This window comes from Maniola hyperantus, chromosome 24 (genome assembly GCF_902806685.2).
Source record: "Maniola hyperantus chromosome 24, iAphHyp1.2, whole genome shotgun sequence".
NCBI classification, from domain to species: domain Eukaryota; kingdom Metazoa; phylum Arthropoda; class Insecta; order Lepidoptera; family Nymphalidae; genus Maniola; species Maniola hyperantus.
In genome coordinates, this window is record NC_048559.1 from 8,470,849 (window position 1) to 8,897,937 (window position 427,089).

Sequence of the window (427,089 nt, forward strand, 5' to 3'; positions counted from 1 at the left end):
CACAGCGCGGATCGCAACCTCTTTCCCTTAGGCGACGGCCAATGTCGCGTACGAAACCCGTAGGGTAATTTCGTATTCACCCTACGGGTGATTACGAAATACGGGCCTGCATCAATCATTATTACAATCTCAGTTGTTGTGATTGGCTGAATTTGTGCGATTCTTGGTGCAACAATGCATTGTAGCCAATAGTGAGCGAGCGTCAACCAATCGGAGGTGATTGCGATCGTGACATTGTAGCTGTCATTCTACCGCAATCGTGTAGCCGGTATAAAGGTTATAGATAGGTACATACCTTAGAGGGCATTAGGTACTACATTTTGAGGACTCACAGATCACAGCAAATTAATGTCAACGAAGGTAGGTATAACAATGTAAATATGGTGGAACACGCACCAGCTACAGAGTGGAATGCAGCCAAGACGCAGCTATTTTTGATAACAACGATGGGTTCCCAACGAGTCACACACACCCAATCGTGTCACACGGTGACTCATTGGGATTCCATCGAAAAAAAACCCATCGAGTCACACCCAAGCTACAGTGTGATTCGTTGGGAATTACAATGAATAAAAAAAAGTTGCATCTAGTAACAGTGTGACTCGATGGTGAAAAAACAATGAGTTCGCACTTCCCAACGAGTCACAGTCACAATTGGGTGATGATGATGATAGACAAATTATAAATCAATGAATTCATTAATTCTTTACCTGCTTTCATAAAGAAAAGGGATTGTATGGTATTTCCATACGATACCTTTTCGTATAGGTAGAGTTAGATAAAAATAACAACCGCTTAAAAAGGCTTTATTTACTTACCTTGAGATTTGACGTATGCTGGAATTATTATAATGAATATAATAAAATACGGAGGAGACAAAATTGGCCCGTAGTGGGCCACAGTTAAGGCAAAAGACATGACATGACATGACATGACAAGACTAGGGGCTCAATTTGAATGCCATAAGCCTACTTAGTCGTATTAGTTTACAACTTGCGAAAACCAAACTAAATTTGAATTTCGCGGGCAGACCGTGTCTTTGAGTTTTTTACAAGATGCAGCATTTCAGCTCCCCTCCACTCTGCTGGTATGCGTTGCGCCTTAGATTAACGTTAACGTAAAAACAAACATGCTCTACAGGAGCTAGAACTAATTTATAAACTTTAATTATGTTAAAAGTATTATTGAATGGTTTATTCATTGTATAGAATTTTATTATAAACTTTATTAAAAAAACTTTTTTTTAAAAGCGTAGGATAGATCAAGTTTCTCATCTTGTTCCTAATTAGTTACTTAACAATACATTAACATAGACAGAGAAACCTATAGACCACATGCCTTGCTTGACATGAGGCAGAATAATTTTTTGTAAAATATACGCTAAATGACTCTCAATATCCTCGTATCTCATGAAAGCAATTCTGCCCCCCGATTGTATAAGAAAAACGTATTCATCGTTATCGTAATCGTCAAAAAATTCTGCCCTTTGATTGGTGGATTCGCTGTTTACATTTATTCACAGCCAATCAAAGGGCAGAATTTGTTGACGATTACGATAACGACGAATACGTTTTTCTTACACAATTGGGGGGCTGAATAGGCACCGAATTACCGGTTTTTTTGCGTTACCAAAGAACCGTTATGCTAACGTTAAAAAGTAACGATAAAAACACCGAAACCTGATTACCCAGTGATGTTTTTGTTTTAGTGTGGGTCTGGTAATAAAAGTAAATAAGATAGGTATAGTTGGGCCTTTAAGAACATGCGAACTGTGTCGTAAAATCATAATTTTATCAGACCTCTCGCTCGCACTTGCTGCTCTGGTGCTGTGTGTAACAGTAAAACAGGATTTGTTGATAGTCAACAATAGGTTAAAAAGAGCGAGGGGAAATAATACAGCTACCAACTACCTGCGTCCAAACGGCATCCCTTTATAGATAACGACTTCTGCAGCATTTTCACTACCCTATGATCGTAATGATGTATGACCCAGTTCGCACATTCATAATGGCCCAACTATACTACCTATATTTCTTCATGTTTTTCATGGTGAATTTTTCCAGAAACATTTTTAAATCAGTTCTCTCTTTTATGAACTGCGAATTAACTTTCAAGATTTTTGCTTGTTTTTATTAGTGTTTTTCTGGCATTGTATGTATTTTTCAGGTCTAAAGGTTTCTCTATCTACGACAAATAAGTAACAATATGGCGATACTCCACCCTAGCGTGGATTCGCTGAATATGTGAATAATACAATGTAAATAAATTAATAAATTTATGTGTTCTAAAATAGTTGTGTATTCTTTTATTTACTCACAGTCTCCTATAACAGTCAATTAATGATTATGCAATAGATACAGACAGGTATAAGTAGGTGTATACCAGCGATGTACAATAGTACACAAGGTGCCCACGCACCTGAGCTGCCCTGCACTGCACTCCACCTCGCGGCACAGAGCGTCAAAATATTATTTCTATCATTTTGTATGGCGCGTATCGCACTAGAGCGGCGCTGCATAGCGCTTCACCGCACGTCGCGGCTGGTGAGAATATTGTGAAGCGCAGCGGAGCGACGCGCAGTACAGCGATGCTAGTCAGCTAGTACGACATACCCAGCGGCGCGGCGCGTAGCTTTATTACGCGTAATAGACCTCAAAATAAATAACGTACCTAATTTAAATTTTTGGCACATGGCGTGTTCCTTATGCTATTAGAAGTATATCCTCAAAGTCCCAACCCCTAGGATGTCGCCTTCCCACCTTCCCCTCTTCACTGTCACTCATCTTGCAACGTTGGTGCTCGTACGCGAACGGGTTTAGAAGTTACGCGCAAGGGACGCGAGCTGCCGCTTACTGCAGTTGTAGTGCGATAGGTACTGACGAGTGGCCTGAAGTGACGCACCCTGCAGTGCAGCTCAGGTGCGTTGACACCTTTACTCTTTTATTGAATTTTTTATTTTTTCTGCACAAAAAGTAGCCTATATATCTGTCCCTAGGATGCAAGCTTCTCTGTACCAAATTTCGAAAAATTAGTTGAACAGATGGGCCGTGATAAGCTAGCAGAAGACTATGTCAGCCTAGGCAGCCAATTCGCACTTGGACAGGCAGCGTGGCAAACTATGGTCACTTCTCATTCCGAGAGGAGACCTGTGCTTAGTAGTGTTGTGGTAGTGTAGTGGGCCGGCAATGGTATTGATTGTGAAATCATAGCATAGCATAGCAAATGGAATAAATTAGATTGACTTCGCAATAGATACTTTTGCAATACTTATCTTGAACTGCGAATTTAGTCAATAGTTACGATTTGATCGCATCAAAGTGTCATTATTAGGCGCACTCAGGTTGAACTACAATATAGGTACTTAAACCGCAATTAAATAAATAATAAAAAACCGGCCAAGTGCGAGTCAGACTCGCGCACCGAGAGTTCCGTATTTTTTCGACATTTTGCACGATAAATCAAAAACTCACACACAAAAGGAAAAACGGAACTTTATAGGATCACTTTGTTGTCTGTCTGTCTGTTAAGAAACCTATAGGGTTCTTTCCGTTGACCTAGAATCATGAAATTTGGTAGGTAGGTAGGCACAAGTAAAGGAATAAATGCGAAAACCGTGAATTTGTGGTTACATCGCAAAAAACATTAAAATGTGTTCATGAACAAATAATAATTATAGTAGTACCAGAGATAATATATTAACAAATACAGATTGCTAACGTCATACATTCATTTAAAGCTCACGTAAAACTCCGGTACCTTGTAGTTCAACTTATCTCTGGTAGTACCTACCTATACTAGCTGACCCGGGGAACTTCGTTTCGTTTCTTTAGTTTTTCTAAAATACTTACTTACAATTATTTAAATTTTTCTCTCCGTAAGAACCATCCTCGTACTTCAAGGAATATTATAAAAAAAGAGTTAGCGAAATCGGTTCTGCTGTTCTCGAGATTTGCGATCAGCAACACATTCAGCGATTCATTTTTATATACAGAGATTTTCAACTTTCAAAGTTAGATTGACTGGGCCGACTTTTATGCTATGCAACTGCCTAATCTTGGCGATCGGGGGTGTCCGGCTATTAGGCGTCTATAGGTGGTGGTGTGTAGCACCAGACTACAGTTGCAAGAGGAGTTGGAAGAGGAAGAGGAGGCAAGAGGAGGAGGAGGACAGATGTGGATCTCGCAAACATCTCTCGTCATAATGTGGAAACTGGAATCGATTCGTCTCGCATCGGAGAGGTTTGTTTACAACTGCCGTGATCGCGTCGCGTGCCGACAACCATGCGATGTTAGGGTACTCTCACACTGGTGGAATAATATCTTTAGTACGCGACAGGTCGAGATGGCAATCGCGTCAATCGAGATGGCAAAAAGCGCAGGGACTCCCCGCACATCACCGCGCTATTCCTCACCATCACCAGGCTATTTTGCCATCTCGACCTGTCGCGTACCTACCTACTATTATAGTGTGACAATCTTCATCATGATCAACCCATCACCGGCTCACTACTGAGGACGGTTCTCTCAGAATGAGAAGATAGTCATAGTCTACCACGCTGCTGGCCAAGTGCAGATTGGCAGACTTCACACACCTTTGAGAACATTATGGAGAACTCTCAGGCAGGTTTCCTCACAGGTTTTGTCTCTCTCCGGTCGTTCCTTCATTGCTGAAGATCGTGGTCCTGGCAAACTGCCCTCGAATGGCTTATTGGTTTAAACGCACATAACTTCGAAAAGTTAGAGGTGCTTGCCTGAACCCCGACCTCCCGTAGGAGGCGTACCTACGTCGTAACCACTAGGCTATCACGACTCGCGCGGGTATCAGCTGGTAGGTACCTACCTAATCTAATAAAAAATTACTTTATTTTTAAACAATAAAATTATTATTAAAAAGAATCTAAAACAAAGTGTGCACACACCCTTATTAGCACTATGTCTAATTACATAAACATTCGAAATTTAAATTGTTAAAACTGTACGAGAATTTGTCACGGATAAAGTTTGTTATTCGTTAATTGGTCACAACAACCAATTTCCATTGACATCTAATGTTCTAATATACCAAAGTGCTCAGAGTTCATCTTATAATGGATCCGAGTAAACCATTTCGTTAATTGGTGACAGCAACCATTTTACAATGATCTTTAATGCAGTTTTATATCAAAGTGTTTAGAGTTCTTGTTACATTGGACATGAATAAAACCATAGAGCATCGGTAACTTTTGAATGTTCATTGGAAGTTGTTAATACGTTAACTATGGTCTTTGGTCTCTTTGTTCAGTGTAGACTACACGCGTTGAAGCGTGAACAATAAATAATTGCGTGGATTACGTAGGTAGGTAGACTTCAAAGAAATAGACGACAGACAAAATTCATTTTCCGCACACGCTAAATGATAAAACCACGGAATCCTTACAGATAGAAATAGCTATCCGGCTTATAAGTCCCGCAAATTGCTAATGCACGTGGCCGCCATTTTAGTTACGTCAGCACTAGACTGGAGTTTCGAGCTGATGGCATATTTTTACAGTGCGACAAGGCTACCTTGGCGCGTGGCGAACATCGGAACTAACGTTGCCGTCAAGTGTCCCCTTTGTTCTTGTTTGAATAGGTACCTATTCTAAGCCTTTGTTCTCCAACAGCGCCCCCCAGTCAATGTCATTCAAGTGCCGAGAGAGCCTTGTCGCACTGTACTTAAATATACGTCAGATGACGTCAAAATGACGTCATTTCGATGTTAATGAGACATGGTTCAAGTGCAATAGCAATTTGCGGGACTTATACTATTCGCTGAATTCATAGGGATAGAATTAGGATAGAAGTAGAGTTTACAAGCGTGAGCATGTTGCCGCGCAGATGACTAGTAAAACATCAGTGCGCATTTATTTAGAGCTAGATCATTCCTGCCACTTCGTCGGTCGTCCGCGTGGATTTGAGTTTTTAAAAATCCCGTCGAGAAATTTTAATTTTTCCCCTCCAATTATAATATGGGTATACCTTTAAGTCAAGAGTGAATAGGCATCTTCTACCCAAGCACGCTCCATCTTAGGCTGCATCATCACTTGGTCTGATTGCAGCCAAGCGCTGGTCTATAGTATTTAAAAAAAACATATTAAAGTAAAAAATATACAATTTATATATTTTGAAAAATATTAAGGAAAAAGTAATCTCTCAAAACACACTACATACATTTATTATACTAATTAAACTGCACTAAAATCCCTACAATTAGATATTTTTCTGTGGAGTTGATAGTTTAGGTCATAATTAACGGGGGTGAAGAACCACCCTCTCATTCATTTGTACAAAAAGAAACATGGTGTGTACACAAACATTACAAACGTCTTTAATTACATATTTTATTGTTAATTTAATATCTACCTGCTGTAAAAAGAAACCGCAGAAATAATTAAAACATGAAAGGCGTTCAATACCACAAAAACCGGCCAAGTGCGAGTCAGGCTCGCGCACCGAGGGTTCAACATAACAGTAAATAAAAATCTGTTTTAGAATACACAAGTAAAGCCCTTTCATAATTATGATACCCCGCTTGGTATAGTAATCTTATTTTAAAAGTTGAAAATACTAATTATTTGTTCAAGAACACATTTCAATTTTTTTTCGTGATGTAACCACAAATTCGCGGTTTTCGGATTTTCCCCTTACGTTCCCCTTTCCCCAAATTTCATGATTTTAGGTCAACGGGAAGTACCCTCTAGGTTTCTTGACAGATAGACAGACAGACAACGAAGTGATCCTATAAGGGTTTTTTTGAAATCTTTGTCTGTTTTTACTAAGTTTATTTGAAAAAACCGGCCACGTGCGAGTCAGGCTCGCGCAATGAGGGTTCCGTACTACGGTCCTATTTTTGCGACATTTTGCAGGATAATTGAAAAACTATGATACATAAAACTAAATAAAAATCTGTTTTAGAATGCACAAGTGAAGACCTTTCATATGATACCCCACTTGATATAGTTATCTTACTTAGAAAATTGAAAATACTAATTATTAGTTCATGACCACAATTTAATTTTTTGTGTGTGATGTAACCACAAATTCACGGTTTTCAGATTTTTCCCCAAATGTCAGCTATAAGATCTACCTACCTGCCAAATTTCATGATTCTAGGTCAACGGGAAGTACCCTGTAGGTTTCTTGACAGACCGACAGACAGACAGACAACAAAGTGATCCTATAAGGGTTCCGTTTTTCCTTTTGACGTACGGAACCCTAAAAAGAGCAACAAATTGTACGAAACAAAAATAATTTTATAGCAAACACGTCTCAGCCACAAGCAAAATATTAAAGGCTCTAATTAAAATGGTTTATAGCGAACAGTTGTTGTTGATTTCAAATGTAATATATTCAAAATAATTACAGAGTATCACAAGATGTAATTAAGTTACATTCAAGCATAGAGGTAGGAAGTACTAATACTTAGTACTTATTCAAGTAACATTTTGTTTTTCAACCGTTATCTTTTGTCACTTTTGTTAAGGTGTTGTAAGCTACAATATTCATTTTATCACCATTAAAATAATATCGATTAATTATATTCATTTGATAAATATCGTACAAATAATTCAATAGGCTAGGTTATTAAAATAAACACTTTAAACAGAGGAGGCGTGTATTTGGTCACCTGTTTCACATTAATTAAGTGTTAAACCAAGTTAATTATGATACCTAGTATCTACATTTTTACTTATTTGTTTTTCCCACAACGTATTTCCCGGGGAATTTAGATTATTTATTTAAGCTCATTTAGAGATACCTTCGTACTACCGTTTGGAATTTCTTAAAAGGTGGGGCGGACCTATGTCCAGCTGTAGACGTCTGTGCATGACGTGATTTCTATTCTACTCCGAAGAAAATATAAAAAATAGACTTTATACTTTGACTTTAGATTTTTAACACCAAACCTGTTATCTCCCAAACACCATGATGCAAATAAAGATCCAAACATAAGCTCCTCCCAGTGTTGGGGACAACAAGCAGAGAAACTTTCAGCTTTGATGTAGTCATGTTTTAAAAGCCGCGTGATAGCCTAGTGGTTAAGATGTCCGCCACCTATTGTGGAGGTTGGGGGCTCGATCCCGGACACGCACCTTTTCAGAGTTGTGTGTTTTACGTAATTAAATATCACTTGCTTTAACGTGAAGGAAAACATCGTGAGGAAACTTGCAGACCAGAGAGTTCTACATGATATCACACTAATATCATAAAGGCGAAAGTTTGTGCGTGTGTGTGTGTGTGTGTGTATGTCTGTTACTCCTTCACGCAAAAACTACTGGACAGATTTCGCTGAAATTTGGAATGAAGATAGATTATACCCTAGATTAACACATAGGCTACTTTTTATCCCGAAAAATCAAAGAGTTCCCGCGGGATTTTGAAAATCGTAAATCCACGCGGACGAAGTCGCGGGCATCAGCTAGTGTGATAATAATTCTCAAATGTGTGTGAAGTCAGCCAATCCGCATTGGGTCAACGATGGGTTGATCATGATGTTTTAAATGTAGTCTGAAATGTTGCCAGGTGGTATATCAGGTTGCACGGAATGTTGGCAGCGCACAAAAACAAGATGGCCAACTGCCGGCGACGCGTGCCGCTTAATTAATTATAACGACATTTTAATTATAAATTGCTATGACGGTGCCATTAATGGACATCACTAGACATATTAAATAATTATATAGTTAAGTTTTAATTTATTTATATATTTAATTAGTAATTGAGAAGTTCTTATTTACGGTTCCGTAATAAAACAAGAAACCCTTATAATTTCGTCCAATCCATCTGTCCAGTGTCCTATCTGTCTGTGTAACTAACTGTCTGATGTGGTGAAGGAACAGTCGTGAGGAAACCTGCAGGTCTGCAAGGTCACTCAAGGCAGTGGTCCGACCCCCGCCGCGCGAGTAAACGACTAACTATCGCCGATTTTCTCTCTCAAGAAACGCACAATAAATGTAAGTCTACATTCCGTGTAAACGAAAGAGATACATATATCAAGAGTTGCTCTCTGACACTGCCAGCGACGCGACTCGTTTTACTAGTTTTGTCACTGAACGACGAGCTTTCAAAAATATTCTCGCTCAGCGATATTCGTCCAGCGATGCTCGCTCGCTTGATCATTTCTTTACAGCGCGGCACTGACTGGACTGAGCGACCGCGGGCGAATGGCGCGAGTGATCGCTCGTCAGTCGTCGCACTTGCACACTCGCTTATAGCCCAGCGACAAAACGAACGAAACTACACACTCGTTTCCCGCTGATCGCCAACTCGTTTAAGTTTCTAATTCTACTCGTTTCTCGTTCATCGTCGGCTGCCCAAAGATGAGTAATCCGCCACTTATGGCGACTACATACGGCTTTTCACGGGGTCACAACTGACTGAAAAAATACGGCTGTAGTACGGAACCCTCGGTGCGCGTGTCAAACTCGCACATGGCCGGTTTTTTTCTGTCTTTCTTTCAAATGACGATGACGGATAAAATGCAACATATTGCGGTATTTAATACCGATTTGACATGAAAGCGTTTTCGGGTTTTTTCACACAGCCTCCCTTCCCCGGGGCCGGGGGCTAACAGAGCCTACGCGTAACGAATCAACGAGTGAATTCGGTCGTGATGAATCGCGTCCCTATTATCATGTAGGTAGGTAGGTACACAGCCCACTAAGGTCTAAGGCAGATCACAAACTTGGAAACAAAACATTCAAACGTCAAGGAAAAAACGAGTACCCGAAAAGCATTGTAGCGTTTTTAGGGTTTATGTGTGTGAGATTATTTATTCTACCACTAGCGAGTCAGCCCAGCTTCGCGCGGGTAGCTTCATCATGATCAACCCATCACCGGTTCCCTGCAGAGCACGGGTCTCCTCTCAGAGTGGGAAGGGTTTAGCCATAGTCTACCGCGCTGGCCATGTGCGGATTGGTAGACTTCACACACCTTTGAGAACATTATGGAGAACTCTCAGGCATGCAGGTTTCCTCACGATGTTTTCCTTCACCGTTAAAGCAAGTAATATTTAATAACTTACAACGCACATAACTACGAAAAGTTAGAGGTGCGTGCCCGGGATCGAACCTCCGACCTCCGATTAGAAAGCGGACGTCCTAACCACTAGGCTATCACAGACGGGTAGCTTGTTACAATTTCATTTCACCAGTAGAATGCTACATCATTCCTGATTGACATGGGCTATGTTTTATTTCAAAAAAATTAGAGATCCCTATGGTAATAAGGCTACCCGTGCGATGCTGGAGCGGGTCGCTAGTGTTCCAATGAACGATGATCTAAATTATCTACCTGCGTAAAAGAGGATAGGTTATACGCGTGTGTACGGTGTGTGTACGGGAGCGGTGTGCAAGCTCGACCGTACCAAAGGGAGATCTCCCACCGAGCGGTTGGTTGTGCTCGGTAGCGCCAGCTGGACCGAAGCGACGGTTGTGTCTTGAAACTTCTATATATAGCCCAGATTACAGAAAACTCCGTTAGTGCGAGTACTATCGGCGGTACATTTGTTCGGGACTACGTCATGAAATGTTATCTATTGAACAGCGCCATCTAGTTTCTACTGTGGAAACCGCCACACGTGTAAAAGGGGTAGATAATGCGTTGACGGATGACAGAAGTGAGTGGAAGAAAAATACATGTTGTGCCGACTCCACGTAGCGTGGGATACGGTACGGAAGAAGAAGACCAAAGTTATCTACCTAGGTATCCAAAAAGACGCTTCGTGTGAAGTGCCCTTACACATCAAAAGTATATTTAAATGTCACACAGGATAATATTACCATGACAAAGTAAAGTGCAGCACACCCGGGCGTCACACAATAGTCAACAGCTACCTATCTGCAATACATTGCAACAACAATAAGCTGTAATGAAGAGGTTTTGTCACATTCGGGCGTGTATTAAACCACAATTAAGTTATCAATGGGCGATTATTGGGCGATTAGCGTGGACGGATCGTTGTGAAACTGGCCTTTCGATTCGTACACTCGCCTACATGATTGTTTTTTTTATTGTTTTTTTATATTTTAATGATTTGTTATTGATCAAGTCTTCCTACGTGACTACGTCTCTATTGTTTACGAAGAGTTACATTCTCTTAGATTTACGCTGAGTAGATAGGTGATTCAAAAGTGGAGATTAAACTAATTACTAAATAATACGAATCTCATAGTCTTGTGATTTGATTAGTTTAATCTCCACTTAGCTAGATTTTTGGACGTGTGTTGACGGTTAATTAATACTAGATACAAAAATTCCTATTTAGAAACTAAAATATTGCTGGTAGACAGCTTTGCCTACCTATTTGTGGTAAACTCTCCTGAATTAAAAGCCAGAATAAAAGAGAAACTCAATCAATAATATTGCTTATTTTTGAAACGTTTCAGGGATGCAAACTATATCTCAGTAGTCTGTAGCAAACGTCAAAATCAGTTAAACAAACTTATACGCCGAGAAAAGGTAGCAGACGGACACACTTTGGCATTTACATACCTATAGGTAATACGTTTAGGTACATATAGGTATCGAGTCAATCGCCAATCTGAAACTTTCGAAAGGCCGCGCCCGGCCAGTATCTTAATGCCTATATTCGTGGCTTTTTAGGTCCTTACGACATCCACCTACCTAATCTATATATATAAAAGGAGAAGGTGACTGACTGACTGACTGACTGACTGACTGACTGATCTATCAACGCACAGCTCAAACTACTGGACGGATCGGGCTGAAATTTGGCATGCAGATAGCTATTATGACGTAGGCATCCGCTAAGAAAGGATTTTTGAAAATTCAACTCCTAAGGGGGTGAAATAGGGTTTTGAAATTTTGTAGTCCACGCGGACGAAGTCACGAGCATAAGCTAGTAGGCTAATAAAACCTCCCGCAAATGTAGGTTAGGAGTTTTTTCTAGCACTTTCGAGCTCAATGGTAATGACATCGCAATGAGTTTGTGAAAGGGACCCCGCCCCGAACATCTCTGCAGATTACATATTGCACGTTGTTGCACGCGACAAGCCCAAGTACGGTATTTTCCTATGTCATAAATAAATTATTTTTCATCAACATCATGATCAACCCATCGCCGGCTCACTACAGAGGACGGGTCTCCTCTCAGAGTGAGAAGGGGTTTGGCCACAGTCTACCACGCTGGCCATGTGCGGATTGGTAGACTTCACACACCTTTGAGAACATTATGGAGAACTCTCAGGCATGCAGGTTTCCTCACGATGTTTTCCTTCACTGTTAAAGGAAGTGGTATTTAATTAGGTACTTAAAACGCACATAACTCCGAAAAGTTAGAGGTGCCCGGGATAGGCTAGGACAGCTTTTTTAATTCCTTTCCTTTTTTCAAATTATTTCTCAGTGATTATTAAATAGAGCGTCTTCCAAACTACGTAAAATCCACGCCCTTTGTTAGTTTTATGTGTGATAGCCATTTAAAATCATCGATTACCTAAACTAAAAACCGGCCAAGTGCAAGTCAGGCTCGCGCAACGAGGGTTCCGTAATACAGTCGTATTTTTTCGACATTTTGCACGATAATTCAAAAACTATGATGCATAAAAATAAATAAAAATCTGTTCTAGAATGTACAGGTGAAGACCTTTCATATTATATGATACCCCACTTCATATAGTTATTTTACTTCGAAAATGGAAAATACTAATTATTAGTTTATGACCACAATTTAATTTTTTTTTGTGATGTACCTAACCACAAATTCACGGTTTTCAGATTTTTCCCCGAAGGTCAACGTGAAGTACCCTGTAGGTTTCTTGACAGACCGACAGACAGACAGACAACAAAGTGATTCTATAAGGGTTCCGTTTTTCCTTTTGAGGTAGTCAAAAAAGGAAGTCAAATCGTTGTGACGTCACGTGCCAGTATTTCATAGAAGCTCACATACTAAGCGCGTGTTTTGACGTTTGATAAAAAGATAGATACTGAGGCCCTACCGCGGTTGTTTGACAGCTACAATGTCACGATCGCAATCATCTCTGATTGGTTAATGCTCGCTCACTATTGGCCACAATGCATTGTTGCAACAAGAATCGCACAAATTCAGCCAATCAGAACAATTGAGATTGTAATAATGATTGATGCAGGTTTTAGACAATCGCCCTATATTTGACTAGTTGTCAAATACCGTATTATATTACTACTTACTAGATGATGCCCGCGACTTCGTCTGCGTGGATCTTACAAATCCCGTGGGAACTCCTTAACTGTCCAGGATAAAAGCCTATGTAACTTTCCAAGTCTTTAACTATATCCATGCAAAAAATCACGTCGATCCGTTACTCCGTTGCGACGTGATTGAAGGACAAACCAACAAACAAACACACTTTCGCATTTATAAAATAGGTATAGCACCAGAGGGCGAGGAAGGTCACCCATGCGATGGACCGACCAAATTAAGTCTGCTGTGGGCGGTCCTTTGCACGAGTGTACCAGGCTGTCGGCCAGCAGGGAGAAGTGGCGAATGCTCGTGAGGCATATAACATCTGCCCTCAAAGACGTTGCTTCGTGATGACCACGACCGCTCTGCCAAGAGTGATACGACAAAGAAGAAGAAGAAGAAGAAAATAGGTATATATGGGTACTGATTTGTTGTTATAGTGGCAATAAAAATAGGTACACGTAGGACCGTACACACTAGCGACTTGTCGGTAGTGTGCTATAACGCTAAGCTAACGAGCCATAGCTCGAACAAGTCAAAGGGACCGCTCTATTGTTGCCCCGTCTAGTTTGCCACGTTCCTTGACAAGTATTTAATCTTGTACAGCCTTGTCGTATTACTGGGCTCACCATATTTCCCGCTTTTATAAGAAATGTCCCAATATATATATTTTGACTTTGACTTTGAATTTGACTTTGAATAGAGTTCCGTGTCTCCAGACTTCCAGAGAAGGCCTTACGTAGGACCGTCGCACACTAGTGGTACCGTCGGTACTCGGTAGTGTGCCATAACGCTAAGGGACCGCTCTATTGTTGTCCCGTCTAGTTTGCCACGTCCCTTGATAAGTATTTAATCTTGTACAGCCTTGTCGTATTACTGGGCTCACCATATTTCCCGCTTTTATAAGAAATGTCCTGATATTTTTTGACTTTGACTTTGACTAGAGTTCCGTGTCTCCAGACTTCCAGAGACCGTCGCACACTAGCGTCTATGTGTCTGTAGTGTGCTATAACGCTAAGCTTACGAGCCATAGCTCGAACAAGTCAAAGTCGTATTATTACAAAGGTATATTTTTACTTAAATATAGGTATCTGACGTCATTAATGAGACATGGTTCCAACGCAATAGCAATTTGCGGGACTTATACCTACTTTTTCACCAGTGCAAGTGATTGGAAATTCGGGTGCAAAATGCAAATGATGATGTTCAAATCCGGGACTGTCCTGGGACAGAAAAGGTACCATGGCGACCCTATGTATTAAGACCTTAAGAGGATACGTCGGTGTATCAATTGATTTTTACGAGAAATTAATGAGACAGTGTTCCCCGTGATCTGTATGTAATCGTCTGTTAGATGACAGATCCTATACCAACTTATATTTGCGATTAAATTTTATCAAAATCGACTTTATTTCCTTAGCAATACGGTAGTGAATGGCTGATGCGTATTAATTTGTATAGGGATTAAGTTTGGAGTAAGCTGATAATAGTATTACTGGGTATCTATTTAACATTCAGTTAGGTATGTCAAACAAGATTTTGAGCATCAATGGCTCGAAGGTAAAAAGACGGAAAGAATCATATTACCACACTAGCTCATGCTTGCGACTTCTTCAATTTCAATTTCAATTTCAATTTTCATTTATTGCATTTCCATAAACTACATCATATGAAGTATGTACAAAGTATTATGGATACACAGTTTGGTCCTTAGACCTTAGTTAGGGAGACCGATATTATTATTTATTTTTATGTTCGTCGTTTAGGAAATCATTTACGGCATAGTAGTCCTTTTCTATTAAAAAGTTTTTTAATATTTTGTTGAATTTATTTTCATTGTTTATGTTACGAACTTCCGTCCGTTCCGTTCCGAGTCTTCCGCGTGGACTAAACAAATTTCAAACCCCTAGGTAATTTCACCCCCCTTAGTGGTTGAATTTTCAAAAATCCTTTCTTAGCAGGCCTACGTCATAACTCATAATAGCTATCTGCATGCCAAATTTCAGCCCGATCCGTCCAATAGTTTGAGCTGTGCGTTGATAGATCAGTCAGTCAGTCAGTCAGTCACCTTTTCCTTTTATATACCTACGTACGAGTATTTAGATTACACTCTATGTATGCTCTTAGACTATGCTCTTAGACTATGCTCTTAGACTATGCTCTTAGACTATGCTCTTAAGAGACTTATTTCTGCTCTATGCGTAGCATTTCTGGAGAAGTACAGTACGCGGCAGAAAATAATGTACATGGGCCTTTAGAATGACATTTCGCTTTTGTAGCGCTGTCTCTGTCACTCATACCTATGTGACGTTTTGTCGGTCTCAACGACAGAGAGAAGTTTCTACAAATCCGCTACAAGACCGACAAAACGTCATATAGGTATGAGTGCAACTACCTATACTGTGACCTATACCTACCTAACTCTGCAAAGAGGATGTTTGGTGATGAATAGGATTCAAAGAGATTACCTAAACTCGTAAACTTTACAAGTAAATCTGCGTTCTCTCACATTCATTCAAGATTCAAGTAATAAAGGTTTATGTAGTCCAGGAGTGGTCTGCCAGAAACACTTGCCGTGAATACAACTATGCATGTTAATATCTGCGTGCCAAATAACCCGGTCCATCCAGTAGTTTGAGCTATGCGTTGATAGATCAGTCAGTCAGTCAGTCAGTTAGCTTAATATTTTATATACATATTTAGATAATAGGTACGATTGTACCTTATCACAAAAAGTTTTAAACTTTTGCTTATTGCTGATTCAATAATAATTATTAAAGCTTTTGAAATTCTGCTTTTTAAACAGAAGATTTAAAACAGAAGATAAAACTTCTTATTTGGTACTTGGTAGGTTTGTAATTGTATTTTAGATTAATTGTATTTGTGATTACTATTAGTAATTTTTTTAAAGTTTCTAGCATTATTTTTAACTTAGGTACTCATACTTTCCATTAATTTGATTACAGATATCGTCCGACTTTTTAATAAAACAGATGTCAGGCGGGTCAGCATATTAAATGAAACTGTGAAGATTGTTCTAAATCAAGAATGTGGAACTCAAACTGTAACTTTTCATTTAATTTCATTAGTTTAAGTTTTTCTGAATATTAGGAATATGCAAAAACAACTTAAAAATTCGTACTAGTCCTATCCTTATCGCCATCTTCATCTAATTTTGCAGCACTTGGAAATATCAAGCTCTGGCTCTTCGCCTATAATCCTAGTTCCTTCCCACAGCATAGATTATATTAAGTAAACAAGATTTCACTTCAAAGGTGGGACATAAAGTTCCGATTATGTTATTCCGTTTGAAAGTATCGTTAAAATTGTTCTGCATAATAATATTATGAATATTAGGTACCTACTTATATGCAAAAACAACAGAAAAACTCGTATCAGTCTTACCCTCATCGCCATCTAATTTTGCAGCTGATTCGAATTTTGCTGAAATAAAAAAAATACTTCGAAATACCAAGCTCTGGCTCTTCGCCTACAATCCTAGTTCCTTCCCACAGCATAGATTATATCTAACAAACAAGAGTTCACTTCAAAGGTGGCACATAAAGTTCCGATTATGATATTCCGTTTGAAATTAATTACTTCAGAACTAAACAACACGTCTCGATACGCCTTTGATAAATCACCTCCACGCGTTTATGAGATCCTGGTACAGCGGTTTATGGATTATTATTTAAACAAATAATTTAGTTATTAAAATAACTGCTATTTCCGGCGTTTAATAATAATAATAATGTATTTATATTATATTGTCGTCAGTCTCCACTGTCCAACCAACTCGGCTGGGTGGCGTTCGGGAAGCTTCGAGATGTCTTCTCGTCCAAAATTTCTCAGTGCTTGAAGACCAAGTCACAGTCTATGTTACCCATTGATGAAGGACCCATGCCACCCTGTGATATTACCAGTGATGACCAGTAGCGTGCAGGTCATAGAGGCATAAATGCACTGCTTACCCCAGTTGTAAGCTCAATGCATATTTTTCATTAAGAGCTGCCAGTAAAACAGGTTACTACCTAACTAATGCCTACCCTGGCTTCAAACCCTGTGCACGCCACTGGTGATGACATAATATCCAAGACATGGTCACAAACTATGAGCCTCATAAGAAAGCTCAGAGTCATCCAGCGGGCGATGGAAAGCTATGCTAGGAGTTTCTCTACGTGATCAAATCAGAAATGAGGAGATACATAGAAGAACTATAGTACCCAATTGATATAGCTCAACGGGTTGTGAAGCTGAAGTGGCAATGGGCAGGGCACATAGTTCGAAAAACATATAGACGTTAGGGTAATGGTGAGATTGGGTATAGCACCGGAAAGCGCAGCGATGGAAGACCTGGTCGCGACACGACGTCAAATGAGTTAAACCGCTGAATTCAGGCGGCGCAAGACGGTGGCGTGTGGAAGTCCCCACAAGAGACCTATGTCCAGCAGTGGACGTCTATCGGTTGACGACGACAATATTATTGAGTAAAAGGGTACCAGAAGTGAGTTTAAGGTCAGACGGAAAAGCAAGGCATTATAAGCTATTTTTGGATTGGTTATTTGAATGTCCTCTCTTGTTAAACTTGCGCGCAGACATTGATCACACGCGAGAGGTTTACTCTTCATACTAACCTAACTACAACATTACCCTGATCAGGGCACAAAATTACTATTGCAACCAATCAATTAAAATGGCGACCTAAACGCAAAAACATTTAGTAGTCGAATGAGTCTGCGTCTGAACGCAGACTGGCTTTAAAACCATCAAACACCCGTATTTATAATATAATAATCGACACAAGATATTGACGCAACGGATCACGTGACTTCTGTCAGAGATAATAAAGTATAGTGCGATACTCAACATGAGCTAAAACTGTGTCGCAATGGCAATACGCGAGCGAGTATGAGGGAAAATGGAAAAACTTACCTAATCCAGAAGTTAAAAAGTAAGTAAACATACCTTCGAAGTCGGAAGGCTCAAATTGTAAAATCGAAATATCCAATCAGACGTGTTTGCCCAAAAACTTAGCTCAAGGAATAAAAAGAGGTGAATAAAAACAACGGAACACTCTTTGTCGGCACCTTGGGGTCGTAAAAACCTCCATTAGGTGTCCTATTAGCGCCTATTTTGACATAATTAGGATCAATTCACTGTTGAAACGGACCTTGTACCTATTATAAAATAGTTTATGTATGGCGCAAGCGTAATATTTAAAGCCACTAAAGCCTTGATTGCTTCTATTTTGAGAGATTCAGAGGTTTCAAAGGAAAGAACACGTGAACAAAGTGTCATATTATCTCAAATCAAGAATCAGTGGACAATTTCTTAGTACCATATAAGATAATTTATAAGTTTAGGTTAAAATAAAATTACTTATTAGTCATACATTAGGCTAGATCGTAATATAATTGAGTAGCTTATTGGCACCCAACAATAAGGAAAAAAAGAGGTTTCGAAGAAATATACCATACCTAGCTACCTTCCCAGTTACCACATTCCTCCTTTTTTCGTCGTCTTAAAATTATTTTTAAAAAGATAGGTATAGCTTTGGTCCGCGGCAGGTCAAGATCGCAATCGGGGTATGAGGCCGGGGGACGCCCCACGGTACAGTACGGTTCACGAGATACAGCCCGCTGACAGACAAACAGAAGGACAGACGGACAGCGGAGTCTTAGGCTGAGATCTTATAATGCGCTCTCTGACTTACCTTAGACTTAAAACAAAGTTAAAACGAGACAGAGCTATATCTCTCACATAAATCTATCTCGTTTTAACTCTATCTTAAGTCTGAGCAAAGTCAAAGTGCGCTCTATAGATCTCAGCCTTAGTAATAGAGTCCTGTTGGTAGGTACCCTTTGGGTCAGGAACCCTGTAAAGTGGTATTTCTTGTACGATGCTACGGAACTCTTCTCGTCCTGAACCAACTCGCACTTACCGATTTTTTTGCATACCTTCCTGTTTCTAATCAAATACCACATAAGTGCACAACTTCAACATTTCCTCTTTCCCATACTGTTCGAACTATTCAATTTAAATCTTGATATTCAATTCAAGACGTAGTTTCATTATTTCATTACTATAATAGATAGGTAGAAGCTTTGCTACAATCAAGCAACAACTTAAGAAAATGAATCTGTCAGATCGATTCGCCCTAACCTAACCGAGGCACCGAGGCAAGGCACCAAAAGAATACCTACTATTGCACCATAATTTATAGCGAAGCCAGCGAGCTATATGCTAGGGTTGTCACATCACTAACTACCCATAATATTCTTATCCTAATATAATATTATAAACTAAATGCCCGCGACTTCGTCCGTGTGGATTTAGGTTTGCAAAAATCCTGTGGGAACTCTTCAATTTTCCGGGATACAAAGTAGCCTATGTCCTTCCCCGGGATGCAAGCTATCCCTGTACCAAATTTCGTCAAAATCGGTTGCACGGTTGAGCCGTGAAAAGCTAGCAGACAGATTGACAGACAGACACACTTTCGCATTTATAATATTAGTATGGATTAGTATGGATGTGAAAGTGTGGATGTTTGGATGTTTGTTGCTTAATCACGCAAAAACTACTGGACGGATTTGGCAGAAATTTGGAATGGAGATAGATTATACCCTGGATTAACAAATAGGCTATTTTTATCCCGGAAAATCTAAGAGTTCCCGCGGGATTTTGAAAACCGTAAATCCACGCAGACGAAGTCGCGGGCATCAGCTAGCAGAAGGTATAAATGCGGGCCGGTTTGTTTGTTGGTTTGTCGTTCAATTACGCCGTAACGGAGCAACGGATTAGCGTAATTTTTTGCATGCACTGGGTATAGTTAAAGACCTCGAGGGGGACGTACTTAGGCTAGTACTAGATATTATAAAATTACTAGCTGATGCCTGCGATTTGGTTTGCGTGGATTCAGATTTTTTAAAATCTCGTAGGAACTCTCTGATTTGCCGGGATAAAAAGTAGCCTATGTCGCTCTTCAGGTGCCATGCAAAAAATCAATGAATCAATGCAATGAACCAACGTGATTTTTTGCATGGCTATAGTCAAAGACCAGGAAAGTGACATAGGCTACTTTTTATCCCGGAAAATGAAAGAGTTCCTAAGGGATTTTCAAAAACCTTAATCCACGCGGACGAAGTCGCGGGCATCCGCTAGTATTATGTAAATCATACCGATTTTTCTGAGTGACGCTTTTGATATAGGTAGTTAACTGTTTATTAGTGCGAAATCTATAGATTACTAGCTTATCCTCGCGACTTCGTCCGCGTGGACTACACAAATTTCAAACCCCTATTTCACCCCCTTAGGAGTTGAATTTTCAAAAACCCTTTCTTAGCGGATGCCAACGTCATAATGACTATCTGCATGCCAAATTTCAGCCCGATCCGTCCAGTAGTTTGAGCTGTGCGTTGATAGATCAGTCAGTCAGTCAGTCAGTCAGTCAGGCAGTCAGTCACCTTTTCCTTTTATATATTTAGATTAAAAAACAATACCTATACCTACTATACCTACCTAGTTAATAAGTTTGTAGGTATTTGTCACTATTTCTCAGAGATTTATATTTCCTAGCTATAAACTTTTTAGTTGATTTTTTAACCTGAACCTAACAATACCTGAATCTAATCAACTTTGATCTCCCGACAGCCCTACTGTAAGCTATAATAGCCTCCCAGACACCTTCGTTGGTGCGAGAGGGACGGAGCCATTTACACGAGCGAGAGGCGGGACCAGAAGCGCCGCGCCACGTCAAAATACGTGCCCCATTCGTTTTATTACCATGTTCTGTGCTGCGACACAGGTGAGTATCGATATCGATGAATTATTACACGATCGATAAGTTTATTCGATTTGTTTTTTAGGGTTCCGTAGCTTAAACAAGTAACCCTTACGGAGATTACGCACTGCCCTTCCGTTATCCGAGTTCTATCCGTCATCCGTGAGAATACCAGCGTGAGATTATCTACGACTTAATTATGTCATTCATAAGTAACCATAGAAAACAAAAAAGAACGTATTTTCTCGGACTCGGATCGGATCCGTAACCGCCGTTAGAGTTTCAACATGTCCGTCTGTCCGCTGCTTTAGTTTAGTTACTTACTAGAAACTAGAAAACTGTAATTTGGCATGAGTACAAAAATCTTGAAAAAATTTTTTTAGGGTAAGTCTCCTACACGTAAAGTGGCAGAAAACAATTTTTTGAATAAGGGATCTTTTTATAAAATACTAGATGATGTCCGCGACTTCGTCCGCGTGGATTTAGGTTTTTAAAAATCCTGTGGGAACTCTTTGTTTTTCCGGGATAAAAGTCCTTTCGTGGGATGTAAGCTAACTCTGTACCAAATTTTTTCAAAATCGGTTAAGCTGTTGGACCGTGAAAAACTAGCAGACAGACAGACACACTTTCGCATTTATAATATTAGTATGGTGGATTAAGCCCTAGGGCGTTTGTGCACTCATCCGTGTTCTTCAAACCGTCTTACAAATACGTAGGTACATTCTATTCGTATTTTTCGACGTATCTGTGAAATCACGGATGAGTGCACAAACGCCCTAAAAGAGCTAAATTTTTGTTAGAGTCAAGTGTCCCTTCCCCTCCTGCCAGCTAAATGCTTGTTGCTGGCTTTATTGCTAGCTAAATGATTATTATTTTTGGTTAGGGTAGTAATAAGTTGATACATAATATTAGGTAAGGACACAATTATTACAACGGAGTTAAAGGAAAACTACCACAGCTAGGTATATACAGGATGTAACCAGAACGCTAGAATGCAGAACCTTTAAAATAAGGACTAAGAGCCCTCGCCCACGGCGACTTTTTGTAGCGATACAGTAGCGATGCTGTCGCGCGTCCGCATCGATACAGACGCGAAGCGGTCGCTAGCTGTGTGCCCTCGCCCACGGTCTAGAATAGAATAGAATAGAATAGAATAATGTTTATTCGAGGTATATAGGTGGTACATGGTGTAGGCAATATCGTCCTGTACAGCAGTGCAACACCTCGAACAGGTAGGCCACTCAGCTTGTGTTGAGACGTCGGGCCCCTCAGACACAAACCTCTAGAGCAAATATCTGAGGTACCAGATGCCCCAACGCTGATTTTCAGTGACCGCCTTTTAAATATCTCAGATTATCAGATATCTCAGATATCTCAGATCTCAGGTCTCAGATTCAGTCGCGATGCAAACGCGATATTGTCGCGCTTCTGTGTCGATGCAAACGAGAAAAAATGTTGCACTGATGCTCGGTTCTCTATTCACGCGCCACCCTCCCTCCGTTCTTCCCCCGATGTCATCCGACAAAGTCGCGCGTTTGCATCGATACAGTCGCGATGCAGTAGCACGTTGCAAATGCGACTAACACGCGTTAGTAGTGATGCTGGCGTGCGTTTAGTAAACGCGCGACAGCATCGCTACAAAAAGTCGCCGTGGGCGAGGGCTCTAAAATCGTACTTTTGAAATTTGACGCATAATGTTAAAATGGTGAAGAGGCGTTTTTTACGCATTATAACTACTTAATGCGAGGAAATTCACTGGGCTAATTAGTAATACTAATTATTTATCGACACAATATCGATAGAACGCAACTCTCCCATGGCGCGCAGCACTGGGCGCGGCACCGCGGCAACATCAAAGGAGGCCACCTCTTTGAAGAGGCCGCCGGCGCGCGCCTCCATACGCCGTAAGCGACGAATCCATACGTCATCCTCCTGTCATTATAACGCCTCGCATCGCCCGAGAATGTGGAATTACTTACGACAATGTAAATTGACAAGCCGATTCAACGGCTCTCGTGTCACTTTGGTGGAATCAGCTTACGATTAGTGCAACGAACAAGCTTTTTCTCGTGTGTCTTGTTGGTTCTAACGAAAAGCTTTCCGTTTTTAGGGTTCCGTACCTCAAAAGGAAAAACGGAACCCTTATAGGATCACTTTGTTGTCTGTCTGTCTGTCTGTCAAGAAACCTACAGGGTACTTCCCGTTGATCTAGAATCATGAAATTTGGCAGGTAGGTGGGTCTTATAGCTGGCTTTAGGGGAAATCTGAAAACCGCGGCGCGTGCGCGGACGGACTCCCTTGAAAAAGGACCCCGGATGGGTTCAAAACTAGTCGGGCTAACGTCGACTACACACGTGAGTAAGCCGGGACAGATAGTATTTATAATGGAAATCACTCACGGTAGTTTAAACGCTGAAATCTGAAAACCGTGAATTTAGGGTTAGATCACACAAAAAAAAAATTGTGGTCATGAACTAATAATTAGTATTTTCAATATTCGAAATAAGATAACTACATCAAGTGGGCTATCATATGAAAGGGCTTTACCTGTGCATTCTAAAACAGATTTTTATTTATTTTTATGCATCATAGTTTTTGAATTATCGTGCAAAATGTCGAAAAAATACGACTGTAGTATGGAACCCTCAGTGTGCGAGCCTGACTCGCACTTGGCCGGTTTTTTTTTCTCCTCCGTGATTCCGTTGCTTCCCACCCGTCTTAACCACTAGGCAATCACCGCTGTTTGCTATCATAGCTTTTTCCTGGACTGCAATCTTTCATCCCCCGCAGGAAAGGCAAAGGTCGTAGACCATACAGCCTAGTAAGTCGTAGCTAATTTTTCTTTTGCTGTGTAGGTATTTTATGAAAGGAAAACCTGACTAACTGATCTATCAACGCACACCTCAAACTACTGGACGGATCGAGCTGAAATTTGGCATGCAGATTGCTATTATGACGTAGACATCCGCTAAGAAAGGATTTTTGAAAATTCAATTCCTAAGGGGGTCAAATAGGGGTTAGAAATTCAAGTAGTCCACGCGGAGGAAGTCGCGAAAATATAATGGCGTTTCTTTTAATAAAATAATTTCAAGGAACATAGGTATTAGACCTATTCTTTTTGTGTTCATCTTTTGGCATTCAACGTCTTCTGCTAATTAATGACCTTAATTAATATTTACTAAAAAATGAAAGACGTGCCGCGTTCACTGCAATCTTGCTAATTTTTGTTTGTGTTTGAAGTTCGATGCAGAATGTATAGGCACGTATACCTACGTACCTAAGTACCTACTTTTTTTTTTTTTTAATTCAGATACAAGTTAGCCCTCGCTCGCTCCAGCAATGCACGGGGCTGCAATGGCTTGTATAGTAGGTACGGTATAATAACATTGTAAATTGAAAAATTAAAAAGAGCAACCGCCGAGTTTCTTGCTGGTTCTTCTCGGTAGGAACGGCATTCCGAACCAGTGGTAAATTAAAACTACCTGACTATTCATAAGCACTTTTAAAAAGTTTACATGAATAAAAAAACATTCTATTCTATTCTATTCTATTCTTGACTGCAATCTCACCTGGTAGTAAGTGATGATGCAGTCTAAGATGACAGCGGGCTAACCTGGAAGGGGTATGGCAGTTTTTATCAAACCCATACCCCTTTGGTTTTTACACGGCATCGTACCGGAACGCTAAATCGCTTGGCGGCACGGCTTTGCTTAGGGTGGTAACTAGCCACGGCCGAAGCCTCCCACCAGACCAGACCAGAAATTTAGAAATTATAAAATTCCAAACCCCTGCCAGGAATCGAACCCGGGACCTCCCACTATTAAGACCACAGCGCTCACCACTGCGCCAGGGAGGTCGTCAAAATCGTCGTTACGTAGGTATCCAAATAACAATAGCTGGAGAGTGTAGCCAATTGTGTGAGCACCAAAAGGAAATTACAGGTTGGTGCGGTGAGGCATTGTTGTTTGGATAATTTGGGCAACCCCCTTCGCTTTCGACTGTGAATGCTTTGGTTAATTCCGAGTTTTAATGACTGAGACCTTAGATTCTGTTGTTAGATTAAGGTGATTTCTTGAGGCACCGGTCGATCGACAATAGATATATATACTAACTTGCCCGCCCGTCTTTTTCTGAGAGGAAAGCCATGCTCTATAGTGGGCTGGACGGTGAAGGATTGAGAGTTGACATTTATAACGATGACACTATGGACTAAATTAATAAATTTCTGAGTGATTATACCCAACTAGCTTATGCTCGCGACTTCGTCCGCGTGGACTACACAAATTTCAAACCCCTATTTCACCCCCTTAGGGGTTGAATTATCAAAAATCCTTTCTTAGCGGATGCCTACGTCATAATAGCTATCTGCATGCCAAATTTCAGCCGGATCCGTCCAGTAGTTTGAGCTGTGCGTTAATAGATCAGTCAGTCATTCAGTCAGTCAGTCAGTCAGTCAGTCAGTCAGTCACCTTTTCCTTTTATATATTTATAGAAGACTACAATGAGGAAGTTTCAGGGCAACGTTCGATAAAATTTTCATAGATGGCGCTTAAATACTGACAGCACTAAAAACGAAAAATAAGACCTATATATCTATACAACCTTAAAAGATACATATATGCTGTCGAAGACTTTTTTCTAGAACTTTTTAAGAGAAACAATTTCACCATACATTGTTTTCGTGTAACTTTGACCATTGAAGCAGCGCACGCCTCGGAAACGCTCAAATGAGAGGATTTTTTCCGACCTGATCCACATAATTTCAATTTCCCTAGGGACCTCTAATTTTTTGAGAATAAAACTTACCTATAAACCTTCCTCTTGAATTACTCTATCTATTGGTGAAAACCGCATTAAAATCCGTTGCGTAGTTTAAAAGTTCTACGCGTATGAACATACATACATACAGACAGCGGGAGGCGACTTTATTTTATACTATGTAGAGATAATGATCTATGCTTTAATGTCAATCAATGATGAAGAAGAGATGAAGAGTAACAGTTAGCGTGCACTACAGTTTTCCTAATGTTTCTTCCCCACAAAATCTGTGAACTATAATAGAAGTAATTAATTAATTTTGCATCGGGGATGAAACATAAGGATTGGCTTGATCTTGTGTGCTAGTTGTTAGCACAACATAATGTAATGGGCTGAAGGCACTATTATAAAAGGTATACTAGCTTAAGCTCGCGACTTCATCCGCGTGGACTACAAAAATTTCAGACCCCTATCCACCCCCTTAGGGGTTGAATTTTCAAAAATCTTTTCTTAGCGGATACCTGCGTCATATTAGCTATCTGCATGCCAAATTTCAGCCTGATCCGTCCAGTAGTTTGAGCTGTGCGTTGATAGATCAGTCAGTCAGTCAGACAGACACCTTTCCCTATTATATATTTAGATTCTGTTACATAACATAACATACTGCCTACGTGTAAACTTGTCATCACTTCCTTTCAATGATGCCGACTTGTCTGCTAGATACTTATTATGTAAAATTTAAGCAAGGTCTCATCAAGGTGTGATAGATCGGCTAATAAATAAAAAACTTCATTCAAAAACTTACCAAGGGTGAATCGCACTTGTGCACCGAAGGTTCCGTAACTTGGAAGGATCATCATCTTGGAAGGATAAATTTATAATTTTGCTTTTTAAAATTTATAATTTTAACACTTTTTGTAAGTATGTTTATGTTCGTTTGTACTCGTAGTTTAATTAGTGTTATTGGCTTTACGGCCGTTCTAATTCAATAATAATAATAATAATCATCATCATCATGATCAACCCAGAGCCAGCTCACTACAGTAAATCACGGGTCTCGTCTCGGTATAATAAGGGTTTGGCCATAGTCCACCACGCTGGCCAAGTACGGATTGGCTATATATACTTCACATACCTTCGAGAACATTATGGAGAACTCTCAGGGTTTCCTTACGATGTTTTCCTTCGCCGTTAAAGCAAGTGATAATTAATTTCTCTAAACGCACATAACTCCGAAAATTTAGAGGTGCGTGCATGTTTTGTTGGAGTGCTAACCGCCAGTCGGATTAAAAAAAAAAAAATAACACACATGCATATGTTGTGAATCACCTACTAGGTATTTTTACTAGTTAATTGATATTGATTTCACATTATTATATTGTAAAGCTTGCTTAAATTATTTAGTCTTTTCAAACGTACTGTAATAATTAGGTATTAACTATTTTTTAAGTACCTACCTATGTAATCTGTTAAACAAAATTGTAATCCTATTTGGCCTTATTTTAAGTCTGATATCATGTAAAATTATATTATCTGTAACGCTGTTGGTTACAAATAAATGAAAAAAAAAAATTAAGCCTACTTATTTCCTATTGAGATACGGACTCCTTTTTTTTTTCTTTTTCCGTGGGGAAATCCTCATGGATGCCACCGCACCCGGGGAGGTGCGGAGGTTATGTCGGACTCTTACCGACTAAAACCCCACGATGTTCCACGCATCGCCTGGTGGCTGGGCTACGGGGCCAAACACGTTCGCGCAACCCAGCCAGCGGCGCCTGCTGAGGACCCACCTCAGGGGACCAATGAAGTCCCTACACACCGTCTGAGGCACACCAGGAACACAAAGGTGCGCCTTCCGACTCGAGGACTGGTTTCTTTACGGACGATAGACTAGAGATACGTGAAAGAATTTACTGATTGTGGTCGTAATAAAACACATTAACTCAATTACTATATAAAGTGTATTGGAAAGACTAATAAATTTAACAATGATTTTACTAGATTTCAAACACGTCACCACCGATTAGAAAAAGTCACAGAGTGGGAAAAAAAAAACATTGTCAACAGATTATAAACCTAGGGTTGCATTCCTTTACAACAATACGGACCCCTAAAACAACATTTAAAAACTGTGACGCTGCCTATGCTAATGAACACCTTGAATTGACGTTTGACGAGTCACATAATATAGGATGCCATTAATAGCCGTGACCAAGTTATTGGCCATTAAATTGACACCATGACATTTGGGGGACGATGTCGCTCGCGTCCGTAGGACTTACCACCTTTTCCTCGAACAAGGCCCACCCTACACGTGTCCCCTGGGTGGTGCTAAACGAGCAGACAACGCCGAGCAACAGGCGGCGGTTAACTAACCTGTCCATGGCTACCACAAGCCCTGAGGCACTAAATACCCTCTAAAATTGTGGCAGTAGTACCTTGGGAAAGTGCTGCTGGTGTCTTCCCAACCCCCCCCTTATTATGAAATGTCAAGTAATAGAGAATGCGTTTTGTCATGCGATCCGGCTAACCCCCGGCGCTCTCCGGTACCCGGGCCTGAGAGTGTGAAATCTGCTACCGAAGACACCACTGGAGTGAGTAACCAGGCTCCGGTGCCTGTAAATGTTACTGGAAAAAGACTAGTTCAGCAAGCCTTCCATCCTAGCTTGTTTATATCGAGAACAAGGAGCATGTCTATGAGCAGTCTACCCTGCTCTAGTAGTGAGGAGTCATCTACCAAAGCTCCCCAACAGATCCACTGTACTGATGCAGAACCTCATAAAGATACATCTGCACCGCCTCCTGACTGGCAAAGAGTACCCCTGATTAGAAACCCAAAAAGAAAAAAAATGGAAAGCTCACCCTCGCCAGATAAAATTGAAACAAGCAACAGCTTTAGTGGATTAGTTGTTGATTTATCTGAAGAACAGTCAAATGAACCAAAGACAAAGAAGCCCAGCAAACCACCACCTATTATCCTGTATGGTATTGAAGATCTGAATAAACTAACTCAACTCCTGGAATCAGTTGCAGATAAATCTCAGTTTAATTACAAAGTTATCAACAGAAATCAATTAAAAATTTTGACCCATGATGCTGATACATACAAGATGTTAATATCTGTAATTCGAGAAAATAGTTTGATTGGACACACATTTAATAGGAAAGATAATAGAAATTACAGAATAGTAATAAGAAACTTACACTATACAACCCCTCTTCATGCTATTAAGGAAGCTATTGAGGAAACAGGAAATACAGTGACAGGAGAAATAATAAATGCAAAGTTTGGCCCTGAAAAGAAACCTACCACCACTTTCTTCGCAAATCTTCTACCTGGCCCCAATAATAAGAAAGTTAAAGATTTAAAGGTCATATACCACCAGACAGTAATCATAGAAGATCCAAGGAAACGAAAAACAGTGGTGCAGTGTCAAAGATGCCAACAGTATGGACATACAAAAAACTACTGCATGAAACCCTACCGCTGTGTCAAATGCGCAGGAGCTCACAAAACCTCAACTTGCACAAAGACTGATCGAAATACACCAGCCATGTGTGCTCTATGCCTGGGTCCTCATCCAGCTAACTACAAAGGGTGTGAGGTGTACAAGGAAATCCTCAATAGGAAAACCAAAAAACAATATCCTACACAACAAAGGCAAGACCAAACATACAAAGACAGTAACAATATAAAATCTAATCCAATTAACTTGAATTCTGTCAATAGCAGACCACCACCCAATCGAAACACAAAAGAAAAGAAAACATATGCTGAAGCTACCAACTCAAAGCCACAAGAGTCAGATACACAATCAAATTCATATAAAATATTAGAACACATGTTTATCAAGCAATCTGAAAAAATTGATTTTCTCCTACAACAAATGAGTACTTTACTACAACTCATAACAACGTTAATTTCGAAGACAACAAAATAGGTCTTAAAATAGGTACCTGGAACATAAATGGACTATCTCCTAACAAAGATGAAGTAGAAATACTACTTCATATGCACAAACTTGATATTCTTCTTATATCAGAAACACACTTTGTTAGTAGCAGTCTGATAAAGATAAAAGGATATAATATCTACAACACAAATCATCCAGATGGAACTGCACATGGAGGAACAGCAGTCATCATAAAAACAACAATAGAGCACTACGAACTACCACAATACAGTACTGAAGAAATCCAAGCAACTTCAGTATCTATCTCAGACAGAAATGGCGATTTTAATATCTCAGCTGTTTACTGTCCACCAAAGCATAGAATATCTGAAGAGCAATTTTCAAAGTTCTTTGGTAGCCTTGGAAATCGCTTTGTTGTTGGTGGTGACTGGAATGCCAAGCACCTCCATTGGGGCTCCAGGCTAGTAACCACTCGAGGAAGAGAACTAAAGAAGAGTGTGGATAAAAACGTCCTTATTACTATTGCAACACCAGAACCCACACACTGGCCTACAGACCCAAATAGACTGCCTGATGTTCTAGACTTCTTCATATCTAAGGGACTGTCTCGACTCTTCTTCACAATTAGTTCAACCTTAGATGGTTCCTCTAATCATATCCCAGTGATACTGACCATGAGTGCCCAAGCAATAACCAACATGAAAAGGCTACAACTTTACAACAAAAGAACGGACTGGGAAGCGTTTCGTAGTATAGTTAATGATGAGCTTCAATTAGAAATAGCGCTCAAATCGGAGGAAGACATTGATATTGCTACTACTAAGTTTATGACCACAATTCAGTCAGCTTGTTGGAAGTGTACACCAGAAATCTCCAATTCTTCACCAAGACACAATGCAGTTCCATCGGAAATTAAATTTCAAATCTTGGAAAAAAGAAGACTACGCAGAGTATGGCACAATAGTAGACATCCAGAAGACAAAACAGTACTTAACAAAGCAATTAAGGACCTTAAAGACACCATAGCTAAATCAAAGGATACTTTAACAAAATCATATCTGGAATCGTTGACAGCAACAAGTGCTACTAATTACTCCCTTTATCGTGCTTGCAAAAACCTAAATCAGCCTGCAGACCCTAAGCCACCACTCAGATTGGAGGGCAACATATGGGCTAGAAGTCAGCAACAGAAAGCTGATGCCTTTGGAAACCACCTGGCCCAAATATTCACGCCAAATGAAACTGATCCTGACACTGATGAAACAGAAATAGAAGACGTCCTCGGTCAGCCTTTTCAATTGGATATGCCCATTACGCCAACAAACCCAAGTGAGGTTATCAACATAATAAAACGTATGGATAGCAAGAAAGCGCCTGGCTTTGATCTAATTGATAAAAAAGTCCTATCAGAATTACCCAAAAAAGGTATTGTGTTCCTCACCATTTTGTTTAATGGCATCATTCGTGTTGGCTACTTCCCAGCACTATGGAAGGTCTCACAAATTATAATGATAGCAAAGCCTGGTAAACCTGTCCATGAAGTAACCTCATACAGGCCAATCAGTTTACTACCTGTGACATCAAAAATTTGTGAAAAAGTTGTGTTGCAGAGACTTATGAAGGAACTCTGCTCAAGATGTATCATTCCAGACCATCAATTTGGCTTCCGGCAGCATCATGGAACTGTCGAACAGGTACACAGGGTATGCAGAACAATTAGAGATGCACTTGAACATAAAGAATACTGCTCTTCTGCATTCCTTGACGTGCAGCAAGCATTTGATAAAGTGTGGCATACAGGACTATTGTTCAAAATTAAATCGCTACTACCTCATACATTCTTCGGATTATTGAAATCTTACCTGACTGATAGGATATTTCAAGTCAAGGAAGCCGAATACACCTCTTCGTTTCACCCAATTACAGCTGGTGTGCCACAGGGCTCAGTGCTAGGTCCTGTACTTTACACCATCTATACGAGTGACCTACCTCGAATTGACGATGTTACTGTGGCTACATTCGCAGATGATACCGCTGTACTTGCTCGCAGTGAAAATCCTGACGAAGCTTCGGCTATTCTACAACGTGGTCTAAACGAGATTGACAAATGGCTGTCGAAATGGAGAATAAAAGCTAGCGGTACAAAGTCAGTCCATATAACATTTACTCTTCGTCGAGGAAACTGTCCTCCAGTCTCACTGCGGAACAATCAGCTTCCGCAATGTGACAGTGTTAGATACTTGGGCATGCACCTAGACAGAAGGCTCACCTGGAAAAAACATGTTCAAGCCAAGAGGGATGAGATCTATCACCGATATAGAGGACTGTACTGGATGCTCTCAAGGAACTCCAGGCTTTCCCTAGACAACAAGCTCCTGATATACAAGACAATAATAAAGCCGATATGGTCATACGGCATTGAGCTCTGGGGATCAGCATGTGACTCCAATATTCAAATTGTACAAAGAGCTCAAAATTACATTTTGAAACAACTATCCAACGCGCCATGGTTCCTGCAGATATCGGAACTCCATGAGCACTTAAATATCAACACAGTAAAGGAAGAGATTAGAAGCTATAGTTGCAACTACAAAACAAGACTTACTAACCATCCAAATCGTCTGGCAGTGCAGTTGACAATGCCGCAGGCGATTCGTCGACTAAAGAGAAAGCATATACTGGATAATTAGCTGAGACCCATGGAGTTTTCCCGCTGGGGAAGTTGTCTCCAATCACGCCAACCAGTCCTCCAACCAATCTGCTCATAGTCCATCGACTGATCGCATGATAAGGCACAAAAAAAAAAAAAAAAAAAAAAAAAAAAATTGACACCATCGATTAAGCTTCAGAAAATGCTTAATTTTTATAAAAACTAGCAGATGCCCGCGACTTCGGACGCGTTGATTTAGGTTTTTAAAAATCCCGTAGAAACTGTTTGATTTTCCGGGATAAAAAGTAGCCTATGTCGCTCTCCAGGTTTTAAACTAGGTATACCTATTTTAGCGTTTAAACTACCGTGAGTGATTTCCATTATAAATACTATCTGTCCCGGCTTACTCACGTGCGGCGTGCGCGGACGGACTCCCTTGAAAAAGGACCCCGGATGGGTTCGAAACTAGTCGGGCTAAAGTCGACTACACACGTGAGTAAGCCGGGACCATGCAAAAAATCACGTCGATCCGTTGCTCCGTGATTGAAGGACAAACCAACAAACCAACAAACAAACACACTTTCGTATTTATAATAGGGGTAGTGATAACTCTCAAGGAAAGACTCACTGAGTACCTAAAAGACCCCCACAGACATAATAAATGTGTAAGGTCACAATACTAAGATATTTTATTTAGTTAGGTATTAATTATACATTACTAGTTGATGCCCGCGTCTTCGTCCGCGTGGAATTAGGTTTTTTAAAAATCCCGTGGGACTTCTTTGATTTTCCGGGATAAAAGTAGCCTATTACTCTCCAGGTCTTTATATATATACTTATTACTTACCCATGCAAAAAATCACGTCAGTCAGTTGCACCGTTGTGACGTAATTGGCACAGGCTACTTTTTATCCCGGAAAATCAAAGAGTTCCCACGGGATTTTTAAAACACCTAATTCCACGCGAACGAAGTCGCGAGCATCAGCTAGTAAAATATTATAAAAATACAATAAAAAAAAGATACATCTCTCATCAATCACGGCCAAAAACGTTCGAAGTCTTCGAACCATCTGACTTAGAGCAGGCTAATCATATAATTAAATAAGTTTAACACATAACCGTGCATAATTAGCAACAGAGGCTTCCCGCGTCAACCTTTATCAATGGGAAAAATCGTCTAAGAACCCAATTCTTGACGTACCTACAAAAGTTCTCGACTGGTCAAATTAATCAAATGATACGTTAGGGTTGACGCTTTGTAGACCACACAGTTCACGATGTGTTTTCTACATCTATGATAGGTATAGGTCTTGCATTTCACGAAGGGAAGTAGCTCATGCTTGTGTTTAAATATTAAGGAAATAGGTATTCTTACAGTAGCTTCCCAATATATTTACAATAATATAATTTTTGTACGACAAAACATTCACAGTTACAAAAAAGTCAGTGATCTCCATGATAGGCAAACTAGAAACAAAAATAAGCTAGCTACTCCTGCGCTCCGCCTCTGGAAGGTGGGAAAGTCATTTGTCTGAATGAGTGTAATAATTTATAATTAAATGCCACAAGCAATTTAAGACTTGCCTTTACACAAGTTTAAAAAATGTGTTAAAAGTATGCTCCTAAAAAAAGCATATTATACAGTCGCAGACTATGTAAACGATAAAAAAACGTGGATTTGACTCGCTCCAGCAATGCACGGGGCTGCAATGGCTTGTATAGTACGGTATAATAACATTGTAAATTGAAAAATTAAAAAGAGCAACCGCCGAGTTTCTTGCTGGTTCTGCTTCAGTGGTAAATTAAAACTACCTGACTATTCATAAACACTTGTAAAAAGTTTACATGAATAAAAAACCATTCTATTCTATTCTATTCTATCGGTATAAGTAAGGTAAAGTAAATGTGTGCGTATACGAGCATTTGCTCGCGACTGATTGGTCCGCATGCACGCACACTTCCGCAATATCGATGTATACGACGTAACCACAAGTAAATTTCACACGCCTTCGTGAATTGCAAGAACTGCGCCTATACCTACTCGAGACTCGAACGGCTTTTTCTGTTTAGTTCGCCATTTTGACTCAGGTTGCAATAGCAATTGTGCCCTAATCAAGTTAATATTGCAGTTAGGGTATTATAAAAGGTACTCTCGATAAGCCTATTTGCGTCGTGATTAATATTTAACTGCACTTATGGGATGTTTATATTCTTCTCAGTAGGAACGGCATTCGGAACCAGTGGTAAATTAAACTAGTTGACGATTCAAAAGCACTTGTAAAAGTTAAAAAAAAAAAAAAAAAAAAATCTTTATTTTTTCCTTACAATATTTCTTGTAGAATAGAATAGAAAGTTTTTTTATTCATGTAAACTTTTTAAAAGTGCTTATGAATAGTCAGGTAGTTTTAATTTACCACGGTAGTTTTAATTTATGTAAGGTTGTAAAAGTTTACTTGAATAAAAATATATTCTATTCTATTCTATTTTTCTGAGTGACGCTAATATTAAAGAAGATACAAGATGGCAACCCTAAACGATCCCTAATTATGGCGTATTTCAAAATGTTTTCGGTGGAACGACACAGTTTTGACAGAGGCGCAAAGATAAATGATCGCTAATTGCTCGACCGCGGGCGTGGTGAGTGGTCCCATCTAATGGACTCTGTGATATTGCAACTGCTGGCCCACTGCCGCAGTTGGATAGCTACCCCAGAGTGAACTAGAGTGGGAAAACTTAAAAAAAAAAAAGAATATTAGCCATGTTAAATGACTAATGTTCCCCCCACCTCCTTTTTGGAAGTCGGTTAAAAAGGGGTAATAATGTAAAGAGAATAAAAACAATGTGTTGTTTCAAGACAAGAATTTAATTAAAACCTAATGATAATTAGGCGAACTTAATACTTAATTCTTACAATAATGACCTTATGATTACTTAGATGTAAGGTAATAAGGACGAAAATCTTACTTTTAACATGAAATTTGACACAAAAAGTTAAAATGGCACGTGAGAAGTCATTTTTTACGCATTATATCTAATTATTGACGAAAATGATCATAACTATTGCCTGTTAAATTGAAAGAATCAGATCATTCTGAGGAACAAAGAAATATTTGGTCTAATACTCAAGTACTTAAGTATTCATTAACAAATAATGGAAATACTTTATTCTACCTAATTAAAACGAATCTAATAATTAATCATTGCATGATGACTCCAAACTTCGTTTCGAAGTAGGCACATGATGATGAGTAAGTTAGATCTAGAAGTATTTACTAAAAGATAGTCCAGCTGACGGTTGCCATGACTGACTAGGCATGTATGGCGATATGGATTTGGAGACTCCGGCGTTGAAGTCTAAGGAAGACGTGGGGTCACGGAAGAGATTCATTCTGCCCATTGCTGAGTAGTCTGTCCGCTTCAGGAGGTCAGTGTGAGCCATTCCAAGGGATGCACCTACTTTGTTGCTGAAAGAAAAATAAATCGTACATATCACTATTCACTACCTTTATTATAAAGTAGCTGATGCGTACGTGTTCCGTACCATCGTACAAACAACAAACAAACAAATAACGTGATTTAGTAGGTAGGTACAGTGATTTTTTCGTGAACACATTTTAATTTATTTTTGTGCTATAAGTGTGGTCCAAATTCATGGTTTTCAGATTTTTTCCTTTACTTATGCTGTAAAACCTACCTACCTGCCAAATTTCATTTTTCTAGGTCAGGGGAAAGTACCCTATAGGTAGGTTTTTTTTACAGACGCGACAGACAGGCGTCAAACAACAAAGTGATGCTTTAAGGATTAATTTTTTCCTTTTGAGGTACGGAATCCTAAAAAGGTAGGTATTTACTTGTACATGTAGTCGACGCCACCACCATAGGTGTTGAAGTTGGGGATGACTGGGTTGTTGGGAAAGCTTCTGGTGGCGAAGGCATTGGCGGACAGGTCGTGGTTGTCGTTGTGGAAAAGCTTGGCCGTCCCAGCTGCTGTGAGCTGATCTCCGAAGGATGGGATGTGCTTGCCGGTGAGACTCAGTCCGTGGCCATTTCTGGAAAACGTGATCAAAATCAAATCTTTGAAAAGAGCAACCGCCGAGTTTCGGTTCTTCTCGGTAGGTAAGGCATTTGGATGCAGCTGACGATTCAAAAATACTTGTAAAGTTTAATTGTTTTTTTTAACAAATTGTAGGTAGGTAGGTACATATAATAATCCGGTGTGTGACAACTTCCTAGTCAAATCAGTATCTTTTTATTAAACATCAAAACGCGCTTATTTAGTATGCGAGCTTCTATAAAATACTGACATGTGACGTCACAATGATTTGACGTGCTTTTTAGTTTAATCAATAATTTAAATGGATTTTACGTATTTTTAAGGAAAATATTTGATACCCTGGCGCAGTGGTAAGCACTGCAGCCTTATATTAGTGGGAGGGCCCAAGTTCAATTCCTGGCACGGGTTTGAACTTTTATAATTCCAATATTCTGGTCTCGTCTGATGGGCGGCTTCGGCCGTGGCTAGTTATCATCCTACCGGCAAAGCAGCATGTCGTGCCCAATAAAATGACGTCATAAGTCCAAACATAAATAAATTATTGATTAACTAAAATACTCACACGTTGTCTAAAGCCAAGCCACCAGTAGCAGAACTGTAGCCACCACCATCCTTCAAACCACCAAGACTACCGATACCACTCAGAATATTCTTATCATTGCCAGCCAAAGGCAATTTAGCCATTATATTGGTGGTACCATCAGGGTTTGTATTCACAACACCACGAGCTTGACGACGAACTCTTGTATTATAAACAGGGTAAACAAATTCTTGAGGAGGTTTGAAATAGTGATCTTCAAAATCATCGTTAATTAAATTTTCATGGTCTTCTAAGAAAAACGCTGGTCTTCCATACGGTATGCTCAGGCAACTGACTCCCGCCAAAAATACGACACACAAGGCAATTTTAGCAAACATTTTGCTTTTTTTAATACTTCGTTAGTTCTTTGATTGCTAAGAGCAAGTTGAGAATGATTTCTCAGGCACATCTTCCCTGTTTTATATTAAAACGCACGAGAGCAGAAAATCCCCGGCCCCGAACCAATCTGTTCAAACGTAGATAATACTTAAATATAGATGCGTCAATATTATATTTTAAGTTTTAAATGGTTTCCATTATAAATTTTGAATCGGCTGTCGAATTTATGAATAAGGTCGTAATCATTTTGCTTGATAACAATTACCTATTATTTATTATGTTGCTTGTATTTTTGTTTGCAGTTTCTGTTATTTTATTTTATTGTTATTTTTGCATAAAGTTACCACATCACTGTATTTTTGTCATTTTATTTTTGAAATGTAGATATTTGAATTTTGAATTCTGTATTACTTAACTCGGAGGGAGGCCTTTGCCCAGACGTGGGACAGCACAGGCTGATTTAGATTTAGATTTAGATTACTTAACTACCTTCTATATTGTATATTACTTATCTAGGTGGACGGACATCAGACGAGTCGCAGGGAGCCGCTGGATTCAGGCGGCGCAAGACCATGGCGTTTGCATGTCCCTAAAAGAGACCTATGTCCAGCAGTGGACGTCTATCGGTTGATGATGATGATGATTACTTAACTAAGTAATATATTATTTATACTAGATGATGCCCGCAACTTCGTCCGCGTGGATTTAGGTATTTAAAAATCCCGTGGGAACTCTTTAATTTTCAGGGACCATAAGTAGCCTAGCTGTGTCCTTCCCCGGGATGCAATCTATCTCTGTACCATTTTTCATCAAAATCGGTTAAATGGATGGGCCGTGAAAAGCTAGCAGACAGACAGCCAGGCAGGCAGGCAGACAGATGACACACTATTAAAATGTGGTAATGAACAAATAAATTAGTAGATATTTTCAACTTTCAAAGTAAGATTAATATACCAAGTGGGGTATCATATGAAAGGGCTTTGTACATTCTAAAACAGATTTTTATTTATTTTCATGCATTATATAGTTTTTGATTTACCGTGCAGAATGTCGAAAAAATACGACTGTAGTACGGAATCCTCGGTGCGCGAGCCTGACTCGCACTTGCTCGGTTTTTTTAAAGAGTTAAATAATTATTATTAACTCTGTCTTTTCCAGCAAACTTTATTTCTATTTTACGGGTCCGAAGAATGCCCCGATAATACAACGCTCCTCTGGTTGTTATTATAACATTATTGACCTGTGTGAGGTCAGCATGTAAGGGTTGCCAACTTTAAAAGTAATCAAGGTGGACAACTCTTTTTTTTTAATCTAATTTATTTATAGGGTCACAAAATGAGCATGTCACCCCTGTAAAATACAAACTGCATATATAAAAAATGTCTTATTCTCGACGCCTAAGCCCTCTTTTATATCTTAAGTCCCGCAAATTGCTATTGCGCTGTAACCATATCTAATTAACATCAAAATGACGTCATTTTGACGTCAGCCGAAATAAAATAGAAGAAATTACTCGTACTTATTTCAATTTGAGTATAAGTCCCGCAAATTGCTAATGCGCGTGGCCGCCATTTTAGTGCAGTTTATATTTTTATTTCGGCTGACGTAAAATGACGTCATTTCGATGTTAATGAGACATGGTTCCAGCGCAATAGCAATTTGCGGGACTTAAATTAGTTTGAATAAAACCGACCATTTTTTCATAAACTTAATATGTTACCTACTTTAAAATCTAGATACTAGAGTCAACCCTAACTATTGTTGCAAATTAATACGAGTGATTCCCGCTTATCACAAGCGTACCCGGTACCGGGCTATGATTCAGTTTGTTTATAAATAGATAGGTATATACTACTTATTTATAAATATTGCTTGCGGTTCTGTTATCAGTTAGGTAATCATCATGAATAAAAAAGTTTGAATTAAGTGCTTTTATGTGTAGGTGTGTCAGTGTAGTATAAGTCCCGCAAATTGCTTTTGCGCTGGAACCATGTCTCGTCATTTTGACGTCAGCCGAAATAAAAATATACCATCAGCTCGAAACTTCAGTCCAGTGCTGACGTCACTAAAATGGCGGGCACGGTAATTAGCAACTTGCGGGACATAATATAGTAATTAATAATCACTATTCCAATAAATTAGGTCAATTATTATCAAATACCTAGTTAAAATGTAAAAGTGTATGTTAAAATATAGATACCTAATAACCTTAGTTACTTAAAAATCCCGTGCTGGGGACTGTTTGATTTTCCAGGACCAAAGTAGCCTCAGCCTAATATTTGACAGATGTCAATAATTCAGGATCAAACCGAGAGATTTCTCACTCTAGTTCACTCTGCTTGCTAGGTTTGCATCAATGCATAATCTGGAGGTCGATTTCGTTAAACCTGCATCAATCATTATTACAATCTCAATTGTTGTGATTGGCTGAATTTGTGCTATAAGCATATAAGTAGTAAGTACCTACTTCTTGCAACAAAGCGGATGTTCCGTTGCTCATATTTTTATAGGGCGGTGTCACAGAGATGCTAAAAAATATTAATAATAAAAATATGCATGACGCTTCGTGCTGAATGATTAATTACGGAGTGAATAGTCCGTTTTGGTAGTGAAGGCGTGACGGGAGCACTCGCCGCCGCACCTTGTGTTATTAAATTAAATAAACAATACGCCATTGCAACGCTCTCACGATGATTTCGTGAAACGTTTTAGTACAATGGCTTACCTAATAGGCAAATACCCCAAATACCTAACTACTTAGGTACCTTTCGTCGCGTAGTTAACCATAGACCAAGTGAGTACTGCGATGGACGTCCCCATACATGAATGCGCAAGGAAGGCAGCTATCAGAGACCAACGGAGACGCATCGTTCAGCCATGGTCAGCGCCGTGTTTAACCTATTGGAGGCCCTGGGCACATTACAATAATGGGGCCCCTATGATCTTGACAGAGTAGGTAGGTAGGACTATTTTCAGTATAGACAAAGAAAATAGATAATAGTCCAGCAGCCGCTGAGTGTCGGATATAAGTCAGTCTTGACTAGTTAACAATCTCTATCGTCGTTTGTTCGAGAGGACCTTTTTGACCTTTGATTTTATCGAAATAAATATGTTTTTCGGTAATAAAATATCGGTCAGTCGATTATAGAATGGTGATCTGGCAGGGATTAATGGGCCCCTATCGATCGTGGGCCCTAGTGGCCAGTGGGAAAGAGGGCCCTGCCATGGTTCAGCCACAGCAATGCAGTGACGACCAGTGACGCTCTGTCAAGACATCCTAACTTTAAGGTTAGGAATTTTATACATTTGCTTCATAAAAAGGAGCTTTTAAAAGCCGTTTCTTCAAACAATACCTAAGTAGGTGTAAATTAAAAAATCTTCATATAACTCCCGCAAATTGCTATTGCGCGTGACCGCCATTTTAGGTTGAAGTCAGGCTGAAGTTTCGAGCTGATAATTATATTTTTATTTCAGCTGACGACAAAATGACATAGTTCCAGCGCAATACCAATTTGCGGCACTTATATTAGAAATACTCCTACTAAGATATTAATTTTCGCATTAAGAAAAGCTTATCATTAAAACATCAAAGCAATATCATTTCGCCGATCGTGGGAACGTATTTTTGAGCCATACTGGTACCACTTCATAAAAATTTGAGTCTACTGGAATGAGTCAGCAATCTTTCTATTTGAGATGGGCAGTACCTACCTACTGCTACTTTCACAGTGATTTTTCACAATAATTTCTTTTCTTAACAGTGATTTTTCATGGAAAGTGATTTTCTCAATTTTCGCATTTACTACATACGTTTACAATTTGCTTGCAAGCTTAGTGGTGACGTCGACCTTTCAATCGGGACGTCCTGGGGTTCGATCCCAGTCAGGCACCTTTAACTTTTCGGTGTTATGTGAGTTTTAATTATAATTAAATATCACTTGCTTTAACGGTGAAGGAAAACATCGTGAGGAATCCTGCATGCCCGAGAGTTCCCCATAATGTTCGCAAAGGTGTATGAAATCTGCCAATTCACACTAGGCTTATATAGCGTGGCGGACCAAGGCCTAAACTCTCCTCGTTTTGAGACGAGACTAGTGCTCAGTAGTGGACTGGTGATCGGTTGGTCATGATGAGATGAATTGTATGCTACTTAATTCAACTAGTAATTATGATCAAGATCGATAGCACTAATATTTCACACTATGCTTTTTCACGGAAAGTGAATTTTATAGTACTTACAATCGTTTGCTACATTAATTATTTAACTAGATGTTTATCTCTTTATAACACAGCCTTGCAAATGTTCTCGCTCGCACACTCTTTAGCGTCTTAGCTCGGATCGATGTGTTTAAAAGATACATCGGGGTGCAATGTACAAAGATTTTCAAACTGTATGAGATTTCGTGATTTTTCACAGGCTACTTTAAGTAAGGTAACAAGTGTTACATATTGTGAAAAATCATGTGATTTTTCACATGCTGCTTGTAAAATGGTTCAGCTCTACTCTCTATTAACCCGCCCCCCCAATTTAATAAGATCTTCCCCGCCGGTTTTAGTGCTTAATATCTCAGGTATTGGAGGGGTATTGGTGTCTTATTTCGGAGGTCTTCCTTATTGGACGTCTTTACTTAATGAGTGGTTAGGTTTTCTTCTCTGAGTGAACATGTCATAGATAATTTTATTTAATGGTTGGCAGCACGTAATTATCACATTAGTGTAGGCAACACAGAAAACCTGCCATCTGTCACCCGTGAGTGGAGGTGGGACAGTGGTAGCGGCGTCGGACGGACGCAGCGAGAGAAAAAAAGATGGACGATATAAAAGTAATTAAGCGAGATATAAGTACTAGGTGATTAATTAAGCTAGATATAAACTAAGTGGATGTTACAAGTGTACCTGAATATAAGACTGTGGACATCGGAACTGCGTTTGATTCATATTAGGGTCATCCCAAGACTAATAAACCCGGATTGGAGGTTGTTTATATCAGAAGATTGGATGTGATTCATGCCCAAAAATGCGGGTCTATCCTGGAAGATGTTAAAAGTGCCTGTACAAGACGCATAGCAACATATTTATTAGGTACTTATATCGGAAATTATATGAAGAAACCTACCTGAACGAATAACAAAGTGAATATGAAATATATACAAACTGCAATGGTGCTACACTATTACTTTGGGAGTACTTGAGTAGACCTGTATCGAGTTGGAGGGGTTGTCTCCAACGCAACTACTCAAGAGATTGGTTTGAGGAAAGCACCTTGCACTGTCTGGAACAAGCAGAAGTACGTAGGTCGATGGGTCCAATGCATCCATAGGTTGTATTGAAACGGTGAATCTGTGTACTTACCTTCTTACAGTGGATGTTCATTAAAGCATGGGTGGATATTAAGAGTGCCTAATGTTAGATTACTGCATCAAAATACCTAAGTAGGTATTTGATAAGTTACAATATTACCAATTGATACTTTTAGAACAGAGTAAGTGAAGGCTATAATTATTAATAGTAAGTAGATATCAGCATTATGACTTATTTGAGAGTTCAAAGTAAGGGATTATAGTTTTGTTCTGACCGCTTTAATGGATTATTATGTAGGGACATACCTAGCCCAAGATTTGATCTATGAAGTTATAAGTAGTATTAGTATTAATTTTAAGACTGGATGCAACGCACCGTAGTACTAACACCTTGTATTTTAAAATCGAAATAAGGTAATAAGTGATATGAAATACTTTAAACCAAATAGGCACCTACCTATATTAAAGTAGAATCAAGAAAACAATTAGATTATTATGTAGGTAAGTACTTGATACATGAGCTAGTGTAGAAATATAAAAAATAGAGTTTATTTGCTAGAATGTGGTACAATTTGGTCTTAAATCTGTTTTGATCTAACACATTCAACCAATAACTGAGTGTGCAAATTATTACCTATAGTACATTATCATAGCATAATAAAATGTGAAAATTTAGAATGAATATCTACTTAACTTTATCTATCTAGGAAGTAATGTTAACAATATAATTTTATTCAAGTCTTAATTTAAATCATTCAACAATCATTTTAAAAATAAGAAATATGTACATATGCTTTAGTTAAAAATAGAAATAATAATCTTACAATAACAACGGTCATATCTACATCAATGGGTCAATCAATGGTTTTAGTGCAAAATTTGGGTTATATACAGGGGTCTGATATAATCAAGTAGGTATGTACTTGATACTGGTGTCACTTAAATGAAATATTTCCGAGATTATTCAACTGTTACCATTTTTTTCATGTTTTGACAACTTTTCTGATGATGTCCACGACCCTGTGACCCCGACTTGACGATGAGGTCGACGAATGTGAGATGAACAAGTGGTTTTGGCCTGCATCTGTGGTGGAGAAGTGCACATAACCTTCAAGTTGTGATTGGAAGCAGTCATGTACCTGCATGGATCGGATAAGAACACAGTAACTCTTGGTGTGAGGCCTGTTGTAATGATACAAAAGAAAAAAAAAGCCATCCCGGCCTGCCTCATTATGATGGAGGCTGTAACCTCAAGGTATTGTTATGTAATACAGTAATAAGAAGGTAAGAAACATCTGAATACTACTATGGTTAATTGAGGCAAATCTAGTTTACCTAGTAACTAAAATAAAGTCTTAAAACTTTGAATTGAATAGTCTCAATATGAGTAGTTATTCTTCTTTAATTAAATAATTACATACTTAACTATACACATAGTAATATTTTAGTACAATTTAAGGATAGAATGCCTGAAATATGTGTCAGGTGCATGTGTTTTCATTACCTACCATTTAATGTAAGATTTTTGGATTTGGGTCTATGGTAGGCATGGTATGGTTGTGAGAATGATAGACAGTGATAGGGAGACTAATAGAGTCGATTGCCAGATGCACCCATTGAATACCTATCTACCGACTGAATAGTCTGTATTATGTACTGACAGACATAGATCAACCCGCAGGCCCTGCATAATCAAATATGATTTGAGTTCTCTACTAAGCTACTACTGGACATAAAGAAAAGATTTTGGAAAATTAGACCTGGGGTGGATCAGCTAATAAATAATTAATTGGTCCACTAGATAAAGTAGGTAACATTGAACCTATTTTGAATCTGTAGGTTTACTTATTCGACCAAATTAGAGTTATTAGATTACTTTGAATACCTAGTAAGTATAGGGTATGAAATATCAGGTTTGAATTAATCTAACTATGTACATACCAGAAACAGAAAGACATACAACACTCATGCTCACGAAAGTAGCCATGTGGATGTTGGAATTTTATTTGATTCTTATACCAATAAAATTTATATTAAGTGCTAGTATGAACTTTTGTTCCGTTTGCTCACCCTTGTGGAAATTATAAATTACATTTGCTGCAACCACCATTTAAGAGGGCTCAGGACGGAGCTTTCTTCATACAAACGTAGGAGGGTAATTACGACATTATTTGATATTGTACGCTCAAAACTAAGTATTATATCGATTTATCTCGTCATTATCTAGGTTTATTGATATATGAAACATCGAAAATAATATTGATTTTAAAGTTACGAGTCTCAAGAGATTCATATTTTAACACTAAATTTATGACAACTTTGGGCGTAAATAAGTAAGATTAGGAGTATGAAAATTCTAAAGAAATTTAACATTAGACATAGTTTATTTATTCATTAGTTGAAATAACTTTACTTTGCAAACATAAACTCAGTAGTTCTTTCTCAAAAATACTTTTCCTAAACCTTTGATTTCGGTGAAAATCATCGTGCCTCTCACCTTTCTCATACAATGTCAAGTGAAAAGCAAATAGGTTTGGTCGAGCATCCTGCGTCACCTTAAGGAGAGGTGAGGTTATGAAAGGAAAATGAATTGAATCATTATTATATTAACCTAAAGTGAATTTAACTGATCAGATCAGATGAAAATAAATAAATGGACTTGAATTAAAATATTTATTTATCAGCATAACAGTGGTTCTTTCAAATGTTCTTAGAGTTTTATAATTAAAAAAGGTAAAATTATGTGAGCTATCACATTCATATAAAGTCACTAGTAGCTGACATCCTCTTATACTAATAGATGACATGCATTCGTGATTTTTAGAATTTGGAAAATAAAAATAATAATAAAATAAAAACACGTTTCCACTTCTCATGCTCGTAAGGTTCTATTTTACGCAGGCTATAAGAGGACTAAAGTGCGTTTCATGCTGTTATACACAAGGTATTTAGAGGTAAACAACAGTCTCTCTGAATGACATATGGATGAGAAAGAATTTATGTAATTTCTATGGTGCCAGTGAACTTTTGCACTTGTATTGAGGTTGCGACCTATACCTACCTACAAACTCATTACAGCACCCTCATTTAATCCCTACTCTTTTCGGTCAATCTATAGATATGTACTTATAGTAATATTATATTGTTACATTTCCTCGCAATCGAAGTGAAAATCAGTGTTTATAACTCGGCTCAAGTGGCTTGTTTGGTGCCCTTGTTGTACAATCTGCTTTCATAAATCAAAGCCTTTAGGTACTTACTACCTCGGAAAAACACACACTGAACAACAGGTTAACTACCAAGTACATCATATTTACTGTTGTTATTATTGGATTGGCTTACCAACTTAATAGATGATACTATCTGCTGTAATAATAGAAATTAGAAAGAAATACTAAGTTACGAAGTTCAATTTTTATGTACGAGTAAAGGAAACTTTAAAACATGTGTCTCTAATAACAAAAGAGAGTTACGAAGGTGTTATTAAATGAAGCGGCAATGACTGTGGCAATGTTATGTATAACAGGGTCTGGATTGTTGTATTTCTTTATATAGCCTACTAACACATAATTTTATCATATCGTTGTTTCTCGGGTATAAATAATGCACGAATAATTCGATCTGTGACTTAGGTTTAGATCTGAAATAAGAAATGAAATTGTCAGTATACAGAGAAGTGTAAATCTTAACCTTGCAAGCCCCATCGGATAAATAGTGGAGAAACGGATTCCCTACCTTTACTGCCCAAATTTTGACTAGCTATTTGACTTTGGAAAAAGGAGCTTATGAGATGCATATTTTTACTAAATAAATAAATTATTAATATAATTATTATAAACAAAAGACGGATTTGTCTCTTGTGTGTGCCCTTAAATTATATTAAAATTTCAAACGAGTTGCACAATTATTATCACCTGCAGACATTACACGTAGGGCGATTGTCTAAAACCTGCATCAATCATTATTGGTCTGATTGGCTGAATTTGTGCGATTCTTGTTGCAACAATGCATTGTGGCCAATAGTGAGCGAGCATTAACCAATCAGAGATGATTGCGATCGTGACATTGTAGCTGTCAAACAACCGCGGTAGAGCCCACGGTGAACTAAAGATGTTTACCACTGTAGATACTCCACAAATAGTTGAGAATATCGATTTGAGTGTTGAGTTCAATAGTCTCGATAACTAGTCTTTCAAATCATTAATCAAATTACTGAAAGCCATAAAGCAAATTAAGAAGAAGATTAATCAAATGAGATATTAAGGGAGCAAACACTTAGCGGGTTTGCCATAAACGTTGACACTATAATATTCATTCTATTGACTGTACACAAATAATCGCTTCTGGTGGCTGTCTTGGGGAAGCTAATAAAAAAAAATGGTGTTTAATATTGTTATGATATAAAGTGTCATTGTTATGAATGTGATTATTATTTTTAGACTCTAAACGAACTGACAACCAGTGAATAAGAGAAAAGGATACCGACTTATGTATGGACTTAGTCCTGGTGCGATAAGCGGTGATCCCTGAGAATATTAGAAACGAATACCGACTTATGTATGGACTTACTCCTGGTGCGATAAGCGGTGATTCCTGAGAATATCTGAAAAGAATACCGACTTATGTATGGACTTATTCCTAGTGTGATAAGCGGTGATTCTTGAGAGTATTTTATGATAACCTAACGAGCAAATAAGAGAGAAGAATACCGACTTATGTATGGACTTATTCCTGGTGTGATAAGCGGTGATTCTTGAGAGTATTTTATGATAACCTAACAAGCAAATAAGGGAAACGAATACCGACTTATGTATGGACTTATTCCTGGTGCGATAAGCGGTGATTCCTGAGAATAGTTGAAAAGAATACCGACTTATGTATGGATTTATTCCTGGTGTGATAAGCGGTGATTCTTGAGAGTATTTTATGATAACCTAACGAGCAAATAAGAGAGAAGAATACCGACTTATGTATGCACTTATTCCTGGTGTGATAAGCGGCGATTCTTGAGAGTATTTTATGATAACCTAACAAGCAAATAAGGGAAACGAATACCGACTTATGTATGGACTTATTCCTGGTGCGATAAGCGGTGATTCCTGAGAATAGTTGAAAAGAATACCGACTTATGTATGGATTTATTCCTGGTGTGATAAGCGGTGATTCCTGAGAATATTTTATGATGAACCAAGTGGCAAATGGGAGAAAAGAATACCGACTTATGTATGGACTTATTCCTGGTGTGATAAGCGGTAATTACTGAGAATAGTTTATGTAATATAACTTGTCCCAATTGTGTCAAAGGTTGTCTATTTTATATGTTCCAAATGAGACATATTGTTATTGGAAAATTTAATTCATGTCCCAATTGTGACATACAGCAAGTGGAAATTTTTGATTTTGTAGCAATCGTGCCAAAGGAGGGCAGCATTGACTATAATATAGACCTAAGAATAAGGAATCAAGAATGACAAATGGAAGGTGGCAATACTGACGTAAACAATGGATCGTATTCCGGTGACAAAAGCTGGTCCTAGTAAGAACCAACAAACGAATTGGAAAACGGCTGACGAAGCGTCTGAAAAATGACGAACAATAATAGTCTGGTAAAACCTGATTCGATAATCCCGATGCGAGTGGACGGTGATCTTCAGTATGAACTTCAGCAACTGATCGGGTCGCGATGGTGACAAGAGGGAGTCTAGTTAATTTGATGGAAAACAAGCAGACTAATTCGGGGTCGGCAAGTGGAAAGGGTGTATCCTTTTTATTAATAATAATAGATTTATCTACAGAATAGAGGTACAGAAGTAGATATCATGGTTGGAAATCACTTTACCTGTTCTAGCAGATACTCACTAATGTTCAAGGGTTACTTAAATTCAAATTAAAGTTCTTATAATTGACGTATTCCGTAATGATATATTAATTATGTCTTGCTGAATTCGGTACGTAGTAGCTAGAAGTTGTATAGACCCTTTAAAGTAGATCTAAAATGACATGCTGATTGTAAATGCTAAATATCGGTTCATGTTAATGTACATCTTCGCAGTCACTCATTGTATTACGTTGATGTTTGGTGGAAACAGCACAGTAAAGAGCAAATTCTTAAATACTATTTCAAGTAACATCTATTCCAATAGACTATATAAGCAGTTCGCGCACGAAGGCTTGCTTACTTCACTCGCTAGGTATTAATGTATGGATCGCTGATATGTTATTAAAGCGTATAAGTACACCAATGTATCACGAAATAATTTCCTACATCTTTGTCATTCATTTGTTACACACTGACACGAGACAAGCAACGGTGACCGATGCGGCAATTCACGGCTCAGCATGACGCTGGGTTGGTGCAGCGTTTGGTGCTGTTTGTCCTCAATCACCGTGTTCAAGTTAACCATATTATCATAAGAGGACGAGGGTCTCTGGCATCGTTCGTCCTTACGCGCTCAAGAATGTACAAGAATGGAAGTTTCCAGAAATCAGATTTTATTGTATGTTACATCAATTAAGTCTATAGTGCCATGAAGGACTCGTTGCTTGCGAGACAATAAAATGGGGCAACAAAACGCCGTCTGTTGCGCTCTCTATCGCACTTACGGGGCTTATGGTAGACACAGTTATGCATGCATCTGCCCCTAGTGCAAGGATGATATGGGGCATCACAGGTAACGAGTTTATAATAATACAATAATACCTTGGCTAACATCATTGTGACTTATTTTGTTATATTAATAATAGTATTTGTTGTGCTACAATCGAGATACAGTCAGAGGCAGTCGTCTCAGTTATTTGAAAATATAGGATTACATTTTACACATTGTAGATCTCATAGTGATCTGTACTGTGTGTATCATTATCAATTAGTGGATTCATGTTTCTTTAAATTTCTGGAATAATATGATTATTGGGGTCTCCTTAGAATACATTGTGGTTTGTTTCGATCTTAGTACTTATTAATAATAACAACTACATTTAACCATATTATTTATCTTGACTTCGTAGACATAGGTTCAATATTCAATAACTCAATTTGATAGGTAATTATCTTTTATTGTTATTCAAGTAGAGTACAAAATATGGTCACATAATATCTGTGCCGACATCTCTGCCTTTCTGGTCTGCAAAATTATTTTACAATCATTATTCATATACTTACCGATATTGCTTAGTATAATACTACATAATATATGCAATTAAAGATTGGCATATTGTTTTCTTATTATTTGTTTTACGTTACATACTTATATTGTAATATATATATATATATTTTTTTTTTTTTTTTTTTTTTCAACGGTGTCAATCAGTAGGTACCACTTGAGAATAATTAAATGTCAATTCACGATAGTCAAATTGGTAATGCATGAAACACTACAAAGACATTATAATCAAGGTCAACTCATATCAAATATTCATCAATTGTATGAGAACATTGGATTATAAGATATTCTTTTAATTTATTTTTAAGTTTAAAGAAATTATGAAGTCTACAGAAGTAGTTAGGTTCATTAGTATATTGTAAAACTTTGTGATTAATTTTGTATAAAGTGTTAGTAATGGTCAATGGGATCTAACAACTCTTACCATATCTCTTAAAATGTATATACTAGTGAAAATATTGTAATTTGTGTTGCATTAGAGCATTATGTAGGATTAGAATTCATGTCATTACAGTGGTAAGAAGGAAAGGGCAAACAAACTTACTTTAATTGAAAACTGATAGTGACATTGTTTAAAATCATAGAGTACTTAGCACTCAGAATTCAAGTTGGTGATAATTCACTATCCTTCTTTTCTTTCCTCGTTGTTGTTTTGTTTAAGGTTGATTATATTTTATTCGCTTTAAATGCAAATTACCAAAGATGTTTTATAATTCTCATAATTAGTATTGCCACATTTGCCATGCAAATATTTATTCACGTATTACTAAATACAAATGCAAACTTGAAGAATATGTAGTTCAGAATAATATTTAAAAATAAAATTATTGATTTCACTATAATTTCCTTGTATTAAGTATTAACATAAATTGTGTTGATTTCAATATTTGATTATACTATTGTGAATTGGTTGTATACGTATATCACTAACAATAACTAGATTATACAATTTTCTTAATATCAAGCTTAAATCAGAATGACTTATAGTATTTACTATTTACTTATCTCAGTGTGATTTGTTGTGTATTTATAAGAATTAGACTTAAAGATGTTGATTGCAATGTACATAATGATTATTGATACCAGTATTTTGTAGGTCTCATTGGCACTTGTTTTGTGCACTTGTTAAATCTAACAATGTTAGCTTTGATCTGTTAGAGGAATTATTATACTAATCATATTAATTATAATATAGGACTGTTAAGGTATTCTATGTTGCTCCTATTGAGTTATGGGTATGAGGGCATTACCCTCGGTTGGAAGGCCGAGTGGTCAGATATGAGGACATATCTGGAGCAGGATGGACGACTGTAGGCAACACAGAAAACCTGCCATCTGTCACCCGTGAGTGGAGGTGGGACAGTGGTAGCGGCGTCGGACGGACGCAGCGAGAGAAAAAAAGATGGACGATATAAAAGTAATTAAGCGAGATATAAGTACTAGGTGATTAATTAAGCTAGATATAAACTAAGTGGATGTTACAAGTGTACCTGAATATAAGACTGTGGACATCGGAACTGCGTTTGATTCATATTAGGGTCATCCCAAGACTAATAAACCCGGATTGGAGGTTAAGTTGTTTATATTAGGGATAAAATGCAATTTCATTTCTGTTGAGTTCAGCTGCATTCCAGAAATAGCATTCGACTTTTTTAATGCATTGAGAGGTTGTAGGGTTCCGTTAACTCTGAAGGAAAAAGGGACCCTAATTACTTCGTTTAGGTACTGTCTGTCTGTTAAGAGTCAAGACCCGTCAGGACTCGCGCACCGAGGGTTCCGTATTAGGTACAGTCATACTTTTTTCGACATTTTGCACGATAAATAAAAAACTATTATGCATAAAAATAAATAAAAATCTGTTTTAGAATGTAAAAGTAAAGATCTTTCATATGATACCCCACTTGGAACAGTTACCTATCTAACTTTGAAAATTAAAAATACCTACTATTGTTCATGAACATATTTTGATTTTGATTTTCTGTGATGTACCTAACCACAAATTCACAGTTTTCGGATTTATTCCTTTACTTGTGCTATAAGGCCTAGCTACCTACCAAATTTACTGATTCTAAGTCAACGGGAAGTAGGTAGGTAAGTACCCTATAGGTTTTCTTGACAGACACAACGGACAGACGGACAGACAGACAACAAAGTGATCCTATAAGGGTTCCGTTTTTCCTATTGAGGTACGGAACCCTAAAAATTTAAAAGTGTTAGATATTTCTTGTACGATGCAGGTACGGAACTCTTCGTGTGCGAGTCCAAATCGCACTTGACTGGTTTTTCCAGCTATTTTTATTCGTTAGCAAGTTAGCCCTCGACTGCGATCTCACCTGTGGGATGATTCGCTAACTCAGTGATTATTATGTAAGTACACATTTATTTTTAATGCATTGAAGGTTTTCTAAAAAAAAAATATTTTAATTTCACTCAGTGAAGCAGCTATGAACCAGCCAATGTCAAATGAGTTTGATGGACTCTCATTCTGAACGAGTTAGCGAATCACCTGATTTACCTATTACTCCTACCGGAACACCGGCCTGTCCGCACATGTTTTGTGTGTCTGTGGGTTAACGGTAGGGTTGAAGTCTTAGCGACAAAGTACATACATACATGCAATATCATTCATGCATATATGCATCATTCCACCCTCTTCTTTTTACAACCGCACCGCGCGCCACCGTAAGGAATTTCACCCTCACCACCTGGGTGTCTGGTGCACTTCGACCGTCCGTTGTGTCAGATCCTTCTTTCCACGTAGGTATAACATGCAAACTGTGGAACCAACTCCCATCGGCGGTGTTCCCACTAGATTACAACATGGGGTTATTCAAGGGGCGGACCAACAAATTCCTAAAAGGCCGGCAACGCATCGGGCGGTTCCTCTGGTGCTGAAAATGTTCATGGGTGGCGGTAATCACTTAACATCAGGTGACCCGCCTGCTCGATTGGTCGCTATATCTATTAAAAAAAAGAAATGCCAATACTACCTTCCTACTTAATATATACTTTTAGTTACTTAAGTCAACTTGTAACAACCATTAATCAATAGGAATTAATAATTGAACCTGGGACCTTTCACGTACCTACTTGCATAAGACCACAGCGCTCACCATTTTGCCAGAGAGGTCTTCTTTGGAGGTTTGAATGATAAACATCCTTTTCTGAAATTGGTTAAATTATTTGTGAGTGTGTAGGTATGTGTGTATCTATAGGTATAATATTATGTGTGTGTGTGTATGTGTTTGAGATGCGGCGCTCGTCTGATTTATAAACAATACGTCAATGACGTAAGCTTCTTTAGCGGCGCAGATTTATGGCTAGAGCTGCGCGCGCGCACACAGGTCGTCCTGCCGATATCGATGAAATCTAATTATTCTAATCACAAAACGCACCGAACTGAGAACCTCCTCTTGTTTAAGATACCTGTTTTAACAAGAAGCAATTTAAATATCATTAAAAAAATATGATTATTTTATTTAAATTACAACATTAAAATATGTAGATATACTTAGACAGATTTGTTCGATTACTTTTACTTACCCACTTCACTTTCTCTTGGCCATTCGAAAGTGTGATTACAATTATTATTTGCCACCCGAGCGAAGCCGGGGCGGGTCAGCTAGTTCTACATTTATTATCCGAAAGTGCGAACTAATAAATCGAAAAGTTTTCAGCACCAATCCACTAAACATGACTCAGACGCCATGCTTATTGCCCCACTACAATTCCTCGCGAGCAATAATATAAAACACAAATTCTGCCCGCCCAGCAGTGGCGTGCACAGTGTTTGAAGCCTGGGTAGGCATTAGTTAGGTAGAAACCTGTTTACTGACAGGTCATAATGAAAAATATGCATTGAGCTATTACAACTGGGGTAAGCAGTGCATTTATGCCTCTATGACCTGCACGCCACTGCCGCCCAGCCAGACATTACACCTACCTACCTACCACAACTAATAGGTACTAATGCCAGAACCATACCTGTAACACGTTAAATAATAAGAAACGTTAAAAAATTAGTACGCGACAGGTCGAGATGGCAATCGAGGTACAAAGCGGGGGGATACCCCACACACCCGCACGTCATCCGCGCTATCCGTCACCGAGTTACCACGGGGTGGGGACTGTAATGATAAGTCCAGCTGCTCGATAGTGACTATTTATTTTTATTCTACCTGCATGCACTTTTTATGTACTTAGTAATACGCATACAACATCTTTCCCCTAAAACAAACAAATTAAGAAACAATGGTATAAACTAAATCTAAAATACTAAAAATTAATAGAACTCCGCATATAGGTAATACTTAACTCTAATTAAACATACTTAGACTAAACATTATTTTCTATTAAAAAATGATGCTAGTTGTTTACGAGCCTTACGCGCTGCCGCTCGACCTTGACCTTTATCCGACCCACTAGGCGAGGCACTAGCCGACCGAAGACGAATCTCGTGGTCACTACTTTCACTGGACCCGTCAGTGCCACCGGCATATTCCTCTGCATCCCCGCGCAGGCTGGCACGGTCTGCATCATGGTCACTATCCCCCTTCTCATCGAAAGAAGCAGGAGGTGACTGACTAGCCGTCGGACAAAGTTCCGCCCGAATGAGGTGACGCCGGTTGCGTCTATATTTTCTGCCAGACCCATCGACAACAAAATATGATCGCGGCTGTGGCGTGGCAGCCTGTACCGTCATGCGACGCCGTTCAGTTTTACCATCCGCCATTATTACCTGTTCGCCTGGACTTAATTCCGGTAAATCACGCGCATGTCTGTCGTAATATTGTTTAGCGCGAAGTCGATTACGATTTATGTTGATGAAGTCGGAATCGTTATTCCTGTCCGGTTGCAACTTATCGGTATGAACCGGAAGCGTGGTATTCAATCGTCTGCCCATTAACAACTGAGCCGGTGAACTAACCCCATCACGCGGAGTTGCCCTAAAATTAAGCAGCCCGAGATAAAAATCAGATCCAGTCATTATTGACTTTTTTATAATGTTTTTCACAGTCTGAACCGCCCTTTCACTAAGCCCGTTAGCATGTGCATAATTAGGTGAAGTGGTGGTGTGTTTGAAACACCAATCTAAACTAAACTGTCGAAACTCTTTCGATGAATACGAACTTCCGTTATCCGTTATGAGCTCAGAAACTACGCCATGCCTTGCAAACTGGTCTTTCATGGCTGTGATCACCACCCTCGAACTCGTGTTAGATATAGGACTAACTTCTATGAAGTTAGAAAAATAGTCTACAAGTATTAAGAAATATTTTTTACCAAAAACAAATATGTCCGAACCGACTTTTCTCCATGGCAAATTTGGAACTGTATGCGGAATCATGGACTCCCTAGCCGGCCTCGCGGCGTGCTCGGCGCACGCTATACACTCTCGTACCTTTCGCTCCACGTCGCGCGATATCCCGCTCCAAAACATGACGTCACGCGCGCGCCTTTTACAACGGTCAATGCCTAGGTGGCCTTCGTGTACGCGATCCAGCATTTCGCTCCTCAATTCACGCGGTATAAACACCAAGTTATCCTTAAACAAAACCCCGCCTACATATTCGAATGACGTTCTATAGGACCAATGCGCACGAACCAGACGATCTGCATCAGATCTATAACGCGGCCATCCATGCAATAAGTAATCAATTAAAATTTTGCACTCCGGATCTTTAACCGTCGCTTCCTTAACGCGTCGTAATTTATCGTCACTGTATGGTGCGTTATTTAAAAGAAAACACGCCTGTGCATCGACTTCCGATGAGACTTTATCGTGCATGGGTTCCGCCAGCGCCGCTCGAGATAACGTGTCGGCCAGGTACATGTATTTACCAGGTTTATAAACCACATTGAAGTCATAACACTGAATACGTAACATCATGCGCTGTAATCTCGCCGGAACTCCATCTAAAGACTTTTTAAACAGAGATTCGAGCGGTTTATGATCGGTTTCTATCACAATATCTGACCTTCCGTACACGTACTGATGAAACCTTTCCAAAGCGAATACTATCGCTAGCATTTCTTTTTCGATTTGCGCGTATCTAGTCTGGGTCTCTGTAAGCGTAACCGAAGCGAATTCTACCGGGCGGCCTGCTTGCAGCAGCGCGGCGCCGAGCGCGTGCGCGCTCGCGTCCACCGTCAGCAGCACGGGCTGCGTGCGCGAGTACAGCGCCAGCACCGGCGCGCGGCACAGCGCAGCCTTCAGCGCCGACACCACCTGCTCGTGACTACTGTTCCAACACCACTCTATACCTTTTCGCAATAACCCTCTAAGAGGATTCACCATTTTAGCGTAATCGGGAATGAACTTTGACAAATAATTTGTCATGCCCAGAAATCTCTCTAATGAGGCTCGGTCGTTCGGACTAGGCATGTCACTAATAGCTCGTAGTTTATTAGTATCGATTTGCATACCCCTCTCACTAAACGTATGTCCTAAGTAGGTAACCTGTTGAACACAAAACTCGCATTTGTCGCGATTAAACCTAATACCTACTTCACGCGCCCTATCTAGTAACGATTTCAGTCTGGCATCATGTTCTTCAATAGTACGTCCGTGTACTATAATGTCGTCAACGAACGACTCCACCCCATCTAAGTCCTCAAGAAATTGGCGAATTTTTGCATGAAACACCTCACTGGCACAGCTCACGCCGTACGGCAGCCGCAAAAACTGAAAGCGACCAAACGGAGTGCCGAACGTGCATAGGTCAGCGCTTTGGTCATCGAGTTCGATCATCCAAAACCCCGAGCGCGCGTCTAGTTTACTGAAATACTTGGCGCCGTGCAGCGTGGTGGCTATCTCGGTGAGCGTGGGCAGTGGGTAGTGCGCGCGGCGGATGGCGCGGTTGAGCGGCCGCGGGTCAAGGCACACGCGCACGCTGCCGTCTTTTTTCGCTGGAAGTACAATAGCGTTCACCCAGGGCGTCGGATGTGTCACTTTTCTTATTATGCCCATCTGTTCCATTTTTTCTAGTTCACTTTTTAATTTATCTCTTATACCTATTGGTATTTTACGAACCGGACATACCGACGGGTACGCATCTTTATCTAATACGATTCTATATTTTCCCGGCAATTTACCTACACCTTGAAACAAATCACTATAATAATCTATATTTATTGCAAAAATACGCTTAATAACGCCTATACTCTCACAGGTATCTTTTCCGAGAACACTTTGACAATCATCTCTGGATATAACAAAGCTAATAACATATTTATTCTGTTTATACAACCACAGCATTTCCAGTGAGCCTACGATAGGTAAATAATTTCCACAAAATGATCGAGCCCTTAAATCACATGGTTTCAAATCATTCACCGCGTATCCTAATTTTTTAAAAGTCTTAAGCGATAATACATTCAGATCCGAACCAGAATCTAATTTAAAAATCTCTGACATACCATTTTTACACAGCGTTAATCTTTCAAACCACTTACTGTCTTTATTCCGGATGTCGTTTTGCAGAGTAGACACATACAATAAATCATCATCATATTCCTCATCTAATTCAAACACTTTTCTAGTAGCACTAGTAGCTTTTAACGGACAAGAAATCTTTTTGTGACCCTTCTGGTTGCACAAAAAACACTTTAATCTCGCTGGACACATCTGTGAATTAGCATGGAATTCGCCACACGAACACTTTGTGTTCGACCGAGAATCGAACCGACGACCCGGCGTGTTGCGCGCGAAGCTGTAACCGGCGGGCCGTCCACCCGCGCCCGCGCCGCTGCTGCCTCCAGGCCGCGCCCGTGCGCGCGCACCGAACAATGCATCCACCGAAGTCCCGCTCGCCGCTGAATTAGTTACTTCAATCTGCTTACCTTCTGTAAGCGATATTTCATTAGCGTGACAAATCTTCATGGCTTTTTCCAAGGTTAAGTCATCCGTTCTAAGCAATCTGTCTCGCACTGTGCTGTCAGAAACTCCACAAACGATTCGATCTCTTATCAATCCATCTTCCAAGTGCTCGAACTCACAGTGCTGACTTAATAGACGCAATGCTGTGACGTATGTGTCCACGTTCTCCCCGACTTCTTGATTACGTGTGAAGAATCGAAATCTAGCCATCGTTGTGTTAGGTTTGGTTCCGAAATATTCGTTAAATTTTTTGACGAGAACGTCGATGTCATCTTGACTTTCGTCCTTTAAGAACTTGAAGGTCGAATATATGTCGTAGCCGTCCGGTCCAATAAGATTTATGAGGAGACTCGCCTGTACCTCTTTTGTCTCCTTATGTACTCCCGAAGCCTTCAAAAACACATTAAACTGTTTGTACCATTTACGCCACGCGTCCGCCCGACTGGCCGGGCCACCTTCCAATATCAAATCCGCTGGAGGCCGTGCGTGTTCCATCGTAAATTCACCAAATCCTAGTTGCACACAACTTCTATTTGATATTTAAACCGTTTAATATCAAAACTGTACTTTGAATCACTTTAATTATAATAATTAACTGAGCACCGCTGTCACCATGTAATGATAAGTCCAGCTGCTCGATAGTGACTATTTATTTTTATTCTACCTGCATGCACTTTTTATGTACTTAGTAATACGCATACAACAGGGACGCCCCGCACAGTCCCTGCGATAACCCAGTGCGAGCGAGCGCGGGTGTGCGGGACGTCCCCCGCCTCATACCCCGATTGCCATCTGGAATTGTTGCATACTATACTTACAGTACTCGGCAGAAAATAATGAAGTTGGTAACATCAACCTTTAAAAAGAGGTAGCGGTTTTGTAGTTGTGTCTGTCGTTGTGAGATATGTTGTGGCCGTATGGTAATAATTAAATGCGGCAACGGTGAAAGATGTTTATTGAGAGCCGGCTTATGATCTACTCTCGCTTATGGACTAACAATACTAATAAAGAAATCTTACATACTATTGTTTTAAACTTATTGCTTAACGACCTAACCTACATAATTTTGCATCACCTCTCTTTCAATCCGATGTGCAGGCAACCTACTTCGATATATTGAGGAGTTGCATTTTTATGTTACAGCTAATATGAACATGCTACGTTTAAACTGACAATTCGTACATATTACAACTCCCCTGAAAATGTATGCGGTTACCCCTCCCCTTAAAAGAAAAAAAATGTTAGACGCTACATCGAATCAGAAGAAAAGATGATGACAATCACAAAAATAAAATCTAATGCTAAATAAAATTAAATTATGTAAGGAAACATTTTTTTTTAGTTACTTCCTGTGCTCAAGTGCAATTTATCTTATCTCTTACTTCGTATGGGCATACTTTCAACCTTACTAATAAATATGTAGAAAAATTGTAATCTATTAAGTGCACAGTCAAGGATTTAACTTTTACAAAAGTTTCGAAAAATCTCATCATAATAAAATAATCTCAAAATAGCATCATAGGTATTAGATATGTATAAGCTGAGGTATCGATTTCACAAATCGACTTCAAAAGATTCTTTGACCTATCAAATCGTCGTCATCATAAGTATACAGCTGTCGTATAGCATCGTCGTAAGACGGTAAATATAAGGTTTCTATTCTATAACCCATAATAATACCTATTATTAAGTAAACATCTCAGGTATTCATATTTCCTGGACAGTCAAAATAAATCTCTCCTAGTCTTCATCTTCCTTTCAAGTTACTTCTTCACATAATACAAATAAATAAACAAATCAACAAACGCGGCGCGTACTCTCCTAATAAATATTTAACATAACATGCTTGCAAGCATTTTTCATAAGACTTATAGTCTTCATCAAACTTATTTCTTTCAATAAGTATTTCAATAACATTCAACTTTTCATAAAAATTCTAGGTCTTTCACTAACACCAGCGCGGTAGATAATGATCAAGAGTCTAGACAAATATAGTTGAATGAGGAGGTACTAAATATGCGCAAAATATCGCGTTTAAACAAATAAATAACAATCATCTTCCTACGTCAGTATGTCTCAATCCCAAAATAAATATTGTATATTTTATACCTATGGCACTTCTACAGCCGAAGGGTGATCAAGCCTTTGGTTTGCAGAGTCCTAATTCGTTAAAGCCGGGTATAGTCTTATATCGTCAAAACTAGCATGAAACTAGACGAAAAACGTCTGTAGGGGAAAAATTCTCCTTATTTCATATTCATTTCCTTGTATTTGCAAATTGCATCTCGAGCAAAACCATTGTCTCGTATAACAATACAAAATGTTCGGGTACGCGTGTGTCGTTGACCACGCGATGACACCGTTATAATTCTCTGAATTATTATAGTTCGATTTTAACACCGAATATTTACGAAAGAAGTAAGTATCTACCTACTTATTCATTTATTAATTATTATCTATTATTAGTTTAAACTATCCTACACACTATATAAAATCTTACAAATAAAGCACGAACGGAATTTATTAGTAGATAGTGGAGCAAGTATTATTTATTTAAAAAAAATTACCAATATTCTCCTATCCTATACGTACAAAATTAAATTATCTACCCAAAAAAATAATTACAATACCTACACATTCTACCTATTTGCCCATTACGAGAGATAAATTGCACTTACTTTAACTGTTAGCGACGCATTTTATTAATCAATTTCGTGACCGCCGTGTAGTCGCCGTCGTCATCAGGACTGGTTTTGGTCATCAGGTCCGGAGGTCTGGAGTCGGCGCCTCTTCTTTACTGCATCTTAGTGGGCCGGGAAAACCCTGGACTCCTCGAACTGGGCCGGGAATACCCTGGACACCTCCTAGTTGTGGCCGGGATAACCCTGGACGCACGATGATGCTGGGCCGATCAATGAAGCTTGAGATTGTCTTCTGTTCATAAGCGATTCATTTTTGAACTTATTTCTTGATGTTAGTGTTTTTTGATTTTTAATACAGGACGTGGAATTATTTTCTTCTTTTTGTTCTAATTGAGTCTTGAATCTTGATATTCTTTAGAAATATGTGTAGTCTTCTTCTTGATCGGTGCCCAGCCGGTGCACGCACTTAGATTAGGCATGCACCGACTGGCAAGGGTCGCCATGAGATATGTTGTGGCCGTATGGTAATAATTAAATGCGGCAACGGTGAAAGATGTTTATTGAGAGCCGGCTTATGATCTACTCTCGCTTATGGACTAACAATACTAATAAAGAAATCTTACATACTATTGTTTTAAACTTATTGCTTAACGACCTAACCTACATAATTTTGCATCACCTCTCTTTCAATCCGATGTGCAGGCAACCTACTTCGATATATTGAGGAGTTGCATTTTTATGTTACAGCTAATATGAACATGCTACGTTTAAACTGACAATTCGTACATATTACAGTTGAGACCGACAAAACGTCACATAGGTATGAGTGACAGAGACAGTGCTCTACAAAATCTCTTATCTCTTTCTATAGGTCGATGTACATTATTTTCTGCCGCGTACTGTAGTGGCGTGTTAAAAGTGTGCCCAGAGCTTAAGACGTCTACATCGATAAATTTTATCGACAGCGCAAATCTCAAGCACTAGCACTCCAATCTTGAATTAACCCGTTCCTTCCTTCACTACCACATGCGAGTGGTATCCCGTCCCTCTCTCTCGCGGGAGAGAGCATGTAAGTGTATTAGCTGTGTCACTCGCACATTGGTTAAAGCGTCTACAGACTGCCTACAGTAAGCCAATCGGAAATAAGGAGATCCGTGAAAGGAACAACCGATATAGTTCAACGGAATGCGAAGTTGAAGTGGTGGTGGACGGGCACACAGTTCGAAGCACGAAGATAGTCGTTGGGGTCCCAAGGCGATTGAATGACGACCTTGCACCAGAAGCGCAGAATTGGCAGACTCCCACTACACTCTGATACTACTAGGTACTTACTACTACTTGTATACTGGACGCAGTGGCGGATTTGCCCTAAGGCCCAGTAGGCCCGGGCCTAGGGCGGCTAGCAAAAAAAATTGCGCCTGCTGCGCTCGCGCTCCTATTGGATTGTATTTTACTGACAAATCAAAAGGTAATTTTTTAATCCTCCCCCCCCCCCCCCTCTCCCCCAATCAACTCATGGCTACGACTATGATTAATGGGTGTTGAGAAAGGAGCGGCTGGTACTTACGAAATCCGAGGCCTAGGGCGGTCCAGACTGCAAATCCGCCACTGACTGGACGATATCAAACGAGTCACAGAGAGCTGCTGGATTCAAGCGGCGGAAGACTTGGAGTGTGGAGCTACACGCGCTTTTAAGGAAAAGGGGTTAGTAGTGTTATTGAAAAAGCGGATCAACAAATTCCTGAAAGGCCGGCAACGCATGGGCAGTTCCTCTGGTGTTGCAAATTTTCATGGCTGGTGGTGATTACCACTTATCATCAGGTGACGCACCTGCACGTTTGCTCGCTATTTCCTTTTTTTTAAACCGGCCAAGTGCGAGTCAGGCTCGTGCAACGTGGGTTCCGTCCTACGGTCCTATTTTTTCGACATTTTGCACGATAACTCAAAAACTATGATGCATAAAAATAAATAAAAATCTGTTTTAGAATACACAGGTAAAGCCCTCTCATATGATTTCCCACTTGATATAGTTATCTTACTTTAAAAATTGAAAATACTAATTATTAGTTCTTGACCACAATTTAATTTTTTGTGTGTGATGTAACCACAAATTCACGGTTTTCAGATTTTTCCCCGAATGTCTGCTATAAGACCTACTTACCTGCCGAATTTCATCATTCTAGGACAACGGGAAGTACCCTGTAGGTTTCTTGACAGACCGACAGACAGATAGACAGACAACAAAGTGATTCTAGGGTTTCATTTTTCCTTTTGAGGTACGGAACCCTAAAAAAACCTGGGATGGCATCCGACATGCCTGATGTTCGAGTGACAAGACTCTTTAGTGCCAACCTAAGTTGTAAGTTAGGTGGTGGTGTTTCTATGTTTATTCATAACAGTATTAAATATGACATAACGGAGCAATTAACAGAGAATGGGAATCACTATTTATGGATATATTTAAACAAGTTTGCACTAAATATAGGCGGAGTCTATAAGCCCGGTGAGTCCAACGTTAATAAGTTTTTGGAAATATACTCCACCCAACTGGAAAAACGTAAAAGAACAATAATTGTTTTCGGTGATTTCAACTTGGATCTTTTAAGTACCAACAATAATACTACCAATTATTTGAGAATGATAGAAGAAGCTGGATGTGATATAATAAATAAAATCGACAAAGAATACTGTACACGTGAGACATCTACAACCCAGACTATTCTAGACCACGTATGTACTAACCTAAATAATACTAGATTCACACTCTCTATCATCGAATCATCTTTATCTGACCACAAACAAATCTACATGGAATTATCTGACCACAAGTTGGAACTAGTTACAAGTTGGTATGTGTAAGGAGGCTTAACTCGTGCGGTGTGTCGGCGGCGCCTTTGATGCGAGGCCACGCCCGCGCGCCGCCCGCCCCGCAGTTAACCCGTCACACAATAATGACAATGCTTTAATTACAAGCGGAAACGCACTCGCCGGCAACTCAAGAGTACGAGGGTATTCGGTGGATGTAACGCGGTATGGAAGCTTTCTACTAAATACCTAGTACTCACCTGTACTGTAGGGTAATGGTGACAACTTACAGTCTAGCACGCGGAACGATCTGGGAGTTGTGTCAGACATGGGGACATTAAAAATTACTTCCAATCCAATCCAATCCATCAGCCTGTTTGCGTCCACTGCTGGACGTAGGCCTTTCCAAGAGCACGCCACCAAACACGGTCCTCAGCCTTCCTCATCCACCCGCTCCCCACCTCCTTACCGTAATCGGGAATAGCAGGGCTGCCGGGAACTGGGGGCCTTTGTCTGTTGGCGCTCCTCATTAGAAGTAATGCCCATACTGACCACGCTGGGCAGGCGGGGTGGTCAGCGCAGGGCTGTAGGCCATTTCGCACCAGTGACGCTGCTGCCCGTCTCTGGTCTGTGTTATTTAAAGCCAAGCCATTTGGAATGGTTATCCCGCCATTCTTCGGTCGTCATATCCTCGTTCGCTGATTCGCAGGCGGCAGGGGGCACCGCGTGCAGGTGAGGTTGACATTTGGGGTGTTAAGATGTTAGTGCACCCCCTTACCCCCCAAAAATTACTTAAGTATTATAATTTATAAGCCTACTAGCTTATGCTACACAAATTTCAAACCTCTATTTCACCCCCTTAGAGGATGAATTTTCAAAAATCCTTTCTAAGCGGCGCGCGGCGGCGCTATCTGCATGCCAAATTTCAGCCCAATCCGTCTAGTAGTTTGAGTTGTGGGTTGATAGATCAGTCAGTCAGTCAGTCAGTCACCTTTTCCTTTTATATACTTATTTAGACTAGGTCCTAGGACCTAGATTTCGTTCGTGTGGATTTAGTTTTTATATCCCGTGGGAACTGTTTGATTGGCCGGGATAAAAAGTAGCCTATGTCACTTTACTTATTAACTAATACCACAGAATATGTATATAATAGTACTTATACTAATATCTAGCCATCATTGAACTTAATATAACCTATGCAAAAAATCACGTTGATCCGTTGCTCTGTTGCGACGTGATTGGATGACAAACACACAAACCAGCAAACAAACATACATACTTTTGCATTAATTATAATATAATGTGTAGTGATTTCTATTATTATTAATAGGATGTCTTGGTTGGTAGGTTTTATTTTTAATATATAATATTTTTTTCGCGTTTGCATTAAGTAGATACCTACTATCCCCGAAAAATCCATATCAATCAAGCTAAAAAAAATATTGCAGTCAAGCGAAAACCTATTTAGTTTAAAAAAAAGTAAATAGATAAGCATAATATTAATTTAATTTTAAGAATAAGTAATTATTGAGCACTTTAATTAATGTAAAAACTTGTAAGTAAGTACCTACCTTGACTAAGTACCTATTTTTTAATTTGAATGTTTAAGCTTCTTTCTAAAATCTCATAAACTACAAAGTAACTACCTACCACTGAAGTAATATTTTCCCTAATACCCTCCTTCCTACCTATCCTACGCCTCAAGAAAGCCATACAAAATCTAATTTCCATACAAACTACACCATACAAGCCCTTTTTTTGAAGTTAAGCTCTAGAACTCCGATATAAGACGCACTGTGAACTCACTCTTACGTAATTACTGGCGGCTTCTACAAAGCGACCGCCACGGCGATCGGCGCGTTTGTACTTTAATAAATGAGTCTGTACGAGTATTGGAGAGTTTACCCTATTGTTGTAGCACCAAGGTTTACTTTTGGGTGTTTTTGTGGAGTTTTCTTAACACCTTAGCCGAGTAAAGGGTCATATCGGTTAGGGATTTTGCCACGGATATGTCAAAAAGGTTTTATTAGTTCCTAAATGAGACCGCACGGGGAGTCAGGAATTAGGTCATTCTGGTTTAATGTGTCGGATTTGATTGATTTAAACTGTGTACGAGACAAGTGGGTACTTGAGAATGTAGGTACTTAATTTAAGGAGAGAGAGAAGACGAAGTGAGAACTGTAGCTACCTACAGAGAAAGTAAAGCATCCACAAGCTCTAAGGCTTTACAAACGCTTGGATGCCATTTACCTACCTACACGCTTGCGAAATGTGGTACTACCGAAGAATGCTGCGAATAAGTTGGGTTGGGTGACCCAATTTTTTTTTGGACCCAACTTGGGTCCAAAAATTTTGGGCAAATGCGAATCGGACTCGCACACGAAGGGTTCCGTATAGCTAGGTACCTAACTACCTACCAATTAAGTATAGGTACCTACAAGAAATAATTACCACTTTTTAAATTTTAAGGGCGGCCATTTTGAAACTTTTATTATTTGTTGTTGTATTAAGGTACGTTTCACGAGATACAGCCCACTGGCAGACGGACGGACAGCGGTGTTTTAGTAGGTACCTAATAGGGTCCCATTACTTGTTGGCACCCTTCGGGTACGGAATCCTAGAAAGACACTAAAACGTGTTTAGGAGGTATCATCATCTATGTTCAGAGACTATCCATCCATTGGATTTCTCCTCGGGGCGTGCGGGGTGTCCCCCCGTTTCATACCCCGATTGTCATTTCGGCCTGTCGCGTACTAATACTTACCTCTAACTGCCGTACTCAGAGTCGCTAATCGTTACTTAAGATTGTGTTAAAACGAGACAGATTTATGTGAGAGATATAGCTCTGTCTCGTTTTAACTAAACTTAAGTAACGATTAAGCGACTCTGAGTACGGCCGTAAGTTGTAAGTCGTTAAGTGTGGGAGCGAGAGGCCGCCTCCTGGGTGGCCGGCATTCCGGCACTCATGGTCGGATGTACCTACCTATAGTAATGGCGGCAAACAATGATCTATTGCTTGCGTAATATTGCTAATTCGCCTCTTCACTCTATGCCTCTAGGTAAGTACCTACCCACTCTCTACTCTATCAAAGATAGACGGTAAATGCGATAGTCGTTACCTAAATAATAATTGTTATTGGATTTTGTTTTGTTTCTTATTTGATATAGGTACGGTTATAGATAGGGGCGTTACTAGATTTTATCATATTCTACTTACTTCAAATAGGTAGGTTAGCTATATGTATTAAGTAGGTAGTTCTTTGATCAAAATAGACGAAGAAAGTTTGAACGAGAGTCCCTCATTTTTCAAATTTTTTTTTTTTTGAAATGATCGTGCAAAATGTCAAAAAATACAACTGTAGTACGGAACCTCGTTGCGCGAGCCTGACTCGCACTTGGCCGGTTTTTTTTCATCTTTCCATCATTTTTGTTCAGTTCAAAAATGGCTTTAAAATAAAATAAATAGATACGAACCTACCTAGTACCTAGCTACCTACTAAATATAAGATAATATTCCTACCTAACGTTAGAGTATTTGTCATTTAGTTCACACGTTTCAATACTTCAGTCATTTGTGTAAAACATCTCAATTTTCTGCACTTTTGTCACCAACATGCGCGATCAATCACTCTTCATGACATGGACTGGGTACCTAAAGTACTTACCTATCTATGTGAAAGTAACATGCAAGATGTATCTAACCCTGCAATTTCATCTTCAAATGTTGTTTGAAGTCGGTTTTTTCACACGACTATAGGTACCTACACAAAAGAACCAGTGCAATGGCTTCAGCACACGAGTAGATATCCCTAGTTTCAGCACACGAGTAGATATCCCTAGTTTCAGCACACGAGTAGATATCCCTAGTTTCAGCACACGAGGAGATATCCCTAGTTTCAGCACACGAGTAGATATCCCTAGTTTCAGCACACGAGTAGATATCCCTAGTTTCAGCACACGAGTAGATATCCCTAGTTTCAGCACACGAGTAGATATCCCTAGTTTCAGCACACGAGTAGATATCCCTAGTTTCAGCACACGAGTAGATATCCCTAGTTTCAGCACACGAGTAGATATCCCTAGTTTCAGCACACGAGTAGATATCCCTAGTTTCAGCACACGAGTAGATATCCCTAGTTTCAGCACACGAGTAGGTAGATAGCCCTAGTTTCAGCACACGAGTAGATATCCCTAGTTTCAGCACACGAGTAGATATCCCTAGTTTCAGCACACGAGTGTGGTTTCAGGGTTCATGTACCTAGGTACTTACCTAGTATAGTAGGTCCACGACAGGTTGAGATGCCAATCGGGGTATAAGGCGGGGGGACGTCCCGCACCCCCCCACGTCACCTGCGCTCGCCCGCACCGGGTTTCCCGCACCGCCCTCCCCGATTGCCATTTCAACCTGTCGCGTACTATTAATGAGAGTTTTTTTACTCCACCGTAACTTCTAAATGCCTTAACAGATTTGGATTGTATGTAGGTAGGTATGTATGTACCTATATGGGAAAATCTTTAGATTCCTTGCAGCATCCCGACTCCCGAGTGTCGGGATGATGTAAGGATTCAGCGGAAAGATTTTGCGGGTAATACAAAACCCCATACTTAATCACGCAAACATTTGTGGGACGAAGCTGAAGGGGGGAAGTCAACATCCTAGGTGTAGGGACTTTTGAGGATATGCTTGTAAGGTGTACCTAAGAGCAAGACCATTAGGAACTCATGCTAAAAATCAATACTACATTATTTATTTAGAATAGAATAGAATAGAATAATGTTTATTCGAGGTGTAAGGTGGTACATGGTGTAGGCAATATCGTCCTGTACAGCAGTGCAACACCTCGAACAGGTAGGCCACTCAGCTTGTGTGGAGACGTCCCCTCAGACACAAACCTCTATAGCAAATATCTGAGGTACCAGACGCCCCAACGCTGATTTTCAGTGACCGCCTTTTAAATACTTATTACCTAAACGTCAGTGGCATAGAATATATAAAGTTGGCGAGTCAAGGATAAATAAAATTAAATAAAGTGTTTAAAGTTTTTAAATTTAAAGTGATTTAGGACATAAAAGAAGAAATAAGAAATAATACATTGAAATAGATGTTATAAATTGTAAGAATAGGAAAATTGTACGAAAGTTTTTTTTTGTATAGAATTGGTATAATATTCTACTTAATAAACAAAAAAAAATAGGATAGCTCGCAAGGTGTGGATGAGAAAGTGAAATTTGGTAAGGTAAATAAATTAAATACATTTTGACTATTTCGAGGTTTCATTCTGCTCCTATCGTTTAGGAAACTATAATAAAAAGTTTTTAAAAACAAACATTTCTGTAAATTAAACACCATGCATTTTACATTGTTCAAAGACGATCTCTGAACGCGGGAAAGAGTCGGCCGTGGTCCTGTCCCGCTCTCGGGCGGAGCATCGCACGGCTGGCCCACGAACGTACTTAGACCTCTATGTGAGGTCCCGAAACCAATTTATTAGCGGACCCCACAGACACAAGGCACTTTCGAAACCATTCCGAAATAACCGTACGACTTAATAATATGATGTATGATATAGAGATGTATCGGAATTTATGGTAACGCTGCGAAAATCGTTGTTTTTTAGTTACGCTGCTTAATTGAGTTGTTAATTTTATCATTGGAACGGGTTCGTATTCTTCGAACCCGTAGGTACTTCTACTAAGTACTTACTACTACTACTAGTAGGTACGTACTTACCTAAGTTACACTACTACCAGTGGCGTGCACAGGGTTTGAAGCCAGGGTAGGCATTAGTTAGGTGAGAACCAGTGGCCCTACCGCGGTTGTTTGACAGCTACAATGTCACGATCGCAATCATCTCTGATTGGTTAATGCTCGCTCACTATTGGCTACAATGCATTGTTGCAACAAGATGGCACAAATTCAGCCAATCAGAACAATTGAGATTGTAATTGATTGATGCAGGTTTTAGACAATCGCCCTACTGTTTACTGGCAGGTCATTATGAAAAATATGCATTGAGCTATTATAACTGGGGTAAGCAGTGCATTTATGCCTATATGACCAGCACGCCACTGACTACTACCTAGTACCTATTAGATGGTACCTACTATCTTCTGAAAGTTCTACCTTACTAATACAGTGTGTGACTGTGTCTTTCTTTCTGTCTGCTAATTTTTCACGTTAGGTATATCTGTATTCAGTTTAGCCATTTTTGACGAGGTAGATACCTAGAGAGATCATAGATTCGTACTTAGCTTGCATCCTAGGGAAGGACATAGGCTACTTTTGTCCCGGAAAATAAAAGAGTTAGGTAGAGTAAAAGCTAAATCCAAGTCTCCTGTTATTTACCTATCGCACTGAGCTCCAACGTCGTCCAACAGTTTAACCAATTTTAATTAAATTTGGTACCTACAAAGCTTACATCCCGGGGAAGGATATTTATCCCGGAAAATTAAAGAGTTCCCACGGGATTTATTAAAAACCCACGCGGACGAAGTGGCGGGCATCAACCAGTAAACTATATAAATTATCGAGACATAGGTAGATATAATTATAGGTATCTACCTATCTACTCAGATAATAATATTTTTTTCTTAATAAAATTATTATGAATTGATTAAGTAGGTAGGTACATTTATCTACATACTTATTTTATTTCAGCACGTTTAATTTAGAAAGTTCAAACGATTGTTCCCAGTCAAAGACATTAAAACAAGTATGATTTATTAATCTCCGTGTTCCCAGTGTTACGGAATTTGTAACGTTTATAGGCGTTTATTAAATTCTTTATGGGCATTTCGTGATTTCTAATGTTTGAGAAAGCCGGTGAGACGGTGTCAAAGTGCACGCCTCGTGATTTTGTATAAGTGGTGCTTAGATTTAAGAGAGCTTTTGTTGACTCTAATCTTACCTAGAGCAAATACATTTTAAAGAGCTTCCGAGACGGTCAAGCGACTTGACGTCAAGCACGTAGGTAGCTTTGTTTTGTTTGATGAAGCTGCTAGACGGTTGCATCAATCACCTTGATCAAGCAAACGGAACTTTTCTCATTATCTCCAACACTGTCCAAACGTCGCGTCAAGCAATAATATAAAATCGCATCAATCACTATCAAGCACGTAAATGCTTGGACTCAAGCTGGTATCAAGCAAAAATTGCAAACGGTCAAAATGCTTGGGCTCATGCAAAAACCTACGTGCTTGACGCAAGTAGGTAGGTATCTACTTAAAGTCTGAAACTCTTGTTTTGTGGAAGGAACCGCAACCTCTAGCATAAAAGCATAACAGATTTTTGTGTATAATAATTATTATTATTTTTATTCGACAATTTAGGCAGTTTCGCTGATTGTTTTAAAAATCTTTGAATGTAGTCTCATTACAATGGTGCCATCTTGCGGTCTTAATATAACATCTTAGAATTCCTATTCTTTACTAGATGGCGCTGATGAAAATACTGTATTTAAAATCAGCGGCATAGACAGTTTTATGTTTTTATTAATTTTATTTCTACTATTCGCCAATAGATGTCACTGCAAGTGCAAAGTTATAACATGATTAATCATCAGTCTTTATATATTGCGTACATATAACCACATATAACATGTAACTTATTGCAATTTCTACAGCTACGATTAATTAAATACCTATTGAAAATGTCTAAAAGACTAGTATCCAAGGCTGATAAAGAAATATGTATTGTTTATTTGGATATACTGTCTGTGGCCAGATTAAAACGTCAAAGATTTGTCAAAATAGCAAATGTCATAACAAAAACAAAATCTCCGCGAGGAATCTAAATAGCGATAAAAATAACGATTTGGGAAATATTCCGTAAATCTTCAACATGAACAAGGATATCATTGAAAAACTGATCAAATTGAACAATGAAGCGTGTCCAGAATTCACCTATTCAAATCCTCTGCTAGACAGAAATGTAACTAGAGCGGTTTCCAAAAGTATAGTGAATACTCTGTATAAAAGCGACCAAATTAGCAGAAAACAAAATGTGAGGACACAAATGCTGCAAACTATTCGTAATATCTGCAAATCGGCTCCCGAAGGACATGTAGAAATTGACGAAGACTTGACTGAATTACTGACTTCATTTTACGAGAAACAACTAACAAGATCAACTGTGAGTAATAAAAATATAGAGAAGCAACTCGATGCTTTTATAATTCGAAAATTTAAAGCCATGAATTTGAATACCAGCTTCGAGTCAAATGTTAACCCTGAGGTGCTTCAAGCGATGTTGAATTTGAATGAAAATGTAGTGTTCTCTGAAAACATTTCTAAAGATATAATTCATTGGAATTTTGATGACCAGAAATCCAGAACTGTGCTTCAAAATTTATGGAATGAAGAGGGCCATGAAACATGTTTTTACGATAATGTATCTATTAAAATGAAATCTAAAATTGAAAGTCTATTACTTAATATACTGCTAAAGTTACTTGAAAATGTAACTATTGACCATGAAACTTTGTTTTTCGAGTGTGAGCTAAGATCTTTAGTTAACGCTTGTTCTATTTCAACAGAATGTTTCCAACTTTGCACTAGTTTACTCAATTCTGTGTTTATAAAAACCTGTTTCAATACTTATATAGAAAAGTTTATATTTATGTTTATTCAAAATGTAAAATTAAAAGCTAAAGTTACTATATCTGTCTTATATCCACTTAATCTCAGTAATTTAGTCACTATTTTAGATATAGATTGTAACTTAGATAAATTATCAACTTTGGTAAAAGAAAAATATGTGAAGTTAGCAAAAGAATATTTGAAAAGTTTACATGAAAATTCAGAAAATGACCTAATAATGTTGCTTACACACTTCCCAACATGGTTCAATATATACTTTGATGATTACATTGGGTTTTTTGTTGAATTCATTGCTGCTAAAATGTGGATGTGGATTTATAATAAAGTTGGATGATGCTCTCCTACAACCTACTCAAAGCGAATACCGAAAGAGAACATTATCACTGTTTCAATTACCTAAGTATGTATTGTTCGCGACAGGTAGAGATCGAAATCAGGGTATGAGGCAGGGGGACACTCCACACTGGGTTAGCGTTTAGGCATCCCCACCCGATTGCCATCTTGACTTGTCATGTAACTATACTGATCACACTTAAAGAGCTGGAGTACTTTTTGGCTCTTGCTTCAGTCTGGGACTATACTAGTTCATCATCATGATCAACCCATCACTGGCTCACTACAGAGCATGGGTCTCCGCTCAGAGTGAGAAGGGTTTTGGCCAGTCTAACACGCTGACCATGTGCGGATTGGTAGACTTCACAAACCTTTGGGAACATTATAGAGAACTCTCGGGCATGCAGGTTTCCACACGATGTTTTCCTTCACCGTAAATATGCACATAACTCCGAAAAAGTTAAAGAGGTGCGTGTCCGGGATCGAACCCCCAACCTCTGATTAGAAAATGGATGTCCTAACCACTATGCAGCTTCACTACTACTACTTACTAACTACTAAACTACTACTAGTTACTAAAAGTAAATAAATAAAACATATTTTTATTATTTAGTCTTTATTGACCTCAGATACTTAACTAAAATAAAAAATGTGACAAACAACAAAACTAAACTATCAACATTTTCTCAAAACTTTTCTTACAATAATATAATCTTTCAAAATTTTAACTTCACTAGAATCAGTCTTCAATCTCCTCTAGGGTAAAATCAAATCTTGACATGACTAGACCAAACTTAATCAAGTCTGGTCAATTAGTAATCATGTTAAGACTATTATTAGGTACCTACTTGATGACTTAGTTAAATCTTAATTTACTTAATTACCTTAGTACCTAACTAACTTATTCCCAAAACTTTGGGACTGATCTATCAACACACAGCTCAAACTACTAGACGGATCGGGCTGAAATTTGGCATGCAGATTGCAGATAGGCTATTAAAGGATTTTTGAAAAATTCAACCTCTAAGGGGGTGAAACAGGGATTTGAAATTTGTGCAGTCCACGCGGACGAAGTCGCGGGAATAAGCTAGTCAATAATAAATGTCAAAAACCATAATAACACGCATTAAACAGTGTGAACTGTGATTCAATAGGTGTTTCATGACTTATGAGTATGCCTGTTTCAATGAATGTCATCTAAGCTACGTAGCTGATGATGAGATGATACTCGTCACTATCGTTCAAGTATCGGCCAGGGTTCATCAACAACTGAGCACCTAAGCACATAGTCCTTCTTGGTCCGCTGCACTTTGTGGGCGAACCTTCTATGCTTCGCCATATTATTTTCAAATATATTATATATTGTACTAGCTCATGCCCGCTACTTCGTACGCGTGGATTTAGATTTTTAAAAATCCCGTGGGAACTCTTTGATTTCCCGGGATAAAAGGTAGCCTTTCACTTTCCAGGTCTTTAACTATACCCTTGCAAAAAATCACATTTATCCGTTGCTCTGTTGCGAGTGATTGAAAGACAAACCAATAAATCAACAAACAAACACACTTTCGCATTTATGTATAATAAGGGTAGTGATAAGTATGCTTCTGTTTCAATGAATGCCGTCTAAGCTACGTAGTTGATGATACTCGGCAATATCGTTCAAGTCAAGGCCAGGGCTCATCATCATCTGAGCACATATGGCACTGACTAAGTTATTCTTGGCACGCTGCACTTTGTGGGTGAACCTGGTCATATGCTTCGCTATATTCTCCCAGAAGGGAAATACTTTGTTGCAACAACCACAGTGGTAGAGGCCCGGACGAATCTAGAACAAAAATAACTCATTTCAGCTAGAGATGGACTGTTAACTTTTAGAATTATAGAGACCTAATTCAAAATTTAAGGATTTAGCGTTTGAGTAATAAAATGAATTTGAATGACCATTTCCATCGACTCAAAATAAAATAATTACCCATTGTAGATAGCTACGTAATTTTCAATTCAATTCAATTTTGTTTTATGTCACGCAGCTGCACCAAACGGGTCTTTTAATTTGGATAATTTATAAGTGGCAGGTTTTTTCAGCGGATAACGTATTATCTTATGGGAAATTTTATTATGAGTCGATGGATATGGTCATCCTAAGTCATTATACCGCTCAAACTCGAAATCCTTAAGTTTTGAATTAGGTCTCTACAATTCTAAAGGTGCATTTTCATAGGGAGCATCACAAAGCAAAAATCTCAGTTTAATAATTTTTAATTACTAGTCCCAAGGTGCTAGAATGGCGACCTCGCATCGGAAGGCACAGAATTGTAAGACCCCACTAGGTGGACAGACGACCTCAGATGAGTCGCAGGGAGCTGCTGGATTCAGGCGTAAGACCTTGGCGTGTGGAAGTCCCTACAAGAGACCTATGTCCAGCAGTGGACGTCTATCGGTTGATGATGATGATGACTGTAAAAAGTCACTATGTATTTACAAAAAACTTACTTCTCTAATAAAATCAGTTTCATCGTCCTCTTCAACAAGCAGCACTTTACATTTCAGAAGAACATTGTGATGTTCCTTCTTAAGCATATGTTTCAACACATCTTTGATGTCCATGGTCTTGTTACACCCATAACATTTCCATGTCTGATTCCCATCTTCCATCAATTCGAAACTGAAAAGTTCTATGCAAACCCCATTGCCAAACACCATTACGTCCCTCTCTGAAATAAATAAACAAAATCTAAATAAAATGAAAAGGTGACTGACTGATCTATCAACGCACAGCTCATACTACTGGCCGGATCGGGCTGATATTTGGCATGCAGATAGCTATTATGACGTAGGCATCCGCTAAGAAAGGAATTTTGAAAATTCAACCTCTAAAGGGGTAAAATAGGGGGTTAAAATTCGTGTAGTCCACGCGGACTAAGTCGCGGAGATAAGCTAGCATTCGGAACCCGCGTAGCTTTAGTTTTAAGTTTACGAAATTACTATAAAAAAGAGCACCAACAAATAGTATCTACTTTGAATAAATGATTTGATCGCTATACCCATGCAAAAAATCACGTCGATCCGTTCGTCTGCGTGATTGAAAGACAAACCAATAACCAAACACTTTCGCATATTTTATAATATGGGTATTGATTTTAAATAAATTTCAAAAATTGTGGAACAGGCAGGATATGTATATTTTTTTTAAAATATTTGAATTGAATTGTTTTAATTCAATGGCAACCCGGGATAGGAATTCCTGACGCTTACGTATAAGTCCCCCAAATTGTTATTGCGCTGAAACCATGTCTCATTAACATTGAAATGACGTCATCTTGACGTCATTCAGCCGAAATAAAAATATACCATCAGCTCGAAACTTCAGTTTAGTCCTGACGTCACTAAAATGGCGGCCACCCACATTAGAAATTTGCGGGACTTATACAAGGAGGTCGTCTCCAAATGAAATGGGAGGGCAAGAGAAAACAAAAGGAGCTTACGTACTGTCAATGTTGAACGGGCCGTATGAGATTTTTCGATAAGTTTTGTACAAGACAGGCTTAACTGGCGGTTTCTCGTGTTTCCGCTTTTTAATTAGACCTTTCAACTCCAAATGTCCTGTATGTAAAGAACCTTCTACGTGTTGTTTCATACAATTCATATGTGCAGAGATATAAACATCACAGAGAGAACAAAAACACTTAGTGTCTCCTTCTTTAACATTTATATAATTTGTACTTGCATATTCTGACAGTTCCTGTCTACATTTGTCTTTATCCATTATTATGCATTCTTTGGTCTCCGGATGATATACGCTTGTATGTTTGTCTAACTTTTTGTAAGAAGGTGTTAACGAAGCATCGCATAGTAAACACTGAACTGTTTTTTTCTCTTCATCAATTTTATAATTCTTGCTATAGGATGTAGAAAAGTTTTTAATATATATATTAGCTATATTGTTATTAGGATCGTTTGAATTCTCAGTATCTTTCTTTTCTATAGGGGTTTCAGTTTTAGATGTTTCTCCATGCTCCATGCATTTTTCTCTATGCTTGTCCTCCCAATGAGATGCAAGGTATTTGTTGTCATAAACGTCGAAGCATGTGAAACAACAAAATTTGTCATGTTTCAGCTGGAAAAAGAGATAGCTATTTCAAATCAAATCTTACGCAGTTCTAGACTATTTTTGAAAAAACCTTAAAGAGCTTGTTACTATGAACCAACAATGAAATCATGATACGAGTACAAACCTAACTCCTGCATGCTGATTCACTAACTCAGTGTTCAATGATGAATGATAACCACAGAGCTCATTTGACATTGGTTCATTTTACATTGCTGCTTTACTGAGTGATATTAAAATGATTTTTAGTAAAAAAACCTTCAATGGATTAAAAATAAATGTCAAATGATCATTCATCGTTAAACACTGAGTTGAAGCATGAATAGCATTTTTTGAGAAGGTTTTTGCAATTTGTTTATATTTTTTAACAACCTAAGGATAACTTAAGTACCTAGAATATTAACATTCTCTTTAACCCACCTCTCTGTAACAGTTGCCAGCCTCAAATTTAATACTGCTTTGCTTCAAATTCGACACATGGCTAGCAGATAGTATATGAGCATTAACAATTTTGCTTAATTTATCTATGTTACATAACGAACATTTGTTATCTTTAATACCGTGCCATTGAAGCCTTGTTACAGTTTTATCGTTAACTATAACACTTGTTCCATCTCGTTTCAAAAGAGATGACTTTTTGGAGACTCTTTGAGGTTTAGTTTTCTGGTCTTGATGGTAAGATTCCTTGATATGGCTGGCCACATCTGTTGTAGTTACATTACATACTTCACAATAGTAGTCTTCATTTATCTGAAATATATAAGATTTTTATATAACTTCCAAAAACCTACTCTCTATAAAAGCTTCAGCGAAAGCTCAGCAGTTTCGGACACAGCAGAAAGGAACGGACTGAAATACGAAATGTCGGTGGTTCAATCTTTACACTTAGTTAGAAGGGAGAATATTAGTTCTGATAAACTTGGCTCAAAATATATAAAAAAAAAGCCTACCCATATTGTTTGTTTTTTTTAATATCCTCACATGGAACATCGATCACGGTGCGAGATTTCGTCAAAATCGGTTCTTCTGCCTGATATCTTTAGTAATAGAAAGTTTTTTTTAGCCAAATAAACTTTAATACCTAGGTGCTTTTGAATTGTCGAGTGAATCTACCAGTACTGGTTCTGAACAGACAGACATCGCATTTATAATATTAACATGGACATGGATATGCTTACCTTATAAATAAAATCTTTCTTAAATTTATGAAGGTATTCCTGTAATTTGAGATCGTTTCTGTGTTTCTCCCATCGCATGTGCCTGTCCACATCTGCCTCATCTTCAAACGTTTCCTGGCACAAAACACAGAAGTAATCTATTTCGGCACATATTATAAAATTCTTGTAATATTTATCCATGTTTCCATTAGTTATCTCTGAAAAAATAAACTATACAAATCGCGATTCAACGCAACGGAAAAGAAAAGCATAAAGTTTCAAATAAATACACAGACCACGATGAAAAAGGACAGCGTCAGAATCTCTTGTCTGTGATCAAAATCTTGTTGTTGTCGTTAGTCTATGGTAATCATTATGAAATATGAACCCTATACATTGTCCGATTGATGGCGCTTTCATTTAATTAGAACTCTTTTCGGTCGATCTATACTCGCTCCACACTTTGTTTATACTACACCACATGGAACACTATTCTTTGCCAGAAAAAATAAAATAATATCCAGGTCCCATAGTAAAAAAGATTGCATTATCCAGTAATCACAGACTTTTTAAACAACTAAGTAGTACTTAGAAATTCTTTGCAATTACTTAGGTTTTTACGGGATTTGTTGGTTGGTACTCAGAACATGGCACTTGGCAGCAATGTTGATGATCTAAATTTTTTTCTAGTATGTGGATCCGGTAAGATCCGGATCCACAATTTTCTGTGGTCAAGTTATTGTACGTTTATGTTGGTCTGTTGGATGATTCACCGCAAATCTGTGCTGCAAATAGTGACGTAGTTATATATACTCTTTGTTCTGTGGACTGTTTACTGTTTACTGACTGACATTAAAAAATCGCAAATTGAAAATCGCTTGTGGTGCCATCTAAGCGCGAGCATGGCTAAACAAATAGAGAACAGTTTACAAAAGACGTCAATAGATGGCGGGCACATTGGTGTAATTTTAATGACATTAATAAATTATAACCAAGTTTTCATGTTTTCGTGTGCTGTAGTAAATATTTATATTTCTGTTAAAATTTATCTGACCCTGCTTTAATAACAGGACTCTGTAGTCTGTATTTCCTTTCACCACCTCGATAACTATATTCTAAGGATTGATTTAGTGACTCGATTCATGCCTGAACGATGGACCACGGCTACGGATTCCGGACTTGTTTTTGCTTTGTGAAATGATTTTTCTGTTAATATATTTGTGCAGAAAAATGCCACGGAGATCTCGATGTGTGTCTGGATGGGACTAATTCGGTAAGTATAAAATCAGCTTACTCGTAATCTAACTCAAAATTACTTCAATGAGTCAAACTCTATGCACCATTAAGGCACCATTAGCACATTAGGTATTTTATCATGATACTAGGTATATAGTTCCTGCGATTTCGTCCGCTCGAAAAAACTATTTTAGAAATCCCGTGAGAAGTCCAATTTTCCGGGATAAATGTGGCCTACAAGTTACAACCGTCTGATGCAAGCTATCTCTGTACCAAACAGATGATGACCACCACTTTGTCTACGTGGATTTAGGGTTTTTGGGAATCCCATGGGAACTATTTGAGTTTTCCGTGACAAAAGAAGCCTATGTCCTCCTGGATGCAAGTTATCTCTGTACTAACTTTCATCATAAACGGTTACACAAATTTACTGTAAAAAGCTAGCATACAGACAGGTTGACACACTTTTGCATTTATTATATTGCTATGGATTATTAACTACTAATTCTGTAAATTTTTTGTTTTGTGATTAAGTGTACTTACAACATTTGTTTTGAACTTTATTGACTAAGTTATTTTTATATTATAGGTATCAGCTATCAACTAATTAAGTACAATAAGTAAGTATAGACTAATGCATATTTTATGTTATTACTTTTTCAGATGTTTGCATGGCTTTCCAAAACCTGGCTACTCCTCTCTTTGAAACCATTTAAACAATGAAAAGAGATAGTAGGACAACATTTAGAAAGCAAGACTGATAATGAAATAATATATAGTTACGAATTATCAAATTTGCAATCACCAGTTTGAAGATCGTTGAAATACACCAGTTGTGGTAGTAATATGAAAGTTATGAAAAGTAAATAACCAAAAATTTTGGATTTGAGCGTTACCTATTTCACAATCTCGTGGGTCTTGAATTTGGGTATGTATTTTATGTACCTAGTTACGAATTTATGAAAATAAAATATTTTACAAAACCTTAAAACCTTTTTATTTCTATAGTGTTTTATAATTTAGTATCTTAAAGAGTCAGTCTTGTAATATATATTTTTAAAGATGTTTTAAACAAACGTTAATGGAATTATTGATATTTTTTTTAAACATGTTCAAAAATATAAAATATTCTAGTAAAGTACATTTAAATAGCATTTAAATTTTCGCGCTCTCGCACGCCTAGCGCGCTTTTAGTGCCCTCTAGATGGGAGCACACGCGTAACTTTGAAAAAGAAATCTAGAGTCGCACATCTATCTCTAGTATATAGTAGATAATCTATGACATTCACTGTCTGTGGTCAAAAACAAAATGCTTGTTTTATGTTTTTATTTGTGTTTGTAGATGTATCATAATTACTTAAATTCAATTAATAAAACAGCCGCTAAATGAATAAAAACGTTAATTTTCTGTTTATTAGCATTCAGTAAAGTTTTCGTCTAATACTAGTTGCAAAGTGAAGAATGAGTAAAAGACGCCGTGCTTCCTCGGTGGCGAGCCGAGGAGTTGACTGCGATGACAGTGATGATGGAGTGGAACTGAGCAACCCTGGACCTCCACCATCTCGGAAGAAGAAAAAGCTGGAGCCGGTATTGTAACGATTGTTTTTTACGCACTGTTTTTGTATTACTTACTAAATCCAGAGTTGGAATTGTTTTTACACATAAAAAGCTGCGTTACCGGTTTTATTAACTTATCATAAATTTAAAAAATATAATATGAAATAAAGAATTTTTATCCAGTTTTTGTAGACCTGAAAGATTCAATCGTACAAGGTGTTAGAAAAAGTCCTTAACATGTACAAGTGATGTGTGGAATGTGGATGTACCAAAATATAATGACTAATGAGCCTTGTAGCATGATACTCGTGGTATATAATATGAAGGCTCAAAGAATTTGCATAAAACTTCAATGCAACAAACAGCTGATTGCACAAATGAACTAACTTTTGTCAAATAGCAGAGACTGAAAGAATCTACGTCACTAACTATTTGGTACTTACTACCTACTACATACCTTATTTGTCATGTTATATCCATAGTCCATACTAATATTATAAATGTGAAAGTGTGTCTGTCTGTGTCTGCTAGCTTTTCTGAGCCCAACAGCTTAACAGCTTAATTAATTTAATACTGTAATAAGTGCTTCTATAAACGATGTAAATTATTTATAGAAGCATTATTATGTATTGATAAGTGGATGGAATGACACACTTCATCTAAACCTTCGTGATTTTTTTGCTGTGTCTAGCAGCAGCAGACTTGTTGAACCTTCTCTACCTATATTGATAATTGAAAAAAATACTGATTTTCATGAAATTCGGTACAGAGTTAGCTTACATCCTGGGGAAGGACATAGGCTACTTTTTAGCCCGAAAAATTAAAGAGTTCCCATCTGGATTTTTAAAAAACCTAAATCCACGCGGACAAAGTCGCGGGCGTCATCTAGTGATTTGTAAAACATGCTGTATAGCCTCATCATAAAACATCTACAAAAAAAACATACATTTACAGTATGCGGCAGAAAATATTGTACATCAACCTTTAGAAATAGATAGCGGTTTTGTAGAGCATTGTTGAGACCAACAAATCGTCACATAGGTATGAGTGACAGAGAAAACTCTCTACAAAGCCAAATTCTCTCATTCTAAAGGTTGATGTACAATATTATCTGGTGTGTACTGTATGTAATTTTTTTCTGTTTTAGAGTGAGATATGCCAGCAGCTGTACGACATAATCCGCTCGTACAAGAAGGAGGATGGCACTCTGCTGTGTGACTCCTTCATCAGAGCACCCAAGAGGCGGCAGGAGCCGCAATATTATGAGGTGGTGTCACAGCCTATTGACTTGCTGAGGGTACGTATTCAAATGTTGTTTCTTTTAATGTGAACTAGTTGATATCCCTTTTTCAGGGGAAGGGTGGGGGGAGATGGCAAAGGTGACAGCTGTGATACTAGACAAGCTCAAACTAGATTTATTTACACAAACCTGAAGGAGACACCTGTCAGAGGATGTGTCGGTATAGATCAGTCAGTTAGTCAATCCTTTTATAGTAGTAGTATATGAAAAGTAGCCTATGTCCTTCCCTAGGATATAAGCTAACTCTGTACCAAAAATCATCAAAATCGGTTGAACGGTTGGGCCGTGAAAACAGACAGACAGACGTCTGCTAGCTAGTCTTACTAAACAGACAGACAGACACACTTTCGCATTTATAATATTAGTATGGATTTAGATGTTCCATGTTTTTAAAGTATCAACATGATCCAGACGCTATTTTATTTTGTTTCAGGTGCAACAGAAGCTCAAGACTGATACATATGAGGATATAGAGGAGCTATCGGCAGACATTGACCTGTTAGTGAACAACGCTAAAGCCTTCTACAAACCCGACTCGGAGGAGTACAAGGATGCCGTCCAGCTGTGGAAGCTTTACAACAAGAACAGGCATTTGCTTGAGAGTGGTATGTTAAACTTTATGTAAATGATAAGAAAGCCTGGATTTGACTCGCTCCAGCAATGCACGGGGCTGCAATTGCTTGTACAGTATGGTATAATGATATTGTAAATTGATCTCTTGAAAAGAGCAACCGCCGAGTTTGTTGCTGGTTCTTCTCGGTGGGAACGGCATTCCGAACCAGTGGTAAATTAAACTAGTTGATGATTCAAAAGCACTTGTAAAAGTTTATTTGAATAAAAATCTATTCTATTCTATTCTATTCTATATGCCTACTCAATTTTTGGGGTTCTGTACCCGAAGGGTTGGCACTCTTCTGGATGGTTATTAATGCTACCTCGGACTCTGTCCGTCCGTCCGTCTGACAGTGGGCTGTATAGATGATGTTACACATATTTTTCCTCTGAATGAACTTTGTCCTCTATACGAAACCACCAGTGAAAAAATTATTTTTCATACAAAATTTTACAGGAGAGGTGATCAATGAGTGAGTGAGTGATTGAGTAAATTAGCACAAGCAGCTATATATGTATGAACTAGCTGATGCCCGCGACTTCGTACGCGTGGATTTGGATTTTTAAAAAAACTCTTTGATTTTCTGGGTTTCTGGCATTAATCAGTACCCATATTATAAATGTGAAAGTGTGTTTGTTTGTTGGTTTATTGGTTTGTCCTTCAATCACGTCGCAACAGAGCAACGGATCGACGTGATTTTTTGTATGGGCATAGTTAAAGACATGGAGAGTGATATAGGCTACTTTTTATCCCAGGAAATCAAATAGTTTTTTCCCACAATCAAATAGTTAGCTCCCACGGGATGTTTAATAAATCGAAACAATAAAATAACAGAAACAAAAAAAATTGTTTTTGTAAAGGTGAGGAACAGAAAACTCCAAAGTCATCCCGCAATGGCTCATCGAGCAGAAGATCAGACGTTGCCGAGGACGTCTCCGAGACATCTACTAACAATGAAGAGGACAATATATTTGAGGAGTTGTTCAATGCTGTAAGTTATTCTATACTTTGGGAATTTTAGACAGCATTGATAATTTTATCAGACACTGATTCATCATCATCATCATCATCATCAACCGATAGACATCCACTGCTGGACATAAGTCTCTTGTAGGGACTTCCACACGCCACGGTCTGGCGCCGCCGTCAACCAGCGGCTCCTTGCGACTCATCTGATGTCGTCCGTCCACCTAGTGAGGGTCTTCCAATGCTAGTACGGAACCCTCGTTGCGCGAGCCTGACTCGCACTTGGCCGGTTTTTTAATTTTATTTCTTTTTAGGTAATGTCAGCAAACATCGACGGCCGTCCCCTATACCCGGCCTTTCAATTCCTCCCGTCCAAGCGCCGCTACCCCGAATACTTCAGCGTCATAGACTCGCCCATAGACCTCAAGATCATAGCGCAGAAGATCCAGAGCGGAGACTACACCAACCTGAACGAGCTGGACAAGGACCTGAACAACATGGTGCGCAATGCCTGCCTCTTCAATGAGCCAGGCAGCCAGATATACAAGGATGCTAAGACTTTGAAGAAGGTATTTACTAATATTATAAATTAACTAAAACAACTGAAATATATTCCAGCGAGGCAATTGCAACCACTGGGAAAATGCAACAAATCTAATTATCTTCATAACAAACATAATATGTAAGATTATTAGATTGGTCAGTTTTACCTTCCTTCATCTTTCAATTTGCTTATAATTTTTATGATAGTTTTTTATACCTACACTTCAAGGAAATCAATTTACAGCCATTGCAAATCTTCTTTACTCAAAAATTTAGTTTATGAAATAACACGTAGTCGCAAACAGGCGATATGAACATTGTTTCTGAACATTGCACTGAATTGATTTTTTTTTTTATTTTCAGATAATTCAAGTCCGCAAGCAAGAAATAGAACAACACAATCGCAGCGGGCCGGCAAAGGCCTCAGAACGGATCCGTTCCAAGCGTACTTCCAGGGTCGGCCCCGTCCCGTCCAGCCGAGCTCTAGCCATCATGGACCCACCGGGGTCTGACAATGAGCCTGAAGTCAAGGTGAGATACAAATAAAACAAGAACGGACGGAAGAACAAGAAAAGATTTTTGAAATTTCAACCCCTAAGGGGGATAAAACAGGGGTTTGAAATTTGTGTGGTTCACGCGGACGAAGTCGCGAGCATAAGCTAGTCTATTTATATAAAAGGAAAAGGTGACTGACTGACTGTCAGAGGCTCTGGTGTTTGCCGATGCTTGCGGTATGTTTATTGCCGCAAGCGTCTGGATGGCGGCACCATTAGAATAAGTTTGGTAAAATCGAAAGATACGTATAAACGTATCTTTTCTCTAAAATTAGTCGTTTTTGTAAGATTTTATTTGTGCATCTTCAGCCATGACATCCCTAATAAATTTTCGCGATTAGTACGTTAAAACACCATGTAAAGTGATATAACGCCATCTGTGAGTGATACCGAGAAAGTATCTAAATATATAAGGAAAAGGTGACTGACTGATCTATCAAAACTACTGGACGGATCGGGATGAAATTTGGCATGCGATTGCTATTATGACGGAGATGTCTGCTAAGATTTTTTGAAATTCACTTGCTTTAACGGTGAAGGTAAACATAGTGAGCAAACCTGCATGCCTGAGTTCTTCTGGACAGCGTGGTAGACTATAGCCATAACCCTTCTCACTCTGAGAGGAGACCCATGCTCTGTAGTAAGCCGGCGGTTGACCATGATGATGATGATGAATCATAACTGTATAGTAATTCATCATTCATTCTCTTCAGCAATCTCCAGCAATGTTCATAGCCCGATATTGGTACTGATTCTAAGCACAACCTAATTTTAGAGTATTCGCATCCTCTTCTTACTAATGTAATATGAAAAGGACAGACACAGTTTGACAGTTTTAAATTTAATTTTTAGATGGTAAAACCCGTGATTTTAGCGCACAGTCGCGAGCCTACTGTTTAAATTTGTAGCGTACACTAAAATTTAGAGTCTTTAAATGTAAAGTTAATGTTCTGTCCCTTTTTAGCATTGTTGAAAAGAAAAGGATGCAGATCCTCTAAATTTAGTTTAGAGAAAGACGACGGAATTGGTGCCATTGTGTTCAATTCTTATTTGAATGAAATTTTTGGCAGCACTCTGAGGATAGCGGGGGTGAAAGTGACGACGAAAAAAATGTGAATGAAGATTCCCCGCAGTGGAAACTTCTGGAAGCTGTCAAAAGTCATCCAGGACCCAGCGGTAACTGCTTTTTAAATATTTCATAGCGTCACTCGAGTGCGCTTTGCTCCATACATCTCTATAATATAAAAATGAATCACTAAATGTGTTGATCACCGCAAATCTCGAGAACAGCTGAACCGATTTTGTTAATTCTTTTTTTATAATATTCCTTGAAGTACGAGGATGGTTACGGAGAGAAAAATTTAAAAAATTTGAATCGACTGTTAGGCGGAACGAAGTTCGCCAGGGCAGCTAGTAAGTCATATAAACTATATTTGACGTGCCGCGTCGCGTCGCGCAGGGCAGCGTAAGTGTGTTTGGACCATTATTGATGGTTTTCTCGGTTGAAATGCATGGAAAGCCGTACGTATTAGTTAAGTATTTGTGATCTTTTTGTCTTCATGCTCTGTTTTTTGTTGTGTTTTTTTTTGTTTTGTTTATGTACGTTTGTCTGGTGTTGTTCTGTTTTGTACTGTGCGCTATGGTCCCAAATAAAAGGTTATTTATTTTATTTTTTATTTTATTATACTGCCCTTTTGGTAAACTTTGAACAAAAGCCAATTTATCCTGAAATAAAAAAGTAGGCATTTTAAGTAATTTCTTTCCACCCAGGTGCACCCATGGCCCAACCGTTCTGGAAGCTTCCATCGCGTCGAGAATACCCAGACTACTACAAAGAAATCAAGAACCCGGTATCGCTCAACCAAATCAAGAACAAAATTCGCCGCGGCCTGTACGGAACCATATCCGAAGTGGCCGGCGATATGAACATCATGTTCGAGAACGCCAAGCAGTATAATGTGCCCGCTTCTAAACTATACAAGGACGCTGTCAAGCTGCAAAGGTAATACTACTAAGTACATAGTACATATTACTAGATCTAGTATTCTTTTTTTTTTTTTTTTTTTTTTAATACAATAAAACTTAAAGCTAGCCTTATCTAATTACTATATAAATCATGACCGCGTGTAATGGTGCCAAGAATACTGGCTGCATTTCCGCGCTGGACAGCCAGGCTGATCCGTTGCGCAAAAAATGAGCCAGCCCTTCTGTCACCAGTTGAGGCTATTAATCGCGGTGAAATGTCTCGTAAAAAATTTTTAGCACTAAGACTCCATGGCCCCAGGGTCTCCACGGCAAACGGCACAAAAATGTAACTCTCTATAAGAGAGGCATACTTGCGCCGCTTGCCGTTTTCAGCTGTTTCTGCTGCGGCTCCCGGTCTTGATGCTGTCTTCCTGATATGACACGGGGCCAATGTGTCAACGCAAGTTGCGTCTAGTATTCTAGTAGTATTTCAACATTTTAGGGCTTAAAGAAGTTTTAAGTCTTGCCAATTAATTTTGTCTGTATGAAATTTGCTCGTTGAGCTTGTTCGAATACATGCGTGTTGGTCGTTGTATCTGCCAGACTAAACTGCATACAAAGTCCAATTTCCTCTTGGATATAACTTTTCTAGTGTGATTTAACTCCATACAACGCCATCTAGTTTACTAAAAATTTTTCTATCTTACATAATATATTTATTTAATGTTGAATGTTTTTATTTTTATTTTATTTTATTTACATAATATATTTATTCTACAAATTGGTAACACCAGCAATAGATAATTTATGGATCAGGTTGTCTTTGGACGTAGGCCTTCCTCTAGAATTCCCATTTTTCTTTGTCTAGTGCTAATCTGTGCCATTTTGGTAGGTCATCTTTCCATCTCTTCTGTGGCCGTCCTCTCGTTCTCTTTCCATCTCTGGGGTACCAGAATGGGACTCTTTGGTCCATTTTTCCTTGGGAGATCTAACCACATGACCTTTTTTTTAATTTATTTTAATTGCAGATTAATGCAACAGCGCGTACAGGAGATGCTGGATATCGTGCAGAGCTCCTCGAGCGACGACGAAAGTCTTTCCTCAGTGAAGAACCAGGCCCAGGCCACCACCACCACCACCACCACGCCTCGACCCAGAGGTTAGCAGTTTTATTTTATTGAAATAACATCTTGATGCTACACTATTGTTTAGAAATAACAAGACATAAAAATCACTACCCCTATTATAAATGCGAAAGTGTGTTTGTTTGTTGGTTTGTCCTTCAATCATGTCGCAACGGAGCAATGGATCGACGTGATTTTTTACATGGGTATAGTCAAAGACCAGTAGAGTAACATAGGCTAATTTATATCCCGGAAAATCAAAGAGTTCCCGCAGGATTTTGAAAAACGTAAATCCACGCGGACGAAGTCGCGGGCATCAGCTAGTAAAAATAAAATAAACCCATGTCAGCGTTCCCTGTGCTCTAAAGCCATAAAACAAATTATTTAACCTGCCCAAAAGTAATCCATACTTATTTCCATACTTTTCCAAAGAAGGCCCAAGACACGGGGTCTTGGGCCTTCTTTCCTTTTGTGTGTTGTTGTTTAGCCACTTATTTGGCGTATAAAAAAATACTATCCCGAATAATATTATAAAGGCGAAAATTTGTATGTGTGTGTGTATGTTTGTTACTCCTTCACGCAAAAACTACTGGACGGATTTGGCTGAAATTTGGAATGGAGATACATTATACCCTGGATTAACTACTTTTTATCCCGGAAAATCAAAGAGTTCCCGCGGGATTTTGAAAAACGTAAATCCACGCGGACGAAGTCGCGGGCATCAGAGAGTTGGTGGCGAAATAAAATAATAATATGCATTTCAAACTCGTTTCGTTTCTGTAGCAGACCCATCTAGTGACAGAATATTGAACTGGTTATCGGTTTCATAGTTTTTGTTGTATTCAGAAACGCATGGACAGTTAAACGGCGTTTAACTTTATCGAAATAACAGCTAATGAGAACATAACTGACGAGTTCAGAAACCGGGCATTAATTTAGTACGGATTGATTATACCTCTAGGAATTTATGATTTATGATTTATTTATTAATTTGCTTTCATGGTTACATGAAGCCCCGTTAGGGCATTGCAAAGTTAGGTACATTAACAATACATACATGCTAAATATATAATTATTATACAATTACATGCAAACTACGTGTTACATTATTTTATAATAGATTTTATCATGTAATTATATAGGGCATTCATTTTGAATCGAAATTATTTTTATTTATTGATCGCACTAATTAATTAAGTTTGTTATAATGTCAATTAGTTTCTTCTTTGTTAATAATTTAGTAATATTAAGTAGGTACAAGTATGTTAATATAAAATAGTTTCGATTATCAGTAAGAATGTCATATTAAACTTAAATTAACAGGTTATAGTAAGTACAACATAGTCTGAAGCATGGATTTAGAAGTAATAATTCTTATAACTTACATAAGTATTAGTAGGTATTTAAAAATTCTTTGGTCTAAAGTCTAAACATACAAATAGGAATCAAGTAATATGGAACATATTACTTTTCAAAACTACAATCTGGTTTTTTCTGAAGGTGACACGCGGCGTCAATGTTAAAATACAAACATCCAAGGTATATCATAGGAGCAAACAACATTATCGCGCGGTTTGTATGTTTGTATGAAGCAGTTACAACGGTAATGTTGGCAGGCTCAATATTGGCCAAGTGCGAGTAGGACTCGTGCGCCGAGGGTTCCGTATCTTGGAAAGACCGCCTCAAAAACAAAATAACCTAGAGTGTGGCACTTCTTCATATAATATCTTGTAAGAACATTAGGGAACAGGCATGCAGGTTTCCTCACGAGGTCTTCCATCGCTGTCAAAGTAGGTGATTGCTTAAAACGCACATAACATAAAAGTTAGAGGTGCGTTTTTGGGATCCAACCTCGGATCCCCCCGAATAAGAGGTCAATGTCTTAACCACTATGCTATCACCGCTTCATAATGCATAAAATTACATTGAAATCGGCCCAGTAGGTTAAGGAAAATGGTACTAAAAAGCTCACAAACAAACAAATTTTCATTCCCAGGTCGTCCTCGCATCAATCCAATACCGGTCACAGCACCTACCCCCGCCCCATCACCAGTGGTGCCCAAATCCAACGTTCCCCTGAAGAAGAAGCTGCACTTCATATCTAAACAACTGGTAGAGTTCACCTGCTCCGACGGCAGACAACCCATGTTACTGTTCATGGAGAAACCCAGCAAGAAACTGTACCCGGAGTACTATAACGTGATCGATCGACCGATAGACATGCTGACTATAGAAGCCAATATCAAGGTAAGAAGCTGCACTTCATATCTAAACAACTGGTAGAGTTCACCTGCTCTGATGGCAGACAACCCATGTTACTGTTCATGGAGAAACCCAGCAAGAAACTACCCGGAGTACTATAACGTGATCGATAGACCGATAGACATGCTGACTATAGAAGCCAATATCAAGGTAAGAAGCTCCACTTCATATCAACTGCTCCCGCAGAAAGTGGTCTGTCTGTTAGCATTTCATGGCATTGATATGCGTAATAGTTTTTGATTTATGGTGAAAAATGTCGGAAAAAATACCTGAGTACGGAACCCTTGGTGCGCGAGTTTGACTCGCACTTGGCCAGCTTTTTAATATAAAACTAGCTTATGCTCGCGACTTCGTCCGCGTGGACTATAAAAATTTCAAACCCCTATTTCACCCCCTTAAGGGTTGAATTTTCAAAAATCCTTTCTTAGCGGATGCCTACGTCATAATAGCTATCTGCATGCCAAATTTCAGCCCGATCCGTCCAGTAGTTTGAGCTGTTTGTTGAGAGATCAGTCAGTCAGTCAGTCACCTTTTCCTTTTATATATTTGGATGAAATGGCTTAAAAATTACTTGTTCTGTGTTTGTAGAACGACCGCTACAACTCGATAGAGGAAATGGTAACCGACTTCCGCCTGATGTTCTCCAACTGTCGCCAGTTCAACGAGGAAGGCTCCATGATATACGAGGACGCGAACCTTCTAGAACGAGTCATGAACGAGAAGCTCAAAGAGCTGAACAGCGCTAACTATGAGCGGAAAACTCCACTGAAGACCTTTAAAGCGGCTAAGTCCAAGCAATTGTCGCCCTTTGAACAGAAGTTGAGGACTTTGTATGACGCTATTCGGGATTATAGAGATCCTAAAGGTAAGATTCTCTTGTGCCAACTTTACAGAAATTGTCGCCAATTTTACAGAAAGTGTCGCCAATTTTACAAAAAAAGTGTCTCCAATTTTACAAAAAGTGTCGCCAATTTTACAGAAAGTGTAGCTAATTTTACAAAAAGTGTAGCCAATTTTACAGAAAGTGTTGCCAATTCTACAGAAAGTGTTGCCAATTTTATAGTAAGTGTTGCCAATTTTACAGAAAGTGTCGCCAATTTTACAAAAAAGTGTCTCCAATTTTACAAAAAGTGTCGCCAATTTAATAGTAAGTGTTGCCAATATTACAGAAATTGTCGCCAATTTTACAGAAAGTGTCGCCAATTTTACAAAAAAGTGTCTCCAATTTTACAAAAAGTGTCGCCAATTTTATAGTAAGTGTTGCCAATTTTACAGAAAGTGTCGCCAATTTTACAGAAAGTGTCGCCAATTTTACAGAATGTGTTGGCAATTTTATAGTAAGTGTTGCCAACTTATCAGAAAGTGTAGCCAAGTTATCATGCAGTTTAAGATGGGGTAACGGGTTATATTGAGGTACATATTTTGGTTCGAACCGTCTGGAATGAACGAGAAGCTTAAAGAACTAACTAACTATAAGCGGAAAACTCCATTGAAGAATTTGCAGTTAAAGCGGCTAAGTCCAAGCAATTGTCGCCCTTTGAACAGAAGTTGAGGACTTTCTATGCTATTCGTGATTATAAGAATGGCCAAATAAGAATAGTCTAAAATTGTATGGCTTTTATTTGTTGGCCAACAAAAAATTGCCCAAAACTGTACGACTTATTTGTCAATCAACAAAAAATACCCAAAATTATATGAATTTTGAATGATTTTCTTTCTTTTCCAGTTAACCGCCAACTAGCTCTCATCTTCATGAAGCTACCCAGCAAAAGCGAATACCCAGACTACTACGAGCTCATCAAGAACCCCATAGACATGGAGAAGATCGCCCATAAACTGAAGAACGCCGTGTACACGTCTGTCAACGAATTGGCGTCCGATTTCATACTGATGTTCGACAACGCGTGCAAATACAACGAACCGGACTCGCAAATTTATAAGGACGCCCTGATATTGCAGCGAGTGTGCTTGCAAACTAAACAGCTTTTACGGTAAGCTTTATTGTTGTACTAGCTGATGCCTGCGACTTCGTCCGCGTGGATTTACATTTTTCAAAATCCTGCGGGAACTCTGATTTTCCGGGGTAAAAAGTTGCCTATGTGTTAATCCAGGGTATAATCTATCTCCATTCCAAATTTCATCCCAATCAGTTCAGCCGTTTTTGCGTGATTGAGTAACAAACATCCAAACATCCACACTTTCACAGGATTAGGAAAATATTGTTAGGAGCGCCGTCTTTTATTTGTCACCACTTTGCTCATTGAACTAACAAACTACTTTCAATTTTTGCGTATACTAATACTTGTATAAACGTTGTATAAACTGTAAACAAGTAACTAATTAAAGAGAACAAATATATGAATATAATTCTGCCGTGTTGTCAAGTAAAAGGGTACCAGAAGTGAGTTAAAAGTCAGACAGAAAAGCAGGGCATTTTAAGCTATTTTTGGATTGGTTATTGGAATGTCCTATCTTGTTGAACTTGCGCGCAGACAATGATCACACGCGTAGAGGCTCTACGAGAGGTTTACTCTTTATACTTACCTAACTACAACATTAAACCTGATCAGGCACTGCAATGCTGCACTGCACTTCAAAATACAAAAATTCGGAAAATTTGCTGGATTGATTTTACAGCCACTAAATGTTTTGTCATACCAGTCATCTACCAAAACTTGTTGACTAGAGTTATCATTACGATCACCAACTACATCTACGTGTATGAGTCTCGACAAGGTATCCGGAACTACATTATCACAACCCTTCCTATGTTCAATAACAAAATTATACTGTGATAATCTACAACCCCATCTGGCGAGTCGTCCTGAGGGATTTTCTAAATTTAAGAACCACTTTAGGGATGCATGGTCTGTGATAATTGTAACTGGCTTGGAACCAAAATAAGCCTGAAATTTCTCCACTGCAAAAATCACAGCTAGAGCCTCGCGTTCTGTCGCGCTAAATTTACTAAAATTACTAAAATTACTAAAATTACTATTACAACCAATCAATTAAATGGCGACCTAAACAAAAGCATTTAATAGTCGAATGAGTCTGCGAGCGAGACTGGCTTTAAAACTATCAACCACCCGTCTATACTTTCGACCTCAGAACAAGGACTATTAGAAGTTTCCCTATTGTGACACTTATTGTTAAAGCGAGATAGCATTGAAGCTCTTATTAGAACGTGACAAAATGATTATGTTTTGTCCTTATCACCGTGGCCACTTTTTTTTTTTGCCTTGAGTTTGAGGTTATGTTGACTCAAGTATTGTAAATAAATAATTGATTCGTTTTGTTGTTTTTTGTTTTTTGAAGTTATTGTGCAATTACAATAGCCGAAGCGAACGTAAAATAGAAGAACGTAAATAACATTTCACAAGTAAATACCTCTGCTTGAGCGAGAGGGACTGAGGGGGCCACGCTAGTTGCACATCTGGACATATCTGTGCTTTCGACACAAAATGTTGACGCAACGGATCATGTGACTTCTGTCAGAGATAATCTATATATATAAAAGGAAAAGGTGACTGACTGACTGACTGACTGATCTATCAACGCACAGCTCAAACTACTGGACGGATAGCGCTGGAATTCGGCATGCAGATAGCTATTATGACGTAGGAATCCGCTAAGAAAGGATTTTTCAAAATTCAACCCCTAAAGGGGTAAAATAGGGGTTTGAAATTTGTGTAGTTCAAGCGGACGAAGTCGCGAGCATAAGCTAGTAAATTATAAGTGCGATAACATAAGTATGTTTTGTTTTGTTTGAACAGCGAGGACGACGACGCCGTACCGGACGTGCCGGCCGCCGTACAAGAGTTGCTCCTCAATCTCTTCACCACGGTCTATAACCACCAAGACGAAGAGGGCAGGTACGTTACCACCAGATCTCTGACCAGCGGGGTGATTCGCTAACTCAGTGTTCAACGATAAATGATAGCCACCGAGCTCATTTCACATTTAATTTTAATCCATTGAAGGTTTTTTACGAAAAATCATTTTCATATCACTCAGTGAAGCAGCAATGGAGAACCAAAAAATGTCAAAAGAGCTCAGTGTGAGTTAGAGAATCTTATTTTCTTTTCCCTTAAGGACGCTCTCCAGTATCTTCTGGTCTAACTTATCCAGCCGCCATCCTGCCTGCTGCTACATTCGCAGTTTCCATGCATCTTGGGATCTGTGGAATTTAATGTACCAGTGACCACTAAGTATCCGCTATCCTCTGTGACCTGAACTTGCAAATGTTATGTCTGGCGTGGAATAGGCTAGTTGACCCTTTTTTTAAGTAGGTCTTAAATGGTTAATATTTGTCCTATTAGATCAAAAAAATTAACACTATATTTTTTTGCGCCCTAAAAACCGTAAAACTTTAATTTAAAAATATATTTTTCTTAGACAGGTGAAAACACTGTCGGCCATGTTTGGCCGATAGATTATCTGTGCTCTGACGTCATGCATTTGTAAACAACAGCACAACCTCCCAAAGTTTAATAAACATGACTTCTATACTAGTTTACATGAAAAATATAGTAATTATCGTTATTGTATCATCCGAGAATGTAAAAAAAGTAGATAATTTAAAGTCCTGACAAACTTTTACGGACTTTAAATTTTATATATATGGATACTACGTTAGTCCCCGCGTGACATAGGGATGACATTTCTTTGTTTACATATTTAATGACGTCACATCATGGCTGACAGCGTTTTCTGCGTTTCAAATAAAAATAAAAATTGTATTTTTTTAAATTGGATTTATATATCCATCCTGCGTTTTTAATAATTGTTATTGAAATATTTCGTTGTCTTAAGCAAAATACTATAATAAATAATCATTTATTGGACGAAATTAGATATGAGTCAAGTAGCCTATTCTTTGCGCCTCTTTGGAATGTCGGGGCAACCTCCACGTTCACCGTTACCATATCCGCACTAGCAAGCTTGAGGAGACTTTAAGGCGGCGTCAAAAGTCTGGTCAAGTAAGGCAGAAAATGCTAGAGGTCGCCGTATCATGGAAATCACGGACATAAACTATTAACTTAACTGTAGATCAGTCAGTCAGCTTTTCCTTTATATATTTAGATTGAAATTGGCTTGCTCCAGATGCTACTCGGACAGTATGGCGGAGCTGCCCGAGCACGATGAAGCCACTAACGGGGAGAAGGTCCGAGCCATCTCGCTAGACCTCGTCAAACGCAGGCTGGACAAGGGCCTCTACAAACGACTGGATCACTTCCAGCAGGACATGTTTGCGGTTTTCGAACGGTAAGTAAATTGGCTTGCTCCAGATGCTACTCGGACAGTATGGCGGAGCTGCCCGAGCACGATGAAGCCACTAACGGGGAGAAGGTCCGAGCCATCTCGCTAGACCTCGTCAAACGCAGGCTGGACAAGGGCCTCTACAAACGACTGGATCACTTCCAGCAGGACATGTTTGCGGTTTTCGAACGGTAAGTAAATTGGCTTGCTCCAGATGCTACTCGGACAGTATGGCGGAGCTGCCCGAGCACGATGAAGCCACTAACGGGGAGAAGGTCCGAGCCATCTCGCTAGACCTCGTCAAACGCAGGCTGGACAAGGGCCTCTACAAACGACTGGATCACTTCCAGCAGGACATGTTTGCGGTTTTCGAACGGTAAGTAAATTGGCTTGCTCCAGATGCTACTCGGACAGTATGGCGGAGCTGCCCGAGCACGATGAAGCCACTAACGGGGAGAAGGTCCGAGCCATCTCGCTAGACCTCGTCAAACGCAGGCTGGACAAGGGCCTCTACAAACGACTGGATCACTTCCAGCAGGACATGTTTGCGGTTTTCGAACGGTAAGTAAATTGGCTTGCTCCAGATGCTACTCGGACAGTATGGCGGAGCTGCCCGAGCACGATGAAGCCACTAACGGGGAGAAGGTCCGAGCCATCTCGCTAGACCTCGTCAAACGCAGGCTGGACAAGGGCCTCTACAAACGACTGGATCACTTCCAGCAGGACATGTTTGCGGTTTTCGAACGGTAAGTAAATTGGCTTGCTCCAGATGCTACTCGGACAGTATGGCGGAGCTGCCCGAGCACGATGAAGCCACTAACGGGGAGAAGGTCCGAGCCATCTCGCTAGACCTCGTCAAACGCAGGCTGGACAAGGGCCTCTACAAACGACTGGATCACTTCCAGCAGGACATGTTTGCGGTTTTCGAACGGTAAGTAAATTGGCTTGCTCCAGATGCTACTCGGACAGTATGGCGGAGCTGCCCGAGCACGATGAAGCCACTAACGGGGAGAAGGTCCGAGCCATCTCGCTAGACCTCGTACTAAAGATTGAACCCATTTTTTTTCAGAGCTCGTCGTCTATCCCGCACAGACAGCCAAATCTTCGAAGACTCAGTGGAACTACAATCCTACTTTATAGAACAACGGGACATACTATGTCGCAACACCCTGTCGTCACCCGCCCTCAACTTCACCCGCGATACCATCTCCACCAGCGTGGAACTTGTGAAACAGTGCAAACTGCTGCAGGAGAATGATGAGGAGGAAGAAACCAGGTCTGTGACCCCTCGACCCCCCCCTCACCCACAAAACCCTCCTCTCACCCCCGACCACCCTGACACCCCTCGACTGCCCCTAATCCCCTTCAGAGGAACAGGACATACTATGCCGCAACACCCTGTCTAATCCCCTTTACAGTCCTCTCACTTACCTCCATGACCCCCTTTATCCTACCTAATGATTTTATGTGTAAATAAAATAGAATTGTGCACTAATAACTTTTAATTAATTTAAATAATTATTACAACTTAATAACTTGTATATGCCAACGTAAGCGTCCAGAGATCACACTAGAAAGAAATAGAAGGCATTGAGCCATAGACACGCTATAACAATGAGTACGGGTAACATTAGTAAGAGGCTTCAAATTTTATAATATCTAACACTACCCCTCGACATCTTCTCCCCTTCTCCCAACTAACCCCCCTCTCACCCACATCACTCTACATCCCTCGACTGCCCCTAATCCCCTTAGAGGAACGGGACATACTATGCCGTAACACCCTGTCTAATCCCCTTTACAGTCCTCTCACTTACCTCCATGACCCCCTTTATCCAACCCCTCGACATCTTCTCCCCTTCTCCCACCTAGCCCCACTCTCACCCACAAAACCCTTTAGTCTATAACCTGCGAAAACTGCTTTATTTTTTCGTGTGCTTTGATTTTGATTTTTAACGATACTGTCAGAATTTCTCAAAATCTTTTCTTAGTACGCATCAAGGGTACTCGAGGAATATGTCCTCTTTTCAAATCTCTCTCTCTCTCTCTCCTTCATACATATTATAGATTATAGATAAATAGACTGCTAAATTAAATCTAAATGTTATTTTTAATTATCGTTTCATTAACTGAATTTTACATAAGTAATTTATATATTACTAGCTTATTCTCGCGGCTACGTCCGTGTAGACTACACAAATTTCAAACTCCTATTTTACCCGCTTAGGGGTTGAATTTTCAAAAATCCTTTCTTAGCTGATGTGAATATAACTATCTGCATGCCTTTCAGCCCGATCCATCCAGTACTTTGAGCTGTGCGTTGTTGATAGATCAGTCAGTCAGCTTTTCCTTTATATATACAGGTGTAACCAGAACGCTAGCAAAAACTTAGCGTTATTGTTATATTACCTAAACACAATCCAATACCAATAACCATTTGCCTAATTTTGTAGTTTTAGTGATTTAGTATTTTTCAAACCCGGAATGTATAATGTGCAAAACTCGGGTCAATGCCCCACATACGACGTGGCATTGACTCCGAGTGACCTACTTCCTCTAGCGTCAGTCAGATGTTTTATTTGTAAAATATCGTGAACTTTTACAAACTTATAGGATTTTTTTATACATTTTTTTTGTGTTATCATATCAGTAATCATTAGTACTATCACCTGTCTCCGTTTTTGCTAGCGTTCTGGTTACACCCTGTATATAGAAGATGTTTTGTCATAGATCAAGTACAGAGGAGTCCATGAACTCGAGCGGGGCGCCTCCCCCTACACAGTACTCTAAGGGGGACTTCGTGTACGTGCAGCCAGAGAAGGGCAACAAGGAGCCCTCTATTGTCCAAATTGAACGCGTTTGGACCAACTCCGATAACGTGCCTATGGTCTACTGCAACATTTACTTCAGGTATGTCCAGAAAGTTATGTACATCGACCTTTAGAAGGAAAGCAGTTTTGTAGAGCATTGTCTCTGTCGTTAAGACGGACAACACGTCATATAGGTATATGTCCGCCGAAATGTGTTTTTGAAGGCCGATATAGTAATATTTTAGTTATACCAAACTAGCTGATGCCCGCGACTTCGTCGGCGTGGATTTAGGTTTTAAAATATCCCGCGGGAACTCTGGTTATCCGGGATAAAAAGTAACCTACGTCACTCTCAATGTCTTTAACTATATCCTTGCAATTTTTTTTATCAAAACTCATCGATTGAAGAACAAATGAACAAACCAATAAATAAATACACTATCGCATTTATAATATGGATAGTGAGTTGTTTTAGCAAACACGTGAGGCTACCGTCTCTCGACTTATTGTGGACTAGCGACCCGCCCCGGCTTCGCGCGGGTGCTATGTACATACTAATGTGATGTCAATGTGGTTAATCAGTACCCTTATTATAAATGCGAAAGTGTGTTTGTTTGTTGGTTTGTTGATTTGTCCTTTAATCACGTCGCAACGGTTTAACGGATGATTGATTTTGCATGGGTATAGTCAAAGACCTGGAGAGTGACATAGGCTACTTTTTATCCCGGAAAATCAACGAGCTCCCATGGGATTTTTAAAAACCTAAATCCACGCGAACGAAGTCGTGAACATCAGCTTAGGTATATTCCAAAAGAATAAGACAGCATTTCCAATGAAAAATCTCAGTCGGTTTGATTTCTTTCTACATATTGAACAATCTATATATATAAAATTCAAAGTCCTGACTGACTGACTGACTGACTGACTGACTGACTGACTGACTGACTGACTGACTGACTGACTGACTGACATAGATATCAACGCACAGCCTAAACCGCTGGTCCTAAAGACATGAAATTTGGAGGGTCTATTCTTTGTAAAGAGTAGGTATCCACTAAGAAAGGATTTTTCGAAATTCTACCCCTAAGTGGGTTAAATGGGGGATGGAAGTTTGGATGAAAGTCGGTCATTTTTCAAGTTATTTGCATGAAAATTGGTATTTGGGTTTTCGGTTACAAATAAAGAGATACGTATCTCAGGATTTTTGGAAAATTTGCCCATAAGGGTGGTAAAATAGGGGATGAAAGTTTGTATGTGAAATCAACGCCCAGCCTAAACCGCTGGTCCTAAAGACATCAAATTTGAAAGGTCTATTCTTTGTAAAGAGTAGGTATCCACTAAGAAATGATTTTTTGAAATTCCACCCCTAAGTGGGTTAAATGGGGGATGGAAGTTTGTATGAAAGTTGGTCATTTTTCAAGTTATTTGCATGAAAATTGGTATTTGAGTTTTCGGTTACAAATGAAGAAATATATGTTTCAGGATTTTTGGAAAATTTGCCCATAAGGGTGGTAAAATAGGGGATGAAAGTTTGTATGTGAAATCAACGCACAGCCTAAACCGCTGGTCCTAAAGACATGAAATTTGGAGGGTCTATTCTTTGTAAAGAGTAGGTTTATGATTTATTTATTCATTTGCTTTCATGGTTACATATGAAGCCCCGTTAGGGCATTGCAAAGTTAGGTACATTAACAATACATACATGCTAAATATATAATTATTATACAATAGGCTACTTGACACTTTTTTAAAGTAGGTCTTAAATGGTTAATATTTGTGCTATTATATCAAAAAAATTAACACTATATTTTTTTGCGCCCTAAAAACCGTAAAACTTTCATTTAAAAATATATTTTTCTTAGACAGGTGAAAACACTGTCGGCCATGTTTGGCCAATAGATTATCTGTGCTCTGACGTCATGCATTTGTAAACAACAGCATAACCTCCCAAAGATTAATAAACATGACTTCTATACTAGTGTACATGAAAAATATAGTAATTTTCGTTATTGTATCATCCGAGAATGTAAAAAACGCATCGATAAAGACCACAGGAAAGTTGTGGATTAGAGTGCCCAGTGAAATAAATATACGTAACACGCGAAGACTTGCTTAAAGGGATCCTATATCACTAACGACTGCAATCCAAATTTATTTTTGCAAAGATCACTTTGTTGTAAGTCTTACTTAATAACTTATTCAATTTATAAAGAGAAAACGATATTTTTTTACGTTTACTATGAGTTTTTAGAAATATATAAAAACTAGCTTTAGCTCGTGACTTCGCCCGCGTGGACTTCATAAATTTCAAACCTCCATTTAACCCACTCAGGGGTGGAATTTCAAAAAATCCTTTCCTAGTGGATACCTTCTCTTTACCTACAAAGAACACACCCACCAAATTTCATGTATCTAGGACCAGCTGTTTAGATGTTTAGGCTGTGCGTTGATATATAAGTTAGTCAGGACTCTAAATTTTATATATATGGATACTACGTTAGTCCCCGCGTGACATAGGGATGACATTTCTTTGTTTACATATTAATGACGTCACATCATGGCTGACAGCGTTTTCTGCGTTTCAAATAAAAATAAAAACTGTATTTTTTAAAATTGGATTTATATATCCATCCTGCGTTTTTAATAATTGATATATTGAATAAAAATATTATTGATATATTTCGTTGTCTTAAGCAAAATACTATAATAAATAATGATTTATTGGACGAAATTAGATATGAGTCAAGTAGCCTATTACAAGCAAACTACGTGTTACATTATTTTATAATAGATTTTATCAGGTAATTATATAGGGCATTCATTTTGAATCGAAATTATTTTTATTTATTGATCGCACTAATTAATTAATATTGTTATAATGTCAATTAGTTTCTTCTTTGTTAATAATTTAGTAATATTAGGTAGGTACAAGTATGTTAATATGTATAAAATAGTTTCGATTATCAGTAAGAATGTCATATTAAACTTAAATTAACAGGTTATAGTAAGTACAACATAGTCTGAAGCATGGATTTAGAAGTAATAATTCTTATAACTTACATAAGTATTAGTAGGTATTTAAAAATTCTTTGGTCTAAAGTCTAAACATACAAATAGGATATGCAAATATAGTGTCGGTCGTGCAAATGATGATGATGATGATGATGTTTTAAAATCCGTTGCGTAGTCTAAAAGATCTAAGCGACTTTGTTTTATAATTTATACCATGTACAAATAGTTTCTCGTCATCACTCACAGATGGCGTTATATTACTTTACATGGTGTTTTTGACGTACTATTTACGAACAGATATAAGTAACTGAAGAGCCAGATTCATCATGAGAACGCTAAGATTCGTATTTCATTACGGAAAATTTTTGAAAGAAGATACCGTTTTTTTATGTATCTTTTATTCTTTTTATTGAACTAAGTTTATAATTATATATATAACTAGCTTATGCTCGCGACTTCGTCCGCGTGGACTACACAAATTTCACACCCCTATTTCACCCCCATAGGGGTTGAATTTTCAAAAATCCTTTCATAGCGGATACCTACGTCATAATAGCTATCTGCATGCCAAATTTCAGCCCGATCCGTCCAGTAGTTTGAGCTGTGCGTTGATAGATCAGTCAGTCAGTCACCTTTTCCTTTTATATAATATACTAGCTTATGCTCGCGACTTCGTTCGCGTGGACTACACAAATTTCAAACCCCTATTTCACCCCCTTAGGGGTTGAATTTTCAAAAATCCTTTCTTAGCGGATGCCTACGTCATAATAGCTATCTGCATGCCAAATTTCAGCCCGATCCGTCCAGTAGTTTGAGCTGTGCGTTGATAGATCAGTCAGTCAGTCACCTTTTCCTTTTATTATACTATATATAGCTCAATTACCACTCACTCACTCACTCACTGACTGACTCATTGACATAATTGTTCTCCTAGAAAGAGACAGAAAATGATATTATAATGTATGGGAGATATGTTCAGAAGTGGGATTCGAGTAGGGAAAAATTATGACATTTCAGAAAAACAAGATGGCGGCCGACCTGACTTTTGTAACTTTTTTGTTTTCCAACCGATTTTGTTACAACTTGCAGCTCTTGTAGATGTTAGTAAACGATTTTTAGAAAATGTAAAAAAAAATGGAAAAACAAGATGGCGGCCGAGATTTTCAAAAAATTCCCTCCTGTAAAATTTTGTATGAAACTTTTTTTTTTCACTAATACTTTCGTATAGAAGACAAAGATTCCTTTAGGGCAACATATGGAGGGAGCTGATGATTGAGGATTTCGGAGGCGGGTGAAGGGCACGCTCAAGGTATTGAAGATAGGTGGGAGGTGCTTGACCAAATGTCATTCGAAACCTCATCCAATTGCCAAAAATTTGAATTTTTTTTTAAAATTCCGAAAAAAAGATGGCCGCCATACAAATTTCGTCAGCGTCCATCTCGGAGGGTATCAAAGATGGAAGAGTGGTTTCTTGGCAAAAGATGATCAGGATCAAAAGGTCTACTCGATGGATTGAAAAAAAATTCAAAATGGCGGAATTTTTTTTTTCATACAAAATTTATGACTTTTTTAAAATTGTTCAAAATGGCGATTATAGACCTCGAGAGCTGCTTTAGCAGCTCGAGCAGCGAGCAAAATACTAGTATAATATATAGATAAATGATTAAACGAACTTCTCCTTCGTCCTCGAATCAGTAACGTCTAGATATAATTTAACACGATGTAGTACGCAAGGAGTCACCACTTCAGCACTGTTGTTTAGTTTTTTTTTTTTTATAACCCCTCGATTGGATGTAGACAACGTCACTCGCCTCACGGCCGTCGCACCGCCGCTTTTCATTTAGTTTAGACTAGCTTATGCTCGCGACTTCGTCCGCATGGACTGCAAAATTTCAAAACCCTATTTCACCCCCTTAGGAGTTGAATTTTCAAAAATCCTTTCTTAGCGGATGCCTACGTCATAATAGCTATCTGCATGCCAAATTTCAGCCCGATCCGTCCAGTAGTTTGAGCTGTGCGTTGATAGATCAGTCAGTCAGTCATTCAGTCAGTCAGTCAGTCAGTCAGTCAGTCAGTCAGTCAGTCACCTTTTCCTTTTATATATATAGATGATTGCGATTGCAACATTCGGGGTTATGAGGGCGGGCGGGTGTTACTGATTCTTCGGTTCTTCTTCGGTTTCGACGACCTCCCTGGCGCAGTGGTGAGCGCTGTGGTCTTAATAGTGGGAGGTTCCGGGTTCGATTCCTGGCAGGGGTTTGGAATTTTATAATTTCAAAATTTCTGGTCTGGTCTGGTGGGAGGCTTCGGCCGTGGCTAGTTACTACCCTACCGGCAAAGCCATGCCGCCAAGCGATTTAGCGTTCCGGTACGATGCCGTGTAGAAACCAAAGGGGTATGGGATTAATAAAAACTGCCATACCCCTTCTAGGTTAGCCCGCTGTCATCTTAGACTGCATCATCACTTACCACCAGATGAGATTGCAGTCAAGGGCTAACTTGTATCTGAATAAAATAAAATAAAAAATAAAAAAATAAAGGTAAGTTCGTTTAATCAGTAACGTCTAGATATTATTCAACACAATGTAGATGTTGAGAGTACGTGGAGGGAACGTCGCAATAAAAATAATATGAATGATGTAAGAAACTTTTGCTCATTCATTACAGTAACAAAAGAATATTACGTACAAAGAGTAATCGTCTTCAAAAATTGCAATATCTAAATATATAAAAGGAAACGGTGACTGACTGACTGATCTATCAACGCACAGCTCAAACTACTGGACGGATCGGACTGAAATTTGGCATGCAGATAGCTATTATGACGTAGGCATCCGCTAAGAAAGCATTTTTGAAAATTCAACCCCGAAGGGGGCGAAATAGGGGATTGAAATTTATGTAGTCCACGCGGACGAAGTCGCGAGCATAAGCTAGTTATAAATATAATTATAAACTTAGTTCAATAAAAAGAATAAAAGATACATAAAAAACGGTATCTTCTTTCAAAAATTTTCCGTAAGGAAACACGAAGCTTTGCGTTCTCATGATGAATCTGGCTCTTCAGTTACTTATATCTGTTCGTAAATAGTACGTCAAAAACACCATGTAAAGTAAAATAACGCCATCTGTGAGTTATCCCGTTATTGACTACCGGCCTGTTGTAAAACTTGGCAAAGGTAGTGGAACTGCCGCTACGCCCAGCGGTCTGTCTTATTGTATCTAGATTGACCCCAAGCTTAAACGCCATAGAAGTTAAGGCGTGTCGGGTGCTGTGGGAGGAAAACACGAAAACCTCAATTCCCTATCTTTCCAGGTGAACTTAATCCACTGGCTTAGCCTTTGAGGTGAAACACAATAGTCGGTCAGACTTTCGTAAGTTTTTGGTTCTGCCCATGTATATATAATACCTAAGCGTTTTTGCAGGGCATATTTCTGGGAGTTCCTTGAAGGAAGGCAGGTACAAAATAGATTGTTTTGTACCCACTTTGGACGTTTTAATAAATTCCATGATTTTTATAATTTATTGATCATTTGAAATAATTACTTGATCAATTTTAACTTTAGACAGCGTTTGCACTGCGTGCTGTCATAAGAGCAAATAAAGTCATGCATTTCTGTGAAAGCTGCGTTCTATAGGGTCATACTTTCAATAGGAAACAAAGAATCTAAATGATTTAGAACTATGTTTATATACCACGTAGTTATTATGTTGTGGTCTTAGCTTGTAAGCTATGCCTCGAGGCGCGTTCCCCCTCGAGAAGACCCTGTTGTCGTCGTCGTTTTTTGTCATGTAACCACAAATTCACGGTTTTCATATTTTTTCTTTACAATAAGACATTGCTACCTGCCAAATTTTAGGATTCTAGGTCAACAGGAAGTACCCTATAGGTTTTGATTCCATTGTCTTGACATACACGACAGGCAGACCACGAAGTGATCCTATAAGGGTTCCTTTTTCCTTTCGAGGTACGGAACCCTAATAAAACAATTTTCCAGACCCCACGAGACCTTCCACGTGCGTACACGCAAGTTCCTCCAACAAGAAGTGTTCAAGACGGAAACGCACCGCACGATTCCGTTGGACCACGTCATCGGACGTTGCTACGTCATGAACGTCAAGGAGTACTTCAAGTTCAGGCCGGAAGGTAAGGGCTTTTCTATGTTTGTCTGTTATATTTGCTGAAAAATGGGCTGACCTCATGAAAACTTTGAACTTGTTGAGAGACACCTCCAGTATCTTGTCTTCTGGAAGCTTATTATAAAGACGTATAGAATTACGAATAAATGAATTTCTAATTTTACTTAGCCTAGAGGCGGGCATTACAAGTTTATTTTTATTTCTAGTACTAGCTGATGCCCGCGACTTCGTCCGCGTGGAATTAGGTTTTTAAAAATCCCGTGGGAACTCGTTGATTTTCCGGGATAAAAAGTAGCCTATGTCACTCCAGGTCTTTATCTATACCCATGCAAAAATCACGCCAATCCGTTGCACCGTTGCGACGTGATTGAAGGACAAACCAACAAACAAACACACTTTCGCATTTATAATAAGGGTACTGCATACACTGTCATTTTTTTTTTTTTTTAGGTTATTTGGATAAAGACGTGTATGTGTGCGAGAGTCGCTACAACAGTAGAAATCGCTGGTTCAAGAAGATCAAAGTGTGGGAGGGCGCTGAGAAGGAAGCCACTCTTACCCCCAGAGAGGTGACGTATCATTTGAAGTGAAACACGCGCTAGATAATAGTACAGAAAGTGGAGCACAGTAGTACAATACCTAGCAGAAAATATTGTACATCGACGTTTAGAAAGAGATAGCAGTTTCGTAGAGCGTTGTCTCTGTCGTTGAGTCCAACAAAACGTCACATAGGTATGAGTGACAGAGACAGCGCTCTACGATGCCCAAATCTCTTTCTAAAGGTCGATGTACAATATTTCCTGCCAGTTACTGTACATTAACATAAATGTAATTTCGATGTTTCTTGGGGTTTACTTGTACACGATTTTTATATCTATCAATTTTGTTCAATACTTAGCGTTATTGTTATACTACCTAACAAAATCCAATACCAATAACCATTTGCCTCATTTGTAGTTTTAGTGATATGGTGTTTTTCAAACCCGCAATGTATAGCGTCCAAAACTGGGGTCAATGCCCCGCTACTATACGACTAGGTATTGACTCCGAGTGGCCTACTTACGCAACGTTCGTTGACCTCTAGCGTCAGTCAGATGTTTTATTTGCAATATGTCGTGAAATTTTACAAAATATAGAATGTTTTTTGTGGTATCATATCAGTAATCATCAGTGCTATAACCTGTCTTCGTTTTTGCTAGCGTTCTGGTTACACCCTGTATAGAAAACAATGACTGTATTCCTATCTGCGTCTTTCTCAGACCCCGTTGGAGCCAAACAGGACTGTGTCAGTATTCAGAGAACGAGTGGAGAAACACAAGGACGAACTTGCTGAACTTGAAGTTCTGGAGAATGTCCAGGAGAAGGAGAGACCTGTGAGTTTTACTTTTTGAATCAAGTTTTTTTATTAATTACTAACTTATGCTCGCGACTTCGTCCCCGTGGACTACACAAATTCCTAACCCATATTTCACCCCCTTAAAGGTTGAATTTTCAAAAATCCTTTCTTAGTGGACGCCTACGCTATAATAGTTAACTGCATGCCAAATTTCAGCCCTATCCATCCAATAGTTTGAGCTGTGCGTTGATAGATCAGTCAGTCAGTCAGTCACCTTTTATATATTTAGATAGGCAAACGCTTGTGAACTAGTTAATACAATATGGCGTCGATTGCAATATTGCTTAGAGAGGATGGAACAAGAACTTTGACTCTAAATTTTAGTGAACTTTAGATGGGCTCACACCTGCTCTGAAATCACAAGGTTTCATAGTTCTAAATTAAATTAACTTAAAATAAAATAGCCATTTATTCTACTACCCTATTTTCATAGTTACAAATTATTAAATATCATACCTATCAATATTCATCGTTATACAGTCTTTAACTTATTACAGTATACTTGTTATAATTTAATTAAATGTCAATTTGTTAATAATCGTCAAATTATTTTTAAAAAATATTATTAATATTGTGTTGTATGCTGTGTATTGTAAGTATATCAACGCCAAGTACGCCCATATATCAACACTTGCTGGTAAACTCAGCTCTGCTGCTTATGCTGTTAGAAAGAGTCGACAGGTAACTGACGTGGAAACTGCAAAAATTGTGTATTTTGCCTATTTCCACAGTATTATGTCTTACGGAGTCTTGCTATGGGGTAAAGATAGACGGCAGATATTGGGAAAATATTCGTATTACAAAAAAGGGCAATACGTGCAATTTATAATTTAAAACCGCGCGATTCCCTACGAGAGATATTTAAGGAAATAGGTATTCTTACAGTAGCTTCCCAATATATTTACAATAATATAATTTTTGTACGACAAAACATTCACAGTTACAAAAAAATCAGTGATCTCCATGATAGGCAAACTAGAAACAAAAATAAGCTAGCTACTCCTGCGCTCCGCCTCTGGAAGGTGGGAAAGTCATTTGTGGGAATGAGTGTAATATTTTATAATAAAATTCCACAAGCAATTTTAGACTTGCCTTTACACAAGTTTAAGAAATGTGTTAAAAGTATGCTCCTAAAAAAAGCATATTATACAGTCGCAGACTATGTAAACGATAAAAAAGCTTGGATTTGACTCGCTCCAGCAATGCACGGGGCTGCAATGGCTTGTATAGTACGGTATAATAACATTGTAAATTGAAAAATTAAAAAGAGCAACCGCCGAGTTTCTTGCTGGTTCTTCTCGGTAGGAACGGCATTCCGAACCAGTGGTAAATTAAAACTACCTGACTATTCATAAGCACTTTTAAAAAGTTTACATGAATAAAAAAACATTCTATTCTATTCTATTCTATGTCAGATTGTAATTTGGTAAATATTTACGGTAGAAGTCGCCCTTGGGCGTATGCCTCCCCCAGCTCTCTCCATGTCCGTCTTGTGCGTTCCTCATCCAAAGCGTTCCAATGACCTGACGGGGGAAAAAAACTATAGTTGAGTTTTATTTGCGCTTAATTTTTTTTTGTTTTCTTTATCATCAGGATGTGGTTATGTACAACCCACTGGGCACAGACGACGAGAACACCTATTACGAACAGTACAACACGGTGTGTTCGGGCGTCATCAAAACTGGCGACTTTGTATACGTGGTCACCGACGGAGGCAAGCAGATGATCGCTCAGGTCGACACTATATGGGAGACTGCCGAGTAAGTCATGCTGGCTCATTACTGAGCACGGGTCTCCTCTTGGAATGAGAAGGGCTTAGGAGTTGCCCAAGTGCTGATGGACAGACTTCACATGAGTTTGAGAACATTATGGAGAACTTTCAGGCATGATAGGTTTGACCTCCTCTCAGAATTACTTGTATTCATAGCATAATATTATAAATCGAATCTTTGAAATGGGCAACCGCGGATTTTCTTGGCAGAAAAGGCATTCAAAAGTATTTATAAAAGTTCAATTGTGTAAAAAATATTTTTATTTATTTATTTTATTTTATTCTGAACCAGTGGTAGATGCATTTGACGATTCCAAAGTATAGAAGGAACTATTAGAAGGAAACCCACTTTGATATACTTTAGAAGGCTTTTATTCACTGTTCACAAAGTGATTCTTAGTTATATCAGCACAAGACCAAACTACTCTTTCTACGCGCCATTTCAGAGTGACGTTTCTCAAAGATTCGCTTCTCCGCAGAGCACGCCACAGATAATACAATCACCTAGTTTTTATCCGTCTAACAATACTTGTAAAATTTTATTTGAATAAAAATATTTCTATTCTATTACTACCTAATTCACGACAGTTAGGGAACTTATAACAAAACATCGAGACTACGATGTCACTGGCGGGCGTCAAATGTTAACTGCATTTGACGCTAGGTAGCCTATGAAACGACCACTTTTCTTTGATTTCAAGTCACCCTAACCTAATAAGATAGCCTAATATTTGACACTAGCTTATGACCGCGACTTCGTCCGCGTGAATAACACAAATTTCAAACGCCTATTTCACCCCCTTAGGAGCTTAATTTTCAAAAATCCTTTCTTAGTGGATGCCTACGTCATAATAGCTATCTGCATGCCAAATTTCAGCCGGATCCGTCCAGTAGTTCGAGCTATGCGTTGATAGATCAGTCAGTCAGTCAGTCAGTCACCTTTTCCTTTTATATATTTAGATATCGTCGATTCAGGATCAAACCGAGAGCTCCCTCACTGTAGTTCACTATGCCCCAGTAACTATAAGTTCGATGACGAAAAAGGACAAAAGCTGGATGACATATCATTCGCCTTATAGCCGGCTCACTACAGAGCAGGGGTCTCCTCTCAGTATGAGAAGTGTTGGGCCATAGGCCACCACGCTGGCCAAGTGCGAATTGGCAGACTTCACACACCTTAGTGAACTCTCATCCATGTTTTCCTTCACCGTTAAAGCAAGTGATATATTTGATTAAAAACGCACATAACTCCGAAAAGGTAGAGGTGCGTGCCCAGGATAGAACCCCCGACCTCCGATTAGGAGGCGGACATCCTAACCACTAGGCTATCACAGCTTTTGTAAATCTTAATTTATTTTTAAATGTTATAATATTTTTATTTATTTCAGCAACAAATGCTACTTCCGTGGACCATTCCTGATCTTCCCATCTGAAGTGGCCAACATTATCAGTAAGGTAAATGACTATTTCAGTTTGCGTAATCATTATCACCACTATATCTTAGAAATCCAACATCTGACCATCAAAAAGGGTTATTAATTACCTATTTTGAATAAATCATTTGACTTGACTTGGCTTGACTTGACTTGAGTATGAGGCGGGGGGACGCCCCGTACACCCGCACGTCTCCCGCGCTCACCCGCACTGGGTTAGCGCGGGGGCTGTGCGGGGCGTTCCCACCCCGATGGCCATGTCGACCTGTCGTGTACTGCATCTATATAGTCTAAGCCGTTACGCGCAAGCATTACAAGCGTAAGAATTTATCTTCACTTTTTGGAATACGGGCGTATAAGCTTTGTCTACCTAATTCTTTAATATCTGTAAATTCAATATATCTCTTCGAAATAGGCGCGAAATACTTGACTTGTGCTTTCTACATAAAATTTTACGAAATAAAGTTAAATGTAGTAACCATCTCAATCGAATATCCTTTTCTGTTCCACATAGACACTCCCGCAGTTTTATATCCCCAAAAATCTTCCATATACCTTTCACCAAATCTCATCTAGGAAATCGGGCCCCAATTATGCGTATATGTGCAAAATTTAACGAAAAATCAAAAAAGATACCTGGCATCGATATATTTCATGACTCAGCTACTGCATTCAAAAAAAAGCTCTTATCATTTTACGGTGGGTTCATCTCCTAAGTAACTTAGTTATTAATTGTTTAGTTAAGTAGTTAGTTAAGTTCTTTTTATTTGTCTAGATATTTTGCAAATGCTGTGTACACATTTTATAGATACATTTATCAGCCTGTGTTTGTCTATAAGCGTCGTAGTTTGTGTTAAATTAATGTATTGTGTGTTCCTAATAAATAAAATAAATAAATAAAAATATATATATATAAATATTTGAACTGTATTGTATGTTGTAGCCATTCTACAAGCAAGAAGTGCTTCTAACAACGATGCACGATACAAGTCCACTGGTGGGCATCGTGGGCAAGTGCGGTGTCCTCGATTACGATGACTATCTCAAATGTGAGTACATGTCCTTTTTCCCCTTCAACTAAGCTTCGTATTTGTATTTAGATTTATGTTCAAATGAGTTTAAGTTGCCTGAAATAAGTAACTATTTATTTGTTTATGTATCTATATATATTCAAAAAATTCAAAGTCCTGATTGACTGACTGACTGACTGACTGACTTATATAGTCAAAGTCAAAGTCAAATGATTTATTCAAAATAGGTAATTAATAACTCTTTTTGATGGTCAGATGTTGGATTTGTAAGATATAGTGGTGATAATTATTACGCAAACTTTAAACTAAAGCTACGAGGGTTCCAAACGCGCCCAGGTCTGAGAAGAGCTCTCAACAAACTATATCAACGCACATTAAATTTATATTTTCAGTAATAAAGGGCTTTATTATTATTATATTATTGTTGCTGTGATAGCCTAGTGGTTAGGACGTCCGCCTTCTAATCGGAGGTCGGGGGTTCGATCCCTGGCACACACCTCTAACTTTTCGGATTCATGTGCGTTTTGATTAATTAAATATCACTTGCTTTAACGGTAAAGGAAAACATCATGAGGAAACCTGCATGACTGAGAGTTCTCCATAATGTTCTCAAAGGTGTGTGAAGTCTACCAATCCGCACATGGCCAGCGTGGTAGACGGGCCAAAACGCTTCTCACTCTGTAAAACGTTGCAGTAGCAACAGCAACGCGACAGCAGTAGCAATCCGACAGTTCATTTGCTGTCTCTCTTCTTCTTCTTATTTTGCTTTGTGGCTATTGCTGTCTCTCTCTAGCCGGACGTTTGACAGCAATGCTCGCGAGATTTACGCCTGTCGCGGGATACGTAATAACCCCGCCGTGCTCTGTAGTGAGCCGGCGATCAGGATATTATTGGTCCGTTTCGCAGGTCGTCCGACGGAGTTAGCGGAGACGGACATATACGTGTGCGAGTCCGTGTACGACGAGTCGAACCGCATCGCCAGGAAACTCAAGTCCGGACTAAGGAAATTTGAACACACCAAGGACGTCACCGTCGACGAGGTAATTGCTTAATCAATAGGGCTCCGTAAACCCTTTGGTTACGGAACCCTAAAAATCTAAATATATAAAAGGAAAAGGTGACTGACTGACTGACTGGTCTATCAACGCCCAGCTCAAACTACTGGACGGATCGGGCTGAAATTTTGCATGCAGATAGCTATTATGACGTAGGCATCCGCTAAGAAAGGATTTTTGAAAACTCATCCCCTAAGGGGGTTAAATAGGGGTTTGAAATTTATGTAGTCCACGCGGACAAAGTCGCGGGAATAAGCTAGTAAAAAATAAAATTGATCTATGTAAATAAATAAAAATAAAAATGTACGTACGCGCATAACTGGTCTGGTGGGAGGCCTCGGCCGTGGCTAGTTACCACCCTACCGGCAAAGCCGTGCCGCCAAGCGATTTAGCTTTCCGGTACGATGCCGTGTAGAAACCAAAGGGGTATGGGTTTAATAAAAACTGCCGTACCCCTTCCAGGTTAGACCGCATCCATCTTAGATTGCATGATCACTTACCACCAGTACCCGTAGTACAAGATTTTACGTCTCACCAAACCAAACCAAATTCGAGAGTCGAAAAACTTCCGCGTTACAGTAAACTGGATCTTAAATGCCTTGTTTTAAAGCTCAAGTTTGTCTACACTTCTACAGCCAGCGCTCCAAGCGGAAACATTGCGAAATTAAAATCAGTGGCATTGAATATTTGACTTCAATTCAAGGCTGTTTAGGTCAATTTTACTGTAACGCGGAAGTATTTCGACTCTCGAATTTGGTTTGGTTTGGTGAGACGTAAAATCTTGTACTACGGGTACAGGTGAGATTGCAGTCAAGGGCTGACTCGACACAAGTGACACTGGTTATATTTTTTTTAATGACTATTTTTTCAGATTTATTACTTCCCCAAACCCTTGGGTCCGCCCGCCTTAGCGACAGCCCAAGACGTGCAGTCGACTTCGAGCGCCTTCACACAGAAGCCGTTCAACCCTAACGTCAACGCTGACTCCATGGTGAGTGTGACACGCCGTTACAAACTGAGACGTGACAAATAAAACGATAAAGTGACTGACTGACTGACTCTCCCGAGGGTTCCGTACTCAGGTATTTTTTCGATAAATAAAAATGTGTTTTAGAATGTACCTACAGGTAAAACCCTTTCATATCATACCCGACTTCGTATAAGTTATCTTACTTTGAAAATTGAAAATACTAATTATTTGTTCATTAACACATTTTTTTGTGATGTAACCACAAATTCACGGTTTTCGGATTTATTCCTTTACTTGTGCTATAAGACCTATCTACTTGTCAAATTCCATGATTCTAGGTCAACGGGAAGTACCCCATAGGTTTTCTTGATAGACAGACAGACAACAAAGTGATCCGATAAGAGTTCCTTTTTCACTTTTTGATGGTTGGTTGTTGCATTTGTAAGATGATATAGTTGTGACAATTTTGACGCGAACTTAAAACTAGAGCTATAGGAGCATTTGAGGTACGGAACCCTAAATAGACAAACAGATACACTTTCGCATGTATAATATTAGTATGGATTTGTATGTTCCAGGACGGCAAGCCTCAGTTCACGAATCTCATCAACACGACGATCGGCAGCCAGGACGTGGAAATGCTCCTGGAGAACTCCCTCGACGATTCTTCCTTGGCGTCGCCCGCCACGCCGCTGTCGATAGGTACAGCACGCGGCCGAAAGTGATGAACATCGGCCTTTAGAATGATACTAGCTGATGCCCGCGACTTCGTCCGCGTGGAATTAGGTTTTTAAAAATCCCGTGGGAACTCTTTGATTTTCCGGGATAAAAAGTGCTTGTAAATATTGTCATAGATACAAAAATCAATCGGGAATCAGTATGATGGTTCTGCCAGACGCTTGCGACAAACAGCAAACACTGGCGAGCGTGGTGTTTGGGCATGTTTGCCAACGCTAGTCGTTCAATCCGATTGGGTGTAAGTCAAACACTGTATAAAAATGTACTCTGCGGTGTTTGCCGTACAGCAAGCCGATGCTTGATATATGTTGCTGTATGCCGCAAGCATCTGGTGGCACCATGACCATTATAATAAGCTTAGTAAGATCGAAAGATACATAAATCAAACGTATCTTTTTTCAATAATTAAAAAAGAAAAATCATTTCCTGCCATGTGACACAGCTATTATTTTCGCATCTTCAGCCATGACACATCCCTAATATATCTTCGCGATTAGTACATTAAAAACGCAATGTAAAGTAATACAACGCCATCTGTGAGTGATACCGAGAAATTATCTAAATATATAAAAGGAAAATCTGACTGACTGGACGGATCAGGCTGGAATTTGACATGCACATAGCTATTATGACGTAGACGTCCGCTAAGAAAGGATTTTTGAAAATTCAACCCCTAAGGGGGTAATAGGGGAGTTTGAAATTTGTGTAGTCCACGCGGACGAAGGTGCGAGCATAAGCTAGTTCACCATAATTGGCGAGACGATAGGGTCGTCTCTAGATGATCATATATATAAGTCCCGCATATTGCTAATGTGCGTGGCCGCCATTTTAGTGACGTCAGCACTAGACTGAAGTTTGAAAAGGGCTGAAGTAAATAATCCAGATATCATAGAATTTCGTAAAGTAACGCCTGCTTCTATCCAACATACGAGTTTTAGGGCTCCGTACCCGAAGGGTGCCTATTACTAAACCTCCGCTGTCCGTCCGTCTATCCGTCCGTCCGTCCGTCTGTCTGTATCTCGAGAACTGTAATAGGTAGAAAGTTGAAATGTAATATTTTATTTTTTTAAATAAAATGTTATTGTTTCAGGCGGCAACAGTAACCCCTACAACCCGTCAATGACGCCCTCGTCGACTCAGGAGCGAACCAGCCAGGCTGCGGTCACGCCGGCCAGCGGCAAGAAGAAGAAAGAACAGAAGCAGAAGATCGTCACCGGCTACATCCTCTACTCTTGCGAAGTGCGCAAGGCTATCGTGGCCAACAACCCTGAATCTACATTTGGTAACATTTTTTTTATCCATATGGTAAAGCTGATGATGATGATGATTACTAGATGATGCCCGCGACTTCGTTCGCGTAATTTTTTAAAAATCCCGTGGGGACTCTTTGATTTTCGGAATTTCCGGGACGTAAAGCTACCTCTGTGCCAAGTTTCATGTAAATTTTAAACGGATTAACGGATAGGCCTAAAAGAATCCCGTGGGAACTCTTTGATTTTCCTGGATAAATAGTAGCCTATGTCCGTCCTCGGGATGTAAGCTAACTTTCTACCTTTCATCGATATCAGTTAATCTGTTGGGCCGTGAAAAGCTAGCAGACAGACAGATAAATGATTATGTATTATAAGGGATAAGAAAGCTCAAAGTCACTCAGCGGGCGATGGAGAAAGCTATGCTTGGAGTTTCTCTACGTGATGAAATCAGAAATGAGGAGATCCGTAGGAGAACTAGAGTGACTGACATAGCACAACAGGTTGCGAAGCTGAAGTGGCAATGGGCAGGGATTTAATTTAAAATATAAGCTAAAATCCTATTATATTAACAAATTGTAATGATCCCCATTTTTGTATGAAATGTAATGTAATGAGAGTTTCTATAAACAATTTATATTGTTTATAGAAACACTATTATTATTATTATGTATTAAGAAGTAGATGGAATGACACACTTTTTAAACCTTCGTGGTTTTTTGCTGTGTCTAAATTGGATTTGATAAACATTCTCTATGTTGGTAATTTAAAAAAAAAAAAAAAGAAAAAAAACATAGTTCGTAAAACCGATAGACGTTGGGGTCCCAAGGTGCTGGAATGGCGACCTCACACCGGAAGACGCAGTGTTGAAGACCCCTACTAGCTGGACGGACAACATCAAACGAGTCGCAGCGAGCCGCTGGATTCAGGTGGCGCAAGACCGTGGCGTGTGGAAGTCCTTACAAGAGACCTATGTCCAGCAGTGGACGTCTATCGGTTGATGAAAATGAAAATGAAAATCTTTTTTATTCGTATAAACTTTTACAAGTGCTTACGAATAGTCGGATGCATCTACCACTGGTTCGGAATGCCTTTCCTGCCGAGAAGAACCAGCAAGAAACTCGGCGGTTGCTCTTTTCAAATATTTGATATAGGTACAAAATTATGCCATGTATAAAATAGTATTTGCAGTCTTGTGCGTTGCTGGAACGAGCTGCAGGTCCAATCCACGCTCTTTTATCATTTAGATAATCTTCAATTGTGTAATATGCTTTTTTCAGGAGCATATTTTTAATAGATTTTTTAAACTTGTGCAAAGGTAAGTCCAAAATAGTTTGCGGGATTTTATTATAAAAGGTAATACCAATACCCACAAATGACTTTTGGACTTTCCTGAGGCGGAAGGCAGGAGCTGCAAGTTTGTCTCTGTTTCTAGTTAGTCTATTGTGTAGATCACCAATTTTCTTGTAACTAAGAATATTTTGTCTTACAAAAATTATGTTATTATAAATATATTGAGAGGCTACAGTAAGGATATCTATTTCCTTAAATTTCTCTCGAAGGGAATCGCGTGGTCTTAAGTTATAAATTGCGCGTATTGCCCTTGATGATGATGATGATGGATTGTAAGGATTAATGTTCGTTTTAGGCGAGATATCCCGTATAGTGGGCAACGAGTGGCGATCTCTGCCCGCCGTCACCAAGCAGAGCTGGGAGGAGCGCGCGGCCAAGTGCAACGAGGAGACCTCCGCCAGGCTCGCGGAGGAGATGCGGGAACTGACGCAGCACGTGAGTTGCATTAATGTTCGTTTTAGGCGAGATATCCCGTATAGTGGGCAACGAGTGGCGATCTCTGCCCGCCGTCACCAAGCAGAGCTGGGAGGAGCGCGCGGCCAAGTGCAACGAGGAGACCTCCGCCAGGCTCGCGGAGGAGATGCGGGAACTGACGCAGCACGTGAGTTGCATTAATGTTCGTTTTAGGCGAGATATCCCGTATAGTGGGCAACGAGTGGCGATCTCTGCCCGCCGTCACCAAGCAGAGCTGGGAGGAGCGCGCGGCCAAGTGCAACGAGGAGACCTCCGCCAGGCTCGCGGAGGAGATGCGGGAACTGACGCAGCACGTGAGTTGCATTAATGTTCGTTTTAGGCGAGATATCCCGTATAGTGGGCAACGAGTGGCGATCTCTGCCCGCCGTCACCAAGCAGAGCTGGGAGGAGCGCGCGGCCAAGTGCAACGAGGAGACCTCCGCCAGGCTCGCGGAGGAGATGCGGGAACTGACGCAGCACGTGAGTTGCATTAATGTTCGTTTTAGGCGAGATATCCCGTATAGTGGGCAACGAGTGGCGATCTCTGCCCGCCGTCACCAAGCAGAGCTGGGAGGAGCGCGCGGCCAAGTGCAACGAGGAGACCTCCGCCAGGCTCGCGGAGGAGATGCGGGAACTGACGCAGCACGTGAGTTGCATTAATGTTCGTTTTAGGCGAGATATCCCGTATAGTGGGCAACGAGTGGCGATCTCTGCCCGCCGTCACCAAGCAGAGCTGGGAGGAGCGCGCGGCCAAGTGCAACGAGGAGACCTCCGCCAGGCTCGCGGAGGAGATGCGGGAACTGACGCAGCACGTGAGTTGCATTAATGTTCGTTTTAGGCGAGATATCCCGTATAGTGGGCAACGAGTGGCGATCTCTGCCCGCCGTCACCAAGCAGAGCTGGGAGGAGCGCGCGGCCAAGTGCAACGAGGAGACCTCCGCCAGGCTCGCGGAGGAGATGCGGGAACTGACGCAGCACGTGAGTTGCATTAATGTTCGTTTTAGGCGAGATATCCCGTATAGTGGGCAACGAGTGGCGATCTCTGCCCGCCGTCACCAAGCAGAGCTGGGAGGAGCGCGCGGCCAAGTGCAACGAGGAGACCTCCGCCAGGCTCGCGGAGGAGATGCGGGAACTGACGCAGCACGTGAGTTGCATCATATTGGATACAGGCTTAGCTGGGTTAAACGGGTATACTGGCTGTACAATTTAATCTTTGTAGTCTTACGTCGAGCGGAATTTTTCAGGGGATGCCTGAAAAACAGCGCTGAGGTAGTGTACCCACATACACTACTACAGCATTACGCTGAGGCAATTCCCTTTTCTGGGACAGCTATGCGCCACAGACACGCATTCGGGTTTATGTCAGACATTTATTTTATTTTATTTTAGATTAATTTTACTGTAATTCCATGCAATTCGGCTGGGAAAATCGCCGCCTCTATACACGTACAGTCGTACACTATCTATAGGAGCTAAGTAAGTGCGATGGTTTTCTCGGTTGAAATGCATGGAAAGCCGTACGTATTAGTTAAGTATTTGTGATCTTTTTGTCTTCATGCTCTGTTTTTTGTTGTGTTTTTTTTTGTTTTGTTTATGTACGTTTGTCTGGTGTTGTTCTGTTTTGTACTGTGCGCTATGGTCCCAAATAAAAGGTTATTTATTTATTATTTATTTATTTATTTATGTATGTCTATTATATTTTATTTGTATGTATTAGTGTATTAATAATATGTATTTTATATTCTTACTAGCTTATGCTCGCGACTTCGTCCGCGTGGACTACTCAAATTTCAAACCCCTGTTTCACCCTCTTAGGGGTTGAATTTTTAAAAATCCTTTCTTAGGGGATGCCTACATCATAATAACTATCTGCATGCCAAATTTCAGCCCGATCCATCCAATAGTTTGAGCTGTGCGTTGATAGATCAGTCAGTCAGTCAGTCAGTCATTCAGTCAGTCAGTCACCTTTTCCTTTTATATATTTAGAGATTATATGGTTTAGTTTATTTAGCTATTGGTATTTAGGTTTATTTTACACCACCTCCCATTGTCCATTTGTTCGTTTCCTCCCTAGCGTTAAGGTTGTCTGGAAGAGATCGCTATTTAGCGATAAGAGACCGCCTTTTTGTACCTACTTATTAAGATTTCTTTTTGTAACCTGTCATTTGTGTTTCTGTGGTGCAATAAAGTATATACATACATACATACATAATTCTTACAATGGCCAATAAGTCTATCCACTGCTATAACGCAGAGGTAGGACCTTTAGAAGGAGTAAGCGGATTTGTTGAGCAATGGGGCCAATTCTCGTGTACACAATCTCTAAACTAAATTAATAGGTCTAAATCTAGTGCTATCCTTTTCCGCAAGCAACATTATGAGAGGGATAGCAATAGATTTAGATTTGTCATTTTAGTTTAGTTTAGAGATTGTGTACAAAGGAATTAGCCACACTGTCTGTGTCGTTGAGACCGACAAAACGTCATATAGGTTTGAGTGACAGAGACAACTCTACAAAGCCAGAATGTCATTCTACAGGCCGATGTACATTAGTTTCTACATCGTACTGTATGTTACTTTGGCAGACTCCCATGGAGATGACGTACGAGTGTGCGTGGGACACGTGCGACTACCAGTTCGAGGAGCTCGCCGACTGCATGGAGCACTGCATCGGCGACGGCGGCAACAGTAACTATACTATACTCTATCCACGGAGAGAAGTTCGTATAGGGCTCTCTCTGTTACGTTATCTCATACAAATGACAGAGACAAAAAGTCAGTGGGCGTTAACCAATCGCTGAGTTGGCCCTCTTGAGTTTTTTGTAATTTTTATTTGTATGGGACTAGCTTATGCTCGCAACTTCGTCCCCGTGGACTACACTAATTTCAGCCCCCTTAGGGGTTAATTTTCAAAAATCCTTTCTTAGCGGATGTTTAAATACAAATATTCTGGGTAAACAGTGGAGATGTTACAAAAACAAAAAGATACAGCCAAATTCTGCCTATTAGCATTATGATATACTTAACCACATGTACATAGTTTTTATAAAATTAGTCACATCAAATACTTTGTTCCAAAAAAAAAATAGTACTACAAATGTCAAAAATAAAATAAAACTTTTTTCTTTACGTAGTAATAACTATCTGCATGCCAAATTTCAGTCCGATTCGTCCGAGTAGTTTGAGCTGTGCGTTGATAGATCAGTCAGTCAGTCAGTCACCTTTTCCTTGTATATACGAGTATTATATAGATTTGCGCGCACGTACATACGTGTTGTACACACTTTCTGTGATAATAATATGTCTGTCACATTCCATTGCTGCCAGTGATCGGAACATTGGTTGAGACCAAGAAGACTAAGCTGGAGCGTGAGTATCGTACATTAGGATCTTTTGTTATTTCGGTTAACAAGGCCTCGTCCATCCCTCGTAGCTTTAAGTTTACGTAGTTATTTATTAAGTATGACCATCATTATTTTACAACTTTCACAATTGACAATCAAAAAGTGTAGCTAACGGCAAGCGGCGCAAGTATGCCTTTCTCATCGAGAGTTACATTTTTGTTTCGTTTGCCGTGGAGACCCTGGGGCCAGGAGGCTTAGTCTAATCAATTGCATAAACAATTCCCTTTCCACCAACATGTGCGACGGCAGCGGGTCACGTCCAACAACACTACCGCACGGGCGGCGCGCCCACCAACAGCACGAGCGGCAACAGCGAGTACCCCTGCCTCTGGCGGAGCTGCGCCCGAGTGCGCAAGGGGCAGGCGCCGTTCCCGAACTTACCGCGGCTACTGAGGCATGTGCGCGACTTGCACGTCAACAAGGGGAATGGACGACCCATGGCTGTGCACGAGCGATCCAGGTCAGTGCGACTTAGTTTCCGAAATTCGCTAATAGATGTCGCCACAGTCCTTCTACGTCGCGGTAAAGATCTTCGGGCAGTATTCGGACTGTAAAAACTAACTCCACCTGCTTGACTTGGATATTGGACGCCATATAAGTTGCTCACGAGCGACCCAGGTTAATGTATAACCTTCCTAATGCATTCAGTCGCTGTAATTAATTGTTCAGATAGCGTTAGTAATTCTACATTTATGTCAATAAGGTTAATTGAAGACCAATGTCGGTGCACGAGAGATCCTGCTGCGCGATTGTACAATGTCACGTTCGCAATCACCTCTGATTGGTTGACGCTCGCTCACTATTGGCTACAATGCATTGTTGCAACAAGAATCGCACAAATTCAGCCAATCAGAACATTTGAGATTGTAATAATGATTGATGCAGGTTTTAGACAATCGCCCTACTGGTTAGTTTAAAACACCTAATAGTTTAGAACCTTTAGGTATTTTTATGGCTAATAGATGGCGCCACAAATGTTCTAAATTGCGATAAACATTCGTTTGCTCAAACTATGGTAATTATCATTCTATTCTTCCGCTGTCTTCATTATATAATTTATGACAGTTTTCTTTTGTTTCAGGAACCACATGCCGTCTTCCAAGAAGCCGCCAAAACAATACGTGACCGGAATCCGCAGCGGGCTCATGTCGCCGGGAGGTCAGATTTTTATTCTGTTTTATTTTTAACAGACTTCAAAAAAGGAGGAGGTTCTCGATTCGTCGGAACGTTTTTTTAACATAATCTGAATTACTCAACGGAAATGAAAATATGAAAGTTGCGCGCTCGGGGCGCATGATAAGTCCCTAACAAAGCTTATATTACTGTATACTATTGTTTTTATTATGACTATAAGTATTAAGATTAATACACGTTATGCGACAGTCAGACAATAGGTGGACGCAGGAGAGCACAGTCTGGTGTCCACGCTACATAACGCGTCGCCGTGGCAGGCCCCGCACGCGCTGGCGCGCAGATCTGGAGGAATTTGATGGCCTTGGTGCGCTCTGGATGCGTCTGGTCGCTAACAGGGATACCTGGAAGAAAAAGGGGGAGGCCTTTGCCCGCGTTTGGGATGACCTCTGAATTATTAGAGCTAGATATACCTTATAAGCAATATTAATAAAAAAAAAAAAAAAAAAAAAAAAAAAAAAAAAAGGTATTAATAATTTGAAAAAAATGAACGAAAGTAAAAAGAAAAAAGAAAAAAAAAAATTTAGAGGTAGGCTTATTTATTTATTTATTTATTTTATAAGTATTAAGACTATATTATATTATATTATAAACTAGAAAACAACACCAAAATAAGTTGATTTGTAAATAAAGAAACTAAATGGCGCTATTTAATCGATAACATTTCATGACGTAGTCCCGAACAAAATTTACCGCCGACAGTAGTCGCACTAACGGAGTTTTCTGCAAACTGGACTATATATAGAAGTTTCAAGATACAACCGTCGGCCCAGCTGGCGCTACCGAGCACAACCAACCGCTCGGTGGGAGATCTCCCTTTGGTACGGTCGAGCCTGCACACCGCTCCCGTACAATTTTTTTTATTTTAAGAAACAGGATTACAAGGCATAAAAAAAATTCTGACGAATTGAGAACCTCCTCCTTTTTTTGAAGTCGGTTAAAAACATTCGAAATAAAATAATGGCAAGAATAGAAATAGAAATAGTTTTTTATTTGCCAGAATGTGGTACAATTTGGTCTTAAATCTATTTTGAGCCCTTGACATTCAACCAATAATTTGGTGTGCAACTTATTATAGTAACTACATTATCATAGAATAATAAAGTGTGAAAATTAACAATCAATAATCTACTTAACTTATTTATATTTAAATGTATCTATCTAGAAAGTACCTAATGTTAACAATATGATTTTATTCAAATATAAAAAACCCCTGTCAAGTCAATAATAATTATTAAAAAAAAAGAAGTATACATGTTCTTCAGTTAAAAAAATAGAAATAACAATCTTAGAATAACACCACAATAGTTAAGGTCATATCCATATCAATGAGTCAGTCATATCAATCATAAATTATTAAATATAAACATTTTATCCGCCTCTTTAAAATTAAAAAAAAAGTCACTTATAAGGTTTTAGATACTCCTTAATTGAATGATGACATCTGTTGCAGGCATGTCCCCCATGGCACGCAACACACCATCCCCTGGCGCGGGCGAGTCTAGCGGCGCGGCCATCGCTCTAGGGGCCCCGGCGCGGGCGGGCCACGACCCGCTCTTCGTGCCCGCACCCCCCCGGGCACAAAGGGTTACCCACTCCGAAGCTTACATCAGGTAACAACTACCCTCTTTTTAGCAATCCATTTTTTGTGCCATGCCCCTTGTTGGGGAGGGATTCAAAACAAATTGTATATTTTCTTGATCACAATAATTATTCACTATTTTCAGGTTCACAGTACTTCAAGTTCTAGTTCTTCTCAGTTCAAAGGCAGGAGGCGAAGTGATTCTATACAACAACATCGATCTTATATCTAATTCTCCCACTCGGCAAGCTCATACGGTCATACCGAGCGGGAGTAAAGGCGATCGCGGGTGCTGAAGGCGTAGCGGGGAGCGGGGGTGTTGGCAGTCGACCAATCAGCGTCAGTCATCGCCAGCGCTGCGCGTGGCTCGAAGCTCCCGTCCGCAACACCCCTATTTTTAACGACCTCCCTGGTGCAGTGGTCTTATAAGCGGGCAGTCCCGAATTCGATTCCCGGTAGGGGCAATTTGGGAATGTATAATTTCTAAATTGTCTCTGGTCTGGTCTGGTGAGAAACTTCGCCGCGGTTAATTACCACCTTACCGGTAAAACCGAGCTGCCTACAGATTTAACGTTCCGGTACGATGCCGTGTAGAAACCGATAAGTGGTACTATGGGTTTAATAAATACTGCTTATACCTCTTTTAAACCTCCTGTATTCCTCTAGAAAACTATTTATTAACTAATTAAATACATTTTTTTCACAGATATATTGAGGGTCTACACTCAGAACAGAAATACATAACCCCGTGGGAGAAATCCCTCACCCCAATGCCGGCGAACCCGGACCCCGCACACTTCAACATGCACAAGCTGCCTTCGTACTGGCTCACCGAGGACACCGTCAACGGATACTTGCAGCAAGACAAGACTGTCGCAGAGACGGACATACAGAAGATGGATCAAAACACCAAGATCTTGAAAGGCCTTTGCGCCCTACGCGACTTTATGATGAGAGATGCACTCGCTATTTATAAAAGCTTCTGAAAAAGGAGTAATTATGATTTTTTACTAACAAGAAAAAGTAATAGTAATTACTAATTATGTAAGATTAAGAAAAAGTAATAGTAATAATAATTACTAATTAAGTAAGGTTAAGGTGTTTTTTTTTTAGTAAAAAGAGTAAAATTAGGTATTGACTTATCAATAAAGCTTATTCGATTTTATTGAGTTTTTTATTTTAATACTTTATCGCGATTAATATCATGATTTATATTGTAATTAGATAAGTCACATAGATATAAACTGTAAATATTTTAAATGTTTGTAAATAAAAATTATCCTATAAAAAAAAAATTAATACTTATTTCCTACTTTAAACTTGGTACATGGAGGACAAAAACTGGTCACTTGAACTGCATCGTATAACGCACTACTAATATATGAACTAAACTGCAAAAACCCGTAGGAAAAGGTGACTGACCGTGTCCTCCGCAGACAACGGTCAGTCGTCTACGCAGGTCCTAATGCTTAAAGTTACGAGTCAAAGAAAAACTACCTAATGATTTATATCCGTAATTTAATTTTTATATCCGTATTTTCACGGGTTCGGATCGGATTAGTGCACAGAGTACTTTGTAAGATGAGTGCGTCATCGCTCTTAGGGTTCGTCCAGATAAACCGATGCGGAGAGCAGAGCTGTCATATTTAAAATTTAATTTTAGGTCATCGACACAAGGGTTATTTTTACATTTTTTTCTTTATTGACAAGCAAGATACTCAATAAGAGAGTTAACTTCTCTATACTAAGTATATCTTAGCTCATGCAATCAGTGTGCCTATCCCTCTCTTCTCTAATGTCTCTGCTCTGCTCTTAATTTTATATAAATTTTTATACCCCTTAGTTGAAAGGGCAAATTAATAAGCTAGATAAATTTTATGCAAATAAAAACATAGTAAAGCTTGGCTCACATTTATTTTATCTTAAAAGTATAAATATACAAAGTACATAATGTATTTATGGCATGTAACATAGCGTGCGTTGAATATTCAGTTTAGTAGATTCTTATACACTTTCTACTTCTTCCTTTAGTAGTCTAATTAGTTGGTTGAATTTGCTACCTTCGAATATAAGTACCTGCAAAAAATGTAATAAAAGTTTAATCCCTATTTAAAACTACAAAAGAAAATGAGCAGTATAACTGTATTATGTTTAAGCCACTATCTTTTAAATATATTATAAAAGAAAAAGGCTGACTGACTGATCTATCAACGCACAGATCAAGTTACTGGACGGATCAGGCTGAAATTTGGCATGCAGATAGCTATTATGACGTATACATCCGCTAACAATTATTTTTTGAAAATTCAACCTCTTAAAGGGTCTAAACTTAGTGTAGTCACAGAGAGCCACCTGAATCAGCGGCTCCCTGTGACTGATTCGAAGTCGTCTGTTCACCTAGTGGGAGGTCTTGCAACTTGGGCTTTCCGGTGCGAGGTCGGCATTTTAGCACCTTGGGACAATGTCTATGGGTTTTTGGAACAATGTACCGAGCCCATTGTCACTTCAGCTTCGCACCCCGTTGAATTATGTAATTGTCAACGTAAAGAGAGAGAGAAATGAATAACAATTTACTTTTCTGCAAGGCGTCATGGCGCCGCCCTCGTAGTCCCACTGCGACAGGTCGGCCTGCTCCGTCACGTCCACGTCGAAACTGGCCAGGGCTTCCTCCACCAGGGGCTTCTCTTCCTGGTTCGCGAATAGCACTTCTGAATCCTCGTCTGCAATAAACAAATATTATATCATCATCATCATTAACCAAATAGACGCCCACTGCTGGACATAGGTCTCTTGCAGGGACTTCCACACGCCACGGTCTTGCGCCGCCTGAATCCAGCGGCTCCCTGCGTCTCGTCTGATGTCGTCCGTCCACCTAGTGGAGGGTTTTCCATTCCAGCACCTTGGGACCCCAACGTCTAACGGTTGTATGAACAAATATATATAAAACACAAAACCTGTTTCTACCTTTGTCCGTTATAGACTGTGAAATCATCCAACCAATGTGCCTCAAATAGATAGGCAATAATGCGAAGATCGTTTTCGGACTTCTCCAATAGGAGCCAGGTATGGCTTTTTTACTTTTGGAAACACAAATAAAAGTCTTATGACAAAACTAGCTTATGTTCGCGACTTCGTTCGCGTGGACTACACAAATTTCAAACCCCTATTTCACCCCCTTAGGGGTTGAATTTTCAAAAATCTTTTCTTAGCGGATGCCAACGTCATAATAGCTACCTGCATGTCAAATTTCAGCCCGATCCGTCCAGTAATTTGAGCTGTGCTTTGACAGATCAGTCAGTCACCTTTTCCTTTTATATATTTAGATATTCATTGTCACCTCCAGTTTTGTATATCTTGCAGATCCATATGAGGTAGTGGAACACGTAGGGCATGTTCTTCTTCATCGCCTTGTCCAGCTCGCTCTGCAGCGACGCGAACAGCGGCACACTGATCGCTGCTGGAATGTTGAGGATCCTGGAATATGGAACCACCAATACGGTATTTTACCATTTTTTATCTCCTATCGCCATTAAAAAATAAGATTTCTGCGCAGGTACATCGACGTAAAGTGGTAACATTGTACCTATTTTGAATTTGAATGTGAAGAAAGCAATGAAGATGGAACCAAAAAATTTGTACAATATTTTGAAAAAACAGTATGTGTTCTGTACTTTTGATATTTTACATAAGTCTAGCACAAAACAGCTTCCCTTTTGTTTAAAATGTGGCCACTTCTAAAGTGGAACGGCTAACCAAAAGTGGCAACACAAAACAGTGCTATCTACAGCTGTCAGTCGAAGTTGACATTCCGCGAACACTCCGCGAGAACCGTGACGCACGAAAAACAAACTTCTAGCGGCTATCGAAAAAAAATTGCATTATAGACGCGAAGTTCAGCAATCTTGGAGCAGATCAGTCACCCTGAACCTTACCAGCGCAACTGGGGGGCCCCCATCATCGGTACCTCATTCCTGGTAAGTGACTACATGTACAAACACTGACCGTCCATTAGCTTTTATTCTAAACATGATGTATGAAACTGACCTTTCGTTAATAACGAATCCTACTTGCTTGGTGTCGTCTGTGAGTATGTTGGTGACGAGCGCCTTGGTGCGGTCGTCTGCGTTGTCGTTGGCCAGTGTGGTTAGCAGCGTGCGGATCTGTTTCACACACGGCTCCTCCTGCCAATTGTGCATACAACTTCGTACAGATAATCTACTCATAATATATCACTTTCACCAAATAAACTTTATGTATGTATTTGTAGGCAGCGCCGTTTTTAGTTGTATACAATTTACTCATTGAAAATCACGTCATCGTCCCACCGGTCGTTGTGATAATATAAAATCGGACGCGCAGTGCGTCACGACTCACGAGTAATTGTTCGTCTGGCTACGGCCAAAGGAGGATGTCGGCAGACAGGGTGTCTTGCCGTGAGTTTCATAATTGTTGTTGTAACCTAACGTTATTCCTGTTTGTTGGGCTATTTGATGTTGCTAGGTTAGATGGTCGGTCTGGGAGTTGCTAGAAGGGGTGACGTGGAGGCGACCTAGGTAGGGTTAGTTAGGGTTGTCTATACTCATAGCAGACGATGGTGTCATGATTAGTGAGGGTTGCTATAGTTATAGTTGAGTTGAGGGTAGTTTGTGTTGTTTCCCATAGTGCGCGAACATTGTTAGTGTGCTCACAAAGGCTCGGTTAATCTATTATGTAATAGTCCTAAGTATCCAGTTAACCATTACCTAAGGTTACTTTTAGTGCTTTAGTATTTAATCTCAATCATAATCATAACCTTTCTGGTGAAGTGCCTACTTCTAGCACAAGCTTTACGTTTAGTTTATTTGTAAAAAAACCTGAATGAATAGACTAAACAACTCACTTTTCTCTTAGTAATGTTGATAACTGTGGTGATGCCGAACACTCCGTCGCTGCCGTCGTCCTCGTCGTCGTCGTCGTCCAGCCCGTCGTCCAGGCATTGCTTCACTACACTGCCCACGTAGTTTTGTGCTGGAACGGAAAATTTGTTCACCCATTAAGAGGTAAAATGGGGCCGATTCTCTTGTACACAATCTCTAAACTAAATTAACAGGTCTAAATTTAGTTCTATACTTTTCCGCAAGCAACATTATGAAAGGGATAGCAACAGATTTAGATGTGCCATGTTAGTTTAGGTAAGAAATTGTGTACAACGGAATCAGCCTCAATGCCATCCTAATATCCACTAATTGCAGGTAGCACTTATACTTTACATTTACGAAAATTTACATTTGAAAAACGCATCACCATTGGTCGAAACAGAACGTGACGTCACAATTCACGTTTTCGAGTTTTTCGGCCTAACAGTATGTATCCTATAGTAATTATGACGTGACAGGTGAATCGTGTGAAAATTGAGTATTTTAAATAATATTTGTATATTTTACTATGCTACAATAATGTAAAAAGTGAATAAAAAAAAAGTTACATGCACATTCCCTATTGTTGTGATTGGCTGAATTTATGTAATTCTTGTTGCAACAATGTATTGTAATTGTAACCGATAGTGACTGATCATCAACCAATCAGAGGTGATTGTGATCGTGACATTCATAGCTGTCATTTTATCGCAATTGAGCCCCTGGTTACTTTGGAAGGCCCAGCAAGCTATGACTTTCCTCCTTATTTCTTTACTATTATATCAGGGCTTAAGTTAGATAATAGTTAAACTTAAAACAAATTGTTAACTTACAAATAATAATCTGTGCTAGGGCTCCTAAGTCAACATTAGATTTGAGAAATAGTTGTCTCAGCAATTGTTTGATGCCATGAAAGTCACAATCCTCGGGATTCCTGCCCTCAAAGTCTGCCTGGAGTTCCTGGATAGAACAAAAAGTAATAATATAGCTAATGATGACACACTTCTATCTTAGACAGTATTACAGACAGACAGACTTACCATCAGATGAGATTGATTTGGTATAAGGGTACTGCCCTTATACCAAATGCGAAAGTGTGTTTGTTTGTTGGTTTGTCCTTCAATCACGTCGCAACGGTGCAATGGATTGATGTGATTTTTGCATGGGTATAAAAAAAGACCTGGAGAGTGACATAGGCTACTTTTTACCCCAGAAATGCAAAGAGTTCCCATAGGATTTTTAAAAACCTAATTCCACACAGACAAAGTCGCGGGCACCAGCTAGTAGTATAATATAAATATAAATCAATTGCTGCAATAGTTGTGAACAGCTCAACCGATTTGGCTGATATTTTTTTGTTGTTTCAGTGTTAAGACAAGGTTTGTATACTAGTATTTTTTTGAAAAATCCACTGGAAAAGTCAGAAATTTGGATGGTATTTTTGTATGAAAATCTCAATAGGTCTTCTTTTTTCTTTAATTAGTAAATTGCAACTGTGTGAAGCCAGGTCGGATCACTAGTTATCAAATAAAAAAACATAGTTCAATACAATCCCACTATACTATAGATTCTTTCTTTATACATATAGCATCATCATGATTAACCCATCGCAGGATCACTACAAATGGGTCTCCTCTCAGAATGAGAAGATGTTTGGCCATAGTCTACCAAGCTGGCCAAGTGTGGTTTGGCAGACTTCACGCACCTTTGAGAACATTATGAAGAACTCTCAGGTGTGCACTGTGCAGGTTTCCTCACTGTTAAATCTCTCACATAACTCCGAAAAGTTAGAGGCGCGTACCCGGTATCGAGCCCCCGAGCTCCGTATAGGAGCCACTAGGCTATCACAGATTATATCCATCTGAATAGTTAAGTATTTCAAATTATTTCATAATGAATACCTACCTGTTGCTTGAAGCAAAGTTGTAGGACTTAGGGAAAGGTTTAAATTGTTTCGTGTAATGTAGGTACCCATAAGGAGTGCCTGCCTGGTGCCTAATAGCTCCGAATCAGTAAATGTGTACGTAATTTGATCGATGTTTTGATACCACCATGTGAGTGTCAGGTTATGTTTTTCCATACCTTGTCTCCTACGAAGTTTCCATCCGAATCGAAGTCGGAATCCTTCTCGCTGCCGGAATCTTGTTCTTCTTCGCTCTCACTTTCTTGGTTTATTATGTCCTTGTTTTTTTTGTTAGACATTTTGAGATTAATTTGATGAGAAATTTACCGACAAATTAAGCAAAGCAAATTGACCATAGACTAAGGTAAACAAGAAAGCTATTTGTCAATGTCAATATGACAGATGACTTGTAAAGGAGTTTCCGTGTCCGAGACGGTCAAGCCATAGATAGTCGAAGGCCGTTTTTCCATTAGGCGCCACGGCGCGGCAGCCTGGGAAGCATAAATGTATCAAATTGTATGGAATGTTTTTCCACTTACCGGCGACGGCGACATCACCGGCTTCCTACATTTATGCTTCCTCGGCTGCCGTGCCGGCTAAAGCCCTAAGGGCGTTTTTCCACTAGCCGGCGTAGAGTCAAGCACGTAGATTTGTTTCGCTTGATGCACCTGTCAAGCGGCCAGTCTCGGAACCTATTTAGGCTAAGTCTACACCACGAAGTCCGATTGCTCTCTGGTCCGGTTTTACTTCAATAAGCCAGGCCGGGTTGTTCAAATCGGGATCTGTCGCCTCATACCCAATTGCCGTGTTACAAAATGCCGATTACCGAGTGTACCTACCGGGAATTAAAATTCACACACTGCGGCCGACGCGTGGATCGGTCCAGCTCGGAACCGGCGCGTGCGCTGTGCAACTCTTACAACTAACAATTATTTAATGGCACTTTTTGCGATTTTAAACTCCTCCCTTGGGATTTTAAAAGACCTAAATCCACGTGAATGTAGTTGCGGGCCTCGCCTAGCACCTAAACGATAAACAAATACGAACAAAGGTAAAGTGTTAAAATAAAACAAAGCCAGTATTGTCCAAATGTTTATTCCGTTTCTCCTGAACGTCAAGTAAACGTCACTTGGTGCGTGCGACGCGCGGACCGGCCCGCGCGCACAACTCTTACAACTAACAATTTAGTGGCACTCATCTATACAAGTCATAGATATAACAGATACGAACAAAGCAATCAATGTACACAAACGATAATAAAATCTTCCTTCCGATGAGCTGCGCTTCCCTCACCCCCTCCCCCTCCACACACCGCGCGCCGCCATTTAATTGACATCATTGATCAAAAGAAAGGAAACTCACAGTTAGAGCGGCTACGCACTGCATCCGATCCGAGTCCGTGAAAACACGTTCTTTTTTGTTTTGTATGGGAGCTTATGACGCATGTCGTAGGTAATCGCTAGTATTCTCACGGATGACGGAAGTGTAGTGCGTAATCGCCGTAATAAATGACGTCGATTCTGATGATTTCCTATTAGAGTATCTGCATTTTTTTAAATATTGCTTAAAAAAGACGGAAAATGAATTTTAAATCAAAAGACTGTGCATTGTACAAATTTAAACAATAATCTAAAGTCACGAGGTTAGACAGTTAAAATTAAATTAGTCTGTCTGTCCTTTCTTATTATTACACTGGTAAGTGGTAAGAAAATTATTTTTCTGGTGGGAGGCTACGGCCGTGGCTAGTTACCACCCTACCGGCAAAGCCGTGCCGCCAAGCGAGTAAGCGTTCAAGTACGATGCCGTGTAGAAACCTATAAGAGGTATGAGTTTAAAAAACTGCTATACCTCTTCCAAGTTATCCTGCTTCCATCTTACACTGCATGACCACTTACCACCACGTGAAATTACAATCAAAGGCTAACTTGTAATGGAAAAAAAAGATGCGGATACTCTAAAATTTAGTTGCGCTCAGAGCCAGTACCAATATCAAGATTTTCAATTTCAAGGTCTCAAATATAAAAGGATATTAAATTGTAGCGTTGCGCGGTGTATGTCACAATCTTACTTAGCACCGCCGACCAGTTTTCCATCCGCCGGATGATGTTTCATAATTATTAATAATAATATCTAAAGCTATTATAATTATATCATACACACGCTCTAACAAATTTACATTATATTTTATAGTAATAATAATACAATACAACAATTCTCGCTCCGTCTCGCTCACACACATATGACATACAACTATACTCTCTTTCTTTCTCTCTCTCACACACACACACACGCATACATATACACATGTACAAACATAATATTGTAATACAGTGAGTTACACTCAATGCCACCAAAATAATCCCACAGTAGTTCATAATATCAATACATAATATTTAAAAGTACAGTACGCGGCAGAAAATAATGTACATCGGCCTTTAGAATGACGTTTCGGCTTCATCGCTGTCACTCATCTATATGTCGTCTTGTCGGTCTCAACGACAGAGACAATGCTCTACAAATCCGCTATCTCCTTCTAAAGGTCGATGTACATTATTTCCTGCCGCGTACTGTAGGTACAAGATTTAGGGTCTGTTTCACAACCTCCAGATAAACGTTATCTAACGAATGAAACAGGCTCTTAGGATAGGAACACACGGGCGGTTAAACGACAGGCGGTCCAATAGTCGAGTCGCCTCTATGCATACACATACTATGTGCACGTGGGACTTTATGTCCGTCATATGTTATAAATCGTGGTGGCCTCAGGTTGAGATCTATAGAGAGCATTTTGACTTTGTTGAGACTTAAGTCACTGTTAAAGCGAGACAGCCTTACATATTATATTGTTGACATTAATCTGTCTCGTTTTACCTGAATCATAAGTTTGAACAAAGTCAAGTTACGCTCTGATTTAGTCTAAAGTACGATATTAGTATTTGACCGTCAGTCGTTTATGTGTGTTCCACCCTGATTATAATAGTTGTGCTAAAAATTAAACTATTATCAAAATTTCATCTTTTTCTTTTACAGACAGTGCATAAATAGTGGATTCAACCTAGCTGTACACCGTTTTAATTTACCTTCGCGCCGCGCCCTTTGAAAAACCGGACGGGTCCGGAACTATACTCTACCCACTGAGACAATTTAGTAGGACTCTCTCTGTTACGTGTACTCAGTGGCGTGCAGGTCATAGAGGCATAAATGCACTGCTTACCCCAGTTGTAATAGCTCAATGCATATTTTTCATTATGACCTGCCATTGAACAGGTTCCTACTTAACTAGTGCCTACCCTGGCTTCAAACCCTGTGCACGCCACTGCGTGTACTCTCCCATACAAATGATAAAAACAAAAACTCAGTGGGCGTTAACCATTTTGAGTTTCCAACCAATCACAAACGAAACTATGTTTTCGAATCGAAAGTATCTTGAAAACACTTTCAAATTAAATTTCGAATATTTTCGATTGGTTGGCCACCCAAAATGGTACTAAATTCTCTCCGCGGATAGTCGGGCATACTCCGACTAATTACGTGAGTCCATCCGTAAGATATTTCTTATTATCCTACAGCGAGTGAAGCAAGGGTTGATTGAATGATCAACAGCGAAGCGATACACTCTCGCCATCGTTCTGTACCATCAAATAAATCACCCACTGCGCAAGTACAAGGTCAGAATTTTTTTTACCCGACTGTATGGTTTAATATACTTGTCATAAATAATAAGTTTCTTGTTAAATGAGTGACCGAATGTTGAAAAAGTTTTAGTTCCATGTGAAGGGAACAATTTCAAATCACAGCCCTCTTTAGTGCCCGAGTGAGAGGTGGGAAGCTAACAGTTAACAGGTAAATGTTATTAGTTAACAGGTAACAGCTAATCTCCTAACTAACAACAGCTATCTGTTAATAGGTAACAGTGGACCGTTAGCAGTTATCAGGCAAATGTTACCAGTTAACAGGTAACAGCTAACCTCGTAACTAACAACAGGTAACAGTTGACCGTTAGTAGTTAACAGGCAAATGTTACCAGTTAACAGGTAACAGTTGGTCGTTAGCAATTAACACTTAACTGCTAACAGGTAACGACTAACAGGTAACTGTTATCAAGTAAACGATAAATCAAAATATCAAGTAAAAATATCAAGCGGTAGCCGCTCTATCGCCGTATTCTCGTGTTGATAAAATGCAAGTATGAACTCTGTTTACTAGGCAACAAAATTCAAATTCCTCGCAAGTCGCAACAACCGAACCGCGCAGTCGCCGTGGATTTTTCACGTAGCCATTTAATTTAAACCGTCATTGCAAAAGCATTAGAGCTTATTTTGCATTGCTACTTAGCGAGCTAGTTGTGGAGGCTGCGAAGAAATTAGTGTCAAATAAAAGCGCCCACAGTTAATCGTAGATAGGTAGCAGCTAACTGTTGATATGTAACCGTTAATCGATAACAGCTAGTAGGTAATCGTTAACAGATAACAGTTAAACGCTAGAAGCTAAAACACTCGCACAGCATCGAGTCACACTCGCGCGCGATGTATTGTGGGATGCTATCCCTTTTATACACTCTATTTATATAGAAATTTCGAATTTATATACATGATACGTCATTACATAAATATAGCGGTTATTATTTTTATCTTTTCATTGATTATTCATTATTGAACTTCAGTTTTAACTTTTGATGCTAGTGCTATGAGTAAAATGATTGTTTTGTGCTTAGAATATTTGAGGCTCGAGAAAAAATACCTATTTGACTTGAATCCCTTAATTGTATATAGTTCTTGTATTTCACGAAGGCCATTGACTCATGCTTGTGTTTAAGTCGTATCGGATACGTAAGGTACACTAAATGTGCACGTCTGACAGCGCTTGCTCGCAACTGATTGGTTCGACATGCACGCACACTTACGCAATGACAATGTAAACGACGTTACCACAAGTAAAGTTCACTAGCCTTCGTGAATTGCAAGAACAGTACCTATGTATTCATTTTGAGTGGTATTTTACATAATTGAAACAATGTGGGTAACTTATTACGTGTCCTATCGCTTAGCGTGCAATGTACAAGATGCTAAATCCTATGTCACATCACTTAATCATTTTAATTTCTCTTCTTCATGATTTGCAATTTTATCAATCATTCTTTAACTCTAAAATGTGACGCTACATAAAACGTGGAATTTCAATTAAAATCACAATTTTTTACAATCTTTACAATCATTGGGCCGAAGGAGACCCGAATTACAAAAATTAAAAGGCAAGCGGTGCCTATTTTTCGTATTTTTCTTTCTTAACCAAATTAGATTTTAAAACCGAGCAAACGTAAACTCACTTAAAAAAAATGGATAGTCCATATTTTAAGTCTTTGATGCTTGAATTTTTTTTTAAATTAATTATTATAAATCCCGCAAATTGCTAATGCGCGTGGCCGCCACTTTAGTGTCGTTAGCATTAGACTGAAGTTTCGAGCTGATGGTATATTTTTACTTAAATATACGTCAAATTACGTCATTACGATATATGAGACATGGTTCCAGCGCAATAGCAATTTGCGGGACTTATATTCGAAATAATACCATAACAAAAAGAGCCAGCGTAACATAATTATATGTTCACCATTGCGTACGTCTACGCGTGAATATCAAGTTACAATAAACCCCTTACTAATATCAACACTTAAACGACTGTTAACTACAATTTAACTGCATCACAGCTCTCCGCTCCTCACACACACACAGCCATACCAAGGATTGCAAACTAGACTATTATAAAGTACAAACTTTACATTTGGTCGATGTGATATTTGCAAAATGGCATACAATTTTAGTACCTACCCTTATTATAAACGCGTAAGTGTTTGTTTGTTTGTTTATTGGTTTGTCCTTCAATCACGTCGCAACGGTGCAACGGATTGACGTGATTTTTTGTATGGGTATAGATAGTCGCAGACTATGTAAACGATAAAAAAGCTTGGATTTGACTCGCTCCAGCAATGCACGGGGCTGCAATGGCTTGTATAGTACGGTATAATAACATTGTAAATTGAAAAATTAAAAAGAGCAACCGCCGAGTTTCTTGCTGGTTCTTCTCGGTAGGAACGGCATTCCGAACCAGTGGTAAATTAAAACTACCTGACTATTCATAAGCACTTTTAAAAAGTTTACATGAATAAAAAAACATTCTATTCTATTCTAAAGAACTGGAGAGTGACACAGGACGCCGGACGAAGTCGCGAGCATCATCTAGTATTAAAATAGATGACGCAGCCGACTTGGTCCGCATGGATGTTGAAAAAAATTCGCCGGACTATGGATTTTTACGGGCTAAAAAGTAGCCAATTTGTCCATCCAAGGTAAATCTGCCCAATTGATTTTGCGTGAAAGAGTAACCAACATACACACATACATACTTTCGCCTTTATAATATTAAGTGTGATGTTATTTTACATTTTTTGCAGTAGCAGTAAAATGTTGACAACAGGTAATAGCCAACAGTTAACAGGTAACCGTTAACAGGTAAAAGATAAAAGTTAACGGCTAACAGCTAACGGATAAAAGCTAACAGTTAACTGTTATGCCTACAGCTTTAACAGCCACGTACAAATGACCAAGTATTATTTATTTTAGTAAAATTATGGAATATCTAATACAAAATTAGTTTGTGTTATCATCTATCAAAGACAATATTTTTTCACATTATTATCCTAAGAAAACCCCTACTTATAAATATGAAAGGAAAAGGTGACTGACTGACTGATCTATCAACGCACAGCTCAAACTACTGAACGGATCGGGCTAAAATTTGGCATACAGATAGCTAATATGACGTAGACACCCGCTAAGAATATATTTTTAAAAAATCAACCCCTAAAGTGGTAAAATAGGGGTTCGAAGTTTGTGTAGTCCACGCGGACGCAGTCGCGGGAATAAGCTAGTATTACATAAGTCTTAAAGTTTGCAACCCAGCACACACACAAGCATCAGACAACACACACACACATACAATATAACACTAGGAAAGTTTACGTCACAGACGAGATCTTAAACAGTATTTCTGTTTACATTTTAAGATACATTGTAAACATGTGATGTCGGCAGCAGGACTAAAGTGGATAAGATCTCTTTCTAACATTCGTGGTGCAATTAACAATATTCATATAATTATAAGTAATAACCATAATCGAAGAACTAGAAGAATATTTAATAATGTAAAAAATACGCGTCGAATTGAGAACCTCCTTTTTTAAGTTGGTTCAATGTGTAATGATGCTAATTCGGTTGTATAATCGTGCCTATAAAGAAACGAAACGAAGCTAAACAACGCTAAACATTCCATCTCACTCACTCGCTGTACACATGTATACTGTGTAAGTGAAACCGAATAATTAGCGATGCTCTTTTCGTGATTTTATTTCGGCTGACGTCAAAATGACATCATTTCGATGTTAAAGAGACATCGTTCCAGCGCAATAGCAATTTGAGGGACTTATACCACAAGTTGAAATCGCTCCAGTGTAGTTAGAATTTAAGAAGCGTGTTTTTTTTCCAAAAAACTCAATAAACTTGAATCCTGTCACAATCAATTTGAAAAAAATTTAAAAAAGAAATAGTTTTAAAATTTTGAGTTGCCATTTTTCATTTTTTACAACTCAAGAAAGGTAAATCAATCTAATCCGAAAAACTTATTCATATTGGACATAAACAAAAACAAAATTATAAAATATGATTAAAATAATGTAAACTTCAGTAAATAACAAAACTATTAACAATAACAAGGGAGGCTCGCTCCCACCTCCCAAACACATACTACCACGGTTTAGCTAGCATACAGTAGGTCAGCGAACTTGAGCAGAACAAATAAAGACATGTAAGACAAGACACAGTATCTTGGGCATTGACAAAATATTTACAGTGCTTTCATCGTATTAGGAAATAGGGCCGATTCTCCTGTACACAATCTCTAAACTAAACTAAAATGACACATCTCAATCTATTGCTATCTCTGTCATAATGTTGCTTGCGGAAAATTATAGCACTAGATTTAGACCTGTTACTTTAGTGCAGTTTTGAGATTGTGTACAAGAGAATCAGCTCCATTACTTAGGTATGTTGTCATAAAACTTATTATATAGTGACAATGTGGCTAATTCCGTTGTACACAATCTCTAAACTAAACTAAAATAGCACGTCTAAATATATTGCTATCCCTTTCATAATGTTGCTTGCGGAAAAGGATAGCACTAGATTTAGACCTGTTAATTTAGTTTAGTTTAGAGATTGTGTATAAGAGAATCGGCCCCATTGTGGCTGATTCCTTTGTACACAATCTCTAAACTAAACTAAAATATCACGTCTAACTCTATTGCTATCCCTTTCATAATGTTGCTTGCGGAAAAGGAAAACACTAGATTTAGACCTGTTAATTTAGTTTAGTTTAGAGATTGTGTTCTAGAGAATCGGCCCCAATACCATACTTAAATGAAATCTATTGTTGAAATGTGGTGGTATATTTTTTTACATTATTATATCCAAAAACACTCCATTGCATTTACTTACAAATCGGAATATGCGTACACATCATAAAGTCTACATTTGAATAATGTGACCACACGAGCTATGTCGTGTGACGTAAGTTAGTGACAATGAATAGAACACGGTCAAAGGCGTTGCCCACTGTATAATTGCTAAACTGTGTAAATTAGATACAGTTGATCGCTGCGTACGTACTCGCTAAAGTAATTAAATCAACTCACGTACTCGCTAGAGTAAGAGTGAGTTAAATTGTATGTATATTATATAATCTCTATAACCCGACTTTACTTATGGTTGACTAGTCTGTAATTTCCCGAATAAAAATGACTTTTTTATCGGATTTTCATCATAACAGTTCAAATAGACGTTGGTGTCTGAAGGTGCTGAAATGGCGACCTCGCACCGGAAGCGCAGCGTTGGAAGACCCCCCACTAGGTAGACGGACGACATCAGACGAGTCGCAGGGAGCCGCTGGATTCAGGCGGCGCAAGACCGTGGAAGCGCAAGAAATTTCTACGAGAGACCTATGTACAGCAGTGGACGTCTATCGGTTGATGATGATGATGAGTTCAAATATTTTAAGGAAATAAATAAATGTTTAGCAAGAGAAAATAACCAATCAGCCTGTTTGCGTCCACTGCTGGACATAGGCCTTTCTTGCTCGTACACTTACTCCCCGCAACTATTAAGGTCGTCAGTCCAGCGGGTTGGAGGTATATAAGAAAACAGTACTATAAACTTGAAGAAAAATTTTAAACTAAGAAAGTCTGGTACCGATGTAACTTTTAATACTGTATAGTCGAGTTAAAGAGTCACATTATTAATTACTACATTTTATTTCGGTCGTTCGCTCGAAAATTTTATTTATTTATTTATAATAATCACATTCGCCCTTATACAATAATGTCTTATGTATGACGTATTTTTGTTTCTTTTTATTTTTATTAAAATTAGGTAAAATATTATTACAATATGCTCTTAATTTTTAATAAGATTCATTTTATTTAATAATTTAAGCCACGCGCAGGTGACTTGTAATACATATTTTTTTTAATTTAGTCAATTCCCAAAAAAAAAAGTAAAATGGCTGTTTTAAGCCAGAGCGACAAATTGCGACAATGCAGCGTGCTACAAATGGAAACATTAATAGGGTATTGGACTGTAGTAATAAAATGTGATGTTTTGTACAGCGCGGTGGGGCAAGATTTATTATTGAAGAAAATAATTTAAAAAAAAAACTATGTATTTTATTTATTTTTAACATGAACGTCACGCAGTACAGAGGTTGATTAATGACGTCACAATCCATAAACGACAAATAAATAGATAACTATACCAAGTGGGGTATCATATGAAACAGATTTTTATTTATTTTTATAATTTAATGAATTGTTTTTTTTTTTTTTTATGATTGATTTACGTTTTTGATTTATCGTGCAAAATACCGAAAAAATACAACTGTAATACGGAACCCTCGGCCAAAAAACCGGCCAAGTGCGAGTCAGACTCGCGCATGACCGGGTTTTTTATACTGGAAAATTGGAACAATACGACACGACAGTCTACCGAGCGACAATTCTTGCTACATTTCAAATTATTGTATTGGTCCTGTAGCATGCCACAATGTCGCACTGTATTACTCTGGCGTAAATGAAGCTTAAAGACATTAAATTGAACATTTTTTGTGTTCTAGACAAAATCCATAATACATTCTGAAACCAAACCTTAATTTACAGATCTCCCGTACGTTTAAAGCTTTAGTTTCTCAGGGCGCGTCCAGACTGAGTTTTGAACGGGAAAATACTTTGAAGTGGTACAATTTATCACAAATAAATCGTCAATCATCAGTCTGAAACCGGCTTTAGTTGTCGGTGTTTTAATACCAATAATGTTTCACTCTCGATTTAGTAATAATTTATGACTGTTGACTATATTTTATACTACTTGATTTATATTTTACATAAATAAATAAATACATACCTAACTTAATACGTATACAAATCGCATTTAATACTATAATATTATGTATTATTACGATATAATATTATGTATTTTTCGAGACTAGCTCGATTTATATACATTTCAGATTAACATTTCGCAAAAATTCGGAAATTTATTTTCGTTTATGAAACAATTTTCAAGAGCAAAAACATAATCGGCTTTACACTGGATCTAATTTAACAGTTTCAGTCTAGTTTTTTTTTCGGATCAGTTTATACATAGAACAACTTTATCAAAGTGTAGTTTTATTAGATTAGATCCACTGTACAAAAAACAACGCGCAACAACACAATACAAGTTACAAAAACAAAATAAACAATAGTTCATATCGATATGACAACAGAAATATTAATATCCACTGTACAGTTTATCGTGTCGACACTGTGGTAGGTACCGCGGGCTATGTGTGGCATAGACCACGTGTCTAAGTGTGACGTAGACCAAGTGTGTCTAAGTGCGTGTAAGCGTTGTGGGAACGTCAGCCGCGGCAAGGCGCAACGCGGCGCACGCTAAAGGCCCACTACTCCCCCCCACCCCCGCTACCCCACTACCCGCACTAACACCCGTGCTACTGTTACTGCTCCCTGGACTCTCCTCACTGCTCGAGTCCATCTGCAAACCATAATACATTTTGTTTTAAATTGATTAAAAGTATGCTCCTGATTTTTTCCTAAGTATATGAAAAAGTCAGTCAGACAATGGACATCAATTTGCTAACTACCGTAAGCGCATGTTTGAGCGTCTCTTACGTAAGCCAGCATCTGGTATAAAACACGAGTTTTTATTACCGCGGAAGGCTAAGAGAACTAAGCCTTGTAAACCTAGCATTGCGACCATTGTTAATCAAACAGATTTGAACAATGTTTCTCGCGTGTTCTATTACATTGCATGGTGTCATAATATCAAGGAGTGCCTATAAGATTTATATCGGATAATGAACATCAATTTATTACTTACCGTGAGTGCATGTTTGAGCGACTCGTACGTGAGCCAGCATATAGCAGCGGCGGGCATCTGGTATAACACACGAGCTTGCACGCCGCGGAAGAAGGCGAGTGGCCCTCCTGATCTAAGAACCAACGCAGCGGCCGCCGCCAACCCGTCAGCTCTGGCCGCTGTCTCTTGCGTATTGAGTACGGTTTTGCAAACGTCTAAGGGAGTTGTGAAGGCTGCGGCGAGTGCACCCGCCATGGCGCCCGAGACCAAGTGAGCTCGGGGTTCGTATACGCGTCGTGGGTTTAGTATCGACTGGCACCACTCGTACGTCACGAAGTGTAACGCCTGCAATAAATTGTACGAAAAGTTTTTTAATCTCTTTGTTTGATAGTGCACTGGTTTATAGTACACTAGCTTATGCCCGCGACTTCGTCCGCGTGGAGTACCTAAACAAATTTTAAACCCGTCATACGTTTTACGTTATAATAGCTATCTGCACGCCGAATTTCAGCGCGGTCTGTCCAGTAGTTTGAGCTGTGCGTTGATAGATCAGTCAGTCAGTCAATCAGTCAGTCAGTCACCTTTTCCTTTTATATATATAGATAGATGTTTCAATGACAGGATGATCTTATTCTTCTCTGATAAAAATAGCGAGTTATATACATAGCTATGACGCAATTACAATACGCGGCCGGCCTGATATGTTTGAGATGGCACGTACCTGGAACGGCACGTTCATGGCGACTTGTGTGCCGTACGAGCGGTAGAAGGCACGCAAGCCCTCCGCTCGGTACACGTGCCGCGCGCACTCCCACACGCCGCGGTAAGGCGAGTTCAGCATCTGTAGTCGCTGCTTCACCACTGGAACCAACGTACCATCATGTCAGTACCGAACATAAGCATTAAGAAACACAGTTCTGCCAAGATCTCCGCTCTAAGAATTTTATTAGCGACTAGCTGATGCCCGCGACTTCGTACGCGTGGATTTATTAAAAATCTCGTGGGAACTCTTTGATTTCCCGGGATAAAAAGTAGCCTATGTCACTCTCCAGGTCTTTAACTATACCCATGCAAAAAATCACGTCGATCGGTTGCTCTGTTGCTGGTGATGATGCAGTCTATGGAATATGGAAGTGATAAGTGGACGGAAGCGGGACTGCCCCCCCCCACTCATTTCACAGCGCTTACCACTGCGCCAGGCAGGTCGAAAAAGAAGTTATAAGAAGTTCAAAAAAGCATACCAACTCTCCTGTCGGTTGTTCTCAGTATTAGATGTGATATACTGACAGCTACCTATCACGAACTGATAAGAACGATGTCCTTTTGGCCTATATTCAGCGAATCCCATACGTTGTTGGTGTGAACGACCGACACCATAGGCGCCCTTGATAACTTGCCACTATCAGACACTTCACATAAACGCGTACGTACTTACTGAAGGGGTACTTGTTTGCAAGCCTTTGATAAGAATGTGTAAATAATTGTAGGTATTGGAAATTTATTGATGTTTTCTTTTTAACCGGTTTCAGATATAAGAACTAGTTGTTCATTTTGAAGCAGTTTTTTTTAAAATGAAACCCAAGTCGAACGATTTGAAAAGCAAGATTTTTATATTTGAACAATGACAATTTTAAATATTGTGTAAAAACTAAAAACATACACAAACATAACTTGCATCCCGGAAATTGACAATAGGCAATTTTTTATCAAGGTAAATCAAAGAGCTCCCACCAGATTTTTATGAAATACCTAAATTCACGGAAGGAAGTCGAAATCACTGAGTTTCCATCTTTCCATCGTTATTCAATGCATAACTATTTTCACAGAGGACCTGACAACAGTAGTGTTGATATTTACCACACTGGACTGCCCTGAGCTTCCTCAGTGGCTTGAACGTAAACTCCTAACATCCGCATTGATATTGTCATAATATTTGACATGGACAACTTAGTTTACACCTGTATTTACACTCGCATAGAACAATGAGTTTGTTTACTACTTCGAATCAATGGCGCGGATTCTCTTGTACACAACTTCTAAACTAAACTAAATTAACAGGTCTAAATCTAGTGCTATCTTTTTCCGCAATCAACATTATGAAAGGGATAGCAATAGATTTAGAGGTGTCATTTTAGTTTAGTTTAGAGATTGTGTACAACGGAATTAGCCACATTGTTCCCATTTCTTTCATTAAAAAAAAAATTAATAAAATAAAGTAATTTTTGGAGGTCCCTGACCCATCACTACCCTTATTATAAATGCGAAAGTGTGTTTGTTTGTTGGTTTATTGGTTTGTTGGTTTGTCCTTCAACACCCCGCAACGTTTATGACCACGTTTAAGACCTGGAGAGTGATATAGGCTACTTTTTATCCCGGAAAATCAAAGAGTTCCCACGGGATTTAAAAACCTAATTCTAAGCGGACGAAGTCGCGGGCATCAGCTAAAAGTCGGCCCTTAATGCGCATCGGAAATGAGATACAACGATGTTATTGTTATCATCATAGCCACAACGAAGCCCATGACACATCCTAAGACGATACATCCATACTGTGTGCCGTACAAACGGTACCTAGTAGCTATATATAGCGTTAGACCGCAGACATCCGCATCTGATAAGCGTCAAGTTATCGTCCACTACAAATTATCTGCAGTCTAGACGTACCCTCTTATTCATAAATTTCAAAGATTCAAAGATTCTTTATTTGCAGAAACATTTTACAACGAGATGTTATTAAACAAGTAGAAATGTTTCGCCTTAAATATTAGGCATGCAAAACAATTAGTAAACCTAGTAAAACAATAACTATAAGTAATTTGACGCACGTTGGCTTTGTCTATGGTAAAATTCAAAATTTAAAAATGTCTAAGTTGAAAAAAATTCGTTAATGTTATATAATGTCTTGTCTATTAAAAAATCATGCAATTTATTCTTAAATTTATTTATATTATTACATTTCCTTATCTCCCCTGCACGGCTAGCATGGGCCGAAGATAAAAATTATATCCCCCGATTTTATCCACTGCACAGGAGATAACATTAACTTCTCCACCCCTCAGAGCACGGCAACAGGGGAGAGGAGAAGTTTATCCCCGTTTGACATTTCACGGGGACTCGGGGGACTATTTATCCACCGTCTATAGCATGGGGCCAAATAAAAGAAGATAAACTGTCCTTTTTTGACATTTGAGAGGGATAATTTTATCCTCGAGATTTGAGGTGGGTATAATGCTCATAGAACTTTAACTCAATTATTAAAAGATCAAAAAACATGTCTCGCGCTTTTTTTATTAGTTTGAAATAGAGAATTTAGAACGAAAATAACATGAGCACGTAATTAGTGATGGAAGTAATCCCTTTGAATTTCCCGACGCTGAGTTCCGACACTTGTTTCGGATGGACAAATATTATGTGCTGTACTTGTGCGAGCAGCTTAATGAAGCACTAAAGCCGATTAATTCGATGGATGGATTCATAAAAGTAAGTACCTAAGTACTTACCTATTACCTAAAACCATCTTGTGCAAACGAATAGGTACCTACTTAGGTAGGTAGTAGGTACCTACAAATAGGTCCTACATGCGGCTATTATCTATTTATTCTACGTCCTCACATCTATAAGACTCTTGGCAGATGGTAGTTACCAGTGAGATACAAGTCAAGGTCATGGGATGACTATTGCCCGCGACTTCATCTGTGTGGATTTAGGTTTTGAAAATCCTGTGAGAACTATTTGATTTTCCAGAATAAAAAGTAGCCGGTGTCCATCCTCGGGATGTAAGCTAACTCTGTAGGTACTAAATTTCATCTAAATCGGTTAGACTGTTGGGCTGTGAAAAGCTAGCAGACAGACAGGCAGACACACTTTCGCATTTATAATATTAGTATGGATTATTGGAAATATAAAATAACACAATGACTCATTATAATAAAATCATTTATTTGAACAAAATAGGCAGGAGTCTAATTTAACAAAACAATTCTTAAATTAAAATACACACCTATATCATAGTTAAATACATAATGATACACAAACACAATAACACTTTACAAATTATAATGGTTCATCATAAGTGTTTTGTAAGAGTAAATATGTTAGCCTATTATATTTTATAGACCATTTCAGTATATCCTCTTACTCTTAATTTATTATTATTGAAAATCATTAATGTATACATTGTATGTTTCAGAATTCCAATGGAACAACCAAAGGACAGACTAGAAAATGTAACAAATAAAGAAATCTCACATATCTATGGATCAAACCAGACTGCTAACTGTTGCCCGACAATAAAAGGGAAAAAGGGATGGAATAATAAATACATATTTGCATTAAAATATATTTCTTTAAGTACCTATTACCTAAAACCACCTTGTGCAAACCCATCCTTATATCTACTACTACTACTAGGGTTCTGTAGGGTACCAATGGGTCCCTATTACAGTCTCAGCTCTCCATCTGTCTGTCTCCTGAAACGTAACAGGTTAAAGTTGAAATTTTGTACTTATTTCTATTGCTGCTATAACAAAAAATAAGTTTCTTCAAAAAATAATTTTGCTTTAAGTACTCTTTCTGTGTGATTGAGTAACAAACACAAACTCTTAGGCATAATATTAGGAATACCAATTAAAACAATGCTTATTTGGATGTACACAAATCTCTGATGTTAACTTAACAGATCTAAAAGTAGTGCTATTATCCTTAAGAAAAGGAAGTAACAAGTTTAATGTTCAATCAAACCACACTGCCATAGAATAACTTCCTATATTCATAACTATTTACAAATTACAAAAATGTACATATCCTCTACTTACTTTTTATTTATTTATTGGCATTTATAGGAAAACTACTCGGGGCTATTGGTTTTATAAAGTACCCACTGTGTACAAAGTGGGTTAAACAACATAGTCTCACCATAGTCCACCACCGACACTTCAAAGATTTCCTGCCATAAGATAAAAAACATTGGCTTGACATGCTTATAAAGAAATTAGGTTAGTTTAATAGCTCAAACCATACCAGCTTAACCAATTTTAAGTGATATTGAACTCTTCTCAGTGCAGTGTGCTAAACTGTTAGTTTTATCATCATCTCAAACAATAATGAAAATATTTTATGTTGATAAGATGTGTACCTAACTTACCTATTCCAATAGGTAGGTACCTAAAGTTATTTTGAGTTTGTTATACAAGACACACATTTAATAGAACTAAATTAATACACGCATCTCTCTGGCTGGCCCATTATGGAGTCTTCAGGTCCAATTCCTGTTGAGCATTTATGCCCAACAGTGATAATTAATATTGAACACTTATGTGCTCATATATGTGACCGACGGCACTATTGAGACATTTCCCGGTGGTCCTACATCCCGAGCTGCCTCATCATACTTGTCAGTCAGTGGCCAGTGCCCTTCTTCAAGTACATATTTCCATGTCTGCAAATAAAACAACAATTTATGCATTTCTTTGTCGCTAACAATATCAATATATTATCACTTCAATTTTGTGTACTGACTAACACAAATTGTCTTTGTGATACTTACTGTGATAGCTAGGAATTTCAACTATTCGATTATTTTTTAATTTGGATAATTCAAAAGTGGAGTTAGGTTAGGTAAACACAAACAATAACAATACTTACGTGCATAATCTTCTGTGAATGTTTTTTAAACTATTTTACGGCTCCGGCTTCTAGCTCTTTTAAAATAAAAAGCAGCCACAGACGAGTTACGAGTAACGAAAACGAGCAAAATCAAAAGCACAGATAAAAAATAATAACACTTTGACATTAACCGAGGACTAGTCTTTCCCCGCCTTATCACCGGGGATAATTATATCCAACCCTGTGCCCATGCTCGGAGAGTGGAAATAACTATCGGAGGGGATAAAATTTTTATCCTTTCCTCGGGGAGAAAATTTCCCGGCCCATGCTAGGCCTGCTGGTATCTTATTATATATCTTTACCGCCATGACACAAACACTTTTGTTAAGGAATGAGGTCTTGTGAGTGGGAAACAAAAATCTGTCTTTACAGCGTTCTCGGTTAATTCGAACAAACAAATTTTCGTTATTTCTTAAAAATAGAGCTAGTTCGAATATATATAGCGATGATACAGTGAGAACATTGAGTTTTCTAAAGTAACTATCCCTTTTTTTTTATCTTACATATCGCTCTTATGCACCTTTTTTGGGCAATAAATACGTGATTGATCTCACTTGTGTTTCCCCAGAAGATTATGCCATAGCGAAGAATTGAAGCTACCTGTGCATGGTATGCCACCAATAATGTTTTATAAATCTATATCCATACTAATATTATTAAGAGGTAAAGTTTGTTTGTAGGGGATATTCTATAAATCAATTTTGAGAATTCTTTCACAAGTAGAAAGCTACATTATTCCAAAGTACATAGGCTATATTTTATTTTCCAAAAAAATTGTAATAAGCTACTCGTGCGAAGCACTAGTATTATTATAAACTAGAAGATGCCCGCAACTTCTTCCGCGTAGATTTAGGTTTTTTGAAATTCCCTTGGGAACTCTTTGATTTTCGGAAGATACTCTTTGAAAAGAGCAACCGCCGAGTTTCTTGCTAGTTCTTCTCGATAGGAAAGGCATTCCGAACAAGTGGTAGATGCATTTGACGATTAAAAAGTACCTACTTGTGAAAGTTCATTTGAATGAAAAATCTTTTTATTCTATTCTAAAATGACGTAGTCCTCTCCAGTCTTTAACTGTGTCGAAATCGTCGTGTTACGAAAAATCAGGTGGATCTGTTGATTTTTTGCTGTTAGATTGAAGGAAAAGGCTAGAAAAATGGCGCATGCCATCCATAGGAACCGGGTCGCTTAAATTTTAATTAATAAAATATATAAAAATCTTAATGCAGTTTACAGAATATATCTACTTACCATATTTCAACAGTATAGCTCTTATAGTTTCGGAAAAAAGTGGCTGTGACATACGGACGGACAGACAGACAGACAGACATGACGAATCTATAAGGGTTCCGTTTTTTGCCATTCGGCTACGTAACCCTAAAAAGCATTATAAAAGAAAACTACAATGGCGTAGCAACTAGTTATATGTACACGTAGGTATAGGTAGCTGCGAAAGTGATATTTAAAATTTAAATTATGCACATAATCACTTAGCATATGTATTTACTTGATTAAAATTTGTCGTTTTAGTAATTAAACAAGTGTTTTTGTGTTGTACGGTGACGCATGTTGACTTGCACTCGCAAATATTGTAACGCTGCTGCCACGTTGACTCAAGTGAGCACCTCAAGGTCGCTCTACATTGGACCGCGGCGGGGTGGTTACGTAAAACGTTGCAGTAGCGACAGCAACGCGACAGCAGTAGCAATGCGACAGTTCATTGAAGTCTCTCTTCTTCTTCTTCTTATTTTTTATTAGGAGCGGTGGTCTGCGGAGATTTGGGGTGACGAATTGCGACGCTTTTTCCCGGACGTATCCGGCAGGCACGGGGCCACCTGGGTCGCGCCGGACTACGAGACCTCACGGATCCTCATCGGACACGGCTGTTTCCGGGCGCGCCTGCATAGGATGACGTTGTGCGAGAGCCCGGCGTGCGAGTGCGGCTTTGGCGACGAGGATAGGCACCATGTGCTGTGGGAGTGTCCCCTTTATGAGGACTTGCGAGTGACGATGTTGGATGGGATCGTACGCGGGGAAGCGGGGCCGGTCTTCTACACGGACCTCGTCTAATCGGCGGGGAACTACAACCGGCTACGGGAATTCGCGCACCATTGGCATAAGAGGCGAAGCAGCTCGGAGCGTGCAGGTGCCAGGCCGGCACGGAGGAGCAGCAGTGGAGATCACAGCTGTGTTAGTGACGTCTAGCCCCCAAGGGGGGAGAGTGAGCATAAGGGACAAGGAAGAGACAAAAATAATTTGTAGGGAGTCAAGACTCAAGAAGGCGCCCCGGGAAAAATGCCAAGAGCAAGTACCGAACGGGCGCCCTCCCGCGATTCGGCCCATATAACCGAGAGGTTGGTGGGGCCATGGGAGGTGGAGGGTTGTACCTCTTCTTATTTTGCTTTGTGGAGATACGCAATCACCCCGCGGGTCTGTAAACACATGGCCAATAGCTTTAGTACAGTACACGGCAGGAAATATTGCATATCGAACTTTAGAAAGAGATAACGGTTTCGTAGAACGTTGTCTCAGTCGTTGAGACCGATGAAATGTCACAGAGACGACGCTCTATGAAGCAGAAATGTCTTTCTAAAGTTCTATACATATACGTCTGTAATACGGAACCCTCGGTGCGCGAGCCTGACTCGCACTTGGGCGGTTTTTTATTGTATTTTTTACGTTTTGACAGAGTTGGAGATGTTTCTTCTGATCCCTTATAAGTAAATCGTTTAGTTTTTATTACACTTTAGTATTAGACAAAATTCTTGTTGTTTCCGCGAACAGAGTAAAAAATAAATGTAAGAAATTTCGTTACTAAATAAATATTTTGTTAACTATGTACTTGACTGCAACTACCTACACCAAATAGTAGGTGATGACTGATGACTGACAAGACAATGCTGCCAGGTGGAGCGTGCCTGCTTAGGTGTATCTTCACTCTTCTTTTGAAGGTACCAATATTATAGATAGCGGGGAAAACGGAATCCGGATGGATATTCTAGCAGAAATTAGAAACGAGGCAGCGATTCGCTTCGTAGACCTTTTAACTGTCTCGCAGGAGGGAGTTCAGTCTAAAAAGTTGTATTTAATGAAAAAAAATTAATTCAGAGCTGTCGAACCGCGTGACTTTATATGCCAGTCTTTAAATGTAAAATTCATGTTCTGTCCTTTTTTAGCAATATTAAAAAGAAAAGGATGCAGATACTCTAGTTTAGAGAAAGACAACAGAATCGGCGCCAATGTGACATTAAGTCAATACAGTGTGTTTAATTAACATTTGAAGCTATATTTTAGGTATTTCTTATTTATATTAAAGTGTGTCAATTTGTCACATCTTGTGACGCGGGCTGTCCCTAAAGGTAATCTCTTATCAGCGCCCATTGTGCATTCGTTTGAACAATCTCAATACTATAAGTAGTCACAAGAAATGTGTAATTAGCGATTACACGCCTTAGTGACATGTTATCGCAAGAAGCTGAGCACGTTCTGTAGGTACGGAAGGTTATAGATTTGTTTTACATTGTTTTTTTCTGTACAATAAACAATACTTATACTCGCTCGAGTAAGGAACCCTCGGGCGCGAGTTTGACTCGCACTTGGCCAGTTTTTTATTATAAAACTAGCTTATGCTCGTGACTTCATCCGCGTGGACTACACAAATTTCAAACCCCTATTTCACCCCCTTAGGGGTTGAATTTTCCAAAATCCTTTCTTAGCAAAGTCAACGTCATAATAGCTTGAATCCATCCATCCATCTTGAATTGATCCGTCCAATAGTTTGAACTGTGCGTTGATAGATCAGTCAGTAAGTCAGTCAGTCAGTCAGTCAGTCACTTTTTCCTTTTATATAATTATTTAGATATGAAAGATATGATAAGCTTAGATTGCAGCTGGGGCAGCATCTGATACAATGGGGATCCACATGCAAGACTGATCTTAGAGGGCGCCACAAGAGGTTCAGACAACAAAGTGATCCTATAAGGGTTCCGTTTTTCCTTTTGAGGTACGGAACCCTAAAAAAGAATGACAGCTACAATGTCACGATCGCAATTGCCTCTGATTGGTTGGCGCTCGCTCCCTATTGGCTACAATGCATAGTTGCAACAAGAATACCATAATTTCAGCCAATCACAACAATTGCGATTGTAATAACGGTTGATGCAGGTTTTGCGAATTGAGTGCGCACACAGAATAGGTTATTTCCGTCGATTTCCCCACCAATTTAAATTAGGATCATCGAAAGAAAAGTGAATAGGCATCTTCTAGGCAAGCGCGCTCCACCTTAGACTGCGTCATCACCTACTATTTAGTGTGATTGCAGTCAAGCGCATGTCTTTTTCATTAAAAAAAAATAATTAAGCACCTTCGTCACCCCTTACTTCGTACCACCAAATAGATCGTTAAATTAGGTACCCAGTGCGCAGGTCAGAGGTATTTTTATTTTTGACGGCATGCTTCTAAGTTAATATGCCCTGTACATAAAAAGTATTAAAAATAGATTAGGTAGTACACAAAAAAATTTAAGTTATTTAAGTTAGATAGAGTATTAGGTAGAATATTAGATATGTAAAATTTGATTTTGTTAATAATTGTTAATTAAGTTAGACTATGTTAAGGTACGATAGGGTTGTCATATACATATTGTATTTAAGCCCCGTAAAAAGAAAAGATAATAAAAATAAAGTTAGTATGCTGAGATCGATAGAGCACACTTTGACTTATGCTAAGACTTAAGACACTGTTAAAACGAGACAGATTTATGTGAGAGATATACACCTGTCTCGTTTTAACTCTGTCTTAAGTATAAGCAAAATCAGAGTGCGCTCTATAGATTTCACCCTAAGACCTCGAACTCTTATTCGAGGGGATCCAGAGTGTCGATCCCGAGCACACACTTTGTCAACGCATATATAAAGTTGATAGTGCACACGTAGCATATTATGACATTAGTGCAGATCGTGCCTAAATATTATCTATGGTCAAAAATTGTACTTTAATAACTGTCAAAAATAAAACCGTTACACACTCCGCTGAAGAATACGTTGTTTTTCATTGTTCCCTCTCCGAACCTAAAATATTAGAAGATCTGCCTATCTTCGGTGTTAGTTCCAATAACTAACACACTTCTTAACTTTTCACGTCCACTAGTGGCAGAATAATTTTCATATTAAACGACCGTTAGCGGCTGTCTAGTCAAAATTTTAAGGAGAATGAATGAATGAATGAATGAATGAATGAATGAATGAATTATTTATTCAATAAAATGCAGTAGAGAAGTAGACAAGGTTAAAATTTTGATGAAAAGCAACGTGTTTGCATCGTCTTACTGATATTGGCTTAGCGTATAGTTAACACAAGTAGGTCAAGAGTAACCACTACCATATCTGTAGTTAACTAACTTCATACGAACATGTATTGCATAGCTACATCAGGGGATGTCCCGTGTACCATGTCCATGTCCAGTATAATCAAAGCGGCGAAACGAGCGCTCGAGACATGTAACATGTTATGGTAATGTGCTAAGAATAACATTGTGGCTGATTCCGTTGTACACAATCTCTAAACTAAACTAAAATGAAACGTCTAAATCTATTGCTATCCCTTTCATAATGTTGCTTGCGGAAAAGGATAGCACTAGATTTGGTGGCCCTACCGCGGTTGTTTGACAGCTACAATGTCACGATCGCAATCATCTCTGATTGGTTAATGCTCGCTCACTATTGGCTACAATGCATTGTTGCAACAAGAATGGCACAAATTCAGCCAATCAGAACAATTGAGATTGTAATAATGATTGATGCAGGTTTTAGACAATCGCCCAGCTGTTAATTTAGTTTAGTTTAGAGGTTGTGTACAAGAGAATTAGCCCCATAACTAACTTTTAATGGCCGGCGGCGCACTCAGTGATCAACATTAAATGATACTATCGAACTAATTTGACAGATGGTTCTACTTTGTTGCTTCACTGTGTTATAAAATAATTTTTCATGGAACGCCTTCAATGGATTAAAAATAAATGTCAATTGAGCCGGTTGCTATCATTCAATGTTGATGATCACTGAGTTAAGGTACGCTTACACGCGCAATTGAAATTCCGCAATTCCAGGCAGTTTTGTCAATTATGAAGTCACGACTGCATGAAGCAATTTACTGCAATACCCAACAATACCTGAAAATTGCAGCACTGTTATGCGAAATAGTTGCTCCACATTGCTCCACTTATTTCTCCAGATCTATGCATACGAGTTGCCGAGCAACAGTTGCTTAAAAATTTCCCCGCATATTGGCAAGTTTCCAAAAAGCATCGACATTATATAGCAATCTAAATCAAGTATGTCAATTATTATAATCAACTTTTGCCTTACATGGTTGCACTTCGCAGAAACAGAGCGCAAGACGGTATATCAATGAGGAAAATAATGCAATTTATTAATACACGTGCGGGGAATATTATTCACAATAAGATGTTAGATTACAAGTTAGAAAAGTGGCATTCAAACTCCTATCACTACATTATTGTGGCTAATTCTGTAAAACACAATCTCTAAAGTAAACTAAAATGGCACATCTAAATTTATTGCTATCTCTTTCATAATGTAGCTTGCGGAAAAGGATAGTACTAGATTTAGACTTGTTAATTTAGTTTAGAGATTGGCCCCATTATTGGTGAAATCAACAAAGAGACAAACATTTACTTCAGGAATCAGGTCGCTGTGCCATCGGAGTTAGTTAGTTATTTAGTGGCAACTTCAGTCGATTGGTTTTATTAAAACGCACTAAAAAACCTCGTTGGTGTAGTATTGCAGTCCAAGTGAATTGAATGTCTCCCTTATTTTGTAAATAAGACTTTTTTTTATTAGCGCGATTAGTTGTTTAAATTTTTATGTATAGTTTAGTCGTTTGTTTGTATTTTTATATTATTATATATATGTATGTATTGTATATGTTTGTTTATGTTGTGTCGCCCTAGTTGTTTGTAGTAAGCTGTGGATAGTGTAGTGGATTACATATTTATCAATTTTGTTAGATTTAAGTCGTACCTAGTTTTAACTTTTAATATGCAATTGTTTACTGTCCCAAATAAAAATAAAATAAAAAATAAAATAAAGTGTTTGTCCGAACGAGATAATTTAGGGCTAGTTAAACGCTGTGAGCTCGTTTGAGGAGGTGTATCTAAGTGTGGAAAATCACATCACAATTTTTGATTTAAAAGTTTTGTCCTATCGCCGCCTTCCTAGTTCCTGCCTAGTGTAAGTCTCGAGTAGAAGTATTTAGTTTAGTTTGTTTAGGAATACTAGTATTTTCCAACACACCTAGTTTCTCCTTTCACCAAAGGTTGCCTGGTGAAGATTGTTCTAAGCAATAAGGCCGTCTTTGCATACAATTCTTTTTAGTTTCTTTATTTTTTGTCCTGTTTATCTCATGTTTTGTGTGCAATAAAATATTTCTATCTATCTATCTCTATTTTCAAAGTTCTAGTTCCCCGACCAATTCGTCTCTGTTACATCAAACTTACATTGAAGAATCGTGAATCTTACATCGAAGAACTAAGGTCATTTCAAAATTTGATACTGCATGCATTTTAAACCACTGGTGGACTCACTTGATAATTCGAAAACACTTTGTTATGTTCACAAGAAGATAGTTAACCCACCACCGACACCACTCCACACCACCACCACCACACTTCGACACCACTTTTCTAACTCCTTATCATTAGATAAGATAGTGTCGAAACTCCAATTTCAACATTATTGGTGCAATTAATAAATCTTAGAAGCAAAGATGGAGAAGTATGAATATTTGGGACGACATTCCTTCTGTCTTTATTTGTTTAAAAACTGGTCTATTGTATTCAAAAATGAAATGAATATATTCGGAGCTCACCTTCAGCAGGATTTGAGACGGCGTCGTGAACCAGCGACGCCAAGCAGCCCGACAGACCTGCAACATTGATGATGATTCATGTTATTACCACTTCCAGAACATTCCCCCTCATGTAAAAATGTTAAGGGCACTTAACCTTAACTAAGTAGGGCGGGCGGTCGAGGTGCACCAGACACCCAGGTGGTGAGGATGAAATTGTTAGCGGTGGTGTGCGGTGCGGTTGTAGAAAAAGGAGGGTGGAATGAGATCAAACAATTCTTCAGAGCACTCCCCATTATAGAGGAGATAGAACACGCAACGAGAGCTTACGTCTCTGCGGTGTTCCAAGCTTTCCAACGAGCCGGTTAGGTTGGGATCGTCTACAAGTCCATTGCTTTACACATTGATATATACTACTACCAATAATACGATTGACATATTAATTGAATGATTGACGTACTTATATGATTATTTAAACCAGAATAGCTAACGTGAATCAGCGTACCATTGCATGACAAAAGGACCAAGTGTGGAATGATCGCAGTAATATTAGATCCAAGGACATACACGCTAGTTCAAGTCACCCATTCAATGATTTCTCTTCTCACATTACTTTAAACGAGGAAAATAAATTTATTAAACATCTATCTAATGCCCAGCATTCGACTTGCGTGCCACGTGTTTGTTAATTGTAGTATATCAACCTCAACTCGAGCGTCAACAACAACTATACAAAATTTCAACTTAATCGGATGAATGATATCCGAACAGAAAATAACGAACAGACAGAACAGTTTTTTTGTACATATGAGCAATTAATACTTATCACTCACTGCAGCAGCAATGCAGGACCAACCAGTATCAAATGTGCCCAGTGGCTATCATTCAGTGTTAGACACTGAGTTAGTGAATCACCCCCCGCTGGTATGGACTATAGAGATTGGGATTTGGAATAAGATGTATTTCCTGGTTAGAAAATAATAAATAATAGCTTCCCATCCAATGATTTGAGCATAACGATCACACAAATTGAGGCTAAGTGGAATACAATACGCGTTCTTTAGTGAAAGAAACTTCATGAGGAAACCTGAACATGTAATAATTTATTGGGTGTGTGTAACCCGCACTGAAGGAGAATATCAAATTAGCAAAAAAAGAGTAGATAGAAGACATCCTGTAATCTCGAGTATTTTGGGGGTAATCTGCGAATAAACTAAACTTATTGATTTTTTTAACCAACTTTCAAAAAGGTGGTTCTCAATTCGGCCCATTTTTTTTATGTATAGAGAGACATCGATTTTTTCGAGGTTTCTGGACCGATTTGAATTTTTTTTTAATCAAAGGATGTTTCCGTGGTGGTCCCATAAAAAATTCTGGATCCAACTCTTCAATCCTGATGCTGGAAGGTAACTCCTAAGCCTTGTCAATTTGGAAAGTTTTGCTGGTGAGTTTTGTTGGTTTTTTTATTTTATTTTTTATCTAATTCAAATATGACCGGATCACACTATCACGGAATTAAAACCACGAGGACGAAGCCGCTGGCATCATCTAATTATTATCGTTCTGGATATTGTCGTTTCAATTTTTGTGTGTCACGCACCGTGTGTGATGTGGTCGTGCCGATGCCTGGTGAGCTGCGACAGCGTGTGCTTGCTCTGCTCGTAGGTCGCGAAGAAGCACGCGTGCGCCGGCCCCGCGCCCATCACCACCGCCGACATGCCGCGGATAGGCCTGAACATACAAACGTTATACACGTTAATGTTTAGCTGGCTGAGTGCCCGGCATGGGCGGGTGGAAATTATGGGGCAGGACCTCTAATTGCCCGTCGCGTGGCCAAATCCATGGTGGACAGTGAGGAGGGGTTGGAAAGCGAGGGTCTCCTTCAGCGAGGAAGTAATGACGCAGAAGGAGGCAGCGGAGAGGTAAACTACCGAGTGTGATTTCCATTATAAGTATAGATTGTTACGGCTACACTCACGGTATTTAGTCGACGTAAGCCCGACTAGTTTCGAACCCATCCGGGGTCCTTTCTTACAGGGACTCAGCTCGCTGCGCGTCGCGGTTGAGGGCGACGGTGCGGCGATACGTCGACTAAATACGTGAGTATAGCCGTAACAATCTTATACTTAAGAGTTGTCATGTTAGTAGTGTCAACGTTTGGGACACCTGCCATAGTCCTGTGCGACTGCATCATCTAAGAGGACGGGTCAAAAAGTTCTTGGGTTCACTCGCCGAAATATATCCTGTAGAATACCGATAGACAGGCAACTTTGGGCCGATGCAGATGTTCCAAACTTTGAAGTTTAGAATTGACCAGCGCTTCGTCACCAACGAGCACGGTCCACCGAATTCATTACATCAAGCTGGTAACGCGTAAATTTTGAGAATGTTCTCGCCATATTTGCTCTATGTGTCAACTGTTCATACTTTTGAATTGAGAGTTGACACATTGGGCAAATAATATGACGAGTCCTTTCTCAAAATTTATGCATTAATAGCTGATTCCCGCAACTTCGCCGATTTACATTTTTCAAAATCCCGCGGGAACTCTTTGATTTTCCGGGATAAAAAGTAGCCTATGTGTTAATCCAAGGGTATAATCTATCTCCATTCCTCCAAATCCGTTCAGCCGTTTTTGCGTGATTGAGTAACAAACATCCAAACATCCACACTTTCACATTTATAATATTAGTAGCATAGGTACTTGGCAGAACCATCCCATAAATGTCTGCTGTACTCCATGCACGACTTAGACAAATTATAATTAAAAATTTCAAATAAAAGTTACTAATCATCCTTCGATCCTCAGAATACTACAGAACAAACGTATTCTGAGCTTCGATCTGTCAAGAAAGACTCATGTCCGAGTGAGTGCACTAAGCATGTTATGACTATAATATCTATCAGTTGACATACAAATAGATCATCTACCGTTTAGCGATAGCGTAAACAAAACGTGGATATTACGACACGGCCGCCCCAGTGTCCGATATGTTTACCTCGTGACGTCACCACCACAGTACTGCAACTGGAGTCAATGTACAGGTTACGACTGATTGACATGTTTGTTTAGCTGTCGACTGGTGCGTCACTGTCTGTTCCTATCGATAACGAATCGTCAATAACTTTCACTGGTTATTGACGATTCATTATCATAAACTAGCTTATTGTCCGCGTGGACTACACAAATTTTAAACCACTATTTTACTCCCTTAGGGATTGAAGCATGCTCAATTTCAGTCCGATCCGTTCAGTGCTTTGAGTTGTGCGTTGATAGATCAGTCAGTCACCTTTTCGTTTTATATACATATATTTAAATATTAAATAGGTAATGAAAATTATATTTGCGCTATGTTGACTTTACTATTACATTACATTACATTACTTCTAGGCTATATTTTATTTTCAAAAAAATAGAGATCTCTACGAAAATTGCAATAATGTGAAAAAAATCGTCTCATCTGTAAGCTTCCGTGGCGTGCGCTGCGTTAATAGTTAAAGTTACACGAAAACAATGTTCGGTGGATCTTTTACGGTGTGCTCACAATAACCATTTTCATGATTTTAAAATGTGGTCAAAGCTTTACTTTCGAAGGTGTTTTTACTATCATAGTACTAATCCTTATCAAAATAAAATTATTTGTCATCTCAAGTAATGAATTTAGCCCATAATTGCCCTGTGTAGCATTTCATTTAGAATAATATCTAAGGAGATATCACGAAATTAAAATAATGGCGACGGCCGCGGCTATCCGGCAGGGACAGGAGTGTAGGAGGCGGAGGAGGAGGTAGACAGGCGCGAGGGGATCAACGTGATTTTTGCGTGGATATAATATATAGTTAAAGACCAGAGAGTCATATAGGCTACTTTTATCCCGGAAAATCAAAGAGTACCGGGATAAAAGTAGCGGGATTTTTAAAAACCTATATCTACGCGGACGAAGTCGCGGGCATCAGCTAGTATTTAAATAATTTAGGTACCTACCCAATTTAAAGATCTCAGAAGATTCAAAGAAGTATGATAAAGTTGATAAATATGTAATAACTTGCATAATTCACACTAACTTACTAACTTCTGAGTAGTTCTGGTTCTGAGGTTAAAGTCACGGTAACCACAACAATAGATCGTATGACGTCAGTTGCATTCCAATTAATAAAAACATTCATTCCAATCGCATCTGCATTATTTATATAAATAAATAATAATAGGCACCTATTAGTGGTCAGTTTATCAAGTTTGTATTGTTAAATTATTATTATTTAGGTATAACAAAGCTCTTTTATCTTCACTTGGTTAACCGCATTATTTTAACACTAGTGACCCGCCCCGGCTTCGAATGGGTGCAGTGTAGATACTAGATACCTACTAATGTGGTGTCAGTGAGATTTCAATTTTCCTAGGGATCTCTAATTTTTTGAAACTTAAACTATACCTATAAACCTTCCTCTTGAATCACTCTATCTATTTGTGAAAACCGGATTAAAATCCGTTGCGTAGTTTAAAAGATCTACGCGTTCATACATACAGACAGCGGGAAGCGACTTTATTTTATACTATGTAAAGATTCGTCAAGTCGATACGAAGCTGAATGGTTCCAAGTCCTAAGAAGTACAGTACGCGGTAGAAAGTAAATCGACCTTTAGAAGGAGATAGCAGATTTGTAGAGCATTGCCTCTGTCGTTGACACCGATAAAACGTCATATAGGTATGAGTGACAGAGACATCGCTCTACAAAGCCGAAATGTCATTCTAATGGCCGATAAATTACTTTCTGCCGCGTACTTACGTAAACACATGTAATTTTCTCACTTTCTTAATTTGAAGTTTGATGGGTTGATAGTTCGATGGGACAGCAATCGGACGCAACCGGAGGGAGATCAGACAGTTGGACAACAAACAAGCTTGCCATTAGACCAGCGAAGCAGGCGTATGACATCACCATCAAGATCAACCCTGAACATTCTGGTCATTCAAGGTTATAGATATATACGGTCGTAACGTCGGTATGTAGAGCCTTTAGGAATCGCAGGCATTTCTCGTTGGTAGTTCTGGGAATGCCCATAGATCGTATCGATTGTTGCCGAGGTCGACCTTGACCGTGCGTCGACACGCGCTGCGCTCTGCACCGCACCGACACGCGCTGCGCTCTGTGCTCAGCGCCAGACCATACTTGGAATTCGTACACGCATCACCACTATGTGGCTGATGTTTTCTAGTTACATTGCCTACGGTTGCATACATGAACCAAAAGCTTAATCTCTACATCCATACTAATATTATTAAATGCGAAAGTGTATCTGTGTGTATATCTGCTAGCTTTTCACGGCCCAGCAGTTTAAGTGGTTTTAGAAGAAATTTGGTACAGAGTTAGCTTACGTCCCAGGGAAGGACATTTATTCCAGAAAATCAAAGAGTTCCCACGGGATTTTTAAAAATCTAAATCTACGCGGATGAAGTCGCGGGCATCCTCTAGTAGTCTATAAATATAAAAGGAAAAGCTAACTGCCTGACTAGTCTATCAACGCACAGCTCAAACCACTGTTCGGATCGGACTGAAGTTTGGGCATGCAGAGACCACGCTGGCCAAGTGCGGATTGGTAGACTTCACACACCTTTGAGAACATTATGGAGAACTCTCAGGCATGTAGGTTTCTTCAAGATATTTTCCTTCACGGACGGTTTGATAATTTGGGGCAACTCAGTTGACATAGACAGAGCATTCAGAGTACAAAAAAAGTGTATACGGGCAATATGCGGTGCACATTATATGGATAGTTGCAAACCCTTGTTTAAGTCCCTTAACATACTCCCTTTGCCTTGTATTTATATAAAGGAAATGTGCATTTTTGTAAAAAAGAACCCTGATCTTTTCACCAGACATGGAGATGAACTTGGAAAACGAACAAGACACAAAGACAGATTGATACTGCCTCACATAAAATTATGCTTATTTCAAAATAATTCATATTGCATGGCAATAACCATATTTAACCAGCTTCCTCCCCATGTTAAAGTAATGTCACTGCCTTCACTTAAATCATTCTTAAATAAATGGTTATTAGAGAAATGCTACTATTCAATTAAGGAGTATCTAAAACCTTATAAGTGACTTTTTTTTTAATTTTAAAGAGGCGGATAAAATGTTTATATTTAATAATTTATGATTGATATGACTGACTCATTGATATGGATATGACCTTAAGTATTGTGGTGTTATTCTAAGATTGTTATTTCTATTTTTTTAACTGATGAACATGTATACTTCTTTTTTTTTAATAATTATTATTGACTTGACAGGGGTTTTTTATATTTGAATAAAATCATATTGTTAACATTAGGTACTTTCTAGATAGATACATTTAAATATAAATAAGTTAAGTAGATTATTGATTGTTAATTTTCACACTTTATTATTCTATGATAATGTAGTTACTATAATAAGTTGCACACCAAATTATTGGTTGAATGTCAAGGGCTCAAAATAGATTTAAGACCAAATTGTACCACATTCTGGCAAATAAAAAACTATTTCTATTTCTATTTCTATTTCACCGTTAAAGCAAATGGTATATAATTCATTAAAACGCACACAACTCCGAAAAGTTAGAGGTGCGTGCCCGGGATCGAACCCCCGACGTCCGATTAGAAGGCGGACGTCCTAACCCCAAGGCTATCACAGGTTCTGATATGAATAATGAGCTAAATAATTAATTAATAGAGAGTAGGGTCCCCCGGGAGCCGAGATCGGGCCGGCTGCCACACGGCACACCACACCACTCGCACATAATGGAACAAACAGTAAATACCTACTTCCGCGCAATCAGTATTCATGCATCATATGCATTCACATGCACACGTGATGTTGAGATCACTCTCAACTATACATAGGTATACTATCAAAGCAAGAGAAAGGCAAAGAATAGACGCGTTTGAAATGTGGTGCTGGAGGCGGATGCTACGGATTCCGTGGACTGCCAAGCGCACAAACGTGTCTATCCTTTCGCAACTCGGAATCACTGCTCGACTCTCCTCCATATGTTACCAACGATTACTCTCATATTTCGGCCACATCATACGGCGGGGGGACGACAGCTTAGAAAAGCTCATAGTGACGGGCAACACTGAGGGCAAAAGACCGAGAGGCCGCTCACCAACTAGGTGGTCCGACCAGCTAAAGGAGTCCAGCAGATGTGGATTTCATCACATTGTAAAAATGGCCACCGACAGAAGCCGATGGAAACAGATAAGCCATTCGAGGGCAGTTTGCCAGGACCACGATCTTCAGCAATGAAGGAACGAGCGGAGAGAGAGATACAAAGGTTATAGGTTATTGGAACTTTATAGGTAACTAGCTACTGCTACTGGTAACTGGCTTATGCTCGCGACTTCGTCCGCGTGGACTACACAAATTTCAAACCCCTATTTCACCCCCTTAGCGGTTGAATTTTCAAAAATATTTGGCGGATGCCTACGTCATAATAGCTGTCTGCATGCCAAAGTTCAGCCCGATCCGTCCAGTAGTTTGAGCTGTGCGTTGATAGATCAGTCAGTCAGTCACCTTTTCCTTTTATATATTTAGACTGCTATTGAACTATTTGATTTTTCGGGATAAAAGTAGCCTCATGCCAAAGTTCAGCCCGATCCGTCCAGTAGTTTGAGGTGTGCGTTGATAGATCAGTCAGTCAGTCACCTTTCCTTTTATATATTTAGACCACTATTGAACTATTTGATTTTTCGGGATAAAAGTAGCCTATGTCCAATATGTCCTTCCTCGGGATGCAAGCTATCTCTGTACCAAACGTCGAAATCGGTTGAACGGCTGGGCCGTGAAAGGCTAGCAGACAGATTAACAGACAGCCAAACAGACTACATATTAGTATGGATAATTATTTACCTATTACAATATCAATAATGGAAATGTAATAATCTGTATATATCTATATACTAATAAATAAAATTGAAGTGTCTGTCTGCAATTTCGAAATAACTACCTCATATTAAGCTCATATATGGTTATTTGAACTGTACCATAAATAACTGAATCAAACGTTTTTAAAAATTTCGTCTATCTGTCAGTTTGAACGGGGTAATCATCGGAACGGATGAACCTATTTTGACGGGACTTTTACAGACAAGTAGAGAAACAACCAAGGAGTAACATAGACTCTTTTTTAACCGACTTTAAAAAATTGCCGCACGAGATATCGCTGCTATTGTAATTTGTTATAGACTCGTGTCTGTCCGTCAACTGTGGTTATGTCTAAAAAAAACCGGTCAAGTGCGAGTCAGGCTCGCGCAATGAGGGTTCCGTACTACAGTCCTATTTTTTCGACATTTTGCACGATAATTCAAAAACTATGATGCATAAAAATAAATAAAAATCTGTTTTAGAATGTACAGATGAAGACCTTTCATATGATACCTCACTTGATATAGTCACTCACTTCGAAAGTTGAAAATACTAATTATTAGTTCATGACCACAATTTAATTTTATTTGTGTGATCTAACCCTAAACTCACGGTTTTCAGATTTTTCCCCAAATGTCAGCTATAAGATCTACCTACCTGCCAAATTTCATGATTCTAGGTCAACGGGAAGTACCCTGTAGGTTTCTTGACAGACAGACAGACAACAAAGTGATCCTATAAGTGTTCCGGTTTTCCTTTTGAGGTACGGAACCCTAAAAAGGACTGTCAAAGTTTTTTTATTCAATTAGATTATTTTAATCGAAGTAATTTCCTCAACAATTAAAGGTTCATTTATTATTAAGTACAATACAATGCGTCACGCGATACATACTTATTACTTGTATGTATAATGTACAACGTATGTACGTACAAACGATTCAATTAATACATAATCAGCATACTTGCATTACCACCTACCTATCTATTTAATATGTAATCGTATACAATTCATGTCAGTCATAATATGCCACGGGTTATCAAATGTGCTCATTATTTTTTAACAGAAACTACAATTTTATGATATTTGGCATCAGAACTCGTTAGGGCTAGGCTAAAATCGTTAGGGCCCACTTTAACTTTCATCATCATCATCATGATCAACCCATCGCCGGCTCACTACAGAGCACGGGTCTCCTCTCAGAGTGAGAAACAGAAGGGTTTTGGCCAAAGTATACCACGCTGGCTATGGGCAGATTGGCAGACTTCACACGCCTTAGTACATTATGGTAATATCTCAGGCATGCAGGTTTCCTCAGTAACGCCTGCTTCTATACAACGTCATGACGTGTGTCAGAGGCGCATCAGCTGGACCACCATGGGCCGGCCCATATCGGTCCAGTTTATAGTTAGACATAATATTTACTAAGACTATTTATTATTTGCTCATTACTCGATCAGTTCGTTCACACGCACCCGAGCAATAGAACCGCTGGCTACTTAGTAGTTACAGTTTGTACTTAGTACTAACACTTGTGTTTATATTAAACGCAATACACATTGAGCCCGCCGCGGGCCGCCGACAAAGCCCGGCGACACAACCCGGCGGCCTGTATGAAAAGAATCATGTCGGCAACATGCGCCCGCGCGTGTTACCCGCCGACATGTTGGCGGCTTGGGTACGCCTGCGCTCAGTTGCCCGGCATCGATACGCGGCAATCACTGACTGCCAAATAAATGCCGACATGCCGCCGACCAAATTTTCCGACTTGTAATAAGTGAAGCCGCCAACTAGACCGCCGACAAAAAGTTGCCGACATATGTCGGCGGCCCGGCGGGCTCAATGTGTATTGCGCTTTACAGTACCCGACAGGAAATATTGTACATCGACCTTTAGAAAGAGATAGCGGTTTCGTAGAGCGTTGTCTCTGTCGAGTGCACAAATGCCCTATCAAGTATTACTTAGAATAGAACAAAAATTCGGTCTATTTGTATTTACATAAACTACTATAGTGACGCAATCTCTGTGAGATAGTCAGTCGCTACTCGCCGAGCCTTGCCGTTATCAGCTTATCAGTTCACCGTTAACAGGTTACTCTTATCGCTTCAATGGAGCATCACTTACAATTCACTATCAAGAGTTATTGTCAAAAATGGTTTAAACTTCTAATAAATATTTATAACTAGCTGATGCCCGCGACTTCGTCCGCGTCGATTTAGGTTTTTAAATATCCCGTGGGAACTCTTTAATTTTCCGGGATAAAAAATTGGATATGTCCTTCTCCGGGATGCAAGCTATCTCTGTACCATTAACCGTTTTGTGTCACCAAACAATCACAAACGAAACGAATTTCTAATGTTTTTGAATACATGTTTGTGATTGTTTGGTTACTCAAAATGGTAAATTAACCCTACTGAGATTTTTGTCTCTATCATTTGTATGGGACTACGTAACAGAGAGAGCGCTATGTTAACTTTTTTCAATTATAATAATTTCAGAAAACACCATAACAGCGCACTTGAAATAATATTTGAGATATTAACCTATTTACTCTATGCAGACTAAATAATTCTCTTTCCATATTTCTATTTACTTTGTCACTAATGTGTACAGGTGCTTCACGAAGGCCATACATTTAAAGATGTGTTTTCCAAAAGATACTTAATGTACCTATTGGTGAACATTTTACTTTAAATAAGATTCGTTCAAAACTCAAGGAATCCTGAAAATCCGGTGACTCTCTCTCCAATTAGGACTTCGAACACTGTGGCTAATTAATTCCATTGTACACAATCTCTAAACTAAACTAAAATGTCACGCCTAAATCTATTGCTATCCCCATAATGTTGCTTGCGGAAAGGGATGGCACTAGATTTAGACCTGTTAATTGAGTTTAGTTTAGAGATTTTGTACAAGAGAATCGGCCCCATTGCCTGCTGTGCGGGCTTACTCTAAGTCTAGGCTGAGATCTATAGAGCGCACTTTGACTTTGCTAAGACTTAAGACTGAGTTAAAACGAGACAGATTTACGTGAGAGATATAGCTCTGTACAATAGAGTAAGCCCGCACTGCAAAATTTCATCCCACAATTTTTTTGGAGAATTCTGTGACATGGAATTTTTACCGCGCGAATTTATCCGCAGATTATCCGAAACAACTTTTTATCCAGGAAAAATATCCAAATATCAATCCTGTGACATATGGAATTTGCATGAGGCCGCACGCACTCGCAAAAAAATACGCGCGAACAGCTTCATACAATATGCATGTCAGAGAATTATGCGGAAAAAACCGCGCGGTGAAATTTCGCAGTGCAGGCTTACCCTAAAGTGTGACGAATCCTACGAAAAATTCTTATACTCCCACTGCTATACTATTTGCTAGTGATATCGATAGCCCATTTAAGTTGTGATTATTTGTCCCACAAGGCCGCGGCTATTGTTAACCAATCAATGTGTTGAGCCCGTTTTAATAACTACTGATAATGATATAAAGTAATTGAAGATTACTGCTTTCTGATTGTAATCACTTACTCCGTCGATTGACATATTATTTATTATACTAAGTGATGCCCGCGACTTCGTCCGCGTGGATTTAGGTTTTTAAAAATCCCGTGCGAACTCTTTAGTTTTCCAGGACAAAAAGTAGCCTAGTAGGTATGTCCTTCCCCGAGATGCAAGCTATCACTGTACTAAATTTCGTGAAAATCGGTTGAACGATATTGAAGGCTAGCAGACAGACAGATAGAAGGACAGACAGACAGACAGACAAACACACTTTCGCATTTATAATATAAGTATGGATTTTATCACTAGCCACCGAAACGAGCTTTTTTTCAAAATGGGCAGACTTGTAAACACGCCAGGTTCCATACAAAAATGTTCGAACGTCGAACTCTTTTGACATGAAGATAGCTATTATGACGTAGACATCCACTAAGGATTTTTGAAAATTTAACCCCTAAGGGTAAAATAGGGGTTTGAAAATTTGTGTAGTCCACGCGGACGAAGTCGCGGGCAATAAGCTAGTCGGTCAGTATGATGTAGACTCCAATGCAAGTAATTACCCGTTTCGAGATAGGTAGGTATTAGAGTATTTAAGAAGGCTGAGACAAACAAATAGATATGCACATGTCGCGAGTTAAATGGCTGTTTCCGTCGCATTACATGTATTTACACATGGAATTACATACAAGGTAATTTGTTGCACTCAAATTAATTCCTATAAAACCTCTTGATATGACGAATGACGATCACTCTCTCGCGTACCAAGTCTAAAGGCGGAAAAAAATTATTGAACGCGGCTGACAGTCGCGACTTATACACATAGGTATCTGTATAATACATAGGTACTCACAGAGAATTCAACCTCAACTCTCAAGAGTACGCATATACAAGGTTTTGCATGAAAACAAAATCGTAAAATATTGGCGGGGGACAGGGGTTTATGCTTTGTTGCGATTGGTGGACTCAAGTCACGTAATCAAGACAATGCAATGTGCGGATTGAGGGTACCGAACGGGCGTGGGCCGACTCTTATGCTAATCAACTGCCTAAGCGTGGCGATCGGAGGTGTCCGGCTATTAGGTGTCTATAGGTGGTGGTCTGTGTACATACTACACTGAATTGTGCAAACTATCGGACGTAACCTTGAGCGCTCGGACGTCCGAAAGATATCTCGCAAGTCGCGTTTTTTCCACCTTTAGGCCAAGATCTATAAAGCTCGAGCGTGCTTTGACTTCGCTCATACTTGAGACACAGTTAAAACGAGATAGATTTATGTCAGAGATATGCATAGACGCCTAGTAGCCGGACACCCCTGATCGCCACGCTTAGGCAGTTGCTTAGCATAAAAGTCGGCCCACGCCCGTTTGGTACCCTCATTCCGCACATTATCTTCATTACGTGACTTTTGAGTCCACCAATCGCTTAAACCCCGAACGTCGAATTTGTATAATTTATTTTTATTGCGGGGTGGATAGATTTCCGAATACACACCAAGGGTGACTGAGGGTGGATATACGGAACAAGTCCAATAATTTTATAGTGTTCGCTTAAATCCCGGACACGTTTCCGAGTATACCTAAATAAACCCTAGATAAGGTGGATAAATAGAATAAGCCCAAAAACGTTTCAAGAGGTTATAAACAGTAAGTAGCCCGCATTATGAATTACGATGCTAGTGATTTCGTATCGCCGCACGTACGGTGATACTTTGATATGTGATAGCAGCAGCAGTAAGACTGATAACAGGGAGATGTTTAACAGCAGATGCCATTAAAATAAAAACTATTGAGAAACATCACCAAAGACTACTGGGCCTTAGGGCAAATCTGCCACTGCCAAAGACGCTGACCGTTCGTTACTTCAGCGGTTTAGGGCTCGGAACTCTCATCTCACCCGTTGGACAGTCTTTGCACAATCCACATGCTTAGACCTGGGCGCGTTTGGAACCCTCGTAGCTTTACTTTTAACATAAGCAATATTTCTTAAAAATTAAAACGTACGAGCATAGTTCTTCATTATATCTACAAAATTTCTAAAAAGTATTAAAATTGGACTAATTACGGGAAGAAAAGTGTTGTCGCTTTTTATAAGAAAATTTACAACTAGACGATCCTCTTAACATTGTCATCATAGATATAACCTTGATGCGAGCACGAATCTTATTCATTCAATGGGCGTAACGAAGATGTTTTATACCTACCTACCTACCTACATGCATCTGTCGGGAAAGACCCAATGAGATACAGTTATGACCTAACTCTTAGGCGCTCTTTAGACGTTAGGTTATACTCTTTTTTTTTAAAACAATAGCGAGCAAACGAGCAGGTGGGGTCAACAGATGTTTACCGCCGCCTATGAACATTTGCAGCACCAGAGGAACTGCCAATGCATTGCCGGCTTTACACGAATTTGTTGATCCGCCGCGCCCCTTGAATAACTCAATGTTGTATTTTAGTGGGAATACCACTGAAGGGAGTTGATTCCACAGTATGCATGTGCGTGGAAAAAAGATTGAAGTACACCAGGCACCCACGAGCATGAGGGTGAAACATTATATTAGCCGGTAGATTTCTTTTTCCCCCCTCAGCAACCTGGGCAGTCTACTTGGCTTCTGAAGGGAGTTCAGATGGTTGGAGTGACGACTCCGGTGGGGAGGGAAGCAACGTTTAAGTGCGGAAACCCGTCTAGATAGAAGAAAGAAAGCCAGTAGGCTATCCGTCAATCCCAGCAGTGATTGTAGTAAAACCTATCGTCTAATAGACGCCTTACAGCAATGAGGAGATATGACGTCATCAACTATTCCTTATTTTAGCCGAGAGTCCCCGTGCCAACTCGCCTACTTTCACTTTCCTAATTTAATCTAGGCGTTGCAATGCGCTTAGTCGCTTAGCAAACTACGAGTATGTTAGGAGTTTCAGTGCAGGATAATATCCGAAATGAGGAAATCATCAAGAGAATCAAGAGTTATTCCGGTTATCCACCCCGGAAGGTGAATTTTATGTTACTGTTTAGTCCGGGGTGGACAAACGGACACACGTTTCCGAGTATACACCCTAGGATACCCTCGGTTTACTCTGTGTATATTTTAGAACAAGCTGATGCCCGCGAGTTCGTCCTCGTGGAATTAGGTTTTTTAAAAATTCCGTGGGAACTCTTTGATTTTTCGGGATAAAAAGTCACTCTCCAGGTCTTTATCTATACCCATGCAAAAAATCACGCCAATCCGTTGCATCGTTGCGACGTGATTGAAGGGCAAACCAACAAACAAACACACTTTCGCATTTACAATAAGAGTACTGATGAATAAACGGAATAAGCCTTATTTTTTAATCTGGGGTGGATGACTTACACACGTTCTTGAGTATACACTCTAGGGCGACTATTTTAGGGAGGATAAACGGAGTAAGCCTTATTTTTTAGTCTGGGATGGACAGACGGACAGACTTTTTCGTGTAAAGGTACACCCTAGGGTGTCTGGTGTATAAACGGAATAAGCCTTATTTTTTTAGTCCAGGGTGGAGTGGGGGTGGACGACAGACACACGTTTTCGAGTATACACCCCAGGGTGGATTAACGGAATAAGCGAAACCAATGTCACTAACATAGCCCAAACCATCAGCCAGCAGCAATGGTAGAGCCGAAAAGTTAGAGTGGACACCGCGTAGTAAGCGTAGCGTGTGGCACGTGAACGTGATAGATCACGATGGACGGACGATATTAAGATTGCGGCGGGAAGCGGCTGGATGAGGGAATCTGAGGACCGGATGTGCAGTCGTACAGCTACGTAATGGCGGTGGTTTTCTCGGTTGAAATACGTGGAAAGCCGGTACGTATTAGTATTTGTGATCTTTTTGTCTTCATGTTTTTTTTCTGTATTTTTTTCGTTTGTTTGGTGTTGTTGTGTTTTGTAATGTGAACGGCGCGCTATGGTCCCAAATAAATGATTATTTATTTATTTAATGTGCACTATAGGGAAGCCCAGTTTACATTCGCATTCTGAGAGGAATTCCATGGTCAGTTTTGGGCCGGCGCGGATGGGTTGAGTGTCGGTATGAAGGGTGTGGGTACCTGAGTAGTCCCTCGCGCTGCACCATGTAGCGAAAGGTCTCTGCGATGCTGCCGTTGTGCGCCGAGCGCAGCGACTGCATCCGCGTCTGCAATAAACAAAACAGCTCCTTAGCTCCATCACGGCTTAATACTACCTTACAGATCCTTTTCGTTTTCTCCAGCAACATATTGGGACATTCAAAAGAAGAGTGAATAGGCAGGCATCTCTAGGTGAGTGCGCTACACCTTAGGCTGCATCGTCACTTAAGGTACTTTGGTGTGTTAAGCCTATGCCTGTTTAAGGCCGAGCCAGACTGTTGTAAACAAGCCCTCCCAGTGTAACCACTTGATAGCAACAAAAATTCCCTGTTGGAAACCGCCGCGCCGGTACAACAGTCTGGACCGGCCTTTAGTCAAAAACCTTTAGAAACAATTTTTGATCAAAAATATAACATTAGGATACTAACTACATAATCAAATGAAAAAACGTTTCAAGGTCAAATCAAATGGACTTGACAAACAACCCAACAATTTTAGACGAAAACACACTATTCAAGTGCATGTAATTTTTTACAATGACACAACAATAATTACACACTGAAAAAAAAATAGTCTGCTATTAGCTTAAACAACATTCAACTGACATTTTTTTAATAATCAACTTGTGAGGGTATAATTTGGAACATACTGGTAAAAATAGACTAAAGGAATAAATGATAGATAGAACCTTAACATAAGAAAAGAAGTGAAGCTAGTTGTATGTGTCAAAGTTCAATACATTTCATACATTTGACTTCTGTAGAGGACTCTGGGTTTATATTATTTAATACCAAATAACATGTTACATGAGAAATAAACATTGTGTATAATCTCTTAGACGATTACGACGAGGATTAATGTACTGTTTAAAAAAATATTAAGATTACACTTTTAATCAAATTATTAAGCACTAGCTTATTCCCGCGACTTCGTCCGCGTGGACTATACAAATTTCAAGCTCCTATTTTACCCCCTTAGGGGTTGATTTTTCAAAAATCCTTTCTTAGCGGATGTCTAAGTCATAATAGCTATCTGCATGCCCAATTTCAGCCTGATCCATCCAGTAGTTTGAGCTGTGCGTTGACAAATCAGTCAGTCAGTCAGCTTTTCCTTATAGATATAATGTATAGACTGCATGACGGGAGGTCGTTTAATAAACACAAAGTCAAAGTCAAATGATTTGTTCAGAATAGGTAACATGTTATTCTTATTGATAGTCAAAAATGTTAGATTTGTAAGATTATAGTGGTGAAAATTAATTACGTAAACTTAAAACTAAAGCTACGAGGGTTCCAATAACTTTAACTTTGAACACATCTGAAGAAATCAATTATTAAAAAGTTACTGATAACTTTAACAATGTTAACGCACTATGTAAATGATATAGGATTATAGGAACAACTGGCTTCATCTAAATATATAAAAGGCGACTGACTGACTGAAATATCTATCAATGCACAGCTCAAATAACTGGACGGATCAGGCTGAAATTTGGCATGCAGATTAGCTATTATAATGTAGGCATGCGCTAAGTAAGGATTTTTAAAAATTCAACCCCTAAGGGGGTGAAATAGGGGTTTGAAATTTGTGTAGTCCACGTGTGAACGAAGTCGCGAGCATCAGCTAGTTTTTACTAAAATCTCTGGCTCCATCTGTCTTTTACCTTTAGTCTATGCACTTAACCAACAATATTTTTTTAACATTAACTGGAAGCTGTAATCCAGCTACATATCAGAACACACCCTCCTCATTAATCACATCAGTGACATTAACAAAGGCTATATAAAACGGTATTAGTTAAACCTAGCTCATTAGTTAACGTTTAACCGGAGATTTAACTGGTGCTATAACTTATAAGATGGATACAAAGTTATCTTTATATTTTGTGGGGCTACTATGTTTTATATTGGGAGTTTCAGCCTTGGACGGAGAAATGGCTGAGCTGGCCAAAATGTTGAGAGATAATTGCGTTGAGGAGTCAGGAGTTGATGTGGGATTAATAGACAAGGTAAACAGTGGGACTTGTTATGAGTATTCCATGCCAAATATCCAAATAGAGAGAAAAAGAGTGATTTTTTAATGATCTTAGATAAGGGATTCATCGTCATCATCATCAACCCATCGCCAGCCTCACTACCGACCGCACGGGTCTTCCCTCAGAATGAGAAGGACTTGACCATAGTCTACTACGCTCGCCAAGTGTGAATTGACAGCTTTCACACATTTGAAAACATTATGGAGAACTGTCACGCATGCAGCTTTCCTCACGATGTTTTCTTTCACCGTTAAAGCAAGTAATATTTTATTGCTTAAAATGCACATAACTCAGAAAAGTTAGAGGTGCGTGCCGTACAACTCAAAATGTCTAGAAATTTGAGTTTTTTATTATAATTGTGGACCTTGATTGACATGGATGGAGCCCTACTAAGATGGGGTTTCCATTTTTCAGAAATCACATATGTCACAAAGCCAGGATGGTTGAGATTCTATCCATATCACAAACTAGCTTATGCCCGCATCATCGTGCGTGTACTACACAAATTTTAAACGTTTTAAACGTGGTTTAAAAGTTGAATTTTCAAAAATCCATTCTTAGCTGATGCCTACGTCATAATAGCTACCTGCATGCCAAATTTCAGCCCGATCCGTCCAGTACTTTGAGCTGTGCGTTGATAGATCAGTCAGTCAGTCAGTCACCTTTTCCTTTTGTATATTTAGATTTTAATTTGTACTTTATTATTTAAGGTAAACAGTGGTGCAGATTTGATGCCCGATGGTAAACTCAAGTGCTACATAAAGTGTGTGATGGAGACTGCTGGAATGATGTCAGACGGTGAGGTGGACGTTGAAGCAGTGATTGCTGTGCTGCCTCCAGAACTACAGAAACATGCTGACACCATGCGAGGGTGTGGAACACAGAAGGGTGCTGATGACTGTGATACTGCTTTCAAGACCCAGGCTTGCTGGCAAAAGGGCAGCAAACAGGACTATATACTCATATAGAAATCTCTTATCATGAGTGTCATACACACCACAGATTTAACTAAAAAATCATCATAAATTAAAAGTCATCATTTAACAATTTCCATCTATCTTTTTTTGTTAGTCTATGCTGGCATATTTTCACTTAAATGTGATGTACAATAAAATATATTTTTAAGTCATTTTTAATTCATTAACCCTAACAGTTTATTAAAATGTAACAGTATCTCAAATCAGAAAAATTCATAGCTTAATATTATAATCAGGCTTTTCCTGTCCTGTGTTTTTAGGGTTCCATACCTCAAAAGGAAAAATGGAACCTTTATAGGATCACTTTGTTGGCTGTCTGTCTGTCAAGAAACCTATAGGGTACGTCCCGTTGACCTAGAATCGTGAAATTTGATAGAAAGGTATGTCTTATAGCAGACATGAAGGGAAAAATCTGAAAACCGTGAATTTGTGGCTACATCACAAGAAAAAATTAAAATGTGTTCATGAACAAATATTGCTACCTTCAACTTTTAAAGTAGATTACTATACCAAGTGGGGTAACATATGAAAGGCCTTTACTTGTACATTCTTAAACAGATTTTTGTTTATTTTTAGGCATAATAATTTTTGATTTATTGTGCAAAATATTGATAAAATCCGACTGTAGTAGGAACCCTCAATGTGCGAGTCTGACTCACACTTGGCCAGATTTTTGCACTAAGACTAGCCATACCCTGTGTACATGAGAGGCCCATGTCAGGCTTATAAATCAAATAAATCAAAATATGTACATAAAGTGTAAGCACAGCTGTTAATTGTCCAATTAGGATTATTAAATTTGTAATTAGGATTAACTGTGAGGAAAAAAATTCAGCAATTTGATTAGCATAATAATAACAAAACATAATTAACAATAATTAATGTAATCATACACTTTCCTGAATAAAGATATCAACAACAAGTATAAAAACCGGTGCCATACTTTTCACAGTGCAGCTAATTCTAGTGTACACTATCTTTTAACTAAATTCAAGGCATTCTACTACAAAAGTATCTACCGGCCGGTTCAAAAGGCGTCCCAAACCAATGGTTGTTTGATATAACATTTTGATATAACAGTGCTCTTCTTAGTTTAAATACATAGTCTGCCTACAAAAGGTAGAATAACATAACCTAAAATAATTTTAAACATCTGTAACATCCCAGTCACAGTCAATTTGAAAACAACAAATAAATTCTCACACAAAACACTGCAAAATATGTTTTGAATCCATCTGATTTGGTCTAGTTTATAAATAGAATGTTGAGTTCATTGATAAAACATCAATTTTGTCACAAGGTCATACTGAGATCCTTCAACAACAACAACAAATACATCTACATAACCTGTAATATGTTTAACCATAGTATATGCAAACAGATTTGAAGGAAAAACAGGAAAAATATATTTAATTATTTATTTACTATAGTTTAGTTGGAAACTTTCATTTGACACACATATTGATGTTTGTTAAATAAAGTTTTTGAACATAGTTCACAATAAATTATTTAGTATAGAAACTGTGACATGTTTTCCAATAAGATTAAATCATGATTGTAATACAAATAGTTCTTATCGAGCGATCATACTATCCAAATATACCTCAACATTTTTGAAACATACCGTAAAGATGTGGTAATTTATGTAAATTATAGGTATATCAGGATGTTCTAATAACATCGGAAACTGAAAAGAAATCGTTCAGTTGTGAAATAGGTGTAGAAAGGTTTTTATATAACTGCAGTCTGGTGGCGTAACAAGACAGCCGATCGGTCTGGTGTCTAGGTTAGGTTGTCAGTCTGCGAAAAGTGGCCACAGAAAAGTGGCCCCAGCTCCTAACCGCTTACCTTCACGGAGTCCAGTGGGTACATTACGCAATGCTCCATGACCCCCGCGATCGCTCCGGCGGTCATGTGTGTGATGGAGCTTTGGGTCGGAAGGGTTTCATAGTCCTCAAAGTTCATAATACTCACAGAATACTACACTTATCACAAAAAAAACACAAATACGACTAGGCCTCTGGAATTTTGCTCTCTACCAATTTATCAATGTCATTTTCACTGCACTTTTTTCGTCTCAGACATCCAAAATTTGGAACGAATAAATCAAAAAAATTATTTCGTAAAAATGAGATGTGATAGCACGCGCGGCAGTTCTACAATGGGGCTGCCAGCGTAAAAAATAAAATTGACAGCTCATAGACATAGACCACAGAGTACATATTATGACATAGATAATTACAGATAGTCCTTGTATTGCTATGTGTAAAAATAAATAATAATTTAAGAAAAAAGTGACAAATCAATAATATAATTTATTTTAGCAATTTCTGTATACTCTCTCTTTTTTTTTAACTGTATCACGATCTCGTCATGATGATGTAGCCTCCATGTAGTTGGTTTAGTTTCTAAACGTAAAACGAGACTGAATCTATGGTTTGGTTAATGACAGGCAATATTGGCGCCAAATTCAAATTAAATTTCGTGTTTCGTTGACCACGTTCACGGTGAACGAAACACGAAAATTAGGTATTTTCTGAATATTTTGTCATTTCAAAATCAAAATCAAAAAATCTATTTATTTATTTTCATGCGGTGCCGGCTTTTGAGATTTGTTTGTCCCACTGACCTGTAGATAATATGTATCAATTGTTATTCATATTGCTGGCAATTGGCATCCACATTCCTTCAGAGCGCCCGTAGCGGACGACCAGTGCTGCAGTCGACTTCAGTGAAGTCCAAAGGGTTAATTTTTTTTATTTATGTTTTTGAATTATCGTGCAAAATGTCGAAAAAATACGACTGTAGTACGGAACCCTCGCGAGCCTGACTCGCACTTGGCCGGTTTTTTTCTCTGTGTTTATCTGTTGGCAAACCAATAAAATGAAATTAAAATCAAAATTATTAGTTCGGATCATTTCGGATGCATTACAGGCACTTAGTAAACTAGTACCCACATATAAAGTAGGTAACTACAGTTTCATTATGTTTTTTAATTGTCCATTGTTCCATGTCTGATGGAATTCGCAGATTCTTATGGCACTTCTTCATTAATCTAGCTAGCCACTCATCTAGCTGGTTTTGTGAGTCTATTGTTATTTTGAAACATAAAATGAAAATCCTCTTCGGTTTCCAAGCACTTGTAGGAATATATTTCCTTTACGGTAAGATATTGTATATCGGAGTATGAGGCGGTGCGTTCCCTCCACGATTACCATCTCGACCTGTTGTGTACTATAGGTACTTACATATGTATCCAATTTAATTTCACCACTTCCCATCACTTCCCGTGACTTCGTCCGCGTGGATTTAGGTTTTTAAAAATCCCGTGGGAACTCTTTGATTTTCGCGTTGGTGGCTCGTGTGTAACATGTGTGTTGAGCGAGTGTTGCGTGCGAGTTTTAGTGTTGTTTAACTTTATCTTGTTCAATAGAGGGCAGCCTCGTGAGTGGCCAATACGCCGAAGATGTGACGAAGAACTTCGTACCACTCACCTTCCCGCAGGTGCATCGCGGCAGTTTCAACATCTCCAACTGTGTGCGCGAGTTGCTCAACTGCTGGGAGGTCATCAAGTGAGTCCCACCGCTGGACAAACTGTGGAACCAAACTCCCTCCAGCGGTGGATTGGGTATTCCCACTATCCTGATCAATAAATTCCTGCAAAGCCGGCAAGGCAACGCATTCGCCTGCTCGTTTGCTCGCCATTTCAAAAAAAAGTTTGTAATCCCACTTCAATATTTATCATATGAGATTCTGGTCCACCAGTACGACGAGGCTGCGTGGCAAAAATCGGAACTAACGTTGCCGTCAAGTGTCCCCTTTGTTGTTGTTTGAATATTGTAAGCCTTTGTTCTCCAACAGCGCCCCCCTGTCAATGTCATTCAAGTGCCAAGAGAGCCTTGCCGCACTGTAGTACTTACTTGAGCCACGCCTACTCGTGAAAACAAGAACTACTTAAATAATAAATTGTTATGTATGTTATTATAGTTGTGTTGTCACTTGGCAGGCCGGATCTGGTGTGCACAGGCGCCTTAATCTTCGAGTCGGTGTGCGGCGTCCTGCGGCACCAGTGCACCGACGCAGAGTACTGGGTCAGCCGTGCGTATCGCCAGCTCACTTCGCTCTTACATCAATATACGTACCTACCTATATAAATACTTACGTGATTGCGCATTAATAGGTACTTAAATGATACCCTAAACAAAAAGAGCCGTGATAGGTCGTTCGATGGGTCCCGAGCACGCGCCTCCCACTTTTCGAAGAACTGTGTGCGTTTTAAGCAAATAAAAAATATATAAGTAATAAGTATCACGGCTTTAACGGTGAAGAAAATCATCGTGAGGAAACTTGCATTTCTGAGAGTTCTCCATAATGTCTTCACAAGTGAACTCTGAAGTCTGTCAATCCGTAGGTAGGTACTTCGACAAACTCTCTCTCATTCTAAGAGAAGACCCGTGCTCAGTAGTGAGCCGGCGATGAGTTAATCATCATGATGTCCGCTGCTTCTTATGCGAGGATTTAGGTTTTTCAAAAATCCCGTGGCTCTTTGAATTTCGGGGATAAAAAGTACTTAACGTAAGTATTACTTTGGTATTACTAACTAGATGATGCCCGCGACTTCGTCCGCGTGGATTTAGGTTATTAAAAATCCCATGGGAACTCTTTGATTTTCCAGGATAAAAAGTAGTCTATGTCCTTCCTCGGGATGTAAGCTAACTCTGTGCCAAATTCCATCCAAATCGGTTAAACTGTTGGGCCGTGAAAAGCTAGCAGACAGACAGACAGACACACTTTCGCATTTATAATATTATAGTATGGATGTATATCCGAGATGAAAGCTTATCTCTGTACAAAATTTATATATGCTACCCGTTCACTTAGGTTTAGGTTTTTGAAATTCCCGTGGGACTCTTTGCTTTCCAGGGATAAAAAGTAGCCTGTCTATTCTTTGATGCAAGCTACCTCTACTGTACCAAACGTCAAAATCGGTTAAACAATTGGGCCATGAAAAGCTAGCAGATAGACTCTCGCATTTTTTAAAAAGAATATTAGCTATTTTAATCATGACTAATATTCTCCTTTCCCCTCCAACTAAGCGTAAAGTTTGTGCAAGGAGTGGGTATGACAATTCTGCTCCATGACATTAGTGCAACGGCCGTGGGATTTGAACCACCCACCTTTTGGGTTTCAGCCCGCTCCTTTACCGTTGAGCTATTGAGGCTCGAATAATTATACGGTATACTTAATATTAATAAATAATTTTAAATACATAGCAAAAATTGCGTAACCTGCAGGAATCGATCCTGCATCTTCTGGGTTTGCGCCCGATGCCTTGACCACTCGGCCACGGTTTCGCTCACAGTGCCAGTGACGAAATTTGTGATATGTATGCTCACTCAGTACTGAAGCGACTGTTTTTGATATGTATATAAAATTATTTAGTAATTTCCTTGAAGTGTAGATAAAAACACTTGGTAAGTATGGATTTAAAAAAAATTTTTTTCTTACAGCTTTGTTGGCACCTATACACGAAGGATTTTGTGATAGATTGTAATGAAAAATATAGGACTAAGTACCAAATATGTGTGATCCCTTACTGCCATATCGCTACCTGTCGTACACTATACCTATATAATCTCCAGATCTATAGTCCATACCTGTTGCAAATCTATGCAAAAAATTACGTCGTTTGACGAACCTGGATCTAATCATTATTTATTTATGACTTGTATATTGTATATGTAGTGTATTATGTAAGCTAGACACCATGAAAATACCAGTTAATACAAAAGCGTATTTTTATTTCCCTCCCATTAATTCGTAGATAGTTCGCAGTATCACTTGTTGGTGAAGGAAAACATTGTGAGTAAAAATGCATGCCTGAAGTTCTCCATATTGTTCTCAAAGGTGTGTGTGAAGTCTGCCAATCCGCACTTGACCAGCGTGGTGTACTATTGGCCAAACTGTTCTCATTCCGAGAGGAGACCCGTTCTTAGTAGTGTACCAGCGGCAGGTCGATGATGATAAATGTAAGGGGGTTTGAAATAAAATATACCTACTTTAGTCGGAAATGCAATTTTTATTACTTACAAGCATAGTCTTCACTTGAAACATCACTGACATATTGTTTAGTTGCTGTAACGCGGCTCTTCAGTTCTCTCAAACAATATCATACAATACAGTGGCGGCTCTTAGCACGGTCCCTATACTATTTCGCAAATACCCGCAATGGGGATGATGACTATGTCAAACATTAATTATTTCTTAGTAATCATTAAAATATAGATTTATCCGAAATTGATAACATCTTTTTTATATTTTATAATTTTTATAGTGTTTTTTACCTACATTTGATAACATCCACATTAGCTGCTTGTTTTAAGTTTGCTAAACATAAAAGTAAGTAAAATTAACGTTAAATGTGTACGACGACACATCTTTGTATTTCATACAAGCTCTCTTACTAAGGAGCGTTTTGACGTTTGATAAAAAGTCACTGATTTGACTAGTAGTCATCATCCCTATTGGAAAACGACCCATAGAAAATAAGGGTAGCCTCAAGGCTAATTTAGACCAGTCGGTAGTGGAAACCTGCTCCTTTAGGCAAGCCAAGGAAGATAATATAGGAACCTGTGCTAGGAACCGAGCCTACTGGATACTGGAACTATTTCATAAAAACACAATATATATTTTTTATACTTATCTAACCGCATAAGTGAATTTAAATTACATACAGCACCCCTAGCACCAATCTATGACGCAATCAATGTGACAATCTCAATCACTAATTTTACGCGTACAACATGAGAAAGGATTCGCCATATTTGCCAACTGTCAACTGTCATGTCAAAAGTACGCTAAAAATACGTTTTACCCTTTATAATGCATAAATTTATGTCAAAAGTACGATTTTAGTCCTATAAAGGTGAATCGTATTTTTGACATGATAGCTGACACAGAGCAAAATATAATATGGTTCGCCATGTTTGCTCGATCCTTTCTCGGATGGTACGCGTAATATAATATACTCGTTCGCTTTTCCACTATTTTTTTTATGAGTTCAAATGCATACAACTGCAATGGTCACATATCATAAGATTGGGGATCGGGAGCTAGGTTTTATTACGAAAGTTGATACGGCGCAATGGAAGATTTCAAAACCCCCAGTTCATGTTGGCCCAACGCATTCGGCGAACGCCGGCCTCTTTGCCTTTACGCAAAAATTATGTGATGTGAGTTGGCAACAGACACTATATGGCGAGCTGGAGAGCGATTGTCATATTGTGGTCCTATATCTAGTCGTTCGCAAATTTTTGAGCCAACATAGGCTATGGGTTTAAGTTGCGTATTAACTGAGGTGCAGCATGCAAATCGCTTCAAGCGCAGGCAATCGTTCAGTATCCAACTTTCGTAACTCGTAAAAACATTGCTATTATGCAAATTGTCGATCAATCGACTCGCCGCAAACGACACAAGACATTCATAATAAAAATCCACGTGTAAAATAATAAAACATATAATTATAATTATGTATGTATCGCATACAGTACAAAGTTCCACGTAAAATTTACAATATTCTAAAATAACAACTTAACAAATTCAAATCAGCTGTTGACACACACAAATAAATATCTCGACAAAAAATTTCGTCGCATAGCTATCACGACAAATTTCGTCGTCTATTATACTTCAGTAAGGGCTGGCCGCTACAAACGACAGACTTTCGATCGCTTATTATTTTAGTCGGTTAGAGCTGTGACAGGTCCCAACAAAGCTCGATGACATCGACCAATTGGGCGATTTTTAGGATGGGAATACAACCGCACGCGCCCGTAAGATTTTCTACGGCCTGTGTCTATGACTATGACTCGTTTAAATTTCTGGACTAAATAACAATTCTAATAAGCGACAGACTAAAATATGAGCCAATCCAAAGTTTGTGGTCTGTGGGATCTTAAGGCAACGATTAGACGAGAAATCTGGCATCATTTTAATCCATAACCTAAGATTGACGAGACTGAAACAAAAAATTAATATTATTTAGATTTATCAATCAAATCAATCACCGATTGAATTGATGCCAGATTTATCGTTCAATTAAAGTTTCGTAGTTTATGAAGCGACGAAAAGATTCGTCTTACATTATGAAGATCGCTGAAGGCCGACGTCGCGTGAAGCGTTTAAGAAAATCGTGTAAAACTTACATTCCAAGTACACCGAGCACGAATACCTATCATAATAATTATATGCATTCATCTTCTGTCGCATTATATTAAATTTAATAATTTTAAATAGCACGTACCTATTATATTTTAATAAGTATTAAAAAAACAATAAACCGGCGTAGAAAGCCTGTTCTACGAAAATTGGCGTTTACTTAAACCGAATCTCAAATGTAACATTGGGGCCGATTCTCTTGTACACGATCTCTAAACTAAACTAAATTAACAGGTCTAAATCTAGTGCTATCCCTTTCCGCAAGCAAAACTATGAAAGGGATAGCAATAGATTTAGACGTGCCATTTTAGTTTAGTTAAGAGATTGTGTACAACGGAATTAGCCACATTGTTGTTTTTGCACAAAAATCTTTCACTTTAGTTAGCGTAAAATTCCAATACGAAATGTATGGGAATAATAACACCCTTAGCAGAATGTTATTTTAAATGATCTTATTCGCCGTTTATATTGACAAATTAACGCAAGCTCCAGTGAAGAGATTTGTTTAGTAAAATTTTAAGTATCCAGTTTACGTTGACACAACGCGTTCGCCAAATCTCGTCCAACATATAAACATTGTTTGCGAATTGCGCTAGTATTCTTTCATGTGTGCACCGAAACTAGTCGAAAATTCGGTCAGTGGAAGCATTCAACAAAAATACGCTAAGGGCATTCGTCGTACGCGTTGGGCTAACGTGAACATGGGGCATCACACTCGAGATTCGGTAAATTACTATTGTATTTTTCGATCGTATGTAAACGAGGCATCGTAATGGTAACAAATTAGGCATTTGAACACTGACCTCTATCTTTTAAAAATATTTGAGCAGCTGGACAGACCGTATTTTAGAAACGGATAGATTTCAAAGGTTATTCGATTATCTCGAGAGTTATAATAATCGATAATACGATTTTTTAAACTGTTCCATGCATGTTGTTTGAAACTGTTTCGTGGGTTTGGCGACAAGGCCGTCAAATGGTGGAGCATTTCGCAGATTATAGCATGTGAAAAAAATTACGTAACACTTTCTTCGATTGAAGTTATTAATTATACGTACTCTTACGATTTTAAGTGTGAAAATTGAATAATCACTTTCCGTGAAAAATCACCTGTGAAATCACTGAAAAAATAAAATTCACCAGATGAAAATGATTTAAACGTAGCACTCTCTAGTCTGATTTGTGTCAGCACACATACAAAGATAGAAGTCAGTGCATATTGTATAGTTCGTAAGCTATCTAATCTCTAGTCTCGCTACTCTGCCGTGTCGGTAGGCGCCGCGTGCCGGATTCCAAACTCTACTTATATAGACTCCCCTATACACTTCGCGTCACCAAAGTTGAAACAATACAGCTAAAAGATCTGTACCCCTAGCACAAAGTTTAATGTCCGTATCAATATTTTAACCTGAACCACCTGGCCGAAGAAGATCGTGGCTCAAGAATTTACGCCAGTGGTACGGGAAGACTCATCATCATGATCAACCCATCGCCGGCTCACTACAGAGCACGGGTCTCCTCTCCTTTCATGGGAAAAGTACCCGTTCTTTCGCGCAGCAGGGTCCAAGGTGCAGATAGCCCTAATAGTTGTCAACCTCCGAAAAGAGACATCTATATGAAGATCACTATTTCAAAATAATAAAATGGTCCCGTCCTCAAAAGAACACCTCTAAAAACAAATATGCTAGCGGCGGTGTAAGTAGCGTGATGAATTTCGTTTTCGAAAACTATACAAACCTTGTACTAGGGGTACTGAGGTGCAATACGTTTTTCAACATTCGTGACGCGTACTATACTTATAAACGACTCCCCTAAAATATATTGCAACCAAAATAATATCTGGCTTGAATAAAATTAAAAACAATGTCTATACTTCATACGCATTCAGAAAATAGTCATTTCAAGTTGTACTTTTATATCTCTGACCAATTCTTCGTTATTAATCTTAAAACCAAATTACAATTACCTTACTGTAAAATTATTGAAACAAACCTGACCAATTCGTTCACCATACCTGACCAACTAGTTCACCATACCTGACCAACTAGTTCACCATACCTGACCAACTAGTTCACCATACCTGACCAACTAGTTCACCATACCTGACCAACTAGTTCACCATACCTAACCAACTAGTTCACCATACCACGACAAAATTTAGTCTACGCATTTTCTCGTGTTATTCATAGAGATAACACGAGTAAATGCGTAGACAAAATTTTCTCGTGCATCATGTTAGGCGTGCTGGTCAATGAGTTCACAATACCTGACCAATTAGTTCACCAGACCTGACCAATTATTTCACTTTACATGAGAAATTATTTCACCATAAACATAATTTTTTTATGGTCCAAGAGAAAAAGAGACAATTTGAGTAATTATTTTCTCAAAGCGTACGAACGATCCGAATCTATCCGATCTCACGCACACACTCACAACTTAGGAACATATACACGCGCCTCCTGAGAGGTCCCACACACACACACACAGACCTTCGCGACAACGCACACACACACATCTCTTATCGACCTATGTGTTTCAAATCATACAACTGTTGACGTGTTTCAGAGTTATGGTTATTACTTATTAGTGTGCACCCGAATGTTAAGAGTTGGACATACCGGTCATTTTTAACTAATAAAAAAAATTCAAATCGACATAATTTCGATACAATATGAGAATCAGGTCAAGTTTAGTTACATGCATTGTGATATTATAAAAATGTAAAAAAGAAATAAAGGGTAGGCTTTAAACTACTACATTAGGATTACATTGGTAGATACTATCTCTTTTATTCTCATGCGTGTTGTATTTTCTATCTTACTCATCAGCAGTACGGATGTGATACGCCATTTAATGTAAACATAACATGACTATCGTATAATATCGTTGGTTGCAATGACAATAATGTGAACAATAAACTAATAGCAAGTAATACTTCGTAAAAAAAGCATTTTTTCATTTTTATTGAAAGTTAAGGTGTAGGTATTTCCAACTCTTAACTAATTAATTTTGGCAGCTACTAAGTATTTAAAAACTTGAACATTATTTAAAAATCTGTCGACAAAAAAGGTATACCTAGTACCAGGAAAGGCAAATATTTCGGATATTCTAAAAACAGGGTTGCCACCTGTGTTATATTTTAAAAATTCTGTTTTTCTATCAAAATTGTTGTCTACTCTATGAATTTATAACAAGCAATAAACTATTTCAAAAAGATTAGGAGGTATAGAATTATGTACATAACAAAAGAAATAGAAATTGTTATCAAACAAGAGAAAGAGAAAGCTGGGAGGTGACAACCCTAGCTAAATGACATATATTATAAGTAACATGTAACACGTATGGCATCTATTTACAGACATTTATGTATATTTATGACCGAGCACGTACAAAATAACACCTCTATACAAGTATACATTCAAAAATGACAGTCGACCACATCATATATTTTTGATATTATTAACTTTTCAAAGTCAAGGCTTATTACTCAAAGTATTAAAGTTACTACTGTAAATTTTTTGATAAATCAGTGTGGAATTTGACATACAATATATTCTAAATACTATCTGTCCCGGCTTTACTCACGTGAGTAAGCCGGGACAGATAGTATTTAGAATGGAAATCACTCACGGTAGTTTAAACGCTAAAATATAATATATTGATAATTAAATACGTAAACTTAAAACTAAAGTTACGAAAAAGTTATATTGAGTACAAATCTATCTATTATTCTCTTATATATATCTCGAAAGTACTTGTAAAAGTTTATTTGAATAAAAAAGTTTTTTTTTTATAATGGTTAGAAAAGCTGCCTTAGAGATCTTCAAAAAATTAACTCATTCAAAAACTAACATTTTTGACATTTATCATCTACACACAAAACTCATGATTTGACAGCTGATTATGACGTATGGAAATAATGACAGATCGTGAGCGTTGCGCGACAATCGCTGAATGTTAAAAAATTTGAAGAATAGTTTTACTTTTGTATCCTACTTATGTCTGTATTTTCTGTTATTTTTTTCTTTTGGTCGTACGAATAAAGTGTATAATAATATAGTGTTTCAGCTCAAGATACGTCAAAAAACAAAAATGGCCGACTGACATGATCAAATGACACGACTGTCCTATCACAATTATACGTAGCAATACAAACTGCAGCCCAACTTAAAACCTAACGCAAAACTATACCTCCTACGTCATATCATAGTCATATAATAATAATATAGTTAGTATATTTGGTTCTCACTACAACAATCGAAGGTCACGCACTCGCATTATATCTCCTAAACATATACATACAAGGCATCATAATATATATTAAGTCATTATATATTTTATATAAAAGTATACCACGAGAACGCGCGCTTCCAATTTAAAAATTTAAAATCAGTCTAAATTTTAAATAATGGCAAAAGTATAAGTATTAAGTAAAATTGTACCAACTATTTTTTTTTATTAGTCGAAAACTTAGTTTTAGTGACTACTAAAACCGTTGAAACGCATTCGATTTTGATATTTTGAAGTTGGATTTATGTAAGTAAATAGTGACGTAGAAATATAGTCACTAAGTTTACGTACGCAACAATATTTAAAAATTATGACATTATTTTCGACTTTACTGTCAAAAAACCGGTAATTTGACAGAGATACTAATGCAAAATGGTATGTATAATCAATCCCTGTCCACAAAGTGTTATTAAAAGGAAGCGCGCGCTTACATATCGACAATTGATAGAACATCGATAGTCGATACTGTGACATTACGATACGATTACGAGCATCGACTCATTTTCAGCGACAAAATAGTTCTATGAACTTTCACAATTAATAGACACGAGCAAAATCACACCGCATACTTAAAAGTTAAATATTTATTATGTGAAAAGTTATTATAATATCAATAATGATCAATTATTACTCTAATAGCTCCAGTACACACTGGACCATTGCATTCGGCGAATGTCGGCCAATGTGACAGTGCTGTTTGCAAATGGCGCCAAAAATGTTTTTGTGATAAACTATGCCCCGTTTGTGACAGATATGTAGTCACATATAAAATCTGACTGAAAAGTATCGTTTCGCCTTTATTTTGTTTACATCAGTACCAAGAAAAATAAAGTGTTTATTTATTTAAAATCCTAAATTTTAACAATGGACTTACTTTGTCATTGCATCGTAAAATTTACCTTATTCAGATAAAATTAAATTTCAAATGCAATCATGGTTCAGGCGATATCTTCATGGACACTTTTTGACGTCCGTAAACTCTACTGCAGTTATTCACCAAAGGAAAACATTGCACATTATTTAAAAAAATCTAATGGTTAATCAGTTTACATATTGGCTGAGTGCAGTGGCCGAATACGTTGGGCCAATGTGTGCAGGGCCCTTTAACTAATAGACAGGTCCCGCTTGACAGCTGCCCTGCGCGATCTCTTATAAAAATGGTCATTATTACAAAAAATAGTACGCATTCAATTGTACACTAAACAAAACTTAACTAAAATCCTATCGCCCAACAAGTTCCCTACATTGATATTCAATACTTTTAAAATAGTGTAGCAAGTTTGGTGTACAATTGAATATGTATCAACAATATAAACTTAAAGCTAACGTGCAATGCGATTCAAATAAATAAAATTATCGGCAATACCCGCCAAGCGGTTCCCCGTACCGGTACGATCGTACTGGGACGTCATTTAAATAAAACTGTTCGTAAAAAATCGTATTACACGTTAGAACTATAATAATTATATTACAGAATTTAAAATCACCTAAATCACCTATTTTCTGTTGACGGCTAAAAAAATTAACAGTTTAAAACACAAGTTAAAAATTAAAATTAAAAATATATCTACACAAGTAGACCATAAGGCGAAATCGCGAGGGCCCTTTATTACGTAAGAATTTTTGATTTTTGATGATACTACCTTATTTTTGAAGGGGGTTAACAAAGTAAATGCCACTTTTTTTTTATTCAGTAGGGCGATTTCGTAAAGCCTGCAGCAATCATGATTACAATCTCAATTGTTGTGATTGGCTGAATTTGTGCTATTCTTGTTGCAACAATGCTTTGTAGCCAATAGTGAGCGGGCGTCAACCAATCAGAGGTGATTGCGATCGTGACATTCTAGCTGTCATTCTACTGCAATCGCGCAGCCGATACAAGTTAGCCCTTTACTGCAATCTCACCCGATGGTAAGTGATGATGCAGTCTAAGATGGAAGCGGGCTAACTTGGAAGGGGTATAGCAGTTATTTATTAAACCCTTTGGTTACCCCTTTCCATCAAATATAAAAGTTTCTATAGATTTGAAGCATACCGTTGCCGCTTTTTCACCGACTACATATACATATACATAGTATATTACGTGTATTTATTTTATTTAATTAGTACACCCCTTCCGCTTTCTTTAATTTTTATAATATCCTCTACCCTAAGGTTGCCTGGAAGAGATCGCTATTTTAGCGATGAGGCCGCCTATTGTACTTCTTTTTACTTTTACTTTACTTTTACTTCCAAAAGGAGGAGAATCTCAATTCAGCGCGTTTATTTTATACATAACAGTAAGACATATTCCTTTTCCTTCTCCAATTAAACCCAAAGCTTGAAGTTGATACGACAGCATTGGAACATGGACTTGAACCGTCCCTTATTTGAAATTTAAACTGGAATTCATGGTCAAGATAGGGGCTTCTTTAGGAGACCATTCAGACGACATGTGTCATATGAATGGTCCTCTAAAGAAACTCCATCTTGACCATGAATTCTAGTTTTAGTGTTTTCCTTGACCAGAGAGTGACTGATGCTGTAAGTCGAAACTACTTTCCTCCTCCCCCATAACCTAAGGTAGAAAAAACCATCAAAATCCTTACGTAATAATACCATTTCCCCTGTCGTCGGTCGGTGCGTGGTGTACAAGTGTACAAGTCTAGAAGAGCCTGGCGCGCCGCTTGAGCTCGTTGCGGCGCCACTGCGGCAGGCGGTAGAACTCCTGGCGGCCCACTTGCAGGATGGCCTCGAACTCTGCGTCCGACAGGTGGCGCTGTAACAAGCATTACAGTTAGCAGGCTCGTGCAGGTGAGACGTGGATATGTTGGGCAGGAGCCTCGGAGCCCTCCAGCACGAACCTCGACCACTGATCCCGTGGTCAACCACAACCCTTGACCCCGTCGACTCCTATCTCTATCCCATGATCAACCCTGACCACTGACCCCACGATTGACCCGGTTTCCTGACTTTATGGTCGACCCCAACCTCTAACCCCATTGTCGACCTCAATCATTGGCCCTACCATCGACCCCGATTTCTGACCCATGGTCGCCCTCAATTACTAGCCCTATAGTCGACCCCTTGCCTCACCAGTCTGGCCGCTACAAACCCGATCCGTGACCGCAATAGGTCGACCCTAAAACTGACACCAAGTTCGACCAAAATTTGACCCCATGGTTGCCCCTTGCTTCATTAGCCCGACTGCTGCAGACATGACCTCTCCATCGCGGTGCTATTTATTCTCTAAGGGTGAAAGCTTTTGCGCAGAAGTGGCAGATTATCACTCACCTCTAAGTTGAGTCGGTCTACGTCAGGCGGCAGGCGGTAGTTGGTGATCAGCAGCAGATGGTACGGGTACAGCTTGGCGGGCTCGTGCAGGAGATGCGACGTGGCCATGTTGGGCAGGGAGCGCCGGACCCCTCCGCCGCGAACCCCGACCCCCGACCCCATGGTGGACCCCGGCCCCACCGGCCCCGCCGCTGCGGATATGACCCCTCCGCCGCGGATCACAACCCCGCCGTCGGTCGTCTGCAAACACCACAGAATCACTATATTGGCTGCACCATTTTGTTTTTGTAACATCTCCACAGTTTACCCAGATTCGCAATAAAGAAATTTGTATTTTGTATTTGTATCCAAATGATAAACTTACCCGTAATCCATACTTTATAATTATAACTATAGTATTATAATAATTCATAATTAAAAGTGTGTGTTTCTGTCTGTCTGTCTGTCTGTCCGTCTGTGCAAGTATAGCTTGCATCCTGGGGAAGGAAATGGGCTACTTTTTTTAATAATATAATCAATCTATCTGTTATCTGTCGATAAGTTTCTTAGCAATGTTATTTGTCAACAAATGCATGGCTTATGAATGTGGAAGAAACGATTGCGATCTTGATCTGTCGCGTACATGAGGTTATTTGGTTTTTTTTTAATTTCCCCTATTGAAATATCGTATCGTATCGTAGATAATGAATACAACACTCACCACAGCACTTCTATCCACGTCGGTGATAGAGCCGGCAGAAACTGAAAATTAGAAAACGATTCTATCACTTACATTACCAAAAAAGAATACATTTAAAAAAACAAAAGAAATAGCAATAATTTAGTAAATAAAATTATTGGATAGATAGGGACACGTGAAAAGCTAAGCTATCATGCCGTGAGGTCTACCGCAAGCTTAGCTTCTTTGGCCGTGTGCTCAGTTTGACCAGTTGATAACAGTCATTACTAATTGCCAAGTGAGGGTAGTACAGCAGAATTTCACAAATAAAATTAAACTAAGTACATATTTATGATGAAAGAATGTTAAAGATGATCTATAAATATAAATACATTTAATAAATGAATAGTAAAGTGCGTTACACGGATTTGATTGAACGATAGTACGGCCTGGTAGGCTAAGATCTATAGCGCTTACTTTGACTTTTCTCAGACTAGTTTCTGAGCAATTTAATAGTATGCACGCGTCATAGATTTCAGCTTTTGGAGATGACCGTTTGACGACCAGTCTGGTATCAAAACAATCCGTGACTTTGTTTATCCCGGAAAATAAAAGAATTCCCATGGGATTTTTAAAAAACCTAATACCACGCGGACGAAGCCGCGGGCATTAGCTAGAAGGTATAAATAAATAGTCAATGGCCCCGATTCTCTAGTCTCTCTCTAAACTAAATTTAGAGTATCTGCATCCTTTCTTTTTACTAATGCTAAAAAAGGAACGGAACATGACTTTCACATTTAAAGACTCTAAATTTAAGTGCACAATGTGGCTAATTCCGTTGTGCACAATCTCTAAACTAAACTAAAATGGCACGACTAAATCTATTGCTATCCCTTTCATAATGTTGCTTGCGGAAAAGGATAGCACTAGATTTAGACTTGTTAATTTAGTTTAGTTTAGAGATTGTGTACAAGAGAATCGGCCCCAATACAAATTTAAACAGAAAAATTAAATTTAGAAATGTCAAACTGCTTCTGTCCTTTTCATATTACAATAGTAAGTAGAGGGTGCGAATACTCTAAAATTAGGTTGTGCTTAGAATCGGTGCCATTGTCATCAATCCAAAGCCACAGATCAGATTGGAGTGATGCGAGATTGATCGTATCATGGCCGCGTTAGTGACAAGCGGATCTGCGGCGCTATCATCATCTCGCTCTGACGCGAGTGAAATAAATATATCTATCCTTTTCGGAAGCGAGGCGCACGCTTTACTTACTGCACAGGTCCGTCCGCACTGAGCGCACAAAATTAATAAAATAGAGCGCTTGTCATTTCAGGAAATAGTATAATGGACATACATACATATAGATATTGTATATACGTATGACATATTTTTATTACATAGAAACACAAAATTAACATTTAATAGCTAAAAAATCCCCGTCATCCCCGATTTTAAAAAACTAATTATTTACTTTCATAAATATTTTTAAATGCATTAAGACGTTGAACAAAATATTGAAAAGAAACACCTAACACTAGAGGTATTTCAAAAACTAGTCTCAAAGATACTTTTATATAGTCCGTACAAAATGAGTTCTCACGTGCCATTTTAACTCTGTGTGTCAACTGGGAGGTCAAAAGTACGGTTCACCTTTAAAATAAGGACTAAAATCGTACTTTTGACATGACGGACACCTAAAGTTTTGATATTTGTAATACTATTACATATTTTTTGTATTTTTTTTGTGACTAAGTATTTAATGTGACTAATTTTATCAAAACTATGTACTTACACGTTGTTAGGTATATCATAACATATTGCATGCTAATAGGCAGAATTTGGTTGTACCTTTTTGTTTTTGTAACATCTCCACTGTTTCCCCATATTCGCAATAAAGAAATTTGAATTTAATTGAATTGATTTGAAAGTTAAAATGGCGCGTGAGAACTCATTTTGTACGCAGTATACATCAAGATGCCTCATAAACGGGCTACAACCGAAAATAGAGGCCTATTGCTGGGCGCCTTTAGGGTGGAGGTAATATTTTAAAATACTAAAAATAATTTGAATTATATAATAACTTAGCACCTAGGATTTGAATAATGTATTTTTTTTTGTATGATTCTGTTGGTAGTTCAATAAAAAAAAAGTATAGGAAATATACTCACTGTCTGATTTGCCGCTGCTGAAGTCGGTGCTGTGCGTTTTGTCGCCGAGCCCGCTAAATGTGAAGTCACCCTGAAAACATATACACGTCTCCTTCACTCATTTGTACATTGTGTGAAATGAAAGACCACTAACTTACGAAGAGGAACCAAATATTTATAAAACGTAACAGACAAGTGGTAACAAATTCCTAAAAGGCCGGCAACGCATCGGCAGTTCCTCTGGTGCTGCAAAAGTCATGGGCGGCGGTAATCACTTAACATCAGGTGACCCGCTTGCTCGTTTGCTCGCTACATCTATTTAAATAAATTAAAAAAAGGTGGTAATACATATATAAAATTATATAATAATAATATAAAAGAATTTAAAACGTGTTCATGAACAAATAGAATTTGTATTTTCAATTTTCAAAGTAAGATAACTAGGATCAAGTGGCATATGAAAGGGTTTTACCTATACATTCTAAAACAGATTTTTATTTATTTTTATGCATAACAGTTTTTGATTTATCGTGCAAAATGTCAATAAAAACCCGAGGAGCCGTAACCGTTTCGGGTCCGTTCATCGTAACTTGTCGCGTGAGAATATATTGGCACCATTGCTTTGTTTGCTTTATTCCTTAGAAATTAGGGCTTATTATTGTGTGATTTGCAATGGTGTCAATATATTCTCACGTGTCAAGTTACGATGAACGAGCAATAAATGCATTTTTTTTTAGGGTTCCGTACCTCAAAAGGAAAAACGGAACCCTCATAGGATCACTTTGTTGTCTGTCTGTCTGTCCGTCTGTCTGTCAAGAAACCTACAGGGTACTTCCCGTTGACCTAGAATCATGAAATTTGGCAGGTAGGTAGATCTTATAGTTGACATTTGGGGAAAAATCTGAAAACCGTGAATTTAGGCTTACATCACAAAAAAAATTAAATTGTGGTCATGAACTAATAATTAGTATTTTCAATTTTCTAAGTAAGATAACTATATCAAGTGGGGTATCATATGAAAGGTCTGTGCATTCTAAAATAGATTTTTATTTATTTTTATGTATCATAGTTTTTGAATTATCCTGCAAAATGTCGAAAACCCTCGACCCTCAATGTCGGAACCCTCATTGCACGAGCCTGACTCGCACTTGGCAGGTTTTTTTTCTTTCTTATATGTACTCACCGCAGTACTGGATGAGAAGGTATGCGAGCGCGCTGCGAGTCCGTAACCAGGTCGCGGCGCCGCGCGCAGGGACGACACCACTGCAACACTACCGGCTTTACACGCGCACTAAGCCTCGCACTAAGCGCACTAACCCCCGCACTAAACCTCGCACTAACTGCGCACCAAACTGCACGAGAAGTGACCGAAACAATCGGAGCTACTTTGAGTTGTGCAAAAATATTCTCAATAGGATCTGCGTGAAATATTATACAGAAAAAAAATTGAAAAAAAAATCAAAACCCGACAGACTTAAAAAAATTTTATTATAGAACTTCATTACAATAACTCTTGTATACCTAATACAGTCGGTAGTAAATTAAATTATTTTTTTAATTTTTAGCCACTTATTGAAGTACCTAGCTTTTTTTTACACGTCGGACTTTACAAAGAGATATTTGTATCTTCGGCTTCATAGATTGCTGTCTCACAAGTTAAAGCGTGTATACTTTTGCAGAACTCATAATCTTCCGAGTCAATTTGGCCTATATTCTCATGTAACATAGTATGCAGGGTGCGGATGGTATAAGGTCAACATACCGGATGAGCTGATACCGACAAGAGGAGAGTATGAAGAGGGTCTGAAGAGTCAGGAATGAGGGGTATATCTCACGCATGCACGCCATGTGTTGGTCAGGTGGTTGGTAGATGCAGGGGTAAATGGAACCTGGATGTAGGGTAATGATATTGCATGCGCACAGATCGCTAGCTATTGTTGATATGTATGGGGTAAGGATTACACACAGAGGCCGATGGTTGATGGATACGGATATCTGGTTCGGGTAAAAGGTATCCTAATAAATAAGGGTAAGACGTAAGAGTGTAGAAATATTGTGGAAATATTATGACGCAGTCCACCACCTAATAAAATGAAAGGGGTAAAAAGCGAAGGGGTATGAGATATGAAGCAGGTGTAAGTAGTCACCGCGTGGTACGCTTGTAGGCTGCCATTTCATGTAAGAAGGGGTAAGTGCAACATACTAACATTGAAAATTGCAGTTCGCCGGCTGTTGATTATAGTGAGTGTACGGTAAGGGTATGAGGATATGGACAGGTGCAATAGATATGAGATAGGTGCAAGTTACTTAATTTGAACCCTTGCATTACGCATTTTTAAAAGGGAGTGGGGGTTAAAAGGGAGGGCTGTTTTTGTGCTTCGGGTGAGTTTTTAGGAAAGATTTAAGGAATAATGGCATAATTTAGAAGGAATTTACGAGATACTAATTGAGCTTACTTCCTTTGTCTGCAGTCCACCAAATATTTTAAGAGGTAGGAGTTTTAACTCGCGCAGTCTGCCAGTCGGTAGTGTGACGTTGTAAATTTTGAACTACTAACTAGCGTTTCGCTTTTAATAAAAATCAATTTTGTTCAAAGTATGTTGGTGCCACCTAGCATCAAGGTGCAGAACTACGCGTGGGTCGATGTTCAGAGTTCATTCGAGCCACAATAGATGGCGTTTGCTTCGTTGTCAATTGTCGTAAAAATAAAACAAAATAATTAAATAAAACCATAATATCATTTGTTTATTGTTAAGTCATTAACAAAACGGTTCTTATAATATATCCTTAGGTTCCGCAAATATTCAAAAATGAATTGGCTTCATGATCAAACTAAATGAGAGCGGCCACACTCGGGTTGCGTCTGGCAACACCGATTGGTGAGATTTAGAATTTTTCTGGAGTCAACATGTGAAGACGAATTTTTTCGTTCCAGGAAAATCTCACTCTTTTTCGCCCATGGCTTCGCCTGGAAAAATACAATAGTTATAAATTTAGTCATCCTAACGTATTTCAATGTTTCATCAATTATGTTCCAGTTATTTTACCTTCCCAAATAAATGAGGATAATGGGTTGTGGGTGGACTCCTGAAAACCATTGGTGGCCAGGAGTTCAATAGGGTTTCCGTTTGCGTTTCCGTTTGCGTTTCCGTTTTTAGTTTTCGGTTTTCGTATTTATTTCTTTTGCACATTCACGTTGGCAACTTAATTTCTATGGATAAGACTTGGTGAAAATCTTTGTAATGAAACATTTCGGTTGTGAAGAATCAAGTTAAATCGAGTTTTGGGAGCTTGGCCGATGCCGTCCAGCTACATTGCAGTCTTCGCACCTACAAGTAAGCAAATGTTTGTATCCTGGAACAGTTTAGTGAACCTTCTTAGTGTATGTGTACAGTAAGAACCCTGTCTTTACTACTGAGCTTTTATTTTGAAACAATTTTATGAATTTTACTGTGTCATTGTCTATTCCATGCCAATGGCATCTTAAATTTAAAACATAGATTTTATGTACTATCTACCTAAGGCATTCTAATGTATCTAAATTAAGTCTTGGCATTAAGCTAGAATAACTAAGCATTATTAGCCATCACTATGTATTAAGCGACCCCGGTAAAAGTTACATTAAAAACAATTTTGCCTAACATCTAGCAAATTTCATTTATAACACCTCATATACATTACAAGGGAGTCGACGGCTAGCTTCTATTCTTTACTAGGTAGATAGATCAAGTAAGTAAAATTATTTTTTTTTTCCTCTAATCTTTGTAAGGTGGTAGATTATTCCGTATCCGGGTATATTTCTATTCCGCCCAATTTACCACCCTTACAAATGGCGCCCGAACGTTTTTTATATAGTTATTTCTGTATATTTTGAGAAATTTTGTAAATTTTATGAAATGTACTCCGCTGATTGTACAATTTTCTAAGTAGTGACACATTGCAAAGAGCACTAAGCTGTTTTTATGGTTAACTAACTAAATAATAACTAATAGTTAGAAATTTTGTTTGATAGTTTAAGTAATTTTCTGAGTATAGTCCAACATTGGTTTTTTTTCTTATTTAATTAACACATTATAAATGGTGCTTATGCCGTTTAATTATGTTATCGACTTACCTTGGAGGTGTATAAGTGAATGTTTGCCTTCAGTTTAGTAATAAACATTGCTTAACTGAGTTGTTGTTGGGTATTGCTTTCAATAGTAAGTACATCTTATGTTTGAAAATTCCGGTAACTTAGTATAATTAAAGTTTTGAAACGCTATGTGCCGTTAACTAGTTACACACATACATTTATAAATACTAAGAGTTACAACTTGTGAAACTAAATATATAAACTATATTCAGAGATTACATTAAGTTCAAGTATGAAGTTATGAACAATTTTTTGTCAGTGACTTGATACTTCATTATTTTGTTGAAATTTTGTTTAGAGCTGTGTTAAGGTTATGATAAAAGCTACTTCACACACAAAACATGTTACAGAACTGTGTCAGGTAAAAGGGATGTTTTGTTGTTAATGACCAAGTTCTTTACTTGTGTCTCTGCACAGTTCTTACTAATTAGTTTTTTGAATTTTTGTCTGGAGCGGGTTTACTAATCGCCTTTTTACTACAACTTGGACATGTCTTTACTGTAAAGTTCTGACGTCCACACGAAAAACATCTAATAAATTTCGGAACTGTCCTGCAAAATTTAAAGGAATGGTTACCCTTGCCGCACTTGTAACATAGTTGTTTATTTGTTTTCGTAAAATCAGTGCCTTTACTTGTATCAACCTTAGGTGCAGGTGTGACTGAAAGTGTGTTTATCTGTTTTGTCACTTGTTTGTAAGCAAACTCTGAACTTAAAGTTGCCTTACTGTTAGTAGGCTCAGAAAATAAGGCGGAACGCTGCCTCGCAGCCTCTAGTTTGCGACACTTTTCCTTCAACATTGCGACAGACTTAATGTCAACAAGAGCTAATTGTTCTGAGTAAAAAGGGCGAATATTATGTAATAAAATTTGTAACTTTTGTTCTTCGGAAAGTGGTGTTGACAACCTTGAAAACATGCAGAACATTATAGCGAAATAGATAGACACAGGTTCTTCAGAGCCTTGTGTTCTTGCTCGAATTTCACCTAGCAACCTGTAGTCATAATCTACTGCATCAAATTCCTCTAAAAATAAAGTTTTCAATTCTGACCAAGACGAAACTTGACATTTGTTGCCTCTGTACCATAACAATGCTCGGCCTGTAAAAAGATGAAATGCAGAAACAAATAATTTTCCATCTGAAACGCCATAAGATCTTTTATATTCCTCAACGCGTTCGATGAAACTGCGCGGATCACCCTGTCCGTTGAAATTTAACTTCCACTTGGCAACATTTTTATCACCAGTGCAGTCAACGGCGGTACTCTCGGAATCCAGTGATTCGTCGTGAGACGACTCATTGTCAGCATCTAATCTGGAAATCAAACTCTGCAACTTTGTATGTAATTCACTCTTCCTACTTATTAAGCTGAGTTCGGAACACTGTATTCTCAAAATTCTAAAGTACAAATGTGAAGCTAAAGCTTTAGACCTACAGAGGGCATGTCTATCTTTAGTGTCAGAACACTTTTTTAATAAATCTTCTAAGTCTTGAAGTTTTTTAGTAATAACCCCTAACTCACTTTCAGAAGAGAAATCCGTCTCTAAAATTGATTCAGAAGGAATTTCCTGAATTAATTGTTTTAACTGTTTCTTTAAACCTAGCACTGTAGGTGCTGGAGTTTCGGAACGAATGGATACCTCATAACACAATTCGTCCTTCAAAAGTGAATGAAACTGGGCAAAAGTCTGTTCCATTGTGTTAAGTCAAAACACATTTAACAAAATATCGAGCTTGTGTAACTGTCTATGTTTAGCCTTATACTAATTGGTTAAACACAAACACAAAAGAAGTTATTTAAACTATTAAATATACACAAGCAAAATACACAACAAAAACAATATTCTTAAGTCTATCCTAACTATTTCATCAATTATGGTGAGTGAAAAATCAAGTAATGTGGATTCGACAAAATGGATTTGTAAGGGTGGTAAATTGGGCGGAATAGAAATATACCCGGATACGGAATAATCTACCACCTTACAAAGATTAGAGGAAAAAAAAAATAATTTTACTTACTTGATCTATCTACCTAGTAAAGAATAGAAGCTAGCCGTCGACTCCCTTGTAATGTATATGAGGTGTTATAAATGAAATTTGCTAGATGTTAGGCAAAATTGTTTTTAATGTAACTTTTACCGGGGTCGCTTAATACATAGTGATGGCTAATAATGCTTAGTTATTCTAGCTTAATGCCAAGACTTAATTTAGATACATTAGAATGCCTTAGGTAGATAGTACATAAAATCTATGTTTTAAATTTAAGATGCCATTGGCATGGAATAGACAATGACACAGTAAAATTCATAAAATTGTTTCAAAATAAAAGCTCAGTAGTAAAGACAGGGTTCTTACTGTACACATACACTAAGAAGGTTCACTAAACTGTTCCAGGATACAAACATTTGCTTACTTGTAGGTGCGAAGACTGCAATGTAGCTGGACGGCATCGGCCAAGCTCCCAAAACTCGATTTAACTTGATTCTTCACAACCGAAATGTTTCATTACAAAGATTTTCACCAAGTCTTATCCATAGAAATTAAGTTGCCAACGTGAATGTGCAAAAGAAATAAATACGAAAACCGAAAACTAAAAACGGAAACGCAAACGGAAACGCAAACGGAAACCCTATTGAACTCCTGGCCACCAATGGTTTTCAGGAGTCCACCCACAACCCATTATCCTCATTTATTTGGGAAGGTAAAATAACTGGAACATAATTGATGAAACATTGAAATACGTTAGGATGACTAAATTTATAACTATTGTATTTTTCCAGGCGAAGCCATGGGCGAAAAAGAGTGAGATTTTCCTGGAACGAAAAAATTCGTCTTCACATGTTGACTCCAGAAAAATTCTAAATCTCACCAATCGGTGTTGCCAGACGCAACCCGAGTGTGGCCGCTCTCATTTAGTTTGATCATGAAGCCAATTCATTTTTGAATATTTGCGGAACCTAAGGATATATTATAAGAACCGTTTTGTTAATGACTTAACAATAAACAAATGATATTATGGTTTTATTTAATTATTTTGTTTTATTTTTACGACAATTGACAACGAAGCAAACGCCATCTATTGTGGCTCGAATGAACTCTGAACATCGACCCACGCGTAGTTCTGCACCTTGATGCTAGGTGGCACCAACATACTTTGAACAAAATTGATTTTTATTAAAAGCGAAACGCTAGTTAGTAGTTCAAAATTTACAACGTCACAGTAGCGTAAAGTTTTTATTAGTTTCACTGGATATTGTAAGGGGTCAGGGGTCAGTACCTACGTTGCAGTCGGGCAGTCCACTGGCCAGTAGCACGCTGAACGTAGGGTCCTTATTTTAATGGGGTAAGGGGTTTATTACTCACATTACAGCCGCGCAGTCCATCGTCCGTTCGCGTAGGGTATAATATTGCTAGGGTAAGTGGTAGGGGTTGTAAGGAGTTAGGGGTCAGGGGTCAGTACTCACGTTGCAGCCGCGCAGTCCGCCGGCCGGCAGCGTGCTGGAGCGCAGGCCGTAGCCGGGCCGCGGCGGCGCGTGCATGACTACACATTACAACACGCATCACACTACACGAACCCACACGAACACTACACTAACTACACGTAACACGTACGCACTTTCAAAGTACCCTCATTGATGTTACATTTCCAAGCCATCTCTCAGGTCCTTATAATATAACTCGTGTCAGAAGAAAAACAAGAAGCGGTGTTAACCATTCCGTCTCACTCACACACTATACCTGTATATAGTGTGTAGGTGAGAGGGGCCTACCTCACCAGCCAACCTATAATAAAAATTTACACAATACTCATACATGGCTTATACACATTTCTGCTATACATTTGGCAACGTATAATATAAATGTATAAGCTGTGTATAAAGTAACAGTGTGTCAAGTTTTATTAGAAGCGTTTATCAAACACTAAAAATGTTCCATGTAAAAAACCAATTCCTTCGCGTATTACTTTATGTTCTTGCTTCAGATTGTTAGCCATTTTTTATTCCAAGAGGTATCTTTTATCAAGTGCGTAACTGTTACGTTTGTATATTATTATTTAAAACAATGTTAACGTCGATTGGTTTAACTAATAAAATATAATTTTACTCCTTTACATTCTTACTATGTTTTTGTAAATTAATTTATTGCTTGCACACGTGAACATTGCTTAATTATTTAAAAACGACAAAACCACAAATATTTAGATAGCAAATCTTCATTCATTATTTTGTAAATGATTTTTTTTATAAATGATTCCATCAAAATAATGTGGATCCATCTTGTACATGCTTAATTAAATATCATATTGATTTTATAGATCTGCAACCAATAATAAAATTATATGATATACTTCAAATATGTTCATAAATATAATATAAATTACACTTATAATATAATTGCATACCTATATCATAAATCTTAATACATATTATATCAATCTATACAAAATAGTGTAAATTAAAATAAAGTTCATTTGTATAATATTGTAAATGTATATTGTATATTTTTGTATCGTAAAATATTTATTAAGCACATGCGTTTTTCAATCGTATAAAATGCTGTTGTCATTCCGTAATACGCTCTAAATACAACAAATTAAAGTTAATTTTCCAACGAAGCGATATAATATAAATTGGACGAAGACAATTGTTACAAATTCACGCAATACTATGTAAGAAGCTTTAAGCTTAGCACAAACTATGCAACGCAAGTTCACCGCCGAAAAAAATATATTTATTAAATCTCCAATCAAAACTTCTATTCTAAATACGTGTAATATAGCCGGCAGAAAATATTGTCACATCGATGTGTAGAATGAGATTTCGGCTTTGTAGAGCGTTGTCTCTGTCACTATGTGACGTTTTGTCGGTCTCAACGACAAAGACAACGCTCTACAAAACCGCTATCTCTTCAATGTCGATGTATATTATTCTCTGTCGCATACTGTACCGATGACACTACTGAACCGATACTAATAAATTGTTATTAAAACTATTAAATCATAGTTTGCATTGTAATAACATTTTACTGCGGGAGAAAAAAATTAAACAAATGTAATGCCAAGCAAGTCACAAAATATGCTCGTAGCTAGTTAGCTATTAAATTATAAACAACAGTACCAATAAAAAATTATATATTTAAAAAAAAAACTCTAAAATTTTGAAAAGTAACAAATAGGGCTAGCGGCTTGCAAAGCTTATAGCAGCATTAAGCATATCGATATATGGACATTCGAACATGATATGTGGAAGGAAGTGGGAATACACGGCTCACCTCGCGTCGGTATGGAGCGTCCGGACGTTAGTCTAATTGGGGTTCTATTACACTTTGATTACATTTCCACTGATTATATTGTTTAATAAATATTTTTCAAATATTTGAAGCATCTTCAGACACCCCAGATTTTGTGTTGGCAGCTGACTTTTCGCACGTCTGTAAATTGGCTGCCCACTCGGTACGACTTACCGACTCGAATACTGATTGAAATAAGTTTTTTTTTGTATGTTTCGCTGGCAATCCTCCGACATAAGTTGGCTACCAACTTATTGGCCTATCTAAAGATGCTTATAACCAATTTGCTATGTTATTAAAAATGTCTTTCAAATTCAATATATTTTCCCTTTAAAATTCGTTACCTAATGAAAGTGTTTGCCATAATCTTGTGGAATTGTTATTATTAATTATATTTTTTGTATGTAATTATTTACGTAATACAACGTTTGTAACGGCCTACATACACGTTCAAGTCTAACATCTAATTTGCATTATAGTATAACTGGTTTAGAATGGCAAGTGAACATATTTACAGTCAGACGTGTGTAGATTGACTTGAAGTATCATGCAGATGGGACAAAAGATTTGAGCGTGTGTAGAGGCCCATTATAAACTGAGATGATTGAACAAAGCCTAGACTAAATATTTAATGAATTATTACAACAATTAAATATTCAAAATTACGCACGAAATGGAGTAATGATAGTAATGAGGCAAATTAAAAATGCTCTGTTTTTATAATAAAGCTTAAGGGAATTTAGATTACATGGGATAACTCACCATCGTTCAAATGGTACGTAAATACTGTAAGATTCAAACATATTAGTCTATGCTCTGTCCTTAGCATCGCGTTATATTTTATTAAATAACTATGTAAGAATTTCCAAGCAGCCATTAGATGACTAATGGTCAAATTGGTCGGGTAGGGTATGTCAAAATATTTACTTTTCATTTCGACGTCAAACTCGGAAACCTTAGTTTACGAACTGACAGATTGATCGTCTAATAGCGGTTTATATTATCTGTTTGATATCGACATTGTTTGTTATAATTGTCTTTGTATAGGTGCATGTGTTAAGTAATGCATTTTGTTTGACAATGTCGTGATGTGTTAAAAGGCATCATAGCCTACTACACTCCATACTGTAATAGTTATAGTAGTATGATGTTATTTAGTGCAAGAAGTGTTTAAGAGTGGTTTCAGATTAACGTATATATTTACTGCGCGTATTACGCTCCTTATGGTATGCGCGCTTAGACGCTCGCTAGTCGCTACATCTCGCGCTTCAATAAACCGGACGCGCGTATATCAAGAAGAACCAGCAAGAAACTCGGTTGCTCTTTACAAAGATTCAGTTTACAATAATATGCCATGTATCCGCAGTCGCACGCATTGCTAGAGCAAGCTGCGAGTCAAATCCACGCTCTTTTATCAATTACACAAACTTCGATTGTGTAATATCATTTTTACCGGAACATATTTTCAATGGTTTTTTTAACCAGCTTATAAGCGCGTCTACGTGATGTGTATGTGATAAAAGGCATGCATATACGCATGCCTTTTAGGTAAGTAAAGGCCGGACCGCATTACAGCGGCACTGCACGGCGCGGCATAAAGCGTCAAAATTTTATTTCAATCATGTCGTACTAGAGTGGCACTGCATACAGACATAATTCACTATGACTTGACCCCTGCCGTCATGTTGGCACTATTGCCATGTTTGCTTTATTCCTTAGAACTTAGGGTTTATTATTGTGTGATTTGCAATGGTGCCAACATTACGTCAGGGAATAAGTAACAGTGAATGTTCTGTAGAGAATATTTTGACGCGAAGCGCCGCTGTAATGCGGTCCGGCCTTATGTTGCCTTATGTTGTTTGAGTTGTGGGGTGTATAGTGTTCAGTGTAGTGTGTAGTGCTGACACATACCGTTGTAGGAAGGCACGTGGTGGTGGCGGGCCGGCAGCGGCGCCACGTCCAGCGCGCGCGGGTAGTCGAGCGAGCGCGACGGCGACGCGCCCACGGGGGACGAGTAGCGTAGCCTGATACCCGCCTCGCGAGACGCACTTGGTGTCCTGGAGTATCACCATTTTCAGGCTATTAATGTCTCAATTAAAACGCCGTGATGGCCTAGTGGTTAAGACGCCCGACTCGGAAATCGGGGGTTCGATCTCGGACACGCACCTCTTATTTTTCGGAGTTATGTGCGTTTTAAGTAATTAAAAATCACTTGCTTTCACGGTGAAGGAAAACATCGTGAGGAAACCTGCATACATGAAAGTTCTCCATAATGTTCTCATGGGTGTGTGAAGTCTGCTAACCCACACTTGGCCAGCGTGGTAGACTATGGCCAAAACCCTCCTCACTCTGAGTGGAGACCAATGCTCTGTAGTGAGCCAGCGCGGGGTTGATCATGATGATGATGATGATGATGATGAATGCCTCAAATAAAAAGCCGTGACAGCGCCTAGTGGTTGAGCCGTTCGCCTTCTACTCGGATCGGAGGTTCGATCCTGGGCACACACCCTACAACTTTTGTGTTTTTAAATAATTAAATATCGCATAAAACTCCGACCCAAGGTCGGAATAAAGTAAAGAAAATGTATAAGAATTAAAAATGAAGAAATACCTGCTAGCATTTCTAGGGTCTAAGTTTTGTTTCTTCCATTGCTGAAGTTTCTCCCGCTCTTTCACTTCTTTCAAAAATACCTGCAAAATAAAAATAAACATTAACTAAACCACTTGAATTTTTCAATCAATCAATTCTGAGTACAGTACGCGGTCGAAAGTATGTACCTTTAGGAGATAGCAGATTTGTAGAGCGTTGTCCCTGTCGTTGAGACCGACAAAACGTCATATAGGTATACAGACAATAGAGACAACGCTCTACAAAGCAGGAATGTCTGTGTAAATGAGTACTTCTGAGATATGTTTAAAATTTTAAGTCACTAGCTCAACTTTAAAATCAATTATAAAATTTGTAGCACACAGACAAGCAAACAAATCAACAAGAAATCGAGTTAATAAAGACATGCTAATAAAAAAATTACCTGCGCGATACCAGTCTCGATCTTGGACAGTTCCTGTTCCTCTCGTCGCAGCTTGGGGTCGACGTCGCCGTTGAGTCCGTTGACGCGCTCGCCCTCGTCGTCACTGTCGGCCACGCCCTTGTACGTGTCGGACCAGCGCCGCCGACGCTCTGACAATGGAAACAGTCTTTAAATTGACTGAAATAAAATCTATTAAATAATTCATCATCATATATTTTTAACAAAACAAGCCACTTTTAATTTACGTGAGTGGAAGGGGAAAATGGCATTGATGAAAAGCTATAGTAATTTCAGTGTGGCAAAGGGGTACAGTGTAAGGAAGGGGTCAATTGTGGTGACATTGCGCGAATATTACTGTAAGTTTTCAGTGTGGCAAAGGGTATTATTATTACAGTGTGGGAAAAAGATAGTTGCAGCGTTAAAATAGAACACTTTCAGTGTGATAAAGCGGGGTTGTTCCAGTGTGGGAAAGGAGGTACAGTACGCGGCAGAAAATATGGTACATCAGCCTTTAGAATGACATTTCGGCTTTGTAGAGCGTTGTCTCTGTCACTTATACTTATATGACGTTTTGTCGGTCTCCACGACATAGAACACTCTACAAATCCGCTGTCTCCTTGTAAATGTAGATGTACATAATTTTCAGCCGCGTACTGTAATACCACTCACCAGGGTCCGTGTAGGGGTAGGGCGGCGCGGGGAAGTCGTCTCTCTCTATTTTAGACTTGGTGCCGGGCGGAGGCTTGTAGGCCGAGGGGTAGTGAGATAGCTCGATTGGTTCCTGCAAACAGATAGCACTGACGGTACAGAATGTAAGCAGAACGCTAGCAAAAACGAACACAGGTCATAGTACTGATAAGATTTTTGAAACAAAATCTTGTATTTTTTATAAGTTCACAATATTGTATTGCATAAAACGGGTACATCCCCGATTCATTAGGCGATTTTTGACTGCTATATGTCAATAAACCACGAAATAAGCTTAAAATTATTAGTTCACAATATATTGCAAGTAAAACATCCTACTGACACTAAAGGTTAAAAGTCAATGCCGCGTTGTAGACGGAGCATTGACCCGAGTTTTGCACGCACACATTGCGGATTTGATAAATTCTAAATCACTAAAACTATAAGATAAGGCAAATGGTTATTGACATTGGATTGTATTCAGGTAGTATAATAATAACGCTGAGTTTTTTCTAGCGTTTTGGTTACACTCTGTATTCTACAAATCAACGTGATTAAAAACATATGCTTTTTCGCGAGGAAAGTATTGTCGCTAGCGTGGTAGACTATGCCCAAACCCTTCTCATTCTGAGAGTCCCGTATTCAATAGCGATCTGGCGATGGGTTGATGATGATGATGACTAGAAGTTCAAGTGTAACGTGGTTAGTGCACCAGGGCCTCACCTCGTTGTTCATATGCGGAGACTTGGGGCGGGGCGTCTCGGAGCGGATGGAGTCGACGAGCACGCGCATGCCGGGCCGCGACGACGCCTTACTGCCGGCGCGAGAGCTGGCGCGCGTGCTAGCAGACGCTATAAGCAACAAAAAATTCTAATTTAATTTAATCTAAATATATATAAAAGGAAAAAGGTGACTGACTGATCTATCAACGCACAGCTCAAACTACTGGACGGATCGGGCTGAAATTTGGCATGCTAAGAAGGGATTTTTTAAAAATTCAGCCCCCTAGGGGGTAAAATAGAGGTTTGAAATTTGTGTAGTCCACGCGGACGAAGTCGCGAGCATAAGCTAGTTTAATTTATTTGTACACGAAAAATTATGAAAAAAGAGAAAAAAATGGTCACCTCCGAACCATACAACGCCAATAGTCCCAGAAATACTCACATGGCGGCCTGTGGAAGTGTGGCGAGGTGGGCGGCCTGTCGTACGGCTGTACGCATCGCCGCAGCGTGGTCGGCTCGCTCGCTAGGTACGAGTATGTGGTGATGCGATGCGGCGAGCACGTCTCGTCGCGCGAGTCGCGGTACTCACGCAGCGTCAGCCCCGGCGACACTGCTCGGTAGCCGTACTATAATCCATACTAATATTATAAACTTCTGTAGTACAGGAAAGGAGTTATAAGAAGATCTGTAGGAGAACCAGAGTAACCAACATAGCTCAGCGGGTTGCGGAGCTGAAGTGGCAATGGCCATGGCACATAGTTTGAAAAACCAATAGACGTTGGGGCCCCAAGAATGGTGACCTCGCACCGGAAAGCGCAGAGTTGGAAGACCCTCCCACTAGGTGGACAGACGAGATCAAAAAGTCGTCCGACTGAAAGGATGACTGTCTGTTTTCCTTTTCACGCCCATCTGCTTAACTCATTTTGACTAGATTTGGTACAGAGATAGCTTGTATTCCAGAGATAAATATAGGCTACTTTTATCCCGAAAAACCAAAGAGTTCCATTAATCCGCATAAAATCGCTGATACCATCTAGAATGCCGACAAATAACACCTTACAAGTTTTACGAGTATGCTAACTTTATCAGTAAGCAGGACAACAAGAAATAGTATAAGAAATTACAACATTTCCCAAGGGGACCTCATAAGAGCTTCTCTTGAGAATTTATGTACACATATTTTCGATTTCAAACTCGATACAAATTAGAAGATATTTAATTTTTTGCAAAAATTATGTTTTATTTGATTACATTAGGATTGATTTGATTCCAGCTAAAAATAAATCAACCTGAAAATAAAATAAAAACAAAAAGAATGGTCTATCAGGAAATAAAAAATATCATAAAAGAAGAATAAGTAAACTAACTACGATGAAAACCTTCGGATAATATTATTAACAATATAGACTAAACCCATTTTCTACAAGTGTCACGTTAACTTAAAAGAAAAACTGAATGAGTAAATAGCGTAATTTTTTATGTAGCTTAAGTGACGAAAGTGAAAAATGGATTTTGCCTACAGGAGAGAATATGTATAATGTTAAAAAATAAAAAATGCAAAATAATGAACGGACCTTCCTGGTCAAGCTACTGTAGGGGCTGCAGTACGAGCCATTGACGCTGGGCGTGCGCGAGCGCAGCGAGAACTGCCACATGAAAAACAACAAAAAATAAACCAAAAATGTCAAATGCTCTGAAGCTCTAATATAACAAAAGACACTAAAAATATGATTCTAAGCACATGTATTAAAAAACTACAACATTCTCAACTAAATAATAAAATATACAATAATGATGAAACTACGTGGTAATTAAATGAATATATTTTAATCGTATTTTAATAATAAAACATGCTATGGCTTCAGGTAGGAATCCGATGTAATGTCAAACTCTAGTAAATATTTACTCGGCTAAATTAGAAGCTGGACTTAAAAACGGTCTTCATTCCAGCAATAAAGTCTGCTAAAATCCACAAACCTGTAGCTCTGAGGAAGCTCGCTCTAAATCCAGAGGAGCATGGGGCGCAGGCCCACATCGCGGATGCCAAATAGCAGCACCCTGAAGGAACATTTCCTCTCCATCGCCAAAAGGATCTCCGCACTTGCTACAGCGAGCGCACGTCGGGTGGAAGTGATGGTTGTCACCGGCCTATACACAACAAGCGCGAGGTTTACAACTGGTATCCAAGCTATTTTAGCTAGCTTTTCATCTATTTCTCACATGTAATGGCAAACCTACCAAAACCTACTCTGATAATGGAAGAATGTTTGCAGGAGAATATAACGATTAAATTTATTTCACCAGGATTTATAGAAGACAATTGGAAATGTAAGTCCAGATTCTTATCAAAATCAGCGCTCTGTTATAAAATTATTAAAACATGTTTTACTGCGCAATTTATGTTAATTTCTTATCGTCGATTTCTGACATGAAGCGGAATACCTACAAATATCTACTCTGATAATGGAACAATGTTCGCAGGAACACACAATGATCAAGTAGGATTTCCTTTTTCGTATATAACTATCCTCTGACAATAAGTAGTGTCAGAGTATAGGATATTTTAACTGTTTTTGCTCCGAAAAGAGTGCTAACTCACGATGGTTGTGAAATTGGAGGGGTTTGTTTTTGATTGTGGGAACGGTGCTGTATACAGATTTGAGTACTCCTTCGATTTCAAAGGTGTATTACATCTTTTACTTTAGGTCCAACTGGATTTTTAAGACAATTTTACCATAACTAACCAGATAAACTCACCTGCAGCACCTTCCCCGAAATGTACCGCTGACAGTACGCACATCGCACGCCATAGAGACGTTGGTAATCACGCTCACAGTACGGCACGCCTGCGCGCCCCATGTATTCGCCCTGCAGCACCGTACCGCATTCTCCACACGCAAAGCACCACGTGTGCCACTGCCGATCCAAGGCCACTAGGGCCTGTCCTTCCGAAAGTTCTTGTCCGCAACCCGCACATTCTGCACGCAAAATTACACACATAAGTGTACATCAAGACCATGAAACACGATATAGCGTGCACGCACGATATATGAATCTCAAAGTTAATTTTTATAAAAAAAACCACGGTTATATTCGGGTTCTATGAATTTAATCAATAAAAAACTTTTGATAGACTGCTTCATTAAACCACATAGGAAATTATGTCCTATAGCCAAATACTTCATAACGCCAACCAAACCCGTAAAATATCTAAATAGTTGGAACAATCCACAAAGGTATCGAATACCAGAAGCACTATAAAAATAAATTAAAACTGTATTAGCGTATTAGGCTGGTAAGTGCCGGTGTAAGATTTCCACATTGGGGATTTGAGCAGGGTTAAACCGCGCGGGGGGACTGCTTGTTTTTGTTTTCACACTCGATTGACCACGTGTTACAGGGGCCAAATGTCGCGGTGTTTCAATTTGTGTAAAAGGGCTCACAGGCAATAAAAGAAAGGAAAAATAAAGCAATAAAAAGAAAGGTTAACATTTTTGCTGCGTACAGAGTATGCCCAGGGGATGTCGGTTTAGAAAATGATTCTATAGTTAATCTTCTTGCATATCAAAAAATATCTAACTGACTGACATACCACCGTACAGCTCAATCAAATGTTGCATGTAAGTAACTATATTTGTTCTATAAAGTCAAGAGTGAATAGGCGTCATCTTCTAGGCAAACACGCTCCATCTTAGGCTGCACCATCACTTGCCAGGTCTGATTGCACCCAAGCGCTAGTCTATATACCAACATTAAAAAGTCCTCGTTCGGATTTTCAGAAAATCTACCCATGCGAAGACATAGCGGGTCAGTTAGTGATTAATGATGATGATCGAATCCTTTTAGTCCCCCGCAGTAGTCAGTACCCACTCTTTTGAAGTCTGACAAACTCACCATTGGGGTCGGGTTGTCGTTGCTCCCGCTCGTGGTCTGTAGGCGTCGTGGGCGAGTGTGGCGAGTGCGGCGTGGGCGGTGTGAGCGGCGAGGCGGGCGACGGCGGCGAGGCTCGCGTGCGCGTGGTGTGCGCGGTGTGTCGCTGCGGCGCGGCGGTGCAGGACGCGCACACTACCTCGCTACCTGTATATGTCACCTTCTCGCCGGATGGGAATGCGCGTCTGTTGAGAGAGTTAGCTATTATTGAAGTGAAACTTCTTTACCGCTGTCGGGAAACAACGGTGTATCTATGATGTAGAACATATTCCAACCTATCATAAACAAACCTAATGTAAAACGAAGGTAATTGAAATGGAAATGACGTCCTGACATGACATGAGACATGAATAAAGCTTTCCTCCTCTAGGATTTAGTGTAATTTTTTTTGGAGTGCTGATTAAGAAAATATCGTCTGTTTTCAAATCTTGATACTTGAAATCAGAATTGATTATTGCATTGGTAGCATCATTGATTAGAACTACTGAGTACATTGAAAATGCGGGTAGTATAACAAGAATGAAACTAAGATTTGTGGTATGCCCATAACGATATAAACAGATAACGGAGATCAATTCGAAACTCACTTGCATCTCGCGCAAGTGAAGCACTTCTGGTGATACGTGTTCCCGAGCGCCGACACCACCTCGCCCTCCACGTACTGGTTGCACGCCGCGCAACGCGTGCCGAACGCGCGCTGGTAGTCCTGCAAATATTTGCGATTTATAAATATCTGTACAGGCTGGATGAGGAACACTGATGACGTGTGTCATGGCAAGGTCTCAAAAGGTCCTAATTAAAGCGGTTGTTGTAACTCACCTGGGGACAGTAGTAGTGGCCATCTTTGCAGAAGAAGCCGCCCTTGGCGAGCGAGGCGGAGCACGTGCGGCACGTGAAGCACGCCATGTGGAAGTACTTGTCCGACACGCGCAGCACCTCGCCGCTGCACTTGCCGCCGCACGCGCCGCACACCACCTTCCCTGCAACACCAACCACACAACACTTAACAACTCCATTTTAGTAATCATAACACACGTTCTTGACTTGGCCAATTTGAAATCAAAGGACTTGATGAGAAAAACAGGGAATTTTTTTAGACAAAAGAAAATTGGATTTATCTGCCACATTTTTCGTTACACAAATAATTATGACATATACACTACAACTCATACTGCACTGTTCAAGGCTAAAAGAATTTGAAAGAGGTGGCACATCCTGACAGAAAAACTGGTATTGAAGAAACTGCAGAATTCTGATTCTAGTCATCACTGTTATAAAACATCTTTGTACAATGTGGTTGCCTGGAAGAGATCACTTTAGTGATAAGGTCGCCCTTTGTTTTTTAAGTGTATCCTGTATTCTTACTCTCTGTAAATCTATTAACAATAAAGTTATTTTAAATTAAATTAAAGGTACTGTTGAAGAACGCTTGTCAAATGTTTCTGTATAATCTAGAAGACTAATACAAGCAGAACATACAAGCTTCAAGAACTATTCATAGATTCAAATTTTAGTTAGTTTTTCGAAAATAGTAGACTAATCAAATATGAAGCCTTTGATGTATGATTAGTCTACTATTTTCGAAAAACTAACTAAAATTTGATTTTTCGCGGCCGGTTGTATCAAATTTGTAATACCACGAGCGGCGTAACCAACTGTCCATAAACATTATATACAATCAAATCCCGGGTTAGGAAAGCTTTTGGCATCCGTGTTTCTACATTTTAAATGCGGAATGTGCGGTGCCGACGAAAAAAGCATTACATTTATTTATAGGGCATCTTTCTGTAGCAATAGTCCAATACGCATGAATAATTTAACTAGGCCACGTGGCTGCATAGCTTTGCGTCAGATAAGCCGATCAATGGAAATAAGCTCCCAGTCGCTGCGTCCCGCTGCGTACGCGCACCGCGCACGCCCTACTCATATAGCGGACATTATTTTCACACTGCCTAAAACAACCTTAAACCCAGTTTCACTAGCCCTTAAATCCTCTTCAACCTAGTTGCCTGGTAGAGATCGCTTCACAGCGATAAGGCCGCTGATTGTATGTTCTTCTTTTTAACCGACTTCAAAAAAGGAGGAGGTTCTATGTATGTTCCCCGTGTACTCAAAAACGCCTGGACCGATTTTAAAAATTCTTTTTTTGTTTGAAAGGGTATACTTCAAAGTTGGTCCCATTTCAATTTGGTGAAGATCTGATGAACATCTTCGAAGATAGATACTGGAACTCCTCAACGGATAAGAGTAAATTGCTCGCGATCAGTGTAATAGCTTAGTAAACAGTAGATTTTTAACCAGTCATAGCATAATTCCATGGGGCCACTAAAAATTGTGAAATAAAAAATTTTTACAAAAAAAATAAACACCGACTTCGTTACATAAACACTAAAAATTGAAAAATAATTTAATTTATTACCGAATATATTATGTATACAAGAGTTAATATAGTTCCATAATAATATTTTTTGGGGTCGGTGCCAATGAGGTGCCATTGTGGAGTCTCATAAAAATATGAAGTCTAGACGATTCGCGCAGCTAAAGCTAATTGGCACCGGCACCAAAAAGTATTATTATGGAACTATATTAACTCTTGTATACATAATATATTCGGTAATAAATTAAATTATTTTTCAATTTTTAGTGTTTATGTAACGAAGTCGGTATTTATTTTTTTTGTAAAAAATTTTTTACATGTTTCTTTTTGTGTCTTTTCTTTTTGGTGTACAATAAAGATTATTAAACTAAACTTAACTAAACAAGTAATATAATGTTTTCAATGTACGTGAGTTTCTTTATCCAACGATGATTTCTACATGCCTGAATAGATTTGGTGTATGGTTTGGTGTATGTTGGTTTAGATGTATGGCGTATCGTTAGATTCCTTACATCCCGAGTGATGCTTATCCATACTGGCTTTTGACGAAATTTGGAACAGAGATAGCTTACATCTCGGGGAAGGACGTAAGCTACTTTTTATCCCGGAAAATCAAAGAGTTCCCACGGGATTTTTAAAAACCTTCCACGAAGTCGCGGGTAGGTATCATCTAGTACATTTTTTTTTGAATAATATAACAGTGTAAATAATCTATCTATATATATAAAAGTAAAAGGTGACTGACTGACTGACTGACTGACTGAATGACTGACTGACTGATCTATCAACGCACAGCTCAAACTACTGGACGGATCGGGCTGAAATTTGGCATGCAGATAGCTATTATATGACGTAGGCATCCGCTAAGAAAGGATTTTTGAAAATTCAACTCCTAAGGGGGTGAAATAGGGTTTTGAAATTTTGTAGTCCACGCGGACGAAGTCGCGAGCATAAGCTAGTAGTGTAATATAAGTGTAATAATACTTACACTATAATTTTTTTGGAAAAATAAATCAATATGGCGCCTTTTCAACTGTGAAGATTTTTACTTTTTAGTTAGTTTTCTGGCAGAGCAGTCGTGTTTTTAATTTTTTTAATCACGACAGTGCAGTGTTAAGTTACCAGTCGTAGAGTTAAGAATATAAGTTTGAATAATAGAATGAATAATATGTTATCGGTAGAAAAACTGTGCTATTTAAAGAAGATGATTAGATACAGTTAATAAGGAAACTTTTTTTCTTTGTACAGAATTCCAAAGGAAGCAAATAATTTTGTCCATCACGACGGTTCGTGCAGGGTCGAGCCCGCTTCGTCCTCACGAGCGCTTCGCTCGCAACAAGGCCGCCCCACGATACTCACGACCAGCCGAGATGAGACTGCACATTTTTTTTACATTTATAGACAAGCGCTTGGCTGCAATCAGACGTGCTGGCAAGCGATGCCTGCATTTACCTTATTATTGTAAGTAGCTGATAGTTTATGATTCCGTGGCGTCACCCGGTTCAGGGTACCTGCTATCTGAAAATCAGCGCTGTATGTTCTTGTGCATCAAGGCTGAGCTGGGACCCTTTTACGGGTTGTGCCAAATTTCAGCCCGATCCGTCCAGTAGTTTGAGCTGTGCATTGGTATATCAGTCAGTCAGTCACCTTTTCCTTTTATATATATTTAGACTAGCTTATGCTCGCGACTTCATCCACGTGGACCACACAAATTTCGAACCCCTGTTTTACTCCCTTAGGGGTTGAATTTCCAAAAATGAGTGATCAATATTGAGTCATTGAAATAATGAATCTTATAGCACAAGTAAAGAGAAAAATCCGAAAACCGTGAATTTGTGGTAACATCACAAAAAGTGTTATTTCTTGTACGATGGTTCGGAACCCTTCGTGTGCAAGTCCGACTCGCACTTGACTGGTTTTCATCAAGCAGCGTGTTTGTTATTTAACATCTGCGGCGAATAAATAGGATTAGTGTCACTCGTGCGAGCTTGCGTAAATGGCGGCATTTCCATGAGCCTTTGAGATGTCTATCACACGCCACGTGCTCCATCGCGTATTAAATTACAATCTGACTGTTATATGTATATATAGGTACTAGCGACCCGCCCCGGCTTTGCATGGGTGCAGTGTAAGATACTAATGTGGTGTCAGTGAGATTTCAATTTTCCTAGGGATCTCTAATTTTTTGAAACTTAAACTATACCTATAAACCTTCCTCTTGAATCACTCTATCTATTGGTGAAAACCGCATTAAAATCCGTTGCGTAGTTTAAAAGATCTACGCGTTCATACATACAGACAGCGGGAAGCTACTTTATTTTATACTATGTAATAAAGAGTAAAGATATCGCAGGTATATTGTCAAAGCCGTAATATTACAATTAAACGGTAGATTGTCGATTGACTTCATTTCTTACAATTTAACGGCTTAGTTTTAGTGATGTTGTAATGTCACGGGGTCATTAACTTGGCTAATATTCTTTTTTTTTAACTTTTTTAAACTGCTTTTAGCCCGACCTGGGAATCGAACTCAGGACCTCGTTATCCGCCTTCGAACATGCTAACGAGGCAGTTCCAGCCTATAATAATATTCATGTTTATCAACACATTATACAATCAGTAATTCATGTTCACCTGCCATACAAGTGAGCATGGATTAAAGTTTTTTCTGTAGTATGAATCACCCGCCACGTGAGACAGGTTTTTGTTTCTGGTTTCGTTTTTGTCGGCACACGATTGCCAAAGCGCGTGATCGATGAACCTCCAACTCCCCGGGCCACGGCTTTTCTACGACCAACAGCTTAAGGCAATGGTCCGACCGCCGGCGAGAAAATGACTAACTATCTATCGGCGATTTTCTCTCTCAAAAAACGTACAATAAATGTACATTCCGTGTAAACGAAAGAGATGCATATATCAATTTATTAGAAGAAAAAAGACATAAGAATTTTATGTCTTTTTTCTTGTACCTTTATTTGTATTTAAATTTATTATTAATCATCTAGTTAGTGTAAGTGGCACTGCCGTTCTAATTAGATATAAAATAAATAAAATAAAATAAATAAATAAATCAAAAGTTGCTCTCTGACTGAAAAAAGTTTTTTTTTGTTTTTTTTTTTTTGATACAAGTTAGCCCTTGACTGCAATCTCACCTGGTGGTAAGTGATGATGCAGTCTAAGATGGAAACGGGCTAACCTGGAAGGAATATGGCAGTTTTTATTAAACCCATGCCCCTTTGGTTTCTACTCGGCATCGTACCGGAACGCTAAATCGTTTGGCGGCACGGCTTCGCCGGTAGGGTGGTAACTAGCCTCCCACCAGACCAGACCAGAAATTTATAAATTATAAAATTCCAAACCCCTGCCAGGAATCAAACCCGCGACCGCGCGCCAGGGAGGTCGTTGAGGAAGGTTTGTTGGCCACAGCTCCTGTCGCATCGCGCTTAGCTGTCGCTAGTGATCCAAGGCAATGGCCCCACGGTACAAATCAGTATTATGATTTAATAGCGTATAATGGCATATCGAATTCCCCGTACTTTGCTTCTCATCGTAAATCTTTACGAGTACGGATATAGTCATTTGTGCAATCGTAAAATTTTATTCGAAATGTAGCTCATAGCTCGATGAAACGGGAGTTCTATTTTTTGCTATTAACAGAACCAGATAGTTTATCTGTTAAAATATGAGTTTAAACGTATCTTCTCCTTCCTTACCTTATCCCACGCTATATGGGGTCGGCACAACATGTCTTCTTCTTCCACTCACTTCTGTCATCCGTCAACGTATTATCCCCCCCTTTTTCACGCATATCCTCTTTCACGCAATCCATCCACCTTTTCTTTGCTCGTCCTCTCCTCCTTTTACCTTCCACATGCATACTTTACATTCTTCTAGTGACATGGCTTATCAGTCAGGAGTCAGGCTCGCGCAATGAGGGTTCCGTACTACAGTCGTATTTTTTCGAAATTTTGCACGATAATTCAAAAACTATGACGCATAAAAATAAATAAAAATCTGTTTTAGAATGTACAGGTAAACCCTTTCGTATGATACCCCACTTGATATAGTTATCTTACTTTGAAAATTGAAAATACTAATTATTAGTTCATGACCACAATTTAATTTTTTGTGTGTGATCTAACCCTAAATTCACGGTTTTCACATTTTTTCCCAAATGTCAGCTATAAGATCTACCTACCTGCCAAATTTCATGATTCTAGGTCAACGGGAAGTACCCTGTAGGTTTCTTGACAGACAGACGGACAGACAGACAGACAGACAGACAGACAGACAGACAGACAGACAGACAGACAGACAGACAGACAGACAGACAGACGGACAGACAGACACAACAAAGTGATCCTATAAGGGTTCCGTTTTTCCTTTTGAGGTACGGAACCCTAAAAACCGACCAAGTGCGAGTCGACTTATGCACAGAGTGTTTCTTACCACTTATAACCTACACATTTTTTTTTTAAATAATCGATACTTACAAATATTGTAAATTCGAAAGTGCGTTTGCATGTTTGTTTGCCCTTCCGTCACGCCCTAACTAAGCAACCAATCGGCTTCCAAAACCAACCAAAACCAAAACTTTTTGGCATAGAGATAGTTGTAAGGACAGGGAGTAACATAGGCTCCTGGTTGTCCCGGAAAATCAAAGAGTTCCCACGTGATTTTTAAAAACCTGAATCCACGCGGACGATGTCGCGGGTATCAGCTACTCATAGACATGTTATACCTAAAAGCACATAGGTATGTATATTCACGGAGTTCAGAATCAGCTTAGCTTATTACTACTAGCAGAGATAATTTATTTACTTGTAATAAATTATCTCTATATAAATTTGTTAGTGATTCTCTCAAATTGATATAGTTTTAGGTTTAATTATGTAGTTTGATTTTAATTTAGTTTGTAACGATGGGGCTGGCATATAGATTATCTGTAAAAGCCCCTTACAAAATAACGGATTAAAAAAAAAAAAAAAACTCTGCTACTTGGTAGGTTTACCATTGTCATAATATTATGGTGCACATGCTGACTCATCAGGCCTGTCTTAGATATCGTATTAGGATTAGGGTAAACAGTTATAAGATTACTAACTTCAGTTTTTTTTAAGGTGTGTGTTTCTCCATAAACGTGACACTGGCGAAACACTCTGTGCCCAGCTGGCACACCTAAAAGCCAATAATTGGGAATTGAATTGAAGGTGTGCGTTTATTACTAACAAAAATTTTATGATCTCGATATGGTCGATTTCCCTAAATGATTTTAATTTTTTTTATACTCCAACCCGCAAAGGTACCAAGTAAAGGTAAGTATAGTTCATACAAAATGACTTCTCACGCGCCATTTTATATCTATGTGTCAACTGTCATGTCAAAAGTACGGTTCACCTTTAACATAAGGACTAAAATCGTACTTTTGACGGGACAGTTGATAGTTAAAATGGCGCGTGAGAACGCATTACACAAAACAAGGCCTAAGTCCTAGCCCACAGGCTCGCGCGAGGCACGCGTCGTGTGGAATGCGAGCTGGCTCTGAGCCAAGATCCTCCATTCTATATATACAAAATTCCTTCTTTCTGTCTGCGGCCTAGTAGCTAATACACGTATAGGTCCGGGATCCCCTTTAAGTACCGATAAAACTGACGCCATCATAATATTACGCCTTGTAGACATCTGTTACCAAAAAATTAATGGTCCTGTTAAAAGATCCGAATGACTAAATGACACTTCGAGTTCCTTTTTTTGATTCATACAATTCCTTCTATTGATTTTCAAATCACAGCGGTTCTCTAATTTTTATATTACCTACACTAGGTTATGCTCGCGACTTCGTCCGCGTGGACTACAGAAATTTCAAATCCCTATTTCACCTCCTTAGGGGTTGAATTTTCAAAAAACCTTTCTTAGCGGATGTCTACGACATAATAGCTATCTGCATGCAAAATTTCAGCCCGATCCATCCAGTATTTTGAGCTGTGCGTTGACAGATCAGTCAGTCAGTCAGTCAACCAGTCAATCAGTCACCTTTTCCTTTCCTATATTTAGACTAGCTAATGCCCGCGAATTTGTTTTTGAAAATCCCGTGGGAACTCTTTGATTTTCCGGGATAACAAGTAGCCTATGTTACTCTCCAGGTCTTTAGCTATATCCAAGCAAAAAATCACGTGATCCGTTGCTCCGTTGCGACGTGATTGAAGGACAAACCAACAAATCAATGAACCAACAAACAAACACACTTTCGCATTTATAATATGGGTCGTGAATAATATGGGCCTACCCTCGCTTGAGTGGGATTTCTGGAATTCCATTCTTAGTGAGAGTCTAACATTGGTATTCAGTCAAACAGAGGCTTCTTTAGGGCACCATTCAGACCACATGTGTCATCAATATCAATACTTATAATAAAACTGTAACAGGTCAAATTCTGTACATTGAAGATATTTTGAAAATTTTTTTTCGAGGGCACTCTATAATCGATACTGAACACAAAACTTTAATTTTTTTCATTTTTGTCTGTCTGTCTGTCTATCTGTCTGTATGTCTGTCTGTCTGTCTGTATCACGGCCGCGCATCACGCTGAAACTACTGAATGGATTCCATTGAAACTTGGTACGATTTGAGGTCATACTATGAGGAAGAATATAGGATACTTTTTATCCCGAAATTCAGCATGGTTCCCGTAGGAGAGGGGATGAAAGTTAAAATGTATACTGAGTTGTAATTCATTAACGCGTAGTCCGATTTCATTCATTCTTTTTTTGTTAGAAAGGGGATATTTTAAAAATTGTTCCGTAAATATTTCAAGGTAATCGGTTTTTAACCGACTGTCAAAAATGAGGTAGGTGGTTCTTTTTTCTACATCGATTTTTTCGAGGTTTCTGGACCGATTTGCAATAATTTTTTTAAAATCAACAAAAAAAGTTTTCGTGGTGGTCACATAAAAAATTCTGGATTCAACTCCTTAATCCTGATGCTGCAGGGTTACTGCCCGCCTGAGTTATCAAGATTCAGGAAGTGTTCATAGTGAATTCATATTGTAGGTACCAAGCAACGACTTTATTCTCAGACTTCAAGTCTCAACTCCTCAACCCTGATGATGTAGGGTACAGCACTCCTAAACTATAATGTTTCAGGAACTGCGGATGATGCAAAATTATTTTAGGTACCAAGCATAGGCTACATCATTGAACTTCTGATCCTAACTCCTCAATCCTGATGCTGCAAAGTACTGAAGTCCTAAATCGTGGGGATTTTAGAATTTCTGATAGTGAATTGATATTTTAAAAAAAATTAAAAAATTTGAATCGACTGTTAGGCGAAACGAAGTTCGCAGGGTCAGCTAGTATTTGAATATGGGGCTTCATTGCATATATAGGTTGACCTTTATGCATTGCATATGCAATGAAGCCCCTATCTTGGCTTTGGATTCCAGTGTTAGTCCATCGACAGTTGGTATTCGGGGCACCCCTAGAGCAACGTCATTAAGTCAGCGTTGTCGCAAGTCGCAATAAAATGTAACGAGGCCCCAAGGGGCTTCATTGTGCGATGTTACGCGACCCCTTGGGCCTCAGGGGCTAGTCGCGATTGCGACAGACTTTGTGAATTTATAGTTTCGCGACTGCCTTTCTTTGCTGCGCCTCAAACAACACGTATAGTCCGTACCAAATGACTTCTAACGTGTCATTTTAACTCTATGGGTCAATTGTCATATTAAAAGTACGATTAAAACCGTACCGAATCGGACCGAATTCGAATATCGATGAAACTGGATAAGTTTAACCTTATTTCATACTAGATGAGGCCCGCGACTTCGTCCACGTGGATTTAGGATTCTAAAAATCCCGTGGGAACTCTTTGAATTTCCGGGATAAAAAGTAGCCTATGTCCTTCCCCGGGATGCAAGCTATCTCTGTACCAAATTTCGTTGAAATCGGTTGAACGGCTGGGCCGTGAAAGGCTAGCAGACAGACAGACAGACAGACACACTTTCGCATTTATAATATTAGTATGGAATTTTTAAAGAGCTTAATCCACGCGGACTAAGTCGCGGGTACTGGAAAATAATAATAATAGAGCTGCGTGCCCGGGATCGAACTCACGACCTACTGAATAGGAGGCGGACGTCTTAACCACCAGGCTCTCACCGCTTGTAACAGTATTTGGTACTAATTAGTAAAACATTGGTTTGGGATGGTCAGCTAATTATGAGCTCATGTTAACACAATGGGTCGATGAGATCGCGATATCGATTGCAATGCTATTAGCTGTTATTGTACTATTCCGAACTATCAAATAACAATACGAGCATAGTACGCGACAGGCCGAGATGGCAATTGGAAAGGAAACGCCCCGCATACCCACACAGCCCCCGCGCTAGCAAGATGCGAGCGAGCGCGGAGTGACATGCGGGTGTGCAGGGTGGTCCCCCCGTTTCATACCCCGATTGCCATGTCAACCTGTCGCAGACTATAGGTACGTAATTAAAGCTATTGTACAATTTAATTGGAGTCTGGCGTTCCTAGATGATTCATCTAATGGTATAGTCTCTAAAGCTTGAAGCAGACAAAACCATACTATGTAGTATTACAAAAGTGTGAATGGCTGTCTGCTAGCTTTTCATGGCCCACCCGGTTTATTTTTTATTAAAAAAACCGGGTGGTGTTAAAAAAACCGTTAACAAATTTTGGAACAAGGATAGCTTGAATTCCGGAAAAGGACATTCTTTAACCCACTTTTGTCCCGGAAAATTAAAGTTTCCACAAGATTTTTAAAAAAGCAAACTTAAAATCAAAACAAGCAAAACAAAATAATCAAATCTCTAAACTTCAGGATGTCAATTGGACCTAACACGAAGCTTGCCGTGAGTGAAAAAAATCGCTCTTCATAGAATAATTACACGGAGTCAGTTTAGTATGAGATTCTACAATCTCACCAAAACGTTGATAGAATTCGAGTTTTGAAACACAATTACGTCAGAGCAAATGTACCTGAAGAAATAGAAACAGAAAGATTTTTATATTCGAACAGTTTTCACAAGCACTTTTTATTCGTCAAATTAATCTACCACCTTAGAAAAAAGTCCTTGATTGAAGTATGTCAAAATTTTTGAACAATGCTTAAATTTTAAGGTAATACTTTGGTAAGATTCCTTATACGCATTGTTAAGGTTTTTAAATAAATAAATGGTTATGATTATTATTATGATTTTGATTGGAATGCTCTTTCGCGATCTATGTTTCCTACCAATTACAATCTTTGAGACAAGAGTGATTAGGCATCTTCTTGGTAATCGCGTCCCATCTTAGGCCACACTTCCACATCCAATTTCCATGTGATTGTGATAAAGCGTGTAGCCTATAGTGAATAAAAAAAAAGTAAAATCTCATACTAAGCCCACTGGTCCAGTCGGCCCCAAAATGACAAATTGACGGCATCAAGCGACTGCGACACTGATTGCTCTGTGAATGTCTCTTGCGAATCGCTATTCATTTTTTACCGAGCTTTTTTGTCATTGCCATCACAAAGTATTACAACATAGTTTAGAAATCATACAGTTTGGAAACGGACATTTTTTTTACCTATTACCTACTAATAGCCGGACATCCCCCGATCGCCAAGCTTACGCAGTTGGTTAGCATAAAAGTTGGCCCACGCTCGTTCGGTACCCTCAATCCGCACATTGTCTTGATTATGTGACTTTTGAGTCCACCAATCACAACTAAGCATTCTCCCCTGTCCCCCGCCAAATTTTTACGATTTTGTTATTATGCAAAACCTTGTGCATGCGTACCTACTCTTGAGGTTGAATTCTGTGTGGTTTTAGTAGACGGAGCTCAAAAAGCCCTCACGGTCAGCGCTCTTTGGAGTTATTTCCAAACTGTATGGTTGCTAAACTATGATTCCAATGTCCAAGAACACGGAACACAGTTCACACAACAGTAATTAGATCGTGAAATCTACAAATAGCTTTATACTTGTGTTGGTAATCGAAAAGATAACATTCATGTAACTGATACAGACGCCGTAAAAACTAGTTTCATCTGTGTGGCTTCGGATGCAACGGTTGTTTAACGACTGTACATAATACATATACAGCCTACAAGTTACAACTAATCTACAAACATGAGATTAGTGGCGTTACAATCGATATCTTTACGATATAATATGTTATGTTGTTAGAAATTAAATTAGCCTAAATGTCCCTCAGAGAGACACCCAACATAGCCCGCTCCATAGCACGCTGAGCGACTTTGAACTTGTGGACGAGGCCAACTGTCAGTGTCCACGTCGCTACATCGTTTTGACTACGGAACCCTAAAAATATGAGATCGCAGCATCTGCGGATCGCAGCCTATAACAAATTAAAGCAGTAAAAGCTTTCGTACAATCCCATTTCAACATTACAAAAAAATGAAACACGCGATGAAAGCACATTCACTTTCTGCGCCAGCGATAGTGCGCTACAGTAATTAGTGATTTGTAAAGGTCGGCGCGCACCGGCGGAGGCGTCGATGTGTTGTGAAAAGTCGTGAGATGGCTATCAGGCGGGACAATTAACGCGTCAGGCGCTAAGAGTTACTGTTAAACTGATTAACGCGGAACTTTATTATGCCACTTTCACCGGCTCGCACTGAAACACCTTCTCTTATACAATAAATCATGTTGTATACAGCCTGAGACTGATAGCCTAAATAGATATGCCACGAAAGAAAAAAAATGCCAAGTGCATGATTTTTGTATTCAATGGTAGTTTAATTTTTTTATATTTATTACAAGTCCTGCAAATTGCTATTGTGCTGGAACCATGTCTCATTAACATCGAAATGACGTCATTTTGACGCCATTTGACGTATATTTAAGTAAAAATATAGTGCAGACGTCACTAAAATGGCGGCCGCACGCTATAGCAATTTGCGGGACTTATACAGGAGAATCGGCCCCACTATTAGCGGTCAATCAAAATTTTCTAAAGCATTCATAAACTAAAATAATTAATTATCATCGTCAAATGTTCTAGATTCGTTGGACGTCCGTAACCGCACGTCAAACTAGTCTATTTGCTCTACAACACGACAATACACATTAGCCCGTCCACTCAGCGTCGCAGGCTGTAATGAAAGCAATCATTCATCATCATCATCATCAGGCAGGAGAAATCGCGCGACAAATTGTAGTGTCAATCACTCTAATCATAGCCAGACACTTGCCTTTATAGACGCCACAGTATTTAGCCGACTGACCTGTACAGTTAGTACAAGATTGAACAATGCATTTATCGTTTATCGTTTCGTTTACTCCTCACGGTCAATGTTTACGTGTTGTCCGGCAGTATGAGTTGGCCATAACAGTCAGTATTGGACTCATCGAGTAAAAGAAATAGTAAACGTGATGGTCCAACTCTCGCCACAATTTGTCTCTCTTACACGTTCGCAAAAAAAGGGGGACAGATATACGCTGCCATTTTGTTGAGTTTGGCATTTATTATTTCGTTTATTGACGTTTTTGACAGATTGACAATGACAGATTGACAGCGTGACAATGACAAACAAGTGACAGTCCACCACTTAGTCTATGGTGTGTGTGTCTATGGTAATTTGTCTAAGATCACTAAAAACCTCAAGAAACTTGTGTCCAGAGCCAAATTTTCATCAGATTAAAAAAAAAGTTACCGCTTTCTAGTCTGTTACTCTGTCATTGTCAGTAAAAAAATAAATCAAAACAAACCAACGAAACCAACATAACCTTTTATCATAACTGAAACTGAGAGTTGAGACTGAAACAAACGGAACAATCGCTTTAGTTTTAACTAGAAAACTGAAGTTTTACTGATTATTAGGTATATATTATTGTACGTAATACAACTTTGTAGAAACAACTTCGACAAGGAAGCTGACAGAAAAATAAGCTGGGCTGGGCAGCATTTGGAAAATTGCGTCAAGTCTTCAATTCGTCGATACCCCAAAGCCTAAAGACGAAAGTCTTTAATGAATGTGTCCTACCTGTGATGACGTATGGTGCTGAAACGTGGACACTGACAGTTGGCCTTGTCCACAAGTTCAAAGTCGCTTAGCGGGCTATGTTGGGTAACTCTGAGGGACAAAATCCGTAACAACGAAATCCGTTGGATGACCAGAGTGACTGACATAGCCCAACGAATTAGAAATCTGTACTGGCAGTGGGCAGGCCACGTCTGCCGCAGAACCGATGGGGCAGACGTGTTCTGAAGTGGAGACCGCGTATCAGCAAGCGCAGTGTGGGACGACCTCCAACCCGCTGGACTGACGACCTTAAGTAAGTTTACTCTCTCTCTTCGGATCACGCTCACATAATGTACTAATTACTAGGTAATACAAATCTCTTGATCTGAATTTGGACACATAGACAAGTGGCCAGGTTTGAAGAGTATAGTTAAATCATAACATAACTTCATATGTACCTACCTACTTAAATAATTACTGTCTACTAGGTACCTAGCATTAAATGAGTTCAAAAAGGGCTGAGCCATCATTAATAATTATATTTGTTAGAACAGTTTTGACTACTGACCGCTTGATAAATGACAACACATTTTAGACATAATCTTGTGGTACACTGAAGTTAAAGTTGCAATAAAACATCTAGGTAATCTATTACAGAAAGGCAACTCTTTAATAATCAATTCAGTTTTCTTTGTTTAAGACATGTAATTAAGTTCGGGACCTTGAGTTTGAGCTGTATTTTAGTGTATGTATAAAGGTTATCTGTCTATCTATCTGCTGGCTTTTTACAGCTCATCCGTTCAACCAATTTTGACAAAAGGTACAAAGATCTTTCATCCTGGGGATGGATATAGCCTATTTTTAAATAAACTAGGCTCTGAAAATCGAACAGTTCCCACAAGATAAATGAAGTTGCGAGTATAAATTATTTAGTGTGGAGCTTTGTTACATGCTGGAGAAGGAGATAGGCTACTTTTACCCTTTAAATCAGCGCGGATAAAGTCACGGGCATCATCTACTTATTAATTAATATTATAAATAAAACTTAGACCTCATTAAGATAGATAGTAAAATAAGAAGAATAGTTCTTGTCTAATTAGCAATTTAAAAAATTAAAGATCAATAATTTCTATTTTTTCAGTGATAACTGTGGACCAGTTAGTTACGTTATGTTAACAGCCTGTGAATGACCACACCACCTGCCTAATCCACTTTGTTAGAAGAATGCAAGTTGATTTTGCTGCATCAAGACTACACTCTACAGAATCCTCATAAGTCATCTAAGTGCAGTAACACTGCGCAACAAACTACAGTTTTATAACAATATAAAAATTTAATAGTAAATAAAATGTTTTTTGTCTCTGCTTTTCTATTATGAACATAGTGTTTTTATAGCTAGTCATGCCATAAGATTCTTTTATAGGCATTTTAATTCATACCTACATACAACGGGCTAGCTTTTGAGACTTGCCGCCTTGATGGAGAAAAGAAGAGGAGATAGGGACGTTCCGGAGTCTCTGGATTCATCCATACAAAACGTGAGTGAGTCTCTGGCTGAAGGAGTGAAGGGGTTGACTTACCCCGCCGCCCCCTACCGAGGCTGTTTTAAGTCAATGACAATTTTATCAAAATTAAAAATCATTTAAAAAAGTATACATCCCCGGCGGAAAATCACTCCTTCCAAGGGAATGATTTCCCTCCCCTCCCTTTTACCTCAGCTACCCCCATCAAGGCTGCACGTTTCAAAATGTTCATACAAATAAACAAAATTGAAAATTGCCTGTTACGTTCTCAATAAGCTCATAATTAAAAAAATTGTGAGCTAATCTTTGAAGTGTTGAACCGATTTTGATGAGACTTGGTGCACAAACAGTTGGGGACAGTGTGGCTAATTCTGTTAGACAAGGTCTAAATGTATTGCTATCCTTTTCTGCAGTGCAGGGAGCTTATGAAAGGAACAGCAATACACATAAACCTGTCATTTTAATTTAGTTTTGATCATAGATTCCCGGAAATATCCAGGCAGGCAAATTCCAGAATACTTTTTAACTATTATTAGTATCATCTGAAAACTTACTTTTTTTAGGATGAAATAAAACAAATTAAATTCTTTTGTTTAAATTTAAATTAGATACTATAAGTAGGTAGGTATGCGTATAAGTATTTTACATCAGCTGTAAAATTCATAAGGTGTATTTAAGTAGGTACATCATAAACAGTTCAAATTATATAGGTATTCTACAAGTCTGATGACCCCCAGGTTAGTTGCAGTCTTGACTCTTGAATTAAGTTAGGTTCTAGTGGCCCTAGCTTAGGTAGCTGGAAGATAGGCAACATAATCTGGTAAGTATAGGTTAGGTACCATAGATGATCTGCAACCTGAAAATAATAATTTATTTTAGAAAAATACTTAATATAATAAGTTAGCTAAATTTGGTAGGTAGGTCCATTTCATACAAAATTTTACTAACTTATACCCTTCTATACTAGATTGTGCCCGCGATTTTGTCCGCGAGGACTACACAAATTTCAATTAGATAGATCAGTCAGTCAGCTTTTCCTTTTTTATATATAGATAAATTAAGTACCTACTTTCTTGTTTGTGAATGGATGCAAGTAATGGTAGGTAGTAGGTAGGTATTTTCTGTTATTGTATGTATGTTTCTTAATATACCTGGTAGGTAGGTACCTACCTAGGTTTCTATTCTGGTGAAAAAATGGGTTGATTTTATCAGATGTAGGTACCAACGTATATGTATAATTGAATCATAAATTAATGTAAGTAGGCACCTACTTAGTAGGAAATTTGAGCCACACGTTTGATGTACCTACCCATAAGGCTTAGAATAATATTATGTAGGTATTAGGTACCTAGGTATAGGTAGGTAATAAATTGTGCATATCTTACCTTTGCCTCAATGATCAAGGTGTGACATACTCTTTGTGATCGATCTTACAACGCTACAAGTAAATGCATTCTGCGAGCTATATGTATGGATGGCTATCGCTGCACAAAATGATTCATCCGAGATGCACTATTATCATTATCTATCATTTTAGCCTGTGGATGTCTGTCTTCTACATCCAATCATCGCTGCACAAAATGATTCATCCGAGATGCACTATTATCATTATCTATCATTTTAGCCTGTGGATGTCTGTCTTCTACATCCAGTCATCGCTGCACAAAATGATTCATCCGAGATGCACTATTATCATTATCTATCATTTTAGCCTGTGGATGTCTGTCTTCTACATCCAGTCATCGCTGCACAAAATGATTCATCCGAGATGCACTATTATCATTATCTATCATTTTAGCCTGTGGATGTCTGTCTTCTACATCCAGTCATCGCTGCACAAAATGATTCATCCGAGATGCACTATTATCATTATCTATCATTTTAGCCTGTGGATGTCTGTCTTCTACATCCAGTCTTGAGGCATCCTCATTCAGCCACTTCACGTTAGGTACCTACTCTATAATATGAACGGTCCATCGGTCGGTACCCCACTAGGTACTTGTAGGTATGCTGTGGTACCAAATCTCAACTCAGTAGGAACGCAGGCATGGATTGTTCACTGCCACTTCAACTTGCTGGGTGGTTTCGACTATGTGAGAACCTGTTTCTTTGACGGATGCTCAACCCAGTACGACAGGCAAGGATTGTTCACTGCCACTTCAACTTGCTGGGTGGTTTCGACTATGTGAGAACCTGTTTCTTTGACGGATGCTCAACCAAGTACGACAGGCATGGATTGTTCACTGCCACTTCAACTTGCTGGGGGGTTTCGACTATGTGAGAACCTGTTTCTTTGACGGATGCTCAACCCAGTACGACAGGCATGGATTGTTCACTGCCACTTCAACTTGCTGGGTGGTTTCGACTATGTGAGAACCTGTTTCTTTGACGGATGCTCAACCCAGTACGACAGGCATGGATTGTTCACTGCCACTTCAACTTGCTGGGGGGTTTCGACTATGTGAGAACCTGTTTCTTTGACGGATGCTCAACCCAGTACGACAGGCATGGATTGTTCACTGCCACTTCAACTTGTTGGGGGGTTTCGACTATGTGAGAACCTGTTTCTTTGACGGATGCTCAACCCAGTACGACAGGCAAGGATTGTTCACTGCCACTTCAACTTACGGGGGGGTTTGGGCTATGTGAGAACCTGTTTCTTTGACGGATGCTCAACCCAGTACGACATGCATGGATTGTTCACTGTCACTTCAACTTGCTGGAGGGTTTGGGCTATGTGAGAACCTGTTTCTTTGACCGATACACTGCGCACATCACAAATTACGCCGCTGAACCAAATTTAAGTTACACAATCACGACGGTTAGCTTTGACTACCTTCCCAAACATTCTCCTTGCCTCCGTGGGCAAATTAAGGCACTTCACTTATTAAATTTCATCATTTTGTTTAATTATCAATAAGCTTTCACGCTTCTCTCACCGAGTATTTTTTGGTGAGTTACAATTCGACTATCGACTCGTATCCACTCGTATCCATAAGCGAAAATGACGTCATTTACTAGTTTTAGGACGTCAAACTTAGGACTCGTACTGCCAAATTACTCGATATTGGTATTGGTGTAGGTAAACGCAAACCATTCTCGATGGTGACGTAGTTATGTGGTAATTGGTATCGTAAAGTTGAAAGCTATACTCGCAAACACTCGATCATCTTTAGTTCGCAATATTTCCGCTGTGTCGCTGCCTGTAGATGTATGGAAACAGTCGATTTCGACTTTGGTATTTTTAAAACTATGAAATCTTATACTAACTGTACTGTACCCGTAGTACAAGATTTTACGTCTCACCAAACGAAACCAAATTCGAGAGTCGAAATACTTCCGCGTTACAGTAAAATGGACCTAAACAGCCTTGAATTGAAGTCAAATATTCAATGCCACTGATTTTAATTTCGCAATGTTTCCGCTTGGAGCGCTGGCTGTAGAAGTGTAGACAAACTTGAGCTTTAAAACAAGGCATTTAAGATCCAGTTTACTGTAACGCGGAAGTATTTCAACTCTCGAATTTGGTTTGGTTTGGTGAGACGTAAAATCTTGTACTACGGGTACCGGCCTGTTGGGCCTGACAAACAGACAGCCTGTCACGTTCTAACTCTGATTTATTGAAATGCATTCTACATTGGTGGCGACAGGTCGAGATGGCAATCAGGGTGAAGACGCCCCGCATACCCGCACAGCCCCCGCGCTAACCCGGTGCGGGATAGCGCAGGTGACGTGCAGATATGCGGGGCGTCCCCCCGCCTCATATTCCTCATGCCATCTCGGCCTGTCGCGTAAATACTATAGATATTTTTATGTAACTTACAAATTACAAAAAAATACCCCCTACCTTATACAACACAATCCCAACAATTACGATATTCACAAGATTTTATGTGCGTTTTGCTGATGCTTGCTACCTCATCCGCGTGTAAACGGTTCCGGTAGACCTGTATCAATCGTTATTACAATCGTAATTGTTGTGATTGGCTGAATTTGTGATATTCTTTGCAACAATGCATTGTAGCCAATAGTGAGCGAGCGTCAACCAATCTGAGGTGATTGCGATCGTGACTTTGTAGCTGTCATTCTCCCGCAATCGACACACCAGCAGGGCGATTGTCTAAAACCTGCATAAATCATTATTACAATCTCAATTGTTCTGATTGGCTGAATTTGTGCGATTCTTGTTGCAACAATGCATTGTAGCCAATAGTGAGCGAGCATTAACCAATCAGAGATAACTGCGATCGTGACATTGTAGCTGTCAAACAACTGCGGTAGGGCCACTGCAAACAATTTCTAAGTACTACTTCCACTGTTTTCCAAGTTCCAACGACCGTTCAATACATCAAACATTAACAAAAAACTATCATAAACACAGGAAAATACCTTCAACTAAACTACACTAGATGTCAACGCATCGTGATTGATCGTTCTCGAAGTGCTGAGGAGATTGAACGGCGACTTCCTTTCGTCGCCTCAGCAATGCGAGCTTTACGCTTTTCTTTAGCTGATCGCGTACCAAGAGACTACCCGGAAAACTTGCAGCCCCGCAAGAGCCGTTGGCTAGTTTTTTTAATTTTCTTGTAACTACAACAAATTAAACAAAATGCAAAGTCCTCTCCTGAGGATGCTCCGGTGTCGGGGCGAAACGTGCGTCGAGTGTGTTTTGGGATTTGTGTGGTGCTGCGTGGTGGTGGTGCGTACTGCTTGCCGAGTGGCTGCTTTTCCTGCATGGTTAGCAGTGGGAGGGCGGGCGGAGCATTTCGCATGCTGCATGTTGCATCATACAGATTCGACCTGTTTCAGCGGATTACAGCAAATTAAGCTTTTGGTTCATTGTATATCATGGACTTCCGCAAAGTAACGCCTGCTTCTATACAACATTTAAAAATATATCATCAGCTCTAAACTTCAGTCTATTGCTGACGTCACTCAAATGGCGGCCTCGTGCATTAGCAATTTGCGGGACTTATAGCAAGTTCCAACGACCGTTCAATGCATCAAACGTTGACAAAAAGCAAACAAAATACCTCGAGCTAAATGACACTGCATGTCAATATTGTCAATGCAACTTGATTGATGTTCAAAGTGCCGCGGACATTGAATGGCGACTTCCTTTCGTAGCCTTCACAATGCAAGCTTAACGCATAGCGATTATCTTATAAGATGTGGAACATTAAATGTAAATTTTCTCATCAAAGCTGTTTTGTACCAGCGCGCGGTTCGGTTTTCTTATAACGATTGAGAAGCTCCATAAAATTAGTTTCGGTTTTTTTTGGAAGATGCCTATTCACTCTTGATTCCAAGGTACCCATAGTAAAAGTGGATTATATAATTTTGTTTTGAGTATGCAAGGGATTAATTTTCAGCTATTAGACATGCTAGTAAACATTCTGAGATTAGCTTAGATTAGGCTAGGTTTTTTTAAAGAGGTACCAGCCAGGTAACCTGCCCGTGTGCCTGAGTGCTGCGGGTCCTTACCGGGGGGAGAGCAGCACTTGGGCCGGTGTACCCTGGTAACATGGTTAACAATTTCTCTTCATGGGATATTGTTGGCCAAGGCTAATTGACCTGGCAGGGAGTGGGTGTCGTCCGCGCGTCCCTCAGAGTGTCCCTAGCAGAGGGCGCAGTAGCCCCAGGAGCGGAGGGTGTGTCTGTGGTGGGTGGTTGGTGATGACGTAGTGTCCCAGTGGTGGGTCTGCTGCGGCGGATATCCGCTGGCGGAGTAATGAGGCGTTGTTGGTCCCTTTGTGCTCCGTCGTTAGCGGTGGGATGGAACTTTGTGAGGTTTTTAGTTGGTAGAAGTCCGACATAACCACTGTGCTCCACCACGGTCTTGTGGGAGTGTGCGCTGTACGAGGACCTCCGGTGCGCCCAGCAGGACGGGATTGTTCGCGAGGAAGAGGGTCCGGTTTACTACCAGGACCTCGTTGCTTCGGCGGAAAACTTCGGCAAGCTACGGGAGTTCGCGCACCACTGGCACAAGAGGCGGAACAGCTCGGACCGTGATCGTGGACCAGTGGGTGTTTGAGGAAGGATCCGGACCGCGGGGCACGCGGGGATCTGCGTGTTGTGTACGTCTGCCCCAGAAAGGGGAGAAAGACCAATTAGGGACAAGGACAGGAAAGAAAGAATTTGTAGGGAGTCAAGAAGGCGCCCCGGGAAATAGCCACCGAGCAAGTACCGAACAGGCGCCCTCCCGCGTTTCGGCCCATATAACCGCGAGGTTGGTGGGGCCATGGGAGGTGGTGGGTTGTGCTCCCCCGTGGCCGGTGGTATCCATGATGGATTTTCCTCACGGAAAAAAAAGGTTTTTTTTTTCAATAATTGCACTTGATGACAATCATGCTCAATGAATAATAGCGCACTTTCTGGAAGATCCACTCTTGCCTTGAAGGCACTCGAGTTGGACCATGTCGCGTCTAGGAGTGTTCTGCTAGTTGATTGGCCAGACGTGCACTCCCGACCGCCCACCTCGCTGACCCATATCTGCAATTGCCGTAATAGCTCATTGACCCTTGTCGCCTGCAGCGCCTCAATTGAATTACGGGTCGTGTACTACTAATGGAGCCTAATTGCTTCAATGGATAGATAATTGTGACTGTCAATAAATTGGGAGTTATGCTGGCTTTAATATTCTTTGAGTAATAGAAGGAGCAGAGTTGCCTGTCTATCGGTATTCTACAGGATATTATTTAAGCCCAAGAACTTTTTGATGTGGTTCCTTGTTTACCGTTCTACTCTACTACACAAGGCATCGTCAATCATCAAGGTCTGCACCCGTGCGTAGTCGAAACTCCACGGACACGTACGAAGCGATTTGCCTCACGCCCTTTCGGCACCAGTTTTCCTCTTCACTTTTACGGTAGTTACGCACTCATCCGATCCGAGTCCGTGAAAATACGTTTATTTTTATTTTGTACTAGCTTATGCTCGCGACTTTGTCCGCGTGGACGACACAAATTTCAAACCCCTATTTCACCCCTTTAGGGGTTGAACTTAGACAGTTTGCGTAAAAATAGTTTTTCAAGAGAGATAGGTATAGACAAAGCTCTCTTTTGTAGTTTCTAGAATTTAAACGTTAGATCTTCCAGAAAGATACCGCCTTGTTAGTCAAAGAAATTGCGTCCATAAAACATAGCAGATTAAATCGAGGGTAACGTATCCAGAGGTTTTATAGTTGGCGGAAACGCAATGTAGGCTATCTACACAACTGATCGCTGGTGAATTACGATTACGGGAAGATCGCGCCATCAAACGCGAGATTATCTAGACACTGTTCAGAACTTTCTTCCGACCTTACAACTGCCTAAGCTCTTATGTAGGTAAATACTACCTTTGTTTCATGGAAAACTCTAGCGATATCTAGAGTTTATTAAGTACACCGATTTTACTTAGTTGTAGTTTGTAGATTTTATTAAGTTGGAGCAGTATTACTATCTGAATAGATTTTGTTTTCGAACCTAAAAGTCTACCACGCTGTCGAAGTGCCAAAGTCAAAGTCAAAAGATTTATTCAAAATAGGTAATAAATTACTCTTTTCGATTGTCAGTTGTTGGATAGTGGTGATAATTATTACGCAAACTTAAAACTAAAGCTACGAGGGTTCCAAACGCGCCCAAGTCTGAGAAGAGCCCATAACAAACTCACTTTAAACACCTTTGAGAACATTATGAAGAACTCTCAGGCGTGCAGGTTTCCTCACGATGTTTTCCTTCACCGTTAAAGCAAGTGATATTTAATTACTTAAAACGCACATAACTCCGACAAGTTAGACGCGTGCCCGGAATCAAACCCCCGACTTCCAAATAAGATTCGGGTGCCGATTGCAGGGTTCCGATTTTTAAAATTATAGGCTGATTTGCAACTAACTGAACCATCCCTCTACCACTAAATAGATCGCTAAATCAACCACTGCGCAGGTTGAAAATTTTAAGCTAGTGTTATCAAACCATGACCATAGTACACACTCTCCCAATTTTGCTTTTACGCGTTCCCCTTTCACATCATTTCAATTGCAAGTTACGGGTATAATTAAGTATAATTACGTGCACCATAACCATACTCTCTGTGGTCGGGTGCAACTCATTACTGTTTGGTCGGAATTGATGGTAACACTTGGCCGTAGCGTCGCGGCGTCATAAAGTACTGCAGACCCTTACCTGGAAAATAGAAGAACATTTCGTTAATTTCACTATTGAAATTATAATAATCTTCAATCTAAATATATAAAAGGAAAATGTGACTGACTGACTAATCTATCAACGCACAGCTCAAACTACTTTGACGGATCAGGCTGAAATTTGGCATGCAGATAGCTATTATGACGTAGGCATCCGCTAAGAAAGGATTTTTGAAAATTCAATCCCTAAGGGGTGAAATAGGGGTTTGAAATTTGTGTAGTCCACGCGGACGAAGTCGCGAGCATAAGCTAGTATTAATAAAAGTAGGAGTAGAGTGTAGAAATATAATGATAATAATAAATTTTTATTCAAAACATCTAGGACTCAATTTGTTAGAAGACAATATGAATTCTTACAAAACGGGGGTTCCAGGGTGAAAATCTTACATACCGATGTCTTCCCTACAACATCGGGTATCTTTAAAAAAACTCCCGTTTAAAAAATCGGTCAAGTGCGAGTCGGACTCGCATACGAAGGGTTCCGCACTATCGTACAAAATAACATTTTTTATTTCCATGGTGACCATTAAAAAAATTTACTATTTGTTCTTATAGCGGCAATAGACATTCTGTGAAAATTTCAACTCTCTACCTATTACGGTTCGCGAGATACAGCCCACTGACAGACGGACGGACGGACAGCGGAGGCTTAGTAATAGATACCCGTTGGCACCCTTCGGGTACGAAACCCTAAAAAGGCCTCAGGTTTTTGCAGTGAATATAAAAAAATATGTTTATTTCGCAGTTAGGTAAGTAGTTAAAGTTTTTAAGATGCAGTAAAATCTCGCTCGGCTGGGGAGCGGGCGACCTTGGCCGGCAGCCGGCAGCCGGCAACCTCGCTCGAGGAAAACATTATGTCATGCCCGCAGCCCGCACAACGCCGCTATGCATTTTGACGTTTTAACGTTGCTTACTTTGTGAGATGAAGAGGTTTTGAAATTATTCGCTTATTTGCTAAATAGAAATAACGCGCTTAGTACGTGTGTGGCAGACTAACGCCACAGTTCACGACAGAACGTTTAACAAAACGTCGAGGTTTCGATGTCACTGGCAGGCGTCAAATGTTAGTGCATTTAACGCTAGGTAACCCTAAAGTAGCCCTATTTCTAGGGTTCCGTACCTCAAAAAGAAAAAAGGAACCTTTATATGATCACTTTGTTGTCTGTCTGTCCGTCGTGTCTGTCAAGAAAACCTGTAGGGTATTTCTAATTGACATAGAATCATGAAATGTGAAAGTCTGCTTGTCTGTCTGCTAGCTTTTCACAGCCCAACAGTTTAACCGATTTCAGAGTTTACAGAGTTAGCTCAAATCCCGGGGAAGGACATAGACTTTTTATCCCAGAAAGTCAAAGAGTTCTCGCGGGGTTTTTAAAAACCTAAACCCACGCGGACGAAGTCGCGGGTATCATCTAGTTGTTTAATATACGTTTCTCGCAAAATACAGTGAAAAATTAAATTTTCACGCTAACTTGCGTAGGTACGTGTAAGTAGTTTGGTTTTAAGTAAAAGGAAAATAACTTATAGTTTGTTCTAAATCAGTAGATCCGTCCCTCCTACATTGATGCCCTAAATCTCTTATCTCACACACACAGCTACTATAAATCCTAATTTCATTAAGCATTTTTTTTTTTAATTCAGATAAAAGTTAGCCCTTGACTGCAATCTCACCTGATGGTAAGTGACGATGCAGTCTAAGGTGGGCACGGGCTAACCTGGAAGGAGTATGGCAGTTTTTATTAAACCCATACACCTTTGGTTTCTACACGGCATCGTACCGGAACGCTAAATCGCTTGGCGGCACGGCTTTGCCGGTAGGGTGGTAACTAGCCACGGCCGAGGCCTCCCACTAGACCAGACCAGAAATTTAGAAATTATAAAATTCCAAATCCCTGCCAGGAATCGAACCCGGGACATCCCACTAATAACACCACAGCGCTTACCACTGCGTCATGGAGTCCGTTCCATCGAAGAAATAACAAACTAACAATACAGTTTTAAAGTATGAGGAGTTTTCCACGAGTTTCATTCATCCAGGAAAACCTGTCTGTGAATGAACGCAATAGAATAGTTGTATTTAGGCAGTACAAACAAACAAGCTCGCATACTTTAAAATAGATTTTAGAACAACCATGTTTTCTGGAATGAATTTGAATTGACTTTGGTGTAAACGAAACTCGTTCGACGGAGTTAGAATTTATGTTTATATACAACTAGCTTATGCTCGCGACTTCGTCCACGTGGACTACACGAATTTCAAACACCCATTTCACCCCCTTAAGGGGCGAATGTTCAAAAATCCTTTCTTAGCGGATGCCTGCGTCATAATAGCTATCTGCGTGCCAAGTTTCAGTCCGACCCGTCCAGTAGTTTAAGCTGTGCGTTGATACATCAGTCAGTCAGTCATTCAGTCAGTCACCTTTTCCTTTTATATATTTAGATATGTTTTAGAACAGCATAATATCGCACCTTTAGAATTATAGAGACCTAATTCAAAATTTAAGGATTTCGAGTTTGAGTGATAAAACGACTTTGGTAGACTATTTTCATCGACTCATAATAAAATAGAGACCCATTGTAACGTAGAAAGATACAAATATACACTTCGACGGTCCCTGAGTGTGTTGTGGGCTCTTCTCAGACCTGGGCGCGTTTGGAACCCTCGTAGCTTTAATTTTAAGTTTGCGTAATAAATCTCAACACTATATCTTACAAATCCTACAACCGACAATCAAAAAGTGTAATTTATTACATATTTATCTAATGATTTAATATTTTATTATCAATGGTTAACAAATAAACTATTAATAAACTTCAAATCAAAGATTCAAAGATTCAAAGATTCTTTATTTGCGGAAACATTTTACAACGATATGTTATTACATAAAATTGTCCAGTAGAAATGTTTCGCCTTAAATATTAGGCATGCAAAACAATTAGTAAACCTAGTAAAACAATAACTATAAGTAATTTGACGCACGTTGTCTTTGTCTATGGTAAAATTCAAAATTTAAAAAACTCTAACTTAAATCTAAAAAAAAAACAACATTAAATTAAAACTACAATAAATTAAATTAAATCTAAAACTTCGTCGAGACCACCGCAGCGAGGCATTGTACCCAAGATTACATATTTTGAATAAATTATTAGAATTTTGAATTTTTACCTACCTCCACGTCTATCTGTACAGTTTGAGAGAGACCTAAACCGTATTGGGCCGGTATAAGACTGAAAATTAAAGTGTACCGAACGTACCCAACAGTCCATGGTGGTATAATGGCTTTATAGTGGCATTATTAGAGCGGCACTATCTCCAGCAATCTAGCATCTGACCGTCAACTAACAGCACCATAAAGCCTCATTCAGTATGCACAATTGCACAATTGCACAATGTGACCATTGTTTAACGAACTATCGACGTAGGAAATTACACTACATTTTCAGGCCATCAACCAACACAAAGTTTCTATAGTCCACTTGTTCTGATTGACGGATCTATCAACGGACAGTCTCTGGGGAACTTGAAATTTTGACAGTAGGTTCCTCTTATGACATCGGCACTCACTAAGGATTTTGGAAATTCCACACCTAAAGCGGGTAAAATATAACAAAATGTACAAAAAAAATTAAACTAAAAATCCATCACGATTTTAGACAAGTTTTATTTAAAGTTCAATTGAATTTTCCAGATGGGCGAACGCTTTTTTGAAAAAAAAAAATTTTTTTTACGTCGCGACTAGTTTTAGACCCATCCGGGTCTTTATTCATAGGCCTGCCGCTTATCACGCGACAATGCGCTAAAAAGTTATTTTATATTTTGTGACCATGACCACAGAATAATATAATAGTACTAACGTACATGACCTTTATTTATATCGTTAGTAGATATAGTATGACCAAATAACCCACAGACATACATAAATCTATTTCACATGTGTAGAATGTAGATGCAGACAGACATGTAATTTTATTCAAAGCCCCGCTCTTTTATCGCCGGATATTATGATATAATTGAAATTTTATAGTTCAAGGTTCCCACTTCACGCTTCGCTAATTGCTATTTATTTTCGGTACACTTTTATTACTCAATCTAACACTGTTAGTTCGTTGGTTATACTATTCATGAAACAGGTAACTATTTCGTATGAACCATCACTAACAGTACGCGGCCGAAAGTAATGTACATCGGCCTTCAGAATGACATTTCGGCTTTGTAGAGCGTTGTCTCTGTCACTCATACCTATATGACGTTTTGTCGGTCTCAACGACAGGGACAGCGCTCTACAAATCTGCTATCTCCTTCTAAAGGTCGATATACATTACTTTCGGCCGCGTACTCTAAGTACTGATTTTTTTCTGGCAAGTGATGATGCTGCCTAAGATGGAGTGCGCTCGCCTAGAATATGCCTATTTATCTACTCTTGACTTGAAGGTACCCACATTGAAATTGGCGGCGAAAACTGCAGGGCGATTGTCTAAAACCTGCATCAATCATTATTACAATCTCAACTGTTCTGATTGGCTGAATTTGTGCGATTCTTCTTGCAACAATGCATTGTGGCCAATAGTGCGCGAGCATTAACCAATCAGAGATGATTGCGATTGTGACATTGTAGCTGTCAAACAACCGCGGTAGGGCCACTGATGCTGGAAGGGCTTATTGATAGCGATTCGCTTTAGAAACGAGGAGGCAAAAAGTCAGCAATTAACTTGGCTAATATTCTTTTTTTTTAATGGGTAGTGGTGGTTAACTTCAATAAAGTCAACGTAACAACTGACAATAGTCGTAATAGAGTCGAGACAGGTTCGAGGGCCGGTCACGGCCAGCAGCCCAGAGTTGGCAATCCCTCCGTTACTAGGTTGCGTCGCGCATTGTTGTACTACGAGTACCTACCTACTCCCATTCATGACTTATCGACGCTCTACGCATTTGTCGTGCCAACTGAACTGACTCGTTGGTCTTGTGACTCAACAGCTTATTCGGCTGCGGATAATGAAGTCCTATACGCATGGCTATGGTTTGGAATACTCTTCAACGTTTCCTACCAATTACAACTCGGGTATCTTTAAAACAAGAGTGAATAGGCATCTTCTAGGTTAACGCGTTCCATCTTAGGCCTCGTCATCACTTTCCATCAGGTGTGATGGTGGTTAAGCGTTTACCTATAATGAATTAAAAAAAATAGATACAGATTTAAGCCAAATGGCTCCTTGCGGGGAACATAAAGTATTCTTCAGAAGCGTCCCTTAGTCTTCCCCTCTCTACAAATCTAAATATATAAAAGGAAAAGGTGACTGACTGACTGACTGACTGACTGACTGACTGACTGATCTATCAACGCACAGCTCAAACTACTGGACGGATCGGGCTGAAATTTGGCATGCAGATAGCTATTATAACGTAGACATCCGCTAAGAAAGGATTTCTCAAAATTCAACCCCTAAAGGGGTGAAATAGGGGTTTGAAATTTCTGTAGTCCACGCGGACAAAGTCGCGGGCATAAGCTAGTAGATTATAATATCATTTTGACGACCTCCCTGGCGCAGTGGTGAGCGCTGTGGTCTTAATAGTGGGAGGTCCCGGGTTCGATTCCTGGCAGGGGTTTGGAATTTTATAATTTCTAAATTTCTGGTCTGGTCTGGTGGGAGGCTTCGGCCGTGGCTAGTTACCACCCTACTGGCAAAGCCGTGCCGCCAAGCGATTTAGCGTTCCGGTACGATGCCGTGTCGAAACCAAAGGGGTATGGGTTTAATAAAAACATACCCCTCCAGGTTAGCCCGCTATCATCTTAGACTGCATCATCACTTACCACCAGGTGAGATTGCAGTCAAGGGCTAACTTGTGTCTGAATTAAAAAAAAAATCATTTAGTATCATTATAGGTTCGTCACCGTGACGTCACCCGCGCTATCCCGCACCAAGTTAGCACGGGGGATGCGGATGTGCGGGGCATCCCCACCCCGATAGCCATTTCGAGCTGTCGCAAACTATAGGTATAATTTAGTCTGTCTGTAGTCCACACACAAGTGATGATCTCATACAGCATTACGAAAGACCTGTAGGCTGTAGGTGTGGATGTTATATCCTAATCAGACCTAGGTCTCTTATTCAAGGTGATATTAGAATTGAGACCTAAGTATCCTTAATGGAACGGGAGATCAAATCGTATGAATATTAGGTTCCCAAGCTTACTTTTTATTATACGACTAGCTGATTCTCGCGACTTCGTTCGCGTGGACTACACAAATTTCAAACCCCAATTTTACCCCTTTAAGGGTTGAATTTCCAAAAATCCTTTCTTAGCAGATGTCTATGTCAAGCCTAATAGCTATTGTACATGCCAAATTTCAGCCCGATCCGTCCCGTAGTTTGAGCTGTGCGTTGGTAGATCAGTCAGTCAGCTTTTCCTTTTATCTAAATCACGGAGGAGAGAAATAAGATCTAAATATAGGTCAGTCAGTCACCTTTTGCTTTCATATATCCATACTAATATTATAAATGCGAAAGTATGTCTGTCGGTCTGCAAGCCTTTTCACGGCCCAACAGTTCAACCGATTTTAATGAAATTTGGTACAGAGTTAGCTTACATCTCGGGGAAGGACATAGGCTTTTTATCCCGGAAAATTAAAGATTTCCAACGGGATTTTCAAACCAAAGTCGCGGGCATCATCTAGTAATAATATATTACTTAGTATGGATATGGATAGACGCAATAAGCGCCAGCTGAATGGAACGATGTCGAAACCACGTAGGTATAGGGGAACGTATGAAACACGAACAACAATCGTTAACACAGTGGAACATGCTGGTGTAACGATTCAGGGCCATTTACCACTGGTGACATCACCAGCCGCATGTACTAAATATGGCTTGGACATCTTTATATATAAAAGGAAAAGGTGACTGACTGATCTATCTAATCTAATGATTTGGCTAATTTTATCAAAACTATGTACACGTTGTTAGGAATATCATAACACTAGCTTATGCCCGCGACTTCGTCCGCGAGGACTACACAAATTTCAAACCCCTATTTCACCCCCTTAGGGATTGAATTTTCAAAAATCCTTTCTTAGCGGATGCCTACGTCATAATAGCTATCTGCATGCCAAATTTCAGCCCGATCCGTCCAGTAGTTTGGGCTGTGCGTTGATAGATCAGTCAGTCAGTCAGTCAGTCAGTCCCCTTTTCCTTTTATATATATAGATATTGCATGCTAATAGGCAGAATTTGGCTGTACCTTTTTGTTTTTGTAACATCTCCACTGTTTAACCAGATTCGCAATAAAGAAATTTGTATTTGTATCAACGCACAGCTCAAACCACTGGACAAATCGAGCTGAAATTTATGTAAATATTTTGACATAGGCATCCGCTAAGAAAGAATTTTTGAAAATTCAACCCCTAAATGGATAAAATAGGGGTTTGAAAATTATGGAGACCACGTGGATGAAGTCGCGAGCATAAGCTAGTAAATAATAAGCTGGTGACAGTTTTACTTGGCACTTATACAGGGTGGCCTACTCTCAGCTCTATGTTACTTACTGACTGAATTTTAAAAGCTCTGCGGTGCCTTGGGAGGTGGGACTTTCCACAAAAGCTTAATTGGGTAGGTATGGGTATTTGACTATATCAAAAATAAATTATTTCTCAGTGATGATATTAAATAGCGAGTCTTGCAGAATACGTAAAATCCACGTCTTCTGTTAGTTTTAAGTGTAATAACCATTTTAAATTATCGATTAAACTAAATAAGTACGTCATTACAATGTGACCCTCACAAGGCACTCAATTTTTTTGCGGAACCCTTCCACTAACACTTAAACTTTATGGTATGGTATTAAAGTTCAAATTGACTTTTAAGTATTATTACGAATCTTTTGTATGAGAATATAGAAAAGTGTTGTTTTTAGACTTTTTCAGGCATTTTTTTAAATTTTTATCTCCGTAAGAACCATCATCGAACTTCAAGGAATATTATAAAAAAAAGAATTAGCGAAATCGGTTCAGCTGTTCTCGAGATTTGCGATCAGCAACACATTCAGCGATTCATTATATACATAGATTGGTATTTAGGTTTATTATATACCTACACCACCTCCCACTGTCCATATGTTCGTTTTCGCCGTAGCGTTAAGGTTGTCTGGAAGAGACCGCTATTTAGCAATAAGACCGCCTTTTTGTATCTTTTTTGTAACCTGTCATTTGTGTTTTGTGGTACAAAGGGTGCAATAAAGAATATACATACATACATTTAAAAAAAAATTTTAACTTGAATATCCTCCTTGTGCCGTTATGTATGAACGTGCGTGGAAAGTGGGATAGCCACTAGCCACTCAGTATGCATCGCGGCGCGATCGCGAGACTTGTCGCGGTGATGTCACCACTCACCACGCGCCGCTGATAGCGTTAATAATGCCAAGGGCGATCGCGTCACTGCACTGTACTCACCTATTTCACGACTATCTAGTTCTAGCACCATTAAACGTTTTATTTGTTTTGTTTAAAATAGCTAATGTTCACATTGACTCATTTTGTTCGTAGTCTTACTTTAGACTTTTATGTTTTCACACCAATCGCTCGACAATGCCTTTTAAAATATTTTTGAAATGAAAAAATAGCGAGCAAATGAGCGGGCGCCAGGCGGGTAACCGCTGTTCGGAATGCTGATTCGACTGAAAAGAGCCGGCAAGAAATTCAGCAGTTGCCCTTTGCAAATCATAAAAATTAAAAAGTTACATTATGAAAAATAAAATGAAAAATGAAAAATATTTATTTACCATAGTTCAATTCTGTCAATTATAACATTGTGTTATGGTACCCACGCTAGGTAGTCCTGTGTCGTGGGTACCTAACTAGAATTGTAATTATAGTGTAACAATTATTATTCACCACAGTCTAACATCTTGCGGGCAACTAAAAGCTCAGGTCTCAGCCAGTTGCTTCTACGCACTTCTGCCATTGTCATTAAAAAATCATCAATTGTATAATAGCCTTGACTTAAGTTTTTTTTTTTTTTTTTTTAAACAATATTAGCCATGTTAAATGACTAATATTCCCCTTTCCTCTCCAACTAAGCGTCAGGCTTGTGCTAGGAGTAGGTACGCCAATAGTGCAACGGGCGGGGTTTGAACCGTCGACCTTTAGGTTTTCAGTCCACTCCTTTACCGGTTGAGCTATTGAGGCTCTATCTATTATCATTATCATACTTACTTACTAGCTTATGCCCGCGAATTCGTCCGCGTGGACTACACAAATTTTAACCCCTATTTCAATTTTCAACCCTTATAGGGGTTGAATTTTCAAAAATCCTTTCTTAGCGGATGTCTTCGTCATAATAGCTATCTGCATGTGTATAATCTAACAAAGCTTCATTTTATTCGTTACACTAATATATTATCTCTAAATATATAAAAGAAAAAGCTGACTGACTGACTGACTGATCTATCAACGCTCAGCTTAAACTACTGGACGGATCGGGCTGAAATTTGGCATGCAGATAGCTATTATGAGGTAGGCACCCGCTAAGAAAGTATTTTTGAAAATTTAACCCCTAAGGGGGTGAAATAGAGGAGAGAGAACGAAGTCGCGAGCATAAGCTAGTTCCAATAATAAAGTGAAAAGTAATTTGAACCACTCATTCAATTTCAACGCTATCCGTCACGCCACAGAAACCTATATCTGGACACATTGGAATAAATGACCAAACGCCTTTGCCAATTGATTTCACCAACAGATTTTCTGAGATACAAAACAAACAAAGAATCCAACATTAATCACTGGACGCAATGCGAATAACAATCTAAGGCATTTGTCCCACGGCGCGCTGTCTACAATCAACATTTTTAAGGTTCCGTATCTCAAAAAGAAAAAAGAAACCTCACTTCGTTGTCTGTCTGTCTGCCAAGAAACCTATAGGGTACTCCCCGTTGACCTATAATCACAAAATTTGGCAGATAGGTAGGTCTTATAAGACAAGTAAAGGAAAAATTTCGAAAACCGTGAATTTGCGGTTACATCAGAAAAAAATGAGTTCACGAAAAATTTAATTTACTAAATCACATATATGTAGATGGTGCAGTCCGTAATGAACTTGCAGTGTTCTATATAAAAGTGTTGTTAGGTATACCTCGTACGATAGTACGGAACTCTTCTTCTGTGAGTCCGACAAACGACAAGTGGGAACGGGGGAGTTACATGAAAGCATTAGAAATAGAAATAGAAATAGAAATAGAAATAGTGTTTATTTGCTAGAATGTGGTACAATTTGGTTTTAAATCTATTTTGTTCTAACATATTCAACCAATAACTTAGTGTGCAAATTGTTCTATTACATTAAAAACGCATGTCGATGTCAAGAATAATTAAAAAAAAAAAAAATTAGTTATCATAAAATATAAATTACTAGCTGATCCCCGCGGCTTCGCCCGCGTAGATTTAGGTTTTTAAAGATCCCGTATAGCCTATGTCACTCAGGAATAATGTAGCTTTCTACTGGTGAAAGAATTTTTAAAATCGGTTCAGTAGTTCTAAAGATTACCCCCTACAAACAAACTTAACGACATTACCTCTTTTATATAATATAATACAACGGGCCGTGCAGCAGAAATCGTAATATTTTAATTTCGCCATAACTTCAAAACCAAACGTCCAATTTTAATCATTCAAAGACCAAATATTATCTCCATAAACTGTTCTTGGTGATGAAATCATTTATTTTGATAAGGATTAATAGCATGAGTAAAATAAACGCGTTTAAATGTAGTCCAAAAAAAATTCAAGATTTTTAAATAAAAAAATGGTTGCTGTGCCTCACTCGACATAGATGGGTATAGTGTGTCGCGGACTTTTTTGTAGATATTTATAAGATCTACAATTAATTAGAACATTTTATGGTTCTATCTTTTATAGTTTAGGCAGCGTACGCAAAATAAGTAACTTTTCTGGTTGATTTTTTACACCTTGTGTCCGAAAAACCCAAATATCTTACGGAACCCTATTTTTTTCCAAAATAAAATATAGCCTATGTTACTCGTGGATAATGTAGCTTTCGAATGGTGAAAGAATTTTTAAAATCGGTCCAGTAGTTTTTGAGCCTATTCAGTACAAACAAACAAACAAACAAACAAACAAACAAACAAACAAACAAACAAACAAACAAACAAACAAACAAAGTTTTCCTCTTTATAATATTAGTGTAGACAACGGGCCGTGCAGCAGAAATCGTAATATTTTAATTTCGCCATAACTTCAAAACCAAACGTCCAATTTAAATCATTCAAAGACCAAATATTATCTCCATAAACTGTTCTTAGTGATGAAATCATTTATTTTGATAAGGATTAATAGCATGAGTAAAATAAACGCGTTTAAATGTAGTCCAAAAAAATTTCAAGATTTTTAAATAAAAAAATGGTTGCTGTGCCTCACTCGACATAGATGGGTATAGTGTGTCGCGGACTTTTTTGTAGATATTTATAAGATCTACAATTAATTAGAACATTTTATGGTTCTATCTTTTATAGTTTAGGCAGCGTACGCAAAATAAGTAACTTTTCTGGTTGATTTTTTACACCTTGTGTCCGAAAAACCCAAATATCTTACGGAACCCTATTTTTTTCCAAAATAAAATATAGCCTATGTTACTCGTGGATAATGTAGCTTTCGAATGGTGAAAGAATTTTTAAAATCGGTCCAGTAGTTTTTGAGCCTATTCAGTACAAACAAACAAACAAACAAACAAACAAACAAACAAACAATCAAAGTTTTCCTCTTTATAATATTAGTGTAGATTATCCTACAACAGCAACAAAACAGTTAAGGTCAAATCTACATTAATGGGTCATATAATCATTTACACTATAGAAACATTAGAAAGGCACTCCAGGGAGGAGTGGATATAGATTATCTGGGAGTTGTGGAGACTACAGAGAACGCAAAATACAGAACCCTAGACCGTAGGCGGTGTATTATAGACCTAATATCTAAATATAACAATGATGATACGGTACTCTGTCCGATGTTAGGATGTAGGCGACGCGGACGCGACGGTGACAGTGCATTCGCAAAACGCCTAAATGAAAAAATGGCCACAAACACTCGCGTCATTCCTATTATGTCCATGTCTTGCATCATCGCACAAGATAAGGAATATAATATTATTATGGATCAATGACCTGGTGGATTTTGGTCGGTGGTTCCAAACAAATCTTCCACTTGGCTGACACTCTTGCACTATTGGCATTCAGCCAAAGGGGACATGAAAAGAGCCTCCCCGCGTGGTGCTTAGTTTTAAACCGATCACAAGCACCCGGCGTCCCTGGAAGCAGTACTACAAAAACAGATAAGTAGGCTGACTAATGTTTTCACCACGATGCGATGGCCACCTTTAAGACCGAGCTATCAGAGCACAGTTGCGACTTTTTGGGCTGCCCGTGTTTGAGGAGACCATTTTCCCATTTCGACCCATTCAGCACACTTTGAATTAAATTAAAAATGCTCGGCAATCACCACCAAATCAGGTTATCGAAACCAAAGCCGATTCAGAAACTAGAAAGATCCAAATCTGCATTGAAATTAATACAATTTAGATCTTAGGAAACCTTCAGAGCGTAGCGAAGCCAATAATTAATCTATGCCTTCAGCATTGGTCTTTGCAACCAAAAAAACGCAAGTTATTCTGTTCTGTTAGTTCTCTAGCCAACATTGACCATACAAAACGTCAATGCTGGCTAGCTACACCATAGAGATAGTAGAGCTACACGGTCTACCGAGCATTGATTTTGAAAGCTTTCAAGGTTCTTACCTTTTTAGCGATATCTTCAAGAAGTTTGCACTAACTGGCCTACAGGATATAGGCCTAGATACAGGCCTATAACATATTATGATGTAGGTAATATACTAGATAGGCCTAGATACAGGCTTGTCCTAGTTTAAAGGTCAGGATTTTAGTGCATGTATTCTGTATCAGTACCCATATTATAAATGTGAAAGTTTGTTTGTTTGTTGGTGTATTGGTTTGTCCTTCAATCACGTCGTAACGGAGTAACGGATCGATGTGATTTTTTCCATGGGTATAGTTAAAGACATGGAGAGTGACATAGGCTACTTTTTATCCCGGGAAATCAAAGAGTTCCCACGGGATTTTAAAAACCTAAATCCAGGCGTACGAAGTCGCCGGCAACAGCTAGTCACCAATAAAGATTTTCTAATTTCGCATTTTTCATGGCATATTTAAGAGGAGTTCTCTGTCATCCGAGGACCATTCTCGGGACAAAAATAATGTTAAGTGATGCTAGTTTATCATCATAGAAGACTCTAATTGCACTTATGTGGGAGTAATGCGGCAGGACTGACCTATTTCAACTGCCGCTCGTTAACTAACTGAATTTGAAACATTTTGGTGCAGTACAATGTTTTGAAGAACAGCACAAGCCGTATTCGTTCCTAGTACAAGTTTTATGCTTGAATAGCTGAAGCCCGCATAGATATAGATTTCTAAAAATCCCGTGGAAACTTTTGATTTTCCAGGAAAAAAAGTAGTCATCCGTAGTAGCCCGAGATGCAAGATTTATCTCAACCCCGAATTTCGTAAAAACATTTAAACGCATGATTCTATAAAAATCCCGTGGGATAAACACGATTTTTGATTTTTCGTCCTTTTTAGCAATTTTTTTTAAATGAGAATATTAGCCGTGGTCCTTGACTAACATTCTCCTTTCCCCTCCAATTAAGCTTGAAGCTCGTGCTAGGAGTAGGTATATTAAAAAGAAGATTCTCTAATTTAGTTTAGAGAAAAACATATGTAGGTATCGACGCCAATATCTGATCTAGTCAAACATTTCTCTCCTTAGATAAGTAGTTTTTACGAAGTTTTAGTAACGTGAAAGAGACTTTACACCCGGCACTTGCCCGAAACACTAACAACGAGTTCAAAGCTCCTTGGAAGTCGTTCACCGCAGTCGTTTGCGATACACATACCTCGAGCTACGTGACCTATAACCATCTGTACCTAAAAGCTCGCCTTTCTTAATCTAAAAGTAAAAACTTTTAATTGATAATGAAAAATTGAAAATATTTTTTTTATCAAGTAAACTTTCACAAGTACATTATCATCATCATCATCAACCGATAGACGTCCACAGCTGGACATAGGTTTCTTGTAGGGACTTCCACACGCCACGGTCTTGCGCCGTCGCCATCCAGCGGCTCCCTGCGACTCGTCTGATGTCGTCCGTCCACCTAGTGGGGAGTCTTCCAATGAGAAGGAAGGAACAATATTACTAAGTAATTAGTAAAGCTAATATTTTATGGGCAAGAAAGGTACCTCTAAAGATACCTACGCTAAACAAGATTATTTTAAAAGTTAATGCCAATGATGCATGTTCGAAAAGCCGATAGTCGATGTGTCGATAAAGTTGATATTTTTAATGTTCGACCTTCCAAATAAGCAAAACCCCTAAAAACAATACAACAGTAAAAACAACAATTTTGGGCAAAATCACGGGTAAAAAGACCACCTGAAGATGACAAAAATTTGTTGACCTGAGCTCCAGTACAAAATGACTCTGCAGGGAGAAGCAGATTCAATAATAACAAGACAAATATTCTTTGAACCAAAAGCACATAGTATTCGTGGCATGCGCTTTATGTATGGGGCGACGCGGACGGGCTCAATTAATGTGACGGCACCATGAAAGGCGCGCCGCATCGCGTGCACGCAGCTTGCACCCGCTTCAACCGGCCGAATATAGTCAAAGGGCAAAGGTCTGTTCGCTTCTCATACTATGCAAAGTACAAGCTACTCTCAAAGGTTGGTACACGAATGTGTCTACTAAAGTTAAGATATCCCAGCAAACTACCAGATAGATCTGCTAGCTATTTATGCAGAGTTGGGATCTTTTTTCGGGCTGTGAAACACATGATACAGTTTATCCCGGCGCTTCTTCTGCTTGAAGTCTTTTGACTTTAATGCTCAAGTATTAGAGGCGCCGGATAACCTAACCCGTAAGTATAAATGGTAATGTGTGATTCAAAAATAAGCGTTTTTTCTTTCTTTCTATCTGCTAGCCTTTCACGGATCATCCGTTTAACTAGTTTTGACGAGAGGTGCAAATATAGCTTGCAACGGATATAGGCTACTTTTTATCCAGGAATATCACAGAGTTACCATGGAATTTTTGAAACTTACACGGACAAAGTCGCGGGTGTCAAGTAGTAAAAAAATCTTTTCGGAGCTGGACCAAAGCACAGCCAACTTAAACAGTCTATACAACAAATTCACGTTTTGTTTTTAAAAATTAGTCATTTGTCTCCGTATAATTAGTACCTAATATATTTCCTAAAACCCGTTCAAACAAAAAGTGTAAACTAATTTGCACGACATTTTCCATTGGTTTTTGTTTTTCCTTGGTTGCGTACGACTTGAACGGCCGAATGTAGGCAATGGCTCATTGTGCCGCGGCCCGCGGCCGACGACCCGCGACGTGACCACAGAGTAAGCACTCCGACTGCGCACGCGCAGCTGCTTGCTGCCTTCGCGAATCGACACACTAGCGACGCGACTTAATGTTGTTGTACCGTGATACGAGAGGCTTATGGTAATTAAAGTATGAAATAATAGAAAACACTGTATAATGTATTCTATCTCATTCTCTGGCGGGCTAAATCCAGATGTACCTATGTGTTTGTCTCTTTTTTGTGTCGCTTTTTTTCCATCGAGTTTCAAACCACAACCGTACGGCTAAGGCCATTACAAACGTGCGAACGGTGTCATAAATCGTGAGAATGCCGCAGAAGTCGCTATCAATAAAGGGATGCTGTTCGGATGCAGGCAGTAGACGCAGGTAAAAAGTATGGGCGCTTCTTATAACCTATTATCGACTATCGCAAAATCCTTTTGTTGCTGTTACACACAACACCAGGTTCATCACCACCATCATCAACACCAGGCAAAGCATCGGTTTCCAGTTCCATAAGGCTTCTAAGTACGAGCGAGAGTTCCGATAGAAATTAATTTAGACTCAGTTCGCACGTTCGTAATGGCCCGGTACGTTCGTAATACGTAACAAGTTTTCACTCAAAACCAGAAACTGCACCATACCTAAAGATACAGACAACGCTGATAAAAGAAGATTAGTTTAGAAATAAAATTCTATACAAATTTTCTCTCTCTTTCTTTCTCCACAAGCGACAGAATTAAAAGTATTGAAACTTTAAAGTCTCCAGTGTGGTTATACGCTTCGCCATCTTGCCATTTGCTTTTGTTCCCTGACGCCGTTCGCTATAAATTAGGGCGTTCAAAGTATTTGTTTGACTCGGCTTTGTTAGTGGCGAAGTCAAAACTACTTAAAGCGAATTGGAATAAGCATAATTACCTAACAGCTTTTTTAAATTTATAAGACTGTACTTTTTTTATTTGGACCCGTTTGCTACTGAAATGGAGACCACGTACCGGAAAAACAAATTTTGGGAGACAGTCATCCCGTTGCATTGTCACCAAGCTTGAAAAACTTGGAGAAATGCCAAATCACTTGGGAGGTTTCGCCGTTATCATCATTGTCGTCATCATTATCAACCAATAGATGCCCACTGCTGGACATACATAGGTCTCTTGTAGCGACTTCCACACGTCACAGTGTTGCGTGACCTGAATCTAGCGGCTCTCTACGACTCGTTTGATGTTGTCTGTCCACCTAATGGGGGATTCATCCAACGCGCAAGCGCAGCTTTCCGAGGTCGCCATTCTAGCACCTTGGGACCCTAACGTCTATCGGTGTTTCGAACTATGCCCTTACCACTTCAGTTTCGCAACCCGCTGAGCGCTCGATTACTCTGGTCCTTAAGGCTACGGATCTCCTCATATCTGATTTGATCACGTAGGGAAACACCAAGCTTAGCTCGGTCCATCGCCCGCTGAGTGATTCGAAGCTTTCTTATGGGACCATGTCTCGGACCACATTTCATCAATGGCAACGCGCACTGTCTGAAGACTTTGGTCTTCAAGCACCGAGGAATTATGACAAGAAGACGCCTCGAAGTTTCCCGAATGCTTTCCTGGAATCCGGACGTACATTATACTTGTAGACAACAGGATATGCACTTGACACCTGTTTACAAGTAACACAATATCTTTATTAGTATTTCAAGCTCGTAGCATGCAAATCCCTGGCTGTCCGAGTAACCCGGAAAACGATTTCTCTCGATTATGCAACGCGTGCACATTGTCACACCGCGATACGATCGGGGAATAGACAACTATGGTGTATCTATATTACTAGAGAAGAAGGAACTTTTGGATCACTTCGTTGCGCGTCTGTCAAGACTCGTCAAGGGAATCAAAACCTGTAGGTAACTTCCCGTTGACCTAGAATCATGAAATTTGTCGGTCGTCGCATCGGTAAAAAAGTTGACCGATTAGGTAGGGTCTGTAACTAAACGCTCACACAATCAGATCACTGGCGTCTAATACCGTTACAATCCTATTGAACCGCGTCAACTAAACAAAGGAAACGCCAGTCGAGCGGACATTCGATGAGGCGGGCAATGTGCGAGTTATGTGCAACACGCAGTCACGCGCGATGCTTCCTCGCTCTATACTTTGTCTAGATACGGACCTATTCTCACGCCTTCCGGAACAAACGCGATAGATCATCAGTATCTATATAGCTATGGCAATCAGGGTATGAGGCGAGGGGACGCTCCACACACCCGCACGTCACCCGCGCTCGCCCGCGTCGGGATAGCGCGACGACTGTCCGGGTATGCGGGGCGTTACCTCCCCGATCGCCATCTTGACCTGTCGCGTACAGCTTGCTTGGAGGAAGGAGGCCAACCTTCTCGCTGGTCTCGGATGGCGCCGGTTTATACCTACTAGACTATACCAATGTGCAACACCCGTTCAAGCACGATGTATATGCCCTTGCTAAATGACTCTGAATGAATGTAAACATTGGTATGTAGAGGCCTTAACCGTCAATGAGGGAGTCGCGGGCCGGTGCACTCGCACGATCACAGAGGTTACGAGGAAAGGCCGACAGTTGCCCACATCCCACATCAAATGCACACCGCTCCTTTGTCATTTGTAAACCGCCCATTACCGCTGGCTCGTCGATAAAGCCAGAATTTATCGTGGAAAGTGTGTCTGTCTGTCTGTCTGTCTGCTAGCCTTTCACCAACCGATTTTGACGAAATTTGGTACAGCGATAGCTTGCATCCCGGGGAAGGACATAGGCTTTTTATCCCGGAAAATCAAAAAGTCCCACGGGATTTTTAAAAAGCTAAATCCACGCGGACGAAGTCGCGGGCATCATCTTGTTAAATATGTTTTGAAATTTTTTATTGGAGGAAACATTGTTATCGATGGATTTAGATTTTTAAGAATCCCGTGGAAACTCTTTGATTTTTCGCGGTATAAAGTATTCTACGTCCGTCTCCATAGTGTAGGTATACTGTATAGGATAGTGAAAAACCGATTTCTTTCATGACTTGAACTTGACAGTAGCATAGGTTTAAATTAATATGCAGTACAGTTTTATTATAAGTATAGATAAAGGTGTATGCAGTGGCGTGCAGGTTATAGAGGCATAAATGCACTGCTTACCCCAGTTGTAATCGCTCAATGCATATTTTTCATTATGACCTGCCAGTAAACAGCCTACCTAACTAATGCCTACCATGGCTTCAAACACTGTGCACGCCACTGGGTGTATGGATAGCGTAAACGAAAATATAGTAGTAACTTATGTAGATACATAATATCAAGAGCGCCACCTCGCCAACAAACTGGCCCACCAGTTTGGCGAGTTAGAAAATATTATGTAAAACCTCTGTAAAAAAAAAGTAATGTTGCACCAAGTAAATGTTTACTGCACTGGGAGTGACTGGGAGATATAAATAAAGTGAGTCAGTGCACTTTATCTTCGTAATCTACGCGCACAAGTCCCAGACGGTAACCTGTTTGACAGATAAAGTTATACAAATACAAATTTCTTTATTGCGAATATGGGTAAACAGTTAAAATGTTACAAAAACAAAAAGGTACAGCCAAATTCTGCCTATTAGCATGCAATATGTTATGTTATACCTAGCATCGTGTACATAGTTCTGATAATATTTATCGTACATATTTTAAAAAATAAGATAAAAATGTGTCTGGTAGTGAAATATGTCAAATCAGAATAAAATGTCTAGTCGGATCAGAACAATGTTGAGTTAAAATGAGGTTATTATTCAAAATTTTAAGTTAATGTAATGGGGTTCCTATGTATATTAAATAAAAGTAAATTATGTATGATTCATTAAGATACTCCTTAATAGAATAACCAACCGTAAACTTCATACTCATGTAGTCAAATACCTAATTCTTTTTTGTTGTTTGTAATTGTCAGGTTAGGTTAGGTTAGGTTTGTATGAAAGGAATTTTTTGGAAAATCCACGGGAAAAGACAGTTCCCGCGGGACGCGGACGAAGTTACTTAATCATTTTATTATCATTGTGATAAGCCCAAGACGTGAACAGCAGTGATTCGACGAGTTTGATGGTGGTAGCTACAGAGGACCGCGCGGCGCTCCCATGGCACACGTGACACGTCATCCGGGTCAGGCGGCCGCCTTATGTAACCGCTCTCACTACATCGCAGGCTGTTCTCTTGGTGTGAAGTGTCACAACTGATAACTGACATAATATATCCCTACTGTGATCTTGCACTCACTGAATTATTGTTTACTAGCTGGTGCCCGCGACTTCGCTGGAAGGATTTAGGTTTTTTGATTTTCCGGGATAAAAGTAGCTTATGTCACTCTCCAGGTCTTTATCTATACCCATGCAAAAAATCACGTCAACCCGTGTGCACCGTTGCGACGTGATTGGTGGGCAAACCAACAAACCAATAAACCAACAATCAAACACTTTCGCATTTATAATAATGAGCCTCAATAGCTCAACCGGTAAAGGAGTGGACTGAAAACCGAAAGGTCGACGGTTCAAACCCCGCCCGTTGCACTATTGTCGTACCTACTCCTAGCACAAGCTTTACGCTTAGTTGGAGGGGAAAGGGGAATATTAGAAAAAAAAAAAGAATGGGTAGTGATAATATTTGTAGGTAGTGAAAGATTTATTGTTGTTTTATGAATTATTATTACTCTTTTTTAGTAACTGTACTTTTATAATTTATTTTACATACAATTTTGCAATTAATAAATAAACTAATCTAAACAAAAAAAAAAACGTTTAGTGCCTGAAAATGGAATGCGTCGATGTAGATTACTCGAAAACAATTAAAGGGGAGAAGTCGGCAAATTGCTGTATAAGTTTAAACTAATGATGTAATGTGCTAATTATTACTGTGCTCATTATGTCCGATTAATAATGTACCTAGTTGATTACACGTCACGACGAATAATTTGCCTGATTGATCCAATTACGTAGTAACATGAATTTTAAATAGGCAATTTGAATGGCCTAGAATTGTAATTTTGGTAATTCAAAATTCAGAGACCTCTCATACCCTGACGCAATCAATGATACTGTACCTGCCTATATTTGTACCTACGTGTACTATTTTTGTGGTGTACAATAAAAGTATACTCATTTATTCATTCATATTGTAGAGGCTAAAAAAAGCTGTGATAGCCTAGTGGTTAGGACGTCCGTCTTCTAATCGGAGGTCGGGGGTTCTATCCCGGGCACGCACCTCTATCTTTAACGGTGAAGGAAAATATCGCGAGGAAAGCTGTATGCCTGAGAGTTCTCCATGATGTTCTCAAAGGTGTGTGAAGTCTACCAATCCGCACATGGCCAGCGTGGTAGACTATGGCCAAACCCCTTCTAACCCTGAGAAGAGACCCGGGCTCTGTAGTGAACCGGCGATGGGTTGATCATGATGATGATGATGGATAGCGTCACTGCTTCTCAGACTATAAACCTAATTTAAGAGAATGTGAGTTGGAATTCGTTCCAACCTACATCCACAAATATATAACCACATCCTTGTTAAAGAATCGCGCAATTTAACAAGACGGAATTTTTTAGGACATCTGCTACTCCAATTTAATAGTCATTCGACGCGTGGTCTGGCCCGCTTGCTCCCGAAGGAAGATAATGTGCTGCCTTTAAAATAGAGGATGTATAATGTATATCTAATCTAAATATATAAAAGGAAGGTGACCGACTGACTGATCTATCAACGCACAGATCAAACTACTGGGCGGATCGGACTGAAATTTGGCATGCAGATAGCTATTATGACGTAGGCATCCGCTACGAGAGGATTTTTGAAAATTCAAACTCTAAGGGGGTGAAATAGGGGTTTGAAATTTGTGTAGTCCACGCGGACGAAGTCGCGAGCATAATATCAAAAACCAGCCAAGTGCGAGTCAGGCTCGCGCAATGAGGGTTCCGTACTACAGTCGTATTTTTTCGACATTTTGCACGATAATTCAAAAACTATGATGCATAAAAATAAATAAAAATCTGTTTTAGAATGTACAGGTGAAGACCTTTCATATGATACCCCACTTGATATAGTCACTCACTTCAAGAGCTGAAAATACTAATTATTAGTACATGACCACAATTTAATTTTTTTTGTGTGATCTAACCCTAAATTCACGGTTTTCAGATTTTTCCCCAAATGTCAGCTATACCTACCTATCTGCCAAATTTCATGATTCTAGGTCAACGGGAAGTACCCTGTAGGTTTCTTGACAGACAGACAGACAACAAAGTGATCCTATAAGGGTTCCGTTTTTCCTTTTGAGGTACGGAACCTTAAAAACCGATCAAGTGAACCGATTACCGACCGAAGTAACCGACTAGGAGGAAAGCTTGCATCCCGGGGAATCCCTGAAGAATAAAGAGTTTCAACAGATTTTTTTGAAAAATTCAATTCATGCGGACGAAGTTGCGGGTATGGGGTTTGGTACAGGACAGAGATAGCTTACATCCTGGAGATAGACCAGTGGCGTGCAGGTCATAGAGGCATAAATGCACTGCTTACCCCAGTTGTAATAGTTCAATGCATATTTTTCATTATTACCTGCCAGTAAACAGGTTCCTACCTAACTAATGCCTACCCTGGCTTCAAACACTGTGCACGCCACTGAGATAGACCCAGATTGCTATTTGTCCTTAAAAATCAAAGAGTTCCCATGGGTTTTTAAAACCTAGATACCTGCGGACGAAGTCGCGATCATTATCTAGTAGGTATAGATACATGATTTTAAACAATACCAATATTATTATGACTTATCGCTTATTATCAGTAAAGTCGAAACTCGCGTGGGAACTCAAAGGCGTTTTAATGAACGAGAATACCGGAAATGTAGCAATTAATTTTGTTTAAAATAAATGACAACTATTACGGGATATGTTAGCATTATATATTTTGTGGTCATTATGTAGTGTTTTTATTAATGATAATTCATGTTATAATTTAAAATATCTGGAAAGGTTATTTTCATAAGCGACTTTGACAAATATAATTGCATCCATCACGTCGACGAATTAGGCGTGCGAGGGACAAAATATTCATGGTGAGCGGAAGCTATTCTAATCAGCACCCTTATTATAAATGCGAAAGTGTGTTTGTTTGTTAGTTTGTCCTTCAATCACGTCGTAACGTGATGGATGCAACACCATGTACCACCTATATACCTCGAATAAACATTATTCTATTCTATTCTAACGGTGCAACGGATTGACGTGATTTTTTGCATGGGTATAGATAAAAACATGGAGAGTGACATAGGCTACTTTTTATCCCGTGACTGCAGAGTTCCCACGGGATTTTAAAAATACCTAGTTCCCCGCGGACGTAGTCGCGTATGTAGCCTATGTCCTTCCCCGGGATGCAAGCTATCTCTGTACCAAATTTCGTCAAAATCGGTTGAACGGATGGGCCGTGAAAGGCTAGCAGACAGACAGACAGACAGACAGACATTCATCATCATGATCAACCCATCACCGGCTCTCCTCTCAGAGTCAGAATGGTTTTGGCCATAGTCTACCACGCTGGCCATGTGCGGATTGGTAGACTTCACACACCTTTGAGAACATCATGGAGAACTCTCAGGCATGCAGGTTTCCTCACGATGTTTCACAGACACACTTTCGTATTTATAATATTAGTATGGAAAGTATGGATAGTAGGATTAGGATTAGCGAGCATTATTTAACAGAATTTACATGCAAAACTATGTCGCTAAGTCTCGTTACCGAATAGGCAATGCACGGGACGGGAAATTCAATAGAGACAGTGGTCTACCTATTAGGCGCGCGCTACACCGTGTTCTAGGTCGCAGGAATTGCGGAGGGAGCGTTTACCGCTTCCTCTCCGCGGACCTCGCAAGGTCGCCTCCGAAGGTTGTCGCTAATAACTAGACATGTGTCCGCTATAGCTTAACTTAACTGAAAACCGCTGCCGTGCCTATAGCGTACCGTAGCGTTATTGTCGTAGCTAGCAACGGTTTTCAGCTAACATCTATGACGAACCACCTGACAACGCAACACTGCCAACTGGCAACTGACAATGCATTGTTTGGTTTTTTGGTAACTAGAAACGCAATAATTATGCCTTCTCTTTCTTTCTTTCACTGAAAGCTGAGAAGGAGCGGCTATTGGCTACCGGCTTAGTAACTAAGACCTTGGTAAACCAAAGCCTACCTTATCTCTATTACGCTAAGGCTTAACTGTACAAGTACTTGTCCATTACACTTTGATCTATCAATTTAAATACAGTTAGCCTTAGAGTAATAGAGATAAGGTCCTCTTTGGTTTATCAATCTTTATGAAATGTTTTTGGTTAACTGGACTGTAGCAAACTATTCCTGCAGGCGTCCACTATAGTTTGACCTATGTCAATGATCAAATTAAACTTTACTGCTATTAACTTAAGGTTGTGATTACTTCAAGATATTCATGAAAGTAAAATTGGTTTTATTTTAGTGAAAATGCGCGCGCTAGCTATACAGACGGTATTGATACGGCAGCTAGCTTAGTTACTACTACGGAAACCGCTGCGCGTTGCGCATATTAAATTAGTTGAAACACAACTCTGATACCGATATTCGGCAACGGTTAACAATATCGGTATTGAAACTAAGTAACTGTTGATTAACCGTTGCCGTAAATAGCCAATAACGCCCATCTTTACTAATAACCGATTGAGAAATAACCGATTTGAATTTTTCTTTTCTTGCGTTCTCCAACGCTCTTCATACTAAGGCGATTCAGAGAATGTCGATTACGACAATCGATTAACTACAACGTTTTAATTTCTTACATTAGCAGAGATATTTAAACACGGACAAAGATACGGACAGAACACGGACAGATTTCAGAAAGTCAAACTGTGCTTGGGCTAGCTTATATGCACACCACTCCGTCCGCGTGGACTACACTTTTAAAGCCATTTACCCCCTTAGGAGTTGGATTTTCAAAAATTCTTTCTTAGTGGATGTCTACGTCATTTTTTATTTTATTCGAATAAACTTTTACAAGTAGGTACTTTCGAATAGTCGGATGCATCTACCACTGGTTCGGAATGCCTTTCCTACCGAGAAGACAGCAAGAAACTCGGCGGTTGCTCTTTTCAAATATTTGATATAGGTACAAGATTATAATTAAGATTGTAATTGAGATTTAAGATTGTAATCAAGATTGTAATTGCTAACCGTATGCAAATTGCAGCCCGATCCGTCCAGTGGTTTGAGCTGTGCGTTGATAGATCAGTCAGTCAGTCACCATTTCCTTTTATACAAGCACAAGCTTATGCTCGCGACTTCGTGCGCGTGGACTACATAAATTTCAAAACCCTATTTTACCCCCTTAGAAATTGAATTTTCAAAAAACCTTTCTTAGCGGATGCTTACGTCATAATAGCTGCATGCCAAATTTCAGCTCAACCCGTTTAGTAGTTTGAGCTGTGCTTCGAAAGATCAGTCAGTCTGTCACTATTTGCTTTTAAATATATACATAATCAATAACATAAGCCCACCTGTCTGTTTGTAATTCAGTAACATCAAAAGTCCTGTCAACTTGTGCGAAATACAAAAAAAAAACAACAGTATTATAATGTTGAGCATAGCAGCTCTACTGTTCACGTAGATCTCTTTGTCTCACAGACATTCAACTAAACGCGCTGAGAAAAGGCATTTTGATTGAAACAAAAGTCATCAGTTGCGCAATCCAATTGTTCGTTGATTCACAATTCACATGATACTGCCAAGTTCAAGTGCGGCCGTTTGCATTAATATAACCATTATGACTAATGTATACAATACAAAGGATTTTTGTACAATCGTACACTTTTCCGCATGTTTACGAAATACTTTATCATTTTCCATCCAAAAGAACCGCACCGCGCGCCACCGTAAGGAATTTCACCCTCACCAGCTGAGTGTCTGGTGCACTTCGACCTTCCGTTGTGCCAGATCCTTCTTTCCACGCACGTGCAAACTGTGGAACCAACTCCCATCGGCGGTGTTCCCACTTGATTACAACATGGGGTTATTCAAGGGGCGGACCAACAGATTCTTAAAAGACCGGCAACGCATCGGCGCGGCGGTTCCTCTGGTGCTGCAAATGTTCATGGGCGGCGGTAATCACTTAACATCAGGTGACCCGCCTGCTCGTTGGCTCGCTATCTCTATTGAAAACAAAGGAATAAACAAGCCAAGCGCGAGTCGGACTCGCGCACGAAAGGTTCCGTACCATTATCTATAAAAACGACCAAAAAATCCGTCAAGAAACAGCGGCCAGTAGGGCCTACGCAGCATAGTCAATCCGAAACAACACACAACGACGTCATGAAACCTACACGGTAGGTACCTACTCCCCATTGTCCTAGAATCATGTTTGGCAGGTAAGTAGGCCTTCAAGCACACGTAAGGGGGAAAATCCGAAAACCATGAATTTGTGGTTAGATCACATAAAAGAAATGTGTTCATGAACAAATAATTAATATTTTTAAAGTAAGATTACTATACCAAGTGGGGTATCATATGAAAGGGATTTATCTGTACAATCTAAAACAGATTTTTGTTTATTTTTATGCATAATAGTCTTTGATTTATCGTGCAAAATGTCGAAAAAAATTGCCGAGTACGGCACGGAACCCACGTTGCACTCGCACTAGGCCAGTTTTTTTTTAATTATTTGTTGTTATAGCGGCAATAAAATTGTACCACAGTGAAGATTTCAACTCTACTCTCTCTGTCTCTACCTATTACAGTTCATGAGATACAGCCCGCTGACAGACAGACAGACGGACGTTTGGCACCCTTCGGGTACGGAATCCTGATAAAACTATTAAAAAGAACTGACTGCAATATCAACAAAACCACAAAATAATGTCAAAGATACAAAATACGATATGTTCAGATACAACAGCTGAGCATTGCAACTTTATCGCATATTCTCATCCTTATCTACGTCTTATCACACGAGTGTATATGATATATAGGTGATATGTAGTACAAATCAAGCCAGACTTTTGAAAAATTTTTTTTTTTTTTAAAAAAAAAAAAAAAAAAAAAAAAAAAAAAAAAACCGGTAAGGGGTTGGAATTTCCAAAAATCGCGAAACACGTATTTCTTCAGTTTTAAACGAAAGCCCAAATAACGATTTTCATAGATATAATTTGAAAAAGCTATCGCCCGCTCACTACAGAGCACGGGTCGCCTCTCAGAGTGAGAAGGGTTTTAGTCGAAGTCTACCACGCTGACATAGATCAAGATTCTAACCCTGGCTGTTTAGGCTGTGCGTTGATAGATCAGTCCGTCAGTTTATTTATATGTATAAGAACATTTTCAGTGTTATCTACGTCATATCAGACGAGTGTACGTATGATAAGTAATAGGTAGGTATTAGCTAGATATAAAACTCGCGATACAACAACGCCCGCTATTGCGTAACGGGAGCCATTTTCTGTTTACTGACGCATCTCCAGCACATGAGTAGATACCTATGTCGTATATCTACACGTGTGCCTCCAGTATAAAGATAAAACTATCCGTGTTTGTTATTTTTATTTTTATTCAAATACAACTTAGCCCTTGACTGTAATCTCACCTGGTGGTAAGTGATGATGCAGTCTCAGATATAAGCGGGCTAACCTGGAAGGGGTATACCTGCAAAACTTCATGATTCTAGGCCAACGCGGGAAGTATCCGATAGGTTTTCTCGACAGACACGACGGACAGACAGACAGACAACAAAGTGATCCTATATATAGGACCCTTTTTTCCTTTTGAGGTACAGACTACAGAACAATAAAAAAACCGGCCAAGTGCGAGTCAGGCTCGCGCAATGAGGGTTCCGTACTACAGTCGTATTTTTTTGACATTTTGCACGATAATTCAAAAACTATGATGCATAAAAATAAATAAAAAATCTGTTTTAGAATGTACAGGTGAAGACCTTTCATATGATACCTCACTTGATATAGTCACTCACTTCGAAAGTTGAAAATACTAATTATTAGTTCATGACCACAATTTAATTTTTTTTGTGTGATCTAACCCTAAATTCACGGTTTTCAGATTTTTCCCCAAATGTCAGCTATAAGATCTACCTACCTGCCAAATTTCATGATTCTAGGTCAACGGGAAGTACACTGTAGGTTTCTTGACAGACAGACAGACAACAAAGTGATCCTATAAGGGTACCGTTTTTCCTTTTGAGGTGCGGAGACCTAAAAACGAGTTTCAAAAAGAATACAAGAAAAACTTTTGTCAATTCAGAACAAGTCAAAACAGTCTCTCCTAGAATCATAGAATTAATTAGCCGTAAATCTAGTTTTTACTTATGTATTCATCGTCTGAAGTAGTTAGGTGATAATTAAATAACAAGAAATATGATCATTGGAAACTGTAAGATCTTGTATAAATTGTCAGTCTCCTAGTTTATCTCGTCAGACATGATTTACGCGCGTTGGACGGCCGCCGTGTAAATTACATGGCGTTACAGAATAAAAGCTGTCAAATAAAACTGACGAGACTCGAAACTCGTCCGACGGGTTTTATTCGAGTTTAATCCGAGCGGCGGAAGCAGGACTTCTGTTTTTAGGGTTCCGTAACTCAAAAGGAAAAACGGAACCCTTATAGGATCACTTTGTTGTCTGTCTGGCTGTCAAGAAACCTACAGGGTACTTCTCGTTGACCTAGAATCATGAAAATTGGCAGGTAGGTAGAACTTATAGCTGACATTTGGGGAAAAATCTGAAAACCGTGAATTTAGGGTTAGATCACACAAAAAAAATTAACTTGTGGTCATGAGCTAATAATTAGTATTTTCAACTTTCGAAGTGAGTGACTATATCAAGTGGGCTATCATATGTAAGGTCTTCACCTGTACATTCTAAAACAGATGTTTATTTATTTTTATGCACCATAGTTTTTGAATTATCGTGCAAAATGTCGAAAAATACGAATGTAGTACGGAACCCTCATTACGCGAGCCTGACTCGCACTTGGCGGGTTTATGTTTCATTATCATTCCGCTTAAACGGACGATAAAATTGCCACTGTACAGACTGAGTTACCTGGTTCAAGTTATTTATAAGAGCTTTTTAATAGCCAAGAAAAATGCATGTCCAGATATAGACTCGTTTATCATTATTTAAACGCGTTTTTTAACCGACTTCAAAAAAGGAGGAGGAGTTTTTTTTTTAATTTTTTATGTATGTTCCCCGATTACTCGAAGACGCCTGGACCGATTTTGAAAATTCTTTTTTTGTTTGAAAGGGTATACTTCAAAGTTGGTCCCATTTAAATTTGGTGAAGATCTGATGAACATCTTCGAAGATAGATACTGGAACTCCTCAACGGATAAGAGTAAATTGCTCGCGATCAGTGTAATAGCTTAGTAAACAGTAGATTTTTAACCAGTCATAGCATAATTCCATAGGGCCACTAAAAATTGTAAAATAAAAAAAAATACAAAAAAAATAAAAACCGACTTCGATACACAAACACCAAAAACTGAAAAATAATTTAATTTATTACCGAATATATTATGTATACAAGAGTTAATATAGTTCCATAATAATATTTTTTGGGGTCGGTCGGTGCCAATGAGGTGCCATTGTGGAGTCTCATAAAAATATGAAGTCTAGACGATTCGCGCAGCTAAAGCTAATTGGCACCGGCACCAAAAAGTATTATTATGGAACTATATTAACTCTTGTGTACATAATATAGTCGGTAATAAATTAAATTATTTTTCAGTTTTTAGTGTTTGTGTATCGAAGTCGGTTTTTATTTTTTTTGTAAAAATTTTTGCTTATAATGAACTGCATTTCTCTCGAATGCACTGCAATATAAAAAATCTACAAATTAAATGATGTTGTTAAAAGATGATTTAGCGCAATATTATGCCATCAGTAGGTACCCTTATTATAAATGCGAAAGTGTGTTTGTTTGTTGGTTTATTGGTTTGTCCTTCAATCACGTCGGAACGGTGCAACGGATTGACGTGATTTTTTGCATGGGTATCGATAAAGACCTGGAGAGTGACATAGGCTACTTTTTATTCCGGAAAATCAAAGAGTTCCCACGGGATTTAAAAAAAACTAATTCCACGCGGACGAAGTCGCGGGCATCAGCTAGTGTATAATAATTAGCAATCCCGCGCATCGCTAGAGCGAGCTGCGAGGCAATTCCTATATGATTTGCATAATCTTCGATTGTGTAGGACGTCATATGCTTTTTTCAAGAACATCGTTTAATAGATCTAAAATTGATTGTGATTTGTGAAGTTTTATTATAAAAGATTAAGTCAACCTTTCAATTTATGAGGTATAAAAAGTTTTTGCGCCAAATTCGTGCAGCACAAATGATTCGTCGTTAAAAATACACTTAAGCGTCGTCGGTAGCCGACAGTCGACACAAAGGCTATAAATTGTGTGTTTATTTCGCGCGGGTGACAAAAACAGCCACAAAAACAAGGCAATTCACCTCCGCAGCTCTACTGTACAAACGTCTCAGCAAGGTGACTTGTGTTGACGTCGTTGACCTTGTCAACATTTCACTATACCAAAGTTCAGGACAGGGAACTTCTAACAAAACGTCGTGGCTTCGACGTCACTGGCAGGTGTCACATGTTAGCACACGCAGTTAGTCCTAATGTAGTCAAATTTTTCTTTGATTTCACGACACCCCAATATTTCACAGATGTCGATGCAGGCGAAGCAGCTCGGAGCGTACAGGTGCCACGCCGGCACCACGGAGGGGCAGCAGCGGGGATCTCAGCTGTGCTAGTGACGTCTAGCCCCCAAGGGGGGAGAGTGAGCATAAGGGACAGGAAGTGACGTAATAATTAGTAGGGCGTCAAGAAGACGCACCGGGAAAATGCTAAGAGCAAGTACCGAACGGGCGCCCTCCCGCGATTCGGCCCATAACCGAGAGGTTGGTGGGTGCAGGATCAAACCGAGAGTTCCTTCACTCTTGTTCTTGGCTCAACTGTAAACACGATTCAGCAAGGTGACTCTTCATGCGTCCTCACATTGGGCAAGTCTAAAAACGTTATTTGAATTTTAACCCAAACATAAACATATTCAAGAATATCTGTTATGATGATATGACATCACATCACGTTGTTTTGATCACACATGTTTGTTGATCAGCTAAGTATTTCTACCTCCGTATTTTAAAAATTTGTTTTTATAATTCGACTAAGTTCAAATTTCTTTAAATGCTAAAGGTAAAATTATTTGATTTAAAAAGTTTTCAACATTTCAATTACTTAGATAATATAATCAATGCAAAGCTGTAATAGCCTAGTGGTGAGGACGTCCGCCTTCTAATCGGAGGTCGGGGGTTACTAGGTGCGTTTTAATTAATTAAATATCACTTGCTATAACGGTGAAGGAAAACATCGTGAGGAAACCTGCATGCCTGAGAGTTCTCCATAATGTTCTCATAGGTGTGTGAAATTTATCAATCCGCACATGGCCAGCGTGGTAGACTATGGCCAAAACCCTTCTCATTCTGAGAGGAGACCCGTGCTCTGTAGTGAGCCGGTGATGGGTTGATCATGATGAATCAATGCACAGACAGACACATACAGACATTATATAACATAATTCCCCACATAAGGCGCAATAGGTACAGAGAGTATTATGAGAACATCTCTGCATGATTATCAAACAAATCACGACCTTTAATACCAAAGGAGGAAAAATTAAAATTGTAATCTCTATGTAGAGACGGCCGGGGGGATTATGTGAACAAATGATTTGATCAACAAACCAACTGGCGTTATAACTTGAGATATTATGATCATGAGTCACCGTCACCTTGCCTCTGAGACCCTGTGGCGCGATTATAAAGGTGAGGCTTAAAATATTTTCAAAACTTTACTCTGTTTTGTTAAGCTCTTTGCTTAGGCCCGTAACTGTTTCCATTAATTCCCAAGCCTTGAGAAGTAGTGTAGCCGCCTGTAATTTAAATTATATGTATAATAACTTAGCACCTAGGATTTGAATAATGTAATTTTTTTTGTATGATTCTGTTATAATTTCATAATGAATAAATTTCATTCACACCAGTCTCCGTTTATTAAAGTGTAATAACAATTGAATTCCAAAGGAGTAGCATTTACTCAAGTAGATATTACGTAAACAAATGTTTTGTTTTGCAAAACAAATGTATCTGATGCCATTATAATATTGACATTTTATGGCCATGAGTCACCAGCCACCTTGCCTCAGGCAAAGCATATTTCATTAGTTACTAGATGATGACCGCGACTTCGACCGCGTATTTTCATCATTGCCGTGATGAACTTGTGCGGGACGATATAGTGCATAGTATGTGTTTATAGAAATAATTAATAGTTTAATAGTTATCGTAGGATAAACAATGTCTAGTATATAAGATTGTTACCTTTAATAGTATGTACTTAGATAGCTTTAGAAACACTAACATGTAAACAGTAATTTTATTAGGGTTTAGTAACATTTTAATGTAAATAACTTAGAATTAATAGCCTTTGATAAAGATTTAATAAATAGAAAGAGACAGTTCTCCTCCAGACCTAGTGGTAGCAGTACCTAGGAAATAAAGAAAATAGTGCTTCAACAAGTGTTTTCCTGAAGAATTCCAACCAATCCAGCATAGTGTGATGTGCAGAAGCGCACAGAACTAGACATTTACAGTTGCGTGGCCTGAAGAGGCACGGAATAGGGAATGGTGGAAGGCTCGGAGGGAGGCCTTTGCCCACACGTGGGACACGTTAACCTTTTATTTGTATCTTTAATGTTTATCATTTTACTGTACAGTTCTTGCAATTCACGTAGGCGAGTGAACTTTACTTGTGGTTACGTCGTTTACATTGCGTAAGTGTGCGTGCATGTCGGACCAATCAGTCGCGAACAAGCGCTCGCAAACGCACACATTTTTTTTTAAAAGAATATTAGCCATTTTAAATGACTAATATTCCCCTTTCCTCTCCAACTAAGCGTCAAGCTTGTGCTAGGAGTAGGTACGACAATAGTGCAACGGGCGGGGTTTGAACCGTCGACCTTTCGGTTTTCAGTCCACTCCTATACCGGTTGAGCTATTGATGCTCTGACATTTACTGTAGGTACCTTACTTATACCGATACGCTTTAAACACAAGCATGAGCCACTCGCCTTCGTGAAATGCAAAAACTATCTCATGTACATTTAGCTTTAAGCACCCACCATCAATTAATGTAGATGAAAAGCAAATAAATGAATCTAATCTAATCTAAATAAAACTGTTAAATCTCATATTTAATGATTAATGAAAAACAGTTCAGTGGAAATAGAAACAACTTTTTAAATGGATAGTCGGTATCTATTATATTCAGTACACAGTACCAATAATAATGCGATAATGTTTTGTTATGTTAAAGGAACCCTAATGATTGCTGATATTATACTAACAAAAGGGACTATATGTAATAAACATTTGTTTTGTACTAGAGGTATGGGCTTGCATTCAGGGTGGGTGTTGTAAAGGAATGCAACCCTAGGTTTATAATCTGTTGACAATGTTTTTTTTTTCCCTCTCTGTGACTTTTTTCTAATCGGTGGTGACATGTTTAAAATCTAGTAAAATCTTTGTTAAATTTATTAGTCTTTCCAATACACTTTATATAGTAATTGAGTTAATGTGTTTTATTACGACCACAATCAGTAAATTCTTTCAACTACCAACAGACTCCATTAATATTTTCAAAAGAGCGTACAACGTGTTACGTGATAACTTTCTTTTGTTCTTGTCTTACACTTTTGGTTTTAGAAGACAATAAATCAACGCACGATCAAGTTGCGTAACCTCAATGTGAAAATAATGACTTTTGTGAAGCATTGTGAAAGTGGATTGGATCGTCGAAGCGGTATCCACTGTGGAGTATGGGCTAGTGATGGGCACCACTAATTTTAAATCATTTAATTTTTTTTTTTTTTTTTAATACAATAAAACTTAAAGCTAGCCTTATCTAATTACTATATAAATCATGACCGCGTGGAATGGTGCCAAGAATACTGGCTGCATTTCCGCGCTGGACAGCCAAGCTGATCCGCTGCGCAAAAAATGAGCCAGCCCTTCTGTCACCAGTTGAGGCTATTCATCGCGGTGAAATGTCTCGTAAAATTTTTTTAGCACTAAGACTCCATGGCCCCAGGGTCTCCACGGCAAACGGCACAAAAATGTAACTCTCTATAAGAGAGGCATACTTGCGCCGCTTGCCGTTTTCAGCTGTTTCTGCTGCGGCTCCCGGTCTTGATGCTGTCTTCCTGATATGACACGGATTAATTTAATTATTTTATTTTTCATGTACCGAAATTGTAGTAGGTAGTAATAAATTAAGTTACATTGGAAATGCTTATCTCTATACAGAGATTGCTATTTGGTGAAATCTAAATATATAAAACCAAAAGCAGACTGACTGATCTATCAATCTACTGGACGGATCGGCTTGAAATTTGGCATGCAGATAGGCTACATATGACGTAGACGTTGGCTAAGAACGGATTTTTAAAAATTCAACTCCTAAGAGGGTGAAATGGTTTAAAAATTGTGTAGTCGACGCGAACGAAGTGGCAGCCATAATTAAAACAACGAAGCAGGATTAAATGTAATAATTTTCGTGTGATTTTGCTTGGCTACTTTAAGTGACATAGCAATTATTTTGTTACATATGAAAAGGCTCTTTACTTGATTTTTCGCCTGCTACAAGTAGCAGTGAAATGGTTCACCTCTAGTGTGAGACGATTGGCCGACAATAAGTAATTGAATCGTTGCTGATAAATTTATTCCTGACTGAGCACCGACAACAACACAGCGCTGAGCGCGGTATGACTCAACTCTCGAGATTAATGTGGAGATTAAACGCTCATTCCAGATGGTCATATCTGCGTTTGGTCCTGTCAATTTCATTTTCCCTGTGACATTCATTTTTCCTGTCTGGTGGGATTCTACGGCCGTGGCTAGTTAACACCCTACCGGCAATCGGTTTCGGTACGATGCCGTGTAGAAACCTAAGGGGCATGGGTTTATTAAAAACTGCCATACCCCTTCCAAGTTAGCCCGCTACCATCTTAGACTGCAGGTGAGATTGCAGTCAAGGGCTAACTTGTATCTGAATATAAAAAATTCAGCAGTTTAAACTACATTTATGTATAAATGTAGTTTAAACTGAAGTAGGTATTCCATGAATCGAATCAAAAACATAGTCCAGAGCAAAATCACCGCCTGCCCATTGACCATCCAGTTTGGCTACTTTAAAGAGCCGTCAGACTGAAGTAGAAGTAGAATATTTTACAAAATTGTTTTCTAAATTTTACCTAACGATCGTTTTCCTCATTTAAAAATACACTTGTAATCACACCGAAAGTAGAATCAAGGAAATTGTTAAGTTCCAAACATGGAAACGAATTAGCTAATGATAAATAGGAATCGACGTTTGTGTGCGGAGTTACGCTTCAACGGGCCAAGTGCAAGTCGCATCGAATCAGCGAGCGATTGATTAGCGTTATATGTCCGTTGTTACATATCCGTAACGCGCAAAAACCGCAAATGCCTAGCGGATCTAGCGATCTAAACCACATGTAACTTGAGACGATAAACAATATGAAAAAATATTCAAAAGTCCAGCAGAGATATGCTATTATAAGTCTTATAAGAAAGCTCAGTCACACAGCGGGTGATGGAGAGAGCTAAGCTCGGAATTTCTCTACGTGATCAAATAAGAGTCAAATCACTAGAGTAACCGACATAGCTCAACGGGTTGCGAAGCTGAAGTGGCAATGGGCAGGGCACATAGTTCGAAAAACCGATAGACGATGTCCCAAGAACTTCGCACCGGAAAGCGCAGCGTTGGATAACCTTCCACCAAGTAGACAGACGACATCAAACATAGCGACATCACATAGGTATGAGTGACAAAGATAACGCTCTACGAAACCGAAACCCCTTTCTAATCATCATCATCATCATCATCATCATCAGCCTGTGGACGTCCACTGTTGGACATAGGCCTTCCCTTTGGGTTGGTTAACCTTCCACCAAGTAGACAGACGACATCAAACATAGCGACATCACATAGGTATGAGTGACAAAGATAACGCTCTACGAAACCGAAACCCCTTTCTAATCATCATCATCATCATCATCATCATCAGCCTGTGGACGTCCACTGTTGGACATAGGCCTTCCCTAAAGAGCGCCACCACACCCGGTCCTCAGCCTTCCTCATCCAGCCACTTCCCGCCAGCCTCTTTATATCGTCGGTCCATCGTGCTGGAGGGCGTACCACACTACGCTTGCTTAAACGCGGTCTCCACTCAAGGACTTTTCGGCTCCAACGGCCATCGCCTCTACGACAGGCATGACCTGCCCACTGCCACTTCAGCTTGCTAATAGTTTGGGCTATGTCAGTGACCTTGGTTCTCCTGCGGATCTCCTCATTTCTGATCTTGTCCCTCAAGGAAACTCCTAACATAGCCCTCTCCATAGCTCGCTGAGCGACTTTGAATTTGTGGACAAGGCCGTTTGTAATAGCCTTTCTAATAGTCAATGTAAAATATTTCCTGCCGGCTCCTTTAGGTAATATTGTGCTCCATCTATACATATAGTACCCGACAGGTCGAGATGGCCACCGGGGTATGAAGCGGAGAGGCCACGCACATCCGCACAATATCACCCTCGCTATTCCGCACCGGGAGCGCGGGAGCTGCGCGGTTGTGCGGTGCGTTTCTTTTCCGATTGCCATCTCAAGTCTCAACCAGTCTCGCTGCTCGCACTATAGGTAGATACTGTATCTATCTGCAGCCGTAATAAAATAACGATTCGCAGTGACAATGCCACGAACAGTCAATAATGGCAAGTGGCGACGCGCCGCACGATTGTTTCACACGACTGCAATTAGGTTGCGACCTTCTCCATGTCTCCATCGATATCTATGAGAGCACCTCACTATATATACATTCCAATACAATGATATGAGTGATCTTTATAACAAGTTTTACACTTATGTGATACTAGGGGATTCGCTAAACTTTGCTCCTTAGTATTCATCATCATTATCTACCGATAGACGTCCACAACTGGTCTTATACGCCGCCTGAATCCAGTGGCTTCCTGCAACTTGTTTGATGTTGTCCGTCCATCTAGTGGGGCGTCTTCCCACTTTTCGGTGCGACGTCGCCATTCTAGCACCTAGGAACCCCAATCTCTACCAGTTTCCACTTCAGTTTCGCAACCTGTTTAGCTATGTCGGTTACTCTGGTTCACTCAGAATTGGCGAATCCAGTTTTCCCACTATCTTATTACCACTTATTCAGGATACTGTTTGAGCTCGAACGCAGCCTTGCCATCAGGACGGATGACGTCTTTTTCTTAATGATGGCATAGAAATCACCCGTTCGTGCACCAGCAAACATGCCTGACGCCGAACAAAACCTCCTAAGGTCCTCCGTGATATATAGAGTTGTTTTGAACTGTAATCTCTGCCCTATTAACTACGAGTAGTAGAGCAGTAGGTCTGATTTCACACGAGCGTAGATATCAATTAATGTGTCGCAATCAATGAAAGACACCTCAATGTCGGCGGGTCGTTATCTTTGCGAGCGTGTGCTCGTGTGTGCGTGAACACATTTGGATTGTTGTGTTGCTTACATTTGTTCATATTGTAGCATTATTATCTGCTATTGCCAGACTAGCACTGTTCATGTGTTCCAATAAAAAGTTCTAACAAAAGATTAGTCGAATGCAGACATGTGTAAATAGTATGAACATAAAAACTTGCACAAAAATGGGTCGTTTATGCCAAAGTATGTATACAATTTTAACAAAAAAGGACGTTTACGGCCACGTGTTCGGAAATTGATTAATTGTTTTAAAAAGCCTGAAATTATTAGAATACTAGCTGATGCCCGCGACTTCGTCCGCGTGGAATTAGGTTTCTAAAAATCCCGTGGGAACTCTTTGATTTCCCGGGGTAAAAAGTAGCCTGTGTCAAGGTCTTTAACCATCCAAAAAAAATCACGTCGATCCATTACTCTGCTCCGTTGCGACGCGATTGAAGGACAAACCAACAAACAAACACACTTTCACATTTATAATAGGGGTAGTGATTATCTTGAGTGATTAGCATTAGGTACATAAAGTTTGGAAGACAAGACTACCCAAGAGTGAAATAAGCATGGAAATATGGCACGCGCGGAAGTGGCGTCTACCCAATCAATACTTATAAATAGGTACGTCCTATAAATAGAGCGGGTCATAGCAGCCGTACAGGATGTCCCTCCTCCCGACCTCCCGTCCTCGCAGCACTCGCACCTGGATGATGGATCCCACGACCCTTCCGCTAAAAATAACTTATCTACGCCACGGACCGAAATACTATCATTTTACGTGTATATCCTTTGACTAGCTTATGCTCGCGACTTCGTCCGCGTGGACTACACAAATTATTATTTAGAATGGACTACACAAATTTCAAAACTCTATTTCACCCCTTTAGGGGTCGAATTTTAAAAAATCCTTTCTTAGCGGATGCCGACGTCATAATAGCGATCTGCATGCCAAATTTCAGCCCGATCCGTCCAGTAGTTTAAGCTGTGCGTTGATAGTAGATCAGTAAGTTACCTTTTCCTTTTATATATATTTAGAGATGACTGACGAAACGGTTTTCAGAGTGCTCTCTATGGTCGCTCCAAGTAGAGAATGAGAGCACGAGAGTATCGCATTGCCATCGATGTATAGTCAAAGACCTGGAGAGTGACATAGGCTACTATTTATGCCGGATAATCAAAGAGTTCCCACGGAATTTTTAAAAACCTAAATCCACGCGTGTACGAAGTCGCCTATGTCACTCTCCCAGGTCTTAAACTATACCCATGCAAAAAATCACGCCGATCTGTTGCTCCGTTGCGACGTGATTGAAGGACAAACCAACAAACCAGTAAACCAACAAACAAACACACTTTCGCATTTATAATAGGGGTAGTGATGGATACGCACGAATGTAGATGCTGTTTGTCCGTATTTAGTACAATTCTTGCATTTCACGAAGGCCACTGACTCATGCTTGTGTTTAAGTCGTATCGGTATGTACATAAGGTTAAGCGTGAGGTACACTAAATGTGTGCGTTTGACAACGCTTGCTCGCGAATAGCCGCGTACCCACCTAGCGCACAGGCTCGCGCGGCAGCCTCGCGAGCCAAATGCCTCGGCTGGTGTGGACGTGCCTCGGGCGCGCGTTTGCTCGGCTGAGCACGGCTCGGCCCCGAGTTATCTGTTGTCGGTAAACTCGACGCGCTCAAAGGTGCCTCAGTGAGCGCTGTGTGACAGGTGGGAACGGTTATGTTTTGCCTCGCGCGCAAAGCTACTTCAAGTTTTGTCTATCCGTGTTTGTCTCTATTAATAATATTGATATCATGGGCAGTCAGGAGGAGTCCATTCGTTTAATACAACTGTACAGCAAGTACAAAGCAACAAGCAGCACAATTAATCTTTAAACAATAAGCAGCTAGGAAAATAGCTGCAGCTGAAAATACACGACTGTCCATTTCGAATACTCGCGGACTTATGATGGCTCAGCCTGCCTCGCGAGGCGGCCTCGTGTAAATTGAACAAAACTACTGAGGCTGCCTCGGGAGCCATCGCTCGCGATCTGGACACCGAGGCTGGGTACGCGGCTACTGATTGGTCCGACATGCACGCACACATACGCAATGACCATGTAAACGACGTAACCACAAGTAAAGTTCAGTAGCCTTCGTGAATTGCAAGAACTGTAAACCAAATCGGAAACATGAACGCGCGTACATGGAAAACTATTTAAGCTACTAATTACAACATCCTGTAATTAACACCAACCGGTCTGTACGCATTGTTTCCACCTAAACAATCATAATATATACTCGATGAATGTTCGATCTAGGTTACAAACCGGCCAAGTGCGAGTTAGACTCGCGCACCGAGGGTTCCGTACTCGGGTATTTTTTCGAATCAAGAACTATCATTCATAAAAATAAATAAAATCTGTGCGAATGCACAAGTAAAGCCCTTTCATATGATACCCCACTTGGTATAGTAATCTTACTTTGAAAATTGAAAATGTTCATGAACACTTTTTTTTGTGATGTAACCACAAATTCACAATTTTCAGTAAGACCTGCTTAGTGCCTCCCAACTAAATTTCATGGTTTCAACGGGAAGTACCCTTTAGGTTTTCTTGACAGACACGACGGGCAGAAGGACAGACAGTCAGACAACAAAGTGATCCTATAAGGGTTCTTTTTCCTTTTGAGGTATGGAACCCCAAAAGTAAAATTACTGAATAATTCAATTAATTTATAGCCACATTAAGTAAGTGGTACAATCTATAACTACTAATAGGTATTATAAGATGTGAATGTATGTCTGTAATATGCCTATATACCTCTACATGACCCATTACAAAAATACCTTCATCCATCATAGGCTACTTTTATCCCAGGAAATTAAAAAGTTCCCACGGGATTATAAGGGCCTATTCGTTCAACCATAGACCATATTGGACAGAAAGATTCTACAAGATTATTTAAAAACCTAAATCGATTGAACTGTACGTTGATAATAATGTACAGTACGCAGCCGAAAGTAATGTACATCGACCTTTAGAAGGAGATAGAAGATTTGTAGAGCGTTGCCTTTGTCGTTGAGACCGACGAAACGTCATATAGGTACGAGTGACAGAGACAACGCTGTACAAATCCGAAATGTCATTATAAAGGCCGATGTACATTACTTTCTGCCGCGTGCTGTACTTAAGCACCAGTCAGCAGATACTCGATATAGAAGTACAATACTAGAATACTAGATATTTTCCTTTCTGAGAGATTATGATGTAATCGTGCCAATTGATAAGGAAAAGGAACCAAAGGTAAGTAATAACTGCAAATGCAATTTTTTTTGCTCTGAGCACCTAGTTAATGGTTTTCCTCTTAATTTTCCGGCGATTGGCATACGACCATGAATTATCAAGGCAATTGCTTAGCACTTTGCGATTACCTAATCATTTCCTTCACCGTTAAAGCAAGTGATATTGTATTAGGTATATTTCGTAGCTTCATTCTTCAGATATAATAACAACATGGTAGTCCTTTTATCCTGCAAGCAACAAACCTTTTTTATGCGAAATGTTGCCTAAAGGATAAAAGATGTCTACTATGTCATAATAGCATGCTATCCTACCGCGGTTGTTTGACAGCTACAATGTCACGATCGCAATCATCTCTGATTGGTTAATGCTCGCTCACTATTGGCCACAATGCATTGTTGCAACAATGATCGCACAAATTCAGCCAATCAGAACAATTGAGATTGTAATAATGATTGATGCCGGTTTTAGACAATCGCCCTACAGCATAACTATCAGCATGCCAAGTTTCAGCCCCATCCGTCCAGTAGTTTGAGTTGTGATAGATCAGTCAGTCAACTTTTCCTTTTTAACCGACTTCAAAAAAAGGAGGAGGTTCTCAATTCGTCGGAATCTTTTTTTATATATTTAGATTAATGCTATAACCATACAAACATGAAATAGAAAACACTACACCCATCGATATAAATGACAAGATATGCCCAAGCGAACAAAATTTTTCACGGTTTAGAAACCAAATAAATCAGCGCCACCTCTTAGATACCTACTAATGAACGACCCGTTTGAAATCCAGACGTCACTGAGGTTGCACTGGTGCTAAAACACCACTGTGTCGGTGCCATTTTGTTAGTTCAATAGCCCTGCCTATACGAAGTAATATAGAAGTCAATGACTACACTGCGTATATTTCACAGCTAATACGGCAGCATACGCTCACGCTTTTTCAATGGAAATAGCGTTCGTGAACGCAAATGAAGCTATTGAAAGAGAAACCGGGTGTTTTAATCATGAAGTGAAATGAATTGTGGATTTGTAGGACAAAACGTTTCCAGCGGCTTTTGTTCCGAGAATATCACAATGGTTTTTAGTTCATTAAATTTTTAATATGTATATAGCTCGATTCAAAACAAAGGTGATTTCTTTGACGTGTATGTTGACACAGTAGCCCGATCAATTTAGGCTCCAAGGTTTTTTTTTTTTTTTTAAATATAGATTGCTCTATTTGCCTCTGACGTGGTAATCAGTCTTTGGTATTACATTTTTATTATTTTTAAATTAAATAAAATCTAAGATTTTATTTCTATTTATATATTTTATGTTTAATATTTATTTTATATATTATTTCTATAGTTGGTCTTTTTACTTCATGTTATTATAACATGAAGCAAAGAGCCTTTGCTTTGTAAAAATAAGGTACATATATAATTGTTATATATCTTTAACATTATTGTGGCTAATTTATAAGTATATTTATTTTGTTTATATTTATTATTTGTATTTTTATTTTATATATGTGCTATATGTTTTATAGCGCATATATAAATACTTGATTATTTGTTTTGTCTTATTATTTTAGGCTCCAAGGTTACAATAATTCACACTTGGCTGAAAATTGGTAGGATTGTTCAAAACACTATTATAAATGAAATGTGAAAAGTTCTCATCGATCCGAAACCTGCAAAAAAATTTACTCGGGGTCAAAGGTCACAAAAACGGGGTTTTCACTATTTTCAGTTTTCAGCAAAACGGTAAGTTTATCATAAAATTGGCTCAGACAAAAATTGTAGATCAGATAATTATCTATTTTTATTTTATTTTATTTATTAGGAACACACACAATACATTAATTTAACACAAACTACGACACTTATAGACAAACACAGGCTGATAAATGTATCTATAAAATGTGTACACAGCATTTGCAAAATATCTAGACAAATAAAAAGAACTTAACTAACTACTTAACTAAACAATTAATAATTAAGTTACTTCTACAATTATCTACAAAAAATGTCTACATACTTTTTTCGGTATAAAGGTATTCGGTATAGACAGATTTTAATATTTGGCGATGCCTTGTGGTACGATAGTTGCAGGGTGAAGGAGGAACCAGGTTGAAATGTTCTTCGAAATATATCCTGTAGAATACCGATAGACAGGCAACTTTGCGCCCGATGTTCCAAACCTTGAAGTTTAGAATTGACTAGCTATTAACTATTAACATTAGCATGTCGGTGACGTGACCTTGAAGTTATTACCAATCTCAAAATCACCCAACGCGAAAGAAGTTTTCACTTCAAATAGCATTGAAATACATTTAAATCCTTTTGGGAAGTACGATGCCTTCCCAAAAGAAACAAATCTTAAATGTATGTCTAATATCTACTAGCTGATGCCCGCGACTTCGTCCGTGTGGATTTTCATTTTACAAAATCCCACGGGAACTCTTTGATTTTCCGGGATAAAAAGTAACACTATGTGTTAATCCAGCGTATAATCTATCTCCATTCCAAATTTCATCCAAATCCGTTCAGCCGTTTTTGCGTGATTGAGTAACAAACATCCAAACATCCACACTTTCACATTTATAATAGATATTATTAGGATTAGGATAAGTACCTACTTGTTTTTTCTTCATGAACACAGCTGAATCACTTAGCGAAGTGTTATTTTTATAATGTTTTAACTTTTAACAATGAGCGATTTGATCCTAAAACAACAAGCTGATTCTACGGGCTGACATTGAATTTACATATTTCTCAAACCGGACTCAATTAGCTGATGCGCGGAGCGTGACCTCGAGTCGTTTGGGTAAATAATAATAAAAAAATTAGATGCCTATTCTTTATTGGTCCGTGCCTATATTTTCACGATATTTATGTATAGAGTCTAATGGCCGTTATGGAACAGCAGAGATAGAGAAAGATCCGCCAGGATATGGAACGCCCTTCCGAGAAACTCAGCAGTTGCTCTTTTCAAATCGAAAAAAGTTACAATACTTTTTTTTATTTTTTTTATTCAGATACAAGTTAGCCCTTGACTGCAATCTCACCTGGTGGTAAGTGATGATGCAGTCTAAGATGATAGCGGGCTAACCTGGAAGGGGTATGGCAGTTTTTATTAAACCCATACCCCTTTGGTTCTACACGGCATCGTACCGGAACGCTAAATCGCTTGGCGGCACGGCTTTGCCGGTAGGGTGGTAACTAGCCACGGCCGAAGCCTCCCACCAGACCAGACCAGAAATTTAGAAATTATAAAATTCCAAACCCCTGCCAGGAATCGAACCCGGGACCTCCCCCTATTAAGACCACAGCGCTCACCACTGCGCCAGGGAGGTCGTCAAAACTTATTATCATAACTACTATATACCATCTTGTGGGCAACTGAAAGCCCACCCAGTCGCTTCCATGCAACTGGCTGGCACTCAGTGGCGTGCAGGTCATAGAAGCATAAATGCACTGCTTACCCCAGTTGTAATAGCTCAATGCATATTTTTCATTATGACCTGCAAGTGAACGGGCTCCTACTTAACTAGTGCCTACCCTGGCTTCAAACCCTGTGCACGCCACTGCTGGCACTAGTCTACAACATCACATAATATCCTGTCGCAACTTGGCATAAATACTCGACTTCCCTTCATTTGTTACCAACGGCTGCTCTCTTATTTCGGCCACATCATGCTTTTATAGCATTACTAGCTTATGCTCGCGACTTCGTCCGCGTGGACTACACAAATTTCAAACCCCTATTTCACCCCCTTAGGGGTTGAATTTTCCAAAATCCTTTCTTAGCGGACGCCTACGTCATAATAGCTATCTGCATGCCAAATTTCAGCCCGATCCGTCCAGTAGTTTGAGCTGTGCGTTGATAGATCAGTCAGTCAGTCAGTCAGTCACCTTTTCCTTTTATATATTTAGATTTTAAATTCCATTATATTACATTGTATTTTAACCAGGATTTTTTTATCAGCCGATCTTAATGTTCTCTCTTAAGTCTTAACGTGAATCACACGTTTACAAATAATTATTTCTAACGACTTTTACCATTACTAGACATTTGTGTTAATTTGTTTGCTCTATACCGTTGAGTCTACAGTCTATGCCATTTAATGTGTGCCACTTTAAAATAAAACATTTTCTCGGAATAAATGCAAACGATGATATGACATTCTAAGAAACAGAACAGTGAATGTGACATTTTAAAAATAAAATAATTATTATGAACTAGCTGCCCCGGCGAACTTCGTACCGCCTAACAGTCGATTCTTTTTCAGGATTTTTTTTTAATTTTTCTTTCCGTAGCCATCCCCGTACTTCAAGGAATATTATGCAAAAAGAATTAGCGAAATCGGTTCAGCTGTTCCCGAGATTTGCGATCAGCGATTCATTTTTAGGGTTCCGTACCGCAAAAGGAAAAACGGAACCCTTATAGGATCACTTTGTTGTCTGTCTGTCTGTCTGTCTGTCAAGAAACCTACAGGGTACTTCCCGTTGACCTAGAATCATGAAATTTGGCAGGTAGGTAGATCTTACAGCTGACATTTGGGGAAAAATCTGAAAACCGTGAATTTAGGGTTAGCTAAATGAATATTATCAAGGAAACTCTATTAAGATCTGTTTTTTTTTTCAATAATTAAGTAAGCAATAAAATAAGTAGAGTTAAAACCAGAATTAGGACATTGAAATCCTAATTTATTAGGTAGATTGGCACGATTCATATTTTATCCATTGATGAGAGAGTGTCAGTAAATAGGAATAGATTACGACTAAGTATAGTCCGCGACAGGTTGAGATGGCAATCGGGGTATGAGGCGGGGGACGCCCCGCACACCGCGCTATCCCGTAGCGGTTTAGCGCGGAGGCTGCGCGGGTGTGCGGGGCGTTCCCTCCCCGATTGCCAATTCAGCCTGTCTTGCGAAGGCCGGTCTGTGGAAATACTAAATTGGACATACCTATATTTTTTTAACAAAACTAATTATGAAATAACAATAAATGTTAAACTAGACCAAAATTAATTACCGAATTCCGCGAAATAAAACCAGTTTACCTACACGTAGAGTAATTCGTTACGCGAACAAATTTAGTCTTACACGAGCGAAATGTACTCAAACTGCAGATAACGATAAGTTCAGTATAATACCTAACGCGAACTCGTTGAACACAGCTCTGCGTTTATCTTGACTCAGTGATAAAGGCTAATTTAATGAATGTGAAAGAAAAATATTTGATGATATCAAATATTATTATTGTCAAGGCCGCTAATGATGTAACATTAATAAATCATCAGTCTATTACCACACTAGTTCTAAGGAATGTCTTGAATTATAGGAGTACTAGATATTGACATAAATTTGCTGACAAATGGGCTGACCTCATGGGTCAGATCCTGCACTTCTGTGAAAATTTATAATTTTGCTTTTTGACATGACAAATTTATTATTAATTGTAATTTTAACTTAATTCAATTTAAATTTTTTGTAAGTATATTTATGTTAGTTAGTAATTTAATTAGTGTAATTGGGCTTTACGCCCATTCGCATTAAATAATAGTAATAAATAAATAATAAATAAATAATGTCCGCGACTTCGTCCGCGAGGATTTAGGTTGTTAAAATTCCCGTGGGAGCTCTTTGATTTTCCAGGATGAAAGTAGCCTATGTCCTTGCATAGCTGCCTTGCATAGCTCTGTACCAAATTTCGTCAAAATCGATTTAATGGATAGACCGTGTAAGGCTAACAGACAGACAAACACACTTTCGCATTTATAATATTAGTATGGATTTAAATATATGAACCTAAATGGCGATTTTCATGTCTCGAAATCCAAGATGTGGGAATGGGCAGGTTGCAGAACCGATATCCGATGGGGCAGACGTGTTCTGGAGTGGAGACCACGTACCTCTAACCGTAGGACAACTTCCAGCCCACTGGACCGATGAGCTGAAGAAGAAGCCGGGGAGCAGATGGATGAAGAAGGCAGACGACCATGTTTAATGACACGATCTTGGCAAGGTCCAGTAAGCGCATACAGGATTGGATTGAAATCCAAAAACACAGGACTTTCATAACATTCCAACCACCATTTCATTTTCGTAGGAATGGAATTTCGCATATTCCTGTCTTAGCGAGAACTTAAGTCATAAAAGGAACCCCAACGCAAAATTTCAGGCTCGTAGCCTTTGTAGTTTCACGGATTTCGTGAGAGTCTTCTGAGACTTTGCTAAATCACTAACTATCAATATCCCCATTCCTACGAAACAAATCAAATTCCAACAGTTCAAGAACTCAGTGTGGACTGAAATTATTGTAACGATTTGTAGGTTTAAATTCCACTCGTTTGTCATGCCTTGCATTCTATTCATTCCTTCAACTTCGTAGACATTCCTTTTTTTAAGCGGAGGTCTTACCGAAATTTCTTCCGGTTTAGTAAGGCGAGTTTTGTGATAACCAACAGCTAAACTACAATAATTTTTTATAGAAAAATTTACTAATATAAGTTTTTTATTTAATAGAGATAGCGAGCAAACGAGCAGGCGGGTCACCTGATCTTAAGTGATTACCGCCGCCCATGAACATTTGCAGCACCAGAGGAACCGCCGATGAATTTGTTGGTCCGCCCCTTGAATAACCCCATGTTGTAATCTAGTGGGAACACCGCCGATGGGAGTTGGTTCCACAGTTTGCATGTACGTGGAAAGAAGGATCTGGCACAGCACAGCACAGAAACTCAGGTGGTGAGGGTGAAATTCCTACTACTAGTAACCTGAATCAGGTCCAGGTCCAATGGATTTAGGGCCCAGGGTCTAGGCATTCACTTAAACATTCCAATCACAACTCAGTCGTCATTGCAATGTTTTGCATGTACATGAATGGGTATCAAAATCTGCAGCACAAGCATTTCGCAAAGTTACTTCGATGTCATAGGTGTCCATTAAACGATTATCATCGCATCGCATCATCCATTAATCACAGGCCACAGCAATGGCTGCGGCAAAACTTGTGTCCGTTTAAGCATAAGCATCCAGAAGACATTGGAGTTGTCTCTCAACAAATTCAAACTTCAAAGTTTTCAAAAATCTTGTTGAAATATTTCAATGATAGGAAAGCATGATAATGAGTTTGAGTTTTATTACAGCAAAACCTATGGATCTCCGTAGAGAATTAGAATAGGGCAGCGATCTGTTCAGGATCCACGCATTCTAACGACTGGGCTATCTCGGCACCACACTAAACAACAATAGATTTAAATAGTGAGAAGCGAAGAATTTTATTGCCTCGACTCAGTCGTCATACGGGTACGGCGGCGTAACCTCTATAATTGAGCCAGATGACATCACGATAACACAACATAGCGATTATGTTCTCCTTGACAACATTTTAAATTGTGTATTACGTGTTATACTACTACTCGACCCGCCCCGGTTACACTCTGATACCTAGAACTCCTGAAGGTGTATACCTACTCAATGTTATTGGAAAAACCTGCACGCGAAATCTTAAGTTTTTAGACCCATCAGTTTTAAGCTGTACGTTAATATGTCTGTCAGACTTTGTTCTTTAGATTTATGCTTGAAATGTACCTATTTAAGTAACAAACTTTTGTACTGATTGCGTGTGATATGCTCCGAGTTCTATTCTCTAACAGTAACATTTGTAATTTTGTTGTGAATATGAATCCCAGATCATATGTCTAACTTTTCAAATCGTGCCAGAACTTAATTTCACGATAATTTTCATTTAAAATAAATGCTATTACATCCTTTTCTTTTTATTACAAAAATGTCTAACCTCTTTTTGCTAGCTTTTCTTTCTCCTTTTCCTTCTTCTCCCTCTTCTCCCGTTCCTGTTTCTCCTTTTCAAGTCGTTTCATTTCTTTCTTCATCTCCTTTTCACTCTTCTTCGACTTGGTGTCATCTATCTTCTCGGACAGGATGAAGGTCCCCGTTTGGACCTTCGCGTCCACTTCTTCCTTGGGCCTCATGGTCCACCACACTCACAGTGAACTCACACAAAGGTAATGTAATTATAGCAACAGAATCCCGTGTAACAGAAAAAAACAGAAAAGCACTCGTTTATTGCCGCGTGAAAAATTTCGATTCGACACAGATCGACTTGCACTGCTGATAGTTTATCGCTTACGCCACGGCGATTGGCGGAGCGGTATCGCAGTTATCACTGACACCTTCAGAACTCGAGACTGCGCACCGCGGTCGCGATTACACTGAATCGACCGCACGGAGCTCCGTTCGCGTCGGCATCCAGAGAAGCACTGACGAGTGACGACTGGTCTGAAGTTGTGAACACCGGCGCGCTGTGCGCAAGCGACGCGTGCGAGCGAACTCTATAAATAAAATCAGTAAGCTCCACTTCCTACACTCAATGTATAGAACTGTACAGACTGGAATCAGAAGACGATTGATGTCCATTGAACTCACGAAAGCTTTTCGCGGCGGGTGACTAAGCCTCAAGTTTTCGCGTTCGCTACGTGCCCGGACTGTATTTACATTAGCTTCGGTGCCAAGGTCACGTCTCCAGGCTTTTTTAACAGCCGCTTTTTATTTAAATTGCAATGTTATACCTATAAACTTCTTTCTTTTTACCTCGCTCTCTTTTTTTTAGTCAGCTCTACAGTAGTTTTTGGATGGATACAAAAGATCGCTCTGTAAATCCACAAAAATATTATAGCTTTTTTATTTCATAAATAATTTACTGTCTTTCTGTATTTTTTGATATTTACTACAAAATCTACAGGTGTCTAATATTCTTCATAGTTTTCTTCAATTTATCGAGTATTTCGGCTTATGCGACTTGAATTTTCTTTCTCCCACCCTAAACATTATCTTACAGTTCAACATTTTTTTTACGTTTATGACTATACAATTTGAAAGAGAATAATACGCAGAAGAGAAATTAAAGGTATAAGTAAAATCAATGAAGACTTACTTAACACACAAATTGTCACAAGCAACAAGATTTTCCCACTACATAAATGTATCCACATAAGGCAGTGTTGCAATGAGAGCAAAAAGTTGTTTTGGAAACCTGCGCCCGCGCCGCGCGCCTCGACGGCTGCTCACAGTCGGCGGCTACAGGGACGTCCGGCTCTAAAAAACGATTAACTTAACTCGTAACGTTAAGAGTGCTCTCCATGGTCACTTCAAGTCCAGCTTGAGAGCGTGATATTGCAACATTTATACGGCCGGAACATACTCAAGAGCGAGAGCCGCCTCTCGTATTGCGTTGCTTTTTTTAAAAAAATTGAAATTATTTAAGTAAAGTTTGCCTCAAAGTCAATAGTTTTGCAATTTTTTAGCTTTTTACATGGTTTAGTTACGCACGAAGTTGCTTCAAAATTTGGCTTAAAATAGAGATGTCTCAAGAGCCATAGCTTTGAAAATAAATATAATTTTACTATATATATTTATTTTTTTAGGGCATAGATATAGATTCACGTCCATTATCTAGAACAACAAATAATAGAATCCATACTCCATACTAATATTATAAATACAAAAGTGTGTCTGTCTGTCTGTCTGCTAGCCTTTCACGGCCCATCCGTTCGACCAATTTTGATGACAGTTAGCTTACATCCCGAGGAATGAAATAGGTTACTTTTATCCAGGAAAATTAAAGAGTTCCCACGGGATTGTTAAGAATCTAAATCCACGCGGACGAAGTCGCGGGCATCATGTAGTAGCGTAGTATGTATGTATGGAGAAACAAGTAAGAAGTGTAACCTTAACTGCCTGCAAGTGCGATGCCGGTTAAGGATTTATTTTAAGCTTTCAAGTTTTAACGTTATAAAACATTCTGGTCAAGTCGATTCATGAAATAATCGTAATCTTTTAATGACATCTTTTAAATAAAACATTTTTAATTGACTTAAAACAGGCACTGAATGCGATTCGTGTTTTTATTTTAAGCAGACCTTTACGGCTAAATCTGCTTAATATGTTTTCAAGCCTGGAAATTGTTAGGACAAAGAAGAACGATCGTTAAGAATAAAGAAGCCATTATTATGAAGCAATGCGATAAATAATCTATTGTCTTACCTACTCCTAGCACAAGCTTTGCGCTTAGTTGAAGGGGAAAGAGGAATATTAGTCCTGATAAACATGGCTTAAATTTTTATTTAAAAAAACTAACCCCAAGATAGGTATAAAAGCTTAGCTTCATCCGAGTGACTTAGGCGAAGCAATCGAGCCTGCTTGACTGGAGTCCGTGAAGATGAAATAATCGAATAGAATTTGAGATAATGAATTTGAAAACTAGCGAAACCGGTGAGTATTAATTTAAAGGCGAAACAACGAAGCCAGGGAATAAATACAAAAGCTGCACCAAAACAGTTTGCTTTCTAGGGGTTGGTGCCATTCAGTTTGACTTTATACAAAGGTAAACTGACTGACATAATATCAGCATATTAAACCGCTGACATGAAATACTTGCGATTTTGTATTTGTAGATCAGGCAGATAGGCTCATGGTGGACTATGACATAGAACCCCCACTATGAAAGCATTTTCAGCATCCAAGCGAGGCCGGGGCATGTTTGTACAGTAGCATAACATAAGGGACGTTTTGGTAAGTAATTGGACTTTGAAGCCGTAAACAGTCGAATCTTTGAGACACATCTTAAAAACTTGCAAAACCGGTAATTTAAACGCGAAACAACATAAGCAGCGGCTTAATACAAAAGCTGGACAAAAACAGCTCGTTTCCCAGCCAGTGGGGCGAGACGAAACGCTTCGACGACGTCGGCGTGGACTGACCGCCCTGAGAAAGCGAACTCGGGCACCTTGCAGTGAAAATGTTGATGCTATCAGACGAGGCTATGAAAGGGCACGTCGCATAATGAAGACATTAAGTTGTTGTATAAGTGAATCATGGGGTACAGCGACATGTCAATTAAATCTACAACAACGCTATATTGGCGGCCTTCATATCATGCATAGGCATCTTCTAAGCAAGCACGCTCCAAACTAGACTTCATCATTGCTTTTTTGAGCATGATTGTCGTCAAGAACAAGCCTATCGCGCAATAAAAAGGACCTTCCTAATGGTGCGCATACATGGGCAATTTTTTTAAGCAACTGTTGCTCGGCAACACGTATGGATCAATCTGGAGCAATAAGCGGATCAATCTACAGCAACCATTTCGCATATCAGTGCTGAAATTTTCAGGTATTGCTTGATATTGCAGTAAACTGCTTTATGTGGTCGTGACGTCATATAATTGACTAAATTGCCTGGAATTGCGGAATTTCAATTGCCCTTGTAAGCGTACCTTAACAGATCTTATAAAGCCAAAGTCAGAGAAAACTCATCTGGCATTGTAAGGTCTTCATTTCCTGAAGATGCTCCGGTGTCGGAGTAAAACGGTCGTTGAGTGTGTTTTGGAGAATTTGTGTGGTGTTGTGTTGTTGATTGGTAGCTTGCTTTTCCTGCATGTTTGGCAGTGGGATGGCGGATCCTACTACCACGTGACATATAACGTCTTCTTTGGCGGATTGTAGCAAATTAAGCTTGTTGTTCCTTATACACCAGGGAAAATTGTGGCGAAATTGTGTATCTATCTATCTGTCACACCATTGAACCGATTTTGACGAAAGACACAACGATAGTTTGCATCCTGATGATTGAATGACGGACGGAAAACGAAAGAGTTCTCCCGGGATTTTTAAAACCTAAATTCACGCAAACGAAGTTGGGGCATCAGCTAGTAATTATACATCTTCAAAATATATAAAGAGCCACATTACACATGTGTCCAATACCAAAGAAGGATTTGTATGGAACAATTATGCGATAAATCTAATGTGACAGGACTATAAAGAAAGTCTCGCTTTCCAGCTGTGCAGCTGTACCCTTGTTACTGAAGCGACGGAAAATACGATTATAATTGGAGATATTAAGCGGACATAATCGTATGAAAGCTAAGGAAGGTTGTATGACTACTTCCAACTAGGGACGCGAAACATTTATCGATGCTTTTGTGTACATATCGAGTACATTTTATCCATAATATCAATACTTTTACTGATGAGAACTTCATGGAAAACAAGTCGTAGCAAAAAAAATTAAAACACGACAGTAAATGAGCTAAAAATACTTTTTTCTGTTTTGAAAATGGCCCTATAGACCTAGTCACCCGGGATGATGTAAGAATTCCAACGATACCCCATACACCCAAATTCCAAATCTGTTCAGATATTTAGAAGTTATGGTGCACTAAAGAAACCAACATACACCGGGCATTTGTGGATCTAAGAAAAAGAAAAAACAACAAAAATTAATTAAGTTATTTTAAACTAGATGATGCCCGCGACTTCGTCCGCGTGGATTTAGGTTTTTAAATTCCCGTGGGAACTATTTCATTTTCCGAGATAAAAAGCCTATGTCCTTCCTCGGGATGCAAGCTATCTCAGCTCTGTACCAAATTTCGTCTAAATCGGTTAAACGGTTGAGCCGTGAAAAACTAGCAGACAGACAGACACACTTTCGCATTTATAATATTAAGTATGGATGATACCCGCGACTTCATTCGTTTAGATTTAGGTTTTTAAAAATTCCGGGGATATATTTGATTTCTCGATTTGATTAGTCTGTTACACTCCAGGTCTTTAACTATATCCATGTAGAAATAACATCAATCCATTGCGCAGTTGCGGAGAGATTGAAGGGCAAACCAGCAAACAAACACATTTTCGTGAATTCCGTGAAGAAGCCTTAACATATTTGAAAAGCTGCTATAAAAACTTTATAGCATCGACAGATTTATTTCGATGCTTTTTTTCGTAAAACATCGATACTTTTTATTCGACACCATGTCCCAACTTTAAGAACACTTCCTGATCTGACGGGAGCCTATAGACTAGAAGTCAGACAACTTGAAGCTAAACCCATAATAATTAATATAGAGTTAGACGGAAATGAAAGTTATCACGCCTAGGCGAAACACTTGCGATCTATAATCTATAATCTACTGGTCTGAGCTGAGACCTAGTAAATAAGATTACAGACTCAAGCCTAATTAACTAAAGTACCTAAGTAGGCAGTAAGTAAAATTATATGCATACTAGCTGATGCCCGCGACTTCGAACGCGTGAATTTAGGTTTTAAAAATCCCGTGGGAACTTTGATTTTCCGGGATAAAAAGTAGCCTATGTCACTCCCCAGGTCTAAAACTATACTCATGCTAAAAATCCTGTCGATCCGTTTCTCTGTTGCGACGTGATTGAAGGACAAACCAACAAATCAATAAGCCAACAATGATTCTTCGAGTAAGTATATTTCTCTAAATATCCTTACATTTCGGCGTTGTTATCACTTAGGTCATTAATGTATCTTCCCGCATACGTCGCCGTTGGCCCAAAATAGCTTTTGTTTAGGTTTTCAGTTGCTTCACCTTCATTATCTTCACGAATCCAACATAATTTAAGTCTTGTTAGTTTTTAATAATGTAAAACTTTAAATACAATAATTTAATTCACATTAGGAGACGGTCACGATCCTCTGCAATGAGGAAATACGACGCAAAGAGAGAGTTATAGCAGAATGAACTAGAGTGAGACAATCTGTCAAATAATAGTCTATGGGTGACGTGAAATCCACAGAAATAGCTTTAAGAAAGCAGAAACAGATTTAAGTACTAGCGAAGTAGGTACCTACTTCCTAATTTCAGGTGTGAAATTAAAGAAACCTAGTCGTTTCATAGCCTACCTAGCGTCAAAAGTAGGTAACATTTGACGGCTGCCAGTGTAGTTGAATGAACGTGATCAAATCAAGTAACCCGACATAGCTCAACGGGTTGCGAAGCTGAAGTGGCAATGGACAGGGCAAATAGTTCGTAAAACCGATAGACGTTGGGGTCTCAAGGTGCTGGAATGGCGACCTCGCACCGGAAGACGCCGTGTTGGAAGACCCCCCACTAGGTGGTCGGACGACATCAGACGAGTCGCAGGGAGCCGCTGGATGGCGACGGCGCAAGACCGTGGCATGTGGAAGTCCCTACAAGAGACCTATGTCCAGCAGTGGACGCCTATCGGTTGATGATGAGTGTAGATGAAGCCTCGACGTTTTGTCACAAGTTTCCCAAGTGTCGTGAACTGTGGTTACATAGTAAAGCTTTTTTTTTTTAATACAGAAGGGGAAAATCCTCATGGACACCCAAAGGTAGAGCCGGACTCTTACCGGCTAAAAACCCCTTCTGTCGCACTGTTTGCCGTGTGCCCGCCTTTCAGCCTAAACACAGTAACATTATTGTCTATAATATAATTCCTATTTAACTTGTTTTTCTCTTCGCCTTTCTTCTTCCTCTTTAGAGCTTATTATTTTTTCCATAAAGCTTGCAGCAAGCATCCATGTGTCTTCATGTTGTAACATTTTGTTCACTAAATTATCTAAATATATAAAAGGAAAAGGTGACTGACTGCCTGACTGACTGACTGATCTATCAACGCACAGCTCAAACTACTGGACGAATCGGGCTGAAATTTGGCATGCAGATAGCTATTATGACGTAGGCATCCGCTAAGAAAGGATTTTTGAAAATTCAACCCCTAAGGGGGTGAAATTGGGTTTTGAAATTTGTGTAGTCCACGCGGACGAAGTCGCGAGCATAAGCTAGTTGACACATATATCACCTATTTTCGAGATAAGTAAAGCTGCCAGGTACAGTTGACCCGTGTCGCGGCGGATGTGACAGCCGCAGCTAACTAGGTACTTCATGCACCGCCACTCTATATACGGACATTTCCGGGATCGCCGACCGACTGTCCCGGAACGCTTACACCGTGCCTATACGCTGTTCAATTGTTCGAAATTACTGGCATTTCGATAAATTGAGGAGCTGACAAGCAAAACGGTGTAACTGCATGAAACTCACATTAAAACTATGTACACATTGTTAGGTATATCATAACACATTGCATGCTAAGAGCTAAGAGGCAGAATTTGGCTGTACAGTACGCGGCAGAAAATAATGTACATCGGCCTTAAGAATGACATTTCGGCTTTGTAGATAATTTGGACCCTCCCCACTAGGTGGACGGAAGACATCAGACGAGTCGCAAGGGCCGTGTGGAAGTCCCTACAAAAGAACCATGTCCAGCAGTGGACGTCTATCGGTTGATGATGATGATGGTGATGAGATAATTCGGTCTCTGTCGCTCATATCTACATTACATGTTTTGTCGATCTCAACGACAGAGACAGTGCTCTACAAATTTGCTATCTCCGTCTAAAGGTCGATGTAGGTAGGTACATTACCTAGGTAGGTACCTGTAACTGCGATCTCTATTTGCCCAAATCTGTATTAAGAGATTTTATTAAACCTATCTATTTTATATATGATTTCATGTAACGTACACAAAAGAAACGATCTGGCATAGCGGATTGTGGAAGAAAGCCAAGCATTACGTTGATTTGGATGAAATTAGATAGTTTGAGAGCTTTGAGGTCACCAGAGAATGGAAGGTGCGATACCCGGAAATGTAATTTCCGATCCAATCTGCGGTTAAAAGATGTTAATGTAGTAAAACTAATTGCCCGCTCATGCGTCCTATTGGATCTGCTTTCTGAAAATTGAAAGTAAGTAAATCTAAGGCGCAACGCACACTTAAAGACCGGAGTGGTTTAACTTCTCAATCCTGTTGCTGCAGGGTACTGCATGCCAAGCATTGTTCGCCGAAGGTGTGGAGGATAAGGAACGTGGAGAAGAAGTCACCCCGCGAGCCCTGGCCTCCAAGAGGAGCTCTGGATGATGGAGAGGGAGTGGTTCGTGGATGGCACCGAGTAGGTACTGGATGGTCGGTGGTGGATGGATGGACATGGTCGCAGTTAAAAAGAACCCACACTATATAATAAGGGTAGTGATATATACCTAAACTAGCTTACGTCCGCGTGGACTACACAAATTTGAAACCCCTATTTTACCCCCTTAGGGGTTGAATTTTCAAAAATCCTTTCTTAGCGGTTGCCTACGTCATAATAGCTATCTGCATGCCCAAATCTATATCTGCAAATTTCAGCCCATTCCGTCGAGTAGTTTGAGCTGTGCGTTGATAGATCAGTCAGTCAGTCAATCAGTCAGTCAGTCAGTCAGTCACCTTTTCCTTTTATATATTTAGATATAGTACGTCATTGCTCAGATCCTAACAAAGTCCAAAAACAAACTTACTTGTATAAAGCGTGTAAAGCAACTAATTAATTGAAATTAGTATATATTATGTATTTATATTTTGCTGAGACCTTGACGATGCAAATAAATAATGAGTACCCATAAATCTGTATATATAAAAGGAGAAGGTGACTGACTGATTGACTGATCAATCTACGTACAGCTCAAACTACTGGACGGCTCATTCTGAAATTTGGCATGCAGATAGCTATTTTGACGTAGGCATCCGCTAAGATAGGGTTTTCGAAAATTCAATCCCTAAGAGGGTGAAATAGGGGTTTGAAATTTGTGTAATTCACGCGCACGAAGTCGCGAGCATATGCTAGTAACTGATAAGGAGCAATTAAATTTGATACAAACAACAAATCAATTAAAACTAAAACTTCGAGACATATTATGGTTATATGAAATGGTAGGCATGAATGTTGACCCGATGACAACATACTTGGTAAACATTCCCTTATCATCAGTTATCACTATGTCTTAAGAAGATTAACTGAAACTAATTATTTCACTGTTAAAAATAGCTTTCTATAGCGACATCTGTATATTATTTATCATCGGGCATCAGCTATACCCGCGGCTTCGCCCGCGTTGCCCACTTTAGGTTTTCAAAAGTCCCGTGGGAACTATTGATTTTCCAAGACAAAACTAACCTATCCGTAGTATCTCGTCCGTAACAAATCCGTAGTAAAAAGTAAAGGATAAAAAGATGGTAATTGTAAGTTATTAGTACCTCACTGGCGCAGTCGTGAGCGCTGTGGTCTTATTAGTGGGACGTCCCGGGTTCGATTCCTGGCAGGGGTTTGGAATTTTATTATTTCTAAATTTCTGGTCTGGTCTGGTGGGAGGCTTCGGCCGTGGCTAGTTACCACCCTACCGGCAAAGCCGTGCCACCAAGCGATTTAGCGTTCCGGTACGATGCCGTGTAGAAACCAAAGGGTACGGGTTTAATAAAAACTGCTATACCCCTTCCAGGTTAGCCCGCTATCATCTTAGACTGCATCATCCCTTACCATCAGGTGAGATTGCAGTCATGGGCTAACTTGTATCTGAATAAAAAAATAAAAAAAAAATACTAAGACATAGACATATGTATAGGTATATACCATCGCGCACTTTTTTGTAATGAACGCTAATATGTCAACCTTTATCTAAGCAGGTTTCCCCCAAATCGAATTAATGGACACATTAGTTAAGTAACATGTTCATCGAACAACCGGTATCGATATTCTGTACCTTACAATATATATCTGTGTTTGGGTGACTCGGTAGATGCGCGTGCGCCGGTTCGCCTTCACCCACTTATTGGTTTCGTTAACCTGACTTATCTGTGCCCAACCCACTCGCCTAGAGAGTAGAGACACCATGATTGACTACTAAAACATTCCGTCTTTATGTCGTACAGCGTACCGTAAGTCTCGCAAATTGCTATTGCGCTGGAACCATGTCTCATTAACATCGAAACGATCGATGATATATTTAAGTAAAAATATACCATCAGTTCGAAACTTTAGTCTAGTGCTGACGTCACTAAAATGGCCCACATTAAAAATGGCGGCCACACGTATTAGAAATTTGCGGGACTTATAGCTGATGCTCGCATCTTTGTCCACGTGGATTTACGTTTTGAAAATTCCAATCTCGAAGTTTTTATCTATACTCATGCAAAAAACACATCAATCCGTTGCACCATGATTGAAGGACAAACCAACAAACGCATTTATGATAAGGGTACTGATATGTTTGTATATATGTATAGCGTAATGTGTCACAGCTGATGTCCCGAGTGTATAGAGCAGCGCCTGGTCACCCTACACTCCATACAAATTGGGCACTATTGGCCGATAAAAGGCAGTTTCTATCCACTGTATCCACTCAGCGATTACATATTCACGTTACATAAGGCGTAGCTAGGAAGTCGTACTATCCTAATGTAGAACGACTCAAAATAAATGCAACAGATTGTACTGCAAATATTTCTTGTAGTTACCAATAAATTGGTTTTACCTTTTACTTTCTAATGTAAACTTCTAACAAAATAATTTTGTAAAGTGGTGATAATAAAAAGAATACCCGGCTGAGTTTGTTGTCGGCTCTTCTCAGACCTGGGCGCGTTTGGAACCCTCGTAGCTTTAGTTTTAAGTTTGCGTAATAATTATCACCACTATATCTTACAAATCGAACCTCTGACTATCAAAAATAGAGTTATTAATTATTACCTGTTTTGAATAAATTATGTGACTTTGACTTTAACAAAGTGTCGAGGCTTCGACGTCACTCATCATCATCATCAACCCATTACCGGCCCACTATTGAGCACGGGTCTCCTCTCAGAGTGAGAAGGGTTTAGGTCATAGTCAGCCAAGCTGGCCCAATGGCAGACTTCAAACACCTTTGAGAACATGGAGAACTCTCAGGCATGCAGGTTTCCTCACCATGTTTCCTTCACCGTTAAAGCAAGTGATATTTAATTGTTTTAAAAACGCACATAACTCCGAAAAGTTAGAGGTACGTGCCTGGGATCAAACCTCGACCTCCCGAAAAGAAGGCGGACGTCTTAACCACCAGGCTAACACCGCTTACAGTAGGCGTCAAATGTTACTACATTTGACGCTTTAATGTAGCCCTATTTTTGTATGATTTAACGTCACCATAGCCTAATATTTGACATATCGTCGATTCAGGATCAAATCGAAAGTTGCCTCACTCTAGTCCACTTTGGTCACACTGTGGTCTGTGACACGATTGGGTGTGACTCGCTGGGCAACCCCACCCATGTAGCTGAAGCCTCGAGGTTTTGTCACAAGTTTCACAACCGTGACACTGTGCCAGAGGGAACGTGAAAAATTGCAATCCATACAATGTAGCGTGCAACAATATAGCAACACGCGGTAGACGGTAGTGTTACAAGTTGCAACAGAGTACTGACAGTGGGTATTGCGAGTTGCAACACAGTTACCAAATGACAACAAGTGAATGCACTTGATCGTTCCGTAACCGTCAACTGCTGGTGCGAGAAAGCAACGAGCGCTTTAATACCATGTTATGTGAAAACTAAGGTACAGTTACATGACAAGTCAAGTTACCACCACGGTTTGGCAAAATTGGCGGAAATTTGGCATGCAGATAGCTATTATGACGAAGACATCCGCTAAGAAAGGATTTTTGAAAATTCAACCCCTATTAGATTTGAAAATTGAAATAGGGGGCTAAAATTTGTGTGGTAAGCTAGTAAGTAAGTATGATAATGATAATAGATAGAGCCTCAAATAGCTCAACTAGCTCAATAGCTAAAGGTGTGGACTGAAAACCTAAAGGTCGACGGTTCAAACCCCGCCCGTTGCACTATTGGCGTACCTACTCCTAGCACAAGCCTGACACTTAGTTGGAGAGGAAAGGGGAATATAACTCATTTAACATGGCTAATATTCTTTAAAAAAAAATGTCCTCCCGACCGAATTTCGGCCACAGCGGCCAATCCCCATAGGGATAAGCCAACTGCGCGGGAGATATTATAGTGCACAAGAGTGTGCGCAAACCAGGTGTACTCTCTGTTCCTCACTCTCATAGCCCGATGGTCGGATATCCGACACGACCAGAGAGAGATCAGGCGCAGGATCGACTTCACGTGCTCTCCGAGGCACGGGGCTGACACACCGGCAACTTCCTAACTCCGGGCTAATACCGAGAATGTCTTAACAGAAAACCCCAATACCTATTTTTGGCCCGACCCGGTAATCGAACCCAGGGCCTCGTCATCAGCAGTCGAACGAGGCAGAACGAATCCATACTAATATTATAAATACGAAAGTGTGTCTGTGAGTCTGTTAGCTTTTCATGGCCTCAGTTCAACCAATTTTGATGAAATTTAGTACAGAGTTAGCTTACATCCCGGGGAAGGACATACGCTACTTTTTATTCCAGAAAATTAAAGAGTTCCCACGGGATTTTTAAAAACCTAAATCAATGCGGACGAAGTCGTGGGTATCAGCTAGTAAGTAATAACTAGCTCATCTGTGACAGATGCTCATCGACAGATGTGTCAACACTTGGTCACACATTTCGCAAGCTCTCCCCGCGTGGTACCTACACTTCGAGTTGCGACTGCGAACGTAACACGACACTCCACAACTAACACGATACGATATATAATATCGTCCCGCTACGACGCACATTCGTCGATACTTTTCCGATGCCTCGTAATTACACACACAATCTGGTTGAAGTTTCAACTCAGTACATTGCAAGTGAAACATACCTCAAAAGGTATCCATCGTACCGCAAGACATCGCCAAGGTTTGCACCCGTACCACAGAATAATATAATATGCCCGTACGTAGTCTAAATTCCACGGATACGTAGGTACGAAGCGATTTGTCTCCTCATTTCTGATTCAAACCACTAAGACTTGGAACACCCTTCCAGCATCAGTTTTCCCCTTATAGGATCACTTCATTGTCTGTCTGTCGGTCTGTCAGGAAACCTACAGGATACATCCCGTTGACCTAGAATCATGAAATTTGGCAGGTAGGTAGGTCTTGTAGCAGACATTCGGGGAAAAATTTGAAAAATGTGAATTTGTGGTTACATCACACAAAAAAAATGTGGTCATGAACTAATAATTACTATTTTCAATTTTCGAAGTAAGATAACTATATCAAGTGGGATATCATATGAAAGGTCTTCACCTGTGCATTCTAAAACATATTTTTATTTATTTTTATGCATCATAGTTTTTGAATTATCGTGCAAAATGTCGGAAAAATACGACTGTATTACGCAACCCTCTTTGCGCGAGCCTGACTCGTACTTGGCCGGTTTTTTTTAAATAAAAATAGCAAGCAATCGTGTAGGTGGGGCATCTGATGTGAAGTGATTACCGCCGCCCATAAACATTTGCAGCACCAGAGAAACCGCCAATCCATAGCCAGCTTTACAAAAATTTGTTGATCCGCTTCATAAATTAAATTAAATAAATAACGTCTTTCAGGATTTGTTTCTGGCTATTCTCAAAAATATCTAGCAACAACAATAAACTCAGTACAACACCCTACCTTTGTTAACCATCGTCCGTCCGTCTGTCCCCGGCTAATACAAATAATCTAATAAAACGATCTCTTCGCCCCCAAATAATCCGGCTCGCCAAATATTCGGAGGGTACTGAAGCCCTCCTAACTAAATAATACCTATCCACTATCCAGAGCAATCAATACCGATATTATTAGACGAGTAGCAGTCAGAAAGTTTAATTAATTAGTTAGGGGTATGCAGTATTCTCTACATAATCAAATCAGAAATGAGATCTGTACGAGAACTAGAGTAGCCAACATAGCTCAACGGGTGCGAAGCTGAAATGGTAATGTGCATGGGGCATGGTAGTTTGAAAAGCCGATAGACATTGGGGTTCCAAGGGAATGCAGACCTCGCACAGGACAGCACAGCGTTGGTAGTTCCCCACTACCACTAGGTGGACAAATGGCATCGAACGAGACGCAGGGAGCCAATGGATTGTGGCGTATGGAAGCCCTTACAAGAGACTTATCTCCAGCAGTGGACATAGGTTGGTTTATGGAGATAATGATGAAGTAATAAAATATCACTAGCGTTTACGTTGAAGGAAAACATCACGAGGAAACCTGCCCAACGCCCAAAAATGTTTTGTTCAATAAATTAAATAAAAATACAGCTATAATTATAAATAAATTAAATAATTCATATTAAATTAATGAAGTAATTAATCTAACAGTTGTATTAATTATACATTATATTTCCTGTTGATAGCAGTATCAAAACATGCACACGGCAGGTAATTAAGTCACTGATATCAGTGGCTCTCAACAGAAGCACCTCTTGTGACTGCACTCATTTATTTATTTATTCAATTTCTGCCTGTTATTCATGAATCATCATCATCGTCATCAACCCTCACTACTGAGCACGGGTCTGTTCCCAAACCAAAATGAGAAGGGTGTAGGCCAAGTGCGGGTATAGCAGAATTCACACACCTTTGAGAACATTATGGAGAACTCTCAGGCATGCAGGTTTCCTCACGATGTTTTCCTTCACCGTTAAAGCGAGTGATATTGAATTAATTACACACATAACTCCAAAAAGTTAGAAGTGCGTGTCCTGTATCAAACCCCCGACCTCAGATTAGAAGGTGGACTTCCTAACCACTAGGCTATCACAGCTAGGCTATATCAGCTTACATATTTCATAATATTAATTAAGTACTTAGTAGGATTATATTTGTAGGGAAAGAGACATTTTATCTTATCATAAGAATGCATTTTTGACTTCTGCAAACATTAACAAAATGTGAGTCTCAGCAAATAGCAACGCAAGAACTTCCTAGTGACAACATACCCAAGGCCATTGTGATTAGTGAACCATTGTGTAGTGATATAATCACTTGCTTTAACACAAACCACTTAGTATGCCACTACTAACTGTGTTACATACAGACTATTAACTATCTAAAAGTTTTGCAAAAATTATTGTTAAGTATAATATAACTAGGTACTTATTAGGTATTACTCCATATCACCACTATTTTCTATAAAATAGAAGGAAATTTGTATTCTTCAGAATTACGTAAATATAAGTAGGTAACTACTTACTTAAAATAATATAATTGGATAATTTTGGCAATTCAATTATAACTTTAACAAAGTTATTTATGGTTAACTGAAAACTTACCTAAAACTTGAGTTAAAAATTACGATAACTATCTCGTATTACGATATAATGTTTGTAAAGCAACACGTAAAGAATTTCGTATTGTTTAATGAACTATCGATCGAATTTCTTGGAAGAAAGGCATGAGAAAAATCGATATTTTGAACATACCAGAGGCGGACACAAAGCATCCCAAAATTTCAATTTCCAATAGGAAGTTTATAGGGAACCTAGAAGATTAACCTGGTAGTGAGTGGAGAGCCGTCCGTACTAGAGCCTAGAATAAAATAGAACACCAGCCGGCGTACTCACCCATATTGTTTTTTTTTATTCCACACCGGTCACGACTGCACAACAAACAGGCTATTGAAAACGTTTCTCATGCTTCATCACAAACTAAAATTATTTATACACACTAACATTTTGCTTATAATAAGTAGAAGTCTGATTCACAAAACACATTTATTAAGTTTAATTTAAGAAAAAGAAATCGGCGAGCACTGCACTGCACCTCCTATTTTTTTTTACCCAACACTTCTGTGCCCGCCTTAGGTGCCCGCACTCAGCAGCTGTCAGAAAACGCGCGTGCGTTCAGAAGTTACGCGACGTTTAGAATAATCGTGTTCGTTTCTTATCACAATCGCAACGTTCCGCAAGCCTTGTTAGTTTACCTTGGCCTATAGGATTTAAAGATAATATTATTTTAAACCGGACTTGACTTTTCAAACTTCTATTAAATATATATCCAAACCAAATTAGATTAGTCAATTCCTAAACTTACTTTACCTAACAGGGGATTATGGAAGGAAGTATGCCCACCGACCAGAAATAAAAGAGTATGCCTACGGCTAGGACAGGGACTCCCCCATTTTTGTACTAGTTGAACAACTATGTACTAACTTTTAGGGATTATACAATAATTTCTCAAAGCTAGAAATATACCTAGGTACCTACCTACTAGGTTGGTATTTTTAAGATATCCTAAAACAAAATCATTGACTTATGTAGATACTTAGGCATCTAATTTTATGAATAAAATCCTCCGGCTTTCCTGCATCGTTGCAAAGCCACATCTTCATAGATTTGTGGTAGGTAGGTAAATTATAACTGGCGAAGCAATGCGCCCGAATCGCGATATTGTTATCTATTCGCCCAGTCATTATTGCGTTGCGTCTCCTTCCTTTTCGGCATAACACACCAATCGAAGTTTTTTTTCTACAGCAATAAAACTGTGGCAATACGCTTTTAGCTGATACCTAACTCATCAACTCACTGCATACTGCATCACCATACGAGCGATCGTTGCTAGCTTTTTGAAAGATACCTACCTATAGTACGCGACAGGTCGAGATAGCAATCGGGGTATAAGGGGGGGGGGGGGTGCCCCACACACCCGCACTATCCCGTACCGGACTGCGGGCGAGCGGGGCGTCCCCCCGTTGCATTACATCTCCTTCCTTTAAAACACGCCAATCGCCAAGGAACATTTTGGAGCTTGAAGAGTTAGAGCGTGAAGAGAGCAGAAAAGAAAGAACGCTTCATAAAATAAGTGCTTTATTGATTAAAATTTGTAGGTTATACATACACAGGTTATTTATAAGGTACGTAATTAAAAATTAAATTGTACGTGTTTTTACTTTTTAATTACCTAAGAGAAAATATCAGCTTGGACTCTGTGACGAACATCCGAACACAAAACATAATTTACTATCTTTTGATTGGAAGCTAACAAAACTTACTATTAAGTAGAGGCGCCTGCGCTAACATCGAATTTGATTGTGTTAAGTATTCTGTCCAAATGTTATAAGTCCCTCAAATTGCTAATGTGCGTGGCCGCCATTTTAGTGACGTCAGCACTAGACTGAAGTTTCGAGCGGATGGTATATTTTTACTTAAATAAATGACGTCATTTCGGTGTTAATGAGACATGGATCCAGCGCAATAGCAATTTGCGGGACTTATAACAGGGTTATCTTTAGGTCCGCTATTCAACAAAGCAGAAATGGGCGGCTAGCAGGCCAACATGAATGTATATTAGAGAAAAATCGAGCGCTTCGATCACCCAGGTACTTGAAGCAAATACCTACAATAGAATAACGGCATTCCGAACCAGTGGTCAATTAAAACTACCTGACTATTCATAAGCACTTGTAAAAAGTTTACATGAATAAAAAAAACATTATATTCTATTCTATTCTAAAATAAGAGGTCGGACTCCAGTGCCCAATCTTTCGCTCTCGCTCGGCAGCCGATAAAGTATTTGCTTCGAGTATGTAAGAAGAGCGCGAACTCCACCTTATAAGTAAACCTATATTCTTCGTTCATTCTAAACTTCGTGGTCTATTCAAATATTAACAGGTATGCTTTGTCACATCTTGCTAAAGTAACTCAATGTAGAGTGCCCGGCAAGTATAGTGCATTCAAAATAAACTGGCGTGATTCCACTCGAGACCGTCATTAACAAAGTCGTGGCGGGTGAATTTAAAAGTATCAACAGAATGAGGTTAAAGGCTCCTTTAATAATGAATGGGTTCTATGAGTGTTTAGTCTATTACTCCTATTGTAAACGTGGGATGTCGAATGTAATCCTGTTGTTATTGCTAATGACGGTCTCAAGTGGAAACACGCCAGTTTATTTTGAATGCACTATAACTGGAGTCAAGACGCGATTGGCTGGCGAACGGCGGGTCCGTGCGATTGTTTGATCAGTCGGCGCGAGTGCACGCGATTGGTGGATACGTCGACTTTCGCTTCCCACCACCACCGTTTTCCCACTAAGCGCTTCGGGTCCAAGTATAGTGTTTGCTATACTATACTAATGTTGCTAACTTCTGGTCGAAATGAATAAATAATCAATCTATCTGTAATCTGGCGATGAGATACTTAGCAACGTTGTTTTTCAAGTCAAATGTTGTATGGACATTTTTGACAAATAACAACGTTGCTAAGTAACCTATCGATAGATTAGTAATCAATAATTTCGACCGTTAACGAAGTTGTGAGTGAAGTAAGTTTTACAGCCGCACTCAGAGTCGCTAATCGATACTTAAGATTGAGTTAAAACGAGATAGATTTATGTGAGAGCTATAGCTCTGTCTCGTTTAACTTAATCTTAAGATACGCTTAAGCGACTCTGAGTACGGCTGTTAGAGTCAAATTCGATGTTACAGCGAGCGGTATGGGTAATAAACCCTGAAAAATAACAACTTTCTATTTCACTTTAACTATTCAACTCTTTATTAATTTACTTTTAAGTGTATTTTGCTATTAATAATAAATTAAATTCTATTTCATGAACGGAGCATTTAAACATACTGCTTTAATCCCTCATCGATATCCTATATTAAAGCTTCAACACATAATTAAGGAAACGAATCTAAAATGGCAGCATTAGTCATTCCTTCTCACTTACCCACTATACTGTGCACAATGTGTGAGTGTGATGGAATGATTATCGACGCTTCGTCTCGATTCGTTTCTTTCTTGGCACGAGTTATACTTTACATGGTGCAATGCATTTTTCGGGTCGAATAATTACGGTACATGCTAATGAAGTCATCCACGTTTCTTCGGCTCGTCCGATGCAACCGACTCGTGCCGTTGTGTCTAGCTTTAATGCCTCTTGCTATTCCCGTCAGGGCTCGGAACCGGTTTTGAAAAAGCAGTTAGTATCGCGTTATAAGCTGGTTAAGGATAATTTCAATTAAAAAGAAAATATTTGGTTTTAAGGGTCCGTTTCCACTGACGCGGAGCGGATCGTGAATTGGTCAATCACAGGGCTCAAAATCTCCACTACGCATCAATGGAACAACTGTAACCTAAACCGCACTCATATCCGGTTCATTCGGTCGATGACCAAAACCGGTTGCGAAAATGAACCGGTTCCCGAACCCTGAATTTCCTGTATTTATGCCATCAATCTATACAAATCTCAAACCCATCAACTTGTAATTCCCAAAAAGGCGAAAAACCCTATGCACTAAGTAGCGAGACGATCTATATAACTATACTATATGTATAGAATCAATTAACAATATCATAAACAAAAAATAAACAATTTTCTCTAACCCATGCCAATAAAGAAATGTATCTAAAATGGCAGCATTACGCTTTCTGCCTCACTCGCACATTATACCTGTGTACAATGTGTGAGCGAGACGGAATGATTAGCACCGCTTCGTTTCGATTCGTTTCTTTACTGGCACAAGTTATTTATATTTACATACAACCGAAAGAATACAATAAATATTAATAGAACCTTATACTCTCTGTACAGTATCGTAAAATATTTTTTTACTTTTACTTTAATAGACTCTGCTTTCCTTACGTTAATTTTGTGTGACTCCGTGTTTTTAGTCTGTGGTGAAAATTCGTATGCAAGTTAGAACAATGCATAGACTAAAAGAAAAAGTTAGACGGCGCCCTCGCAAACACACGTGACAATAAAAATAAAACGAAGTTAATTTTTCAGTATTGACATTGTACGAGAAAGATTAGGCAGAATGGATCGCATCGAAATGTTTTTATGACGTCAGCAGAGATCAAGTTTATTTGTATGTCTGCTGCATTTCTGCGATCTGCCAGATGCAGCCGAATTTGTCATACATTTTTGTATTGTTAAATCCTTTGTGTGGGTTTCTTCCGGCTCCTGCGGGTATTGAGTATACCGTAAACTGATTCTTAGTATACCGTGTTTCCTTTTCTTTTAGTCCCTAGTGTAATACAAGTTTAAGTACGCTCTAAAAGTCATTTTTTGAGTTTCTCCTATCCGTGAATATTTAGTTTAAAAAAACCGTATATAATAATAAAAGACGACGCGGCCCGAGAAAACGTAAAGGTACATAATATTAATAAAATGTATTAGACATTGATATTATTTTTTTCCATAGTTTAATACGAAAAATGCGTGTGTGAGTTGAAAAATGCAAGATTTTTCTTTTTTTTTGAATGAAAAAAAAAACTTGCATATTTCTCGATTTTTCCTATTTTTCGGTGATTATTTGTATAAACTATTACAATATTTGTTGTAATAAATACAATACTAATTACAAGTAAATTAGTTTAGAAGATAATATTATAATCAAAACATAATGCAACAACTGAAAGCGTATTATTTTTAATTTTATGACGAAAAAGTCAGCTCATATAGGAAACTTGTTTCATTTTATTACTCTGTGCTTTTAGCTACAGTTAGCAAATTTATTAGCATTTTAGCCAGCAATACATAATCACAAGATAACTATGAGTGCCATAATTTGACATCATGTTTACTGTCTATTTTATTTCATTAGTCTTTGATGAAAGCGTAACATTATCATTTTCAAACTCATATTATATCGCAGGATATTGGCTTGCTAAAGTGTAGCTAGTTAACATATCATTTTTCTGATTTTCATAGAAAAATGAGCAAATATCACATTTCAAAAACAACTTTTTGAGACCCATCTATATAATTATATTACACACGACAAAAAAAAGGTTTTTTTTTGCGTTTTGCTACTTCTGGATCTTTTGTTCTCGACCAGTAGTGTAGTTTTGATGTATTCTTTAATAATTAAATTGCGTTAAGTAAATGATATGAATAACATCGAGAAACTTCTCCATAAAATACAAGCCTTAGTATGTAAGAATTAAGGTGGATATAGCTGCATGTTTGTGTGTCTGTGGCATGTTATTGTGTGTGTTTATGTGTGTGTTACTCGTCGTCTGTGTCCGCGTCGGATGAGAACTCCGCGGCTGTATGGAGTCTTGGCGGGAACGGGCCTCGGGTTTGTTGCCTGGAAAAAACAAGTGAAAATTAAAAAAAAAATCAACTGTCTAACTATCACGGTTCATGAGATACAGCCTGGTGAGTGGTGACTGACAGATAGACAGACAGACAGACGGACGGGCTCATGCACCTTCTAGTGGTAGAGTGGCTAGTAACTGTAACTGAGGAAAATGGTAGCTGAGTTTGTGTGGGCTCTTCTCAGCCTTGGGCGCGTTTGGAACCCTCGTAGCTTTAGTTTTAAGTACGTAATTAATTATCACCACTAATATATCATATCATCTTACAAATTAACAATTTTGACTATCAGTAAGCGTAATATGTAACCTATTCTGAATAAATAATTTGACTTTGAATATCATCATTAATAACCTAAATAATCTGGTTCACTACTGAGCACGGGTTTCCTTCCAGAAAAAAATCTCTCCTCTCCTACAGGCGCGTGACGTCATCCAGTGACGCACCACGGCCTGCGCCACTTTTGAAGGACGAATATACTTACGCGAGTCTTCTATAGTGGTTGAGCCACTCTTCCAGCATCTGCGCCTGTAGCAGGGGTCTGGCGTGCAGGCGCTGAGCGGCCGCGAAGGTGCCGCTACTGGCACGTGACGTCACCCAGCGCCGCACTACGGCCTCCTCCTCCGCTACCTTTGAAAATATACGATATCACATTCACTATACGATATCATATAAACATCACGAAAATCTATATTTACGTCATACTATTTTGTTGGCGACCTACCATGGACAGACTGAAGATTTTTTTTTTTAATTTATAGACTAAGGCTTGGCTGCAATCAGACCTGGTGGCAAGTGATGATGCAGCCTAAGATGGAGCGCGCTCGCCTAGAAGATGCCTATTCACTCTTGTCTTGAAGGTACCTATATTATAATTGGAGGGGAAAACTGAAAAAATATGTAAGGACACGAATATCACAAAAGCTACGAAGATCCAGCTCCCTTGCACGAGTGAACCAGGCTGGCAGCCAGCTGAGAGAAGTCGCGAAAGCTCGTGAGGCGCCCCAATCAGCCCCCCAATTGTGTAAGAAAAACGTATTCATCGTTATCGTAATCGTCAACAAATTCTGCCCTTTGATTGGTTGTGAAAAAATGTAAACAGCGATCAAAGGGCAGAATTTTTTGACGATAACGATGAATTTATTTTGTATTTGTATTTTTTTTTGATTTAGACTTGACGGCAGTGCCGTCTTTTAGTTGTAAATAGTTTGCTCATTGAACATCACGTCATCGTCCCCACCGTCGCGTGTCGTTGTGAGACTATAAAATTAGACGCGTGGTGTATCACGATTGTGACGCTGACGCTGTAGCGGCCAGTAGGGCCTACGCAGCATAGTCAATCCGAAACAACAAAAGTATCACGATTGATTATTCGTTTGGCTCTTGCCAGAGGCGCTTCTCAGTAAACACGGGGTGTCGTACTGTAGGTTTTAGACTTGTTGTTGTAACCTAATGTGGTTTCAGTTGGTTGAGGTTATAGGACTAGGTCGTGGTGTTAGCTGGTTGGTCTGGGACCGGTATGGGGATGGGATGGGAGGAGCCGGTCTAGGTAGGGTTACTTAGGGGTGTCTAGTCTCATTGGAGACGGTGTTATGATTCATAGTTGGTGAGAGTTGGTATAGTGATTATTGAACGTAGTTTGTGTTGTCTCTCGTAGTGTGCGAGAATATTGTTAGTGCGCCCACGAATGCTCAGTTAATCTAAAGGCTGTAATCCTGACGTATCTGGTTAACCATTACCGAAGGTTACTGTTAGTGGTTTAGTCTGTAGCGCACACACACACGCACAATACATGTGTGCATGCAGGGCGTATTGCAGAGCTGTACAAAATGTACTTCATGACGACAGACAGTACGTCGTACAGACGGTGAGAGACGCTTGCGCGGTAGGAATGCTTTTGTAATTGATAACAATAAAAATGTGCTCCAGTAAACAATGGTTTTAATTGCATAGCCCAGTGGTGGAGTGAACAAGTAGCCGCTCAGCCAGCAGCGAAAAAAGTCTCAAATATCAATAATAATATTATCCTTTCGTAGTGAAATGCCTTCAGACTTATACAAGCGCTTACGAAAGTCAGACAAGCATAGTACAATACAATAATAATACAACAAAACACAACAAAATAAGTGTTCAAAATATGGCATAGAATCTAGATAATACTGGTTAAAATACCGGCCAAGTGCGAGTCAGGCTCGCGCACCGAGGGTTCCGTAGTACAATCGTGTTTTTTCGACATTTTGCACGATAAATCAAAAACTATGATTCATAAAAATAAATAAAAATCTGTTTTAGAATCCACAGGTGAAGCACTTTCATATGATACCCCACTTGATATAGTTATCTTACTTTGATAATTGAAAATACTAATTATTAGTTCATGACCACAATTTAATTTTTTTGTGTGGTGTGACCACAAATTCACGGTTTTCAGATTTTTCCCCTAAAGCCAGCTATAAGATCTACCTACCTACCTGCCAAATTTCATGATTCTAGGTCAACGGGAAGTACCCTGTAGGTTTCTTGACAGACAAGACAGAAAGACAGACAGACAACAAAGTGATCCTATAAGGGTTCCGTTTTTCCTTTTGAGGTACGGGACCCTAAAAACGGCATAAAAATTACTAAGTTACCCAACCACCTTGTCATTTAGAAATCATCAAATACGTTTTTCTTACACAATCGGAGGGCTATTCCTAAAGATGATCACCACCATGATGAGCACCATCGCTCTGCCAAGAGTGTTACAACGAACTCCCGACTGCACTCACCTCGTCACAGGTGAGGAAATGTACGGGCAGCAGCTTCCCTTCCGAGTCCGTGAGGGGCAGGTACGTCGTGTCCTCGCCCTCCTCCTGTTGCTCCCTGCCGGTATAAAGAAGGACACCGGTGACTTAAATTTTTTTTTTTTTTTTTTTAACATTAGCCATGTTAAATGACTGATATTCCCCTTTTTCCTCTCCAACTAAGCGTGAAGCTTGTGCTAGGAGTAGGTACGACAATAGTGCAACGGGCGGGGTTTGAACCGTCGACCTTTCGGTTTTCAGTCCACTCCTATACCAGTTCAGCTATTGAGGCTCTATTGTGTAAAATGTTACATTTATTTATTTGCTAGAGGTTTCTCGCGGCTTACAATCTCTTATTGCCATGAAATAAAGAAATTTTCCCGCTGAAAAAGGGAGTTGCTTTTTTATAAAACCCTTTTATTTAACATCAGTTAAAAAAGGGTTTTGTAGCGTTTAAACCAGTCAAAACCGCGGCAAGTGCGCGAACGGACTCCCTTGAAAAAGGACTCCGGATGGGTTCGAAACTAGTCGGGCTAACGTCGACTAAACACGTGAGTACAGCCGGGACAGATATTATTTAGAAGGGTTTTATAGTTTCTAATTCTAATAAAGAGACACAATGGCACCGATTCTAAGCACAACCTAATTTTAGAGTATTCGCACCCTCTTCTTACTATTGTAATATGAAAAGGACAGAAGCAGTTTGACATTTCTAAATTTAATTTTTAGATGGTAAAACCCGTGATTTTAGCACGCACTCGCGAACCTACTGTTTAAATTTGTATTGTGCACTAAAATTTAGAGTCTTAAATGTGAAAGTCATGTTCCGTTCCCTTTTTAGCATTAGTAAAAAGAAAAGGATGCAGATACTCTAAATTTAGTTTAGAGAGAGACTAGAGAATCGGGGCCAATGGCGGCTAGGAACATCACTCCCCATCCCATACCGAAGGTGGAGACTCACCGACAGATGTATGCGTGTCGATGTGAATAAGGCTCAATGGGCACGAGCGCGGAGAAGTGTCCGCGCGTGTAGCCGAGGCACAATGGTGACTTGGAACAGAACTCCGGATCCCACAGCAAAGGTAGGTAGATTCCTGTGGGTGAAGTAGGTAAATAATTATATATTTGCGTTGCAAGTCGTATGCGATTTTAACAAAAACTTCAGGCGGAATTTTTTTCATTATTTGTAATTATTTACTAATTTATTAATTTAATAAAAATACATACAGATTTTTTCGTAAATTTTTTAGAGCATTTTTACATCTCGCCTAAATTAAAAAGTGTTCACGAAAAAATTAATTTACTAAAATCACATCTAGATGGCGTAGTCTACATAAAAGTGTTTTTTACTCGCACTTGACCGGTCTTTTTTATTAATGGTAGAAAAATTGTTGTCTCTGGTACAAATCAACTCACCCTGGAATCTGGCGTAGCCGAGCGCCTCCCCGCGGAAGGAGTTGACTATGTCGACGCCGTACACGAAGATCGGCCGCCGCATCACGTGCGCGAGCGCGAACACGTGTAGCTGTGCACAAATCAACTCACCCTGGAATCTGGCGTAGCCGAGCGCCTCCCCGCGGAAGGAGTTGACTATGTCGACGCCGTACACGAAGATCGGCCGCCGCATCACGTGCGCGAGCGCGAACACGTGTAGCTGTGCACAAATCAACTCACCCTGGAATCTGGCGTAGCCGAGCGCCTCCCCGCGGAAGGAGTTGACTATGTCGACGCCGTACACGAAGATCGGCCGCCGCATCACGTGCGCGAGCGCGAACACGTGTAGCTGTGCACAAATCAACTCACCCTGGAATCTGGCGTAGCCGAGCGCCTCCCCGCGGAAGGAGTTGACTATGTCGACGCCGTACACGAAGATCGGCCGCCGCATCACGTGCGCGAGCGCGAACACGTGTAGCTGTGCACAAATCAACTCACCCTGGAATCTGGCGTAGCCGAGCGCCTCCCCGCGGAAGGAGTTGACTATGTCGACGCCGTACACGAAGATCGGCCGCCGCATCACGTGCGCGAGCGCGAACACGTGTAGCTGTGCACAAATCAACTCACCCTGGAATCTGGCGTAGCCGAGCGCCTCCCCGCGGAAGGAGTTGACTATGTCGACGCCGTACACGAAGATCGGCCGCCGCATCACGTGCGCGAGCGCGAACACGTGTAGCTGTGCACAAACATACTTTACTGTAGTATTACGTACTACCTATATATTATAGGTAAAATATCAGTGGGTGTCAACCATTTTGAGTCACTAACCAAACACAAATATGTTTTCAATAAACATACGAAATTCAATTCCAAAATGTTTTCAAAAACATTCCAAATTCAATCAAAAAACGGTTTCATTTGTGACGCTTTTAACTTAAGTAGATGTACGGGAGCGGTGGAGATCTCCCACCGAGCGGTTGGTTGTGCTCGGTAGCGCCAGCTGGGCCGACGACGGTTGTATCTTGAAACTTCTATATATAGTCCAGATTGCAGAACACTCTGTTAGTGCCAGTACTGTCGGCGGTACATTTGTTCAGGACTACGTCATCGATTGAACAGCGCCATCTAGTTTCTACTGTGGCAACCGCCACATCTACCGCCGCCATATATTTTAACCAGGCGAGATTGCAGTAAAGGGCTAACTTGTACCTGTATCTTGTTTGTTTGTTTATTGGTTTTTTGGTTTGTCATTCAATCACGTCGCAACGGATCGACGTGATTTTTTGCATGGGTATAGTTTAAGACCTGGAGAGTGACATAGGCTACTTTAAATCAAAGAGTTCCCACGGGATTTTAAAAACCTTAATCTACGCGTACGAAGTCGCGGGAATCAGCTAGTAAAAAAATATAATAAAAAATAAAACTGACACTGTCATTGACTAACAAGTTGACTTGTCACGTCAGTCAGTCAGTGAGAGTACCTGGTGTAGCGCAGTGCCCGGCCTCGCGGCGGCGGCCACGAGTCTCGACCACTCGGAACGTAGCTGCGTTTCCTCCGGTTGGTAGTGCAGCTGCGCCGCCTGCAGCCGTTCCCACGCCGTCCAGCGCGCGTAGAAACTGTACAGCCACATCTCCGTTATAAACTAACAAATCAACTTGTTAATATAAACGTGTACGGGAGCGGTGTGCAGGCTCGACCGTACCAAAGAGGAGATCTCCCACCGAGCGGTTGGTTGTGCTCGGTAGCGCCAGCTGGGCCGACGGTTATGTCTTGAAACTTCTATATATAGTCCAGATTGCAGAAAACTCCGTTAGTGCGATTGCTATCGGCGGTACATTTGTTCGGGACTACGTCATCGATTGAACAGCGCCATCTAGTTTCTATTGTGGTAACCGCCACAAACGTAAGCTCATTGAAAAATCCTATTACAATGTAAAGGATTATTTAAATGATAAGCAAGCTTGGGAATGAGTTACTTAACGGCTATGTGATAGTTCTAATACTTAAGTTTAATTTATGATTTTGTAAAGTGGTGATAATAAAAAGAATACCTTCTTAGATAATACTTTTTTAGAGTTTGCTGTGGGCTCTTCTCAGACCTGGGCGCGTTCGGAACCCTCGTAGCTTTAGTTTTAAGTTTGCGTGATAATTATCACCACTATATCTTACAAATCCAACATCTGACCATCAAAAAGAGTAATTTATTACCTATTTTGAATAAATCATTTGACTTGACTTGACTTTAATCTTGTCGCCTTCCACGTCAAGTAACCAACTTCAACAACACATATTAAGGAGTCTGAAAATCAGCTACTGGGCAGGTTCAACTTGTCCAACTGCAGACGATTAGCGAGAAGTCACGGTTTTCGGATTTTTCCTTCTACGTGTGCTATAAGACCTAACTACCTGCCAAATTTCATGATGCTAGGTCAACGGGAAATAACCCACAGGTTTCTTAACAGACAAGATAACGAAGTGATCCTATTAGAGTTCCTTTTTTTCATTTGAGGTACGGAACCCTAAGAACAATGCTTCCTCGTCGGCGGCGGTGGGACTATCTGAGCAATTTACAAATTCCTAACACCAATAAATTGTTTACCAAATACCAATTGGAACTCGGCAATAGAGCGGCTAGCGAAGTGGATAGAACGCGGACTCGCCTTCTAATCGGAGGTCGGGGGTTCGATCCCGGGCACGCACCACTAACTTTCCGGAGCTATGTGCGTTTTAAGTAATTAAATTACTTGCTTTAACGGTGAAGGAAAACATCGTGAGGAAACCACCATGCCTGAGAGTTCTCCATTATGTTCTCAAAGGTGTGTGAAGTCTATCAATCCGCACATGGCCAGCGTGGTACTTCTCTCTCTGAGAGGAGACCCGTGCTCTGTAGTGAGCCGGTGATGGGTTGATCATGATGAATAGATTGGAACGGGCGGGTGATATAAGTATACCTGCGGTGCGCGTGATGCAGCGCGTCGGCCAACGCGGCGCGCAGCACGTTGGTGCGGTCGGACACGCCGTACGCGGCCTGGCACACCGCGTCCATCAGGCAGTCGCCTGCGGAGCGGTTCCACAGTGCGTACAGGCGCGAACCTGCGCACACATCAATAGTGTCACAAGACTCTTTACACTTTACCGTTTTCAGCAGAAACAGCTGAAAACGGCAAGCGGCGCAAGTATGCCTCTCTTATAGAGAGTTACATTTTTGTGCCGTTTGCCGTGGAGACCCTGGGGCCATGGAGTCTTAGTGCTAAAAATTTTTTACGAGACATTTCACCGCGATTAATAGCCTCAACTGGTGACAGAAGGGCTGGCTCATTTTTTGCGCAGCGGATCAGCCTGGCTGTCCAGCGCGGAAATGCAGCCAGTATTCTTGGCACCATTCCACGCGGTCATGATTTATATAGTAATTAGATAAGGCTAGCTTTAAGTTTTAATGTATTAAAAAATAAAAATAAAAAGATAGACATAAAAAACTTTACTGAGTAATATAGGTATTATAGTGATTTGATATAGTGTATAAAACATGTTAAATTCAAACTCAAACTCAAATTCAAACTCCGTTGGCACCCTTCGGGTACGGAACACTGACCCATTTTTTGCAATGGGATTTATACTCACCTAGTGTGACAGTGAGATGCAAACTCCAATTAATTAACGGTGGGTCGGCCTCCAACGTTTGTTGCGCGTCGCGGTCCAACAGCTCTGAGAATAGCTGCTCTTGTATCGCCGCCGGAAGCTCTTCGATATCTGTACATAAAGACCATACCACATCAGAAGTGGGATCAGTGTGAAAGGGAGGGATAAATGCTTCGACAGTAAACATAAGCGGTTTTGATGTCAGACAAATGGTTCGATAGTAATCATGGCAGTTTTGATGTCAGACAAATGGTTCGACAGTAATCATAGGCAGTTTTGATGTCAGACAAATGGTTCGACAGTAATCATAGGCAGTTTTGATGTCAGACAAATGGTTCGACAGTAATCATAGGCAGTTATGATGTCGAACAAATGGTTAGACAGTAATCATAGGCAGTTTAGATGACAGACAAATGGTTCGACAGTAATCGTGGCAGTTTTGATGTCAGACAAATGGTTCGACAGCATAGGCAGTTTTGATGTCAGACAAATGGTTCGACAGTAATCATAGGCAGTTATGATGTCGAACAAATGGTTAGACAGTAATCATAGGCAGTTTAGATGACAGACAAATGGTTCGACAGTAATCGTGGCAGTTTTGATGTCAGACAAATGGTTCGACAGTAATCATAGGCAGTTTTGATGTCAGACAAATGGTTCGACAGTAATCATAGGCAGTTTTGATGTCAGACAAATGGTTCGACAGTAATCATAGGCAGTTATGATGTCGAACAAATGGTTAGACAGTAATCATAGGCAGTTTAGATGACAGACAAATGGTTCGACAGTAATCGTGGCAGTTTTGATGTCAGACAAATGGTTCGACAGTAATCATAGGCAGTTTTGATGTCAGACAAATGGTTCGACAGTAATCATAGGCAGTTATGATGTCGAACAAATGGTTAGACAGTAATCATAGGCAGTTTAGATGACAGACAAATGGTTCGACAGTAATCATGGCAGTTTTGATGTCAGACAAATGGTTCGACAGTAATCATAGGCAGTTTTGATGTCAGAAAAATGGTTCGACAGTAATCATAGGCAGTTTTGATGTCAGACAAATGGTTCGACAGTAATCATAGGCAGTTTTGATGTCAAACAAATGGTTCGACAGTAATCATAGGCAGTTTTGATGTCAGAAAAATGGTTCGACAGTAGTCATAGGCAGTTTAGATGACAGACAAATGGTTCGAAAGTAATCATAGGCAGTTTTGATGTCAAACAAATGGTTCGACAGTAATCATAGGCAGTTTTGATGTCAGAAAAATGGTTCGACAGTAATCATAGGCAGTTTTGATGTCAGACAAATGGTTCGACAGTAATCATAGGCAGTTTAGATGTCAGACAAATGGTTCGACAGTAATCATAGGCAGTTTTGATGTCAGAAAAATGGTTCGACAGTAATCATAGGCAGTTTAGATGACAGACAAATGGTTCGAAAGTAATCATAGACAGTTTTGATGTCAGACAAATGGTTCGATAGTAATCATAGGCAGTGTTGATGTCAGACAAATGGTTCGACAGTAATCATAGGCAGTTTTGATGTCATACAAATGGTTCGACAGTAATCATAGGCAGTTTTGATGTCAGACAAATGGTTCGACAGTAATCATAGGCAGTTTTGATGTCAGACAAATGGTTCGACAGTAATCATAGGCAGTTTTGATGTCAGACAAATGGTTCGACAGTAATCATAGGCAGTTTTGATGTCAGACAAATGGTTCGACAGTAATCATAGGCAGTTTAGATGACAGACAAATGGTTCGATAGTAATCATAGGCAGTTTTGATGTCAGAAAAATGGTTCGACAGTAATCATAGGCAGTTTTGATGACAGACAAATGGTTCGACAGTAATCATAGGCAGTTTTGATGTCAGAAAAATGGTTCGACAGTAATCATAGGCAGTTTAGATGACAGACAAATGGTTCGAAAGTAATCATAGGCAGTTTTGATGTCAGACAAATGGTTCGATAGTAATCATAGGCAGTTTTGATGTCAGAAAAATGGTTCGACAGTAATCATAGGCAGTTTTGATGTCAGACAAATAGTTCGACAGTAATCATAGGCAGTTTTGATGACAGACAAATGGTTCGACAGTAATCATAGGCAGTTTTGATGTCAAACAAATGGTTCGACAGTAATCATATGCAGTTTAGATGACAGACAAATGGTTCGACAGTAATCATAGGCAGTTTTGATGACAGACAAATTGTTCGACAGTAATCATAGGCAGTTTTGATATCAGACAAATGGTTCGACAGTAATCATAGGCAGTTTAGATGACAGACAAATGGTTCGACAGTAATCATAGCAGGTTTTGATGTCAGACAAATGCTTCGATAGTAGTCATAACTTTTTGTAAATAATGAAGCAATTTAGAGGCAAGTGCGGAAAAGTAATTATTACCTGAAGGCAGGGAAAACGTGCAGAACTCGTTGATGTACCGACACGGAAAGCTGCCCTTTTTGTGACGCACACAGCTCGAGATGTGCCGACGAATAGCAGTCGCGAGATCCGGCGCTGTAACAGATAGAAAATATAATATACTGCGGCGACCCGCATTTTTTCGGATGGATCTCTAATTTAAAAACAAAAGTGGCCTACATATGTCGGGAATAATGTAGATTTCTAATATGGTGAAAGAATTTTTGGAATTGGTCTAGTAGTTTTTGAGTTAATTGCAAAAATACAGAAAATCAGATTTCCCACTTGGTATTTAAAACCCTTAATCCACGCAGGCGAAGCCGTGGACATTATTTGGTACATATTGGAATACATACACATAATTATCATATTACGTTTATAATCTAGTCAGTAGATACCCTTATTATAAATGCGAAAGTGTGTTCGTTTGTTGGTTTGTCGTTCAATCACGTCGCAACGGTGCAACGGATTGACGTGATTTCTTACATGGGTATAGATAAAGATAGGGTTACTTTTTAGGGAAAATCGAAGAGTTCCCACGGGATTTTTAAAAACCGAATTCCACGCGGACGAAGTCGCGGGCATCAGCTAGTATTTCATATATTTTTAATTGAATATATGTTTAATTGAAATCAGTCCATACCTACGTAGGAAGGTGACCTTTTCAGTCCGGGGCCACCGCCCGATATTCGAGACAGCAATGTCGACAGTATTTCTTGTCTTTGAAATCTGAAAACCAAATTTTTATTTAGATTGTGTACAACGGAATCAGTACCAATGGTACTGATTCCGTTGTACACAATCTCTAAACTAAACTAAAATGCCACGTCTAAATCTATTGCTATCCCTTTCATAATGTTGCTAGCGGGAAAGGATGCACTAGATTTAGACCTGTTAATTTAGTTTAGTTTACAGATTGTGTACAACGGAATTAGTCACAATGTGGCATTATTTTTTGGCCTGTTTTTGAAGCAATTATTGCCAATCCATAGTAAATTAGTTATTTTTTTTCTTAAAATAAAGAATATTATCCATGTTAAATGACTAATATTCCCCGTTCCTCTCCAACTAAGCGTCAAGCTTGTCATAGGAGTAGGTACGACAATAGTGCAACGGGCGGGGTTTGAACCGTCGACCTTTCGGTTTTCAGTCCACTCCTTTACCCGTTGAGCTATTTAGGCTCTAAATTATTTATAATTCAATGGTTAGGTTTTGTTTTTGTGCTTACCTGATGGCTAGATGAACGAGGGTGTGGCCAGGATCGAAGGCCGAGGCGCGATTCAACAGGGCGACTTCGGAGGCCGTCAGGGCTCTCGCGGGGTCCCCTCCCGATGATAAATAGGCATCCACACAACGCGCGTCGCCCTCCACCACACCTGTTGTAAACCATGGGATTATGAGAGTGAGGGAATATAAAGTGCGCACACACTTGTGCACTATAATATTGCGCAGTTGGCTAGTCTCGGTTGAGATTGGCCGAAAATCAGTACCCTTGCGAAAGTGTGTTTGTTTGTTGGTTTGTCCTTCAATCACGTCGCAACGGTGCAACGGATTGACGTGATTTTTTTCATGGGTATAGATAAAGACCTGAAGAGTGACATAGGCTACTTTTTATCCCGGAAAATTAAAAAGTTCCCATGGGATTTTCAAAAACCTAAAACCACGCGGACCGACAGGGTTGCGAAGCTCAAGTGGCAATGGGCAGAGCACATGGTTCGTATAACCGATAGACGTTGGGGTCCCAAGGTGCTGGTATGGCGACTTCGCACCGGAAGACGCAGCGTTGGAAGACTCCCCACTAGGTGGACGGACGACATCAGACGAGTCGCAGGGAGCCGCTGGATGGCGGCGGCGCAAGACCGTGTCGTGTGGAAGTCCCTACAAGAGACCTATGTCCAGCAGTGGACGTCTATCGGTTGATGATGATGATGAAATCCACGCGGACAAAGTCGTGGGTGTAATATTGAATACGGCAATAGTAATATTGAATTAATTATATAGTGACCTAGGCAAGCTTGCAGCCATATCCAGTCGGTGTTGTTCCTTCGCTTGGAGCGGCGCGCGTTGGCGTCAACGTCGTGCTGCGACGTGGGCTGACTGTTGCAGATGTCGTTGATACCTACTGGAAACATACGTTGTAGTGATGGGCGATCGTTGCAAAAAAAAACAATCGAATGAATCGAACAATTGGTTGTCGATTTATTCGTACAAAAACAATCGAATAAAAATCGACAACTGACTCAAATTTTTAGATTGTCTACGAATGCAGAGCGCACGGTGTGGAACAAATAAATCGAAAATCTAAAACAATTGCGCAATTGCCTTCCATTTTCAATTCATTCGTCCCTACGTACGAGTACGTACGGTACGAGTAACAATTGAACAATCGAAAACAATCATTTTCGGTTGTGTATGCATCTACATATGCGTCTCTATCGTATCTAGCGTTAGATAGGAAAAAATGGAGAAGTCTAGAAGAGGCCTATGTCCAAAGAGGACAACCTGAACTGTAAATTGCTGGTGTTACAAATTTTTTTAGAATAAATTATGTAGGATAGGATAATTAAATAATAGGAAATAAGAAATTAGTAATACGGTTAGTTAGTAATATAAGATGTAAAACTAGTGTATCAGTGAATAAAGGCTATTTTTATTTTTTTATTTTATGCATCTACATATGCATTCATGTTCGATTAGCAGGAGCTTAGTAAAAGGATCTCGTTAGCACCCTTCGTATAGGGAGCCCTGTCATATTTACCAGCGGCGGCGGGGTGTGTGGGGTGTGTGGGGTGCGCGACGTGCGGGCGGTGCACCGGCGCGGGCGCACCACACATCGCACACTTCATCGAGCGAGGCCAGTTCTCGTACGTGCACGTCTGTAACGACACAGCACAAATTATACAATCGTACAAGAAATAAGAAAGAAGAAGAAAGAAAACTGGTTTATTCATCTAATGCCTAAGGTACAAACAAACTTAAAAATAATGGTTAGTAGATAGTAGTTAGTAGATAATAAGAAGTACTTAATAATTAAATAACGGCAAGCGGCGCAAGTATGCCTCTTATCGAGAGTTGCATTTCTGTTCCGTTTGCCGTGGAGACCCTGGGGCCATGGAGTCTTAGTGCTAAAAAAAATTACGAGACATTTCACCGCGATTAATAGCCTCATCTGGTGACAGAAGGGCTGGCTCATTTTTTACGCAACGGATCAGCCTGGCTGTCCTATTCTTGGCATCATTCCACGCGGGCATGATTTGTATAGTAATAAGAAGCTTTAAGTTTTATTGTAATATTTCCATTAAAAAAAAAAGATTTCAAAACAAGGAAATTACGGTTAAATTTTTTTAAATGGTCATGGCAGCCATTTTGAAATCTTTATTATTTGTTGCTATAACGGCAATAGAAATACAGACTTTGTGAAAATTTCAACTCTATACCTATTACAGTTCATGAGAGACAGCCCGCTCATAGACGGAAAGACGGACGGACGGCTGGATAGCAGAGGCTTAGTAATAGGGTCATGTTGGCACCCTTTGGGTACGGAACCCTAAAAATGATCCCCATATTGACTTCATCAATTGATATTGAAAGTGTAACTTCTTGCAACACGCGAACTGACGGTTCTAAATGAGCATCAATACGACTCACCGCACAGGGCCACTTGGTGACGGCCGAGGCGCCGGCCTGGCCCTGCGGAGATGATATCCTCAAAGGTTTCAGCCTCTCTGCTATGGCTTCCGCACCTACAACCAAAATAAACAAATAAATGGCTTTTCACTGACCAACATCAACATGTACGAGAAAAGAAGAAATTGAAAATCAAATCAAATTATAAATAGATATTATACAGTACGCGGCCGAAAGTAATGTACATCGGCCTTTAGAATAACATTTCGGCTTTGTAGAGCGTTGTCTGTCACTCATACCTATATGACGTTCTGTCGGTTTCAACGACAGGGACAACGCTCTACAAATCTGCTATCTCCTACTAAAGGTCGATGTACATTACTTTCGGCCGCGTACTGTACTTTAGTCTTTAATGATGTTAAGCTAATTTCGTGGTTTAACGACATATTATAATGTAGATTAATTTGACGATTTTGATTTGTCGATATTTCGAGTCTGTTGCATTAGGCGTGGTCACGACGGGACTGCAGTGCTGCGAGCGATGAAGCTCGAGTTGACAATGGATAGCGTGGATGTCGTACTGCATCTACGTTAATAGTAATGAGTGCAATTTGCTGGACAGCTCGTGAAGTTCCAGCGAAAAGAACAAAAAAGAGGGTAGTTTGTTATTATCCATGACAGCTCAGCCAACCAGGCTGAGTTGTTGGTTCTAGAGCCTATCTACGAAATGAACGAACCACAATCGTCTTGTGCGGGCAGAGCGCTGGCGCCATCTTGCAGCTTGAAGATGTCCTCGCCGAGGGACGGCTTCTGTGCTCGACACATGGTACACTGCGAACAATTACATTAATTATGCAAGCTATCTCTGGACCAAATGTCAAAATCTGTTAAATGGTTGGGTTGTGAAAAGCTGACAGACAGACACACTTTCGCACTTATAATATGCATATTGTAGCGGATTTCCGCTAGATTTGTCTCTAGCCTTTAAAGGGAAATAAGACATCGCAAGCGTGTGTGACGCCATCAGTAGAGTAGTGTTTCATCGTAAATAGACACTGTAAGTGACTGGAGGTCAGCATATGCCTTATTTGGCACTCTCGAGTTACCGCGTGCGTTCATTTTTATGTAGAAAAACAATATTATGCCATACAATCTCTAAGCAGAGATTAACGGAAAAATATAGATGGAAGAGGTACAGAACACAAAAGTGCCTTATATGATGCTAGCTGATGCCTGCGACTTCGTCCGCGTGGAATTAGGTTTTTTAAAAATTCCGTGGGAACTCTTTGATTTTCCGGGTTAAAAAGTAGCCTATGTCCTTCCCCGGGATGCAAGCTATCTCTGTACTAAATTTCGTCAAAATCGGTTGGATGGTTGAGCTGTGAAAGGCTAGCAGACAGACAAGACACACTTTCGCATTTATAATATTAGTATGGATTCCGATACAATGTTTGTAAATCCTAAAGCCTATGCCCGTCCTTGGAGTGCAGGCTACCTCTGAACAAAATAGATGATGCCCGCGACTTTATCCAGGTGTATTTAGATTTCTTCTTAATCCCGTGGAAACTCTTTGATCAGGGACAGAAAGTAGCCTGTCCGTCCATGGGATGCAAGCTATCTCTGTAAGACAGGTCGTCAAAATTGGTTAAACGGATGGGCCGTGTTTTTTTAAAAATAATATATACCTACTAGCTGATGCCCGCGACTTCGTCCGCGTGGATTTATATGTTCAAAATCCCGCGGGAACTCTTTAATTTTCCGTAATGAAAATCAGTCTATACCACTCTCCAGATCTTTAACTATATCCATGTGAAAAATCACGTTGATTCATTATTCCGTTTCGACGTGATTGAAGGACATACTAGTAAACCAACAAACAAACACTTTCGCATTTAAATTAGGGGTAGTACAAAAGTATTGCAATAATTTAAATGAAAAAGTCAAGACCATTGACCATTGTTGGCAAAACCAATAACTTTTTACGACTCAACATAAACATTACTCATTGCTAAACAGTTGATAACAAAAGTCAATAAAATAAAAAAAAAGTAAAATCATCCACACGATAGCAGCCAGAGTTCAAACCAGTTTTAAGCTTAGGGCACACGATCGACGTGTCGGCCGACAAAAAGTTTTAAATTGGGGGTTTAAAGTGGGTGGACCCTAAAATAGTATTGTTTCCACAGATGACAGAAACAACGTCATTTGTGCGTGTCAGCCTTCCCCTCTTACCGCACCTCACCACAAAAAAAGTCATGAATGAATTTGAAACTGCAAAGTGAAAATTGCAAATCAACGTTTGGAATTATGCTTATTTTTAGCAAAAGAATATATTTTTTTGACACAAACTAAACTAATTAGAAATTATTATGAAGTAAAATGTGAGTTATGAATTTTTTGTTTTTCTAGTTCTTTATATAGTTTTATCTACGCACGACGTTGCCTCAAAATTAACCCTAACATAGAGATTTTTCAAGGGCCATAACTTTAAAAATAAATATAATTTTACTATATTTATTGTTTTAGGGCATAGATAATGGAGAGATAAATCGATATATGGCTTAGTTATAGATCTAGAACAACAAAGAACAGAATACCATCCTGGAAGAACCAGTCTCCATATTCCTGTTTTGTCCTCGCAACAATTCAATTAGGTACAATAGGCATCCAGACAAAAAGTCTCAAGTATGCTCAAGCTCTAAATAGAAACATAAACAATAGGTGGGTACAAAAAATTGAGAAACACAATACCTTGCGTGAAAGTGGGAAGTTCTCGTATGTGCAGATCTCACATTTCCACTTGTTGCCTTCAGTAGGGGCCGAGCTTGCTGTCATCTGCAGCAAGCAAAGATGATTAACTGAGTGTCATGACCTCTTCCATTATCACTAAATGATAGGGGTTTTTTTTCTAAATATATAAAAGGACATGGTACCTGACTGACTGACTGACTGATCTATCAAAGCACAGCTCAAGCTGGGCGGATCAGGCTGAAATTTGGCATGCAGATAGAGATGTAGTGAAGATTATGAAGTAGACATTACCTGAGAAAGGTTTTTTTGTAATACAAGCCCTATAGGGGTAAAATAGGGATTTGAAATTTGTGTAGTCCACGTAGACTAAGCTGTGGGCCTAAGCTAGTTGGGAATAATAACATAGACCTTAGAGGAGACCCGTCCTCAGTAGTGAGCCAACGATGGGTTGGTGATGATGAACTCCCACGATTCCCAATATCACTACGCATATTATAAATGCAAAAGTGTGTTTGTTTGTTGATTAGTCCAATCGCAACGGAGCAACAGATCGACGTGATTTTTTGCATGGGTATAGTTAACGATCAAATAGTTCCCACAGGATTTAAAAACCTAAATCTCCATGGACGAAGTCATGGGTATCAGCTAGTTTCTCATGACTTATTTGTTTCTTATGTTTTAATAATGATTATTTCTTATTATCAAGTGTGTTGATCGCCTACTGGTTAAGTTGTCAGTGTTCTATTTGAGTGGTAGGGGGTTCAATCCCAGACAGGCAGTTCTAACTTTTCAGAGCTCTGGGCATTTTAAGCAATTAAATATCGCATCCTTTAATACATCGTGAGGAAATCTACATGCCTGAGAGTTCTTCATAATGTTCTTAAAGGTGTGCAAAGTATTCGAATCCGCACTTTGCCAGCGTGGTGGACTATGACCAAGCACTTCTCATTATGAAGACCCCATGTTCAGTAGTGAGCCGGCAATGGGATAATGATGAAATTTGTACTTCTTTTAGTTTGTGCATAATATTAATGTTAGTATAGTTAGAAAGTGTGCTAGTTTAGCAATACATTAGAGCTAAGTAATATATTATGTTTATGTAATTCTTTATTTCGTATTCCTGTGACTAGGTTTTTAATTGCATATTTACATGTGCCAGGCAGAATCTAAATGTATAAAAGGAAAAGCTGACTGATTGACTGATCTATCAACGTACAGTTCAAAATACTGGATGGATCAGGCTAAAATTTGGTATGCAGATAGTTATTATGAAGGATTTTGAAAATTTAACCCCTAAGGGGGTGAAATAGGGGTTTGAAATTTGCATAGTCCATGCGGATAAAATTGCAGGACTTTTAAGAAGTCTACCACGCTGGCCAAGTGCACATTGGCATTTGGGATATACCTATGGATTAAAACAATAAGATGATAGCTTACCTGAGCAATGTTAGTCTGTGAAGTGTGCACAGAGGCATCAACCTGTGCACCAGACTCTGCAGCGGGCAGCCCCGCCTCGCTGGCAGCCAATGATGGACTCTTGTTGCTTCCATCATACTGCGACTCCTCACTCATTGTACCATCCACCAGCCTTATGGTTGTTAACCATTGACTTTCAGCACATACGTACTACAGCTATGATGTACACATTCTAACAGATTCCTTTAACATCCATGTACGTAGAATAGCTAGTGTATTTGTACAGTCGCTTTTGTCCTTTTTTTCTATATATTTAACCTTACTTCGATTGTCCACGTTATGTTTATATGATCTGAAAACAATATGAGCTTTCTAAGTACGGAATATTGTACTTCTATATAGCTACAACGACTACGTACGATCAAAATAAATTAGTGAAGGCACAATTCACTAAGCACTGCACAAATTCTAGTTAGAAATTTTGACAGATCCATAAGCGAATGTTCGCAAGAATTTTGATTTTATTCAGGTAGTTACACCTCCGGAAAATGAGTTACGACGAATCTTGGGAATCTTGGCATCGCTCATCTCCAAATTTTGGCGTTGTTACACAACAAAAATGCATTGAGACACGGGTGGCATAAGGTCAAGTACGAAACGGTAAAATATAATTCACTCACTTTGGTTAGGTGAACAGTTTATTGTTGTAGTTATACGATTTTATGTTTACACAAGAATATATGATAAAATACTCAAAACAAACCGGGGCAGACGGTAGGAAACTTAAAGAAACAACGAAGATAAAGGCGATTATGTTTATTACGGTATTTTGACAAATAAATTTGTGTCAGATCGAAACCATGGCTCATCAGCGCGAGAAATTATCAATGAAATGGGAAATAATTGTTACTGTATTGGTTGAAAAACATATAGTTTTTGTTTCTGTCCAATGAATAGATGGCATAAATTTCAAGACCACCAATGAGAGTTTATTAAATAATTTTAAGACGAATCACAAAATAGTAGAATATTTGCAACCACAACAGCTTACAGCACAGATTTCTGGTCGGTGGCACAGACCACAGATGTGCCACAGACGTCACAGACACCAGACACAGATTATGTTATCTGTACCTTTAAGGCTAAGATATGGCAAGCCAATACTGAGAAATCTAATAGTCCGAGGTCCATATTTTTTTAATAAGCAATGTGTGTTAGCCTTTATAGGGTTACCAGATATTAATGACATCCCATGATTTTCATGGATTTTCGTCACTGAGTCTGTCACTCAAAATAAAAAACAAAATTATGGTTATTTTTTTTAAACTATTGATAAAAATACTCGATTTGCATTTTAAAAAGAATAACTTTTAAAGTTTTAATGGTTTGGCCAGATGTATCTAATGTATCTGGATGAATTTTAGACGTATTATATCTAAGAGTTCTCTTAGGTCCACAACTTCCTCGCGTAATAATTTAAATAAAATAGACGATATTAAAAAGCTACAAGACGAAATCGAATCACTTAAGCTTAACACATCATCATTAAAATACTTGCTAGAAAATAGGGACGTTGCTATTGGCAATCTTGCTCGTGAAAAAGAGAAATTGTACGTTGAACTCAAAAGTTTACAGAGGACTAATAGAAATTTACAGCAAGAATTAGTCGATGAAAGGTATTTTAGCATAAAACGAAGCTCTTAAGGTTCTTCAAAATATGTAGTTAATGTAAGTATAGGCTCTTAAGAAATAAGTAAAATTGACCGAGCGAAGTGAGGTCTCTGAGTCTACTTGAGTGGAATTGCACTTGTCCGTCTGTCCGTCTGTCACAGCCTTATAAATTCTGAATTACTGAACATATAACGCGTAAAATTTAAGTCCTCACGCGCCATTTTAAATTTTTGTGTCATTTTTCTTGTCAAAAGTATGATTTCAGTCCTTATTGAAATTATACCTTTTATTAATGGGTATCAGTATTTTTAACATAACTTAACAATAATGTTGATAGATGGCGCTGTTAACATTATAATACGTTATGAATTATGCGATGCCACGAGGTATTAGTTCAGGGCGAACCACTAGTAATAAGTAGCTAATAGTTACCTATATCGATTGATGAATTCCGTTATTATAGACAAATCCATTCCAAAGAAAAAGAATTTTTGTTGGATAATATGAAAAGGCTATCGTTAAAATTAGCAAATAGCGGGAAGGCCGATGCAGTTGTAAGTATGAGAGGATTTCAGTACCCAATTAAGAAGTTGCAGCCAATTTATTTTTATGATAATAAGTTCTAAAAACAGATTATTTTAGGTAGTTATATTAGAGTTCCAGCTCATACCACTTTGTAAAATTAGTAAAACTATTAATATTGATAATTTACATATTAGCTGTAAGTTTTCCTGTAAAATAAAATAAAAAATAAAATAAAATAAACTAAAAGGGCACGTTTAAGGGGCTATCCCTTTCATAATGTTGCTTGCGGAAAAGTATAGCACTAGATTTAGACTAATTGTTAGTTTAGTTTAGTTTACAGATTGTGTACAAGAGCATCAGCCCCAACGATTTTCAAACTTTCTATAATATTATAGCTTGTGTCACATAATAATAATAATATACATATAATACATAGTTAGGTAGTTACAGTTTTCGTTTCGATTAAATAAACTTATCGACGTTCATCGTGGTAAATTAAAACTACCTGACTATTCATAAGCACTTGTAAAACGTTTACATGAATAAAAAACATTCTATTCTATTCTATTCTATCGTCATTAGTTTTCTAATGCTGCTCTATATTTTTATAGTTCGATGACGAAGAACATATTTCGGCGTTACAAAATGAAATTAAAGCAAAAGATGAGGTGATATACAATGTTTGTAGTAAATATTTTAAGTTAAAGAAAAGTAAAGAAGAGCTGCAAAAGAAGTTTGTTGGGTTACAAAGTCATACAGAAGAGGTAGGTAGCATGCGAAACCAATAATTAATCTATGGTAGGTAAATTAAAAACACCATAGTTATTTAATAATATTTCCCAAAATAGTGGAAAACATAGTTAATTACGATTACTTTTATATTTTTCAGACATTTGAAACTATTGTTACGTCTTTAGAAGATAACAAAAATTCTTTAGATTTATTGCTGGATGAATTAAGAGAAAGTGCTAAAATGGATCCAAGTCATAAGAAATATATTAAGTTATTGAAAATTAACGCCGATCTCAATTTCGAAAATACCCAATTGAAAATGTTTCTCATTGCTAAGAATGAATTCAAATCCAGCGGAGTGAAAGAAAAAGTCAAAGCATGTAGGAAAGCTGTTCCACAATGTTCGCAAACCAAGGACCAAATTGATGCTCATAAAATCTTGCAGCGACAAAAGTCGACTTATTCTGTCGAAAATGTTTGTCGACAGATTAAAAGTAGCACCTGTAAAGTAACTGGAGTTTTTAGTAAACTTAAGAATATTAATGCATTTAGCAAACACACTAAGAAAATCCGCTATAGATCGATGTCTGATAGCTTACTACCGAGGGATTTTTATAAGTGACCTTGTAGATTGTAAAAGTATTTTATTTTTCATGAATAAAGTGATCAAACCTAGTTAGTTGAACCCTAGTAGATTTTTTAAATTTTATTATTCAGTCTTTACTACATTATTATTTAAATTAAGGATCTTTTTGACCTCACTGGATGTTGCAATATTGGTAACTTAAAAAAACCATTATTCTTTTTCGGGAAAATATTTTTGTTGAGCTTACCACACTGCACAAAAAAATTGCAATGTCTGTCTTGTCTTGTTTATTTTTAAAATGGCAACATCAATCCCAGATTTGTGTGCGCCGGCATCGCACGTGAACGTGTCGCAAAAATCTCAATAAATTAGTGAAATCACAATGTCTGACGAATATTTCTATGGTAAGTAAGATTCCCAAGTATAATTCGCACTATTTGTTGTATTTATTTACTCGTTAACTGATGTACTTTAGCAATATTAGATAGCGTAAAGTGGCGTCAAGCTTTGACACCCGGCTACTTCGCCATTTTATTTCACAATTCAATATTCGCGTATTCTATTGTAAATTGAGTATTTATATCATTTAGGATAGTATGTGTGGTGTGTTGTGATATTCTGGAATGCAAAAAATTGCCAAAACATAATTACCATTGCCGCCATTTCGTACCACCCATATCGATGTTCGTTCATTATAGTGATAGAAAATGACGTGCACTATTGCAGAGTCAATGCGAAGTATTTAGCTAATTGTGGAGTCTTACATTATCGATCTCGTTATCAAGTGCCTTTCTATAGCGTAATAATTCGCAAATATGCGTTGTGTGGCCTCGCAAGGGCGCGCAATTTGAAAGTATGGCGTCCATTCATGCAAGCGTCTTTAGCGACCGTTTGTCGTTTACCTTGCGTTATTCGAAATGACCGCATCGGTTTGTAACTGTAATTGTTTGTATGATAGGTTATGTTTGAAGTGGTATTGAGTGACTGTATCACTGTTTCAGGTGTCACGCTATCCTCCTCACATCAGTCTGAAACATGGGATCCGGAGGCGAAAGGGGACTACCCGAGGAGTAATAAGCTACTCATACGCCAGGCACTTCTCGGACCAGATGCTAAAGCAGATGAATTAAATGTTATACAGGTAGCTATCAACTTAACCTATTCTTGCCATAACAAGGGTATTTGTGTTACTTTAGTGACTTACAGTAATCATTCGCGCCAGATCGGGTACTGTATTTTTCGTTAGACTAATATTTGGGGTTAAAAAGTGACCTTGATTGGTTCAGCAAAGTCCTAATCTATCTGTGGCCACCTTTCAAAAATTGGAGTAGCTTTGAATATTAGCAAACACTTTGTTCTAGTATCAATTTTATGGGATGAACTTTCATTTCAAATAGTTGCAATATCGTTGATTCTCTTTGGCATCATAACAAAAAGGTCATGATCCAAGATAAGTAATATTTCCTTTGTCTGTTTAGTTTCCCAACTATAAAGTATGGTCTAGAGAAATATTGTTTACACTCAAATTGCTTAATACTATGGCAAAGAACAAAAAATACAGGACATGTTTAAAAGCAAAGGGCAACCTTATCACTACCAGTGATCTCTTCCACGTAACCCATACTTAAGAACTATTAAAGTATGTATATCATAAGAAAGCACTAAATTAATCTATGTATTTATAAAAAACTTGATAAGTGATAAACCATGTGGTATTTTCAGCATTGTGATATAGGTTATGACTTGTGAAGCATGAGTCATTGTTATTTTTAACGTTTTCAGTTTTCTACTGGTGTTTATTTTTGAATATTAGCTTAAAAATTATTTTCTAAATATTGAAATGGACTCTGAAGTCTAGTCAAGTTGCTAGGAAAGATTTGGCAAACAGGTTTCTTGGTATATTTTAGCCTAAATGCAAGTTAAGTGCATGTCCATGGTCCAAGATGGCCCAAAATATTGAATCAGCATATGGACTAGGCCTTTTAGATATTGAAATAAATTATTAGATTTATAAAAACATACATCCATACTAATATTATACTTGCAAAAGTGTATGTAAGTGCTGTAAGAATATGTGAACAAAGTGTATCTCAAATCAAGAAAGATTAAGATGCGTCAATGGACAATTTAATTTATAAGTTTTTGTTAAAATAAAATTACTTATTAGTCATAAATTGGGCTAGATCATAATACAATTGCGTAGCTTATTGACACTCAACAATAAGGAATAAAAAAGTATATCTGTTTGTTGTCTTTTTAACTCAAGTACTCATATTTTAATGTTTCGACTCAATTAGATATAATGATCACAATATATTACAGACAGAAGCATTAATCTCTATAATTAAATTTAATGATTACGTGCATCCAACCATTAAAACTTTTGTTGAGCTTTTGAGGCTCTCACTCAGCCTTAATAGCTCAACAGTTAAGGAGCAGATTGAATACGGTATTTGACAACTAGTCAAATCAGTAACTTTTTATCAAACGTCAAAACGCGCGCTTAGTATTCGAGATTCTATGGAATACCCGTGTGTGACGTCACAATCATATTTTGATGTGCTTTTTTTAGTTTAATCGATAATTTAAAATGGTTATTGCACTTAAAACCAACAAAGGACGTGGATTTTACGTATTTTGGAAGATCCTCTATTTAATAATCACTGAGAAAAAAATATATTTTTGATGTAGTCAAAAACCCAATTCCGAAAGGGCAGCGTTTCAAACCCTGGTGGTGGTCGCTGACCCTTCGGAATTCAGTTGCAGTTCAGTTGCACTATTGTTGTAAAAAAAAACTGCTGTCATCATAGGAAACAAGAAAAATAACACTTTGTCAATTTGTTACAGGTGGAGACGATGTGTCTTCAGGAGTCCATCAAAATCCCCGTGGCCATCCTCAAAGTGGGCGAGACGCGGCAAGTTCGCTTACACATTGAGTTCCCCGACGCGCCCGTCACCTTCACACTCATACAGGTAATGTTTCTCTATGCCAGTCTTCTTGCTGGCTCTTTTCAGTGGAATAGGCTTTCACCACTTTATGCTGGTTAACAACACATGAACTTACACATAAGACACAATATTCTGTAAGTTTCTGCCCTACCTTTCTTCACATTTCCCTCTCCACCCTTCCCTCTCACCACCTTTCCTCTTGCAGGCCAGGCCGTTAAGCCTATTATTTTTTTTCGTAGGAGGGGAAAATCCTCATGGACATAGTGCCGGACTCCTACCGACTAAAAAACCCTCCTTTCTTCAAGCAATAACGTTCCCGCCAGGCCGTTAGAGCCTGGCCTGCTATTAAATTCATGTTGCGAATTCGTTCAGCTGTTTAGATTATGCCGGGTTTTTAAAATAATTTCAACATATTTTTGGATGTATTTCTATGTTCAATTTATTCGAAAGTTTTGATGATGATAAAACTAACCAGTATATAAATGACGGGTGTGTTGTGTCGTTTTGACGCAACTCTGCTCGCCTGTGATTACTTTCGAGGCATTTGTCTGATCACCCCCATCCCACTTCTGATTCTCCATACCCCATTGCACATAGTAACCAATGGTGAATTGTCCAGGGTTCAGGGCCGGTGCACCTGATCGGTCAGCATCTCCTGGGTGCTTTGGTTGAGGAGTTTGAGGACATGGAGGAGATGGAAGAGGAAATGCTGGACGAGGAAGAGGGTGATGACTCCCAGTTTAAGGTAATTCTTGTTTTTTTGCTTTTTCTTTTGACAGGATAAGCGATTATGTCTAAATAATATGCATAATACAAATAGTGGGTATGTACCTACTACAATTTAAGATGATGATTTGAATTATCAATATTTATAGTGACAGGAGTGTGATTCTGATAGTAAACAAATTAGTCAAGTGTGTATCAATATACACTAAGTAGACTTACATATCCGTGCTACACCCACATCAGACGGAAACGTTTAAATGTGGAAACCAGCCCAGAGTAAAGAAAGAAGATAGCTGTGCTAGTTGCTAAGAACTTTGGCAGTTATTATTTCTTCAGCGGTACTTTTTAATAAACTGTCTAAGAAACCTCATAATGGTTGTAAAATACAGTGCGACAAGGATCTTTTGGCGCGTGGCCAAAATCAGAACTAGCGCCGCCATCTTGTGAAGTATCACGCTGTCCCCCTGTCCCTTTATAATATTGTGTCTACTTAATATGTGGTGTTGCTAAAAAATATGAAATTCACTGGTTTTTTTTTTCAAATAATAGAGCCATTCCATATACATAACGTATATCACGATATAGCCTGACAATAGATACAGCATGAATCTATCTGCATCTTATAGGTATATATTTAGAGCACTAGGTAAATATAGCATTTGAGCTACCTGCTGATATTGATATTGCTTTGAAAGTTCCACGCAAATAGGTATGTGGTTTAGAACCTTCCAAATGTACAAATGTTGGTCAAACAAGGTTTGACAAAACAGGTCATTTTGGTCATACAAATATATTCAACTTTGACCTATTGATCATTTTGTTTGTAGAAACTGCTTTGGGCGTTGCCAAAAGAGTGCAGATCGCGAAAATTTAGAAATATGTACAACATAGTTAGTAAAGTTTTCAAAAAGAGAAAAGGGACTGAGGAAATTCATAAGAAGTTTTTAGCATTGGAAAATTACAAACTAAAAAAGCAACAGGTAGGAAACATGTTTGCGAAACATTGCCAGTTATGATGTTTTTATTGGATCAATTGGCAGGTAGTTAAAAATAATAGGTTTACTTGGTATTCACAGTATTGAAAGAATGAGTATTACAAATTTTTGAACTTCTTGAATTGCACTAGGGCCTAGGCTAAAAATAAGTAACAATATGAGTGAAGCCACACGATGCGTTGCGTTGGCGGTGCGGCGCCTGAGCGGTGCCGCTGCGTCAATCGTACATAGAAATAGCTGCAGCTGTACCATGCCACACGATGCGCTACGACGTCGTGCGGCGCCGCCACCGCACGCGCGGTTTGGACAAGAGAGACTAGGCTGGGAAGAGTAGTGCTATGCAACGCCATACTTTCTGTCGGAGCGGCAACGCAGTGCCCGTGTGGCATCCAATACTCAAATCCACAGCGGTGCGGCGCCGCAATGCACCGGAAACGCATCGTGTGGCTTTACTCTAAGGCTGAGATCTATAGAGCGCACTTTGACTTTGCTCAGACTTAAGATTGAGTTAAAACGAGACAGACTTAATCTGTCTCGTTTTAACTCTGTCTTAAGTCTAAGCCAAGTCAGAGTGTGCTCTATTATAGATTTCACCCTTTAGACCTTCCCTTACCTTGCTAAAAATGTTAAATTAATTTAGCAACAAAAGTTGTTTTTGTTGCATATTTATTATTTGTGTAAACAGTAACTTGTTGCATTTGTATAAAGAAGTGATTCAGTAGATTACTACAATTTGCAGGAAGATGAGAATAAAAGGAAGCCAACACCCGGCAAGCGCAAGACGAATGAGGTACTGAAAACCTTCAACTAATATTTAGTTTACGTCTAGACCTGATCGCAAACTGATCATCGCGCGCCGAACATGAAGTGTCCGCTAGCAATAAAACTTGCAGAATAATTCTGCAAAAAATTGCAGAATTTATTTTTTAATTTAGGAAGTTAGACAAGTTAAAAGGTAGTCAAAAGTATGGTCCTAAAAAAAATAGTATACAATCAAAGATTGTCACGAATTTGTCAGAAATTCACGCATGTTTAATGCGTGAATTTGACCTTTCAATGCGCGGGACTGCAATTAAATACATGGAATAATATTGTACATTGAAAACCTTCGAGTTTCTTGCTAGTTCTTCTCTGTAGGAAGGATTTCCCAACTGCAGATTAATTTTATTTAAAAACTAATAATTTTTTTTAATAAAAAATATTTCATACGAAAAACTTGTAAAAGTTGACTCACTTGCTTGCTTGTTCAAGTGGCTGGACATAGCTGGCTTCTGCACTTATTCTTGCTAGTGGACACTTGAAACAACATATTTTTCAGTGCTGAAAATTCGAATGATATAATTCTGCACTACACAGGCCGTCAGGTAAAAAAAACTGAATTATGGAATGTCTACGTTTGGGTACTGTACTTTCCAACACCGCGCGAAGGGTTCACTGACAAACTAATTAGCGCCTCACTTACCACATAGCCCATAGGTCATAGATTTACTTAGTACAAAGTTAGAGTTCTGTTTACCTGACCCTGAAAATGTGTGAGCATAAATGCTGTCATTTGAATTTTGAGCACTCAAAAATTATCTGATTGGATGTCATGATTGGTCTGCGATCAGTAAAACAGAGGGAAAAGGGCCTGAGGCCCAATTCTGCAAAATTATGACAGTTGACTGACTTGGAACCACTGTAAAATGACCGTTTCAACATGACTGTGAACTTCGGCTGTCATATTGTCATATTTTTGGTATAAGTGGGCCCTTGTTACAAAATTTTGGTAAAAATATTGATGAAAGAACAAAATTGGCTGTTGGTTTTCTGTACTCATTCATCCCTTTACCTTCTGATAGATGTGTTTTGAAAAAATTGCATTACAAATTAGTTGGAATGATCCACTAAGGATTAAGACACATTGACGCAGGCAGCGTCGCGTCTTAAAAAAGTCGTCGCGTTGATCGTGAATTTGCTTTACATTCCTTCATAAAATGACGCGTCGCATGGACTCTGATGCAGTTTTATTTTTCATATTGTTTAATGATCCAGGCATGCTTGCAAAACCCCACTGACGTTACTTGTTGTCATTTTATAACTTGGTGCCAAATCGGCACAATGCACTTCAGCAGTCTTAAGTAACTAAACTAAAAATGTGCCAATTTTCGTATAATAGCTGTTTCTGATTTGATCAAGCAGAAAGTAAGGCCTTAGAGTTAAACTTATCGGAAAATCGCGGAAATTCTTTTTAGTTTTTGGACATAATATGACGTGTCCCTAATATTTGTAATGTCACATATCGCGTGATTTTCCACTAGATTTGTCTTTGACATAAACAGACTTAGGCGTTGCCTAGTGTGGGGTGTTGCAAGTTGCAAACTAAGGGTCCATTCAGGTAGACCCGCACGGAGAGCTGAGCAAATATATTTAGAATTTGATATAAGGTATATTTTTAATTTTACATTTCTTCATTGACAAGGGGATGTTACTAATTCGCTCAATAAAACATTAACACTGGAATTTATAGTCCTTCTATAAGATAGGGGCTTCTTTAGGGGAATATTCTCACGAAATATTCTGTCATAAACAACCTTAATGTATTGCATGAAGGTTGAATATGACATGCCATTTGAATGGTCCCCTAAAAAAGCCCCTATACTGACTATGAATGCCAGTGTTAGAGAAACCGATTGGGGCTGCTCTTAAGCGCGCTAGGGCTGTCGACCGGCTCAGTTTGTGCGCTCTTTCGTACTACAGCTGCCGATCGGCCCTAACCTGTGCGAAAAAGTACGCTCTCTGAATCTATCTGAATCGACCCTAAGAATATAAACAGCTGTCGAGTTTCTATGATGTAGAAATGTTCTCTTTCACAGGACGAGGACGACGAAGAGGGCGAGCCAAAGGGCAAGAAATCGAAAATGTCAAATAACGCCAAAGGCAAGGCCGCGTCACCCAAGAAGAACGCTAAGAAGTGAGCAGCAGACGCGCGCCCCGCCCCACGTCGCCGACAGACCAACCCGTAAAGACTGACAACATGCGCGCCTGGCGATTATACCGCTTTGACGTTTAGCGAGTCTCAAGTCTACAAATTCCGAGTCTCAATAGTTCAGTGGTCAGGCTAAGGCTATATATATAGCATACTTGCTTTTGTTCAGAGTTACAACTCTATGTTAAATTAAATAAATTAGAGGTTTTTAGTACTCAGAAAAAAAATTGTGTTTGGCTGGATTTAAGTTATTTTTGCTGCAACTGCATTTTATCCAATGGTATGAGGCTGAGATCTATAGAGTACTTTGACTTTGCTCAGACTTAAGTTTCTGTTAAAATGAGCCAGATTTGTGTCAGATATAAAGCTGTCTTGTTTTAACTCAGTCTTAAGTCAGTAATGTCAAAGTTTGCTCTATAGATTTTCACCCTGAGTGTCAGCCAATCAGTAATTGTGATCATTATACTAGCTGTCAGACTTCGGTGCTAGACTTGTTGAGAATTGCTAAATGTTAAAAATATTACAAGAGTCAAGGCCTTGGTTCATGTCTCCGTTGTAGGTAATCCGTGCTGAGTATTATTTGTAATGGTTCAAATGTTTAGTTTACCACTCGGACTAAAGGGCAGAAATAGACGGGCGATTTAAATTAAAATATTTCTTGCCAAAAAACTTCAATTTCAAAATTTTTTAATATCATGAGTACCTATTGGTTATATAAATAACGAGCTGATGTCCGCGTCTCCGTCCGCGTGGATTTGGTTTTTAAAATCCTGTGGAAACTTTGATTTTCCGGGACAAAAAGTAGCCTATGTCACTCCAGGCTTTTAACTGTATTTGTGCAAAAAAATGAAGGACAAATCAATAAACTAACAAAAAAATATTTATGATTAAGAAAATAAAAGAAAAATTCACGCGTGTATTAATTAAGATCGACGCGTAGACGAGAAGAATTCCGACGATGGCAGACCCTTGAGTTTTTATTATATACGAAAGTGCAATTAACCTGCGATAAACGGAAATTAATCTTGTCAGAGTGAACTAGAGTGAGGGAACTCTCGGTTTGATCCTGAATCTACGATATGGCAAATATTAGGCTATGGTGACGTATTTGTCTATATATAAAAATGAATCGCTGAATGTGTTGCTAAGCGCAAATCTCGAGAACAGCTGAACCGATTTCGCTTATTCTTTTTTTATAATATTCCTTGAAGTACGAAGATGGTCCTTATGGAGAGAAAAATTTATAAAATTGCCTGAAAAAGTCTAAAAACAACACTTTTCTATATTCCTGTACAAAAGATTCGTAATAATACTTAAAAGTCAATTTGAACTTTAATACTTTACCATAAAGTTTAAGTGCTAGTGGAGGGGTTCCGGAAAGGCAAAACAATTGAGTGACGTGTTAGGCGGTGCGAAGTTCGTCAGCTAGTAATCAAACAATAGGGCTACTTAAGGGCTACCAGCGTCGAATGTTTAACCTTTGACGCCTGCCAGTGACGTCGAAGCCTCGACGTTTTGTTAGAAGTTTCCTAACTGTCGTGAGCTAGGTATGAGCGACCCTCTATTTAATAATGCATAAGAAAAAAAGTATTATTAACCAACTTCAAAAAAGGAGGAGGTTCTCAATTCGTCGGAATATTTTTTTGACACAGTCATGATCCCCATTGTCGTCTATTTTTGTCCTAAAATCCGAAGTTAGCCGTATTCGAATTGAAGTGGTCTGGAGTCGGCGCGGCAAGCGGGCGGGGCAACTTAGTTGTAACTAAACTACAATAGCGTGGTAATTCAATCTAGGTTAGCGTTGTATCGTTTCAGTGTGTGACTGGGAGTGCGAGAGTGTGAATGTCACTGACCGGTCGAGGTATACTACTAAATATTCTGATCCTGTAGTTACTTCAACGCCTAAAGTGTAAGTTTTCGAGTTACTTAAATCTAGGGACCCAGTTACCGGTATGTTTTTGTAGCGTTACCGTTATGGTAACGTTAAAAAATAACGATATCATTACCGTTATCCAGTTACACCGGTAATTACACCTATCCAACAATAATAAAATAGCATCGTCTGTTAGATTTCAAGTTAAAAAGTGATCGTTGTTGGCGTTAATCCGTCATTTAATATGGAGAAACTATTGACATCTATACTAAATGCTATATATTATTTGACATCTTCATACAATTTGACAGATTATCGTTACTCAGCTGTCACGTTTTTGACCTTTAAACTTAACACTACAGGCTTTGCTCCAAGTGCAGTACATAGGATCGGTGCTAAAATATGTATTGTGTTATGAACTGTCACTTATTTGATATGTTGATTTGTAATTGTAGTACTTCATGTGAATTTGCTGGTTTAAATATAAAAGTAGCATTGTAGAAGTGGCACATGTAACGCCAACTTCAGTGTTGAATTTCTGTAGGTATGTACTCAAAAACTTACACTCTAGGCCCAGATCGAGTGTGATTTGTATGGAAAAACTTTGATTTTTTTTTCATTCCTTACTGTGGTAAAGTTTAATAATAATGTCTATGTAATAAGTGATCACTTTTTAATTTAAGAAAAATCAGTGATTGTTTTTGTATTTGTACTAGACATCCACATAACGATTTCTCATTTCAAAAAGTAACTATTATAGTTTGTTTGTACATATACATATAAAACATGAACAGTAATAATACAATTTCTAAACATTCCTTATGCTTTTTATTTTTCACCATTCATATATTGCATGATGAAATCCAAAATTGACATTACTTTAGGCGCCTATCTATAGTTCGCGACAGGTTGATATTGGTGATCATCATTGACATGGGGTATGAGGCGGGGAACGCCCTGCATAGCTGAGCTGGTGTCCAGTGCAGTCGCATTTTCAAAAACTTATGCATAAAAATCTGTTTGAATGTACATGTAAAGAAAGCCCTTTCATATTATATATCCCACTTAGTATATTAATCTGGGTTATTCCCGTTGAGTCACCCCCATCTAAGCCTCCCACAGACCAGACCAGTAATTAAGAAATGATAAAATTCCAAATCCCTGCCAGGAATCGAATCCAGGACTTCCCACTAATAAGACCACTGCGCCAGCAAGGTCGTCGTTATTTTCTATTCAACAAAGCTTGCAAAATTCTATTCCTTTCCCTCTGAATATCATTTGAGTCTTCTATCGCTGAGACAAGTCTCTCAAATTTATCTTTGTCCTTAGTCTCATGCTCCTTAACAAGATTCCTTATTTCTGTAAAAGTTGTGTTATCAATGCTGCACTTATGGCTGCATTCTTTTGTAAACATCTTGGACCCATCGTAGATTTCTTCAAAATATGAGTAGTACGGCCAAGAGTTATCCCTTCCTGTGTCTCGCTTCTTCTCTGCTAATCTTATATAAGTTTGTTTCATGTTACGAAATTTTTTATCACATTCTTCCACCGTCAAACCAAGCTGTGGCCCGATCTGTCTCCACAACTGTTTCTTCTTCACAAGGGGGTCGTTAAATTTTTGCTTATTCTCTAAATAGAATGTCAGTAACTGCTTAATATAATCATGTTCTAAAGACTTATATACTATATTGTCCTGTCCGTTGTCCACGATTGCAAATGATTCGTTTTCGAATATCGTAACAAAGTCTTTGAAGTACCTCCATTTCGTTAAAGACCTTCCCGTGTCAGCTCTCATTTTAAGTCTCAAGTAGGTTTGTTTAAGATTACGAAATTTCCTATCACAATTTGTTGGAGATTCGCCAACTTTTCTAGAAATTTCTCTCCATAGTTCCTTCTTTTGATATTTAGGGTTCCTAAACTTGTGAGCGATGTCTGAATAAGAATTTATGAGCTGTCTTATTTTGTTTCTATTCCAAGGTCCCAAATCTGGATTGTAGTTGTAATAGATTCGTTCAAAGTAATAGTGGTACGGCCATTTTCTTACCTTCCCTGTTCCTCGACTTCTCTCAATCCAGTTGAAGTAAGTTCTTTTCATATTCTTAAACTTGTGGTAGCAGTTATACTCTGTAGTGTTCAACTGGGTAGCGATGTCTTTCCAAATGTCTTTTTGTAAATGTTCTGGGCTCCGGAATCTGTTTATGTTGTCGATGTAGAGAGTTAACAGTTTGCAAACTTTGGAGTCCTCCCACGGCGGTAGCATGGTCATAGACAGGGACTTGCAATCTTTAAAAACTTCATCGCACATGTTGTAGTGGACCCATTTTATTTCTTTGCCAGCTCTATTCTTCTTCAAAAGCCTTATGTATGTTCTACGGAGGCTTCTATATTTCTTGTCACACTCTTCGGGAGTTGTTCCCAATAAGATTGATATTTCATTCCAAATCATTTTGTCTTTGTTTGGACTTTTGAATCTGTTTTCTAGACAGAGTGACAGCAATAGCTTAATTCTATTTCTGTCCCAGAAGTTGAAGTCTTTGGTTTCCTTGGTGGAGTCTTCTTGGGGTTCTGGTATATGGTCTACTTGGGCATTATGAGCATATTGTTGAGTATCTGCTGAGCTGTCTACAACATATCGTGGTTCTTGAGCTGCAACTGAACATAAAATTTTTCATAAATATGAATTTAGACACATTAAAAATGTGTGTAGATAAATAAACATGGCTAATATTTAATATTCCCATCTTGTTCAACTAAAAAGCAAACGCCTTAGGGAGGCAACAGGCGAACCTCGCGCGGGCAGCTTTCTCGCGCAACGACTTTCAATAGCTATTCAGCGCGGGAATGCTGCCTGCATAATGGGCACCCTACCTAGCGCTCAAAATTTTGATAAGTACTTTAATTCTTAGTTATTTTAATTTAATGATATTTCTTTGTACCTAATTATTATTCATGAAATAAATTCCATATTCAATGCCACTAAAAATCATTTTTCTCATGGACGGAAGAAGCGAGCCAAGATTATTTCGATTATATTATTGTTTTCCGAGTGGGATTAAAAACCTATGAACTGTGTCGTTTTATTCTGCCCCATGGACCTGGTTCTGCCCATCCAAACCATTGAGCTATTGGGTTTTTAAAACTTACATACCTTGTGCCTGTGGTGCTTGAATAGTAAAATTATTGCTACTGAATATAACGTTGCTTTGGTCTTCTCTAACGACAAACCAATAACTTTGTGGATTATTGATTTCCATAGTGAAGTCACTGAAGTTTCATATTGCTGAAAATTGGGCAGACGTAGGTATAACTCAATACAGAGTAATATTTATAATTTTATTAAACAGATCCAATTTCAGTTAAGCTAACCTGCTAGAAAATAATGGATTATTACATTTACCATTTATTAAAAATTGAAAATTGAAAAAATTGTAAACAAATAACCATAGATCATCTTTTTTTTTTTCTGGTCTGTGTTCTTTCTGAGCGTAGATAGAGTAATAAAGCTAGATACAGGAACGTTTGCTTTCTCATTCACACTAACAAGAGAGCACAGATAAAGTTACTAATGTGATAAACAGAGACGCAGCTAACCTATTTTTTGTCCCTTATCGTGTAGCCGTTTTTTTTTTAAAGAATACATACAAGGAATGCAACTTTAGTTTCAAAACAAACTGAGAATTCGTGGTGTCATTGTATTTCTCATTAGTTATTTACTTGTTTTCACATAAGAAACGTTTAATACAAATATTGTTGATCGTTTAATACAAAATTTATTACTAAACAATGGTAATAATTGTCGTGTTATTCATCGTTGCGTCGTGCTATCGCTATCTCATACGCAATTACACAGTGCCTCAATCTAGCTTTATTACTCTTTCTACGTTCCTGAGTCTTCTTCCATAAACCACAGATTAGATCAAATACTTTATCTATGGTATCCAAAAAGACATAGGTACAGAACTTTACCAATGACGACAAGAAAACTAAACCACAGACGTTGTTGTTAGACATAGATATGTCCAACAACGAAAAGATTCTGTGGCGGGCCTTACGTGCTAATGTTCTGTGGTGATCTCTATGGGTGATTCGGGCTCATAGTCTATGTCCTGGCTTCGTCCGCCATGTTTGCTTTTGTCAAAAAGATTTCTTTTGTTTAATTGTCAAAGTTTTTTAGTGACGCGAGCGCCATTACGTTTAAAATATTTTAAAAAGAAATCGTGATTATTTTGACTATTTTATAAGGTGAATTGAATAATTTATTGTGTTTTGGAGTTTTTAATTATAAAATTAAGATGTTTTCCTTGGCAAACCTCTGACGTCGGTAAGTATTGAAATTGTAAAGATTCCACGCCAAACCCCGGTGCTATATTTTTAGTGTAAAATATTTTAAGATCAGCTTAAAACTTTTGTAGTTTGCACAAATTTCATTAATATTTAGATCAGATTATGAAATGAACTTAATATTTCTCAGTATTTTTGTACAAGTACCGTACAATTTAAGTGGCGGGAAATATCACATCACAATCTTGATGTCGTCGAGCAACATTCGTTCGGAAACTATGAAAATATGAATATAAAATTATTTAGTACATAATCAAAGGAAAAACACATTTTTTCCCTGAAAAGAAGAAGTAGCCTGAAGACCATCGGCAAAGCTGCCGTCCTTTTGCCTAAAAGTAATTTTATGAAGTCAAATAAACTTGGGAATATTAAAAAACTGATGAAAAGTAGTTTTTGAAGTCAAATAAACTTGGGAATTTTAAAAAACTGATGTTCTAAAAAAAAGGTATGATTAGCAGGGTGCAATGCCTGGTGGGCGCCTAGTGGTGCTGGACCGCCTCGGGCGGGATGTGAAGGCGTACCCCTTGGCAGAAGGACTCGCCACGATTGGCAGTGACGCAGCGTGCGACATTCGTATCCTGCTCCCCACGGTTAGCCCACACCACGCCACTGTAGTGGTGCATTCCAATCAGGTAAGCCAAACCATGCTGTCATTTTTATTTCATTACTACATCACCTTCGCATTATTGGCTAAAATGCACTGATGCAGCAAGACATTACAATCCTAATACAGTGGGAACCCTTTATTGCGTATTTCTATTTATTCAAAACTATCCAAAACTAATTGCACGGATGGATGTGCCCGACGAGGGGTCGGCCATGTCGCGAGACACATAGACAATGAACGAGCCCTACACTATTACTTTTGTACCTGTTAAGTCTCCCTTAGTTATTACTCATTAGTTTGTTGGTGCTTTTCCATCGTTCTTATTATTTACAAATTTTGCCATTGCATTATATAATTAGTAATATGTATTATACAAAATATTCTAATCGCATAAACGAACTTTCCTAGTCCCCAGCAAAACCCAATACCCTTGTAAATACAGATATTTTATTTTATTTTTTATTACTAACATACAGTATAATACAGTTCCACAGTGATTAGTGTTGTTGTTTGTTGGCAGACGGTGGTGAGCAGCATAAACGCAGGTGAGACCCTGGTGAACGGTGTGGCTGTGAGTGTGTGTGTGTTGCGGCACGGCGACCTCCTGGGAGTGGGCGGCCGTACGCTGCGCTGGGAGTACGACCAGCCGTATGGACCTTCCGCGCGCGCTACCTCTCCTGGTGAGTGACACGGCCAGTCTGACAGACTATGAGACTGCCTGCATGAGTATGTGATTTGACAATTACAGTCAGCCTGACAAGTGATTCTGGTGAGTGACTTGACAATACAAATCAAATAAAAAATCTATTATCTATACCATCTGGTGACAGGCCTTGGCTAATTTTTTGTGCAAACGATCAAAAGGCTGTCCGACGTGGAAATGCAGCCAGTATTCTTGGCACCATTCCACGCGGGCACCATTTGTACTTAATAATTAAATAAGGCTAGGCTTAGTAATTAGATAAGGCTAGCTTTAAGTTACTGTGAGATTAAAAAATGTATTTATGTGGGGATTAACCCATATTCATTCATCGTGTCAGTAAATTAGAATAACAAGACAGACTGATAGACTACGAGGTTGCCTGTCATGGCGATACGGCCAGTCTGACAGCATGCCGCGTGACTTAGCCTTCCCGACGACATAATTGACGTACGTACAGACGTACGTACGCGTACACTGCATTATTCAGTTATTAACGCTCGGCATTTGCCTCCAGTGTCTCCGGGTGCCTCCTTGGCGCGCAGCTGCGTCCGCGGCCGGCGCCGCAAATCGCCGCAAGCGACGCCACATCGTGCCAATATGTCCAGTGAGTCAAACACATTTTACACAAACAAGTCAAACACATTTTACACAAACAAGTCAAACACATTTTACACAAAAAAGTCAAACACATTTTACATATACAAGTCATAATTAAAAAAAATAAACTTTTTTGGGACTGCCCTGCCAAAAAAACGAGCTAATATGTAAATATTTTCAGTTTTTTTTAATTTCATGGGAATTCTTATTTTACGCGATAAAAAGTAGCCTATGCCAATCTCCAGGATGCAAGTTATGGCTGTACCCACGTGAATTTAGATTTTTTAAGAATGCAATGAGTTCTCTTTGGTTTTTCGAGGACAAATAATAGCCAAATTTTGTCAAAAACGGTTAAGCAGATGGGCCGTGAAAAGCTAGCAGGCAGACAGACACATATCCGCATTTACAATATTAGTACCTATGGATGGATTAGTATGGTATGGAATATGGATTATAAAAGAATAGAATAGAATAGAATAGAATAGAATAGAATAATGTTTATTCGAGGTATATAGGTGGTACATGGTGTAGGCAATATCGTCCTGTACAGCAGTGCAACACCTCGAACAGGTAGGCCACTCAGCTTGTGTTGAGACGTCGGGCCCCTCAGACACAAACCTCTAGAGCAAATATCTGAGGTACCAGTTGCCCCAACGCTGATTTTCAGTGACCGCCTTTTAAATATTACCTAAACGTCAGTGGCATAGAATACATAAAGTTGGCGAGTAAATGGATAAATAAAATGAAAAGTGTTTACAGTTTTTAAATTTATAGTGATATAGGACATAAAAGAAGAAATAAGAAATAATACATTGAAATAGATGTTGTAAATTGTAAGAATAGGAAAATTGTACGATAGTTTTTTTTTTTGTAAGTATAATAAAGAAAAAATAAAATAAAATAAAATAGCTCGCAAGGTGTGGATGAGAAAGTAAAGTTTGGTAAGATAAATAAATTAAATAAATTTTGACTAAATCTGTAACTTTTGAATATTTAAAAGATGTTTTTTGAATTTTACTTTAAAAGCGCCAGAAGTCTGAAGGTTTCTATAAGGTGGAGGAAGGTTATTCCAACATTTCGTTGCATTATACTTAAAACTACCTCTGAAAGCCGCAGATGCATGACGCGGCATAAGGATTAAATATGCAGCTGCCCTGGTATGGTGAGTGGTATGAATATCACTTGCCCACTGCAGTTTATGGTATAGATACTGAGGAACTTGGTATTTTATAACCCCAAATAATAAAACGGCAAAGTGTAACTGTCTCCGGTACTCCATTTTCATAACTCCAGCATTATTTAAGAATGGCGTGACGTGAGTACGGGGTGGTATTTGAAAACAGTAACGAGCGCAAGCATTTTGTACCTTTTGGATAAGATTCTTAGTGCGAGCTAGTAATCGTGGACCGATGACAATGTCTACGTAGTTCAGCTTAGATAAAACTAAAGATTCACATAGTTGAATGCGCACATCTGTTTTAATAAAAGGTCTTATTCGATACAAGACCTTGAGACGGTAAAAGCAGTTTCTTACTGTGTTAAGTACATGCTTTTCAAATCGGAGATTTTCGTCCATTATCACACCAAGATTACGTGCCTCAGTAACGCGTTCAATGTCTTCGCCTTGTATTTTTACGGTAGGTCTTTTACCAGAAATTTTTTGTATTTGAATTTTTGTTCCAAGGATGAGATATTTGGTTTTAGTTGGATTTAACACCAAGCAGTGAGACTCTGACCATTTGGCTATGTTGCTTAGATCTTCGTTTAGCTTATCCATAGCTTCATAGGTCTCATTTGGTGCAAACGATATATAAATTTGTATATCATCCGCATACATATGATAATGACAATGACGGATCGATTTAATGACGTCTGCGCAGTATAATATAAATAATAGGGGACCTAATATGGAACCTTGGGGCACACCTCTAACTACTGGTTTGTATTGTGAATTAGAGGTAGAACCGTCATCATGTTTTAACTCTACTGTTTGAATTCTGTTACTCAAATAACTAGCAATCCAATTTACAGCTTCAGGGCTAAGACCATAATATTGCAATTTGGCTAAAAGGAGTGGCACATTAATTGTATCAAATGCACGTGAGTAGTCCAGCAATACAAGTATCGTGCCCTGTCCTGCGTCTTGTGCACTTAAAATGTCGTCCACTACATCGATTAGGGCGGTAGACGTACTGCGATTTTTTCTAAAGCCAGATTGCTTGATAGGCAATATATTGTTAGATTCAAGAAAATCTGTGAGTTGCTTACATATTACCTTTTCAAGTATTTTGGACAAACAGGGTAGGATACTTATAGGACGAAGATCCTTAAATTCAAGAGGGTTGACCTTTTTAGGAATAGGGCGAACTATAGCTTTCTGCCATGAAGCAGGGAATACACTAGTTGTAATTGACTTGTTAATTATATTTGTTATAATTTCAAAAGTATAAGGAAGTATGGTGAGTAGCATATCAAGCGAAATGCCATCTGCACCAGTAGCATTGGATTTAAGGGAACGTAATATTTTTGAGACTATTGTGTGATCAACGGTTTTGAAGGAGAAAGTTTGTGTCCCAAAACGAGTTGAAACGTAATATTCTATGTCGGAAGATGAAGCTTGATCTCTACCTGGAATGTTAAGGAAGTGACTGTTTATTGTTTCAGGAAAACTGAGTGCGACTGGTAAGGCTTGATCGTTTTTATTTTTTATGTTAACGTGACGTTTCACGTGTTTCCATAAATAAAGAGAATTTTTAACATTATTATTAATAAACATTGTGAAGTATACTGATTTTTCCATATATATGGCCTTTTCCACTGAGTACTTTAAATCTTTGTAGAATTCAATATGATAATCTTTCTTAGTTTTACGTGATTTGGCATGTGCTTCATCTCTTCGTCTCATCATCAGCTTAATATTATAGGTCACCCATGGGTAATGTGAATCTTTGATAAGACAAGGTTTAAGAGGAGCTAAGACGTCAAATACCCATAAGACACAACTATTAAAGGTATCAACCATATCATTTATATTTAGAATAGAATTTACCTCGTCCCAATCAATTAATAGTACATACTTTTTTAGTTCGTCTGTATCAATATCCTTTATATATCGAATGTAAGCTCGTCGCGTTAAAGACTTCGCCTTGGGAATATTCAGTTCGCACGAGATAAAAGCATGGTCACTGAGCGTGCATACATAGTCAACCCATATGCCTTCCACGTTTACATCTGAGCATATTAGGTCAAGCAAAGTCTCACTGTGACTAGTGAAGTGCGTGGGGTTTATTACATGTTGCGCCATATTTGTAAAAGTCAAAAAGTCTTTAAACATTATTGTACTTATATTATTTGTATCCAAGTAATTTATGTTAAAATCACCTAATAACAGAATATGATCATAGTATGGGAGGGATCCAAATGTGTCAGTCAGAGCGTCTATAAATATACCTACACTTAACCAGGGAGGTCTATAAGCAGTTCCAACAATGATAGTCTTACCGTTTATGTTGATGCTGAGCCACATTTGCTCTACATTTGTAGTATTTGGGTGAGTTATAGTCCTCGCACACAGACCGCGTCTTATATAAAATCCTACACCTCCTCCACGAGAGCGTATCTCAGCGGAACGCGGTATATGTCTCAGGAGGTAGCCCGGCACAACCGGCGCGCGCCCTTCCTCCCCATCCCGTAGCCAAGTCTCGTTAAGTGCAAGTATATCAACGTTATGGCGGTCCATGGCGTACAGAAACTCATCATGCCTAGTTCCTAGCGAGCCTGCATTAAGGAAACCAAATCTTATATTACGTGATTTAAATTTAAATAATATAATAAAATAGTGTAATTATCGTACAACGAGCCATTCAATAGATAAATGAAGTATTTAGAAGTAAAAAATGAATATGAATATTGTATAATAATATAATATATAAGAGATATGAAATATTTAAGAAGAATCAGTACCCGTATTGAGTCATAAAACCTATCCTTGTGTGTAACACTGCCGTACAGGTCCGGTACATAAATTAGGTTAATTATAAATAGTAAAATATTACAAAATAAAATTTTAAAACATGTTTTAGAAATATATAAAACGAATCTTACACTGTATACTAAGCTTAAATTAAAAACAAAAATATAAATTAAAGAATTAGTGAGTATGCTTTTAACTCTTTTTAAACATATTAATAGCGGAGGACAGTTACTTGCCAATAATCCGATACCTATATAGTATACTTGTGAAACCATAACAAACAGATAGTTACACAATAATAATATATCTACCAAGTCTATACAACATAACCTTCTATCGGCTTTTTTAAATTGTAACAATGAAATATTACTATGATAGTTACTCTGTATTATTTTAAAAATTAAAAAGATATAAAAAACATAAAAATCATTCCTTTTTGCAAAAAACCATTCGTTTCTCAAAAGTCCGGTGTTGAAACTTAATGTAATAAGGAAAGCTATACACATCCAACAGTCCCGCCCCCAAAAAACTTGGCCAAGTCATTGGAAGTGCGTATACGGCGCACTTCCGCGCCCTCATCACGCCTTGCATATATTCGACCATCTTTGGTCCAAATATATCTCCAACCATCGCGTCGGCCCAGTTCACGGGTCTTGAAAAATAAGTTTTTGTTTGCTGTTGTGAGGCGCTCATTCACGTAAAAACGCTTAGTTTGACACGCTTCAATAATCCCTGTAGAGTCAGCGCCACGGCGCACCCGCGCGGCGCGGAGCAAGTCATCGCGTACCGATCGCCGCGCAAGGCGCACTACGATAGAGCGCGGCGGCCGCTGCTGCCCCGCCGCATTATCGGCGATGATTCGCCGAGGACCCGAGCGCTCTGCACTGACGATGTCCCGCTCTTCCAAACTCAGTCCGAATTTCTTTGATACAAGCAAAGTGATGTTCACGGCATTTTCTCCACTTTTCTCATCGAGCCCGGCGATCTCGACATCGTTTAGCAGATTTTCTTGCTCACGCTCGTTGAGTTCTAATCGCAGTTGCGAGATAATTTCCGATTCCGGTACGTTGTTACCCTCCGGAGGGGACCTCTTTTCCAAAAATTCCAACCTCTCTTCTATTCTCTTATTTTCTGTTGGAATCTTCTTTTCTAAACTATCCAATCTCTCCTCTATACTGCACACTCTATTGTTAAAATCGGCAACAGTGGAGTTTAGCCGCGAGAGTTCCTGGCGTATTGAGCCCATTTCTCGTGCAACTAGTTCACCTAATAACTTCACTTGAAGAGCGAGAGATTTAGGCGAGCTGTCATCGTCTGCACCTTCGAAGGATATGTCCTGAACCGAGTCTGTCGCTGTCGTACCAGAGGCAACATTGTTTGTACTACGCCTTGCACAAGTGCAACCTGCACATAACCACTTTGTCGGCTTTCGGCTCCCCGAGCCAATGCCGACACATGGCCGATGAAAAAATAGTTCGCACTTCGTACACCGAACGCCATCTGCCGTGGCAAACTTTCCACATATATTGCATTTATTTGCCATGGTTCGGTTTTTGGTAAAAAGGATGTTGGTTTACAATATTTGGTTTTTGACGAGGAACTTTTGACTATGGACACTAGATGTCACCTTCGATTTATTGTTTATATTTTTTATCAATTTTTAATTAAGTATATTTTTGTTTAATAATATTAAATAAGTTTTATGTATTATCCCACTGACCAGTTCACTAAAGAAAAGTAAATATTCACAAAAACACTGCAGTTCCGGGAATTGAAAATATCAAACTTGTTAGCTGAGGTTTTTTTGGTGCACTGAGATATTTTTATTAAAAGTTATGTAACCAAACTATTGCATTGTAATGATTTGTTTAGTCCTATTTCACTGTATCACTTTGTTATTAGAATTATTATTATTTTAGATGATGTTAAATAACTTATTTAATAACTGTACATGCTTTATTAAAGAATATTGCCATTAAATTAACAAGAAATGAATTTTAAAAATTTTATACGCTAAAACCACTGACATTCGTCGCGCCCGCCATCAGTTCCCGTAAAACGTATATATATGTATGTTGCAGCATCAGCGAGTGGGAAACAGGTGGCCATAGTGCAGCCGCAGCGCAGGGACACAACTAATGATCATAATGGTGAGTGTATACACAATAAAAAACCGGCCAAGTGCGAGTCAGACTCGCGCACTGAGGGTTCCGTACTACAATCGTGTTTTATCGACATTTTACAAGATAAATCAAAAACTATAATGCCTAAAAATAAATAAAAATCTGTTTTAGAATGTACATGTAAAACCCTTTCATATGATACCCCACTTGGTAATATTATAGTAGGTAATCTTACTTTGAAAGTTGAAAATAGCCATTACCGAAAAGTCACCGGTTCAAACCCCACCCGTTGCACTATTGTCGTACCTACTCTTAGCACAAGCTTTATGCTTAATTGGAGGGGAAAGGGGAATATTAGTCAGAATGATAAACTTAGCTAATATTCTTTAAAAAAAAATTCCTGATAGCTCTTCTTTGGGGCTATACAGGTCCTTGATATCCCTGAATCACTGTGACCGTCTCCGATCTATTGTGTTTGCCTCCACTTCACACTTCCTTGTCAAATCCTGTGGCCGTCAAATACAGCAGCACCTTCTTGACTGGAATTGAAGTAATATCCTCAGGGTAAATGATATGTGGGAGGATGACCTGCCAAAGGGTTGGCGCGGACTAGCGTTAGATAGGAAAAAAATGGAGAAGTCTAGAGGAGGCCTATGTCCAAAGAGGACAACCTGAACTGTAAATTGCTGGTGTTACTAATTTTCTAGAATAAATTATGTAGGATAGGATAATTAAATAATAGGAAATAAGAAATTAGTAATACGGTTAGTTAGTAATATAAGATGTAAAACTAGTGTATCAGTGAATAAAGGCTATTTTATTTTATTTATTTATTAATTTTATTTATTACTAGCTTATGCCCGCGAATTCGTTCGCGTGGACTACACAAATTTCAAACCCCTATTTCACCCCCTTAGGGGTTGAATTTTCAAAAATCCTTTCTTAGCGGATGCCTACGTTATAATAGCTACCTGCATGCCAAATTTCAGCCCGATCCGTCCAGTAGTTTGAGCTGTGCGTTGATAGATCAGTCAGTCAGTCAGTCAGTCAGTCAGTCAGTCATTCAGTCAGTCAGTCAGTCAGTCACCTTTTCCTATAGATATAGATAGAAGATAAATGATGTCTCCCTAAGGGGACGCTACCTTTGTGCATCAGAGCCTCGGTCTTCTTGATAGTTTGTGGCGGTTACCACAATAGAAACTAGATGGCGCTGTTCAATCGATGACGTAGTCCCGAACAAATGTACCGCCGATAGCAATCGCACTAACGGAGTTTTCTGCAATCTGGACTATATATAGAAGTTTTCAAGACATAACCGTCGGCCCAGCTGGCGCTACCGAGCACAACCAACCGCTCGGTGGGAGATCTCCCCTTTGTTATGGTCGAGCCTGCACACCGCTCCCGTACAAGTTAATGTAAGGGTAATATTGCAGAGTCGCCGCAGACGAGCGCGAGCGCGGGCAGTCGCTCGCGGAGCAGCAGGAACGCCGACGCTGAGGCTGCAGCAGACGATGTGGACACTACACACAGGTATAACCTATTAAATAATAAATATGTATAAAATGAAAAGGTGACTGACTGACTGATTGATCTATCAACGCACAGCTAAGTAAGACTAAGTATTAACTACAGAGGAATGTGCAGTGCTCAGACAAGCCGCCAAGTGCTTACGAGCATGAAGAAACCAATATTGTAAGCGTTTTTTCTTTTTGTGTGGAAATAAAATAAATAAAACTACTGGATGGATCGGGCTGAAATTTGGCATGCAGATAGCTATTATGACGAAGGCATCCACTAAGAAAGGATTTTTGAAAATTCAACCCCTAAAGGGGTGATACAGGGGTTTGAAATTTGTGTAGTCCACGCGGACGAAGTCGCGAGCATAAGTATGTATAAGCTAGTAGTTACATGTGACGTTAGGTATCCATGTATCCATTTCATTCTTCAATTCACCGCACTGTGGTGCGCGTTCGTTAAATACAGAAAAATTGTCTTTTTAATCAGGAAATCGACCGCCAGAGCCAGTCCCAAGAACGTGAGCCTCAACGACACAACCAAGGCGAGCCTCTGGATAGAGTCCCGCAAGACGCCGCGCGCCTTGCCTCGCGCCTTGCCTCGCAGCGTGCCTCGCAGCACCGCCAGAAAAAGCACGCCCTTACGACTTGCCGTGCTAAGGAAGGCTCAGAGCGCGCATAAGATGCGAGTCACCAAGATACAAGCGCCGGCCAAGATAGGTGGATATTAACGATGGGCGTGATTGCTATTTTAAATCATTTTCATTTGTTGAAATTATTATTTTTCTTCACAGTGATTTCACAGGCAATTTTCACGGAAAGTGATTTTTCAACCCCCCCACTTTCCAATTTTTTCGATTAAACAAAATAATTTTCGTTTTTTGATTCCAATGCATTTGGGCCATTATTATATACAACTATTCCTTACATGTCGATAGCTTTAATAGTTACCGTAATAATCGTCTGTGACAGACAGACAGACGGACGGACGGAGAAAGTAGCACCTTAAGAGCGATCGCGCACTCATCCGATCAGAGTCCGTGAAAATATGCTCCTTTTGGGTTTTACGAACTTTTTGTGTGGTAGCTTATGTCATAATATGTCGTAGATAGTTATTATATCCGTACTAGCTGATGCTCGAGACTTCGTTCGCGTGGATTCAGATTTTAAAATTCCCGTGGGAACTCTTTGATTTTCCGGGATAAAAAGTAGCCTTTGTTACTCTCCAGGCTTTTAACTATACCCATGTAAAAAATCACGTCGAACCGTTGCTACGTTGCGACGTGATTGAAGGACAAACAAACACACTTTCGCGGACTTTCACGGATTCGGATCGGATGAGTGCGTAACCGCCGTAAGGGTTCCATTTTTACCATTTCAGTACGGAACCCTGAAAAAGTGCTGAAATTAAGTGTTAGTCATCGTCTGGCGCGTAGGCGTAACGACCTACAAAAATTATGCAGTAATTACCGTCTAGAGATACTGCCTCCATGAGATTGCAGGAACGTGATAATATGCTAATTTACTGCAAATTTATATTTCAACAAGTATTTTATCATTTCCAACTTGCGGTTTTGTTAGGTTGCACTTCGACGCTAATTATTCTGGATTACGATTTAAAAATATTTTCATTTATCATCGTTTTTATATTTTCACGTGATTTTAGCTATTTTTAAAAGTGTTTTTTTTTTCTTTCTTAATATCGCAAGTTGACCTGTAATATTAACTAGTTAAATCTGAGTTTTTAACATTTTTTAAAAATTGCCAAGCATGTTTAATCAGTTCAATAAAAGTATTAAACATTTTTGAAAAGTGTTTCAAATTTCTCGATAAGCTGTGCACCAAATACAATTTTTTCTGCAAAAAGATCTCAATAAATCCGTAGACCAAGTATATTTATAAGTATAAACGTCAAAAATACCAAAAAACGATGTTTTTCGATTACTTACGTCGTCTAAAGGACTACATTTTCTCATCTCTAGACCACACCAAGCAAGCAGCGATCATGTTGATGACGGGACATACCCCAAAACCGAAGCAACCCACACCGAAGCAAAGACCTTCGTTCGTGGTGAAGAAACCCAGCCCGGTGCGAGGCAAAAGTCGAGGGAGTCCTTTGGGAGTGACTCCGAAGAGGTTCAGTACTCGAGTTGCAGTGAGGGACAGTGAGGGAGGCTCGGGGGATCAAAGCGTGAGTGCCACTTAATAATATAGGTACTAGATGACGCCTGCGACTTCGTCCGCGTGGATTCAGGTTTTTGAAAAATCCCGTCAGAACTCTTTGATTTTCCGGAATGAAAAGTTGGCTTTGTCAATTTCCGGCATTCAAGCTACCTCTGTACCAAATATTTAGTTTGGCTTTTAAAATTTTCGTGGGAACTGTTTGATTTTTCAGCATAAAAAGCCTATATCCAGGATGTAAGCTAACTCTGTACCAAATTTCATCAAAATCGGTTAAACTGTTGGGCCGTGAAAAGCTAGCAGACAGACTGACCCACTTTGGCGTTTATAATATTAGTATGGATTTTGTTCTTTTTATTGATTCTCTTAAAATATTCTCGACGAAAAAACCAGGGTTTTCTTATGGCGGTTTTGATTACATTTTATTAAGCACATATTTCACGAGACTTTTATCTCGAGGAAAAATATGTAGTTCTTCAATGCAACTTTTAAACCTCAGTATCTCTTCTCTTTTTTTGTGACAGAAAAGTCGCCACACACAATTAAATACTTTTCTTGTTTTGCTATATTATACTGCTACACTATTAAGCTGTGAAGCTGTGATAGCCTAGTGGTTAGGACGTCGGTCTCCTAATCGGAGGTCGGGGGTTCCATCCGGGCATGTACCTCTAACTTTGCCTCTCTCTGCTTTGGTAGACTATGGCCAAAACCCGTCGCGGCGATGGGTTGATCATATTGGCTTACACTCGTAACTTTCGATTAAGTTTTTAAAAATTGCCTTAACAGAATTAATTTCTCACAGATATCAATTTTACAATCGCCGATGTTACTCAAACCGAGAAAATCGGCAATGAAAAAGACGTCCAAAAAGAGCACACGAAAAACGGAATCAATAAAATTCGATTTGAGTAACCTTGAAAATCCTGAAGACCGACCTTCAGATGTCGTTTTACTCGAAGATGTGACGAAAGATAGTGAATATGACATTACCACTGAGGAAGACATTTTGCTGCATTACTCGGATACTTCCAGATCCCCATCTCCTAGAAGGTCGATACACTCTCGCAGCAGTCGTATCCTAGAAAGATCGCTCGGCGAAACCTACGTACAGAATGTATCATCAGATAGAAGCGTTAATCCGGACTCCCCTCGTTCAAAAAAATCCCCAAACCGATCAGTATCAGAGTCCCCGCGTCAAAGGAAATCTTCCCGCGGAAGCCTTATCGTGGAAAAGGCTCTGGAAAACTCTTTCGACTCCTCAGTTTCCCCGAATTCCCGCAGAACAACCAAGTCTTTGACAGATCAAAGTTACATCACAACAATTGCGTCCACTCGTAAAACTATGACGCGCAGTCCGAGATCGAACAAACGGAATTTGGAATCTTATTCCATCGTTGATTTGGTTTCCATGGATTCGATTGGGTCGGATGGGTCGGTATACGGTTCTGCTGGGTCAGAGACGAGTACTGCGCCCTTTGCCACTCCGATACCCGGAAGGAGTACTCGGGCTAACGACTCCAAGGTTTTAAGTTCGAGCACTCCTTATGCCGATAAAACTCAACAAGGCTCAAAAACCGTTTCTCTCCGATCGACTTCTTCTCCACAAGTTTCTGTTAAGTCTAGAAAGTCCACACTTTCTCAAAGAAGATCCGCGTCCTTAACGACTCCAGAAAACACTCAAACGCGAATCTCTGTGAACAGTACTAGAATCTCGCGAGCTTCCCGAAGTAGGTCTCGGATTAATGACAGTGACTTACTTCTGATGGATGATGACGATGCTTCGCCTAGATCCTCTAAAAGAATCAATAAAACCAGTTTAGCGAGCCCCGTTCTGCGGAAGACTATTGCTATAACTGATACTCCCGAATCTGTTAATGATGGAAATAATACTCCAGAGAATAGATATAGCCCCGAAGAAGCAACCACCCCAGTTCTAAGCATACAGAACTTGATAGAGCAAAGTTTTTTCAGTCAGAGTTCGTCGTCTTCCCAAAAATCGCCAACCCATCGAGGAGCTAGTAAGAGAAAAAGGATTGGAGGTGATCGAACAGAGACCAAAAAACCTAGGTCGAGCCTCAAATCTACATCGCTCATAGCGACTTCTAGGAGATCTTTAAGAACGACGACTTCATCTGTAGATCACATGGATCTGTCTCGTGCGTCGAACGATTCATCTCAAGACGAAGAAGTGACGACTCCAAAAAGTGGTATCATACCAATCCAAGAGGGTGTTAAAAACAAACATTCCACTGCCAAAAAGACTCAATCGAAACGTTCTATCATTGATAACTTGGATGAGTCTGATCTAGTGAAACAGTTGTTCAATAGTCCGGTTAAAAGGAAGCTGTCCCAGAGTATGACGGAGTTTTCTAGGAAAAAGTTATTCGAAGACGACGGTGACGTACGTCGACCCACTAGAAATACTATCGCGTTTACCGGCCGAAGTCCAGATAATTCCTTTATGGGGCGCACTGAAAATTTTACGACGGACGTATTTATTAGCCCCTTGAGCACGCCTGGAAAGAGTCCAAATGTAACTGGGCAGAAACGAGTATTCGACAATACTCCCGAAAATGATGTCAAGAGTGTATTGCGGACTTCATGCACTACAAGATCAATTAGAAATGACTTAACCGACGTCGCGGAAGACCAACAAGTGTCCCCTAGATCACCGAGAAATCGTATAAGTGACGTCAGAGAGAAAGAAGTATTCGCTCCATCACCGAAGAATGATTTGAGAAACGTTAGCGGAGTTAAAACATTATTCCGATCAACAAGGAAACGGAAATCACCGAAAAACACCTTGGAAGATGTCAGGGGTGTTAAAGAATTGTTTAGAAACAAAAAAAGTGTCTCGAACGATCTGCGAAAAGTTTCGGGAGTCAAAAGTGCTTTACGTGTCAATTCCCCGAGAAATGACTTGACCGATGTTCGCGGATTGAGGCGATTGTACACAGAAAACGACCCTAAAAACGAGCTAAGTGACGTAAGCGGAGTCGAAGAACTGTTTTACGAAGATTCTCAGGACAGTTTATTTGACGTAGTAGATACGCATGAAAATCAAGATTTGAATGCGACATTCGATCAGTTAATAGGAAAACCACCTGTTCTTCGCGCTTACACCAAACCCAGGAGCTTCACTAAAGTGGTCAAACCCAAACGAAAGCGCAAGGCGAAATCCCTTAATAACTCAATTAGTACGATAACTGAGAATGTAGAAGAATGGTTGCAGAATGAGTTTAAAAAGTGCGTGAAAGAAAAATCTACGAACAAATCTAACTTGACGCGGGCATTACAAAAGCTATCAACTGACACGGTAGAAGGGAACACCCCTATACAGCTGTCTCGCTCTCGAAACAACACAAGTAAAAATGCGGGAAATCAGGAACGTAAAAAATCTGCTTCGGAGATTTACAGCACGCATACATTGCCTATCAAAAAACGGTCGCTAGTAAAGGCGAATAGGTCCAGCCATGTTGAGAGGTTGCCTATTAAGAAGAGAAGGGTCCTGCATTCGACGCCCGTGAAGGGTAAATTCAGTATGACTATGAACGCCTCAGAACTAGGGCGAGTCTCGCCTATAGTAAAACTTACTGCAGTTGACAAAATGGATGGGTGAGTTGTTTCTTTATAATTACACTAGCTTATACCCGTCGCTTCTTTCGCGTGAATTTAAATAGGTTTTAAAAATCCCGTGGGAACTCTTTATTTAAGTAAAAAGTACCTATGACACTCTCCAGGTCTTTAACTATATCCATGCAAAAAATCACGTCGATCCGTAGCTGCGTAATTTAAGGACAAATCCACAAACAAACACACATGAGTCTAAAGGAAACCTGAACTGAACCCTGTGCATCGAAAATTTGTATGAATGTGTTTTAATTTATAAATATTTTCTTATAGGTTGTTACAAACAGACGTTTCGGCCACTACAAAGATTTCCCTAACGGATGATCAAAAATTAGGAAGGCTAAGTACTAAAGTAATTTCGCCTGATATTGCACAGAAAAACCGCTCGCCAAAAAAACCATCACCAAAACAAACGCGTGCTTCAAGATCTACCGCCAGTAGTAAACGTGCATCACTAGTTATTAGGAAGAAAAAACCTATTTTAAGTCCTAAACTTAATAAAGATACACCAAAACCTCAAAGCAATGACAAAAGTATTGAAGTTCCCCAAAAAACAACTAGACCTGTAAGGCAAATACAAGTAAATGATAAATTAAAAACACCTAAAAACACTAGAGCTAAGAAAACTATTGTTAATGAGACAGAAAGCCAAGATTTACAAAGTGAAGCTAAAAAGAAAGTTGAAAAAACTACTAAAAGAAAGTCATTAAGTAAAGAAACACCTAAAACCCTTAGAAGTACAAGAGCTAGAGCTAATAAAAGCACTGTAGTTGTCACCAAACCATCACCTCATTCAAAACCTAAACGTAATACCAGTAGTAAAGTGAATGAACCAACAGTAACCAGGACACGTCAAAGAAAACAGAATATAGAAGTACCTGACTTAACAATAGAACAGAAGCAATCACGTCGAGCCAGAAATGCCAAAAACGTAACTGAGCCCAAACCAACAATCGAAAAGCCTAAAGCAAAAACTCAAGAAATCCCACAGGATGTAACATCTAAACCAAATAGACGCGGTCAAAACGTCACATTTGAAGCTAAACCAAATATAATTACAACGAAAAGAGTTGCATCAAAATCTGTGAATAAAGAAGTTGCAATCACAAGTCCAAGAGTTAGAAGAAATCAAAAAGATGTTGTAGTAGCCACACCAAAAACTAGAAGAGGACGAAGTAAAATGACTATTATAGAAGAGAATCTAGCACTTAGTATTGATGAACTCAGAACCAAAGCAAAACGTGGAGTAAAAAGCAAGAGCGTAACTTTCAAAGATGATTTATCGCCGAATAAGAAAAGAAAAATTGTACAAATTGAAAAAGAAGGCATTAAAGTGACAAGAGGCAGGAAAATTGCAGAAGATACCGTGAAAACCGGCAAGAAAACTGCAGATTCTATGAAATCAGACAAGGCAAATGTAGAACAAAAACCAAAAAGAGGACAGAAAAATGTAGTAGAAAAAACAGAAATTGAAACTAACACAACTGCCAGAAGGTCAACACGGAAAGTACAAAGCGAAAACACTATAGAAGGTATAAAGAGTGTCCTAGAAGATAAGAAAAAGTCACCTATTGGGAGAAGAACTAGGAATACCCAAAAAAGTAGTAAGAGTGATGAAATAGTGAAAGAAGTAACAAAGAATATTCCAGAAGATAAAAAAGAAACAGCTGTTGGTAAAAGAACTAGAAATTTACAGAAGAGTAACGCGAAAGGGAAAGAGGATGTAAAGGAAGTTTCAGAAGATCAATTGGAAGTTGCTTCTTCTAGAGGAAGGAGAAATAAGAATGTGACAGAAAAAGAAGCTCAACTAGAAGACACTAAAGGCAAAAAGGTAAATCATTTTGAACCTGTCATTTACTTATTACACTACTACTAAAAGCGGAAACAAACTATGGGACGCGTCCGTTAGCCGCGGCTAATAGGTGTACACAGTCGTTTAGGACGCAGTTTGCGAGACTTCTCTCGGACGTTCGAGTGCTCGAGGTTACGTCCGAGTTTGCAGTTCAGTGTACTATCCAGATACCTATAAGTCGCGGCTGTCAGCCGTGTCCGATAATTTGTTTCCGCCTTAAGAGTGTCCAATTTTTATTAATTTCGGTATTTATTTCGTTGGATAAGAAAGATTGGGCCCATAAAAAAGAAGTTCCATAAAACATAACAAAATTATACAATAACATTATACATATACAAAATTCACACAATAGGATTATACAGCTTAAAAACTTACTAGAAATACATGAAACACTTTAAAATTTTGTTATATGTAGTATGATCCTAATCCTAATCTGCCCTGGGCGCGTTTGGAACCCTCGTAGTTTTAGTTTTTAAGTTCGCGTAAAAAATATCACCACTATATGTATATTATATCATCTTACAAATGCAACTGACTTTCAAAAAGTGTAATTTATTACCTACTAGAGGATGCCCGCGACTTCGTCCGCGTGGATTTAGGTTTTTTAAAAATCCCGTGGGAACTCTTTAATATTCCGGGATATAAAGTAGCCTATGTCCTTCCCCGGGATGCAAGCTATCTCTGTATCAAATTTCATCAAAATCGTTTGAACGGTTGAGCCGTGAAAAGCTAGCAGACAGACAGACAGACAGACACACACACTTTCGCATTTATAATATTAGTATGGATTTTGAATAAACCATTTGATTTGAAATCTAATAATCTTGATGTTATAAATGTGAAAGTTTGGAATGATTTAGAATCCATCTTTTCAGACAACATCACCAGTGAAGGTAGTCCCGAAACGCGGAGGTCGGACGAAGAAAGCAGAACCGACAAAAAAAGGTACATTTTATTAATTTTTGCATGTCGTGTGGATAGATTTAGACATCCCGCTTGGACTACCCCCTATTTAACCCCCCTGAGGTTGAATTATCAAAAATTCTTTCTTAGCAGCTGCTCTATTGCGGTAGAATGACAGCTACAATGTCACGATCGCAATCAACTCTGATTGGTTGACGCTCGCTCACTATTGGCTACAATGCATTGTTGCAACGAGAATCGCACAAACTCAGCCAATCAGAACAGTTGAGATTGTAATAATGATTGATGCGGGTTTTACGAAATCGACCTACTATTAACTACCTCATAACAGCTATCTGCATGCATCTGAACGCTAAGTTTTTGCTACCGTTCTGGTTACACCTATATAGATTAGGGGATATCCATAAATTACGTGAGATGTTTAAGGGGGGGGGGGGGGGGGGGGGGGGGGGTCTCGGCAAATATCACGCAATTTTTTTCTGATTGAAACAAAAAAATATACTATTTTAGTCCATTTAATCCAGATTGTATTTATTTATTTATTACACTTATAACTCACAGCAATATTGATTACTAGTCTTAACTAGTCGTAAATAAAAGCACGAAGCAATTTTTTTTTTTTTTTTTTACAATAACAATCCAACGTGTTTACGTAAGAAACACACATTTTGAAAAATCTCACTTGAGATTGGGGGATGGGGGAGTGGGTTGAATAAAATTTCACTACATCTTACCCGGTGGGGGGGGGGGGGGGGGGGAGGGGAGGGAGGGAGAGAGAGAGGGACAGAATTTAAAAAAAACACCTCACGTAATTTGTGGACGCCCCCTTAGATACTGAATGTGTTCTTAAAAATGATTTGCAGAAGTGCAGTCAGAGGAGATTAGCAAGGCCGCGCGCCGCAAGAGAAAGGTTGACATTGACGAAACGACTAATAAAGGTAATTACCCGTACCAATCCATCGCTGGCTCACTATTGAGCACGGCTCTCCTCTCAGAATGAGGTTTTGGCCATAATAGTCCACCACGCTGACCAAGTGACCTTCACACATCTTTGAGAACATTATGGAGAACTCAGCCATTCAGGTTTCCTCTCGATGTTTTCCTTCACCGTTAAGTGTAAAGCTAGCAGATAGACAGACACACTTTCGCATGTATAATAGGAATTAGTATGGATTAATATACACGCTTTGTTCGCAGAAGCACCCGCCAAGAGATTGCGAGTCACGCGCGCCGCTGCCACACTAGGTGAGTAATTACCATATGGATTACTCAAGTTAACTCAACAGTTAACAGGTTACTCAACAGTTATTCAAGGGGCGGACCAACAGATTCCTAAAAGGCCGGCAACGTATCGGCGGTTCCTTTGGTGCTGCAAATATTCATGGGCGGCGGTAATCACTTAACATCAGGTGACTCGCCGGCTCTTTTGCTCGCTATCACTATTTAAAAAAAAAATCGGTCAAATGCAAATTCGTTTCGCACACGAAGGGTTTCGTACCATCGCGTCGTACAAACAATCAGTACCCATATTATTATAAATGTGAAAGTGTGTTTGTTTGTCCTTCAATCACGTCGCATCGGAGCAACAGATTGACGTGATTTTTTGCATGGGTATAATTGAAGACCTGGAGAATGACACTTTTTATCCCGGAAAATTAAAGAGCTCCCACGGGAATTTTAAAAACCTAAATCCACGCGGAAAAAGTCGCGGGCATCAGCTAGTTAGTAATGAGCAATCGAAAAATGTTACTTTCCGTTTAAAAAATTTTATAATGAATTTTATAATTCTTTTTAAAAAATCACGTCGATCCGTTACTCCGTTGCGACGTGATTGAAGGACAAACCAGCAAACAAACACACTATCGTATTTATACAATGGGTACTGATACTATCTTGTTAATAGATTTTTTCTCGCTTGATGTACCAATACCATGTTGTTGTAATCTTCCAGTGGAGCCAGCGGCGGGCGCACGCAGTCGTAGAAGATAACTGTCTGTGATAAGTGATAACACACACACACACACACGCGCTCACACAGTACAAACTAATATACTTACGGTGAGTATCAACCACAGACGGACATACAGTACGCGGCAGAAAGTAATGTACATCGACCTTTAGAAGGCGATAGCAGATTTGTAGAGCAGTCTTTGTCGTTGAGACCGACAAAACATATAGGTCACAGAGACCGAAATGTCATTCTAAAGGTCGATGTACATTACTTTCAGTCGCGTACTGTACACAAGTACGCTGGAAGAGGCGCCATACAAAATGACAGCTACAGTACGACAAGGATCTTTTGGCACTTGACTGACATTGACAGGGGGGCGTAGTTGTAGAACAAAAGCTGCCAGCAAATAAAATCTCCTCAATTTCAGGGAATATAATGATAATGTCAATGTTGAAAATCGAGTAAGTTTTATCTAAGTAATTTCAACTGAATGATAAACTGGAGAATTGTTTTCACATCGAGAAAGAATAATAAAAACCATTAAAGGCCATGGACTTGACTATAATTAGATAAAACTTACTCGATTTACGACGTTCACATTTTCAATATATTCTGTAAAATTGAGGAGATTTTATTAGCAGGCAGCCTTTGTATTACAACTACGCCCTCTGTAAATGTCGTTCCAGTGCCAAAAGGGCCTTGTCGTACTTTTGTTATATTAGTTACTAGCTTGTGCTCGCGACTTCGTCCGCGTGGACTACACAAATTTCAGACCCCTATTTCACCCCCTTAGGGGTTGAATTTTTTAAAAAAAATTCTTAGCGGATGCCTACGTCATAATAGCTATCTGCATGCCAAATTTCAGCCCGATCCGTCCAGTAGTTTGAGCTGTGCGTTGATAGATCAGTCAGTCAGTCAGTCATTCAGTCAGTCAGTCACCTTTTCCTTTTATATATTTAAAAAAAATAATCTTAGCGGATGCCTACGTCATAATAGCTATCTGCATGCCAAATTTCAGCCCGATCCGTCCAGTAGTTTGAGCTGTGCGTTGATAGATCAGTCAGTCAGTCAGTCAGTCAGTCAGTCACCTTTTCCTTTTATATATATAGATAAGATGTGATGTGTGACACAATTTAGGAAATAAACGTTTTTCTTTCTTCTCTAATTTGTAAGTTATTGACTAATTTATTTCCATTTCCAGGTACATAGAAAAGTGGCATTCATAGGTCGAACGGAATCTGCGTATAGTTTTATACATATTTAGTTTTATAGAGCGAGCTCCTTTGGTAGGAATTTAAACATAGGATTGTCTCTAACTAAAATATTTTGTAATGTTTAAAAATATTGTGTTTTAATGATTCAAGAGCCAGTACACGACATTGGCAACCTGTAACCATAGTACGAGTTTTGAGCTTTCGAAAACTATTGTCTATGTCGAGTTCCTCCAAATATCGGTAGCTAGCGACTCCAAATAACTTTGTAAACTTTCTAAACTAGTCTTTAATTGTGTCCGATTTTCTGCCGAATCAACGCCCAGTGTTATTAACTAGCGTTTTGACAGAAATCGTCCAGTTCCAGTTTTATTATAAGTATAGATTTAGCGTGTTCATTCATCATTGTAAGTTCTATTATTCTCCCTCTAAAATGGGATCAGGCCAGCAAGAGACGGTCATTCTTGCTCCGGTTTTGTAGGTCCGTTTTTGTGACATGTCTGTTAAAGTAGTACTTATCTATTAGACTAAGAGCCCGCTAGGGCCAGACCTTCGTTATTTTATAAAGCTGAAAGTTCCCCAAAGGAAAAACGAACGGCGACTATGAAGTTTATATCACGGTTCTGGGAGATATCGCGTCATGCATTGCCAGACACTTACACAGTACCGTGGCAACGCTTTGCCAGACACCCTAATACTATTCTGAAGAAAGTAAAAGAAATTCACTAGCGTAAGATTTTTTACACCTTTGTTACATGTTATCTCCCAAAGCCACCAAAACTTCATAGTCACTGTCCTTGTGTTGGGGAACTTTCAGCTTTTATAAAATAACGAAGTCTGGTACGCGTCGGCTCTCTCTCTCTCTCTATACATTCTTTCTTTTTCATTCTCTCTCTTATTCCCGCACGTTGTTCGTGAAACTTTCCTCTTCACGAATTTTTCGAGTGTTCATTTTAGCTACTCTTTTTGGCCATTTGCAGAAGCTCATGACGAAATTCACAAAAGTCGTCAGTTTTCGAATTGCGCGAACTCGTACTAGGGGTTCAATGGATAACTTTATAATAATTATTGTTTCCAAGTTCCAATCGTATTAAAAACAAATCTTGTTGTACTTTACGGTCACTTGTAGAAACAGCAAAAAAACGAATGTAAATACAAAAATGACAATATCATGCGTTTTAGTCGAAAGTACAAAAATAGCGTAGTTTAGTAAGTCGGGTTAGAAGTGTATTTTAGTGTTGTTTATACATTGTTAGTCTGCGAATCCACGCTTGGATAGCGTGGTAGACTATTGCCAAACCTTTCTTATTGTGAGAGGAGACCCGTGCTCTTTTTTACGCGTTATAGTACAGTTCTTGCAATTCACGAAGGCTAGTGAACTTTAGTTGTGGTAACGTCGTTGACATGGTTATTGTGTAAGTGCGTGCATGTCGGACCAATCAGTTGCGAGCAAGCACTGTCAAACGCACACATTAACGACGATATCATATACGACTTAAACACAAGCATGAGTCAGTGTCCTTCGTGAAATGCAAAAACTATAATGTTTTAATATTGTCTGACATTTTTATACAAGACTTGTATGTAAATGTCAATTTTATTTTATTTTGATGCAAGAATTCAACTTTTAATAATTATTTGACTATTTCTATTGTGCTGTAAAAAAATTATATTTTATTATGTATTTCATTTAATTATTATTATACCCATAATGTTATTTTTGCATTACTTACTATTCATGATAATTTCGAATAAATATATGTGATTATGCTCAAGGTATTTTTGTTTTTTTTATCCGCCATAAATATCTTTTGGCGTCATACCAATTGAATAAGTACCTAAGTTCTGATAAAAGGGAAATTATTTTGCCGGCGATTAAAAATAAAAATTAATCGGCGACTAGGTAGTAGAGTAGGTACCTAATAAAATTAACTGGCAGCGTTTTAATTATTTTGCGACGAATAAATTAAATACGCAATTAAAGTTTGGCTTCGTAAAAATATACAAACATGATGCAGCAAATGTCTTCCCTACCAATTTTGTTCTCAGTGTGTCCTGATCTTTAATTTTTATTTAATAGTAATTGTTTAATCGATTTTGACAAAATTCGGTACAGAGTTAGCTTATGGTCCGGGGAAGGACATAGGCTTTTTATCCCGGAAAATCAAAGAGTTCCCGTGGGATTTTAAAAAACCTAAATCAACGCGAACGAAGTCGCGGGCATCATCTAGTCACTAGTGGATAATAAAATACACGGGTAAATATTTATACTTTATTTTATTTACAGTTTTATATGTTTGAAACCTATCTGGCGCAGTTAGAATTCACTGAGTTGTAGTTTTCGCTCTCACAGGTCCAGAAACCCTGAAGATGGTGGGTAACAGGGCCGCGAGGGAGGAAAACAGCGCGGGTCTGATATCGGGAGGGACGGTGGCACAGAGGGTCCGGAGGTCTGCGCCGCCGCCGCCGCTGGCTTCCAGCACAAAGCCTTTCACGCACTTCAGTACCAGCTCCGCGCGGCGCATGCACCACGCTGCGGTCATTTCCTGTAGTGCGAGAAAGACGTTTTAATTCAATAATGCCTCAATAGCTCAACGGTTAAAGACCGGACTGAATTCTGAAAGGACGCCGGTTCGAGCGTTGCACTATTGTTGTACCTGCTCCTAGCACAAGCTCTATGCTTAGTTGGAGGGGTAAGGAGAGTCACGATTAGCATGGCTAATATTTTTTAAGAAAAAAGTATAACACGCAATGTTACTAATTCTAATCGGAACTAAATTTTAGAGTATTCGCATCTTTTTCATACCAATGCAATAAGAAAAGGACAAATACACTTAATTTTATTTAAAACTTTAGGTGCCAGTCATGAACATTGTGTTTAAGTTTGTAGAGTAGCACTAAAATTTAGTCTTTAATTTAAAATATATTTGCCGTCCTTTATCAGCAATATTAAAAAAAAAAAGATGCAGATACATTAAATTTTGTTGAGAGAAAGACATCAGAATCAACTTCAATTAAATAAAGTAAAAGTCCAAATATCTTGCTATACCTTTCTAATGCCCTCTGTACTAGATAAGTAGTACTTTTATAATAGTTTATGTCCTTCCCCGGGATGCAAGCTATCTCTGTACTAAATTTTGTCAAAATCGGTTGAACGGCTGGGCCGTGAAAGGCTAGCAGACAGCCAGACAGACAGACACACTTTCGCATTTATAATATTAGTATGGATTATAGGACGCCCTCCAGCACGATGGACCGACGATGTAAAGAGGCTGGCGGGAAGTGGCTGGATGAGGAAGGCTGAGGAACGGGTGTGGTGACGCTTTTTAGGGAATGCCTATGTCCAACAGTGGACGTTCACAGGCTGATGATGATGATGATGATGATATAATACTAGTATGGACTATGGACTATGAAAAAATTACCTCTGTCAGCTCATGTTTGAGTAGCAAGGGGAACGCGATGGAGGTAACGTCGTTACAGCACGCGGCTTTCAGTATGTTCCGTAGGCCGAGGATCGCCGGGTGTCGTGACGTCATGTCTCCTGCAAAACACCCACGTTATGGAAATCTATACCCTGTTCACTGAATCGGGCCAACATAGGGCGCTTTCAATGGGGATCCACACTGCCAATTTATCCCGACAGGTGGCGCATAAGCGAACCGGCTATAGAGGTAGTATCATCTGTAAACCAGCTGCGCGATTGCGGGAGAATGACAGCTACAATGTCACGATAGCAATCATCTCTGATTGGTTAACGCTCACTCACTATTGGCTACAATGCATTGTTGCATCAAGAATCGCACAAATTCAGCCAATCAGAACAATTGAGATTGTAATAATGATTGATGCAGGTTTTAGACAATCGCCCTACAGCTATACTGAGCTGTCAAACGCCATAATTAAAAAAAAAACATTGACATATAAACTAATGAAACCTCATTAATCTAAGTAAGAAACTGAAGATGACAGGTTGCAAAGACCGGCCCTCTTGTAACGCCCTCTGAGATCAGTTTTGCCTGTAGATTCCCGTTGTATGGCCGAGAACAGGACGCACTATGTGGTCGTGGGCGCTCACTCACCAGACTTGAGGGACTCGTCGTCCGCCACGAGGTGGAAGACCACATGAGCTTCGGCGAGGTTGCTGTGTCGAGTCACGAACACGTCGCCCGCTTGCAGTCTCAGCGCCCCTCGATGACGGTATCGCTGCTCCTTCTCACTCCCATCCTTACTGGACTGACGTTCAGCGTTGCGTTTCTCTACCTGCAAGAAATGGCAACTTCCCGCGTATGTTCGATTGTTCGATCGTGAATTTCTGTGTACGATACGTAACACGTCCGAGCCAAAATAAGACAAGTCACATCGACGACGAAAAAAACCTTTCAAGACAAGATTAAACACGAAAAAAGACCGTATTCTGTGCATATTCTTGCAAGAGAATTCTTGTCTTGCTATACGCAAATTTTAATTTCGGAGAAAGATTTATATATAGTCATTGTATAGCTGCAACATGACAAATCAGTTTGGCGGCATTTAGGAAGGTTCAAGATGTCTTTCATCCAAAATTCTAATTCTTCGCTAACTATGGGCCTCATAAAAAAAGCTCAGAGTCGCTAAGCGGGCGAGGGAGAGAGCTATGCTTGGAGTTTACGTGTCCAAATCTGAAATGAGGAGATCCGTGAGAACCATCAAGAATATATTATCATACATATATAGCATAGCCAGTCAGTACGTCACTCCTTACCGGCTCCTTGATGGCCTCAGCGATGTGCCTCAGCTGCGCGTCCACGTCGGGGAAGTGGTGTTCGGCCGCGGCGCGCGCCGAGCGCAGCAGCGGCGAGCGAGCCGGCACCGAGTCGACCAGTAACACGGCGCCGCTCAGCTCGCCTGAGTACAGAGCTAAGGCGGGCTGAGCCCCGGCCCAAGTACCCCTGCAACCATATACAGGGTGTAAAGCAACCTCCCTAAAAAGTGTTGAAGTAAGTTTTAACCATTTGTACAGCATCGTAAAAGTTGAGCACAGCAACAGTTTCCTTCAGCTGGTCTAACCACCGGATCTTCTTCCTCGTTCTCAACTATGAATAGTTTTTCAAATCAGTGGTATTACCCACTTTGAATGATTTAACTTTTGAATTTTGACTTTCGAAAAAACACTTCGTCTAAGCCCCTAGACTAGATAAATTGATGGCTGAAGAATCTTTGGCCACAATGATGCACTTACCCGTCAGCATCAGGTCTCTGCACAGAGCACAAGTGCATCATATCTAGCGCCGCGAGGCGAATGTTGTGTGTTTGCTTGAGCTGTGAGCCCAGGTGGATTGTGAAGCTCTCTTCCAGGCGAGGGGTCATTGGAAGAGGAGCCAGCTCCGTGGGGAAAGACATCAGCGGTGAATTGCTGTTGCAACAAATTAACTTTCTCATTATGCTAAATCAAAATAAAAACGCAATAGCATTCGTTATCTCCCCAGCAGACATTTTATTTATGCAAATAAAAACGAAAAGGTAACAAAAAATCTTTAATATTAGTTTTAGGTCGCTTCATGTCACGCCGAGGCAAGCCTTGTAACGCACACTCTGGTAATGCTACTAATTTTATTGGTGTTGGAAGTCACTAGTAATACAGTTTGTTTATCTGAATTCTGAACGTACATGATGAAATTGTACTTATAATACCTTGGCGTAATTTTCTCATCAGTCTGATACTCATTGATGGCAGTCATGAGCCAGGCTCTATGCGCCGCTCTCTGAGTATGCCTCAACGCGTCTAGTTGCGAGTCCCAGCGCCCAGCCGCTAAACTTTGCTGCTCAAAGTGCTGTACTGCAAGTTCATTGATCTCTTCTTCAGTGGTGAGTGTGTTTAATAAACGCATCTTCTCTTCCATTTCTTCTGTTTGTCTGTGAAATGCAAGGCAATTTAACATGGGGTTATTCAAGGGACGGACCAACTAATTCCTGAAAGACTGGCAACGCATTGGTAGTTCCTCTGGTACTGGAAAAAGTCAGGGGCGGCGGTAATCACTTAATATCAGGTGACCCGCTTCACCTCATCCTTTACCAGAAAAATATTAGTTTTTAAAAATTTATGATGAACTGAATTAGTATCTGGTGAATTCTGGTGTCATACCAAAAAATGCATACTTCTGTGTAAGCTTCTCAATATCTTCATCCCTATTCTTCAGCATGTTCATGACAGTCTTAGCGTAGTTGGCCTCCACCTGCAGGATCGTGTCTAGCGCTGGAGAGTGCACTAGTTTGTGGTATGCTGCAGCAAACACTTCCTCGTCCGAAGATCCTTCAACATTTTATACTTTCAAATTCAAATTTATCACTCACCTGGCACTCACTTGCTTAGTCGACGTTAGCTCGACTAGTTTTGAACCCATCCGGGGTCCATTTTCAAAGGGAGACAGCTCGGGCTGAGCGGGCAGCAGCGCGAGCGGACGCAGTTTTTACCGCAGCGCGTTCGTGAACTGACTCCCTTTGAAAAAGGACCCCGGATGGGTCTTGTGCGTTGCTGGAACGAGCTGCAGGTCAAATCCACGCTCATTGAGACAAACATTTGAGATGTCAAATTAAACTTGCGCTACTGATAAGTTTAAGTGTCTTAGTGAGCCTAAATAACAGATTTAGACTGAGTTTTATAAAACTTACTTTCTCTTTGCCTTAATAAGCAATCAAATGGAAATGAGTAGTAGATTAGACAACTAAATCTGTCTCATTTTAAGTCTAAGTAAAGACTGAGCAAAGTGAACACATAATAAATCTGAATTAAACTAAAATGGGAAGATATTAGAATGTATACAGACCTTTCTGTTCAGCAAAATCTATGACATTCTCTTTGAATAGCTTTTCCCAATTCTTGACGATACCTTCAATGTTGAGTTCACTATTTTTCAATTGATCTAAAAGTTTGGCGTCTCTCTCATTGTGGAATTGCTTTGTTTCCTCCGCCACAAACTCAGCTAGTTTTTCATTGAGTTCTGAAATAAAATTTCTCCATATATTTTGCATATTTTTTACAGCTTTCTATTCTAGGATACACAAGTAAAAAGTAGGTACCTAAAAAGGTATTTAAAAAGCATAATGGTTGGAACTATACCTAATATTATATTATAGTACTAAAAGATACCTGCCACTTTGTCTAAGTGGATTTAGGTTTTTTAATAATACCGTAGGAACACTTTGATTTGCCAGGATAAAAAGCCTATGTCCTTCCCTGGGATACAAGCTATTTCTGTACCGAATTTGGTCAAAATCGGTTGAACAGATGGGCTGTGAAAGGCTAGCAGACAGACAGACACACTTTAGCATTTATAATCATCATGATCAACCCATCGCCGGCTCACTACAGAGCACGGGTCTCCTCTCAGAGTGAGAAGGGTTTTGGCCATAGTCTACCACACTGGCCAAGTGCAGATTGGAAGACTTCACACACCTTTGAGGACATTATGGAGAACTCTCAGGCATGCAGGTTTCCTCACGATGTTTTCCTTCACCGTTAAAGCAAGTGATATTTTAATTACTTAAAAACGCACATAACTCCGAAAAGTTAGAGGTGCGTGCCCGGGATCGAACCCCCGACCTCCGATTGGAAGGCGGACGTCCTAACCACTAGGCTTCCACAGCTTTTTTATCCACAACAGCATTTATAATATTGGCGGAGGTGGCGAATTTGCACTATCACATCTAGGGTTTTCAATGATGGAAATAATTTATTACATGCAAAAAATATCGATAGGGATTTGTATATCTTAGCAAGATTTCTTGCGTCTTTGTAGCAGTAGGTATAAAAGATTCCTCCCTCAAATATTATGTGCGGCCCCTCGTACTATTGTATAGCAAAATCAATAAGTTTACATGTTTTTATGCCACCTAGCCGTAGTAAGTGGATAAAGTAAGCTGCTAAACCCATACCACGGTCTTACCATCTTCCAAGTACACAGGAATGTGGAACATCTTCAGGACTCTTTGCACGAGCTCTCTCGTCGACCCGCGGTGGGGTATTTCCACTGGAACCTCCAGCTTGAACAGCAAGTCTTCGTTTGTACATGTTGGATACGAGAATTTGAACGTTTTAGTTGTATTTCGTATAGTTTCAGCGGTCATTTTTCATCAAAATAGTAAAAAACACCCCAATCATTTGGTTTGTTGTTATAATTTGACATTTGACAACTTGTCATCAGTATTTCCACTTACGATTTTGGTTTCGCCCACCCAAGTTACTGTTAGATTTCGCCCTGAATTACCCCAAAAATATTTAAAATATCGTTTAATGACTCTAAACGTGACGAAAAATATGGTTATATGTAATATATTTCTACGGTTATACTCACCGGGATGGCCGTGTCTGCATAGGAAGCCGGTTTGCGGTCTTACTGGTCTCAAGTGGCCGCTCATTCAGATGACTGGATGCTTCAGCTAATACTGACATCCAGTAAATAAAACAGATTCAGATTCACGTATCCAGTTGACACGCACAGCCCGTTGTGAGGGTGGCTGGGGTGGGGTGGGCCAGCGGCACGCGCGTCGCGCAGTTTTAAACGCGACGCGTGCGCGAACTGACTTCCCTTGATAAAGGACCCCGGATGGGTTCGAAACTAGTCGGGCTAACGTCGACTGGATACGTGAGTATAGCCGTAGAAATATTATATTATATATAATGTAATCACTCACGATAGTTTAAACGCTAAAAAATTATGGCTGGCATGATCATTGATCATGGTTTTCCTCCATTTTCAAAATATAGGTAGATACCTAATAACTAGACTCATCAATTAATCTGAACCTAGTGAGTAAATAATTACATCCACGGATTATACTTATAAAAATACACTATTATTCCACAATGCAGAATGAACAATAATTCTGCCTTTTCAAGCCCTTTTGAATATATCCCTTTTCATAAATCAAAAAAATAAATAAAAAAATATACATTTGGTTACAAAACTTATGGTTTGTAGCCACGCAATCTGCACCCAACCTAACCTGTATTCGATAAAGTTCGATTCTAACAAAATTAACCTAACTAAATCCCTGTTAACATAAAAAAGACCTGTCATACCTGATTATTAGTTTTTCACCCTAAAATAAGGCGTAATTCCTAAAAGTGGAAACACTGCTTATTTTGTCATGTGTCAAAATTGACAAATTGTCAAACACAGAGGAATCCATAGAGTAAAGATAGTCTAAGGAGGAGTCACTAGGTATATTTTTTTTGTTATTTTTGTGAACTTGGCTCAATGTGAAAGGAAAACGAATTTGGCACCCCTTGAAAATTTCGATCTACCCACCATGACCCCCGGTGAAGCTTTGGGCTCGCCACCCACACGGTGACGCTGTAGCGGTCAGTAGGGCCTACTACGCAGCATAGGTACTTCGAAAACATCGTGAGGAAACCTGCATGCCTGAGTGTTCTCCATAATGTTCTCAAAGGTGTGTGAAGTCTATCAATCCACACATGGTCAGCGTGGTAGACTATGGCCAAAACCCTTCTCACTCTGAGAGGAGACCCTTGCTCTGTAGTGAGCCGGCGATGGGTTGATCACGATGAAGAGGTTATCACCCTCAGCAATGAGGATTAACAGCCGTACTCAGAGTAGCTTAATCGTTATTTGAGATTGAGTTAAACGAGACAGAGCTATATCTCTCACATAAATCTGTCTCGTTTTAACTCAATCTTAAGTAACGATTAGCGACTCTGAGTGCGGCGGTAAGTGTTGGTGTGTAATGATAAGTCAGGTTACTATTAATTTGGCCGCGTCGAGCCTTATCATTTAGTCAGACTTGATTTAAATACATAGTATTCCATACAGCCCCAACCCCCGTGAACACCCAGTTAGGGACAGTTTGACACGATCTTGGCATAGCAATAACTATATTTTCATTTTAAGTAATATAAATTATAAAATGGAAACAATAAATTAACATAGAGTTGTTGTTAAATAAAATAATAGATGTTCGGTTCCAATCGCGTTTAATCCGTGGAACCGCAGCGGGTCGGGTGGTAGCCCTTGGAACTTCTATCCTGAGCTGCTATTGGTCAGGTTACGCAGCCTCGCCGCCTTCCTCTTCCTCGGCACTGGCGGTCAGCATGGTGATCAGCTTGGTGGTGTCAATGAAGCCCTACGAAAAATAATAAGAACATTAAAAATCTGTTGCTTTTTGCCGTAAATTGCTTTATTTATAATCGACAGGGAACATTGTTTGCAATAAAAATATTCCAAGAGGACCAGGGTTCAGTTCTGGGCATGCGCAATACATCATGAGAAAACTTTTATACCTGAGAGTTCTCCAAAATGTTATCAAGGTTGTGTGAATTCTGTCAATCTGCATTTGGCCAGCGTGGTGGGCCCTTCTCTTTCTGAGAGATCTTTAGTCAGAACTCAGAAGCCGGCAATGAGTTGAGAATTAGATAATCAATGAAGAATAGATTGCACTCTGGTTTGGTGGCTAGGGCTACGGATGCAGGAATTATTTGGAACTAACCTTATCGTCAATGTCCATCTGGTCGTACGCTTCGTCGACCTCGTCGGCAGAGAACTTGTCTCCCCAGGTCATGAGGGCGTGCCTCAGCCTTTCCGAGTCGATCTTGCCGTCGTTGTCGAAGGTCTTGAAGGCGTTGATAACGACGTCATCGTCATCGGAGCCGCCGGACATGCGGCCGGCGAAGAGGGTGAGGAGCTGGGTGAAGTTGATGGGGCCGGACGCTTCGCCGACCATCTCGTCGAGCTCCTTCTCGCTGGCCAGTCTGCCGAGGGAGTCGAAGGTCGCGCGGAGGTCGTTCTTGCCGATGATACCATCTTTGTCGTGGTCCATTAGCTGGAAAGCCTGGAACCAAGAGAAAATGTTTGATATAGCTTTACTGCATCTTCGTTATACTTAGTATAGTTCACGACAGGTCGACATGGCTTTCGGGTTATGAGGCGGGGGGACGCCCCACACACCTGCACGCCACCCGCGCTATCCCGCACCGGGTTAGCGCAGGGGCTATGCTGGTTTCCGATTTTTAAAAGGAGTTCTAAAATGAATATACCTATTTGAGAGGCAATCTTAGGAACTACAATTTTGTCTAGCAATCTAGGTCAACAAACTGGAATCAACTTTGCCAAAGGCAATCAGCTGATAGTGTACGAACTTTAAATTATGCACCTGAACAATAAGTTTGTGAGTAAGTAGGTATTTGGTACTGATGTGATGACGATCGAAGATCAAATGTTTATAAACAATCTCATGAGCACGAGGACAATGTGCAACAACAGTATCTACGAACTACTGTGACACGTATTTATTATGATTGGGGTTTCTCTGTTCTACGGAATTGATAGATAAAATTCTGCATCATGCATAGGATAAACTGATATGACTAAATGGTAGATTACCAATATATTATTAATCACATTGTAATGCCCGGGTGATCTAGGTCAAAAAACAATGCCGAAAATCTAGTGACGTAACTCAAAATTATTAGGTACCTATGTTCCCGGCCTTAGAATGAAATGTACTTAGATTGATTTTTCATCTATCTGAACTTGAAGGTATCAGGAAGGATCCCGAGGTGCTGGCAAGGCGACCATGTACATCGGAAAACGGACTTTTTATTAAGTAGGTGGCGTCGTGGATGTCCACAAGGCCGTGTCCTGTAGAAATCACTGAGCAGTGAAACCAAAATATGGTCTCAGGTGCTAGAAATATTAACATGAGATGACGGGTGTCGTTTTCTCGGCTGGATGATTACGAAAATGACGTCTATTTTCAAACCCAAGATGGCCGCAAAAAACCTATTAAGCTACATTCAGAAGTAGAACGTCAGATGAAATAAGAATTTTTGATGCTGACCTCTTTGAATTCGGCGACCTGCTTCTGGGAGAACATGGAGAAGACATTGGAGCCAGTGCGCTTGGCCTTGCGGCTGCCACGCGATCCTTGTGATGATGGGGCGGGTGCTGGGGCCTCCTCTGCGGGTGCGTCTTCTTTTGCCTTCTTCTTCTTGATCTTCTTTTCCTTATCCGCCTAGAGGGGGAAAGAGATTGAAATTAAGTCTTTTAGGGAGCATTGTACACTTAACAGTTAAATCTGCTTGCGCTGTGTTTATTGCTGTACTTGTATTAAGCTATGGTTTGTGCGATGGGGTCATTCATCGACGACTTTAATAGGAATTTAATAAGGAACTCTTTTTTGTGTTTGGACAGGTTCAGTTATTTTAAAGTAGAAGAGCTTAAGGTATAAGATGCCACATAATATTTACAGTTATAAAATAAGTATTTATTTTATTTAATAATTAAAACTGGTAAATAGTGATTGATATACTTATTTCCTTTATACCTAATCAGGAGAGTAGCTGTTATCTTCAGAAACTCTTTTAAAGCCAAGAAGAATCCTTCCGATTGGACCAACCCAAACAATATTTTAATATCATGCATATTTCTACAGTTCATTTAATTATGTTTTGTTACTTCAATTGTTATAACTTATAATCACATTCTTTATTTAATTATTCTTTTACAAGGATTTAGGTAAATAATCGAATTAATATTTAGCAAGTTTTCCAAGAAATTATTGCCAAGTAAATCACTTTCCAATATCGATTTATTCAAAGATCGGTCTATTATTAAATCTCATTTGGCTGGATCCCGAGTATACATACATTCCACATCGTCTGTGGATATATTTAGACCAATCGGCATCAGCTTACAGCAGCCGGGAGCTCACAGTTACGTAAAACAATCCAAAATAGAATTTGTTCCAATTTATCTTTTAGCGCCAGATGGCATGGGAATTTATTTGAAAGGTACCTAACTAAATTAATAAGGTAAGTAAAGGTAACTAAAAGTAAGTTACCTACTATAACTTTATTCTTGGTTTTATGTCTAGGATATCTTGTAGCTACGAGTTTAAGCCTCATAATATTTCATCTGTGTACGAATTGAATTACATTAAATATTAGTTATTTTATTGTGTGCTGTTATTTATTTCTAGTTTTATTAGCAGTTTTATTATTTAAGTTTGCAGTCTTTTTTAAATATATAAGGTTTTTGTTGAGTTTAACTTTGTTCCTTTTGGATAACTAACTTTTAAACGTGACATATTTTATTCAATATCTTGATTGTCTCTACCTGCTTCTAAAACTCAGCCTTTACTTTTTACAACAGCATTAAACTGATTTTCGTTACAATTTTGTTAGGTTTGACTTGAAAGTCATTTATATAATTAAGTATAGCGTAAAGTTATTATGTTAACTTGAACTACATCTTAATTTAAATGAAGTTTAACCATTTCCTCGTGAAATTGTTGCGTTACTGTCGTAATTTCGATAATTTCTATTTCATTATTAACGGCATCTTAACGATTGCCATTAACATTAAGTTTTTAATTTATTCGATTAATTAGAACTACTTAATTATTTGAATGAACAGTTTAACTATTTCCTCAATATGTTTTTCTACTACTGCCACTATTTCGTATACTTTTATTTTATTAATATCAACTGTAGTTTAATAATCATCATTAACGCTAAGTTTAAGATCCAATTCGTTGTAACGATCAGCACTATCTTCGATATCGATTGTCCATTCACTTGGTTCACTTTTCACTGCTTGCACCACATACCACGTCACTTCACTTACCATTTTGTTAAGTTTGTTGGTTCGACGGAAGAGAGACTGTACCGCTCGGCAGTCCCACCCTGACTCCGAGCTACCGTTCCCGTTCCACCATCCAAGAGTCCCCCCCTCCCCCCTCTCGTCTTCACCTCCTGGTTTCGATTCCTCCGCTCGATCCCATATATAGTTACCCAAATAGGATCTGTACTGGGAATGCTTCAGAACGGTTTCGTCTGCTCAGACGCTCGGCCGCTCCTAATGGTTTAAAAATAAAATCAGCTGCCTACTTGAATTTTTAGTTTTGTCTCAGGACAATATAAATTCAAGATGGTGCGAACTTGGGGTTTGTGACAGTGGACTCATACGAGCTGATGGATTGGTTTGGAAAATTGGGTCGTTATTTAATGTTTTTGGGGTTGGCTTCGATATGTTCTCTGGCAAGTCATAGTCGTGAGCAGAATGGGCTGCTTGGATTAAATTTTTCCGTTCGGTAGTAAATTGTAGAAAGGATTGGGCATATTTTTTTGCCTCTCTGGTTTCTGTTTAATTTGTTGTCCGGTAAAACCGATTTCCTTTGCGTAGGTCACGGCCAAACTTACCTAGTTAGTTATTAACTGAATTGATGATTAATTTTATTAAAACTAGATGATGCCCGCGACTTCTGCGTGGAACTAGGTTTGTAAAGATCCTGTGGGAACTTTTTAATTTTCCGGGATAAAAAGTAGCCAATGTCCGGGGAAGGCCCCTGGATACAAGCTATCGCTGTACCAAATTTCGTCAAAATCGGTTGAAGGGATGGGAGCGTAAAAGGCTAGCAGCCGGCAGACGGACAGACAGACTTTCGAATTTATAATATTAGTATGGATTAGTAAGGTTTGTAGTTCCAAGTAAAGGTGACCTCGTAGCGGAAAGCGCAGCGAGAGACCCCTTCCTAGGTGGACAGTAGACATCAAATGAGTCAGGCAGAGAGCCACTGGATGACAGCGCGGCAGCGCAAGGCGCAAGGTGTGTGGAGATCCCTACAAGAGATCTAATATGAATCAATTATTTGACGACGAATGACGATGATGACGATAAATTGCGGTCATCGCAAATGTTGCTGCCTGCATGTATGACGTCTATGAATACCCACGTTGTAGTTGCACATGAGTTATTTTACTAAATTAGTTTTAGGTACCCAAGTTTTATTCGTTACATTGTTTGCGTCAAGTCAATAAAATAGGAGGGAAGATATTTGGCGTAACAGCCACGATGACGGACGCAGGCCAATCCGCGGGGCGTCGCAAGCTATTTTGAGCACGCAGTATGTGACTCATGTGGACAGGAATAGCTTCATTGTAATGTACACCCGACGGCGACGCGTCTCTTCTATACACACCTACCTACCTGCAGGGTTAGCATGGGCGGGGATATAATTTTCTCCCCGGGGAAAGGATAAAATCTTTATCCCCTCCGACAGCTTTATCCACTCTCCGAGCATGGGCTCACGGGTGGATATAATTATCCACAGTGAATAAAACGGGGGACTTTTCGGTTTTTGGATCTTTTCCTTTACCTTTATTGGGTTAATGGTAATTGGTATTTGGGACCTATGTTGGGTTTATGTTGGGATCCCAACCATATTCCAAACATAACCCAAACACAACCCAAACATAACACAAACACAACCCAAACATAACACAAACACAACCCAAACATAACCTAAACCCAACAGGTACCGCGAGACATGTTTTGATTTTTTAAGTTGAGAGATGAGAATAAACTTAAACCCACGTCTAATGTCGAGGATAAAATTGTCCCCGAATTAGGGATAAACTTCTCCTCTCCCCTGTTGCCGTGCTTTGAGAGGTGGACAAGTAAATTTTATCCCTCGTCAGTGGATATAATTGGGGGATAAAATTTTTGTCTCCTGCCCATGCTAGGGGGGCTGGTAGTTGGTACTACGTCAAAATAAAAGTGTATGAGACAGTGATAGCACATTTATAATTATAAATTGGTAGGTAGAGACTAGAAAGTAAAAAGACCTGTAGTACATTGACCGCAGATGAATTATATATTTATTTATAATGCAGATCTGCATTTGGATTACACAGTTGCGTTTCGTTGCATTGCGTTGCGATGCGATGTGATGCGATGAGTTGCGTTGCGATGCGATGTGTTGGTTGAAATGTAGAGTAGAGCCTGTGAAGTCTGGACAGATCTGGACATAATCATCTTCACAATGCATCGTCAGCACGGGTCTCATCTTAAATTGAGAAGAGTTTACGCTATAGTCAACCACGCTGGCCAAGTGTGGATTGGCAGACTTCTCAAACCTTTGAGAACATTATGGAGTATTGTCAATGTTATCTACTATTTTTATTTTTTTATTATATTCTATTCTACTATTGTGCTTGCAGCTAGTCATGTCTGAACATAAATAGTGCTGTAAAATCAACAATTTGTGCCTAGTTAGTGCAATAAATTATGAACTATGACGTCGGAAATCGGAATGAATATCTAAAGATAAAACCCCCATGTTTTTGTGTTGGGAGTTAAAAATAGGTTACATTTACTTGGTGACAATAGGTAGAGAATTGAGACCAATTATTTTATCCGCCTTACCTATTTTATAATTTCGGCACGTTTTCAATTTAGAAAATTATATCTGTAACACCTACCTAGATATGTTTGACTTCCGTGTTGCCGTGCGTTGCTTACAGTTGCTAAATTGTGAAGGCTAAGCAACCTTGAACCAAGTCGTTTACTGGATGGGTGACCGTTTTTTGTAAAGCTAAATAATTTCTTTTTGTATTTACTCCTGAGTCCTGATTCTTTTTATTTAGAGGAAACGGAAAAAAACGTGAGGCAAACTTTTCTGTAGATACTATAATTTAACATACCTACCTGTGGATTTGTGATGAGAAATTTTGACCATTATTTTGTTTAGAAAATTGGCTATTTTACTGATTTCCCGCGAATCACCGATTTAGCGCCAAAACAACATATAGGTACCTACTCCAAATACTCACTGCTTAACTATCGTACAGTTTAGAAGTAGATAAGTATATACATTCGCCTCTGAATACAATAGAATAGAGTAAATGTTGATTTTATTCAAATAGGTACTTATAATTTTTTTTTTTCACTAGTTCTGAATGCCATGAAACGAAGGAAGTTTGTACGATCAAAAATTGCAAATTTGAAGTGTTTTATTATACTCTTAAAGCCGTAGCGTTGAGCAATTATGTTAATTGTGATCTTAGAAAATAATCATAGGGGTGTTTATTAATAGGTTGACAGCCATGCTCCTTCCGAATCCTGGAAGCGGATTGCTTAGGAGGAGAATTTAGAAAAATCCTTTCTTAATGGACCTACTCTTTACAACAAATATACCCTCCAAATTTAATGTCTCTAGGACCAGCGGTTTAGGCTGTGCATTGATATATAAGTCAGTCAGTCAGTCAGTCAGGACTTTAAATTTTATATATACAGATGACGTATGTACATAATTATTATCTTCCCACAATCATTAGTTGCGAGTTCTGAGAGATTTTTTTTTCCCTGAAAGTTACTTATCACTTTTCATCAACAAAAAGCTAATCTGAATTCTGAAAGGTGGTGTGTCGATGACATTGACCTAAGATTTGCTGACCGTTTCTGTACTGTATGATTGCTAAACTATGTCACAACTTAAGAATGCGTAACCGGTACTATACTACGCATTATACTCTATCTCTGTCTACCAATACAACCTTCTCTTTCCTTAAGTTGTTGTTCCATTGACTCACTGCCTTTCACTTAAAGTAACAGACAGACATGCATTTAGTGAAATAGTTAGCAAAGTGATGAAAATATGTTTACGTAAAAACAAAAATGTGTAACCAACTTAGTCATTTACCAAAGTTTATGTGCTTAGTTATTATTATTATCTTAGTGTTTATTACTGGTAAGTAAGGTCGTTTATTTAAGTAACCTAAGTATGGAAAAAGTGTTTAGATTCAAGTTTAAGCAACTTAAATTGCATGGTTCTTTCTTACCTAGGATTTAAAACAATTTCAGTTTTTAAATGTTTTCCCGATTTAGGCTTGAAAATTCGCTTAGGTACATATCTCCCTAGCCATACTTAGTACAATATTAAAAACAAGTTAAACTCAAACTAGACGATTCCCGCGACTTCGTTCGCGTAGATTTAGATTTTTAAAAATCCCTTGGGAACTCTATGATTTTCCGGGATAAAAAGTAGCCTATGTCCTTCCCCGGGATGCTAGCTATCTCTGTACAAAATTTCGTCAAAATCGTTTTACGGACGGGCCGTGATAGGTTAGCAGACAGGCAGACAGGCAGACAGACAGACAGACAGACACACTTTCGCATGTATAATATTAGTATGGAAGTATGGATACTGGATAGTATGGATTACAAAGATGGATTTCTAAGGACAAATTACTTAACTTAAACTTAACTGCCATAAAGATCCCTTTAAAACACGGTGTTTATTCAGAACTAAACTATATTATGTAGAGGTATAATTTTAGGTTCACTAATGAATGACAAAAAACGTATGACAAATTATCAGTTCACCAAAAACTTTTGAAAAACTAATCAAATCACAAACGTCGTATACCGCAAACATATCATTTTACAAAAGATCATTTGACAAATATTTTATTCACAAATGTTTTACTTTGCAAATTTGCTGAATGTTAAAATATCATTTAAAAATTTATTATTTCAAATTCGCGATTTTACAAAATAATAGATGATAAATTTATTATTTAATAAAATAACTAATTAACAAAAAACACACAAAAAGTCTGTTTTGCATACATATGCAAACCCCTATGCAACGCAGCAATAATATCATGGGGCTCCTTTTTTCTGGGTGGTAAAAAAAGAAATAACCCACGAAGGAGATGGCGGGGTCATCCTCTTCTAACCTAACCGTTCCGAGTCGGAGTGCCCCAAGTCCCGAGCTCGCTTCGCTCGCTCTTGACGGTGGGAGCGGGAGGGAGGAAAGAGACCCCCCACCATAGTGGTGGTCTCTTCTCGTCGGCCGGGGCCCGTCGAGAAGAGAAGAGAAAAGAAGAGTCTCTTTCCACCCCTCCTTTTTTCTGGATGGAAAGAGACCCCCCATTATAGTAAGCGGTCTCTCTTAAAAAAAGTGCGATATATTGTTTTACTAATTAACACGATTAAAGAAATCAATTGTTTGTCAAATGATATTTTATGAAATAAAAATTTGTCTGGTAATTTGTTTTATCAAGTGAATTATTTGTAGAAACATAAGTTTTATAACGATCATAAAACGATTCATAATTTTGGCAAAATTTGTTTGGGAAATGAAACTTTGTCATTTGTTTTTTGTCAATTGATCGGTCACCATAATTTTATTTACGGACCGAATTATATATTTTTTTAATTAGGTACCTTCTTAAGAAGGTAGTGGAAAATACTTTATATTATTATAGCGAAGGTCTTACGGATCAAAAATAAACCAAATAAAATACCTAATCGTTGACCAAAATAATTGACCTTTGCAAATGTAACAAACAATTATAGACTTTTTGTCTATACTGATAAAATTCGTTTTGCATTTGTTTAATGAATTTGCACGTTGTTTCTGTTGTGAATATTTCGTGTTTTCCAATATACAACTTATAAGAAGGTGTTAAGACTTAGATTTGTGTACGCATTGGAAGATATTGGAAAGCTAGGTGATGTACTTACAGCTTACTTACAGGCAACTAAGTATGATTTCTATGACACTGCACCAATTAACTATTAAGTAACGACTTTACATAAGTGAATGTTACATAATCTGGTACCACATAATATACAGGGTGTAACCAGAACGCTGGCAAAAACGAAGACAGGTGATACTGCTGATGATTAGGTACTGATAAGAACACCAAAAGAAAAACGCGAAAAAATAAAAATAAAAATCCTAAGTTTTGCAAAAGTTCACAATATATTGCAAATAAAACATCTGAAAGACGCTAGAGGTCAACGAACGTTGCGTAAGTAGGCCATTCGGAGTCAATGCCACGTCGTAGGCGGGGAATTGACCCGAGTTTTGCACGCTATACATTGCGGATTTGAAAAATACTAAATCACTAAAGCTACAAAATGAGGCAAATGGTTATGGTATTTGCTTGTGTTTAGGTAGTACATAACAATAACGCGAAGTTTTTGCTAGCGTTCTGGTTACACCCTGTATAATAGTACTAAACACCGTACAGTTACAGTCCACAATAGTCCTAATGGTATGAAAGTGTGTGTAACAAAAGGTCATCATCATCATCATGATCAACCTATCGCCGGTCCACTAGGTACCTACTGAGAACGAGTCTCCTCAGAATAAGAAGGATTTTGGCCATAGTCCGTCACGCGAGCCCAGGGTGGATTACCAGACTTCACACCTTTTAAAACATTATGAAGAACGGTTTTTTTAAGAATACTATTAGGACTAATATTCCCGTTTCCCCTCCAACTTGTGCTACTGTACGACAATTATAGTGCAACAGGTGGGGTTGAACCGCCGACCTTTCGGAATTCAGTCCGCTCCTCAACCGTTGAGTTATTGAGGCTCGAAATTTATTACCTACCAGTAAGCTTGTGGCATGTTTGATAACGTTTTCTTGTAAACTAAACATATTTATAAAAGCACTAGCTAGCTGCCCTGGTGAACTTCGTACCGCCCAACAGTCGATTCTTTTTCAGGATTTTTTTTAAATTTTTCTCTCCGTAAGAACCATCCTTGTACTTCAAGGAACATTATATAAAAAGAATTAGCGAAATCGGTTCAGCTGTTCTCGAGATTTCCGATCAGCACCACATTCAGCGATTCATTTTTATATAAAGAGATATATTCTTTTCTTAGAAATCAACGCACTAGTTCTACGCGCCTACATCTCCCAGCATGGCTTACACGGAGAAATCGAATTCTCGCACAAAAACGACACCTTCATCAGCATCAGAACCAACCTCAAACCAACCCTTCAATACCCGGACGGTGTATGGAGATGGACTATCCACGAATTTCCCGTGGACTATAGAGATCTGTCCAACGAGAGATGCTCTATTGATAATTTGGGGACAGAGCTGATAGATCTGACTGAGGAGTTGGGCTATTTGATAGTACCTGGCAAAGACCATGCAGAGTATGAAAGTAAGAACTCTTTGACTGGTGCTCTTGGGCTTTGGGGTAAAAGCATTTTATTGGAAAACGCTGAAAGGGATCGAACAATTTGTGCGTCGATCTTGTCGACGGATAAGCTTTATGAAAAACACGCTGTGGCTAGGTTTACGGCTCCGATTGCTGGGACTTTGGATTTTAGGTAAGTAAGTAGGTACTAACATAAGTTTTAACAGCTTTCACAATAAAAAGAAACATCTCGGTAGGAACGGCGTTCCGAAGGTAAATTAAATTATTTGACGATTTAAAAGCACTTGTAAAAGTAAACTTGTGTGCATTCAATATTTATGCAAAAAGTTTAAAAACCGTGTCTAATATAGTTTTTTGGAATTGAATTAGAATTTTTAAATGCAAAAGCAGAATAATCAAAAGGAATGAGCAAAGAAGAGAAGACTTAATTAATAAATGTTATTTGCATTTTTATTCAGGTGGTTATCAGCCCGAGAGTTTGACGAGACAGATTCCTACCTCCAAGCCGATCTGTACCACGCCAAAGGTGTCAAAGTCAGGAATGGCTTCACTGAACATAAGTGGAAACTATTCGTTACTGATATCTTCGATTCTGATAAGGGAAGCCATGAAGATAACTGTAATGTCCTCCAACTAGTGTTTGACCCTGATAATAGTGGAGATGGTATGAGCATAGGGGATCTAGACAGTCGTTTAGGTCTTATCAAAGTAGCCACAGATGCCAATGAAAAGAAAATGAAGAAACTATACAAAGATGAGGTTTTGAACGTTTTGAGGAGTGACATGGAAGCGACGAAAAGGAATTTGTACGTTGTGATATTTGATGAGAGACATGCTGATAGCTTTCTGGCCTGCGCTAAGTTAAGGCTGATACCACCAAAGTTTACCAAGTAAGTGCCATATACGTTTTCACAGAACATTCTAAGTTTGGAACCTAGATTGCCCAGCTTTAACGCATTTTCTATTAAATCTAGAGCCCTAATCAACATGGATGGCATTCGAGGCACAGTGGAATTCACCCAGCGCACTCCCTTCGACCCGACCTGGGCCAACTTCCAACTTGGTGCATCTGACCAGGATTACGAGTCCAACCTGCGCTTCGTGAGCTCCATGACCCAGTACATCATCAGGGAGCTGCCTCCGAAGCTGCTGGAGGCAGAGCAGTGGAACAACATTTGCAACACCACGGGGAATTTGTTTAATCCTACAGAAGTTGATGTTAAGAATTTACCACCTCCGGGTAAGTCTAAAAAATTATTATTATTAGTGTTAAATGTTTTCGAGACTTTAACAAATAACTATTTCATAATACTAAAATATTATAATATAAATTGTTTAAAACGCACATAACTCCTGAAAGTTGAGAAATCACTTCGCTTTCACGGATCTACTAGGCTCTCGCGGAGCTATTTTGACGGTTTGTACAAAACCAAATTGCTATCTGACTCCATAATTTAAAAGCAACTTAAGGGAAATGAGAAGCTGATCAGGTTACGAAATAAATTTCTCATTTGATATTCCCAGCAGATTTTTAAATTAGTCAGTAGGTACTACAATTTAGGTCCATTTGATATCGTTCAAGGTTTCAGTTAATTTCAAGAGGTATATTTACGTAGCATCGGCCGTATTTCCCGATTTCTTGGAACAGTTCCAGTCTCAATATTATGTTTACGTTGGTACACTGGGCGTGGAATTCGGATGTTAGCATTCCTTTAGCCCAAGACACAATCTTGTGGCTTTTGTCGATGAATATGCCACGACATTGCGCTGTCATGCTGATTGTGCTTGGGCTGCGGGAATACATCTCAGATATACCTAATGCATCATTTGCTATGATTAACTACTTTATGTTGTATATGCTTGTCATAATATATCTACATAAAAAGATATATCCTGCTTCAGTGTCGTCACTTTTATGAAAACACTAATTATTCTGGTAACGTCTTACCTTAACCATGGCTATTTTATGTTGTTACCTTCGTGTTTTCGATGACAAACATCCTGATGTAAAATCTGGTTGAATTCCAATGTGGGAGTTGGTACCTTAGATAAATCCTTATGCTTAAGAAACTGATTGAGTGTTCAGTATAAAATTAATAGATCGGTCATCAATTTTTTTTTGTTTGTTTGTTCACTTTAGTTGTTTGTTTATCCAGGTATGGGTACACAGGACCAGTACCCGGTGGGCGACCTGCTAGGCAAGTACAAGGAGCGCACGGAGTACTTGAACCATAAGTACTTACTACCGGGGCTGGTGAATGAGCTCAGTGGCGCCTACTGGGACGTATTCCTGCCTCTGAGTGGAAGACACAGCGTGATGCATCGATCTGTCGTGTTGACGAGGCTAGTAAAGTTCCTGGTACCATAATATTATCAGATCAGAGCGTTCCGGTACGATGCTGTGTAGAAACCAATAAGGGATATGGGTTTAACAAAACTGCCCTTAAAAGTTAGCCCGCTTTCGTTTCTGCTTGCGTTTGGCGAAAGTTCGCCAAAAGACAAATCTTCAAGGCAGTTGCCAGTGGAGCCATTCCATGCCATTCGGCGAGTGTTTGGCAAATTTACCTACAACGAATTTCCTTTGATGCGGGCGAAATTGACGCCGATTTTCTTTGATGCGGGCCAAATTGCCGCTCTATACGATAGTTCGGCGAATATTTTGCGAATGTCAAATTTCACGATTGATGCCGGCCCCACCGACGAATGTTTGCCGAAGATTTGCCGAATGTTCGCCAATGGAGCCACACCACGTCCGCCTCACATTCGGGAGGTCAGAGGAGGTGAAGGAAAACATCGTGAGGAAACCTGCATGCCTGAGAGTTCTCCATAATGTTCTCAAAGGTGTTTGAAGTCTGCTAGTTCGCACTTAGCCAGCGTGGTGGCCAAACCTTTCTCATATTAAGAGGAGACCGGAGACTCAGTATGAGCCGGCTATGGGTTGATCATGATGATGATCTAGTGGAAATATAAATTTTATATAAATCTGTTATTACTTATAGGAGACAGCCCAAAAGGGAGATATGTGCCACCATCCACTCGTACGAGTACGGCACAGAGTACCAGACACAGATGAGCTCAGCGCAGGTCATTTTCCGCTACCCCCTGGTGGGGAGGGTCATATTCCGACAGCCGCTGGAGAGGCCGTGGGAGGACACCACCATCATCATCGAAAGTATGGTAAGATCCTCTAAATTCAATTATTACAGGAGACACCCCAAAAGGAAGATGTAGGTATGTGCCACCATCCTCATGTACGGGAGTGGTGTGTAGGCTCGACCGTACCAAAGGGAGATCTCCCACCGAGCGGTTGCCTTGCTTGGTAGCGCCAGCTGAACCGACGGTTGTATCTTGAAACTTTTATATACATATAGTGCAGGTTCTTAAACACTCCGTTCGTGCGATTCAGATTTGCGTGTTCTACTTTCACTTCCGATGAAGGTACCCGTGCTGCCATCTAGTGAGGGCGTCGTGAATAGTCAAGGCTTGGGTTCTGAAAACTTGTCCTTCGGCCAACCGGAGAAGACCCTGTCGTCGGTGAAAACTTGTATCTGAATAAAATAAAATAAAAATATGTAGGTTCACGCGGATGGAGCGGCCATAAACAACACGTTCGAGCACCGCTGGGCGATACACGAGAACCCGCCAGGCAAGGACTATTACAACTGGACGCAGAGGTGCTTGAGTGCCGGCAAGGTGCTGCAGCAGCAGGGCCTGGACGTGGACACCAGGCATCCCGAGCATTACTGCCGACTGGGGCTTGAAGGACTCTGTCAGTTGGGAGACTTCACTACGAGGTATGACTTCACTCGACTATCTATTTTAGCTATATCTGTACCAAATCTAATAAGCGCTGTACCTATGTTTTTTTTTACACGTGCAAGATATATAGCATTTATGCTGAGTTGGGACCTTTTATCTTTGGGTTGTGTCACACATGAAATAAGTAGTCTCATTCTTCTGCTTGAGATCTTTTGACTTTACTGATCGGTTTAACTGGTAATGTGTGGCACAACTTTCAAAAATAAACGTTTTTTTCTTTCTTTTTCTTTCAGTCAGTCAGTCCGTCAGCCTTTACGTTTACATGTATAGATGTAAGATAAGTATATTTAGAAGGTTCACAACTGCATGTTTTTTTTTTTTTTCTAGATTTTTGTAGAGGGTTTGTTTACAACCTAAGCATGTCACCCTCATAGGAGCAAACATTTCATTATGTTCTAACTTCTCAGGTTTGAGTACGTTTTATACAGCTTGCACAGTGCTCTGGCCTCCTTAGACAAAGGGAGGGCCAAAACACTGTTACAAGTACCCACATCTCTCAAATCAATATTAAACTTATTTATAAAATTATGCCTTTCTATTTCGTTCCGGACACACTCCACTAAGACGTGATACATGCATGTTGCTATTTGTTTCCTCCAGGCACGGCATGTTAAACGTAGCGGGGAAGAAGGTGGACAGCGCGCGCCTCACGAGGAGAGTGTTCACTGACACGGTGATAGCGTTGGTGGGCAAGCGCTCCGTGATGAAGAGGTCCCTGCTCATCTACGACGACCACGGCCCGGTGGCCAGGGGGGAGCGCATGGCGTGCTCCATGTGAGTAACTTTACATGTGGCATTGAAGTACTACCAAAAATTCAAAATTATACGCATGCTATTGCTATTATTTTTCTAAAGGCACTGTTCATTAAATTAAGCCACAAAACCCTAATGATTAAATTATTCAATCGGTGTAATAAAAATGCATTTAAGCATTTTAAATTTCGCCGCAAAAACGCTACCCGCCATCTTTTTGGGGTCATGAGCTGTCATGACGTCACACGGATTGGTAAGCAACGGCGTTTTCTTAGTGAAATATATCACAACCTCAATCCATGTGACGTCATAGTTGGAATTAACATGGCGGCTACGATATATATGCGTTGTTTAACAGATAAAAAAGTGAAATCTTTAAAATGAATCATAAATTAATTTATTTTACTTATGATTTTACTAGCTTATGCTCGCGATTTCGTCCGCGTGGACTACACAAATTGCAAACCCTTATTTCACCCCCTTAGGTGTCGAATTTTCAAAATCCTTTCTTAGCGGATGCCTACGTCATAATAGCTATCTGCATGCTAAATTTCAGCCCGATCCGTCCAGTAGTTTGAGCTGTGCGTTGATAGATCAGTCAGTCAGTCAGTCAGTTTCCGTTTCCTTTTATATATTTAGAAGATACTATCTTATTTATACAGTTTTAGATTTTTCTCGCTTAGTGTAAAATATCGTATTATTCTGGTTCATAGAGTGAATGGTCTTCACCGTCGCAAAGCAGTGGTGCAGGACTGGTTCGGCAACGGCAACTCCATCCAACTGTCCGGCAAGCTGGAGCTGACGCAGCAGTCCGAGTATGACGTCACCAATGTGCAGGTCACGCTCGAGGGCCTGAACGAGGATCTCAGGAACTACAAGATACACATAGTAAGTTTATGTACTTAAATTTTGCCCGTGAAGTGAAGTAATGCTATATTCAGGAATTTCTTAAACTTCTTAATTAATATCTTCTAACTTTGAAACTACCAATTCTACAAGTAATGCCAATATACCTGCGCAGAAATCTAATTTATGAATGTCATGGAAATATGTTGCCAGTGATGACATATGCATCCGAGACATGGCAGCCAACTATGGGCCTCATAAGAAAGCTCAGAGTAACTCAGCGAGCGATGGAGAGAGCTATGTGCGGAGTTTCTCTACGTGATCAATGGGGAAATGAGGAGATCCGTAGGAGAACCAGAGTAACCGACATAGCTCAACGGGTTGCGAAGCTGAAGTGGCAATGGGCAGGGCACATAGTTCGTAAAACCGATAGAGGTTGGGGTCTCAAGGTGCTGGAATGGCGACCTCACACCGGAAGACGCAGCGTTGGAAGACCTCCCACTAGGTGGACGGACGACATCAGACGAGTCGCAGGGAGCCGCTGGATTCACTTGTAAAATAATTGTAATCTTCTTATTTCAGGCTCCAATAGAAAAAGAACTTGAATTTCCGTGCGAAAAGACAACCATATACGAAACTTATAATCCATTCCATGTCAATAAAACGCTCAGCCCGCCACCTACCAAAGGTTAGTACATACATTTATTTTAATAATTATAATACTTAGACTCAGACATCTGGCTCAGGCTCTCAGGCATAAAAAAATCCATAATTATAATATATAAATTTATCAAAATTGATTAAAAGTAATGTTATAAAGTCTATCTCTAGTCTATAAAACATACAGAAAAACTTATCACTAAAAAATTTATATTTACAAAAAATATACGCCGTCCAAATGGTCATTTATGGGCATTGTGCCCAAAACACTGGCGCTATTACCTCGCTGAACGGCAAAGCTCAACCGTTGAGCGAAATAAGCACCAGCTCTTGGGTCACCAGACGCGTGGATCAGCTTTTGGGACACGACGTTTATAAAAGCTTTCGTGTCCGATGACCATGGGCCCAGAGTCTCAAACGCAAGCGCCGCAAATACATAGTCCTTACTAATGACTGAGTATTTACGGCGCTTAAGCTCCTGAGCTGACTCGGCTGCTGCAGCCGCTTTTTGGCACGTGCCCGATAAATGGGACGCTGCCAACGTGTCGACGCAGGTCGCATCCCACATTATAATATTAGTACAATGTCAACAATGTCCCGCCCCACCCAGTAATCGTTGGGACCTCTGCACTCGAAGTTATAATAATATGTACTTAATTATGCCTAGGATACACAATCCAGCTAGGTAGGTCAAATTCCGAGAAAGAGGTCAGCCGCCGAATCCAACTTGGTTGGGCAGCGTTCAGGAAGCTTCGAGATGTCTTTTTGTCTAAAATTCCTTAGTGCTTGAAGACCAAAGTCTTCGACCAGTGCGTGTTGCTAGTGATGACATATGGATCCGAGACATGGTCGCTAAATATGGGTCTCATAAGAAACCTCAGAGTCACTCAGCGGGCGATGGAGAGAGCTTTGCTTGGAGTTACGTGATCAAATCAGAAATGAGTGATCCGTAAAAACCCCAGAGTAACCGACATAGCTTAGCGGGTGGCGAAGCTGAAGTGGCAATGGGCAGAGCACATAGTTCGAAAGCTGATAGACATTGGGGTCCCAAGGTGCTGGGATGGCAACCTCGCATCGAAAAGCGCAGCGTTGGAAGACCCCCACTAAGTGGATAGATGATTAGACGAGTCGCAGGGAGGCACTGGCAGGCGCGGTGTAAGACCGTGGCGTGTGAAAGTCCCTACAGAAGACTTGAGTCCAGCATTGGACGTCTATCAGTTGATGATGATGATGATGCAGCTTTTATAGCTACAAGCAAAGCAAATATTAAGTATTGTTTTATTTGAACAGGAACAGCGGATCAGTATGAACTTGGAGATTTGGGCGAGAAGTACGGTCTGCTAGACGACTTAAAGAAGTACACCAAGTATTATAACGAGACCCAGCTATCTCTATTCGGTGCCTATAGTATTTTGGGACGCTCTGTAGCTATTCACAAAAAGGTACCTAACTTATTTAACTATAGGTACATCTATCTATACTTATACTAACACTGTAACTGGACGACTTCTGTACATTAAATATACTTATTTTGAAAATTTTAATCGGAAGAAATATTATTTATTATCGACTAGCTTATGCTCGCGACTTCGTCCGCGTGGACTACATAAATTTCAAACCCTTATTTCACCCCCTTAGGGGTTGAATTTTCAAAAATCCTTTCTTAGCGGATGCTTACGTCATAATAGTTATCTGCATGCCATGATATCTGCATCTGTGCATTGATAGATCAGTCAGTCAGTCAGTCAGTCTGTCAGTCACCTTTGCCTTTTATATATTTAGATATAGACCTCAAAACAATCTTTTTTGGAATTTTTGTCTGTCTGTTTGTTTGTTTGTCTATCTGTCTGTTTGTGTGTCTGGCTGTATGTGCACGCATCACGCAAAAACTACAGACCGAATTTGAATGAAATTTTTATACAGTAGTAGCTGATACTCCGGGTTAACATTAGGGTAGTTCATATCTAGGGTAGGTTTTTTCAAATAAATGTTTTTAGATAGTCAGCGACAAACTCGGTGGTCCAACCATTTCACAGATAAACCTGGACAGACAGACAGGCAGAAGATAGACAGATATTCCGATATAGACCAAAAATCTATAAATGGTTCGGCTTAATTAAATTTTATTTCTCAGGCAAAAGACCGTCGCTGGGCATGTTCCACAATAGAGCGAGGGTATAGTCCCTCTGAAGCGCGAGAAATACGCGGCATCGCCTCGTTCCATCATCCTGGTGGATTTGCGTACGGCTACATCCGGATGACGCAGCTCATCCACAACGATGGCAGCACCAGCGACACTGTCATTGAAGTTAAGCTCAGGCATCCGGGCGTCAGGGATCGAAACTTGGTAAGTGTAATGTACATACAAAATGTAGAACTCACAGAACTTGACTTTGACTTAGAATAGTTTTTTTTTTATTAGTCCACAAAACTGACTACAATTATTATTGTATGATAACAAGTTAATAGATATACAGAAATATTAGTTGTTAATTGTGTCTACTAGATGTGCACGTGGCATGCGCGATTAGGTGGTACAATAACTACAGCGCAACAAACACACTTATCAAAACAAACTAAACAAGAACAAAACTTGTACAAATAGCTTCTAACAAACAAAAAGAAAAAAGGTTAACTTAAAACTAACAATTCACAGATTTCCTAACTTATATTGGCAACCAGAATTAGAATTTGCTTAAAAAAACAAATTTGAACAAGAAATCCGTTCTATCACATAGGTACGAATCGACTTTAAATTATCACAAAAAGAACTCGCGTGTTTTACACAACCGAATTAATAATTTCACTCAACAAAATCAACACTTTAGGAACACCTAAAAATGGCTTATGTAACTTTTATAACGACTAACACAAAATACTATTAGACGTCCGTTCGCTACAAGCGCTAAGAGGCAAGTGTCGCCCAAGCACTTTGTTTTTATATACAACGGAGGGTAGTTTGGTGGGAGTTGGCATGACGTTGCTAACAATAGAATAAAATAGAATAGAGTAGCGTGCTTTTGAATACTGGTTCGGAAAGCCGTTCCTACCGAGAAGAACCAGCAAGAAACTCGACAATTGCTCTTTTCGATGCGACGTTTTGTCGGTCTCAACGACAGAGACAACGCTCTACGAAACCGCTATCTCTTTCTAAAGGTCGATCTACTCGATATTTTCTGCCGCGCTCTGTAAAAGACTTATACCAAGTATACCTATTAAAAATAAGAGAAAATGTTATGTTATGTGGCGGTTGCCACAGTACAAACTAGATGGCGCTGATCTAGTGTGCGATCACTCTTGTATCAACGTCGGCTGTTGTGGTGTGCGACCACTCTGGATTTCGTCGGTTGTTGAGGTGTGCGCAACCGTTCTTGATCACGTCGGGGTCACCAATGTACGGGAGCGGTGTGCAGGCTCGACCGTACCAAAGGGGAGATCTCCCACCGAGCGGTTGGTTGTGCTCGGTAGCGCCAGCTGGGCCGACGGTTGTATCTTGAAACTTCTATATATAGTCCAGATTGCCGAACACTCTGTTAGTGCGAGTACTGTCGGCGGTACATTTGTTCGGGACTACGTCATCGATTGAACAGCGCCATCTAGTTTGTACTGTGGCAACCGCCACAGTAGGTACAATAATTGACATGATTTATTTCTGTAAGGCTCATCAAGGATGTAATTTTTCAGACGCGTAACCACCGATGGGAGATCTTTGTAAATCCCGTGGGAGTGGACGCGGCGGTGCAGGTGACTGGGGTGCGCTGCGTCGCAGGCGGGTACCGCTGGAACCCATACTTCACACAACTGGCAGACCCGCTCAATGTAAGGAATTCTATCTCCTTTGTGCCTATTTGGACAAATTTTTGAGTAATTAAAATAAATTCCGTAAAAACTGTATAAATTCGAAAGTTAAAAATGGGGATAAAATCCTGGAAAATTAAAGACATCATTTATCCTGGAAAAAAAGGGTACCTACCCGTAAGATTGGGATTTGAGATCGGTATGTACCTAACTAGCCAGCGGGAAAGGAATGGAGAAGGCGGGTAGAGAGGCGCGAGGTGTGCAACAAATCGACGTCATTTTTGCATGAATATAGTTAAAGACCTGGAGATTGAGATAAACTACCTAATTTTATTTCGGAAAACCAAAGAGTGCGCATGGGATTTTTTAAATTGCCTTTGAATCGTCAAAAGAATCTAGCACTACTGGTTCGGAAGACGTGGGTAATTTTTTAGAGTAATCAGTATACATTTTTTCACAGTCAATCAAAGGGCAGAATTTGTTGACGATTACGATAACGATGAAAACGTTATTCTTACACAATTAGGGGCAGACTTTAAACTATAAAATTAATTAGCACAATCTGGTAACTCCTGTATGTAAGTCCTTGTTAGTTAAATTAATGGTAAATGGTTTTTATTTAACTGTTAAACTAATTGAAGTTTTATTTCGTAGCACGACCTGTACAGTCAAGAGTGTGGAGTGGACAATCCTCTCCGATGTGACGTCGGTGACCTCACTGCCAGATTGGGAACGATAAGTAAATACATTTTGGGAATCTGCGTATTCATCGTTATCATAATCGTCAACAATTCTCCCCTTTGATTGGTTGATTCGCTGTTTACATTTTTTCACAGCCAATCAAAGGGCAGAATTTGTTGTCGATTACGATTACGATGAATACGTTATTCTATACAATTGGGGGACTGGGTTATTGCTTCTCACATAAATATCTAGGTAGTAGATTTAATTTAAAATATAAACTAAAATCCTATTATATTAACAAATTGTAACGATCCCCATTTTTGTATTAAATGTATGTAATACCTAAGTGCTTCTATAAGCAATGTAAATTGTTTATAGAAGCACTATTATTATGTATTAAGAAGTAGACGGAATGACACACTTTGTTAAACATTCTTTATGTTGGTAATTTAAAAAAAAAATCTAATCTGACCCTTTTTGACGACCTCCCTGGCGCAGTGGTGAGCGCTGTGGTCTTAATAGTGGGAGGTCCCGGGTTCGATTCCTGGCAGGGGTTTGGAATTTTATAATTTCTTAATTTCTGGTCTGGTCTGGTGGGAGGCTTCGGCCGTGGCTGGTTACCACCCTACCGGCAAAGCCGTGCCGCCAAGCGATTTAGCGTTCCGGCACGATGCTGTGTAGAAACCAAAGGGGCATGAGTTTATTAAAAACTGCCATACCCCTTCCAGGTGAGCCCGCTATCATCTTAGACTGCATCATCACTTACCACCAGGTGAGATTGCAGTCAAGGGCTAACTTGTATCTGAATAAAAAAAAAAAAAAAGCTTCGCACAATATGTGGGATTTAGGATATTTAAGACGTAATATCTTTAGATTTAAGTATCCAAATTTTATTTATAGAGAAGCTTATGCCCGCAACTTTGTTCGCATGAACTACTTACACTAAACCCCTATTTCAACCTCTTAGGGGTTGAATTTTCTATACCCCTTCTTAGTCAGCTTTTCCTTATATTTAGATTACGTATTAAAAAAATCGTTGTTTTATCAAGCGTTGGGCGCGGAACGCCAAGTGTTCATGGACAGCAACTTCCCCCTTGAGGGCACGGTGTCGGCCATGGGGCGCTCCATCGTCCTCTTTGGTCCTGAACGCTCCGCTGAAAGGTTCGCCTGCGCCAACCTGCTACCTGACAAGGATATCATCAAGTACGTCAATATTATGAAGCCGCCGAGATTTGTACTGTGAGTATTTTGTTTGCATTTAAAGCCATTAATTAATTATTTTATTTTGAAACTGATATCACTTTTGATATTTACAAGAATGGATTGGTCATTTGCTTTACAGATTTAACCTGACGGCAGTGCCGTCTTTTAGTTGTAAATAGTTTGCTCATTAAACATCACGTCATCGACCCCACCGTCGCGCGCCATTGTGAGACTATAAAATCGAACGCGCTGTACGAAACGATGGATAAGTCGTTTGGCTCTTGCCAAAGGCGCTTCTCAGTAGACACGGGGTGTCGTACTGTAGGTTTTAGACTTGTTGTAACCTAATGTGGTTTCAGTTATTTGAGGTTATAGTAGTAGTTGTGGTGCGCTAGGTTAGCTGGTTGGTCTGGGACCGGTATGGGGATGGAGGAGCTGGTATAGGTAGGGACTTAGCTAGGGTTATTAAGCGTTGTCTAGTCATATTAGACGTTGGTGTCATGAATTATGATTAATGAGGGTTGCTATAGTTATCGTTGAAGGTAGTTTGTGTTGTCTATCGTAGTGTGCGAGAATATTGTTAATCTAAAAGGTTGTAATCCTGACGTATCCGGTTAACCATTACCTATGAGTACTTTAAGTGGTTTAGTCTTCAATGTCAATCTCAATCATAATAATATCCTTCTGGTGGTGAAATGCCTTCATACTTAAGAATCTGTCTATCTCTTAATTCCAAGCAAATCATCTTTCTTTTACTACTATTTGCTAGTGATGTATAAAATATTAATTTTTATTTTATCCAGGGGCATGTTCCTGGACGACGTCCGCAAAGTGATGGGTGTCCCGGAGTGGATGATAAGCGTGGACTCGCGCCGCACCCACGTGCTTCATCAGGGTGCCTGTATACAGATCCTGTTGCACTTCACCGGCCCCGAGGCCAACAGGATTGAGCTGGACTTTGCCAGGTTTGTTCTATCCAGGGGCATGTTCCTGGACGACGTCCGCAAAGTGATGGGTGTCCCGGAGTGGATGATATACACTTATAGGTTTTGACTTTCGAAAAACATCAGAATTGACACCATTGTAGGAGACTTTACCCCTTCAATTTGTTTCTTGTCCAGGCTGCTTGCGTCGGGGCGCCTTGACTCGCCTAGTCTGTTTATACCAGGATACGTCAACCAAAAGAGGAAGAGGACCATTGCTTACAAGCAGTGCGGAGTCACTGACCCCAACGAGAAAAAGAGTGAGTGTTCACTAAGCTATCTATACTTCCATACTAATCTATACATATAAAAGGGAAAACTGACTAACTGACTGTCGTCGTAACGTACAGCTCAAACCACTGAACGGATCGAGCTGAAATTGTCCACTCAAGGACCTTCCGGCTCCAACGGCCATCGCCTCTACGACAGGCATGACCTGCCCACTGCCACTTCAGCTTGCTAATAGATTGGGCTATGTCAGTGACCTTGGTTTTTCTGCGGATCTTCTCATTTCGGATCGTCTTCCTCAGGGAAACTCCTAACATAGCCCTCTCTATAGCTCGCTGAGCGACTTTGAATTTGTGAACAAGGCCGTTTGCCAGTGTCCACGTTTCAGCATCATAGGTGAGGACGGGAAGTACACACTGGTTAAATATTTTCGTGTTCAGGCATTGAGGAATTGACGATGAGAAGACTTGATTCAATTTCTCAAAAGCTGCCCAACCTAGCCGAATTCTTCTGTTGGCTTCCTCGTCGAAATGCTTCTACCTAATTGAATTTTTTGGCCAAGGTACTTAATTGTATTGCGAGCCAATTTCGATGCCAACATTTTCGACGCTTATCAGTTATCGGTGACGGGACTACGTGTTGATTGAACGTTACCTTTGTTTTGTCCAAGTTTATCCCGAGACCGACACGTCTGGAAGAGTGGCTTAGGTTACTCAGCATATCCTCGAGATCTTGCGAAGTTTCTGCTAGAATAACCATGTGATGAATGAAAGAACCTAGTATATTCATTTATCCGTCTTGTTCCAGAGAGTTCGTTCTTCTTCTCTTCCCCCTCCACTGCCTCCATGACATCACTCAGCGTCACCCTGCTAGCATTCCTGCACTTCATCAGGTGGCTGGTGTAGTATAGTTGTAACTAGTAGTAAGTGTAAACTGTAGTTTACTTGTATGTAATTTATTTTGTACAATAAAATGATTGTTGGTTAATAAAACGATTGTAAAAATTATACCCACTTGATTTTTTTTTGTATTTTTAACCATCATTATCTTTTTCTTCTAAATGTATAAAAGGAAAAGGTGACTGGCTGACTGACTGACATGCAGAAATTTGGCATGCAGATAGCTATTATGACGTAGGCATTTGTTAAGAAAGGATTTTTGAAAATTCAACCCCTTAGGGGGTGAATTTGTGTTAATCGCGAGCATAACCTGACCCAACATACAACCCACCCTCGGCGTCCTAAACCCACCCCTAATCCAAAACAAAGCTTTACTGCGAAGCTACCCGAGATATGACCTACTAACCTGGTTCCTACGCATGCGTCACAAAATCAGTACATCCCACCCCCGGCATCCCAATTCCAACCCAAATCCAAAACAAAGCTGTTCTGCGAAGCTCCGAGGTATGACCTTCTGACCTTATCACTACGCATGCGTCACAAAATCAATACAACCCACCCCCGGCGTCTCAAACTCATCCCAAATCCAAAATAAAGGTGTACTGCGAAGCTCCGAGATGTGACCTTCTGACCTTTCCACTACGCATGCGTCATAAAATATCAGTAAAATCGCCGGCGTCCCAACCCCATCCCAAACTTAAAACAAAGCTGTCCTGCGAAGCCTCCCGAGATATGACCTGCTAACCTTTCCACTACGCATGCGTCACAAATTATTGGCAAATCGCCGGCGTCCCGACCCCATCCCAAATCCAAAACAAAGCTGTCCTGCGAAGCCTCCCAAGATGTGACCTTCTGACCTTTCCACTACGCATGCGTCACAAAATAAATACAACCCACCCCCGGCGCACGTCCCTACTCTGTCCTAAATCCAAAACAAAGCTTTCCTGCGAAGCTCCGGGATATGACCTTCTGACCTTTCCACTACGCATGCGTCCACAAAATCAATACAACAAACCCCCCCCCCCCCCCAGCGTCCATCCCAAATCCAAAACAAAGCTGTCCTGCAAAGCCTTTAAAAATACCAAATAGCGAGCAAATGAGTAATTACCGCCGTTAATGAACATTTGCAGTAGGAACGATGCCGTGTAGAAACCAAAGGGGTATGGGTTTAATAAAAACTGCCATACCCCTTCCAGGTTAGCCTGCTATCATCTTAGACTGCATCATCACTTACCATCAGGTGAGATTGCAGTCAAGGGCTAACTTGTATCTCAATAAAAAAAAAAAAAAGGTACCAGAGGAACCGCCAATGCGCTGCCGGCCTTTCGTAAATTTGTTGATCCATCCCTTAAATAACCTAATGTTGAAATCTAGTGGGAACAGCGCTGAAGGGAGTTGGTTCCACAGTTTGCAATATGGGTGGAAAAAAAGATCTGGCTCAACGAGCGCTCGAAGTGCACCAGTTGGTGAGGGTGAAATTGCTTACGATGGCGTGGGGTGCCTTCCGAGATATGACCTGCTAACCTTTTCACTACGCATGCGTCACAAAATCAATACATCCCGTTCCCGGTGCGCTTCCCAACTGCATCCCAAATCCAATGCAACGTCAGTTCTCCTTACAACATGCTTCGCGAAGTACGTCTTTTACTTTTTACTTCCTTATGTTGCTTGGGCCAGGCAAATTTAGAAGGCCCCTTCTTATTTTTCGGTCCTAACACCCTGGAGAAGTACAGAAGACCGGCGTTGAAGTCCCTAGATCAAGATGATTTGATGAGGATATACGGGGAGCAGGCGGCGATAGTGGTGTTCAACAACCAGGACTCCGTGCCGCTGTCCAGTGGGAACTTTCCAAGGTTAAGGAAGATGCTGGAAAGTCAGACTACGCTGGTGCTACCCCAGGATTTCCTTGACGTTCACCCGGATTACATCAGCAACGAGACCCAGGTAAGCGAGTTTTCTATTTTTAGCTTTTGTGCATTGATTTTCACTTCCTAGAAGATTTGAGCTTTTAGTGCGATTCTTTAAAAGGCTTTTGTGCGATTCTTAAAAGGCATTTAATCACATGAAGTTTCATTCGATTCAAAAACAGGAGTTTAACTAGGTAGGTAGGTACCTGACCATTATTGATTTTTAATTTTGCGCTTGCTCGGGAATCTGTTGTATCCTTTTTTATCACCACCCATATTACAAATGCGAAAGTGTGTTTGTTTGTTTGTTTGTTAGTTTATTGGTTTGTTGGCTTCTCCTTCAATCACGTCGCAACGCAGCAATGGATCGAAGTGATTTTTTGCATGGCTATACTTAAAGACCTAGAGAGTGACACAGGCTACTTCTATCCCGGAAAACCGGAGTTCTCACGGGATTTTTAAATACCTAAATCCACGCGCACGAAGTCGGGGGCATCAGCTAGTTGAACAGCAATTGGGTGGACTTATAAGGATACTACAGAGCTGAGCGACAACATGATTTGGTGGTTATGAAACAGGATTTTACCTACACTACTTAATATCGATTATTATAGTTAGTATTATTATAGTACCTACTAATAATAATAATGATTCTTCATCAAAGTACCACACAGCCCAATTTCCACCGAATCGAAGGCTTTCTCATAGTTCACAAACACCAAGCAAAGTGGCCGATTATACTCTTATGGACAGGGCACATAGATCCCCCACTAGACGGACGGATGACATCAGACGAGTCGCAGGGAGCCGCTGGTTTCAGGCGGTACAAGACCGTGGCGTGTGGAAGTCCCTACAAGAGACCTATGTTCAGCAGTGGACGTCTATCGGTTGATGATGATGATGATCGAAGTACCTAGAGCATTATTGATTATGAGTTTTGCGCTTGCGCGGGAACCTGTTGGTGTCCTTTTGTATTAAACATAAATTAATGCGTTCTTCTTTTAGCAATCATGAAGAAACGATAGGTAGATAAAATGATTTGATGGTTATTTGAAACCATAAGCGGAGTTTCGGCCAGTCTATTAAAAAAAAATAGAGATAGCGACAAACGAGCAGGCGGGTCACCTGATGTTAAGTGATTACCGCCGCTCATGAACATTTGCAGCACCAGAGGAGCCGCCGATGCGTTGCCGGCCTTTTAGGAATTTGTTGGTCCGCCCCTTGAATAACCCCATGTTGTAATCTAGTGGAAACACCGCCGAAAAAAGGATCTGGCACATCGCCCAATTTAAATAAATGATTTGAGTTTTAGTTTGAGTTTGAATTGACTTTTCTGATATGTAAGGTGCTGACGCTGCAAGGGCCGTGGTCGGAGCGGGACGCTCAGATGACCGAAACCTTTGCTCGGCTGCAAGACATCTACGGCCCAGGTCGAGTGCTGGGAGTATTAGGTACGTTTTTTAAACAGATAGGTAAGCTGCTTTTATTTAAATCGGATAGGTTCCGTTTAGTCCTTGACTGTGATTTCACCTAGTAGTAAGTGATGACTGATGACGCAGTCCAAGATGGAAACGGGCCAACAAGAGGTTTAGCAGTTTCATTAAACTCACACCCCGCATTCTACGCGATATCTAAATCTAAATCGCTTGGCGGCACGGCTTTTCCGGTAGGGTGGTCACCAGAAGCCTCCCACCAGACCAGACCAGAGACAAATAAGAAATTATAATTTCCCAAATTGCAACAAAATATAGACATTTTCTATTAATTAAAACAATCTTTTGATCACAGGGAACTCAGTATCCCAAACTCAATCATCAGATTACGACACCGACTGGTCGAGGGTGCGACGTCAAGCTGAGGATGTCTCATCCACCACCAGCACCAGCACCAGCACCAGCACCGCCAGTGCTGAGGAGGAGAAACCAGCTCGCATCCTGCCTAGATACGCGTTGTATAATGCTACTGGTAAGCTCTGCAATTAAACAACGATTTAAGAACAATTTAAGAATAGATAATTGCTTGTTCTATCACCTTTATAATGAGGAGTGCTCTGAAGAGTTGTTTGACCTCATTCCGCCCTCCTTTTTCTACAACCGCACCGCACGCCACCGCAAGCAATTTCACCCTCTCTGAAGTACCTGGTGCACTTCGACCGCCCATTGTGCAAGATCCTTTTTTCCATGCACATGCAAACTGTGGAATCAAATCGTGAGAATAGCAATCATAGCACTGGTGAGTGGTGACCACTATAAATTAAGGACGTAAGGGCACCCACCAACATCTTTGGGACCCGAGCCATCCTCAAGTGTGTGTGGTTTTTTTGCCGCACGGCTTTGTTTTGGTAAATCTTGAGTTTGGAAATTTTAAACATCTCTCTGTACGTAGGAGCAATTGTTAGAAATTAGAATCATTTTCTGATTTTCTATCTCAACAAAAGCTTCTAACATTTCAAAAGAATATCTCTCAACGGCTATACTCATGTGTTTAGTCGACGTTAGCCCGACTAGTTTCGAACCCATCCGGGGTCCGGATAACGGGCCAACGTCTACTAAACACGTGAGTAGGTATAGCCGTTGATAGATCTAAATATATAAAAGGAAAAGGTGACTGACTGACTGACTGACTGACTGATCGATCAACGCACGATACAGCTCAAACTACTGGACGGATCGGGCTGAAATTTGGCATGCAGATAGCTATTATGATGTAGGCATCTGCTAAGAAAGGATTTTTGAAAATTCAACTCCTAAGGGGATGAAATAGGGTTTTGAAATTTATGTAGTCCGCGCGGACGAAGTCGCGAGCATAAGCTAGTATTATATATAATGGAAATCAATAGTTTAAATGCTAAAATTTCAAAAGTAGGTACATGCAAAAGGCGCTAATTTTCTGTATTCTTCTCCTGTTCCCTGCTAGGTCCACCTGGCAAGGGTGCCCTGCTGTACTCCTCCAGCTGGCCTGAGCTCAGATGGCCTGACGGCTCGCTGACGATGTTCGACACGCCCGTCGGCGAGCCAACCGTCAAGCCCACCCGCCTCTACACCATCCTCGTCGTGCGGTTTGCTGACAGGAATAACACTAGGGATAAGGTACTTTTACCTTTATTCTCAGTTACAAGGTAGCCAAGTAACAAGTGTTGTTTCTTGTACGATGGCATTGGAACTCTACGTGTGCGAGAGGTGTCTGAATAGCACCTGTTTTTAACAGTCTTCAAAAAAAGGAGGAGGTTCTCAATTCGTCGGAATCTTTTTTATGTTCCCCGATTACTCGAAGACGCCTGGACCGATTTTGAAAATTCTTTTTTTGTTTGAAAGGGTATACTTCAAAGTTGGTCCCATTTAAATTTGGTGAAGATCTGATGAACATCTTCGAAGATAGATACTGGAACTCCTCAACGGATAAGAGTAAATTGCTCGCGATCAGTGTAATAGCTTAGTAAACAGTAGATTTTTAACCAGTCATAGCATAATTCCATGGGACCACTAAAAATTGTGAAATAAATTTTTTTTACAAAAAAAATAAAAACCGACTTCGATACACGAACACTAAAAATGGAAAAATAATTTAATTTATTACCGAATATATTATGTATACAAGAGTTAATATAGTTCCATAATAATATTTTTTGGGGTCGGACCTGGTATGTTGCAGTCTAAGATGGAAGCGGGATTGGAAGGGGTAGGTATGGCAGTATATTCAACCGGCATCGTACCGGAATATTAAATCGCTTGGCGGCACGGCTTTGCCAGAAGGGTGGTAACTAGCCATGGCGGTAGCCTTCCACTAGACCAGACCAGAGATAATTTATAAGTCCGCGACAGGCCGAGATGGCAATTGGGGTATGAGGCGGGGGATACCCGCATACCCACACGTCACCCGCGCTCGCCCGCACCGGGTTAGTGCGGGGCTGTGCGGGTGTGCAGGGCGTTCCCTTCCCCATTGCCATCTCGACCTGTCACGCACTAGAGAAAATATGAATTACTAGCTGATGCCCGCGACTTCGTCCGCGTGGAATTAGGTTTTTTAAAAATCCCGTGGGAACTCGTTGATTCCGGGATAAAAAGTAGCCTATGTCACTCTCCAGGTCTTCATCTATACCCATGCAAAAAATCACGTCAATGCACCGTTGCAACGTGATTGAAGGACAAACCAACAAACAAACACACTTTCGCATTTATAATAAGGGTACTGACTAATTTGTCCCAGGTTGGGAATCGAACCTGGGGCCTTCCGCTTATGACATCAAAGCACCACTGCGCCAAGGAGGTCGTCAATATGAGAAGAGCACAATTATTTTAGTTTCAACTTTTGTATTTTCCAGATAACTCTAGAGTTCTCCTTCAAGCAATCTGCAGGATGGTGGACGGCGGTGGGCGTGGAGGTCAAGCGTGGGCTTGAGAACACTGGGCTCAACCTGCAAGCCCCCGCGCCTCCCGACGCGCCGGCAGCAGTGCTGGGCAAGGCGTACCACTGCTCACTGCCTCTTGTGTACTCCAACGACGAGGGCGCGACCCTCACGTTTACCAACGTACAGGTAGTTAGACAACCACAGAAATCCTAATAAAAAGGCGTTAGAACTGCTGTTGCTTCTGAGTTACTGTGATAGTGATTAGGACGTCCGCCTTCTAATTAGAGGTTGAGGGTTCGATCCCGGGTTCGCACCTCTAACTTTTCGGAGTTATGTGCGTTTTAAGTAATTAAATATTATACTTGCTTTAATGGTGAAGGATAACATCGTGAGGAAATCTCCACCCTCACACCACCTGGGTGTCTGGTGCACTTCGACCGTCCGTTGTGCCAGATCCTTCTTTCCACGCACGTGCAAACTGCGGAACCAACTCCCATCGGCGGCGTTCCCACTAGATTACAACATGGGGTTATTCAAGGGGCGGACAAATTCCTGAAAGGCAGGCAACGCATTGGTGGTTCCTCTAGTACTGCAAATGTTCATGGGCGGCGGTAATCACTTAACATCAGGTGACCCGGCCTGCTCGTTTGCTCGCCATTTTTAAAACAAAAAAGTGTGAGGGAGAGGTCTGATAAAAATGATTTATGACCGTGTTCGCACGTTCATAATGGCCCAACTATAAAAGATTTGGTCTAAATGATCAAGACTGGATATAATCTGTCAACCTTCTGTTCCCAGATGCAGCCATTCATGGACAGCACAGAGAAGTTCGCGGATGCATTTGACTGCATCGGCTTCACCTCTGTACCCATTTGGTAAGAAGCTTGAAGTACCTACTTCATGTATTTATTTCCATAAGTTCTAGTTGGATAGCTGAGTTTGTTTTGGGCTCTTCTCAGATCTGGGCGCATTTGGAACCCTCGTAACTTTTTTTTTTTTTAAATAGATATAGCGACCAAACGAGCAGGCTGGTCACCTAATGTTAAGTGATTACCGCCGCCCATGAAAATTTGCAGCACCAGAGGAGCCGCCGATGCGTTGCCGGCCTTTTAATAATTTGTTGGTCCGCCCCTTGAATAACCCCATGTTGTAATCTAGTGGGAACACCGCCGATGGGAGTTGGTTCCACAGTTTGCACGTGCGTGGAAAGAAGGATCTGGCGCAGCGGACGGTCGAAGTGCACCAGACACCCAGGTGGTGAGGGTGAAATTCCTTACGGTGGCGCGCGGTGCGGTTGTAGAAAAAACTTCAGTTTTAAGTTTACATAATTATTTATCACCGCTATTATCAATGTACAAATCTAACTATCAGAGTTATGAGCGCTGCAATTTAATACCGTTTGCTTTAACGGTGCATGAAAATCTGCATGCCTGGGAGATTTCCATAATGTTCTCAAAGGTGTGTGAAGTCTGCCAATCAGCACTGCCAGCGTGGTGGATTATGGCCTGCTCATTCTGAAAGGAGACCTGTGCTTATTAGCGGGCTGGTGATGATTTGATCATCATGAATTCCGAAAGGCCTCTGGTTCAAACCCCACCCGTTGCACTATTGTCGTACCCACTCCTAGCACAAGCTTTATGCTTAATTGGAGGGGAAAGCGGAGTATTAGTCATAATTAACAAAGCTAATATTCTTTAAAAAAAATCGCTATATTCTGCCATAACAGACATCTGTATGGTTTGAGCGATGCGATATGCGCAGCCCTCCCTCCCACTACTAAAGAAGCAGGTAAAGCAAGCAATACCCACCACCAACACATCGTCGGTTATCATACTATTTCTTAGCTTTTTTTGCTTGGTTCTGTCCTCGTTATGGCTGATTTGTAAATTCTGTGTACAGCGAACACACATGGTTATATAAAAGGTGTAAATTAGCTTATCTAGTTTGTCCACTTCGTACGAAACTTTTGTTTGTTCATATTACATCTGTCTGTTCGGAAATACGCAGTTTCCGATGTTAAATAACTTTCACCTTTACCTACTCCTTCATCTTTTAACGATTAATAATACTAATGCGAAAGTGTGTTTGTTTGTTGGTTTATTGGTTTGTTGGTTTGTTGGTTTCTCATTCAATCACGTCGCAAGGGTTTTTTCTAGTTTAATATTCTTTATTGTACACCAAAAAGAAAAGACACAAAAAGTAACATAAAAAAGAAGAACATACAATTAGCGTGCAAGTGCAAGTGCAAGTGCAAGGGCGTAATGGTTTTTTTTTGTCGTAAAGTACTGTCACCAGTACTTTACTATCATTACAATCTAGCCTATGAGAGAGGCTAAAGTAATAAGCAATATTATATTAACCTAAGCTTATAAACGTACTTATACCTAAGAATCGGTCCATTGACTTAGCTTAGTTTATAGTTAAGATACCTTATTGGAAGACACTTTGTTCTTGTGTTTTTTAAATTTGCATGGGTATATAGATATAGATAAAGACCTGTAGAAAGACATAGGCTACTTTTTATCCCGGAAAATCAAAGAGTTCGAACGGGATTTAAAAAAAATCTAATTCGACGCGGACTAAGTCGCATCAGCTAGTATATTATAATAATAGGTAGTTACATCTAAACAAAATAAAGTTGGAAACTAAAACTCGACTGCGATCGTCTTAATAAACGCTGAAATTTAATACTAAAATTGAAAATTTTGAATTCATAAATATAAATATACCTACTACAACATTAAAATATAACAAGCGAAAGAAAAACAATTTTAGTATTAAATTTCAGCGTTTATTAAGACGATCGCAGTCGGGTTTTAGTTTTCAACTAATTGAAAAATCCTATTACAATGTAAATTTATTATGGACTAGCTGATGCCCGCGACTTCGTACGCGTGGATTTAGGTTTTTAAAAATCCTGTGGGAACTCTAAAATTTTCCGGAATAAAAAGTACCCTATGTCCTTCTCCGGGTTGCAAGCTACCTCTGTACCAAATTTCATCAAAATCGGTTGAACGGTTGAGCCGGGAAAAGCTAGCAGACAGACAGACAGACAGACACACTTTCGCATTTATAATATTAGTATGGATTACAATTACTGACAAAATATATGGTTACAAAAACATACCTACCTAATAAAGTTGCATGAAAATAAATAAATTGATATAATTAGTTACAATTCAGATTTTCTCTAGTAAAAAGTAATTTAAACTTGTTATATTTTATTTTTCACTATTTTGTTCAAAGAAATTTTCGTCAGAGACATTGCAATATGTTCAGTCCCTCGCGTCGTAGCCTTAGATGTCTTTCCAAGCGCTCTCTTTGTCTAGTTTTGTATATTCGTATATTACTCACTGCAAAAGAACAAACTGGAGTCCGAAGAGCGACAGGAACTGTTTTGATATGACAAAGGCGGAAACTGGGCCGGGACGTCATCTCCATCGTTCCTTCCCTTGCGTGTGTTTGTGTTGATGCTTACTTTTGTTATTACGAAAAACTTTACGACCGTCCTCCCGGCCGAGGTTACACTGGAGCTTTACTTCTCTGTTTATTTGATACTAGCTGACCCGCCCCGGCTTCGCTCGGGTGGAATTTAGAAAATCGAGGTGGGGGTTGAATTTCCGAAAATCCTGAAATACATAGGTATTTCTTCATTTGTTGCCGAATTACTCATAGATCTAAACTCCCCTCCCGCACGCGCACCCCCGCCTTGGTAACGCCCACTTCGCAACGGGCCGTGCAGCAGAAATCGTAATATTTTAATTTCGCCATAACTTCAAAACCAAACGTCCAATTTTAATCATTCAAAGACCAAATATTATCTCCATAAACTGTTCTTAGTGATGAAATCATTTATTTTGATAAGGATTAATAGCATGAGTAAAATAAACGCGTTTAAATGTAGTCCAAAAAAATTTCAAGATTTTTAAATAAAAAAATGGTTGCTGTGCCTCACTCGACATAGATGGGTATAGTGTGTCGCGGACTTTTTTGTAGATATTTATAAGATCTACAATTAATTAGAACATTTTATGGTTCTATCTTTTATAGTTTAGGCAGCGTACGCAAAATAAGTAACTTTTCTGGTTGATTTTTTACACCTTGTGTCCGAAAAACCCAAATATCTTACGGAACCCTATTTTTTTTCCAAAATAAAATATAGCCTATGTTACTCGTGGATAATGTAGCTTTCGAATGGTGAAAGAATTTTTAAAATCGGTCCAGTAGTTTTTGAGCCTATTCAGTACAATCAAACAAACAAACAAACAAACAAACAAACAAACAAACAAACAAACAAAGTTTTCCTCTTTATAATATTAGTGTAGATTATTTAAATGATAAGCAAGCTTGGGAATGAGTTGCTTAACGACTTTGTGATAGTTCTAATAAGTTTCAATAATTTTGTAAAGTGGTGATAATAAAAAGAATACCCGGCTGAGTTTGTTGTGGGCTCTTCTCAGACCTGGGCGCGTTTGGAACCCTCGTAGCTTTAGTTTTAAGTTTGCGTAATAATTATCACCACTATATCTTACAAATCTAACACCATACCAGACAATCAATACGAGTAATTTATTACCTATTTTGAATAAATCATTTGACTTTGACTTTGACTTTGACAACTTTATTTTGTTTAGATGTACCTATTATTATATTCTTAGGTCACGCCACCTCTCTTAATGAGCTTAGCTATAAAAGCTGAGCGCGCGCGAGCACTGGGCTCATTTCGCTGCTGATTTTTGTGCTGTAATCAACGTGGTCTGGTTTGAATTATGTTTTTCTTTATTTCCGACTTTTACTTTTTGTGTCTTACGTGTTAAATTTTGTTCCAATCATTAAAAGTTTGATAATTGTAAAAGTATTTGGTTTTGTGTTAATAAATTGTGTGTTTTTAATTGAATTTTACTTCCGTACCTAAATTCAGAACTGGGATTCCTATTCAATAGCCCACTATAGTTAAAATCTAGTCACTGACAATCAGTTTGCTTAAATTGGAACAAAATTCTAACCTTTAAATTTTTGTTGTTTTTCTTGTACAATGTCGGATCGCGGGTATCGTAACCGCGATCGTAGCCGTGATGTGCCGTGATCAAACTCGAAGTTTTCGAAGCAGACCACGTGGATGTGAAACAGCAGGGCCTAGATGTAGGTCGCGAGATCACGCACTTAGTCGTGTTTTTATCCAAACGTTGCACTCAATAATGAATCAATACTCCGCGATCGAGAAAAACGTGTCGAGACTTGTCGAAAATAGTTTAACCTCGGTAGTAACTAAAAGCGAGTGTAATATTAATCGTCTCGGTAACACTGTGACCGTTCAAACAGAATGCAACACTCCCGTTTCTGCACCTTGTTCCGAACAAGATGAAGTTACTGCAATTAAATCTTTAGAATCAAGTACCTATACCTTTGGCTTTATGGCTAAGCACGTATTGGCCACGTGAACGAATCTAGTTCAAGTGTTCTTGTCCAAATTGAATTTTTGTCTAAAAGTTTTCACGTCTACCCTACGTGTTTTTGTGAATTAATAATGCCGTCGTCTAAATCTACTAATCGATTTAAGTATAAAAGTAATTCACGTAAATTGAATAATGAACAAAGGCGTGCTAGTCGGTGTCGTACAATTAGTGGAACGTAGATGTCTTTATTTTTGGTCTCGATTTTTAATGATGTTGATGCATGGTGTAAAAAAGTTGATCATGTTCGTAACCTCAACCGATGGCATAGCCGGGAGGTAGTTTCGTAAAGTGGAACTTGTACAAAAGGTTTTTGTTATGATCAGTCTTAGATCAATTTTAAAACGGAATTTATTCCACTGTGCCCACGAGAGGTAGACATTGAGATTAAGAACATCTATGTCGGTCCATTAGTCACTTCATGAAGTATCTCACCAAGATACCCGCAATTTAAACTCGCAGTTTAAGACTAGAAAGCGTAGTCTTAGTCATAGTACTTTCCAATCACGCGGTTTTCTGAGTGAAAATTAGGATCACAGAGTGTACCTACTGTGCGAAAAGTTAAAAGTTATCGAAAACCAAAAACATCGGTTTTGATGCAGTTCAGTGTTCTTTTTGTAAAAAGAGTAACCGTAATGTAGGTAGATGAGTTTTTGCTAAACAATTATTTTTGCCACGAGATAACAAATTGAGTTTCCACAAGATTAGAAATCAGTCTTCATGTGGTGTTAGATCGTTGTATGAATAGGTGGATCTGTCGTAATAAGGACTGTACTAAACCAACTGGGAAATACTTATATTCGAACACGATTCGAACATAGTCGAACATAGTGCTCACATTTATCTTTCTTTTCTCGAATGTTCCGACGCAATGCTGCACGCTTGGCTGCGGGCTTTGGAATTCTGCATGAGAGCGAGGCTGGCTATGCTCTGGCCTGACGCTGCGCTGGCGTTGCTGCGCCGTGCCGCGCCGCCGCCGCGCCTTTCTGCGCTCTGCACGAGCGTGACGGTGCGCTGGCGTTGCTGCGCCGTGCCGCGCCGCTGCCGCGCCTTTCTGCGCTCTGCACGAGCGTGACGCTGCGCTGGCGTTGCTGCGCCGTGCCGCGCCGCCGCCGCGCCTTTCTGCGCTCTGCACGAGCGTGACGGTGCGCTGGCGTTGCTGCGCCGTGCCACGCCGCTGCCGCGCCTTTCTGCGCTCTGCACGTGCGTGACGCTGCGCTGGCGTTGCTGCGCCGTGCCGCGCCGCCGCCGCGCCTTTCTGCGCTCTGCACGAGCGTGACGGTGCGCTGGCGTTGCTGCGCCGTGCCGCGCCGCCGCCGCGCCTTTCTGCGCTCTGCACGAGCGTGACGGTGCGCTGGCGTTGCTGCGCCGTGCCGCGCCGCCGCCGCGCCTTTCTGCGCTCTGTACGAGCGTGACGCTGCGCTGGCGTTGCTGCGACGTGCCGCGCCGCTGCCGCGCTTTTCTGCGCTCTTGGCGAACGAGACGGCGCGCTGGTGGTACTGCGCTGCGTGCGCCGCTGCGGGCTATGGTGCCTCTCGCGAGCATGGGGCTCACTGGTGTCGCGGCACCAAACCGCGCATGCTGCTCCAAGCTTCGGCGCCCTTCGTGAACGTTTCAGCTCACTGGTATTGTGGCACGATGCCGCGCGTGCCGTGGGGCTTGCATAAACGCTGCCGAGCCCTTGTACGAGCTGATTGGTGAGAATGTTCTTTTTTAAAGTTAGTGTCCATGATTTCGATAGGTATGTGTTGTAGTAAATCACGTTACCTACGCATACCATCGTGGACTTCAAGGTGTTTCGTATAATATGCGAGCCAGTGACGCACTGTAGTGCGTTCGTAAATAATGTAACGTGGGTAGATTCAACTCTTTTAGAAATTCTGATAATTCCCGTTACCGATTGTTTCCGATTTTGCCATTTTGATCAGATTCATTTGTTAGGGTCAGGCGAGGCCGAGTCTTTAAGACAAGGCCATAACGTAGGTAAAGTCCTTACCCCTTGAGTACATCAAACAAATCTGGCAATCTAAGATCTAGCTGGGTACTTTAGGCGCTACGTTGAGGAGTATGCTATCCAGACAGCCTGCCTTGCACGTCTGTCGGAAAAAGAGGTTCCTTTTCATTGAGGCCAGAGCAGGATAAGGTATCTCAGGACATCACTCGGCGACTCACCACTGAGTCCAAGGTAGCAGTCTTGACAGATTCGCCAACAGAGGTGCACACTGACTTCAGCAGCATCGGCTATGGCCCGGCGCTGAGGTGGATCCACAACGACGGCAAGAAGCGTGTGGTCGCCTGTTTTAGCAAGGTTTACCCAGGGTGCAGTGAGTAGGTAGTACTCCTACGTGCTAGAAGCGTTGGCAGTCAACACTTCCGCCACCATTTGGTTTGTCTTCAGTTTAAGGGTGTGACCGTCTACAACGCTTTCACAGCCACCGAGCGCTGCTGCTACTGCGCGTTACCCGTAAGTGGATTTATTTCCATGACTTCATCTTCGCCTTTGAGTACTAAAAGCGCACGATGATGTGTTGTGGCGACTATCTTAGCTGCAACCCTTTAAGTCAACGGCATCACCAAGCCGAGCAACTGGGTTTAGATGGTGCAGGTCGCAGATCAGGACACGCTCGTCGAGTATCTGTAAGTGGGACAGCTAGACTCTCATCGGTATGTGTACTAAAGTGTTACGCTCTATTACCGCTACTCAGCAGTTGGAGCGGAAGCGTGGTTTTCGTGATACCGTCTTAGTCTGCTGCAAGTCTTTGTCGAAAAGACTCGGGACCTGATCCTGAAGTACTTCTGGTTTCTTGGGCTACGTGAGTTCGTAGTCAAGCATGTGGTTCACTGCCTGGTTTGTATATCAAACAAGCAGGTCTCCAGAGTTCCTCACCAGCACACAACAATGTGGTTGCAGAAATTGCACGGCTTGATCGAGCGGCATGGCGTGAAATGTGACGCTCCAGGGCAAGTAAGCTGCTGAGGTAAAATCAGTCCCGGCAGGATGCCTATGCTAACCAGAATCGTCGTCCGCCTCGCGTGTTGAAGGCTGGAGGCATGGTGTTGGTGATCAAGTATTCCCAGTCAACGGGGAAGTTTGACTCTGGCATGTGAGGTCCATACAAGGTCCTGAATCGGCTGCTACGAGCTGGAGCTGCTGAGTGGGTCGTATGGCAAGACCGCTCAGGTGGCGGCGGAGGGCATGGTGCCCTGGCAAGGAGAGTGGTACCCGGATGCGTGTGGTACTTTCTTCGAATGTGAGTTCAGCTTGTTGACTACTTTGTGGTGGTGAAGATGAAAGTCGTGATTTTGTTAATCATAGCCCCAAAACTCTCACCCTCCTTACTAAAAAGGCCTTGCTTGCTCCCTTACGTACTTATCTACTGACGGACTGATCCACGACATCTATTTTTGTGCTATGACTAAACAAATCACGGTAATGCTTTACTCCTCAAGGGAAGTTCAACGGTGGCTGGTTGAGATGCACTTTCATAGACTGTTGCCCGAGCCCGGTGGTCTGATGATGGTCATCTCAAGTTCCTGCTCCATAGACCGTTGCCCGAGTCTGGTGGTCTGAGACCGTTGCCCGAGTCTGGTGGTCTGATGAAGTTCATCTCAAGTTCCTGCTCCATAGACCGTTGCCCGAGTCTGGTGGTCTGAGACCGTTGCCCGAGTCTGGTGGTCTGATGAAGGTCATCTCAAGTTCCTGCTCCATAGACCGTTGCCCGAGTCTGGCGGTCTGAGACCGTTCCCCGAGTCTGGCGGTCTGAAGATGACGAGAAGAAGCGCGCGCTAGGTTTGAGACGTCTCATAGGTTGTTAGGTGTCACCTCCTCTGGGTGATAGGGACACCCCATAAAACTAAATGATTTATCTACATGTCTAGCTAATACTAAGTCGCATTTCGAATTGCTTACCCATTGTGTTACCATTTATAGCTATGGAGTTGTGCTATATCGAAGCTAATTTCAGGTGATGACTATGAAGTAGTTGGCCCAGGTGCTGGTCCCCCTTCCGCACCTGAGTCTGCCCCGGCACCTTACGCGGTAGAGGCAGAGGCATCGCTCCATTCGGCGAGCTCCTCACCGGTCTCCCCTCGCGCACCGCACGCCGACAGCGTTGCGGCACCAGCTGCAAGTCTCCGCAGAGAAGATCTCACGACCTTTTCTGGCTATTTTGGCGGGCGAGGACGCCGCATAGTCAGGAGAGGCCGTCTTAGGTCACGCCACCTCTCTTAATGAGCTTAGCTATAAAAGCTGAGCGCGCGCGAGCACTGGGCTCATTTCGCTGCTGATTTTTGTGCTGTAATCAACGTGGTCTGGTTTGAATTATGTTTTTCTTTATTTCCGACTTTTACTTTTTGTGTCTTACGTGTTAAATTTTGTTCCAATCATTAAAAGTTTGATAATTGTAAAAGTATTTGGTTTTGTGTTAATAAATTGTGTGTTTTTAATTGAATTTTACTTCCGTACCTAAATATATACATACTAGCTGATGCTCGCGACTTAATCCGCGTGAAATAAGATTTTTTTAAAACACGAACCGTTCGAATTCTTTGATTTTCCGGGATAAAAAGTAGCCTATGTCTTTCTACAGGTCTTTATCTATACTTATGCAACAAATCACGTCAATCCATTGCACCCTTGCGACGTGATTGAAGATAGCCGATAGCGGGAAGTGGGTGGATGAGGAAGGCGGGGGATCGTGTGGTGGCGCGCTCTAGGGAAGGCCTATCTCCAGCAGTGGACGCAAACAGGCTGATTGATTGATTGATTGATTGATTGATTGATTGATCAGACATTACTTCCTCACGATGTTTATCTCCACCGTTAAACTATGTCTTGGACTGTAATAATAAAATGATGTGATTTTTTATATAGTGTTAGCCCGCTTCCATCTTAGACTGCATCATCACTTACCACCAGGTGAGATTGCAGTCAAGGGCTAACTTATATCTGAATGAAAAAATACATGTTGTTTTCAGGTCCGGTCTCATGGTGACCTTCATCATGATGATCGGCCTAGCAGTCTCCATCTCCATGATACTCGACATCAAGACCATGGACCGCTTCGAGACCAACCGGAGCAAGCAGCTTACTATCACTGTTAGCGAATAATTTCCTTTAAAAACCCTTTAGGTTATCTGTCCATTAAAGTGGAGAAGAGTGGAGGCATGTATGTTTCTATTTTAAGCTTATTTCGTTGTTTAACGACATATTATAATGTAGATAACGGGTACATACCACGATTTTGTCTTGTGTTGAATTTTGTCTGGTGGGAGGCTTCGGAGGCTAGTTACCACCCTACCGGCAAAGACGTGCCGCCAAGCGATGTAGCTTTCCGGTACGATGCCGTGTAGAAATCAAAGGGGCGTGGTTTGCAAATGACTAAAAGATATTTTTCTTAACTTTTATCGACAAAAGTAGATAGCTAATAGGGACGTAAACAAAATCCAGGGGGGGGGGCAGCTACCCCTCCCTGCCCCCTCTTGGGTACGCCCGTGGCATCATCACAGTTGAGATTGCAGTCAAGGGCTAGCTTGTATCGGAATATAAGAAATCATCTATTAATAATCTGATTGGTCTATCAATCACGTCATCGGTTAACTCCACTTTAGTGGATAGTCGTCCTTAGGTACTCTGCATGTAGATTAGAGTGAAGCGGAGTGGAGACGGCTTCGAGTAATTGTATTTTTGAGATACGACGTGATACAATTGTTTGATTGGTGTACTGAATGTCTCCATTCCGCTTTGAACATGTTTATAATGCATAAACAATGAGAACGTATTTGCCATTTTTGTTCTATGGCACAACTGTCATGTCAAAATGTCTTTTGACATGACAGTTGACACATACACATAGAGTAACGCCCGCTCCACACGTTGGCCCCAACGCTGGCCCCAGGACCTGTTCGCCCAATGTTTCGATCGGGAAATTAGCTTTGCAAACGTTGGGGCCAATGCTGGTCCAACAGTGGCCAGCGTTGGAGCCAACATGTGGAACCGGCGTAAGACCTTTCTCATTTATGCACTATAGTAAACAGGAGCCTCTGCTGATGTCTCATGTCAGTCGCGTATGTCAGTTGCGTTACTATTCGTGTCACTGTCCCATCCCACCTCTGCTACCCTGAACAGTGACTTGTACTTATGTCAAGACGCCTAATAGCCGGACTAATAGCCCCCGATCGCCAAGCTTAAGCAGTTGCTTAGCATAAAAGTCGGCCCACGCCCGTTCCCTACCCTCATTCCGCACACTGTCTTGATTACGTGACTTTAGAGTCCACCAATCGCAACAAAGCATTCTCCCGTGTCCCCCGCCATCATTTCACGATATTTTTTTCATACAAAAACCTTCCTTTGACATTCTGTTGACCTTTTCTGTGGTGTCAAAAGGTCAACGCCCATAGACATTGACAGCGGCACATGGTGCGAATGTCGGTCGTGCAATTCATCGATGTTGTCCGTGTTGTATTAGCTAGCGTATATAATAATTGCGCGACCGACGTCCGCAACAGACGTCAGCGAAAGACTGAGACTTGAGCTGAAAACTTATGGTGATCGTACATTAAAACCGAGCCGGCCATGACAAGGAGAACTCAGAAGAAAGTTGCGCGCGGCTCGACTTATGTGCGAAATAGGCAATCGGGTACTGGGGACGCCCCGCATGGAGCCCGCGCTTACCCGGTGCGGGACAACGCCAGTGACGTACGGGTGTCATCCCCTGGGCTCACACCCTGATGCCCCCCACCACCATCACCGCCATATCATACTGTACTTTAGTAGCTTACTAGCTACTAAAGTGTAGTATAGTAGTTACCAAAGCTTATAAATAAGGCGAAGAAGTGTACATAATATTAATAAGTGTACCTAAACATCGATTGTAAGTTTTTCCATTAAAACAACCACTCACTATTTGACGTTACGAATACGATCGTGAGCGCCTTTTCGTGAGAAACTTACACTTGATCACTGAATTTTTTATAATTTTTATGATTTTTTACCTACACTTAAGGAAATTACCAAATAATTTTATCTATAATATATAAACACTATCATAAAAATTATAAAAAATATAGTAAAAAGCAAATAATGCCATTTCTCGTTCAAAGAGCTGCATTGTAATATGGGCCTTTGAAAGTAGTTTCGATAACTGCAAAGTGTCGCTACTAGATGGCATTAAAGAGTCGCTTCAGTACTGAGTGAACATACGTATCACAAATTTCGTCACTGGCAGTAAGCGAGACCGTGGCCGAGTGGTTAAGGCATCGGGCGCGAACCCAGAAGATGCAGGTTCGATTCCTGCCGGTTACGCAATTTTTGATATGTATTTAAAATGATTTAATCACTAAAGTCCTGGATTCCCTCGCGTCAGTGTGGATGCCGATATTAGTTCAATATAGTCTGTAATACCATGTTAGTGATGGGCTCCGTAATTTGTGTATTACAGTACAGTTAGTACAAGATTTCATAGTTTTAAAAATACCAAAGTCGAAATCGACTGTTTCCATACATCTACAGGCAGCGACACAGCGGAAATATTGCGAACTAAAGATGATCGAGTGTTTGCGAGTATAGCTTTCAACTTTACGATACCAATTACCACATAACTACGTCACCATCGAGAATGGTTTGCGTTTACCTACACCAATACCAATATCGAGTAATTTGGCAGTACGAGTCCTAAGTTTGACGTCCTAAAACTAGTAAATGACGTCATTTTCGCTTATGAATACGAGTCGATAGTCGAATTGTAACTCACCAAAAATACTCGGTGAGAGAAGCGTGAAAGCTTATTGATAATTAAACAAAATGATGAATTTAATAAGTGAAGTGCCTTAATTTGCCCACGGAGGCAAGGAGAATGTTTGGGAAGGTAGTCAAAGCTAACCGTCGTGATTGTGTAACTTAAATTTGGTTCAGCGGCGTAATTTGTGATGTGCGCAGTGTATCGGTCAAAGAAACAGGTTCTCACATAGCCCAAACCCTCCAGCAAGTTGAAGTGACAGTGAACAATCCATGCATGTCGTACTGGGTTGAGCATCCGTCAAAGAAACAGGTTCTCACATAGCCCAAACCCCCCCCGTAAGTTGAAGTGGCAGTGAACAATCCTTGCCTGTCGTACTGGGTTGAGCATCCGTCAAAGAAACAGGTTCTCACATAGTCGAAACCCCCCAGCAAGTTGAAGTGGCAGTGAACAATCCATGCCTGTCGTACTGGGTTGAGCATCCGTCAAAGAAACAGGTTCTCACATAGTCGAAACCACCCAGCAAGTTGAAGTGGCAGTGAACAATCCATGCCTGCGTTCCTACTGAGTTGAGATTTGGTACCACAGCATACCTACAAGTACCTATAGTGGGGTACCGACCGATGGACCGTTCATATTATAGAGTAGGTACCTAACGTGAAGTGGCTGAATGAGGATGCCTCAAGACTGGATGTAGAAGACAGACATCCACAGGCTAAAATGATAGATAATGATAATAGTGCATCTCGGATGAATCATTTTGTGCAGCGATGACTGGATGTAGAAGACAGACATCCACATGCTAAAATGATAGATAATGATAATAGTGCATCTCGGATGAATCATTTTGTGCAGCGATGACTGGATGTAGAAGACAGACATCCACAGGCTAAAATGATAGATAATGATAATAGTGCATCTCGGATGAATCATTTTGTGCAGCGATGACTGGATGTAGAAGACAGACATCCACAGGCTAAAATGATAGATAATGATAATAGTGCATCTCGGATGAATCATTTTGTGCAGCGATGACTGGATGTAGAAGACAGACATCCACAGGCTAAAATGATAGATAATGATAATAGTGCATCTCGGATGAATCATTTTGTGCAGCGATAGCCATCCATACATAATATGTATATATATTATAGCTCGCAGAATGCATTTACTTGTAGCGTTGTAAGATCGATCACAAAGAGTATGTCACACCTTGATCATTGAGGCAAAGATAAGATATGCACAATTTATTACCTACCTATACCTAGGTACCTAATACCTACATAATATTATTCTAAGCCTTATGGGTAGGTACATCAAACGTGTGGCTCAAATTTCCTACTAAGTAGGTGCCTACTTACATTAATTTATGATTCAATTATACATATAAGTTGGTACCTACATCTGATAAAATCAACCCATTTTTTCACCAGAATAGAAACCTAGGTAGGTACCTACCTACCAGGTATATTAAGAAACATACATACAATAACAGAAAATACCTACCTACTACCTACCATTACTTGCATCCATTCACAAACAAGAAAGTAGGTACTTAATTTATCTATATATAAAAAGGAAAAGCTGACTGACTGATCTATCTAATTGAAATTTGTGTAGTCCTCGCGGACAAAATCGCGGGCACAATCTAGTATACTTAGAAGGGTATAAGTTAGTAAAATTTTGTATGAAATGGACCTACCTACCAAATTTAGCTAGCTTATTATATTAAGTATTTTTCTAAAATAAATTATTATTTTCAGGTTGCAGATCATCTATGGTACCTAACCTATACTTACCAGATTATGTTGCCTATCTTCCAGCTACCTAAGCTAGGGCCACTAGAACCTAACTTAATTCAAGAGTCAAGACTGCAACTAACCTGGGGGTCATCAGACTTGTAGAATACCTATATAATTTGAACTGTTTATGATGTACCTACTTAAATACACCTTATGAATTTTACAGCTGATGTAAAATACTTATACACATACCTACCTACTTATAGTATCTAATTTAAATTTAAACAAAAGAATTTAATTTGTTTTATTTCATCCTAAAAAAAGTAAGTTTTCAGATGATACTAATAATAGTTAAAAGTGTCCTGGAATTTGCCTGCCTGGATATTTCCGGGAATCTATGATCAAAACTAAATAAAATGACAGGTTTATGTGTATTGCTGTTCCTTTCATAAGCTCCCTGCACTGCAGAAAAGGATAGCAATAGATTTAGACCTCTACTAACAGAATTAGCCACACTGTCCCCAACTGTTTGTGCACCAAGTCTCATCAAAATCGGTTCAACACTTCAAAGATTAGCTCACAATTTTTTTAATTATGAGCTTATTGAGAACGTAACAGGCAATTTTCAATTTTGTTTATTTGTATGAACATTTTGAAACGTGCAGCCTTGATGGGGGTAGCTGAGGTAAGAGGGAGGGGAGGGAAATCATTCCCTTGGAAGGAGTGATTTTCCGCCGGGGATGTATACTTTTTTAAATGATTTTTAATTTTGATAAAATTGTCATTGACTTAAAACGGCCTCGGTAGGGGGCGGCGGGGTAAGTCAACCCCTTCACTCCTTCAGCCAGAGACTCACTCACGATTTGTATGGATGAATCCAGAGACTCCGGAACGTCCCTATCTCCTCTTCTTTTCTCCATCAAGGCGGCAAGTCTCAAAAGCTAGCCCGTTGTATGTAGGTATGAATTAAAATGCCTATAAAAGAATCTTATGGCATGACTAGCTATAAAAACACTATGTTCATAATAGAAAAGCAGAGACAAAAAACATTTTATTTACTCATTAAATTTTTATTGTTATAAAACTGTAGTTTGTTGCGCAGTGTTACTGCACTTAGATGACTTATGAGGATTCTGTAGAGTGTAGTCTTGATGCAGCAAAATCAACTTGCATTCTTCTAACAAAGTGGATTAGGCAGGTGGTGTGGTCATTCACAGGCTGTTAACATAACGTAACTAACTGGTCCACAGTTATCACTGAAAAAATAGAAATTATTGATCTTTAATTTTTTAAATTGCTAATTAGACAAGAACTATTCTTCTTATTTTACTATCTATCTTAATGAGGTCTAAGTTTTATTTATAATATTAATTAATAAGTAGATGATGCCCGTGACTTTATCCGCGCTGATTTAACGGGTAAAAGTAGCCTATCTCCTTCTCCAGCATGTAACAAAGCTCCACACTAAATAATTTATACTCGCAACTTCATTTATCTTGTGGGAACTGTTCGATTTTCAGAGCCTAGTTTATTTAAAAATAGGCTATATCCATCCCCAGGATGAAAGATCTTTGTACCTTTTGTCAAAATTGGTTGAACGGATGAGCTGTAAAAAGCCAGCAGATAGATAGACAGATAACCTTTAACACTAAAATACAGCTCAAACTCAAGGTCCCGAACTTAATTACATGTCTTAAACAAAGAAAACTGAATTGATTATTAAAGAGTTGCTTTTCTGTAATAGATTACCTAGATGTTTTATTGCAACTTTAACTTCAGTGTACCACAAGATTATGTCTAAAATGTGTTGTCATTTATCAAGCGGTCAGTAGTCAAAACTGTTCTAACAAATATAATTATTAATGATGGCTCAGCCTTTTTGAACTCATTTAATGCTAGGTACCTAGTAGACAGTAATTATTAAGTAGGTAGGTACATATGAAGTATGTTATGATTTAACTATACTCTTCCAAACCTGGCCACTTGTCTATGTGTCAGAATTCAGATCAAGAGATTTGTATTACCTAGTAATTAGTACATTATGTGAGCGTGATCCGAAGAGAGAGAGTAAACTTACTTAAGGTAGTCAGTCCAGCGGGTTGGAGGTCGTCCCACACTGCGCTTGCTGATACGCGGTCTCCACTTCAGAACACGTCTGCCCCATCGGTTCTGCGGCAGACGTGGCCTGCCCACTGCCAGTACAGATTTCTATTCGTTGGGCTATGTCAGTCACTCTGGTCATCCAACGGATTTCGTTGGTACGGATTTTGTCCCTCAGAGTACCAACATAGCCCGCTGAGCGACTTTGAACTTGTGGACAAGGCCAACTGTTAGTGTCCACGTTTCAGCACCATACGTCATCACAGGTAGGACACATTCATTAAAGACTTTCGTCTTTAGGCTTTGGGTATCGACGAATGAAGACTTGACGCAATTTTCCAAATGCTGCCCAGCCCAGCTGTATTTTTCTGTCAGCTTCCTTGTCGAAGTTGTTTCTACAAAGTTGTATTACGTACAATAATATTACCTAATAATCAGTAAAACTTCAGTTTTCTAGTTAAAACTAAAGCGATTGTTCCGTTTGTTTCAGTCTCAACTCTCAGTTTCAGTTATGATAAAAGGTTATGTTGGTTTCGTTGGTTTGTTTTGATTTATTTTTTTACTGACAATGACAGAGTAGGTAACAGACTAGAAAGCGGTAACTTTTTTTTTAATCTGATGAAAATTTGGCTCTGGACACAAGTTTCTTGAGGTTTTTAGTGATCTTAGACAAATTACCATAGACACACACACCCTAGACTAAGTGGTGGACTGTCACTTGTTTGTCATTGTCACGCTGTCAATCTGTCATTGTCAATCTGTCAAAAACGTCAATAAACGAATAATAAATGCCAACTCAACAAATGGCAGCGTATATCTGTCCCCCTTTTTTTGCGAACGTGTAAGAGAGACAAATTGTGGCGAGAGTTGGACCATCACGTTTACTATTCTTTTACTCGATGAGTCCAATACTGACTGTTATGGCCAACTCATACTGCCGGACAATACGTAAACATTGACCGTGAGGAGGTAAACGAAACGATAACGATAAATGCATTGTTCAATCTTGTACTAACTGTACTGATTATAAAATAAGTAATTCTTTTTTTGATAATTAAAGAACATGAATTCTTAATAACCTATTTATAAACCAGCCAAGTGCGAGTCAGGCTCGCGCAATGAGGGTTCCGTACCTACTACAGTCGTATTTTTTCGACATTTTGCACGATAATTCAAAAACTATGATGCATAACAATAAATAAAAATCTGTTTTAAGAATGCACAGGTGAAGCCCTTTCATATGATACCCCACTTGATATCTTACTTCGAAAATCGAAAATACTAATTTTTACTTTATGACCACAATATAGTTTTTTTTGTGTGATGTAACCCTAAATTCACGGTTTTCAGATTTTTCCCCTAATGTCTGCTATAAGACCTACCTAGCTGCCAAATTTCATGACTCTAGGTCAACGGAAAGGTTTCTTGACAGACAGACAGACAACAAAGTGATCCTATTCCGTTTTTTCCTTTTGAGGTACGGAACCCTAAAAACCGTCGAGTTTACGGCTTTTTCATAATACATTATATCAAAAATACTTGATACATTAATCTTGACACTGACAGTTTGGTATATTTCTAAAAACTGATATGAAATGTGCACATTTCATATCATTTTGTAGATTTGGTCTATGATCCCGCTATAGAATATGAAATTATTTAAAAAAAATATTTTTAATTATTAATTACGCATATACTGGACTGAAATTACCCATATGCAATATAATTTATTGACATAATATTAAATTGAATATAAAATACGTTTTCATCCATTAACCAGCTCGGTGAAGGTCGTTCTATAGCGGGATGGTTCGAAAGTTGAACTTCCCGGAGAGTATTGCTACTGTCCCGAAAGTAAGTATAGAATTCATTTCTGGCAGTAGGTATTAGTACAGCGATCCAGGAAAGTAGGTTGGAATTTGGAATAATGTCTGTTCCTCACTTGTTCCTCACAATTATTAATTACTGTTCAGAAATGTTACTATGCTAAATTTGAATTTGGGAATAATTTTTCTTGCTATCTTGTATATTTTAATATTCTTTTTTTTTTTAAATCTTATAGTTTGAATTCGGAACTCAACGAATTGCGTTTTCAGCGCTCGACTCACTACACGGCACGGTTATTGGGATTTTTACAGCTATGTAGGCTGTAGCGTCATTCGGCGGTTTTTTGGTCTTAATATTAAAAGGCTCGAATTGACTGTTCGGTTTAAATTATTTATTAAAAATAAGTTGCCTACTAAATGAATGAGTTCAAGTGAGGAAGTTTGGAATTTAATTGCACACCTAATTTGAGAGGAGGCTGAATCAGCAAAATACATAGACGGTACATATATACCTATTACCTATATACTTTTTTAATAAATTACTAGTTTCATTTTTTAGAAATGCACTATACATGCCTCGACCGGGAGTGCCTTTCTAGCCTCGTGTTATAGACGTCCTCGCCAAGGCTCGGCCGTCTACTCACACTCGACAGAAAAAGCTTACTTCCCGCTGTCTCGTGCAGTAATGTACTATTTATGATGTTTAATAACCTGTAATTTACCATGAAGTAAAGAACTTGCGTTTCTTAAACCCTAATACATAGTCACAAAAATAATCCATAATCACGTGTAAGTTTTGTGATCTTGGCCGGATTTCTTCAAAATAAAATTAACTTGCTTAAGAAACTCTGGGTTTTACCGACTTTCAAAAAGGAGGTCGTTCTCAATTCGGCCCGTTCTTGATAAGAACTTGAGCTTTTTAATCCTAATGGGTACTACCTCCTTACGTCACACTTTCATAACATTCACTGTATGGTGTATGAGTTAACGCCGGTTCCACACGTTGCGCCAACGCTTGGCCCCAACAATATTCGCCCAACGTTTCGACGGGAAATTAAGCTTTGCCGATTAGGTATGTTGTTTCAATGCTAATTTCCCGAACCCGGCCAGCGTTGGAGCCAACATGTGGAGCCGGCGGGTGTTGGACACGTCGCACGCACACACATAAACACAACACAACACACACACACACACACACACACACACACATCTTCGCCTTTATAATATTAGTGTGATGTATAAAGTTAAGAATCTGGATTTTGATTCATCATCATCAATAGCCCATAACAGTCCACTGCTAGGACGAAGGCCTCTTCCAACGTGAGAGTTATGCCCATAATCACCACGCTGGGCAAGCGGGTTGGTGACTGCAGTAGATGGTAGTACAGAGGATGCTGCGGCCCGTTCTCCGATATATTTTAAAATATAAAAGGCAAAGGTGACTGACTGACTGACTGATCTATCAACGCACAGCTCAAACTACTCGACGGACCGGGCTGAAATTTGACATGCAGATAGCTATTATGACGTAGGCATCCGCTAAGAAAGTATTTTTGAAAATTCAACCCCTAAGGGGGTGGAATAGGGGTTGAAATTTAAGTAGTCCACGAGGACGAAGTCGCGAGCATAAGCTAGTTCCCCTATATCGTACGACACCCGCGGGAAGTAGAGGGGTGGTGACGTCACCGTCACCACACACCCACGGTTTTTATACTAGGGTTTTTATTTAATAAAAATCCAGTTCTAAACGTATTTCAATCCATACCATCCATACTAATATTATAAATGCAGTATGTCTACCTATCTGTCTGTCTGTGACCAAACACGGCCCATCCGATTTTGACGAGAGGTATACGGATAAGGATTGCATACCGGAAAATGGCGCAGGTACGCCTCTACTTTAGGTATATCAAAGAATATCCACCGGAATTTTGAAAAACCTAAAACCACGCGAACGAAATCGCGGATATCATAAATTTGGAACAGGGACACATCTAATGTCCATAGACTATTAAATTTTGACTCGGAAAATCAGACAGTTGCCCATTGAATTTATTATGTCCAGTTTCCAACAGGTGTTGAGAAAACCCTAAAGCCACGCGGGTGAAGTCGCGGGCATTAGCTATTAAGACAATAACACTCTTGTGAATGAAATAAAATTACATATCATAATATCAAGACTTTTATTTTAATAACCCTTCCCAGCCCCCCTAGCATGGGCAGGAGATAAAATTTTATCCCCCAATTATATCCACTGACGAGGGATAAAATTTACTTGTCCACCTCTCAAAGCACGGCAACAGGGGAGAGGAGAAGTTTATCCCTAATTCGGGGACAATTTTATCCTCGACATTAGACGTGGGTTTAAGTTTATTCTCATAGAACTTAAAAAATCAAAACATGTCTCGCGGTACCTGTTGGGTTTAGGTTATGTTTGGGTTGTGTTTGGGTTATGTTTGGGTTGTGTTTCTGTTATGTTTGGGTTGTGTTTGGGTTATGTTTGGAATATGGTTGGGAACCCCAACATAAACCCAACATAGGTCCCAAATACCAATTACCATTAACCCAATAAAGGTAAAGGAAAAGATCCAAAAACCGAAAAGTCCCCCGTTTTATTCACTGGTGGATAATTATATCCACCCGTGAGCCCATGCTCGGAGAGTGGATAAAGCTGTCGGAGGGGATAAAGATTTTATCCTTTCCCCGGGGAGAAAATTATATCCCCGCCCATGCTAACCCTGCAGCGCATGTTTTAAGTTCAATGGATCAAACGGCTCCCTGCGACGCGTCGCCAATGAGGTGAGCGTGATAGGTAGGTAGGGCTTATTTAAACACGACTGTTCTGATTGAAAGTTCGTATAATAGTAATCTTAAATACACTTGAATATTCCTTATATTAAGCTAATGCGTTACACACTACAGACTCTTTTGATGCCCTCTGTACATCTGTCTTTCCTGTTTTTTTCAAACAAAATAAGAATTTTTAAAATCGGTCCAGGCGTCTTCGAGTAATCGGGGAACATACATAAAAAATAAAAATAAACTGGCCAAAAGCGACTCAGGCTCGCACACCGAGAGTTCCGTAAGTACTACAGTCGTATTTTTCGACATTTTGCACGATAATTCAAAAACTATGATGCATAAAAATAAATAAAAATCTGTTTTAGAATGCAAAGGTTCTTATCAGGGCACGTGCCCCTTTCATATGATACCACTTGATGTAGTTATCTTACTTCGAAAATTGAAAATACTAATTATTAGTTCATGACCACAATTTAATTTTTTTGTGTGATGTAACACTAAATTCACGGTTTTTAGATTTTTTCCCTTATGTCTGCTATAAGACCTACCTACCTGCCAAATTTCATGATTCTAAGTCAACGGGAAGTACCCTGTAGGTTTCTTGACTGACAGACAGACAACAAAGTGATTCTGTAAGGGTTCCGTTTTTCTTTTTGAGATACGAAAACCTAAAAAAAACAGATGAGAATTAAGAACCTCCTCCTTTTTGAAGTCGGTTAAAATCCGCATTCAAATCCGTTGTGTAGATCTATTAAGTGAAGCAGTGGGTTAAATAAAAACCAGCAAGCAGTATAATCGCTCCAATTTATTTATTAATCATTCATCGCAATAATAATCACTGATTTATATTTAATACTATTTACAACACATTAGTTTTTGCTTACACTGATGTATTTATTACTGTTTATTTATATCACTATTAATTTGCATTGATTTACTTGTCACAATTTCTACTTACACTGAATTTACCGATTAACTAATATTTAGAACACAAACTGGCATAGTTTTTGCTGACACCATGTTACGTACAATAATATCTCTCGAAATGAGCTCTCATGGCTTTTTAAAGCTGTATCCCTACCGAAGGCGTCCGGTAGGTGGGCTGTGATTCGCTGTTAGGCTGCGGTTGGCGGTGATTCGCTGTCAGTGGCGGTAAGTGGCTGTCATTGGCTGTGATAGACCGGCTGGGCAGTGATTAGCCGGCCTCACATAGGTTGGCTCGGGTTGGCTCGGATTGGCTCGGGTTGGCTCAAGTGTGTGGCGTAACATTCGGCCGTCCTGAAACAATGATTGCTCCCGCAATGGGAAAACGTTTGGTTAACTTTCTAGTAGGCAATAGCTCAACGAGATCTTCGGTTTCACGTTATTTATAGGAATAGTTGGCAATATAGGAACCGTAAGCACTGTGATATGGCAATTAAGGAGTCTGCTGCACCCAGGCATGTAAATAATTTGTAGCCTCCAAGCCCCTTAATACTTCAGGACCTACCAATGCCTACCAGCTTAGTTACAAGAATGTACCAGGGTAAATGTTATCAGTGTTTACTTTTGTTGCAAAGCTTGTGGGGACTTGCCGCTAAATAACTAAATCCCCCTGTCATACAAAGTTACATTATCTAGTTAGCTTTATCCTATCACAAATTTCGAAAACAACATATTATAATAACCAACCTGTATACTGATCATAAGCGATAACCTTTCGCTATCTTACGGAAGGGTCATATTATGTGATCACTGGTTAACATGAACTCTGTAAAATCCTAATCCAATGCTATTGGTTTGTGATTCAACCTGCGATCTTATCTAACTATAAAACCGAGACAGAAATCTCAATATTCATCAAAATTATTACCGTTTCAGTAAGAATTTTATTATTTTCCATGTCTTACTTTTAAGATTTTTTTTTTTTTTGAAAGACTAACCGGCGGTAAAGTTGAAGTAAATAGCTACTTGCTGTGAGTGCTATTACCCCTTATAGGAATCTTACTTAAATTCCTGCATGTAAATGTTTTAACGAGCAATGAGATGTAAGTACTGCTACCGAATACCGAAACTTAGACTTGGCTACCGAAACTTAGACTTGGCTACCGAAACTTAGACTTGGCTACCGAAACTTAGACTTGGCTACCGAAACTTAGACTTGGCTACCGAAAACTTAGACTTGGCTACCGAAACTTAGACTTGGCTACCGAAAACTTAGACTTGGCTACCGAAAACTTAGACTTGGCTACCGAAAACTTAGACTTGGCTACAAAACTTAGACTTGGCTACAAAACTTAGACTTGGCTACAAAACTTAGACTTGGCTACAAAAACTTAGACTTGGCTACAAAAACTTAGACTTGGCTACAAAAACTTAGACTTGGCTACAAAAACTTAGACTTGGCTACAAAAACTTAGACTTGGCTACAAAAACTTAGACTTGGCTACAAAAACTTAGACTTGGCTACAAAAACTTAGACTTGGCTACAAAAACTTAGACTTGGCTACAAACACTTAGACTTGGCTACAAAAACTTAGACTTGGCTACAAAAACTTAGACTTGGCTACAAAAACTTAGGCTTGGCTACAAAAAGTTAGGCTTGGCTACAAAAAGTTAGGCTTGGCTACAAAAAGTTAGGCTTGGCTACAAAAAGTTAGGCTTGGCTACAAAAAGTTAGGGCTTGGCTACAAAAAGTTAGGCCTTGGCTACAAAAAATTAGGCTTGGCTACAAAAGTTAGGCTTGGCTACAAAAAGTTAGGCTTGGCTACAAAAAGTTAGGCTGGCTACAAAAAGTTAGGCTTGGCTACAAAAGTTAGGCTTGGCTACAAAAAGTTAGGCTTGGCTACAAAAAGTTAGGCTGGGCCCCCCCCCTTGGCTACAAAAAAGTTAGGCTTGGCTACAAAAAGGTTAGGCTTGGCTACAAAACCGTTAGGCTGGCTACAAAAAGTTAGGCTTGGCTACAAAAAGTTAGGCTTGGCTACAAAAGTTAGGCTTGGCTACAAAAAGTTAGGCTTGGCTACAAAAAGTTTAGGCTTTTGGTATCTAATATCTATGCATATTCGTAGGTAGCTCATGATTGAATTTAGGCAATACAGGATCTTTAGTCAAATAATAACAGTGTTCTATCCATTTCTACTATTTCAGCTACTCGTACATAACCAGGTAGGCGTATAGCACAAACTGAACTAGATCTAATTATGTAAAACGTCAGTCTAGTCGGCTTAGTAAAATTTTTTGACGGTATTTATGGTCCACCTGGCTAACATGAAGGACACATGGCTAAATCATATGGTTCAAAACAAAGATTACCATTTAAACCGAAAAATCTAAGGTAGAATGAGATTAAATTTACTCGGTTGAAAACTTGTCAGCAAAAGTACGTTACATGTGTTGTACATACAAGCACTACTCTTTTTTTTCAGGTAACACAAGTATTATCAAAACCATAAGGATGTCTAACTAGTAATGGTTATTACTAATTCGTTTCCTAAAGTGCCTGATTCTGCCGTCATTACACTATTTACTCGTACCAATACACTGGCTCGTACATTATGTGAGACTACGTCTAGAGCCGTATGCGAGTAAGATTTACTTACTGTGCTAAGTTACAACACGTACCAACATCATGAACACTACCTTTAGTATAATAATATATAAAAAATGAAGTCATACCATACAACATAAATGAGCACTCCCGAACAGGCAATGTTGCGGCGGCATATAGGTACCCGCTGGCTGCAACCCTGCACTCCATGATGAGGTACCTCGCACCGACTGCTGGCGTCAGGCCACAGAACAAAGCCGCTAAGTGGTGACCAATCATAGGTGGTGACACTTGCACTTCACGGACTCGCCAAAAGTTCCGAGAAAAGAAAGATAACTTTGAACACAATATCGTTTAAATACAAGTAGCTTCCGGTTGGTTTATGAAGGACGTCTCTCCCTCTTATAAAGATCTATATTCATTTTACAACAATCTAACACCAGATAAAAATTAATTTCACAAGAAACTCCACAGTCAACGTAAAATATGATAATATGTAAAACAGAGTTTGAGCACACTGAAACTGTTTAGCAATTGACTCTTAAGATAATATCTGATATCATTGTGCCCATCAAAATCATTTATACGTATCTCACACCTGCCCTCTGTAGTCTGTATGACTGCGGCGGGAATATCACCGACTTAAAAAAAATTAACCTTAGAATTACACTACGACTGAACCGTTTACAAATATGAAAAAAAAATTACGTCAAAGCTTGTTTCAAAAAAAAATATTCTGGCTGAGATATGCGGGTAGTCTGAAAACTGCTATCATCGATTACTAGATATTTTTGTTAACTTACGCGAAGCTTAAAGGAAGGGTTACTGTTTGACCTGAAATATGTATGTCTGTTGCGTAACTACTCGACAACTTAACCAATTTTGATAAATGATACTCATTCGTCTTGATGGCGTGTGTCACCAAGTACATAAAATACTTAATAAAAAAAACTCAAGTTGCGGATTTTATGCGCTTTAATGTGTCGGGCTGAAAAAGGTGCGGTGCAAACCGCAAGTCAGGGGTTTTTTAGAAAACTATTTTTAAAATTACTTGTTAAGTTTTACGTACAGGTATTTATTTATTTACGGACAACTCAAAAATAATGCTGTCTTTTTTTTTAAACATTTATGCCTGATTTTTAGTTCTTTTTCCTTAGTTTTAGACAACATGATACCTCTCATATAATATTTTTTTTTTTTTATTGTAGCGGTATGGTGATATAGCACTCTTATGGTTTTCCACATAGGAAAAACAGCATGCGTGGTTGGGAAGCACTTCAACTAAGACACCAAGTATGTTTTCTAGAATTAAACTGCGAATTCAAATTGCGGGTATCCTCAGTGAGATGCTGCGTATTTTACACTATGCATTAATATCATTATAAACGGGATCAAAATTTGAAATGAGTAATGGATGGATCATACCTCGGTTAACATGTCTACGTAGCTGTGGAAGGTTGACATCGAGTGTCGAAACCATAAACACTGCAGATGAATATCTCTTTCCAAAATTCTTCTAAGGATTTTCCGGGCCGCAGAAGTGTCTTCTTGCCGCTCGTTTTACATGATTTTTCACGTGGTGATTTGTTCTATCATTGCGGACAAACAAAGCAGCCCGTCTTTTCCGAATCGGCGCGATTATGCCACATAGCCTTCCTTATCTATCCCACTTCTGAGATGAAGCAGTGGGGTTAAATAAAACCAGCAAGCAGTATAATCGCTCCAATTTATTTATTAATCATTCTCGCAATAATAATCACTGATTTATATTTAATACTATTTACAACACATTAGTTTTTGCTTACACTGATGTATTTATTACTGTTTATTTATATCACTATTAATTTGCATTGATTTACTTGTCACAATTTCTACTTACACTGAATTTACCGATTAACTAATATTTAGAACACAAACTGGCATAGTTTTTGCTGACACCATGTTACGTACAATAATATCTCTCGAAATGAGCTCTCATGGCTTTTTAAAGCTGTATCCCTACCGAAGGCGTCCGGTAGGTGGGCTGTGATTCGCTGTTAGGCTGCGGTTGGCGGTGATTCGCTGTCAGTGGCGGTAAGTGGCTGTCATTGGCTTTGATAGACCGGCTGGGCAGTGATTAGCCGGCCTCACATAGGTTGGCTCGGGTTGGCTCGGATTGGCTCGGGGTTGGCTCAAGTGTGTGGCGTAACATAAGCTTACAGAGGGACAGACGGGAAGCGACTGTATTGCTATGGTAGAGAATAATATACTTACCTGGCCCAACACAAATCTGAATATTAATATGTGCAAAGTAGTGCAAAGTTTTTATT

The 427,089-nt window shown here is 39.4% G+C and overlaps 16 protein-coding genes and 2 long non-coding RNA genes across 39 annotated transcripts; 7 read left to right on the forward strand and 11 right to left on the reverse strand.

Annotated features, from left to right (window-relative positions):
* Positions 1-35,143: 35,143 nt before the first annotated feature.
* On the reverse strand, positions 35,144-37,340 carry LOC117993541 (attacin-like). The gene is made up of 3 exons (XM_069507002.1): positions 36,916-37,340; positions 36,151-36,348; positions 35,144-35,763 (listed from the first exon to the last, which is right to left on the reverse strand). The coding sequence occupies exons 1-3, from the start codon at positions 37,269-37,271 to the stop codon at positions 35,559-35,561; spliced, it is 759 nt and encodes a 252-aa protein (XP_069363103.1). The 5' UTR covers positions 37,272-37,340; the 3' UTR covers positions 35,144-35,558.
* A 35,257-nt stretch (positions 37,341-72,597) lies between these two features.
* On the reverse strand, positions 72,598-77,551 carry LOC138404025 (uncharacterized). The gene is made up of 5 exons (XM_069506764.1): positions 77,279-77,551; positions 76,521-76,850; positions 75,482-76,109; positions 74,486-74,706; positions 72,598-73,817 (listed from the first exon to the last, which is right to left on the reverse strand). Exons 1-5 carry the CDS (start codon positions 77,456-77,458, stop codon positions 73,602-73,604), a joined length of 1,575 nt encoding a protein of 524 aa, XP_069362865.1. The 5' UTR covers positions 77,459-77,551; the 3' UTR covers positions 72,598-73,601.
* A 2,229-nt stretch (positions 77,552-79,780) lies between these two features.
* Positions 79,781-123,391, forward strand: polybromo (protein). Its single transcript, XM_034981449.2, has 33 exons — positions 79,781-80,080; positions 81,198-81,347; positions 81,784-81,955; positions 82,824-82,954; positions 83,244-83,498; positions 83,836-84,003; positions 85,097-85,202; positions 85,797-86,028; positions 87,020-87,150; positions 89,112-89,362; positions 89,966-90,242; positions 91,104-91,368; positions 93,154-93,252; positions 94,484-94,645; positions 95,709-95,915; positions 97,370-97,549; positions 104,458-104,606; positions 105,050-105,168; positions 105,859-105,972; positions 107,589-107,755; positions 109,155-109,221; positions 110,143-110,248; positions 111,137-111,270; positions 112,157-112,276; positions 112,834-112,957; positions 114,084-114,275; positions 115,892-116,031; positions 118,635-118,737; positions 119,377-119,418; positions 119,703-119,913; positions 120,535-120,611; positions 122,098-122,257; positions 122,933-123,391. The coding sequence occupies exons 1-33, from the start codon at positions 79,955-79,957 to the stop codon at positions 123,210-123,212; spliced, it is 5,217 nt and encodes a 1,738-aa protein (XP_034837340.1). The 5' UTR covers positions 79,781-79,954; the 3' UTR covers positions 123,213-123,391.
* Positions 123,392-124,121: 730 nt separating this feature from the next.
* Positions 124,122-129,381, reverse strand: LOC117993650 (protein BCCIP homolog). Its single transcript, XM_034981456.2, has 7 exons — positions 129,204-129,381; positions 127,955-128,081; positions 127,106-127,233; positions 126,271-126,407; positions 125,564-125,700; positions 124,801-124,946; positions 124,122-124,302 (listed from the first exon to the last, which is right to left on the reverse strand). Exons 1-7 carry the CDS (start codon positions 129,321-129,323, stop codon positions 124,231-124,233), a joined length of 867 nt encoding a protein of 288 aa, XP_034837347.1. The 5' UTR covers positions 129,324-129,381; the 3' UTR covers positions 124,122-124,230.
* A 9,834-nt stretch (positions 129,382-139,215) lies between these two features.
* Positions 139,216-174,699, reverse strand: mfrn (mitochondrial iron transporter mitoferrin). The gene is made up of 7 exons (XM_034981455.2): positions 174,373-174,699; positions 169,495-169,580; positions 155,613-155,743; positions 154,034-154,090; positions 141,208-141,347; positions 140,508-140,831; positions 139,216-140,162 (listed from the first exon to the last, which is right to left on the reverse strand). Exons 1-7 carry the CDS (start codon positions 174,487-174,489, stop codon positions 140,001-140,003), a joined length of 1,017 nt encoding a protein of 338 aa, XP_034837346.1. The 5' UTR covers positions 174,490-174,699; the 3' UTR covers positions 139,216-140,000.
* Positions 171,307-172,693, forward strand: LOC117993651 (general odorant-binding protein 69a-like). Its single transcript, XM_034981457.2, has 2 exons — positions 171,307-171,520; positions 172,258-172,693. Exons 1-2 carry the CDS (start codon positions 171,371-171,373, stop codon positions 172,513-172,515), a joined length of 408 nt encoding a protein of 135 aa, XP_034837348.1. The 5' UTR covers positions 171,307-171,370; the 3' UTR covers positions 172,516-172,693.
* Positions 174,700-175,517: 818 nt separating the features above from the next.
* LOC117993654 (uncharacterized) lies at positions 175,518-178,282 on the forward strand. 2 transcript variants are annotated; one of them, XM_069507018.1, is made up of 4 exons: positions 175,518-175,688; positions 175,958-176,096; positions 176,531-176,622; positions 178,035-178,282. In XM_069507018.1, exons 1-4 carry the CDS (start codon positions 175,535-175,537, stop codon positions 178,076-178,078), a joined length of 429 nt encoding a protein of 142 aa, XP_069363119.1. In that variant the 5' UTR covers positions 175,518-175,534; the 3' UTR covers positions 178,079-178,282. The 2 variants fall into 2 exon arrangements, with proteins under 2 accessions (XP_069363119.1, XP_069363117.1); XM_069507016.1 differs by lacking the exon at positions 178,035-178,282 and having other exon boundaries at positions 176,531-177,144.
* A 301-nt stretch (positions 178,283-178,583) lies between these two features.
* Positions 178,584-184,301, reverse strand: LOC138404057 (uncharacterized). Its single transcript, XR_011238159.1, has 2 exons — positions 181,077-184,301; positions 178,584-180,912 (listed from the first exon to the last, which is right to left on the reverse strand). It is a non-coding gene; the product is annotated as an uncharacterized lncRNA (long non-coding RNA).
* Positions 184,302-184,538: 237 nt separating this feature from the next.
* Unc-115a (Uncoordinated 115a) lies at positions 184,539-296,773 on the reverse strand. Of its 10 annotated transcripts, none has more exons than XM_069506862.1 (20): positions 296,542-296,773; positions 209,727-209,887; positions 209,495-209,613; positions 208,872-209,092; positions 207,735-207,955; positions 206,955-207,125; positions 206,552-206,623; positions 205,420-205,603; positions 204,979-205,106; positions 204,238-204,349; positions 203,569-203,717; positions 203,148-203,227; positions 202,448-202,593; positions 201,299-201,322; positions 192,300-192,379; positions 191,138-191,207; positions 190,242-190,259; positions 189,008-189,048; positions 188,308-188,547; positions 184,539-187,792 (listed from the first exon to the last, which is right to left on the reverse strand). In XM_069506862.1, the coding sequence occupies exons 1-20, from the start codon at positions 296,543-296,545 to the stop codon at positions 187,679-187,681; spliced, it is 2,355 nt and encodes a 784-aa protein (XP_069362963.1). In that variant the 5' UTR covers positions 296,546-296,773; the 3' UTR covers positions 184,539-187,678. The 10 variants fall into 10 exon arrangements, with proteins under 10 accessions (XP_069362963.1, XP_069362957.1, XP_069362958.1 ...); XM_069506856.1 differs by lacking the exon at positions 296,542-296,773 and adding an exon at positions 281,161-281,662; XM_069506857.1 differs by lacking the exons at positions 192,300-192,379; positions 296,542-296,773 and adding exons at positions 198,712-198,788; positions 281,161-281,662.
* A 990-nt stretch (positions 296,774-297,763) lies between these two features.
* On the reverse strand, positions 297,764-321,135 carry LOC117993463 (ubiquitin thioesterase trabid-like). The gene is made up of 18 exons (XM_069507027.1): positions 320,771-321,135; positions 320,112-320,442; positions 318,675-318,758; positions 316,661-316,754; positions 315,945-316,039; positions 315,055-315,172; positions 314,302-314,415; positions 313,525-313,672; positions 312,940-313,025; positions 312,279-312,392; positions 309,854-309,982; positions 309,184-309,325; positions 307,713-307,848; positions 306,859-306,967; positions 305,759-305,891; positions 304,783-304,876; positions 302,499-302,644; positions 297,764-302,006 (listed from the first exon to the last, which is right to left on the reverse strand). The coding sequence occupies exons 2-18, from the start codon at positions 320,244-320,246 to the stop codon at positions 301,925-301,927; spliced, it is 1,959 nt and encodes a 652-aa protein (XP_069363128.1). The 5' UTR covers positions 320,247-320,442; positions 320,771-321,135; the 3' UTR covers positions 297,764-301,924.
* Positions 321,136-321,495: 360 nt separating this feature from the next.
* On the forward strand, positions 321,496-323,640 carry LOC117993449 (cancer-associated gene 1 protein-like). Its single transcript, XM_034981249.2, has 4 exons — positions 321,496-321,766; positions 322,225-322,315; positions 322,898-323,050; positions 323,176-323,640. Exons 1-4 carry the CDS (start codon positions 321,504-321,506, stop codon positions 323,638-323,640), a joined length of 972 nt encoding a protein of 323 aa, XP_034837140.1. The 5' UTR covers positions 321,496-321,503.
* A 220-nt stretch (positions 323,641-323,860) lies between these two features.
* Positions 323,861-333,933, forward strand: LOC117993464 (nucleoplasmin-like protein). 3 transcript variants are annotated; one of them, XM_069506785.1, is made up of 7 exons: positions 323,861-324,008; positions 324,606-324,745; positions 326,452-326,577; positions 327,173-327,298; positions 328,107-328,259; positions 329,014-329,064; positions 331,130-333,933. In XM_069506785.1, the coding sequence occupies exons 1-7, from the start codon at positions 323,987-323,989 to the stop codon at positions 331,229-331,231; spliced, it is 720 nt and encodes a 239-aa protein (XP_069362886.1). In that variant the 5' UTR covers positions 323,861-323,986; the 3' UTR covers positions 331,232-333,933. The 3 variants fall into 3 exon arrangements, with proteins under 3 accessions (XP_069362886.1, XP_034837154.1, XP_034837155.1); XM_034981263.2 differs by lacking the exon at positions 328,107-328,259; XM_034981264.2 differs by lacking the exons at positions 328,107-328,259; positions 329,014-329,064.
* Positions 332,906-336,578, reverse strand: LOC117993450 (uncharacterized). 3 transcript variants are annotated; one of them, XM_069506783.1, is made up of 3 exons: positions 336,482-336,578; positions 336,264-336,395; positions 332,906-335,767 (listed from the first exon to the last, which is right to left on the reverse strand). In XM_069506783.1, exons 2-3 carry the CDS (start codon positions 336,367-336,369, stop codon positions 334,338-334,340), a joined length of 1,536 nt encoding a protein of 511 aa, XP_069362884.1. In that variant the 5' UTR covers positions 336,370-336,395; positions 336,482-336,578; the 3' UTR covers positions 332,906-334,337. The 3 variants fall into 3 exon arrangements, with proteins under 3 accessions (XP_069362884.1, XP_034837141.1, XP_069362885.1); XM_034981250.2 differs by having other exon boundaries at positions 336,513-336,531; XM_069506784.1 differs by lacking the exon at positions 336,482-336,578 and having other exon boundaries at positions 332,906-335,761; positions 336,264-336,460.
* A 651-nt stretch (positions 336,579-337,229) lies between these two features.
* LOC117993451 (serine-rich adhesin for platelets-like) lies at positions 337,230-360,499 on the forward strand. Of its 7 annotated transcripts, none has more exons than XM_069506814.1 (15): positions 337,230-337,357; positions 337,912-338,088; positions 338,584-338,743; positions 339,281-339,370; positions 345,418-345,486; positions 346,893-346,989; positions 347,464-347,693; positions 348,956-349,164; positions 349,957-352,769; positions 353,058-354,615; positions 355,512-355,581; positions 356,424-356,498; positions 356,758-356,805; positions 357,512-357,618; positions 358,713-360,499. In XM_069506814.1, exons 2-14 carry the CDS (start codon positions 337,921-337,923, stop codon positions 357,547-357,549), a joined length of 5,625 nt encoding a protein of 1,874 aa, XP_069362915.1. In that variant the 5' UTR covers positions 337,230-337,357; positions 337,912-337,920; the 3' UTR covers positions 357,550-357,618; positions 358,713-360,499. The 7 variants fall into 7 exon arrangements, with proteins under 7 accessions (XP_069362915.1, XP_069362916.1, XP_069362913.1 ...); XM_069506812.1 differs by having other exon boundaries at positions 337,250-337,439; positions 337,906-338,088; XM_069506811.1 differs by having other exon boundaries at positions 337,250-337,436; positions 337,587-338,088.
* A 527-nt stretch (positions 360,500-361,026) lies between these two features.
* Positions 361,027-366,900, reverse strand: LOC117993719 (FERRY endosomal RAB5 effector complex subunit 3). The gene is made up of 9 exons (XM_034981530.2): positions 366,648-366,900; positions 365,529-365,702; positions 364,861-365,014; positions 364,396-364,617; positions 363,944-364,117; positions 363,467-363,653; positions 362,805-362,985; positions 362,148-362,266; positions 361,027-361,268 (listed from the first exon to the last, which is right to left on the reverse strand). The coding sequence occupies exons 1-9, from the start codon at positions 366,826-366,828 to the stop codon at positions 361,047-361,049; spliced, it is 1,614 nt and encodes a 537-aa protein (XP_034837421.1). The 5' UTR covers positions 366,829-366,900; the 3' UTR covers positions 361,027-361,046.
* A 1,679-nt stretch (positions 366,901-368,579) lies between these two features.
* Mlc2 (myosin light chain 2) lies at positions 368,580-372,500 on the reverse strand. Its single transcript, XM_034981531.2, has 4 exons — positions 372,345-372,500; positions 370,558-370,731; positions 369,208-369,549; positions 368,580-368,844 (listed from the first exon to the last, which is right to left on the reverse strand). The coding sequence occupies exons 1-4, from the start codon at positions 372,345-372,347 to the stop codon at positions 368,767-368,769; spliced, it is 597 nt and encodes a 198-aa protein (XP_034837422.1). The 5' UTR covers positions 372,348-372,500; the 3' UTR covers positions 368,580-368,766.
* A 3,392-nt stretch (positions 372,501-375,892) lies between these two features.
* Rsod (Related to Sod) lies at positions 375,893-412,481 on the forward strand. 2 transcript variants are annotated; one of them, XM_069506831.1, is made up of 24 exons: positions 375,925-376,248; positions 379,183-379,639; positions 379,926-380,357; positions 380,442-380,707; positions 381,624-381,810; positions 382,467-382,644; positions 383,044-383,261; positions 383,887-384,060; positions 384,753-384,927; positions 385,468-385,573; positions 386,836-386,987; positions 387,680-387,892; positions 389,230-389,364; positions 389,998-390,082; positions 391,077-391,266; positions 392,034-392,195; positions 392,352-392,474; positions 395,020-395,284; positions 396,593-396,698; positions 397,036-397,212; positions 398,164-398,336; positions 399,569-399,781; positions 400,394-400,470; positions 410,026-412,481. In XM_069506831.1, exons 1-24 carry the CDS (start codon positions 376,176-376,178, stop codon positions 410,156-410,158), a joined length of 4,470 nt encoding a protein of 1,489 aa, XP_069362932.1. In that variant the 5' UTR covers positions 375,925-376,175; the 3' UTR covers positions 410,159-412,481. The 2 variants fall into 2 exon arrangements, with proteins under 2 accessions (XP_069362931.1, XP_069362932.1); XM_069506830.1 differs by lacking the exons at positions 395,020-395,284; positions 396,593-396,698; positions 397,036-397,212; ... (2 more) ...; positions 400,394-400,470; positions 410,026-412,481 and adding an exon at positions 393,249-393,450 and having other exon boundaries at positions 375,893-376,248; positions 392,352-392,473.
* A 9,559-nt stretch (positions 412,482-422,040) lies between these two features.
* On the reverse strand, positions 422,041-425,457 carry LOC138404029 (uncharacterized). The gene is made up of 2 exons (XR_011238128.1): positions 424,909-425,457; positions 422,041-422,532 (listed from the first exon to the last, which is right to left on the reverse strand). It is a non-coding gene; the product is annotated as an uncharacterized lncRNA (long non-coding RNA).
* Between the last annotated feature and the right edge of the window lie 1,632 nt (positions 425,458-427,089).

Coding starts and splice junctions, on each gene's coding strand:
- LOC117993463 (XM_069507027.1), bottom strand. CDS start 320,246: ATGAGTGAGGAGTCGCAGTATGATGGAAGCAACAAGAGTCCATCATTG. Junction 315,173..315,944: donor TCACCAAGTGGCCCTGTGCG/GTGAGTCGTATT, acceptor GTGTCGTTACAG/ACGTGCACGTACGAGAACTG. Junction 312,393..312,939: donor AAGGTCACCTTCCTACGTAG/GTATGGACTGAT, acceptor TATCTGTTACAG/CGCCGGATCTCGCGACTGCT.
- Rsod (XM_069506831.1), top strand. CDS start 376,176: ATGTGTAACCAACTTAGTCATTTACCAAAGTTTATGTGCTTAGTTATT. Junction 381,811..382,466: donor CGATCTGTCGTGTTGACGAG/GCTAGTAAAGTT, acceptor TATTACTTATAG/GAGACAGCCCAAAAGGGAGA. Junction 382,645..383,043: donor CCATCATCATCGAAAGTATG/GTAAGATCCTCT, acceptor AAAAATATGTAG/GTTCACGCGGATGGAGCGGC.
- LOC117993451 (XM_069506814.1), top strand. CDS start 337,921: ATGCCTGGTGGGCGCCTAGTGGTGCTGGACCGCCTCGGGCGGGATGTG. Junction 338,744..339,280: donor CGCGCGCGCTACCTCTCCTG/GTGAGTGACACG, acceptor ATTTGCCTCCAG/TGTCTCCGGGTGCCTCCTTG. Junction 339,371..345,417: donor ACATCGTGCCAATATGTCCA/GTGAGTCAAACA, acceptor TGTATGTTGCAG/CATCAGCGAGTGGGAAACAG.
- LOC117993650 (XM_034981456.2), bottom strand. CDS start 129,323: ATGTCTAACAAAAAAAACAAGGACATAATAAACCAAGAAAGTGAGAGC. Junction 124,947..125,563: donor CAAGATATACAAAACTGGAG/GTGACAATGAAT, acceptor TGTTTATTGCAG/ACGAGGATTCAGAAGTGCTA. Junction 124,303..124,800: donor CCATGACGCCTTGCAGAAAA/GTAAATTGTTAT, acceptor CATTTTTTGCAG/GTACTTATATTCGAAGGTAG.
- Unc-115a (XM_069506856.1), bottom strand. CDS start 281,353: ATGAGGCCCAAGGAAGAAGTGGACGCGAAGGTCCAAACGGGGACCTTC. Junction 203,228..203,568: donor TCGAGACTGGTATCGCGCAG/GTAATTTTTTTA, acceptor TTTATTTTGCAG/GTATTTTTGAAAGAAGTGAA. Junction 191,208..192,299: donor CCTTCTCATCCAGTACTGCG/GTGAGTACATAT, acceptor ATATGTTTTCAG/GGTGACTTCACATTTAGCGG.
- Mlc2 (XM_034981531.2), bottom strand. Junction 369,550..370,557: donor AGGTCGCCGAATTCAAAGAG/GTCAGCATCAAA, acceptor TCTTGGTTCCAG/GCTTTCCAGCTAATGGACCA. Junction 368,845..369,207: donor AGATGGACATTGACGATAAG/GTTAGTTCCAAA, acceptor TATTTTTCGTAG/GGCTTCATTGACACCACCAA.
- LOC117993541 (XM_069507002.1), bottom strand. CDS start 37,271: ATGTTTGCTAAAATTGCCTTGTGTGTCGTATTTTTGGCGGGAGTCAGT. Junction 36,349..36,915: donor GGCTTGGCTTTAGACAACGT/GTGAGTATTTTA, acceptor CACGTTTTCCAG/AAATGGCCACGGACTGAGTC. Junction 35,764..36,150: donor GGCGTCGACTACATGTACAA/GTAAATACCTAC, acceptor TTTTTCTTTCAG/CAACAAAGTAGGTGCATCCC.
- polybromo (XM_034981449.2), top strand. CDS start 79,955: ATGAGTAAAAGACGCCGTGCTTCCTCGGTGGCGAGCCGAGGAGTTGAC. Junction 105,169..105,858: donor CCACTCTTACCCCCAGAGAG/GTGACGTATCAT, acceptor CGTCTTTCTCAG/ACCCCGTTGGAGCCAAACAG. Junction 116,032..118,634: donor TGCGGGAACTGACGCAGCAC/GTGAGTTGCATT, acceptor TTACTTTGGCAG/ACTCCCATGGAGATGACGTA.
- LOC117993651 (XM_034981457.2), top strand. CDS start 171,371: ATGGATACAAAGTTATCTTTATATTTTGTGGGGCTACTATGTTTTATA. Junction 171,521..172,257: donor ATGTGGGATTAATAGACAAG/GTAAACAGTGGG, acceptor TTATTATTTAAG/GTAAACAGTGGTGCAGATTT.
- LOC117993719 (XM_034981530.2), bottom strand. CDS start 366,828: ATGACCGCTGAAACTATACGAAATACAACTAAAACGTTCAAATTCTCG. Junction 364,618..364,860: donor ATTGAGAAGCTTACACAGAA/GTATGCATTTTT, acceptor TGCATTTCACAG/ACAAACAGAAGAAATGGAAG. Junction 362,986..363,466: donor CTGAGGCCATCAAGGAGCCG/GTAAGGAGTGAC, acceptor CATTTCTTGCAG/GTAGAGAAACGCAACGCTGA.
- LOC117993449 (XM_034981249.2), top strand. CDS start 321,504: ATGAATTTTAGACGTATTATATCTAAGAGTTCTCTTAGGTCCACAACT. Junction 322,316..322,897: donor GCGGGAAGGCCGATGCAGTT/GTAAGTATGAGA, acceptor ATATTTTTATAG/TTCGATGACGAAGAACATAT. Junction 323,051..323,175: donor TACAAAGTCATACAGAAGAG/GTAGGTAGCATG, acceptor TATATTTTTCAG/ACATTTGAAACTATTGTTAC.
- LOC117993450 (XM_069506783.1), bottom strand. CDS start 336,369: ATGGAAATCAATAATCCACAAAGTTATTGGTTTGTCGTTAGAGAAGAC. Junction 335,768..336,263: donor TCAAGCACCACAGGCACAAG/GTATGTAAGTTT, acceptor TTTTATGTTCAG/TTGCAGCTCAAGAACCACGA.
- LOC117993464 (XM_069506785.1), top strand. CDS start 323,987: ATGTCTGACGAATATTTCTATG. Junction 327,299..328,106: donor GTGATGACTCCCAGTTTAAG/GTAATTCTTGTT, acceptor TTTTGTTTGTAG/AAACTGCTTTGGGCGTTGCC. Junction 328,260..329,013: donor ACAAACTAAAAAAGCAACAG/GTAGGAAACATG, acceptor TACAATTTGCAG/GAAGATGAGAATAAAAGGAA.
- LOC138404025 (XM_069506764.1), bottom strand. CDS start 77,458: ATGGATAAATATTACAAGAATTTTATAATATGTGCCGAAATAGATTAC. Junction 74,707..75,481: donor CGGCCCGTTCAACATTGACA/GTACGTAAGCTC, acceptor TATTTATTTCAG/AGAGGGACGTAATGGTGTTT. Junction 73,818..74,485: donor AAACTGATTTTATTAGAGAA/GTAAGTTTTTTG, acceptor TTTTTGTTCTAG/ATTCGTCCGGGCCTCTACCA.
- mfrn (XM_034981455.2), bottom strand. CDS start 174,489: ATGAACTTTGAGGACTATGAAACCCTTCCGACCCAAAGCTCCATCACA. Junction 141,348..154,033: donor CGTCTCAAATCCTGCTGAAG/GTGAGCTCCGAA, acceptor CGTTGGTTCCAG/TGGTGAAGCAGCGACTACAG. Junction 140,832..141,207: donor CCATGAACGTGCCGTTCCAG/GTACGTGCCATC, acceptor AATTTATTGCAG/GCGTTACACTTCGTGACGTA.
- LOC117993654 (XM_069507016.1), top strand. CDS start 175,535: ATGTCTGATGGAATTCGCAGATTCTTATGGCACTTCTTCATTAATCTA. Junction 175,689..175,957: donor AGGAATATATTTCCTTTACG/GTAAGATATTGT, acceptor CTTGTTCAATAG/AGGGCAGCCTCGTGAGTGGC. Junction 176,097..176,530: donor AACTGCTGGGAGGTCATCAA/GTGAGTCCCACC, acceptor GTCACTTGGCAG/GCCGGATCTGGTGTGCACAG.